The sequence below is a fragment of the Zosterops lateralis genome, assembly GCF_965231275.1.
Source record: "Zosterops lateralis genome assembly, chromosome: 1".
In the NCBI taxonomy this organism is placed as follows: Eukaryota; Metazoa; Chordata; class Aves; order Passeriformes; family Zosteropidae; genus Zosterops; species Zosterops lateralis.
In genome coordinates, this window is record NC_139762.1 from 62,246,076 (window position 1) to 62,822,791 (window position 576,716).

Below are 576,716 nucleotides of genomic sequence, written 5' to 3' on the forward strand. Positions count from 1 at the left end.
AAATATATTAATAGCAAAATGAAGGGTAAGACCAACCTTTGCTCTCTACTGGATGTGGGAGGTAACTTAGTAACTGCAGATGAGAAGAGGGAAGTGCTTAACACCTTCTTTGCCTCAGTCTTTAGCAGGAAGACAGCTTGTCCCCAGGACAACTGTCCTCCTGGGTTGGTAGATCATGTCAGGGAGCAGAATGGTCCCTCTGTTATCCAGGAAGAGTCAGTCAGAGAACTGTTGAGCTGCTTGGATGTTCATAAATCAATGGGACTACATGGGATCCATCCCAGAGTGAGGAGGGAGCTGGCAGTTGAGCTTGCAAACCCACTCTCCACCATCTACCAACAGTCCTGGCTCACTGGTGAGGTTCCAGATGACTGGAATCTGTGATGCCCATCCACAAAAAAGGTGGGAAGGAGGATCCTGGTAATTCTAGGCCAGTTAGCTTGACCTCAGTACCTGGTAAGGTAATGGAACAATTTATACTGGGTGTCATCACACAGCACCTACAGGATGGCCAGGGTCTCAGGCCCAGCCAGCATGGCTTTAGGAGGGGTAGGTCATGTTTGACCAACCTGGTCTCCTTTAATGACCAGCTGACCCACCTGGTGGATGCAGGAAAGGCTGTAGATGATGTCTATTTGGACTTCAGCAAGGCCTTTTACACTGTCTCCCACAGCACACTCCTGGAAAAGCTGGAAGCCTGAGGCTTGGACAGGAGCAATCTTTGCTGGGTTAGGAACTGGCTGGATGGCTGGGTCCAGAGGGTGGTGGTGAATGGTGCTGTATCCAACTGGCGGCCAGTCACCAGTGGTGTCCCTCAGGGGTCTGCACTGGGACCAGCTCTGCTCAATATTTTTACCGATGACATGGATGAGGGTATTGAGTCTTTCATTAGTAAATTTGCAGATGACACAAAGCTGGGAGCGTGTGTTGATCTGTTGGAAGGTAGGAGGGCTTTGCAGAGAGACCTGCAATGGTTGGATGGATGGGTGGAGTCCAATAGGATGAAGTTTAATAAGTCCAAGTGCTGAGTCCTACATTTTGGCCACAAAAACTCTCTGCAGTGTTATAGGCTGGGGATGGTGTGGCTGGACAGTGCCCAGGAGGAAAGGGATCTGGGGGGACTGGTGACAGCAGCTGAACATGAGCCAGTTGTGCCCTGGTGGCCAAGAGGGCCAATGGCATCCTGGCCTGTATCAGGAATGCTGTGGCCAGCAGGAGCAGGGAGGTCATTCTTCCCCTGTACTGGGCACTGGTCAGGTCACACCTTGAGTGCTGTGCCCAGCTCTGGCCCCTCAGTTTAGGACAGATGTTAAGATGCTTGAGCACGTTCGGTGAAGGCAACAAGACTGGTGAGGGGCTTGGAACACAAGCCCTGGGAGGAATGACTGAGGGAGCTGAGGTTGTTTAGCCTGGAGAAAAGGAGGATCAAGGGTGACCTTATCACCCTCTACACCTTCCTGAAAGGTGGTTGTAGCCAGTTCAGGGTTGGTCTCTTTCACCAGGCAGCAACTGACAGAACAAGAGGATACAGTCTCAAGCTCCACCAAGGAACCATAGGTTAGATATTAGGGAAAAGTTTTTTATGGAAAGAGTGATAAAGTACTGGAATGGTCTGCCTGGGGAGGTGGTGGAGTCAACACCCCTGGATGTGTTTAAAAAAAGATTGGATGTGGCACTTGGTGCCATGGTTTAATTGAGGTGTTAGGGCATGGGTTGGACTCAATGATCTTGAATGTCTCTTCCAAACTAGGCATTCAGGCAGCCCTTTGGATTTTAGCCCATTTCACTTTCTCCCCCATCCACCTTGTTCCATCCCCTTCCACTGAAACCCTATGAAGTGACTCACCTACCACAAAGGCACCTTCTCTGTGATATTGTCCCAGGTCACCAATGTTACATGGATACCTCCAACACAGTAGGGTAGCCAAAAAGGGTACAACCTTTACATGCCTATTGGTTAGTCCTATGACTAGCCCACTGCTGCCTACAGACATGAATGATGTCCATTAGCTTAATTTTCTGATAGTTATCTCAAAAGGATAATAAAATATCCATATGACACATTCCTTCTCCTCTCCCACCTTCCTCCCCACTCAGCCCTAAGTAATCAATGGGTAAAAAAAATCACAATGCCACATAACAGGAACTCTCTGTTTATTTGGGTGTATTAATAGCTCAACTCATTTTCTGATGTAATTGCTTTAATTTTTCCTGTCCCAACTGGTTTTCCAGGAGAAAAAGGAAGGTTCATTTAAATATTAAACACAGAAAATGTTGGGGTTTTTGTTGCGGCTTTGCACGCAGATGTGAAGCAGAGTGCTAAATATCAGCACTCTGCCTAGTTGAAGACTGTTGTGTTAGCAGGAATCCTCACCTATTCGTACAAACTAGCGTGTACCAGATGGCTCCATGGGAGTCAGGAGGCTTGAAATGGAGCAATCATTCAGTCTGCAGATGGAATATACAGTACGTTCCCAGTTAAGTAAGGGGCTCATTTATTCAGATAGATTCTGCATATATGGAGCGTGTCTCAGAGGATAAGCCAGTTTCTATCTCCAGATTTGTAGCAAATTTCTAAGCTAGGTCCATCTTCCATACACTTCTGCTACTAGAGTCCAAAAAAACCAAAGCCCCCTTACTTAAAACACGAAATTTTGCTCAAGCTGTGCTGAAGTATAACACTGAACACAAAATCTACAATTTTTTAAAAATCTTCTCAATCTGGAAAATAAAAGGTGTTCCAATTTTTTTTTTTCAGCACTCATTATAAGAACATTTTGACAGAACCTCTGAATTCAGTGTAAAACTACATATTTATACACTAGTTATGATTATTTATCACCAAAAATAAACCAATGACTTAATGCCAATTAAGACCTGCAGCAGTAACACCCACTGTTCTCATGCAGAGTCCCGGCAGACAGTCAGCCACGCCTGCCTTTGACTTTTGCAGAAGCACAGAGGCAATATATCTACCTAAGGGAAAGGGGCAAGAAGGATTCTGCCTCATGAACAGACACCCTTAGAAGTCCAAGCTAGAAGTTTCTGACATGAGCTTGTTGTTATTTGTATAATAATATAAAACAGAAGATTTCCTGAACGGGATTAGGGTGGGACTCGAGCTATTCAATATTGCAAAGACATTGCGAAGCAACCTTGGTCTCAAAGACAAAGACGAAACAAGAATCCCACCCTCAGACTTTCAGTGGTCTACTGAAACTTTCCTAGGCAAATAAATGAAGAAAATCAGGAAAAAGCTTTTTCACTTGTTAGGATGAAAAATATTCTTTGTTTCATAGTGAAAGGCTTTGTAGAACCTATACCACAGGGAAAGGAGTATGAAAAGATATCTATCTGGGTTTTGGTTTGTCTTAGCCAAAACCCATGAAAACACAAGTGCTTATGTTCCACACAGAAGGGAAACACCCCCTCTCATGTTTTGGCATCATAAGCCAAGTGATTAAAAACATGCAAAGCCTTTCTCTCAATGCAAAGTCTAAAAGTAGATCCTGAGAGCCTGGTCAAGCTGTGACCTAAATCCACACCCAGACCTTGTTGCTTTCCACAGCGGTCCTTCTGGGACACTGAGTTGTTTCAACAACACAGCTGTGATGATTTAACACCACCAGGAAATTAAACTCCAAATAAGTCACTCCCCTTCCCTCTACCTCTTCTGGTAAAGGAGGGAAAAAAGCAGAGTCTATGGGTTGAGATAAAATTTACTGAAACAAAAGACAATGGAACAAGACCTGCCTGATAACAACAACAATATTAACACCAAAAATACACAAAGGGAGAAGGTGTTTTACCCACAAAAAGGTATTCACTATGGGGAACAAAAACACATGGGTGCTGGCCCAAACACCTGCCCCGTGGAGGGGAAGGCACACGTGGCACACCTCCAATGGGATGCCCAGCTTTTCCTCTCAAAACCATGGTTCCTAGTGACGGTGTGGATAGTGTAGAACAACTTTGCCACACCCACACCCTAGTTCTGCCCCCTCTCTGCAACCAGGACAACCATCCCCTTTTCTCCCTCCTGGAAGCACCATCACCTCCTTGCATGAGTGTTTCCAACAATTTTTGGCAGCCTTCACAGAGGCAAATGGATGTCTTCTGGGCTTTCCTGGTTCTGCCCTCTCCATACACCATGCTGCTGCTGCCTACAGGGAGATCTCACTGGATCCTTTATTTGGCTCCTGGTACCTGACACAGCCAATGTAGCATGTCGTAATGGTATAGTTTACAAATGTGAACATCACAGAGTAAGTATTGATTTATAATGACAAGCTGGAGGAGCAGGCAGAGGGAATTGTTAAGGGACTGTCTCCTATCACTTTCCAAGGATGGGAGGAACATAATTACACCCAGCAGCCTCACCTAACGTAATTGTATTCACTGGCTGTTTGCCTTTGAAGTGCCTCTCCTGCAGTATGTCTTGGCAGTGTATTCTGCCACATCAAAAAGGAAAAAGTTTTACTACCTGTGCTTTTGGAGGGCTCATTAAAAACGCACCAAGTAGAGAGATGGAGCAGAAAATTGTTATCAAATCCTCCAGGGTTTTTTGTTTTGTGTTGTTTTTCTTCTCAGATCATACAGAAACCCATGCACTTTGTGGACTCTGTTACAGAAACGTTGATCGCACGGAATGTTGTTAATTCATCACAGCTTTGCTAGGCTACTTGTCTTCATTTGCCATGAACACAAACAAATTCTACAGACACACCATATCAAATCTGTTCTCCTGAAAAGGCACATTCACTGGTGAAACAAAGAGAAATGTAATGGCAATTAATAAACTAACATTTACTGCACTAATTAGCATCTCCTAGAGGGCTTGATTATGTGTTTACACCAGTTAGATACAGCTCAGTATGAGAAAATATCCACATTTCATACATCAAAAGACATTTCTTTCAAATTTCCTCTTCCATTCTTATAGTAGTGAAGTGTGAAGACAAGAGCATGAAGGAAGGTAGAATAATTCATTACCTTGTCTGTTACTGATTTGTACATTCAACATTTTTTGGAATAAACACAAAGTCATAAATTAGCTTGTAGCAAAACAGAATTAATTGAATGTCTTAGTAGGATCATCAAACCAAGGTTTAAAGTCAATTTATCTGCCTGGGATATTGCTAATGTAGCTTCAGCTCATTAGGGTGAGAGCTGATGCTGTGGATGGGACGCACAGGCTCATGAAAACACACACCAACCCATGTTTTCCCTATGTAGGGACAAAAATAGCTCATATATGTCATGCACAAACACATGCATAAGCAAGTACAAGCATTTATTTTTTTTTCCAGAGAAAAAAATGTGATCCATAAAATATGTACTCTCAAGAAAGGGATTTTTCATCAAGGATTTCAAATGGCTCCTGAAGACATCTAGTCTAGGTTGTCCCAGCTTCCACCAGATCCTTGTAGCACCCTGTTATTTCCTTATCTCATGAGCAACATAGATGCCACAATGGTTACCAAGAGACAGTGTGGTTACATCAGCCCCTCCACCTAAGGGGTAATATTCCAAGGCTGGAAACAGATGCAGGGCAATTAGGACATAGAAGCCAGTACTGTGGGTTTGGGAGACATTTTGGGAACAAATACCATAATATTCTCTGTGGATACTTCACTACAGCCAGAATGTTTCCTGTCAGGAGGGCTTTGGACAATAAATGCTCCAGCTAAGCCAGGCAGATGGAGCGCTGCAGGAGCGGCTTGACATGGAGTGTGCTATCAGCTCCATCAGGCCGCTCCTATAGGCAGCAAGCTGGAAGGGTTTCCTGAGCTGGTGTCATAGAGAAGCAGGATTTAACAAGCACCTCACATGCAGATCAGAGCTTGAAGCTTATCCTAATACTCTGTGTTCCCAGATGTGTTCTCCAGCAAGAGCAAACGATTTTCATGGGACTGGTGAAAACAAACCCCAAACAATCAGGGCTCAAAACAGCTCCCAGTTGTACCAGGCTAAAGGAAAACCCCAAGGTGACAAAAGTACAACCGTGGTGTGTCATTAAGTGGAAGGATCACACATATTGCAATTCAAACAAATTCTGGAGAAGGGAAAGGCAGCACAGCACTTCAGCACAGTTTCAGATGAAGTTCATGATGGTTGCACAGGCTGATGCCAAAGGCCAAACACAACACCTGGCACATGAACAAAGTCAGTGCACTGAGACAAGCAGTCAGGATATAAATGGCATTTCAAATCTACAAACCAGTGACACACAACTTGCCAGCTGTGAGCATCTCACTTCTGTCACTACATACCCACCTCATGCTCTTATTTCTCTTTACTGTTTGCATCTTGGGAGGACTTAGAGTCTCAGCCAGCTGTGCTGAGAGCCACAGAAGTGTGTGATGGCAGAGTCTGTACCTCACAATCTAGTAATAGGAGGAAAGTAGCTGCAGCAATGATAAGAAATTAAATGATGAGACCTCTCATAAAGGGTTTTAAGTTTTAGGCTGCTCAAGTCACATCTTTAGCACTCTCTTAAGCACAGCAACACATTACTGTTTACATACCTAAAGCAGAATGATACAGGCAGCAATCTCCAAAAGCACACATGTTCAGATCCTCATGAACTGGGCACTCAGAAGTTTTTGATAATGCCAGTAGGTGCCTATGAATGGTTTGCTGAGCAAACTTACTTTAAGAACTTCAGGGTGTGGGAGACACTTCAATCAAACCTTTAGTCCTTTGGTTTAAGCAGACCCTTAATGGAAGTTTTAGTCGCAGTCTGTAGGTAGAACACTTCTTCATTTATCAGCAGCCCCTCAGAGGTTTTAGCAGTAGCTTTACCTTTCTTCAGGGGCAATGCAATCACCCTAGAAATCTTCCATCTTGCCACCACTTTTGTTCAACAAACTGGCCCTGACACAGCCTGTAAGTCTGGTGAGCTTGCCACATCACAGATATAGGGGAAACCACCTGACCTGCACACCCAAGCCATGGGATCAAATTCTGTGTGTGGGCATGAGCAAGCTGTCCTAGGCCCAGTCTCCATTAAGCAAAAGTAATGCCTGTAGGTGGTTTAAAACATGTAACAAAGGCTGCTGGTGCTCAGGTGACTCCAAAGGACATTCAGGCCTGATTTTTTCCAGGCTGCCAGTTTTCAACAAAACTGGATCAGTTGCTGCTTTTAGATTCCAGGGACAGTCATGGTAGAAATATCCTTTTTGCGTCTCAGGCTGTCCAGAAACTGTGATGTCTGCTGCTGGAGATTTTTGCCACTTTGAAATCATTGAAACTTCTGTCCTAAGTTTCAAACATTTCCAAGTACAGCAAGCTAGCTCTCTGAGCATATGGATGCATAAAATGGATGCAAAACCATTTTTGCTCTTTCTTCTTTTTGACCACCCCTCTATTATCCTTCTGTCCTTCCTTCCACATTTACTGATCTGTTTGCTAGAGGCAACACAGAAGCATCTTAAATGGGATATATCCTGCTGGGACGGGGAATATAGCTGGCAGCACCACTGCCTTCTTCTAATGGCCCCAGCTTTCAGTTGTCTTCTCCCTCGCCAGACGTCTGTCCTTCTGTGAGCACGGCTGGCTGCAGTCCATCTGATATGAAGACGATGTCTGGCAGCTCATGCTCAAAATAGACTCTTTGATGTAGCCCCTCATCCTTGCCAAACACCCCAGCATTAGGCGAAGGAAAAGGCAGAGCTAAATTGTGTATATAACTGTATAATACAGGACTAATACAAGTATTTGTCCAAATATTCAACCAGCATCAAACCCAGCACCACTAGCTCTAATGGACCAATGCCATTTCACATCAGTCCTCCTAAACTGGAGCAAGCTGTTCACAGCACGTTTAGCTGTAGATACAACAGAACTTCTAAAAAATTCTTTATCAAAGACCTATTTTCCTGGTATCTTTATCGTCCCTCTTTCAGACAAAATTCCACTTTTATTTTATGGAGTGATTTAGGACTAAGAAAACTTAGAAACAGTCGGCAATAAAGTAGAATCAGGGCTGCTCTGAAATCCAGCTCATAAATGGTATTGTTCAGACTCCAAACTCTCCCATATTATATAGATTTCTGACATACATCTGTGTATCTTTAGAACAGTATTTGCATTTGTAGTTTCCCATTCTGTGCACACAAGTTACTGAGAGCAGGGAGAAGAAGACAGTAACTGCTATGTCCTCCTCCTCTGCACAGGAGAATGTCCTTCTGGCCCGTGGGATGTGGCAGTGCATAGGTTCTGCACACTTCTTCAGCAGCTGATTTTTCAGCTGCTTGGAAAAGCAAGAAGAATTTCAAAAAAAGCCTGCTTGAAGAAAAGCAACTTGATTGTTTTCTTGCATTAGAAATGGCCCTGCTTTAGTTAATAAAAAGATTGTTTATTTTTGGTGAATTTACATTTGTTGGCAGCTTGAATGTCACTCCAGCTCCACTGCTTCCCTGTCCCTCCCTTTCATGCGATCTGAAAGCAACTTTGGTTTGTTTCTCACTCACAGCAAAGCAGAGCTGCAATAACAGCAAATGGTCCTTGGAAATCACAGTCACATTAGGCTTCTGTTCAAATAGCTTTTAGGGCTGCGATAATAGGAGGCATTCCTAATAACTGGTGACTCAGTGAGACCCTGCACAGAAGGCCTCCAAATGACAGTACACAATTTAGAATTTAATCTAGAAACAGTGGCGGTGATGAGATTCCAGCTGGGGACCTTCTGGTCTGGAGGCCAGCACTGTACCAAACAGTCTACAGCAACTACTTTATCCGACCAGAAAGGGGATGAGTCTCTTCCCTTCTCCTGAACTTCACTATGACTTTCAGGGTGGTGTTTGACCCATGAAGCAGAGAAGGCCTTCACTGCTGCCTTGCCTCTAGAGACTCACAACCCTGAACCATGGCACGTTAAACTGCTAATATGTGGACATATCCACATCCAGTCATGCAGCATTAATACTAAAGTTAGTTCCTGAACACTGGATTTCAGCACACTTCGGTTCACAGGCCACCTGTATTATGCTTTTGGGCTGCCATTGGCCTGCTATAAATCTAGACTGATGCTCACCCAGAGAGAGCAAAGACACATTTTTCCCCATGCTCTCATTTCTACCCAGCACGCTACTTATGTCAAAATCACACAGTGTTGGCATGACCTGCTTAGCAACCCAGTAAACGTAAAGAAAAGGCTTCTTTTTTCGAGAGAGAGGAGAAAGCCATGACCCCTGAGGCAGAAGAATTATATTTTGTTTCTTAAAATAGAGCCTTTGAACACTTAGTCTTTGCCTTTGTGATGTGCAGAGAGGGGAATGTGGCATAGATTTGTCTCTCCAAGAAGAACCTTGAGTGGGCACTGGAAAGCAGATAAACACAGCGCTTGGGAAGAGAGAGAATGGATGAGGGCCTTTTGGGTACACTCATACGCCTCCTGCCCTCCTACTTAAAGTTCCTCTGATGTGCCCTGGTAGCATCCAGTAAGAACAATGGAAATCTCTCACACACAACAGAGGAAGGAAAACTCCCCTTCAGGAAAGCAGGTTGAGAGGAGAAATAATTACACTCAGAGAGCTGGGTCCTGCTTAGTGAAAGAAACCACTGTGGACAATAAACTTCAAATAGGCAGGACAGAATTTACTGACTAGTGGGCAGACAAAACAAATACCAGTACTTTTGAATTTATTTATTCTTTTACTATCAGGGGTCATCCAATAGGGTGCAATATTTGCTAACATAGAGTAATATGAGCTATTCACAGATAGTTCAAAAATACAAAGAGTTCATTGCCCAGATATCTCTATTTATAATAGCTTTGCTTTTGTTCATCAGTATAAGGCACATGGCTGAGAAATGGCAAGGTGCCAAAATGAAACTGCTCCTAATTTTCAGAGGAGGCCACCGGCTAATTACACAGACTGCAGGTGTGAAGAGAGAAGCTCAAAGTAATCAATAGTAGTAATTAATCTGCTAGACTGGAGCTAAAGAGCTAACAGCTGGACATCAGAAATGGACACATGCAACAAGATCAGCAATAATTACCTCTTTAAATATTGAATTTCCATAGCAACAATTAAGCATATAAATAAAGGCTTGAAATCAAGGCTCCGAGGCACGATGCTGAATTGCAAACACAACATTCTTCAAATCAACCCTTTTAATAAAACAGTAACAATATGCTTGGGCTGGGTCGACTGGTCTCTGGTGCTAGCAGAAACTCAGCTTCTGCTGCCTCCAGACTTTTTGGCTCTTCCTCCTTGGTTGCTTCCAAACCCTCGGGTTCTGCTGTAACTTCTCTTCATCCAACTATCATCTAAAGAGACCTAGTGCAACACATGCCTGCTACTCACCCTCTCTCTTCTAAGGCTGTCCACATAACAGCTTTGTTTTTTCCACTCTGGAATTCTTCAGAATTCTCTGCTGAGGCACCATTTCCATCAGGCTGGCAGTGCCATCTTGCCTGGGCAGCATCAAAGCACTAGCTGGTAGGTGACCTTACTGCAGCTTTTGCTGGGCTGTCACAGATGGATCAAAGGCCAGAGGAACAGCTCTGCTGTTCATTGCATTCTCAGCTGTCCGAGAATGGATCCTGTTCTCTGCAGACTGCACCTAACCTGACAGCAACCACAGACCATGTCACTTCAGCTCAGATGAATTTTAGCATTTAAAGCAGAGGAGGCCAATCTGCCTCCAGCTCCATCCTGCTCATGGCTTTACTGCAGGGATGAGTTGCCTTCTCCTTCACAAGAGTTAAATAGTCAAATTTTCCACATATTTGACAGGCCACATAATAATTCACACCACAGTAATAAGAAAGAAAAAACATTCAGATCCACTTGGCAACTACGAACAGAGGCTATATTGAAACACTGTCAGGGGCATTATCCTCCCTACAACTGGTTTAGCACAAGAAAAACTAAATCACACCTATAGAAATCCAATAGAAAAAAAAATCCTAAATTATATACTTCAGTTTGATCCCTACATTCCCAGAATCAAACTTGGAGCTACATGAAAATTTGAGGATCTGTTTTTTACAATTTTTAATTTTTCTGCATTTTAAATATTCCTTTCTCCTATAATTTATCACTACATTAATCCTGCTTTCCAGGATATTTTTTTATTATTATTTTCCTTAAAAGAGCTAGAAGAAAGGGGCACATTTCTATAGGCTAATACTGCCTCCAGTTAGATAACTCAGCTGAGGAACAGAAATGCCTTGAACTTTATATTGCCTTCAGCAAAACATTATAAAGGTCCACAATAATACTCTTAGGGTAGGATAGGGACCTATATTTTTTGCCTCAGAAGGCAGTGGCATTTCATAATTACCCTCATGTATTGATTCCCCCAACCATGTCAGCAATATTTCTTAATCTCCATGGTCTGTAAATATTTCTACACACTGTATTTCAAACTCTTCTGTAGTATAGATTTGTGATGTCCCTGTCATGCTATGATGTTTTACCAGTGCAGTGCTTTTGCAGCTTTGGTACCAACTGTGTTTTCTGCCTTTCTAACAAGTGTGCAGCAGCTCAGTTCTCTGTGAACAACCATTCAGGTTGCCAGGAGTTACCAACATATCTGAGTTTGCTTTAAAAATTATGCGCTTGGCTGGGTGACACATTTCAACTTTGTATCAGGTGTATGCAAACTATTAGCTCAACCCAGCCACCAGCCCCAAACCAGCTTGATGAGAGGACCACCTGCTTCTCTCCCAGGTTTTCATCCATGGAAGAAGCAGCTCAGTTGTCCATAGGTGACACATCTCTGCTGTTGAGAAGTGTTTGGGAGTGATAGAAACATGAAGAAAGCTTCTTCCCAAGCTCCACTCTGAGCAGCAATCTCATCTGCTCTGGTATCTCAGTGGCTGGTGGCCAAAGATCAACATCCAAGAACCACAGAGGTGCCTGGCCCTGATGAAATGCCAGGAGAGGCCAGAGGAGACAGGCAGCAAACTCAGCTCCCCAACAAAAAACAGCTAGAAAAAAAACAGAGCAGATCCAGCCCTCCAGTGCCTCATATCTTCCATCCTATAAAAAATGATGCATTCAAATGGCATGAAATGCTGCCATTCTGGTTTGGGGATTGAAAACAGCTCACAGGAAGGTCAGCTCCATGGAGCTGAAGATCAGGGTTTGTTCTTAACTCCATTACAGCTCTCCCGTGACACTTCAGCTAAATTGCTCATGCTTACCTTGTTGTACCCATTCATAAATATGTTGGACAGACACATAAAGAAATGTAATTTTCTTTCCTGAATTACCTATTTGGTCTTGACAACCAAAGATCTCTTTCTTTGGAGAATTTGTCTAGATTAAGCAGAGAATTCAAAATTAGCCTACACCTTCCCCTAAAATGGGCAGACTACACAGTGGAGGCCAAGGTCTGCATTAAGGTCCTTCCTTATCACTGTACAACATCAGAGGTCACTAAATCAGGCACTCATGTTTCCCAGCTGTTAGAGGATTCCGAAAACAGTACTTGACCCCAGTCCATTCCCAGAGTCTTTTTCTCAGTGACTGTTCTTGTACCACATCAGTAGCCCCTTCACATACGAAAACAATATTAGAAAAAGCTTGTGAAACACTTTTTCTCCCTCCGTCATTTGAGATATATCAGAAACCCCTGTCTGTGACCTGAGGAAACAGGGAAGCAGAGAAAGAGGGATCCTGTCATCTCAAGACACAAATGTAATAACCAGCATCTATTCACTCTGCCCAACTCTAGGCAGTAAATTTAAGTGCCAGCACTGAAGAAGATAAGTCATCCTAAGCTGCCCACATATTGAGAGAGGAAGTTACCCCTCTGAATTTGTGCTCAGAGGAGGATATTAAGTTCTTGTTTACCCTCTTCTACCTGGTGCTCTAAGCCTCCTAAAATGCATGTTACACATGATTCAAAGGTTGATATATTCTAAATCAATGTTGGCATATGCTTAAAGGTGGTGTTCAGCTGTGTTTTGATAGAGCAGCAATTATTAAAATACAGTGTAGAAAAGTGATAGTTTTTAATAGAAGTACAGCTGGAAAACAAACTAGGGATGAGAAAGGGATTCTTCAGTTTCTTTTCCATATAACTGTCTTTGGGGTAAGAAACCACAATAAGCTGTCAGGTCAGTGTCAGTTCATCAGAAAAAATGCCAAGGCTGCCTTCCCAGGATATTTTGAGAGCATTCGCACTGGAAATACACTGGAATAAGAAGTCTCATGACATTTCTGCCAATTCATGTCTGGATTGCATTATCATTTGAGAAGAGACCGAGTCCCTCCCAGAACAGGGAGTCATTTCCATGAAGAGCTGTGAAATGGAGCCAAGGCTTAGAGCATATCAAGGGGGAAGTGAGTGCAGCCTCAGGCCCCCAGATTGCCCTGCAGCAAGTGGGGCAGCCCCTCCAGGTCCTGCTGCTGGCAGCTGGGGGCTAAGCCAGGAGCCCTCCTTTCTAACTAAGAGCCACAGGTCTGTTTTCAGCACTGAGGTAGGAGCTTAACTCTAAAGACACTTCTCTCAAAACCAGAAAAAATTGGCATCTCCTAGTTCATCACATCTCCCTGTGATGGGCATTTATTCAGTCTTACCAAAAAGACCATCTCTGTCAAGAGAAAAGCTCTCCCACATGGAAATTACCAGAAGAAAAAATTCTGTCTTTGCTGCTTTAGCATGTAGGAGGAGTTTCTGCCTTCCCCTTGACCAGAGCAGGAACCTGGAGACATTAACCTTGCTGGGCAAATGATAACCTCTGCAAATACCTCTTCAGCACTATGAAAGAGTTTACAAATTTCCCATCCAGAACAAGCTTGCTCACTACTTTGCAAAATCAAATTGACTTGAGTCAGGTATGTAAAGATCATGTGCAGGTGTAAATAGATGTGTGTGTGTGTGTGTGTACGCACATGGGTGCATATACACAGTCATGTGTACAATAAACAACTTCATAGTTATTGTTTCAGTATACAATAGACTTTCAGAGAAGCATGTCATTGTTACAGGTTAAGCATAAATAGCCCTGCTCTCTGTTTCCTCTTGGTCAGATTAGGGTTTCCTACTGCATAGCTGGCTCATTAATTCATCCTGTGCTTTCTATATACCTCTCAGCTTTTTCCTCCCACAGCACACAAGGCACTCACAAAGAAGTGAGCTCTGTGTGTACAGTTGATTGTTGGGTCTGGTGGATCCTGACAAGTTCATCCTCTAGCAGTGCCCATGTGTTCCCCAGGCTGGCAGCCAGCCAGAAAATTCCGGCTTGACCACCTGCATGTAGCGTTCTGGGACATGAGGGAGATGAGGAAGCACAGCATTTTGTGCCAACAAGTAAAGACCGTGCTTGATGGCAGGAGAGATAGAAGTTAGCTGCATAAAAAGCTCACAACTCTTTGCCTAGAAAATGCACCCAATACAGAAGAGCATCGACCAGACAAAGGTTTACCAGGTGCTTTTGGAGTCATCTCTAACCCAAAGAAGCCACCAAAATGTCCCTACAAATTGCTAAGCATTCTTTAGACCTATTTCATTGACAATATCATCAGTCATCTCCAGAAGAAATGTCTGCAACAGGACAGGGTTGAAATAAGCACTGAAGTTCCTATTTCTGCATGCTATCATAAGCCACTCGCTTAATGACTTTGTGTGAGGATATCCATTTTATCAGACCAGCTAGGCAAAGAGACGTAACATTACACAGGCATCCATCTCCTTGGATATCTATGAATTAGAAAAAACACTGTCACAGCAGGGAGCTGCTGTTGAGTGAGTGTTAAGGTAGAAATGTGTATCAGTGTGACACATCACAGCCTGTAGATACTGAAGGAGACATTTCACTAAGGTCACATGCCTAGTGCCAGCAGAGAGGCAGCTCCTTGCAACCCTGGGAAATGACCCAGAGCTTAATACAGACAGCCATTTCAGGGAGACTGACACGATATGATTATTCTCTGTATTGCAGCACTGCTCCACGGCTAAACCCACTACTCAGCTCACAAGGACTGAGAATTGAACTAAGTTCTGTTTCCACATTTCCTCAGCTGAAGTCATTGTATGGGAGGCAGAAGGGGGAGGTTGTCACAGAAAAAAAAAAACAGGTAGCCAAGTTTTTCCAGACTTGGTAACTTGTAAAACACTTAGACTACCATACTTGGAGATTAAAAACACACACAAAGAGGGTAGGAGCATCTGCTGTGACTTTGCAAATATCTGGCCTATATAAACTCAAGCCCTCATCACTGGTTTTGTTGTCTTCCTTCCAAGTATTATTACATCTTTGCAGAACTTGAACTGTAAAATACTTTGAGAGTGGAACATTTCCTACTTTGGTCTTACATAGAATCTAGTGAAATGAGGCTCAAGCTGCCATGCTACCAAAACACAACATTTTGAACACTGCTGTTGGGTACATGATTTATTGCTGCTGTTCTCATACATGCTGGCGCAGAGGACACCCAGTTTAAAACAAGATGATAGCTCTAAAGACCTCAGGGTCTTGATTCTCCACATCTGTATGTTGACCACTCCTGCCCCACACATCCCCACACCAACTTAGTGGGATGCAGAGTAGGGTTGAACCTCTGCATCCCACCAGATGCCGCTGAAGTATCTGGTTGTGGACACTTTCTCTTCTCACAGTTTAACATCTTCAGTGTTTAGTAAAAATACATGTGCACAATGCTTGCCATGCTGTTCACACAGGAAATCAAAACTGTTTATTTTTGCAACAGGCAAATTGTGGGCTAATTTATACAGATGTATTTATTCAGTGACTCATTAACAGTAAGTATCACGAACCTAATTTACTGCAACATCAGCCCACAGATTGTGGCAAATTATGTTACAGAGAGAAACAGGACCCAGGTCTGTCAGAACTGACTTTTAGAATAGAGGTTTATTTTTAGCATCCATTTCACAGCCAGCTTTACATCAGCAGGATGGATTTTGTCAGTACTCTCTGCCTATGCTTACTCACCTGTCTTCAAGTCTTTTTCATTAATTTCTGTTCTAGTGACTTTTTTTTTTTTTTTTTGGATGGCAAGGCATAAGTGTTCCTGAGGATTAAATACAAAAGCAGAGTAGGGTTTGAGTGCTTTAAAAAGCACTTCAGTAAAATGACATCAGTAATGTTATTTTACCTTGTACCTTTATCAAACCAAAGAGATACCTCTGGGGCAGTATAAGGAAGGGAAATATTTAACTGTTCTAGATCAGCTTTTAAAATTAAGATTTATTTTGCCCAGAAAACAAGTGCAAGCCAAACCTTTTCTTCAGATCCAGTTTGAAGAAAGTTTGTATTGAAGGCACTTGCAGTGAAAGATCAGAAGTAAGGATGAACACACACATGTGCTGCAAAAGGAGACCAGACTCTTTCCTGCAATTGTCTAGTGGTCAGAGTATTCACCCTAGAGGCTAAAAAGTGTTTTTCTTCCCTCCACCTGTTTCAAAGAAATTAAGCCATGCTCTGTAACCATCAGGAGAAAGTTATAACCATCAGGTAGGCTGCAGGGTATTCAGTTTTTTCCTTGATTCTCTCCTATTGGAGCTGTTCTGCTTCTCAATGAATATGCATGAATTCATTAAGAGAGAGAGAGAGAGACTAATTAGTACACTTAGCTGGGAAGGCTGGTTACCCTGTCCCAATCCCTGCTCTAGTGAATATCTCATTAACCATACAAAGAGGAACCAGGGGCAAAAAACAAGTTATAAACATTCCCCTTTCCAAGCCAGAGCATCCTATAGCTTAGCAGGCAGAGGTCACACGTGCCCATGACTGAGTGCCCTGAGAAGCAGACTTGACACTAAAAGATGATCCATAGTGACCATCTAACCTCAAAAACCCTCCCCCTCCCCATCTCCAAGCATTTAGGAGGCAGAAAAGAAGGGGAAAGACAAATGTCCCATTCTGATTTCCAGACACACATCCAGAAATTAAAGTCCCAAGAACCATCAGTTCTAGAACCCAAAAGCCTCAGAGCACAAGTCCTCTTTCTTACTTCCCCAAATCAACACCTGTTCAGCTTGGTTAGATGCTCCCAGAGTTTTTTAAAATATAAACAGTGCATGTGTTTTGGCTGTTGGGTTTTTCTCTCACCTTGCTTTCCCCAGATTAACACACGCAAGCTTTAATATAACCATTCATTTATTGCTTGCATTTAAATTTATACCCAGCCCATAAAAGATTAATACATATCCATGAAGAAGACTTTTATATCAGTCAGATCAAAATTAATGAAACCAGTCCAGTTAGTAGGTGGTTGGTTTACATGTTTTTATTCTAACATTATCCTATCACGTTATACTACCCTGAAAGTGGTTTAATGTATTTTGTACGTGTTGTGAAATGCTTTTGTGGTCTCTTGCCACTGCACCCTGGTGAAAAACGCCCCCTGGTTAGAAGTGTTTGAATAAATTACTAAATCAAGCACAAAGGAAGAAAGCCAGTACAGAAATTGGGGAGGAGGATAAATCAGTGTGAGGAGAGAATATATTCTTAGACACAAAATCCCTTGCATAATACTTTGCTCAATAGATCATATTTTTCTTTAGTACTGAGGGAAGAGGCTTTTTGCAGATTAGAACATTTTGAGCATTTGACTGAAGACAGAGAAAGTTTTATTTATAAACAGAACTGCAAAGAAACAATAGGCACTAACATCTGTAGTCATTTGTGAGTTATGTTTCTGAGTGTCAGCCTGAGAATATGAATTATTTCTTTGCAGACTATCCATTTCATCACCCAGTCCAGGTCAATGAAAATAAGAACCCCTACACTACCTTTATTTGTCTTCAAGACTAAATATGTACAAGACGAGGACCTCTTTTTTTTTTTTTTTTTTTTTTGAGAACAGACATATTTTATTACTGAAGTGCTTTTAAATCATGGGGGAAGAAATCATTTCCTCTAACCCTTCATTTTCTCTCTGTTGAAGGTATAAAAACTGTACTCCACCTGTTAACACTCACAGACCAATAACTTAAATTTTGGCACTTATTTATAGACTCAATTGATCCATCCACACCTGCTTTTCCCTTAATTAGTTGACTATCCAAAGGCTGCAGACTGGCTGCTGCCAGCTTCCTGTGCTAATAGGAAGATCATTTAGGGCTGATGTAAAAGCACAAAATAAATGAATAAATAGATCTCATGCAGAAACACTAACAAGGGAAACATTAACACAAGAGAGAAAAAAATAACAAGAAAGTGAAAGGGATGTGTATTGCTGGGGAGAGTTGGTTGCTTGGCTTTGCTGGATTTTTTATAGCCAAATCTGAGAAACATTTAAACCTCTAAAACATCTTTAGGGTGATACATAAGCAGTGCAGGGCCCGAGTTCAGTACTCTTGCACTACTTCCAAGAAGTTTGGGGTCACCAGAGAGGAGATGAAATCTTTAACCTCCTCCCTCTACACATTTTATAGAGAGAGCTATTGTGGTGGTAGGAGTCAAACTATTATTAGATTAGCTATTACTCAGAGGGAGAAAAATGCTTGAGAGAGATTTACTTTTCACTGTGCTATCAGCTGAGATGTTAGAGTAGTAGGCGTTTGAAGACTAAAATGACAGGAACATTGTAAGCACCTAAGCGGGCAGGGGTTTTGGGGGTTTTTTTAAGAAAACACTTGAGTCCTATTTTTCCAGGCCTATTAACACAGAGGCATCATTTACTACATTTAGCCAGTGAACATCCTAGTAAAGAAGTTAGTCTCTCATCCCCAGATAGGGACACTCTTGAGGCAACATCCTGTTTGAACTTGCACCTAACCCATTTCAAAGGATGGAATTAACTCCAAACAAGGGCTGCAAGTTGCAGAGAATATATAGTTTTCTTGAGAGCTCTACTGCTTTTAAGTTCTTGCCTTAACACAAAAGGTACAGCACCCAGCACTAGGATACCCTCATCTGCCTTATACCCTCCAGACAGAGCCGTAATTACAAAATCTGCTCCCACCACTGCTCAGATTGTTCAAAGTTTTATTTTTAAGAGAGCAGCTCCAATAAAGCGCTCAAGTCATACTGTTTCCAAGACTCAAAGAAAAAAAAAATTGCCTGATGGTGCATGTTAGGACAGGAGAAAAGGAAAACTGTGTAATTAAATACCTAAGGATGAAATAGAACAAGTAGGATAGTAAGAAATAATTACTCATCTGAAGATTTGCTTTGACCCGCTATTCTGCAGTCACACCTATTTTACTATCATGCTACAATAACCCATTTTGTTCTGCTTCCAGGCTCAGACCTATGATATTACATTAGATGAATTTCCCATGTTGTCCTTTTCTGTTTGGGAAGTCGTATAATTATAGCGACTGATTTGGGAGAGCAACAGTTTGAAAATGTTGCCTGAGACATACTGAAGTCCCATGACTTGTTAATAAATCCCTTCTCTCCCAGGGGCTTTTTTTAGCTCCTTCTTGAAATAATGTGATCATTTCGTTGCAATGTTTTTCTCGTATTGCGGGGTTTGCCAGAAACCAGGGAAAAGAGAAGAGGTTCAGGTGCATCTCACATATCAGAAGGCCAGTGTGGCTCACATGCAGGCCAGGAAATCTTTCCTGTTAAAAGGTTGAGTCTTCAAAGAGGTCTGAAATCTCGGCCAACTCAGACTACACCTTGCCTGAGATGCAGGAAGGCAGGATGGAGATGTATCAGCCTGCTTCTGCAGCCCCCACAGGAGAAAATACTGAGGACTTGGAGAGACAGACCACAATTTTGAATTCCTTTCCTCTGCTAGCCTACAGACTTTTCAAAAGTCTGTATGATTTCCATTATACAGTAAAAAAAATTGATTTTGTTATATAAAAAGGAATGCACCCACTTGATCATAAGACACCTTATTTCCTTTTTAGTGATACATATATCAAGCAAAAACCTACGTGTTGACTTCAACTGCTCAAGTCACCACTATTTTCAACAGAAAAAAAAAAAATAAAAAAACTCCATTCCTATTACTATTGAATAAACCTAGGAAATTCATTGAAAAATATCTTTGCTATCAGAAAGCCTGGGCTGCCCAGTAATATGTATCAGTCTGGGTAAGCAATCCTTTGAAAATAAGAAAATTCAGCTGCACAACTGTTTCCTGACCTCGGTTCCCCAACAACACACTTTGTAGATGCAAGGAAAGGAGGACAACTACCAATGACCACAGCAATACAGCATCCAACCCCTTCCTTGTGCCAGTGCTACCTGCACTGCAGGTGTGCTGTGCCAGAGGGAAGCTACACACATCTAACCCACACACACAGCCTACAGCAGCACCTCACGCCAGCACTAACCCTGCAAGTCAGTGTTATCTTATGCTTTTCTACCAAAAAAACCTCAATTTCAGGTATGTTTCCTTACTGCATCTCGGTGCTGAAGTGAAATTCTGAAGTTCCCCCACACACATACACACAGGTATGTGCATTCAGCTTCTCTTTTCACCCACCCTGAATTTTTTCTTTTTATCCTCCAAGCTCTGCCAAACTCCAGCTAATCCTCCCACCGTTCAATACAGCTCCAGCTAATGCAGTAACTGCAGCTGGAGTGGTTGCAGATAATTCCCAGTGAGCAGCACCAGCTCCAGGGGGCCAGAGTTAATGTTTTATTGGCCTGTACATATTCTGTACTTCCTGGATTTGAATTTTCATTTGGAAAGGTCTCTGCTACAACTGGGTCATCTTAACTCTACATTAATAGGGATTTGTTTGGGTTTTTCCTTACAACCCTCAGAGCTTCTTTGTGGTAAGGTAACAGTAATTATCTTCAAAGACTTTCTTTCAGAGTTTTTAGCGTCTCACATGGCATATCACCTCCAGAATCAAACTGAGATTTGTAAAGCAAATTACATCCAAAATACTGAATGCAGAAAGCTGTAAATGTAATTTGACCAATGAAGACATCTACTTACAAAAAGAGCACATCTCTGCAGCATTACAGAGTGAGAAATCCCAATGCTAGGTGTGGGGGGAGAGGCTCTGCATGTGTTGGGACACCAGGATGGAGCCAGAGGCTCACTGTAGCTTTCAGGCAAACATTCAATTCCTAGGAAGCATACTCCAGTCACTTAAAGCAAGGTTGATGACTTGAGCAGGTTGGAAAGCTGTGGTGGACTTTCAACCATCACCATGCCTAGGGATGTGGGACAAGTACCACTGTCTTTTTCTGTCTTCGTGCACAACCCCACTGACACAGCCCAGTGGGAGGAATTGGTGATTTCCCCACCCCACCACCATCTCCTAAGCAGCTCCTTTCCCTAGACCCTGTGGACAAGGAAGGTATCCCCAAAGTCATGCTCCTCCCTGGATCCTAACAACGGCCAGCCAGCAGGAGCTGCCACAAAGGAAGCCAAATGAGCTCACCAGGAGCAGCTTAGCACTGTACAAGCCCTACCAGGACAGCAGTGCTGATATTCCACCATCTCAATCTAGGGACAAGCCAGGCATGTCACCATCTGGAATAAACATCTACAAGGCCTAGTTGACCTCCCACTTCAATCCTACTTCCACACAGTGTGCCCTGGGGGAGTCTTCTTCATCATTATGCCAAGCTGTAGCATTATGACTTTATTCAGGTGGTTTGGCACAGTTTCAAGATTCTCCAAGTCTTGTATGAATGTAAACTTCCTGCTGAGACTGAGAATACGGTGAACAAGGTTCTACAGCTTCTCCTTTTCATCACTGCTCAGCTATAAACCATTGTAGAGCAGACAAAGAAGAGAGCACACAACCCCATGGTGGCCACAGAGGTGAGTGGGTAATGCCATCTGACCCTGTATGAGGTATCTGCTCTCATAAAGGGAGGTCCCAGGCTTGCAGCATGCCATCAGCATCACTGTGTGCCAGCAGGGCAGAAGATGGCAACTTCCACAAAGCAAAGGTTTCCTCCCACATACCAGTGAGTGTGTTCTCCCACCCAATGCCTAGAAAAAACTCAGCAGCTTGACCCAGCCCAGAGCATTTCATCTCAACACGTGACAGTGTCACCATTGCTGCTACACATGAGGCACACCTGCCCACACATGAACAGTCACTTACAGGTGGTGTCTCTGGGATGGCTTAAAAGCAATCCTAGGTTCAAGCCAGCTATATTATGCATTAAAGCCTGGAGTTGGAGTTTTCCTTAATCATCACTAAAGATCATGACAGCCTTCACTAGACCAGCCTAAATGGTGTCGACAGGGTAGTTTATACTGACCCTGATCAGAGGTTGCTCCTTCAGCAACGCAGAAGATGCTAAAATTTGGCCGAGCAGACATTTCTCCAGAATGATGCAGTTCTTTCAGCATTGACAACCATGGGGTAATATGCTGCTTTTTCCTCTTCTCCCTGCCTCCCTGCCTGCAATGTCACTGGAAAAAAAGTTCCCTTATCTAGTAAATAAAACAACCTTTAGTTTTGACTCACTTATGAATAAACAGGATTGAGCGAAGCTTATTTCTTGAGAAAATTCTTCCACGTCCTCTATGCCCTACCCTATCCTCCTGCAGCACAACTTGGATTTTAATTCCTCAACTAAAGTGTTTGGCTTCTGAATTCCATGCAGAAGTTTTTAAGTAGAGACCACTTTTTATCTATTCCTACAGCTGCTTTCTTACAATTACATTAGCTATCTATTTATTTTCCTGCTCGGAAAAGAAAAAAAAATTGTCAAACCAAACAACTCACCATTACGTCTCTTAAAGTATATATGGACTTTTCTATAAAGCTCTGGAAATTCTACAGCACTTCATGCCCTTCTCCTCCTAATAAGGCTCATTTCAAAGGGCACCAATATTCCCACAGAAATGGTGCAGCCTTCTCTTACTGCACCAGAAAACACATTTCAAACATAAACAAGCTAGCAGCAACCATATCTTTGTTTGGCAAACGGAGTAGTCTCATCACTTAGTCCTGTTCATAGCAACACACAAAGGAGTACTCTGTAGCCAGGGGTAATAGCTGATCCCATAATCTGGCAGTAACACTTAGAAAGATTAATTACCCTATTAAGATCTTAGACACTACTAAGAAAATCTTTGTATAAACCTTTTAACTCACAACAAATGCAGCATATTTGGTGCCATCAGTTTGTTGCACAATAAAGGTTCTCACCCTCCCACACTTGCTCAGTTTAGTCTCTGTCTCCCATACTATATAAACACACACACGTGCTCACACACACAGCACTTCTTTTTTTTTTTTTTTTTTTTTTGGCTTCTTTTTTTTTTCCTGTTTTCCCAATACAAAGGAATAAAGTACAAGTGTGTTTGGAGCAGATAAAGTAAAGACTCCTTCTGTCCCCAAATTGGCTGCCTCAGAGATTAAGCAGCAAGAGCAGACGCTCGCTGATTCAAAGGCTGCTGCTGTGTCAGAAACCAGAGGCACCTAAGCAGATTCAGGTTGTAAACCCTACACAAATTATACATCCAAAAATATAAAGAAGGTTAAATTATAAAAGCACGTTATCAAAAGACACCTTCTAAAGTACACGGTTTCTGATTAGCACCATCAGATGCCAACGCAAGCTCGTCACCTTGGCACGGCCTCCCACTTCCACACTATCTCACTCTCTCACTCTGTCCTTCTCCGCCACATCGTCACCAGCAAGAAAAGCTGCAACAGTGTGAACAGACTTAGATAAAGCGAACGTGAGGCATCCAGCAATGTTTAAGATCACCATTACTGCCCCGGCTATCCATAAGGCGATTGCATGTGATTAAAGTCTGGCGCAAGGGAAAAATGTGTGCTTCGGGCACAGCCTGGGGGGAAGCAGGCGGGGGCTCTCCTCTGCTGGGAAGCGAGTGGGAGGATGCAGGGAATAACACTTTACCTGCACCCCACTTGCCTTATTTCCATCTAGGGACTAAGCACCAGATTTTCCACTCAGGGAACGCTTGGCCTGAAAGTCAAAGATGAGGTTTAACATTTCACAGTCCTTTTCTGAGGGAGCACTTCCAAAAAGAGCATTGTAAAATCTTTGATGCTTCTGTCTTGTAAATGAAGTGGTGGGAGCGACTCCTACCCTAGATTCTAAATGCAACAGGCACGAGCAGTAACTTCCAATTGCCAGCACACTGCCCATACTACAAAAATCACATCTGCTTTAATGCATTCCCCCTGAATGCTTGTTGTCTGAGCTTACTGTTTTGATTTCAAAATATATCTGAAGAAGCTGACCTTGGAAACATACCAGGAAACAAAAAATAATAACATTCATATCCTAAAGCATAGTTTTCTTATTGCTCATCACTGCTTTTCTTGATAATTGCCAGGCCCAGGTTTTGTCAAGGATGATTTCATTTGTCAGTGGATGGTGTGGGTGGGTGAGGGCCAGCATTCCTGGTACACAGGGAACATCCGACACGGCTACAGTCTTTCACCAGGAGTTGTCTGAGCATCTTTATTTATTCCCATCCAACAACAGCCACACAAGTAGCTGCTGCTTTGCAAATCAGACCCAAGTGCCCAAGCAGACTCGTTGTATTTCCACAGCTTTCCCCACAAATACTCTCAGTTAGGCATAACCCACTGTGCAATCACATTGTTCCCATATAAGCAGTCAATGACATTATCTGCAAAAGCCTACGCTGAGGATGACCCATTTCTTCCTCCCTGACATCTGGTAGGTTTTGTGCAACTCAATGACCAGGACAGAGCGCAGTGGCTCTAATAATCTTCCTCTGCCACATCCAGGTCCCTTTCAGTGCCTTATGGCCCGCGCTGCTCCTGCCGCAGCGATTATGGAGACAGCAGTTGTGCTGTAATTAGGATCCTCCTGGGCAAGCCAATCTGAGTTAGCAGCAGAGGCCAGCTGCTCCACTGCCAGCCACATCTTTTTGGCACACCCTCCTCTTGGGCACTCATCCCCTCCTGGAACCCGTCCTCTCTTCCCGAGCACCAGCAATGCTCGGACGGGCTTTGGATGAAGAAATTTGCCTCTTTTCCACCACTGCCAGCCCCATCCAACACTGAAGCCAGATGGGACTTTCCCCAAGGAAGGCTGAGCCCGGAGCACAGCCGAATACCTCCCTGTCCTGTCCCACAGGGACCTGCTGCTGTTTCAGCCCTTTTGTGCTGTTTTCACTGCCAGGAGCCACATTTTGCACAACGTGGATGCACACATATTTTTTTGCATCAAAAGATAAAGGCGAGAGGAAGGAGTGGGTGCATGTTCAGTATACTTCTGCCCTGTTCTTTTCTCCTCCTGATAATGACCCAGACAGTTACAAGTGTGGCCACCTCTGAGTCACACATTAAGAATCTCATTATGGTTCCATCTTTTAATTTTCTCCAGAGTTAGAGTCCTGCACCATTTCTGCTTCCTTTCATTATAAAAGAAAAAAAGTGCTGACTTTATTGTTTGATTTCTACTGCTACTAAAAACATATAATAGCTTGTACTTAAATGTATAAATAAATTTAGAAAGAAAAAAGAACAAAAATTCATACATGTGGCTTTTCTCTTGACTTGTTAGTGTCTGTTTTTTACCTGTTCTTGATCAACAGACAGACTATGGTCACATTCATTCTTGGTCAGTTTTGCTTCCTATTTTTATTATTATTTTTATTACTATTTTTATTACTATTACTTCCATGTTGCAATTTACTGCCTTACCTTTTTTCCTTCATTTTAAATATTATTTTAAAAAGTCTACTGTCATCCCTCAAGAGTAGCCCCTCAAAAGCATATCTTCCAAGAGATGGCAACACCTTTCCCTGCAGCACTTTACAGCATGGTGCTGTGGCCATGGCTGTCATAAAAAAGTCTAGGGCAGAGATGCACGTTAGCTTTCTTCTTACAGAGATAGTAGATTGTTCTGACATCTCCAATCGAACCAAACCACATCTTGTAGGGAAAATAGGTGGTCCCCCTTAATCACAGATGAAGGTAAAAACAACGTAGCTACTCAGTGCCATACTGGTGACAAAGCTGACCTTGGGTAATTTTCATAATCACAAGTCTAGGGCAGATTGGTAAAGAGCTACCAGGTTTCATGAAATAGGTTCTGAAAGCAAAGGGAAGTTGTTCTCCAGTACTTCCCATGAGATCAGATTGTGTTTACAACCATGTTCCCATTCCTAGGTTGAAACTGTCATCATCTTTCTCTTAAACTAATTTTAATTAGCTATGTTTTCAATTTTAAAAAAATACGTGTCTGTGGCGCACTGCTTCAAGAATACAAAAAAAATTTCTACCGCTTTTGTTAAAGGTTTGGTCTCATTTTTTCCATTAAATTCTGTCGAAGTAAAACAGCCCACCTACTACAATTCTAAGTGTTGCTCACCTATTAGGTGCTGAGAGCATCTGCCCGCCTGCCTGGAGTGGATGGACGGAGCAGAGACCGGAGAGGGAGGTAATTCCGTGTAGTTTTCCTCCCTCTAGCGATGGAAACCGAGATTGCGGGTCACCCCTGCTTCGAAAGAGGACAAGAAGCTGTAAGGAAAACCCCGGCAAAAGTTAAGCACCTCGCAGTGCACAAGAGGAGCCCGGTGACCTTCAGACCATCTCCCAGACCCAGCACACGAGTTCTGTGCCAGGAGACCACCATGTGCCAGCCCAGGGGCTCAGGAGCCCTGCTGCCCATTCTCCACTTGCTAATAAACCCTCTCTGCCAAGAATTAGTGACAGACTTTTCAGCCTTGACCCAAGAGGCACCCAAGTAAGTGCATTTCCTTCCACAGACAAGAACAAAATGGGATGGTAAGTGTGAACTGTTCTGGCTCTTCCATTGCATTTTGCCCGGGTTTAATGATTGCGGGGCTCATAAAAGAGCATGTGTCTTCACAGGGCTTCTCAAATATTTACAGAATGTATTTGGTAGCCCCTGCTAATAATAGCCCAATAGGTCTCCAGATAGAGTGCGAGAGACTGAGGCACTCTTGTTCTGGTTGCTATTTCGCAGCCTTGCTTCACAATGAGGAGCTGAAAGGCTCCTCAGTTCTTGTAAAAGAGTAAGAGACAGGGAAACAGATTGCAGAGGTTCCCGAAGCTGTTATTTTAGGAAACACTGCTTCATCGGTGGAATTGCATGCTTTCTCCAACCAGAGTTGTGTGAGGTCCACAGTTACTTTTCTTCAACTTACTTGTTGAAATAATGTATAAAATCCCACAGAAGTGGACACGTTTGCTAGACAGATTTCTTGGGCTCTACTCCACTGAAGAGAAAATTACTTGTTTTGACAACAATACAAGTATTTCTGATACCAGATGCCAAAACCAGAAAACACCATTTCAAAGCTCCCTGTCCTTGGCAATGAGCCACCCCAACTAAAGCCCATCTATGCCATGGGCAAAGCCAGAGTCTCACCCTTTGTCCATAGGGTCAATCCTAAACTAGGAGCTACTCAGATTGGAGGAAAGCAGTTTCTCTCTCATGGTCTGGGATGATAAGAGCCGAACAGGCCTTGTGGGAGTGCTTCCTAGGCAGGGACATACAGGAGAAACCATATTTCCCACACCCTTCCTTTGATCTCTGACACACATACACACACACAGTCCCCAGGGGCCTGAAATTCCCTCAGCAGTAGGAAAAGGAAGTCAAAAGCATCGACCCTCTATGAAACCTCTGTGAGAACAAGGACAAGGAAAAGGGGTTCTTTTGTATTGCCCATTCCTGAAGCAACCCAAACACAGTTCCTGTGCAGGGCTCCCATCCCATTCTACTCCCCCTCCCTCAAAAGCCACAGCTCTGGTCTCTCTCTGGAGATCCTGCAATATCATATCTATGGGTCCAGAGAGGGCACTTCAGCTCAGATGGGGTCCAGAGATAGACCTGTGCAGCTGGATGGAGGTAATCACTCCTGCCTGCACATCACTGATGCCCTCAGGGTGCAGGATCAACAAAATCCAAACTCCTGCCCTAACAGGGGTAGTCGGTGCCTGTAGTCATCTGCTAACATTAGAGAGGGACCAGGCCTGCCTCAGCTGCAGGTTTTGCTTGGTGCAACAGGGCAGTTGCAGCCTGCAAATGAGATCCAGGTCTCAACTTTATTTATTCTCTCTTTTAAAGCTTCACTCAAGTCCCACTCAATCTCAGTTTGACTCCAATGTGCAATTAAATTCTGTCCCAAGTGAGAACACTCTTGTCAACCAGGCTCAGAAACACAGTTTGCCCAAAGTGTGTTTTAGGAGCAGCAAACTGAAGAGAATGGCTGTTGTCAGGCAAAGTGCCAAAGGCATCACCATCAAAAACAGTCCCCCAGGCAGCAGGGTGGGAAACAGGTAGATCCCAAATGGAGCTGGAAATTTTTCTCTTTCCACACATGTAATTTCGGGTTTTACCTTTTTTTTTTTTTTTTTTTTTTTTTTTTTTTTTTTTAACCTTCCCCCCGTTCCTTCCCCCTTCACAATCAAGGGGGAAGGAAGAAGCAGAATACACCAGCTGTATTTTGGTGCCAGAAGCATTAACAGCACTGCTCAGTGGTGGCAAGGGTGCTCTGTGGGGCACATCTGGGGCTCCAGGAAATCTGGAGCAGGGCCAGCCCTAAAGGAGGCACATCTCTCTCCTGTTTTCAAGAGCACAAAGGCAGGCACACCAAGGACAGAACCATATTTTGTATGAAAGTCTTGCATAGGATGGTAAGGCAGCCCAAGGAGATTTGATGCATAAGAACACACATAAATGCCCTTCTCTACTGGCTTTATTCACAGTCTTCCTACAAGGCTGTAAACAAGTACTCTAAAGCCAAAATGATGCTTCATTACTTAGAGTGTCCCATACAGCACAGGCACTGCACAGAAACCATTTGCAATCCATTTGTTGTTCTTTGCACCATGGTGCTGCTCTGGGCTGAGCCCAGGTTCTTACTAGGACAGAAACGTGTTGACTCAAAAGCCTACAAATCAAAATACTCAACAACCATGGGCCTGCACTCTTCCCCAGAGCACAACAAGTGGCACACAGGGAAAAGGGAGGAGATTCTTCTAAACAAGTCTAAAAACTACCCTTAACAGCCAAAAGACGTGTTAACATTGGCACCAAAAAGAAGCAAGGACGAGTCCGCCAGTTGAGGGAAAAAAAGACATGTAACTGCAGTGGAATTTCTAGGAATAGCTTCATTTCTCGTCTCCCTCAAGAATTCATGTGAAGACTGGAAATACAGAGGATGAAGCTAGGCACGCACAGATGTCCCAAGGATGTACTGAGGGACGTGCCAGGGCAGTTTCTCCAGGCACAGTTCCCTGCAGATGGTTGTTGAGTACATCCATATTAGTCCAAGGGTGTCTCTGCACACCATCTGAAATCAAGGAGATGGAGCAGGGTTGCATAAGAAGAGGCTGTACAGAGAGCCCCCAAGGCTTCCCCCTTCCCAGTCACACCCCTTCTTCCCACCTCAACCAGCACTAGCAGTACCACACACAGCACATAGGGACAAACTCTGACCATCAGCACTACAGAATTTGCATTGACTGGGCTTTGCTGCATTTGATTCACAAGAAATTGTCTGCCTTAAGCACTCTTCCACCACATGCTACAGTGAGAACTACTCACTTTAGGGTGCTGCTGCCTCATCCCTTTGCCTAACAGTTTTCACCCTGTTGGTCACCATTAGCTTCCTCCTAATTCCCAAAAGCTCCTACCAGTCTCCACCATCTGGGAGCACTCATCTACTGGCATCCCACAGCACATCCTAAGACCTACAATATTGGGAAGAACAGATCCAAAAATGTGCGCAAAAGGCGCACATCTGAATCCAAACTGCACCTGCTTCCAAACTAGCCAAGCTGAGTGTCCAAGGACATCACCACAAAGCAGCCTGTGTCATCACAGACTGGAAGAGTTCCAGACTGTGACTGTTTAGTTACTGGGCCCACTATGCTTTGGTGCCTCCCATCCAAGCCAGTACAGTCTGTAGCAGCTTGTGGACACATGGTTTTTAGGTGACTCAACTTTCTCCATTCCCAAATCTATAAGGAAACCTTGGAACAGCCCAATGCTCCATTTCAGCTCAGTTCTTCTGGAGCCAACAAACATATGCATGAGTGTGAAAGTGAACACATGAGGAAGATGGGAGTTGCAGAACATACATGAATACACTTGTGGTTTCTGTGCATTTGATTCACGATGGTTAAAGCATCGCCAAACACATCCCAGCAGCATTTAACAAACCAAGAGCCACTCCTGATTACTAGATACAGTAATTTTCTGCACAGATACTGTGATTTGTCCTTCAGAAAACTTCACAGCCTTGTCATGAATCTCTATGATTTACAGTACCTGCTGCTAGCCGGAGCTCACAGATGGAGCGCCAGTACTCCAGACTGACAATACGCAGCCAGTAACGCTGAGCAGGGATGTGTCACCTCTATAAAGGTTGAAAATAGGACAAAAATATCAGAGAACAGAATAAACTTCCGATAGAGGCTATTTTAGTCCTCTAATCTGAATATTCAGGCTTAATTTGGTATTTTACATAGGGCCAATTAGACAGCCACAAAATGACACAAGACCGGTTTGCCACTGATGAGTGTTCTTGGTTTGTATTTCTTCTGTCAGCACACTTAGTCACTTGTTATTTCATGGTAAGCTTAGGGGTATCTTTCCAGGGAGGTAGCAAGGAAGGGAACATATTATCTTAAAAAGATATTAATTTAAATTCCATTAAGAGGTTGTTCTTTCCCACTTATATATGCAAGTTTGCTTAGCTAGGTTGCCTGCCATTTTCAAAATCCAGAATTTCCATTTATCTAGCAAATTAAACAGTTACCTTTGTATCCCAGGGGAAAGCTGCATGGAGAGAGGAAAAGGGGGAAAACACGTATACATGGGCAGAGATGCACATTTTCCTGGCTTTTAGAAATAAGGAATAACTTTTTTTGTTATAGCAGCATCAGACCATCTAGAAGAAAAAAATTAATAACCTAATAACCTAACCAGTTAGCTGTAGCTGTTCCAGCAAGGGTGTAGAGTGCTCAGAAGGGAATATGCAACTGGCTATCAGTGGAAGTCTCTGCCACATCAGTACTGTGAGCCAGAGCTTCTCCATTTGTGGCACAGCCTGAAAGGGACTGCATGCCTGTCTGTCATGAGCAGATCACTTAAGAAGTGATGAGAAACATTTCTAAAGGAATGATGAGAAGTGTCAAAACATTTTAAGTGTTAAAAGCAATAAAAGATTTGATTCAGAATTTTTTTTCTCTATCCAGCCAGAACTATTGTCATCAAGGATGTCTGAATCTTCTCAAAAATTTTTTGTCTTTTTTTCTTCTTTCTCCCTCTACTAAATTTAAAAAATATTCCTACAATTTCCAAACCAATGACAGGAAATGAGGATCAAGGAATCAAGGAAACTGAACCCTCCTAGCAGTCAGTGCAAATTTTAGCAGACTTGCTGACACACATTAGAAGACAAAGAAACTACTGACATTAAAAAGTGATAGAAAGTTCTCAACAGCTTCTCACAGGTGCCATAGAGTCAAGGAAAAGAGCACAGAAGATGATCCATGCATGTCATGCACGTGCTCATTTTACACATTGAAAAATCACAGAAGAGGCCAGAACAGCTTCCAGTCCCACCTCATCAGCATGACCCCAGCAACAGCTCAGTTTTAGCATTGATAACCAGAACCCTGCAGGGTGGCATCCTCACCTGAGGAGATTTAGGCCATGCAGGGGACACCACATCTGTTGAGCACAACTCTGTGCCTGAAAGATCATGATCTGTGCAGGGGGAACTGCAGGGCTTGGTCTCCCACATTGCATCAACGTGAGAGTGCAGGGGCACAGCCATGGCAACCACTCAGCAATTTCAGGTCAAGAGGGAGAATTGAAGACATAGAAAATGGCCAGGACAAACAGACCTCTTTTTTTATCTTTATCAGAACATATCTAATAAACAAAACTACAATGACTACACCAATACGAGCCTTCACAGCAGCTGGCCTCCAGCTTTCTTTCAAATGCTGCCTTCACAAAAGTCAGAGCTTTTTCTACCTGAGAAAGTAAACAAGCCAAGTTTGCCCTATGACAAACCTGGTGCTGAGTTGGGAACATATTGCTAAGCTCTTACTGAAGGAGAAAGTAGTGCTTGTGCACTAGATTTGGCTCCTGGGGCACTCTGGTCCCACAGGAGTTTGGAGAGGCAGCAAACATCAGTCACAATCTTATGGGTTGAGGATAAGCTTCAGGTCATGAAAGAGGTCTCAGCTAGAGACAGGTCTTTGAAGAGCTCTGCATCCTCCAAAAAACTTAAAAGTACCGTTTTTTCCTAGGAAGAAGGCAGATTTTTAGTGACCTATTTCCAAAAAAATAAGAACCAAAAGAAAGCTGTATTACAATTTTCTGTTCTCTTTACAACTTTTACTTCTCATTTCCTCTCACACACTGGGAACTCCCTTCTCATTAACTTTAAAAAAAGAAAAAAATCCAGCAAAAAAAACACCACATACAGAAATAAAGAAAAGGGCAGCCTTGGAGCTGGTATCACATGCTTCCAGGACAGGCAGAAGCTTTTTTCAGGAGACTAACAGATCAGTCAAACACGGGACTACTCATTTTTATGACTCTCATCAGGAGCCTTCTTGCCCTGACAAGCCTTCATTGTGCTCTCTGCGGGCAGCAGCCAGTGCAGACCTCTAGCATCTGATGAACCCAAAAGGATCAGTGGCTGGAGGGGAAAGGGGACAAGAAGGGTGACCCTCCTAAATAACTTTTGCAAAGTGACTCATCCTTTCACTGACAGCATTAACATCTCTGCTCCTGCCAGCTGGGCAGCTGCTCCAGCCCTCAGAACAGTGAGGGAATGTTTTGTTCCAGAGATGGGAAAAGGGGGGCGCAGGGGGAACAACCCTTCTGTGTGCATGTGAGCGTGCATGTGTAATTGCCGTATGATTTCAGCTATTTTGACCTAATAAGAGTTATTGCATTACTCACCAGCCCTGGTACAAACAGATGGGTTTGCAAGAATTTAAAACAGAAGGGGAAGGGAAAAAAAGCTATGAGAGATGCTACAGTCTCCAGGGCAAAAAGGGCATCCTGGCCATGGGAGCTGGGGAGGTTCCACACAGTACAGCCCCACTGAGAGCAGCTGGCCCACAGCACCTGGTGGCTTCCCACCTCTCTGCTATAAACTGCCAGGAGATCCCATCCTTCATCCAAACAACTGGACTCAACACTGCACTTGTGCTGAAAAAGTTTCTCATGAAAAAGAAAAAGCACAGCTGACGTTAGACAATGGTTTCTTTAAAAACCTCCACATTTTTGTCACATCGTAGGATCAGCTTTCAGGTCTTCATCATAAAATTGCAGTACAAGTCAGTAAGGCTTGCTTGAGACACAGATTGCCTGGTTTTGCTCAGGGAGCATACTTGGTGCCTGGCTAAAGAAAAAGGCATGGCAAGGCAAAAATCAGCCTTCCTACACTCTGAAGCATATAGATTAACCAAACATAAGCCTCAGGTCTGCAGGGTTGAGCCCACCAACATTAGGAAAGCAGAATCAGTGCATCTGGAGCACTGTTCCCACAGCCAATATTTACTTTTCCAAACTAGACCAGGAAGGCTTCGCCATCATTCATGGAAACATGGGCAGTTCTCGACTAAAAATACTTTCTAGCCTTCCCCCTTTCCTCCTCCCTACAGCATTTCCTATTTTCTTTCCAAAAGCTTTGCATAGGCCTCTGCAGACTCTACTGCCAAAAGAGACTGGACACACACACACATCTTTCCTGCCTGGCTCCAGCAACATTCCCACCATCCATGCAAAAATTCTTCTTCAGAGCACCCAAGAGCTCTGTCTAAGTCCACAGCAAACTCCCATTGGTTTCTACCTTGGAATATCAATTCTAAAAACTCTCCTCTGAAGCCTCTAACTTTCCCACCCTATCCCTCAATATTTGTTTTTTACCTCAGGACCTTTCATTAAACCAGTGCAATCAGTGCAACGTTCCAGGTACCTGCATCAGAGCATTCACCAAAACACAGGTACAGCCATTCCTGCTCAGGGTTGAAGGTGGAACGTGACAACAGAGAAGGGGGTTCAGTTCTAAGCACAAGAAGCCCATGGACCAGAACATCTACTTTTTGTGGGGCACCTCTTCCCAAAAAGATGGGAGCTGGGAGCACTGGCACCAGGCCTAAATGCCAAACCTATTCCCCAGTGTGCAGGGAAAGGGAGGGGGAAGCTTCTTGTACTAAACTACAGGTCTGAATGTCAGTAACAGTAACCCCTGTTGATGAAAACTTGTAAGAACCTGCCCAAGCACACACATTTTCATTTTGAAATAAAGAGAACAAATTTGGGAGCATAAAGGTTTTTAATTGTTGATTGGAAGATTTGCATGTAGACAGAGTATTGTTTTCTTCTCCTGGCTCACTGGGTAGCAAAACAGAAAAATTATGTGTAATTAAATGGAAACAGTATCAATTAGCTGTGATTCTCCAAGCTGTGGAATGAGTAAACCAATGAGGAAAGACTGTTCTTGTCCTCTGGCAGCCTCTTCATGTCAAGATTATTCTGAAGATATCTTAAATCCACTTAAGCATGAACTATGCAAACAAATTTCAAAAGAAATCAGTGCAGGTGGAGGGTTATTTACTAGCCAGCGTAATACTCAATCAAACATATCCTTAGGAATTAACTTGATTGCTAGTACTTGAGCTCATTTCATTAACATCACATCTTTGTCCTCTTTGAGTTATGCCCCTGAAGTTTAAAGACTAATCTAGATAGGGACAGGCTTATCTTTTACCACTACAGAAAGTGGCCTTTGCGTCAACACTTTTAGATACTCCTAGAGAAAGGACACACACAAGGACAGCAAAAGTCAACAAGTTACTGTATCCAGTACACACAAAATCCTGAGCTTTAAAACAGACAGGCAGACTCTACAAAGATGTTGCCTGTAATTCCCATTTCACAATACCAAATTCTGAATGAAGTAGTGTTTTATTACAGACTTATTTTCCCCTCTGAGATATTGTTAAGTCAGAAATTGCATCACTTAAATCTATTAAGTAACTATAAGAACAGCTTGCTTCTCATAATTTAAAAGTAGTATGCTGAGTGCACAGATCAGCAACAATTAATATTCCTGGTTTATATTGGTTTTTCACACAAGAAGAGAGTTGGACCTGAATTTGATGTCGACAGATTCTTCCAATCATTCTCATTCATGAGAATAATTGCTGACACGTGAAGGAGATAATTTAACATTTTTTGGTGCAAATCCAACACCTCAACTCAGACTTCTACAAGACACAGATCCACTAAAACACCATCAGCACATTTTTCTTCCATCTTTTTTCATGCGTATTTTTAGGCTCACCACCAAAGGGGCAGAAGTACATAGAGAACATATCTACCAAAAAAAAAAAAAAAAAAGGTAAAAAGAAGTCACAACTTGACTGAGTCACCATTTGAAACTATCTCATAGTACTATGACCTCTCTGAAATAACACCAACTTCTTCCTGTCCCAGGGATGATCTGTTTTAGTTTGATGGTCTTGAGAGCTTTATATTAACACACCCCAACTAAAGCTTTTTCTTCTGAGCAGACAAATTGCATTCTCTAAAACCTCAGGACTAGTCTGCTGCTGACTGCCTGAGGATTTTTGGGGGTATCAGGAGTGGACCTTGGAGCTGAAAGGAACAGAAACTGCCTGTGGCCAAGAGGAACCTGTTCCACACACCAAGGTTAGCCCAATACCACGTGTCCTGCCCATTCTCCACTACGGTGTGACCCTGCTGGCCTTCCTCCAGGCAGGGACGGGCCATGCCACCTCCACAGCACATGCCACCACCCTTTCAAACTATTTGTCAAATAGTTATTTGTGAATAGTTCTTTTAGTGCTGATGCATTTTATAAGTTGGCCAAAGATAATTAACAAATAGGGAAAAAAAAATACAATTGTGTAGTAGAATAATTTATTGCTAATTATTCTCTCAGGTCTAAGAGAGCTGCTGACCTTCTCGATACATTTCTTTTAGTTAAACGAGTACAAACAGATGCTGACCTTCATCAAAACAGCACTGATAGATTTCCTGAGGAAACACAAATGAGAGTGTAAAGACATGACCAAACATATCCCAGCCAGTCGCACATTAGTCATGAAGAGCATTTTCCAAAGTGCTTACTTGGTTCTAATGCTTTGTGTTTTGGAGGGGAGTAAAGGGCATGTCACACCTTTGACAACTCAAGTACAATGGTCTTGGAGCTGAGAAATTGAAAACCCAAGGACATAAAAGAAGTGGATATTTCAGATCATTTTATACACAGTTCTGCACTTTTTTTTTTGTCAAGACAGCTTCTGGACCATTGTTGCTCATCATTTGCATCAAGTTTTAAGCTAGGGACGGCAAGAATTGCAAGTTTGAAATGTGACACCACACATCACAATTTAATGAGGCCTCTAGGGCTACGTGCAACACAGCCTCATTCCCCCTGCACATACAAACACGCTCAGATGGTGAATCAGAACCAAGAGCATCTTGCAAAGCACCCCAGGGCTTCATTTAAAGGAAAAAACCCTGCGATTTGTCAAAGACACTACAGCTCCCTGGAAAGAATGAGATAGTCTTTCTGAGTATTTGTGCTAGTGGAGAATTAGAGATCCTTGTCAGGAGTGGAAAATAGAATCATTCTGGTTTTCAATCCTGAGCAGCAAGTCATTTTAACAGCAAGGTTTCTACAAAATCATTTTTCTTGACCTGAAAGGGTACACACATACAGCCTCCAACAGATGTGGAAAGCAGTTAAGTCAGTATAGATGCTCCATTCAAGGCCCTCCTGAACAGAGATGCCAGGGCTACATAAAGACAGGTATTCATAGCATCCTCTTAGAGCAATTCCAGCCATCCAGCTTGGACATTATTCACAGCAGCCAAACTCAGAAACACAAGTTTCCTCTGCAGTCCCTGGAGCGAGAAGATTGACCAAGCACAGCTGTGACTACCCACACTAGACTAGAGTGGGATGGGCTGAGTGAGGACCACTACTGTCAAGAACTTTTTGAGATAAAGGTCAGTGACCTGTATGCAACAGACCTCACACAAGAAAACCAGTTGAAACCAGCTAACAGGCTATAATCAGGCACTTTAGCCAGCTTTGAAATAAAATAACCAAAACATCACATGTCCTTTTCTCTAGCTGCTGGGGTGAAGAAAGAATCAGAATTGCAATAAATGTTTGCTTTTAGTCTTTAAGGATGAACTGACAAAAAACGCTCAGTACAAATCCAGATTCGTTTCCTTCTAAAGCTCCCCAAATACGTATTTCACCTACTTGCTTGTGCACACTCAAAAAGCTGAAAACACTAACTTCGATCTAGCTAGAAGTCATTAATTACAGAAGGGAGACTAAGACATCTTTCAATTTTCACAACCCTATCTCTCTGTAGGCTCTGCATCTATGATACATGCACAGCCCACAGGAGATCTGTTTTTCCAAGTACAAGCAAACTGCCAGCAGTACTTTCTGCCCCTCATTATGAAAGTTAGTACCAAACTCTGTTACTTACACACGGACTCAGAGAACTTTAAGGGTTGGAAGGGGACCCTAAGGATCATCTAGTCCCAACTTTTCTGCCATGAACAGGGATACTTCCCACTAGGCCAGGTGGTGCTAGGCCTTATCCAACCTTGCATTGGATATTGCCAGGGATGGGGCATTCATAACCTTCCTGGGCAACCTGTTCCAGTAACTAGCCACCCTCACAGTAAAGAATTTCTTCCTAATATCTAGCCTTAATTTCCCTTCTTTGTGTTTATGAATAATCTGACACTTGGAAATTCAGACTTTTAACATAGGATTCGTATTTCCCACATGACACTGTTTTAAGTGGTCTGATAGACAACTTTTTCTCACCTATGCCAGGGTGTTGCATACGGTCCACAAAGCCCAGGTTTTAAGCTTTTGAAAGGTTTATTCAAGAGCCTACACCACTGCCTGTGTATCAAAAAGAGTTGGAAGGGCTGGTGATGGTATTAGGCCCCACAGCTCTGTGATGGCTGAAAATTCAGTTGTTGAGACATCTGGAAAAGGAAATTTGTGTCCTATATTGCAAAGGAAAGCAAACAAAGCCTTAAGGTCTTCATCATTTGACCCCACACATCATTCTGACTTTGGACATCATGTAACCAGCCCCATCCATGGGGGTTTAGATCCCCTATCCAGAGCTCTGCTGACCATGATATTTCAGAGGAAAAATAAGAGCCAAAAAAGCAGGAGAACAAATTCCCCAAGCTCAGAAAACCCCTTACTGGCAAGCAAGAACAAAGTTTGACAACCATTCTGCAGAAATCACAGCACTCTGCCCCATGGAAAGAAACCCTTCCTTCCTGAATATCCTCAAAACAGGGATGAATTAAGGGATCCTTGTACCAAAAAGTAGTTGCTGAGTTCACACGGTCTTATTACTAAAAAAATACACCAAACAAATAAAAATTCTAATCTTTCTTTCTTTTAAAGCTGCAAGCAAAGCTCTCCTCTGCTGAACTGCTCCTCTATTTGCACTGCTGAAATACCTGCAACATCATCTCTCTTACCAAGATTAAACTCCGGGAACTGGCAGAGACTAGGCAGCAGCTCTTTCACAGAAAAATAGTTCTGGAAAAGGTGTCTACGTCTTCCAAATATAGGTACTTATATGGAATGATCAAGTTATCCCTCTTGTCTGTTTCTGATGCACTGAAATGCACAAATCTCTTTAGATTCACTTCACAAACAGATTTTCTAACACCGTTACCATTTTGCTGACCTTCCCTCAGATTTTCTTTGCACCTCAGCACTGATTCTACTAAGAGTTCAGAGATGGACTGTGGTCCTTTCAACATGAACTTGACAGTTATAGGCAGGGGAAAAAAAAGAAAAGAAAAAAAGGAATATCAAGAAGATAGGAAGTTAATTTCTCTGAAGGCATAATATTTATATGACTATTTCCCAGCTTTGACAACAAAGTCCCTTTCACAGTGTAGGTACAAATTATTATTCATCGTTCTCAGAACATTAGCAAGCAAATGTCTGGATTAGCACATCTAGCTGGAACAGAAGGAACTGCAGAATGAATTTCAAAGTTAAAGAAGAGCCCAGAACACCTGAACATCACAAGTTAGCACAGCACACTGTACTTTGAACACCAGCCAGTGAGGCTACATTGAGCTAAAGCACAGAAGGAACTACAGTCTTACTTGAAAGTACCAAAACAAAATCCAGCGTGGCCTGTAACTCAGCAAGTAAAACACTAACTAAGTTGAAGATAGGACAGAAAAACATGCAAAAAACAGAGTCTCTTACTAAGAAAAATAAATGGTTCTTCAGAAATGTAAAAAAATAGTTCTTCAGAAATGTGCCTCTTCCTTTACTCATCATTTTAGCAAAAGTACAAAGGAGGAAAGCACTCTTTCAACATTTCACAAACTTAAGAGAAAATCAGTAAAGCCTTTAAAAACAAACACTTACCTAGGACTTTTCTCAAAGCTGTTCTACTTCCCTCAGCACCACACAGAAAGCCACCCCACCTTCTGCAGCTAGTAGCAATGAATCTCCTTTACAATTACCTGTCTTGCTCTCTGTAGACTTTTGTGATCCTAAAATAGTTTTCAAATGGAAACAGCTGCAGGACTGAGGGAGTGTTGGGACTAACATACCTTCACTCTCATTTCTCCTTGGCTTCACCTTTGCACTAGAAGATGCAAACATTTGCAATGCTTTGTCTTCTAAGATTATTCACTTTTCTTTTACTCTAAAATTATACTTCCCCTTGTTACCTTTAATGTTCTGTTTGCATATTCCTTGCTGTTTGCAGAGCCATCTTATGAGGCCTTGGAAAACAAGGCTAAATCCCATTTTTGCCTCCACATGAATGATGTTATCCAGGGGGAAACCAAATTCAGCTTTTCCAGTAACAGCAGAGAGAACAAATGAGGAAGGGATTTGGAGAAAGCTGGGTCTTACCAAACCTTGGTAATTAGTGAGGCTTGGGGCTGAAGATAAGAAATAAGGTTTGTGATGGGAGATGCAGGTGGGAAGCTGAAAGGAACTAAAGGTTTGGGGGCTGGAAAGAAACCCAGGGGCTACAAGGGTCAGGTTGATCATGGCCTTTCCAGAAAGGTCTTTTTTCTGTCCTCCCCAGCTTTCTATTTCTCTGTCTCTGCGACTACTTTCCTTGCTTTCCACTTCTTTTCCTCCTCTTCCCCTCCTTGAGAAAAAGCAGAAGCTCAAGGGGTATTTTGAAGTACTGGATACCAGCATTTGTACATCTTGCTGTCAAATCCACATGCTTCCACCTCCTCATGGCAATGGTCAGGTGTAAAGCAGGGATGGGGTCCCCATCTGGCAGGGGCAAGGCAAGCAGGCCCTTCTTCTGGACCACATAGCCCACATACACAGCTTGGGCACTGCACCTGTGATGGTGAAACCATGCTGAGCCAGAGAGAAAGGAGGGCAGATACAGCCAAATATGTCAGGGCTGCTGGGGAATCAGCCACGCCTCAGTGATGCTGGATTCTGCTCTCTATTAATAGGGCACCAGCTTCCTGCTCCTCCAAGAGTCAGAGACGCTTTGAAGTAAAATCAGCTTTTCCGGGGACTGATCAAAATAGAAACCCAAGCTGCCTAAATCTGCAATGGAAATTTCAATCAACATTAAGTTTTTAAATAAAATTTGGACTCTATTCTGGTTCAAAATGAATTGAATAAAGAAATCAGATACACAAATAAGGCTTTTGGTCAGCTTTTGCTTTACATTCGCTCTGATAAATCTTCCTGTAAAATGGGCATTAACTCTAGGAGATCCCAAGTCCTCACTTGCGTTGAGACACTTCCAAAGATGCCAGCAGCCAGCCCAAAGAAAATAAAGAATAACTAGAAATTTTGTACAGGTGGAGACCCCGTCCTCCAGTTCTGACAACTCCCAGTCAGCGAGAGTCAGCCTCCCAAAGAGTTAATGTTCAATGGGCCAATAAAGTGTGATTGATTCATCGATAACACACTGCTGTCTTGTGGAGAGGGAAGAAGCCATCTCCAGAGACAAGCGAGGCAATTGTTTGCTGTCCCTGGTGCCCGCAGAGTGCCCCGCGGTAACCCCTGTGCTCTGGAATACTCACGTTGGTTATTTCGAAGCGGGGTGCAGAGCTGTGCTTTCCCATGGCTGCCACTAATGACTTGCAGCTGTTGCTAATCCGTGCCTCTGATTTCCTTTGATTGCTGTGTGTATGGATGCCTGTGGTAAACAGGCATCTGCCAGGTGCCAGCACAATCAGGGGGGAAAATATAAAAAGTTCCCTGTTTCAAATTCAATGTGACATTGTGCTTGTCGAGAGGCAGTCGTTTAACTATTTAAGGGGAATAGTTTCCTGGGCTCTTCACTGGCCTCCTGGCTATGTAGGAGATTCTCATGCATTGTGGTGACAGCAATCTCCCAGCCCCAGCTGTAGGAAATAGCCATGGGGAGAAGCTGGTGTCTACAGGAACTGTCCCAGCCATATAACACACCCCATGACATGTGTTTGGCTCTGCTATCCCAGAAAGCAGGGATTCTCTGGCTCCACTCATTCCTCCCTCCTCAGGCACAGTGTCTCAGAGCTTTAGAAGGACATTTGTTCCCATGTGAACACTCAGGCTGACCTCAGCCTGCTGCCCCTTTCTCCTCGACATTCTCTGCTTCATATTACATGGAAAGGCAGTGAAACACCTCAGCTCACAGTTCCAGGCTAAAAAGAGTGGAGTGGAGGGGAGGCTTCCCACAGCCCATTAGGGAAATAGATGTCTCAATGGAAACCAAGGCTAATATTAAATTTTCCAGAAAGAAGCACAAGGGTCTCACAGTAAGAAATGTCCCTGGAAGTGTTTCCCTAGCAGGGTGCCATAGCCTGTTACTAGCACTGATGTTTTACCTCAGCCCCACAGCCCCTCCAAGCAATTTCTCTGGGCATTTCTGATTCCCCTCCTGTCACAGCAGCCAGCTGAAGATGCCACACAGCTGCTCCTCGCCTACATCCATCATCCTTCCTCCTGGTAGCAGGTAATTATTCCCAGCTGTTCATTACCCAAGACCATCACACCTGACCCGTATTGTTTGCCTTTCATTTGCACCTCAGGTACAGAAAAGAAATACATAAAGGAAAGCCTCAGAGTGGAACTGATTATATGCCAGTGCTAGAGAACGGGGTATCCTGCTCTCTCCAAAGCTGCTTTTGTGGTTCATTTCCTTGGGTTGCTGCTCACTTGTGCACCAGGTCACATTTAAGGGGCAACAACGAGTTGAAGGCACAAGTCTCCTGGAGCATTCATAGGTATCCTCAGCACTGGCTCATTCTGGTTTTCCTGCCTGCTCATCCTGCTTCCCTGCATGCTGTGAGCAGTCCTCAGGCTCAGGAGAGTGGGAAGCTCTGTGGAGAAGAGCAAAGGATGCAATCCCCATCCTCACAACAGTGCTAGAGAAAAGTCATAGATAATGAAATTTACTGCAGTTTCTTTAAGTCTTGTTCTACTTCCTGTTAGAAAGAGGGGGGAGCTCAGCTTAGGAGAGGGCAGTGATATTGCACCTGAAAAGCCAGAGGGTAACACAACTGCAAGAGTTACGTTCTCTGAAAGTCATAGCTGTGTGCTGGCATTTCAGACTTCCTTCCCACTAGAAAAAAAAAATAAGACTGAAAATGAACCATGTATCAAAATGTGCACACACAATATCTACAGCCAGAGTTGTTCACCTTGGCTACCAACTAACAACTAGGATAACAACTAAGAGTTATTTGACTCATATCTCTATCAAAGCTGATACTATCCTTTCAGTTTTGTGCAAAGTGGTAATTCTAGCTCCCCACTGATAGGTGACTGACATGGAAAGCTGAGCATCCCACTCTCCTGAAACAAGCCAAATAAGGTGCCTTAGAAATCAAAAGTCTCTCAGTTAAAAATGGTAGGGCTGAGCTTGGTTCCAGGATGAGAGAGGGAGTTGGAGAGAAGTGATCCAGGGAGAGAAGAAGAAAGGCCCTTCATCGGTGTGCCACAGTGCACAGCCCGTAGGAGAGGTGGAGAATGGAGTTTTTGAGTTAGGGGGCAAGTGATAGGAAATGGGGGTTTTGAATAAAGAGGCAGCCTTCTAGTGTTTGACTGCTAATGAGTTCAGGGTAACACAACCTTGTACATGGGAGGTGCCAACTGACTTCAGAGACAACTGTGTTCTCTAACAGCCTTTTTTCCTCGATGGAATAACTTTAACTTTTAGCTTTGGTTGTTATGTCATATTTAGCTGATGTAGAAAAAGCACACGAATTTTGATCACTGAAGATAAAGATAAAGCAAAAATCTCTCTAGCAAACAAAATGCACATCCAGAAAGTTTTCTTTAGCTTAAAGACTGAGTGATTTGGGGCTTGGAGCTACAGCGGCCCTCAAAACTTCTGCCAAGGAAGACTGCTCTGCCCCTTGTAATCAGCACTGACACTCCAAACTTCCTCTGGGCTGTAAAGCAAGGCTCTCCACACTCCCAGCTTGGGGCAGGGTAAAGATGGACATTGGCAAAGAGCAGCAGGGTGAAGGTCACAGCACCTCCCAATTAGCCTGTCAGCTCCCTTCAGAAAGTCACATATCCTTGTTCAGATGTGGCTGGGGACCCAAGGGGACAGGAAGGTTTTGCATTTCACCACCAAGACTCCCAGAGGTTTTGCCAAGTACTTACCAAGTTATTTAGAAGGAAAACAAGAACTCGCCTGGGCTTCTCCTTTGTTTCAGTCCTGCTCTGGATTAAGGCACCTGAGCTGGCAGCTGCATCTCTTTCTAATGACACAAGAGAGAAGGGGACATTCATGCTGTCATCCCTGCTGGCATATCCTGTTTCTGTAAGTTCACATCTTGTAACTAGCCTAAACTAGTCAGCACTGTATTTTTCAAGGAAAAGAAAAACATCTGAACTTTGGCATCAAACCCCTCTGGAAACTGGCCATCGCCTAGGACGTAACCAAGCCCTTCAGCTCGGCTTTCATTATAGCAAGATTTCCCAGGAGAAAATGCTCAGAGGTCTAACAGTAAGGAGTTTTCTTATGATTTACAGTATCACAGACATGGTTTCTGCAGCAGTAAAACACACAGACATACCACTAATCCCACTCACAAGCCATTCACAGACCCACACGACCTCTGCTGGGAGCACATATCTGTTATCAGCCTCCCCCCAGGCAAGGTAGGAGGGTGCCTGAGGACAGGCTGGATGCCAGTGGCAGTGAGCAGGCTCTCCCAGCTATCCCTTTCATTGTGGCAGCAGGCAGCACAAAGAACAAAGGGGCCCCAGGGTCCTGGCACAAGCATGGTGCCAGTGATGCCAAAGAGAGATACCATGTCCCAAGGAAGATCTGTGGGGTCACTCCCCACGAGGGAAAACTGAGGATCAGACCAGATACAGAATCTAGCCCTGCTTCCTTGCACAGATTTGCCAGGTGACACCCTCTGTCCCCTGAGCATTGTCTAATCTCCAAGGTACACTGGCCAGCACCAGGTCCCAATGGTGGCAACAGCCCTGTTTAGAGCTTCAGCCTCCACAAAATAAGAGTGGGGCAAGCGCCTCACAGTGGACAGATGCACTGCTCAGCTTGCCATTCTAATCTCTTCCCACCATACCTAGGAATGGTATGAAGATAAAAGAGAGGCTGGAAACTGTTATTGTATCAAAGCAGATCTGTGGTATCCAGATTTTGTGTAGTTCTATAGTATTCTCCTCTGCTGGCTTTCTATTTTTAAAATCTGAGCTACAAAAAATAAATTACTCTCGACCTGAGTGTGAAAAAGAATTTTCTTTTATACTGGAATCTTAACTTTATCTGATAATGAGACCCAAGTAATTTCCTTGAGTTTCAGCTGCAGCAAGTAATGAAACAGTGAAATCTTTCTTCGCTGATTAACAGTATTAGGCTTCCAGGGAACTGAAGCAATTCTCCAGTCACAGGGAACATGAGAAATTTGCAGGTAATCCTAACCTCATCCGTGTCCCCTCTGACTCCCCAGCTTCTGTCTCACTCAATATGTTAGATTGGCAGCAATGCAGCAGAACATAACTTCCCAAATCAGTAAACTGACTTAAACCTCCTGGGGAGAAAAAGTTTATGGGATTTGTGTTGTTTTTTTTCCAGGGTTTCAAATCCTTAAGGGACACATTTCAAGCTAGTTTCTTAACTAGGAAAGGAGGTCTGCTTGTTCTCCCTTGGTACTTCTAGCTGTGTCATCTCAGCTAAAGTACATGGAAACTCAAGGAGAGACTTTCTATTACCTTCCCTGGGCCTTCAAGGAGTGGGCTTATGTCAAACACCAAACATTGTTTTAATCCAGAAAGAAGCATATCTCTCTATAAACCTGTGTCTGCATCCAGGGTGTGCTATGAATCTACATCTTAAACATGTAAATTACAATTTGATTATTACATAATTATACACTTTCCACATTTTAATTATATAAATTCCACGTCTTCTCTTACAGGTTTTTTGATACATCAGCACATACACCAAGCCTCAGCACTTGTACTTCACAGTGATCATCGGCCAATGTCCAGTTTTCTTTTTGCAATCAGGAAACCATAGGCAGTCACAGGCAAAAGCAGTCACAATCTGAGAAGAAGTAAAAGTGCTGTAACAGAGACCATTTATGACAATAACCCATAGCTGTGTTACAGAAAGAATAATCTAGAGTCTTTTTAGAGAAGCTTTTTGGAAAATAGCTAGCCATTTTGGTGCCAAATGGGATATAAGCATCCAGTTTCCAAAGGACACTGAATATTCACTGGCAATAAGACACCTCTACAAGTTTCACAGGCTGGCCATTAAAAAAAAAAAAAAAACAACCAAAAACCAAAAGGACACCCCAAAATTTATCAACCACTAGGCTGCAACTAGTTCTTTTTCAGAGCTGAGAGAATGATGTGAGATGATGAAGCTGCAGATAAAACTTACAACATGTGGAAATAAAGAAAATCCTTCTGGATCCTCTGTACTGATGCTTGCAGACCTGCTGCTCCTGGTGCCTGCACAGTGCATGGTAACTGAGCGTGACATTAATGTTCAACTCTGTGGCAACCACATGCCTGCCTGCAACTGAAGTCAGTGGCACACACTCATGTATAAGCCTACTATTTGGGTATTAATTGGATAAGCTTTCAGAAATAGTTTAAGCAAATTAGTTCCTGACACATTGCACATCTTGAGCTTTCCATTTGTGGCCTTTCATTCATAAGCGATCATCCACAGAGTGAAAAGAAGCACACTTCACTCTAATTAGGGAGGAGCTAATTATCCTCCATCAATTAGATCCTACAACACTTCTCTGTAAACAGTTGCTGGAAAGGTACATAACAGATTAGTGACTGAAGACCTAATTAATAAGGAATAATGAGCTCCTTCCTGCAGGAGATAGAGGAAATGTGCTCTCACTCCTTGAAAATGCCTAGTGATAAGAGCCATAAAACAGACCATAAACGTGGCAGGAGTCATTTTGTACATAAGAGTTTTCTCATTTTTATATCCAATGTGCAGCCAGTGCTCTCCTGGCCTCGCTGTGCAGCCATGCCACACCACTCCGCCTGCCACCAACAGGGCTGTGCAGATAAAGTGAAGGAAATGCTAGATTTCCCAGCTCTGATGCCTCATCTGTTATTTGTACTTCTTTTCATTAAATTAAATACGTGTATTTTCCTCTGCCTATTTATAGAAAGGCAGCAGTTTAATTTTTTTTTCCTAATTGGCTTCACATGTGATTTTTTCTGCTTACACCCCCAGCAGTTCTATGCTGCTCTGTTGTAGTCACTGTCAGTTATGAGTCCCCATTTCTACCCATCACATAAGTCCCTTTGATTTCCAAGTCTTGGCTCCTGATGCAGTTGGATGCTGCTCTCCTACTCGGTTTCCTCTTTCTTTCACATCAGGATAGCTTACCATTCTGCTTTTGTTAACAGCAGTTTCAGTAGCTGACAGTTCATTTATCTTTGAGATTATCTTTCCAGAAGACACACCTTTACCTGTTTCCCAGGCTTGTTGATGTCTGCTTTTTGAAGTTCATTACTCTTTTTCTGCTCCTTTCACTCCTTTCTTTCCCCAGAACAGTGATTCTGTTGTTTCATGGTTGCTTTCACTCAAATTTCTTTCTAACTCTGGTTTATCTCCATCCATTCATGCCTTGCAGAGTAAAATTTTAAAATAGACACTGCTCTGATATTTTCAATATTAGAAAGTCTAAGCTTGGATCAACAGAGAAGTTGAAAGTGATGCTCTGATTTTTACGCACCAAGGTATATCTCCGAGATGATTCTCTTACACTCCATCCAGTGGAAGAAACTCATCGGGCTATTGTAAAACCAAATAAACTTGGATTCCTTTAAAAGTTCTTAATTCTACCAGTATTCAGTTTAAAAAATATCAGGAAATATATATTTTGCAGATAAATAAGTTATATCAGTCAATGAAAAATTCTATGAGTGTCCTACAAAAATTGTTCTAACCGACATCAAACCAAAGTCTAACTTTGAAGCCTTTGAAAAGGCAGGGAAATAAATTATTCCTGAAGAAACACTGACAGAGGTTACATAGAAATAAAATGAAGGGGGGGGGGGGGGGGGGGGGAATTAAAAAAAAAAACAACCACACTCAAAAGACCTCAAAAAACCCAGAAAATGCCCTCTCAGTAGCTGCCCTCTCCTGTTAAAGAATCTCCACTAGTGATTATAACAGTGCAGATGGACAAATATTTCTAAGATGGACCTGGTCCCAGGCTGCTCCGCACTTTAGACCAAGAAGATTTTGTAAGGGATGAGGTGAGAGAAAGCCCAGGTATGACCTGGCTGGGAGGGAAGCAGCAGCTACTTCAGCCTGTTCCTCCAGCATATACAGGCTTTACACACTTCAGCATTTTCCCAGAGTGTGTGTTAGCCTGCACACCCAGAAACAGGCAGAACAGAGGCATGGACAGTGATTTAATGCACACAAAATCCAGGTATACTGAAGCTTCAGAGTTTTGAGGAATGAACACATGACAGAACACTGATAGTTTTCTGGAAAAAAGAAACTGATCTGAAAAGACCAATATTAGAAAGCTGCAGAGGAAATGGGAAGAAAATTTGTTGGTCCTGTACGTAGCAATTTGTTTCTTCTGCTCAGGATGATGAGTAAGGCCTCAGCTGGAATACGCTCTCCAGTTCTGAGCATCAAACTGTGAGGATGATAAGGACTCATAGTAAAATATTTAGAGAGCCACAGAAACAATCAGGTCTCAAAGGGATTACATTATGAGAAAAATTCGTTTGAACAATGCCAATTTATTCAGAGGAGAGAGACCTGAGATAAGTGGGATGGGTTTAAGAATTAAGTGTTTTATCCAAGGAAATCTGTTTCACATGCTGAAGACAAGAAACAGATGTCCTGCAGTACCACATTTTGGAGGGGAAAAATCAGGTAAAACAACAGGAATGGGATTAGTCTGACTAAACACAGGTGTCTCTGCTGTAGTCATCATGAATTGATGAAATCAACATCAGTAAAGGCGGTGGTGAGACTCTGTTCTCAATAGATGACTACAGTCAAATTCAATGCTGAACAAGGAGACTAAATGCCCATTGAGCATCACGACAGGCAAGAGTGCTGGGTCAGAATACAGAGAACAAGGGAAGTCTGGTTCCATGGAGAAGGTTTCATTCCAGCCAGAGATCAAATCTGTGACATCGTCCACTGCAACAGATAAACAGCAGCTGGAACTTCTTGGGATTCTCATTCAACTGAGCATCAGTTAAAAGTAAAACTTATATTCAAAATACTTTAACCAAAAATGTGCCCATGCATGCCAAGATGTACTTGAAGGCAGCATTTATTAAGCATCTTACTAATAAATTAATATAACTAAACTTAATTCACTGTGAATATTTATATATTTAATAATAATACACACAATGCTTAGCTATAATATGAAAAAGTGAAATAAGATTTCAATGGGCATATATTTGAAAGGGCTGTTACTAACTCAGCAAAACAGAGAGTCTTGGAATACAGACATTTTATCAACCAACTGCCCAGTTGGGTAGAACCTGCAGATATCAAATCAAACTCGAAGAAAGCCGTTCTGAGTAGGGCACAGATAAACTTAAATAAACTAATAGAGCAAGCCTCTGTGAATTTGGGCCAAATCCCTGTAGCAGATCAAATCCACAACACTCAGGGTTACCTCTGTATTTTCCATGTCCCATAAGGCACAGCTGAATGGCACCAAGGCTGAAAGAAGAATTTTTGCTCTGGACACAGACCTGGCATTTCCACTCACCCAGCTGTTGTACCAAGCCACCACCACAGCTGCTGAAGAGCCAGCACCATGGTGATCGGCACTCTGGGCACTTACAGCAGTGTCCCAGCTGCTTCTGCAAGCACACAGAGCTTGATGGAGGTTCAAGAAACGAGTGATCTCTGACTCTATGGATTACCGAAACAAAAACTAAGTTCTGAAACATTTTTAATCCTTTCAAGGTTAAGATCTTGGCTTGTCAAAAAGTCTCCCTGTGCAAGGCCAGCTCCCTTTTGAATTACCCAGCTCAGACACTGTCTGACAGAGCCTAGAAGTGCAGCTCCCTTAGGACAGACCTGAAATAACGCTGATGAGATGAGTAGGACTGATTAGGATTAACATGTCAGGAATTTGTCACTTGTTACTTACCACAAGAACTACTGGACAAACCTGATGGCAAACCACCATTACTTCTGACCTCAAAGGTACTGCAAATAAAGGCCAAAATCATTGTCACTTGTGTGAAAGCAAACATGCCTTCAGATGCATAAAACCTCAGTGAAGAGGTTTTCATTAGACAGTATTGTCCAGATAGAAGCACTAATTGTTTAAAACATCTGCAAGGCATCATGACCCAGTGAAGAAATGAAAGACAGTCTCTTGCCACCAAATCAAACAGAAAAGGGGACTCTGTGTGGATGCAATGATACTCTAGCTGCTCTTCTTACCCCAGGAATGCTCCAGCTGGGAATGAATAGGTTGCAATGTTAAAAACCAAGGTGATCACATCTGTTTTATTTCTGTATGTAACACCACTAAAGCCCCTTGCATATCTCCTCCTCTGGGGAAGGCTGCCCTCAGTTAAACCCCTGTGGCTGAGCACAACAAAAAATTACATACTTTTAAATCAAACTCTCTGCTTGAGGAGTTCCAGCCCAAATGACTGATAAGAGATGATGGCTGAAACTCTAAGCCTGTGATTTTTCCTGCCTTAGCATCCAACACTCAGCCTGGGGGCTTTCTTTAGGTTTGATACATAAACTTCAGCAATCTCGCTTGGGTTTCTTGTTCAACTTATATCTTCTGGCATCCTTTCAAGACAAAGCCAGGCCAATTTTTTTAATCCATCTATTTAATTCAAACAATATCAGAGGATTACAGTTTACCCGTGTGCTTACACGTGTTTATCCAAACTCCAAAAGACACGCACAGTTTTCTGCCTGCCATGCAAGTAAAGCAAAGCACTTTCTCAGATGTTTTTCATTAGTTTTACAAGGACTTTTGAGGTCCCAGTTTTGGTCCTCTGATGCAGCTGGCTGTGAAGTTGATCTGCATGTTTGCCATGTACATGGTTCCTAGCATGAGGAAAGGCTGTGAATGGGACTTTGTATATAATATAATAATTCTCTTTTTCCTCTGCCTCAAACGTTACTTCACTGGAGTCAGCTTCTGATCTGGTTCATTGAAGCCAGCTGGACATTTCTACATCCTCAGATATATTGGGAGAAAGAGAGGATAGAGGCCAAGAACTTGAGTGTGACCTCTGCCAGATTCTGTTCCTCTATCCTTATACTAGCAAAAGGTAAACGTAACATAGAACAGCTCTGGAAATGTAAGCAAGATATTACAAACATTAAGATTCGACATCAGCAACATAAGAGTCTTATGAAGCATCATCTAATAAGTTTGGGGTATATACTGCTGCTCTTGACATGCCCTTAGCCCAATTACTCATGGCTTTGTTACACCATGACTTTGGGAAAGACATTGCAACTCAATTTGGCAACTTTAAATGGTGGAGATTTCACTATACAACCCAGGAAAACTGTTCCAAGAGTAACACTCCTAGTTACAAATTTGGTCTGGTTTCCAGTCTGGACACGCACCATGTGTGGTGGATAATGCTCCATGAGAGTCTTTTCCACTCATAGCTTGCCATTATTAAACCTGTTGGGTACTACATGCTCAGAGTTTGGTATTTGTGCGCTAAATTCCTCCAGATGGTCTCAGTGGGACAAAAAAATTGCCAAATCCTTCCTGAGCAGTGACTCTTGGTCATCAAGTGTGACCAATGGCATCTCCACTGCTACAGAGGACACATCTATCCTGTAGCACCCAAAGCTCTACCCTGCTCCAGAATTAAAGCCCAGATGTGGTGTGGCCAGATGTTTCACCAAGCTGGCATCCTGATGGGAGCAGCAAAGGAGGGATGCAGTGGCCACTAGGAGCTGGCTGTGCCCAGCAGCAACACTGCTGCCCCCCTGCTGCAGCCTCCTCAGCCACAAGCCCAAATCTTACAGGTACATCTCTCCTGCTGCTTACTGGAGACAAACTGGGGCAAAACAGGGGCTCATCTAAGCCCCAGATGAACCTCAGTAGTTGTGCAGTGCCATGGTACATGCCCAGGAAAGGAAAGTTTGGCCCGTCTGCATGTGGCAGGTGTGGAAATAGCATGTGTCTCACCTTGTGAAAGTCACTGTTCTGATTTTTTTGTGTACCTTTCACCACCTTAGTATCATCTGTACTCCTGCAGGAGTTATTTGACTTTACCTCTGTCCAATTTTGTACCTCCCCAGTGATTAAAAAGCATAGCAAACCTATCATGGCAAAGAAAGATTCACCTTCAGAGCAGGGAAGTACTTCACCACCATCCCCTCATGAGGCTGTCTGACCCACCAGCAGCCCCAATTCACCTCTCACATTCCCACCTGAGTGCTCTGTCAGCTCCTCTGGGGTCACACACACATCACCTTCCTGTGTCCAAACAAACCTCCTGGCTCCAGTGAAGGGGACTGTCATCTCTAATTCCCTTGTAACAGTCTTTAAAACATAGATGAATAAACAGTCACCACATTTTTAAGGCCATTACACATTTGTTCCCTTTTTAACAAGAGATCATTAACCTTGTTTTAAAAATACACTGGTTGGAGAGCAGTAGCTCGAGTGTTATATTCCTGTTTGGCTACATGCACTGCCCTTGGTGCCAGCAGTTTGCATCTTATCAAGGATTTAAGCTCTTCTGGGATGATGGCAAGGTTTTTTCTGATGGTTGAAAGCAAGGGTCACTCCAAGTAATTACTACGGCTGCCCCCAAAGACACCAGCAGCAGCAATGATTTATCGCTGTTGGCACCACGACTCCCTGAGATGCCAGGGAACAAAAAGGACTGAAAGAATGGTAATGAGACACCTGCAGTATTTCTAGGCATCCTGCTTTCAGCAGCTGAAGACCTCTTAGTGTGTCTCCCTGCAAAGCTTCAGGCTGGGAGGAAGGCACAGAAAAAGAGGACATAAGGAAAAGCCATTGTGTAATATGCTGTTTCCATCACAGATCTTTCAAGATGCTGTTTAGAGGTGGAAAGAAGAAGCCTGCTAGGTGATAACAGCATGCAAAGGTGATTCTTGTCAAGGGTATTTAGAGACACAGGAGAAAGCTTTGAGTACCCATAACCTATTATATTGGGATGAACGGGCCACAGCAGCAGCACACACAAAAAAGCTCCAGGAAGATTTCTAAAAATGTTTCTAAGGTAAAAATATTATCTTCTTCCCAACAATAATGTTTTTATTTTGAAGCAGTAAAAGAACTCAGGTTTTATATTGAAATTTTGGCCTAATCAGAATTTATAGATGCTTCTTTAATTTCTGTAGAAAATGCACAGATTTTTCACCTGCAAACTCGAGAAAGTCCAGTTATAAATTAAGATTAACTGCAATCCTATTAATTTTACAGAGTTGGGAGGGTCAAGATTTATGTGATCCAAATAAACAATTTAAACAAACCATTAGTGCCCTATTTGTCTGCTTTTCTAGGTCTGCCTTACACTTCTTCATGAGAAAAAAAATCACAGGTCATGTTCCATCATTATTAGGGGAGCCTAAAGCACTTGAAAATAAAAAAAAATAAATAAACTTTCTCCCTTTTTATTGAGATCACTCCAGATTCATCAGCAAAGTTTACCTCGGGAGCTCCTTGCCCTCTCAGGGGCATTTCCAGTGCACTGTTACAAGGAAGGAGCAAAGCCAACCTGCTCCAATGGGGAGCCACAATGCTATGGAGGAAAAAATCCCAGCTTTAATTTTGTGTCAAATCTGGGAAAAAACCTTATTCAATAGCAAATGTGTTTCATGACTAATAACCCACCAAAACCTGTCTTGGCATGCCAGAGTTTCCCACAGTTGTTTTGTAGGAGATACAGAATCCGAACACCACGGTGGTTCAGGATTGTTTCCTTGGCGTTTGTCTTTGCCAGTTCAGATACTCCGCTCGCAGCGAGGCACTGGAACCAAGGATTTTTTTGACATTTTTAGGTACCCGTGAACGTCACTAGATGGCAGCAAGAAACTGCACTTGGCAACGCGATGGGCATCTGCCGCCCTGAGTGCCCCCGGGCAGGGGCAGGGGCAGCTTCTGAGGACTGGGAACTCCCTTTGCCCGGGAGTATTAATCCCTTTTACCCGGGACACCAATCCCTCGGGATACAGCTTGCTGCCCATCACAGTTCAGCAGCTTTACAAACGCAACAGCCTTCTTAACACACAATGAGATCACAGATGGAGCCCAAAACCTCACAAGTTTCACAATGCAGGTGAGTGTTAACTTTTCAAGAAGCTGGAGGGACGTTCCCATTTCCAAATTCTCTTTATGCCCTTTTTATCACACCTACCTCATATCACTTCTTTCTTTCTCAACAGTGAATATTGTACATCCAGGTGGCAGAGAGGGATCTACTGGAAAAGCCCTCAGCCAGCTGCGTCTCCAGTCCATCCCACATCAGGACTTCCAGCAGGAAATGCCTCCTCAAGAGCATCTTTCCTTCCCTGGCCCCTGGTTTCTTTAGTAGACAAGCCGTGCTTACAACAGCAGGGGTCACACACATTTGGTGTCAGCAGAGTGGTCTGCACTGTGCTTTCTGAAAACCTTCCACATTTACCATATATATGTCCTTGGCCTTCCATAGCTGCCCACTGTCTCTCCTTTCCTCTATGATGGAGTTGTTTTCTCTCAATGATAATTTGGAGCCACTTTTCAGGGTGTTCCCACACACACTTCTCCTTCAGCTCTTAGGCCTCTGTTTCTTTCAGCAACTTCTCTTTGGCTTTATTTTCTATTAGAGCCAACTTTTTTGTATAACTGTACTGATCTGCATGACAGAATTGTCTCTGGCTGCCCCAGCTCATCCCTCTGTCCTGATGTACCTACAGAGATGCCCTCCTCACCTGCCTGATGGGGTGGAAGGCCAGAGAAGAGAAAATAACTGGAATAACCCATTGGATTTGCTTCATTCTCTTTTCAATATTCACTTAGAGGCCATGGACAATTTGGTCACCCACCTGACCATGCATTGTGCATTTCCCCACACCACATCCCATGACAGCTCCTCTCAGGGGCAGAAGGGTCACTCATATATCCTGCCTTTGTCAACACATTGGTGCCTCCTATCCAGGGGTAGCAAGAGCAACATAGAATTGTATGTTTGAAATCTATGACTACAAACTCGTCTGTGGCACAAGAACTAAGAGCAAGGAAGGTGCTCACAGCTTTGCTTTCCCCAGCTTTATGTCCCACACAGAGGCACCCAGCTGTGCAGCCTCTCAGACTGTGCACCCCTCATAAGCCTCTGAAAGCAATGACAACCAGTGGCCACCTTGAGAGATTATTTTAAGGGCCTTCCAGTGCTGCCCAAGGGAAGCTGAGGAGGTTGTACTGGGGTACCTCATCTGTCACACTCCATTTTTTTAAGCTCATTCCTCAGCTGAAGATGACAGGACAGGATTGAGGTGACTCCTTTGTCTACAGCAGCACAGTGCTTATGTTCATGCCACACAATACAGAACACATATCCTCTGTATTTATTTCTGCAAGCTGCCAGCACCAGCCTTGAACTCCTCAATAAGCCACAGAAGGTAAAGAGAAACAAATTCCCCAGTCTCATATCCATAATTGCCAACTTTCAACCCCTTACTGCAGAAGGGGAGACCATGAGCACCTCTTACCAGAGGAAGGATGAGATCTGATACATCCAAAGCTCCAGTTACAATTCCCCTTTGACATCAGATGCGTTTAGCATCATATACACATTATCCCCCTGTTCTGTCCCCTCCTCTCCCCAACACCAACCCCTAACACTCTACTGCAGAGCAGCCCACAACTCAAGGAACCCCATATCTCATCTCTCCTCTCCACAGGTGCCTGGAGGAGGAGCCAGGACCTGCCCTAGGAAGATTCTGCAGCCAGGACATGCCTGGGCACGGCTGGGGTGTGAGGTGTGAGTTGGGAGGGGCAGCATCCCCCAGCTACAGTCCCAGTCCCCCCACAGGGGGCGAGTGTGTGAGAGCTGCCAGTCCTGACAGCAACCTGAAAGAGTCAGAGGTCATTTTGGCAGACCTGTGCTTTGTACCTTAAAGCTGCACAAACTTGGCTACCTAAACTGACTTCCTTCTCCCTTCTGTGCTAACACTGCCCAGGTTCCTTCCTTCACTGCATTGGGTTTCTACAGACCAGGAGGAAAAAAAATGTGAAGTGAAAATAGGGAGTTCTTTCATAGAGTCTATGTGTGTTTCTCCTTCCTTGTTAAGGCTGCTTTACTCCTCTCTGCTAAAGCTTGTCCTTCAAAACACACTCTCTGACCTCTGATGTCTCACCCAGACCAGTTAGTCTGCTGCTATACCCCTCATTCTGTCAGTGATTCTGTTCAGAGAGCCCCATTTCATTCAGAGGCTGCAATTTCACCCTCTCTCTCTTTTTCCCAGCATTTAATCCAACCTGCTGCAGCACTACCCTACTGATATTTGCTAGCAGCAGCCAGCCTTCAGCCTTGCTAGCTTTCTATCCAACCCAACAGCAGTCCCAGGGAAACTTCAGAGGCAGCAGAAGGGAATCCTTGGCATTTCCAGAGCCTTCAGAACCCTGAAGAAAGAAGAAAATAAGGACTTTAGCAGGAAAGTCTAACGCTGTTTTCTGGTGCCCACTCAGAGATAAAAGATATTAATTTTCTAAAAGGCAATGTACTGGCTGTCATCATCAGCTGTATTTACCACCTGCTGGGAAGGTCACTCCCTGCCCCTTGCCACAGTGGCTGCGTCTGCAGTTCCAGAGCACTCATGCAGCTTTGTCTCCAAAACACTACTCAGCTGAAACCTCTGAATTAGTCCTCTGCTTTGTCCTGTGGGGAGAGCTGCTGCCTGGCAGAGGGGCAAGAACATCAGTGATTTCCCTTAACCCTACCCCTTGTCATTGCCTCGGGTCACACCTGCAGAAAGGGGAAGAGCAGCAAAGAAAAGTCCCTAGAAAGCCCTTCAGTACACAGAAGAAAGCCAGGTTGTTTCCAAACTTGTAAAGGCTCTGTTCCTGCAAGTAATAGTGAAATTTTCCGTACAGAGAAGTGTCTGAAGCATTTCAGACACATCCTTTTACTTCCATGAAAAGCAACTCTGTTTTGCTCCCACAGAGCCTCACACATCACAGCTGAAGTGCACAGCAATCCATGGTAAAACCCTTATCCCAGTTAATGGGAAGTTGCATCACCCCAGCAACACAACCGTGTTTGGATGTGTCAGATGTTATGGCATTTGGAGAACATAACCTACTTCCTCTGGCTGGATTTTCTCTTATTTCCTGAGAATCAACCACTGCAGCACAGCCAGGCAGGGGAGCAGAGCTCACACTCAGCTGTGCTGCAAATCAGTGTTTAACCCTCCTGCTGCTGCAAAGGAGAAACTGCTGTGCATGGATCCATGTAGGGCCAAACCTCACTAGTTTGTTCCATTTCTATTCCTACCCTTGCTAGAGATCAGAGAAGAGAGATGGACACCATATGGCAGCTTGCATGGTCCCATCTCCTCCTGCCCCTCTCTTCCCAGATTTGGGGAGTTGTCACTTGCTCAATCAGAAGCCATAAGGTGTCCCATCATCAAGTCAGCAAACCCACACACAGGCATGATTCAATTTCCTCTGCAACCCCTCCAAGACCTTTGTTCTCACTGTTGAGAGCCCCCAGACTTGGCCCAGCTGTGCCAGAGTGCATGACCATGGTGGATCCACACTTCTGAGAAAAAGGTATTCTACTTTCTGGAGCAGGAATGTGGCTCTACCCGGTGTCTCAACCTCACCCATCCTTGAGGCCACACAAGGAAGATCTTTGGGGGAAGTGGGGGAGGAGAACAGGGAGGGACAAAGACATAAACACAGCCTCCCATTATTGCTCAAGGATGTTCAAGTCAGGTGCCTACAAGAGCTGTGCAGCAGACCCCCATCTGCAGAATCAAGTCAAGGAAGATATGCTCACCTGAATCCCCAATACAGGCTTGAAAAATTGCCCCAAAGATATTGGAGAAGAAGATTAGGCACTGGTGTCTAAGATGTCAGCTCAGGGCTCTGTCCCACCCCAGTCCTAGATCCACTGGGCAGAAGGCACGACCTTATATGACATCCCATGATAGCAGGGCAGGAGGGTCCCCACACACCACTCCCCCCCACCCCCTGTGGGTAGCTGTACCTCTCTTGTGCCCTGTGAAGCCAACACCAACACAGCAATACATGCAGGTCTCCATGGAGTAATTCATGCAGTGGTGTCCATCCATGTGCCAGTCCCTAAGCTACCACTTAGAGAAACCCAACTTCCAGACCTTCAATACCCACCTCCAACATCCAGAATCACTTCTGATTCCTCCAGGAACATAAAGTCTGAAAGTGTGCCCACATCAACTATTTCCCAGCAGAGACTGGGCAACATTAAAAGAAAAACAGCTAAATCACTTCATGAGATCAGCTGGCAAGAATCCTACATTGTTTTTTTGCCTTTGAGTCAGACAATTATTGTAACCTGCTTTTTGTTTCCTGGCCCATTTTGCCTGTTTGCCCATGCAATCCCTCACTCACAAGTTGTTTCCATGCCATGACACAGGCAGGACATTCAGAGCAAGGAGCACAGCCAGCAACTGATGCTTCTCCACAGCTTTTCTGGCAGCCCCATTACTTCCTAGGAACAGAGACGATGCAGCACAACCTGCAGTAACATTCCAATGGTGGCTATGATGGACAAGGAAAACTTTAAAAGTGCAAGAGAAATCTCTCTGACACTCATCACTGTTTCCCTCTTGCTCTCCTCCTTTCCCACACTCACTTTCTCCTCTGCACAAAGTCACCAGTGAGCAGTCGCTGTTCCTGCACTGCTGCTGCTCCTCTCGCACACATCACCTGCCCTGTGCTCCTCAGAGATGCAAGGAGGGTGGTGAGCTGTGTTTTATTCTCAAGTAGTTAAGCATTTGACTCTCAGATATTACCATCTTAACCCATAGATGCACTGAATGGAGCCTATGGATTTACTGCAGGTACCAGAACAGTAAATGGCAGAACCCAACATCCAAGGCCATATTTGGGTTTTCTTTTTCCTCTCTCTTTCCTACCTTGGACTTGCACATCTTTCCCCCACTGCTCTCCCAAAGATGTAAATGAAACACAAATGATACAGCATGAAACAGTGCAAATGGTTTCTAGTTAAATCCTATTTAAAAATAAATGGCATCTTTGCTTTTAGTACATTAGCATCCATTTTTTAAAACAAATCTTGGGGAGGAAGCTATTATACTTTGCTTGACGCAGTCCACAGAGTATAAAGCAGTCTCTTCTCCTCTGTCCTGCCAAGCCACGGGAATGCTGCAGCCCAGCAGCAATCCCGGCAGGCCCACATCAGTGCCAGCTTTACAGGAAGCTTTGGATGTGCAAAGTCCCGTAACAAGAGGCAGAGGGCACATCTTCAGCCCAAATCAATCATTTCAAAGAATGAGCCAGGGCTAGGGGGGACAAGGATGATGGTGACACATTATTTGTAAAGAGCAAAATAAGTCCATCTTCCCCCAGAACATGACTCCATCCTCCCTCCCCCAGCAAAACAATGTCCTACACAGCTCAAGTGCCTTATCACCCCTGGACTTCTCCAGGCCTCAGACAGCCAGGTGTTTTAGTCTCACTTGCACTGGAGCATAACCCCATTTGGGAAGTAACTGGTCACTTCAGGTGTTCCAAGATCACCATGTGCATATAAATATATAGTTAGATAATGGTAATTATATAAAATTACATGATAGTATAATGATAACTTGTGAGTAATGGGGCTTATTATAACACCTCCGCTGCTGAGGTCATAAGCAATCCTGGCTGTCACTGATGCTTACCCTTCCAGTGTGACCTCAACTTAATGCCAGTTGCAGACATGGACTGACACCAAACCCTGGGTCCAAGAGGGACTCGCTTTCCCAGAGGAGTGGCAGCAGGATTACTGAATACTTTGTTGCTTCTACACAGATCAGCCTGGGGGAGAAGGGGTGAACTGCAGACATACCTCCCTGCCAGGGTATGTGTGGGGCACACACTTCCCTCTAGACCACCATCACAGCCTGTGCCAGAGAAGCCCGTGTAGATATTTCCAGCTGTAACATCCCCCAGCCCAGCCTGCACAGGCTCCAGGGTCTGCTGGAGTCACTCAGGACTGAAGGTGTTCACTGTTCACTTAGAAAAGCTACCAGTCTAGTTAAAATCAAGTCTCTCCTTGATTTTAACTAGAAGGCTGAGTCTCGCCATGCCTCAGTAACATCCAAAACACATGGATACAGGATCAGGAGACACGAGGTACTTAGGAAAGGAAGGGGGCAGCACCCTCCATTCCCTTGGGTGGTGTCAGCAACAGATGATGCTACTGGAGGGAGGAAAGAATGCAATCCCACCAGTCTCCCTGCCCACTGCCATTCAGGGCTCATCTCCTGCAGAGCTGTCATCCCACAGAAGTTTATACACAGGCACAAACTTGGCACAGACCATACTGGCAGCAGTGGGACACACATGCACACAACACTAAGCACAACCACAAGCCCAGGCCTGGCACCATCAAAACCCAAGCCACAGCTGAGAAGAATGACCAAAATCCTTAGAGGGATTATGAACCACCAGAAGCTTAGAATTAGGGGCTTGCTTTTAATTAAGAAAGAAGTACAGACTTGATTTTTGCTGAGTTACCCCCTGTTGCTAACATATATACTTTTTTCTTTGAATTCTTATAATTGGTCCCATACGCCTCAACTCTGGCAGCTGAACCAAGTCATCTTACAAAAAATAACAAAAATAATGTAATCTCACACATTACTCCCATTATATGTTCTCCCTCACAGGCATTTGCCTTTCCCTACTTTGAAAGTGTTTTTCTCTCTCTGTAGAGAGGTTTCTTTTCTCTCTGCAATATTCATTTCCAGAGGGATTTGGAGGAGCTCAGAGGAAGGGTCTTGCCACACCAGCAGCTTCCAGGAAGCAAATGTGAGCAGAGCCCTGGAAGGCAGGAGAGACACTGGGGCAGCAGCAGTCAGGTTTTTCCCCAGGGTCCCCAAACCTGCCTCCTCTTTGAAGCAATTTTCATATGCCCTGTTCAGGTACCAAGCTGGGATTCAGGACACTGGAGAAAAAGCTCTTACAACCATGACCATTCCCCTTCTGTTTCCTCCATAAACTGGTCTCACCTTAAGGACACAGATAGTTTTACTAGCTCATCTAAGATGGGATTAGGGCATAGTTGAAAGAAGTTGACTATTATGTGAAGAAGAGAGGTAAAAGGACCAAATTCATGACAAAACTCTCCCTTCATCTTGCCACAGTCGGGCCCTGTCCAAGCCCCCTACAAGTGATGAACAGGTCCAAGCCAAGCTCTGTGCAGCAGCACAGCCCTGCAAAGGAGACACATTTACCGTTTCTCACAGCACTCGGGCAGAGAGAGCCTCTGGAGTGGCTGTACTGGATGCCAGTTCAAATAATCACATAACAACATGAACAGCTGTGCCACTTGTCTGGAGGGAACAGACAGAAAGAAAACCCACAAGCATCACAGTCTGTATGAGGGATGGGAAATCACTCATCTTCATAAATAGAATTAGTAAGAGGGTCATATTTACCAGGACACCTTTGGCTAACTACATAAATGTCTTTTCTTCCAAAAGCTACCTGCAGTACAGGCTGAAACCTTTGATTAAACACACCTATCACATACCAAATGTTATACATTCAGTAGAAGAGAGAAGAGGAAAGGTTTCTTACAGCCACCTCAAGCCTCCACTCTGTCTACCAGAGTTCTCCTGTGGCCAAGAGCTCTAGACCACACATTGAGATGATGTGAAGACAACATAGCTCAGAGGTGGTAGAAATGAGTACAAAACCTAGCCAACCCACTACCACCACAAGCATTCTTCTGGTTTCTGAGCCACCACAGATACATCAGGCCCTGCTGCACTTCCTTGCCCAGCCAAGAGGGACTCAGGTCTGGCTGCAGCCCAGAACATCCCTGTTACCACTTTGAAACCACTGCCCCTGAGGAGCCACAAACTGCTCCTGCTGAGCCTTGTGATGACATAGGCTGGAGGCCCCAGGGCATGTCACATTTTAGTTTTTTGTAGTCATAGCCTGAGCAAAGCTGGAAGTTTCCTTTCTATTCTGATTATGTTTTTAAGATGACACAACCTCATTTGGTGCCACTGGCACTATGACCCCGCTCATGTCAGCCAACTCTGTAACAGACATGCCACAAGGCTCCTCTAGCTAAGAGATCATCAGGAACACTGACCCCTTCCAGGCAACAGCTAAACAGGCAAAGGATAGGTCACCAAAACTGAATATAGCCTAGAAGAAAACAGATTAATTCCCCTCTCTTGGCAGAACAGGGCTTAATCAAGCTTCAGTATCCCAGGAAATCAGATACAGTCCCTTGATCTTTCCCACTGCAGATTTCACAGTCCACTATGACTGGGAATCCCATGCTCCAAATGGGAGCAGGTACAAGTAAAAAAAAAAAAAAAAAAAAAAAAAAAAACAAAAAAAAAAAAACACCACACCTCAAAGCTTTCTCAAGAGTCATTTGGCTGAGCAAGGCTCAAGGTCCTGAACTACCTCCTCTAATATCCTGAGCACTGCTACTAGGCACTTTCACAGGGCACTCCCTGGAATCCTCTTCCTGGGGCCTGACCCACAGACCTCCATCCCTCAAAATGGTTAGGGTAGTAAGGGTTCTTAAGGTCATATAGTTGCAACCCCTTGCCACAGGCAGTGACAACTTCCAGTTGACCAGGTTACTCAAAGTCTTACCCAGCCCTGTCTGGAACACTTCCAGGGATAGAGCACCCACAACTTCTCTGGGCAACCCAACCAAGCAATAGGAAGTTCAGACACACTCACATGGGTCAATCCAACAGCTCCCAGAGCAGCTTCCCAACCAGCTGTGGTGCCTAGGATGAGCATGAGCTGCTGGAAGCAGCAGCAGTCTCTTACTTCTCATAACTGGGAACCACACACACTACCACAGGAACCTGTGCCCACCTGGGCTTAAATGCAAATTTTCTAGCCAAGACCCAGGAAAAAACAATTAGCTACTAATTGGCCAGTCCTCCAGGTTTCTCAAAGTCTGACCTTTTGACAGTAGCACAGATCTCAGGGTGGGACTGTGAAATTACCGACTGTGCTTGATAATGGATTATGCTAAGGAAGGGTCAGCATCAGGAAGGATTTTTCATTTCTTTGCTACATGACACTACAAAGAAAAAAGACATGGGGTGCTCTTGCTCAGAGGCTTCACCCTTCAGAAGCAGACACTTTTTATAACCCCATTTTGAGAAATCAGAAATCCTGCTGTTTTCTCCTTTTGGATAAAACACAAGCATGTCTCCAGGGAGGTGTGGACACAAGGCTTGCTTGAAAATTCTGACACGGTTATTCCAGCATCCCTGCTGAAATCTAACCTGCACCTATTGCTAAGTGCGCTGCTTGCTAGCACAGCTAGAGCTCATATTAGGGGAAGGCATGACAAGAAAGGATTTAGGGTTTTTACATTGAGTATCACAGTACAGATTTGAAGCCTTGAGTTTTCCTGTTGGATACCAGTGAGACTCAGCATGGCAGTGGCTGCAGACATGGCTCACTACAGAGGTGTTAACAAGGTGTTCTCTGGGCTGAGAAGCTCAGCATGAGACATCCCATGCAAGAACTCATGGGACCAAGTGGAAACCATTTCCTCTGAGCAGTATGATTTTGTGAGTGGTATGGGACGTTGGTTTGGTTTTATTTTTATTTATTTCCATTGTGGATTGCTTTGGAGTTTTGGATTTTTTTGTGGTTTTTAATTATGCAATATCCACAGAAAGCTCTGTAGAAACACGAGCTTTTTTGTTCTAATTTTCCATTATTTCTGGTTTCCAAAGACTAAGAAGTTTTTAGACTGGAAAAGTTGTAGAACTTGAAAGAGAAAGGAGCTGCCAAGCAGGCACCAGGATCAAAGGATATTAGGAAAGGTTTTTGTAAGGGCAATCCTTCTGAGAGGCAGGCCATCACTGCTTACAGAGCAGCAAGAATTCCCAGGAGTTGTCACAGGCCCCACAGGGAAATGTGACAGAATGATGATGGGGTGGGCAGCCACAGGATCACCCCAGAGCAAAAATGGGAGACCAGGAAAGGTGTTTTAAGAGTGTGATGTGGGTTGTATTTGTCAAACTGGAAGGATGGATCAGACTGTGGGTAGTGTAGAAGTGGATGTGGGTGAGTGACTGGATGTGCACACACAGAGGTTCAGAAGGTAAATGACATCTTATGTAATCTCAAAAAGCATGGAGATTTTGAAACTGAGGGATTTGGTTACAAATAACTCTGAAATAAAAGGCTTTTGAAGGAAACTAGTCTTGATGACAAGTGCAGGAGCTGGGAGGGGAAATTGCACCTTGAAGCTGGGATCAAATCAAATTTGAATCCATTAACTTTTTTAATCTAAAACTGGCCAGGAGATGTTTGGGTTGCTTAGACTAGTCTGATTTGGAATTTTAAATATTGGAAGTTCAGAAATATGTATCTTTTTCTTGGAAAAGATTTGTTGGTATTTTTCTTCAAAGTTGCCAGGTGAGGAGCTGGCAGTTCACTCATCTACCAGGTGGGAAGCTGGGCAGTTTGCCCACCACTGGCAGCTGGTAGGCTGGCAGGGTACCAGGCACACTGTTTGCCAGCAGCTGGTGTCCATCACAAGTCTGACAGAACAGACACATTCCCATCAGAAAGACAATTCCTCAGTAATCAGCAAGATCTTCTGAAGGAAAAGCGCTGTGCTGGAAACCTTCAGTCTGCTGCAGGTCATCACCTTTGTTAATGTGTGGACTGGTAAGTTACTCCTGCTTTGTTGCCACAAGACCAGAGCCTTGAACACACACACGTGTATTAAAAAAAAAAAAAAAAATTACTGTGTTTAAGTGGAATAATATCAGTGCTGAATTTACTCTAAGCAAACTAGTGGGGGAAAAAATTACATTCATGACCATAATTTGAGCTGTAAGTGATAACGGTAGTATTCTTCTCTGTAGTGGTGTGGTTTTGGTTTTATCAGTTTTATGTATGTATTTGTTCCTTGTATTAAGTTCATTTTTATAAGTTATAATGGTTTGCCCCATGTCACCCATGGTCCACCCTTTTTGGTTTCACCCCAACCCCAGTTTTCTGTCAGTCATAAGTTATCCAGCCCCTGGGCCTTGTCTGTCACTTTGGGGTCTCTCCCAAAAGTCTGGAAAGTTCCAGTAAGGACCCCAAGTGATTGGACAAGACTTCAGCTGTCTCCCCACCCGAGTTATTGATTTGTTACAATGTATGTCATTTATTTGGAGAGCCATGCCCTCTTGGCCCCTGATTTGTCCCCAGTTAGACCCATCCCTGAGTTCCTTCCCCCAATAAAAGGTGTTGCCTTCGGGGGTTTCCCGCTTTTTTTCCCTCACTTTTCCTCCCGCTGCTTCTGCTGAGTGATGTCTGCTGGGGCAGACACCTTGATGAATAAATCCAGCAGTTAACCCAGAACAGCCTCCTCTTTTTTCCTGCTGTCGTTGCTTCACTCCTTCAAGCAAGAAAGAACTCACAGCGGTCGGTGAGGTTCATCCTGCTACTGAGCCATGCCCTTCACTGTCGAGGTGTCAGGGCTGGCCGAGGCAGAGACAAGACACCTCTACACTCCTCAACCTTCATCCTGAAAACATGTTCTCAGAGGCAAAACGCATCAAGACCTTTCAGATAATGTACTGAGGTGAACAGCCCCACAGATGTCATGCAAGGTTTTCAGGAATGTGTCACCCAGTTGGAAAATCCTACCTTCAGATGCTGAGTAATTGTAGCTAAGCTAGAAATATTTAACAGTAAACAATCGCCTTCATGTGTGAAGCTCAAAACCACAGCTGTGATTGTCTCCTGTAAGCACTGCAGGATGTGGGGGTGTGAGGAAACTAAGGAGCATGGATGTCTGAAATTGCACAGCAAGATGCAGCATTCCATCAGGTCCTTCAGAAACTTGGAGCAGGAGGCCCCGTTCTGCTGCAGGGACAGGCAGGGCTGAGGGAGCAAGGGAAGGGAAAGAGGGCTCTGAAGGAGCAGATTTTGCTTTGTGCAGCCTGCCACACATCCCACATCCACTGCCTGGGGTAGCTCCAGCTCCTCCAGGTGGTCCTGGTAGCTCCCAAGCCACAGTCTCCACCAGACTTCTCTGCAGAGCAGATCTTTAACAATCCCGCATCCCACCTACAGAGAGCACACCACTGCTGTCTGCACACCACTGCAGCAGCTCCCAGGGCTAATCCAGAGCCTGCCCCACACTCTTTAAAAGGATTTTAATGTCAATTATTCTTGAGAAAGTAAGTAAGAGTTAAGACTCTAGATCGCAGCTCTTTTGCCTTCTTTTATCCTCAACATTTCCATTAAGCACATCTGATTGTATTCAAATTCTTTCCATAAATTTTCTATGTTATCTTTTTAAAGGCAGGTGAAGATTACAACAAAATGAGACAATGTCTTTACACTAATTTTTAATGTTGCACATATTGTATTTTATAACATCAGAAGAAAAAAAAAAAACCCAAAGTAAACCTTAAAGAGAGAAAATAAATATAATTTTTATGAATATATGCAGAGAGAGTGCAAAAAACTGCATCTGTAAAACATTTAAATGCTGAATCATACCACACACACAAAAATTTACAAAAGCAGTTATTTCTTTATACATGTCAGCTTTCTTCTTATAAACACAAAAATATTTTAACAAATCTTACAAAGATCAAACCCTTTTACCCTTCACCAGAAGAAAAGTGGTGAAGAAAGTGTATTACCTGGAGGAGAAGAAAAACACAAAAAAATAGATAAATAATGTAAAATCTGTGAGGGGCAGGACAGGCTTAACAGAATGTAAAATCTGTGAGGGGCAGGACAGGGGTCCATGGCCATTGCTGGTTCAGACCACACGCACAAACACACCCAGTGTCAGACTTGGACACTTCCATCTACACACATTTAAAACACAGGCTTTTTTCAGAAATCAGCAATGCTGGAGCAGTTAAAAGAGCTCTCACATGGCGACCCTTGGTGTCTATGATGCCAATACCAGTGTACAGAACAGTTCTGCTTCTCTTCATTCCCAAGCCTTGCTCATTAGGGAAAAGTAAATGATGAGCTCAAACAGGTCATGTGAACTGAAGCTTCTGTGAAACTGAACCAGGCCAGCAGCAAGAGACTTGGAAAATGAACAGATTTGTTCTGAGTTCTGGGGCATTTTGGAAGTGGGTGGGTAGCTATGGAAAGGGCAAGCTTGAGATAGGGTCCCTGATGAACATCCAGGATATGCTCAAACGTGGTGAGAGGGCCCAGCACAACACATGCCATAGAGCTGGTGGCACTTGAAGCCTCATGTGGACAAGTCCCTTGTGCACCACATCCAGTGCATGGGCCTCAGGAAGCCATAAAGGTCAGGCACCTTCTTGAAATTTAAGCAACTCATTGCACATGTGCTGCAGCATCACATATTCAACCTGTCTGAGATCTCCCAGCACACAGCCACCAGAAGCTGCAGCTTGTCTGGACATCCAGAAGGCACAAGCAAATTACTGACATCCTTAATTTTCATCCAAGAAAAGAGAAAGTTTCTTGGGAAGAAGGGAGAAGAATGAGGTCGTGCCCTCTAAAGAGCTGGTGGTCCTTGTCAACCAGTATAGCTCAGATTGCGATGGTCAATAAAGCTCATTGTTAGGAAATTATCTTTCCTAACAATAGAGATTTGCTCAATTCAAAGAACTAACTTGAGGGATCATAAAAAAACCTTTGATATATCTACAAAATAGTAGGAAACATTTACAGTGGAGTGCACCAAATCACAGAAATTTACTTTGCCATGTGCACCATGACCTTCTCTATGGGAAGCAGAAGAGAAAAGCCTTCCAGTATGAATCCAATTTAAATAAATCTATCATATGATAAAGGCAATAATACTTCATTCTTAGTATTTTATAATTATTAATTATAAATTATATTTGCTTGCATAAATTATAATAATAAATTATAAAACCACATTGGTTTTGAGAAACTTGAGGGTTGTGACACAAGACAGACCTTTGGGCTTCCTGTTCAGCAACACCATTCAGCTCTCACTTCATTACTTTACTAACTAGAAGACAAATGAAAATGAGACTGAACTTCTCCAGAGTCTTAGCAATAAGTTAACCTTCCAGAAGACTGTGGAAGAACCAACTCTTGCTGTTCCAGGAAAGGTAAATTTTCACATCTTTATTTCCAGCCATGTAAATTACCATCTCATCCTACACACTCATGGGTGAGAGATGTCTGACAACTGTTTTATAACTAGCACACTCTGTTCAACTGCCTCAGCATATTTATAAGATTATCTTCCTGGGTAAGTACACCCTAGAAAGCCTCCAGAGAGTTTGAATCTCTAAATTATGGATCTATACAAGGGAAGTATTTTTGATTTATATAATAAAAATATGTATACAGGATGTAGATATTTATTTTTTCCCCCCAGCACATTTCCAAAGAAGTCTGCTTAACAATAGAAGCATCTCTTCACAGAAGTTCAAAAGCTTTAGGGCTCCCTTATCTATGAGCTCTAACAAAGCAGCCTTTATTTAGGTCTTACAAGAGAACTTCTTGTAAGTCTCAGTAAGTTTTTCTAAACAAGCCAAGTCTGGAATTTCTATCTTTGGTCAGGTAACTAAGCATCAAACTTCTTTTTAAAACCTGGGAGAAAATGGCTGGAAGATTTTTATCCTCATACAAAGAAATCTACTAGCTTTGCTCTAAGAATCTTTGGCCTAAAAAACAGGATGAAAAATAAGATCATAAAAGGAATTAGTTTGAGAAACAATGACTGGGAGAAGGAGATTACAGTGCAAAACAGATTTCAAATTTTTAAAGCAGCAGGCACTACAGCACAACCATCCCTTGTGGTACCGAAAAATGGAGCAGCGAAAAGTGGATTTTTATTGTCCCATTGTGGAAATGCAGTTGTATCTGTCCACTTGCATTTATTTCTTCATGCAACTATGGAGGCAATATCGAGTTTCTCTTCGTTCATTCAAGTAAAATTTGTGTACATTTTAAACATATCTTTGGACCTCATGCTGTTACTGGACAGACAACAAGACTTAGCATTTAGCATCATTAAAGCACTGAGAAACATTCATTATTTTTACCCCTCGTGCCCTTCTTTGGGGTAAGCAACCCCATGCACCAAAAATAAACCATCACTCACTGAAGGGCAGCACTGAACACCCACTATAGCTCTGGAATAAATACTGCAGAGATGCACTTATGCTATAGCATGACAAATATTTTCTTTTTATTAAGAGATGGATTTGGGAGCAAGTATCGTCATCCTCATATTAACACAAGGACATGGAATGCTGAATGGGATCTTCAGCTGTATTTGACACAGACTCAGTGACTAATGGGAAATGATGTGATATGTGGCCATGGAGGTTTGTGGCCAGATGCAGTACAAATCCAGATTTCTAGCATTGGTCTTTTAAGTTTAAGAGCTGACCTTTAAACACCTAGAGCCCAATTTTCATAAGGCCTCAATGCTCCTGGCTCAGAAGGAATGGAGTACTTTCCACTTCTGTTCTCCAAGAGAGACATCTGTGACTGCTCTCAATGTAACATTAAAGGCCTAAAACCCCCAAGGTGTCTCACAGTGGTTCAAAGTTCAAGAAAAAACTGGTGATGAGTCCAGAGTGACCAGTGTGCTCCTGTGTGGTACCTGCACTGCCACAGCCCTGAGCTCTCCCCTGGCTGCTGCCCCCACACCAGCTGCCTGCCACAGGGGCAAATAAGAGACGGGAAGAGCAGTGAAGCCTGGCAGTAATGTGCACCAACCACATCACATAGATGGAGCTCAGGAGAGTGGATTTACACATACCTTGATTAAGATGAGTCAGATGTAGTCAGAATCTTGAGGTTTTTTTCATTCTCCCTAATTATTACTAGTATAATTTGTCATGCTTTCAATAACTCTTTTATAGAGTGACTAAAATGTTTCTTATAAAGTGGAAAAAAACAAAACAAAACAAAACAAAACAACAACAAAGCAATATAAAAACAAAAGACAACACTATAAAAAAGATTCCCGCTAATATGTTTCTCTGGAAACTCTGTGAGCATAGCCAGTTGGTGCAAAATAGCTGCCTTCTGGAAAACAAAGTAACAGGGCTTTCCTGCTCCAGCGCTTCAGCACAGGTACTGCTCCACTTGGCCAGGCCAGGGTCTACTTAATGCACATGCTCAAGTATTCCCAAAAGCCAGGATACCTGGGGCACTGGACATGGCCTTTTGAAGAAAATAATTGTTGCAAAGCTTTAATTTTAAGCTCTGAAGATGTCTAGAGCTTCTTTCTTGGTCCATTAGTTGCACCTACACAGCCAAAGGAAGGGGTCCCTATGACTCATTCTCTCCTTATCCAGTTTTTGTATAAAGACCTCCAGCAAAAGCCTGGGCTACCAATCCACATCTAGATTTCTTAGATGCCTGGGCTGGCACTGAGGCTGCCAGGCTGTGTTAATTCCTGTACAACTAATTTATACCAGTTTTGGTACGCCCACCAGGCACCTAAACTGCTGCAAGAGAGCTGTCTTCCACTGCATTTCTTTAACAGAGGGAAGAACCTGACCATTTCATTAACACAACAATATTAATGAAAAAAAAGATCCGACACCTTCATTTCCATAGGCATTTTAGCAAAAACACGCCAACAGAAAGAGGGAGAGGACAAGGAAAGAAACCAGACTAGCAAAGGATGCACCAGCCATGGGTAAGATCATAAAACATGAAAAACTCTCAAATTTCAACATGCAAAAGATATTGGTACCAGCAATGCTGGTTATGCTTAGAGAGACTGTACAGCTCCTACATCTTTGTCCTTGAGGCTTTGTTAAAGTAAGACTTGCAACTTCAAGTTCATAAATAAAATGGAAATGACAGTAATGCCATAAAAACGTAGGTAGAAAAATAGTGCAAAGCCAAGGGCTGGACACTTTAATCTGTCACAAGTACCCCAAAGCACTACCATTAGTGCTCTTCAAGAAAACACATACAGAAAACATTCTTTATTTATTATAAATGGCAGTTGCCTGCATTGCACTCTGTATTTAGAAAGTACTGTCTACCGTTCTGCTTCCCTTCAAAGCTGAGGATAAAGAATAAATACAGCCTTTCACACCGGCGAGCACTGCCTGCCCTCCAGCCACGACTGGTAGCAAAGTCAGACAGTATTTATAAAAGAAATCAACTAAAAAGCAAAACAGACAGTATCATTAAAGGCCTCTGTCCTCACTAGTCTGCTCAACAGACTACACATTCTCAAAAGAAGAACACCTGCCACTTTTGTTACAGTAACCAGAGAGCAAAGTTAAACAGAAAAAAGGTCACATTTACAGCTGCCAAGAAGGCCAAGTTCCTGAGGCTCGGCCAAACACCACACGCAGTCACCTCGCAGCACCCTCCGGGTGACCCGCACTGTGTGCTCGGAGAGGGGCAGCCAGGCGGAGCGCAAGCCCAACACCATGCTCGGGCTGACCATCTCCTTCAAACCTCGCAGCCCTTATGGAAAGGGGTTTGGAATTACAACCAATTATACAGTGCGAACTTGTATCTGTTCCCACAGATATAGAATGCACAGACGGGAGTCCAGAACAAAAGCGCCACTGGCCCCGGTTGTGAGGAGCACCATCCATTAAGGAAATAAACTCCAGGGAGTAGAGTCTGATCTCAGCTACTCCTGACTGAGCCTGGAGTAATTCCAGCTCTTCAGTGAGCTTTCAGTGAACTTATACAGGTGTAACCGATACCAGGGTCTGAACTGGTTTGGTGGTGAGGCACCAAACTAAAATGAAGCACTTATTAAATGACAGCCTTCCAGATCCAGAGTAACTAAAAAATATCAGTAACAAAGTTTGTTAACCTTGAGCAGGATGAAAGAAATACCCACCAAAGGATGGAACTCACATTTACACAGCATTTCTCAAGTATTTACTTCAGCAGGTCCATAAGGTTTTGAAGGAGGGCTTGGCTTAGCCTGGTTTCAATAACTTTTTAACAGGGTTCTTGCTGCCAACCCATGTAAACTGTTGAAAAAAATCTACTGACTGCCCATATGTACTTGGTATATCTGTGCCCATGCCATCACTCCGTGCACACGCAACCAGGATTCCAACTCTGTACAAAATGGGAACTGTATCACAGTCTTTCTTACAATATTACATTCACTGTGAGTTTGCTACACCCATGGTACTGACAAAAGGCATGCCCAATGCTAGGGAAATATGCATACTCCTATTATTTCATGGTAGATATGTCATGTTTGATGTGAAAAAAACAGCAGCTTTCTCAAGGTAGTCCAGTCTCTCAAAAGTGAGTGCTATCTTAGGAACGGTTTTGCCGATTTCTACTTCTGTATTTGAGATGGTAAAATCAATGGTAAAATGGTAAAAATCAAATGGATTTCAATGCTGAAAGAAATGCCATGGCAGCCAATTGACAGGAAACTACCAAACGTATTTTCTTAATGGTTTGTTACATTTAACTGGACACAAGCTAGCAGGCAGAAGAACCTAATCAGGTTTTTCCTTCTTTTACAAAAGACCCAAAACTTTCTGAGAAATCTGAGTGTCACCAAGAACCAACAGCAAGCATGACAGTAATGACTGGATCTGCAAAGACAGGGTAATGTGGCAGGATCAAGTCATGTGCAACTGATGGAAAATGGGAATGTTCTATCAGTCTTGAATGGCAGATCATATTTATGGTATAAAGTACTGAATGGTGTCCTGATTTTCTCTTCAGGAAGCAAAGACCTACACTATATCTACTGCACAATAATCTAGACTTTTCCCCCACTAGGACTTGTTAGTGATAGAGTAACCTGTCAAGAATAGGCACTTATCCCAAGAACTGGCAAAAAAAAAAAAAAAAAAAAAAAAAGAAAGCATTATTTGGTAGGTATGGCACCAAAACGCAACCATTGTGCTTTCTCATATACATATGCTGTACAGATGGAGATTCAGAAAGACACAGTTTTAGGTTGTCGGCAGGCTGTGTTTTTTCTTTTTGTTCCGGCAAGATTTGCAAATGCAACAGATGATGCATGGAGATGCCACAAGCAGCAAGGGGGAGGTCACCAACGCTATGATACCTAGTCCGACGAGGATCCCCACAACCTGAAAGACAGGGTGGTGAAAAATGCATATTTAGATAGCATGGAAATAAAATATGCACGTGCATGCAAAAACATAGCATAGGTCACAAAAAAAAAAAAAAAGGATGAAAATATGAAAATAATCATCTTGGTTCTTCTCTGAAGGGTAAAATCTCTTTGCTTCATGCATGCATAAAAGCTCTGCCCAGCTGGCTAGGAACACACCTGTGTTCTGTTCCACATCACTGAAGCCCGTGAGTGGCCCAGCTTGTTTCTGCAAGGGCCTCTGTCGTAATGTCGTAAGAAAATATCATTCTGAAAAAGAAAAGGAGAAGCTGTAAGAGCAGGTTACAGAACTGCAGGGAGAAGTTCAATACCAGAGTAGAAACACAACTTTCCTGGCACTGTTTCGAAATTGCCAGCAGCCAGCAGACAAGTTCACCTGTCTTCTAAATAATTATCTAGAGTAACTTCTCGCAGTTTCAGAAATTGGCGTATGTTTGACACCCGAGCTCTCATACAGCATCTTTCTTCTGCCACTTTTAAAAAGTGTAAGCATGTGAGTTGCAGCTATTGCACAAGTACCTGGTCAATAATTTGATGATGATAAAGGGGACTGAAAACAACAGGTGTTTCTGAAAACTAGCAATGTGAGGGATCATCTTCCTGAAATATTTCACCTTCTGTTCTCCTGATGTACCTACTTCACAGTAATTTTCTTCTTAGACTTAACAGGAAAACATAAAAAGTACAAAAATCCTTTCTCTTTTACCATTAATACTTATTAAACTACCGATTCTTTTCTTCAGAAGGTGACTCATTCCCTGCATTACCATCCCTAAACCACTGTGCTGTAACCTGATGCTGTTTCCCCTTTCATTTTTCAGCTCTGCTCTCTGGCTTTGCAGGTATTACCTTCATCTATGCCCGCAGCTCCTGTAACCCCCACACATTTAGAAAAAATACATTTGAATCACGCAACTACAGTTTCTTTCTCTCTTTCTCCCTTTGAACTGACAAAAACTCGATAAGGGCATGTCTGCAGAATCTGCAAGAATGTGACACTCTTCTGGTTCAGCACAGTGTTAAGCAATCACCGTGTACTGCATGTACTCTGAGGCAAGCCCTAAGACTCATGTTGAAAAAGCACATTCACCCACACAGAAAGGGAACATAACACTAAGGGAAACCTGTTTAGCGTGCTGAGTAAAGGATGAAGACTGAGGAAGTCTCACTGTTTGCTGGCTGTGGAGTACAAGAAAGAAGACAAGAAAATCCACGCAGCACATAACATTTTATTTCAAGTGCTGGTAAAGTCCTTTTCACACTCCCACAGTTGTTACTGACAACTGTGCCAAAAGGGCAAGCTGCCATATACAAGAGCATTACTTCCAGGACTCTTCATGCTGCTAGGATACTTGAAGTCCACATATGAGTTGAGACTGGCTTGCAACTTTTGAGAAATCATTAGCAACATGCACTTCACAATCCATGTTCATGATCCAACATTTTTATCCTCAAGCCTAATAACCAATCATTCTCTTCAGCCATTCAACCATCACTAGAGATGGACTAGGAAAGGAGACCTACTCCTCCCTAGCAGGGAGCCCTCAAGCCACCATATCATAGATCAACTCCCTTTGTCCAGTACCATACCATTTTTTAGACAGGCCATGCCCTTTACTGTTGAAACAGGTGGAAGGCATTTATTTCCCTCACTCTCAACCAAACTGCTTTTAGCTACTGGAAGAGGGAATCTGAGCAAGGTTCTGCTGGAACAAACCTCCAGAAAGAAATGTGTTAGTCCCATTTCCCTCAAAGAACTAACATGGGACCCATAGACAAGGCTACAACCCTTTATGGAAGAAACAAAAACTATACTGATATAAATAAAAGCACTGGGCGAAAGAAGAGAAAGAAACTGAGTCAGAAGCTGAATTGAGCCAAGAAATTCACTAGAACAGAACTAACAAAGAGCTTGTGCAGGGCCTCAGAGTAACCCTAATCCCATTATTCTTTATCTTGGAGTTTTTTCTGCAGTACTTACATCCAAGTTCTGTAAACAATACCAGCAAAATGTGTGCTTGCAGTTCTTGCACATCATCTGAGCACAGCCCTCGTTTCGCTCAATATAAATTCGACAAACTGGGCACTGCTTAATTGGTGACTCTGTCTCTGCTCCAATAAGGAATCTAGAAAAGTAAGGAAACATTAAATTGAGATGTGAACATAATTGTTGTTATTCAGATCCACTCTCTGACATGTATTGTGCTTATTTTTCAGAGCATCTAATGTTGTCCTAATGCATTCAGTATGTGAAGCTTCTTATATTCAGTACAATACAATTCAGTACAATTGAAGCATACTCACTACTAGGTGTAGAACTATTAATATCACATAAAAGTGAAAATCCCTTGTCTTGTTCCTTCATGCTATATAAAAACAACACTCACTACAGCCACAATTAATCACCTAGAGCATTAAAACTTAGGACTTTGTTACAGAGGCCTTGCACAATTCATTTAACAGGACTTGATTATGCAACTCAGAGCACTGTCCTTGTCTGAACAAAATAGGCTTAAACTCCACTACAGCCAGAGATCACACCCAGACAAGAAAAATCACAGCAAGAGCTTTTTGACAACTCCTATTGATGTGAGTCTCTAGCAAGCAGAATGCTCTAGGTTTTATGTCTTTCATTTCTTGAAAAAATGTGATAGAAAACTTTGAACATGACTCAACATAACCTGATTCTGAAAACAAAGATGGATAACCAAAGACATGACATAATTTAAACACAAAAGTGTCTCTTCTGTAGATTAATGACTTTTACAACCTGATCTGTAGGTTGTTTACACTTAAGGAAAATGAGCATACATCAGGCTTCTCACACCAAGTGAAGTACTCTGTAGGAGTTAAGGTTTTTCTATGCAGAGATTCTATAAATATTAAGCAGGGGTGATTTCTTAATCACAGCATAGGAAAAATATAGATCCTGCAATATTGGTATATTGGATTTTTTGTATAGACACAGGTCATAATTCTAGAATTTTTCAAGCCTTTAGGAAGATTTAAAGTCCTGAATGCCTTCACCATTCAGAAGCGTCAGTTGCAACCCAAGTTTGACAAGTACACAAATAATATTAAGTGTTAAAAAATAAAATCTATCATTTAAAGTAATATTTAGACTGGAATTGTATTTAGGAAACACCAGGAGAGATGGACAGTCTCTGAGCTGAAGCTGTGGACCTAGAAGGAAGTTGCTCTGTGAACTGACGTGAGCTCCCTGTAACGAAAAGAACCAAAGGACTGCACGGCCATCATGGATTCCCATCTTACCCCTGCTCGGCTGGTACCAGAGTAGTTTGGTTTTCCTGGCACAAGTGCTGCCCATGCCATGGCTCCTTGCAAGAGGAGCAGAAGGTCAGGTGGCAGGCAGGGCACTCCACTGGCACCGGTGCTCCCGACTCGCTCGGTGCGATGTGGCACACTGTTTGGCAGTCGGCTGTGGGGCACCATGTTCTCTGGGGGTCCAAGTGGACTTCTGAAATGCGACAGAGAGAGAAATGAAACTCTTTATACAGTCCCCTTCTCTCTCCAGTGACATGTGTCTAAGTATACAACACCCAAGTCTGCACAAGGGTGTGGGAGCCAAAGCGCTCCGCACCCATGCCCATGGGCATTTGGGCCCTCTCTTCTTTAGTCAGGTCTGCATTTGTGCTCTGCTAAGCAGTTGCACTGAAAGCATTGCAACAATAGAGATACACTACACAGAATGTGTTTCTTGCCTTTTCATAGGGAGGTTCAAAATATGAACCTAATTGCTGCTTGCAGAGAAGTATGTGTCTTTTGTAACACTAGGCCACTCCATGTCTTTCACATGTGCAAGCCAAGCAGTAACTTCCATATAAACAGCAGAAGGACTGTAATTAAGTTAATGTCAAGTCACTTTCCATGCCTTATTTACTCTCCTCTATCAATAAACTGCAGTTAATATCCACTGTATCACATCACTACTATTTGTCTGCTATCAGATCATTACAGGAGGTAAGATTCAGGGTGTAGACACTGAGTTACAGTCATTACCACATGGCAGAGAATGTTAAATGTTGATCCTCTCTCTCACTTCCCAATCTTTATTGAAGGAATTTGCAACAAAAACCCAGCTGGAGCACAGTCACTGTTGCTCGTTTGCTACTCAATTCCATGAGACGAAGCTGAACACTCACACCCTGCAGAGCCTCCCCAAAAAAAAAGGTCTGTCATGCCTGCAGGAGCTACCTTGTGCCTCTTCCTTCCCTGGGAGCTCTCTGGTACCACCACTGGAAATAAATTGATGGAGAGGATGTCTCCTAAGTCAGTGGAAATCCTGACAAAAGCCATTACAAGGTACCTCCAGCAGATAAAACTATTTGTCCCATCTGAAACAATAAGCTGCTCAAAGACCTCATATATACATTCTTTTGGCAATTTTGTGGAAAGAACATATGGATGTTCACATTATCTGGCTGCAGGACACATAGGTACATAGTGCTCTGACTTCAGGTAATTTCTGAATCTGTGTCAGAGTGCTCCAACAGATGTAGAGAATTTCTATATCCATGCAAAGGTTGTCACCTATAATTTAGGCAGTGACAGCAGAACATCTGTACCATCTACCTTCAGCCATTTAATGGATCTATACTTGTATTCTTCTCTCTTACTGTCTTGCACACACTTTCCCTGCCTCCCAAAACAAACAAACATTTTGCTTTCTACTGAATGAAAGCAAAAACAAATTAGTTCTCAGCTTCATTTGTCAGGACAAGAGAGCCATGGCCAAACAAGTAACTTTTCATATATACCTATTTTTAAAAGGTAATGTCCTGACTGAGAAATCTTTATTTCTCTAGGTTCCTTTGGTGTCCCTTTAAAAAAACCCTGAACTGGGTAAGACTATGGCCAAGTACTTGCTACTGCATTTAATCCTTCACACGACAGGTTCTGCATGTTTTCTGCTGAAAATTCAGCTTTCAAAACCTAAATTCTCCTATCCTATTTTTGGGCGAAAGACAATGTCTGGTTTTGTTTTGACATCACTGGGAGGAGGGGAGTTGGGTTGTAAACCTGTTTTTTACAAATTTGTTGCAGCAAGACGTAATGCATGAGATGAAACTCCCTCCTCTCCCACTTCCTCCATTGTACAAAGAACCTACAGATGGTGTTTTGCAATCCATGCTGTCTCATACTGTTTGGTTTACCATGGAGTACAAGCGAAACCAGAAAAAAACTAAAAAGGTGCAGCCAAAAAAAAGAGAAAGAAGCTATCATCCTGCTCTGGCAAGTTGCTCCATCTCTTCGTTAGGGCCATTTCTCTCCCCAGCCTTCCCCTGCAGCCAGTTCAGCCACAACTCCCTCCACTCTCAGGAGGAAAGCCTTCTCAAACAGTGCCAGTTTCAGGCAGGAATCTGGCTAGTTTTTATAAAACATGCTAGCAAGCAGGTGAGATGTGGGTGGCAGACAGGGGGAACACAGCACCTCGAAGAAAATAATTTCTGGCTCAGAAGAGGTACTCACTGAAAGGATAAGACTATGACTGTATTTCACAGAAATCTCCATTTGAAATGGACTACTTTTGAGTCAGGCATAAAATGGAGATTCTCTTCATCTACCACTCGGCCTACTGAGTAACTGTCAGAGAAACCGACACAATGCATGTGCCCTAACCACTTACCATTCCTCTATTTCTTTACTTCCTTTGACTACATCAACCCCATCTTAAATAGACATAGAGCAATTCCTATTTCTTCTAATAACTATGCTTCACAGAAGCTCTGTGCTTGGCCCTGACTGGATGCAGAGAAGTTACAGATATGCAAAAAAATCTTGTTTTTAAAAACACCTCTGCAATTTAAGAACACAAAACCCACATGAGAATAGCATATTGTCAGTGCATCTATTATTTAATTTATGAATTGTCTATAGATACACCATTCTATACCAATTACTTCTCACTATGTTTTCACACAATATTATTGGCCCATCAAAAAAAGAAAGCAATGAAATTGAGAAGAAATACATATATTCTATTAACATAGCTAGCACAGATGGGGGATGGGGGAAATAGCTGTTGGATGTGTAAGTCCTTCTTGAGGTATTCCAAATTTTCCTCAAAATTCATCTCACAATGGAAAATGTCTGGAAGGGTATACCAACCACTTAAAGATCAGGAAGGAGTCTCTGGGTAGATTCTGGGTCAGAATTCATCCCATGCAGATGCCATCAGTGATGTTTATTGCTAGTTTCAGAAAAAAGAGTGTTGGACCAGGGCAGACAGGCCTTGCCAGGTAAGGCTCAGGTCTGAGAATGGAGCTCCAGGCCAGCAGAAGCTAATAAGCCAAGTCCCACTGACAAGTGCAGAAAGGTCAGCCTTGGGGACAGCACTAAATCCAGGATAGGGAAAAGGTCTTGGCTAGGGCTGGGATTAGTGCTGGGTGTCCAGGTCAGAGCTTTAGCCAGCAGGAATCGTTGTTCCCAGACATCAGTAAGCTGGATTTATTGCTGGGGCCAAAAGGCAAGGCAAAAGGGCTATGTCTAAGTCTGCTGCTTGGACACCAGTTTTATCATAAAGGAGCAAGGACAGATCTTAGAATCATAATGAAGAGAGATAGCAGAGGGGGAAGAGGATGTGTCAGACTTAGGCAAGAAAGAAAAGGAAAGGAGGATTTTAAAAACAGACAAGTTTCAGGCTTCTCTGTGTGGGAGGCAGTATAAAAAGAAAGAAAAAAAAAAGATGTAACAGTGAGTTGGACAAAAGATCATGAGTTCAGCTTTGGCTAGTTATAGAGGAGAAGATAGAAGGAAACCAATAGTTTCAGAGTTTTACATAAAACAGATTAATGTATTGTAAGAATGTCTCTTTTTCTTAACCCTTTAATATGGTGATTTAACAAGCTCTGATTTCCATTGTCTGGGACTGTATACAAGCCACTGATGAGCTTATGAACTGGAGAAACTTTGTAAGGAATTAAGAATAAAGAAGAAGGTGGTAAAACAGGAGAAAGAAAAAAAAAAATGAAAGCAAGGTTTAGGATTTTTTTTCCTTTTTGATTGACCTGAGTGCCTGAAAATCATAGCTACAATCTGCACTTACCCATAAACTCTAGGGCATATTTGAGTATTTTGCAGTTTTTGTACTTTGTGGTCATTCACAAGGACTCATGTCAGATGAGATTCTGTAAAAACTTATATATTCTTCTATCCGACTGACTTTTCAAGTGCATTTCTTCGCTTGATTTTTATAGACCTCTGCATTATCTTATACAATCCACTGCATCTAAGTAGGCATGCAGAGCAAGAATATAAATACAGTCTTTCAAGGAAAGTTTGAGAACAGGCAGAGTGGGGCAGTGCCTCAGACACACCACTCTGCACACTACCACACACTGCATTCTTTGGAAAACACTGCACCTTCCAGCTGAAACTTTCAAGCTGGTGACAGTCTTTAAAACAAAGAATGGGATCTCATCTTTCTGACTAGCAAGTTTCTTCTTCAGCCTTGGCAAGGAACCATCTCTTGATGCAGAAGGGTGACCTCTGGGCATAGGAAAGCTTGGCATCAGTGGGACTTTCAGTTTTAAACTTCTTTACAAAGTAAGCCTTCCTCAGGAAGGAGGGAACCTATTATTCCTTGGGAAGAAAAATTCTACTAGATGAACACACATGAGGCTTCTATGTAAGCAAAGCTATTTTGCAGAATGCTTGCAAAAATTCACATCGCATTTCAGAACATGTGTCCCCCAGAAACTCTGAAGATCCCTATGGATGTGTTGAAGTACTGTGTGCCCTGGCCTGCACCAGCCTCTAGCACCTGGACAAGTTCTACCAGTACAACCACCTCAAGGACCCAAGATGAACGTGCCATCAGAAGGACAATGAAGCCCCAGGCACACAATCTGAGTGTGTTGCTCACAAGCTTGAATAAAAGTCTGATAGTTCAGTAAGATGCTGCTTTTTTGATTCTGCAAAACAGAGAATTTCAAATTTGTCTGTGGAGCACAGTCAGACCTAGTGAATGCTCTTAAACTATTTCAAAGCAAAGATATCTTCTTGGTCTCTTCCTTAACTCACTCAAGAGTGAGGCTCTGTCTCGCTGTATATAGCACTGGTGCCTGCACTGACAAAAGAGACAGTAATAGAAAGAAAAAGGTTCACACCTCGTTCAAACTTCAGCCTCTTGTATAACTCAAACTGGTCAACAGGAACCAAACAGGCAATCTGAAATGAGAAATACATAAAATAAGCATTAGAAATACAGACTTTGAAGAGTTAATAAGCACTATGTTCTACACGCTTGCTTTCCTGAGCTGGCTCTCAAATTCACCTTTTTGTTCCTGCTTTCTATATGTTCCTCCATACCCTGACTTCTTCTCCAAAACTTAAAAAAAGTAGTTCTTAACCTCCCCTATTTCAGACACACAACCCAGAAGTTCAGGCCATGTCTTTCTTACCATGCACATGAAAACCTTCTCTGTGGATTCCGTATTTACTTCAGGCTTCCCAGTTTTATTTCATGTTAGTTTAGTGTAACAAAGGGTGACGTGATGCCAGCCCTGGAGACTGCAGCACACTGTTCATGCACAAGAATACAGCTCAAATGAATGGTTCTTCATGTATGTCTGACAGTGTTAACGGCAGGGGTCACTTAGCTCTTGGGAACTGAAAGCCAGCCTGGTTTACATTTTTTATTCATTTCGTGGGGTTTGGGCCAAGCCAGCTAATGCCACTGCTGTTGGAATTTGCCTTCGACACGGAGCAGCCTAATGGGAACCCAACTGAAGTTAACAAATTCAGTTGGCACAGACAAACAGGCTTTGCTGATACATTTTACACATTACCATAATTAAACTACCAGCCTAAAAGGCTAAATGCTCTAATCTCCAATTAACAGTCTACGTAAGACCAAGTGCCCTATTTAAAACCAATAACCAAACCTGCATACAGCTATGGATGTATTTAAAAGAAACTTCACAGGCACTTCAGGAGTCACATGTTTGTCAGATTCAGAGTGTGGGATCTTTCTCTTTATCCGATCTGTTTGTAATATTCCACCAGCACTGGAAATATTTTTCTCTTTTACTGTAAATAAACCTAGACTAATATAAGACCTGGGACCTGATCATTTGCAGCACTGTGAGACAGTGTAGAACTGACAGGTTCAAAGTGACAGGCTTTCAAATCTCACATCCAGCATCCAACCACAGTCCTTCAGATTATGTAAAGAGCAAAATTTGCCCTTAGTGAAGTGGACACTGGTCCTTGCTGTCCTTTTCAGTTGTGGGGTATAGCACTCATGAGAAGAAATATAATGATAAAAATCAAATCTATATTCAATATCATGATGTGAATACATTTTCTTTCACAGATGGAAAAAAGAAAATAAATTGTATTATAAAATATGAAATTGCTTTATTAATATCTCAAATCAATTGGACTTGATTGCATACAACTGTATTTTGTAGCAGATGCTTGGATCATTTAACCTAAGCCAGAGTAATACAAAAATGAATCCAAAAATGAATACAAAAATTATGTCAAGATTTCATAATTTAAAGATTCATATGACTGTAATTAATTAATATTTATGATTAATATGACTGTAAGGAGCAGAGATTTTTTCTGGGAAACTCTTCCCCTGTTCATCAGAAGTCAGCTGAAACACTCTTGGAAAACATAAAAAAACTAAATCAAATAGTAAAAAGAGTGAAGTTTAGCAATTTCAGCAATGACACATCATTTCAGTTTTGCCCACTCCTCCCCAGGGGAGCTTCGCATATAAATAGTTTGCAAAATGAAAAGAGTCATCTGCATTTTCTAGCTGGGTAAGCATTGGCAACTACTTTAAATTTTCCTTCATTACAACTAAATTAAAACAGTGAGTTTCAATGCTGTAAGAGCCACTTGAGTGAATTGTTTAGTTGGCCAGGGTCCTTCTGTTCTTGCTTTCACATTTAACAAACAGTTTTTTCAAGAGCAGTTCTATTGAGCCCGGAATTTCCCATGTATTAAAAATCATCCTTTTTGATTACAGTGGGAGCGGAGTTATGCATATTAACACAGATTTCAACAGGAAGCAGAGGCAGTGCTGAAAGCTTCCCATTCTCCTGGGGAAAACTTGAGCTTACCATGCCAGCTTTCCCCACTGGCTTCACTCAGCTCCACTCTTGTTCCTGCATATCCTCTTCACAACTTAGCTTCCCCTTCCCTGTGTGCAGCTCTGGGCATTAAACTCACATAGCCTATCACCTGTGCCACTGACTCCCACAGGCTTGGAAAAACCAGGTCCTGATGGCACCCACACACAGGTCAGCCTGAGAGGTGCTGAGCCAAAGCCTCTCACAGATTTGATATCTTTAGGCACCAGGGAAACAATGCATAAATTCCTGGTGCCTGAATTCAGTGCCATGTGAAAGCTGTAAGTGTAAACTTAACTGAAAAAAAAAAACCAAACCCAAACATGAATATCAGGTCCCCATAAAAAAAACCCCAGCAAATCCTTTCCTCAGTGAACTTTTAATCTCATTTACACCTAACCAAGAAGGATAGTCATAAGTACAATAAAGGGATTAGGTGTTTATCTCCTCCTACTTGGCATCAGTCTAAATGTTCATTTCCAGACAGTTTCTCAAGCCCCACCTGGGTGTCTGTCCATCCCAAATACCTCCTCTCCTGAACAACCACTCATGTCTCTGGGTTGGTCAGGGCATGGAAATCTGGGGAGGCAGCAAAGCAGCAACCCAGCAGATGACAAAGAGCCAAAAGAGAAAGACAATGAGCATATCAAAAACCAGACTTTTCTCATTCCAGGCTACGAAATTATTCAATGTAGGAAAAAAATGCTAGAGGACAGGTTTGGGGTACTTTTTTTATTTAATACTGGGTGCTTTAATTAAAAAAAAAAAAAATACAGGCAAGAACTCTCCTCACCTAAAAATATCTCGATTTGAGACTTATCAAGCTGTTAGGAATTAAAGTAAGTTTTCTGATTTTCCATACCCTGTAAGCAATATCTGCAGTTAAAGTACTTTTGCTATACAGCGCAAGAACACACAAGAGCTATTGCTAAGAACAGCAGCATTCACCTGAAATAAAAATATCTATGGACAAAAGCAAAATTTTGAAGGCCTATTACCACAAAGGGCTCCAGCTGGACCCCTGCCCAGGATCCAAAAAGATTGTGTCATCAAATGTATCACAATAACCAGGGTCCCTGCTACTACATGAGACAAAAGAGCAAAGAAAGGGAATTGAAAGGGTTCAAAATAATTTGGTCCAGTTTACACCGGGGCAATTTTTTCCAGGCAGTGCAGTAACCACGACCCAAGGAAAAACACTCTGCTGTTTTTAAACACTGGCTACCATAGTGGAAAGGAAAAATCACTACTCCACCTATTCTCAGGCTTTCAAGGGAGATGCAAGGAGGCAATCAAGCAAACTGAATAGATCTTACTTCCTTTCACACCCATATGAATCAAACCTTGATAATGCCAAGGGAGGGAAGTTCAGCAGGGCAAAAGCTTCTCCCTTCTCACTTTAGCAGACAGGCAGCAAGAGCAGATCCTGCACTGGCAGCAGAAGTTTGCAAAGGGTGGCATTGCCCACCTTTGCCAAAGCCCCACCCACAGAGGTTCTGTCCTGTTTGAGTGTAAAATGGCTTCAACAGGGGCTCTGGTTTGCTTTTGAAAGGGGTATAAGAGCTCAATCTCTTTATTGCTAGAAATTACACCCATAATTTTCTTCGTCAAGCTACCATGCTCACTAGAGTCATAAGGAAATACTAAATTATTCATGTTCTTCATTAAAGAGCTCTTTTCTTATTTAGCAACAAATAAAAACAAAATTAAGGCTCTCACTCTCTCCCCTAGGTTTTATTTTAAAACAAGTAAATAAGAAGAACAAAAATTTTTATTTTGACCCTGAAAAAGATAGGTCAGCCTGCAACATTTTCTCATGTTCCTTCTCATTTTACCATTTCAATCTCTTCTGCCGCAAAACATAAAGCAATTTTGAAATTAAAAATAAAACTGATATTTTAAACAGAGTCCCAGTGGGATCTCGTGTTTGGCTATGTATGGAATATAACACAATTAAGAATTCTAAGATCTAGGTTACTGTCCTATTTCAGCATCACTTTACAAAGTGCTGACAACCCTCTGGCAGGTTAGCACTGGTGTGGGATCACATTTGCACAGAGGGCCAACAAGCAGAAGCTGCATGCAAAGAGGTAACTCTTCACAAACTTGAGAGCCCAAATCAGTAACTCCTTTACTAACTGCTGCACAGTTTTAATCCAAATCAGATTATGTATACATGGATCACTGCATCAATGCTCTAAACCTTAGAACAATACAGGAATCAGAAACAGCAAAGCACAATGCCCTAGATATTATCCAAGTGAGTACTGCAGTAGAAAACCCTGTGTGCAGCAGAGACTTCCCTTGATTCATAGCTTACACTTACACTTGGTGACTGGATTCACACCAAGCAAAACCATTTCAAACCAGGATAAATTACCCCTTATTTAGATTAGAGATATTAACTGGTCCAATTAAATCAATGGAGCAAGTTCCCAAGAGAGACAGGAATATTCTAGACAGAAGAAGTCTGCATGTTAAAAGAGAACTGCATTAACATAAGATGTTCCTTCTACCTTCTGCTTCCAGGAAGAAATCCAAATAATCTTTGTTTATTGTACCATTAGAGCTTGAAAGGGCAAACATTTTGTTTAACAAGACTGCTTTTAAACTTCCCTTATTTTATGTAACCAGCTATTTGAAAGAAAGTCTGTAGCCAAAACCATTGCCTTACCACCACCACTCCTCACTTATTTCTGCTAAAAGACAGCTATACTACAAGCAGCTATCTAGATGTAACAGGTCAAGATACGACCTAGGATTGCACTTGATTTCAAGCACTTCAGTGGAACAGTTCCTTCTGTTTGAATGCACTATTTGTCAAAACAAAAACACTGCTGGGGAATACACCAGTTTCAACTAGATTTTGTTGAAGGAAAAAGAAACCTAAGCCAGAGGGTTTCAGAAAATGTCTTTTCAACATATTGAAAAGTACAATGTTCTAGTTCAAATGACTTTTCACTTTACGCATTTTAAGAACAAAAAACCTGGAACTTTTTTTCTGAGGTCCAGAGGGACCTCAGAAAGTAAAGCCTTTATTGCCAACATCTCCTATAGTCTATGAATAAGCAGTTTACTCCCCAAGCACCCATGAAATATTCAACTGTTTTAGAGAAACACATTCCAACTATTCACACTTGCTCATTTCTTCATGAGACATACAAGAAGAAATTCTATTCTGTGTCTAGATTGTTAACCAGAGTTTTTTCCTCCAACCATCCCCAAAAAGCAATAGAAGAAGAATATGAATCAGAGGCAAGGCATGAGCTTTGAAAAGGCTCTAGTAATTTAGGACCAAACTAGATGAACTCTTCAGAATTTTACTGAGAAAATAAACAGGACTTAAGTGTTCATAGCTATACTGTGTTATGAATGCTTATATAAGCTTTGTCATTAATTGTTCAGTTTCCTTATTGAAGAAAGCTCAATCCAAAATGCACTGCAGCCAATGAAGAGGTTTTCCTTCACTTTAAATTATGCCTGAATTCACCTATATCTCCCTTGTGCAGCCTACGGCAAAAGGCATTTAAAAAAGCAATCAAAACAACTGTTTTAGCTAACATAATGAGCTGCTTTTAGCCCGAAGTATAGGAACTTATTTAGTACCGTGTCCATGACAAGGACAGTTTGAACTGCTATTTTTTCTCCAAATTGCAACAGCACCTGATGAACAGCAGCCACAACATAGTCTGAAATGAACATGACATGAAAAATACACCTTTTCAAAACACTGATGCTATCTTAGAGGAGAAAAAAAAAAACCTTTTATTTCTGTTTTTCCTCACAATACAGGCAATATGTCATTCCTCATACCAGGGTCCTGGTGAGGACCCTTGTCCTGCCAGAAGCCAGAGAAAATATCCAGATCCCCCAGAGGTGAACAGCCTCATACTTTTACACCAGAAGTTTGAGAGTGTGTAAGGAATAAACTGTAACTCTAAATAGCATTTCCATGCCAAACAGTAGCCCTAGTTAAGCACATTCTGTATCATCTGATAAGGTTCTGCTTTTTAAGAAATAGCTTTAAAAAGCCACATTTTCACAAAGAATAGCCTTTATTTATAGAGGGAAAAAAAAGGAATAGAGAGTGTTCATATATAAATCTGTAGTTTACATACTGTTGTTTTAGATTGTGAATGGAGTCAATCTATTCTGTCATTACGGGGTTTTTTCTGTTTTGTTTGGTTTGGTTGGGGTTTTTTTGTTGTTGTTTTGTATTTTTGTATTTTTGTTTTTTTTTTTTTTTTTAAAGAAGTAGGTATTTGGTAAAATACATAAGCAGTAATTTTAACCAGGTTGGGGATTTGTTTGCTATTCAAGAAGAAGGCTTGTGTTTCAAGCACATCGCCAAAAGGGAGTGTCAGAACATTCAGTCATCCACAGGACACTAATGCACATTTGGGCTGTTTAGTCATTCTGCTGTAAGCCCAAAAAACACCCACGGATTAGGCCAGTGGTCCATTAATACATGTCCCTGGAGTGTCCTTTACTAAGGCAAAATATATCTTTCTTAATTCCTACAGCATTATTACCCTGGTTGAACAGAGCAGAATTCTTCCTGTCATTTGGTAATTTTTCTTTAAAAATATATTTTCAATAAAGGCTAGATACTGCCAATCTGGTGCAATGGGTTGAAGGACATTGGTACACCCTCTCTGTATCTTTGCAGAAAGAGAAGGAAGGAAAACAGCTGGCTACTTTTCACAATAGCTGGATTCAGCCAAAAAAAAGGCTCCATCATATGCCTGCATGCTATAACAAACATAGCTGAAAGTCCCATGTCCTGATTCAACTAAGCACAACATCTCAAATGTATGCTGGAAAGCAGTGCCAGATTTTTTTTTTCTGGAGAAAAAGTCAATTTTGGTATCAGGAATCACACTGTCATTGATGGTATTTGAATAGGATTATATACTTCTGACACAGGTATGGCATCTGTGTGCACAGGGCTCAAGAGAATCCAGAAGACAAACTTCTCTTCTTTAGTTCAGGGATGGAGATCTAATTCTCCTTGATTTTATTCCCACAAATAAATGCTGAGAAAATGCACAAAACCAATCACAATCCCTTAGCCATCTTATTATTCCTGGTTGGTTTTTTGGTTTTATTTGTTTGTTTGTTTGTTGTTTTGTGGGGTTTTTTGTCCTACTTGTATTCTCAGGCCCAGCAGGGACATTCCTGCCTCACAAAGCAGGCAAGCAAGCATCCCTTGGGTGCATCCCAAGAGACACCTTCCATATCTCTTAAGACCTACTTCTACCTGGTGTTGTGCAGGTACCTCTTTTTCCATATAATTATACAGCCCTGCATGATTATATTGGACTACAAATTGGTTGCTGCAGCCCAAGATCAACATACACAAGGAAATTCTAGCCTTGCATACCATCAATCTGAGCTCTTGCTCTTAAGAAAGATGCAAGAATTTCAGTGCTTGCAGTTGAATTAAATCTGACTGAACTGACAGTCTAATAGAGGCTCAGCGATTCTGGGATACGGGGTATTCTGGTTAAATCACCTGCACAGGTAATTCAGAGGCTGTTCAGATGCCAAGGGAACTTCCCCCCCAAGGCACAGGAGGAGGGAAAAAGGAGCAAAATCCTTGAAAAACATCTGTTTGTTTCTATTGCCTCCTGTCAGTCAGACCTCTTGCCAAAAGCTCATTAAAGGTAAACACAGGGAGGAAAAAAATGTATGATTATGTTTATTATTATGCAAATAAAGAAATTCAGGGGATATATGTTAAAAAGAGAGAGAGAGAGAAAGAAAAAAGTATGAGAAGTATAGATACCTCTGCTTCTTGTAGAGTTCCATGGTTCAAGCATACCATGTCTGGACATGTGATAGGGGAACCACAACCTTCTTGAATTGCCAACTCCATGTACTGTTTTAGACACTAGGAACAAGTAAAGAAAAGGGAAAAAAAGTTATAGCCCACATGTTGTTAACAACCAGATGTCAGAGATGCTGTGCAGTTCCCACCTTCACTGCCTTAATTGGCTGTCTTGAAGCTCTAGCACATAGCAAACATCAATTATTATAAGCATGAATGCTACAAGTCATTACATTGGAAAGAATGCAACAAAGAACAATTAATTATGCATGACTTCATCTGCCGAGCACCGCATTTACCTAAGTCAGCAAGTCAGGCCTTTCAGCCCTAAGAACTCCTATGCGCAGCTAAACTGGGATTGGAGGATTTGGCAGGGGTGAGTATCTTTTATTCTAATTAAACAGACTTTGTGCCTTTGTTTTTTCCTCCTGTGCTCTTAACTGAGACTCCCAGCCAGCAGTCTCCATTGTAGGAGAATTAATTTACAAGAAAGACACTATTGTTCTCAGTTGCACAAAAGGGGAAAGGGGTTTAGCACCATGTTGGGAGGTTATAATCTGCCCTAGAAGATGTGCAGCTACCAGTTCTTCCTCCTCCTCAACACGCCCCCCCCCCCCCCCCTCCAATAGATCAAATAATTTCCATAATTTATCACAATTCGTCATCAGCCTCTACTCTATCCAAAGTCTATTTTCAGCATGGAGGCCACTTTATGAATGTTTCCAAATTGTTCCATTACTAAAACAGCAGGCTTTCCCTCCAAGCTCAAAAAGCCCTCTATTTCTCTCCACACTTTATCTGGCATGCCAGTTTAAAATATATTCAACTTTTCTTCATAACACATATTATAGAGTCTTCAGTAAAATCATGGCACAAAACTCATGCAATGGACCAAAGAACAGTGCTTGAATTGTTCCTCCAAATAGCACAGGTAAGTAAGTAAGTAAGGTCACTTTTAAATAAAACCAAACAGCAAAGTTTCCTCAAAATAATGGCAAAGCGTACAATAAATTGCAAGTCACCATCAACAGAACAACAAAGCATGGATTTCTGACAGATTTTGGTATCAGCTTGCATAGTTTACTGTAAATGAAAATAAACATATGTTATGAAAAGTAAGACTGATGTAGTTTTTTCCCTACAGTTTTATATTTCATGCCCACATTACAAACCTCCTCCCCGGTACTGCTGACTTCTTCCCTTAATGCCCCACCAATTTTCAAGAAATATGTCAAAGTGAAACAGGGTTTTGAGACCTCTGCCTCTCTGCCAACTTTTCTAAGAGGCACTGAGTTCAAAAGCTAATAGGTGAGTGATGGGGAAATCACAGCGCTTCTGAGTATGGCAGCCTTAAACTCCTCAAAAAAACATTGTTCTATTATTTATAGGCATGTAATATTCAAGTCTGTGTTAGTCTGGACCATTCTGAGAAAACCTTGCATATTGTGCTCTGATTAAAGAATTTTCCTCATTTGTATTTTTTATTGGAAAACTGATTCCCTCTTAACCGTCAGGATAATTAGGACCTTTACAAATGGAAATGAGATTTCCTTATTATTCTGTCTCTCTACTGAAATGTCCATATCCACATTTTGCTTAATCCTGATGAGCTATACAGAGATACTAGCTCAAGGAAGTAGAATCATCTTAACTTAGTGGCATTTTAAATTAACTTACTTTTGATTTGTAAATATTTGAAGTGTATTCTCTTAGAAGAAAGTTAGGATATAGCCTAACTTTAAATATGTATCTCATTAAGCACTGATGTATTTAGATCCAGCAGGCCCCCTTATAAGAAAGCAGCAGAGCAGGCTGAAAGGAATTGATGGTGCAAGTAGTACGTGGGAGGCGAGGGAGATACTCATAGGTGAAATGCAAAAAAGAAATTGTGTCAGTCTCTGAAGGCAGTATTAGCTCCCTAGGGATTATCAGCCCAGATTTAACCAGGAGTTATTCTTTTATCATTCCAACAGCAGTCTCAGTGCCCTGTCCCATCTTCTCGCCCACTTATCCCGAAGGCACCCAGGCACAGTGCTTTTACAAAGTCAGTTTATCCACCAGATCAAATCACCCCCCAGCACAGCAGCTCCCTCACCGAGCAGTGAGCAGCAAATAGAAGCAGATATGGAACCACAGTGGTGCCTGGGAGTGGACACCTGGTGACACTGGAGCTGCCAGGGCCCTGCCCACAATTGCCACCATGGTCTGGGCAGTGGCAGCAGGTGACATAGGGAAAGCCCAAATAAAGCATGCCCAGAGCCCATGGTGGCTTCCAGTGCCATTACTGATGCAGATGGAGGCTGTGGGTGACCTTGTCCTGCAGCTCCATATTGAGCATTGCACACATGCTTCAGCACATATCACAGGAGAAACAGGGCAGCAAGTACTCACTCCTACACAGATTTTCTCCCTGGTTTGTACCTGTACACAGACTCCTCCACAAATAATGTAAACAGAAAATTCTGCCCTCAGAGTCCCTTCCCCAAGGCCTGCACATGCTGCAGTGTGCTGAGTGCACTTCTTAGATATGTGGGCAGAACCTCCTTACATCTCAGTCCCTCTCCTCATGGGACACCTGATTGCTTTCTGGATCAAGTCTCAGGGCAGCATTTGGTGAAGGGCAAATGTTTCCCTCTCACCAATGCATTCAGGTTGCCTTAATTTCTCGGCAAGCATGAGAGAGCAACCTTTTGCTTTTGCTAAGATCCTGGGTTCTGTCTCCTCTGTGGTGCCACCTGATATTTAGTAATTTGTTTTGACAGCATGGTACAGTGGGTTTGTATTCTGGGGCCAGCTCAGGTCAGGTAGTTACAGAGGGAGGACAAAGCCTGAGAAGTTACTGCAGGCCCAGCAGCAGCCCAGAGGCTTGTTCTTAATTTAGACTCTCAGGACAAGAGCTCGGAGCACTGACAATTACACTTCTGTACAAGGATGGGCATGAAGCTCTTAAAGAGCTTCGATCCACAGTATAGATTTTGCAATCAGCTTCCATATGCAGTATCTAAGTCATTAGGGGTACCGAGGCAGGAGAACAGAGGTTTCTGAGGATTGCTAATGGATCTGGACTCCTCTTCTAACCCACTGCATGGTTATAGGTGAGCACAGGTGGGCAACCAAGCCTTCTGTGGTCCTTTTAGAGGTTGCTGTGTTTTCAACTTGGAGAGATTTTGCAATTGGGCTGTGCAGTGCCATAGATATTCAAGTACATGCCAGAAAATCTCCCTGTTAAATCATTTTTATAGATATGAAATCTTCTTCTGCCTTGACTTTCTGTGCTTGGAGAAGGGGTTTTGGGTGTAATACAAGAAGGGCTTAAAGTTGCTGGGAAACTTGAAGGAAGCATTTAATATTTATTGCTGAAGGATTAAGCTTTTTACCAAAGTATGTACATGACCAAAGATGTGAATTTCTTGTTCCCTTTTAGCACCAAAGAAGAAACATTGGAAAAAATCACTAAAATTTTAAAATATGCCCTAACTTTGCAGTGAAACTGTTTTCAGAGGGGTTTTACCATTATTTACAGCTCAGCTACTAATTTAGCTGCTTACTTGAGAAGTGGCAACTAAGAGTATCTGAAAAGATGCAAGCCAAAAACGTGATGAAAAGATGTTTCCATGTCTTTATAATGAATCACGACTGACCTTCTCAACAGTGTGTCCTCCCACACTTTAGAGAATACATTATTACAGACATAAAATGGCAAGATTTTTTTGTGCATTTTGTCTACAAAAATCAGCAGTATCTCAGGAAAACTGCATACACTACATATGCTACTTAATTGCTCTTCAAAGTGAAGGAAAAATCAAGATGCTCTGCCTTCTGTGATACAAAGCGTTGCCTGAAAGGGTCTTAATCTTGACATCCAAGAAATCATGAAATCTCAACACCCTGGGCCACAGTCTCCCACTAATTTCCTGCAGTGTGGTGAGTTTTGAGCACAGAGAGCAGTCAGTGGCTGGAGTAGCCTCAACACATGATCTGTGGCTTACAGTGACATTAATGCCATCCTCTTACTTTCCATGGCCAGAGCCAGCACGTTTCCATTAATGTGTCACGTAGCCAAGGCAGAATGGTTGAAACAAGAAACTAAAAATCTACCAAGGTCTTGCTGAACAGTTTAGAATCCTTCTGACTACAGATAACCCTGGAGGTTTGATTCCATTATGTTCAACCCTCAAATAAAAAGCAGACACCAACCCAAGTAGTTTTAATTCCCATACCTGCAAGTGTGCTCTAATCAGTGACATTCAGTTTACACAGATTTTCCTCACTGAGCAACTATGTCATGTAAATATCTGCGTTCTGGGAAACATAATAAAATCCTGAGGCATTCAAGCAAGAGAGATCAATTCAAATATGATAATGTAATTCCACTAGTAAAACTCAGTACACCTAACATAGTGTTTTGTTGCTATTCTAGCTTTGCAAAGCATGTTTTGCTCCTGCTGAATTACTGACAATTTCAGTCAAAAGAAGACCACTTTTTTTTTTTCTCTGCCTGAGATTCATAATGCATAATGACTTTTTTTTTTCCCAGTAATTTGCTGTCCAAGTGTTTTGGGGCAAGATTTTTTCCTCTTATACTGGTTTTGTCTTTCAGGCCATCACGTTCCTCTATTTAATAAAATAAGATCAATATCCAGTTACCTATTTCACAAAATGCTGCTCATGAGTATCTAGTAAGTTAAGGCCTATAAAGTACCTGGATCAAATTATCATGCAACATATATATGCTTCTTGTTGTTGTTTTTTGTATCTTGCAAGACTTGTAGAAAAGATTATGATTTAGACAAATTCTTACAAATGCTCCAATATTCCTCTCCTGGAGCTAAAGGTTTGTTGAAAGAGTACATTGAAACGTGACAGAAACATCTTTAAAAATACATTGAAAAGCCTAATCAAGGAATGCACAAACTAGTAATATAAAAGATTCCTTCTTCAGTAATAAACAGAAGTGCTTTCTGTGGTCAGCTCTGAGCCTGAGAAAGAAAATTCTGTTCAGGCTATTCATGGCTTTTTCATTTCAACACTTCTGCATGCTGCCCTAACTTCAACCTTTTATTTCCCTGAAGTATATTGTACAGAGGGTATTTTTATGTATTGACCAAGAAAAAAGATGCCTGTTTGGTTATTTATTTACTCTGCAAAGGGATCATAACAGTTCTTCATTTTAACATAAAAATGAGTTCAAAGTGTAACTTCAGTGTTACGTTGCTAAGTAATGATGTGACAAAGGCACTATATCCCTTTTACTGTGAAATCTGAAGTTTCTATTCAAATCCACTTCTAGATAATTTATGTATCAAAGACAAAAGATAGATCTCAATCATTCCTACATACTCCTTTTTCAAGTACCTGGACATGTTCCATTACTTTGCTCCTCTCCAACCTGCTTGCAAATCTTCTTCAGCTTCCCCATTACTTTGGATACAAAAACATAAAAGAAACCCCATACGTGACATGACAAAACTGAACAGGTACCTTTATTAAGAAACATAGAGGGAGGTCTAGGAAGAAAGAAGAAACTGAAAACACTGGCTTTTTTTCCTGTCAAATGCCACCTACGCTGCTGCCAGCCACTGTGTAGCAGCTGGTAGAGGATAAGTAAGATTATTTCTCTTGAATTGAATTACGGAAAGGTAAAGAACAGATCTGCAGTATTTCCCAGATAGTACTAGGCCATGATCTACATTAAATGTGAAAATGCACAAAATGACGGAAGACATCTTGCCAATACAAGAAGGTCTTTCCTCCTAACATGTAACTTGAAGACAATTTCCATTAAAAAAAAAAAAAAAAAGATCTCCCTCTTAAAGTCCACAGGAATTATTTACAATGTCAAATCTCTCTTCTATATTTGTCCTTGAAACTATGTTTGTTTGGGGTTTGGGTTTTGTTTAGCCTAGGCTTTTTTACAAACTCCAGGTTTGGGGGCAGGGCGCAGAAATACCGTATATGGAGAGAATACTTAACTTTTCAGTTGACATTCCAGAGTGTCGCATGATTCAGAACAGATGAACAAATAGGCATTCAGTTTTATTTTGGTTCTGGGCCATGGTTATGTACTTTTTATTCAGTAATGTATAACGTTCATTTTATTCTTACACTTTAGAAATGTTACCTGTTCTCAGTGCATACACAGTCAGTATTACTAATTTTGGTGAGACAGTTCACGTCAAAACTCTAAATTTAACCACCTAATCCGCCCAGTATCTAATCAAATGTGTATTAGGATAAATATATCCCCCTAGACAGTACTCAGAGTGTTTATGGCAGATCTATATAATGTTTAATAATATGTTCATCACTACCATGACATCTGCACTTCCGCATGTTCAATCACCCAAATGGATCAGTAATTTTCAATGTGTGGTACTCAAACTCCTCAAGTATCTCTCACAAGGTCTTAAAACTAGATGAAACAAGTGTATTGGCAATTAGCTTGGAGGCATTTGCACTTCACTTGGAAAAAAAAAAAAGTGAGGCTTTTCCAACTAAAGTTTTTAGAAACTACATGACAAAAATAGTAATTTCTTAATTTGCTACAGATAAACTTATGATAGGCACAGTTTAAAGTGAGAAACAAAATTCCAATGAAATATGCATATTGCCCAATCTCTATTTTAACTACTAGGGACCAGATACAGTGATAAATGAATGGATAGAAGATCAAATGGATGGAAGATCAGGCCACATAAGAGCCTTATCAAGAAAGAAGCTTGAAAGAAAGTGAAAAAATGCCCCTGTAGCTTCAAAGAACATACAGTCAGTTCAGGCTCAGTATGAGGAAAGGAATAACATTGGTAAAAAAAATTTAGTTTTGTCACAACCAAGTGAAAACACCAAGCAGACATGACAATGGACCAGAACATAACTGCCTCCTCTTGGTCCACAAGTCTGTTTTCTATGGTATCCTTCAAATACACCTGAGAAATATACTGTCATCAGCTTTGTCTCAAAATATCTACCACTGATGCTAAATTCTGCCCAGAAACAGTCTGAAACAAATTTACTCATGGCCCAACACAACCTGGCAGCCTTTCATAAAAAGCAGGAATAGTTCCTGGTAATTGTTGCCATGAAGTGGTACCACCATACAGAAAAGGACCAGAGAACAAGACCAAAGAAATTCACCCTTCACAAAATGGAACCAGCTGCAAACATAATTTCTCTTGTAGAAATCCATGTCAAGCCAAACCTGGCCTTGCCAACAGCCAAAACAGACATGAGCATGAGGCTTATGTCACAGTCTGGCTCGGTTACTGTGGCACTTTGAGGCACTGACAACTTACTTCACATTGATTTTTTTCATTGGTTAAATGGAGGTAACACCAACTGCATCGATGCAATGCTGTCATTAGTTCCCTCTTCCCTCTGTCTTCCCTTGGCCATGATCCAGAGGCTGCCACCTCTACTGACTTCAGAAACATGCAGTCCCTCTTCCTGAATAGTAGTATCCATCAAAAGTCAATGGGCACATCTGAACTCTTTTGGTACCCCAAATCTGCCTTTGGTGTTACTCTGCACAGAAATCCAAGAAATTCTTAAACCATCAAAATTACTATAGAAGTGCTCTGTGTTCAGTGCCAATATAGGAATTCTCTTTTTTAAAACTTGAAGAAAATTATTCTGAAACATTTCAAATGTCGAGCTGGGAAAAAAAGAATCCCAAATGTCAACACTTCCAAATGGAAAACAACCTGAGGTGAGCTTTATATAACGTATGTGGGGCATTGCAGCACAAGGTATATGTAGGAGGAAGAGAATATAGTGAGCGTTCTGGTGCAGTTGTGAGAAGGTGTCTCATAGGATAAGGAGAAAAAGAGGAGAACAAATCCCTTCTTGAAAATAAGCACAAAGAAACAGAAGTGATACTAAAACCCAGTGTTGGCTAGATGATGGCAAATCCAAATATTCTTTTACTCATAAGTTTTACTAAGTATTATTTTAGTGGATTATTCATATACAGTTGTTTCACTTAGTAGGTATCCCCTTCTTTTTGCCATCTGCCTCCTCCTTGTCCTTGATCTACTCAGTCTCCTTTGCTCTCACACTTTTCTGCTCATGTTCTGTGCAAACACCCCTCACACTAGTTTTGCCAGTTTTCCAGTGCTCCCCTCCACAAACAGTCTGAAACTTCACAATGCTAAGGGTGAAATGCCACTATTCAGCCACCCAAAGCAGGCAGGACAACGCATAGTCGTTCTTGGAAAGATTAAGGAAAATAGAGGAGCCTTAGAGTGTTCTGTTGATTAAGTACCAACAGAGAAACTTCTATTTCTGTAAGAGTTTCTTCTTCTTCTCTATTAAAAGTAGTTGGCAGCAGCCTCTTTCTGAGGCTGAAGCTCCCAAGGCCCAGGCAGGCAGCTGCCCATGGCATCATGCTGTCCACACCAGCAAAGGAGCCTTTGGAGCCCATGGAGCCCTTGGAGCCCATGGAGCCCTTGCCTTATTGTCACACAAAGCTACAGTAGAAAACCTTGTTCTCCAATTGCCTTTGGAACACCTCCTACTTGTAGAAGCACAAGACGGCACAGAAGCTACCTGGGCTCGCATGCTGACTTCTCCTTTTAAGGCTGCATGAAGTTTAATCTCATTTGGACTGCACTGTGTGCACCAAAATAACAAACAGGTAGATCATCATGGTATTTGTTTTGCACTTTTGTAACCCAGTTGCCTCACACATTTCTCAGACATACAAGACTCAACAAAGAATTTGCTTGGGAAAAAAAAACAAACCAGTGAATCATGCTAGCTCTGCATAAACTTGTGCCAACAACACAGAACAACATACTTGAAAGCATCTTTTCAGTTTGTTACATGTTGTCTTCAACATCTCGAACTCCATGCCAGTAAATGACACACGAGAGAGATGTACATGAGCTTGACATAAATAGCAGCAATCCCATTTATTGCTCACCTGGTTCTCACTGGGGTCCTGAAATGTTTAAGAGGAGGGGAAGAAAAGAGGAAGGACAAAACCAGAAAGAACTGGCGTGCAAGGAGAAGCCAACACTGTGGTTTTTACTGACTCCTAAGACCACATTTCTGCAACAGCACTGCACTGACTCCCTCCTGTCACCACTGCCACCAGGGCAATCATATGCTATCTGCTAAAACCTCCCTCCACAACTGCTTACAGGCTACAGACTCACACTGAGTCTTTCATAGGGCCCTTGGTATTTCCAGGGTTACTGCTGGTCCTGCACTTCTCTCTTCCAAAGGGTAGAGTACACTGTGCCAGACACCAGGGCAATTCCAGCCAAGGGGATGTGAGATGCACATGATCCCACCACTCACTGTCTCTCCCTGCTGGTTTCTCAGTTTCAGCCTTATTTTGATAAGGCAGGAGTCTCCTATATGCTCACTTTCCAGACAGTCTAATGAGAACCAAAGCCTGGGCACCACCCAGTGTGCTGTGCAAAGGCAAAGCAGGGAGGGTGGCCTGTCCATTCCTGACACTGCCCCACCAGAGCATCTCTAAGTCTTACCTGAGTGAGGCACTGCAAGAGCTCTCTGGGCCAGAAAGGAAGGAAAAGAGCAAACATTTATGAAATTTTATTAGAAATAAGTATAATATTCAAAGTACTATTCTGTAAGTGGATCAGTCAAGAAGTAATTAGTATTAGTATGCTTTGGACCCAGATGCTCTAAAGTGCACTAAAATACTATATTTTTAAACATTATAATGGTGTGGACAGACACCATGTATAATTATTTCACATACATATGTGAGCACCATGACCACCAATGGGGACAAAAACCTAAGTAGCTGCACATACAACGAAGAAAAAATTGCAACAAAAGGTAAACCCAAGGGACTGCTGATAAGAAGGACATCCCCTCCCAAATATACAAGGAGGAGTGGGAAGACAAGGAACAAGATGAGCAGTATCAGGAACAGATAAGACCCCCTCCCCTTTTGGGAAAGGGACAAGTTAAAGTGACAAAGGGAGCATAAAATCATGCAGTCTAAGCAGTACATATATTGCTGAATATCCACATGTGAAAGTGTGCACCACAGCATGGCACTCAGCAAAGGTTTTACAGATACAGGAAATGAACTGAATAATGGAAAGTTCAGTCCTCTAAAACTTTCACAGATAAAATATCTCACATCCCTTCCTAACTCCCTTCAGAGATCAGTCTTTCATTCAAAACTAATAGAAATCCAATTAAACCAATGAAATCAAGTCATTAGTTACACTGCAGCCATTTCCGAATTCTTGGGATGTGTAAATGTGTGCTTTATCTTGCACTGCAGTGGAACCTTATGCCAAGTGCAACACATGTTGAAAAATACAAGGCTGATGCCTCTTCAGACTTGACTGAGCTACCAAGTAAGATGGCAAGTATGTTCTGCAAGCCATCTGCTTTTTCTGCTGGGAACAGAGAGAGTAAAAATGTTTACAGTTATTTGAAAAACTCCTGCCCTACTAGCAACATTCTACCAAAATGCAAATATATACATTCTAAAGCACAGTTTACTTACTTTGGCTAGAACACAGCTTTTATGGAGTATTTTGTTTATTGCAAGAATTTCTAAGCTGAAAAAAATAGTTGTACACAATTCTAAGTTGTTTGAATGCCTTGGTTTTACAGGCTACAAATGGAAAGGAAATATAACCTCACCCCCCAGATATCTAAACAGCAACAATTTCCAATTATTTCCACAGCCACAAATGCTGTGAAAAACAATCATCATTGTAGCATCACAATTACAGTTAGGAAGAAAAAAATTAAAAATACTTCACATGTAACAGAACAAAAAATTAGAAAAGCAATGGTTTCAGCTAATTGGAGCAGAACCTATTACGTCCATGTCAAGTCCTTTTCTATTTCAAGTTTAATACTACTCCTGGTTCTACAAAATTACCCTTAGTGACAGAACAAGCTATACAAGCTGAGAGCAATGCCAGCTGAAAAACTGCAAAACTGATTGCTGCTCAGCCCCATAGCTCATAGTGGATATTCTTACCCCAAAATCTTTCTTAAGTGTAGTGTGAAGGTATCTATGTGTCCTGGCACGGGTGAGAGGAAATTTAGGGCATGGCACACCAGTAGAGCTGCAGCAGGCTGTGCCTTGAGCAATCCCCCATGCAAGTCCCAGCAGTCCCAATACTGCTTTTTAGAGGCTGCCCAAAAGTGCAACTCATATGGCCTCCCAGAAACTGCTCTGGCTTCAAGACAGAAAGCTATGTAGCCAGGTTAAAAGTTTCCAGAGCCCTCTTTGTTATAGGATGCAAGATCTACATGTCTGGGCATGCATGTCTGGGAGGACGCTGGGACACAGACAACAGTCAGACAAAGGCTGAACTTGGAGCATAAACACAATTGAGACATATTATGCCCACTGAAATAAATAGAGCATGTCTAAAGGCTTCTCCCAGCTGGACTTGGGCTCACTCATGGCTAGCTCTTGGTTCAAAGTCAGTGAAGTTTGCACAGATGCCAAATAACTGTGACCGCACCCTCCATGTCGCTGGAACAGCACTGGAGCACCAAGTTCACAGCGAACGCTTTTCCTGGCGCTGGCCAGAGAAGGAGTTTATGGATGTGATGGCAGCTGTGACACCAACGTGGGACATGTGGGCACAGCAACATCCCCAGCCATCCCTGACCTCTCCCTTTGGCCAGTGTCCAGCCCTGCCTGGCACAGTCCGTGGCAGCCCACCCCTCCCTAAGGGTTACTCTACCCAGCTAACACTGAGGTTAATGTACCACTAATGATACTAAATCAGAGACATTGAGTTCTCTGGAATGGGACCACTGTAAAAGTATCAACTTCTCCAAATTTCCTTTTTTTAATTTAAAGCAGTATCTTCACACCTACTTTTTAGGTATGTTTTCTTGAAACTTTTGTTACAAACTAAAATACAGAAATGTTTTGTGCAAGACAGTATGGAAAACAAACTTCATGAAGTTCAAGTTGAAATGCATATTAATCTTATCCTAGTTTCTTGAAACACACAGCTAGATTCTCATCCTGTTGAAGCTACCCTGAATTCAGCATAAGTGAAGATATTCTCACACTAGCTGGCTTCACAAATATCAAATTTCTTCATGAATTCAAAAAATCAAGGGTAAAACTTAAACATACTTGCTTGATGCTTATCCATAATTTGTTTTTTAAAAATCAAACCAAGTACATTTATTCTAGAGTAAAAACCCAGAACCCACTCCCCCGCCCCCCCAAAAAAAAGAAAAAAAAAAAAAAAAAAAAAAAAAGAGAAAAAAAAAAGAAAAGACCAACAACAAAACAAGCAAGCAAACAAAAAACCCCACACCAACATCCTCCAGTGACTTCCGACCTGTTTTCAGGTCAGGTACATTAGTTATCATTAGTGAGGTACATCAAAGTCACTATCACCAGAGAAACTAGCTGCATTTTTCCCATGCTGACAAAGAGACCAGAAGAGCACTACTATCTGTAGGGCTTTTATCAGCTCATTCAACCTCTCCCTCTATCATTTCCACCAGCTTTATTTGATCTGAATTCGCAGGCCAGAAAGTCCTTACTGACTACTATAGGCAATGCATGACCTGGACAACATCTCTGCAGCAAAGGTTCAACAGGCCATTTTTGTTTAGGTTTTCTGATTGCCCTTAAAAGTTACATAGAAGACTTTAAAGGTCTCTGAGAACTCAAAAAAAGGGAAACAAAAGCTCATAGCTATCCTATGATTTTTCAGGGTTTTGCTTCAGAAAAAGGTAAATACTGAGATTGTATGCAGATTGTGTATGTTCTCCAACACTCTTAAACTGTATCTTTTTCCCATTTATTACTGGGTTTTACTAGTAATTGCTATGGGAACATATGCTAGTTACAAATTATCAAACGCAAAATAACAAGAGAAATCTTTTAAATAAGGCAAGACAGGCTAACACCAAATGCTCTTTAGAAAAGCATCCTATGTCAGCATGGGTAACACAGACTTCTTGAACAAGACAAGCAATCCCATCTCACAGTTCTGTCCATCTCCCATTACCCTGCTTCTGTAATGTAAAGGCATTGACAGATCTTACCGCTGTACAAAAGATGCAGCTGCATTCCTGAAGAGTGGTCATCTTATCCAGGGAATATTCACAGAGACAGAGCTTGCAAGTGAGGAGAGGCTCCAGAGCTAACTCTCCAGCTTCTGACTTATCAGCTGTCATGGTGTGAGGACAAGCCTTCCCAGCAGAGTCCATTCAACCATTAATGGTGCACTTAGCCTGAAAAGAGAAATCAACAGCTGAAACATCGCACAAGCCATGCAGTCACTTCCATTGCTCTGAGAATTTCCATCTAGATCCATAAAAGTACCTGCACACCCAAAATGTACTACTCAACATCTTGGGGCCAGTCTCAACTTCAGGCCATTCGAAATTTACAAACAGAGTACACCTCCTCAAAAGATCTGAACTGGCTGGGTTCTCTGAGAGCATTTACCTTGCTGGCACAAAGCACCTCAGTCAGGCTGTTTAACATCAAAATAAAGAAAAAACCAAACAAACACAAACCAAAACTCACAAAGATGGGCCATTATACATACATACATATATATATACAAATAACTCTGCCTTTTCAAATGAGTTTCAGATTCATACTCCTCCCACTCAAATGGGATCCTTCAGTCTTCACTGCACCCACGCAGTTCCAGTGAATGTCTCTACTCCCACTTTCTATTCCAGTTGGTGGCTTGGAAACTCCCCTAGGCAGTGCAAGAAACGAACAGATTCCCACCTTCTAGGCAAGCACTTTAAACATTTACTCTGTAATGCAGGTGGTGGGCACCATGAACTCCACCTTCTCCATGAGTTGTCACTGAGATAGAGCTGGCAGTCTATTGCAAGAGGGATGGTGAAGGCATCTAAACCCAGGAAAGCGCTTCAGCTTGCCTGTGCTACTTCACACAGGGCTGGAGCTTAAAACCAAATGAGTAAGAGCATTTAATGTGCAGTCCTCTTTTTTGCATTGCCTTAATGATGCCAAAAAGTAGCTCTTATGCATCCCACTTCCTGGCATACAGCTCTTCTATTTATTTCATAGGCCTCTGAAGTATTTAACTGATGTTTGTGAACCAAGTGCACTAGCACTTTGACAGAGAGCTGCTCACCAGAGCCATGTTTTCACAACACGTCACAGCAGTGCTTGGGGATGAAATTTCTCTTCCTTGATGAGTAGCAAATGGAAATGTCATGCCTGCATGTAATGCTTTCTGGCCTAAGCATATGAAAACACTGCACCATAATCATAAAAAATCCCAAGACCTTCATTCTTACACAGTAACCCTGGAAAAGGAATTAAAGAGAATATCCTTGTGCTTCAGCTGAAACAATGCAAAGCCTATTTGCAGATTTTACTCACCTCAGCACAGTGGGGTTTGCCACAGTATTTAAGGCACAGAAAAATCTATCCCCACCTCTAAGAAACTTGGCCCAACTTCCACAGATCTCCTTCTGAATACACTTTGCTGACGGCAAGACAACCTTTACACATATTTTACAAGCAGAGACCTGATGGCCAGCTGTGCACAGCTGCTTGCAGCAGCACCAGGAGTGCAGCTCTACTAAATCTGAAGAGCTGCATGAAGGCTGCATGAACACAAAACTAATCAAGACCTATCAATGTGCCTGTCAGATCTGACATCTCATGAGACAAACCAGAGACTTGAGCCCCTTGGTCCTCCTCTGCTGGCCTCCCTTGCAGTTCTGAGCACCCTCTGGGCAGGGCTGTCAGGTCACATTTGGCAGCACGTCCCTGCTGCCATTCTGTGACTATGGTGGTGGCCAACGCAGCTGCAGACTGTCAATGCAAACGTGACATACTGACTTGCAGTGCCTGCTGAATTCCTCCCTAGGGGGAGAATGATGGGGCTCATGGAGTTTGCAGAACCTTTCCCTGTGGCTTCCACCTTCCAGCTGAGCCCATCCCCAGGCTTGTCCCCAAAGTCTCATGCCCTGTGCTCCCACAGTCTGCAGGAAGACACTTTCTCCTCAAAAGCCACAAAACCACAACAAATCTGGGTCAGAGAACACTTACCACTTTTTAATTTTTACACTTGGCAGTTTCCTAGCTTAGCCTGCCAGAGAAGCCATCAGATTTGTACTTTGGAATGCCTTTCTTGTAAGCACATAGAGATATGAGCATCATGGCAAAGATTCTGGCAACCAAATCCCTTACCACAAATCCAAAGCAAACTCTCTTTTTATGACTTGCTATCACTAGTTCACAACATAGACTATTCCCACATTATTCTTGTTGCAGTCCTGGGGCCTGCTACCATGACTCCCCTCATAATTTGCTCCATACAGCTACAGAGCTGGAGTTCCAGCATGGCCAGAAGCCTTAGAAGGAAGCTTCCCTCTGAGTCAAGAACTGCAACAATCTTCTGTAATTACTGCAGCGGGGTGGAGGGGAACACTGAGTCACTGGAAATGCTAAGGCAGATCAAGAACTACCTGTTATTTAAGCCTACATACTAGACGTTATCTCAGTATTTAGGAGAACTGTAACACATTTATTCAGGCTGCTTTTCAATGCAGCTGCATCTGTACAGGTGAGCTATTCACCCTCACTCTGCACTGATCTGAAATTTCTTCATTTAAACAGTAAAAGGCAGCAATGCTAAAAGGACAGATGCACAAAAGAACAGGTAGGAATATTTCAGGATGTGAGAATGGATGTAAAATGGATACAGCTGTTTCAAAAGTCAGTGTTCTTCTCATAACTAAAAGGGTTATGACCCTGCATGCAAGCAGCTGTAGGAAGATTCAGGTGTATGATTGAGGTTTAGGGCTAGAGTCTAATTTTAGATGGCCTAAATCCAGCACTCAGTGTGACAGTGAAGAGCAGGCTCCTGATACACCACTCCGCACTAGCAGCAACCTAATGCCACACTGCAATGGCTGTAGAGACTCAATATGATATCCCATTGTCATTGATGATAACCCTTGTCCTTGAAGACTGTAGGTTCAATTCAGTTTTGCTCTCTGTCCGTCTACACATTTGCCCTTCCCTCATACCAGGATGCCAGAGCACAGCTCAGGTTCTCCCTAAAATAGGCAGAGCACTGTGTGGAAATCCCCAGCAGATAATATCAAGCAAGCCTGGCACGTCAGAGGATCTACCCCCAGACAGCCTAGGTGGGCTCACCTCACTGCAGTCTCATTAACTCCATTGGAGTTCATGAAACAAAGGGAACGGGATCAGAGAACATGGAGACAGCCTCAATGTCCTGCCTGCTCAGCCCTTGAAGGAAATACTGTGGTTACCAGGAAGAGCACTCCTTCCACGGTCCCTGAGAGGCCACCTTGTCCACAAGCAGCTCTCCAGATCAGGCTGGCACAGGCAAAGCCATCCTGTTAGTGCTGAACTCCTGCCCATCAAAGGCAGAGCAGACACATGGGCTGCTTAGCCTGCTCCTTTTCCCAGAGCAACCCAGCCCATTGGTCCTTGCATCTGCCCATTAGAATTGGGACTTCTCCTCTTGCCCCCAAGGGACACATGTTAGGGGAAGAGCTCAGGGTTAGGGATAACGGTAGCCCCATTCGACAGCAGCTGGGCTCTGGAATCAGGTCTGCAGGAGAGGTTCATTCTTATCATCATCGGGTCATGTGGTGCTAACAGCAGGAAAAGACAGACACATCTTCCTCCAGTTCCCAGCCTCTACTCCTGTTCTTCACCAACACTTCAAAATGCATTGTCCTCACTCAAGCTCTCCAACTATCCCCTCAACTTTATCAGCCTGGCAGAACTGACTTTTCCAGGTGCTGCAGGGAAGCCGTGAAGTTCTGCCTCAGTTGCTCTGAATTTTTATGGCTTTCACTTTGCTATAATTATCCCACAGACTGTCATTACTTGATTAAACATCCATCAGTCCTCTTTACAGAGGATTAAAATTCCTATTGTAATTACAAGTGAGTTGCCAATAGGTTAGATTGAAAATGAAGCGTCCTGGGTGTATGTGTTGGGCAGGGGGAGAGGGAGCGACTGAAGAATGAGTTAGGAACGAAAAGTAAAAGACCATTCCATATTTGGTTATATGAACAAAAATGATCGGAAGTTAAAGTAAATGGAAAATTTCTGAAAAACAATGGACACTCATTGTTAAGCATTAAAACCCTCCCTTTCATGCTTACAAACACAAATGATGTGTTTAGGAAAGCATCCCAAACAAAGCAAGAAATGTGCCACTGAAACTGTAGTGCAGGACCTCAACTCTGCAAAAAAAATCTTCACTGAAGATTCCACTGTGAGATGTGGAATACGAATAAACACTTCTTCGAGGCCATTCTAATCCAGAGAAATATACTTATCTGAATCCTGCACCAGCATGAATCATGGCAAGGAAAGGTCAAACTGGCCCCAGCATGCATAAACACTCAGGAACTCTGAGGATCCACTTTTTTTGTCTACTTCTATCAGCCTCGTACACTCACACGCACACAGATCACACTCCTTTTGCACTGCACAGGATTTCCAGGAAATTGGACATCTTTCCTCAAATTGTATGCTGCTCACCTCATAAGAAGACTCATACTTCCCTGGCTGTGACCCTTGATGGTGCTGATGCCACAGGATAAGGCAGGACTAGAAAGTCTCAATGAACATGAGTGAGTTACATAGGGTCAGTCCTGTGGGGTGTAAACTGCAGTCACCAGGACCACAGCTTACCAAGCACTCAGACCTGTCAACGCTTTCCATTCCACTCATCTGCCCCAGGACATTTTTGCCTTGTCTCTGGGAGGTGACAAAGCTTTGTGCTTTTTTGCAGCACTGAAACATCTCAACACTGTCCATAAGTAAGAAAACATTAGAGTGTGCTCAAAGCAGAAAGGGCTGAGAAGGGTAAGTACAAGCAAAAACACTAACACGAAAGCATGGAGATTTTGAGTGAAATACAAAAAAATGAAAAAAAAGCACCAGAGGAAGGAATGTAGAACTTGTCTGCCTTCAGGGCCTCCTGACACCAGAGTGTTTGATATCTAACCTTGAAAATGACTTTCTAACAGCAACTATATGCAATGCCTGCTTCTAGACAGGTACCCATTGTAAATCCTGGCATTCATGTCCTGAACTGGAAACTACCAGCTCCCTGTGATGGGAGGGAGAGAGCAGCTGGGTGGGTGTCTGGGAGACAGCCAAGGTCAAGAGGTCAACTAACCCCAGCTCCATAGAGGTATCAAAAATCAATACAACCTACTGCTGAAACTTTCCCTGTAAGCAGGAATTTTAAGGTAGCATCCTTGTTACAAGCCACACAAAGGCTCACTTGAGTCTGCCCAGCTGCCTCAAACCATGTCTACTACCAAAGAACAGAAGTTACTCTGTATATGCGATAGAGAAAACAAGCCAGTCAGTCTGCTGAGACACAACATCAGGACATTGTCAGTGTGCCTGCAACCAACCCACTTTATTTAGCTTTAAAAATGTGTCTGAATGTGACTTTCACCACTTAGAAACACCACATAGAATCACTAGAGCCTCCTGCACTGAAGCTGGAGGAGAATGAATGGAGTATGTTCAGCACCACAAGTTAAGCTTTCATTTTTCACATGCTGCATCCAGTTGCAAAAAGAGAGCTCTTGGAGAAGCTACTTCAAGTCTTGTGTTTACAAACAATTCTGCTGAAGTTAGTCAAGCTGTAGGCTTTTACCTGCAATTAAAATTTAAAGGAAGCCAAGAAATGCACAAGTATGAGACACACTGCTCCAGGAAACATTTATGGAAAGAAAAAGGTCCTTAATGTGTGTTCCCCTGTGGGCTGACATGTCCATCCTGTGGGCAGGGTGAGACCTGAGAGGCCCTTCTGCCCCAGTACACCCGTAAACCAGCACCCAGGCATTTGAACTGGCATAAGCATGGTAAAAAAAAAAAAAAAAAAAAAAAAAAAAAAAAAGAAAAAACACACTCATATCATGCGTGCTATATTCCTATTTAGTGTACCAGGTACTTACAAAACTCTCTTGGAGAAACATTTGCAAGCACTGCAAGTAATCCTTTCTCATGCCCTAGAGATTTTTCAAGTACTCCACCCATCATGAAATTACTTCAGTGCCATACAAAAACCTGGTTTGACATTGTTCACTCAGGATTCTGTTGTTTCCCGTAACTAAGGTTCCCTCCTTAGAAAATAAAATAGAAAAAGAAAACTACCTGAAAAGCATAAGTGTTCAAAACCAATGCCAAAAATTAGGCCCTTGGGGAAAAAGAGCAATTACAGAAAGATTTAAAAAATGTAACAGAGTGGTATTAAGATAATGGGGTCAAATTACAAGATATAAACTGAGCTATGAAATTAGGACTTGTGAAGACAGCTGTCAGAAACCCACATTTCTATCAAATTCATTGAAATGCCATCATTACCAGTTTTGCTTACAAGTCCTTAGCTGTCCCAACACTCTCAAGATAATGTCATTCAAAATTCACTACTAAGACAGCTTTTTTTTTAAACTCAGCATCTCTGCTCAGAGAATTAGTCTGAGTCAAGTGCACTAGAGCTTTTGTGGTCTTACAGGCAGACCACTAACCCTCAGTGCATTAATTTCTCCTTATGATGTGCACATATGCACTGCCTACACAGAGCTACCTATCCAGTCCATACAGCATTACTTATCAGGCAGAGATCCAGTTAGGCAGTAAAGCATATGATTAAAGCCACAATTTAAAAAAGCCTTCATCTTCAAGAACGACATTTAATCATATGTTTAAGTGCTCCTGTGTATCAAAGCCTGAATGTTCTGCTTTATTGCAATAAGGTTATTAAGCAGTTAAACAAGTACTTAGATTTTTCTGAAATCATGGTCTCAAAAAAAGCAACCAGATCCACAAATAGAAGGTCTCATTTTAAATACATTTTTAATATATTCAGAACTACTGTATTACATCTGAGCCTTAAAACAGCAAGCACTAGATTATATGCATGTATGAGGAGAACCCATTTCTGGATTACTATAATATGCTACCAAGCTGAAGCATTAGAGTGAATAAAAGCATTTCAATATCTGTTCTCTTTGAGCAAGGCTTAAAAAAAGTCAGATGTATAATATTTCATGACAGCTTTCTACACTGTAAAATTTTTATTGTCAGAAAACTTGTTTAAAGGACAAGCAGCCTAAGTAAATATGCTGGTACATGAGAACACACCAAAGGCAATTTCTCTCACTTGTTTTTATTGGAATGCCTGGAAAAAAAAATACCAAAACCTTAAACCTTGAGCTGCTGTTCAAGAAGCTGTAGCTATATGGAGTATTTTCATATCATGCTAGCAACCAAAAAGTAAATATATCAAATCTTTTAAAGGAATGCAGTGAGTGGAAAAAGCATAAAAAAAAAAAAAAAAAAAAAAAGGGACTGACTATAGTAATTCAGAATATGATCCAGATTTTTGCCAGGAATTTTTCTACCAGCACTTCAGGATATTTATAATACACATTGAATAGCATCCCAAATATCACATGCCCCTAATCATTCCAAAACATTCTAATAAACCAAAACAGCAGTAGGACACGCATAGATCAATCTCCACAAGGCTTTGACAGTACACTTGTTGGATAACTTCTCTACAGTACTCCAATACTGTGAGGTATGAATAACTCTGAAAATTTAAAACACCAGTTCTTCACAGCAACTTCTTGTGACCCTATGTCAGTATGTCCTCAGGGAGGTGGGGTCTTTTGCAAGAAGACCATGAATATTAACTGAATATAGCAGAATATATTTTGTTTTTCTGAAACAGATGTGACTGTAATTGTGGGAATCCTTTATAGATTTCTTTGCAATAGTGCTTGAGAACAGGCAAGAGGGGGGAAAAAGTGGGGTTTTCCCCCTCCCACTCTTAAAAAGCAGGAGAGTCTAAGAATGAGCTAATGGTGAAATAAATCTACAACCTAATGGTGAAATAAATGGTGCTACTCACAGCTGAAGGGAGCTAGGAAAAGCACTTTTGGATCATCTAAAGATAAAAAAATTGTCAGCTAAAAGAGAAATAACTCAGCCTGTTACTAAACTGAAATGCATAATCAAAACATGGTATTCAACTCTTTCCAATACTAACAGAAGCCACACAATGGCAATACTAATTGAATCCATGAGGATGGGAGCAATCCATTCTGCATGGGATGAGGTCAGACCCTATTGCAGAAGCCTCCACTTTCACTCAGTTCTGTGCTTGAAACTAGGCCATATCAAAGTTCAGGACACAGCTCTACCAACACTGACAGGCTGGAAAGCCACAGCTTCCTGCACCAGATCTACTGGACATGAGTCCTGGGCAGGCCTCTGGGTTTCAAACTCAGGGTGACCCAGATGTATCAGGCTTACTGTGCCTGAGCAGTGGGATGGTGCTGGCCCCAGGCACAGGCTTATGGTGACACATTTGGTCCTGCACAAGGTCAACAGCAGGATTCTCCTAAGGTTTTATGTTCATCCTGGTCACAGTGCTCAGCAAAGCTGAGCAGCACAAAATGCAGTGAAACAAAGCGCAGCCAGACAAGAGAACTAGAGTGTTTTGGCATCAAACATTTCCAAATATTTCCAAAACATATTCAAACAACAAAATTACACCAACTGGAATTCCAAGTACTGGTTACCAGGTCTGAGATTAAAATCTAAAGCTTTTCTAAATAACATCCTCTGTTTTTAATGACTATGCAGCATATGTTAATGCTGAGCTACAAGGAATTTCCTCCCAAACTAGTTTGGTGCACTTTACCTTTAACATCCTGTTGACAAGAGGTAATATACCACTATTAAATAAAAACAAATTCTTCAAAATTACAAATTATAGATCTTTCTTTCAGACCACATGAAAGTTTTTGGTAACTGTGGCATTTACTAAGTAAAAGGAATTGAGCTTTTGGGAGGTCAAATGAGTTGATAACTTGGCTAGCTGACTGCTGAAACTGGAATGGGAAATCAGATGTAACAATTTGCCTTTGACACAGAAAAAAAAGAAATGTTTATTTTTGTTAATCAGATAACAAAACCTTGGGATATTCTAAATCCCTGAGCTAGAATGTTTACAGTTTAGATAGGGTGTGTTCAAAAGACATTTGCAACATTGGCCTGTTCTAACATCAAGGATTTTTAGGAGATATTTGTAAACACACATTGTTAAAGTGAAAGCAGTGGAAAACAATGGAAAAGCACTGGAAAACAGAAGGACCAGCTTCATGTGACTGCAGTTTGCACTCTTCTTCTAACATGAAACTAATTAGACTCTTGGGGTCCCCTGGCTGGAGACTGCCAAAGCTGTGTCTGGAGCAAGCAGTGTCCTGACTGCAAGGCAAACAGGTCAAGGCAAATAGAGATGTGGCACAAAGCTGGAACTCCAAAGGGCCAGCAAGAAAATTCTTGGCGTCAAGAAAAGCATGCAGAGTTTGCCAGAAGCCAAGGAACAACTCAACTGACAGGAACAATGAAACTGATCCTCCACTGAATTCTGCAAAACGTACTGAAAGCCACCTATTGAAAAAAAAAGAAAAATTAACGCGTGTTTATTCTCAGAAGGGGTGATCTGAGCATTTTTCTTTCAATGCTTGCAATAAGAAGATACCTTTAACATCTCTGCCATTCTGTTTTGTCAAGACACAGAAAGTGCAAACTTGCAAGAATATGGTCATACAGACTTTTTTCACTACAAGCATTGAAAAGCACTTTTAATCAATTTAGATTTACATCAATGGAAACAATAGAATAAGTTGATTTTCTTTCTATAAAAAATTTTGTGTGACTGCTCAGTGAACAAAACTAATACATGTAATATTTTAACCTGCCCCTATCTAATCTTACAGTCAAATACACCATTCATTATTATACAGTAAATATGTTATTTGAGGTAACGAAAACAAAACAATTAAACATTGAAAACTGCCCTTGATCCAAATGTACCTCAATGATTTAGAAAGCTTACCCAGTGGTAACTTCCAAGTCTGAGCTACAAGGACAGTCAGTGAATCAAAGACTGGGAATCAAATCTGAGGATTAGACCTTGGGGAAGTCCCTATCTCTAACATAAGTCATTGCCATCAAAAAAACAACATGAACAGCTACTGACTATGCTGAAATTTGGCAAGAAACAATAGTAGAGGTTTGGACCCAGACATGAGGCTGTTTTGAAACGAAACACATTTACTGAAGTAACTATTACTACTGCTTTTCATTTTTTTCATTTTTTCAATTTAACTAGTCAGAATGTATCCTTAAACCACTCCTCTGCCAGCTCCTCAATGAGTCTTTCCAAAGGCAACTGGAGATGAAGAAAGGACAAGTTCCAGTTCTGGCCAGATCTGCAGAGCCAAAAAGGAGAAGTAAATGCCAGTAACAACCCCCTGACTGAGCATCTCTCTGCTTGTACTCTCAGTATTCACATTTCATCCCCTTCTTTCTCAGCCAATGCATGGGAAAAGATAAGAGCCCAGCATGCCAGGAGAGAGATCCTGGAAGGAATTCTGCTGCAGGCAATTCCTTCCATATTGCCTACTGCTCCGGTGTGGAGGAGCCCCATGTGCCCAGGCTTTGAATCTGGGGCACCTCTAATCTCTGATAAGCCTTGCGTACAGGCTTGCAACAGAAGCTGCAAACTATGCTGGAATAGCAAAATACCTTCAACTTCTATTAGTCTTACACTCTTGACTAACTTTAACAGCCCTATATTTTTAAAACAACCGTATATTCCCATTTTTATAAATAAATCTTTTTGAAACACATTATTTATTTTGCTCTGCGTTTCATTAACAGTGTAAGACAAATACAACATTTTCTTAAACTTGAGTAAAAATGCTGTTTGACTGATAACACTGTCTTTCACACAACACAAGGTTGTCTCATTGCTGCCCTGCCCTCTCCCACCCTATTTTCCACATCCTCCTTCTGTCTCTGTGCTTCAGGCTCCAAGCATTCACAAGATTTTTGCCTGTACTGTGCCAAGCACCACAGTTAATTTCTCAGGGGCTTGAAGCAACTACTTAGAAATCCAGATGTTAGTATAAGATATGTAATAAACCAGAAGTGTCCATCAAATGCAGTTAGAGGTTTGCATTCATCACTCCCTCACTTCAATTCCAAAGTTCAACATTCATTACAGAAATAATTACAAGGGAGAATAGCACCTGTAAACATATGAGATTTCAGCCTCAAGTGCCTCAGCATCTGGTAACAACTAGTTAGTCTCTACATGATCTTAGCCATGCAGTCAAAGTCCTGCCAATGGGAGCGTTTCCAAAGGAGTGTTTTTCAATGGACCTGTGCATTATGTGTGCAGAGATAACCAACTGGGAGCTTATCTTTGAAACAAGCCGCCCCCACCTGCCAAACTCTCAGAAAAATGAGTAAGTAGAACTGAAAACTCATAGACTTGTTATATTATAGGATGACAAAAACCTTTCTGCTAGCTGGTCTTTTAATTATGACAGTGGCAACTAATGCCCATAGGCAAAATAGGCTTTTTTCCTCATTGTTGCAGAATTTGGAGAAAAGTCAAGAATTCTTGACTTTTTCTCTACTCTTCACAAGTGTATGTTTCCTTAAATTTTTTGGTCCATCGTCCCAAAACGTGATAAGCAATGTTAACAAGGGGGTTGAAATTGCTCAAGCCATGCACACTGCTTGGGTATTTGCAACAAAAACATTGACCAATCCAAAAAATACATGTCCTCATAGTAGCATTGTCTAAGTTACGTACATGTATGTGGCTTCTACTTCACTCCTGGCAAAGGGCACGATTGCCTTTCCCACAGATTTTCTGTGATGAAGAATCCCCACCACTGAAACCATCACTGCAAGCGTGGAAAGGTCAAGATGGTGCAAGATTGCATCTCCTCCATTGTGCAAAATTTCAGCAAGCAAGTTATTGCTGGCCCATGGATGTTATCTTAGCCCTAAAACGGGCAAATCCCATGGGGAAGAGTTCCAGTATCAGTGGTTGGCAGAGCGCCCGCTGCTGTGAAAAATGTTCCAGTGAGTGCAATGGTAAACAGCCCACAGGATCAGCTCCATTTCCCCAATGACTACAGCTTTTTAACCTTCTTTTTTTTCTTTTTTTTTTTTCCTTTTTTTTTTTTAAGGTAGGAAAGACTGACTTGTTTTCACCATCTCCCCACATCCACCAGAATGCTTCAAAAATTAATCACAGGCAGAGCACATTAACTCTCCCATCTACTGCACAGACATAACCAGTGCCAGCTTGCGTGGCACTGCTTCTACTTAATTCTGGAATTTTCTTTGCATGCAAAGGATTAGCCTGGATGCTAGTTGTCATGAAATGTGTTTTTCCTTCTATGTATACAGGGATTTAGAGCATGTAATTTTGAATTATTTGCAGTTATATATACACATGTGCAAAGAAATCTCCCCCATGCCACAGCAACATAGAGTACATAAGAGCGTGAGCAGAAGTAGCCTCAAAGGAATCATTCCAGTCCCTGAAAACAGATACAGCTCTTCTGTTCCAATGATTTTTCCTTTTTGCAAATATATAGAACACATAAATGTCTTCAGATACACATAAATGTCTTCAGATCTGTAAGTTTCATTCCTGTCTATCTGAAAATTCAACAGTTGGTACAACCAAACATGAATATCATCAAAGCCTCTGTCAGATACCCAGACAACGTCCACTCCTTGAGTAATGACTCATGTCTTATACTTTCCATCCTCTCCTCATTTTTACAACAAAGCAAAAGGCAGAAAAGCTTGCAACAGACAAATACTGACAGTTTCAATTAAAGGGCAGAAGCACAAGCATGACAGTAAAATGGTAAATTTTCCTTCTAATAAAAAGTGATTCTGTATTCTGTCTCCTAACCAGCATCTGGACAAACTAGAGAAGTGGGTGCATAAGAACTAAATGGTTCAACAAGTCCAAGTGCAAAGTGCTGCAGCTGGGTCAGGGCAATCCCAGACACAGGTACAGAATGTGAGAAGAACTCATTGAGAGCTGCTCTGCCAAAAAGGACTTGGGGGCTCTTGTGGATGAAAACCTGGACATAAGTCAACAGCATCAGTGCTTGCAGTCCAAAATGCCAACTACACCCTGGGCTGCATAAAAAGCAAAGTGGGCAGGAGGTCAAGGGAGGGGATCCTGCCCCTCTACTCTGCTGAGACCCTATCTGGAATTCTGAATCCAGCCCTGGGGTCCTCAGCACAGGAAGCACACGGCCCTGTTAGAGCACATCTAGAAAAGCGCCACAAAGGTGTTCAGAGGGCTGGAGCAACTCTCCTCCAAAGACCAGCTGAGAGAGCTGGGACTGTTCCAGCTGGAGAGGGGATGGCTCCAGGAACACATCAGTGTGGCATTCCAGTACCTAAAGTTGGTCTATAAAAAAGGGAAAAGTAATTTTTACACAGGCAGATAGTGACAGAACAAGTGGAATGGTTTTAAACTAGAAGAGAGGAGATGTACATTAGGTGTTAGGAATAAATTATTTCCTCAGAGAGGTAGTGAGACACTAGAACAGACTGCCTAGAGAAGCCGTGATGTTCTTCCTTAGAAGGCCAGGTTGGATAGGACTATGAACAACCTGGTCCAGTGGAAGGTGTCCCTGCCCATGGCAGGTAGGTTGGAACTAGATAGTCTTGAAGGTCCCTTCCAACCCAAGCCATTCCATGATTCAGTGCTCTCTTGTCTCTCCTTCCAACAAAAAGCATGTAAAACAAGTACCCATGATGGCTATGTCTATGACAAGGTCAGGAAATACACAGGAATAAATTCCATTTAGAAGAGACACAGAACGATTACTGAACACTATTTTCCTACTGATCAGCACAAAGTTATTTGGCACAAGCATCTCTGTAAATGTTTGTCCAAGACTAGGCAAATTTGCAGTGTACGATGGCCCTCAGACCTGTGCTTCTGTCAAGTGAGAGGGCTCATAGCCTAGCACTGGAGCTCAGATATGCTGCAACAGAAATACAGAATGCTAGAAGCTGAGCTCAATATCATTGCTGTCTTTCCCTTTGGATCTGTTCTTTCTTGTTTTGTTCAGTGTTTCCCTTTGCAAACCAAAAGAAGATTAGTTTTCAAATGGAATGAATGTAAGGGCAAAGAAGACAATTTGTGAAGGGCACTATATTGGGCTCCACTTTAGCATGGAGAAGCAGTGGAAGAGGAGGGAATTGTACCCAGCTCTGGGCAAGTACCAGAGGAAAAGCATAGCTCCAGAACCACTTTCAGCCTCACAAAGCTGAAGGCAATGTCTGCTTTAGGATATGCAAGGAGGTCTGATGGACTCAGTTCACAGCAACACTGGCAGCCCGCCACAGTATTTTGTTCACGTGTGCCCAGAGCTGTAATTATGGTCTCACATATCACAGTACTAGTAGCCTAGGAGATATTTTTAGATCTGATATGTACAGCCTATGGGCACTGTGAAGTTTCAGGCACATTCAAGAAAACTCCCCACTCCAGTAGAGGAACAGCAAGTCTCTAGCAGTTCTTTCGAGCTACATCAAAGCAACACACTCCACTGGGTCTCACCAATGAAAGTCACTGAAAAGTCTGAACAGGGTGAACGGCAGGCACAGGGCTCAGGCTCACACCACAGATATTATCAGAGGCATACTAATGAACTGTGAACCAGGTTAAGCATTAGCACTGCCTGTTTCCCTATGGAGTGGCTTGCTGCTTCTCACAGTTGCATTTTTAACTCACAATAGTAATATGGACAAGTATATACTTTCCTCCACCAAAACGGAGAGGCCAGACAACCACTTCCACACTATTTCTACAAAGTTTATGAAGCATTTAGAGAATAAAGTGCAATCTGAGAACCTAGCTAGAGAGAAAAAACTCCATATTGTTTGCTATTCATATTGCTAGCTTTTGCCCTAAAGCCTACTATCACACAAACAGAATCACCAAAATGTCACATCTGTGGGAAAGCCCACAAGCGAGGTGCGTGCAGAATATACTTCAGCATGGGGAACAGAAAGTACTTCAGGTTGCCAAATGCTAGTTCCACATGAAGCCTAGGGAGGTTTCTGTGTCCTTGTATGAGCAGACAGGACTTTGTGTGAAATACCCCATCAGACAGTGGAGAAAAGTGCATGGGACAAAAGGAGTCTGATTCTCATCATACTGGCTTGGCTCTGGAGTAGCTCTGGTTTATTTTGAAAGAGTATCTCCACTACAGCTTTAGACATTCTGCAAACACACACTTGTCAATCCATAATCTAAAGCATTACTTTTAGCGGCATAACTGCAGCCATGCCCTTATCAATGTGCAGTACTTTCTCCAAAACAGCTTATGTTCATTGATGGGAGGGTTTCAGCCACTTTCATGTTAAAGCAACAACCTAGACACCCAGTCACATTCAAGCATAGACAAGTCCTATACAGGACAAGAATCAGGACAATATATTTGTTTTCAAAAATATTTAAGGACAAGATTTTGAAACTTCTGTTCCTGTTGATATTGGAATCCCAAACCCAGTGCCTGCCCTTAACCGAGACCACTTGCCCTTCAGGCTGAGGGCAGCCAAACATATCAGATTGCTCTGCTTGCTCACAGGCAGTTGGAAAGCTGCATGGGGGGATTTCAGTCACAGCCTGTATCTCTGCTAACATTTACTTCTTTGAAGCATTTGGTGTCTATTGACCAAGAGAATTCTAAGTCACCCTGCAATGCTTTCTTTACTATAGTAATTCTAAATATTTTACAACTTACAGTGCTCTCAGAAGGAAGATATTGCTTCAGAGATATTCTCTGAAGGAAGATATTTGATATTGCTGTATGCAGGTTAGGGAGCAGAGTGCTTTTGTACAACAGAAAATAAAGAGCTTTAAAACAAACTAGACTGAAACATCTTTGTTACTAAAGCTGCTTTGAACTGAGAAAGCCTTATGATGAGAAAGCAGTGCAAACATTCCAGTAAATGCAGTTGTTTATTCTTAGTGTCAAAAAAAATTCAATGCAAACGAGAAAGCAAAAGTATGGTATATTTTGTATCTGCTTACATAAATCATGTAACCCTAAACCCTGAGCAGATTAGAAGTGTACATTAACACGGATTAGAAGTTAACACTTACAATACAGATTTTTTTCCTTCCTGATAGCAGCTGCATGAGACTGTGGCAAAAGAAATGCCTTTAAACCAGGAGGAAGTATCAGCATTTTAAAGTCAGGCTTCCTCCAGCTTAATCCAGTATTTTTTCAGTATGAAAGAAGTTCTTCTATTTAAACTAAAACATACTGACCGTATGCCATCTTAGCAATTGCATTCCACATATATATATCCTAATACTGCAGCATTTTTAAACACTTCACACAGATATTTCTCCAAAAGTTACACTGACAAAAGTCATTTCACCCTTTTGGGGAGCACTTGATGTCTATTTATTTTCAGCCTTTAAGAGTCAGGACAGCAAGGTTTCCTTCTGCTTCAGCTCTAAGCACCACATAGTTTTATTTTATCCAAACCACAAGTTACATTTATTTTAGCTATTTAACCATTCTAGTCCTTACCTAAATATATATATGTATTTAAAGAAAAAAAAAGCCTTTTCCACTTTCTTCAGTTAGAAGCAAATGCTGTCTTTCTGTTCTTTTAGGGTATCCTTGTCTCTTAAGGAAAAACCAGAGAGAAAGCTGTATTCCAACATACCTTGAAAGGAGAGTAGCGCTCACTGCCAGCTGTGTGACTTTTCAGCGGCTGCACTCAGACTCCGGCATTCCCAAGAACCACGATGTCACAGAGCCCCGGAGCAGACTGCTCTTACACGCCCTTCCTCTTCTCTGGGTATCTGACAGCTGCACACTTTAAAGGACTGCAGCAGGACTCGTCTCCCAGCCCCTCTGCCGCTCCGAGAAATCATCCCCTCCCTGCTATTAAGTGCGCGCTGCCATTATACCTTAAACGCACGTCGCAGCTTGTATGCAGTAGCTGTGGGAAAGCTGCATTTATTTATACAGGAAGCTTGAGTACAGCACTTCCTACTTCCCATCCGAGGCTCAATTCAGCTGCAGGTGATTACTTAAACCCTGTCAGCTCCCAGCCAATGCACACCCTTACGTTCTGACTTGGGTCTCTGTGCAGCTTTTAACCACAACTCCCATCCGAGCCCTGACAACGTAAAGCTGAGAGCAGCAAGGCATTAGATGTGACGCTCATCGAAGCCCTCCCAAATTAACCTGTTTGGGGAGAGCAATTTGCATAGCAGCTGATATTTGAAACCTTGTGTGCTTCTGCTTGTAAAAAAAAAAAAAAAATAAGTGCTTTCTTCACGTTGGAGGGACAGGGGGCAAAAAATCTAAAGTAAAGTACCCGTGTAATTTCAGATCTGAGTGTTTAATGATGGTGCTCATCTCATTCTGTCAATACTAAAATTTAACTCTTTAAGCTGTCCCTGTGTGCAAGAGGGGCTGGGAATCCTGCAGTTCCGTATTCCAGACCTAAGGGTGTGATTCACAGCAGCCAAGTAGCAGGAGAATATCTAATTGTGCTACATGACACCAAACCCTCAAGAACTTCTCCTGCTGTAGGAAATGCACCACACCCACAGATAAGAAATATAGATATATCAGAGTGCAGAGGGTGCAGAAAAACAGAAGGAGGTATAAATGTTAATCTGCAATTTTCTTATGATGAAATAAACTTACTTTGTACTTCATGGAGTCATTGCTGGCGTTTTGCCTTCAGTACTTTCCTGTGAAAAATTATATATAGGCATTTCTTCCAGGGTGTATAAAAGCTCAAAGCAGAGCTTTTAGTTATTTTCAGACAATTATACTGCATCAGATTAACTTAAGGGAAGAAAAAAAGCTTGTGCAACTTTAATTCAGCCTCCTTTTCAGCTGAATTATTCCTTTTTATTACAGCTTTACTTCAATTACCATCATGTACACTTTTCCTTTCAGAGTAAGTACAAGCTTAGAATTTATCTATCTAACACTAGGTGTTATATATAATTTTAGATAGTTATATAATATATATGTAATTTATGTAATTGTATGTCTACAATTTAAATATATTTATATATTATTTATCTATATTTAGGGAGGGAGGGAATGATAATCAGAAAAAATATAGTTGTTCCAACATGTGGAATCTTGTTGATCCCTATGCTGTTCATCAACAGGGTTACAACAGGATTAAGCAAACTAGAACCCTGTCACATATACTGGCACTTGAGCTAGCAGAGCATTTCCCAGCAGAAGCAGACATATATATTCTCAGTAGTGGCCAATCCTAGACAAGACTCAAGAAACACTGAGGGCTCCAAGCTATTTTTTTAGGCTCTATAGCAGTACTGAAAATTCTTTGGAAATTCTTTGGAAAACGTTACGAGTAGAAAACTATTCTTCTTCTGTGGTTAGATCCATGTTCTGTTCTAGTATGAAACAGCTTGAGCCTCTATCACTATTCTCTTCACTATCTTCCCTTTGCTTCCAGCTCCTGTATTTTCCTCCTGCAGCTGCCCTCTTTGCTACTCTGCCTCCATCACACAAGTATTTGATAGGCCACAGATGAAGCTCAGCAAGAAAACTCTTCCTGTTCTCAGCCTCTGTGCTCAGCACCACAGCACTTGAACAGCAAAAGGCAATTATCTCAAGGAGGAGAGTGGTGAGAGAGGGAGGATGAAGGAAATCAAGTCATTCATGCAAATGTAGGGAAAATGGCAGGGCAGTAAATTCAGAAGCAGAGTAGGGCAGCTGCCAGTAACACAGTAGCAAAAGTAGCATCTTCTTTGGTACTTACAAAATAAAAACAAACTTTACTGAAGTAGCCTCCACCAGTGGAGAGACAGAACTACAACAAAGATTAGTCATCTTCCCTTCAGATAAATGATGAGGCCAGCTTGTATCTGGGGGGGTGGGTGTTCTTTTAAACTATGAAAACTAGATTTAGTACATTAAAATGCACAAAAATTCTGAAAACTTCAGCTACAACATCCCATCACATTTTTATCCCATTTCCTACTGCCCTAATGCAAGTTATAATCTGATTGCATAAATGTGCAACACTGCTTACAACAAAATTATTTTCCCTTAGACACCACAAAATCGGTGAGAAAAAATATGAATGCTTCTCAAGACTTTTAATTACCTGGAAATGTTAAGATATGCTTGTTCCAAGCACTCCACTTCTTGGGTATCAAATCCTAAACAGTGGGACCTGGATTTACAGACTGGACAATCACTTACTGATGCTCTGTGGACAGCTGGCTATGCCCCTGCTTCCATGGTCTCTTCAGTATTTGCCCCTGCTTTGGTGCTTATCCAGGATCTCCACAGCAAAGAGGAGCTGAAGGCACTGTGCAGGAGCTCAGGCTATAAGGACTTGAGATGATCAATACTGATGATTCTTTCAACTGACATCACCAAAAGACGTGAGCTGGACTTTTATGAGCTCTTCTGTCAAAATGATTTTTCTTTCAGCTGTACCTCAAGCCCAGGTACTTCACAGTTTCACAGAAGCACATCTTCTTGGCAAGCTAATTTTGTGAAGTGTTATGAGTCATGCTAAAATTGCTACCCAGCTCAAATCCCTGAATCTCTTAACCCAGATTGATTGGTTTCCTTTCTGAGCCAACAAATAAAACAGAAGTTCACATTGTCACACAATTCCAGACAAAGCGCAAGCTAAGTACTCCTCATTTGCTTTCTTCTTGTATAGCAGTGATGTAAAGCACAAAACTGAGAGGGTCCAATTAATTTTTCGGACACTCTTAACTGATGCTTTTATATCTCCAGACTGGGGAATAGCTGAGCCTTTGAGATGTCAAAATGCAATATCACTGGAAACTTTTAGTTGAGTTACTAGCCAGAATAAGAATAAAGGCTGGCATAGTTAATTACTAACATGGCTGTGTCATCCTTGCAGTGACTTGAAATATTTCAGAAATGACTAAGCCACTCTGCATTAACTGAAATTACTAATTAATTTTTGACATAGATGGGTAAAAAAGTAATAGCATGACCAGTAAAAAGATTGCTCACATCCCACAAACAAAATACCATTAAATGAAAACACTGAGTTAGTGTATAACTAGCAGTTTCACTGTCATTCTACATAAGGAAATAGGACTAACTTACAAAGGGAAAAATAAAATTTCAGTACTGTTCACAGTTTTCAACTAACAAAAAACAAATAACCTGAAAAGCAATTGCTATCCATAGGTGTAATATAAAAACAGGTTTTTTAGCAAGCTTTTTAAAAACAGAGCCTAACTAAAGAGTCCTTATCCATTTCACTTAGTGTACATGCAAATAATCCATTTCCCTATAGAAAAAGAAAGTATTTGTAGATGTAAGAGAGACAGTTTCACAGCAAAAAATAGATACTAATGAGTAACATAACCAATGCTGAAAACAAAACAGGAAGGGGTTTTGCACAGGGAGTATACATATATTATCTGAAGTTGTAAGTGTGACGTCCCTGATGCCACGGACTATTAATAGTTGTCTTCAATGGGAACTATTTTAAAGAGGGATTACACCATCAAAAATCATTTGCGGCACCTTCTTAAACCAAATGTTTTAAAAAGGAATCTCTATTCATATATGTATTTATACAATCACACAATGCTAGAAATCAGATGTCAGTGCAGAAAAATACAGAGCTATGTAATATTTTGCATGCAGAGAAGCTTTAATCAGAATAGTTACAAGAAAACCAGGACCTCCTCTTTTCCTGTTTAAATAACCCTATTGTTCTACAATTCTGACTTGGTATGCAAGACACTCACTGACAAACCAGGCTTGAAATCTTCATTAATCCCTTTAGTTAAAACATAAAACTTTATTATAAGGAGTTTTCTATTGGAGTGAAATAAATCAAGTTCAATTATTTTGAAAGAATAGTAGGTGCGATGTAAAGAGCTTTTTATTTTATGCTAAAAAAAGAGAGTGGGATGGCACACTGTCTACTGAACATTTATGATTATGATCTCAAAATATGTGGATTTGTCTCTGACACAAAGAACAGTGGTAGGTGACTTACACACATCCTGCTCCTACAAACAAAGTAAATTGCAATATTCATTAAAATTGTTGGCACAGTGGACCATCTCCAAACAAAATCATATGGCTTCCCTAAGTTCCGTATTTCTTGTCCATCCATATTTTTTCCTGTGTTTATACTTCAAACAATCTTTTGGTATTTGATCCATACAGAACCATGCTAGAGGAAAAAATAAAATAAAGCCCCAGCTGAAAACCATGAGAAGTCAGCACCTGCTACCCCAGTGGGTATATTTCAGGTACTTAAAAATCTCAGCTTAAAAATCCAGGAAAATGGCTTTGACAGTGTATTACTGGAATTCCAATGCAACTTGTCTTCTTGGGACCTGGAAGCACAGAGACAAAGTGTACCTGTCCCATAGCAAAACCTGCTGGTGGCAGAGCTCTACTGGCAATACCACCAGGAGTGGACATTTTTCCCCTGGCAACCAAACAGCTCTGTAAAAGCTCTATAGAAATTTTTGCTCAGGCTAACTCCTTTCTGCTCACTAAGTGCATGAAGAACCAGCCTGCAAGAAGAAAACAAGCTAAGTTGCTATGAGCCTGCCATAAATAAGACATGGATGAGCTGCCACTGAACAGCAGATGTCCAGCCCAGGAGCAGCCAGAGCAGCACCCTCCGCCCATGGCACATCCTCAGCCACCTCCTTGCAGTCGAGACACAGGGAAGAGGGTGGCTACTCTCCCTTGACCTTCTCCTGTGACATAAGGCATTGTCTCACAAGGCAGTTGTGTCCCTCCTCAGCCACACAGTGGTCATCAGTGAGGTGACAGCACTGCTTCTGGACACACTGCAGCCAGGGACACCTCTTGGGCTCAGAGGCCACCCTGTGCCAGCAGATCCAGTTCCCCAGCTGGACAGCACATGCAGCTCCCCCCAAACCAGCACCACCTCGTGAACTGATGATGAAAAATAAAATTAAACCAAACAGCTTGCTTTGCTCTCATATTCATGTGTTACACATACAGAAGTGGAGTGTCTCAGTTCTTATGGGCATCAGGCAACAGGTGAGACTCTCCAGCTGTGAAAAGAGTAATTTATAAAGCAGCATTGAAGGAACCATACTAAATACATATGGACAACACTGAAGTTGTCCTCCTGCCTTCTCTTAAAGTTAGCACACATTTTTAACAAGAGTATATAAAGACTGCATGGGGATAACTTCAGACTTACATAAATTATTTTCTATTAACTGGGCTTATAGCTAACTTCAGAGCATGGCACAGACTTTCAATCATGCACAGATATTTTTCTTCCTTTTGACTGTGTGCCCAAAATGACACATTCTGTTGACTTTTAACCAAGTGTTTTGGTGATGTACCTGGAATTGCACTGATTTCAGACATCAGAATTACCATCACTTTAAAGATTGAGAGGGGAAAAGCATTCTGGCAGCCAACACAGGAAGTTTCCTCTGTAACAGAGGCGGTCATCAACCTGTCTCTGTCATGAGATAAAAATGTGCACTGTTTTCATGTCTCTGATTCTACTGTGTTTTCTGTCCTGCCTCAAGCTCTTAACTGCTTTTTTTGGAAATATTAAGAGACAGCTTTATTCCTTCCAACCCAAGCCTGTCTCCTAGGTGATGGCTTTGCTTTAGCCTGATGAGACTATCTACAAGTTTAAAAGACAGGTAGAATTTGGAGGAGGGGATGGCAGGGGGCACCTAATAATACATTTCAGCCCAGACCTTATTGTTTTAACTAACTTTTGAAGTCAAGAATGGACAGATCAGAGATGAGACAGAGTTGAGGCACTTAATTTTATGGCTATAAAAGCCAACAATAGGACTTTCACAGACATCTGGGATAAAGGACCAAGGTGTGGAGCTAATATATACCTTTGATTCATAAGTTTTCTTTAGTATTTAAGTATGACACACTTAGCCTTTGGTTAATTTAGAGTGAGAAATAGTTTCCAAGAGGGGTTGGAGACTGGTTTCTCCAATGGACTGACTATGTAGGGAAATAATGGAGCTGAAACATACTCATAGGGGAAAACCAAGAACTTGTCCCTCTCTCCCAGCATCCTTCTCCTTACTCAACTTCCAGGAAGGGTCTCCATGTGATTCCCCTCCCCTTTCACAGTCTCCTTTCCCTACCAGAATTTACATCTCACCCATTTATGATGAGACCAGATAGGAAAAGGTTTGTCCAGATCCACTTTTCTCTCTATTTAATCATGTGGTCAGGTAACACAAGTAATAGTTTCTAAGGATTTCAGCCTCTCAGTGCACCACAGCAGGGCCGTTTGAGTGAGCCCTGCTGCTTTAGGCTGGCCACCTTTGTAATGGCAGCATCCAACAAGGACACAATACCACTTCCCAGATGAGAAGCAGCAACGTGTTAAAACATGTGCAACTGTGGCATTCTTATCATATCACAGCTGTAGTAACGAAACCCAAGATTGCTTCACATCCCAGTCTCTTGTTAGGATAGTGATAAAACTTTTTTCCCTCCTCTGCTCAGAGCAGAGCAGACAGCAATTACAACAATCTCCATGAAAGGACACCTTTAACATGCACCACCTAGCAAGCAGTTGTTAAATTCAACAATCCCAAAATTAGGATAGTGGGAACTCAAAGCCAAGCACATTGCTTGCTTGCTGCAAGTGACATAAGAATTTGTTCAGTTGCATTGAAATAATTTGGGAGGGGTTTACTTAATGTTTTTTATTTTTGTATCTGTTACAATCAACTGCCAGGTAACTTCATTAAAAATAGGTGCTTTTAACCTAGTCATTTGTTTAAGACTCTTATAAAATTAGGGATACCCATTAGAGCAGAGAGAATCTCTAGGAAAAGAAACCTGAGTTTTACAAGACTGATCAGGGACAGAAGGGCAAGAGGCATACTAAAACCTTTGCTTTTCCAAACACTGCTAAAATCCAAGCAAATAGTGTTTTCTGCTTCAGTACTATCTGCGGTCATTGAAGAAATGACAAGTGAACTCATCGTTTTGTTAAGTTTGACTTCATCTTTGAAAAGCCCCTGGCTCCACTTAACTGCCCTATACTCATCAGGAAGAAATTTAAACAGATCAAGTATTTCCTCCAAATTTTGATTTTATACATGTACACATATTTCCTGGGATATAACAAAACACAGTCGGAGCAAAATGCATCAATAAATCTGATCTCACAGAGAATTACTTTGCATTATACAATAAAAACAAAGCTTTGAAATGTGAACTCTGAATTTTTAGTTTCCAGGAGTTCTATCTTACAAGGTGAAGAAATCTGTCCAGTGACCTCTGACTGTGAGTAAATTTTTCTAAGCTAAATATTTTCTTACATTATCCTTAGGATAACTCCCTACATGCTTGCAATTTACATATCTTGGGAAAAACAATATCCTAAATCACAGGGAATGGAAACACTGCATTGTGGAAGAAGAGACTTTAGACAAAAGGAGAAACACCTGGCCTACTTGCAAAGAAGAAGTCCTGACACCTCTCCCACTTACCAAATGAGCAAAGCTGGGTCAGATCCCACCTACAGAAGGCAGATGGGAAAAGACTCCCAGGATCTTGAAATCTGCCAAAGAGGTATGAGAGAACATGAAGTTTAAGGAGGAACTTAACACAAAGTTCAAGGAAGGTTTGATAGATGAAAGGCTGGACATGACCCAGCTATATACACTTGCAGCCCAGAAAGCCAATTGTACACAGGGCTGCACAACAGGAACCACAGCCAGCAGTGTGAGGGAGGGGATTCTCCCCCTCTCTGCTCTCATGAGACCCCAAGTGGAGTGATGCTTGCCTCTCGCGGGTCCCACACACAGGAAGGCCATGGACCTGCTGCAGTGAGTTCAGAGGAGGAGTACAAAGATGATCAGAGGGCTGAAGCACACCTCCTATGAAGACAGGCTGAGAGAATTGGGATTGTTCAGCTTGGAGGAGAGAAAGGTCCAGGGAGACCTTACAGCACTTTCCAGGGACCTACATGAAAGCTAGGGAGAAACTTTTTATAAAGGCAAGTAGCGACAGGAATGGAGGAATGGAGTCAGTTTAAATTAGATATTAGGAACTGAGGGTAGTAAAACCCTGGAACACATTGCCTAGCAAAGTGGTGGGTGCTCCATTCTTGTAAATGTTCTAGGTCAGGTTGGATGTGGCTCTGAGAGAGCTTATCCAGTTGAAGATGTCTCTACTTATTGCAGAGGAGTTGTACTAGATGGGTCCCTTCAACCAAAAATGTTCCATGATTCTAACAGAGGCCAAAGGCAGAGAAATCATTTGACTCTCCTGAATATGGAATTACCAGCATGAAGAGACTGAGCATAACACTGTCCAGTCTTTCTGGTTTTGGTTCATGAATAGAGTACATTTGCTATACTGAAAAAAAAAAAGGAAGTGAAAGAGAAGAAGAATCATACACACTTACAGAATATTTCTAACATTGCATGAAAAAACACTAAGACCTTTTAACTTGCTCTGTCTTCGTGGCTTTTTGAACAACATAAACAAAAAGATGACAAACAGCACTTCCCAATAATCTTGCAGAGAACAAACTCAGTGTCAGAATCCAGACATCCCCAGCACCCCTGTTGCTGATCACAAACATCTCACCAGTCTCTGGGTGTCCCAGGGAGCAAGCTGCCACAGGCTTCAGCTGGGAAGCAGCACAAAGCACCTCTCTGGGCTGACAAAACTGGAACAAATAGGCTGCTTCCTACTGAGCAAACCTCAGAGTAAATTATACAGCACAACTTAGTAAGAACCAAGAAACTCCACCTGAGATCCTCTTGAAATATGGTGATCATCACACTATGCCACAGAAACAGGGTTTACAATAATGGCTTCTGGCCTTTGGGTTAAAAATATTATCAGATCATGATGTGAGATGTAGCACTCAAACTTGTATGTGGAAACTGAATTTGGAAGCAGGAGAATGTAGCTTATTTCAACTATGTATTCATTCCTGATAATACTGGTTTAAAGATTAGAAGAATTTCTGGCAGTTCTGTTAAATTGTTTTTTTAAGGACAAGTATTTCTTTTTCCCCAAGCAAAATGACAGGAAACATGAATCAAGACTGTTCAAAAAATAAAATAACAACTTCCTTTGTCCTTACTGATAGCATTTTTGGTTTTGTGACCTGAGTGGGTATTTGTGGATGTGCTTACTGTGTGAAATCTTTTTCCAATTAATCATTATTTTGATGCAATATTTTACATAAAGCCAACAGTTGATCTTTTGTCTAGTTTCTTTTGTTGTCAATAGGATTAGGAAGGAGAGGGGAGAACTGAAAAACATGTAGGAAGAATAAATAAAATTAATGTTTTACAGGAAGTCAGATGTTCTGCTGCAGTTAATTTCCACTAAACACAGCAGAATATGACGGGAATGGAGACAGTGATAGTGAAAGAAAAATTCCAATAATGTGCTTTCATTCCTTGATTGCCTTTCCAGGAAACAGAGAAGTTGCTTCAGCCTCCTTCAAATGGGAACAAGTGAACAATAAATTTTTTATCTCTTAGTGATAACCCAAATGTGCAACACTCCACATACCAAGATGTTTCGAGTTTCAAAATTATTATGAGCCACAAGGCCCATCCATCACTCTGTCTACACCACACAAAGTCTGTTATTGGCACTGTATGAAGGTCTCTCATATTAAAGCATCCCTACACTGATGATCAAGATCTCTGCTCTCTATACCATCCATTGCCAAACAACTTCATTTTTTCTCTTGTAAAATGATTCCAAAAAGCTTATGAATTTAAAATAATGAACACTTGTACAAGAGTTTCCAGTATGTTGCTGAAAAATGGTCAGTAAATAAATTATTTTCCTCATTCAGAAGGCATTGTAAACCATGCTTTTCCTCAAGAATTGAGGTTTATTAATTTGGCAGATTTTATGCTCCAAACTTGTATGTGAAGAAATGGTTGAGCAATAAAACTGATGAAGCCTGGTTTCTAAGGATTCATGTGCCTTAACTCTACTAAAACAATAACCCTAGTTCCCTGGTATTGCTTCCAAAGTGCCCCTGGAGCACTGGAGCAGTCATAAACTGCACTGCCCCACATGCACACTGATTAGTGAGCCTTATATGTGATGCTGATTTTTTGACTGGATGTACCAGAAAACGTACAACAGGGGAGTCCTGCCTGCCTTTTTACATCAATGGCTCAGGAATTTGTCAAGTGTATCAGCAGACAAATAGTGTAATCCACATAAGCTCTATTTCCCTAAGAAATTCAGTCAAGCAGGAGACTTAAATCAGTTCAAACCTTTAAGGATTAGACTGATCATTTAACAAAATCATAGCAAAAGTCAGGGCACTTTACTGGGTACTCTTCAAATGTGTGACTATGTACAGCCTTTCAGTTTCATTATACACAACAGGAAGAGGAAATGCATTTATTTGAAATTCGAGTTTTGACCATTGGGAAGTCAGCCTCAGAAGTTTTGTAATAGGCTTTCCAGGTCTTTAACAAAAAGCACCTGCAGCACAGATAAAAGGTTTAGGGGGTTTTGTGGGTTTTTTTCTAAGCTTTGCCACAAACACCCTCTGACCTTGAAAAAACACAGTAATTTTATCATCTCTAACACCACAAAAACACTCCACAACCTTACTTATTTGTATACAAAGTATAAAACACATGCCTCAGCTGTCCTGTACAGTCTGTAACAGTCTTTGTTACAGACTGTAAAGTGTCTTGCATTCAAGGGCAGAGCAGTGAAACACAAAATTTCAAAGAGAAATCTGGAGTAAATGAAAAGATTAAAAGTTAGTCCCTATAAAAAGAAGTTTTCTAATGAACATCACTGATATGATGAAGTATATTTGTTTGGAAGATAATACAAATGATCATTCAAACAGCATGTGTTTCTATCAATCCTACCTTAATTAAGGTAGAAGAGAGAAATGCTATATACATTCTACCTGCCTGAATACTAGATGCTAATACAAAAGAAATACAAAATGCCTGCAGAGGAGCCAAGGGGCCACTGATACCTCTCATTTCTGAATGTCTTCCTGTGTTCTTCCTCCCACCTTCCCACCATCTTCTCTTTGACTCACACCCTTTCTATCTTGTTATCGCAGCCATACAAAATGTTTGGCAGACGGTGCCTAAAACTTCCTGTGCTACCTGTCTGAATCTACTCTAAAAGTCTAAAATCTTTTCACCTTTTCTTCAGAATAGTTACTTCCATCAGTAAGCAAAATTCCAAATATCCCACTGTGAATATGGCACTAGCTCATGATTTTTTGTATCTGTAGAAATATATAACATGCTCCAGTGTGTTTGACCTTGTTTTTGCCGTAAAGGCCTTCTTGCGAAATGTGTTGAACAAACAATTTTTTCTTCCAGTATTTACATCTGGGTTCCTGTGTTACTGCAAATGTAATGTGCATGACCATGACATATTAATGTTTGTCATTAATGTGTGCATAGGATTATCAGAAGGCAACTCCTTCAGGTAACACCTATTTGACAATTCCTAACTGCTAACATTTCTACTTTTAAAAGTAATGATAAGAGGCTGTACTTTATAAGACTATGAAGAGCCTGGTATCAATACCTTTTATGTTACAGATTTTCTGTACCCTACTTCAGACTGTGGTCCCCCTGCAAGGCATCACCCAAACACACTGTAAGAAAGAGCTCACAGCCTGAGTTGCAGTCAGAGGGAACCAGAGGAAGAGCTGTGAAATAGCATGAAAAGCAAGGCAGGAAGGATGTGACAGGAAAAAGATACAAGATACCTTTGTACACAGTGAAATCAGTCAGAACATTTGACATTTCTTCTTCAGCCTCCTTTCCTCCTCATTAAGAAAATAAAGCTGCAATTCTTGACCAGCATTAACCAGTCATCACTGTTGGCTAGCCACTAGTAAAAGTCATAGAGGAAGGGATGTTTCCCTTATGAATAATAAGTCAAGGTGCTTTTTTTTAATAGATGGGCTCACATAAAAATTCACAACACAAGCAAGGATGACATCTATGGCAGAAGACAAGGGAGTAGCAGTGAGTTGTGGAGGTAGAGAGGAGAAGCAGCAATCCTCCCTGCTGAAAGGTTGTGGGAGAGAGGGTTCTCAGCACGAGCTACAGGCCAGTGTAGGGACTGAACAAACAGCTGAACAGCCACAGCCAGCACCACAGGATGTTTGATGGTAGCACCTAATGCCTGAAAAACACTCACAACAAAACCACACATTTCCTTTCACTGTTTCCAAAACCAGTCATTTTGTCACTTAAAAAAACAACAAAATCCCCAAAACAACAACAAAGTTTTTCAAGAGGTTTTTATCTGTTGGTCAGAACACTTTTCCAGACTCAAGAGCCCCATGAAGCACCCCTGCATTAGTTGATCTCAAACATATTATCACAAAGCTGACAGTCCCTGCATGGCATTAAGTGAATAATTCCTGGGAGATTTCTCCCCTTTTCAGCTTTTCCTCATTCATCCACCAACCCACTTGCCCTCTCCCCCTCAAAAATCCTCACTGTTTCAGACAGGTCTGTGAAGAACCTGTTTTAGTAATCAGTCGAGTGCTCCAATTACTTCATCATGACACAAATATTGCCAACACCTCAAATGCGGAGGTGTTTCTGGCAGAGTTTGTGTTTTGCCATGTAGCCTTCCTCCACAATGGGAGTCACCTTAATAAAAGAAGACGTTTTGCTGACACGCACAACTGAGAGGAACTTTCCCTGGCATATGTAATTGGAGCCTCAGTAACTGATTGTCCGGAAAAATGATACAAGGAAACTATTCTAGGAGGGATTAGCTCTTAGTTAGGAGATAGAAACAAAGAGTGTTTAAAGGCCATGAAGTCAAGGAGCACTCCACAGGCCACTCTGGAAGAACAGTTCTGTGTGAATCAGAAAAACAGACGTAGAAGAATGCAGAGACTGGGCTCTAGAAATCTTCTGTTTGTGTGTCTGTCTGTCACTGGGGTTGACTGTAGCCAGGCAGACAGATTAGTGATCCCCTGACTCAGCCCCCTTGCAGTGTCACACAAAGCTTTGCCTTGTCTCAGATACAAAGTCCCAAGCAAGGGATCAACTATCCCAGTCCTTAGCTAGGCACGTTTCTCTTTTCAAAGTCTGTTTGAGCTATTTAATTATCATGAATCCTGTCTTTATCAAACTTGCCTCCAGTCAAGTGGCAGATTCAATACTACTCAATACTGTCTAGCAGAGTAATTGAAACCCAGTGTGTGCAGAACAGTACTCTGCTCCCCTGGAGCTCAGATAACTCTTGAGCATTGCCTTGCCATGATTTTAAGACACTGGGAAAGATTTTTGCCTTTGAGAAACATCATGGGCTCCAGAGATCCTCCTCTGTTTCCACCTCCACTTCCAACTGAGAAAAATTAATCTTTTCTGCCAGCCAGACCCAACTGAACAAGTTCTTCTCTTTTTTACATACATATATTTTTCAGTCCCTTCCCCCCATATTGACACCCACTACAAGAAAACAGTATTGGGCCATTTGTGCTCCCTGCAGCTATTGAGCCTCATCTGGGCTGTGCTACATTTGTAGACTTCCTCTCGGAACAACTGCTCCATGTTGGGTAAAACTACAGTAAAACAAGAAACAGCTGACAGAGGGGTCTGGCCTGAAAGTCAAAAGGTTCACACACAGCATGTTACCAACATCTGGAGTGTTGGACAACGTTTAGTCAAGTATTTTGATCATACAGTTGCTTTATTTATCTTAATATCACGCGCAAAACAAACCTCATGGCATCTAATGAGCTTTTCAACTTCTGCAAAAGGCAAAATCACTAATGCATACTAGCACTGTGCATGAATTTCCAATAAGGTTTCCAAGACGGGGTGGGGGGGGGGGGGGTGTAGGTGATAAAAGCCCTCTGCTGCTGTACCCCTTCTCCTTCAAAGAGCTGCTGAGCAAAGTGCTAAACCAACCTGCTACGGCATCACCTGAAAACCAGCTCTGACCAGTTATTCAGTGGTTCTTCAAGAACAAAATAAATACTGAATACTTCAAAACGCAGGTCATAGTTATTATTATTTACCCTAGCTTATAAGGGGAATAGTCAATAAAATAAAGACTACTTAGTCAAAGCTACTGTAGTAAAAAAAAACCACAGAAAAGGTTAAAGAGAGAATGCAAATTAGGAGGCGTGATAATTGGACAATGTCTGGCATTAGTAAACCGAGGAAAAACACACTACTGTGTAAAAGGTGAATAATGTCTGAAAAGAAGTGCAATTAGGACCAGCTGTCACAGGGTTTAACACATTATCTCTTCAGACTACACCAAACAGGTTCATGAGGATCTTTGTTAACTGAAATCAGATAGATGCTGTTAGAGGAGGAAGTTACTGGTGTTCCCAGTGGCTCACTTGCATGATAAATGCCTTTGAGATCCAGAGCACCAAACAGTGCACCAAACTAAACTTTACCTTTTTTGTTTGTTTTGCCACACTGACCGTAGCTTGCTCACTAAGCTTTATTCACTCCTCTTTCTGCCTTCCTTTTATTTTGCTCTGCATTACAATATAAGGGATAATGTTGTTAAACAATCCCATTTGTGAATGCTAGAAAAAAATATCCTTTTGAAATAATTCAGTGGCAATCAGCAGAGGAGTTGCATACAAGGACCAAACATGATTCCATCCCCTCCAAAACTGTGGCTCATCAGAAGTGCTTGAATTTCCCTTTTGATGCAACTACGTGCCAGTCCTGATTTTAAAGATCCATTTCAGTAGAACTACTGCCTCTGCATTCATTTAAACTATTGTAAAGAAATATGAACACAAAAAGATCTATTTTTATATCAATATTGTAAAGGCACATAAAAGGGAATCTAGCTTTGTCCTCATGATTTATACTGTCAATAGAAAGCTTTAACTAAGTTACAGTAATATTACTCCGTTGGATTTGGTTTTTTGTATAGCAAACATATGTGAGCTATAAATCTCAAGAAACAAAAAAACCTATTTAGCTGTAGGCACTTTCAAATCACCAGTCTTAGGTATGCTTTCAACGTTTTGTCTGTTCAATGCTAATGGCAATGGATTAGGCAGATTAGATATGCCTACCAGTGCAGCTCCCCGATAAATTACAGGCTTTCTATCCACAGCAGGCCCTCAATAATTCCATTTTCTGTAGAAATGAAAATGTGTCTTTGAAACAAAAGAAAGCACTCCATCTTCCAGCCGTTCACAGAAAGTTTTTCTGGTATACTGCCATATGTCAAAGCATGCCTACTGCTCTGTAAGTCACCCTGGGAACAGCAGGACTAATGAAGCCTATTTTCTTACAGAATCATGTCCTACATTTGGCACCCACAGTGTAATGTAGTGCCTGAGTCCTCCAGCGCAACACAGCTGTATTCCCTATGCTCCCTCAGAACAATCTTGCACAATGCTGAACTGCTCCATCACACAAGCTCTGCCCAAGTGTCCTCCCACAGCATTTCTCCACTGCCTCCTCTCCATGCCCTTCCCCTTCCTAGAGTCACCACCTCCTCCTTCCTCCTTCCCAGCTCCTGCCAGCCTAGTGTTACATCTGCACTGATGGATGACCAGCAGCAGCTGAACACAATGAACTAGACCTGAACTCTGTCTCCTCCAAACCTGGCAGGAACCACTACAAATTGGGCACTGAGTCCAACACCATTAGAGGGAAGATGGACAGACAAAGGGATACAGATAGGGTGGTTGCACACACTGTGTTTTCTTTGAAAGCTTAGTCTCTTGAAAAGGCTGCTGAGATGCTTCTTGGTGCTCCTTTTCAGGAAGCACATCAGCATGACAGACTTACCAGAAAATTCAGCCTTCAAAAATGTCCTGAGATAATTATTTTCATTGCATAACTTCTGCTTCTGGGAGTTTATTCGCACAGCTAACTCAAAAAAGAGAAAATAGCCAGTAAGTGTCTTATTAAGTTTTATGCATTTTATTGAAGCTGGTAAGAAGCTATCTAAAAAGACCAGTACTGCTGCCTCAGACTGAGGTTCTCAGCCCTATCTTCCGCCTACAGAAAGGCCTAGGCATGACAGGAGAGGGTGCACTACGCAATTCCTCAAAAAGGATGGACTTGTGGCAAGCTTTTCAGTTTCCTCTAGCTGTGAGATATCAGAGCTGTATCAGCAAGAGATTTAACAAGGTTTTGGCTGCTGTATTATAAGAGAGATCTCAATAGCAGTCAGACAGTTTTTGTGTTTGTATTTTTAAACTGTGTCATGAAGCCTAAAGCAAAATTTGCTCTGTGGAGGAAATATGCAATCGGAAAAGGTATGAAGTCTTGGCAAAACAAACATGGATAGCTGGGGCAAGCCCACAGGATCCAGCCTGTCTTTGTGAATCTCTGGACAGGCTGTCCCATAAAAACTAAATAAAAAGCAAGAGTGGAAAGATAGGGACACAGTCATGGGTACACTGAGTGCGTCTGTATGCTTTGCATTGGAATAAGGGTTATTTTTTACCACCACCCACATAAAATTTCCCACTTCCAGCTGAACTTCTCAGCTGAAAACTGGGAGACATCAATTTTAGATAATGGGTAGAGAAAAATATATCTGCATACCTATCACAGAAAAGTATTTAGCTGTGATTATAGTTGCCAACACCCACCTTCTGAGATTATGAATAAGCTGCATTTATATGAAAAGCTATTAACATTAATTATATTGCTTACATGGCTTCCTAAATATCTGTGGGTTTTATAAACTTCATCAAAACCACAGACCTCTTCAGCATTCCTACCCCTACTGGTATAAAAAGTAATGGGAATTGGTTTGGCCCCATTACCACCATTTTCTATCAGCAGAAGTCAGGACCTAACATTAACATTTCACTTTCTTCCCTTCCTTTTCTTTCACTCCCTCTCTGCAATCCAGGAAGACATTACCTTTCCCTCTAGAAAGAGCCATGCCTTTGAAGAATGACATTAATATAACTTGTTATAAACTAAAAGAGGCATTAAAGCAAATAATAGTATATATGAAAGAGGATTCTCCACATTTGTTAAAATTCCCAACAGAATTTCTTTCATCAGAAAGACAGAGTTCTAAAAGTGCTTTTAATTATTGATTTTTTTGTTGATTATTAGGCTTGGCATAATTACTTATTTAGAAAATGTCAAAATTATACATTTCATTATTTTTTCAAAATGTTTTTACCAGCAATATAGTCGAATGTTGTCTACAGCAAGTTTTTGCTTCAGAATTTATGTAATACAGAAGAAAATTATTCTCCTTCAAAGAGTCCTGTCCTCAGACAAGTTAGCATTTTAGAATTACTTGGTTCTTTTAAACATAAGCCTTTATCTTCTAATAATGTGAAATACATTAATCTTTCCTGACTCTATTTGTTACAATTTAGTTTCCTCCTGATATGCTGCAATTCTTGGCAATTATTTGAATCTTACCCTAAAACCTAGAATTGAAAAAGCTAAAAATGTTACAATACATTATTTCAAATAGGAATAACATATATGTATACATTAAGTCACATTAGCAAACACTTAGTAGAGCGAGGAAATGAGCTCGGGCTTCCAAGAATCACAGTATTTTGCATTCTATTTTTTATTCAAACAAAGCCTATTTAAATAGAGCTAACCATGACACAGAAGACTGAAATAATTTTTAAATGCATTATGTTCTTCTCACTGAGCATTCAGTCTTTTCAGCTTAGTGCCAACACAGGCTCTCCTTAAATCCTAGACTGCACTCATGGGATAAACTGCTGATTGTATCAAAGGAGCCTTCTCGTTGCCAAAGTACTTGATACCTGGCTGGCATTTTCCCTAGGCAAGGGTTTTGCAAGCTCTATGGACTCTGTTGTAGTTTATGCTATTTTGGTTCCTATGATAGTTAGAAGCAGCAGCTGAAAGAGATCCAAACCTGTCATCTTCTAATCTAAGTAACCACAGACATCATGCTTCATCAGTGATGAAAAATAGAAATATAGCAGGCGGACATGTCTTTGGCCATAGAGTGTCCAGAAAACATTTTAATGAAGTCTGATGTCCACTGCTCAAATTCACTTTGTGTTCAGCAAACTGAACTACACAGAGAGTGCATTCGTCCTCAAAGGAAACAGAAATTACTTTGATTCTTGTAATTGTAAAGTCTAATATTAGCAGTGTTTAGGCAAAGAGAGCTATGCTATCCTCTATGGAATCACTTCAAGGCACCTCAGCAAGATGGACAAAATTAAATGCTACTGCCCTGAGGATGAGAAGAAACTAAGTACTTCTGTCCTCATTCCTGTGCCAGCAGGATTTGGAAACAGCAGCAGAGCAGGGATACAGGTAGGGCAGAGTTGATAGGAGTGGGGTTATAGTAGGTGAGGAAGTTGTTGGATTGCAGTGGAGAAAGGGTGAGGATCTGAAAGAGGTCTGGAGGGGTTCCCAAATGTCCCTAGGGAGTGGGTACCAGCAAGGAGTTATAGGGTTCTGAGAGGGGTAGGTGGTTTAGGAGCAGTCAGGGACAATTTGTGCCTGTAGCAGGTTTTCTTTGCCTCCTTTCCCCCTAACCTTCCCCACTCCTCCTCACAGTCTGACCTCAGTACAGCGGATCCCTCAGCCTATTGCTTTTCAACACTGTATCTTCTTTCACTATCTTTTTCTCTAGCAGGCAAAGCACCCCAATTCCACCGCCATCAGTCTTAGATACCATTCCCCAAATACTCTCTTTCTCCCACTTCCCCCGAGAGCTTCTAGCATATACAAACAATAAAGTGAGCTTGATGGGACTTGGAGGAGAGGAGATTATAAAATGGACCAATGTCCTTTCTTTGCTCTCTTTGCAAGCTGTTCTGGCCAGTTAACACTTCACTCAACATCAGTAAGAATCTTTCCTGACAAGGAAAGATTCCTTCTTGTAAATTCATAGCCCCCTTTTGAACAATGGACATTTTGAGTAACCAGGTCTCAGGAACCTGAAAGAAAAGCCAGATGGGAATAGATCACTGATCTCAAAACAGTTCAAATAGATCTCCTGCTCTTGGGCCCACTACATCATTACATTTCTTTATTTCCAAAAATTCCACTCGGAGGCAGAATGTTTTGTACAGAACACCATCACCAAGGGCTAAAAATAAGTTGCATATACCTGTGACTGGAAACAGTACATCACGGCCAGAAAATACATGAAAATGGGCAATGTTTGACAGACAAAGAAAGTGTCTCAAGTAAAATTACCCTTCTCCTGCCAACATTATTTAAGACTGAAAAATCTCCACTGGTTTCTAGGACATTGGTCCCACAAATAAACTATCTCTCGGCTTTTATTTAAAGTCTCATTTGTTGCTTTGATGATTGACTTGCTATTCGGAAAAAAAATGCCCTTCATTTTTCTAAATAAGCAGCCTACTATTGTTCTCTACAAAGTCTTATTGAAACAACTGTACATTTGTGTCTATGTAAAAGCTTTACATTTGAAAGCACAGTTGTATTAATTTTGGTTCATAATTTCAGGCTTCCCTCTGACAATAAAAAATTATGCTACCTAGAGTGATGTAAATTGGGTACCATAATAACTAATTCAATTTTTAATGTCTCTCCCTTTCTCTAATATCAATTACCTTCTGCAACACCACAGTGTCCTTGAAAAACACTTGAACAAATTATGCACAAGAACCACTATGCAAGGAAAAATCAAGAGGATGTATTAAAAAAATGTATCTGACTACAAAGATTGTGTAAACCAAGACAAAATCACTGTTCTCTTACACCTTATAGAGTGGTTCTCTTTTATGGGTTTTTTTTTTTCCCATCAGCATAGAGTAGGCTATACAGTTCCTCCTCTCCCCCCAAATGGCATCAATTAACACTGGAATAAACACACTCAGTCCACCTATCAGCCAGTGTAATATGGCAAAGCCTTTTCAGGCTGTGCTAGAAATTCAGACCAGCTAAGAAACATTTTTGACATTCATGAAACATATTGTGTTTTGAAAGTTCAAAGTGATTGAAAAACACTTCCAAAGAAGCATAGCTACATTTTGCATTCACCTCTGCACACAGCAATCATGTTTATTAGATTGCAAGGCAGACCTTAACTTCATAATACAGGGGCTATTATAAACTAACCACCACATAAGGAAAGACATTTAAAGGTAGACAGAAAAGCATGAACATAAGATACCATAAAAGATAGGATACCATATAAGATAAACCATGCACATAAGATATCTTAAAATGAACCACTTGGAAAGGAAACATGAAAAAATCTTGACTGCTAATCAAAAAAACGTATAAAAATTTAAACCAGTAGGATGCCTACATATAAAGGCCACACTTCTCAAAAATTCAAACACTTTCTACATAACAACAGGCTGTATTCCTCTCCTTTCAAAGACATTGATTTATTTTTTTCTTGAAAAGGGAAGCCTTACACTATTCTAATGAAAACAGGGGGTTTTATTATTTAATTCAAGATACCAAAATGCCTCAAACCTATCCTTGATGATAAACATGACATTGTATTCTTTTGCTTTAGTCTAAAGAGCCCTCTAGTGCTCACTAACAGCAGCCACAATATATTATTTCAAATACGTAAAGAACTTCTTTGCAAATGTCTGCCTATTAGATCTACCAAACACCTCTGGCTAAAGGAAAGAAAATGAATTTGAGGAACTGGGCGATACATCTGCATGAAGAAAGTAAATTTAAATTCCATAATTAAGACTGTTATTTTGGAACATATGTTTATGTTGTTTTCTGTCTAATTTTAAAGGATTCATGTATTTAAACAACATTTCAGTCATCTATTAATAATATTAGTTGATACAAGTTTATTTATATACAGAAAAAGAGCCTTCTGTTTTCAAAATTATTCAGCTCTCTCAGTCACCACTGATAAAAGTCAGTGACTAATGGGACATGTTGCAATTATCTCCAGCGAGGTACTTTTTTCCATGGAAGTTCTATTCAGGTAAGTTCATGAAGGACCACCCCATTCCACTTTAAACCATTAATTGACTTTAAACAAAAACCTTCAGATCATGTTGTGGAGAAAAGGTGCTATTAGCTTAAGATTTCTTATTTATTCACATGCCCCACTCCCTCATCTGGGTCAACACAACTGCCTGTGGAGATAACCTGTGAACCACACCACGACATTCCTCAGTGCTACCACAGGCTGTAGAGAAAACATACAGAGAATAAGCCTTCAAGTTCCCTACCTAGCATCTGAGAAAGGATTTTTAACCCATTCCTTCACTGCAATGAGCTGCAAGACAGAGATGTGGCAATCTGTAAAATTGCATAAAATTTTCTTACGTTTTGTCTGGAGGGAGTCTACTGATGTCATGTCCAATATCCTGAGTTCCTGTTCCTAAAAAAGTTTAGTTTAGCAGCACAGGACTTGCTATTGAATCTTCCAACTCCCACCAGTAACAATCCCAAATGGATTTACCAGTGAAGGGTGGTTGCCAGCTATCCCAGAATGAATACCATTCCCATTTTTAAGGGCAAACTGATTCTTATCCAAGCAGCTGTAGTATTAGAATGAAGGTAGTACAAAATTGTAACCAATTTCCTTTTCTTATCCTAATATCAGCAAGTTACTGTCACTTACACCTTAGAAACACTATTTTGTCAACTGCAGTCACAATCCAGATGCGAAAGAAAAATGCATTCTGTGCACTTCAAATTTAAGAAACTACTTGTATACTTATAAACACATGCCAGAGAGTTATTCTTTCACTGTGCAACCAGTATCACACAAAATTCCATACCCAGACTCTGCAGGAAGCTTTCAAAAAAAAACAAAACAAAACAAAACAAAACAAAACAAAACAAAACAAAACCCTGCTAAGCCCCCAAAGCACCAAACCTCTCCTGTAGTTTAGCTGAAGGGCATGGTTTCTATCTTGTATTTACAGAGACACAAACAGAGCCTTTGGTCTTAGCAACAGCAAAGGATTGGATGCAACATTGCCACCGTTAGAGACGTGAAACTTGCATGGGAGATTATGAGGTTACTTCAGTTCTCACAATTCTCCTAGACCCCAGTATGCACTCAAAATTGTCCAGGACAAGGTACCTCTACTACCTATGCCAGGAATAGGGAATATATGTGTCTAGAGGATAATGAGATGGCAAAGATAAACTACTGTGTTCTTTAAGCTATAAGAGTGTAACTTGTACGGACTGAGTGGTTACACAGGTACTTCTACAGCACATTAACTAGCCTGGATACAGCTCTTGAAAGTGAATTTTAAAAAGTTTCTCAACCTGAAAGATCCTTGTTGTCAGCAAGAGAGGCAATTCTTCATCTGCACCAAAGCGTTTTCTTTAGGGAGACAATGCAATAGGTGTCAAAGTACAAAGACACTTTATTTCTGCTTCTTTCATGATTTGTAGTAGTTTTTATATCCACAGCACGACTTGCAACTGAGAAAGGGCTAGAAATGTAATGCTGCAGTGAGATAAAAGCTAATATATTAAATACTCTTACAAAAAAAGATAGATTTCTATAATTTCTTCATTTTTCAAAAAAAATGTGCAAAAGTTTTGAGAATAAAGTATGATAGCGAAGACATGCCCTCTGGCAAAACTGATATTCATCCTCGAGACATCATTTCAAAGTCCACGTTTAGATTTCCTTTAGTATAATGGTATATCATGCGTAATCAAAATCACTGCTAAATTAACAGGATTAGGAAATGTAACACCAGCCTTTGTCTGAGCTCTGTTAGGAAAGCTGGACATAGGAAAAGCCATATAGGGACTTCTTGTTCACTCTTTCATTAGGAAGAATATAGAATATTTAACACAGTCTTAACTCCCATATGTTTACTTACAGGATTCTTTTTTCAGCGACTTGAAAGGATACTTCTGTGTTGCAGTCACTGTAAGAACAAAAAGTGTAAACTATTTTAAATATGGAATGAAAATGTCAATTCACTTACCTCAGTTACCTAACATTTGTGCAAAAGCTTTAGAAATGTTCATAACATCCTAGAATTAGCACTGGTTATCTAAAAGTAAATGAAATTTATGTTTCCTATGAAATCAGTAAAATTATCTAGGGTATATAAGAAAAAGGAAAATACATTCAATCCTGTAGTGAATTTAAGGCTGTGGAATTATTCTATTGAGGTCATTAACGACAAGGTCAAAGCACATACAACTTCACCAAGAACAACATTACCAAAGAAAACCTTGTTTTCCCAAAGGAAATTTACTGCTACTTTACTATTATTATATTTTCCCATGTAAATTAGAGTTCAATTCTCAGTGTCCTGTTATGATTTCCCTCTTCCTGTAACCTCCATTAGAAAATGAAATGCAGCATGAGAGAAAGCAGACTGACACTAGAACAAATTAATTATGATGCTCTGGCATGGGGGATTGGATTGTTTTATTATATTAACAATAATACAGATTAGTTTTGAAGAACCCTACTGGTCCTAGTGCACAGAAACTAGATGTCACAAGATTGTTTTGTTAAAACAAGCAATAATTTCCAAGGTCAAGACAGTATTTTATATGCCATTATTTGACAGGAACATTTTCAAATACTTCCATGGCTCAAAAACATGTTTGACAGCTGCTCTCAGGTCAACTGTCACAAACACAAGGTTTCATTTTCACCCTGACATAGCCAAAACTATCAACTAATCTATCCCCTGAGAGAGACACAATATACCAAATTCATTCAACATTTTTTCTTCTCTTCCTTGAAAAAAGGTCAGGGTAAGGAAAAAACCATGCCCTACAGATCCCTATTGAGAGATGACTCTGCAAAGGTTAACTCAAGTAAGCAAGCATATTTTCTTCATCTGAAAACTGAAAATCATAGCATGAATATGCATCTTTTGCAAATGCTTTAAGGAGAACTGTAATTCTGTAGTTACAAAGGTTACAAGTGCTTCTGTCTTCATCTTTGAAAAGTACATTGAACAAAAATAATTTGCAAGCTGTAACTTCACACTTTCTGTTCCACATTTGATTAATGACCTATTTTTCTTTTCCACTTCTCAGAGAGTTTTCAGAAATGAACGTATTTTCCTTCTGCAATCAAAAAGGTTTATGGATCTCATAAGACTTTACACTGATCTCTTCAAATGCCTGTTAACATTACATGTGAAAGATGAGGAGATTTATATATTTGCCCGAGATGCTTTCAACCCATTTCAAGTGAAATAAAAGTCAGACACTTGAAATTTTACATCTGTTTCATGTAAAGTCAAGTATGAACTGAGCTCCAAGTTGAAACTGAAGCTACTTCAAATTCTGTGGAACCCAGAACAAAGCAGGGAGCTGCTGCACAATGGTAGTATATAAGATAGCCACCATCCTATCCGTAAAAATCAGCCTGTAACCCTATACTCAATGTTCACTTCTAGCTATGAAAGCTTTAGAGCAACCACCAGTCCTTCACAGGCCTCACATCGGAAACTGGTTGAATGATACAGAATTAAGAATGGTGTGACATTAAAATTCAGCACTTCAGAGCAGATCATAATAGTAAACAACCAGAAAAGCAGCCAAACTCTTGGACCTTCCAGAGGCATCTGGAGTGCTCACCTCTCAGCAGTGGCTGCTCTCCTGGTCCAGCAGTGCTGTTCCAAGCACATGTCCAGGGGCTGCCTGCAGCTGTTCACAGACTTTAGACAAGTGCAGTTTTTGATTCCCTGCATTTACTGCATTGTTCCTCATATAACATACCACATGATAAATAATATTTGCCACATAAATCTCCAATATTTAAATAATGTTATGAAACCTGATTTAAATCACTTATCAATCAATTATTCTGTCTGTAATTGCCCTTCTTATAAAAATACACTCAAACCTTTATGGTCATGACTTCAAAGCTCAAATTTAACAACACTGACACAATAAAAAAGAAAAAAATGTATTAGAACTCAGCCCCATACATTAGACCCAGCAAGTTTTCTCTTCTAAAATAAACATAATTGGGAAGGCAACAGGATTTGGGAATAAAAGTGTTCTTTGTAAAAGTCTTTATAGACATTTAACTATTTGTTTAAAGTTTAATGAAGAAGTAGGGGGGGAAACCAGCTCCCCTGGAAAGTTGTCCAGCTCCACAATGCTTCACTGTGTACTTTAATATCTGTGGCTCACATGGCATAGCTGAGCCCTCTCTAGGTACTGGGAGACTGCTCTAAGGTCTACCCAGAGCCTTTTTCAGGCTGAACTACCCCAGCTCTCTGAGCCTGGCCTCATATGGAAGGTGCTCCAGGCCTCAGATAGTTTTCGTGGCCTTCCACTGGAGTTGCTTCAACAGATCCACATCTTTCTTATGCTGGGAGCCCCAAAGCTGGACACAGCACTCCTGGTGAGGTCTCATCAGAGTGGAGCAGAGGGGCAGAATCCCCTGCCTCAACAAGCATCACACGTCTTTTGATACAGCCCAGAATGCAATAGGCTTTCATATTCAGTTTTTCACCCACCAATTCCCCCTAGACCTTCTTCACAGGGCTGTTGTCAATCCACTCATTGCCCAGCCTGTATCCATGTTTGGGGTTGTCCCAACCCAGGTGCAGGACCTTGCACTTGGCCTTGTTGAACTTCATGAGGTTTGCACAGTCCCACCTCTCAGGCCTGTCCGGGTTCCTCTGGATGGCATCCCTTCCCTCCAGCCTGTCGACCTCACCATACAGCTTGGTGTCATTAACAAACGTGCTGAGTTGGTGTTGCTTGTTCTACTCAGGTACAAGCAATAGTCCTAAACCTAAAATAGTATTAGTGAAGAAACAACTCGCTGTTTTCTCAGAACACATCCCCCTTTCCCTTGTTGTTAATGTCATCAGGTTGTCTGAGTTGAGCTTGAATTAACAGCTTTATATCGCAGACTCTTCTGTCAGAGGGCCAAGGGAAGAGAATAGATAATGAATAGGCAAATGACGAATGAGTGCTTAGTGGCACTCATCCAGAAGATGGATGTAGAGAGGCAGGAGCTCAGTAAATCCACACACATCACTATTGTGTATGAGGGTGGTCTTCAGGGGCTGTAAATGCCCTCCTGCCACTCCAAGGGTATCACCATATGCATGCTCTTGATCCCTCTACACATTGTGCCAGTCCAGCTTCTGGCTGTGCTTTAATTCATTCCTGCACCCTTTCATTCACTAGTGGGATCTCTTCAGTGATGGACAACAGGACTATCACAGCTCCCTTAATTCCCAGGCAGCAGCTCAGGACAAAGTAGCACATGCATGTGTCTTCTGAGAATAAAGAATCAGGATACAAACCACACAAAGGGAGTCAGAGGTAATGAGCATGTAATCAGTGCTGAAGGGCACACTGCACACTCTATGATTTTTTTAATGCCTGCCTTTTACAGCTTTTGTAAATTAACACACTTAGCAGGCTGGTGGGAATCTGAGTCACCTGTAACAAAAATCAATGTTAAAAGAAAAGCAAGTATAAATGTTACGTTTTAGGCGATATTGGAATTGTAATTTATTTTGTTTTGCTAATAAAAATATGTCCATGTATACTATGTAAAAAATTCTAATGTTTTATTCAATTAAAAAAAATTCAACAAACTATTATTCATATTACTTTACATTTGGTTTTAAGACCAAAGTCATCTAATCTCTGTGGATACAGCCTGATGATTAAGGTTGACTTTATTAACACACACAGAAAAGAGAAACATTTCATAAGAGCCAAAAAACCCCAGAAGCATTCAAAATAATTAAAACAGTGGTTTGTTTTGTTAATGACAAAGTAGTTCTAATTCTTATTAAATTTTCCCTTAAAGATAAAGGACCAACTTTTTTGCTTCAAAAGCAAGTCATTAGAACTGTGAGGACAGAAAGAAATGTACCTTCAACTGAAATTTTACTTGAATTTGTACTTTATTATTTTAAATATTTAGGTGCAATATATCTCCAACACCTTTCAATCTGGTGCAACTGTGGGCTTCCCCTGAAAGAAGAGCTCCTACTTGCTTCCTTCCCCTTCACTTCTCTCTTCCTTAGCTTCCTCTCCACCAGACCTGGTAACTGTGCAACCACAGACAGTCCTGCTGACTGATCTGACAGACGATTTAGTCAGTCTTCTGCCAACCTCCAAAAAAGAAAAACCATTTTCATCAACGCAGTTTACTGGACTTGCCCCAGGAACAGAGAAGTCACGGAAATGTAATAGAAATCCCTTTCTTTCTATGGGAATGGCAGTTGTACTGGACAGCATCATATCCAGACACATGCTCAGGGCACAGCTTTAAGCTAAAACTGATCTTTCATCTTACACCCCAAAAAAGAAAGAGGCTCCTGTCTTCTATTTGTGCCAGAATAGCACTGGTGTAGGCATGTGATCTGCACGATCTGGGCACTGAGCAGAGTCTTAAATGACAAAAAAACCTGACTCCTTTCCAACTGGTCCATGTCTATTATCCAGTTAATCATGTGGATAATAAATGCTAGAAGTAGCTTAAAGGAGAGCAGCAACATTTGGTGAGTGGCCAGGAGGAGGATAGATACAGAAGCACAGACTGAAAGTATTTCTATGCAAAGTCGCCTTGACAAGGGCAATTCCTCCAAGGGCCCAGAGCAAGATAAGGAAGGAGAGGAGCTCCACCTCGTGAGGCCAACAGGCATCAACCAGCACATCCGTTCTCTGTAATCCTTGCACACTCCCTTGCAATGGATGAATGGTCAGGCATGTGAAAAACTGTGTTTGACTGAGTTCTACAGTTTTCACATCCTTCCACTCCCCAGTATTGATCATTTTCTTCTGACAGTTTAATGAATGACAAAGTGATCCCACTAAAGCAGCACCACTTTTGCAATAAATAAATAGGAGCTCTCTTCCTAGTCCACTATTTTAATAAGTAGATAAACAATTCATTTCTTCACTTACCTACAGATTTGCTTTTAAAATATCCTGAAACACTTGAGTTCTATTGTACTTTTTCAAATGTATCTGAAAATGTCAACTTGCACAAACAAATATAGACAAATTTCCGTATTATATTTGCCACAATAAAATGCAACACAGAAAGCAAAATGGGCCAGTACTCAGCTCTGCAATGATGACAGAATGCAAGAAAGCAAAAAAACTGCATTCCAAAGAACAGGTTTTTAAAGTCCCATAATGCTGTAAGGAGGTAACATTTAATATGCATGAGCAAAATACAGAATAGAAATAGTTGCAAGTCTATGAAGACAACTTATACCATCCTTTACAGAAGAACCCCAAGCACAAAACCAGGTATCCTGAGAAGAACGCAGAAACCAACACCTAGTAGTAATTCCAAAGAAGCTGCTTCCAACTGCTCTGAACTGTTTCAATTAATTTTCATGACTGTTTCTCTGAGGTCAGGAGCAGAGCCTCATGCCAAAGAACATGATTTGTTCCACTAGTCAAAAGGGAGTATTTGGTTTGGGAAGCATCAGGAATGTTTAAGGGGGCTTATTTTGGAGCTTTTTGCAGGTTACTACCAGGAAAATTCCAGATTATTTGGTCTAGATTACAGGAGAAGAAAATCATGTGTAACTACTTATAGCTTATAAAGAAGTTCAATATGCATTATTGCACACTAAGTTTGAAAAGCAGTCAGTGTTCCCAGCCAGAACCACATAAACGAGAAAGATTCCACATGTTCATCCAAATCAATCTGTACTGAATATAATCACAATTCCAGAGAAGGAAGCTTTCCTCATCCCACCACTAACTGCATTCAAAATTTCCTCTTGCACAGTTTCTCCAGGATGGCCTCACTGTGTGAGGATCTTTGGAATCAGGAATGTCCACATGAGAAGCAGACTTTCATACTGCTTGAAAAGTGTGAAAAGATATTCAAGAATACATTCAAGAATTGCATGAATGAAGAAAAGGACTCTTACAGCTTATCTACACAAAGAAATTACTCTGTATTAATTGAGGGTAAGAATATATAGTACAAATTCAAACACTCAATGACTACTGCCACATGCATTGAGCTGCATGCTCCAGTATAATGAGCATTAGAATTCAGTATAATTTACATTGAACGAGAATATTCAGTAACACCCAAAATTGGATTCAGTGTGGAGCAATGCGTGTTTTGTACATTCTGCCTTTTTCCCCAGCAAATTCCCTTGGAAGAAGCATTTTCAGTATCAATAAAATACAAACTTAAACAAAACAAAAACAAAAACAACAAACAAACAGACAAAAATAAAGACACACCACCAAAACCTCCTCACTATACAGTTTAACTTAACACAGATTTCTGGGTGAGAGCACATTCCTACTTCACTGTTTGTAGACAGATCATGTACAGAGATGTTCTTGCTCCTGACGCAAGTCCTGCTAAAACCTGCAACTAAAGATGTCAAGGAACACCGAAGATGTTCCACCTTTTTGCTGCCTGCCCCACTTTCTGCAAAAGATGCCCCTTTCTGCAGCACGATAAGCAATTTGTCCATGCCTCGTGCCTCCAGAGTTCACAGTTCCCTGTATTTGCTTTCTCTGAACCTAAGTTTGTGCTATGTACCATCTGTGAACCACCCTGGCTGCCCAACAAGTATCCACCTTGTTCTGCTTGCAGCTCTTTGTCCAGCAGACTGAGGAGAAGAGCAGAACAGAAAACCAGACACAGCAACCTCTGCAATCACCCTACCACAATTTAGAAGGGTTTATTAGCCAGAATTTTAGGGAAGATTAATTTGAAAAAGCTTTTAAAATGTATTAGTTAAACCATAGCTAAAGTTTAAAAGTGACTGTAAAATGCTCTTGTTTAATTTACTTAAGAAGTAAACTTAATTTACTTTAGAATTCACAAACAAAAGTCACTTCCAAATAAAAAAAATCCATTACAGATTTGAATGTGATTTAATTGATAAACTTTTGAAGTTAGCTCAAATTCATAATACAGAATGTCCATGTAGTAATTTAGAATATTTTTCCCGAATGTTCCTATGTATACAAGCTTAGAGGCTGCTATTCACTTTTTCTGAGACACAAAATGCAGTGAAGACAGAGGGCTGTGTTTAGAACTGGGCAGGAAGGTAGCTATGAAGAAGTGTGAAGTGAAAGCATTTCAAGTAAGTATTTTTGTAAGGCACTTGCAAAAATGACAAAAATGGCTCTGTTGCCTAGCTCATTTTTCAACTGAATTACTTAACCAGATGGAAAGCCAAAATATGTGACCTTCTGTGCCAAGTAAGGTCACATATCTGGAGTTTGGGGTTTTTTTTCAATAAAGTTTAAAAGTAAAAACTACTCTGAAAAGCAAAACTTTTTTTGAAAACTAAAGGTGAATGCATTTTCTAAAGGGTAATTACTTAGTCAATGAAACACACACAAAAAAAGATGCAATCTAGCAACATTCAGACTTCTAAGAAAACACATGTATGATACCATCCCTGTATTATTGACCATTCTGATGCACACTGCAAGCCAATTCTACCTCGGCAAGTCACCTCTTAAAAAAATCAGAAACCGCCCTCCCCGCCCCCGCCAAAAAAAAAAATTATAGATAAATGCACATTTTAAATAAGAAATAGCCACAACATAACTAAAATCTTACTCTGATGAGACCCATGGCATTCGTTTTTAATAAGCCTCAAGTTCTGTAGTTAATGCTAGATCCTGCTTCACTTTTCAACATATGCACTCTCTCACAGCAAAGCCTGCTGCAGATTAGATGGAGGCTTAAACTTACAAATTGAACTGACATTTGTAAGTCAGAAGTGACACACAGAAACTCTGCAATTGCATCACTCAGTCTGAGTACACTCCCAGCTGGCTTCAGTAACAGGATACATCAGATTGCAATTTACCATGGACAAAAAGACATTTCTTACAGTTGCTACATCCAGGATTTCGTTGAAATATTGGAAAGATTTTACAAGGCTTAGGACCAGACAAATCTTACAGCAAATTTTAAGGAAAATTAAGCAAATTGTTAGTGTCTTCAACATGTTTGCTTTTAAAACCCAAAATAGGAAGTATGATAGAACAACCACACCTAATAATATTAGGTAGTATAATCTTACAAAAAGCTTTAAAATCTGTTACAGAGATGTCAGCTATATTACATTATTAAGATCTACAATCCTGCACACAACTGTAGAACCTTGAGTATGTGAATAATTCATCTTTATTTAGTGAGCAAATCAGGAAAATGCTCTTATAGGTACTAACAGCACTGAGGTTTCAGGACCTATTTCTAAGAGGCAGACTTCTACCAACACATCAAAGTGTTCAAGTTACAAAGCTCACGTATCTTGTACAAAGATCACGGATCTTGTAATCAATGCTGCAATCCACCACCAAAAATTCTAATTCTCATGAGTAATAAGAGCTGCTTTACATAGCAGGGATTAAGTATTTCCCTTAAGGCCTAACTAAGCATCCAAGGAAGCCTCATCCCCCCAAAGGCAGCAGCAAGAGTAGTAGGTATTTATTAACTTGTACTAATTTACAGCAGTTTAAGAGCACAGTGGTACAAGTCTCACCAAATGGTAGCAACAAGGGTGCAAGTCCTTCAAAACAGCATAAAGCAACTACGAGTAAACTAGAATCAGACACCAGAATTTTAAAATACTTTTTCAATCTTTTCAATTTCCAAAGTAATTAAACCCTCAATGAGAAATGGCCAGGCTAAAACTGTTGAAATATACAGTCGTGTTTCTATAACACCAGTCTCTTTCTCCAGCTACATTTCAAATGGGAAAAGCACACAATTTTTTTTTTTTTAAATTAAAGCCAGCCAAAGTATTTTCCCATAAGCTTTCCAGGAAAGTCGACCTCTGGACTGAAACCAAACATAAAACTTTCATCGGGAAAGGAGACTATTTCATTAAGTTGTGAATATGCAAAGACAACATTCAGACATAAAATGATGGAGAAAATTCTTACCTAACTTTCCACTTAGCAGCTACTACAGACTACCACCTAGTATAACAAGAACGTAACATAATAATTTATTTCAAAAAAACTCAACTGAATTCAAGGCACAGGCATTATACTGTGTGCTCTCTGCTTCTGTCTGATTTTTATACACTAATCTTCAGCATTAGGAATGAATTATCAAAAAGCATGAGAATACGTTCTACTCCACAAAGCTATTTTTCTCCACATAACCATGCATGTTTTGTTCCAAAAAGCAGTAGATAATTTCATAAAATCACAGAATTTTGACAAGTTTGATGGTTTTCATTTTTCCAGTATAGAAGACTTTTGCCTTATTTATAAAATAATTACTTGGAGAAGCTGGGACATTTATTTTAAAATATGTATCACCTTCCTCTAAACTGAAGAAATAGTAAAAATACCTGCAACAACAAAGGTTTTGTAAGAAGAAGTCTGAAGTGTCTTGTAAAATTATTTATATAAAAACTATAGAGAGTTTGAAACACTTCAGAAACTTTTGCAGAAAATGAATAAACCCAAGGTCTATTTTACCAAATCTTAAATCTTTTAAAATTATTGTAATGTGGATATTGGATCATTAATAAGATTTAAGTGTAACAGTTGTTCTACATAATGTTCTAAATAATGCACCATCTTAACCAACACATCAAAAAAATACCAGTTTTGAAGTTAATCTTGCATTTCAAGATCTACCTTAAAACATGCTCACAATGTACATGAAAATGTGGGAGTGAGAACACAGGAGGCATCAGATCTGTGCATACTTTACTCTCACTAACACCTCTTGGCCCTAAAATAGGGCACCTACAGTAACAGATGTTTGGTTGCTTTGTGCTGGAATCTTGAAAAGCATCAACAGCTGAGGTTCTGAAGTCACTCCCAAAAACTGAAGAAAATAACTGTGCTACAGTTTTCATGCCAGCAAAACATGCATCATAAAACACATACACATTCACAAGCACAGAAAAGAATATTTGGAAGTGAAATCAGCCTCTATCAGCCCAGACCATCAGCCTATATCCAGTATGTGTTCAGGTTTCTGTCCCGAATCCCAGCTGCCTTCCACGGATCACAACCCAGCATTTCATCCTAAAACGCTGAGCTGTAGAACACAGTGAGGCTGCTGCTTCATAGGCAGCAAAACCACCAAAGGAGAGAGAATGGGCCTTAGAACCATTTCCAGATAAACTGTTCCTGTTAGCAATTAAAGGTCATCTGGGACTGTACAGTTTGATCAGTTTGCTCTACCCTTTTCTACTGACTTTTAGGAAAGATGTTGTAAATTTCCACTTTCTTTTTTCCACTGCCCACACAGTATGCATGGAAATCAGCAGACTTGCAGTTTATTTCCAGTTCTGTTATTAAATAATATTCATACTATGTTAATCCTCAATTTACTAAGACATAAAATGGGAGAAAGAAAAACAACAACAACAACAAAAAGGAAAAAAACACTGACTTTATCTCAGCAGCTAGTCTAAATTTGGTGTTTTGGAGATAGTTTCACATAGAGACACTAACTGGTAAATTCTAACCAGTTTAAGAATTTTATCTAGCTAGTCTGTGAATCTTCTGGAAAAGCTTAACCAACTACCCACAGATGCATGTGGGTAGCGATCTGATGTTATTCCTGGAAAGTCTATTTGTAATGTCCACATTTCACATGTGGCATAACTCATCTTCAGGAAATTCAGTACTCAAATTCTTCCTTCTGTGACATCCTTGCAATAATTTTGACTTGTACAGGGATTGCTGTAACCAAAGTATTTTGCAGAACAATCTAATTTTTAGAATTACATGAAATAAAACAGTGTATTGATATCATCTGCAAAATAAATAGGATACTAAAGTACTGATTTCCATCTAAGTGGATACTCTTGTGTTTGGGTATATTGACCAGAAATGCTTACCCCAGCTTTATAGGCATGACTTAAAATGCAATATACAATTCCATGAAGCATTTTGAGAACTTACATAGCTTCCATTCACTGGGCATAACACAATGCTTCATTTTTTGAGCAAGGTTCAGAATATCCCTGTTAGAGCATGGTGCTAAGAGCACCAAGGTGGTGGGCTCAGTCCCCATATGGGCCATTCACTCAACAGCCGGACTTGATGATCCTTGGGGGTCCCTTTTACCTCAGTATATTCTGTGAATATCCAATTTTTTTCTTTGTATTTTACCTACAAAGCCCAGACACAGAAACTTTCACTAATTTGTCTTTGATGACACAGGAGGTGACTTTCAGATTCATACACATAGGAGTTGCAACTTGACTTCTGATTCCATACTGGAAAAACCTTTCCACATTTTCAAAAGTGAAGATTTAAGCAATATTTGGTAAAACATATTTAAATCTTGAGAAATGCTTTCTAAAATCCATCAACACGTGTAAATACACTATTTTATACTAGAAAGACTTCAGAATGTATCTGTTACCATCACGTGAAAAGGAAAGAAATACAAAAAAGTCTGTTTAAAGGAAAAATAAAATTTACGACTACATGGTTCTCTTCTGTACAGAAAGAAAAAGCTGAGCAGCCACTCAAGATCAGTGAATTTAAGTCAGTGTCTATCTCCACAAAGAATAGCTGAAGTCCTAGGGTAAAATTTGGGAGAAGTCAAATTCTGCAGAACTGGCTCTCGCTTTTGCACAGTAGCATCTCTAATCAGTCCTCCTCCAGCATCTTCATTCCTTTATACCATACCAAAGTAATGAGTGTCCTTGAATTTCACTCACTCCTGCTTGTTCCAAGCAAAATTATCCACCTGAGGTTTTAACACGGGGAGTTTTCTCTTACCTATTGTAATTCCTGCAAGCCAGATTGCTTTATCTGGTAATTACCAAGGTGCAGTCTTTATTTTAAGCTCTGGTAAGAAAGAAATTTTTATCACTGTGTCCACAGCTGTTAGTCAGGAATTATTAGTTTCACAGCTTTCAGACCTTGCCACATCACTTGAATGCACTATACAATGGCACATTTCAGAATGATGAGCTTCTTCAGCCAGGAGCTCCACTGGAAAGAATGGTGAGTGATTCAGTCGTCTCAGCCTAAATGCATTCTCCCTTTTTATGGTTTTTCACCATTACTGCATATTCATACCTCTTGGAATTATGTAATGGATGCATGTCAGTGTGAATCTATCATGCTCCAAACTCTAAATAAAACACATCAATTAAATTTTACTTGGAAAAATGATAAATGAAAAGGCAAAAAGGTGGAGAAATATAGTGACAGAGACTTCTAAAAGAAACTTCTAACCTTTCTATAATGTTTAAATTAGGCTGCAGCTCAGCAAAAACTTCAGAATATTTCTTTTAATTTTCTCCTTCCTGTAACAAGCAGCTGAGTCTCACATACAAAATTAGATATTAAACCATGTTTTCACCAAAATAAGGGTACTGCTGTCAAAAGTGATACTTCGGGTAAGTGCTACAAAATTTGTTTCCACTTAAAAGTATTGTGACAACATTTGAAACATTGACAATTCGTTTCCATTCATTCATGCTTGAATATCGAATTTCTTTATAATAAATAAGGTGTTTTCCCTTTACATACTTCAATAATTTAAAATATGTCTTTCTAGGTTCTTATACTGAAAACAAACTTCACCTAAATTCCCCCTTAAACACACATCAACAAAGAACAAACCAAGACCTGACTTACAAAACAGTAAATCTTCTGTCCTGTGCAAAACCTCTGCAGCTCTCTACAGGCTTCTTGCAACTTTCCTTGGTGTCCTAGGCCATGGTGGAGCCCACCTCACACTAAGAGGAAGCCAGATGCAGAAACCAGTGAAGCCTCTGAAGTCCAGCCACCAGAAAGGAAAATATGACCTTCCTATATTTAAACTGTCTCTCTTTCAGAATGTCATTGCTGGAATTCTAACACTTTAAAAGCCTCTCTCATCTCAACTTTATAAGTTTATTATGTGCATACACATAAAATAGTTTCCCTAAAGCATTTAGTTCTGTCATATCAGAAAGTCACCAGGACTGAAAGCTTATAGCTTTTAGCCACACAAAACAGCACTGTGGTTTCTTGTCTCTACTAAAAGTATATTTCCAATTCTGCAAGTCCTAGCAAAGAGGGGAATCAATTAAACTGCGTTATCCAATTTACATACAAATTCTGTATTAAAAACTTTGACTTAACATGGCAAAGTAAAAAAAAAAAAAAAAAAAAAAAAAAAAAAAAAAATCACAGAAGCTATTGAACAAATTCAGGCTCCAGTTAGACTCAGGTGAATCTGCGGTGACAACTTTGAAACAAACAAAGTTACCATGGTGTAAAGTCTGAAGTAGCTGGGAACAGAACTTGGTCACCTGGCATTTACTTACTTCACTAAACCTAAAGCCCTGCAAGGGTCAAACAATGAATAACTACATAATTTGTGAGGAGAAACCCAGGATACAGAGGTGAGATGAGGATAAATGCTTTGCTTCCATACTGAACTTCATGGCTTTTGTTAGTCTAAGCCAGGCCATGGATATTGCTTTAATATGCTATGAATGTTTTCTGTGTAAAGTTACATTAGTTTAAAAATAAGGCATGTTTCATACAGAATTCACATGGAATTTTAAAGTAGATTGAATATTACAGCCAGATGTATAAACCTTTAAACAACTGCAGTTGGGATTTCTATTTCCATATAATAAATGCAATTGTTTCAACTATGGACAGGGAACACTTGAATAATATTTGTTTCTGGATCTAGTTTACATATTTCATAGTAAACACTAAGGGCCTGAACCTGAGAAGTGTGAAGATTAATCACAGCAGTAATCTCTTCAAGGCTAAGAAGCTTTTGTAAGTTGCACTTGCAATACACCTACACGTAGCAAAGCACACCTAGAGAAAAGGTATGTGAAAAATAGCTTATAACAACTGTCAGAATTACAGAGAGTACAGGCTAAATGAATGTTATTTAAAATAAAAATCAAACCTCAATTGGGCTTCAGAACATTACTTGTAAGGATGCAAAATGAAATCCCCACTAAATGCCATTATCCCATTATGTTAGCCCCGGAGCATATTTGCATTCCGAAGCTTCCAGCCGAGAGGAACCCCACGCAAATCCCAAAGCAAACTTCAGTTAAACTTTAAAAGTTCACCTCCTTTGCAGAAGGTAACGCAATTAACACACATGCCTCAAGCCAGCAATCACCTCCTCTTCACCTGAAAGGCGGGGGTGGAGAAGCTTGGGGAGAAGGAGGGGAGGGCTCAGCTCCCTGCCCCGCGCTTGCAGGTGCCGGTCGGTTCCTCCCCGGGGCAGAGCGCGGCGCGGGGAGCGCAGCGCCTCCCGCAGCCGGGGCAGTGCGGGCCGGCCGAGTCCCGGCGCCGCTGCCGCTCCCTACCTTTGCCTGGCCGCGAGTTTCTCCTGGCACTCCGGGGCCGGTATCCCGCGGGAAGGCGTCCGGGGAGCTGCCGTGAGCCCCCGGTCCGCGCTCGGGTCCTGCCGCCCTCGCAGCTCCCGTGTGGCGCATCTGCCTCCCGGCCCGGGGGTGCTGCGGACACCGGGGGGGCTCCGGCCGCCGAGGCCGCTGCCGGTGGCGGTCCTGGCCGTGCAGCTGCAGGAGGCGCTGCCGCCGCCGCCTCCCACAAAGGACAAATTCATTTTCCACGTCCTGAGCGCGGCGGCGGAAAGGCTCGGTGTCGGGGGGGTCCCACCGCCACCGGGCGGCTGTAGGGGGGGAAGACCCCGCTCGGGAAAGAAAAGCCTCTTGTCTTCTGGACAGCGTCGAATTATGTCAGGAAGACAAGTTATTACCAAGATCACCTTAAATTATTATTAGAAAGCCACAGTGTTTTGCTTCTTTTCATCTTTGGTTCTTTGGTGTTTTGTTGCTTTTTTTTTTAATAGAGGTTGCCACTGCCTACTCACGATGTGTGTGGAAAACCACCACTTTCACTTTGTAGCACAACTTGATGGGCTACGTGTAAACTCCTCCTAGTGCAAAGCAGTAATAGCCCCAGCAGTGTTTTCCATTTACAGTAAGTTCAAAAATGTGTAATTGTAAATGAACTGTACCAGTACCTATAGATTTGTCAAGTAGAAATTTATAGACTCAAACCTTTAAGGTGTAAATGAATGGACAGTGTTTCTTTTTTCAAAGTGTGAGTTACATAACATTTGCATAGCTCGCTGGCACATCCACGCACTATTCATTGCAATGCTGTCCCAAGGTAGGAGGCAGTAACTGAGTGGGCATTCACTGCGGGTCAGATTCTGTCTTTACCATGCTTTGCTCTGGAAACCGTGCTGTGAACACAGCCCGACAGTGGGACACTAAGGTAAGGACCCTTTTACACCCTCTCCTTGGTGTCAACAGCAGAGTTCTAAAGGGCTGTCGCCTGCAGGAGCTACAGGTCATCTGCACACAGGTCCCAGGCTCTTCCTTCTAAATACCGGATCTAGCGGAAGATCTGAGTATTTTGTAGAACACATATAAAAGCCATGCGTGCTTTGACTGAACACAGAGTTGTAGGTGTTCCCAAATGCACACAAAGTGGTAATTTTCAAACCCTGCAAAGTAAGATTTGACTTCCTGGTAAAGTGGAAGGTAAACAGGAATCTCCACACAGAGCTCAGTCTGACAACACAACAATGTTGTCATTCAGACACAGAGGAAAAATGTGCCTTTATATTCTACTTTGATTCACTGGCTCTCTCTGATGTTTCTTTGCACTTTACAATTTTGTTGGATCTTGCACGTACCCTGAATCATGGCACAAAAAGGGATTTCTAAAGTATAGTGAAACTGTTTACATTGATTTCATATTGATTACAAATTTCAGGTTTGTATTCGTATTTACAAAGATAAGTCTTTAAACTTCTTAAGGGTCAGGCATGACAAGCCTGAAGATGGATGCAACAGCTTACTAATCCTGAAACACTTACATGGGGTATAAAAAAAGAAATGAGTGGAGGATGCAGGACCCCTTAGGAAACTCTGCAAACTGAGTGTTCTTATCAGTCAACAAATGTAAAATATCTTGCACAAATGTGCAGTGAACACCTGAAGATTCTCAGCTTAGGTTATTGATCACATCACAACTGCATACTACTCAAAAAGTTTTCAAGTTCTTGTCTTTTAAATTGTAATAATTAGCACAATTATTGTTCATATTTAGATTCCTGCTTTCAGCAGTGATTAAATAACCCTTAGATTCAAAAGCTATACCCTGCTCCTAATGTTAATAAAGACGCACTTGAAATTTGCACAGAACTTTCTCAGAATTTCACAGGACAATTTGACATTTCTAGGAAACCTTGTCACATGACAAAAAAAACCGCTGAAGTGTGGAGACACACACACAGGTATATATTTAAATAACTTGTACAAGAACAAAAAGCAACAGTATCTACATTACTAAAAAAGTAGCATCCATTATTTTTTTGCTGTGGTATTTTACTCTATGAATAAAATTCAAAATGAGAGGTATTTATTGTCTACTTTCATGCAGAGCATTTTCTCTGCAATCCACAGATGACCTTTACTGTAGTTTTGCCCACAGCAGACTTGCCAGTTTCTGTGCTGATGGCAGGACACTGCAGTAACAGGTTACTTTGGAAAGAAAATAAAGGCAACCCTGGGGGACTTTGTAAAGGGAAGCCTACATTTCTGCTCCCAAAATCTTCTCGTACATTGTTTTATGCTCTATACCAAGAGCCAATAAGTATTGCTTGCTAAGACAAACATGCTCTGAACTAACTGAAAAGAGCTGTTTATATTAATTAACAGCAGCAGGTGACAATGTTTAAAACTGCACTGCCTGGTGCACTGCCAGTGCAAAATACAGACTTGTAATGTATGCTGAAACATGGGGCTGCCCCTTTTTACAGCCCCCTCAAACCAGTTTTCACCATTTAATACTACTGAGCTACGAGGTCTAAGAAACTTACCCTTTGATATCTAAAAGTGAGCCTCAGGTACCTCCAGGAGAATTATGTTTCATACAACTAGCATCTACAGATGGAGCTAGAGGTCAAAACTCTGTGTGTCCTTAACACCGGGACTCTGACAGTAGAGGAGCACCCTCTCTCTGATGGAATAAGGAGAGCAGGCTATAAGGGAGCAGCTCTTAAGAACCGCTTAAAATTACTTATCCCTTTCCAATTTGTCCTTCTTCCAGGACCAAGGTTTTAGGTTGCATTTAGAACCTTTTATTACACTGTCTAAACAGTCTAATGCTAGTATTTTATACCAATATCATTATCTCATCCAGGTCCTTCAAATCTCAGCTGAAATAATACAATTAAGTGAACTTCATCAGACTGGGAGAAGACAATCTGATGACACTTCTACGGAAGTGTTGATACAACAAATTATCCCAAAGCAGTATATTAAGAATCTGAACTCTTACTCGTAGTCAAAATGAGAAGATAAACCAGTTTTGAACTATTTTCTTGAATTTAGAAATTTCCCTTCAAAACATATCTGATTTTTTTTTCAAATTGGTCCCCTCCTTCTCCCATATTATAGCTTTGCAGATTTTTTCTGAAGTCTTCTAAACCCATATTGTCTCAGTCTTATCTGGGAGATGCAATACCCAATTATTAAACTGTTGACAGCATACTGAAACTATTCCATAAAGCTATAAATCAAAAAGCTACTATGAAGGGCAGAGAAGGTTTCAAAAAACACAATCAAGAGAAGTTATCATAGCCATTGAAGTTCTGCCAGAGGAACCTGTGACAAAATGAAATTCACCTGCACCGAGTATATCAATTCCTAAAGTACTGGATTTGGCTTATGTTTAAGGGTCTGTCAGCTACTAAAGTGGCAAGACTTCACTAAAAGGATCAATGAAACCATTATCTTCTATTTCTCCTCAAGATGAAGATGCATCTAATGTGGTATGTGTAGAATATCAACATACCTAATTCAGTTAGGCAAATCATCTCCACAGGGTAAATACATCCCCCTTTACAAAATGACAACCTAATTTATCATCACAACCTGAAGCACAGCCTTTGGATGTCCTCTGTCACAATTCTGAATTAATCCAAATCTATTCATCTTACAGGAAGTAGTTAGTTGTCTGCAAACATCTGCTTCATGCCATTTGTGTAGCCCATGGCTCAATGATATTTTTGTCTACTTATTGTGTGTTAGACACACAATAAGCTTGTCTAATTACTTATTGTTGGTAAATAATTTACATTTTCCCTTTTAAAATGACCGCCATCTGTGATTGCACCAGCTTTAAAAAAAGTGTTAAAATACGGAATGTGCATCTCTCTTGCTTAATTGGGTGGTGATTAATACACACTCCCCAGACTTCCCTTTTGTACACAGTATATAAATTGCAGTATTTCCTAATGCGTTTATCCTACAGGTTGCCCAGAGAAGCTGTGGATGCCTCAACGCTGGAAGTGTTCCAGGCCAGGCTGGACGGGGCTCTGAGCAACCTAGTCTAATGGAAGGTGTCTCTGCCCATAGCAGGGGCATTGGCACTTGATGACTTTTAAGGTCCCTTCCTACCCAAACCGTTCCTTGATTCTAAATATTTTGTAGAATTTGTGATTCCTGGGATTACTGTCAATTCTACGGGACTCTGTTTTACATACATCCAAGATGAACGATTTACAGAAGTGTGACACTCTTCTCTTTTTCCTCTCTTGTACTGTCCCTTTACCTGGTCCCTCCTCACACTAGCCTAGAAACTGCCTTTGGGATAAGGCGGCTTCCAGACGAGTCACCTGCACTAGTTCGCGCTGCTTTCCTCCAACACACCGTCTACGTACTCCCGACTCCTGTTGAAGGCAACGTGGAGACCAGCCCGGCCTCCTCTCATATTCCAAGATTAACTCCTAAACTAAAGATTGGCCCTCGGCTCTTTCAGGGGCCGCCCGCGGCGCTACATTTTGCAGGAGCGAGGAGGCGGCCCCACTCCTCAGCCGTCCCGCCCTGGCCCGAGGGAGGCGCGGCCGTTGCAGCCGCCCCCGCGGGCCCGCCCAGCGCCGGGATCCATCCCCCGCAGGGAATCGCGCCCCGGGATCCCCCCAGGGAATGGTGGCGAGGATCGGGCGCTCCGCACCAGCCCCCGGGGGGAGGAGCCGCGCTGGGGTAATACAGGGGAAGTGGGAAGAACGCCACTCTCCTGGGAATTGTTCGTCGTAGGCGCGCGTGAAGCACAGTCACGTAGAACTGGTAGTAAAAGTAGGGTGTATGTGTAACACAGATACTACTAAATACTTAGAAACGTAGAACGGTTTGAGTTGGAAGGGACCTGGGAAATGATCTAGTCCCAGCCTACCTGATGCGGGCAGAGACGGCTCCACTAGCCCAGGCTGCTCAGAGCCCCGTCCAGCCTGGCCTTGGACACTGCAGGGATGGGGCATCCACAGCTTCTCTGGGCAGCCTGTGCCAGAGGGGCTGGGAAACGCTACAATTCGCATACTGTATACAAAAGGAAAGTCTGGACAGCATATATTAATCACCGCACAATTTAGGCAGGATAAGAGGCTCCTTATTTCAAAGCTTTTTATTATTAAAGCGCTGCAATCGCAGAGGGTACCAGCTTTAAAAGAGAAGACGCAACGTCGCGGGGCGCTCATCCCCCGCCCCCCTCCCCTCAGCGGGAGCGCGCGCCCGCCGCCGCCGCGCGCGGCCTGACGTCACCGCGGGCGGGCGCGCGTGACGCGCACCCTCCCCTGCCCTCCCCGCGCCGGCCGGGCCGCGGGCGCTGATTGGCCGCCGCCTTCCCGCTTCCTCCTCGCCGCCCGAGAACCCGCCATTTTGAAAACCTTGTTGATTCCGGGAGGGAGGGAAGAGGGAGAAGGAGAGGGAAAGAGTGGCCGGTGGCTGTAGGGCTGCGCCGCGGCGGGGCGCGTGTGTGTCGCTGCGCCCGGACCCGCCTCGTCCAGCAGTGAGTGCCGCCTTCAGCTGCTGCTGCCGCCGCGCCTGAGGACGAGCCGGGGCTCGAGCCGAGGTGGGTCCCGCCGCCATGGCCGTAACGGCGCCCGAGAGCGGTCCCGCCTCGCCGCGCCCGGGCCGGACGGGGACGGGCTGTGACGGGGAGAAACGCGGCGCGGTGTCTGCTCCCCGCTCCCGTCCCGCCCCGGGGACGTGCTGTGTGCGGGCGCTTGTCACCGGGGCTGCTTCCCTCCCGCCCCTGCCCCAGGTGTTCCCTGGGGGCTGCCGTGTCCTGCGGCGGGAGCGGGGAGGCGATGGCGCCTCGGCCCCCGGCTCTGCCCGCCGTCTGGCTGACAAATCGGGAACGGGGGACAGGTGGAGAGGCACCGTCTGAAAAGCCCGAAGCGAAGGCGGGAAACCCTCTCCCACTATAGGTGGATCCCAGAACGCTTTTTCCATAAGCAAAACGTCGTCCCGAACTCAGGTGGTGGAAAGCTAAGAAGTCGCTAACTTTCCCCCGTCTGTTCCCGTTGAAAGGGGAAGGAAAGACAGGTTGTAGTGTTTCTCTTGCTTTTATTCATGCTTTCAAGTAAAAGTGAGCAATTGCCCTGAAAACGCCAGATTACTTACTACGAATGAAATACTGGCAGTAATACCCTGAAAGATACATTTTTCCCTGGTGATCCAGCCAGGAAGCTGTACTTTCCCCCCGTACTATTGATAATAAACACTGACTCATGTGTTCTGTCATTTGGAACACCGCTGATCTCTTACACCTGCTAGTGCTGCGTATGAGCAGGAAATTTAAATGTTACTTATTGCACCTGATCTCTTGCAAAAAAAAAAAGATAATACTGTCTTTAATATTGCAAAAAAGAAAATGGTTAATTGTGTGAAATTCTGTTCCAGATCTAAACGGTGAAAATTTTTGAAAGCTAGAATTTTAAAAAGTGAAACATATGGTTATCTTGCTCTGTAAGATAGACGTCTTCTGTTAGTAGGGAAATGGTGCATGCATAACTAAGATATTTTCGTTTAAAGTTTACATATCAGCCACTTCAGATGCTAAGAAAAGACTCTCAAATATGTTAAGCATGAAGCACTTATTCTTTTTTGTTGTAGATTTACAAATTAAAACCAGGAAGTATTTTCATGCCCAAAGATGCACCAGCTGTCTGGGTTATGAAAGCAGTGTTAATTCTTTCCTGAATTGCTTGTAACTTTTTTTTTTTGTAATGTTTCTGTTCCCATTTCCCACCTTCTTTAAGTTCCTAGGAAACTTGCATGCATAGTTAACCATGATCAAAAATAAGTACTAAGTTTATAGCAGAGTGCAGTAAAATTGTGGCATCTTAAAACACTGCCGTTTTTAATAGATAACAGTGTCAGCTGCTTTGAGTGGGTGTTTCCCAATGTTTCACAAAAGCAGCTTGAAGACTTGTGTGTGAATGGAATTTATAACCTTTTAGAGTGTTCTTAACCAGACTAGCTGCAGAATGGAGTTGCAGAGTGGCAGTTTCTTCTCAAAAGCTGTGTGTATTGTGTGTATGCTGAACACCTTAGTGGTTGGAAAATGTGAACAATCACAGTCGCAGCACACTGCTTCTGGTGCACAAGATCATTTTTGAAAGCAGGATTCCTGTGTTTTTCATGGATGTTGTTCTGCTGCTGATGGTTTCCCCTGACTCTTCCTACAGAAGCATACACCATGTCTTCTGTTGATTCATCAAAAGAAGACACAATGTCATCAGAAAAAACAGATGAGAAACCTGAAACTGAAAACAAAGCTGAGGAAAGTGATGAAGATGAAGAAGAAGAGGAGGAGGAGGAAGAAGAAGAAAAGGGTACTTGTTTTTCCATTGAATAAGTTTTTCTTTAATGAATGCCAAGCTATTGAATGCATTCTCCTGTGATTTTGGCTAATTGTACAATTATTGAGGAGATTCCATGGTACGTGTGTCTCGTGGGTCATAATAGCTTCCCAGTAGACTATAACAGGCAATGCTAAAAACAGCAGTGCTGATTTATCTCAGGGAAGATTGAAGGAATTGCCTGGACTTCTGTACTAGGGATTTTTTTGTTGATTAATTTTTTCAATGATTACAGGAGGTAGTGTCCCTTACCAAATTATTTTTTGCCAGTAACACTCTGAAGTGATCTGTGTTTGCAAAAGAGAAACTTTAAAGTGTGCAGTAGTATTGGAAACAATACGGATTGTCTTTGATTAACTGCAGTGAATTAATTTTCTGGGTATCCAAATGTAATTATATTGGGTCAGCAGAAATTCCTTTGGACTAATTTTGGTAATAAAAAATTGTGGCAGTATGATAGGATGAGCAAGCAAGGCAAGTTTTTTGTTGTAGCATGTAATTGAAGGTAGTCGAGGAGAACAAAACAAGATGAAGGAACTACTGTGCAAAAATGTTAATTTCTATTGTGAAGTCTCCAGGTGTCTGCTTTCAAAAGGAAAGCATTCATGGCAATAGGGCTGTAATGTGGCACAGTGAAAACCAAATCACTGATGCTCCTGGATCCTTAAAAAAGATGAAGTTTGTCTTTAGGAAAGGTGATAGAAAGAAGACAGATTTTGCTACTTGGAAAACAGCCGAGTAATTAGCATTGGATTTTGAGAAAAAAATCCTTTTTGCCCTTGTTTTGATTATATTCATACAGGTTTTGAAGCTGCTTTCAGATGTTGAAGTCCGGACAGCCCATCTGTTTAGCTCTAAGGATAGTATTACTTGACGTCAAGTATTTTAGTATGAAATGTTTAGGTGAAGCTTTAGCTTTTTCTTTGGAGTGGCATCATTAAATTAGTGATGTGCAGAGTATGTGTAAAGCAATCTAAATGTATTCATTAGTAAGCAGTACCAGAATTACTGGGAATAATATTCTTGTAGTATTAGTGACACTCATATTGTGCCCTGCAGAGTGTGTCTCTGTGTACCCTGGGATGTGTAATACAGTCCCACTGCACTTGTGCTTCTGCCTCTCCTGCTGAAATGGGTGGTTTCTCCAGTACAGGAGTGGGAATTGAATCTGTGTGCAGGCATCCTGCACCCTGCTTTTGCTCATCTAGTGGTAGTAGTCTTCTTCAGAGTGCTGTGCCTGTGTGCATATGGATGGAGCGTCCAAGGAAAATGTGCAAACAGGGTCAGTTTCGTGTCTGCAAAAGGCAGTGAAAGGAGAGGAGGATGGGTTTCTGAAAACTCACAGTCCTGCTGTCTCCATCATGGTGACGTTACCTTTAGGAAATGCCCAGTTTTATCTTCAAGGTTACCTTGGATACAGGATTGTGGTGAAGAACTAGAGAGACGTGTAGTTATGTACATGCATCTTTATAAAATCACATTGGCTAGTACCTGGTTATATCATCATCTGGTTTTGATTTGCTGCTTCCAAGAGTCAGTGTTGTGTTGCCTGTCACTTCAGTCAGATCTGCAATGAAGAATATTGTGTTTAAGGAATTTGTCTTTTGCAGAAAAGAGTCTCATTGTTGAAGGAAAAAGGGAGAAGAAGAAGGTTGACCGACTGACCATGCAAGTGTCCTCACTGCAGAGGGAACCTTTTACAATTACACCAGGTAAGCTTGACTTCTCACATACGGATTGTGAGTGTTAGGAGTGATAATGAAAACTCTAAAAAAGATGAAATTACTAGTTTGTTGTAGGTGAGAGCTAATTTTTGAGTCATGATCCTTTTTAAAATAATAAGGCTATTATATGAAAACCCTCTTTTATTCTATAGCATCAGTTTAAGCCATAAAAGTTACATGATGTTTAAACTTACTTGAAATAGGATCTTCAGTGCCTCACCACTACTAACAAAGGCAGGAGCAGCCAGAATAGAGAGAAATGCCTTGTACCCTGATCTAAGTATTATCAAGTAAGGCAGGTAAAGAGCCTGTCAGGATGCCTAACTGATAGGAAAAAGCCTGCCTAATGTTTGACCTATTATGAAGTCTAATGCTATTTTTAAGGAACTTCTTTGCTTTTATAAAAAAAATGGTAGAAACTTTAAGTTGTAAATATGAATGTGATGAATAGCATAAATGATTTTAATTGTTTCAGGAAAAGGACAAAAACTTTGTGAAATTGAGAGGATACAGTTCTTTCTCAGTAAAAAGAAGACAGACGAACTTAGGAACCTGCACAAACTCCTCTACAACCGGCCAGGCACTGTAAGAATTTCAGCCTTGTGTATCCATTAGTTCTTATGTATTACAAATACATACAGATGTTTGTACTGCAGTTTTTTTACATTTGCACATATGGATCTATTTCTTAAGTGCTATTTATTACAAGCTACTTAGAAAATGGGTATTTACAGGACCAGTTAGGTAAGCCTTCTGTTTTTAATTCCTGTAAACTCTCTTTCTATAAAAATCCTGTGGCAGGATGTACTAAATAAAAAGTTTCTTGAATGTAGATTTTTTTTTTAATGGGGGAGTGGTGGATTACCTTACAGGGATGAGTTGGAAATAATTTATGGTTCACATGCTTAAAGCTGCTTACATGCAGATTGCACTCAAAATACTCCATGTATTAACATATTGCTGCTTATCTACTATTTTTCTCTTTGTTTGCAGTAAGCAGTAGGAAGATAAAAGTGATAGAAATCACTCTTAAGATTTTATATATAACAGTTTTCCTAAGATAATTAAAATATTATATTGTCCATTTTGTATTTTGGGATGACACTTAAAATATAATGGCAAATCTTTCTTGGAGTGATTGATGTATCACTGATTGTGCCTTAAAATTCAGAGTAAATATGACCCATTTTCCTTGCTAATGGAGGCAAAATGTGAAATTGAGGCAGATTAAATTGTACTATTTCTATACATTTGCTATAATTATTGGAACTTTTAAATATATCTTTGTGTATTTTGGAGACTTGAACAGCTAGCACAGAAACCAGAAACTGAATAGTACTAGTACAGATGGATGCTAGCTGTAGTTTCTCGGATCACTGCTTCCAACACAATGTTTGTTTAAATGGCAAAGAAGGATCCGTTGCCACAAACATTCAAGAAAAGAATATATCAGTATGGTTTCAGTCAAAACAATACTTAATCAGAGTTTTTGGGAATTCAGAATGCTGTTTAATATAGTGAAGGTCAGGTCTTCTCTTGTATGCACGTATTTGTATGTGCTTTTAATTGTAATTAACATTTTTAATAAAACATACCAGTACAACCTGCAAATTTTCTTTGGGTGCTCTTTGGAAAAGGAGCTCAGCTTTGGTAAAATCATAAACTAGTGGAGAAACAGCAGAAACAAAATTTGTAGGAGTATTGAAAGCTAGTTCAAATTATTCTTGATAGTGTTTTAAAGATCTCAGAAGAAAAAGATCTGGGGTTACTTTTTAACAACTTTTTTTGGTAAAAGGAGATGAAGTGAAAACAACTTAAATGCATTAGTGATCTTGACAGGAGCAATTTTCCCATTGTAAGGGCTGTTGCAATGGAAGCTCAACCCAAATTGGACATCAGGTGTTATGGTAGAAGTTGTAAATTGGATGGTATGTAAATGCAAAAATTTGTTCTATTAAATAAGAGGTTCAAAAATATAGTCATGGTCCTATGCAAGGCTTCAGAACATCTAGTAAAGCAAATCTACTTTAGCAGATTATAGAATAAAAACCAAAATTCCCTATCTTGTAACAAATTGCATGACACAAAGCATGCAGCAGGCTTCATAATTCTTGTAGTTTTGTAAATCTGTAAATCATCATGCAGTTAATTCTAAATGAGCTTGAAATGGCAAATGACTTTGTGTAGTAAGTTATTAAAAGTACCACAGTCATAGGAAGTTGAATTTAATTGTTGTTTGCCTGTCATAAGTAAAAGCATAATCCATGTAGATTGTAACTTAAAAGGTGTAGCTTTGTCAACAGAAAGCTAAATGCTAGAACAGATTTTTCTTGTGTATAAGGTTAACAATCGTAGTCGGATGAAGTCTTTTAAACTGTTTGCAGTGAAAAGTAATCTGTGTGCTCTGTTCTAGGTTGCATCCCTAAAGAAGAATGTGGGTCAGTTCAGTGGGTTTCCATTTGAAAAAGGAAGTGACCAGTATAAAAAGAAGGAAGAAATGTTAAAAAAGTAATGATCTCTTCATACTTAAAAAAGCTTGATTCATGCACTTTATTTTTTCTTTTTTTTCTTCCAAAATTTTACTTGAGATTAAATTTGAACTGTAAGCCAGGTGGCTGTTTACTAGAGCTCTTTGATTTTTTTCTGAGTTCATTTTAATCACACAAACTCTTAAGACAGCTTGAAATGTATTAAGAGTTAAATTGTGAACATTTTGTTCACAATTCCTACATTCCTGGCTTTAACTATTGCATGCTAACAGGCAGAGTCTTCTACCAAGTGAGAGGAAAGCATTATTTCCCCGGGGCAAGCATTGTGAACATGTTGTGCTTTATCTGTGGTGCAAATCTGCATCCTTCTGTGCCTCAAAACCTTCCTCCTTCAGAATCAAACCCATTTCTGCTTGTTATATATTAAACATACTAGAATTGCTGTAGCAATTTGTCTCACAGGCTTTTTTTTTCTTTTTTTTTCTTTTTTTTTTTTTTTTTCTTTTCTTTTCTTTTCTACTGTCTTCATTCATAAGCTGCTTTTCCATCAACAGGAGAAGCTGCTGCAACTTAGTTTTGGCTGGACTGAAAGAGTTTAAAATGCCCTTGCATAATAACAGTTACTCAATATATTCTAAACCTGAAGGGGTTTTTTTGTGCCTGTTTGTTGATGGTGGAAAGGCTTCTAGAACTTGGAATTTCCAAATTTTTCTTCTTCAGATAAGCAGTTTTCCAGGAGTACAGTTTGTCAAATACATGGAAATCCAGAAGAAAAACACTCTCCTGATAGGAGTTTTGGCCATTTCCCATGGGTTTAATTGGATAATTTCCCATACCAAAAAAAGGTTGCAAAGTGAAGTAATTTTGGACTTTTTTTCATGTTTTCTGTATGAAACAACTGCTAATTTTTCTTCAGCAAATATTCTGAAACCTGGTTGCCTTGCGTTGCATATGAAGGTGCAGAGCCCTGTGTGCTTGTGTTACTGTGGTGCTTCTGCTCTGTTTGTAGCTGTGTGTGGAACACAAACTGTTGATTACTTTGTTAATTTGTTCTGCCTCTATCGTTGATTTCTGCCTGGACTTTACACTTGCATGTCATATTTTAACAGCACTGAACAAGATGAACAAAGGCCAACATGTGTTTTGCAGAACCTCACCATGCAGGCTATAGATCATAAAGAATGTAATACTTTTTTAATTATGATTCCTTAACTGTTTTTAAATATTCTATTATATGGACATAAAGATTTAGGAATTGTTTTATTTTGCTTCATGTAATATGGTGGTGATTCTTTGCTTAACTATAGATAAGACTGAAAGTGTACTTGACTGTGTGTATGTATTGTCAGGTGGCAGACACAAATCAGACAGCAGCTTTTAGCAGTCATATGTTGACTGTTCAGGGTGTGCTACTGAATCTCTTCTTTTTTTTCCCCTACAGATTTAGAAATGCAATGTTGAAAAGTATCTGTGAAGTTCTTGACTTGGAAAGATCAGGAGTTAATAGTGAGCTTGTAACCAGAATATTAAACTTCCTAATGCATCCAAAATCTTCAGGCAAGGTGAGATGCAGGTTGTTATGCTTGCTTTTATAGCTCTGTTCTGATGGAAAATGCATCTGTTCTCTATTGGTCATTGTTTGCTTGTTTCTAGTGGTAATACAATTACGGTTGTAACTTACTGAAGTAGGAATGACTTCTTGAAATAGAGTAGTTCTACTACTGCAGGCATCCATAATGGGGTGAGGGCTTAAATAGAAATTCTGTTTATATGTGGGTGTAGCTGTTACATACTGTTAGTGCACAGAAGTCTAAGTTCAACACCTGGAGCTAATTAGGATATCTATTCCCAAACACCAGTTAGCCTCTGCTTTGTGGGTGGCCGAGAATAGATACACAAAAGGACGGGAAAATCAAGTGTCAGATGTTACCTGTGTTTGCTCTATTTGGCAAATGGAAGTTATCACATTTGGACATCACCAAATTGAATTTGTTGCAGGGTACAAAAACTTGGATTTAGCCAGTGCACTAGATTCAGAGTGCCAAGACTGCTAAACTCTGTTGTTAATCTTCTTGGACTTCCAGTTTTTAATCTAAAAGTAATACTAAAATAGTTGCACTGTTGCTCAGGAAATTAAATCCATTTCCAGCAAACACTGGGAAGTGATGTGAATTAGGGGTTGGCCTGCTGCTTTAGGGACACAGGTACTGAGTTACAGGAAAATGCAGGTTTGTATAAGACGTGACAAAATTCTTTAAGTCTTCTGAGTTGTCAGCTGACTTGTTACCAAAAGAAAAGGCTTGTTTTATGGATTGGTAGGTAAAAGAACAGTCTAGAAGTAACTTTTCTTGCTTCCCTTCTCTAACACACAGTCTTTGAAGGTTTATTTGCTTAGGGAAGGCGTGCTTAAAACTGAAATTTCATTTTGCTCATCTCTGTCTCAAATAATATTTTGCAGTAAGCAAATATTCACTATTAAGTGTACATAAAATAGTCCTGGGTTGTGTTCAGGCACCTCTATATTTTTTAATATTCTTTCATGTGATTTGAAAAAAATTATCTTTTTATGCTTTTGTATTCCTACTTGGATTACACACATCTCTTATCTTTCAGCCATTGCCAAAGTCCAAAAAACCACAAAGCAAAGGTGGTAAAAAAGAGCGCAGTAGCTCTGGAACAACAAGAAAGGCAAAACGCACCAAGTGCCCAGAGATCTTGTCAGATGAATCCAGTAGTGAAGAAGATGAAAAAAAGGAAAAGGATGAGTCTTCAGAAGAAAAAGAAAGTGAAGATGAGGTAATGAGTTGTTTTGTTTGTTTTTCAACATTATATCATTGCTATCAATTGGTAACTCTTGGAACACAGAGTTGGGGAGTAAGTGATGTTTAAATAAAAGAAACGGGGACACATCTGCAATTTATAAGACGTTTTCTTAAATCCTTAATGTGTTGATTTTAATCATTTAGCTAAAAGGCAAAAGTTCTGGTTCTTGGGTGTGTGTATGCACCTTATAAAACCACTTGCTGCGTTGTGCTGTTGTGTCATTTTGGGGCAGCCAGAATTGCTACTGTAATTGGTTGTATTTCTTATATCATCTTGTGATGACTTTATTGTAATTTCATAATGCAGTGTTTGATTTGATAACTAGGACTTAACTTTGAATTCAGTAGGAATCACTGACCTACCTGACTGCATTGGTTTGGGATTTTGTCTCCATAATCCTCCTGGATTTTATATCTTAATCTCTCTCTTCAGCTTTTGTGTCTTAAAGTAAGCAACATAATAAGCAGCATCAGAAAGATTCCTGCAACCTCTGAAGTGTCTTAATCTCACTGTGTTTTGTGTTTTCTTTAAAATTTTTTGTATACTAGGCAGGAAGCATCAAATCATGGAATAATTTGGTTTGGAAGGAACCTTTTAAAGGTCATCTGGTCTAATCCTCCTGCAGTGAGCAGGGACATCTTCAACTGGGTCAGGTTGCTTCATTCAGCCTGGCCTGGAATATTTTCAGGGGTGGGCATTCACCACCTCTCTGGGCAACCTGTTTCAGTGTTTCACCACCCTCGTTGTAAAAGAAATTCTTCCTTATTTCTCCTCTAAATTGACCCTCCTTGGGTTTAAAACCATTACTCCTCATCAGACCCCTGCAACAACAAAGTGCAATTAGTCAAACTGCTGGTGTCCAGGAAAGTTCTTTGTGGAAACTGTGGAACCCTAGGCTGTAATATAAGGCCACTCTTTACTTGGGTTACATTCTGTCTGTTGAAATAGAAGTGTGACAGGCTGCTAGGTTAATAGCCTGAGCTATAGGAAATGGTAGCGATCTTTTGTTGGAAGGCTATTAATGTAACTTAGCAGTTTGTTTTGTGGGGTCATTTTGATAGGTGTTGGGTTTAATGTAAAATATGGTTCTAGGAAATTCCTATGTCTCCATGAGACAAGCTTAATTCCTACTATGCCATTTTCTTTCCTTATAAATGGCAAATTGAAAGAGGGATGAAATACTGAAAGTTGACATATGTGTTAATTTCTTCAGGAAAACAAGGTTTCTACTGTGTGGAGAGGCATATCTGTTTCAGAGGCAGGAGTTGTCTTTTTTTCCAAGAACTCAGTTATTTAAAAAAATTCTAAAACTCTCCAAACAAAAAAAAAAAATTCTTAACAAACAAAAAGGCAGCAAACTCAATTGATCTAAGTGGGTCATCTTTTCCCTTCTTTCAGAAAGTAGGAGTTAGGTACGTCTGCAGTGGCTGAGTGGACTGAAGTCTTCAGAAACTGAAGTTTAGGTGCATGGAATAAAAGCTTAATTATTGCAAAAGCACTAGTTTGTCAAATTAATTTGAAAATAGGACCTGGTGAAATGGAAGACACCTGTTTGTACAGCTTTAAGATTGTGGCATTTTTGAAAGAGTTAGGTTTATGACAGCTTTTGATATAATCCAAGTAGAAGGATGTAGGCAGTGTATCTGTTTTGCTACCCCAGCTCTGTTGGAAACTTAGAGATGGAGTGGCTGGAGTAAATTGTCCTCAGAGTGGAAAATTTTCCTTTATGGAAAAGAGGTATGGATTGTTCAAGTAATAACCATTACTTCAATTTTCTGTTTTTTCTTTTTGTAGCCCCCTAGAAAAGCATCTAAAAGAGAAAAATCTAAAAAGATGACTTCTAAAACAAAGAAAGCTGTGAAGAGTGCAAATGTCAAGAAGGCAGATAGCAGCACTACGAAGAAAAACCAGAACAGTTCTAGAAAAGGTAAATGTTTAAAATCTTTCATCATGTATTGCCTTCTAGCTTAACTGGCATGGTTATTAGAAAGCAAGCTTTTGCACCTTATTGTGAAAGAAAATGGAATTTGGTAAATTGTTGGTTTACTACTTGATGTTTCTTTCCTTGAAACAGTAATAAAAAACCCTGTTGATTGGGGTGTATTTCATGCATTTCCTGCTGTGTGGACATGGTTAGTTTTTATTTGAATATAAACTGTATCAGCCAAGCTCTCCATTTTGCTGGAAGAACATTGATAAAGTTCTGTCTGGGCCTCTATAGTGGCTTTATGCAAATCTTGTAATTGATCCAGTGGTGTGTATCACATGTGTGTGTGTCTTTGGTTCAGCAGCTTGATATGTTTTTTTTGTTAGCAGAGATGTGGTTTCTCCATGCATCCTTTTGCAGTTGTCCAATCTCATGATGTGCATGAAGGCTAAACAGACACTGAGTTTCTTAATAGTTCTGTAAAGATGACAGTAGTGAGGGTGGGGATGGTGGTGTCTGGCCAAGCACCTTTGCCAACAAGGGCCTGGGCAGGGCCAGATGGTTCCTGCAGAGGCTCATTGAGGCCCTTCAGCAATGGGCCCCCCTGATAAAGGACATGGAGAGCACTCGGGCTCTGGCAGGAAGTGTGGGGCCAGCAGCTCAGCAAAGTGACTGGCACACTGGTGAGCTCCTGTGAGCTGGCCTCGGCAGCAGTGTCCAGCTCCCTGGGGCAAGGCAAGCATGGACATCATGGAGTGGGTGCAGGGGAGGGGCACCAAGCTGGTGAGGGGGAGGGAAGGCAGGGAGAGCTGGGCCTGTTGAGCCTGCAGAAGAGACAGATGAAGGGATCATCCTGCAGTCTGCAACTCCCAAATTTTGAGAGTTTGGGGAAGGCAGGGCCAGGTTCTGCTTGGAGGTACACAGCACAAGTTGCCACCAGGGGTATTGCAGTTATTTGTTAGGGGGAGAAACTTCACCATATGGGTGGTTGCAGAAAGGGGGCCTGGAGGAGCAGTGTAATCCCCATTGGTGGAGATGTTTGGACATCAGCCTGGCAGGGGCCCAAGCAACCAGCTCCATGTTGGCCTTGTTCCAAGTAGCAGCTTTGGTACCAGATCATCTCCAGAAGTTTTTTTCCCACCTTAAATTCTCTCACTCTCTGTGATAGTAGCCAATTCTGTCACAGTTGTAGTCTGAGTTATTAATGCAGTTTATATCCATACTACAGAAGTACTTTCTTTAATGCTGACACTAGCATATGCATGCTACAGCGCAAGCATCAGGTCAGATTAGTTACTCTTCTTGTCAGTTCTTTGCAAAGAGGTACAGGTAGATTATGCTAAATTTCTTTCATGGCCTTATTTCTCAGCAGAGTAACTGGCCTGTGCAGAACTCAGTGTATTTTCAGTTTGACTTCTGAATGTTGCTGAGTTTTGTGTACACCTAATTATGTCATCAATGCATATCTATTTTTTTTATTTATATATATATATATATATATATAAAAGTGTTATATATGTGTTTTTCCTGTAAATTACATAATATATTCATAATTTCTTATTTACTCCTCGTACATTTCTGTATCCAGTTTGTTTGCAGTACAACAATCAAAATGTTATTAGGTCATTCTGTAAGGTCATTATTCTGTGTGTTTGGTATCTGCTCTGAATTTTATTTTGTTGGCAGTAGAGGAACTGAGCAGATGTTGGAGTCATTCAGTCATCTGCCAGAAAAGATTGTAGGAGTCTCCTGTGCTCCTTTACTTAACTTCATTTACAAAGTTCTCAGTATTTGTTCTCATGGTGTTTCTGATAGTAAGTTTGCAAAATTACAATATGCAGTGTACGGCACTGCTAGGGGAAAAAAGAAATACAAACTCCTTTCTAAAGGAAACAATTAGTTTTTTATTTTCTTAGGGCAGTAATACCTGAATTAAAGTTGTTGTAGTCTTTTTCATTAGTTTGATAGATTGAATTGTCCTGTACTTTTTAGAGTTCTTGTTGATTTGTAAACTGATGATTCATCAATAATTACACAAATTCTTAAATAAATGTAGTACTGATAGCATTAGCTTTGTTTTTAAATGGATGGTCTAGCAAGGTGCCTGTTTTAAAGGAAAACATCTGGATTGGTTGTTTGTGGAAAGTTCTGATGGCTTTTATTTTTAAGGAAGAAAACAATCTGAAAGCTTATTACAATCCAAATTGTTCTTCCTATTTAGAAAGCGAGTCTGAGGATAGTTCAGATGATGAACCTTTGATAAAAAAACTGAAGAAACCACCCACTGATGAAGAACTGAAGGAAACTGTCAAGAATTTGTTGGCCAATGCAAACTTGGAGGAGGTTACAATGAAACAAATCTGCAAGGAGGTAAGTAAAGACAATTTTGCGGTCTCTATAGCTGGTGGATTGTTTGTGGACTGACTTTTATCACAATTTCAATGGAGGCTTGTACTCTGCCCCGTTGTTCAGATGCTCAGTAGTTTTGCACTGGTTTATTTACTTGTTAATAGGGTGACTGTGATGCTTGTGTCCCCAGTGGTCTGTTCTGTGTGTCTGTGTGTTGAGTTCTGTGCCTTTAACACCAGTTCTGAGGGGGGAGCAGGGAAAGGAGATTCGCACGGTTTGAGACAACAGCATTCACCCCTCTGCATTTTTTTTCTTTCTTCTCGGGATAGTCTTCTTCGTCAGATGCACAGACAGCAGCCAGACAAAAGTTGGGTTTTTTTGCTTTTAGTTAGTTTAGCTAGCTGAGGCAAAAAAGTTTTCTAGACTGTTTCTTGGTTTGTTTTTTTTCTTGGAACTGTCTAAACCTGCTCTGGACTGAAAAAACCCAGAGGAGCACCGAGAGGCTCGCACCTGTGGCCCACCGGGACCTGGACCTCCAAAAAAATTGATAAGGAACTGACCAAGCCAAGCTACACCCACAGCAGAGACTTTCTCAGTTTGCCATCTCACTCCAAAACAAGAAGTTTTATTATTTCATATTATTCATTCTTTGTGCTTATGGACATTTTGTTTGTTAAATAAATAAGTTTTTTCCACTTTTCTCTGAAGAAGTTCTTTTCCCAGACCAGCTGGAGAGAAAGGCTGCTTAGGTTTGCTCTCCCCATTCAGAAGTTTCCTCTCAAATTTAACTTGAACCAAGATATAGCTGTAACAATGAGAGCTTTAATCTTTAGATACGCAACACTGACATCAGCATTAAAAGGGAAATACTAAAATTAGCTGCCTGGGAAGTAGCAGTATTACCTCTAGACCAAGTGCCGTGTGTGACAGTGAAAATATCTGATGTGTTTAGACAATGCAGCAGCTTTGCTGCTGTCCATAGGGTAGGGCTGTGTCCTGGGCACTGTACATTTCTGGTGCTCACCTTGCATACTCACTCTTCATATGTTCTCTTCATAAATCCATTCAGCTGCTGCCTATCAGCATCTATCAGAATAGTTCTCAGCTGAGTTAGTGAGTTGAATCAATTCAGCAAGGAATCCATTAATTGTCAGAACAGGTGTGCGAACCATCTAGCCAGAAAAGGGAAAGGTGGGGAAAAGTGACCAAAACACAAACAATACAGTTGCCTTGATATTTTCTGGTTCACTCACATGTTTGGTTTTCCTGGTAATTTCAAGAAATCGTCTTGAGAAAACAAAACCACAAGTTATGAGAAAACTGTATGTAACTTCTTTTCATATTTAACATCATTCTAAAAGTCTGAAATTTGGTATGCTGAGATAAAATAGTCTGAATTGGTTGTCAGTGTTGGCATCTATTTTTCATTTGTTCGATCTTCTCCCACCCTGTTAACCAAAGAGTAGTTGTACAATAGCAGTCAAATATGTTGACTCTTCTGTTAGTCTCTTGAAAGGATCACAGTTTTACTTTTTATCAAATACCAAGGCTTATTTATTTTACATTAATTGTTTAGCTTTCTACACTAATGCAGGGCTAGCTCACTACTTAAGAGAGCATTTAAAACAAAAGTTGGAGAATTCTTACTTATGTGACATGGCAAGCTAGGCATTTCAGTTTGTTGATGTGAAAAATTATAGTACCAGTTTAGTCAGCAACCAAACATAAAGGAGCACATGCATTTAAATATTTATGTGGCCTAAATAAGGACAGAAAAATATGCTTGTGTCTTTCCCTAATTAACAGAGGACATTTTGGCAATTGTAGTACTAGAAGTACCAACATCAGTTTTTGCCCTAATTTTATTTAAGCTTCTTCAATTCATACAATCCATTGATTGAAAATAATTTGAAGTTTGTTTTTGTTTTGTTTTTATTTTTTTTTTAGGTGTATGAAAAATATCCTAGTTATGATTTATCTGACAGAAAAGACTTCATTAAAAAAACAGTCAAAGAGGTAAAGACTTTATCATTTAGAAAATATTCTGGGTTGGGGAGGGTTCTTTTTTTTTCACCCTGGCATGGCATCCTCTTACAATATTTTTAATAGCTTCTTGTGTAATATTGAAAGTTTTAGTGCTCACCTAAACCTAAACCTTTGATGTTTAGTTAATGGGTTTTTTTTCCCTTGTGTTTCCCTCTTTTAAAAAAAATTGCTTCAGATTGTTTCCTTAGCGTGCCACTACTACTCTTATGTCTTTTTTTGGTAAGCATAACTAGAATTAGAATAAGAATTAGAATTATCATAGTTTTTAATGACTTGTACTCTGAAAGCTATGTATTTGCTTTCAATCACAACCTTGGCTGCAAGATGCACTCCAGTTCAGGCACTGGTCACATACGTTCATAGATAACAATGTATGAGGCTGCACAAGCTCTGCAGACGTGTCAGCTTAGGCAAAAGGGAATAAAGACAGATGCTTTTCTCTATGTGCTCCTGGTCATACAGTCATGATGATCTTGCGTTTGAGTTTGCTGTGCTGAAGATCAGGCCTTACCTACTGTACTTCGGACAGAGGGTTTATTGTCCAATCTGAGGTTTGTAGTTGGTAAAAAAAAAAAAAATCAGGTTTCATTACTTTTGCTTGCATTGAAACTAAAAATGAACTGTAGAAGTGAGGTTCATTTAGTGGAGTTAAAGTAACTTCATTTTCTTTTGGCTTCACTCAAAGATGTGAATACAAGGCAATTTAGAATTGCTCTGTCAATGTCTTGTGCATACCTGTGTCACTATCAGCAAAGGCATGATAAAGCAATTTGTCTGTTCTAGGGATATTTTTGGGGTTTTCGTGATAGCAAAAAGAGTGTATTTTCATGATAATGTGATTGGATTGAGAAAAAGGAGAAAACTAATGCACTTCTCTTTTCAGTTGATTTCATGATCTGATTTGACTGTGGGAAATGAAGATTCCTGGGTTTATGTTTCCATGGCTTTGAAGATCTGATAGGCACCAGCAAAAGGAATGTCTTACCTTGTGGTATTTAGTCAGAGCTAATTCTGCTGATCTAATGTTAAGAGTGTTAATGTAAATTGCTTTGTGTGTTTGTTTTGTTTTGTTTTTAAACAGAACTGCATTTGATGCAATTTTTAGTTGAACATACTTAAGTTTCATGCATGGCAATAAATGTTCCCTTTTTTATAGTTTTGTACATTTTGAATTGCGTTGTGTAACTAGATTCGTTAGAGCCATTGTAGCTTTATAGCGTGGATTACCAGCATACAGGAGATTTTAAAATTGACTAAGATGAAGTCTGCTTATCTACATGTATACATGCAGAGACTGGAATATTGCAGTATTGGTTACAAAGATATTTTGAATACATATTAATTCTGATGAGGAGAAGAGTTAGTCACATATTAATCTCTTTTATATTCTGATACATTCTACAGAAACAGAATTATTCTGAATCTAGATTACAGTCTTGCATGTGTAGGCACTGAAAGAACTATCACAGCATGGTTACTAATCGGCATATAGATGTTATTTTTGTACTTTTAAAAGGCTTTTTGTTGTGTATATAAAGTTATTTCAAATTTCTTTTGTGCAAGTCAGTTTTTTAATCTTGGTATCTTTGAGTTTATGACATGAAATGTCAGTGTTCAGCAGTGAGGCAGTGATAATAACAATGGTGTGCAGAAGTTTCATGAAAATGAGCTGAAGTTTCATCATTTGTCTCATCTTACCTTGTACAGAAACTAAACTGTAGGTTTATACCTGTAGTTTATACAAAGAATGCAGACATTGTTTCAATATGTAGTAAATATAATCCCTCCAAAGGCAATAGGAAAATTTCTAAAGTTCACTTTGCAAAGTATCTTCTATCTTGGTGTCTTGACCTGATGGTCCAGCATACCAGAAGTGGGTATCCAAGATGTACAGCTGGAGGTATGATAGCTTTGGGAATCCACAGTAGGGCTTCCAAATCAGGCAGCACTGATGTGAACATGTGTTTAACCTCTCTTCAGTGTGGGGAGGCTTTTCTGAACCTGAGCTTCATTGCCTCAGCATGGACAATGGTACTTGTAAGCCTGCAGTCTTGAACTTTGGCTGGCAGCTTTTAGGATCAAAACAAACTCTTTGCATAAATTTTTGTTTAGGTTTTCTCCATACTCTTTGTTTCTAATATGGGAAGTCCTACACTTAAAATCATGAAGCTAAGGGCTGCCCAAGTGTGGGCTGCCATTCACACCATGAGCACAGAATCCCTCTGACTAGCATTGCTGGAAAGACAAAGCTTATTTTTTTGAATTTTATTATTGTACAGTTGAGAAATAAGGGTTCATAAATTATCTAAATTCCAAAAATGTTCAGCCAGTTAGACTGTTGATCTTACACACACCTATGAATTTTTTTGCGTGTAATCGTTTATAATAAGGCTGAATGTAATGGGGATTTTTTGTATTCAATAAATGTCTTTCACAAAAATGTAAATCAGTTTTAATCTAACATTGCTTACATGTATAGTAAAAAACGTACAGAGGAACAAGGTTGTTTGTCTTTATCTCATTTGCTAGAAAATACTGGGTTCTCTACTTTAGAAGACACTGTTGCTGAAATGTATGTCCTTGCACTAGGATTTTATATCTTCTGTGAGGTTGATTTGTGTTTTATTTTGGTTTTTGGGGGAGTTTTGTCTCTGAACAGTCTTAGCAGAAAGAACACTTTTTAATTTGCAATTAAAAACATCAAAAATTTCCAAGTCAGTCATAAGTTCAGAAAGTTACTTGTATTAAGTTTTGATGTTTTACAAATACTTGAACTGCCTTTTGATTTTTATGTAAATGTACTAGCTGGTTTTAATTATATGGGTCAGGAAATGTTTTTAAGATTCACAATTCCAAAGTACAAACATTTTTTAATAGTTGAAATTCTAATGAAAACTTAGAACGGGGTAGCATACTTCTATTTACTGTATATATGCATTAGTTGCCACTTTGGAATGGATATGAACTTGACATCCTTCAAATGCTTTGTTTAAATCTCTTAACAACTCAGTGTTAGTTCTCAACGGAGAAGAACTGCCTGTTTCCTTGCTAATTCACACCAGTCTGGCTGCAGCTGATACAGGATTCCAGTTCTTTCTGCAACTGGGAGAAAGGCTGCAAGACAGTACTAAAAGGTAAATAAAATGTCCTGCTTATCCTGATGCTGTTGGATTAGAAGCACACCTGATCAAGGATCTAAATCCTGTTCACAGAGTCTCAAAAAATGGAAATGGCTTAACTGGATAAAAGATAGCTTTATAAATTGTTCAGGAATGTACCTTCCAGATGCTTAAGGATCTGACTGTTGCATTCCGGAGAAAAATAGTTGTAACATCTTGATTTGATTGCTTCCAGTGTAATTCCTACAATCCAGTGTATTGGTTCCTCTTCAGTTAAGTTTTTGGTATTCAGTATTTTGGTAGGTGACTTGCAAAAGCACAAGTTAATCTGAATGACTTGCAGGTACAAACAGCTGTTCTTACCAGCACTTGTGGCAACAGCATATGGGGCCTGTAGGAGAAGGAAGATAGAGAGGGCTAGGTGGGAAGGAAATCAGCAATTTGGAGTGAAAAGAGGTTACATGCATTTAGAGTTATGTGGTAGCCCATAGTACAGTGGTCAGCAGAGCATGTCTAACCAAGATGAAATTACAAAGACACAGCTGTAAATTCCATCCCACTTTTTTCCAGAAGCTCTAGACTAACAGCCTTCTTTGGACCTGAGCAGGCTGTTTATGCAGTCTGTGGTCTTTCTCTGTTATCCTGTTAGAAGGCACATGACAAAGCAAGATCTAAAAACTGTCTGAGTTTATATTAGCCGCTGCTAAGCTTGAAAATAACCCTTTTGGAGGCCAGTACTTAATCTGGTCAAATAAAGTGCCTGGCTGTCAGCATAGTGATTCTAGTAAAGATTTTTATTAGCTCTTCTGATTCAGAGAGAGGGTGCTTCATGACCAGTTGGGCTGATCTAAACTTCCTTGTTTCAAATCAGAAAGTGGACTATAATACAGTAGCTTCAACTGGACTAGATGAAAACATTCCTGAAATTACTTCTGGTGGTTGTTATTTAGGGAGAAGAGTGGAAAAATCTGTAAGATACCAGAATACTGTCTGCAAACTTGCAGTAAGAAATTTAGTAAAATCAGTATTCCAGTTGCTGAGAAAAGAAACATCTTGAATGCTGACAAGTGTGTTGTTTTCCTTTGCAAAGAAATGTTGATCCCGCCTTTGAATTCAGAAGTATTTATTAAAGCAAGATGCTGAAAATTACAGATCTAGAGGTTTATTCTTGCAGAAGAAATGGGCTGACAGGAATCTCATACAAGAAGCAGCATCCTGTTTTGGGACAGAGTATCTCCACTGAACAGTGAGGGTGGGGACAGTGGTGTCTGGCCAAGCACCTTTGCCAACAAGGGCCTGGGCAGGGCCAGATGGTTCCTGCAGACGCTCATTGAGGCCCTTCAGCAATGGGCCCCCCCGATAAAGAACATGGACAGCCCTCGGGCTCTGGCAGCAAGTGTGGGGCCAGCAGTCAGCAAAGTGACTGGCCCCTGGTGAGCTCCTGTGAGCTGGCCTTGGCAGCAGTGTCCAGCTCCCTGGGGCAGGGCAAGCATGGACATCATGGAGTGAGTGCAGGGGAGGGGCACCAAGATGGTGAGGGGGAGGGAAGGCAGGGAGAGCTGGGCCCTTTGAGCCTGCAGAAGAGATGGATGAAGGGATCATCCTGCAGTCTGCAACTCTCAAATTTTGAGAGAGTTTGGGGAAGGCAGGGCCAGGCTCTGCTTGGAGGTGCACAGCACAAGTTGCCACCAGGGGTATTGCAGTTATTTGTTAGGGGGAGAAACTTCCCATGTGGGTGGTTCCAGAATGGGGGCCTGGAGGAGCAGTGTAATCCCCATTGGTGGAGATGTTTGGACATCACCTGGCAGGGGCCCAAGCAACCAGCTCCATGTTGGCCTTGTTCCAAGTAGCAGCTTTGGTACCAGATCATCTCCAGAGGTTCTGGCTGTAAGAGGATGGTAGTATGATGTAACTTGCCCTGCCTTTTCACCTGACCTCATTCACTGTACTATTTCACTTAGTTCTGATCTAAGGGTTACACAACTCGGCCAAAAGGAAAAAAGTACCCTCTGGGTTTTTTTAAGGATTGTGAGTTTTATGGGGAGTATGATGAAATTTGCTGATTTGTACACTATGTTAAAAAGCAGTATTTAATTTCTATTTTAAAGTATTTTATCAGTATTTCATTTCTATTTTAAAGCTTGTTTTTCTTAAAATAAAGCTATCATTTTTCAAAAGCAGTATCAGGTGTAATGAGTTGGCATTTGGAGAACAAAACACAGCTTCAGGATACAAAATTAGGACAGGGTTAGGGGAAAGCAGTGAATCTTGTGCCTAGTAATGCTTTCACTGGTTCATGCTATATGTGGGTGAAATAACTTTCAAAGCAGTAGGAGTATTTTTCTCTGAAGGCAGCTGCTGTCAGACTTAGACTAAATGAACACCTAACCTGCCTTTCAGAAGAACAATGTAGATAAGTGCGACTAGAATTTGTCACTGTATTTTTGAATATTTTGAGTAGTCAGGCTTGCACATGCTTAGAGTGCTCTGTACTAGTAGGAACCTTTCAGGACCATGATCCTACAAAGTGTTTGCACTACAATTGTTCTATGAAAAGCATTAAATGGTTACTTGGTGACATTTTAAAATTATGGACTGTGCTTCTAAACAATTATAACTAGCTTAAATTTCCTCTGGCCTAAGGAAAATAAATTTATGAGTTCCTTTGTAAAACTTTGAGGCAAAAGACAGAGACTAGAGTATTGTCCAAAGAACAGCACAGTTAGAACTTAGACCTCAGCTAAGGCTATAAAGCAGCACTTCTGAGGAATTATCTAGCTGTAAGAATATACTAAAATGAAATCTTAATATAAAATGTAATAAAAAAGTAGCTTAGCCACTAGTTAATTTTAAAGAAAAAAAACAACCACAACAGGGGCATCCCGTGGATAATTTCCAGTTTTATTCTGCTGCCATAACATAATCACACAGAAGAACTGAAGTGTAACAGATCATGCTCTGCATTCAAATCTTCTTAATAACATTTAAACAAACCTACTCAAAGAAAACATTCCCCAGTTCTTTATTTGAGGGAATAAATTAAACACAAAAGAAAAAATACATACATGCTTGAAATAAATTTTAACATAGGTATTAAAAAAATTTTGGGTAACATTAAAGAATGAAGTCTCAGAACCAGCCTGATGTTCTAACATATTTCAAATGAATGTAAATTAAAATGGAACATACTTATTCATCTATTCCTCAAATTTCAGTGCAGCACAACACAGTTTAAGTGCCCTGGCACCAGAACAATGTACAAATAATTAGTAGACTAGGCCATTGATAAGTTTATAATTTGTTACCAGTTTTTCTAATGCTGTAAGTGTGCATGATCTAAAGCCAAATGTGATAGTATTTCTTCATGTCCATCTCTAGTCTCTAGCATACAGCGTTTATCTAGCTGCAAAGTTGTAGGTAAATTTAAAACCTCGTGAACAAATTAACAGAACAAATCAAGCATGTTCATACAAACTTTGGACTGGAGAAATGGATGCTGAGCTAAACTTTCCAGACCATTCCTACCTGAAATGTGACATGTTTGTAGCTGTTACTAAGCCAACTGAAGTTTTTAAGCAAGGTTAGCTGAAGCAGCCATTGAATATACAATTTTGGGCTTGTAATAAGCTTTTTTTCCCACCACCAGAAGCTCCTCTTCTAGTAATTTGTCATACGTGATAAAGTGGGAAAGAAATTTGTAACTCAAACATACATAGCTCTTAATCTTTGCTAGTTATGCCATAAGATGGCCTGTAATATATGAAATTGACAAAGTGCAAATGACTGCCAAAAGCAAAATTTGATGTCCTGATTTTTTTTTATTATCAGAAGGCTTTATCTTGCTTCTTGCAGCCTTCAAATTGCAATTTAAAAATTGGAAACACTTTAAAACTGTACATACCAGTATTTATGTAAAAGAAAATCATGAACAGTTACACTCTTCCTATTAGTCCATATAACTCAGCTTTAAGAAGCAGAACAGAATATATATCTGAAAAACATCTAGTTATATAAACATCTTCACCTTGTAAATTAGAGATTAAATAAAGGGTTTTTAAGAATATCATACCTACACTAAAAACAAAATATTACATATTTGAAAAGAAGAGTTGCATTTATTTAAGTAGGACCCTGGTGGTGTTCAAAGCCAGGTTGGATAAGGCCTTGAGCAGCCTGGTCTAGTGTGCACGGGGCATTGGAATAAGATGATTGTTAAGGTCTATTCCAACCCCTTATCAATCTATGTTTTTTCTTAAGGTTGTCTATTGTTTATTTCCAAGGATGCAGCTTCAAGGAAATAAGCATTGTAAGTCAAAAATGTTTGCTGTGTCATTCTTAAATGAAGGGATTAATGAAAGAGAAAAGCTGATGCATGAGAATGGGGCCGGACAGACCAAGTGCTTATGTTCATTTCAAAAATCATGACATCTATGCAGCCAAGTTACACAGAAGGTGTGGGGGAAGAGATCTAAAAGTGGATTTTAATTTTTTTTTTCATTAATACCAATATAGTGGAACAGTATTACAATAGGTATCCCAGTTACATCTATCTTATTTCTGTTGAAAAATATTTTCCTCCCTGTCCCATGAAAAAGCTACTAGATAGATGTCTAGCCCTTGCTGAATTACTCTCTCAAGTTGTTTTAATAATACTTTCATAATAAAAGAAAAAAAAAAAAACTTCAAGTCAAAGTGCAAGGCCCCTTATTTCAGCCCTTCATGAGAGTGCTAATATTTTTCCTTATTCATCTTCAGTTATTTTTAATATAAAAGTTGAATAAGCTATTAGGAACTTATAGTCCTGCACCCCCCACTGTACAGTCATATCAGCAGATACTTCTCTTCAGCCCAAATGAATCTGGAAGTTTGTTTTTCAAAATAATCATAGCAATATGGTATTTTTAAGCTGCCCTGTTTCTATAGAAGCAATGAGCAAATCTAAACTCTTAGCCTATTTTTGTAACAAGAATTTCTCTGAATAAGTAGCAAAGATATTTCAAAGTTTTTTTTAAGTAATGTAGAAGTTAATTTTTCAAGTTTTAATTAGCTACAATAACCTTTCTATGATTGCACTGTAAACTGTTCCAGCTCTTATTTAAAGGAACAAACTTCATATCCCAAAGCCCACTTAGTGGATGCTAAGAATATGAAAAAATATTATAGAATAGGTTATTGATTGCAAGTGGGAAAAGTGATAGTTGAGCTCCTTCCTACATTAATCCTAGAATTTTTCTAGGCTATTCAGGCTCTTGGAAGCCAGTTTGAACTCCTATGAGCATAATCAACCTGAGAAGCACAGTTAGTGGAAAATTCCCATATCATTACTAACTGCCAGCATTTTTAATGCTGTTTGTTAACTTAGTCTTGTTTTAATCTGACCTTCTGAAATGAAGGTTCACAATAGCATGACTTGAGCCATACAGAAGAGGACTCTTGACACAAGTTCTCTCAGTTAAGCTGTGGCCAGTGATTCCAATGTCACTCCTGCTAGTAATACCTTAGCTGGAAAAAAGCCCCAAACAACATGTATCATCAGGGCTTAAAAATGGGGTGGGATAGAAAGAGGAAAAGGAAGATGAAGATTTTATCTTCAGGTACCACATACTATTCAAGTACCACGTAGGAAAAAGGCAGCAATAGGAAACTTGAAGATACTTTTTACCCACAGAAATCAATTAAAAATATATCTATAAACACAAAATTTCAGTACTTAAAATGCTGCTATTTTGCTGGCTTCTCGAACCCCACTCAAGTAAGCTCCTGTAACGGTCTGAGGAAAGTGCCTGTTTGTGGCCTGTATAAAGAAAAAGACGAGAAAAAAGTCAATTGTTTCTAAAACTAATACTACAGAATTTCAGTTTATAACATCAGTTTTGTTTTCCTTAAGCATATACCTACATTTTAACAGCCATGGAAAACTCTTTAGAAAAACCTTTAAAGGAAACACTTAAGATTTTTAGCAAACTTCAAAATTTGCAAGCAAGTCAACTACACAAGCAGCAGTCTGTTTTGCTATCTGCACTTTAGTGGGGCAGGTTAAGTTTTGCCCCAGAATGCACCTACACCATCATTGTGCATTTGTTATATTACCCACAAGTGGAGTAACAGAAAGACAATTTGACTAAAAATGCATTTTACTTCTGACCTGAAATATATGGCAGACTGCCCATGCCTAATAATAATATGAATAGAGAGGGTTCTGTGTCAAGAATCATTAGCATATTTATATAATAGAATATTTATATACTTGAGTAGCAGGAGATGATCTTCCATAAGATCATCTGCTACTGTTCCCAGTAGCCTTAATTAAAGGTAACAAAAATACTTACTTCACCAGCAAAAAAAACTTTTCCTTGTATGTCTTCAGCTATCATGTCGTAAGCTTCACCACTGCCCCCTGTTTTCACAAAACTGTATGCCATCTGCAGCCAAGGGTCATTGCTCCATCGAGTAACAAAGAACTTCACTGGGTCAGGAACCTCCTGCATAACCAAAATAAGTTAAACATTGCAAAGAAAAGTTCAGAGCTTTCTTGCACAGCTTTTTCTCAGTTTCTAGTAATCTTTAGAGTATTTAATATTAATAACATACAGATTAGATTACATTCCAGAATTTAATTCCTATTTTTTTTTATTATACTATTAACCATAAAGATAGTTTTGTTTGCTAGACTTGCCTGATGCCTGAAACATCACAGTTGCACTATTCTGAATGCAACAGATCTGCATACTGTAATACACTTAGAAGTACACAAGAAAAAAAGGTCCCCTCAAAATGCATACACAAATGCTCTTGTAATCCAATATAATACTGATATTGTTCAACATGTTTGTATGTATAATGTTAGCAATTTTTGTCTTGGTTGGGCGTAATGCTTGTTACATCTAGCTTGTTAAATCTCAAAATTTAATTTTCATTTTAGAGATAATTTTATTCCAATGGATAAATAAGATTACTTATCTAAGATCAGAAAATGTGCTGTCTTGAAAACTAGGTTCAGGGAGAAAACAAAAACCAGGATGTCAGGATCTGGCTGAGCCACAAGTAATATGTGTATTCTTTGTCACATTGCAGCATACAAATTCCACAGACTTCTACCAAAAAAGAGCCTGAATAACACTTGTATGAAGGCTTAGTCAACTACAGCTGTGTCTTGCTCTGGAGGAGCTCATGACAAGTAAACAGAAGCAGCTCTGGTTGCCTCTTGCACAACGTCTGGTATCAACAAATAAATTCCATTCAGGCAGCACATGAGAAACTCAAGCTCGAGTGATCAAGACAAGGACCAGCCAAATATGGCAAGCTGTATGGATGTCCCAGAAGTAGCTCTGGTACACCCCTGAAGCTATTCTTGTCTTTGAAAATCCCACTGCATCGTCCTCAGGTGACTGAAATTCACAACTGCTGTAAACCATGGAGACAGCTGTGAAGATCACTCCTCTGGACCAGAGTGGCACTGAAACCAAAGATCCATTTGCTGCATTTTCATGCAATCAAGATACAGGTATGTGAACTTCCACTGCATGTGCTTCTAGTAATAAAAAAGCCATTACCAAACATATGTTACTAGGAATTTTAGAGTTTCCAGATACTGAAATTCTTCCAAGATCTTTAATCCTAACATTTGAACCATCAGTAAAACTTGAGAGATCAACCCTGAACATAATCATTCCTGAGGATCTAACTGCTCTAAGTAAATTAATCGAGGCATTATTGTCTCTAGAGTGGAATGCAAATAACATTGCTAAGTGATAGTGTTTTGCTTGCCCCAGATTTCCCTGATTTTCTGATTAGTTTTTATCCTAATGATGATCTGGGGGAAGGAAAAAAGCAATTTTTATCTAGTGGGTTTTTTTGCATTCAGGATGTAGGGCCCTTGCTAGATCATTTTGCCCTTACCTCCACCCCAATACAGCTGAGAAAGGGTTGTTTGTTAGTAGAAGAGAAATGGATTGGATTGGTTGGGGGTGTTGTAATTTCAGTTGCCTTGGCATGGGGGAAGGCAGAAACCAATCCATCTAGCTTGAAGATCTTATCACATATTAGAAGTGGTGATGACCAGAAGAAAAGTGACAACTAAGTAAGAAGTATGTTTTGTGTTACTTGCCTATAGTACTGCTTTTAATTTTGCTTTTTAAAAGCATTTTAAAGGACAATAGTTAATTTTTATTTTTCAGTTATATATTACTATCCTTCAGAGAGATATAAGATATTTCAATATTCATTTTTCACACAAGAGACCAAAAATCACGATTTTTAGTATGTCTCAAAGAAAACCTATTCCCTGAAACCGACAAGAAAAGAAAAATAGTTTTAAATGTCAAAGGTCTACCTATACATCACGAAGTACTACACTTGAAAGCTTTATTCTGGTGACAAGTTAATTCATCTCTTAACAAAAGAGGCTTCTCTTACCTGCTCCTTAAACAGCTCTCGGAGTACAGTCATACACTGTTGGAGTACTTGTTGATCATCTAAACTCTTAATGGTTGTCACAGCATCTCCAGTGACCACTGACATTAAAATGCTTTCTTTGCCCTAAAAAGAAGACCTTATTAAGTCTTTAATAGACAGTCTCTTTTAATTGCTATTGCAAAGATATTTTCAGCTGCAAAGCAACTGTTGTTCTAGAGAAAAGTGGGTTTGATTCCTTGGAACAAAGGGTGCATATTCTACAGTATTTATGCTCAAATAAGACATCTTGTGATGTCTTGTTCACAGATGTGTTACAGTCACCCCCTTTTACAACTTGCTGAATTCATTGAAAACATCCTATCTACCTACTTAAAGGCTGTACCCCCAAAAAATTACATTGATAGTGTTATTCTTTGTGCACCCTCTTAAGTTTCAGTTTTGTGTCAAACTTTCACCTCTGCTGTACTCCATTTTCAAAATGTGGTGACAGAGAGAGTCTATTTAAATTCTAGTTAAATATGTCTTTGATTAGACCAATACTAGGTTTTTACCAGCAGATTTTGGACCAAGTAATGGAAAGTCACATCTACTGGTATTTCCTTCCACTTCATGACATCTGCTACCATGCAGAAGTTTTAGAGGTAAAGTGGTGAGTAGGGAAGAGCACACAGGTTCTCAGTGCCTTTAAAGAATTCTGCCTCTCTTGTTCATGTAAGGCAATAATTCTTCTGTTACTAACTCTGATAACTAGTTGAGAATAGCTATTAAGCAAAATAAGCATTTTATTTAGGGTCTCTGGACAGCACCAGCACACTGAACCCCTTGTAGCATGAGCTTAAGAGTACTGGAGAGAACTCATTTAAGCAAAGTGTTTACAAGCACAAATCAGGCAGTAAGAGCACAAATGTCACAGGAAAGTTTCCTTTTGGAGTAAGACATCAGGTTACAAAATGGCTTTTTAATAGCTGCCAAGTAGTAAGCAGCAGGTGTTGTAAAAGTATGAAGAGATATAATATAAATGTGTAATGTGTCTGCTTGGAACTGACAGGGAAGAGAAATGTGATGTCAATCCACTGGTTTGAACTTGCTTTGAAATTCATGGGTATGAGACTGACCCTACACATCTCAGTTTCATACAGAACTTGGTGTTTGTCTTTTCTTCTGCTATTCCAAGTGGTCACTCAGACTACTGCAAGCCAGTAAGCATTAGTAAATCAACATGATATTTTTAACTGCATTTTTAGCTGATTTAATAAGGGAGCAGAGATCTTAAACTGGAAGTGACTAGTAGCCTTTTTCCCACATTAGTAGGTTTATAGTAAGGTATTGCAGCCTTGTCTTCAGTAGAAACTGAGAACATACTTGCCTGTATATTAGTCTGTATCCAAACAATGGAAGACATTTCCATTTATTACAACAAAATATTGATGAACTTTATCTTGATAAATTACACTGTTTCCGCTGCTTTTAACATTTGCAGATGGGGGGATGAAGAAAAATTTTGTTGTTCAGTAATTATTGGACTTAGATTTCAAACTGAATTTATGAAGGGCCAAGAGAAAATACAGTTGGCATGTACCATACCTCTGGATCCATGTCATAGAAGACACTAAAGAGCCCACGTTGGCTGGAATTGGGTGGAACATGACCAAAAAAATCAGCTCCTTGAATTTTACTATCCCAAAATCTATATGGAAACTGCAAGGCAATCTAGAAAGATACAGAAAAATGAAATTTAAGCATTTTATACCACAAAATTCATAACAGGATATGGTATATGTTCTTCTAATCCATTTTCCTATTTCCACTCATTTAGACACAGCTCTTCCTATGAGTGGGTCTCAACAGAGAATATATGAACCTGTCTTCCAAGGGGGACAGGCAAAGCAAAAAAAATGCTCATCTCATAAATTGCAAATGCACAGAATATCAAATCCACAATGGAAGTAATTGTGTAAAATGCTCAGCAAATTTTTTTTTAAACCTAATGTATAACTTAAATGAGCAGCATCCTGTATTTGGAGTTTCTTAATCTTGTCTTTAAATGTCAGCATTCTTATAATCCTGTTTCTGGCATTACTTTGTTACTGTTTTATTCTAAGCACATGTCTTACTGGGGAGCTTTTCAGGAGAGGCTGTGTTTTTGTATTGGGAAAGGGTTGGAGATTTTACATGGGTCAAACACACAATTTTCAGTATTTTTCACAAATACTTCGTGAATTTACTAGGTTAAAATGGCCTGAAATAAAGCCATTATTGGAATTCTGGAAGATCCAAGACCATCATGAATCAAAGTCAGGCACAAAATGTTTAAGCCATGAAATTCTTATGTGAACAATTTCTTTTCAAACATCATTAAGTTGTGAAAGCTAAGAAACAGAAATACATGTGATTCCCGGTAACATTTTGCTCTCCTGGGCTACTGTATACAAGCAAAACATAAATGTATGCTTATGCATCATAAAGCCTGATAACACTGATAAATATTCTGCAAAAGCAACAGGGACAAAACAGCCAATGTTTCTATGAAAAGAAAATTAAAGATAATACAATATTACTTACTTTCTCAATTACTCCTGCTCCCAAACTATTAATGGCTTTAATTTTTTTTTCTGACAGTGGAGGATTAAACTGAATGGCATTTTTCTGAAGAAGGGCCAGTGGTACAGTCACTAATACCTGAAAGAAATAGCTACAATCATAACAATACCAAAACCTGAATACAGCACTTAAGCCTTACAGCATCCTCCTATCTTGGATTATGCTAGTAGGATGCAGCATAAAAACACACCAGACATTTCTAGATGAGTGTCTGGTTTTAGCTCCCATTAATGGGAAACACATGCCTTACATTCAGTTGAGAACAGATCCCACAGTTTACTGATTTTAAGTCATAGTCTGTTGAACTGCTTGTATCACAGTGGCTAACCATGCTACCAGTACTTCAGTAAATGATATAGTCAATAACTCACAGATTAACAAAACTGTCTGTTTGAAATGAGAGATAGTCAGTGGTTTGGTTTTCTTTGAATTCCTTCAGAGATTCCATCTTTTAAAATACACTCAATAACACTGTTGATGTCAATCCAGTCTTTATCAAGTTTATGTACCATTTTAAAAATTACTGAAAGCTAAATTACTCAGCATGAAGAAGATGGGGATACAGAGAAAATGAGAAACTGAGAAATAGGGGTTTTCAAATCCTGGAAATTTTAACAGGATACACATGCTAAATGGGGTAAAGCTAGAACTAGATAACATAAATGTCACTTGAAAGACCAGATAAAAACCTGTTTGCTTCACATTTTTAGTACTACCCTTTATAGTCCTTATTTTTTCTTATCAACTCATACTCAAATCTCAAGCATGCTTGCCAAAAATTGGGCTCTAAGATACCCAAATAAAGGCCACTAAAATGCATGAGTATTCATCTTTGAATGGGGAGAAAATGGACTAAATAGTCTTCCAAGTGAAAGAAAAGAAATAAAGGACATGTGCTGTGTGTTCTCTAAAATTCTTAGTCTTGAAGCATACTTGGTACCTTTTGTGTTGTCCACACTGTTCCATCTGCAGTAGTGACCTGCACTTCTTCACCAGAATAGTCAATACTCTGAACCTATTGAAAGATACATTGAGAGACTCTATTAAAAAATGTACATATGCAGTGCAAATTCCAGCAAGAATAGCTAAAATAGCACTGCTCAGCAATCTAGAAAGTGAATAACACAAATTTCCAGAGAAATCCTGAAAGACAAAAAATAGCATCCATGAAGCTGAAAAAGAAAAATCATCACGATTCTAACATGTCAGATTGTCGTATCATAATATTTAAGTGCTGATAATCCTCGGGGAGAATTTCAGAATGTGGAAATTGTCCTCCTGGTTTTTTTTTTAAAGACCAATTGAAACAGTCACAGCACAGATTCACCTGGTCCCAAAGAATACAAATATATAACTGGGTGTTTCAAAGCAATCCAAGACAGGCACTGCATCAATGTTTTCCAGACTCACTGGGAAATTCAGCCGGATGTCCAGCCCTTCTGCCAACTTATCAATCACAGTTGAATATCCCACAGTTAGAAGAGTATGATCTCCAGCAAACTGGGCAAAAAATTCATTGTGGTCCCATGAGCGTGCAGATACCTGTGGACAGAACATAACTGGCTGTTTCTGTTGGTGAGGGGACATGGGTACTCTGAAAAGTTCCACGGTTTAGAAGAAGCCACCCTAGCCCCTTTGCAACTGGAAAAACAAAGTGTATCACCAGAATTTATAGCAATACTGACAAAATCGAAATGCTTGTTTACCTAATGCTAATACATAACATATGAATTGCTGGATTGAGGAAAGTCATAACATGGGTTGGTCACTAGCAGGGAATTTATAGTTCTGCTTAGCAGAGAAAACAAGGAAAATAGTACAAAAATCAAGGTGAATTGCAGTGTATTTATATCAGTTGTCTGTATCTAGCAAAGTAATCAGATTTTACAGCCTTAGGACTTCATATAAAAATGGAAATACCTTATTTTCCAACATGAAGGGGAAAATAGGACACAAAAAAACCCCAACTCAATGGAATTTTTCTGCCACTTTGGAGGTTGTTCCATGATAGCTTTCACTGACCTTGTTCCCCAATCCCTGCAACCTTATAGTTAATAAAACAGTAGTATTTGCACTAAGCAACTGCCACTTAGCAGTAAAAAATCTGAAACAATTCTCAAACTACTATTCAAATGCCAATTCCTATCATTGCAGATCAATAAAATCAATTATATTTTGATTTTAAAATTGAAGGTAAAGTAGATTTTTGCATCTTTCCTAATTCCCCCAGGCACTCATGAAATATAAAAAGTTGACCTATCAAAATATTTTCTAGTGACTGTTATGGTATATAGCATTGTCTTGCAGATTTTCGTTATGTTCTTGTGCACTCCTCAGTTCAGATCTGTGCATCTGCACATACCAGTCCCACTGCTGTAGTACAATTGACACTAAATGTCTTTAAATGTAGCAACGGGACTGAGTAAGCAGTGCACTGCCAACAGTATGATACTTTTGTATTTCCTGAAGTTCCTTAGTTAAAACTGAAGTCAGGAGGGCAGCCAAGTATCATGTAGCCAAGAGAGCACCTAGGACTGGTTAACTGGGGCTCACCACCAGGGGGCTGGAACACATCAGGGGTCAAATGTTTTTATTCTCAAGATACGTAGCGGGGTAGAGAAATACCTCAGTTTCCAAACAGAACTGAGAAGCAGAAGTCACACCCAACATCTGAGGAGGAGTAACTCTCCTGTGAATATCACCCAGCATCTCAGCAAAATGCCCAGCTCCCTTCTAAACATCTACTCTCAACTTCTACTTAAAGAGCATCTTACTAAAAGCACATCAGGAACTCTGATCAGATTAAATACGACAGCGTTGGAATCAGTGTCTCAGTGCTTTCAAACAACAGGTGGTGGGTGTAGGAATAGTCAGGATAGCTGATTCTTCCTCTAGGGCCATAGAATGGATCAGGTGATTTGTCAGTGTTACTTCCAACCCTGTCTTCTGTGAAGCTCAGTCACTTCAGAACACAGCTGTCAAAACTCACCTGAGAGAGATTGCTGCCACAGGCATATTCCAAATTACTGAGATGGAACTGTAGTACTTTTTCTTCCAGCTCACTGAACTGGATACCAGACTCCTGAATAAAGGCTTCATAGATCTCTTGTATTTTTTCTGTGAAAGAACACATTTAAAGTAAGAATATATGACAATTTGTCAGAAATGCTACTGCATTTCAATATGCTGTTTTCTGGATCACAAGATTTTCACGCTTATTGCTAATTTGTACTAAGATGTTTTTCTTCTCATAGAAAAAGAAAACAAACCACAAAACCACAAGATCTTTCCAGTGATGGAGTACAACTTTGTTGTTTACTCATACATTTCTGAGTGAGACAGAAGAGAAATTAATTGTTTAGCTGTCATCATCATACAGTTGAAGATTTCTAAAAGGTAAAATACACATTAAGATAATGGAGGATTCTTGCGAATAAATCCTAATTAATTTTTACAAAATCAAAGAACTGGGAAATTTGATCTAGGGTTCACTGAAGAACATAGGGATTATTAATTCTGTTTTACAGAATCCATGCTGAAGAGATTTGGGAGGCACAGATTTCTGAGCAAGTTTATTTTTTGCTGTTGAATTTACAAGCTGTAAATGTGGTGGGAGGCGTTACCAATGGAGATGGGACTGTTCTTGCCAGCAGAAGGCTTTGATCAGGCTCTCTTTTAGGCAGATTAGTCAAAAAATATAAGAGCTAAGTCTAGCTATGACCTGCTTCAGCCAGAAGCAAGTCTTTTGAACTGCTAGTGATGCTAGTTATACTGAAAAAGCTGCCTCATGAAAACAAGATACAGTATCAGAAATATCTATTGGATTTAAGTTCAGATGGACAGCCATACACTTCTAGTAACGTCTGATGTAAGAGCCAATTTAATATAGAACTTTATGAACAGAGCCAACATCTTCACTTTGCAATACATGTCTCACTTACCACCAAGAGGAACATCTTGATGTTGGGTTTTATCTTTTCTCCACTCAGAGACGACATCTAGGATGGCATTGAAATGAAAGTCCATACGTTTATCAATAGTAGGATCTGTTATCCTTCCACCTTCCTGGATCAAGTCACATTTCTCCCCTAGTTTGTGCATTTTAATGCCAAGCTTAAGAAAAAGACATTTTATTGCTTTTTTAAGTATGGAAAAACTACAGCACCCAGCCTGCTCAAAGTTATTTAACCTAAGGTGAATGACTCACGTTTAAGTGATACCATTTAAAAAACATCAACAACTTTAGTCAGAGTAACTCTTGCTCTCTTCAGACTGGAATACCAACAATCCTATCAGTTAATTGTCCACAAGTTGGTTTTTTCCCCACTTTGCATCCTTTCCTTTATTGGGGGTTCACAGAAATTTAGAGTCTGGTAATGAAACAGGATGAACCAGTATCCTTTATTTCTACCTCATTTATTTTTTAAGTCACAATTAAAATTAGTTACTTTCTACAACTTTCTGGTGTCTGAGGCCCAAACAGTTCACTGAATTCAAGAATTGACAGGATATTGCTTGCCAGTTACCACCAATCTTATTAATAACCAAGCAAAGAAAGAAATCATTTGGAATTAAACCTTGCTTTGCTTGTCCAACCTGCATCGAAAACACAACAGAGCTAAATTCAAATAAAGATGATTTTGAATTCTACAGAGTCAATCCAGAAAAAAATAGCACAAATATGGTGCTAATTTCTTCCTAGGGCCTTGTTACTCAGGGCATGCTCCAGTGTTTTTCACATATCATCACATCTCTCTAGGCTGTTAGTCACCACTGCAGATCTTAAGATACAGCTGTACTTTCAATGAAAAATTACATTAAATGATCACAAAGGGATGAGTATCTGAAGTGTATCCAGAAGTCATTGTTCCCCATTTCATAAATAAAACATGATTTTTTAAAAAAACTAGAATTTCTCCATGGCACTATAGGGCCCTAAAGAATTTAAATGGCATGGGCTGGATTTGCACATGTCTGAGCAAAACCCATACTCAGATTCCACATGGAAAAATTCAGATTCCTGCCTCCAAAAAACCTAAACCAAACTAGCAAGTAATAAGAATTTTTAAAGAAATTGAACTACAGCAATAGTAGCAATTTAGTTGTTGGGCATGTTAATCTTAATTTGTGCAGAATTTAACAAGAAATATTGAGAGGCAGCAAAGGCAAATCCATCACAGAAGCAGTAGCCTCCCACAGTAAAGCCCTTCTCAGCCCTAAGCTGAGACCTTTTATGTTACTATCTCTTGAAAAGAGGAAAAAAGTGGTTTCTTCTCATTCTGGAGCTGAAGACACCATGTTTTTCTTTACATAATATGCCTGAAACCATTCTACAGCCCTTCTCTATTCCCAGCTGTTATCAAAAATATATTAGCAACGTGGAGTTTACTTACAATGCAGAACAGGATTTTAATCATGTCAAAAGAAAAGGACTCCCACCCTTACCCAGCCATCTGAGCCTGGCTTTAACAAGTTTTTCACTAGTGATAATCATGACCACTGCAGGAACCCACTTGCTCACACATTAGTGCCATTGGATTGTTGACACATCCATTGACGATTTGGGCACCTCTTCCAACAGTGACTCCCGTGAATGTCTTATCGTCCCACACTCGGCCACCAATTCTGTCTTTAGCTTCTAAGACAATGACCTGTGGCAAAATGCAGCTTAGTAAACCGGAAGATTTAATTCTATTAAACATATCTGTTCAATTCAGAGCAAAAGAGAAAACAAAACACAAACCACCCCCGTAAGCAATCCAGCAATGTTAACAATCTTAACACTTTTTTTCATTTCATTATTTGTAGTTAATTTATGCATTCAAATCATCTTAAAAAGTTATACTTTGGGATATACATGTACAAATATAACTGTTACTTTAGAAACAACCCTAACAAAAATAAGCCTTCTTTTTTAAAAAAAGCTGAAGATTTATTCAGGAAATCTCAAAATTGGAGTTTAAGGCATGCTACAGGCTACTAAACACAATGATCTGGCTGCAGCATCTATACAAAATATAGATGCTGCATGATATTTAATTTTAGATACAAATAAATGCTGGTTTTAAACCTCAGGTTTACTCAGTAAAACCCCAGATTTCACAAATTAATTAGGATGCCCTATACATACATGTTTGAAACAAGAATGTAAGCTTTTTTTTTTTATGATGAACAACACTTTTCAAAGCAGAGGAAGTCTGGTTTTTTTTAAGTAATGTACTCTAAAGCTTCTTACCTTAATTCCAAAGTTGTGCAGTTGTCGGGCTGCTGCTAATCCTGCTGCACCAGCCCCAACAATAATGACAGATTTCTAAAAAATATTAAAGTATTTAAATAAAAATAGTTAGAAATATAATAGAAATTGTAATTTCATTTGCTAAAGGTAAAAATGTTTGTAGGTTTCAGAAGTCTAATCTCTCTTATCTAAAGTAATCTGTGATAACTTTTAAAGATGGCAGTGAATTTAATATAGAAAAAAGATCAGTAGTAGCTTTAAAAATAGTTAAAGTTTTTAAGGCCTTCAAAGAAGATGCCTCAGTTTCTTTTAACAGAAAGAGCTGAAGTTATCAGTAACAAAAGTAGGAACCTAATTGAATTGATCCAACAAGAAACTTACATACCTTGTAAAGATTTCAAACATTGATTGGGTTGCCCAGTAAAAACTATTTTATAAATTAAAAACATCTACAAATACACTTTCTAAACATGACTTACAATTTCTAGGAGATATTCTGTTACAGAATACATTAATAAGTTTTGGGTGATATATCTAACAACTTGCTAGTTATAAACATGTTCCCTTATAATCACAGTTCTTGCAAACTAACATGGAATAACAGTTTCCTCACCTATGGAAAAAAGGGTGTATTATAAGAGCCACAGAACCTGTATATTTTTCATACAGTTCCTATCCATTTGAACAGCACATGGGAAGAACAAATCCATGGGAATGAACTCCATAGATTTTAGTGGGGAAAAAAATCTTTTTTGGAAGGATTCTAATTTATGTTTCTATACCCATTGAAGGCATAAGAAAACAATGTTAAAAACTTTTCACATATTAGGTTTTAGATGTAATTTTGTAAATTTATGTGAATGAGCCAAAAATCCATAACCAAAAAAATTATTGCATGTACTAATGTAGTTTTGTAACACTAATAATGTGGTATTATTACAGCAACTTACATTGTGGTATTCCTTAGGAAGAAGGTACTGGTCAGGACTGACTGACAAAATCCCTGTATTAATTAGCCCTTTCCTTGTCATAAAATACAGGATCCTCTCCATTTCCTGTACACAGCGGATCCGCACAAGCCCCCGAACAATTATATGATGGATACATTTTTGAGGGGTGAGAGCCTCCTGAAAAAAAGAACGGAAAAATAGAAACTGTTCATTTTCTAATATTCCATTTATTCATATGCTTACATCATATTTAAACTGTAAACAAAATGGTAAAAAATCATGACTCAGGCTTCTGAGAGCATTTTAAAAGAATTTTTGTGGAAATTTCTTGTGAGCAAGCTTTACACAGTAAGGTAACAATTTATCAAGTAAGATTAGCATGGAATAAAACCAAATGAGTCTACAAGAGACTTTTGATATCTCCATAGTGTGTTCTATTAGTACAGGAATGGTACTGAAATGGTTTCCTGTTTACAAAATGAATCTACATGGTGGCAATGTTCACAAAGGCATTCCACTAAAATCCATTCCACTAAAATGGCATTCCAAAATGGCATTCTGAGGGAAAAGGAGATTACTATCCAAAACCTTTCATATAAATGCAAACATCCATATCAGAAAGCTTTGGTATGTAAAACTTTAGCCGATCTATTGAAGGCAGTCCCATAGGCTTAGTCTAAATAAAAAGATAATCACTTCCCTGTCCAACAATCAGGTTAAAAAAAAAATCATAAAGCACCATGAACCACTGTTTAGCCATGTTCAAGCATCCTTTTAAAAAGTTAACAGCTGGGCAGGCACTGTAGAGTTTTAATAATTTAAAAACTCTTGATTTTTACTGCAGAAGAAGCTCCTATGCATTACATTAAACAAACAAACAAAAAAAATCAAAACAAACAAAAAACTCTCATCCCAACCAAGCCCCCAAAATCCAGCCAAATCTTAGAACAGATTTTCCAAAACATGAGAGCAATTTTTCTGGTGCACAAGGAGACATCCAAGAAGTGAGTCACCATCCCAGAAAATCTATTATTTTTAAACAAACAAATTTACTATCAGCATCTCTTACCTTGCAGTTTGAGTACCACAAAGCCAAAATCAAGTTTCTCAATGCCAGGTACATGGTAGGGTCTCGTGAATATTCTGGGAACTCATAGAGCTCATCCAGTTCCATGACATCTGGCCTCACACAAAGTGCTTTTCCACATTCATTGGGCTGGTAAAAAGGCTGGAAATACTTGTTCATGCCTGCAACTGAATAAAGACACACCAGGCATTCGTCACACCCCATCCTATCTTTATCACGTCCTTCTCCCTCTAAAACAATCTATTGACCTCACACAGATAACTAGTAAGGAAGCTTTCCAGCCTCCAAGCACCTCCAGAATGACTCCATTTACATGGCTCTCCTCTCTCCTGCCCTCTAGGCTGTGCATTAATTATTGTCCTGCTGCCTCATGGATATACCTTGGACCTATCAGAGCTGGAGTTTTGTCAAAGAAACAGTAATGTTTCATGGCGCTCCAATGCCATGAGGAGTAAGATCTGAATTCAAGTCTGAGGACTAGCATCACTATACAGACTCAGGCAGTACTCTAAACTCCTTTCTTCTTCAACTCCCAATACTGCCCAGAGAGGGTAATAATTAATCATCTCCCACATTCAGTATTGGTAGTTCTATGTAATGAAGTTTTCTGTTAAGCAGATGTAACATCTGTTGAACACATGAACAGATTTCTTTTCACCACCTAAGGAGAACAAAGCCTGCTAAGACAACAGAGAAGCTGAAATTTTCTCAAAGCACTCTCTCTGAGATGAGTATGACAATCCTGAATTACCTTTCTCTATACCTGACCTATTCTGCCAATCTGCACTCCCAGGCTGTCACAAAAAAAAAAAAAAAAAAAAAAAATAAACTACACAGAATCTGAGTGCCTTAAGAAATCAAATTCTTTTCTTCAAAGCCCCCAAGATCCACAATATTAAAACTAGCAGAATCCTGGGAGTGGGGGTGATTTGATAAATCTTTATTTCCTTAAGAACGTAAACAGTCTTTAAGTACTCTCATGGTAATTTCCTGTTTCTATACACACGACAATAGCACACAGAAAGCCTCTGCAGTCTGTGCTTACTCTCATAAGAAATGTATTACCTTTGTCTTGCAAACAATAAATGGCATCAAACGACAGAGGCAGTCACACAGAGATGGTGTGTTACTGCTGAGAATAGAACCAGTGTTCTGAATCAGGGGAATTAATGTGCCTTATAATCTCAATATAAGACAAAATTTATCACACCTATTTAAGCAAGAGAGCCCTGCAGATGGTCCTTACCAGTCACATTAGCCACGCTCTTTAAGTGCTCTAACTTCACAAGGTTGGATTCACCAGGTAACCGATTAGTGCTGGTACAGGATGGACTCATGCCCACGCAGTCTGGATAATATGCAGCTAGAAAGGGAGCTGCCACACTGTCTTTCAGCAAAGGAGGGAGTATGAGCATGGAATACCACCAATGGTCTGAAACTTCAGCCACTCTCTGGCCAAGCGGAGAAGTGAAGGAAAGAGGGGAAAAGAGAACACATCAGTACTTTAAAAACATTGAAAAATGAAACAATTTATCCCCTCCCTCCAAAACTGAGACCAAAAAACACTGGAAGGACCAATCTCAGAATTGCAAGTCATAAAGACATTTTCTCTCCCTCTTTCCCCTTCTTCAGCCTGACACAGAAAACCTGTAGTATTGATCTCTTCTCAGACATGGAGCTGAAATTCCACAAACTCCACACTACATGGAAAGCAAAGAAAAATGACATGCCATAACAACATGTCTATGCCTTAATAGGCCCTTTATAAAATATTTACAGTCACTTATGCATCCAGAAATCTGCACTTAGAACTACATCCACACTAACTGATCAATTTAATTTAGATTCTGCTATCCCCATCAAAAACCTTCTAGAACCCTAACCAGCGCTAATAATTCACCCTTAATTTACAAGTGAGATGTGCATTAGAGAAGCAAAGCCACAAAGCTTCTACAAGAGTAAACAATAAGCTTGAGCATGTTCTCTGTGGTAAGAGTACCTCAGGTAAACTTGTGAACGTGGCTTATTGAACATAAGTTAATATGAAATCAGAAATGCAGGGTGACGTGATCACAAACCCCTTGAAACACCAACATACATCTTGTATGCACATTTTGTATTATGAGGGAGAGAGAAGAGAGGAAACATGCTTAGGTGCTCTCTCGCAGTCTTCAAAAAAGTGAGACTAGCTTGACTAAAGATAGAAACCACCCAAAAGACAAGGCAATTTTAGGATGGGGAATTTTACTTGAAAGTTGGCAACTGAATACTATTTTGCCTGATCAAAAATAAGAATTAGGAGTAAACTTTGAATCACAGGCCCTAACTGAAGGACACTACAAACCACTTGAAAGCTACTTAGTATGGTAAGAGAAAAGATGAAAAAGATGAGAAAATAAAAGGTCCAAGGCTCTGTTGCAAATAGTGTCTGACAGTTTCCTGAGCAAAATGCATAAATACTGACATAATTGGCCAAATAACTAAAATAAAAATGAAATAAATATGCCATGGTTTAAGATTGCTTTCATATTCTAGGACAAATGAGGAGGAACAGCCACTACTCACCAAGTCCTCAGGCATGGAACACTGGTCTGGGCCTTCCGTCTAAAAGAGAAGTGAATGGTATGAGAGCTATTTTTAAGCTGTACAGAAAAAAATTAAGTATAAAACAATGGCATAATTCTCTAAAAAATTTTTTTTAAAAAAGTAAAAAAGTGCTTAGTGTTAACCTTCTGTGGTAGACATAATTGTTAAAAAAAAAAGTAGAGAAGTGTGTAGGCTAAAAATGCAACACACCATAAAGTAAAAGCACTCTAAAAAATGTTTCTCATTTGTTGAGTTAGTTTCTACTGATCAACATTAAAATATACATTCTGTTCCATAAAATGGGGTGGAACACTGAAACAAACAAATTCAGGAAAAAAAATACAGAATTTTAAAGAAAAATTCTGGAAATATCTCCCTTTTTTCCAGAGCAACTCTTCTAGTCTAGACTATAAAGGAGAGTTTCTTATTTATTTTAAGAGTATCTTTATCACAGAGTTTCAAAATTAAATGCTGACCCTTCAGGTTTTTATATGGTCACTATTTTCATGTTATGTTTTTTCATGTCATAAGTGCCATACAGATTCTATTACATTTTAAGGACTCTTTCAAATTTCAGGAGTTATCTTCATGCTAAAGCTGAAACTTTGCATGTAAAGCTCCATGACAAACTTGACAGCAATTGGGAAAAGCTCACTGAGCTTTTCAAATGCTTTCCTCAATAATGAAGAAAGGCCAAACAAAACTGAACTAAGCATTTTGGTGTATGTCTATTTTGTACATGCTGATACTAATCCCCCAGCTGAAGAATTTTACAACTGACTGTGCAAAGGTATTTCAGATACTTCTTTCTTGACACTTCCTGTCAGAAAACACAGAGTCCAAACAGCATGTAGACCTGTCACAGTGCAGCTCTCCAGGCCATCAGATTATCATTTGACATTAGAGACACTGAGCAGCAAGCAAGAAGAAATTAATTTCTGCAAACAAGAAACACCAGCTTGTTGAGTTTCAATATGAGCAAAACTGTTGTGTGGTACCTTGGTGGAATTGTTCAGTTTCATACCACATCTGTAGGTTTTTGCTATTTGTGGTGTTAGCTGGATTTCCTTTGTCAGCTGACGCCATTTACCACATTCTGGCTTTGTGCACTGCACCTATGAGTCAAAAAACAAACATGTTTTTACTTGTTGCTTGTGATTACAGATAAGATTAGTGCAACTTAAATAACCAGTTAGAAAGAAGCCAGACGTGAGAAAGTTGTAATAATTGTTAGATAAGTTCTTGTGTAATCATCAGGTCATAAGTAGTGTTTGATCTACAGAAATCTTGCACTCATCTCATGCAAAACTGAATTTCTGCACAGAACCTAAGGCCAAAATTAATTCAATTCCCCATTACTATGGTCTTCAGTGGACTTTGCAAGTATTACTTCAAAAATATATTCTTCATCACTTAAAGAAAAAACAAAAAAAAACCTCTAACAAAACAGAAGTACTACCAAACTTCCTTCCATTCCCATGTTTCTTCTGCTCTCTTTACCAGGGAAATACAAAATCTGATTTCAAAGATTTTCACACTCATAGTTTCCCTGCCAAACCTTATTCTACCTGAAAATCACAGCTGCTGCTTCACTGAAAAGTAACATAAGATTGGTCTTTTTGGGGTGTGGACAAAGTCTCCAACAGTGGAGGAGCTGTTTAGAATTTTTATCTTGCACTTTTCCACAATCCTCTAATACGGGAAAAAAAAAAAAACTACAAAAACTCAGCTGATCTGCTGCTTGAACAGTAGAATATCAGAAACACATCAGAACATCACATTCCTACTGAATAAATCACCTTTCACCTTACCCAGTAAGGAAGCTGTTGATCAGCCATAAAGGCTTTTGGACTGGGTTCACTTTTACCATTGCTTGTCCAAATCCTCTTCCAGGCAGTATATTTCTCATAACCATCTTTATGGCTAAGAAGAAAGAAAACAGCAAGCAGTCAGAAAATTTAATATCTAGTTTGCTTCAAGCAATAACAGTTACTCTAAAATTAAACATTTATATAAGGACAGAGAAATAAGTCTGTAGAGAGCACTGTATTTCTGCTGTTAAAAGGAGAGAATCATGATTCTTATGACAGCAGTAAATTGCATCCTGCCCATTATGTCCAGTTGCTTATGAGCACAATTCCTGGTATCTACGGCCTGGACTGAGTGATGGGTACTGCTGACCACATAAGCACACAAAAGTCTTGATAGAGCTGGATGTAACTCCCACTCAAAGGAGCTTGGAGCTGAAAGCACTCTGTCAGCCTGACGAGTCTCCATGGTCACTGAATTGCAAGAGTTAAACTGATTTCTAACTGCTTCTTATTGTACTGCTTTAGAGAGGCAAGGTCTCCCAAATGCACAATGTAAAGTGAACTTATAAAGGACAACACATTTACTCATAATTGTTCTCATAATTTAAAATTCTCTGACATTGTTTTTCAAAAAGACAAAAGCTTCAGAAAAATTGCCCACACAAACCAGCCTGCCTTAACTAACTAGTTTTGTTCACACTACCCTGTTTAAGTTGATTAGTCCATACAACACCTGCAGTTTTATCATCAATGTCTAAGCCTCACTCTGACCAAAGCAAGCACAGAGGAATAATCTTTGTATTATGTTTATGCACATGATGTTTCAACAGCTGTAAGAGCTGCCAAATTTTAACAAGCTCTGAAAGGACACAACCTTCATTGGTAAATCTACCTTCGGTAATAGTGGTCAAAACATTCATTGCAGAAGTGTTCCCCACAGGACAGATGATACCATCTAGACGTATACCCATTTTTTGCACATCTGTAATGCAAAAGACATAGAAATAGTTTTATAGTACATTTAGGGGGAAAAAAAAATCTTTCCATTGACAGTAGCACATTCTAGAATGTGAACAAAATATTCAGAACAAGCCAGGGCTTTATGTTACATTCATGAAGGCTGACTTACACAGGGTACTACAGCCATACAAATAACAATAAGGTCATTTCAATTGTCTCAAACATTTCCAGTTTCCAAACTAAGCAACACCAGATGCAAGGGAGGCAAAGTGTACACAATGTGCAGTTTTATAGTTGGTCTGGCTTCCAGCAGCCTCCCTCTAACAATGGTCAACTGAGCCTGTCTTTAGTACCCTTTAAGCAGGCATTTCCTGAACATGAAACAGTGAATATGTGCTGTGACACACAAAGCATTTTGGAGTGTGTAAGAGGACAAAGCTCCTCTCCACAAGAATTTAAGAGTTCCTTTACTTTGTTGCATTTTGTTCCAATATTAGTGCAGAGTTGGGAGGTATCATTTAAATTAGCATTTTTCTTGTACATGTGATCAGTTGATTCATAAGTCATTACAATGTTCTGTCCTCAGAACAACTGACAAAACTATAAAGGCAAATCTGAACACAAAACAGATGTTGCCTATTTTTTTCTTATGAACAACTTGTGATTTTAACCCAGTGAGACAAAACCCTAAGGAAGCAGTTATGCATTCTGGGCATTTGTTCTTTACTACTCTCAAAAAAAAAAAAATTCCATTACAAAGATTACATTCATCAGACAAAGCAATTGTTCTTCACTTAGAATACTCTCATTGAACTCAATGAAGTTATTCAAAATAAATGTGCAAGGTAAAAAGCAGTGACCTAAGCTACTAACTCAGCTAGCCATGAAATGAGCTCATCTCAAATAGATACAGTTGAAAGCATGTACTTGGGGGGTAGGAAAGGTGAAAATCAAAAAATTAAAATAATAATTCAAGAAGATGAGTAAGCAGTATGCATTGTTTCCTAAATAGAAACTGTAATATCATCAGTGCTGATCTCACAGGTGCTCACTTCCCAGACAAGTCTCGGGCAACTGCCAAAACAGTTGGCTTCCCTATGACAACATCCAGAATACACTGACTTCCTGCCACCAAGAACAATCCATGGATATAACTAAACGAAGCACGTAATTAGTTTTATTTATTTTTCCATGCTATAAAGAAGGAAAGTTTGTCTCAATTATGAGGGAGGGAGGAGTGCTACATAACTGCAGTGTGCCTGTTTCATAGTGAGATCTAACGTGTTGCCTATTATAGGTGTACCTTTGCCAGTATCATGCATTCGAAACCACCAGGATCAGAACACAAAGCACTTGTGAAAGTGCAGAGAAAGTGTACAAGAGCAAAGAGTTCAGGTAAGTATGACTGTCTCTTCTAAGACCTAAAATTTCAGGGCTAGAATCTATCTCACCTCAGACTGCAAAGCATTCCAGTGAAAGAGTGATAAAGACTTTCTACAGTAAATGACAGTTTCATTTTCCATCTTGAAAGCAAGTTTCTCAGATTACAATAATATGCTCTCACTTTCACAGAAGCAAGGCATGTGGACACCACTAATAACATAAATAAGCATATCCCAAAGGTATTCTGGATCTGAATTAGCAACTTGCACAGGAGAAAGTTATCCACAACAGGAATAACTTGTGACATTTTCCTGGCATCTTAAGACTCCTATTAGCAGTATCTTGCAGTTCTCCCTCTACATTTAGATATGAAGGACTTTTTGAGAATATAGTTAGAATCCTAAACCTCAGCTGCAGATTTAGAAAGTCCATGAATAATGCAAATAAAAAGTAACAAACCTTTCTGCTGCACTGGCAAAGCAAACGGGACATGTTGCAGTGCATCCAGCTTTTTCACACTTTCTATATTTCTTCTCTGACGCTTCATCATCATCATCTGCTGCTTCAGCCGCTTTCTTCTTCACCTAATAAAGAATAGATGGAATCTGACCATAAATGACAAAATGCATCTTCTACAAAGCAGTATTCAGACAGTTTTGCAGCTTGTTAGTGGCATCCTGTAGTTAAATGATCCTAATGAAAATCTTTGTAGCCATTGTGAGATAGCTGCAGCATGAAACAGCTGTCAAATTGGGTCAGGTTTTCTACTAAAAAAGAACAAACAAAAACCCACCAAAAGAACCCCCAAACCCACAGTAAGACTGGAAATATCATTTATATCTAAAAATGTCTTGTCTTGGTCTAATTGATGGCACTGAAGAAATCAGAAGCAAAGCTTACAGTTTAAATAGTATTTTAAGCTCCATCATGTGTTAATGAGTCAAGCCTCAGGCATTCATTTGATTTCTCCTTCGGAAAATCTCCTCTTTTATAATATTCATTGATATTAATTACAAGTGGCAATCCTATCTATGCCTCAAAAAAAAAAAGGTAGCCTTAGGGCATTTTTTTTTCCATACAAAACTGTATACCAAATGTCTCTTCTGGGCCTCAAAGGTACTGTGTATTATGTTGTTTCAGGCCTCTGTCTGGATGGGCAGACAGCTTTGTCTGTACAGAAATCTGTGATTGTATTTTTAACACATTAAGTACTTACAGGTTATATAGTGTATTTATCTTTTCTGAATATTGTTTGCAAAATGAGACACTTAGCCTGCTTATTTACAGAATTAACTCATTCTCCTTCCCTGTGGATAAGTACTCTAAGACTTAACTCACCCACAAGGAAGCCCACTTGCTTTACAAATGCCAACAGAAAATAAAAAACAGCAAAGTACAAACCCATGTGTTTTTAAATTATTATAAATACCTGTCTTCCAGAGCTCCTCACAGGAAGGTTGTCTGGAGACTGATCTGCAGAACATGCCTTTTTCTTCGTTCGTAGCCTTCCCGTTGACATTGTATTGTTAGATCTGAAAAAAGGTAGGCAATAGTTAATTAATTTAAATTGCTTGATTTTGCAGAGCTAATCACAGCCACTCACAATACTACTTTTCAGAGTTACCTAGGTAAGAATCTGTTCAGCTTGACTGTTAATTCGAGAGGAAAATGGGAATGAGGCCTTACGGGAAAGGAACAATAGTACTATTTTAAACTAAATTCGTAGTTAAGATTAGGTCCCTGAGTACATCTTGACAGGCTGTTCCAGATCAGCATATCCTGGATTTCAATAATCTGATTTGCATTATGTGAAGACCTGGACTGGAATTTGGGTTGGCAAAGTGAACAGACATCAGCTCAATGCTGATGCAAGCATTCAAATACCACTCATCCTGCTAACTACTGATTTATTGGCAGCAAGAGATTTGCACTGTAAAGCACTTTTCCAAGCAGTGGAAACTGAAGAAACGTTTAATACCAGATGAACAACCAGTTCCAAGACTTGCACAGCCACCTATGAAAAGTCATCAGAATTTGAAGTCTAGACTGCCATTATATTGCAGCTGTAAGTGATTGGGATATTACAAAGTTTGTTGTTAAGTGTTCTATAGGACAAAATAAGATGTATGGCATGAGAGCACTCTATAGCTGTCTTTGACTGCATTAGTAGGAGCACAGAAGGGACCACAGTTAACCATGTAAACCTGAAACCATAGAGTCTGAGAAAGTATGACGCAGAAATATGAAAGCATATTTAAAATGGTATTATCAAAGGCATTCTTTCCACAGGGAGTAAAGCACAAAGACAGCCTAGAGCAAGAAGTAAATCTAAAGAGTGCTCTACAACATACAGAAAAGAAGTGGAAATAAACCCCTTATACTACAGCACAGCAAGATGAATGTTACCTTGTCGTAATAGGAATCAGGGATCAGTTTGTAATAAAGTTTTGGGGAGGGTTTTTTTAATATATATACATATACAGACTTCTCAATTCTCCCTGTTTCAGGATGCAATCTCCTTATTCAAGCTGTCAGTGATGGACAAGGCAGCAGTATCTTCCTTCAGAAATTCCCTTGAAAGTCAAGGTAACAGGAGGAGAGTGGGTATTTTTACAAAATTTTATATTAAGCTGATTCAAGTCAAGTAAACTGGTGCTTCATTCTCCTCTCAAGATAGAAGAAATTATTTGTGAGAGGAAATCACATGAGGATATCCACATAAGTGAAAAATTAGTTCAAACAATCCAACACAAAATTAAACTTTGTTTTTTGCATGTACCCCCTCCAATTACAACTAACTAGAGGTAGGAAAAAATTATTAAGTCAATCTCTATTACCTAAAAAAAAACATTTCACTGTAACTTACCACTGAATAGGTGTGGATGAGGTTGGAGATTAGAGAAAAGAAAATCAACCAGTTTCATTTACATGAGATTTCCCTAAACTGCTGTAAACGCCCCAGAAAATAGTGGGGTTTTTCCCCCTAGAGCTTTCTTTATGTATCAGTGGCACAACAGTATCTCTCCGTGTCACCTAAGCTTCTGATGGTAAATAATCGTTCTGACATGCCATGGTCCTTAGAGTCAGAGCCTTCCAACTGAGCAAGGAGTGCCGAGCAAGGCCCAGGTGATTCAGTTTGGTGACCATCAGGTGATCACAGTCTGCTGCTGCTGTGGGGCCCTTTTATCCAAGGAGGTAAAAGAACATGCAGTTTTTGCATTGTGTATGTCGGGAGTAGAAAAAGCGTCAGTTACCAATCACCAGGAAGTTTGGTAAAACTATTTCAGATTCAGAGAGGTGGCCCATTTTGAAAGGCAGAGGTCAGCTGTACAGAATCGCAATCATGTTTTTGCTCTTACGCCTTCAAGTGGGGTAAGGGGGAGGTGGAGAGAAAGGGAGAAAAAGATCAGGTGTGTGATACTTTGTCCCCACTTCCCCTTACAAACCAAAAAACACCCTCCCAAAAACCCACAAAATCGTATAGAACAAACAAACATGGCTTACTCCACTCAGCTTTACATGACTTTGCATCCTATCCTATAGACATCTTACTGGCTGAGAAAATAAGCCCTTTAAAAGGAGAGAGATGCATAATGCGCTGTCACATTCGATAACGTTTCATCCGTCTGTAATGCGTGGCCTATATTGGAAATCTTTGTGGGGTTTACCTGCACAGTTGGCAGCAAGTTTGTCTTTAGGGAAAAAACAAAAAAAAATTAAGAAAAGAAACCACACACACTGTCCGAGACGGAGAGGAAGCGAGAGCAGGCTAATTAACACGGGGAGTGCGCACACCTCTAAAACTCAGCCCGAGTACAGCGGCGGTGCCGGGCGCGGCTGTGACAGCTGGCGGCGGGCGGGGGTCCCCAGGGGCAGCGGGGCAGGGCAGCCCGGGGCAGGGTCCCGCCGGTGCCGGGCACTCACCTCGGGGCCGGGTCACTCGGGGGCCGGAGACCACATCCACGCGTGTCCGCGCCGCCTCCTGCTAGAGCTGCAGCGGGGAAAAGAGGGTGGAGAAGAGGGAAGGAAGGGAGGGAGTGAGAAAGAGAAGGGGGAAGGAAGAGTGAAGCGGGGAGGTGAGGACGGGGGCAGCACTGGCACCTGCCCCGCAACCCCGGGGAGGAACAAGCGGCCCCGCACCGGGCGCTGCAGCTGAGAGAGGGAGTCACTCACCGCCGCCGCCATCCCCACAGCCATCCTCCTCTCCTCCTCCTCTTCCCCGGTGCCGTGCACCCTCAGCCCGCCTCCTCCTGCCGCCGCTTCCGCTCTCCGCGGCGCGTAGCGAGGGGGAGGGCGGGGAGGCGCCGCCCCGGCCCCGCCGCCCTCCCGGGACCCGCGGGCGCGCAGGTACCGCGGTGCCGCTGCCCGGCCGGGGGGCTCCCAGGGGCGGCGAGGGGGGCGGTGTGAGCGGCCACGGGGCCCCCCGCGGGTCCCCCGGCCTCCTGCCCGCGGGTTTCACGGGAGACAAATGTCGACGTCTCTCTCCCTCGTTACCGGGGTGGGGGGGCTTCCCGATGGGTGTGAGATGGGAAGCCACCGGCGGTCCCACAGTGCTGAAACGGGGTCTGGCCGAAGCCATCGGTGGCAAAAGTGCGCCGGTTGCTCTGCCGCTTTCGGTACAGCCACATTGCGACTGTCACCGAATTGTGATCTCTTGAGATCTACTAAATTTTTGTCCGGTTCGAGGCAGTAAGAGCCAGTTCCAAACTATGAATTGGGTGGGGGTAATTCTTGTCTCTTTTTTCACAGCTACGAGCACTCCCTGGAGACATGGACCACTCGGCGGATGCATCCGGGCTCCTGGAAGGCTCTGATATTGGGTCTCAGAGAGAGAGAGTGGTGACAGAGGAGGAATGGATACAAAAATGGGAAATGGGTAACATCGGGTTTCACAAGGAGCAAAGGCATCCGTACGTGACTTCACTCTTCTGCCTAAGCTGTTTTAAGTAATGCCATTAGATGAGTGGCTTGGCTCATTCGAGAAACTTTTAATTGAAAACGCAACATTTGCAAAAAGCAAATAATCTTACATGGGCACAGCTTGAAACAAAAATATATATCGATATTTTTGTGACCTACATTTCTCAAAGGACAGAGAAAAGAAAGGATTGGAATTAATTTAGAGCTCTTACTCTTGAATCGGGCTTTAAACCTTGGAACTTGGATAGTTTGACTAGAAAATCTTAAATTTTCTGATGGAGAAGCTTTGCACTATTGTTCATGTTGTGGAACTGGGCTTGAAACCATGTGCAGAGGGCATCAGAGCACTACCATGCAGTAAAAGGACCTAAGAGAGCAAACCTGATTATATAGTCTTTCAAGACCTCTAGAAGTGATTTGCTTGATGCAAAAGTTTCATAATAATTCTGTTTAAAATCTCTATTATGACCCTCTTAGAAGTGGGTTGGTTAGATTGTTTGCTTGCAAAGACAAACAGAAAATAGAACAAACAGAAATGTGTTATTTCTGAATGACATTAAATTGACTTTTTTGCTATGTAATTGGAAAGTGAATGCTTTTATTTTATGTTTTTACTTCTAATGGCATGAAGCAGATTAAGCTAATAATGTATGTGCCATCATGAGGTTTTTGTGCTACCTGGCATAGTGTATGGCACTTGGCTTTTCATGTGCCAGCACAAATACTTGCAGAGTTAAGTAAAACATGTCTATTCTTTTGCAGGCTCCTCCAAAAGTATCTGGATGTTCTTTTAAATGGCAGGACTGGACTAAGGATATTTTTCCCACTTTGTGGTAAAGCAGTAGAGATGAAATGGTAATACACAAATAATAAGAGAAAAAACCTTACTTAATGGAGGGAGGGAGAGAGAGGGGGAATTCCCAACCTTATATTGGCTGGTGGAAGTGTGCCACATTTCCACTGCTTGGAAAGCAGTGTCCTAGAAACTCAAGGGAGGAGGAAGCTGGTGTGTGATATAGTAGCATGAATTGAATGGATCAAGTCTGACCTGAAAGTCCTCCTGATTGTCCCAAGTTCAACTTGGGGAATGCTGAATTTAGATGGACAGAGTGACTGAAGCTATGCCCTTACCACTGCTTCTTTTCATAGCAATGCTAGTTTAAATTGCCCACAATGAGGTCAGTTATGTTAGACAACATTTTCAAGAGACTATGTGGCATGCCACTCTGGAAATTTAAGTGATTTGGGCTAAATGTAACTTCCTCTTTTATATACTTCTTATTTTCTTTTTTTTTTTTTTTTTTTTTTTTTTCTCCCCTCAGGGGGAGGGTATAGTTAGGGAGTGTTGTATTTAAAATTAGGGTCTCTATAAGTCAGTGTTTTTTCTTAGAGGAAGGGAGCACAAACAAAAACCTGCATCTCCAAGTAATCCAGCTCTCAGGTTTTATCACAGTAACTGCTTCCTAGGCTGACTGTGGGCTCCGACACATGTTGGTGTTTTGCTGAGCTGCAGCAGCACAGAGGTTACCATACCTCCTTTGCTGCCTGCTCCTGCCAACCCACAGAGGCAGCTGGGTGGACAGTATCCCTCAGTCACCTCATTTCAGAGCACAGCACCTTTCTGAAATGGACAGTTTCTCAGTGTGATCACCTCTGCTTTCATCGAGTTAGTAGGAATAAATGAATAATTCATTAAATCTAAAAGGAACATGTAAGTGTTCCTCCACTGTATGCTGAGTGGTGCTAATTTAAGCTCAGATCATGGAAAGGAGGTGTTCAATATAATGTGAATGCTTCAGAAAGTCAGGATTAGACATATCAGAGCATCCTAAAACTAAGCTTTCTCTAATGCATAAATGATCCATGAGAGGTACACATATTGCCCAGGCTGTGGGCCTCATGTTAACCTGGGCCCCCTCTCTCTTATGTGCAGGCTGGCAGACATGGGACACAGCGTTGTTGGTGTGGAAGTCAGCGAGCAAGCAGTGAAGGATTTTTTTTCAGAACACAGTCTGCCTTATTGTGAGGAGCCAGTCTCTGAGATTTCAGGAGCAAAAGTGTTCCAGGTACGTCTCCTGTGTTGTCAAATGATCTGGTGTGGTTAATCATGCAATGCTGGCATAACTGAGAAAACAAGTCCTTCTGTTTTTAAGCATCTGTTTTACTGGTAATCATTCACCTCTCCTGAAGAGGTCTAAAAGGAAGCTCTGAATTGTATTTTTGGACTGAGAAGTTGTTATTCTTCTAAACTTACTACTTTGGCCTTCTTATGACAGTAAAGCACCTGAATGTAGAAGGAATGTATTTTAAAACTGGACAGTTGCACGGCTTGATAGATTAGAACCTGTCTAGAGGGGATCAGAAGAGTTACCTCAGTAATCTAAAATTATTTCTCAGTTTTTCCCCATTACACATAAATGTACTTTTTACATTTCATTTTTATTAGTGTATATTAATATAATATAATTTAATTAATTACATTTAATTTAATTAATTTCATTTAAATTTCATTTTAATAGTGTATGGGTATATTTTAAGATGTGAAATATAAATATATACTTAAGTGAAATATAAATATATACTTAAGAGTGTGTATTTAAAGACAGTTGGCTGATAAGAATTGTTTCTTATGCTTTTATTATAGAGTACCTCTGGCAACATATCCCTCTACTGCTGCAGTATTTATGATTTGTCCAGGTAGGAATACTCATGTGTTTTACAATTCTCCATAATCAAATATGGATTAATACTGTCCAATACTATTGTTTTATTTAAATCGGGCAAAGATTTGTCAGGTCCTCTCAAGCAAACTTGTATTAATTTGCATGAGAAATTTGAATGGCCAATCTCCAACAAAAGTCTAATTCCATTGCTAGTCGTTAAGGATGACAACTAATCATCTTTAAATGTGCTTCTTCTTCCAAGCCATTCTGTGAAAGTTATCAAAAAACATTTTTGCTTTTACAGTAAACCCAAATGATCTTTAACATTACTGATGAATTCTATGAAGAACTTTAGCACAATCCCTTACTCAGAGTAACTTAGTAAAGGTAAAGAGAATATATCCAGAGGTGTCTTAGCACAATAGTTCCCTCCTCTTACAGTTCTTACTCAGATGTGATTTTCCCCTAGATTATAAGGTTTTGGTGAAGTTTTTTGTGTTTGCTTGCTCTTCTTACAAACAACTGTCATGCACAAGAATTTGTTCCATGGCTCTTCAGTAAAAAGGAGGTAAAGTCTTAACATTTACTTCAATGGGCTTTCCAGAACCAGTACATGCAGGCACAATAGGTAGTTCAGGACACCAGAACACAGTGTTTACTATTGATCTTTTTTTTTTTTTTTTTTTTTTTTTTCAATCAATCAAAACACTGGAAAAAAGACTATTTATTATTAGAATCCAGAGCCTTTCAGACAGTAGACCATGACTGAGACTTCTGCTACTGCAGCTGACTCCAGTTGGTTTGAATAGTATATATATGTAACAGAGTGACTGAAGCTCTGCCCTTACCACTAAGGGCATATGTAACTAGTCTGGCAACATGTGGAAAAAATGGGGTGTATATGAATGTGACTCTGTAGATACTGCCTAGTTTCTTACCTGCCTTGTCCCTCCAGTGTAGCTACCTGCTACATTGTAGATCCATTTAAATCTTTCTTGCTGTGAGTTGACAAGTTGCCCAAGAATGGCTTATGTTTCTCAGAAATTTTTGAAAAATTCAGTCATAAGTTTGTAGCGAGTAGTGTGGTGAAACCTGTAATTTCTATTACAACATGGTGGAATAATACTTTGAAATAAACAAAATTAGGTAATTAGTGACAATTTCAGTGCATATCACTGGATCCAGTACATAGATTTTGTCGCAAATTAAGTTGCAGACATTCTGGATGCAGAACGAACTGTATTCCCAACATCAGTCAGCAAATACCCGTGACTAGAAAAATGCACACATGCTTCTAGTTTCTGTGTACAGACAATTTGATTAATTACTCAGTAATTATGGAAATTAAACTTAGCTCTCTCTTGCTGAGGCTGGCCTACTAACAGCCCCTTTCATCTCCATTAGCCTAGCATTCATTAGAAGAAAACTCAGATGTGCTCCTGACCTCTGTCAGAATGGGATATTTCAAAGACTCTTGCTAGTTAAAGAGTAACAGGAATTACTACTTTTTCTGGGAATTCTGGGACATATGTAAAACAGTTATATTACACAATCTCCTAGTACAATTATGGCTGCAAGACTTCAAAAGAAAATCAGAAATTGCATTTACTGAAACTACTAAACATATGCAGAGATAGAAATTCACAAGTTTACTCTTAAATCCAATGGGACTTCTGCACATATGTGAATTTCTGATTTACATGTTAAATTTTGTTAGATATAACAGTACCTAAACCATGCTGAATGCCATATAAACACATAGCAGTGTGATACAGTGAAAGGTACAGCCGAGGGAAGTGCTTCCTCATACCTTAGCTTCATCCTCACTCTACATCAGGATGAAAGACAGCTGTGTGCATTTTTTGACCTTTTCTTCACGGGTTCATTGTGTTGTGAAGGAAATTGGATGTGCAGAGCTCAAGAAGCACCCAAGACACTGGGCAGGTCCTGAGATCTGGGCAGCCAGAAGAGCAGGACTGGGTCAAGGCCACAGCATGAGCCTGCCTGCAGCCTGGGATGTCTGTGGGTCTTGATGAAATCACTGGGGAGTAAAGTACATGAAATGCACATTTAGAGCCACTGCTGCCATTCCAGTTAGACCAGATTAGAGTTGGAAAGAAAAACCAAGCGCAGAAAACCTCAGTGGCTTGCCTGAGGTCACCCAGCAGACTCAGCTACACAGAGAGGAGAACGGCCTCCAAGCCTCAGAAGATCAAGTTTGTCCCCTGCCCCACTAAATGTTCCTTTGTGCCCTGCATGTCCATTGCTTGTTTAACTGTCTCTTTAAAAATCTCCTTTCAGTAATGAGGCTGGTTATTTAAATTAGATGCTTAGACTTGGCAAAATTTAAAAGAAGTCAGCACTTGAAAGTCTTATCATGTCTCATCACAGTAGAGTGGGAAATACAAGATCAGCTTGTAGGTTAGATGCCAGAGACTTAAGCAATGCCATTCCAGTGAAAGTAACAGTGAGCAGAGAGAAGTTCACATGGTTTAACTCTGGCTAAGGTAGCAGTACTAAGCACCACACAGCTGCTTGCCCACTCCTCCATTACAAGATGATGAGGGACAGTCAAAAGGGTAAAAATCAGAAAGAAACGTGTGTGGAGATGAAATCAGTTTAATAATTTAAAAGAAAATTTTAAAAGTTGTAAGGGAAAAAAAGAAAAAACCACAAAAAAGAACAACCAAAGAGAGAGGAAAATAAAACCCAAGAACAAGTGGTGCAACCACCAACCAAGAAACTGATGCCTAGCCAGCTGCCAAGCAGTGCCCCCATCTACCAACCTCCAACCCAGTTTTATTGTTGAGAATGGAGCCAGATGGTCTGGAATATCCCTTTGCTTAGCTGGGGTCAGCTGTGCCTGCTGTGTCCCCACCCAGTGTCTTGTTCTTTCTTGTGCTCTCCAGCCTACTCATGGTGTCAGGGTGTGAGGAGCAGAAAAGGTGTTGGTGCTGTGTAAGTGCTGCTCTGCAGTAACTAAATTGTCGGTGTGTTACATGATCACAAGCATGCAAATGCAAATCCAACACAGCCTCATGCAAGCTACTATGAAAAAAGGTAACTCTACCCTAGCCAAAACCTGTACAGAAATGAAGACAGAGGTGATGCAATTGGACTCTGACTCCTGCCCAGTAGGCAGAAGGGTATTGCACAATTCCATGCCACATTTTTCTAAGTAAACTTATTCAAACTTTCTTTAAAATGATGCAATTTACTTTATTACTACCTTACTGTCTAATCTCCTATTTTAATAATTACCAAAACCAAGTCTGTTTCTTATCCCCAGATATTCTTGTCTTTTGTGTCACTCTGGCTGCTCTTACCACTCATTAATGAAGGCATTTCTTGATAGTCTTGCTCACTTGCGGGCTTTGGCTGGCCACCGAACCCATCTGCCAGCATGTCCAGGAGCAAAACTAGTGTCTGCAGCAGAGTTGCACTGAGGCAAGCAGCAGTGTAACTTAGCTTTTCTAGCATTAACAAATTGCAAGCTGAAGCCAGCTGTCCTGGGCATGTAGCTGGGAATTCAGGTGTCTAAAGTTACTGAATGTGCTGAGTCAATGATAGTAAAGCAACAAGGCACCTTCCTTAGCCTGCGTGTGAAATCATGCATGGGTTTTAGAATGTGGTCAAGACCTGTTGATGTTCTGAGTGCATATTAGACAGCAGGATGTGGTTACTGAGCAGACTTGTACCTCAAATGTGTTAAAACTACATTCCTTCCTCCTTGCCATGTCTCATCAGCCCCTAATGATGGGGAAGCATTGACCAATTCCCACACCCGTTTGCTGTTGCAGCAGGACAAAGAGCCAGGAGGATTTCTTGAGTTCTAGATCCTGTTGGTTTGGATTATGAAAATGCTGAAAAAGGTGGTGGGAATCTGCATCACTACCTGCAGAATCCTTATGACCTCACAAAAGTATCTGAAAGAAGATGAAGGTCCCTTTTTACTATTTTTAAGTCTTTTCCTTATCTCCTTATAGCTTGATAGTTGGCAAGTTTGATGGAGTTTGGGACAGAGGAGCTCTTGTAGCCGTGAATCCATGTGACAGACAACGGTTAGTAAATTGCATTGTTACTGTCTTTTCTCTGATATATCAGTGACAAGTTTTTGATCCTGTGACTTGTTAATGACTCCCTTTTCATTTAAAGGACCAACCTACACAAGTTCTTCTCTAACACAAGCATCTGCTACAATCGCAGAGTGCTGTACTCTTCCTTCAGGAAGCCACCCTGCCTTTTGGTGGGAAAATATGTGGTTTGCTCCAACCCAACAGAAGCAGAGCTGCAAGTCTCATCTCAATTCTATTATTTCCTTTTCACCATGTATATTTCTTCTGTCTTTGTTCTTTTTTCCCTCACATTCCTTGTTTACAAATTTTTGTTCTTGCCTATAGCCAGCCCAAATTTAGTTTGAATCTGCTCCTGGGATTTTTTAATTAGATATTTGCAATAATTTTAGAAGATCAGTACTGTACTATGTACTGTATTCCAAACTATGGCAGATGAATACTTCGTCTGTTAATCTTGACTTGAATGTGCAAAAAATATAAAAGCTTGTTTATGAGGAATAAAGATAACTTTTATGTTTTTCATGTGTAGCATGAATTTTGTTTCTGAAATTTGAGCAAAGTTTTGCTTAGTCTCTCTGCAGTTCAGTTCAAATTCTGTCTGCATAGAAATGCATTTTGAATGCTATGCTTGAATGCCTTACAAAAATAATAAGGTATACTTTTTTTCCTTTTAGCTATGCTAGTTTGATGATCAACCTAGTGGAAAAAAATTCTTCTTATCTCCTTGTTACTGTTTCTTATGATCCAAACAAACACAAAGGTGAGAACTTTGTACTGTTCATATTGTGGTTTTGCTCTAATACAAATTGTATAAAGATACAGTAGATGTATTAGTATCTTCCTCAATATTTTTATCTGCATAGCTTTGTTAGCTGGTGACACCAGTATAACCATGTGTTGAAAAGTTTAGATATTGACCAAGCTTGGGACTAAATTTGTGCTTTCTATAGCATTCAGACATGCTGAGGGTAAGTTGAGGACAGTCATGGTATATTAACAATGAAATGAAACTGTAAGTGTGGCTGCTACAATGAAGCTGGAAGTCAGAGCACTTAGTAACATCCTGTCTGGCCTCGGGAGCTTGAAACACTCCCAAGAACATCCATTTCATGCTGTTTATCCAGTACTTGCCACCCAATGTGTTTCCCATCTTGTGCCTCTCTCTCAGTCAGTACCACACTCTGAATGTACTTGGAGAGGTGAAATTCTGTAAAATCATAAAGCATTTTTGCTTTTATAGTTTTTATATTATGTACTGAAGTGTGAGATTTTTTTAGTTAATATTAACTCATAAAAGAAAGAGATCTTTTTCTGCTGCTAGGCCCTTCAGCATAATTACCTCCTCCAAAAAATAGGTCTTGCTATCACAAGCAACAATAGTTTAATACATTGCTTTTCGTCTGACACTGTGCAGCTCTTAGCTTTAATCATGCCACTGTAGTATAAAGAGATTGTAGACTGGATTGACACAGCACACTGAGAGTGGTCATATCCACATCACATTCATGATTCCCTGCTGCAACTGGAGATGAAGCGGCAGCAACACCTGAAGCTGTCTGGCCCTCCAAGGTGCCACGAGTTCCTGGACATGTTTTTTAGTTCCTGCTGATGGTGCTTCATCCTGGGGCCCAATTGCAGGCCAGGTCCTGTGAGTCAAGGGATTGGCTCTCCTACCGAGGTGTAAATTTTGTCTTCTTCCCATGTCTCTTCTCTGATTAGCTTCACCCCTTTTCTTTCAGGCCCACCATTTTATGTTCCTGAATCTGAAGTTAAAAGTTTGTTTGGTGAGTGAAATTTCACCTAAGCCTTAATTTTTTTCCAAAATACACAAAGATGTTTATATGCCTCTACCTTGCCCTGTGACGAGTGATACAGTAATTTGCTTCTTATCTAAAGGCTGTAGTCATGGGAAAATACCAGGGAAAATAAATATCATTTAGCCACAGGGATTTTGCTGTCATGGAAAATCCTCAGTTCTTCAAAAGATATGAAGAAAAACCCAAGAGACAGTTTCTTGTCTCCCTTTGATACCTTTTTATTCTCCCAGGATTCATACTGCACTCAGTAATCCTGTAGCTGCAGTCTTAGAGTCCTGTTTGACTATTTTGTCTTTGCCTGCACTTCATCAACCAGTTGCCCTGGTTTTAATACAAGTCCTACCAGTGCTACAGTTTCTACTGTACTTTTGTGACAAAGAAGAAAAGTAACATGGCACTCAAAGAAAATGCTAAAAGTGTACAACTCAAATCCATGAAAAGAATAAAATTTGGAGCTATGTCAGGAGTTTAATTTTAGGAGTTCCTCCTGCTGTGCTGTAATATCTCACTTTTAAATTTACAACTGTCTGAGACTGGCAGTGTTTGTGTGCAGTGAGTCATTGGCATAGACAGTTGCATCTCAGTGTAAAAGAGAGCAATTAAGTTTCCCCTAGTGCATTTATGTCATTGTGTTAGGCACTGTGGGGAAATCTGTGGATTAATTTTTTTTTTTTTATTCCTGGACAGTTTGTATTTTTCATTGACTAATCATTCACTAATTTGTTATTCTTACCTCCTTTTCAGGCAACTGCTGTGACATTAGGTGTCTTGAAAAAGTTGATGATTTCTCGGAGAGGCACAGACAATGGGGACTAGATTATTTTCTGGAGGTGCTATATCTACTAAAGTTTGTAGCTTGATTAAAATTTATTAAAATAGCTTGGCCTCCCACCTTGCTTTTACTTACATCTCACATTTTAAAATGAGGCATTCTTAAAGCAGAGGTTTTGTCCATTTTGCTTACCAAGTCAGCTTTCCTCCACAGCTGCCTTACTGCCTTGAGATATGAACAGCTTTTCTTAAACTCCATGCACAAGCAACCATTACCAAAGTTTTTCTTCTGTATCAATTCAAATCATGAGAACTGTGAGAAAGAAATGTTCTTGTTCCTTTTCAGCCATTGCTGGTCAACACTGTCTGCCTGGCACTCTGCAACTCGGCCTTTTCAGCCGGCAGCCCTGGGAGTGTGGCAGCTGCAGTTCAAACACTGTTTTCTGGGGCACTGGCACCAGGCTGGGCAGAGAGGTGGGAAGTTGCTGCAAGTTGTTTCTCTCCATCCCTGTGAATATATGTCAAGTGAAGAGCTGGCAGTGAGTGGGCAAGGCAAGGCAGCAGCTGCCATGAGGAAATTACCATCCAGCATGAAAGGCTGGAGGGAAGTAGACTGCATGACAGTAAAGGGGAGAGTGTGGGCGGAAAAGTGTGCTTACAAGTGTGCTGCTCCTTCATTTGAGAGCACAGCTATGGGTAAGCAAACCAACAGGACTTGGGTAAGAGGGTTCAAAGAGTGCTGAGGGAGCTGCAGGGGTTATTGCTAAACCATTCTCCATCATCTCTGAAAAGTCACAGAGTATGGGAGGGGTGCCTGAGGACTGGAGGAAAAACCGATGTCACTCCAGTCTTGAAAAAATGCAAGACCTAGGAAACTATAGGCCAGTCAAGCTCACCTTCATCCCTGGAACAACCCATCCTGAATGTTATCTCTAATCAAGTGGAGGAAAAGAAGGTTATCAGGAGTAGTCAACATGGATTCACCAAGGAAAATGGGCTGGGTTAGTGGACAGTGAGGTAGGTTGAGAACTGGGTGGGTGGTGGAGCTCAGTGTTGTGATCAGGCTAGTTGGAGGGCTTTAGTGAGCAGTGTTTCCAGGGGTCAGTACTGGCTCCAGTCTTGTTCACCCTATTAATCAATGACCTGAATGAAGGGAGAGAGTGTACCTGCAGTAAGTTTGATGATGATACAAAACTAGGGAGAGTGGCTGACACACCAAAGTGCTGTGCTGCCGTGCTGCAAGACCTGGACAGGCACAGGATCCAGGCAGAGAGGAATCAAATAAAGTCCAAAGAAACAAGTGCAGGGTCCTGCACCTGAGGAATTAAAACCCAGGACACCAGCACAGGCTGGAGGCTGTCATGCTGGAAAGCAGCTCTGCAGAGAAAGACCTGGAAGTGCTGGTGGTCAACAAGTTAGCCAGCAGTGTGCCCTTCTGGCCAAAAAGACCAGTGGCATCCTAGGGTGCATTAGGAAGATTGTGATCAGCAGGTCAAGGGAGGTGATCCTGCCCTTCTACTCAGCCCTGGTGAGGCCACATCTGGAGTGCTGTGTCCAGTTCTGAGCTCCTCAGTACAAGAGAGGCCTCAACATGGAGTAGGCCCAGCAGAGGACTACAAAGATGGCTGGGGGGCTGGAGCATCTTGCTTATGAGGAAAGGCTGAGAGAGCTAGGATTGTTATTCTGGAGAGGAGGCAACTGAGAAGGGACCATCAATGCTTACAACTATCTTTAAGGGCAGTTGACAAGAGGATGGGAGTAGACTTTCCAGTGGTGCTCAGGGACAGGAAAAGGTGTAAAAGACACAAACTGAAACACAGGAAGTTCTGTCTTCTGAATATGAGGAAAATCTTCTCTACTTTGAGGGCGGCAGAGCACAGCAATTTCTCCTTGCAGCTTATTTTGAAAGGAAAGGTTTGATTGCAATTCATCAAGAATAGAAGTCGAGTAAAAGCCATGGGGCTTTTTAAAGTGCCATAGTCCTAGAGCTGTAAATGGGTCTGTCTGCTGGTTTTAGCACAGCAGTCCCCACGCCCACAGCTCATTGGAACACTCAGTATTGCTTGTAGATACTCATGTTTCAAGGTTGGGTTGACAGAGAGAAGAAGGGACGAAGCCAATGGGCCAATGCAAGCTGGGAGCTGCTGGGTTTGTTTTCACTGCTGGCCAGTACTGCAGCTACCAGGTTAAAGCATCTTCTTCCTTTCAAGTTTTTTCCGGATGCAACATGAGAGCTCCCAAAGTTTATCTCAGACTTCCAGATATGTGATAGCCACAAAAGGCCAGACACTTGGCACGAGGCTGCCACATGCTCTGTGGTATCCTGCACAGGACTCCCAGGCATGCAACAGCCTGGCAAGAGCAATGCCACGTGCCAAAACAGCCATTTTAGGATGTGTAAGATCTGTGTGTGCCCTGCAATTACTCTGAGAATACCCTGTAAATACACCTAGCAGAAGAAGCACATGCTGTCCATGTACCTTACAAAAAATGTGTGTATGTGCCTGTCTGAGAAATGTGTCTACTAGTGATGAGTGTAAATATTTTCTAAATTTTGCCATAACAGCAGAAAAAATCCAGTTAAATCAAGGTTTTCAGAGGGATGGAGTGCATTTGCTATGAAGATAGGCTGAGAGAGTTGGAATTGTTCAGCCTGGAGAAGGCTCTGGGGAGACCTTAGGTCAGCCTTCCAGTACCTGAAGGGCCTGCAGGAGAATTGAATAGAGACTTTTTACATGGACATATAGTGACAGGGCAAGGGGAAATCTGACAGAGGGTAATTTTAGATGATATATTAAGAAGAAATTCCTTAGTGCAAAGGTGATGAGACTGGAAGGCTGATGAGGTGATGAGGTTGGCCAGAGAAGCTGTGGATGCCCCATCCCTGGAAGTGTTCAAGACCAGGTTGGATGATGCTTTGAGCAACCCGGTCATCCCTGCCTATAGGAGGGGGATTGGAACTAGATAATCTTCAAGATCCCTTCCAATCAAAACCATTCAGTGATTCCACGATTCTGTGGAACTGTGGCTTAATTGCTTACTCTGGTAGGCGCATAAGGAGAGCTACTAGTGGTATGGTAACTTGGTAACTGGATGTCTGTAGGAGTGCGGTGAATAATTGAACATTCTGGCGGGTAGTTGAACACTCTGGTGGATACTGGACTGTTGTGGATATGATGTACGAGCAGGGCTGTTCTGGGTACGGGACACTCCGGGGTGCCGGCGGGAAGGGGCCCGGGCCCTGCTCCTCCCCCTCTGTCCCGCAGGGGGCGCTCGGCGCCTCAGCCGCCTCAGCCGCCTCAGCGCCCGCCCCGCTGGGCCCGGGGGCTCGGATCGCTCTCCTCGGGCGGGGATGGCGGCGGAGGACGAGGCGGAGCTGAGCCTGCTGGAGTGCCGGGTGTGCTTCGAGCCGTACGGCCCCGACGGGGAGCGGCGGCCGCTCAACCTGCCCTGCGGGCACGTCCTCTGCCGGGGCTGCGTGGGGGCCCTGGCCGGCGCCGAGCGGCAGAGGCTGGAGTGTCCCTTCTGCCGGCGGCCCTGCGGCCCCGCCGAGACCAGCGACTGCCGCCCGCTGCTGCAGCTGCTGGAGCTCCTGCGCCCCGCCGGCGGCGGCCCGGCCTCGGCCCTGGGCGGGAGCGGCGGAGGGGCGGCGGCGGCCCCTGCAAAGCTCGGGCTGCGGCTGTGCCTGTGCCTGGGGGGCTGGGGGTTCCTGGTGAACCCCACCGGCCTGGCCGCCTGCCCCGAGTCCGGCCGCCTGGCCGTGGCACACGACGGCAAGAAGAGGATCCACGTCTTCGGGCCGAGCGGGGTCTGCCTGCGGCGGTTCGGGGAGCGCGGGGACGGGGGCAACGACATCAAGTATCCGCTGGATGTGACCGTCACGTCGGATGGGCACGTGGTGGTCACCGACGGCGGGGACCGCTCCGTGAAGGCCTTCGATTGTGAGGGAAGGGGCGTCCTGGCCGTCCGGGAAGGCTTCTCTCTGCCCTGGGGCCTGGATGCCGCCTCCGAGAGCGAAGTAATCCTGACCGACGCGGAGGCGGGTGCGCTGTACCGCTTGTCCGCCGACTTCCGACGGGGGGAGTTGAAGAAGTGTCAGATGGTCCGGTCCCGGCTGGTCAGCCCCAGGGCTGTTGCCGTCTGCCCCACCTCGGGCGCTGTCGCGGTGACAGAGCACCTGAGAGCCCGAGGGCCGAGCAAGGGCAGCACCCGCGTCACTGTGTTCAGTGCGGAGATGGATCTCCTCGGGCAGGTGGACACCTTCGGCCTGAACCTCCTTTTCCCCTCCAGAATACACGCTACCGCTGTGGCCTTTGACGGAGAAGGTCGTGTCATAGTAACGGATGTTTGTAGCCAGGCTGTCATATGCCTAGGGAAACCTGAGGAATTTCCAATCTTTAATCCTCTAATTAGCCACGGGCTATTTTATCCTGTCGGATTGACTTACACGGCAAACAATTCCCTGGTGGTTTTAGACAGCGGTGATCATTCAATAAAAGTGTATAGCTCTACCTGAGGGGGCTTAGACGCTTCTTGCTGCAGGCTCAAGCCGCTTCTGGCCATAAAGCACGCGGAGTTCTGGAGTTTGTAGGAGTGGAGGGTGGAGGCGGTTTTGGGGCTCTGAGTGAAATCACCCTCTGACCAGCATGCCGTGTTTTCTGCAAAACTTGTATCACGTCTCTTGCCTACCTGTGGGAGAGAACCTGGCTGTTGCTGCCTGTAGCCAACAACAAATCAACCAAACAAATCATTTGACATTTTAAAACTATTCCATGCCTTGACAACCAAGTGGTTTTGGGGGTTTTTTGACAAGTAATCAAAGACCAGCACCTGTGAAAGTAATGCGTCATTTATTTACATTTCCCAGCACATAGTTTTCACTGTTCTTAATTAAGTATAGATACACTCCTGACAAAACTGTTTCCAGGAATTGTGCACAAGGAAGGAGATTGCCTTGACAGAATGATAAGAGAATTGGAAGCATCCATTCAAGGTAGCATAAATCCAGTTAAAATCATTGTGATGGAGGAGCTAACACTGATGAGTGAGTTATGAGAAGTGAAATCATGTTCAAAGATTTTTTTTTTTCCGTACCAGGAAAATGCAGGAAAATGCATTTCTGGGGGCACTCTTCTCTCTGCTAGCTTATTCTCACCTTTATTAAGGTTGTACTGGAGCACTTTGTCTTCCTCTGAAATGCCCAAGTCTCTGTCTTTACCTAGAGATAATCTGGTGTGTGGTTACACAGCGTGGGCTGCTTTGCCTAAAAGCCTCTTGAAGTATTCACGTTTAGACCACAAATGCTCCTGCATATGTAAGTTTCAATTGGCTGTGCTGCTAACACAGCTACACGTAGGAGGTTTTCAGCACTGCGTGGCCCTGTTGTGTCATTAATATGGTGCTTTTCGCACTCCAAACTCCAGGATTCAACTGCAAATTGAAATGTTAGTGAGAAGTAAGCTTCATTTTTTCCCTTAACTTCCAAATGAGGTTTTGTTGATTGTGAACACATAGGAGATTTAGATCAGTTTATAATCACTTGTTTTACTCACAATATTGTTATATTCTCAGAGTTTACTGTGGACAAAGTCCTTTTGCCTTATTGCATAGTGGAAATTATGGTATATATGGCTTATTTTGAGAAGGATTAAAAACCCCCACTAGAAGTCACTCCTGCATTTTTCAGCATTTATCTGCTGCTAAAATGATTACTTAGATGGTTCAGTATTAAAATGAAGTTAGATATAAATGTAAATGCTATCTGAGGTAGAGATGAGTAGGTTAAAATGGAATAAAATTTTTGAGGTAATGTCTTTTTTTTTAGTAATTGAAATCATTAATATTAACTTATGTAATTTGAAGTTCACAGGCAATCTATCAGTAAATTTTTATCTGGCGTTTGGTCTGACTTCAGGGCATTTAATAACTGCATGTGTTACAGCACGAGTGATTTACCAAATAGTTGCATTAAATTGGAGCAGTTTAGCCCTCTAATTCAGCCGTGTGTTAATCTGTCTCATGTCAACATTTATATAAACAAGTCTATTAATTGCAGCTATTTGTAAAGGTTAATTGAACAGCAGCCTGCCAATAAAGTGTGATTTGCTTACTCCTATATTTTAGTAATTTAGTGATAATTCCTCATAACTTTTCCTCATGTGTTTCCTTGTTACAACACCATTTCTGTATTGCAGTTGTCCTGTAGATGGTTTCTTCTTCTATTTGGGGATATCCTGCAGAAGTTGTTGTAGGGCCATTTTTTGCTATTGAAAATCACATAGGTGTGCACAGTTGGTATTTTTCAGCCTTCTCTACTGTCTGGCCAGACAGCAAGTGCCTTTGGGAGAGCCAGAAATCCTCCTTGGCCATTCTGCAGTACAAGCTGGATGGCCCTGAGCAGGAGCCCAGTTGGGAGGTCAGGAAGGAAATTTACTGGGAGAAGCAGACCCCTGGATTATATATTCCTTTCTAGATGCCAAGGAGATGCCTGCCTTTGATAGAACCAATTAGATAACACTTCCTTTGGGGGACTGCTTTGTGTCAAAATGCATGCAATGCCATCAATGCTGTATTCATACATAATTAATACTTTGTCACAGTAACACTTCCTCTGAACCATGGGCTGTGAGCTTTCATCTTCTCAAACCTTTGTGTGCACCAGGAGCTTGTTTCTACTACTAAATTCGTGGATGGGCAAATTTCCTAGGACCTACTGCCATGTAGGCAACTTTCCAGCAGTTGAAATGCTGATTTTTAAACATTTGACTCATACTGTTTTAAAATCTACAAACACTCCCATTGTTGCCCACTCTATTCCTGTCTCCTTTGGTAACTAGAAATCCCTTGATTTTGGGGTTTATAAGCAAAATAAACTTTGGGACTTATTCTACGTAATAGATTTTTTTTTCTGTGTGCCATTTCCTGCATTCTCTGCTTTACCTACCTATTGAAAGCAAATCTAGACTTCTTCTGTGAACAGTTTTCCCTTTTACTCTACAGCTTGGTGCTTTGTGTTGTACAACGTTGCAGCAAAGGAACCTTTACATTCTGCCTTAATTAATTAATTTGATGCAGGTGCCTTAATTGCCATAACGAACTGTATAAAACCAAATATTAAAAATGTTGAGTTCTTTGGTGTGTAAGGGAAAATGCAGCAGTAAAGCTGAAATCTTCCTTTTGACACAAAATCTTGTGTTATGAGAGAGAGATGGCAAATATTGAAGGGCCCATGCTTGAACTGATTTCCTTAGGTTTGGGGTCTGACTGGTTGTGCTTGGAATGGGGATAAATAGATGTGTGCTTACCTCTGGAAAAGAGTGGTGGCCATTCCATTTAGAAGGGAACATAGGACTCTGTCTAGTTACTTCAGTGACCTTACTGTTGTTGTTTTGTTTTTGTTTTTTTTAATCCACCACCTTTGCATAACTCTCTGCACCTCATGCTTTAGCCACTGAATTAAAACCAAATAAATATAATGGACAGTATTCCTTTAATATCATGTCTTCAGCCCCTAGTGGAGATTGCTATGTCTGATGTGCACACACACACACTGCAATTCCTATTTGGTTTATTTTTAAGCACTGATCTCAGGCTGCATATAAATACATCAGGGTATGTTTACAGTGTTAAGGAATTAAAGGAGTCAGAGGAGTTTCAGAAATACATATTGAGATGATGTTCTGTAACATATGTATTTTTTGTTTTGCTTGTGAAGAAAATAATTTTAGATAAAGAATATTTTTTTCAGATTGATGAATATGTGAGAAAGGGTGAAAAAAAAGTAAAATTTATTTAATTTTGGCCATTGTCCATTTGAGCACATGTCCATTTCCTCCAGTCACATTGCTGTGCACATCAACTTGATCTTTATATTTTCCCAAAGCATGGATGCAACATCACTGCAGCATTTTTTAACATGGACTGATTTCAGAGGAAAAGGGTATCTCCTATAATGTCCAGTCCCCAAACCACTAAGAATTTTATACAGGTCCATCAGGAAGATAGCCATGAATATAGGAGACCTTTCAATTCTGGAAGGGTTGATGGAGGTCAAAAAGCAGCTTTTTTCCCTGGGACCATGGGTCACAATGCTGTTGCACCCTCTTCTCAAAGGCTCATCTTACAGTTTACATGTCACCTGTGAGTCACAGCTTTCCTGCACAGGAGCAAAGCAAAAATACACATATTTTTCAAGTGAGTTCTAAACCTTGCTCTTCATTCAGGCATCTCAGGAGAACTGACAGATCGTCCGGAGACCAGCAAGCGCTTCTTTGATACTGTTACATAAACATCCAGGCTTTCTCTAAAGTGCCTCCTTTGTGGAACACGTCTGACTCCTGGGCAGCTTCAAAGCTCTCTAATACTGGAGAGGTTCTCAGGGAGCAGACTATGCATTGCACTTACACCTTTTTCTCACTACTGCTTTCCAAGAGATTTACTGATATTCCTGAACTTGGCGCTACAACCTTTCTGTGAGGCAAACACAGTACAAATGTCTTGGCCCTGCAGCTGCTGACGAGAAAGCTGAAAATCAAGGGAAGCCTTTGGCAGACTTCAGGCTAGATCTCAGAATTCCCATTACAAGGTTACCTTAATAAAGCAGGGAGAGTCTGTGTTTAATTACCCTTTTGTCTGGGACATGCCTTTCTGATTTTGGAAGAAGTTTTGACATTATACTGACGATCTTTTTGTTACCAATTCCTTTGGTGTTTCCTACAAATCATGGAGATTAATACTTTTCCAAACCACAGTGTATTCCTAGATAATTGCTTCCAGTGTGCTCCACAACGGTGTGTGGTTTCAGTTTTGAAATGCTCAAATTTCACATTGATAGAAAGGAGGAGAGGAGATGAACTCTGAAAAGGAGAAAAAAAAATTTAAAAATGAAAGGTGTCTGTGGCTTAAGCAGAGGGTGAACTCCACCAAGTCAGAGCACAGAGCACACCCATCATTCCAGTAAAGGGAATGCATTCTTAAGAGGTGAAGCATTTCAGCCTGGAAAATTGACAAGATAATAAAGGCTATTGCCTTTTGATTAGTGTTTACCTCTGGCAGAGGAATAACCTGCATTTGAACAGATTTTCCAGCTACAATTAGACACTTTTCAGATGGCAATCATTAAAACTATTATGAGAGTTACCTGTAGCTTTTATTATCTGTTAGTTTGTAGCAAAAATCTGGATTGGTGGGGAAGGAATGAAGATTTGGAGCAAACTAGCAGTTTTAGGGAAGTATGCTCCCTATAATTGAATTAATACGTATGTTGCATTTTTCTAAAGATCCCTCTTAATGTAGGCAATTTTTATTCTTTGTTCACAGGTGAGCACTATATGGGCAGAGAGTTGAGGTGAGACAACAAATCCTGCTTTCGTGGAATATGTTTTTTTTTTTTTTAAATTGGGAAACAATTGCTTGCCACAAGATTCTGTAAAACATTTTAAATACTTTAAATATCATTATATGCCTTGTAATGAATAAGTGGTAGGCAATTTAAAGCAAGACATAAGATTAGAGATCAAAAATTATAGCTCAGAAAAAGAAATAATTTACTTTGAGAAAACTCTGAAGATACTAAGAAAACCATCCAACCAACCAAAAAAAAAAAAAGAAAAAAAGAAAAAAATAAAATTTTTTTTTCAAAGGTTGCTTTTAAAACTTCTAGTACAAAAAAATTATCTTGAAAGAATAATACACCTACATAATCACAGGAGGTAACTCTTACTGGGATTTTTTCCATATATAAATAGATTAAAGGTAAAACCTGTTTGATGCTCACCTAGCATGATTTCATCAATAATATGGACTATGGAGTTTAACCAGTATTTAGTAACTACTGATCTGTACTAAAAGTAAGAAGCAAAGAACAATTGTGGTTTTTACTATCTCAGACTAAGGTACTATCATGAGAAGAAATATAATGTCATTAAAATGTGCTTTATAAGGAATCTAGCAAAAAGAGTCAGACAGATTAAGTATTAAAATTATATAATCACTTTAATATGAGAAGGATGTGCCTGGCTCCCTTATCTGTCATTGTCCTTAATTAGGTAGGAAATAGGGCTCTTCAGTGAATTCTCTGCCAACTTCCCCCCAACTTACAGCATGATATTATGGAGCCAGAAGTATTTAAAGTATATTAGTGTATTAGTCTTTTTCTATTCCTAATATTACTTGAACTGACTTGTTTGAGCTGAGGCTTGCTCTGTCATGAGTAGTTTATCTGTGCAGTTATGAGTAGTGCAAATGGAATTGTCCACATAAATAAATGCTGCAGGACTGGGCTTGAAGTCAGGGAGATTCAGGCTAGTGCAGAGGTTTATCCTGGAGAAGTGTTTGCAGCAGACTTTACGATGACAATTTCTGGGAATGCTGATTTGGGGTTTTATGTGCTGAAAATCCTGTGCATGTTTAAAATGTATTATAAGCAATTATGACTTTCAGCATCAGAAATCCTTTGTGAAAGAAATTTTTTGTAATGGTTTAGCTTTTCTTATTTCTTCTTTCATAATATACTGAACCCTTGCTTGGTTTCTAACAGTCCTTTAGACCAAGTGGATCAGTACTACACTTCCCTTTTGGCATTTGCAGTTGCTCAGTAACCAGTGAGATGACACAAGACCCACTCTGGACCAGCTTCAGTGGAGACCATATACCTGAATATGTCTTGCAGATCCTACAGAGGAGGTTTTTAGCCTTAGCCAACAGGTTAGAAAAGTTATGGTGTTTATACTATAGTGGAGATGACACTGTAGGTTCTAGTCCAAGAAGACTGTGTGAAAAGATTTCTAAGGCTGCAGGGTAGTTAGACACTTCTAGTTTTACTTTGCAAGAAGAATTTGCAACAAGAATTGTTGCCTTTTAAAGATGAAGGTAAAGTGCACCATTTCTTCCCTAGTATGCCAAAGTGAAATTGAAGTTACCCCCGGCCCAGCATTAGAGCATTTTGTAATTTATTTTGTAATGTTCATAAAGCTGTTCAGTTCTTAGATGGTGTTATCATTAAAATGCAGCTGATACTATATTTCACATATTTCCACTGTGTCAGTGTTACTGAGATTAAAAAAACCAAACAATTAAACCCAAACCACTTAGAAAAGTGTACAGGCAGAAGATAGAAGTAAATCTTGTCTTTCTTCTTCTCTCTCACTGGAGAAATAAAAGCCATGCAACTGAATTATTATCAGACATCTATATAAAGCGATGGACTTTCACCCCTTTGTTTGGCTTGACTTAAACCTTGAGTCAGTGTTCTTGATGATAAGGCTAAAGTTTTGATTTCTGAATTTCAGTCACATTGCTCCTATTTGTGACTTCTGTGGAACCCTTACCCATTCTTCCCAGCTGGTTTAGTCCATTCCAGAACTGTGTTTCTGATTAGTTGTTGTTTAGTCAAACTGTGGTGTACATGTGTGTCCTCACCATTTTGCTTTCAGAAGAAAGGTTAATTCCCCCAGAGGTTCTGTCCGTGTTTTGGTTTTGCTGTGTTTCTTTTCTAAAACAGTCTTTCATCTTTGCTGTCAGATTAAAGGGAGGAAACCTCAGATCACAATATGAATGGTGGGAAAGGACCTAAGTCATTCAGGGAATGCCTTTGGGAGACAGGCAATGCAAGCTTTATTACAGGAGAAGAGAGGGTGAAGGACTATACAATTCAAACTTTGTGTGGACTAACAGTTTTAGCAATCCTTCTACTCCAGCTGCTCCTGCGCTGCTCCATTTGTAATAGTGACTGTGGGAAAAATTAAATCAGAAGTCACTAACTTGCAAGTCACTGGTTTGTTGGGTTTTTTTAGTCCTTGCAATAGCAACAGGCTGATCCCAGTGACCATGACTCTGTATTGGATTTTGTGGGTGACTGCTATAACTGGTCTGAGTTTTCATATCAAATGCTGGTGTAGACAACCTACAAGAAGCTTGGAAGCTTCCATAGGCCATCTGTTCCTCAATTTATATTTTTACCTGCAAAGAGCAAGCCTTTCATCATGTGTTAAAGATGATGAAACTTGAAGCAACATGACAACAAAGGATACCCTGTGGTTGCACTCTTTGACAGAGTGCAAAATCTTTCTGTTTTTCAATAGAAAAATGAGAGTATGATCTGTTGCTGATAATTTTGGTGGTGGTGGTAGTTATAAGATTATTATTTTTGAAATGTTTTCTTCAGACTGGAGAGAACTGGGAGGAGAAGTGATGAGGTGTTTTGTTTTCTAAATGAAAGATCATGAGTCTTATTATGCACCTTAATAAGCACCTTCAGCACTTGTTTCTACCTTCTCCAGGAACTGATGAAACCTACTCAACTTAATGTGAGTCTTCATGATGACTTCAATAGACAGCAGACAGATCCAAGATCTGTGCTGAGCTGACTTACATATGTTTTAACAAACACAATTCCTCCTCCTCTCTCAAGGCTTTGCTTCACTCAGCTTCCTTACTTTGCTGACATGCCAGAGTGTACTGTTGTCCTTTCTAATCTCTTTCAAGCTTCTTTCCTTCTCCATACTTTATAAAGATAACACATTTGGCTAGAGTGCTTATTTGCAGGCATCGCTAAGAAATAATTGCGTAAGGAGAAATTTTGGCTTGGACAGCATGGTTAACAGCTCATCTTACTTACTAAGCAAGCTTGGTGGATGTACTCCTCCCTCCCCACCCTCCTCTTCTTCCCAGGGGCAGGGCCCCAGTTCCAAATCTCTCCCATGGTAGCCAGCAAAGTTCAGCTTCTCTCTCAAAGCAGAAAGTAAGCCAGTAAGGGGACTGTGACTAAGTGCAGAAGGGTTAACAGGAAAGCTGCTCTTTTGTTCCAAGGGACTGCTGCCACTAGTCAGGCTGTTTATATTCACAGCTTTCCCACTCATCCCTACTGAGTATAAGGCTCACCTCTGAAGACAGAGTCTGAGTGCTGCTGTGTATTTGACAGACTGCATGTAGTATCTGTTTGCTCATTGAAGACACTTGAAGGCTGCAGACTCACTTTTCTTACCTGTGGAAAGGCACACACCTGCACTTAGCAAATGCATAATTAGTGATGCTCTGGACAATGTTTGTGACTCAACTCCTTGCACTTGGCACAAGTGCCTTAATCTCAGTTTGGGACTTGCAGTCACAAGAGAACTGCATGGATATGCTGGAGTGATGCTTGCATTCCAGACATTCCTAATCATAAAGATGAAGAGGGGCGAGAGTTTTTTGGGCAGAGGGAATAATGGCAGGGTTGTCCTTTCCTTCAGTTCACTGGGGCCTGCCTGATTTAAATTGTAAATAACTTTACCAACTGTGGCACTTTTTGCTCTTAGGCAAAGCATCTGATTTCTACTAATACATAGCAGAAAGTTGAAAGATAAAAAAGGGGTAGTCTCTATTAACTTAATATCAATCCCTTTTCATTACTTAATAGTTCTATTAACCACAGATAGGTGATGTCAGTTCCTTTGGGACCTTGTGATCTTACTTTTTAAGAGTACAAAACTGTTTCCTTTCCCTTCCCTTTCCACTACCATAAAATATTATCATCACCATGGTGTTTAAAAGACTGCATAGTGGCACATGTCTGGGAGGGTCAGCAGTAAAGGTTCCCTGCCATCACATCACCTAACCGAATCAAGTTCATCCTTAAAATTAGCTTAATTGGTCTTCTGTGTAAGAAGCCATTCATTTCTCTGGGAGTAGAAGTCAATTCATTTCCAGCCTGAGACAAAAACAGAGAAGGATTAAGGTTGGCAGGGACCTTTGGAGCCCATCTGGTCCAACTCCCCTTCCCAAGCAGGGCCACCTGGTTGCACAGGACCACGTCCAGATGGCTTTTGAGTATCTCTAAGGATGAAGCTTCTATAACCTCTGTGGACAAGCCATGCCAGTAGTCAGTCACCTTCACAGTGAAGAAGTGTTTCCCAATGTTCAGAGGGAACCTCCCATGTTTCAGTGCATGCCCACTACCCCTGGCCTGTCACTGGGCACCACTGAAGACAGCCTGGCTCCCTCTTCTTTGCATTGCCCCTTCAGATGTATCTATACATTGATAAGATTCCTCCCTTTGAGTCTTCTCCATACTAAATAGCCCCAGTTGTCTCAGCCCTTCTTCTTCGGAGATGCTCCAGACCTTTAATCATCTTTGTGCCCCTTCACTGGACTGTCTCCATTGTGTCCATATCCCTCTTGTACTGGGGAGCCCTGAACTGGACACAGCATTCCAGGTGTGGCCTCACCAGTGCTGGGTTAGGATCACCTCCCTTGACCTGCTGGCAGTGCTTCTCCTAATGCAACCCAAAATAAAAGGTCTGTACAAATGAGAGTTTACATCCATTTGTTCTTGTCCTAGTGTTTTTCCTGGAACTTCAGTAACACCATGCTTTTGACTGGCCTGAAAGAAAGCATAAACAGCCATATCCCTTCTCGGTCTTTATTTTGCTAGACTAAACAAACTGAACTTTTTTAGTCTGCCCTTCTTTGATAATGTTCACCATGCCACAGTTCTCCCAGTAACCCTTTAATGAGTTAGTTCTCTTTTGAACTCCTCTTCCTAAATGCTGTACTGAGTTTTCCAGGTGGAATCTCAGCCATGCTTTTTACCATGTCACCCATACCTCTTCTTTCACTGTAGGAAATAACTGAAGTGATAACTGAACTACATAGGTTTTCATTCAGGTATTACTGGGTTGAGTCCAGGATGAAGACCCATGGCCCTGCTCTCTCTGGTATAAGCAAATTTAGGAAGATTTTTGAGTTGGGGTGGAGTGTTTCCTGAAGAGAAAAAGGGATGCCATACAGGTAATTTACATCAATAGCAACAAAAATGTAAATAAAGCCACCATTTCTTTCCTAGACAACTAAGGAATGTGAGCTACGTAGAACACATCTAGATGTCAGAGGAAAACACAACTGTTGCTCATATCTGAGGTTACAATTGCAGGGATGTTAAATTCTCTGCCATAAGCAAATCCCTCCCAAGACAGTAAGGTTCCATTTGGATTCAGTAAAAGCTTTAGTCACACTTTTGGAGTGTAGGGAAATGTATCTGAGCAATATATAAAGAAATTTTCTTTACTTCCCATCAATTTCTTTTCTACCTTTCCCCCTTTTTTACTTCCCATCAGTTTCTTTGCTATAGCTGCATTACTCTGCTTCTAATGTCATTTATTTCTATTAATAGGACTTCTCATCTGTAGGTAGTAATGACCATTAAAGTTCCCACAGTAATTTGAAACTATTTCTGTGTTCTAAGTCGTAAGAGATGGGGAACAGAGCTCCCTGACCCCTCTTCTTCAGTGACTGCAGCAAAGAGATTGTCCTCTGCAGAATGGTCATGGAGTTAAATGTAGCTAAAACTGAGCAGCTCCTCTTACAGGCGGGTTAGTTTCATTTACTATGCTGATCTTGGGATGAAGTTTTCAAAAGCCTATTGCAATGTTGTATCACAGACAGGGAGAAAACATCAGATCTCATCAGTGAAATTGCATGCCATATTTTTTCCCCCCACAGCAAGGAATGTTTCAGCTTGATGGAGATGTGACTGCACCTGTCTTGGGGACATTCATCTGTTGTAATTGTTCATTCTCTGATCCCACTGTGAGATCTACTGTGCAGCAGCCAGGGTGAGCATGGAGGCAAAGCTAGGGTCTAGCAGAGGTCATCACCCCAGTGAGGTAAAACCAATCAGGTAATTCAAAACATTTGTAAATTAGGCTGTAAGAACAGATTTAGTCTGCTCATCACAGAAAGCCAACTCTGTTCAGAGCTGAGGTAGGTTTAAACTGCAGTGCCTGTTCAAAGCTCTATATCTTGTGCAGTTTTGAGCAGCACCTGTTAGCAGGGTAATGTTTAGGTGCATATATTCTGCATTTGTTCTTAATGCTGGCAGTTCAAACTGCTTCATTTTTTTCTGAGTGTCAGAAGAGCATTTGTCACTGCAGCCCCTTTCTGGGCCCAGAGTGTTGCCATAAATATAGAGGACAATTTTCATGCCTCATGCACAGCTTTAGAGACAGTCAAAACAGATCTTTGATAAGACAGAGGTGGCAACCATCCAGCCTGACTAATGTCCAGATTGAATTTGGAGCAAGAAGGAAGAGGAAAAGCAGCCTGAAAAGTGCCCTCAGACAGGTCACTGGCTAAATTCCTGCCTTCACACTCCTTTGTAAATTCACTGCATCTGTCCAGCAGGGTTACTTGCAAAGCCTAGTGATGTGTGACAGAAATTTGGTTCCTGGTGTGCAGTTATGGGCAGACATTTGCTTCCCTAGGTGCTCTCTAAATGCACCTTAATTAATGAAAAATTCAAGTTTGTCTGCATAACAGGACACTCATTTGTGTCTTGTCACAAATATAGTCATATTTTATCCCACCCCTCCAATATGAAATACTTCTCCCTTCCATAATGACCATGTGCTAAATGTTCCTTCCTATATACTAAATGCTATTTTTGAAAAATGCACGAATTATTAGCCATTCTTCTTTTTCAACAACATAAAAAGTGAACGATTTATCAGTTATTTTGTTAGAGTTATGGTTTCTTCCTGTCTTTTCCCTAACTTAAGTGTAATGTATTAGATTACTAACCTTAAAAATATCTGTTGGTTTTATAATACAGCGTTCGTTCATTTTACCTCTTTCTGACTGGATGATGCTATAATATGTTTGGGTTCAAAATAGAGGGTTTTTTCTCTGTTAATTCAAATTTAAAAATATTTAGTAAAATTTTGGAAACACAAAGCTCTTATTTGGGCCAGTCTTATAAAATACACTCCTTGGGTTAAAATAAGTAGTAAAAATCTTCATTGTAGGCATCACTTGGATTTCAGGTGCTATAGAATCAAACACTTTGTCTTTCTTTTATCACTTTCAACACTAAAAGAATAGCACTGCTTTCCCATGCTCTCACTGCTGCCAGCTTCTCCTCCCCTCTGGCTCCTGTGACACAAGATGAAGTTAGATGTGTCACTGACAGTATGCATCAGTCAGGCACAGTAAGGTATGTGCTGGGGATGCTGCTGACAAGATGGATATTCTTGGCAGGCTCTGTGACATTTCTCCTTGCCCTTTGCTGAAGAAAGGAGGTCACTGGAACACCATGAGGGCTCCAGGCATCAACCTGGATGCACAGCATCATTCCCCCATTTCCATGTCATGAAGCAGAGCGATTGATCCTCCTACTCAGGATGTATGGGAAGACATGGGCAAATCCCATCAAATCCCATTACCTGTGTTATGCCTTGGGAAAATGAGGAGCATTTGGAGCTTCCCACCAAACCAAAGGAAGGAGCAATGTTTTTTTAATGCTCTTTGCTAAACTGTGAATCAATGGGCAAATGTACAGAAACGCTCTAAGGCAAGGAAGAAGAATGAAACTGATGGAAAACAAGAAACAGACAAAGATTAAATCCTGGCCCTATTAAACCTCCAAAATTCCTGTTGACTGCAGTAGTATAGAGTCAGAATAAAATAGAGGGTGGAGGAAAACAGAGAGAGGAAAGGGAAATCAGGGAAGGACGGCTCCAGATTATTTTATCCCCATGTTTCCATCTGAGTTCCCCTCACCCACCATCAGTCTTCACTTTCTCTAGCTTCTCATCTTTTCTCATTGCTGAAGCAATAAGCTGTTATTTCTCATCCGGTATCTCCCATCCATCCATCAGCATGTCTGGGATAGCTGGCAGCTAATTCCAATGGGTTAGTGACCCATCAGTATCCCTTGCCAGTTCCCACGAGGCATGTAAACTGATCAAGCTAACAAATTCTGACAGGTGAGAGACATTCATCCTCAGTTGCTACCAGTAGCAAAGACAGAGATGTAAAGGGTTCCATATGGTGTTCAATGGGGAGATACAATGCCAGAAGAGAAATGTCTCATCAGCCTGAATTCACAAATTGTTCTTTGATCTACCTAATGATCTCATGGGCCTCTAAAATATGACCCTCTTCCTATTCTGCCCTAATGGCAAAAGTTTAGGAGAGACCAGAAATACATTCTACTATAAGCATGCTGCCCAATAGGTGTGGTCAGGTCATGGTAGAGAAGTTGCCAAAAGCCCTTTCTCGAGCTGGCAGAAAAACCTGGGGAAACCAAGATAACATTTTTGGCAGCCATTTCTCAGGGCACATCAATGTGAAGGAAAGAGTAAAAATCCCTTTCTCAACTACCTAACACTAGAATAAACCAGAATTTTACATTTCATTTAAGAAATGAACAGTTAGAGTCTGTATTAGAACAAACTAGGTTGCATCTGCCTTTTCAAAGTTTTGCATGGCTGGCTTTCTGTATCTGCAAATGGCAAAATATAATTCACAAGCCTATACCAGATATTCGTAAAAATTTCTTCCCAAGGCTCTTCCCATAGCCAAAATCATAGTCAATCTCATAAAGACTCCCTTTAATTTCTCTTCAGCTAATGTAATTGTTTTTATGTAATCTTGCAATGATGTCATTTTTCCACTAAGAGGTGGAAAACTGAGACGGAAGGGAGTATTTTCCCTTCCATCTGTTGGCTGTCTTCTCTTTCCCAGCAGTGTCCAAATTTCACAGAACAACTCCCTTTTTGCACAGCCATTTCAGACCTCATGCCTTGTCTTGAGCCAGCACTTACTTTGATCTGGGTTCTTACAGTCTACAGCAGTAAATAGGATGTCTCATGTCAACATCACTCCTTTTCTTTACTCGTTGGGCCACATGCTTATGATGCATTTCATAATGAACTTCATTCCTTATGCCTGCTTCTACAGGCAAGAAGTCCACGTGCACCAGCTACTTCTGCTGACACTCTCCAGACGCCTGGCTCTATTTGGTAACCTTTCTCTTTTGCTGTGCTGAGCGCGCGTCTCGTTTCCTTCCAGCATTCCTGCGAGTTGTGACCATCCGGGACAGCCCGGCCTCCTCCAGAAACATTCCTCTCCATCGCTTTGCAGGGCCTTTCTGGTTGGTGTGCTGGCAGCCGGGAAGGGATTGATCTTCTAAGCCTCCCTCCACTGTTTCCACCTTTGTTTGAGAGGTCTGCTCTTTCTCAGTGCAGCTATATATTCCTCACCAGTTGTTTAGCCCATTCTCCCTACAGTGGTTTAGCCCCAGAGTAGACAGAATAGTCCCATTTAGACATTGCTATTTTGCACTGCAATTCCTGCATTGATAATAAAGATTGATTCTTTGGGAGATATTTTACTGAAGCTAAGGAAACACTTCTAGGGAGAAAAGGTTTTAACAAGACACGTTGAAAAGAGGCCTATTGCATTTTTAACTAAAAATCTTTCTTGGCTTTCCCTCTGGAAGCTCAGCTATCCTCGGAGCTCTCGGTTGCTGGATAAAACACCACTGTTTGTAATGCTTTCCTCCAATACTGAATTGGCCACTGGCTTGTCCTGCAGCGTTTGGGCTAGCTCCCATCAGTGGTGGCCCATCGCTGCCTGGAACACCAGGACAGCGTGAGTGGCCCCGGCACTGGGCAGGCAGCCCTTCACAGCCAAGGAGGGGATGTGCACTCTGGAGCCCGGGCAGGGCTTCTCGCTCCATCACCTCGAGATGCTGCACCGCATCCAGGCCCCCACGCACGCTGCACCCAGGTCATCCTGGGTTGTGCCTATTTTGTCAAAAAAACATCCCCTGACACCATAACACGTTTTCCGAGGCAGATCATGGCTTTTCCTTTTCTTGCCCCAAGGAAATTTGATATACAGCCGGGCAAGCCGGTGGCGGCGTTCACCCGCACAAGGCAGGACGGGGGGCCGGGCAGGGCCGGCGGGTGCATCATCCCGCAGCATCCATCCCCGCTCCCGCAGCATCCACCCCCGCTCCCGCAGCATCCACCCCCGCTCCCGCAGCATCCACCCCCGCTCCCGCAGCATCCATCCCCGCTCCCGCAGCATCCACCCCCGCTCCTGCAGCATCCATCCCCGCTCCCGCCTTCCCGCCAGCGCGCACCCCTCGGCGCGTGCTCCCTGGGAAGGGCGGCGGGCCGAGGATGGGGCGGGGGGAAAGAGGGATCTCCCCACGCCCCCGTGCCGAAGGCACTCGGCTCTTTCCGTCGCTCTCCGGCGCCGCCGCCGCCTTTCCCCGCCCTCTCGCCGCCTGCCCGGGCGGCCGCTCTCCCGGCGGGACGAGGGGAGGCGGAATATGGCGGTGGGGATTGGGAAGGAGGAGGCGGCAGCAGCGGTTCTGCGGGCGAGCCCGTCGGCGGCCAGCTGAGCAGGGAGCGGCTGGGGCCGTGCCACCACCGCCCTCCCCGGCGCCGGACCCTCCTCCTCCTCTCCTTCCATCCCTCCCTCCCTCCCTGTGTCGCCTTCCCCGCCCGCCCGGCCCTCGGCTCGCTCCCGGCCCGGCATGGAGGCTGCCGCTCCGCCGTGTCGCTGCCGCCGCCGGCGCTGAGCGGGGCCGCCCGCCCGGCGCTCCCGGGAGCGGGGAAGATGTCGGACACCAAGGTGAAAGTTGCCGTCAGGGTCCGGCCCATGAACAGGAGAGGTAACCGGGCTCTGGGGGCACCTCGGGGCGGGGGCGCGGCGTCCCCCGCGTTCTGGCCGGGCTGGCGGGAGGACGAGCCGCCCCATTCCCTCGTTCCCGGGAGAGCCGGCGGGAACGAGCTCCAGGGTGCCGGGAGGAGGGGGCTGTGTTCCCTCGCCCCGGCTACAGCCCCCGCCGTGTCGCCTTGCAGAGCTGGACCTGAATACCAAGTGCATCGTGGAGATGGAGGGGAACCAGACTGTGCTTCACCCGCCGCCTTCCAACGCCAAGCAGGGAGAAAGGTAAAGCCCCGAGTGAAAGGCCAGCCCCGGCTCCTCCGCCTGGCCCCGGCAGACGCCTGCCTTGGCTTTGTCAGGGCAGCAGCGGGTCCCCAGGGTGTCGCTCGGTGCTTTTCGGGGCCGCGGCGGGAGGGAGGGGGATGGCGAGAGGCGAGCGCTGCCCGGGGCCGCTGCCTTGGGCTCGCATCCATGGGGAGGTACGGGCGGGTTCTGTACCTGCCTTCCTGGGGGAGCCCGAGTGTGGAGACAGAGGATCCCTGTTAGTCTCCCTGGTTTAGAACTTGATTCTTGATTGATTGCTCAAAAAATAAACTGTTGAGTAGGTAAGGACTTAGGCTGTGTGTGCTGTTTTCAGAATTTTCCCCTGAGTGTAGGCTGTTAACAGCTTGGTGTAACCTGTGGGGGAGCAAGAAGCAGAATCTGATTTTTATGCTACTGATGGATTTTTTTTATATAACTTTGTTTACTAGGTTTTAACCTATTTGCATTTGAAAAGGCTGTAATTGCAAGTTCCTTTATTAATTCAGCGTTGTTCTGTGAAGTAGCCTATGAGAATATGCTAAAATAATTTTGAAATCTGGCATTTAGTTGTGATGCCCCAGTAAAGAATACCCTTGGAAAAAATCCAAAATACCAATGCACTAGACTGTAAAAATAGATCAGAACAGGAAAAGATTTCTTTCCTTTGAGGGAGTGTGGGGAAAGGCAGGGAGGTGCAGGGGGAATAGTTACGTTGTATGCTCGTGTGTTCAGTTACCTTGTATTCTTATCTGCTCGGTTACCTGTTGACTGCTGGAGTTCAATGGATATGTTAACTGCATTTAATGTCAAGGAATGTGAAACCACTTGAATGGATATGGAGATTTTCAACCTGGCACCTTCCTACTACTTCAGCCTTTTTAAAAAATATTTTTGATTCAGTTCTTAAGAGTTATGCAGAAACTGTAGTGTGAGAATATTCTTTTTTTTGCAAAGGTAGAGTGTCATGCTTTTATAGCTTTCCAGCAGAAAAAGTTGAGACCTTTTCTATTCTTACATGTCCAAGGTGTGAAGGTGCTTCTCACATAACCCACATATTAGAATATAGCTGTAATCACACCAGTTTATTTTACATCCTACTTGCATTGTCTTCAGAACCATTGTTGTGGCTGAAGTGCTGGCCTGCATCTTGAAAGATCTGTGCTTGTTTCCTGCTTCTTTCAAAGATCTTTGTGTGATCTTTTATAAGTTGTGCTGCCTCTCTGGGTCTTAGCAGCTCATCTGTGAAATGGAAATCTTGAGAGTTTTTAAAAACTATTTTGTTTTAGAATGTATGGGGTTTTTTTCAATAAACAGGAGTTTATTGAAGTGTATATCTATCTTCCATCACAACACTGCTGTAATAAGAATAAGAAACTCCTCAAAGTGAGTGGAATTGACAGGTATGAAACATAAAATATACATAGAGTTTATAAAGCAAAAGCAGATTTAAGATTTAAAAACCATTATTTCAATAGACTTGAGAGACTAAGGGCCCAGTAGTTTAACAGAGTCGGTAACGTGGGAATTTTGTGTGTTGTGCACATTGGCCTGCAGATACTCAGTGAGACTGTGCAGTGACTGTCTTTTGAGAGCTCGTGTGTCTTGTGTTTATCAGGCTTTAATATCTATAAAACATATAAATTCTCTTGGTGGGATCTGGCTTCTGTTTCTACGTCAAGAGCAGTGACGCTTGTGTGCGACCTCACCGTCAGCAGCTGTGCTGGCAGGGGATAGCTGTCCTGCTTGCAGCACAGTGTGAGCCTGGAATTTGGCTGGCTGCTAACTCGTGTGTTTGAAACAGCTGCCAGATGTGTTATTGGAAAGAGCAGTCAGAAATACTGATCAGAAGTAACTCTCATTAGTGCAAACAGATAGTTTGGGTGCCTGCTTAATGGCAGACATTGCGTGTAATATGTCAAAATGCCTAATGGGCTTTCTAGCGCCTCATGAACATCCTTAATTTTCCTTCAGTGCTAAACTTCTGGTTTGTATTTTTTACTCAATATAAATAGTTTAATTTCTCATGATGAGAAATGGATTGAGAATGTTCTCCTGTGTGTACCCACCATAATATGTCTGTATAAACTGGCTCCGAATTGCTGAGTAGTTGCTGCTTGTACTTGGATTGATGCCTTGGCAGGGTTAGAGATGTCAAACGGATTTTTGGTTTTCTTTGTGTAGCTTGTTTTCATATAGCTTAACTGGATTTTTCTTTCAGAGCAACCACATTATTGCAAAAATGATTTAATTTGTTAGGGTGATTAATTGGTCTTTCTCTATTCTATGCATTATTTTAATATTCTGTTTAGTCTTACCTTTCCCTTTTTCCATTTTATCTTTTTATATGGAAATTTCCCTTTTCTAGCTGAATGGAAGTACTAGTTTGTACTGCATTTTGGAATAAGAATAAGTAGCCTTCTAAAGCAAATTTGGTTTCCAGGGCTGCTTTTTTTAATTCAGCTGAAGCCAAGAGACTATAGGGTGTACTGAGTAGAATTCAGGACCATGCCCTTTATTTGCTTTGTTCTCTCAGTTATAATTTAAAAGGTACTGACAGAATTTTCTAAAGTAAGATTAGGTAACTCTTTAATAACTATGAAATTATAAAATTTGCTCTTGGAAGAACATTCAAGGTTAGGAAAATCAGATTCCACTAGCTTTGCCTATGCTGTACAGAGTTTTGAATTAAATCTAAATTCAATTGCATTATTTTAATTAGTCTCTAGGCATTATTAAGGATAGTTCTGAACGATTTTAGATGGGCAAGTAATGCTAGTTTTGCAGGTGATGTAAAAGGCCTAAAATCTCAGACAGTGCTGTCATTTGTCCAACTTTCATTATTGTATTAGAGGTAAAGTTATAACCATAAATTAGATCAGGATTCTGACTGCACCTTCTAACTGCTAGACCACACAGCACTCACACCATAACAACACAGCTACAAAATAGTAATTGTTATTAAATGCAAGTGTTCTGTCCTTTTATAAGCTGCAGGCCTGCTGTTGCCCACAGGCACATGACTTCTAGTGTTCTAAACTAATGAAGGAGGAAAACCAGAACGCAGTAAAACTGAACAGTCCAAGTCTGAAAGGCACAGAAAAATCTTTAATCAACTGAAATAATAGGAGACAGAGTTCAAAAAGGAATGGTTTTCATTAGCTGCTATCAGGTATAATCTCTGGTGCTGGCAAAGTTTTTAGAAGTTCATTGTTGGACTTCATACCTTTAACCCATGTTTGGCTTTTACTGGTAACAGTGAAATGTGCTGCAGTATGCTTGTGTGTTCTTTTAGTTACCTCTCGTGTTTCTCAGCCATTTCCTTCCCAAACCAATATAAATTTCCATTTTTTCTTGAGACGAAAGTTTCTGGGAACTCTGATTTTTTTTCCTGTCTTTACCTGGGAACCTGAATTTCCTTTCTCAAAGTACTGTCTTCACAGAAAAAAACCCAACTTATTCTAACTTACAGTTTTTTAGAAATGTGTGTTATGTTTTAAAGCCAATTGAATACATCCTGCTGTCCTGCTGTAAATGTTTGTATTTGGTTGTTGGCAACAAGGTGCAGTATTAAAATGTAACTATGAGATAATTAGAGTATGGAGTCACAGACAATCCTGCAAAATGATTGAGTAATTTTTTACAGTGGAAGTTTCACATCTCTATGTCTGCTAAAGATCTGACTTTACATTACGGATGTTATTTTTCAGTAGGACAAATGAGGTCTTGCTGGGTTAGTTCCTCCTCTATTTCTGATTGTTAAAATATGCTTTCCTTCCTTTCCTTTCAGATACACTTTTTAACACATAGGATCTGAAATGTTTTATTTTAGCTCCCTGATAGCAGTTCTTCATGACATGATTTTTCCTTTAGTAAGCAAAATATTTGTCTTGACAGAAATAAACAAGAACCATGGAGACAGTAGAACTGAAATGCAATTTCATCTGTAGTTTCAGCTGAAATGCAAATTCATTTATTGGGCAATTCATTCCATTAGAGCACAGTAGCCTGTTGCAAACTTTGCCTTAATAAAAATCTCAGAGCAGAAGATAAGAAAGAGGTCCTCAGATTGTAGGACTGAACTCAAAATCACACTTTTTTTTTCTAAAAGTATCTTTCTTGCCTGTCTTAACTCTTTAAAAAAACCCAGCATGTTATGACTTGTTTCTTCTGTCCTCTTTCATCCTCATTTTGATAAGACAAGTAGCACCAAAGCCCAATGCTAACTATAAAATCCCTTTTCTTATAGTATTAAATGACTAAAGATTCCAGAATATATGGGGGCTTTCTCTTTTTTTTTTTTTTTTTTCATAGGTTTAAGCTCTTTAATAAAATAAATAGCTGGGAACAGATGTGTGTGCATCTATCTAGTTTTTGTAGGTCATAATACTTTCAAAGATTAATATCTGAAGCACAGATTTCATCCTTAGACAGCTTGTCCTAAAACTCTTGTTTCCAGTAAACAGCTGTTGCTCCTTCTGCTTTGGAGAAAGCATGGCTTTGGATGGTCTTTAGTACATGATCCTTCCCATGGTGGTTGCAGTGCTTCACAGTTTTTGATACTTTGGTTTGAGTAGCATCAGAGATGAGAGAAGAGCGCTGTTGGAGGCCTTCATGATCATGGTAACTTTTTCAAACTGAAACTTCTGGAAGCTGAAATAGGACAGCGGCTAATTAGTTCCGTATCGGAAGGAATGACCAACCAGATCATGTCTTTGATGTGTGAACTTCAAATCATTACCTGTTGGAGGTGGATCATAAAACAGTAGAAGGCAGAACTTTTATCTTTGCAGGAAGTTGTAAAAGTAATCTGACTTTGACCTGTCTAACTCTCCTGTTAGACATCAGTGCTCAGAATGTGAGCTGTTAGCTTTGGACCTTGGCAGAGGAGATGGATGTGAATTAGGCAATGTGAGGTTGAAAAATGTCATTTGGGGAGGTACTTTTGCATTGCTTTAATCCATTCATGCCTCAGATGCAACATTAGATGCAGTTTTTTAAAATTGCTATTCTAAAATTCCATGTAATTTGGAACACAATGAGGCACAAACCTGTAGTCCAAAATACTGTGTGATATGGCTCTTGGCTCTTAATGAGGTGACCTGAACTGTAAATGCAACATCTATTATTTTACCATGTTTATAAAATCCAGACTGCTGATAGGACCTTGTGATTTGCTCTTTAAATGTGATTGCTAGAAGAAACTACTGTTGGAAGCTGTTGGGATTGTGGGTAAGCAGCCTGTAGTACTTAGCTGGCAAAATTACAGAATAAAAATAGATAAAGTGTTTGAGGAGAAGGAAAACTGTTCTTAGAATGACCATGTTTAGGCAATTGTTGCTTTGTAGCCATTCTGTGCTTTTGGACTACTCAATGCTATGTTCAAATATTTCTGAGTACAGCACAGTTGAATGAGGTGCAGCTTCAAACCTGTCCGATTTTTCTCTTTTGCTATGTTGAAAGTAACTAAGTTGTGGGACATGAAAATATGTGTAAAAAGATCAAATGCTTAGCTTTTGTATTTAAAAGGTACAAGCTATACATATGTTTGCAGCAGCCAGGGGCTGGATTTGAGCTCTGGATTACTAGTCAATACACCTTCAATATGTTGTCTATTGACAAATTCATTGAAATGAATTATGAATTTTAAAAAATTGCAGCTCTCTTAAAACAGAGGGGTGGTTTTTTTGTCCTTTCTTGGGAGATGTCAGAACTAAAGGAAAAGTTTTATTTTCATCTCCTTACCCCCTTAGTGTAAATAGAGACAGTTGTTTTGAAAACAAGATTCTCTGCTCTGTTGTGTGTGTCTAGTAGATTTATTAAATGTGCACGTGGTAAGACGCCAGACTTCTAATTCACTGTACTTTAATAGCTAAAAAACTTAGAGTTAAATGATGCTTGTAAACATGTTGCGACCCAGGTGTGGGTTAGATTCAAGATATTTCAGGAAGTGCCTTAAGAAGTGCTGGTGCTGCAGAACCGGAGCTCAGGGAGCAGCAGTGCACAGCAGCTGCCCTTGCGTGCAGGTCTGTGTGCTGTAGCCGAGCTGGGGTGTGAATCTTGGCACTAAGTTTCAGGGACAAAGTGAATGCCTTCTCGGTCTGATCAGGCCTGCAGGGCAGCATGTGCAGGCAGGCAGCTGCTCTTCAGGCATTCAACATGGTGGTACTTCTAGTAATAAGATTAGAGCTAAATCTTTAAATCGACAAATGCACTTGTTGCTATTGTGTTTGAGACTTTATCAGATTTGAGCTCCTGCGTTCCTCTGGTGCAGACTGAGTAGTGGTGGCTGCCTCTGGCTGCGGTGCCAGTGTCTCCTGCGCGGACAGACTGTCCTTAATGATGAGAAAGTAGTGCAGTGCCTTTGCTTATTTGGCCCGCCCTGGGCATGGTTTGAATCTATTAATGGAAACAGTTACTGCCTGCTCTAGCGAGATGCCAACTGCTGCAGCAGTGCTGTGCAGATGCTCTTGCTTAACTGAGTGATTTCTCTGGTTGTTTGATATTTTGGGAGAATTTCTGTTATTGATTGGAGAAGGCTTTTTAAGGAAGTGTGAAAGTGTTGGCTGGAGACAGTAAGTGCAGCCCTCAACAGAAAGGCCCCTGCTGTGCAATGATGTGCACCACAGGACTCAACTCTTGAGTTAACTTGTGACCCAAAGCACCAGGTTAGCTAAAACAGTTGTGTCTTTGCCTGAAAGTAATATTGCTGTGTGTGTTACAAGAGGCAGTATGAGGTCCATAAGTTTGCTTAGCCAGTATCTGACTTTGTATGTTGATATGAAATTCGTCATTAGAGTTTGAGGTTTGATGGAGCTTGGGGTGATCGTGTGTGCCTTTGTGATTCTTCTGTGTGAAGCTTGAGATGGGTGTTTGCTGGGGGGTGATAGAGGAGCTCAGTAAGTTATCTTAGAATATGAAGGTCAACCAGAAAAATACATTGCTGACAGGAGTTGAAAATCAATGACTTGAGCTCAAGATATCCGTGTTGAAGAGCAGGAGTTACACAGGCAGTTTTCAATGCCAGAGGAGAGTGTCCCTTCATGTAATTTCTCATTTTGGGTGAAAAGTAAGTGGCTTTCTGACAATATTGTGTTTGGCTAGTGTTATCATTTGTAATTCTGGCCTTTATTTTTGATTATTGCCTTCTAATATATAAATAATAGTTTAAAAACCCAACCCTCAGCCATCAAAACATCTATAAATTCACAACCATACCCTGAACCAGTATATTCTGTAGTCTTCAGCCACACCCTAAATTTGCCATTTTGTTACATCCTGAATAGACATGTCCTCACATACATACTTACCAAATACTCCTACATAATCTTTGGATAGTGTGAAGTTAGTGGCTTGTAAGGTGGAACTTTTTCAGTAGGAGGTAATTTGAATGTTCTGTCTCATTTCACTTGGATCACTATAGGGAAATCTGTAGTCACAGCCCCTCATTAAGTCCTTAAAAGCTTATCATCCTATAGTGACTTATTTGTTACTTATCTGTTGTAACTCAGGACAGAAATTTATACCACAGGTACTGTTTAGACAAATCAAGCCATATATATTTTGGTGCTTATTAATGGTACAGGGCTCATTTTGAAGGGCATCAGTCAGCACAGCAGCAGAAAGGTGTGCCTGAAAGATTTCTGTGTGCTTGTGTTAGTGTGTGGTAACTAGCATGGTTAACGGTGATGCTGCTGTAGATGGGTGCAGAAGGGCTCACTGTGCACTAGCAACAGGTTCTGTACTCAGCTGTTTCTTAAAAACTAGTCTCCACCAAGCCTGTGCTGCTGCCTCTTCATGTTCAGTAACAGCATAGACAGCAGGCTAGTAGTGACTGGAGATTCATGGTGTCACTGCATCTTCTTTTTGCAGTGTGTATGTATATTCCAAGAATTTTAAGCATTTCATAAACATGAATCAAAGCAGCTGCTGTGGCTGGAATGGCATGCTTATCTCTGCATGTACTTAGAAGATACTGCTCCATGTGTTTAAGAAGTGCCAGGGTGCATTGTGAACTGTAAACTTTCTATAAAGTAACTTGATGCCTTGTTTTAAAAACACATTGCTATAAATGTCAACACTTGAATATTTTTTTCTGATTTTTTTTTGTATTAGAGATATTTTAAGCTTACAAATACAATGAAAAAAATACACATCATGTTTCATTTGTTGAGCTTGCATTTTCTTAGTTTATTCCACAGTCTCTTTTTAAACACAAACGTAAATCCCGATTAAATGGTGTACAAAAGCCTCTAGACAAGATTAGATTTTCTTCTCGTGTAAGGCTTCAAAATTCTGAATCTTTCTCTTGAGCTACTGAAATAATTTTTCTAGTGTTAAATACTAGTATGTGGAGCAGTCTGTTTTGCTTAGTAATTCTTACATGATGACAAGGAACAGCAGATCTTAGATAAGAAACTGGAGGATTTGATACTTCTTCTCATGTGGTTTCCACTTTCTGTCTGACTTCATTATTAAATTCATGTCCAATGTAGCTGAGGCGGCTGCTCATAAACTTGCTTCTTTCAGAGTTGAAGCAAAAAGGATCATGCGAGGTGGAAGGGGTAATTTATCTGCTAAACAAATTGACTTCCATGGTTACTGGCACTGGCTGCAATGTAATTTTTAAAACTTCAGAGTTCTTATTCTTGTTACTTTAAATTCAGTTTTACTTTGTGATTCAAAAGCCCAGGCTTGTTTTACAGTTGACAAGCTTTTCCAAAAGATAAATCAACAGAGCATTCCAGTGGAGGCACAGAGCTGGTGGAAGTTCTACTGGCAAAGCTGCTTTATGGCCCTGAATGTGCAGCGTCCTGTTCTGCTTCTTTGTCAGCATCTATCAATGTGAGTTTTTTAGATATGCAGTGTGATGCGAGTCTGCAGTGCTCCAGACTTGTTTTGGCTCAGTAGTGCCACCTCCCTGAATGATGCAAGTCCTAAACATTTTGATGGGTTTTGGTATTTTTTCCTTCCTGTCATACTGTGTTGTCATTCTTTATTTTGAGATACTTCTCGATTTCTTTTAGACTTCAAATACATTTTCAGAGAATTTTATCTAACAAAATCAGACTGAAATAGAAATTGGCCCGTTGGTAAAAAAGAGAAATGTTCATTTATTCACTGTATGTAGCTGAAGACATTAATACATTACTTATGTATCTTCTAAATGCTCAGCTGAGTTTGAATATGTTTTCTTTGAAGAGACCTGTGCAGTTATGTAAAGGGAGTAAGAGCAGAATATTTGCAGACTTCCTGCACTTTGCTGTTTTATTACATTGAGATAAAAATATGGTTCTGAAAGTTTTGTTTTAAGTGTGTAATGGACTATCATACCAGCACTCATGTATTGCTGTTCCAGAGCTTCTTTCTGGGTCTACAGCAGATATGCTATTCTGAAACAAACTCTCTGGAGGCAAGCTAGTATTTTCCTTAGTGCCTGTTACATTTAAAAAGAAGGAACTTCTGAATAGTTCTAATTCTTCTGGTGTAAATCTAATCCTTGTACCTGCAATTTTGGTAGGAGTGCCCTTGAGAAATGCTGCTTCAGTGTCTGCAGAGAAACTGACACATAAGGTAACCCAAGAGATAGCTTCTTAATGGATTTGCTGCTGATGTGGTAGAACATATAGGGAAAGGATACTTGGGAGCCAGGACAATGAAAGGCAAAAGAGAGCTGCAGAAATGTTTGCCCAACAACATGATGAAACTCTTTAAAATACATGTTGGAGAAAATCAAACCAACCAACAACCTCTCCCTGCCCCCTCGCAAAGGAAAAAAAAAAGCTTCTTTTCATCTCCCTGAAAACCTGGCATTCTCTGGGGTGGTACTAGTCTTCATGGGTGTTCTGGTTGAGATCCAAGCTGAAAACAAAAAGGAAAATCAGTTATTGTAAACAGACCATTGAACACTGGGCAGCTTGCTATGCAGCTTCCTTGTCAAGAGCTTCCAAGTCCTTTGAATGTTTATTGTTTGAGGTGTTTATAACATTGTAGCTAAGTCCATGGCATGTTTTAGTGCATGGCTGTAATCCATACTTTAACACTGAATTTTTACTGTTTATTACATTAGATGTCATGAATGAGAACCTTGGTAAATTGACTGTGAAATAATGTAATGAGAGAGAACTTGTGTGTCCATCAAAAGGACGACGAAGTGTGTTTGAAGATGGAGCTTTTAAGTGTTCTTCTCAAGTCCTTTTCAATGGAACAGTAACTTGAATATTTTAATAAATTTAGTAGATGTTCTGTCTCTCTTAGCACTGCAGTTCCGTGACTGGATTCCTCTTTACTGTCAGAATTGCTGGGTACTGAAGGAGCGAGATGTCTGACTTCTGCATGGTGAAAGCTAGAAGTTAGTTCTTGACAGTTCTATTTTCAAGTTCCCAGCAGGGTGTGGTGGATGAAATACTGAACCTGGATAGACATCAGTCTAATCTCTCCTTCCTTGTTTACTCCTTGGGGCAGGCTGCATCCTCTCAAGTAGTTTTTGAAGTTTCAGTTTCAGCAGATGTGAATGTGACAGTGGCACTCTTTCTGTCAGAAATGCTAATGCTGTCCTTGCTGTCATCTACACTCACAGAAGTTTTGTGTGTGCTCTGAGGAATGTGGTGTATCTCTGTTTGGAATTTCAGGATGTCCTCTTGCAACTTTGGGCTAGTTTAAACCCAGAAATGCAGACTGGTAGTGTTGAGCAGGCTGAATGCCCTTAATGTTTTGCAAAACACGTGCGTTTTCTGAATTATGGTTCTGGTGTGTGGTCTGACCTATACTATTGGTTGCTATTTCAGAATTTCTTACCTGAATGAGGAAGAAATCCATGGCTTATGTGCAAGATAGATTAAATAGAGTTTGAGAACACTCTTGTACTCACATGACCAAGGTGTGAAACTAGTTTCATTAAAATCTCTCTAAGCCAAATTGATCTTAATCTGTCATCCTTTGTCTAGGAGGTTGTTGTAGGATGACTTCTGAAGGATCTCATGGTTCAAGTGTTTTTCTCAAGGTATTGGCATCTTCATCATGGTTCAAAAAAGAGAGGCAAGTGAGCTTGTCTTTCCTCAGATGGAAGAGGGAAAGTAAATGCTGGGTCTTTGTGGATTTTGAAAGGGGATATTATAAAACGGAATTGCAGAACTGAATTTTGAGTGAGGAATTTTTCATTAGCAGTGTGTACCAAGGAAAGAAAACGAAATACTGACAATAAGCAGTCGTTGTGTAGGAAAAAAACCCCTAAAACTAGCTAATTTCATTCATTTCAAGAAACATTCGGAAGTGATAGGAATCTGACAACCTGTTGACTAGTAGCTGTAACGAGCAATGTCAGAGTTCAGTGAGCTCAAAATGTTTGATTTGACTAGGAAACTTGCCCATCTTTTTCCAAATAATGGTGGAAATACTTTGTATTTCAAATACTTTTGTAATTATTATTCTACTTTGCTTCCAAAATAGAAGAAAAGTTACAAATTCTCTGCAGAACTTTTCCCCTTAACAGAAGGAGCAAATGCTACTTTGTGTTGGTCTCAGTGGCATTTTTGGTTGGTTGGGATTATTTTTGTAGTTTTTTTCTCTTAAAGTATCTTTAATCGAAAAGTATTTGAAATGGGATACCTGCCTTAGCTGCTGCTTCTCTTGTAGCATGCTCTTTCAATTTCATGTCTCAGTTTGCAGGTGTAGTAGATGAAAATAAATTAAGCTGGTGTAGAATTACTGATCAAACAACACATCTTAGCCATTTTTTTGAGTAGAATGGTTATTTAGGTAAGAAAGGAAATAGCTGACTCCTTATTACATTGAAAATTGAGAACTGAGGATTACTCTGACTTAAAATACTAGTGATGATGGTCAAAGTGGGAAAGCTACACTGAGGAATCAGTGTGATAAACTTTTAAAATAATTTTGAACCTAATGCTGTATTTGTCAAACCTGAGTTTTGGTTGCAGTATTGCTCCTCACCTACTTTGTTCCTTCACATTCTTATCCCAGTGTTACTAGCCCAGAACTGTTGACCTCATTAATGCTGCTCCCTAATTAATGTAATGCTTATCAGAGTTCAGAACCTGTGTGCCCTTTCATATGACTTTTCAGGGTGTTTCAGACCAATCAGCTTGCTCAGAGTCTTTCTTGTTCCATAATATATGGCTTCTCATTCTCTTCTAAGGATTTTTGTCAACTATTTGAGAGACCACGTGTAATTCTGCTTTATTTCTTCTTGCTTGTTTCGTGTAACTCTCTTCACTATGCAGGCAGATCCCTGGGTGGATCATGTAGGCCCTGGGTTATTTATGGCAGAGATAATTAGCTGAGTTGCAGCTCCTGAAACAGAAGAATTGCGGCTCAGTGTCGTGGAAGTTTAGCTGATAAGCTTTGTGGGGCCTCAGCTCCTCCCGTGCAGAGTCAGATCAGGAGACTCAATGCTGGACTCTCACAGTCTGGGTGTCTAGCAAAGCTTCTTTAGCCTGTGCTGCCCATGCTTTGCCTGGTGTTTGTGGTGGTGCTGGAGTCAAGAGCAATGCCAGGGACAGGGAAGGGCAAAAGGTAGGTGGGTGTGGGCCTCCACTACTGCTCTCCTAGTTCAGTTGCAGTGCAAGATGAGCATATGTCCAGGTAACAAGGCAAAGCTGATGGGGAGTCTCCTAAAACATCTCTGTGAGGACTGGCTATATAGAGACATCTAATGGACACCATGGTGTTGATTTGGTGTTTAGGAATACCTGCAGGATGCTTCTGAGTGTACACTCTGTGATCTGGGATTTTCTGTTTCCAGAGTGGTTCAGCCTACTCCCATCATAAGTGGTAGGGCTGACTGCAATTGCAACACAGATGGTACTAATTGGAACTATAAAGCTGTGTCTAAAGTAATATTTAACGTATTTTGTTGAGTACTAGAAACTATGTAGTTGAAATACTTTGCCAAAAAGTGGGGTAACACTCACAGATTGATTTAAACACACCTGTTAACCTTACTAATTGAGCTGAATACTAATTGAGCTGAATGTTAAGGTTAAAGCACAGTTATTTGCAGTACCAGGAGAAAAGCAGTCATCAGGAAGGAATACATTTCTCACAGTTCTCTCTTTCTATGAAGGAGACTTTCCGTTGTGTAACTGCAGTACAGCATCACTGGCAAACACTTCATATCCCAGTGCAGAATCCCAAAACTCCCTTTTTAACTGCCTCTGAGTGGGTGCCAGCACAGGCCGCAGACTCTCCTGCAGTCTCTGGGTCAGCATGCAGGGGGCTGGGCCCAGTAGCCAGGCCTGATTTATCACCCTGCAGGCTCTTTAAACATACAGAACTAATCTGAGTACTAAAACTCGTAATTTCTGTGCAAGCAGATACATAGATAAAGTTTATGCCTTTTTCTGTTCTCCTCAAGATTAACTTCTTTGTTTTCTACCCTTCATTCTCCTGACCTTCTACCTGCATTTTCCCATGTTCTTTAAAGATAACATGTAAAGTGTTATCTCCAGAAATGATGGTGCTGTAGAATAAAGCTTGAAATGCTGTTAGCAACTCTGCTGCTTACTCTAAATTGGAAACTTTGATTATATTTAACCATCTGTAGTTATTATGGTAGTGTGTGTGTGTCACTCGTGTCTCAGCTCTTTTGTCTTTCTGTGGCTCACTCCTCTGAGTAATTTCCCTTATAGTAAGTACTCATTGACAGGGCTTGGTTTTTTCTAAATCCTATTACTAATTGCTTTGTGTTTATATTTTTGTATGGTAATTGATAAATATCTTTCTCCTGCTCTGAAACATGTCAGGGCTGACAGCTTAATTTGATTTTAAGACATCTAATTCAGAGTTTGGTTGTTTTTTGGGTTTTGGTGGTTTTTTTCTGCTGCAATAAGACAAATCTTGTAACAGAATAATTTCTTTCATAATGCAGCTGTGCTTAGTATACTACTGCTGAATGAAAAGGCCTCTGCATTGCTGCAAGGTGGTATAGACTCTCCTGTTCTCAAATTCTCCTTTTCTTAAACTGGAATGCTTCTTTGCTCACAGTATCCATGCTGAAGCTGTTCCCTTTTTAGTACCTAATCAGATGTTTTCCACTGCATAAAAGGGCCCATGTACCTTCTCTATCTTTAGGCTTTGATTTGTCTCTTTGCCCTTTTTTTGCTTTGTTTTATGCCCTGAGTTAAAAAAAAAAAACCCCAAACCTGGCTGGACTCAATGTCTGTGTTTTTTTTTTCTGCACAGTAAATCTGCAACATGGCTAAAATTCTCACAGGTAATGGCAGTGGGAAGGTATTTCAAAAAGCTTCTACCTTTCAGTGTAACAATACAGTAGTGTTCCACTCTTCGTAAACAAATATTTATAAAAGGTAAACCTGTCTCTGCAGACTGAGATCACTGCTCAAAGAAGATTTTAATGGGGCATTGTTAGCTGCAAGCCAATGAGGGGAAAAAGATTCCAGTAGGAGTTAAAGAAGAATGAACAAGCTTTTAAGAAAAAAGGATTATCATATCTCTAAAATATTTGAGCTTTGGGTAAAAAAGGGTAAAATATAGGCTTTGGGTAAAATTCCATTGGGAATACTGCATGTTGTTTGAACATATGCTTTTAAATGTCAAAGTGTGTATAGAGAGAAACAAATTGTTTAAGTAAAAAAGTATTTTCTGACAGCAGCATGCTGTGCAGGCTGCCAGTCAGAGTTCCTGTGATGGTGTCTGCTGTCAACAAATGTGAAAGTTGCACAGTGTGGGAATCAGTTGGGGAAGGTGATTATGATGACTGACAATCTTTGAGTGAAGCATGTCAGGAACTAGGTAGCCAAGTTGTTGATTTTGTCACTGTGGCCTTTAAACTATGATAGGACCTGAAAAGATGCAAAATCAATTTTTTGTTAATTATTAGAGCCCTGTGAAATTTTAGAGGCTAGATTCTTTAGCACCCTATTTCCTGTTGTCAGTTCATTGTGTCTGTACTGTCTGTCACTGTATCTCTGGGAGCCTGACACCAGTTGCTGTGGTAGAAAAGAGTAGATGTATTTGTCTTTCTTGTAGGAACTTTGACTATGAGAATAATAGTTTTGCCACCAAAGCCAGCACACCACTGCAAATTCACTGGGCAGGTTCTGTGGAGAGAGAAGCTGTTGATCCCAGCTGGATGTTTTTCAGAGCAAAACCCGCTAGGACTTGTTTGAAGCGTGCTGCAGTGTTTATGTGCAGAGCAATGCCTGGAATAAAGTGGTGATCAGAGGTTTGGTGAAGCATGTGACAGGAGTTACAGGAGTAGTTGGGCTGGGCATGCTTTTGTGAAATGTTGGGATTTTGGGGAATGGGACAGGCTTGAATTCAAAATTGAAACAGATTTTTTAATGTTTCTCTTAAATTTACATTTGAACTGGGTTTTGTTTTGTTTGGGGTTTTTTGTAACAAAAGCTGCAAAAGCTTAAATACTTCTTTTCTGGGTTGTAAGTTTACAAGTCAAAAACCAAAAGAAGAATCCAGATATTTTAGTGAGTAAATGTAGTAGTAAGTTGTAGATCTCTGTAGGTTGTATACCAGTTGTGGTTTTAAAATATTGTAAAAACTGGTTTTACTTTGAGCTTGATTTTTTCTTTTTATATGATATTTGATATAATGTTTTTAAAGTAGGCATTATATAGCTCCTATTTTCCATCTATTTGCCAGAAGTGCCTTTTCTGAGCACTTAATTCTCTGGGGCCTCAAAAACAGGTGAAGATTAATCAGTTCTGAGCATGTTCCTGCTGTCAGAAGGATATTTTTCATCATGTTCCCAATTTTCTTGAACAAAGTGTTCCAGCTGTCTTCATTCAGTAAAGATACCATCAATTACAAGTAATTAAGAGGTCAAATCAGATTATGATCTGTGGGTTTTCTTTTTGAGAGGTAAGATGATTAAAATGTCTGTTGTAATCTAATAATTCTGCATATGGCAGATCCAACCTGAGGTAGTTTCCGAAGAAAAAAAATGTATTGTGGATGTTTTTTCATATTGAACATTAAGAGTTTAAAAGGTCAAAATATGAATGGGTGCTGAAATTCAACAAATTGATGAGAGGCCAGATTACTTTGGCTTAGTAGTTAAATCTCTCCCATGCACCTTCTTACTTCTGCCTTTTTGAAATGAAGTGCTGAGTAACTTAGTGCTGATAGTTCCAGGGCTTTTCCACAGAAGAGTGAGTGAAACTGTAGACCATTAACTTGGGATGGGATGAACAACTGACCTTGAACTCAAGAATGTGATCAAGTGGTGCCTTGCCCATCAGGTGAGGTAACATCAGAAGTTACTACCCTTCAACTGTTTTAATACTGTGCCCTGAGAGGTAATGTCAGTGTCAGTGAGGTTCTTTGTGTTTCAGTTAATTTTTTTTCTGCTGTAATACTTAGGTTTTAAATAAGAATATTAAAAAATAGGTATTTTACTGTTGCTAATGGTAGATGGATAATTTCATACAAGGGACAGAAATCTTCATAATGTACTAAAGACTAATAGCTGAAAGTTCAAGTCCAGTGAAGGGTTTGGGGTTGGGAAGGGGAGGCCAGAAGTGCATTTACTTAGTTATTGGAAGAAACTGCTAAGGGAAAGAAGGAATGTATCTGCTAACTTAAGGAAACAAGATAGGTCTTTCCTTTTGCCTTTGATCACCTTGTGCTTCTCCTGTTTCTGGATTGTATGAGATTGGGTGAGACAAGTCGGTTGCCTTTCTGAAGTGTGGAATACTTTGACCTCCTGCTGCTTGGACAAAGCTGGGGTGGTGGTTACCATCTTCTGAGTTTCTGGTATCACAGAAAAAAAATCTTCCTTCTTCAAGGCCTGCACTAAGAACTACACCTGCAAAATTTTCTTTTTTTAATACTATGCCTCAGGTTGCTGGTGGTGTGGAATATTGGTCAATCATGACAACTATAGTAAGAAAAAATTTAAAATGTGAACAGTTTCTTCTGAGTCACAGTATGGGATTTCTCAGGTTTGAGAGAAAGTATGTGATAACACATTTTGCTAATCATCAAATATAAGGTGGTAATTACCTTCTTTTCATTGCCCATCTCTATCAGCTAGGTCCACCTTCTTTTAAAAATAGCTTTTCCTTTGGTATTTGTCTGCCCTGTGTATTTGGGCTCAGCAGTTTAATGAAAGATAAGAATCAGAGATGACTTCTAAATGCGACAAATTGGAATCACTTGCAGGCCGAAGGTTGACCACTGAGACAACCACAACTTTGGACAGAAGTAGTAGGAGGACAAAAAAGCATTGTGTATTATGAGCTGTGTCAAAGGGGTTTCTTACAAAATGTGTAGATGTGAAAGAAAGGTTTTGGGGGAGCATGATAGAATCAAAAGCTGGTAACAGTTCACAAGAGAATTTCTACTGCATTTGTACATTTAATAAGATAAATTAAACTGTTCAAGTTGTGTTTTCTTGGTGTTGATGCTTTTTGATGCCTGCAGTAACATTGCTGTGACTTCAGAGGGAAGGGAGAATGGAAAGCCCACTACAATTGTTGTTAAATTTCATCCTTACTGTCTCCCAGATTGTAGTCCCAAAATTCTGCAATTTGCAAGCAGAGGAGCATAAAATTCTCCAATGTGTATTTAAGATGACAGATTGCTTGAGCAATCCCAGTAGTTTGTCTCGTCTGTTTAAATTATAAAATGACATGTAAAGTCTGAATCATTGTGCAATTAAGTGATGGTTGAGTGATAAAAAAACCTGTTTCCTGAACACTTGCTTCAGAGATGCTCATTCTTCAGCTGCCTCTAATAGCATTAGAGAGGTCCCTGATTTTAGAAATTTATTTTGGTTTCTATACAGGAAGCAGCATATTGCCTTGATGGAGCAGCTTTTCTTTTTTTTTTTTAAAGTGATTTTGGCTCAGTTGATAGACATATCTGAAAAAACTCCACCATATAATTGTGAGGCTTTTTGTGATTGTTATTAAAAACAGGTGCCAAGTAAATAGTCTTTTTTTTTTTTAATGGTGAAAAGGTTCATGGAGATGCTTAGTTGTCTCTCTGAGGTAAGCAGAAACTTTGCTATGCAAGATTGCTGTTAACAAGCTTGACTTTTATTATTGCCAGCTGAACAAGCAGCTCAAAGCAGCTAACAGAATTTTATATTAGTCCTATACCAGCTGGAGTCAGCACAGATGGCAGTAATAGTTTCCATCACAGTGCAAAGATAAATGGCTGCTCTGTTGTGCCGTGGAGGAGTGTTAAATAGACATCCCAAGTAATGCATTTACTAGTACTTATTAAGACATTTTGAGTATCTGTAAGACCAAGTCCTGAATGTTAAATTTCTCTGAACATTATTATGAACTGCCATGATGGGAAGGAAAGCATCTTTTTAATAAATAATAAAACTTACTTCAAGAAGGAAGTGATGTATTTGTAGAGACAAGGTTTATGGATCAGATAGTGAATATGTGCAGTTACAGTAAATTAGAATCATCAGTGTCTTGGATTTGGAGGACAGAATTGCTGTGAAATATTTTCTTTTTCCTCAGCTTGTGGCAGAGGTGCAGAACAGAGGCAAGGTTTTGCACAGGGGCTGCAGGAGGTTGTAAATAGAATGGTCAGTGTTTAGCGTTGGAAGAAAAATCCTGTGATACGAATTGAAGCTTAGATGAGGTGATTTAGTTGGAATTGGGTCAGAAGGCACTGGTTGCCATTGGAAAGGGAAAATTGCTGTAAATCCCTTATCACAATTTTCTGAGATTATGGAAGTAATTTACAGTAATGAAGAATGGATGACTTTTAAAAGCTCTTCAGGAATTAGTTTGAAAAAAAATAGTTCACAAAAGTAACTTGTCTGTTTTGACTTTTTGTGAATGCAAAAACATTTTAAACTTGTGCTCTGAAGAAATACATCTGCTTATGTGTTGTTTGGGGTTTTTTTGAAGTTTTTTTCCAGACTTAAGTGTTCTCTAGGCTATGGCATGGAGGAGAACAAACCATTAAATAATTGCTTTGACTGTGGAGCTCTTTGCAGGATGTGGGTAAAGCAAACAACTGAGCAAACCTGGAGGGCAGAGTACTTTTTCATTGTTCCCAGCCAGGGTCACCAAGCCTCCCCTTACTGTAGGCAGCAGGCAGAATCTCTGGCATCTCACACAATCCTACAAGCAAAACGAAGTGAGCACGTCTTTGGAATAGCTTTGGGTTACAGTTGTTCACCTAAGTTGGTTAATGGGGTGATATACTGGAAGAATATTTCTAAGGTTGAAGTATTTAAGAATTCTTAGCACTTCTTCCACTGTTAATCTAGTGTTGCTGTTGGCAATGAAAAAAGAGTGAAGCCAGGCTGGGTGTAGGTTTGTCTGCTGCTGCTGGGCACCGGAGACAATCAAATGCTGCCATGCTGTGCCTCCCTTCTGGAGAAGAGTTACTGTCAAGGAATAAAATTTTAACTTTGGTTTTATGTTTGTGTGCCAGACTGCCAGGTTTTGATACCAAATTAAGGTGTGTAAGAACAATAATCTTTCCTTTCGGAAAATCTGAGAAATATTTTACTGTGGTGGATAACTCAGGTCTGACTATGAAAGTATGATCAGCATTCATGGATTCCTGAAGGATAGTCGGTGTATAGACTATACTTTTTAATTTTTTTTAATCCCTTCATGTGTGAGGTGTCTTTGGAAGAAAGTTGCTATAAGTGACATGTTTTTCTTAAGAAAAACTTTTTTGAGATAATTTTTAAAATGGGCCAAGACAAGCCTAGTGAGATTTTAGGTTTGCAAAATGTGCTTTCAAGCTTCTGAGTTTGTTGGAAACAACCACATCACCCAGATTTCCCTGTATTATTTTCCCTGCTATTGCGTCCCCCAATTAAAACACACGTTTCCAAAATCTCTCTTGGAGCTGTTGGCTTATGTGTCCCTCTGAAAGCTTAACTAGGAGATAGCTACTCATACTGCAGTAGCAATAGGTTTACTTTGGATGTACTAAACAGCTTTCTGGGACTAGCATTGGATGGATTTTATTCCTTTGGAAAATTAGTAGCCAAGTTACCAAGTTTACCAGGGGTGCTGTCGTTTGTCCATTGTTATTGTTTGTCCCAAACTGTGAAATAGAGAAAATGTAACTTTAAATTAAAGTTCTTGCTGGTTTTGGGGTCTGATGCAGACACACCTGTGGTCCTGTGGTTTTATAGATAGGTGTCTCCCTATGGTGGAAGTACCCTCAGAAGAAGAAATGCGGTGTGCCAGTACTCACTGTACTATTCAGAATTTAGACCTTTTTCCTGAAGTTCTCTGTTGTTTGTTTCTCTACCTTTTAAACAGAGAAATTAACAATCTCTGAAGCTGCTTTTTTTCCCTAGGTCTCTGATTAGCATAGTAAATATTCTTGAGTTGCATCACTTGTTTATACAGGGTTTTTTTATAGGTTTGTTGCATTTCTACAGAGCTTCCCTTTTACTGCAATTTAGTCTTATGTTTGACCTGAAGTATGAAATGTCTGGAAGGGTAGTTCAAGGACTGGGTTGCTATTGAGGCAAGACTCCTGGTTAATTTTCATGCTAATAGTTAGAAAATACCAATAAGGAAACAATTGCTTTTGCTGTTAATTGTTCCTTTAAATGTTCCTTTGGGGCTGTTCCTTCAGGAGGAAGGCACGTGCTTCGATGGAGAATATTACAACATATTTCTACCACTTTTTCTGAGGAGAATCTTTAGGAAAATTATTAATTATCTGTGAAGTATTAATGTAGTGTGAGAAAGAAGAGCTCATCTCCAGTGGCTCACATGTTCAAATGATGCTGAGTGTGCAGTTTTGGTGTTGTTTGTGTTGTGGGTTGAGCATTAATATGCAGTATATACACGTAACATGCCCCAGGACACAGACACATGAGTCGGTTAATCCATGGCATTTCAAGCACTCTGTTTTGAAAGATTGCAGACACCTCGTGAAACCCCTAAAGGTGATTTGTCTATAGAAATAAGACTACGTGTATCTCTGGATGAATTCAGGCTGCATTTCTCATGCTGAAGTTCCTGCTTTTCAAGGCACAATCCTCTGTTTCTCATATTTCTGACAGTGTGTGGTTGGCATATACGCCTGACTTGATCTAAGGTGTATAAGGCTTACACCTTACCCTTTCTGCTCTGGATTCATAAAGCACTATTTCTTTAAGTTCTTGGGAAATCTTGTAGGCAAATACAGAAGGATGATGAGCCTAGCCAACCACTGGATTATCACTGGCACTATTGCAACTATAAATGCTGTGTTACAGTAACTTCTTTCTGCTTGGTTTTGTATTTTCCCTGTGGAACAGACCAGCTGATTTACACATTCTTCAGAGGTATTTTGGAAAAACACCCATTCTCTCACCTTGTATTTCTTTAATGTTGATCCTGTTATATGAAGATATTCTTGCAGAATATGAATTTTAGAATGAATTTTGCAGAATGCTGGGTTTCCCACCAAGATGACCAGTGGGTTACAGCTCTCCCCACACACCCTTATCTTCTGTTCATCACATCTGACTGGACTGTTGCTTTGGAAACCGTCATAATGTCGCAAGTGACTTCATTATGATTAAATGAGGGGAAAAAAAATAGAACAAAAGAGCACATTCCTGCTTCAACGTGCAACTTGGAAACTGAAACTGTCTCACATACATTCTCTGTATTTCAGAGCACTTTTTGGTAACGGCACAGATCTGTCCTGCTAGTCAGTAATAAAGTCTATACTTTGAAATTGCTGATATTTATTTTCTTTAAATAGAATCAGTAATCCACTGATGTAGTTCCAAGGAATAACTGGTTTATACTCTGAAGCTGTGCGTGGTTCTGTCAAAAAAAGAATCATTTAGTGTTTACACTTCATTGTCCATCACAGAGACTTAATTAGTTGTCTTTAACACTGAGAATGTTGCAGTTCCCTGTTCTGTCTGGGAGTATTTTCTATTCATTTCTAGTATCTGTATAAATATTTGGGTTTCTGAAGCAAGTCTGTAACTGCAGCTGAACAGAAGATTATAAAAATGTGCCAGGATGCTGCAAAATTTTTGGCACTGTCTCAGCATTGTTACTGATCTAAAGAGATTTCCATGTATTTTGGGGTTATGTTGGAGGTTTTTTCCTCAGTTTACACTTAATTACTTATCTAGTAAATTTAAGTTTTCAATGCTATATGGTAAATAAATGAAACTAATGACTGAAGAAGAGAAAATCAGCGTTATGGTTTCCTAGACCTGCCCCCGTCTTTTTTCCTCTTAATGCTCTAGAAGCTGTTTCCTGAAGGTTGTGTCTAGTTTTCTAAACAGTAAACTCTTCTGTCTGTGCAGCTTGCATAGAATGGTCAGGAGCCAGATCAGTGATTGTTGCTCAGAGGTGAGAGGGATGGGAACAGGAGGGGACTCTGCAGGGGTTCCCACACTGCTTGGCACTATGGTGTGTGTGCAGTGCTGGTTGGATGTCCTGCTGGTTGACTCTGCTCCTCAGCTCTGGGTCTGGGTCACTCCCTGGAGTCTGTAGTAGCTCACTGTGCTGCTGCTCAGGTGCCAGTGCTTTGCTGGGAATCTCTCTGGGACTGCCTTGCTCTGGGCCTTACAGGGAAGGGGGCTGGCAGTCAGAGCAATCCTGCTCCTGTGCCAAGCTGAAATCACTGACAGGTCTGCGGAAGTTTCAAGTGCTTGGCATGGACAGCTTGATTAATGCTACAACAAGTGAAGATAGTTTGGGATGTGTTTAAATCCAATTTTTTGTTTTCGTTCTTCATTCAACTCTAGTGTCACTGGTTTGTTACAGTGAATGAAGTGGTTGGTGTATGAGATAGTGTTACAGAAACTGGTGAAATATAGAAAATAAGTCAGGTATGAGACACGCTGCAGAGACACCAGACTAGTATTTTTTCTTTGGCTATATCCATATGAACAGCTAGAATTGACATTTACACCCATTGATAAACTTTTAAGTCATTAATACTTTCAAGTAAATTGTCATTTTCTTCCCTAAGTGTCCAACACCTTCTTTTTTTGGCAAAGTGAAATGAGTAAGCCTCTCCTGAGTAATACATGAATTATCTTTTCCATTATCTCTCAGGAAGTTCTGATTGTTTCTGTAACGCTGCGTACTACTGATCTGCTACCTGAGGAATGTGTCCACTCCCTGTTTTGTATAAGTACGTGGCGTAACCATTAATATGAGTCTGTTGTTCTCTTGTTCGTTCTGGAAAAATAATTAACGGCATTGAAACAGAATAGTTTTTGTACCAAAAATTATCATTTTTTCTGAATGTTTATTTTTATCATCTGTCTAGCTAGCTGCAGATAAGCATCTTATCCCTAAGAATCTCTGCAATCCTGTCTTTTTGCTTTTGTGGCTGGAATCCTAGATTAATTACTGAGTCATGGATTTTAATCTTGATGTTGATCAAGACACCCTCTTAGTCATGGTATTCCTGTACTATCAAGGAAAGTATTGATTTATCCAGAAATATGTGCATATATTCCTGAAAAAATCAAATACTGATAGCACTCAGACACAAAGTATGCACTTGTTCAGTTAGAAGTCCATCAGAGTTGTCCACCATGAATTATCATCAGCTAAATAAAAGAGATAGGATGTGTAGATAGGTATTTAATTCACAAAATTCAGATGGGCTTACATTACTGAACATATTTGGTATTTTAAGCAGATACACATTGAACTGAGGCACCGTATTTGTAAGAGGCCAGTTCTTTCTGAATTCTATTTATAGGCTGGCCTGGAATGCTCACATGATGATATTGTTTGTAATCTTGGGTGTTTTTCTTGCCAGTGATGCTATGGCAAAGAGCTTCTCAGTATTTCCATTATACAGTTCTATTTCTAAGCTGTATACCTAGTGAGAAACACAAAGCTTGGTTTGGAGGTTGAGGATGTGACTCCTCTGCAACTGGAATAAATCCTGTCTTTGTATTTTTGGAAGAGTTATGTGATTGCAGTGACTTGTATACATTTCGTTATCATGTTGCTACAACAAATATTAAAACACATGGCAGTTAAAACAAGATCTGAAAAGTATCCATGGAAAAATGGTCAAAGAATAGACAGAAAACTGAAACTGCAATGTTGCAGTTTGTGAGTTCGCTCTGGTACAGTGGAGTTTAATCCAAAATGTTCAAGCCATAAATGATTTTGAGCTCAGTTAGTGAGACTCTATTAAGAATACAGGCCAAAATTAATGTTGGCAATATTTCAGATTTTTTGTTTCGGTGTTGTTCGGTTTTATTAGGTTCACTCTAGTTCATTAGCACAGTGTTTTAAAAAGAAAAACAAAAAAACCCAAACAATAACAACAAAAAAAAAACCCACAAAAACCCACAAAAAACCTACGCAAACAATTTAATTTGAGGAGAGTAGAAAAGGAGGAGCATAAAATAATCAAACTAGCAGGAAAAGAATACCACTTACGTGTAGTTATAATAAAATATGTCAAGGCAAAAAGGAAAAGTGCAGAAACCAAGTTTTTGTGTTTAAATTTTGTTTTGGTCAGCTGCCTAAAGAAATATTTCTGTCTTTTATCTGATGGCCACTGATGGTCATTTTCTTCTGGAAGGAAAAAAGAATCTTCCTCTTCACTCCCTCTTTTGTTTACTCCTGGATAGAATGTGCTACTGTTGCCTTTTCTTGATAGGCTGGGGTTACATTTGATTCAGAATATACAATGTTATTTTCCTGAGTGTTTTTTTTTTGTTTTTTTTTTTTTTTTTTGTTTTTTTTTTTTTGTTTTTTTTTTTTTTTTGAGTAAGACAGGATTTAGAAAACGCTTCATACTTCTTACAGAACTGTAGAGAAATTGTATCTATTTGTAACTGCACGAGAGTCAAGAGTTAGAGTTCTCAGAGTAACTAAAGGAATTACCCAAAGTGCTTTATGTGGATTAGTCTAAAAAGGTGCCATTTGGAAAAGCTAGGTTTCTGTTGAAAGGTTACCAGTTTTATAAATCATTATGTTGTGCAGTTAACTTACTCTTGTCTGTTATTGACAATATTTTTTATGCAACAGATGCAGAACTAAAGGAAATGTTGTATTGAACCTTTGAGGTTTGGTTCTATTTGTTAGGTATAGGTTCCATTGCCTACAAAGAGGTTGTTAACATTAGGAAAGACACATTAAATATGAAATTGCATTTCTGCTTTTTTGTTGCCTAGTCACCTACAGAAGAGGAAAATGTGTGTTTAGTAGGGCAAGCAAATTTTTGTCAGAGGTAGCACAGTGTACATTAAATAAAAACAAAATTGCAATCCCAAAATGTAGCCACTCAGTTTGTGTAATAATAATAATAAATATGGAAAGCTGTATTTGAAGGAAACTTTTGTGTGTTTCACTTATCTTGATCCTCACTATTTGGAAAGTGAGGGGTAGAAAAGCTAAGATGTTTGTATAATTTTCCATTGCAACCTGTTGAGAAGAAAATTGCAAATAAAGCAAGTCAATTTTGTCCCTTAAATATGCTGTCTCTAGCCTTGCTCCTTTTTTTTTTTTTTTTTTTCCTCTGGAGTACAATTTCTTGGATGCAGCTTTTGAATTGGATGATGCCACATAATTTGTCTGCAATATATATATTAAAAAAAAAAAAAAAAAAAAAAAAAAAAAAAAAAAAAAAGTACTGAGTATTGCTTCATGTCCCAGGCTTTAGATTTGATTGTGCATCTAGGTCCAAAGGTAGAAGGATATTTTGCTCTTGAAGGATATGGCAAAACTGGATATGGCAGTACTGTCATTTTGATTTTGGACTTTTGTATCACTTTCTTTTATAATTGCTGCATTCTTTTAATCTGCATCCTTTTCTTCTGAAACAACAGTAAATGGTGTTCCAGTAATGGCATCATCTTTTCAGATAATTGGGAGAAGCTGACCAAGAGGTTCTATAGCTAATTTATCAACACTTAACTTAGTTTAAAAACCTAGTGTCTAGCAAAAATATTGATAGCCTTTTTAAGACTCAGACTTATTTTCTACATTTCTCTTTAGCAATTCCTATATGAATGGTCTTGGGTGTATAGTTTAGGCAAGGTTTTGCAGGCAATTTTGTTCCATATGGAAGGGATGTGCTCTTTCTGCAAGTTTCCTTACCCTGTTTTTATAAAGACTTCTGGAAGATTCAATACTCAAAATAATTTTACAGTTCCAGTGAGTTATTTTAAGCTAACAAGGCACTGATATTCATGCTTTGAGTGTTTTGGAGGAAAAGAAGCCAGCCACAACCCACAGGCTTCTGACTTTTAGCTTCTCCCACTTAATAAAAATAATAGACTCAGTAGCCGTGTGTCCAGCCAAAATCCTTTCTTTCTCCCCTGAACATCTTGTGTGGAGTCCTGAAGAGGTCTCTGCTTGATCTGGTATTTCTTCTTTTATACATGAACAGCAGAAGGGGTGAATATGGGTATGATGGAATATACTGACAAGATGGTGTTGCTGTGGCTGCTGTTGGAACGTGGCAGCCACAGAAAGCTGTGGGAGGACCTTCAGGTGGGTTGTGGCTTGATAATGATAAAAGGAATTGTGAAACTCACAAAGCTCTTCTGACCTTGTGTACCCAGCCATGGTTTCTGGGCTCCCTGTTCCCAGGCCAATCATTTTGGAGTTGTGCTCTTTCAAGGGAAACCTCAGCTTAGTGCTCAGCAAGTGGGTGAAAAATGGCAAGAGATTGTCATGACCTACTGGGAAAGCATGTCAGGAAGGGATGGAGTTTCATGTCTCTGTACAGCTGCAAAGTGCTCTTGATTGTTTTATTGTCTCAAAAAGGTCTGCTGGAACTGGGAAGAGAGAGAGAATGGCAGTGAGGGTGGTGAGCTTACAGGGCAGCTCTACATGAAGAACCAACAATAAAGCAAGAAGTCTTTAGTCTAGAAGACAGCTAGGGAGGGAAAAGGGATATGGTTAGAAATCTGTACATCCATGAGCAACAGCAGGAAGGATTTACTGCCCTTTGCCTTACAAGAACTGTGGGACTTTAACTTAAATTATCAGAAGGTGAATTCAGGGCAAGTACAAAGATATGTCTGTAATTAAACTGTGGACTTTGCCACAGGACATCAACTTTTAGAAGTCTGATTTAAAAAATGGTTAGGTAAATTAGTATATAAAAACTGAGTCATTGAAGGCCATTAAACATACCAGTCAATTTCATCTGTAGTTTCTCACTGTCATGGCTGGTGAGAACACCTGTGTTTTGCAGCTGCACTAGGCTGCTGCTGGGTTTTCTGCTGTGTTCATCAAGTGGCTTGATTAAAAGACCTGATGGCTGTTAAAAGCAGGATCTGCCCCTTCTGTGATATAGCAGTGGTCAAGCAATCAGTACAGCTTCACCCCCTCTCTGAGTTCATTGCACATTGATGCTTGCTGGGTACAGCTGGTTTCTGGTTCTGTAAAACTAAGATAATTTTCCAAATAAAGAATGTCAAAGCAAATTAATGTTCCCCCCAACCCTCCCACTTGCTTGCATTTTTCTGGCAGAAGCATAGCTGAATGTGAGGCTGTGGCATGAAGCTACTAGGAACAAGAAGTTGGAGAAGAGCAGAAACTCCTTAAACTGGCTTTGCCTCTTGGGCAATTACAGTGAGGTATTCTTAGTGCAACTGTTGCCAAAGTCTTAGTCTGAAGCTTACTCATTCTGCCTCAGACCTGAAACAGCATACACACTTGAAACCTTACCTGTTTTTCCTCTTCCCCATCTCCTGCAGAGATAAAACTATTTCACCTGCAGCCTAATTAAAGATACAATCTCTGCTTTCAAAGTTTTCCTTTCTCTGATATATTCTCAGAAAGAATTTGCTAGCTAAAGTAGTTCTTCAGGTTTCAAAAATAAAGACATTTCTATGGTTCTCACCTCCTTCTGGTCTTTAATGCAAACCGAAATGTGTCACGACTCTTCCCTTTACAATTCACACAAGAGTTAGGCAACAGTTCTTCAAGAGTACTGAAGAAATATAGCAAAGTCTGGAAAGAATTATGCTTTCTCTGTAGGAAGATTTTTTTATTTCCATATTTTCCAATTTTTTTTTAATGCAAATATTCCTTCATAAGCAGCTCAGTATGAATGCAACATAGGAACAATGCCACTCTAAGACACTCTTGGTAGGATTCGACTTGGTAATACCTTGAACTTTGGTTGTATTCTCTGCATTTCAGGTTCACTGTGCTTAAGGAGTATAAATTCAAAGTGATTTGAAGAGGAGGAGAACTACAAAACCTCCTTATGTAGAAGTGTGTTAAGAGTTGCAAGGGAAGGGCAACATAGGAGAGCACATGTAGAAAGATAAGTTTGATTGAAAAGTTAAATTACAGGACAGTGTTGGTACAAGGACAAAATAAATGAGATTCAGTTTCTTCACTATCAAAATTTGGGAAAGCTTTCTGAACAGCAGGAGAATGAGTCAAAATAATTCAAAGTCAATGCTGTTCTGCCTCATGGCAAGCTACCCAATCTCAAAAGACTTTATGGCATTGGTGCCTGTGACAGTTATAGACTATATGAATGGAGATTCTTGCTCTCTGTTTTATTGCTTTATTCAGCCAGAAAATGTGTATTGTCAGATGTAAACTCACTCTTTAGCTGTAAGAATAGACACAAATAATTTTTGTTTCCATCTTTTCAGGAAATACTGGAAATCCATTTTGGTTCTAAATTGTCTGATCACATTAATGGCTTGTGTACATTATATTGTGACCTCTTTCTAGACTTTCTGAAAGCCATCAATGTCTATGAGGTCTGAGATGATTTCTGTTTCTCTTCTGCTGTCTTGTAAACTACATTCTTGCTGTGCTTGTGATCATGTGAGTTCACATTTACTCTTTGAAATCGCCATTTCTTATACTGAAAACTGCTTGTAATACTTAATCAGGAATTTTATTCTTGACCTACACTGTAGTGTTGCTGTTGGTTTTTAAATTAATTGAAATTTTTATGGGACAGAGGCCAACTCTTTTGGGCATTGTAAAAATGAAGTCTATTGTAACAAAACAAATAAATTATTCTGCTCTGCTGTTTTTGAGGTAAGCACCACAAATGCGGGCAGTTAGCTGTGGACTCATTCTCCACTGAGGCACTTCAAAGCTGTAACTGTCTTCCCTCTGTAGCAGAGTCTCTATGTAAAGTCAGCGGTAAATCAGCTTTGTCTCTTTTACCCATTTACATTGCTGACTTGCACATGCAAATCTTTTAAGATTTATTCTAATTTGTACCTTATCCCTTCTCAGTCTTACTGAGTATTTTTTCAGAGTTTGCCTTTAGGCATTTCATTTCCACTGCATCTGTACCATCACTTTTTTAGTAATGACTGTGACCATCTGCTTAGAACTAGAGAATTTGCTACTGTGATGTTAAAAGTAATGCTGTCCCAGCTTGGTCACTGAAAATCAAGAGGTGAAACCTGGATGCCCAGCCTTGCCTGGTAGCTTCACTTGATGAGCACAGTGAATAATGTTCTTCACAGAAGACTGCCTGGTTTTTGTTGGGTTTTTTTGAGCTGTGGAAAAGATTAGGTCATAAAAACCAGGTATGAAACCTCACTGAAAGTTGCTGAGCTGCCACAAATTTTATATTATATTGATTTTTTTTTTCTGTGAAACTGCTGCATATGGGTTGGTGTGGGAACATATGATCTAAGGATTTTTAGAGGTGGTTCTTTATTGATTTCTTGAAAATTGACACAAGTCTGGGATTAGTAATGGTTAGAAGTTCCTGAGTCTGAAGCCTTGCAGGTTGTATTTCATACATTTATATATTCATGTCTTATATATTTTTATATGTAATGTCTTTGCTGCTGCTGTGTGCCATATCTTTAGAAAGTGGTTTTGGCTTTTTTCATGAGAGCGTTGGGTTTGGAGACCATCTGGTTCAATCCCCCTTCTCAAGCAGGGTCACCTTGGGCAAGCTGAGCAGAACTATGCCTAGACAGCTTTTGAGTATTTCTGAGGAGGGGAGTCTTCAACCTCTGTGGGCAGCCTGTGCCTGTACTTGGTCACACTCACAGCAAAAAAATGGAACCTCTTTGGTTTCATTGTGTGCCCATTGCTTCTGGTCCTGTCACTGGGCACCACTGAAAAGAACCTGGCTCCCTCCTCTTTGCACTCTCCCTCAGGTATTTATATACCTTGATGAGATTCCCCTTGAGCCTTCTCTTCTCCAGGCTGAACAGTGCCAGCTTCCTCCACCTCTCCTCACAGGAAAAATACTCCAGTTCCTAATACTTAAACTTTTTCTTGTGATTTTATCATTATCCATTGTATCAAGCCAGGCTTCTTTAAGAGCGTGAATTCAACCATTTAGAATTCAACTAGATCTAGCAAAAGAATTTGTGTATTACTGGTTCAAAATATCATTTAGGTCTTTTCATTTGTTATCTGTTAAGTTAATATATTTCAGTCATAAGATGATCCTTGTTTTTTTAGCCCTGCAAAGATGTTAGCCTTGCTGCTACAAGTCTAAATATTTCCTATTTCTGTTGCACAAAAACAGTGTATAGTTAATTTTTCAGTCCAGGAAGACTTAGGAATCTTGGCTTTTTTTTTCCCACAGTGCTTGTTGTAGTGGTTGGTTAGAAGTGTGGTGTGTTTGTCACTCCTGTAATTTATGATTTATGCTAAGGCGTCTGGCAAGGAGGTGGTTGTCATTTCCACCGAGTACAGGTTACATACATCCCATAATGCCTGCTAGAGGGACCTAGCCTGCCAGCTTTGCTGCAAAAAAAAGAAATGTGGCTCAAAGTTACGTAATATTTATACAATTTGTAACAAATTCACAGCTCACTGGAGAGGGGAAGCCTGTTAAATACTTTTTTTCTCATATCCCTTGTCATGTAGGATGTTATGTTTTACCTTTCTGGTGTCTACTAGAAAGGCATCTAACCTCTGTCAGATGAAAAATGGAGTTGCCATAGCAGTTGCCACCCATCTCTGCTGGAAATGATCTATTCTCAGATTGTAGAAACGTGTTCAGGTTGTACCTTTTCATGATAGATTCAGTAACTTAGTGCTTGATGTCATCTCTGTAAAGGTGGTTACCTGCCTGATTTGTTAACAGATAAACTTGAAGCACACACCGTGAAGAATTTTTCTAGCCTTTGTATTAATTTTGTAGTTCATTTCATGGCACACATTGGGTTGCTTCTTAAGCTTTGCAGAGCTCTGTGGAAAGATTTCTAGAAGTGTCACTTTCATGAGTACTAGATAAAAAGAAAGTCTCCTCAGTACTTTCAGGTGTTGGTCCTGCAATAGCTCAGGAGATTCTTATTCACTCTTTATGTAGAGTTGATTTGAGTTTACATTCTCAGTATGTTGTTCCACACAATAAACTTTATCCCATGAATCACCATCATCTTTCTCTGCATTATGTCCACTTTCTGGTAAATGGTAGCAGTTTTTAATGCTATCTGTTAAAGAAAATAATGTAATCTCAAAGTTACCAAAATAGCTGGTGTTGCAGCCAGCTGATAGACCTTTTTTTGCAAAATGATTTTGGTGAATTTGCTATGCTAAAGTGTATTGTCATCAAACTTAAGTTTTAATTTTAATTTCAAATTAATGAATGGTATTTTCCTTCTGGTAAGTTCATTTAATATTCATGTCAATAAAAACACATGTGAGGATGAAACAAAAGCAGTAATTTGTGAGTTTTGCTGAATCTCAGATAACTTTTTCATACTGCAGTTGTTTGAAGAATGCTAACATAGGTTTGCAAAGCTGTGTGAAAGGATGGAGTGTCAAGCCCAATTAGCATCTCTCTTGAAAACTCATTAGTAAAATAAAGTAGATGACAATTGAATGATAGTTTTCCCTGTTATGATAAAGGAATGTGACAGTGAAACCTAGGGGTTCTTGTCTGTTGTTCAGTCAGAATATATGGTCAGGACTGGCACACATGTAGTAACTTCTCAACAATGTTCTTGTCCTGATGGAGTATGAAAAATATGCTTATTTTGCAGCAGAAAGAGTGGGTTGGTTGTTTGTTTGGTTTTTTTTTTTTTTTTTTTTTTTTTTTTTTTTTTTTTTTTTTTCCATTTGTTGAGGAAGGTAAGGTGCTACAACCAAAGTTCAGATCCAGTTACTTGATTTACACCTATGCTTTAGTTCTTTCTGGTACACAGTCTTTCCACTGACAAGAGATCTTCTGTCTTCCGCCTTGTCAGTGAAGCTGTTAATTGCTCTGTTTGTCCTTTCAGCAAATTGTAGTGCCCAAGTTTTGAACCAGTAAACTAACAAAATTAAATTCAGTTTATGAAATGCTGTGTTGCTTACCAAAATTCTTTCACATACCCTTGGAAGTCATCTGTCTTGGATTAAGTACTGGATATAGTGATAAAATAGCAGTATATTTTTCAAAAGCTTTGAGCACTACTTCCTCAAGGGGTGTCTTGTCTTCACTGGTGTTTTGATGGTTCTTACAAGTAGCATTTCTGATGGAATGCTAAAGGAGCAGTAGTGTTGAAAGGGAACATTTTCCATTGACATGGGAAACTTAGGATGTAGTTAACAGCTGTCAGTAGCCAACTTCAGTGATAGATTGGGTGTGAGAGTCTCCATGGAGTTTGTGCACAGAGTTGAAATGATAGTTAATGTTTGGATGTTTTCTCCTCAAGAGCACTGGTGATAAATGCAACAGGATAAGAATAATAGGTGCCTAATAAATGCCACTGCTATTTTATTAACACTCCTAGATTGTGTTTCCACATACTTTCCAGAACTGTAGCATGTTTGCTCTGACAGCAGTTTCATTGCATTCAGGCCAAGAATCATTTATTGGAGACTTAAGGGCTAATAGATCGTGGGTTCTGAGATCAGATTCTTTTTCACCTCCCTCATTTCCTTGTCTTGATTAGTTACACCTGATTAGGTGGTAAAAATGTACTCCTTTAGATTCTTGCACATACAGTTTTACTGAAAACGAGGAGAAAAGAATTGATATTGAAAGGACTACTAGAAGGACAGGACTACTTGGTAATGTACCTGAGAACATTTGGTAGACTTTCATTACTTTGCCTCTGAGATGAGGCTATAGCTGGATGTTAGTAAGAACAAGCTAGTTATCCTTTGGGTTATACTATAATTGTAGTTGGTGTAGCAAGTTTTCATTACAATAATTAGAGTCTTGGATAAGTTTTGAATTAGTATGATTGAAGTCTTCGTGAATATAGATTGTTTAACTTGTTGGGTTCTAGATGGGGTCTCAGCAGGATTGCATTAAAGCTCCTGAATCTCCAAGCAGAGTGACAATTTTAGTTCATTTTTCCCTTTTCAGTGGAACTAAACAAATTAACTGAAATGGGTTTTTAAAACCCCAACTTACTTTATGCGGGAGATGATTCAGATTTTAGGGGTTTTCCAAGTTTTCTAGCAGAGTAATAAATTAATCTTTCTGCTAATGGGTAGTGATTGCTCTCTTAAGGCAGTTGCTGTTTCTGAAGTGATGTGCAGTTGATACCTGCATGTAGGGCAGGTGTCAGTCCTTTTTTGGGCTGTCAATAGAACTTGTATTTACATGACATGAAGGTTTCTGTGTAAAGGTTAGAAACACTTGAACTTCACATCAACAGGTTGGCATTGCAATAATAATGCCTTGGGCAGTAAAAATACCTAGAATTTGGGAGTGAAGGTAAGTTAGCAACTAGTGATGTTCCTGGACGGCTGTCACTTTGTCTTCCATCTTGTAAATGTCAGAATATAACATCTTTCACTTACTTTAATGAGCTGGGGTTGGTTTCATAACCTGGTTAGTTTCCTTGCTGTAGTGAGTGACTGAACCTCACTGGAACCCTGTTATTGTGAAATATCCAGGCATCTTTGTTTCTTTTGTCATGAAAGTCACTCTGCTACTGTAATGTCTATTTTGTTTAACTTGCACTGCAGTATTTGTTGTTCTGATTTCAGTGTCTGACTTTTCTCTCTTTGCATGTGGTAGGTTTCCGTAAAGCCTGTGAAAACAACTTGTTATTAGAGTATGCGTCTGTTTCTCATGGTGTTTCTGATTATGATCAGCTACCACCTTATTATGCAGCCACTTGCTCAAATTGCTTTACTTGTTAAAATGTTTGGGGTTTCTGTGCTGTTCTTCAAAGGATTATTTTGTCTATAGAACAGGCTTTTTCTGGGTAGGAGGATTAAACAGGGCATGTGCTGCTCACCTTATGCAAGCATATAAAAGAACTAATTATTTATATTTGTATATGTATGTGTGCTCATACATATGAGCATGTAAAGTAACTCTTCCAAGAATCCCACTAAGGAATTGTGATTCCAGCTTCATGAGTCAGCTGTGCAGGAGGTACCCCCAGACAAGCACAAAGGTGGGTTACTGTTCCCTTTAAGGGCATTGGCCCTGCCATTTACTTTACTCTGTATTTAGAAAAATCATGAGAAATGGTCAAATAACTGTCCTTTTTCTGTGTTCTTTGTAGAGAAAATGGTGTACTACCAGTAGTTTGCAGTGTGTAATCACCTGAAACTGCTCCTGTGGCAGACTATAATCTTTATCTAGGTAGTTTAGTACAGTGTTCATCAATAATATAAAGCTATGCTTTTTAAGGTGCTTGGTATCAAGCCTGCAGGTAACAGCCTGCAGTGATAAACCAGGAGACAAGGAAGGGTCCTAGAGCTGCATGACCTTACTGTGAAAGATAGCAGAAACATGATCTCTCTGCTTCTACATAATTTACACTGTTTGCAGTTAGGAGGGCTGAGTGCTTGCTGTCTCTGCTGCTGCCACTCTGGAAGCTGCACACACAGGGATAAACAAACAGTGCAGTTACTTCTGTCCTGGATAAGCCAGGCACACTCCTTGCGACCATCCTTCCAAGGTTTGCTCCCTTGCACTCTGCTATTGAGTGAGGCAAGCACACACTGCTGGTGACGGGCTGAGCTGTCAGGCAGCCTGATTTTAAAAAACTAAACCAAATTTAAAACCACTCAAAAATACTCTGGTACTTGTTTTGAACAGCTGGTCTTTAGACTCCAGTGATGTTGGAGCAATGAAGTGTAAGTAATGTTATTTTTATCAGGATGATCTTTACAATTTGATCATCTTTATACTTCCAGAGGAAAAACTGTTTTATATGACAAGTTGAAAAGAGGCCTGAAGACTTTTCTCCTTTTTCTTATATATTGATAATTGCTTGTAATAATTCTTTTGACGAATATCCCTGAAGAGTATGTCAATGACTATGTAACCACTAAATGTAGGGAATTATATATTTGGGAAATCAGTCAGTACAGTGAATTTGGTGTGGTTGCACATATGATGAGAGCAAAAAGTTTTTTTCAAACTCAGTGTCTTAGATGTTGACTTTCAGCGTAATCAGCTTACAAGAGCTGCAAACTCATCTGGTTCATTCGTTCATAGATACTATGTGTGGTTCTTTAAAATAGCTGGTTATGGTCGCTTCCTCTTGATTAACTAATGTGAGAAAGTATAGGAAAAAAAATAACCCAAATACTTTCCAAAATGTGAAATAATTATAGTACAATTGTGACCTACTTGGCTGCTTAGAGCAGTTGAATTGGAGATGAATTGGGCTGTGTGCATGTTTCAAAGAATATAAGACCTGTTTTTCAGAGATACCTTGTTCCAGTCTCCTTTAATGTGGAGTTCCTGGTTTTATGCCTACCTTGGCATTTTATAATGTACCTTGTCCCTATTGAAAGTGACTTTCTTTGCTGAGGGTTGGGGGTGGGTGGGATGATGAAGCTTCATTACGTGAAATGTAAAGAAAAAATAGTTCTTTCAAGTTTTTTTGATGTATAAAATAGCTTTACTTCTGGTGGGAGCAACATTTGGTTGGGGAATGCTGACTGCAATCACTAAGGGACAGAAAAAGGTCTTGCTTTGAAAGTTGCTAAGTCTTCAAGATGACAGTATGGCATACTTCTGGATGCTCACAGTGCAAGAGTGTCTTATGTTGCTTCCTATTGCATGGAACTAGTTTTCTAGTCAGAATATACAATGTCATCTTGTATCAACTTTTTGTATGATAGAAGGAGACCCCTATGAGAGAACATAGCTAAAAAAATGAAGAAAGAACCTTTGCTACTGTTAAACTACTGGCAAAACACACTCCTCTCATGGTGTGCTGTCCCAGGCAATGGACAGAGATGCTAGAGAGAAAATGTGAGTGCAGTCAGGAAGACTTCTCATTCATGTGCTGACATAGAGCATGAGAACTGACATTTTGTGAGTCACTTCTTTTGGCAAATGTGGGAAGTATTGAGTTTAGTTTCAGCAAGAGATAACAGAAAAAAAAAGTTGACATTAGCACAAACCTTTCTGTAACCTATCTTTCTTTATCTAGCTTAAAGTTTGAGGTAGGTAAGCATTCTGAGATCTTGATATGTGTTAACCAAACAGGGCAGGATAGGCTTAGTACTGTTGGGAAACAAAAAAGCCTGAGTAGATACCCACAGAAGACACACTGCTCAGTAAAGTTAGAAAACCCTTCTAGAGATATTTACTGAAGTCATGATGGCTTAAGGACAAAGGCAGGAGGAAATCTAGAAGTTCAGTGAGCTTTGTGGTCATGAAATTCATACTTTTCCTTTGACCTGTGAGAATATTTTTCAGACTCTTGGTTGTATTTGCTTGGGTTTTGAATTCCAGGCATATGAAAAAAGTCAGTCTTCTGTCTGAGCATACAGATTGAAGATGCTGATCTGGTTAAATCAAAATCTGCTGTTGTGCAGATGCATTACAAGGTTAGGTAACTTTGATAATTTCCTGAAATATATACTAGCTGTGTGCTTTAGAGGAGATTTTGTTGTCACTCAAAAGTGATACCTGTATCTTGTCATTGACACCATGGATGACTAGACATGGAATTAAAAATTCCTGGAAATAAACATTTTAGTTTTTGTATCTCTGATCTGATGTCCATATGTGTGTTGCGTGTGTTTCTGCTTCTCCAGCCCCAGCTGAGACACTAAATGACAGCATTTGTATGGTCACTGTCTGGTAAAAATTGAGGCAGCATCAATTATCTATGAAACTGAAAAATGCTGGTTTCTGGAAATGGAAAGAAGTCAGGAAGCACATATTTTTAAAAGACAGCAAAGAAAAAAAGAAATGTATGTCAAAAATTGGTTAAGCTAATGCAGAATTTTATAGGACATCTTTAAGCTGCCACAGATGTGATTCCTGGTAAACTGTAAACAGTTCTTTAGTTATTGAGTCCTTTGATTGAAATATTTTGGAGTGTTTCCATCTGAATCACTTCCAGACCGATGGTTACACTGAGTTGATTAGCTGAAATATCCAAATAGCTTAAAAATCTATCCTGAGAGTTAGTGTAGCTGACTTATTCCAGAGGCCTTTGATCATATTGCTGTTGGTGATGTGGAGAGTTGCTGAAGTTGGTATTAAGAGTTTGGAGCATTTGACATATGGTAGGAAGCTGCAGCTCCTTGTGCTTTGAAATCCCAGAGATCAATGATGCTACTGGGAAGCTCTGCCATCCATCAAGGGTTTAAAAAGTGACTATTATGCTTCTCTTGAAATAGACATCAAAGTAAAGTTAGAGGAGACTTCCAAACAGGTAGTGACTTACACTGCTTAAGAAGTATCTTAAGAATTATGTGTCAAACCATTTGTTTACTTCAGTGATGTTCTGTACCCTTTACAATTAGGGCTTATAAGAATGATCTCAGGAAGAAAAAGCAGTTGATAAACTTTGTTAGATTTTACTTCCAAATAAACTGTTTAGGACTTCTGCTGAATCTGTACAGCAGTCTATCAGGACTTCTCTAGAAAAGCTGATATAATCCTGAATTGTTTTTCAAGGTATGAGTGTATTTAAAAGCTTTCCAAAAAACTTTGGATGACTTCTTTCAATAGGAAATTCTCTTGGAAATTTAGAGGTGGTGCTGGGACTCTGTCTAGACAAGCTGATAACATTGTAATTGCATCACATCTGAAAATGGATTAAAATGATAATACTCAGGGTAGAGCTAAATGTATTTTTGAAATAGATGAGTGCATTCTGTGCAAGTTCTTAGCCACCTGTACATGAGCTATCCATGGACTGAGCTGTGTACCCACCACTAATGAAAGGTTAAAGCTGCAGTGAGTGGTTTGGCTGGAGGCAGACAATGTTTGCATTGCACCAGTCCCGTGTCCCAGCTCTGTAACTTCTGTTTCAGGCAGACGTGTCATCTGAGGTACGAGCTGAGAGTAGACAGAAAAGATTGCATAAGGTGTGTTTGTGGATTTGCGTCCCTTCAGAGTTTTTTGCTGAGCCTTCATATTGTGGGTTGCTAAGAAAACTGCTCAGAGTGTTTTATGTCTGCCCTGCACTCCTCCCAACCTGGTGGGGTTGGTATGTACAGGCTGGTGGATGAAAGCATGGCTTGGTCCCCAGTGTTTCTTCACTGAGAGTGTACCCTCTTGATACCTATGAATTTTGTGTAGTGTGCCTATTGCTATACCTTTCATCTTTGTCCTTATCTTATAAACCTTACTGCATTCTCTGCTTATGTTGTTTGCCTACAGACCTTTCTCACTGTGTTTTTCCTTCTTCATCCACATTTTCTTTCTTTCCTTCATCCATGTTTTTTTTTTTCTCTTGATGTGAAAAGCGAGTGGAAATTTCTTATTTCCATATATAATTTAAACATATGCCTAAGGTTGTGGTTTTGATGGATGGCCTAAATCAGTCTAGTTCTGCACTGTATGTTCACCTCCTCTCTTGCATGGGCATCAGTGAGCACAGGGCTGCACAGTGAGACAGGGCAGCAATCTCACTTGAAACCAATTCCACCAGAAAAACCCAAGCTGATTTAATTTATAATGTGGCCATATGCCTCCCAGCAAAGGCATAAAAGCATTTAAGGACAATTTGATGAGCTGGTGTCTCTAGACTGGGGGTTTGTCATCCCTGTGTTATTTCTGATAGCATTTGTTGGAGTTGGGTGTGAAGGGTGACAGTGTTTTTATGTTTTGGTTTCTTATGTGTTGTGTGGGCTTTCTGTGGCTGGGGAGAACACAGCCTACACAGGTTTCTTTCTCTTCACTTCTGTAATCTCTGCAAGAAACATTTGCTTGACTCCTACCTTGGACATGCTTGTGCAGCACTGCTGAGCTCAGTGGGGCTTCACCCTGGCACCTTGGTCTGCCAGTTTGCAGGCTTGGTTTATTTGCCACCAGAGATGGGCTGTGTTTCATCTTTTAAGACAAAACAGATACTTCCTTTCTTTTGGAACATAGCTCTGTTAGACTTTTGTGTCCATAAGGAATCTGAGAGTTTCTTTTTAGTGTGGGATGGTATTAGTAATTAAGTAATTATTCGTTAAAATATATGTGCTGTATCATTTAAATATCTTCTGATCTGATTGCTCTTAAATACATTGTGGATTTTAAAAAAAGTTCAAATTATAGTAATGGCATACACTGACTTTTTTTCTTTTTTTTTTTATTCTCTCCCTTCTCTTTATGTGAATGGTGTATTCATGCTTCTCATCACTGTTACTGGGTTTATTGCCAATCACCTAGAAAACCACCAAAGGTAAGTATTTTGTCTCTTTTTACGTTTCTATTTGCTTCAAAATATTGAGCAGTGAAGAAGTATCAGACACAATGCTGTAGTATGTGAACAACACAGCTTCAAAAAAAGAAAACATATTAAAAAAAATCTGTTCTTTAGACTTCCAAGTTAAAAACGTCATAATTTCAGAAGAATATATTTTTTTTAATCCAAGTGACATGCAGGCAAGGCACATGGCTTGTTAAAGCTGTGATCAGGACAAACCAAAATTTTAATGCAGTCTTAAAAACATTTGAAAGATTGAATAAGCAGTGTGTATGAAACATTTCCTTACACACAGTTCTGTTTAAAAGTTCAATTACTATTTTTAAAAGGTAACAATAAAATCTCATAATAAATAAGCCCTTTATTTTTGCAATTGACGATAGTCAGGAATTAGTAATTAGTGTAAAAGTTGCCAAAATACACCAGAAATCATGTGGAAAAGATTGTCTGTATTGTTTGTAGTGCAGGGGAAGGGCAAGAGAATTCTTTTATCAGTTAATATGATTAATAAAAGAGAGTTTGATAATTGTTAAACATTTTTTTTAAAGGAAGGAAACTCTCCTTTCTGTTGTTGTAATTCCAGCAAAACCACTGTTTTTATGAGAGCCTTAATTTTCTGTAGTGCATCATTCGTGTTCCATTACAGGCAGATAAAGTTATTCTGGTCATTATGTAAAAGCTTATGTATGGCCTTGTGTTTCCTTGGCAAAACCAGAACAGCTGCATGCTAGTGCGTAAATGTCACATTATTGTTAGGTATAGTTGGATGGTCATTAATATCCTTAAGCTATAGTGCTGAAATTTATGATGTTATGTGAAATATTTATCAGATTGAGACAGAAGAAGGTTAGTACCATCTATGGAAAAAAGGCATTGCTGAGCTTGTAAAGATGTGGTATGAGGCTTCTTCATTGATACAGTTTTTAGGGTACTGCACGTAGTTGATTTTAAATTTTTAAAAAAAGATTAAAATAAAATTTTGTAAATATTGCAAGTCTCTTTATCTTTAATGTGCTACTTTATCATCAGCCATGGATAAATTGTTTTCCTACTTCAACTTGGTAGCTCAGAAGCTGTGATAGAAAAAAATCTGTGTAAGGATATCTGGGTGCTATTTTGCTTTATATTTTGCTATTTCTGCAAACATTGGATTTAAGTGTAATTTTGTGACAAAGGTAAAACAGTTGTTCTGAGCTGAAATCTGAGAGCTATGTCCTAGGTTCCCTTCAGATTTTCTCTCAACGCTTCTTCAGCCCTGTCATGCACACAGCCCATAGGTCTTGTGTTTGTCATAGTGACCAACTTTTTCTTTCAGTTCTTAATTGCTTCCACTGACATTAAGCTGACTGGTGTAGACACAGTCTGCCATTTCCTCGTGTATCTCCTGCATTTCTTATCTCCGTCAGCAGTTGCAGGAGGGATGTATGAGCAGCTGCCCAGTGAATGAAAACTTCCCTTCCTCAGTTCTCCCTTCCTTTCCCCATAAGTCACCCAACCTGTCAGACTGACTGCTTCTCAGTGAAAGCCAAATGTAATTAATTTGCCATCTCTTTGTCAGATAGAAATGGCTGTTAAACACTGGCTGTACATTTGGAACATTTTATAGCTGCATAGACAATGTGTTCGGAATTATGTTCAATCTGGGTAATGCATTGCTGAATGCTGGAAGCCCCAGACTCTGCCTGGCTTATTCTGAGGATTAGACTTCAGAAGAATAATGAATGTGAAATTAAACTCCTTTTGAAACTAATTATGTAATTTGGCTTAAACTGGCAGGCAGTTAATATTGGGTATGGTGCTCATTACCTGTAAATAGTTTCCATAAGTATACCTACATGCATTAACCCTTAAAATTATTATTTCTGCAAGCCATTGATTAGGAACCTTAATGACAACAAGTTGTGCAGAATGTTGTTTTGGCTTTTAAAATGTGAACACCCATTTGGCTGTATTTTCAGGTTCTGTGATACATTATGGCAGCAGCAGGCACAATGGCTCCTCTAGTTTAAAATCCAATTAAAATCTGCAATTTCATTTTAAAGCCACAGGTCCAGATGAATTTGAGATAAAATTCCAGACTTTTCACTGACACTTATGATGGATGCATCAGTTTGCCTTGTAGAAGGAGCCCTAACTTCTAGTTGTTTCCTTAGCAAAATAACCATCAGCTCTCTTAAACTGCTGCAGGTGTTTGCTCAGGCAGTCAAAGCCCCATATCTTTTATTTTTCTTAAATGTTGTGGTTACCAGAACAAATATTTTGTACAATTTTTAACAGTTGCTAGCACTCCAAGTAGAGTTCTCTATAACCTCTAAATGGCCTACATAACTTACTTTATTTAGACTAATGTACACACATTAAAATTACTCTGGATACAGTAGTACTAGGTTCTAGTTCTTCCTCATAAATTTCCATTTTTGTATGATTGATTGTCCTGAACACATCCAGTTCATCCCTTCATTCAAAATCTTTGGTTTGTAACCTACTACCCTAGTGTGGCAGGTTTCTGGCAGCTTCCTTTTATCTTGATTTCTCTTTTAGATGCTAAGATGAAGTATGAGATACAGAATCTTGCAGGAAATAAGAAAATTTCAAGGCTTGTCTGTTAATTCCCTCTGTTGTTTAAAAGCCCAGAACACAATGAGAAAAAAGATGACTATTTAACATCTTTCAAAATGTAGTTAAAAATTAATTCATATAGGGTGCTTGAAGTATGAAAAGTTCTGTTTGTGTCACAGATATCTCTGTTCAAATACATTTCAATAGTTTTATATAGTTGGTAGATACACTTTTGGTACAAGCTGATAAAGATTTTTGCTAAAAAAGCATTTTCAGTGCCTGATAATGCCCAGTTTGAATATTGGCTATTGAGTCTGAGACTTGAACATCAACAGAACTTCTCATGGCTTTGACAGTCATATTTACAGGCAGATTAATACCCTTTTCAGGAAAATAGATTCTGGGAAGAAAAAATTAATAAGAAAAATTATTATTCTGCACACTTCTATCAGAAAAAGAGAGTAATATCTACCACTTCCATTTTAAGGAAGAATAATCAGTGAAGAGAGGAAAAAGAAGGGAGTACCTTAGGTAATATTTAGAATACTTAGTTGTTTCTTCATGGCATATGTTCTGTGTCTTTACTCCAAGTATGCTTCCATGCTCAACTTGGGATTGCTTGTCCTGCTGTTCTGCACTTGGCATCAGAAAAATATGAAATAGTTATCTTTATCATCCTTTCTGTACAAGGGTTACTCTTTTGGTAGGATGCTATCCTACAGATACTTCCCTTAAAATGCCTTCCTGATGCGCATGTTGAAGAGCCTTGCTGATTGGGACCATGTGTCTTGCTCCCGTGTGCCTTATTTTTACTCTGTTAATTCCTGTGTTTGCAATCTGTTTTCCCAAAGGTCTCAGTTGTCCATAAAATTGTTTTGGTTGGGTGAATCCTTAAAGTATGGTTGCTGGGAATGCTCAAGGTTGCTGTTTTGTCATCACTAATCAAAGTAACATTTAAGTGTTTGCCTGTTTTAATGAGGAGGGGAGTTGTGCTGCAGCTGCTCTGCATGTTTTGCAGATAGTGTATGCCCCAGCAGTTTCTGTCTTTTTGCCTGACACTTTTCTTTTTTTTAAAGTAATCTTGTTACTTCTGTTAGAAGGATTTGGCAATCTTCCAGAACAGAATTTATAAATAGACCAAATCCATGCCCTGGCTTTTTTATGTTTATTATGGAAACAAGCTAAAATGCTATATTTAAATTTGTTTTATCTTAAAACAGAATTTTTCTCTTCCTATTGCATAATCATTTTTGACCTTTTGAAAACCAGTCTGACCAATTTTTACCATTTAAAAAACATCCCAATAAAATCTGCTTTTCTAGGAGAAACACTTGGCTGCAAGCCCATATTTTAGTTTTAAGAGTCTCTTTGCAAGATCAGTGTTTAAATTAGAAGTCATTGAATGATCCTGTCATCATTTTCCGTGTTAACCAAGGGGAAAATGTGTAGGACAATAGATTAAATTGGCCTATAGTAGTGCTATATTGACATTTAAGTCATTACACATGAGCACCTATAGCCCGGTAACCTTTTAAACTGGTCTGTGTGATCCACTGCAGATAACATTTAAAGGGGGGGAAGAATGGTCAGTTTTGGATCATTACAGTAGAGTGGTTTTGTTTTTTGGGGTTTTTTTTGTTTGTTTGTTTGTTTTTGTTTTTGTTTTTTGTAATTTAATTGCTTGCCAATTAATCATCAGAGAGACTAGGTATTGGTAGCAAATCCTATGAGGAAAATTTCCATAGAATTGGAATATGAGGAGAGAAACAATAGTTCTTGGACTACAGAAGTTAGGAAAAGGGTTAGTGTTCTTATTGGTGACATGGTTTTATGCCTAGATTTGGTGATCAAATGCACAAAAGGTAATTTAAAATTCCCCCTACTTATATGCAGGTCTGAAGACAAGGTGGAGTAACTGCTGCATTTTACTTGCAGTTCAGTGGCCAAACGACATCTTTGACTCAGTCACATCAGGGAAGATCCTGATTCATGATGATGTCAGATTCTATTTTGCTGCAGTGACTCAGGCCTGCTGTTAGATTATTATTGTTATTAGGGATTTGTTTGTTTTTCTTCAGGAGGGTATTCCAGAACTCTTCACTCTTACAGATAAAGTGTTGTCTCAGTATTAAGTCTTCTCTCAGACCATTTGATATGTTTTGCATTAACGTGGAAGAAAGGGACGGAGATGAGGTTACTATGCTAACCTTACCTTACCTGTGTTACCTTCTGTAGTGTTTGCTGCAATAGATGTTTTGGGAAGGGTTAGATAGCAACATATCTGTCGATTATGTTGTGTAGTAACTCTGAACAGCTGGGACTTCAAGATGTTCTTTATCCCCAAAAGCCAAATGAATATGATCCATCTTCTTCCTCACCTCAGGATTTGTCTCTAGGGAATTTGCATGTTTTGGCTAACAGAACCTGTGGGTCTTGCTCCACACTGACATGCATGGTTTGTTTCACAAAGGAGATCACATGTGATGACCAGGCAAAGAAAATCTTGACCCAGGCAAAGTTTTATTAAAAAGGTGGTTTGAGATTTTCCCCGCCTCTTGTGCTCCCCTACAAAAAAACCCAAACCGAATAACAAAACCAGAATCTATATTGTTAACTCATCCACAGTCAGTTTATCATGGCATAATATGGAAAATACACTGCAGCTTAAGGTGTGTTTGTAGCAATCTAAATTTGTAAAAAAAAGTTAGATGTCTGTCATGATGTTCTGGAATGTGCAGGAAAAGAAACTTGGATCAAATCCCAATGTGTTAAGTGGTTTTACAGGACACTGTTCAAGGTTTGCAAGCCCTCTGAGCACAATATTGAATCTCATTCAATTTGTACCTCACTGGATCTGTTGACTGAAGTGATATTAAGTCTTTTCATTAGAGCAGGCTCTGATAGTTTGTTTCTCTAATACAGCTACATCTTCTGTTTGTAATTTCTGAGCTTCCTCTACTGAGATGCAGTACTGTACTCTTGGTTTAGGTGAATAATCTAATACTATTTATTTGCACCTTGTAAGTAGTAATGCTCTTCATTGAGTGTTGGAAGTCCATCTCATGGTAAAACTTTTGTGTATATTGTGCTGATGTCTGCTAATTAGTCATCTCACCAAATTCTGTATATTGGGTCCTTGTGCTGCTGTTCTGTAGCTGTTAACAGAAACATTTGTCACTGTTGGTGCCTGGAGAAGAGTGGAGTTAATTATTAGGTTTTGTCTGTGTTTTGAAATCTGTATTAGGGGATAGAGTAAGGAGTAATCTGTATAATGTATTACATAGATAGAAAAGAAGTAGTGAGCTTTGTAACTCTCATGATTACACAAAAGTATTCCTGCCAATTGTGCCTTTTTACAGTTCTGGTTTAGGATCTGCAGAAGTATTAGAGCCCAACTACAATTGCACTGTCATGGATGTGTACTGCTTTAAAACAAAAATCTTGTAGCCAGGGTTCCTAATTTGTCTTTTTGTGTGCCTCTACAGGTGTTTGCCTTCGATCACTGCTTCTGGTCCATGGATGAATCAAACACCACAAAATATGCAGGTAAACTCTTTTCTATACTTTGGGCAGTGTAAATAATTTGAGAACATATGGGAGTTTGGGCCTTTGTTTTGTGAAGTTGGTGTTTTTTACCTTTGGCACTGTGATGCTCAAGTGACTTCTTCACAGAGGCAGATTTATCATTTTTACAGAGATTGAGTCACCTGGGTGGTAGTCCCTCAGCTGAGAATGAATGCAAGTTTTAAGGTGCCTGAGACACTGTTCAAGAGGGATGCTTTTACATCTAAGCTATAACATTGGGGGTTTTATCACCTGGAAGTGTCTTTTGTCATTTCTGTCACTTACAATTTCATTTCTGCATCAGCAGTTGCTTCTGACTGATGCTAGTGATCAATGTGTGTGTTTTCAGTGTTCTGCATTTCTGTGCATGGGAGAGGAATAAAACATGTTCTCCTCAGGCAGAGTGGTTATCTCAGGTCTTTTTAGTGATTCATAGTCTGTCTGTTCAGATCCCTAATGTGCTTTGAGTGATCAGCTTTGTGACTCCTTCCTCCCAAAAGCTGGATAATCCACGCAAGATTGTAATCCTAGCAGTTTTCTCATAACTGGATTTGTCTATTAGTATATTCATATTTTATATGAAGACTTGTTTTGGTAGAGAGAGGTCTGAACACTGGGATTTCAAGGCTGTGGTCCATGGAAAGGAAAAAGCCCCAAGCATTCAGTTTAGATATTCATATTATGAAATTTTGTGGCCCATAAGAAATCTTGAAAGATGATAGGGTTCGCTACCTCAAAGTTTAAGATCACTGATCTCATAAATGAGCTGCCATATACATGTGTTAAAAATATATCTCTGACTATTGTAAGCTCTGGTATGAAATCCTAAATCTTAAGGACTGCACTTGGCAATAGATTCTGCTATATTTCTGTATATTTTGCTCTCTGAGCAAAGAGAGGCTTCTTCAGGAAAAAAGTTTTTTACTGGTTCAGCTTTCAAGAGCGGTGTTTGCACTGAACAGATACACTGCACAGTATTTGTAGCTGTGAGCCATTGGAGCCCACAGCACCTTCTTATGTGCCTGCACAGCCCTGTTTCCTTTAAAAGGAAGGAGGTGATGGTGTGCACCCTTATCTTGGCTTATGGGAGCTACACCTCTTGGGTACATTGTGGCACTAACCCACAACAGAGATGGGACAGACCCAAGAAACACTTCTAACCAGTTAAACTTGTTTCTGTCTCGGTTTAACCCATCTCCAGGTGAATTCAGTGGGGTTATAGATCTATTTATTTTGCATTTGAGTCAAACCTAGATCTCTCTAGCATGTTGCAGAAGATGTAAGTGGATTTATCTTATCTAAGAAATGAAGTGATATTTTCTGTATGCAGATTAACCTCTTGGTGGACTGGGTTCTAGAAAGCAGTGCTTTGCATCTCTTCCATTTTCTTACTGGCTAGAAAGTTATGAGGTGATTTTTTTGTCTATCCCAGTTAATATTCCTCCCTGGGAAAAAAACAAAACCAAAACCGTTTTTTGGCTTTCTCTTTTTTTCTTTTTTATTTGGGGGGTAGAGGGTGGGGATTGTGCTGTTGGAGTTTTTTTCTTGGTGGAAGGCTGTGTGGGAGGCTTTGGTAGTGTTTTTTTTTTTTTCTTTTCAGAAATATGCTAAGAATGTGAGCTTAAAGCCTTGCATACAAAAAACAATGGTTTCACTGATTTTGTTGTTGTTGTGTTTGTTGTATGGTCTTGAAGGTCTCTTGTGACTGCCAGCCCTTATGTTCTAGAACTTAATGAATTTGATACAATATCAAAATAAAAGTAATTAAAAGCCAAACACAAAGTGCTTCAGGCCTGAGTTACTGGGTTGTTGGCTTGTTCACCTGCTTGGGCATGAGCTGATGCTATCCTATACAGCATAGCATTTCTTGGTTTAGGTTCAACAAACCAAATGCTGATACAGCAATATTTCAGTTTTATATATTGTTAATATTAAGTCTCCTTAAGTCCATTTTCATAGCTTGGCCTCAATGTGCATACTTGTTAACAAAACAAAACAAAAAAAGATGACAACTGGATTTGGTTGGGATTTCTGCTAATTTCTTTGCTTCATGGAACAAACCTCCGTTATCCTAGACACCTTGCAAATAACCATCTTGTCTCACTTCCAGAGACTGTTAATGCTTTAACAGTCTTTGGTACAATCTTAGAGTCCAAACAAGCCATCTGACCACCTGACTTTTGGAGCTAAACTGGTAACTCTTGGATGCTGGGCTACAGCAGGAATGCTGATCTGGAAGCTAGGTGCATTAAACACTCCATGCCCAAAGTAGCTCCCTGGGGATGTTTAAGTTTAATGTCATTGCCAACAGCAGGGATGAGTTGCACAATTAAAAGGTAACGTGTAAAGCTTGAAATCTTAGTCCGGACTGCTTGAAAATGTAAGTTGTGTATGAGCTTTAAGCTACAGTAAAATTCTTAGAAAAGGTATGTGTGACAAATTTAGTTCCTTGAAAAACCCTTTTAACCTGTATCACAGTAATACAGTGGAAGATGATACAGTGTAAAGTTTAACAAGTACTAGGCTACCCTATCAGTCATTGCTCTCTATGCAAAGCTAAATGTGCTCATCTTGCATTATATTGAATGGATATATAGTTGTATTAAAGATTTAGCTGATTGACAGGTGGGTCACGAGAACACTCAGAGTGTTTTGCCCCACAGAAAATATATGTGGATAACTCTTCTTGCTGTTATTTTTTTCAATGCCCACAAATGCAAAGTTTGTCCACTCCTGGAAATGCAAATTTCTTACAGGATCTTTAAACTATCACACATGATCAGACTGCCTTTATTTTTCACTTTATTAATTGATCTATGCTACTACCAGCACTTACTAATATTGTTTGCTCAAGAATGAGATTCCTGTCTGATAAAATTAATTGCATGGGTAGTTGAAAACAATTCTCAGGCTCTGGGGGTGTAGGGCTGACCCTGAAATGGTATTAGCCATCTTTCTTTTATGAGAGATCTTCAATTTATTTGGCTGAACATAAGGCTTATTTTCTTTGTACTAATTTTCTTTCTGTGCTCATGTTCGGGAAGTACCTACCTTATCTTTCCAGCACTTGAAAATATGGGTATTGTTGCCGTTGGCAGCAGAATTGCTTTTTTAGCATTTTTTTTCCTGTTGAAATGGAAACTGCATTCTTAAATTCTAAATGATCCAGTGATATCACCAACAGAAATAGTGAAGGTTACCTTCATGTGACAAAAAACTCGGAGAGGGCATCTTTGCAGCTGTCCTTGCAGGACTGTCTCTCATAAAGACAGCAGGGAGTCTGGAGTACAGAAGAAAATTAAACTCTTTACAAGCCTTTGTGGAACTGGTGCTCTGATCTCTGTCCCCCAAGATAAGGGGGTTCTTTAACAACTTGACATCTTGTGTTAGAGAGAGCCCCATCCAACCTGTCCCAGAACACTTCCAGGGATGGGGCCTCCACAGCTTCTTTGGGCCACCTGTGCCAGTGCCTCGTCACCCTCACAGTAAAGAGTTTTTTCCATATATCCCATCTAAGCCTATACTCTTTCAGTGAGGGGGCTTTTTTGTTGTTTTTTTTTTTTGGTTGGTTGGTTGGTTGGTTGGTTGGTTTTTACACTGAATATTGATGCTGTGCATTTCTGAACAGTTTTTGTCTGTGTCATTCCTAGTAAGGGATGGTTTGTGCTGATCATCACATGCTACCTCCTGCACCTTTTTTTCTGGTGATTCTTTTTCTGAAAGACATAGTTAAGTGTTTGGTGAAAATGCGGATCTCTCATTGGAAAGGGGTGAAAAAGAAGTCAATGAAGTAGTTTTTGAGGAGAGGAGGGGAATTTACTTGTAGGACAGAATGAGTTTGCCTTGATCTGGAAGAGGGATGAGCCTTGTCTACAGGCTGCAGTAGAGGTGCTTTGAGGGTAAGCAAAATAGCTTATTGCCATTTGTTCTTGACTTGAATGGGTCAAGAGTCAGTTCATGAATAAAGGACACACCTGCTTGCCTTGAAAAGCTCACAGAGACAAATAACTGCTCGGCATTTTGGTGAAGAGGAGGATATTGAGAAATTCTCAGAGATGAGAACAAAGGATTCTTTTTACAAGCCTGGACAACAGTAAGAGCCTATTGAAATCTGCAATGAAGTGGATTTTTAAAAGGAAGAAAATAAACCCTTTAATTTGGGAAAGATTCAAGAGATGGCATAAATAACTACTGCAGCACTTAGGCAGTAGTAGTTAGGACTCCACACTGTATTAACTTGCCCATGGATTTTTAATGAACTCCCTAACCTGCATCATGTTTGGCCTGAAATCTCAGCTCTGTGTTTCTACAGGCTCCTGAAGGGTCAGACACCTGACTTTGAGCTAAACTGTAATTTTATAGGAAATATGTGTGCTGACTGCAGCACTTTCCTTTTTAAAAGGAAGCAAACCAGGCAATTGGCTTGAAGAACTCTACCCTTCTACCCTCATGAGAGAGAGTGAGTTGTGGATTTTTGAGCAGACACAAGTGTCTTGCCTGTTTGTAGTTTTGACTTAACATTGAAGCTGTTCCTGGTCTAGCAGGAAAAATTCACTACACTTTGCTTCCCTTTCCTCAAAAGAATTGGCAGAGGGGAGCTCCTGGCCTGTGAGAACTGGCAGCCCATTTGCTTACCCTGGGCTCCCTGGCAGCCTTGGGCATGCTGTCCTGAGCTTGCCCTTGTTCTGAGCAGAGAGTGAGAGAGGGGGTGGATGTCTCTGGCCTTTAGTTGCTTCTGTAAGATGCTAAATTGCCTTAACCAGCTGGAAGATTGGGAATTCCCATCTTAAAGATAGTAGTGGAAATCCTTCTGTTAGGAATTTTTTTTAAAAAAATTTCTCCCATTTGCTGAAAATTAAGTCTTAAGTTAAAATCCCTGCTTACCTCTTTAAATGCTAAGACATCTGTGGAAATAAAGTCCTGTAAATAAGAAAAAGTATGAATTGCAGGCAATATAGATTTATTTAGCAAAAAAGAAATGCAGCAGTTTGACATTGGATCTGTATTATTTCTTTTGACTGTAAATGCATGTGGACATAATTCTGTATGATACAGAGTTTGTAATCAGTTTGCAGACCCACTAATAAAATTCATGGGGTAAACAGTGAGGTTTCTTAATGAAAAATAGCAAAGTATCATGGATGACAGACTGGTACTCTCAGTGCCCTGCATTTGCAAGTTAATAAAATATCCATAATTGTAGTTCAGCATTTTGTATTCTTTTCTGTGAGTGCACTTAAAACCAAATCTTATTTTATCCCATGATTATTTGACTGGTTGCTATAAACAACACTCTTTAATGACCCATTTGGTTGGTATTGCTGAGCTCTTCAAATATCTAATAAAAATATCATTTTAGAATTATATATCAGTGTCTCATTGATTTTATGTTTGTGATGACATTTTGGAAATTGAGTATCTCCTAAAAAATAAATCCAAGTTTACTGATGGGATTTAAAGTGGATTCCTTCCCTGATATTTAGCAGTACAGGAATCTGTAGATCGTCCTATAGTCATTATGACCATGCACAGTTTTAAAACACTTCGGTATTTTCTTGTTTTTACCTTAGGAAACATGGAGAATGTTACTGGTTTATTGCTTGTCAGAAGTGGGTGATAAAAGTTTTTTCCTCTTCTGACAAATGGTTTTATCTTCCACTCACAATCACTATGTAATGCATATATACTTTATTTTTCTTTTAATATTTATAGTCAGCTTCAGTCTTTGTGTGATTTTGTGTTCTTGCTCAGCAAGATAATAAGTGACTCCCTCAGGAGCTGGTTAGAAAGCAAACTTTTATTTATTCTACATTATTTTTCTGCTGCTGTATTTCATTCATCAGTACTTAAACATTCTCTATTTCCTGATTGTTGAATAGTGCTCTCTCAGCATAGAAATTGTAAAATGACCCCAGTTGAAGAAGAGACTGAATGCTCATGGTTAAGGAAATGGAGTTACTCCAGAATACAGTGGATTTTCCTTTGATTTTAGTTCCTATATTCAGCATTTCTGAACTATGTTAATCCACATCCAGTGACGCTTTAGAATTTTAGAAATTCAGCTAGAAAGATACACAAAGACCACTTCATAGTGCATCACTGCACTAGTTTTTCTTTATAGAAGAATTTAGGTTATAATTAAAGGAAAAAGTCATTTCGGAGGTGGTTCTTCAGGAATTCTCTGGGCTACTGAATGTAGATGTTCTCATAAATAATTGTGTAGTGAGATTTATGATAGTATATGCCATTTTGAGGGTACAGAAGTTACCACTGCATCCACTGTAAGAAATAATTTCTCCTTGCTGGCAATTGCTGAAACTCCCACACCAAGATGAGGGAGGCAGCTGATCACAGGTGTTCAGAAAGTCACCAGGCAGTGAATCTAAGTTTAAAACCATACACCTGAAGGTGAATAAGTGCTGTCCTTAGCTCAGCTCTCCTTGTTTTGGGTGTACACACAGGTGGTGTAATTGTCTGGTCAGAACTCAAAGCAGACAACACATTAACCCTCTTTGTGGTGTACAAATTCTGGGCTTTCCTATTAAAAACAAACAAACAGAATCAAACACTATGACTATTTTCATCTTCTATATCTAAAAGATTGAAGTGCATCTAAAATCTGCCTGGCTCAGGGAGACAATTTTCAGACTGTCAGGTTCTGCAGCTGATGTTTCAAATTATGGGTTTGGCAGAATATGTCCTCAAACCACTCTGTTGAAGTCTCACAGCCTCCTAATACACATTTTCTTCCTGAAAGTCATTGGAATGCTTTTATCTTGGTTCCAACATCACCTTGCCACAGGGTTAATCATAATGGCTTATGGTGAAACTTGATGCCAGTTCCCAAGAGAACAGCTTCTTGTATTCCTGTGTGTCCATAATGTCCTAGTTCACCAATGGGTTTCATTGAAATTTTTTACAGAACTGTTTTGGGTGTAGTCTGTGATTAAATAATGCATATTAATTAAAGAAACTACACTGAAATAATAAAAAATTTAGACATCTGAGTTATTTTCTCAGCATTCAACTTCATTCACTGACACCTTTTGAAGAACTGCTCCCTTCACAAGATAATCAGCAATATATTTAAACACGGGTAGCAGTAGTTTAAATCTTATCACTCAGTTGTACATGAGTAATATGTTTCCATCAATAGTCTTAAAAAAATAATGTTTTTTATTCTTGTTTTTGGTCAATTTTAATATGTTATACAATTTAAAATAAACAAACCCAAATATTTTCTAGGTCAAGAAGTGGTGTTCAAGTGCCTTGGAGAAGGAATTCTGGAAAAGGCCTTTCAGGGATATAATGCTTGTATTTTTGCCTATGGACAGACAGGTGAGTGCCCTAAAGGGGGAGAACACTTTGTGCACATGGAAAGTGAGAAAACAAAACATAAATATTAGGATAAATAACATTTCAAAAATGTATTTTGAAATATCATGATATTTTATATACAGCTAGTACAAGCAGTGACAAGTGAATTCTTAAAAGCAGCTCTGTCAGTATAATCCTGGTTGCTACCTGTTGGGGCCTCTTTCAAAGCCTAAAAAGAGCAGTTCCTGCTGGAGACTCATTCAGTTTCTAGTGTTTAAGTGTGTTCAAGAGCTCCCAAGTAATGTCCCTACTGAAAGAAACCCTCAGGATAATTTCTCTTTTTGTTTACCTCCACCTTATCCAAAGAATCAGCTATCTGTCTGGAATAGCACGTCATGGTGTTCTGATACATGCTCCTGGAGCAATAAGAAGAGAATTAAAATGTGGTTCTTGAATGAATGAGGAATTAAGAAATTATATTCTAAAGCATTTTCTTCTCCTTTTTTTCTTTTAGGTTCAGGAAAATCCTTTTCCATGATGGGCAATGCAGAGCAGCTGGGTCTGATCCCACGGCTCTGTTGTGCTTTATTTCAGAGAATCTCTGTAGAAGAAAATGAATCTCATACTTTTAAAGTTGAAGTGTCCTATATGGAAATCTACAATGAAAAAGTCAGAGATCTGCTTGACCCAAAAGGGTGAGTAGCTTCACTTTCCCCCACAGTCTTCTGTATTCTTGTCTAAAAGTCTAAAAATAGGAATTTGGAAGTCCTGGAGGTTTTTTCAGGATGTATGTTTATATGACTTCTTTAGAGAGGATTAGATATCAAACACCAGAAAGAAGAGAATATTTATATGAAGCTTCTATATGAAATAGTAACTGGTGTGATTTAAATTAAACATTAAGATACCATCCTACTGATGCAAACAAATACTGTATGAAGTACTTTACCACCAGAAAGCAAGACCACATGCAAGTAAATTCTGGGGTATTTTTGCCAGATGTCCAGAAAGTATTTGTGTAGGGATTTTCATCAGCTAGAAAAAAATTTGAAACTTATTTACAGCTTGGTCCTTATGGCTTAGATGTTGAACTTTTTTGAACGTGGAAAGGTGACACCTTAGAATATACTTAGGAATTCTTTATTCTGTTTTGTCTACACAGAAATAGTGGTTAGGCACTCCAGCTTGGAGATGTGTATACAGGAAGTCGTTTGACAGGACCTTTTCAACTGAGCATTGATATATGTGGCTTATATTTCAGTTCTTGAACATAGTTGCTGAAGGTGTTGTATGCAAGTTAGTTAACAAGATAGATTTCAGACTTACTCGTTATGTGTCAATAAAGTGCAGAAAATGTGAGAAGAATGGAAGCTTTAGCAAATTGCTGAGGGGAGGATTTTTTGTTTCCCTTTTTTTTTTTTTTTAATTCCTTTTTTTTTTCTTTCTCTCAGCTTTCTTTCTCCCAATTAAGGCATTTCAGATTTTGTTCCAGCCACAAATACTGGGGTGGGAGGATGCATTAAAAATACTTTGTGTATGTAGATCAAAACTGGTTAGATTGGTTTGAGTCTTTATTGAGTTACAAATTCTGGAATACTTTCTTCTTCCTGTTGCAATTAAAAAGCACATAAATTGACTTCTGCTGTATAAAAGGTGCTTATTTCGTATTAGGGTAATTTTTTTTTGATATCTGTGCTAATTAGTAGATTGTGCATGAGGTGTACTTTGTTCCATAGGAGTCGGCAGTCCCTCAAGGTTCGAGAGCACAAGGTGTTGGGTCCATATGTTGATGGCCTGTCTCAGCTGGCTGTTACAAACTTTGAGGTAAATCTTTATAAATAACACAAGCAATAGGAGTCTCAGAAGAGGTAAACTAATTACCTACCCAGATATTCTAGTTCTTGAGTGATCATGGTCTCTGGCAATTGCAAAGATCTTCTCTAATTCTTCAGGACTATTTTTTTCATGTGGGAGCACTGGGTTTGCCCTTATGTTAGTTACAAATATAGTAGTGGAATCTCATTAATTTGCAGTTTCACTGCATATAATATATGCCATGAGCACAGGAAATAGGAGGATTCTAAAACAGGAATATTAGTCTTCCAGCATGAATTTGACTTTGTTGTTGAATACCACATTCTGTTTTATATAGATGTGTATATAGGCCATTCATAACTTAAATCACAACACCATCTAAGCCCATTTGATTTACCAGAACACATTCAAATAAATGAGTATTATGGAAGCCAATGAATCACTATAGGCACAATGGAAATAATTAAAGCAGTGCAGTTTTATGAATTGCGTAGGACTTTCTTTTTATGAGGAAACTGATTTGGAAATCTGATTTGGAAATGATTTTTTAAAAATGTTAATTCTTTGCGTAGTGTTATGTTTTGCTTTTTGTGTTTGGGGTTTTTTAATGGTTTTTTTTCAGCATCTGTGCATATTATACAGTTGCAAAAACTGCTTTTAAAGCTTTTATGGTGAATTACTTACTTTGAAAGCACACCTCCTTTGTGCAAATTCTAGTACATGTTGTTCGTGCTTAGGTTTTGGCTGATGAATTCTGAAACAGTTTTGGAAGACTCAGCAAACACATATGTCAGGCTCTGCATAGTCATCTTTGTCTTGCACATGTGGGAAGGTACAGGTTGAAGCAAGGTAACATTTTGAGCCAATTAAGTGAAGATAGCATTACTGCAGGTCAGTGAAGAGCTATCCTGTGTTCACTTGTGTAAGTGAATTTGTGCTGGCCCGATTCCTGGCATTAAACAGTACGATTTGTAATGTGGATGTCGCCAACATATTTCAGCAGCAGATAAGGAAAGGTTCATTGTCTGTAGTTGCTGGGCTTATAAGTGCAGTGCTTAAAACAGAGATATGATTTAACGTTGCTTTGTGGACTTACATGCCTCTGTAGCAATACATCTCAAAATGTGCAAAGAATTTTCTCATTACTTCTACCTTCCCTTCTTCCTCTCCCACACACTCTTCCATCTAGATGAGGATTTTGTTCAGCAAACACAATACTTTGCTTTTATTCTAGCATCCCTTTTTACTCTTTTTGCTCTAGGATATTGAGTCACTGATGTCAGAGGGAAACAAATCACGAACAGTTGCTGCAACCAACATGAATGAAGAAAGCAGCCGCTCTCATGCTGTGTTCAATATTATAGTGACTCAGACACTCTACGACCTGCATTCTGGTGTATGTATTTCTGTTGATTAATTTATGAAGTTGGGGTGGATTCTTCTTCTTCATTTCTCTTCCACATACATCATCTGTTTAGGTGTGCTTTGACTTTTGATGCCATGGAGTCCAGTAATCAAGACTGAGAGAACCCTGGAAGGGTGAGGAAGCACACCAGATAAAACAAACAGTTGGATCACTTTTTAAGATTATGTCGATGCCATGAAACCTTCTTAGGTCTTAACTGTTGCTGGAGTTAATGTGTTTTAATGGCCTACTCTGCCATAAGAGTATTGATGTTACCACATGGCTGATTCTGGTTCCTTGGTGCTTCAGGCCTTTACTAGAAAATACATGGGTGACTTCTAAAGATCAGTAAGAGTAAGACCTCTGACAATTCCTTCTTCTCTCATGTCTCGAATGTGATACTTTAACTCACATTATTATGAAGAACAGTGTTTCATGGTGCCAGTGTCAGGCATATTGGTGCTTCATGCCAGTGTTTCTTAGCTGTTGTTCTCCATGTCCCTTCTGTGCAGAATTCTGGAGAGAAGGTCAGCAAGGTCAGCCTGGTGGATTTGGCTGGGAGCGAGAGAGTGTCCAAAACGGGAGCTGCAGGAGAACGCCTGAAGGAAGGCAGCAACATAAACAAGTAAGACATCAGCATACACAGGCTGTAAACCCTAATCTTGAAGGAATCTCTGTTGGTTCCCTGGCCTCCTCTTGGTGTGCTTGTCACAAGTCAGCTCAAATGAGCTTCATCAGAAGCAGTTCAATATGGCTCTTTCAGCTGCTCTGTGCTGAGCAGCATGTGTTTCCTGACATTGGCATAGAGATCCTGATTCATACTTGACTCAAATGAGAGCTATATGAATTTTATCTGGAAAAAGTGACAGCAGTACTCTTTAATTAAGCATATACCTTTTGTGATTCATTTATACACCCTATCCCCAGGCTCATGTGTTTGTCTCATCATCTGCTCAAGGAAGAATGCAAAGTTGCAGAGTTGAATGGCTTTGCTCCAACACGAATTAAAATATGTAAGGGTATAATGCACAGTTTGAGAAAATCGGATCAGAACGAAGCTGTGTTGGTTTAGTATTGCCTTGGGCATTTGTGCTCAAGTGATGACAAGTTTCAAAGCGCATTTTTAGCCGTAATTACTGTGTTATTGTCCAAAACCAAGTGTGTAGCACACTATTACTGCTCTCCTAAATATACTAATTTTCTGGGAAAGAAGAAGTGTAACTGTAACATTATAAGCTACTGCTTTTTCAATTTATTTCAAAATGTTATGAAATGTTTTGGTATTTTATGTTAACAATGACAGCACAGTGTATGTATGAACAGCACACATATTTAAAATTATTCAAATTTACCTCTTGTTAATTTGAACATAGTTGCTCTTTTCAGCGTAGTTTTTAATCTACTTTGTGTTTAATGCATCGTATTGGTAGCCACATTGGCATAGTTCTTATGAAACAAAATAATGTAGCTGTCTTGCCTAATGGCAGATACTGTAGATACTTTGTACTAATGGCAGAACCTTACCCCACAGGTTCCTAGTTAAATTCAGATTGGTTTTACTAGAAACTGTATTTGTATTTTGCATAAGCAAAGATGGAATTAAATTTTTCTTTCTAAATTTTGGGAAAGAATTCAAATGCCACCTCTCTCAACAGTTATTTAAAAAATTGCAAATATAACTATAGATACAGAAAGACTTCAATTTTTTTTTCCTTTTGGGATATTTATTCAGTGTTAAACTTGTATGGTATCAATGCAGTAGGAGGGGGTTGTTTTGCCTGTACTGAACCTCTTTGACAATACAGAACTTCAGATAAAAGCACCAAGCATTTCTGTGAAAGGTATTTTAAGAAGAAAACTGGACAGCTCTACATTTTTCATTCAATTAAATTCATACATGCTACAAATCTGTAATCCTCAGTCCTTTTATTTAACTTTCTCTGTTTTATATCTCTTTTGGAACTGATAGGGAAAAGAGAATTCTTAGTTCTGTGCTTGGTGTCTTCTCTTAGAGTTTTGCTGTTGGAGCTTTAACGAAGTCTGATTTTTTTAAGCCTCAAAATAGATGTATGTGTTTAGTCAGACTAGCTCTTCCAAGAACATTGTGTGCAATCTTCTTTAGGGTGCCATGCAACTTACTCATTAGGGAAAGTTAATAATTTTTTCTGGACTGATAGAGTATATTTAAACCATATACCTTACTATGTCAGCTCCTTTTCTTATGATATTTCTTCTATTAAAAACCTCAGTAACACATATAGGTGGCATGTGTTGTGTTTAATGAAATAAAAAAAGGAGATGCTGGCAAGTAAACTTGCTGCTTGTTTTATGTTTTATTGCCTTGAAGAAGAATGTGGAAATGTGCCTGTTTATTTAATGTCTGCACAGTTTATTTCTGACGAAAACTGGCTAGGGCTGTGGCTCAATGCCACCTTGGTCCCACAACTTTTCCTGTTGAAAACATTCTTTCCTGTCTTGGGGACAGCATGTTGCAGAGGGGGGCTACTCTGCCACTTACTGAAGCAACTGAGAGTTGTGTCACTTTGTGTCTTCCTCAAGTTGTAGTAGAGATGACTTCTGGGTTTTTTTCAGAGCTGATGCAGATTTGCCTTGGGAAAAGAGGTTTTTGGGACATTTGCCATACCTCATAGAAAAGCTGGGTGTGCTTGTTCCTCCCCAGGATGTGCCAGTTCCCATACCCAATGTAGCAAAAGAGCTGCTTAACAACTCTTTGTGGTGTAGTCAAAGAACTTCTAGAGCACAGTAGTAGGAGGAAGCAGAATAAACAATCTGTCAATTAGTGGCTACAAAAAAAAAAACCTTTCTGTGAGCAGTCTGCAATTTTACCTCTGATTAGTAGAATCATAGCTATTGTCATTTTAACTTTAGAATACAAAAAGAATATGTAGGCAGAGGCAAGGAACGGGTTGGGACAGGTCTGGTTTCAGGCTGATTTGAGGGAGGGTTTTAACTAATAGAAAAGTGGGTTCTGCTCATTGAAGAACTTGGTTCTAAATCGTACAGAAATAGCTTGAATGGGTGTCACTTAGGGACAGAGTTGTGTCCCTGTGATGGGGAAGTGCCACTTCCTTTGAATGCTGCTGGCCCAGGCCCATGGTGGGAGTGTGCCCACTAGTAAGGACAGCCTGGTCATGCCTGAGGAACAGGGGCTAGGAGAACAGACGGTGTACATAAATGGCACTTTCCTGTAATCTTGTAGCAAGTCTACTCTGCTTCTTCTGGACTGACTCAGTCTGCTGTGTGCAGTGGGCTTGGGCCATCTGGTTGATTCATTACATAAGTACCGTGAGATAGGATCAGGGTAATGACAGATCTCTGATGCATCATTCAGCACAAAGCAAAGCAGCTGATGACTCCTGTAGTCATTTTGTTGGGCAGCCATTCCTTTTGCTGCTTCCCTTAAAGTCTTTAAACAGCTTTGTGTTATGAAATCTCAAGCAAACTACATAGATTATTCCAATTTGGCTTTTATTGCAGATGTTAACAGTTACTCTTAAAATAAGATCAGTATTTATAAGGAGCCGTACTATTATCACATTTTTTAATCCCATGTTAATAAACTGTGTACCTTATAATTTCCTGTTCATTAAAATGCAGTATCCATAACTCAAATTGGTGTTGCAGCCCAGTTGGGAAATAGTTTTCAATCACAGGTCTTTTTGAATCCCTGTTCTTCCTGCTTCCCTTCTGACTGTCCATTTCTTCCCCCTCCCTCAGGGTTTGGCTTTGGTTTGTACATTTCTCCTCATTTAAAGTGAGAAAGAGAAATCAGAGGAAAGTAGTCTAAGGGTAGCTTTTTAGCTTTATGTTCCTTGGACTTCATTGGGAGTGTGCTGGTGGTGCTTTTCACTTGTGCTGGAGGAGGTTGCTATAGAGCAGCATGGAGCATCCTACTGTTTGCTCTTCATGTTTATCATGCTGTCATCCCTCTCTGTGGAGATCAGAGGCTGGAGGCAAGAACTAGTTCTCTTTCTGTCCTCCTCTCACAAACATTCAGAGGTTATTAAGCTTTTCTTTAGGCCACAAAACTAAACTTAACTTTCTATTTTTGCTATGAATTTTTCAGAGGTGAATCAGAAAGTTATCCTACAGGCAAATTTACAAAATAAAGTGCTCTCTTGGGAGTTCAGATTACCTAGCCTTTCCTTAAATTTCTTTTAATTTTGCTCCCAGGTCTATGCTATCTTTATATGCAATATGGGATACCTTTTGTGGCACATGTAATGGTTCTTGTTAAATTACCCTTGAAATACTCTTCTGCAACATTTTTGTCATTTTCTTAAGTGCTATTTCTGAACCAGAGGCAGTTTCAAGCAGCACTGAGGTTCTGTTATAAATACTGTGCAAATGCTGTCTATAAACCAAAATAGTACTACTTCTTTGAAAAGAAAACACAAGAAGGTGGAGTGGAACAGTACAATTAAATATTTGTTTGACTATCTAATTGCAATGCTGCTGAAGCTTTTTCCTTGGTACTTACAAAGAGTAGCTGGATATTTGAGCAGGAGTGTGACAGACCCAGAATTCTCTTGGGCTTCAGCCCTTTAGGCATCTGTTTAATGTTCTCAGGCTCCTCAACAAGCTCATTATCTTAAACCTACTCACCCCAAGAGCCCTGATGTCACTTAAAATTTACACAGGGTTGTATACGAATTGCATAATATAGCGCACATATGCTTTGTGTGGATTGCTGACACAGTTACCCCTGTTGGTGGAAGTTGTACGTGCACCAAAATGCATGAGTTGGCTATTTTCTTCACGACTCTAGAGTGTTGTTTGGGATTCAGCTGCTGCTAAGCAATTTGGAGGCTTTTCTCTTTCACACTTGTGCAGCGCCTTTGTAACTGGGTGATCATTTGGTCTGTGCCCCCCAGAAGAAGCTGCTGAGGCTCTACTTTAATTATAACCAAACCCATTTGTCAAGGGACCTCCTAATCTGCCTCTTCTGATCAGCAGCCTTCCATGGCTTTGTGATGGCTGGCTGGTCACTGGCTCACCAGGGAGATGAGTATTCCTGGGCCATAGCTGGATTTGTTCTGAGGATGCCTCCTTATGGCTGGAGAATTGTTCAGTTTCAGTTGGCGTTTGAGTAAGTGTTCTTAAACATTGTTCCCAGAGACAGGAGTTTTTGCTGTGCTGCCAACTCTGACTTTATTTCAACAGTCTCAGCCTTTCTGAAATATAATCTCAGTACCACCTATGATGAAGCACTATTGTTAACAGGTTTTTTTCCTCCAAATATATAATTTTAAAGCAATACACTGCAATGGGCTAGCTGATCTCTGATGGTAATTTCCAACTTAAATTATTCTATGATATTTTAAAAATGGGGTGTGAAGTTCTGCAGAGCAATCTCTTCTTTTCTGTGTTTTAAATATGCATTTGGAATAAGTGCTAAAGCTGTTCTGCTGTTTTTCATTTATAGATCACTTTCAACACTGGGCTTGGTTATATCATCACTTGCTGACCAAGCAGCAGGGAAGGGGAAAAACAAGTTTGTGCCTTACAGAGACTCTGTACTCACTTGGCTTCTCAAGGTAATTTATATTTTCTGTTCACCATGTTCACAAGATGTCAGCTTTTACTCATTTGTAGGATCATTGGATCACTGTAGTATGCCTCTGTGTACGTGGGTTTATCATCTTTTTTTAAAGAAATGAGTGAAGGAACTCTCCTAGCTATGTTATTCCAAGTAATATGGATACCCAAGTGTATCTTGTGTTAATTCAATGTAAAATTCTATGTAACTATTTCAGTTGTAATGGAATCAAAGGTGGTAGAGGTGGCTAGAAATGTTTATGGAACACATAGATTAGTTTATATCCAGAGTACATTGGAGTGCCTAAATACTGCTTTCGGTGCCTTTATTAAGTATTGTAAGTCTCTTTGTGAAGACACTGTATAGTCTCAGAACAGTTTTTAACTCTTGAACTTTCTGTGGCTGCACTACAGGACAACTTGGGAGGAAACAGCCAAACTGCCATGATAGCCACAATTAGTCCAGCAGCAGACAACTATGAAGAAACACTCTCAACTCTGAGATATGCAGACAGAGCCAAAAGAATAGTTAATCATGCTGTGGTGAATGAAGATCCAAATGCTAGGGTCATCAGAGAATTACGTGAAGAAGTTGAAAAACTGAAAGAGCAGCTCTCACAAGCTGAGGTAACCTTATACACAGTACAATGTAAAATGAGTTTCTCAAGGAAGTATCACGTTCTGTGTGGAAGACTAGCTTTCTTACCAAATGTGGAAAGGAAGAGTCTTGCACCCATTCTTTTTTCTTTCCTTTTTAAAGAAATAATTAACCTTTTTTCCTGAATCCAATATATTGTGTGCTTATCTTTAATAACTTTTAAATGCGGACAACATTGTCCTGATGACCCTTTTCAGTTCTTGAGGAATTTAAGGCCAAGCAGTAATTGATGCAGCACAGATAAGAACTAGATTACATCTTCATTGTGTAAACTCACTTATTAGCAGAATTTATTTTTTTTTGTATTGGTGTACTGTATGTAATGTCAGATGGAAAAGTGTGAAAAGTCATAAATCTGTTATTGGAAAGCAAAATTTAGGGGACAGGACATGTCTCTCTGACATTTGTGAAAATCTATTAAAAAATGTCAAAAATGCAACACTGAAAACCATCAACAATTCGCTTCATTGCCTTAATAGTTGACACTGTGTGATTGATGCTTATCTTAGATTTATACTTCTACTTGAAGAATAAAGTATCCAGGTAGGATAGATCATTTGGTATTCAGGATATCTGGACAAATTAGGTACTTAACAGATGGGAAAATATTTTTGATCTTTTCAGGGAAGACACAAAATACTGATGGAAAAGGAACAGAACTGTGTTTGAGGATAAATTCATGTGGTGTTTAAATTTCATTGTCATTTAAGGAATAGTGTTTTTCATGTGAACACTTCCTTATAGTCTGAAATGGGAAAATCTTCTCTAAGGAAAAGGAGCCATTCACTTTTTTTTGTAAATAAAAACCTGTTCTAAGCCCTTATTTTAATTCGGAAAATATTGTAGCATGCTGTTAATTATGTTGGCAGGCTGCAGCTGAACACAATCAGTAGGAAGGTGTCCAAAGTCTTACTAATTATTTTGTTAAGTGTTTTCTCTTCTACCTTTTGTTAAAAACAGTTTTATAGGGCTATAGGCCAGCCCGTTCAATTGTTACTTGGCATTGGATATACTCAAGCCCTTTCCTTTTGTTTCCTGTTGTGAAATGAGAAGCCTGTGTTAGCTCCAGAACATGCCTTCCTTGGAAGGTAATCAACAGGGTCAGTCTGAAAGCTTAATTGCAACTCTAAGAACACTTACAAAACCAAGATAGAAGGGAAGGCTAAATGTCTAGAGGAATTTGTGTTTGAAACTACTCTTGGACAAAAGACGTGGCACTTGAACTTCAGGTGGCTAGGAATTAAAGTTTTTAAACACTCATATATTTTTATACAGACAGTGAAGTTTGAGTGGCCAGGCCCAGAGATTGTTTGTTCTTTCCATTAGCTCTGGAGCTAATTTGATATTATGTTGCTGTGTTCAGTTTCCTTGTGCAAGCAGATGGTAAGAGCATCTGAGGGTTTTTGCTGATTTCTACCTTTTAGGCCATGAAGGCACCAGAACTGAAGGAAAAATTGGAAGAATCGGAAAAACTAATAAAAGAGCTGACAGTCACCTGGGAAGAAAAGCTAAGGAAAACAGAAGAAATTGCACAGGTACTTTAGAAATTTATGAGGAAAGCCAGATACTTGTAGAGCTAGTCAGCTGAACTTCATGAACTTTAGTTGACTATGCTATTTTCCCACCACCTGTTTGAAATGTCTCTAAATTTTTGTCTTTTCCCCTTGTTTCTGTTTTTGGGGTGGCTTTGTTTTTTTCTTGGTGGGTTTTTTAAAGTCTAGATTTTATTAGCATAAATCCAGCAATGTCATGATAGCCTTGATAAAAGCCAGTATTTGATTTTAAAATGAAACATCAAAATATGTTTAGACAGCTCATTTATTTATAAGACTGAAGTGGGACTGGGGACATGTATTTCTCTTGAAGCAACTAAGAAAGTGAAGAATTACAAAAGGGTCAGAATTGTGGCTGGTACTTGTTGCTTTTGCTTTTCGTGATCTCTGACCAGAAAAGGAAAATGTGTATATATAGTCACTAATGTTTATTTATTATTATTTTTGTACATTAAAAAAACCCACTTCTAGATTCTAGTGTACTTTTCCATCATTTCCTCCATCCATAACTTGAAGAATAAGTGATGTTGGTTTCCCTTTCTAGTCCTAATGTTCCAGAAGCATGTTTTGGTGCAACCACTGTTTAAATAAATTAACACCGAAAAAAAAAAAAAAAAAAAAAAAAAAAAAAAAAAAAAAAAAAAAAAAAAGAAAGAGGGCAAGGGGAAACCTAGCTGGCAAAACAAAAATCTCCAACACCTAAACTGTAGGGAAAAAAAAAAAAGACTCAAGTGATCAAGTAAGTGCTTTACCTGAGTTAGTAATAAAACTGCAAAAGAATAAGCCTAAAATATGGCATGCTATTTTCTAAATCTTCTATGACTATGATTTGACTATGATCATCTTTGAAGTAATTGGAACTGAATTTCATTTTTTACTAACATAAAGACTCAAAGCCACATTGTGTTACTGACAGGTAGGTTTAATAAACTTCAGAGAGCTGTGTAGGTAAGTCTAATAAATTTAATAGGACTGCTTAAGCAAGCTTCACTTTGGGGAGGAAGATGTTTGAGGATTACATCTAACTTTTTATGGTTGGTGTGTAAAAATAAATTTTACTGACCTTATGGTACCTGACCAGTGTGATATACAGAATGCATACTCAGCATTTGCAGCTTCAGCTTTAGTTGCTCTGTGCTTGTCCCTACATATTGCAGCAGGCAAGATTATCCTATTTGTGTGCTTGCAGGAGAGGCAGAGACAACTGGAGAGCATGGGAATCTCCCTCGAGTCTTCAGGTATCAAGGTTGGGGATGACAAGTGTTATCTGGTGAACCTGAATGCAGACCCTGCACTCAACGAGCTCTTGGTTTACTATTTAAAGGTAAGGATGTGAACAGGGTATTCACACAGAATGGAGGGACACTTGCTTTGGATTTCTAGCTCTAATTTACTCAGAGGGGATGTAGATTTTTTTGCTGAATAGGATGGGCCTCCTCCTACTCTTTAGGCTTTTGTTCTCCCTTTGCAGTTCAGCTTCACTGTTTTCCTAATTGATCTCCTGATTGCCAACAGTGGCAAGAATGCTCAGTGTGGGCCAGTGTTGAGATCAATTCTAGCTTTTCCAGGCAGGATGTGCCTGGCCAGTTGTCTTCTGGCCTGAACTTCAAGCAGGAGCTTCATGTTAGATGCTTCTTTTTGTTATGGAGCTGGGAATAGCTTTAAAGATGTGAAGAATTAATCATAAAGAGTTAATGTTCTGTAGTAATCTGTAAGAATAACACAATGTTCAATGACAGGGAGGCTTATGAGAGAGGGGATTAAGAAAAGCACTGTTAAAAATTTACAGAAATGTATTTTCCCACTGTTGTTAGCTTTCATACCATTCTGTTTGGCATTTCCCATGCCACAGTGAAGAAGTGTCAGATACAAATCTAGTAGGTTTGTAGGGAAATGTGAGCTGCTTTTCAGTAATATATGAAAGACTATTTTGTCTATTTTTATAGCTGCTCTTCTTCTTTGGTAGTTGAAGGAGGGTTTCTGTATTTGAACAGTAGCAAATAAAACACAGCATTTCAAACACTAACAAAACAAAGCATTTCAGCAGAACTTAAAATATGTCTTGGTATTGTGTAGAGAATAATATGTTTAGCTGAGTTGCTCTGTAGCTGTTTTCTGAAAAGCATAGAACTCTGCACCTTGTTTTTACTATCCATGCTGTTCTCTTAATTATGCTTATATGACATGGCTGGTTTTCTTCTGGTTTTTGTGTTTAATGTATAAATGCAGGCATAGTATGAGAATACTTTTAAATCAGATTTTGTGTGTCAACTGCTTTATTTTGCTTTAGCTAAAACTGTGTGAAGATGAAGTTCAGGACAGAACAACAGTTTGTGTTTGACTGTTGCAGTCTTTAGATCTGCTGTGGCACCATTTCTGCTTGACAGACACACAAACTGTGCAGTCTCAGCACTTCAGCTAATATTTTCTTAGTTATGTCAACAGTGCTAGTTTGCTTGTCTCTTAGTAACAGCTTATTTTCTAGGATCACACAAGAGTTGGTGCAGATACCTCTCAGGATATACAGCTCTTTGGTATAGGAATCCAACCAGAACACTGTGAGATTGATATTGCTTTAGATGGAGAAGTTACACTCACACCAAAAGAAAATGCAAGGTAAGGAAGATCAGCAGCACTTTCCACTGAAATGGAAATTTGCTTTTCTTTGACAGAACATGACTTTCATGCATTTTTATTTTACACAGACAGAAGTATCTTATGTTCTGATCAGTGAGCATTTTCAATACAGTTGACTTAAACAGATGCTTAGAGGGAAATTCAGTGATTAAAACTAAGATTTGCCTGCACATATGAACACCCACCCACCCACTCTGCAGGGCAACAGGCTATCAGTGGCTTGGAATAAGCCACTTAAATAAGGTATTTGGTAGGAGTGATGGGCCATTGCCTGTCTCTAGCTTGGGTAGTAACAAGATCCCTGAGATGCTGCTGGCTGTCCTGGCCTGTGTGATGGGACAGTAGCCTGTGTCTTGGTGGCAGAGAATAAATGGTGCCTCTTGAGTAATTCTTCTGTTGTAAAGCTCAATATTTTGTGAGGAAGAGGTGCTTTAAAGATCTGAATTCTTTTCTAAATCTTTAATTACTGTTGTGTCTAGTTAATATGCAGTGTAAAGCCACGTTTCACTTTTTGTTTCTACTTCTGTATTTGAACTGTTTTTCATTCCAGGGGCACTGAGGCTCCTTGGGTGGAATTGTAAATGTTTTTGTCACTTGTTCTCCAATAGCATGTGATAAAGCAGTACCTTTGTCCTAGTTAGTAGTCATGCTGCTTGTCTGAAATTTGAGTATCTAAATAATTATAGATTAGAATCGCAATGAGAAACTGAAGTTTGAGAGATACATAAAAAATCTGATTTCTTTCATTCTTCCTTTAGTAAAATGCATTTGTATTTTTCTTCTGCAGCCTACAGTACAAATTTCAAACAGATGGGATTAAGGCTTGTGGTGATAGAGTTACTATACTGGAAATCAGTCATTTTGACTGGCAGGAGCAAGGGCACATGTCAATGGAAAGAAACATATTTTGTTTTACTCATGGCTGATCTGCAATGCTCAAGTAACTGTTCTTCAGATACTAGTATCAACAGAAATTTAGCTACCAGAATTTCGTTGAAAAAAGTAAAATAAAGATCCAATTTAAAATGAAATGTTTACATGTTTGTGTTGACTTACATGAGAGAGAGAGCTGAAATGAGAATACTGCATCTGAAAAGGCCTTTTTCAGTTTACTGAAGTTTTTCCCCCTTTCAGATAAAATGCTCTGCTTTGTGACTCACACATGCAAAAGTTCAACAGCTCAATTTTTCCCATTTTGTGATTGAAACTTAAATACAAAGAAACCTGCAAAGAAATACAGCAGTATACCAGATGTTCACAAAAATAGACCCTTGTTCCCTTGTTAATAATAGAGACTCCATTTGTTGAAAGAAGAAAACTTGGATCTAAGAATCTTTTCTTATGCTTGAATGCCGAATATGTTAACAGCATGTTTTACAACTCAGTGTTGACTAAGTTGTATCTTGGAGAGCTCTATCAGTAGGATTTGCATACATTTAAGTTTGAATTTTATAAATTTATAAGAAACAGACAGTGACCCAGTTTGAGAAACAGACATTTAAAGAAAACTTTGCAGCCAAAATCAACCCTGTCTGTATGTTTACTGAAGGCAGAGGAGAAATATGCCAATTCTGACAACAGAAATCAGACCAGTAACTTTCCCACTGATCCTTTCATGACAACCTAGCTGGTTTGTTACCATATGATACAGATATCTGTCAGTAGATGGGAGTAACAGCAGCTCTCAATATTTTATTTTCAGGATTTCACTGGAGTTGTATTTTTTTCTTTCAGATCCTGTGTAAATGGTGCACTGGTATGTTCTGCCACTCAATTATGGCATGGAGATAGAATATTATGGGGAAATAACCACTTTTTTAGGTAATAGTTCATGTTTATATTCCACCTACTTTACATTCAGCCTATTTATTTTTCTTTCATTGTTGCAGATATTTTTTTTTTATAAACTGAATTTCCATTTTTACTCAGAATCAATTTACCAAAGAGGAAACGTCGAGATTGGCTGAAAGACCTTGAGAAAGAAACTTCCTTAGGAGAGCATGATCTGGATGCAGCTAGTGAAGCTTCTTCAGAACCAGACTACAACTACGAGTTTGCACAAATGGAAGTTATTATGAAGACCCTGAATAGTAATGGTAAGGCAACTGCCAATCTTCTGGATTGTGTAACAAATTCAGCCTGGAACTCAATTTCTGGGTAAAACAAGTAATACACTTATGCCAGGGGCCTTTGGAAGATTTTCAGGATAAGATACTTTACAGAAACAATGTTAACTGTGTGGAAAAAAAAATACATATGTATACATGAAACCTATATAACTGTATATGTATATAAAAAAAATATGTGCATGTACATATAAATACACACAAGATTAGTAGTTGATTTGTGCCCTAACATAATTTTATCTGTACCTCTGCTCTCTTTTATAGAGCAGCTGAGTTGTAACCATATGCCTGTCAAATTATTATCCATACTAAGTTCTTGTTTTTGTGAGTTACTATAGAAAAAAGGGGTGCACCATATATGGCTCAGTTAGTTTCATCCTGCTTTTTTGTATCAAATGTTACTGACACCATTTTAACCTTATTGAAAAAACACTGAAATCATAACAAACCAATAGGCACAGGCCAGCTTGTTTTTCAACACTTGATCACTCTCAATATTTTATTTTCATCTTTATTAAAACAAATTATGATGCTTTTTTGGAACAACACAATAAGATATAATATAGACAAAACAATGGTATGGTGTATATAAAACAATACGGCTTTTTCATGATTTCCAGAAGGCAGGTCATAGTTCATGTGATACAATAAAGTATAAAGAAATGCTGAAAAACTTTGTAAACTGAATGTTTTGTACAGGTGTTTTAATACACAAAATCAGAGAGGGAGATACCTTGGGGTTTGGTCCCTTACCGAGAAGACACAGTAGATGGTTTCATTGCTTTCTGTTCTCCTTTCTTCATATCTTCACAGTATTTCCATTGTTTGCTGTGGTTTTCATGCCGAAATGCAGCATTTACTTTTTATTTCACCTCCTCTTTTACTTTGTTTTGCCATTGAGTACAGCATGACAGTTTCATGTGTTCAACACAGCAAGACTTTGCAGGATTTTTACAGTTTAATTTTTAATGAGATTGCTTGTGTGAGTTACAGGTCACTTAAATTGATATGAAATTGCTGTTTGATAACAGAAGTATTCTCATTATGGTTCACTCATACCAGGAGATGAATTTCAGATGAATCTGCCATCCTGGTGGTCTTCAGTGTTGTCATCCCTTGTGAAGATTCTGTTGCCTGTGTTAAGGCCTCAAACCATCCCATATCTCTGTCAAAACTGGGACAAAGGTTTTGAACTCAATTGGCTTGTGCATGAGGCTGCTGGAAAAGTCTGAAAGCATTAATTGATGCTTGATCTGCTTGTTACTAACTGGAGATTTTACTGAAGTGGATGAGTCTATAATGAGTCAGTGTTCTTTGAACAGAGGGTCACATTTTTTGGTTTTCATGTGCTGTTATCCAGCTGATTGAAATGATTCTTCACAACATTCCAAGTGTCTTTACATTTTAGTTCAGTAAGCTTTTCTGATCGTGGCCCAGGCCAGTGTTTGTTTTGGTCAGCTGCTTTCTGCGTCTCGGTGAAGAGCAGTTCAGACCTTACTGTTCCTTAAAGCTTTTTCTTCCCTACTGCAGAGCAAGTGTTTGCAGTCACATGTGTCACACTATTCCAGAACGGTCATATCCCAGTTGCTGCTGCTTCTGCTCACTCCCACATAGGTGTTTCTTAACTAAATTGGAGTGGTTAGTGATAATAAAATGCTGACAAAACAAGTGACTGTGAGGATCACAGCCTGGTCTTTTGATTTGAAGTTAGATAAACAGATCCTAGCAGCACTTTCTCAATGGTATAGCAAAAGTACCTTTTTTTCTGACAGGCTTCCAGTTTGTTGTGTAAGAAGTAATGCAGCTTTGTTACAGTACCATTTATTTATTCTTCCTTAAAATGAAAAATAAATATGAGTAAAGAAGAAGAAATAATTAAATAACTGAAGACTGTTAATTCTGTTATACATATTCTCTGGAGAAGTCCTAAGAGGGGAATAAAGAGGTATTTTAAAAATTTGATTAGATAATTATTTTATGATCATGTATAGATACAGCCCAAACCAAGAGTGTTTAGTTTTCCTTTGTTTTGGTTTTTGAGTTACCCTTCCCCATGGATTTGTTTGAGAATTATAATCCTCTTTAAATAAATATCCTGGCATCTCCAGGGTGCAAAAACATTTAAAACATTTGTTTTTATGGCATGTAACCAGTACAACAGTGTCACAGACTCCATCCGGCTCCAAAGAACCTCTGAGGAAAATGTGTAACTTTGAAAACTGCTGTAAAGAAAACATCCAGATCCTTTCCTTCCTTCAGCATGTTAACTTTCTTTGTGGGATTCTGTCAGATCAGCTTTGTACTGCTAATTTGTGATGCTGGTCAAACACAGAATGCATGAAACAAGTTTACTTTATTCTTGTATACTGTGCAGTGGTTAAGTAAACAATGTGATTAGGTTAGGCAGCTTCTTATTTTAGCAAACAAAACTGTTACAGCTCAGGGAGAGGGTTTTCATAAAACTTAGCAAAGCAGCCTGTGTCATAACCCTCTTCTAGCTTGCTTAGACTAATATACTTGCAAGAAATTTTAAAGAATTTATTCAGCATCAGTGTGACTGGATTAACAGATTGCAGATGCAAATTAAGTGACATTGTAGCAAGGTACTAAATGCTGCTCATCCTATGAGGAAAATACATCTTTATGTTCTGTGTTAGTAATCTATGATTTTGCAGGGGATTAACTGCTTATGAATTTTTTTTCAGGGTCATTGAACTCTCATCACATAAATATGTAAAGGATTGGGACTGGGAACTTTTAATGCTGTGTGGAATTTGCTGTGTTTTGGGCAGACACTGGGTAGAATCTTCCTTAATTTATTTGATTTTGCATGAGGAATCCAAAATTGTAGAACATGGTGTTTTAATTTAGTTTAAACTCTGTTGTAGTTATTTTGAATTGTAAAAAACCTTGACTATTTCTTCAAATTCTACCTAGACAGTTTTTAGCTCACACAATATTTTACTTTTTTTCCTGTGACAGACTTAGGCTTTTCTTAGTAAGCTCTTTCAAAAGCTAAATTAAAAAGTTTTCTAAAACTGTTAATTCACCTTTTGGATTACAAGACAAGCATAGCCCACCATTTTTTCTTTTCTTTTCCAAGCAGTACAAGATTATGTTAAAATTGGAAAGTTTTATACTAGGTTCTTGCATCTTGTTCCAAACATTTATCATGGTGTAATTTGATTCTATGGTTGTTGTGATCCTGTAAATCTAGGTGGCTGAAAAGATCACTTTTATTAAAGAAATCTGCTTCTTGAACTCATAGCTATTCTTAGAGCAGTTTAGGAAAGTCTCATCTTAATGAGTCAGCCTTAGATTAATTTCCTGTGTTTGCAAACACAATGAAGGGATTTTAATTTCTTCCATGTCTCTTTTCTATCATCTGCGTAATACCTGATTTTCTCAAACATTCTTTTATGTAACTAAAATTGGTTTGGGGAATTATGCAGCAAAGCCCACGTATTTTAAGGTAGTTCTGGTATTATCTGGAGGAGTTAGGAGGATATGATGGTGCAGATGAACATTAATAACTTGGTTTGTAGTCCAGAATTTTAGAACTTGGTTCAGTCAGGGTTTTTTGCTGCACCGTCTGTTTGAAAGCTAATAATAGCTAACTTCTTTCTGAGAATGTCACGTACTAAAAAGTAATATTTCTAGTTATTTTAAGGCACTTCCATGCATCATGGATTTGCTATTTGGTTGCTATTTACAGTGACTGTTTTTTATCTTTGTGCTTTATAATTACCATTGTGGTGGTATTTATTATGCCTTTGTGTGAAACCAGTGATTTCTTCCATTAATAAGGCCAGGACCACAGAAGCAACTTGCAGAAGTGTTTGCAAAAAGCAAAGGGGAAGATGGTTTATAACTAAATCACACAGATGAGGTTTTTTTTAGTTTTGTGGGGGTTTTTTGAGTGGCACACCTCTAGTTCCAAAATGAAACAATGTAATTAAATCTGGGTTTATTTTTTTCCCTCCTTTGCAATAGATCGACATCCTTAAAAGTTGCAGCAACTCTTTTTACTTTTGGTTGGTTGGTTGTTTTTTATTTGTTTTGTTTTTTGTGTTTTGTTTAATAATGAAATGGAAACAGTTATTGTAAAGCTGAAGTTTTTTGCATTTGAAAATCCTGGCATGTCCTAGCGCTGCAGTATTGCTTCCCCTAACAGTCCACCACTCCAGCTTTGGAACTCCTCTCCCTTCTTCTTGTGGTGTACATAAGCAGCAATCTGTTGGGTGGTGTCTAGATAGGTCCTCTTGCAAACTACCTTTTTTGCTGTATTTGAGCTTTCAGAGGTGTGTGCATGAACCAGGTATATACACTGGTAGTACACAGAGCTTACTCTATTAAGTAGCTCTTTCAGAGGCACAGACTGGTACTGGACCTAACCCCAGGAACAGACAGTAATATTTCATTAATTTGAATGCACTTCAGATGTATCCCTAGCTAATTGACCCAAGCAGGTTTTTCAGGATAGAATATCCAAAGGGATATTTGTTCTGTGTTGATACTGAGATGAAACATGGTTTGTAAAGCTAAATGCAGAAGGCCCCCACACCAGAGGACATATTTTGTCAACCTCATTGCTGTGCAGCACATTAGTGCAATGTGATCTGTGACCATTTGTTTGTCTGGGTTTTCCTCTGCAGCTCTCCAACATGTTTCATTCTCTGCCAAAATAGAGAAAGTACATTGCTTTTTACTTCCTTAAGTTGTTTCCTCCTCTGGTTAACATCATCTTCCCTCATGTTTTGCTTTGTTTTCTTATTAATTTGTTTCTTTTTCCATCTATTTTTTTTCCTACTGGGATTCTGGAATATATTATAACTACACAGTACATACATGTGCAATAGACTAAGGTCTTAACCATTATTCTAGCCTTTTGCATGCCATTTGATTTTTAAATTTTAGTTTGGATTTATCTATTTAATGCAATATTTAGTAACTTGGCTTTTGTTTTGGGGCACAATTTGTGTTTGCAGATTCTGGAGTATGTTGTTTGCTGTTACCAACTAAATAATGGGTGTCTTGTAGTGCTGAAATGACATTTTCTCATGTTTTATGGGGTTTTTTTTCTCTTTTTTTTCCTCCCCTTCTTTTCAGACCCAGTACAAAATGTGGTCCAGATCTTGGAGAAGCAGTACCTGGAGGAGAAGCGGAGCGCTCTGGAGGAGCAGCGGGTGATGTATGAGCGCGAGCTGGAGCTGCTGCGGCAGCAGCTCTCCCCGGAGAGGCAGCACCAGCACGGCAGCGACAGGCTGTCCTACACTGCTCAGGCTGCACAGCAGAAAGTCAATCTCTGGACAGAGGAGAGGTGAGAATACTGGAGTTAAAACAGGCAAATCTGTAAGAACTGCAAAGGGTGAAAGATGGGGCTCGAACCTTGCATACAAAATCAGTAACGTTTTTTGTGGAGCTGATGTGCAGAAGATGATCTGCGCTTCCACCAAAGCATTAGCATTTTGTTTAGGGCTGAGTTCTGATGTTTAATGTGTGCAAGATTTAACTCACAAATGACATAAAAATTTAGCTTATTTCGAGCAGTACTATAGGTTGGCTTTCTGTGGGGTTTTTAGGGCTTTTCTTGGTTGAAAATTGCTTATGAAATGTTTGGTTTACAATTATTGTTTTAGTTCATGAAAGAAAAGAAAGAATAGTGCAGAATGGTAAATTTGTCAGCTAATACTAAGGAGTCCAGGAAAGTGTATTGTGTTTTGTGAGTATACAATGAGAGCAGTAATATTTTGCAATCAAAAAAACCATAAAAAATACAGAGACTGGGGATCTGTCTGTGTTGTATGTATGTGTTTCTAAACGTAAGCCCAGCGTTAGAAGAGAATTGCTCTGGTTGAGCTGCTTAGGAAGTTAAAGGCTTGCTGTGAGGTGGATCAGCCTCTTTGCAGAGGAATAGCAGGCAGCTGAATACAGCTTGGTGAAAGACCAACATGAGGTTTGTGGGGACAGTTAAAATGTTGTCTAGGAAGATGTGAGCAGAGTGTTTGCATTTTGACAATGGAAGAAGCTTGCTCTTGGTATCATTGAGGAGAGAAGGATGCCAGCTCCACAGAGAGAAGTTCAAGGGGCAGCAACTGAGATGATTTAAGTTTTCTGAATACCAATGAGTATTCTGTCATGGGGCTAATTCAGCAGGAAGAATGCCTAGATGTTCTAACAGGTTTCTTGTAAATTTATTTCATCTGTTCCTTTTAAAACAGGAGCTTCCTTATTCACTCAGTGTTTTTCTTTTTTCTATATGTAGTGAGTTTGAGTGCTCTTTTTTATGTGATTATTTTTGCTTTATTCTTCACCATTAAAAAACCAACTCCATCTACAAGAGAGGTCTGAACCAAGATAGTCAAGATTGTTTTGCAGCTTTCAAATGAGAGTGTTAGAAATAGAACAGAGCAGATCTTGGTTTAGTTTTTGTGCAAGATTTTTGCTTTGTAATTTCTGCCCAGTTTAGCCTGGGAAAAAAAATCCCTAGACAAATAGCTAACTGTTGACCAGTGATGACTAGAATGTTTTTCATGGCAAGTGTAGGGAGAAGTAGTTCTATGATTCAACATTAATTAAAATAATTGTTTACCCCTGTAAAGCTAAAAACAGAATCATTGGGAACTGAATGTAAAATATCACAGGGTCATAGTTGGGATCTGCAGACTCTTGTAGAGCTGCACAAGAAGTGTAGAGTGAGAAATGTGTTAGCTGGAGGCCTTTCTATTCAGAACTGTTTTGAGCACAGCAAGGCCATCAAGAAATCATTGATAACCCACTGCAGTAGCAGAGAAGAGAACTGGGCTTACTGGCAGGGGAGGCAGTACTCTAAAAAGATGCAGCAGAAGGGAAAAGGAAGTACCAAAAAACTTGCCTGTCCTTGAGAGTTGAGAAGAGAAAATAGTAATTGATTTTCTTAAAATTAATCACCATAACCATGTAATCACAAAAAGGAGAATCTGGAGTGATATCAAGGCTAAGTGTTCTGTCAGCTTTCACTTCTCAGTAGTTGTTAGGCATTTCTGAGGATGAGCTGTGCTTTGAACAAGAAGTTTTGCCTCTGAATTTCATGGGTGAATGCTTTACTCTGTATAACTGTTGAACCGCTTGAAGCCTGTACTTTGCTGTGTTGTAAAAAAGAGGAGAATGGATTCCCTTTGGAGTGATCCATGAGGAATCTGATAATGTTCTGATGGCACTGCCATTGAATAAGCAGTTTTCTGGAAGAACTTACCAATTTCCTGTCCTCCGGAAGATCCTCTTAGGTATACTTTTTATTTACTTGTAGTTCTAGAAGAGGTTTCAGCTGCTGAAAAAGGAGAAAAAAAATTAATAATCTTAAATAAGAAACAAGGAAAAAAAACCCTTTTAATGGTTTCCGCTGTAAAAGCATGGCAGCATGTTGCTGAGAGGGTGTTTACCAGCCAAATGGCCAGAGGGCAAGAAATCCTGGGAAGAATGGGAAGACTGGATGTAAAAAATGTGCAGAAGTTCCAGGAGTTTGGATTGCAGGGGATTTGACTGGTGCAGTTTTAGCTGTCTCTGTTGCAAATGAAGCTGAGCTCTACTGGATGGGCCAGCAAAATTATTTTGATAGGGATCAGATGTGGGCATGTGGCTGTATCTGTCAGATCAGCTGGAACACATTGCACTAAGGTTATTCCTGCTTTGTGCTGACTTTGGAAGGACAGATGATACCTGGCCTGGTGTTAAAATCTGTTGGCATAACGTTAACCCATTGTAACTCTGAACAAATGTTATTTGTTGGGGTGGTGGTGTACTGGGCCAGGGATTTAGTCCAGCATTTTCTGTATCTGGCATTGGGAATCCCAGAGACTTGCAATGGTACCTCATGAGTGTCAGTCGTTTCTCCTTGTCTGGCTTAAATGATTGTTTCAGGATTTCATGTTCAATGAGTATTTGATCCACTTAATACCCTAGTGGAGCTTGTCATATGTTTAATGTAGTAAGAATTAAGAAGTCCCTCTGAAGCTTTTTTTTTCCCTCTTTCTTTTTTTCTTCTTAACTTTCTGGAAGGGTTCTGTCACAGCTGTGTCCAGAAAAACACAACTTATAAGAGCTGCCCATAATAATTGGTTGAGTTACTTGTAAGTTTGCCTTACAGTCTTAAACCCTTCCGCTCTCAAGAATCTAGCTAAGATTGATGTGGGAGCCTCTCAGAAAGCTTTCCAGATGCTGGTGTCCCAGTCCTGGATCCAGTGGCTCTTACAGCACTTACAGGCATGCAAAAGCTGCCTTCTGTTTCCCAAGTTAGGCAGTTGTTTTACAGTGGCTGTAGGTGTAGTGCACTCTCACTATCAAATATTCTTTTGTGATTAATTTTTGACTACCTTAGTTTGCCATGTGAGTCCAGAATTTTAGCTGTCTATGGAATGTGTTACTTGCATGGGCGGGAATTGCTTATTTAATTTTGATAGCTTGAATAACAGAAGCAAGAGGCAGAGGGAAAGGAATTATCCATCTAATGTTGGGAGGAGATGTGGAATTACTAAAAGTCCACTGACAGTAGCAGCTATTTAAGACCCAATAAAACGCACTACTGTTGCAAACCTAGGCTGGGTAGGGGAGAGAGACAAAGCTGCATATTTTAGCATGTTGAAAGCACTAAAATTCAGGGCTGCTTGCTAACACTGCTGGCTTGTTTACCACTTGGGTTGCGGTATCAGGACTGTCAGAGTGCAGTTTGAATTAGTCATTCCTTGGGATTTTTTGGAAAAAAATAATCACTCAAGTAGAATTCTGTTGGTGACTGAGAGGCATTTTAGCAGCAGACAAACTTCAGAGGAAGGTCCTTGTTCCTCCTACAGTTGTGTATAATTTAAGGCGTTTTGTAGAAATGAGAAGTGCATGTGCTCAACATGTATCACATTTCAGTAGGACTTTGCATACAAAGGCTAAAAAATTCATACAGGGGAGAGCTGGTGACTGAAATATCCAAAGTTTGATCTTGAATTTTATAAAGGTGATGAGACATAGTAAGTGCTGTTGAGATTACAAAGAAAGGCAGAATGAACTTTGCTCAGGGGATAATCATGATCATTTTAAAAGGTAATTCAAAGATGAGAATCCCAGCTGAGGGCATATCTTAGTACACAGGTGTATTATAGTATGTGTCATAGCAGGTTTGCCAGGTGTTGCGTTAGAGTAGATTTGCTCAGACAGGCCTGAAAAACCTCTTTGGAATTTGTCCAGAAACTGAGTGCACAGGCTTTAACCTGTGCTCATTAATCTGTTACTTAAAAGATACCTTGGGTAAATAGGATTTAAGATTTTTTTTTAATTTATATTTTTTTAATGTCTATGCTTGAGTAAGTGGAGTAATGTCTATGCTTGAGTAAGTGTGGTCACTGCAAAGCCCTTGGAGTGATACAAAGCTGTGGCCTGCAGTGAATGCAGGCTCTAACATTATGGTCTGAGGAAGAGCTGGTTTTATCAAGATGAAGTCTCACATGTTGGGACTGGTAGATTCTGTGAAACAGGGCTCCAGATTAAAGACAAAGACAACTGCAATTATTTCATTTCTTGAAAATTCGAAATGTCCTCAGGGCTTTTAACAAATCATCACTGTACCAGCTCCCGTATTACTGTGACCTTTTATTTGGGCATCACCGTGCTAGACGTGCCTCAACAGTAATTTGTTTGTTTAATGTGATCACTGCTTTCCCTCAATAAAATTGTGAGTATTTTGTGTTCAGTGACACAGTGCTACTCAGCATTTCCTCTTAAACTGTTTCAGAAAAGTCTTTGTTAGCACCTCTATTTGCAGCTTTCCAATAATAGAAATAGATTTCTGTGTATTTTTCATGTTACCTACTGCACCACAGGGATGAATTGTTTCGACAGAGCCTGGCTAAACTTCGAGAGCAAATAGTAAAGGCAAATACTCTGGTGAGAGAAGCAAACTTCTTAGCAGAAGAAATGAGTAAGCTAACAGATTATCAAGTAACACTTCAGATCCCTGCTGAAAACCTCAGTGCCAACAAAAAGGTAATGATAACAAAGAATGCTGCAAAATGTAGTTTTGGGGCTAAACTTTGTTGACATATGTAACACTCATCCAGCTTGAGCCAATAAAATGTTACTTTTGTTAGATAATGCATTGGCAAAATAGAAGTACTACCTGATTAATATACTGAAAGTGAGTAATTAGGTAAAAATGGCAAAAGAACATTGAGTATGGCTCCTGCTGTTTTCAAGTGTGTGGTCACCATATGTGCATGCAGATTATGAACAGACATTTGTGTTCTGTTGCTGCAGAACCTGCATTTTAGTTATGTCTGCAGAAATTAATGGGTTTTGTTACAGTTTCCTAAAATTTTGCGTCTTAAAGGTTTTTACAATGCTGCTGTAAATATGATAGCAGTTAGGATAATATGCGTGTACTATGGGCTTTGATTGAGTGTGTTAATGTTCCTGTGGGAATGGTCATTGTTTGGGAAGGATAAAGAGATCTGGATCCTCAGAGATGTGCATAGGCCATGCTGTGTCTGAGGACAGAGGTAGCATGATTTGCATGCAGAGGGAAACTGCATGTTCTGTATTTTATTCCTTTCTAGGAATGCAATTTGACTGCATGCACTCAATTACATGCACCTTTCCTGCACTGATTGTTTTTTTTTTTTTTTCTGATTTAGAGGGGGGCAATAGTAAGCGAGCCTGCAATTCAAGTGAGAAGAAAAGGAAAAGGTACTCAAGTGTGGACTATTGAGAAACTAGAGAACAGATTGATTGACATGAGAGACCTCTATCAAGAATGGAAGGAGAAAATTCCTGAGGTAATTTATATATTTTTAAAATGGATCAAAGATTGAGTTTGTTTTCTTTAAACTCCTTTTAATGTGTTACAGAGACCAAGTGCAATGACTTTGTATATGAAAGGTTAGGGTACTATGTTTTATTTTTAAAAACCAAAACAAACAAACAAAAACCCACAACAAAACCAGTATGACTATTGGTGAATATTCAAAATACCCCTGCATAATAAAACACAGGTATGTCCTTTCTTACTTGTGTTCTCAGATGTTAAGTGTGCTGAGATCAGATATAATTGTGCTGAGGTAGTGACTCACAATGCCACTAAGAGCATGTGTTTACCTGGCATGCAGATGACCACCAGCTCTGATTGGATGCAGCAAGCTGTATTAGAAATAAAATTATTAAATTGCAGTCAGTGTCAAAGCTAACAAGGATGCTGCTTAGATACACTCAAGGTGCAGAGCATACTAGTAGGATAGAACTTGATTTTGAACTAGGAAGTGTTTTTTAATTTCATTTGTATATTCCCCAGCCTTAAAGCAGTGAAGAAATCAATTGAAGATACTTAGTCTACATCAGTATTCCCATCAAAGCCAAGGGGTGTTTTGTGAGAATTTCAGTAGCACATTAGCCTTGGCAGATGAGCATGAGATTTGGCAAAAACTTGCTTTTTATGGGAAAGAGATGTAATATTTGGTATTCCAGAAGACATCATCTAAGTATCCAGATAGATGTGCATAGGAAATATATCTTACTGTCTTGTGGCTGTTAGGAAGCACCTAAATTACTTGTATCAAGAATAATTCTTAAATATGTTTGAACAACTCTTGTGCCTTTGTTACATGCTTTGGACGGGACAATGGGAATCTCTAAAATCATAACACAGGGGAGGTCAAGCACTTCATCTGTGCCCATTGAAGACAACGATGATTTTGCTGCTGACTTTAGTAAGAACTGATAGCACATATTTGAATACATTATGTCTGCCTGAGCCAGGATCATTCTTTCCATGACCTATATCGTCCATAATGCATGTGTTCTATGTGCTACATAGAAACACGTAGGTCAAATGCATGTGTTGAAGACAAAAGAGGAAAAGTAGGGAAGGAACTAACAAAGTCACTGAGGAGTGCATATCGTGCTAGGAATCTGCATGAATTCTTTGTGGCTGTATGGGGAATGCTGCAGGTGTGATCTCAGCTCTAGGGGAGTCATAAGAACACTTGTTGGCTTAAGTAGGAGTCGTCCTTGTACGTTCCTTTTGCCCTTGTAGTGGTAGCCAGCAGCTAGACCAGCAGAACTGAGGATGGTTTGACCTCTCATTTAAGAAGTATAAACAGACCTGGAAAGGTGAAACATCTTGAAATCAATGGCTACTGTGATTGATCATGGTGAAGTCTGCTTTGCCTTGACATTGGTGAAATATGCAGGTCACATATTATTATATCCCTTTGTAAAGAAAGGGTTGTAAAATGTCTCATCGCAGAGATTTCATTTCAAGTCTGTAATATGATTCTAGTCTCTTTCTGCCTGTGTAACAGGAAGATGGCTAGTGAAGTAATTTTCATGCCATGATCTTTTAATACTGTGAGGTTATTCGATCTCCTGTTCCCACGCTGGTGGTTTTGTGACATCTCTTTCATTATCTCTAAAACAGATAAGGAAGCTGATTGGCAAGAGAGGTGATCCTTTCTACGAAGCGCAGGAGAACCACAACCTGATTGGCGTGGCCAACGTGTTTCTGGAGTGCCTTTTCTACGATGTGAAGCTGCAGTACGCCGTGCCCATCATCAGCCAGCAGGGAGAGGTAGGGCCAGGCTGGGACTCCTTGTGCTCCTCGTGTGCACCAGGGGTTTAGCAAGTGAATGGTGCCTGCTGCTGCCTTGTTCCCCAGTGAATAAGTATTTTTCAAGTGGCCTGGTATGTTCTCTGTGTAATTGCCTTCAGGTGGCAGGGCGGCTGCACGTTGAAGTAATGCGTGTCACTGGGTCTGTCCCAGAACGGGTGGTAGAAGGAGATGACTCGTCTGAGAACTCCAGTGAGAGCGGGAGCCTGGAAGTCATGGATAACAACGGAGAAGTTATTCACAGAGCGAAAAAGCTCTCCTGCAGGGTGAGTGAGAATGCCTAATAAAGTTTACAGTTTCAGGCCGCTGTAACAAAGTAGTCACTCTGACCTAAAGTACTAAGCTACGTAGACTATTGTTTACTGAAAAGTCTCTGAAAGGACTTCTCTTGTTCCAGCTCAGGATAGGCCACTCAGTGGTTACCAGTGGCTGATTTAATTTGTGTTAGTTTCTAGTAGATGTACATCTGCACCATAAATATTGGTGTTATAAGGACAACTCTTTACAGACACAGAAGGGGAAACAGCTTTTCCCTCTATCTTCTGTAGTTTGATCTTCTGATGTAGTATCTATGGGTGGTTAAATCTATGGATTTAATTTCTTCTGTGATAAAGTATTTCATTCTCCATTCAAGCTGAGCAGCTTCCTCAGACAAAGCATGTACATGGGTGAGGTCCTTACATATGTGTATGCAAAATCAGATTTCTTAAATGGGAACATACTAACTGTCCGTTAAAACTTCTTGGCTGTTGGTCTTCAATTTGCAGTTGAAGAAGAAACAGTCATATTTGTGACAACAACTGTTTTGTCTCCTCAGGTAAAAATAAAAGAAGCAACTGGATTGCCACCTAATCTCTCCAACTTTGTCTTTTGTCAATACACATTTTGGGATCAATGTGAGTCAACAGTAGCAGCACCAGTGGTAGATCCAGATGTGCCTTCACCTCAGAGCAAAGATGCTCATTTTACAGTGACCTTCTCTCACTGTAAGGTAAATATTTTTATTACTAAATAGTGTTACCAGGAGGATCATACATTTGAGGGAAACTGTTTATAGAGTATGAACCTTTTTTGCTGGGGGAAGAAGAAGGAGGGAGTCAAGTCATGTAACTCATGACTTTTTACTATACTTAGGAATGCCATAATATTTCACTTCATCACTTTTTCAAAATGTAGCAAAAGAGAGGGATCTTTTGATTAGTGATCTTTTAAATTCAGATATTATCTTTAATGTGTTGAGAAAGCTATCATTTATATAATGATACCTGATTATATACTTGTTTGAGCTTAAAAGAGATCACTGGAGCTGAAACATCACCCTTATGGAAATTTTCAAAGTACAAAATGTGGTGTGCAAGAGCATGAATTGCTGAGATGATGAGGTTTTACAGCTTTCATGCTCAAAGTCGAGCTTTGTGATACAAACTGTATGGTTTTATCAGACAGGAAGTTAGTTGTTTGGTGTGTCTTTACAAGCAAGTTGAGGAGATACAATTATTTAATATGGTTAAATGTGATTTGTTTTTCTCATTGCCAGGACTATGTGGTGAATGTCACAGAGGAGTTTTTGGAGTTCATTTCAGAAGGAGCTCTTGCTATTGAGGTGTGGGGTCACAGATGTACTGGCAATGGCAGCTCTGTTTGGGAAGTTGATTCTCTTCATGCCAAAACTAGGACACTGAGAGACAGGTACAAATAAATTACAAATGAATGCTTCCATCAACTTTCTAAAAGTATGTTAATACCTGTGATGTGCAAAATACTTTGAGGCAACCATGAGTTTTTATGGCGGATGTCTTTTTAGATGGAATGAAGTAACTCGAAGAATAGAAATGTGGATTTCCATACAAGAATTGAATGAGATGGGTGAATACACTGCAGTTGAACTCCATCAGGCAAAAGATGTAAACACAGGGGGAATTTTCCAGCTTAGGCAGGTATGTATCTTTCTCTTGCCATCTTATTCGTGCTTAAATTGATTTTTTAAATTTTATTCTTAGTTTCTCCCTCTTAATTTCCTGCTTAGGGTCATTCTCGCAGAGTTCAGGTGACAGTGAAGCCCGTGCAGCATTCAGGAACGTTGCCTCTCATGGTAGAAGCAATTCTTTCAGTCTCTGTAGGTGGGGTGACTGCCAGATCAACCAAACTGCAAAGGGGCTTGGACAGCTACCAGGTAAGGCAGTTAATTTCTCAGTTTGGTGTGATTCTGCTGTTCTAGACCCAGCCCAACATAATTCCAAAAGGGACCTTAGCAGTTTTACACGTGTTTGAGGTCATCACATGTAATGTGAGCCTGTGGTGCTAAACCTGCTTTTTTTTTTGCTTATAACTAAATGTATGACTGATTAACTACCAAGTGTGGTAGAACAGAAGGAATATGGAAATTGTTCCTACCTTTATGTGTAGAGGTAATTAATATAGTTTCCTAGTGCTATTAGTTTCCCTCCCTTCCAGGGATGGTGAAAGTTGAGGAGGGGAAAAGCAAAAAAAGAAAAGAGATTTAGCAAAGAAAATGTAGTGAGATACTATTTAGCTTTTCAAAAAGCACCAAGTTGTTATTTGATAAGAATCAAAAACAGTTACCACTGAATTGTGAGAGGGCTATTCCACATAGTCAAGGAAGTCCTTAAGAAGCATAAATTATTTCAGCTGATACTGGACAAATTCATATTGGAAATAACACATGATTTTAACAGTGATGGCAAAGAACAAGTGGAATGGGTCCCCCAGGGAAGCAAGGTGCCTCTTGTCAGAAGGTTTGCATTCCACATGTAATTCTAACCTTGGGTACAGATGAAACTGTAAAATTTGAGATTAATGATCTGCTTGCTCAGTCATTTTTCTGGCACTGGATTCTGTGGGGTTTTTAATTTATTTTTTTTTAATAAACATTCACTAATACTCAAATCATGGCTGAACTGCTACAGTCTAATCAAAAAAAAAGTCTTTCTACCTATTGGTAAGACTAGTAATTTGAGTGTTGTGGTTTTAACATTTTACAAGTTGGTGGCAGAAATGTTGGTATTCATGTTTTGGGTTATTTCTGTGAATTTCTGTTAAGTGAAATGCGTGGGTTTTTGTGTTTTACAAAATGTATTTTCTCCTACCAGAAGGAGGAGGATGATGGTGGTGATATGGATAGTTACCAGGTATTGCTGCTGTTGCTGTCAATCCTGTGGCATGGGGCACAGCTAATGCTAATGGCCAGCAACTCTCAAATGAACAAGCAAAAGCGGCTTTGAAATACACATGCTGTGCATTTTAGAGGCTACCTGGGCTATAAAACACTGCTATTTCAGATTACCTTGTGACTTTATACTCTTACAGTGTCCTCTCTTCTCTAGTACTCTGCAGTCAACTCTCCTAACTGGCTACATGAATTGCTATGGGAATAAAACCTTTGAAACTTTATTTTAGAATGAAAGCAGTTTCTGATGAATATCACAGGGAAAAGAACCAGCAGCTGCAGGCATCTTTTCCAGGCAAATTATGCAGCATAGAATATTTTGTTTATTTTCTAAAGAAAACACCATAACCTTTTATGTTGTGCAGTTTTCTGGAATGCTTGAGTGAGAGAGAGTGGAAGATGTGAATGGGGGGTAGATACAGAAGCTTCAGTGAAGCAATTTTCTTTTATCTGCACAAATCCAACCTTAACCCTGTTTTTCTGTGTGATAAGTCACAATTTAAACAACGTAACAGAAGACTCTTTTTAAAAGGTGACAAAGAGCAGAAGAGGAAATTCCCCCCAAAGTAAAATAAATTTCAAATTTCTACATCAAAGGCCTTTTTTTCTAATAGGCAGTCCCACAGAAATAAAACCAGTTAGGTGACAATGCTGACATCCCTTAAAATGATGTGCTAAATTTCCTAGCAATCTCAAAAATATAATTTAAGGTACTAACTTCTTGCGGGCTGTTCATGCGCTTCCTGACATATCACAGAGAAGAACCAACCAGATTTTCTGTGATACCACAAAGCATGATTGCATGATGGGTTTTGTTTGCATGAGAAATCTTTTAATTGCACTGATAGCAGCTGCTAGCAATGGGATTTTGTGCAGGTTTGAGGGCGTACTGACCTGTCTAATCTTCAGGAGAACTTATGATCAACTGATGATACTAGATTTTCCTCTTCCATATGCTATTCAAAAGTTTGATTGCCACTTCTGTGAGTAATTAGCCAATGGTGTCTAATCTGTTCAGCAGCAGAGGCAGTCACATTTTCTTTTCTCCTATTGAAATCTGAGACTTGAAAGCAAATAAACTTCCCTTCATGGGTGATGAGGTGCTTAATTCATGTGCATGTCATTCAGGGGAAAAAGATTTTTTGCATCTTGCAAGCCATTTTATATAAATTCTGATTAAATTATCACAAAATTCATTGCCCTTTATTCTTACCCTCATAGTTTAGTGACTTTCTTCTCTATTTCCATGTTAGGAAGAAGATTTGAACTGTGTACGAGAAAGGTGGTCTGATGCATTAATAAAACGCAGAGAATACTTAGATGAGCAGATCCAAAAGATCAGCAACAAACAAGGTTTGTTGCAGCTTAAAGTCTCTATCATAAGTACTTAATGTCCTATACCACAAAAAGTGTGTCTCATCTATAATCCTAATCTCTTCCACTGTAGAAAAATCTGAGGATGATATAGAACGAGAAGCCCGGCTGGTGGAACAGTGGGTAGGGCTGACGGAAGAGAGGAATGCAGTGTTTGTTCCAGCACCAGGCAGTGGAATTCCCGGTGCCCCTGCAAATTGGTATGTTCAGAAAAGCCACTGGAGTTGTCAGCTTTTTGTATATAAACTGTGCATGCTGCAAGGTACAAATCTAAGGATGTTTTGGAGCTTCCTGTGTTATCCTGTGATGCTACAAACTGCATTCAGCTGACAGAAAGTTTTAGAAGGTCATGGGCTGTTCTGAATGTAAGAAAGATTTGCTCAGCTAAGATATTACATAAAGTAGCTTTGAAATAGCTTTCAAAGTTTGAAAATCACTTTTGAATATAATGTAGTATTTTGAAATTTTATACAATTGAAAAAATTATCCAGTAGTTTGATTCCTTTCAGAAAAAGAATGATTGAAAGGTGAATGGTAGAACACATGATAATGTCATTGATAAAGGGTGGAGAGGGAAGAAGCTCTGATTTCAAAGGATATGTTCTTTGTTTCATCTGAATTTGTAATATATTTCTCTTTAGTTTCATTTAAATTTGTGTTTTAACTAAGATCTTTGGAGCTGACATGCAAAAATGCTGAGGAATGCAAAGTGTTAGGTTTGGGAAAGTCCAGACGAGAAATACTCCTCTAATCAAGTGTACACTAGTGTCTCCAGTAGTATTTGGGGAATAATGTAGCAATACTCTTTTCTTGCCATTTTCCCCCTTATCCACCTGAAGTGTGCTGTGGACACATAGCTAGAAGTGTTTTTATGGATATAAAGACTGCCAGTAGTTACATATCCAGTTGTTGAGAGGGTTGCTGACCTTCATATATGAGATGACTGTAAGCAGTTAACCTCATAAGGAACAGAATAGGATGTTTAAAACTGGTCCTCAAAGCAACTGCCACATGCTGTGTGGTGTGAATTGAGTTTTGGCAAAGCTCTAGATTTAGCTCTGTGTGTAGATAAACAAAATGCTGCTTGTGCCACACAGGCATTCAGAGTAGCCATCAAAACGTTGACAGCTTCAGCCATTGGTTAGAGTTAATGAATATTGCATGGAGTTCTGTTTGCCCAAATTAGCTTAGGTGCAAATTTGCCTTCTTTGTTGCCAGCAGTTTGTTTTGTTTCAGGATTCCACCTGCAGGAATGGAAACACATATACCTGTCCTCTTCCTTGATCTGAATGGTATGTTGTAAAAGCAGATTAAGAAACTCGTGGAGGGGGAAATGGGGGATTAATTTGGGTCAATAAATTGTTAAATGGAAGAATGAACCTGAAAGGTGTAAGAAATCAAACAAGTCCTGGCAATGACACTGTCTGATATGGCTTGTAAAGTGCTTTTTTTTCTGGTTGTGTACGTTGACATAATTAAGAATATTTATTTTAGCATAAAGATAAAAGTCAGGAAAGACAGGAATACAGTGATAGGCTGTACAACAGAAAATAGTGTAAGAAAGCAAGCTTAATTTGAATCAAACAGCAGGTGAGGAAATCCTGTAAGCGTTTTGATGTACAAATACACATGTTATTAAAGCACTGATGGAGAATCTCCCAGTGCTTTCAGAGTTCCTTCCACTGACGTATCTGTAGAGTCCTAAACAGCTCATTTAACAAAGACTGTTAAGGCTATAATGAGCTTTTTTTAGAGAATCTAAGTGTTCTCCCTTTGAAGGTTTTTAGTTCTAAATGTGAGAAGAATATTGATGTATATTCTTGACACAAATACACAGTGTAAGTAACAAGAGACTAGAGGTAGCTCCACATTTAAGGACTGTTTAGGAAGTAAGTTGAACTACAAACCTGAACATAAAGCAGAGGAGGATCCACAGGCCATATCACATCCAGCACTGAAGAGGGCTGCTACACATATTTGTATGGGCAATGCATCAATACCCACTTTAGCAGATGCTTTTGGAAAGTGAAATACCCTCTTCCTTCATCTGTGCTCACAAGGAATGTTTTTATTTGGTTGGTTTTTACTACCAGTAGAGATTAGCAGACAAAAGATCAAATAGGATATTTTAAAAGGTTAATTGTGTCATTACACACCTTTTATTTGTTCATTTAGCTAAACGCCTAATGTAGCCAGAACTGCTATTTTCAGGGTTTTTTTTGGTATTCTGAAATCATCTTCAAAATGCTGCATAGTAATAAAATTAAGTAGGATTAAATATATTATGAAATATGGGTAGGCCTTTTATTACAGCTTTATGTTATAACTTTGCCTCTATATATTCATATCCTTTGGTATAAAACTATTTCATTCTTTGCACATTTGTTTCATTAGCTGATGACCTCAGTGCCAATGAACAACTTATAGGTCCCCATGCATCAGGAGTTAACTCAATACTACCAAAGGAGCATGGGAGCCCATTCTTTTATCTGCCGATCATAAAACACAGTGATGATGAGGTAAATTGTTAGCAAGCCTCCTTCTTGACAACTGCAGCTTGTGTTAATGCTTTCTTCTTATGTTTTATTTCCTACTTCTATGTATTTAATCTTTATGGTTATTACCTTTTTGTCTTAGAAGTACCATCTGTATCTAGTGCTGCCTTTATTTTCTGACCTATTTATTTAGAATTTAAGAGGCTATGACTTGTTAGCTCTTTTGTCTTAATTCAGAGATGACAAGTCTTAGCTCTTGGGAAAGAATAATTCAGCTGCCTGACTTTTTCTGCTTTCCTCACCCCTTCATCATTCCTCTTGCAGGCTCTTAACTCTTAAGAGAAAATGAGTTGTTTTACCGTGTGTACTAGACAAAGCTTAATACTTAAATAAAAAAATCTTTCATTTGTAGTATATAGAGTTACTGGTTTTTAAATGTATGGTTTGAGAATTGCTGGAAATTAATGGCTCTGAATCCATTTTGGTATTTCTTAATTGATTCTTTATATATTCTTCACCTATTAGGCCACTGTTAGAGATCATTTCCAGAAAAATGAGACAGCAAAGTTGGGGAGAAGGCAGAGGAAAGGAAAAAAAACCCATTCTGCAGAATGGATGCAGGGTTTTTCTGTGGGGGCTGTTATAACTAATCCAATATAGATAAAATATTTTACATTGAAATTAATAGACTTTTAATAAAGTAACAGTAGGATTTGCATCCAGTCTTGCTTCTGCTTTCCTTTCTGTCTCCAGCCACGTGAAGACTTCCTTTTGAGGCAGGGTTTGAACAGTGCAGGCATTGTGGAGATGATTATTTTCTCCAGTATCTTAACACCTCTTTTTTGCTTCTTCGGATAAATTCCTTACTATGAAAAGGAGGTTTAACTCGACTTTGTTCAGTGATGCTGATTTTTCTCTAATTAAGGAATTGTTTTACTTCATGTTAAATCTTTGCATATGGTACCTGTTGTTAGAGTAATAGAATCTTTGATTTCCCTTTCCTTCCTCCACTTATTTTGCCTACATAGGTTTCAGCCACTGCTGCCTGGGACTCTTCTGTCCATGATTCAGTGCACCTGAATAGGGTAACTCCTCAAAATGAGAGAATTTACTTAATAGTGAAGACTACTGTGCAGCTCAGTCACCCTGCTGCAATGGAACTGGTATTACGCAAAAGGATTGCAGCCAACATTTATAACAAGCAGGTAATAAGTTTATATATTCTTTTATTCCTTGTTTTGTTTCATATTCTTAATTTAAGGAACGTGTTTCCTTATCTACTTGCTTAATTTTTTTTAATCTTACAAGAAAGAAATGAAAACTAGGTTTTTATAAATTGCAGTAAAGCTGTGTACTGGTAGATTTCTTTGAACTGTCCATTTTTCAACTGATTAAACTCAGTTGTATACTGGGCACAGTGCTGTCAAGAGGACTTAAACTATCATAAATGCTAAAAACGTAATATAATAAATTATGGTTCTGATTGCCTTTGTAATCAGATTTGGCATTGCACCTTTTTATTTCTTGGGATGTCATAAATAATGATTATCAAAACAGTAACTGAAAATTTCTTTCTAGAGTTTTACCCAGAGCCTGAAAAGGAGAATATCCTTGAAAAATATATATTATGCCTGTGGAGTGACTTATGAAATAGTGTCCAATATACCAAAGGTAAATTATGCCATTTCTCTGACAAATTCACAGACAACAACAGAATTGACTTACTGCAGTGGGTGATACTGATTAGAAAGTAAATGTCCTTCTTTGCTGATATGAGGCAGCTTTGAAAGCGGATATACTGAAGCTCTATGTAAAATTGTGTTTATCTTTAAACAGTTGAAAACTGTGGGGATTTTATTTTCTCTTCTACTGTGTTTAACTGAGTTTTTGTAGTAGAGTTATGTTTGAAAGCCAGTTAGTGTCTACAGGGAAAATACAGAGGGTACTCAGAGGAATGTTCAGGTCTGTGAAAACAATAGCTGGGAAACTGAGTTCACAGGAATATAAATTACTTTTTATAGAAAAGGCTCATACAAGTTGTAAATGTACTATAAGATTTATTTTAAAGGTAAACAAACTGGACAAATGAAAGCATAAATAGTCTTGTTACCATGTAATTGTCACTTTGCTGCAATACCATTTAAATTTTAACCTCTAGGGAAATCACAGCATATATTAAGATTTGGGAAGGAAATTACATTTCCTTGCCTAGGAAGTTGTCATTAGTTGAGCCTTAACATACACAATATCAGGTTATATTTGCATTATTTCTGGAAGTGCTTTTACTATAGCAACTGCTCAAAACTTCTCCTAAGCTTGATCTCTTCAGCATCATTTGCATCTCTATGGAACAGCCCTGGATCATTGACTGTAATTAGGTTTGCTGATTAAGATGCCCAATTCACGTTGATTTCTGTATTGAATTGGTCTAAAAAACGGAACTAAAACAGTTGGCTTTCCTTTTTGAAACCTTGAATGGTGTAACTTCTACTTTAGGCTACAGAAGAAATTGAGGATCGTGAGACCTTAGCGCTGATGGCTGCAAGGAGTGAGAACGAGGGCACATCCGACGGCGAAACCTACATTGAGAAATACACACGAGGTGTGCTGCAAGTGGAGAACATTCTGAGCCTTGAACGACTAAGACAGGCAAGGAAAAGGCATTTCTTGCACCCTTTGTGCTGGATTATGAGAATTCAAGAAGAGATGATTGATCTTTTAAAAATACTATCTGGCTCTTTTTGTTTCCGTTGGGGTTTTTTTAAGGATCATTGGGCAGATAAATGTAAAACTAAGTTACTTCTGTGAAATACAGATTTCCAGAGGTGGTAGACGTAGTAACTAAAGCTGGCAATGATGTAGTACTCAGAACCTGAACAAGCAAAGGCCAAAGCATGAATTTCAGACAGAAGCTTTGGTGATTATGTGTGCAAATTAAGATTTGTGAATGCAAGCCCTAATTGCTGCTGTTAGCTACACTGAAAAAAAGTCCCAATCCTGCTTGCTCAGTTCTCCTGAGGAGACCATGGCATTGCTGTTAGTATTTTGTTCTCTTTACACAGGCAGTCACTGTCAAGGAGGCTCTCTCCACCAAAGCCAGGAACATCCGCAGGAGTATCAGCACTCCGAACGTGCACAATGTAAGGACCCTTCATCCTTAGCAGGGATGGGGCAGGGGCTGCTGTCTGTGTGCTGATTTAATGCTTGCACTGTGAGATACGGGAATGGTTACTCTGTGCTGACACTAACCAGCCTGTGGGGAAAGTGGTCATGAAGTGAAATCGCTCCCCAAAATTGTCTGTCCTAGGAGGTAACAAAGTGTTTCCACAAGGTATTATATCTCACAGATAAAAGGTAGGCATTTTGTCATTCTGTCTGTTGGTGTTCCATAGGTGTCCTGTAGTCGACTGGATCTTTCTGCCTGCGATGAAGATGACAAGGTATGGAAATACAGCAACAAACAGCTCACATTCCCAGATTTCCCACCCCCACTAGAAGCAAGATGTGTTTGAGAATTGGGGGAAAAAAAAGGAAAATAGAAATAGTATTTTCCTTTTAAAGTATTTAAAGCAGTTGATTTACATAACATGTCTTCAACGTTGTGCACTCATTACATATAATTTTGCATTAAACCTTATCACCCTTCTCTGCTTTTCATATTAAAATTATATAAACTGATATTTAAGAAACAGAAAGAGCAAAACCTTAAATACTTCATTGACCAGCTAATTAGCTTTTAAACAATCCATTTCTGTGTGACAGGAAAATTATCTGAAGTCAGTAATCGACATACCTTTGGTTTATGGGGTTTGATTGACTTTAAAAAGAAAGAACACCTGAGTTTACCTGTTCTTTTTCCACATATGCCTGTATCATCATGCAGATTTATGTATTTTTCTTTTTTTAGGGTTGGTCTGAAAGTCACCTAGACATATCTGACTGTTGTTCCAGTTATCAAGACGTATCATGTTACGGTACTTTACCCAGGGAGTCACCTCGCAAGAGCAAAGATGGCAGTGGTGAGATTTCATATATGTAATGACAGTGCTGGTGGATTCTTATTTACTGCATTAAACTGAAAATTAAATTCCCAGTGCTCTTTTCCTAATAAATGTGTTATCCAACTTCTACTTAAGGAGCTAAACATAATCTGGAAATAGAGGAGAAAGGAAGAAATGCATCCAGGAAAGGGTGTAAAGTTGAGGGTATCCAAAAAACCAAGAGAGCAGAACGTGCTAAATATAAATCAAAACCATAGAAGGGAAAAAAAAAGGAAAAAAACCCTACCCAAAACAAAACAAAAACACACACACAAAAAAAACCCCAAAAAACCCCAAAAAACCCCAAAAAGCAGCTGCTGTTATTTCATGAATTTGAAGATGAAGATGCTTTTCTTCAAGTGGGAATTGTCCTTAGACATGTTCTTTACATGATATGTGGATATTGGCTGTGCCTCCCCATCAGTATGTCACAGGTGCCTTGTTTCCTTCAGGTCACATTGACTAGGCAGTGCAGGTAGAAATACTGCTGCAATAAAGTGGGACTGGGGATTTATTCATTACTTCTTTGCTTTTTATAATTTCCTTTTTGATCATCCTGCACAGCCAGGATGGCTGGCTTGGTTACAGGGCAGCTTTGCAGTGTTGTGGGAAGAGGTCAGGTGAGATACAGGAAGCAAAGAGCTTTCTCAATTTTAGTTTCAAGGACACTTCCCACTGTTTTTATGACCAAGATGAAAAGGAGAAATGTTGGAGCCTCAGAATGGAGGGGGCTGATACTACTTACTGTTCTCTGCTTTCCTTCTTTTTCCAGACTTCTTTGAAGATCTCACTGGTCTCTGCATTGTTTCCTGCCTAGGCCAGTGGTTAAATACTAAAATATTGGCATTTTTCTGTAGCCACCAACTTGTCAAATGCATGGCTTAACCTTCAGTGGTTTGAAATATGCTCTTGCAGTCAGGATATGAGGAACTGAAATACGCTATTTTTGCTTTTTTACCTAGGTGTTGTAGCTGAGAATTCCCATGCTTTAATGGCCAGCCCTTTTAAAGCATTTTCTCCCCAGCCACCAAAGTTTTTCAAGCCCTTAATGCCAGTGAAAGAGGAACATAAAAGGAAGACCCCACTTGAAAGCCGACCTCTACTTAGTCAAGAGGTAATCTTTGAAAACCACCTGCTTTTTTAAAGGAGATGGAGTGATTTTGTGTACTTGGCAAATTATTTGCATCTGTTGCAACAGAATTTTGTAATTCTCTGGTAAAATTATTCAGGCTACTCTTTATATGTGGTGGAGTTTTGCTGTTTGTTTTTTGCCTGAATACAGGGTTTGTGGGCTTTGGGGTTTTTTTACTTCTTGGTATGTATTCTCTTTTACAGGATACTTTAAAGTATTTTAAAGTAGCAGTAACCTACCTTTTTATTATTACTATTATTCAGTAAGACGTTGGTGTGGTTTTTTTTCATAGATCAAACATAATTCTGTGAAACTGTTCTGGGGTGGTTATAATTCTGGCCTTTATTCCTCACCCTCAGACTCTGGGAAGAGTGCATGAGTTCCCCTACCCATTAACCATATACCATGTCTGTATGGCCAGCATGGGTGTTTCACCTTCATCACGTCTACACACCTTTCTAACTTGGCACCCACTTAGCGCTGTGGTTTGTGTGATGTGTTGTTGTGTGTCTCTCAACCTTTGCAGAGCATGCCTCCATCTCAGGTGCACTGTGCTGGCTGTGCTGTGCCTGCAGGAAGCAGTGCCAGCAGCATGCCTGAGGAGAAGATTGTAAGTTTTGTACCAGTTTCTGTCTCCAGGCCTGGTGGTGGGCTTGAGGCACTCATGCTACTGCAGCAGGAAAAAGAAGTTGTGAGGTGGAAATAACCACTTGTGACTGATTGTAGTTTATGGTTGTAACAGTTGCTTGCCTGGCTTGCAAATGAATTTTGTTATTGGAACTAACTCCACTGGGGTTTGGTGTTTTGTTTTTGTTTTGTTTTGGGTTTTAATGTTTATATGTCATTTGTCTTGTGGGATGAGGGAGAGGGGAGGCTGTAGTGTCAGGGCACAAGTGATCAAGTAAAGGATGGGTTAGTGAGCCATGCTGTTGTCACTCTAATATACCTTGTATGTTACCTAGATTTTGTGACTATACCCCAGAGTAAATGGAATGATCCCATTTGGTGTAAGTAACCATGCATTTAGGTGTGGGTACACTATAAAAAGCTTATAATTGCCTGAAATGGAAGTAATATGACTAAAATAAGATTGCCGCTCTTAATTAACCTGCAACCTGTCCTCATCATAATTCAGGTGGAAATTGAGGTGGAGGGCTTTTGTTTTAATCTTCACCTGCTAAATCCTTTTCTCACTGCTGCTTCAACAAAAGGTGTATCATCATTTCTGCTGTATGATGGCTTTGGTTTTGGGGCTGTGGAACATGGCTGCAAATACTTGCTTTAATCAGAACTTTAGATTTAAAATTCAGAACCTTCAAATTATTTCCTGTAAGTCCTATGGGACACTCTCCCACAAAACGTGACAGCTTCTTCCTATTCCACAGTTATTTTCATTCCTACCATATAGCCAGGCCATTAAGAAACCTGTTGTGGATGTCTAATGCTGTTTTGTAGATTGTTAGACCAAAGTATGCTGAGTATCCTGAGTGTTCTGGTGTATATATGTGAAGCTTGGCTGCTGGGTTTGGGTTGCAGCTGTTTTATTCTTGATCATGTTAATTTTCCATAAGGTAGCTGACGTGCTGACTTGCACTGAGTCACTGATAGAAATAGCATTAAGGTATTTGGAAGAAAAAATGTTCTAGTGGGTTGAAAAAACATCCTTTGGAAAATAAATTGTTACAAAACTTTCCATAGCAACTTGAGGGCAGCTTTGATCCCTTGAGTGAAAACAAAGTCCCACCCCATGCATGCCCTGAATTAACCCAGGCACTTGCCTGTGCTGCTTTTCACAGATATGCAGAAGCTTTCAGAGCTAGAAAATGGCAACATCCTGCCACCAGGCTTTGCCAGCTAGAAGGGAACTAGTTCACTGAACACTATAAACCTGCTGTAGCCAACAGGACCGTGGAAGGAGCTGTTCTTTCAGTTCTGAGCTGCTTGACTCGTACTGACTCCTCCCTTGTGTCAATGCAGCTTTTTGTTTGGTTGCATAAGAAGTCAGATCAAGGGAACTGATCCACCCACTTGATGGCTTGACTACCATGGAGTTTTTCGTTTGGATCTAGTCCTCTGTCTGGTGACTTTTTAGACCCTTGAGGGTTAGTGCCAGTAACTAACATGTTTAAGGAGCATTTGCTAAGAGGAAACCCTTCTAGCAGGCAATAAAAATTGAGGCACCAGTGGTTCAACCACTATATAAGTATTACTGATTTTTAAATTAGTAGAATGGAAACTTGTTCAGGTTACTTGAGAGGTGTAATTTAGGGATTTGAAAATTCAGATGCTTTAACTTTTAATGACACAATATCTTTGTTACAAAGCAGATGTGGGGAAGCTGCTCTGTGCTTATTTTGCTTCTCTACTGCTAGAACTTGATGTATAGTCTTGTGTCATTAGTTCTTGCTGTCATGGTCTTTCTGTTACCAGTTCTTAAATCTGCTTTTCATTATAGTCATTCTGTTATATCCCAGGAAGGTTGCTGAAGTTTCTTGACCAAGTTTTCAAAGATTTTATCTTTATTTATACCAACAGCCTGAGCTGTATGAGGCACCTTGTTTCTTTTTTTCCCCATCTCACATCCCCAGAAATTTGAAGAACTCTGAAATTGCTTTGTTTCTGGAATTTCCCAATCAGGAAACTTAAGAGGAGCTCTGAAAGGAAGTATGTATTTTTCCCACCAGGGGCATCTTTTGTTTGTCACAAGGTGGTGTCTCCTCACCTGTTTGCAGCATTCTTCATAGCCCATGTTCTTGTAAGAAGACTGATTCTCTGTACTTACCTTTTGCCCTTGCAATGACGGATAATCCTGAAATGGCACATGACTGACACTGTGGTTACTTGTTTGGCCTTTCCTAATCAAGTCACCAATGTCTGTTTGTCTGTAGAGCCATTTCTCAGTTACAGCCTCTTATCCAGTCTGATTCTGAACAGGGACACCACCAAGGTGGGGTTTTTTCAGTCAAATGAAGAATCCTGCAAGTTTCAAAAGAGACACAAAGAACTCTGTTATAAAAATACCTTTTGGTCTCTAGGGGACATTTAGCTAGTGTTGACTACAAATACCTCCTTCATTAAATGTTTCTTAGTTTGGAGTTCATATATAATCTTCAACTTAAAAAAGTATATTTAACAAACTCTTAGTTTTTAATGTTTTAAAAAAAAAACCAAACTATTAAGTTCTGCATGGAACAAAACTTAGTTTTGTACAAGTAAAATTGGCAAAAGGGAAGAAGTAAGCAGAATGATAGAGAAAACATCCCTCAAGATGAGCATCTGGTATCCTGCAATATGCAAAAAAGTTGCTTTGCATAAGGCTTTAGTGCTTGGAAAGGTATTCGTAGTCTGAATAAAGCAGGTATTGTTTTTTTCCTTTACTTCTAAAGGAACTGTGGATTTCAGATGTAAGTAGCAAGATTTTCAGCATTATAAATGATACTCAGTAGTACATGACATTTCATAACACTATTGCTCCTCTTCAGAGAAATAAATAATTGCAAATTAAAACCTTCATCCAAATTTGGTATTAGAAATAACTCTGAAAGTGTGCTGTGAAAATTAGAAAGCAAAGGATAAGAAGCCTTAACTTGAGCAAATATTAATAATCTGAAATGTGATTGGATTTGTCAGATATACTTAGACAAGTAGAGACATCCTGTTCAGACACTGATAGCTGTGCCAACAAAAAAATAATATTATTGAAAATGTTGAGTCATCTTAAGAGGCCATTCTGTGTGGGTAATACTGAATTGTATTTGCTATGAGTTTGAATGTGGTAGGAATGGACATGAGACCTTGTTATAGGTAAGGGCTGTCTGACATATGGGGACAGGCTGGAATATCTGGAGCCTTAGGGAGACCAGTCACGGGGACATCTTATCAATGTATAAAAAAACCCTGACGGACCAAGGCAGACTCTTCTCAGCAGTCTCCAGTGACAGGACATGAGGTAAATCAAAACCTGACATAAGATTCCATCAGATCACAAGATGGAACAAGAAAATAATTCATCTACTGTGAGGGCATCAAACACTGGAATGAGTTGTGCAGGAAGGTTGTAGAGATCTCAAAACCCACCCAATTGGACACTGTCTTGCAGCCTGCTCTGGCTAACCCAGCTTCAGCAGAGGGAGATTGGGCTAATTGACCTCAAGAGGTGCCTTCCAATCCAAACAATTTTGAGATTACTCTGACATGGGCAACTTGAGCAAATCTGTTTCCTGGGCATTTGAAGTTTTGTTACACAAAGTTATTTGAACAGTCTTGGCTATTTTGAAGTGAGGAAACATTTTCAAGAGGATGTTTATCCTGATGTTTTGGTACTCTGTGGTCATCTGGTTAACTGTTCTGCTTTTCCCTTTACACTGGTGAATCACAGCAGGTGTCTGAAAGCATCCAGGTACTTCAGATATCACACAGGAGCTGCCTTGATAGGAACTTGAAATCTGTGATGCAGATGAAGTAACTGAGAAATAATGAGTGCTTGAGTTTCTCTAAAGGACTTCAGCAGATTTCATTTTTCCTAAAATCCGATTATTTCTAGTACAAATTTCCTGTAAACTAACCATTTTCAATATATGTGTGTGCGTATACATACTCCTATGTTTATATGTAGGCATATATGCGTGCAAATGCATATATATGTGTAAATGAAGACATATATGTACATAAAAAAGGAAGTACTTAAAAAAGCATCCATGTGGAGTCCTGCCTGCAGTATTTTATCTTGGAGGTACAGTCCTACCATGTTGCTGGAGTCTTTCTCAGATTCATCTTTTATAGCCTCAAGTCCTCAGCTTCAGATGATCTCTGTGAAAGCCACATCTGTGGTCTAGTTATGGTGCATCCCCACATATCACCAAGGGGAAATTCAGAGAGGCACCTCCGAAATCTGCCAGGGTGATTAGTGTCACTTATTTCCCTCCAAACATGTACAAGTATGCATACAAATGCTTCCTTGAAGATTTGCTGTAATATTTTAACTTTTTGCTTGTGTATTCAAATATCCTGAGCATGTTCAGCTGTGATAGCCAGGGGTAAGCAAAATTATTTAGCCTCACTGATATCAGGTTAATAGAAAATCCCACTATACAAAGTTTTTAATAATCCCAAAGTTTTTAATAACCTGTATTGCAGCAGGGCCTTTACCATTAATATTTATGTTTATCTTGTTAGGTAGTGAATTAACTCTATAAAATACCTTCAGTAGGTTTAATTAGTCTAAATCATGGGAAAAAAGTTTGTGGATGAAAATATGTAACTTTTATTGCTTTATATTTTCTGAACTATTTAGAATTTATTTTCTAAAAATTGAATAGCTCAATGTAGATAGGATACGTTCCCAGCAGCTCTTTTCAATGGTGTCTTCCATTCTTCAGTTAAAGAATATTAAAGGTACATATTTCTCCATGCTCAGAAAGGAAAAAATCAAGGATGGTTAGTTTATTTTGGAAACCTCACTGTCACAGGTTCCTGATCCTAATTCTTCTTTTTATTTGCAGGACTCTGAGGAGGAAGACAGTGAATTGGAGGCCATTAATAAGAAACTGATAAGTCCACAAAATTTTCAGAATTTCCGGCCTTATGTACCAGAGGAGTTTGCTGACTTCAGTGTTTACAATGCTAGCCTGGAGAACAGGGAGTGGTTTTCCTCTAAATCAGACTTCATGAGCTCACGTGTTCTGGAGAAAGAGGTGTCCCGCAGCCCCACCACTAGCAGCATCACTAGTGGCTACTTTTCCCACAGTGCCTCTAACGCCACCCTGTCTGACATGCTTGTCCCCTGTAGTGATAGCACAGACCAGCTAGCCTGTCACACCAAGGAGCTGGACTCTAGTGATCCCTCGGGATCATCCCTTGCACATGACTTAAGATCTTCTTTGAACAAGGAATGTCGAGAGTCAGAAAAGGAGTTAGCAAGAGAGAAGTTACCTGTGGTACCACTGAAAGAAAACAGTGCCTTAACAGAGCAAGTACCACTGTCATTCAGTGCCACTGACAGAGACTCTCAGCAGTTACCCAGAGCTGGATCCCTCTCAACTCTAAGTTCCTTGGATGGCAAAAACACCATTGAATTTTCACCACGTGAGGTGACAGTTGAGCACACGACAGACGTTCTGGAAGATCACTCCTTTACTGAGTTCATGGGTGTTGAAGATGGGAAGGACTTTGATCATTCAACAGCTCCACAGTCGTGTTCCCTTGTGTCCTCTAATGGAGCAGGCACCCCGGAGTCACCCCGAGGCTTGGGCAAGGGGCAGAGCCTGTGCATGGACCAGCAGAGCTCTGCAGCAGCAGCAGGTGACAGCTGGCTTGTGGGTGCTGTGGAAAGCCCTTTCTGTTCTGGACTGGTGAAAGACACTTCAGACCCTGAGACTTATCCCGATGCTTCCATGGACGATTTTATAACGAAGGACCACTTGGATGGTTCTGATTGTGAAGAAGGTGCTTCTGCAGATCAAGCCCACGTCTTGCCAAGCTGGGTGGCTGTGGGTGAACAAGTCTGTGTTGGAAGTAATAAGATGGGCACAGTGAGATATGTTGGAACGGTGGATTTTTCAGCTGGAATCTGGGTTGGAGTTGAACTCAATGTTCAGCTGGGTAAGACTAAATATGTTCTAAGTTATCTATGCAGCTGATGTGACCAATTTTTAAAGTCACAGTACAATCATTTCTTCCAGTTCAGTCCTGGGAAGTGCCTCTAGTTTCATGAAGCTTGGTATCTGATACACTCATTTCTCAGCTTCCTGGTTATAGGGATGCTCTGATCCATTTTTAACTCTCTGAAAGCCCTGCTTTTGCATGTTGTGGTAGTTCCCCATTGGTACCCATCTGTTTTTACAGATCAGAGAAACAAACAAAGCCTAAAATTGGCAGATTTTTTTTAAATCAATGTGCACACATTCATGAACAGTACTAACAGTGTACATCACTTGTCAGATAGGTTTGCTGTCAGTGGCTTTTAGAGATTTGTTGTTTTCCACTGAGGAAAGATGAATTCCAAGCACAGGCTTTCTGTAACTTGACTTCAGAGGGGTCAGAAAAAGTCAGTGCACTACAAGTGTTAACAAACTTCTATAGAAATGCTTCATTTAAAAAGATGTTTTTAGTGGTTATGCCAGAAGTTTGTCTCCAGCTAAATTTTAAGCTTTGCAAGCAATCCATTTTGAGGACAGTTTATTTTGCAAAATGAACACATGCTTGGCTTTTTAAACTGTTAGTTAACAAAGCAATATTTTAGAAAATCATCTTTTTGGTCACACTTCAAGTCCTCCTTTCCAAGTTTTGTTCTCCCCAGTGTATGGTGAGCATCTGGCTCTGTCACTCAGCAGGACCAGTCTTGACTATTTGACAGATAACCAAAGCTATTCACTCTTCAGCCCCTCAATTCTATGTGCTAATGGCAGCACCAGCATTTAATCCTGTGTATTTCTTTCCTTTGAAGGGAAGCACGATGGAATAGTGAAAGGCAGAGAGTACTTCCACTGCAAACCTCGACACGGTGTTTTCGTTCGTCCTGGGCGCCTCAGCAAAGCACCAGCTCCCGCGAGGAAATGGAGTAGCACTTCCCGGTCTCAGGCATCTTCCACTTCAGAGAAAAGGAAGAGTTCTGTGCTTCAAGGCTCATCAGCCACTCCCAAGACAGGAGGAGACGTCCTCTGCCATTCAGGAGATGCAGCGGCTTCTGCTTTTTCTAGGAAACAAGAAAACAGGAAATCTTGGATTAACTAAACCGCAGTATTTTTGCACTTACTACACGCATCACTGTGTAGAAAACTCTATGGATTTTTGAAGCTATTGTACATTTTAACCTGTCCATACGGAATGTGTATTCTCTAGAGTCCTTGACTTAATTCTCTAATTTTTTATAAATAATATATATATTATATATATATGAATGTGTATCTATAGTTTGTCTGCCAGTGGGCAGATATGGCTGCACACTAAACACAGTTAAAGCTGATTGTAGATAACTGAGGTACTGGACTATTTGTTACGCAACAACTTGGGAGATATATTTTAAACAACAAAAGATATTTTATTGAGGAAAAAAACAGGATGTAAATCCATATTTGGAAAAAAAACCCCAACCGCTACGGTTTGCTGTTCTTAATTACCAAAGAACTTGTTTTAGACTGACATATTTGCTGTTTATATCTTTCTATTGTAAATGTTTTAACTGGTAACTTGGTGCCATGTTTCTTCCAGTCACTGGGCACCGTGCAGCCTTCCGTGTTTAAGCACACTGAAATATCCAACTGCTTCATATGTTTTGTCTTCCTAGAGGCCTGCCACTGTGCTGACTTGGCATTGGAATGACTGATGATGCCTGAAGCTATGAGTCTGGCATTTCACATGTTAGCAAAAGCCAGCCAGGCAGTTTGACTGCAGAAACAGTATTACTGCAAGGGTGTGAGAGGACAACATTCGGGGTTTTTTTAGGGAGTTTTGGGGTTTTTGGGTGCAGGATGGGGAGAAATGGGAAATAAAGAAGCAGTAAATGGATCATGACTGCAAACTTTGCACTTGTTACTTGCTGGTTTATTATCAAGATGAAATAGAACCTGCTAAAGTAATTTTAATCTGTAAAGTTTATTTTAATAATGGGAATGATGGAGGGATTTATGTCTGGTGCTCATGAATTCCTAAGAAGGTTGTTCCACATGTAGATACTGTAGATGCCTGTACAAGCGTTCTGGATATTTGTAAAGCAACATGGTAAAAAATGAGTGAAGTGAATGGCCTGCTGTATCTTTTCTTTGTTCCTTAGCAAGTGAATGATTGAGATACCTGGGACCTTACTGAAAAGCTGCTGTTCTTTGATTTTTGTGTACAGTAAGCGGACTCTCGTATTTTACTATTTACTGTAAAGAACTGTAATTTATATACTGCCATACTGTATTTAATTGGTGCAGACCTATTGTGTGTTAGAATACAGACTGTTTACTTGGGATTTAAAAAAACATGTTTTGCTTGTGTTTGGTACAATTAGGCTTCATGCTCAAAGAGGGAGCTGTTTCTAGCTGGTCCTGCTCAGATTCAAAGGACTTGGTAAAAATGCTGAAGGATAATGTGGTTGGAATGGAAGACTGGATGGTATGAACCCATCTTACCACTGAACCTCAGAGAAGAATAGCAGGCCGTGTAGATACACATTCCTCATCTGCTTTCTCTATCCCTCCCAGGAGAGAGAGCAGAGCTGGGGAACTCCTGCCGGAGAACAGAATCATGTGGGTCAAGGGGAGATGGGACAAGTTCCTGGAAGACAGACAAGAGAGAGGATCATTGCTAAATATACTATATAAAGGCCTCAGCTGCCTGCAGCATGGTTAGCAGCTGGGAGGGCAATGTGCTGGAGGAGGCAGTGAAAGGAGGGGCTGTCAAGTGCAGTGCACTTGTCCTTGCCGTGCCTTTTGTCCCTTCTAAGATGGGATTCTTATGTGTTAATTGATTTTGGTGAAACGTGTATGTTTGCAGAACAGTTCATGCTTCTGGTGTCCACCTAGAGTTGCTCTTACTGCATTAATGAAACTGCTGCTGGAGGAAACTACAATAATAGAAAAATATTTTATGCAGAATTATTTTATCAGGCACAGATGATTGTGGAACACTGCCAGGTATCAACACAAAACACTCCAGTGTCTTGAAGTTAAGTTTAGATATCACTTTAATATTTTTATAAACCTTTTAGGAAATCTGTTTACACATTGGCATTAACATATTTGTCCAGGACCACCACAAACACTTTTGAAAATCAATGTGGCCATTTTCTTATGGCACACATTCAGTAGTTACACCAGCTTAGCATCAGCCAGCATCAGCTGGGCTCTTCATTGTTTCAGACCGCTGAGAATACAGAATGCATGATTGATTGCTTCAGAAACACTGGGATGATTGTGCTCTTGGAGTAGGCAATCTGTGTATGCCACAGAGACCAAAGGAAGCCAACCTTGTGTCCTTCTGTACCCATTTCACATAAGCTTTGCCACTGTGAGCTCTGTTGTTATTAAAAGACCTGTAAAAGAATTTTGCAAACCTTGCATGGTAACATGCCCTGCCCTGGGTTGATGCAAAGTTAGGAGCACAGCTAACAAGTGCAATGATGTGATAGCAAAATGAAAGCTCTGGTTATGTGCTCCTCAAAACTCTAACGTAAACAGAACCATTTTTTCCTGTTAGCAATGTTAGACTAGGATTTTGCTGTCTTGAACTTTGGACTCAAAGTGGAAGAAAATCGTGGTGATAATGCAACTGCGAATTTTTTTTTCCTTTTTAATACTAACTAGCAGCTAAAATACACTGCTGAATAAGCACAGTGTGCAGCCCGTAGTAAGATCTCAATTAAAAAACCAAAGACCAGTCAGGATACTGAATATGTAAAACCAGTCCTTCATTCAACAAACCTATCGTCCTGTTTTGTTTCCCTAGTCTGCACAGAATTAATGGATTTTTACCACCATGGTCGTTAGAATGCTAAGTAAGATCGTGCTGGCCTTCACCTTGTTTTCTGAATTTATGATGCGCTGTTTTCCCGAGCATGCCTGGCTTTATGGAGACACGGAGTGCCCGGGGAGCAGCTGTCACAGCCCAGCCAGCACCAGCACAACAGTCAGCGCCACTCGCTGGGACAACATTCCGCCACCAAAGGAGCTTTCGGCTGGAGGCAGAGCACGGAGTGCTGGCACTCGGTAAACAATAACAATGCCATGGAGCGGTGTAATGAGGGAAAGGCCGGCTGGCAGCCCTGGGAGCAGCCCCTGGGTGCTCAGCCCTGCCCTCAGGTGAACTGGCTCGGTCACTGGCCTGTGCCGAGGGTAGGGGGGCCGGGGCTGCCCCGGGCGGGACAGGCCGCGGGGGACTCGCCTGTCAGCCTTTCCCCTCCTCGGGTACGTGTTTTGGGGAGCTCTTCATCTGCTTGGCTGGTAATTTACAGAATCCAAGGGGCGGGGAGGAAAATGTGTCAAAATCTCTGAGACATGAAAAGGACCCTAATTATTTAAGGTTGTTGGAGAGGGGTGGAGAGGAGACGGCTGGAGGAGGGCAGGCGCTGCCCTTTTTATGCAGTGAAACACGCTAAAACCAGCTTTTTTCATTTTAAAAAAAAAAAAAAAAAAAAAAAAAGGAAATAAATTGTGTGCTGTCCAAGCGCAGCGGAGTTTTCATCCGTGCCCTGCGAAGGCCCGAGGGCGGGCCGCAGAGCGGGCTGAGGCTGGAAGGCCATCCAGCTTTCCTGACCTATTTTGCGTCTCATTCGGCACGGCGCGACCCGCGGGAGCCTCCGGTGCACCCATCCTTCCATCCGTGCCGCCTTAACCCGCGGCCCAACCCCGCGGACAGGAGGGCGGGGCGGCGCCAGGCCCGGCCCTGCGGGCGGCGCGGGGCGGGACGTGCGGGCCCGCACGGTTCGGGTTCGGCCTCGGCCGCCGCCGGGCGCGGGGAGTCGCCGCGGGCGGGACGCGAACTCACGGCCCCGGGGTTTGCGTGAGGGCCGGGCCGCCTCCTCCACCGCCGCCTCCCCCTGGCCCAGGCTCCGCCCGCCCGGCCGCGCTGTCCCTTCGCCCTTCCCCGGGCCGGCAGAGGCACGTAGGCTCGCAGCCCGTCGCTGTTCTGTCCCTTGTTTTCTCCCCGTCTTCTTAAAATGCCGGCGGGCTGTCGGGTGCTGGGAGCTGGCTCGGGGTAGCAGCGCAGTTCGGAACGTCGCGTAAGTGGAGTGTCGGCCCAGAGCGCTGCCCTGGAGCCGGGCCCATCTCCCCCGTTCCCAACAAAAGCGGCGGTCCCGGGCCGAGGGGCTGGGGATGGGGATGATTCCGTGTTTTACAGGTGCAGGAGGAACCCACTCGCACCTGGTTCTTTAAGGAGAAAACCTCTCGCAGGGAACTGGCAGAAATACGCACCCCTGGCCGGGCCGCTCATGGTTGATTTGTTTCTCCCCAGGTGAAACACTCCCAAAGGATCCTGATGTGTCTCTTTCAATTCACCGCTCGAAGGTTGGTTTCCCAAGCGCATTGTGGACTTAAGGCCTCGTCTTCAAAGAAACAGAAGTTTTGCTTGGAAATGGCCCGTCCTAGTTCAAGTAAGACGTGTATTTGTTTGCTTTAGCACCCCGGACAGGTTTTTAAGGTGGATTTGAAGTGCTAGAAGATTTTACGTGCTAGATGAAATCCATGGCTTAATTCAGAATGTTTCAAACAGTGTGAAATTGCTTTTTTTGTCCTCCAGCTAGTAAAATTGCCTTTCTGTGTCTGTGTTCTGTATAGTTCAGAAAACCCTTGCAAGTCAGCACGGTTACCACATAAACACATAATAATAATAATATATAATTTATGCACATAAGTATGCAGTGGTCAATTGCACTTCCCTTTCATAATCCTAATGAGTAATAAAACTATATTATAAATTATAATCTATATTATAAAAATAATTCCTCATTTATTTGTACAAGAATGGTCCTCGAGCATTTGTAACAGCTCAGGAGCTGGGTCACCCTAGGAGCCCTGTTCAGGCTAGCAGTTGTAGCTGTCCTCTTTTCACTTGGTTGGGGGTATTTTGGTTTTGTTTTTCAATTTGAGAATGTGCCTTAAATTGAAAACTGCACACGGGTACAGTAGCAATCCCCATGTGGGGTGGCCGAGGCGAATTTGCTTTTTCTGCTGCCTTGAGCATCAGCATTTGGCTGCTGTCAGAACCCTGGCTGGGAGGGCTTTTGGCCTGACCTTTACATATTCGGGGTTTGCGAGGTTTGGTTTGCAATAACAGGTGGGGCATCAGAATAGCAGCATTCTCTGCCCAGTCCCGTGGCTCTGTGCTGTGAGTTTTGGGACCTCTCCAGTGGCTCTTTCTCCCTACAGGGACTTACCTGCCTTTGGGTGGGCTCTTCTCTGTGTGGAGGGAGGTAGTTTTGGTTTTTATTTGAAAGACCACCCCGTAAATTGTGAGGATTAGGGTTGTGGTGAGCAGCTCAAAGTTCAGCTGGATGCTGCTCACTAGTGGGATACTGTAGGAGTCTGTACTGAGGCCAGAGTTGTTTAACACCTTCATTAATGAGCTGGACCATGGACCAGAGTGTATCCTTGGCAAGTTTCCATATAATGTGAAGCTGGGAGGTTGATACTCCAGAGGGTCCTGCCCCTGGGGAGAAATAGCCCCAGGCACTAGGACAGACTGGGACTGGGCAGGAATGTCCTTGGGGATCCAGTGGGCACCACATTGGCCTTAAGCCACTGATGACCCCTTGTGGCAGTGAAGGCTCCAGAGCATCTTCTCAATGCACAAAAACACCCCATGGTGTTTGTCTGCTGTGAGGGTGGTCAAACAGTGGATTGAATTGTGCAGGAAGGTTGTGGAGTCTCTGTCCATGGAGATATCCAAAGCCACTCCACAGGACACTGCCCAGGGCACTCTGCTCTGGCTGACCCTGCTTAAGCAGAGGGGGTTGAACAAGACAATTCCAGGGTCCCTTCTCACCTCAGCCATTTTGTGATTCTAACCTGTGTTGCTTTAAAGTTCATATCTGAATTAAACTGCAAGAGATGTTTCTTGTCTGTAACTAACCTGTTCCTTTTTAATCTTGTCTTGATTCACATAAAAAGGCAAAGGAAATTTTCTGTCTCTCTCCCAAACTAATTTACCATGCAGGGAGAAATGGTGGGAATAACACATTAAAAATATAAAATACAGTTGCAAACCTAGAAAACAGAAAAAAAATGCCTCAAAAGAAAATGCATTTTCCTAAATTACCTTAATTTTGAAGGTGATACTTTGTGAAAAAAAAAAAAAAAACCAAGCATAAACAAAACCAACAACAAGACAAATGTAATTTTTTTTGTCTCAGGATCTCACTTAACAATTAGGAAGCAAAGTGTTCCTGGGTGGTGGTGCCAACAGTTGTTATTGGGGTAGCACCTAGTATGGGGTTTTAGTTAAAGGCTCTGCTTTTCCAATATTGACTATAATCATGTTTAGCACATGTTGCCCTACTGAGCTTGCTCAGACACATATTTTGAGGATGTCCAGGAATTGCTCTTTAAATTCCAACGTACAGAAGCTCAGGAACCAGTTGGTATTCCAAAATTAAACTCATGGGAGGTGTGTATGGGAGCCATGGATGCATAAGTGCGGCCTGAGGTTGGAGTGTGAGTGGCTGAACAGCTCCTTGTTTTCCCTGCCCCGGCACAGACATGGCTGATTTCCGAGAGGTGTTTGCCAAAGCCAAGCACATCGCCATCATCACCGGCGCCGGGGTCAGTGCCGAGAGCGGCGTCCCCACCTTCAGGGGGGCTGGAGGCTTCTGGAGGAAGTGGCAAGCCCAGGTAGGTGCTGGTGCCTGTGCCTGCACAGCCCTGCCTCTCTGTCTGTCAGGCAGGTGAGTGTGGAGGGTCAGGAATAGCTGGGGGAAGAGGGGGGAAATCCTCCCATGGCAGTGCAGCAGGGACAGAGCTCTCCCTACAGCTGCTTCTGCAGTTCTGCCCTGTGCCCTTGGGGATCTGCTTCTGTCCTTCAGTTTATCGGTTGCTTGGGTAAAACAATGTTGTTGTAGGCACCTCTGGGTCTTTCTCCCATCCTTGTTTTCCTGCAGTTCAGCTATTTGCTCATCTTTTGACACCCTCACTGTTTTCCTACCATGTGGGGCATTTCCTGTTTTAAACTCTCTTAAGAGTTCAAAAACAAACCAAAATATCAAAGGAAGAACTGACAATAGACACTGATTATTTTCTTTTAATCTTGGTGTCTCATAACAGTCTTTAAAAATGCTTTAGGACTTGTTTCATTTTGGGGCAGGTTCTTTAACTCTCCCACAGGCTCTGTCTATCTTGCTGGAATGACCTTGCCAGTGCTGGGAGCCACAGGGGTGAGGTGGGAGCAGACACTGAGAGTACAGCTGAAAGCACCAACAATGTGAGCTCTACAGGGGCCTCGTGAGTCTCATCCTGCAGGTGTTGCAAGCAGCTGTTTTGCTGTCAGAACCTGCTACCCCAAATGCTGCAATCACACCTCCTTTCTTTGTGGTTTTTAATTACAGCATTCCTGGAAGATCTGATGAAGTTAAAAAAGCATCAGAGAAATGAGTTTTTTAAACTGGTTTGAATCTATAGATGAGCTTTTTGCTTTCAGTGACCACCAATTCAAATAAAGCATGTGTGTGTATAAATGCCTGGTCCTGCTGCATCAGAAACTTGGATTCAGTGTTTCTATCAGCAGAATTGTTCACTGAGGGGCTGGACTGAGCTGCACCTCGTTTTTGAGAAAGATGAGGCAAAATTAAAGTTACTGTGAAAAGCAGCTTCAATTTTACCTGCACACAAAAGACATTAGGCTTTGGTTTTGACAATGGGTGTAATTTGGCTTGTGTTACAAATTAAATTAAAGCAGAAAAGAAGTTCCTGGCAAAGGAAATATTCACATGCTGCTGAGTTTTATGGCTGGTGTGGAAAAGAGAGTTGTGAGTGCCAAAAAAAGGATGTGCATTGGAATATCTCATCCTGCTTTGTGCTAAGCTCCTAATAGTTTGGTAGGGCAGCACAGAGTCCAGTTGGAGTGAGTGTAAACCCATGTACCACACTTGCTGTAAGTTATTTCCTCTTTTGATCTGACACTTTGACTTGTCACCCTTGTAAGGGCTGTGGAACAATATTCTTATCAACTGCATTTGGTTATAAATAATCTGCTTTTGATGACCTCGTGATGCAGGCAGCAGTATAAATGGCAGAGATCCAGCAGGCTTCATCTGGGGAAGGGATTCTTCTTTTGTTGTAGGATGACCTGTTATGTCTTTTGCAGGATCTGGCTACTCCAGGGGCTTTTGCACGAAACCCTTCCCGTGTGTGGGAATTCTACCACTACCGGCGGGAGGTGATGCTGAGCAAACATCCCAACCCAGCCCACATCGCCATCGCCGAGTGCGAGAAGCGTCTGAGCAAGCAGGGAAGGAGCGTTGTGGTCATCACTCAGAACATTGATGAGCTGCACAGGAAGGCAGGCACCAGGCACCTCTTAGAAATTCACGGTAAGAGTTGGCTCACAGGTCTGCCCCAGGCCAGGAAACCCGGGGTGGGGAGTGGGAGGAAGGGAAAGTGGGATAAGTACAGAGAGAAAAGAATTTCATCTTTATAATTATAATAACCTGAATAAAATTATTTACAATAACACCCTGTTTTCTTTTGAAAGTTGTTTCAGGTACTTCATAGCCTCTATTCCTCACCTTTAGAATCACACAATCTTCTCATCTTTCTGTTCTTAATTGATTCTGACAGTACACAGGAACTGGTTCTCCCTTCTCGCTTGCACAGTTTTCCGCAGATCCGCTTGAATTCATGTGGCTGTGACACCTGGCTGATTTCGCTTAGAAAAGGGGAAAAGAATCCCCAAGGATTCCACTGTGTGGTAGGGATGGTGTCAGACTGCCACCAATAAAGCGTGTATTGGCAAGCCTTGCCTCACCAGCGCTGGTGCTTTCCCTCTGTCCTGTTCTGTCTTGTCCTCACTTGTGTAGTCCTTGGCTACAGGAGGACAAAGGGAATGGAAATAGTTGAGGTTCCCTTACCTTTCTTTCCTGCAGCCAGTGGCCCTCCCCCTCTCTTTCCTGTAGCCAGTGGCATTCCTTACTCCCAGAGCAGCACAAGGCAGCACCTGGGGGTCAGCAGGGCTTTGGGATCTGAGGAAATGTACAGATGTGGAGAGAAGGAGGGTGTGGAAGCCCTTCTCCATCCTTGGAGGTGACCCCACTCATTTCTCCACTCCTCAGGCCCTGCCACAGGGTGGAAGTCTCCCAGGACAACAACCCGTCCTGGTCCTCCAGCACTGTGATGCTTTTTAAGTATCACTAAAGGTGTAAATGGGATTTCCTACCACCACTTCTGTGCTTTGGACACAGGAAACCTGCACAAGCTGTTTTGCAGTTGTGGACCCAATGATGAAGCCTTGGCAACTGTTTAATTTTGGTTATTTGTATTCCTTACAAAATGGACACAATTTTTAGCTCTTGGCTAAATTGCACATCTTGACAGCATGTTAGTAATGCTACAGAAGTTTTGGGAGTGGAGTTTTACATGAAACAAAATGGTGTTAACAGCATATTTTTTTTTTTAAGAAAATGTTTCTGATGTAAGAGGAAAAGCAATAAACAGAAATCATCTCCCTCAGTGATATTTTAAATTATGATTTCCCTGCAAAATATGTTTTGGGACTGTGTATTACTCATGTCCTGAGACAGAACGAGGTGATATAGTGGGACTGTCTTTGCTGTTGCGTTCCTGTAGGAAGTGACCCACAAGGTGCAGCCTTCAAGGTCTGTAAATAAAGGCTGCCCAGGATAAACACAGGCACTTGCCTGCCCAGCCACACCTCAGAGCCATTGCTTCATCCTTGATGTTTCCTCTTTATGTGTTCCAGGTAGTTTATTTAAAACTCGGTGCACCAGCTGTGGAAACGTAGCTGAGAATTACAAGAGCCCGATCTGCCCCGCGTTGGCTGGGAAGGGGTAATCCATTCTTTCTTTCACCATTAAAAATAAGTGAGCAGGAGGACGGGTATTTACTGCATATACTCAAAGACTTTTTAGGGTTATTTTTTCCCTTTACATTTTGGCAGGCCTTTAGATAGTTACATAAATAATTGTTGTGCCTTTGACAGTCTTGGCCAGCTTATTACAGTTGCTCAGCTCCAGGATAATTCTGGACAAATTCCTGCCAGCCTTGTGTGTGGTATTTTAGGATTGTAGTAGGTGTTTGAAGTTGGCTGAAGTTGAAAAGATTCCTTGATTGGAAGCTGTGCTTTAGAGAATATGAAGGCTTTTAGAGAATGTTAAGTTTTCATTAATATATAAAGTACATTTTGTACAGCTGGACATGTATTTCCATTTTGTAACTACAGGGCTCCAGATCCTGACACAGAAGATGCTGCAATTCCAGTTGAAGACCTTCCTCAGTACGTATGGACCACTTTGTTTGGGCTGTTACCTCTTCATGCTTTGTGCATCTCAAAGCTTCATGTTACTGTTCATGTTGTTTTGGAAGGACATTCCACAGGAGACAAAGAACTCTGGAACTCTGCCCCAGGAAACTGAGTCTAAAGTTACAGGGGGATCAGACATGGAGTGTGTAGAAGTTACCTTGGTGCTAAAGGCATTGCATGTTTGTGTACTTGAGCAGTAAATCTTTTGTTACTCCTGTTGCTTTGAAGGTTCCACCCACTGTTAGTCTGGGATACTGTGCTGGGGTCCCTTGCAGGCACAGAATGTGCCATGATGCTTTTTTACACTGCCTGAAGCTTTGCCTTAGATAGTTGGAGGTGGAAAAAGCCCACCACATTTTTCATTTGATTCCTAAGGAAAAAGAGGCAAACACCATGCTTCTGCCTTTTGGTTCATTTTCTCCTTAAAGCCCTGTTACCTAGTTTGTTAAAGCTGATGGAGGCTGAGTTTTAACTTTAATGAATCTCAGGAGCTGAGTAAGGGGAAGACACAATTAAGTATCTGCGCTGAACAACTGTTCAGCAACCCCTTCTGTGGGATCATGTGTGCACTTCCAGCACATGTGTAGCATGGAATGAGCTGCCTCCTGGCCAGCACGTGGTAGAGGAGGGTGTGAGGCGGGGGAGGGCTGTGAAGGAGGAGAGAGTATGATGGCAGGTAAGACCTGCCCAAGCAAGGAGGAGAACTGCTTTGCCGTTGTGCGGCCTAAAGCGCCCCCATCAGCAGCGTGGCCGCGGCGCTGACCGTGTGTGTGTCTGAACAGGTGTGAGGAGGACGGCTGCAACGGGCTCCTGCGGCCACACGTCGTGTGGTTTGGAGAAGCCCTGGATCCCGGCGTGCTCACGGCGGTGGAGAAGGAGCTGGATATTTGTGACCTCTGCTTGGTCGTGAGTGACACTATCCTTACCTGTCCCTCCTCCGGCAGGGAGGCCAGGACGTGGCTCCCCCTGGGCAAAGCAGATGTATCTGTGCTTCCCCGAGGGAACTAAAAGCCCCAGAGGGATTCTCTGGTGCCCTGTGCAGAGCAGTTAAAGACCTTGCAGTTTCAAAATGTACACAGACTACTTAGAAGTCAACAGGTACACAGGGGTTAGAGATTAGACAGTGTTGTTTGGCTGTTGAATTTCACTCCCCCTGTACTCTGCTCTGGTGAGACCCAGCCTGGAATACTGTGTACATTTCTGGTGCCCCCAGCATATCATGGAACTGTTGGAGTAAGTCCAGAGGAGAGCCACAAAGTTGATAAGGGTGTTGGAGCACCTTCCCTATGAAGAGAGGCTGAGAGTGGGGCTGTTCAGACTGGAGAAGGGAAGGCTCTTGGAGACCTTAGAGCAACCTTCCAATACTTAACAAGGCCTGCAAAGAAGCCAGATGGGGACTCTTCATCAGGAACAAGGGGTGATGGCTTTTAACTGAGAGTGGGTTTAGATTACATATAGGAAGAAATTCTTTACTGTGAGGGTGGTGAGGCACTGGAACAGGTTGCCCAGAGAAGCTGTGGCTGCTCCATCCCTGGAAGTGTTCAAAGCCAGGTTGGATGGGGCTCTGAGCAACCTGGTCTAGGGGAAAGTGTCTCTGCCCATGGCAGAGGGGTTGGAATGAGATGATCTTTAAGGTCTCTTCCAGTCCAAACCATTCTATGGTTCCAATTTCTCAGTGGAAAATACAATTATTTTGATGCTCAGTTTAAAAAGAAAGTTGTAATATGCTGCTTTTTTGCAAGGTGGTTTACATGCCATGTAGGTTCCAGATCCCAAACAAAAACACTTGCTTACATTGTTGTTTTCCATTTACAGAATGATCTCAAATAACAGAAGGAACATTTTGTTGGGTTTTTATTTTTCCTGAAGACAAAGTGTGACATTCTGGTTTTGGGATTTTTTTTTTCCATCTACAGTTACAAATGGGTTTCTTTGGGCTGCATCAGAGAAACAATTCCTGATTTGTTAAGTTAAATAGCTACATCTGCAGTGACACTAATTAGAGATTCTGATTCAATCCCGTCTCTGTAGGGATCTCCCAGGCTTCAGTGCACAGGCAGTGTTGTGAGCAGGGCCCTCACCTCGGGGCTGGGATGGTTTGGTCTGTTTGAGCCGGTCCTGCTACACTTGTGAGTTGTGTCCCTCTGCCCGCAGGTGGGGACCTCGTCCGTGGTGTATCCCGCGGCAATGTTCGCCCCGCAGGTCTCGGCCAGAGGGGTCCCAGTCGCCGAGTTCAACATGGAACAGACTCCTGCCACCAACAGGTTCAGGTAACGCTGCCTTCAGTCCCTCCGTCCTGCCCTTCGCGTCCGGCTGCGGAAACGCTGCCTTCAGACAAACACCGTCTAGTTTCCCCTCAGCGCTTACGAAACACTAAGTTTCTATTAATAATTAAGAAAAGAGGATTCTTATTCCATGGTGGAAGTTTCATTGAAGACACAAACCGTATTGTTTAAGGGGTGACGTCTGTCCCTACGCCCCACAGGGCCTAAACCCCTCTTTCCTCCTCATTCCTCCCTCCTTCCCTCCCGTCCCCCTGGCAGACCCGCCAGGTGAAGCAGAGGGATGCGCCCTAAACCTGCCGCTTCCTTCCAGGTTCCACTTCCCGGGCCCCTGCGGGACCACGCTGCCGCTGGCGCTGGCGCGACACGAGACCGAGATCATCTCCTGAGCCCCGGGATCGCCTCCGGAACGCCGGGAGTGCCCCGGCCCGGGGGGCCCAGCGCGGGGCGGGCGGGCCGGAGGCGGCGGCGGCGGCAGGACTGGTCCGCACGGCAATAAAGGGGCGGCGGGGGCACCTCCGATGTCCTCTGTGTGTGTGTGTGCATCCCGGGGGCGGGCCGGGCCGGGGCGGGGCGGGGCGTGTTCCGGCGTTCCCGGCGGAAGGCGGGAGCGGTTCCGGGGCGGGCGGCGCGGGGGTGGCGGCCATGACGCGCCGGCAGAAGGCGAAGGCGGCGGCCGCGGGCAGGCACAAGGCTCCCGCCGCGCTCCCCAGCCCGGCCTCCTCCTCGGAGGACGAGGCGGACGAGGCCCCGGAGGAGGTGTCCTTCGGCGCGGCGAGGGAGGCGGCCGAGGCCGAGCGGAAGCTGCTGGGGGAGGCGGCGCGGAGGTGCGGACACGCCGGGACCTCCTGCTCCCCATCGGCGGCTCACACCGGCGCTTCCTCCTCTTACGTCCTTCGCTTACCCCACTCTTTACCCTTTCACCCCTCTGACCTCCCCCTTATCCCGTCGCTTACCTCTCTGAACCCCCCTCCACCCTTTTTGCCCTCTTAGCCCCCTTTTTACCCCCGCTCATGCCTCTTGCCCCCTTATCCTCCCCTTATTTCTTCCTTTATCCCTGCTTATTTCCCCTTTTTGCTTCCTTTTCCCCCCTTATCTCCCTTGCTGCCCCACCACCCTTCTTATGCCTCCCCTGCCCCTTCTCCCTCTTTATCCCGCCCTTAACCACCCTTCACCCCTCTAAACCCCTTTCACTTTTCCTGTCCCCTCTCCCTTATCCCCTCACTTGCCCCTCCTCACCACCTCCTTTGCCCCCGCCCCATATCTGACTGTGGCTCCCGCCTCCCCGCAGGCACCGGGAGCTGCTGAAGGAGAAGCGGCGGCGGCACCAGGAGCTGTTCGCGGAGCAGAAGGTACCGCGCTGCCCCCGCCGGGCTCCGGGCCGGGCCCGGGTGTGTGTGTGTGTGTGCCGGCGGGGTCCGTGCCCGCCTGACTCCCCTCTCCCCCACAGAAGCGCAGGCTGCTGCCCGAGGCTGTGCTGCAGGAGCTGCAGGATGTGTCCGCACGGTGAGGGGGCCAGGGGAGGCGGCGGTGGGTGTTGGCATCCCTGGGCAGCCCCTTCTGGTCCTGCTTGGGAGGCCGGACTGGAAATGGGGGTTTCGTGGCTTTGGGTAAATAAAGGGAGTGTGAATTGAAGGTAACGTGTTGCCTTCCCTCTGATCTCCAGGCCCGTTGAGGAGGCTGTGGCAGATGACCCAGGTATGCTACAGCTTGCTCTGCTAACCGTGCACATCTGGTACTTCAGGAGTTCCTGTGCCACAGCTCCAGTGAGGAGCTCCGGTGAAGGGACCCTATCCAAGTCTTAAACATGACCACACTGGACAGACTGTCTTTACCCCAGGAAAAGAAGTATCTGAGGAAAAATCTAAAGTCAGATTCAGTCTAATTCTTACACCTTTTACAGAAGTCACTTGCTGTGCATTGATTTCAGTTAAACAGCCTGAAGTGTTTAAGGAAGTCATGGGCAGGTGTTATAGCAGAAATAACAAGGATTGCCAAAGGTGGATTGATAATTAATTTAGCCCTTGTTTAACTTATAAAGGCTATTTCTGGATAAGTTGTTAAATCACCTCAATACTTTACATATCAATCTACAGTTTAATAGCATCTGAATACAATAGAATATTAAGTAACTCTTTTCAAACTCAGAATTACAAAATCAGGAGTCTAGAGGGTGTATGACTGCTGTTTTTGCTTCATCTGTACTTTGAAGTACTTCACAAAAAATCTTTTATTTAAACAGTTCTCTCATCCAAACCTCATATACTGCTGTATGGTGTAACTGCTGCTTTTTCTTGCTTTTATTTTAAAAAGTTCTGTTGCATTGACATAAAGAGATGAGCTGAAAATGAAGCAAGACTATAGCCAGAGTTGGATTTCCCTTTATGTGTTTAGCTGTTGTGTTGCACTGAATTTTTGTCCCATGATGAATCCCACTTTGTTGATGCTGAGAAAGAGGAAAGCTGGCTAGCAGTACTTTGGGTTGCTCCCATGAGCATATTTCTTCCCCTCCCTCTTAGAGCTGTTCTTCCTAGTCACTGCTCCTGAAAAATGCTGCTTGTTTTAAGTCCTTTTCCTGTTTCACTGACCGGTTGATTTGTAACATTCGGGAAATTTCATTTGCCAGTTAATCTCGATGAAGAAGCTGAAGCTGGGTCTGAACAAGACCAGGCCGAAGAGGAAGGCCAAGACGAAGAAGTGCAGGAGAAGAAAGGCAAGAGGAACAAGGGTCCCAGGTAGGAGGAGGAGATGATTTTGCCTGGTGTGGGAAAGGGCATCACAGCAGATCTTCTGTTACTGCATGTCTGTACCCTCTTCTGCACTTTCTCTTCCCCTGTCTATTGTCTGATTGAAAGCATTATTTATGTGCTAAAAGCACCTTTAATATTTTATGGCTTAGAATACTTGTGTATGTGTGCATATATATATATGTGATATAAATAATTTTTATATATTATATATATGTAACTGCTATGAAATACTGGGCAGTTGTAACCACAGCAGTATACACTGTGTTGTGTGCTGCTACAGGTGGGGTGGTTGAGCACTGAATTCTTGCCTTTCAATCTACTTTTCTCTCTCCTATTTATTTCTTTGTCACTGATGGCCCTAGTGAGTAATTGCCCTAGCTCCTGGTAGGATGAGTTCAGGACACCCAAGAAAACTACTCAGGGCACACAAAGGCTTGTGACAACAGCTTAAGAGTATTGCTCCATCTTTTCTTTTTTTTTTTTATACTGCCACAAAGCCCATGTGATTATCAGCAACCATCACTGGTTGCTGCAGTGCCCAAGTAGCAAAACTTGACAGCAGTGTCTGTTGTTCTGGATCCTGTAACCACACTACAGGGATTTACATCTCTCTTTGACTAGGACAAAAGGGAACTACATGGCTGTGTGCTTGAAAGACCACAGTGTAACAGGCCTCCACCAACAGCTGGCCAAAGACTTCCTGAATGCTCAGCTCTATGGGCCACACACCAACCGGGTACAGGGTAAGCCCCGCTGCTTGGGTGGGTCTGGATAGAGCTTCTCTGGCTTCAGCTTGGTTATTAATACTTGTCTCCATTTCAGCAAATGAATTTTTTTCCCTTGCAAACAAGAAAGACCCAGTCAAAAAAGCTGCAGTTCAGTTTGTGGACAAGTCTTGGGGTGAGTATAAAAGATATTATGCATATATGGCTAAAAGTACACTTGAATAAAATCAGGGTTTTCCATGCTGGAGCATCCTGGCTTGTGATCCTCTAACTCCAAGCACATGGAGAGTAAGTGAAGGGCAGCAGGGCATTGCAGTCTCTGTGGGTATCATGAGCACAGCCCTGGGGATGGTGGATGAGACACAAATTGAAAAAAATTACCTCATTTTTGTTAATATGTTTTTTTAATATGTTAAGAGACAGTGCTCATCCTAGAGCCAGGGCTGCTCAGTGAAATAAAATAAATACTTCAGTCTTTCAGCTGCATCTCAGACTTGAAAGCAGGGATACCAAGATCCCAGAACATCTGTGTGAGCACAGGGAACCAGCACCCATTTCTCCTCATTTCCATAATGGATGGGGACAGTCTCACACCCACACAGTACGTGAGACTCACAAATGCCAGAGGGAAAAGTTACTGATCCTTAGCAAGCAGGGCCTGCTTTCCATCTGTGCTCCATCACTGAAAGCACCACTGTACCCCCTCACCCTGCTGAAGGAGCCTGGTGCAAACTGGTATTCCAGGCCAGTGGAATGCAGCTGGGGCATATAAAGTACCTGAGGAAGTTCATCAGTGTTTGAGGGGGTTGTTCTGTTCTGAAGTGCTGCAGCAGCCACACGAGTGCTGCTTCTCCAGCACATGGGCTAAGAAAAATGGTAACTAACAGCTTTTTTTTTTTTTTTTTTTTTTTTTTTTTTTTTTTTTTTTTTAAGGACAAGATAAAAAGGAAAAAGCAGCAAGGTTTAAGAAACGTTGGGTGGCAAGTCAGATTAAAGATGGAGTCTGAAGACAGCTTTTTCAGAAGATTCTGCTAAGGACTTTTAGTGACAGTTAATCTCAATACAACACAGGTGTTTTTTCCCCCTTCATCAGCATCACTTTGCTTTCAGCTCCAGCCAGAAGGCACCAAAGCTGTGCCTGATTGGACTTCCTTGTTCTCCTGCCCCTTTCAGAAGTTTTTGGAGAAGCTAAAGAGCAGCCAGGCCAGTGCGAGGACCAGGCTTGCTGAGCTGCCTCCATGAGGCAATGCCTTTGCAGAGAATAAAGATGGGCAATGTTGTACCTACTGTTGTGGATGCTGCATTTCTTACAGCAGGCAGTTACTCCTGCTGCTTCAGTGACTTGTGTCTCTAAGGAAAGGCTGTACCCTAACAGCAGAACCATTAAATCATCTCCTGCAGCAGAACACTTCTCTCCAGCCTGATGATTATTTTCCAGCAGTAAGGGGATTTTCCTGATCTGCAGGGAGTCCTGGGTAAGCTTCCTGCACTGTTAGCTACACTCACTGTGTGGCAGGAACACAGCAAAGCCTTTCACTTGCACCAGCCCTGGCTCCAGGGATGAGCCACTTCCCTCACGGGTCTCCACAAGCACCACTGCTCTAGGATGGAGCTCTAGAACCAGACAATGCAGCATACACATCCCTGCTACCGTGGATGGAGACGTAAGTTTTTAATGGCTGGTTATTATGATATCACTACATTTTATTGCAATATAGTACTATTTAAGCACTTTTAAAAATGCAAGGTGTACAAAGATTAAATTAAGACTGTAAATTGACTAAATATTTGGTTTTTATATAAATAGGTCATAACCACACTGTGTTGACATGTAATACTGTTATAATACAACAGTTAAACTGGTGAGCCTACACAACAGAAGCTGTCTGTAGTTAAACAAGGAAACAAAGTTGAAAAGACCATGTTAAAACAAAAAACTACTAAGATCAACAGGTTGGGATTGTAAGTAGCAACAAACATATTCACTCAGCTCCTGAGTAATTCAAGTTTTACAGTACACATTAAAAAATATCATTTCTTCCCATCAACACTATATATCCAAACCATTTGCATTTTGCAAATTACACTGATTGAACTATGTAACAATGGGGGTGGAGGTTGGCAAGTCATCCTGCTTGACGTGTACATCACCCACATGCTAATACATCCATGTTTTCTATTCTTCCGTCCCACCACAAGGTAGCAGGATTTTTGGTTTGTTTTGGACAATCGTTCAAAGGATTGGTACTTGTCAATTTGGATGTCTGACGTTACCAGTGATATTTTCAACTCTTAGTTGTCTAAGAGGTTTAAAGATGGAAATCTTCTCCTAACACTAAGTTAGAAATCATTTGCATCATGCTGTAAACTAGGAAGCAACATAAAGCGACAGACTTGTCCTTAGTACATAATTAAAATTCCAAATTCCAGTCAGCAGAGCTGGTCTACTTTCCATGTTGAATATGCTGCAACACCTTTCAGACCTTCAAAATGCATAGCTAGTGTAGGTAGTCTTCCACTGTGGCAAACGCACAGGATCCAATTCCTGACCGGGCCATCAATCCTAGACACTGTGACGCCTGTCCCATGGCGAGGGCAAGCGGGGGTTGCTTTGGCAGATTGTGAGTCTCTGAAAAAGAATCACAGTGGCAGTTAAAATACAAGAATAATTTCATAATAATGCACTGAAAACCTGACATTTAAACTGCTTAAATCTTTCCCTTCCGAAGTTTGCTCTTAGAGCAAGACACAAAGCAGGAGCAACAACATGAGTGTGCACAGCATCATTATTGAACAGGCCCATTTTGCTCTGAGCTACAACAGCAGATGAGTACCTGTTACTCTATATACCCTCCAAAACTATCTCTCTCTTGCCAGGAGAGTGTCCTACACCGCTCTCCTTACAGTGGAGCAGCAGGGGCACCCGTGTGGGACAAGGGGAGGCACCCCGAGCACACACTTACCTAGTATTGCACTATTCAGCACAGAGCACACTGGTTCTCTCTGTATAGGGTCAAGCTGATTTCCAACAGGGCTGCTCCAGGGATCGGAATATGCAAGTAAACTGAATGCATCCTGTGGGAAGATGGCTTTTATTACATCTACAGCTACAAGCTGCTAGTGAAAAGAAGAGCTATTTTGTTCAACTATTTTGATTCAGAATCACAAATTTGACTGTCAGTGTCCATCAATACAAAAAGATAAAAAGAAATTGTGACAGGACTTGTTCCATTTAGTGTTTTTTCTCAGGAGCAAGGCAAAAGGTAGCATTATTTTACTAAGTGATGGAGTAAGAGAAAACAGACTGAAAACTGCATGCAGTCTTTGGCAGGAGAATTCTTTTCCCAGAGCAGTCTCAAATCAAGGCATACTAATTAACATGCAGAGTACTAATGACAGCACATTTTGGGCATCTCTACCAATCCCCTTGCGGTTCATTTATCATTAGAGACAAAAACAGAACTTCAATTCAAGAGCCCAAGGTACGTGGTAACAAATGAGAGAAAGGAAAGTGCTAAATTAATTTCTGTGTTTAACTGTGTAACAGCACAAAATTATCTTCCCTGTGCATGTGCTACACAGACAAAAAAAGAAGACAGTGCTACACCACAGCTGACCAGAACATCCCCTAAGAGACAGATGAAAAATGGCAGAAGTTAAAGCAGAACAGTATTCCACCACAACATGCTGTAGGAAGTTCTGCTGGGCAGCACACTTATTCACATTTACAAGATTAAACATACCTTGAGCATTTTCTTATTCACTGTGTTTTTGCCACATTCTCTTCTTAGCTGCTCGCTCATTGCTTGCAATTCTCTTCCAAAATGGATCATCCTTTCAATGGCTGCTTGGCTGCCACCACATAGCTGGCGTCTTAACTGACTTGAATCTACTTCTAAAGAAACGACATTGTCATCATCACCACTGACAGAGCTGAGGGGAACAGCCTATGGATCTACAGACTCTGCACTGATTTCACTCAAGCACAGCTGCCTGCCCAGAGAGAGGGCAGGTCAGCCAGAGATCCTGGCCCCACGTGCTCCTGTCCCACACACTGTGGAACTGCTCCTTATAAACATTTAAGAGACCTGGTTAACTAACGGCAAAGGCTGTCACAGCATGGGCTGTTTATTTGCAAGGGGTAATTTTAAACTAACTAGAAGATAAACCAGATTTTTACCCCAAAATTTTAAGTGGCTTTAAAAAAATAACAATGGAAGTTCACATAGTTCTAACTTTCTTACTTCTTCAGCACTGCATTTCTAAAGATGCACCAAATTGGGAGCTAACAGAGGGTAAAAAAATGCCAAACTTCCTCAACAGCCGTGATGGATTCTGCTACAAGATAATTCATATTGTTCATACTCCTTGCAGAATTATCTTAACATTATCTTAATCATTTGGGTATTTCAGGCTTCTTTTGTAATCAAGCAGGATACTACAACTGATTTCTTAACTGTTTCTGACAATATTCCCTGCTACTAGTGATTTTAAAAGATATTGATGCAGCTTATGAATAGTAAACCAACACTTGGCTTCTTTGAAAAATCTGCTGTTTTAAAATTTATACCTAAAGCACCACATTAAAAAAAGGGCATATATCCACATTCCTTGTATTTTTTCATCAATGGAATCAAGTTTTAAAATGAGCATTCTGATAGACTCGTCAATTACAAATCCACTCTTCTTTCTGACTTTAACACTGCTATTTAGTGATGCATTTTGACTACTATTTCAAAAAAGGAATTTTAACTGGCCATTTCTTTTTTCCTTAGATGTAAGTGGAACATACCTCTGGAAAATATCTGCCTACTTAACCTTACATACACAGCACTAAGGAGAATATATAAATATTTCAAAAAGTGAAAAACCATCAGACTCAAACTGGGGGAGGGGAGAGGGGGCAACAGTGTAGGTGAAGCACCCACAGTCTTCAAGTCTAAAGTGTTTATCCCTAGCTCAGCCTAATCTAAGACATGACTTTCCAAAGACAGGAAACAACTACATTACAAAAACCACAACTCTGTGCCCTGTGCAGCTGCTGCATGTCTGTCACAGCAAGATTCTGTGGAAGAGGCTGCAAGAGAGCGAGGACTGTTTGGGGTTTTCTGTCACAGAAAGAAGGTCTTGTTATTATCCAGTTTCAGAGCACAATGCAGGGAAAATGGTCTGGCAACTTGCATTCCTCCTTGCAGAGCTGTAACAGGATGACATTTGCCGTTCCACAGTTACCTGCATTTCCCAGCAAAGCTGCAGGAGCAGCAGCAGTGCATGTCCCAGAACTGGGAAGTGCTTACAGACCTCTGCACGTGCTGCTGCATTCTGAAGGTCTCCAGTTTCACATTTCATTTAAACTACACATTAACTGACATCTGCTTAAATCAATTGTTTGAGTACCAATTCTGCAGCTGCACAAAGGGCAAGCAGAGGGGATTTAAATACTCATTTGTCACTGACATCAACAGGCATGACAGAGTATTAAGCAAATTAAGTAAAACAAAGTTAATTTTTAGCTCGTAACTATTTATAACTATACATAATTATATAAATAGGGTTTTTTTGGTGGAAAACATGGGGAAAAAGTGAATTTTTCATTTTTTACATTTCCCAAATAAAGCTCTTGAGCATTAAATATTAGCACTTTGCATTTCAATATAAAAGGTTTAGAATTTCTATGCTTACTGTGGAGCACAAAGATGCCATGAGAACCATGAATGGGAAGAGGGAGAAGCAATTTACCAACTCAAACACAGGTTGCTACACAACCGGGTGTTTCTTCTCAAAGATACTTCCTTAGAAATTATTGCTATTTCAGTAGCCATGAGTCACCCATTTCCCCTGCTCTCACACAGATATTGGACCACCTAAATCAGTGGGTTTACATCTAGTAATAGCAAAACAAACAGAAAATTAAGATTTGAGCTAGTAACCCTAATTTTCAAGTTGGGAAGCATTGCAAGTAAAAACATAACCTTGTTGCCATCACTTAATAAAAATGTAAGAAATATCACTGCAGACCCATTTCTGTGTCACATTCTTCCATTTCGTGATCATGTTTAGAACTACCATTTAGGAAGCCATTGGATGAAGTCTCAGCAACCCCATTGGAGTAGTGATCTGTTTCCATGTCTACATCATTGCTGAAAAGAGAGTAACAGATACAAATTTAACTCATATTTAAGTACTTAGGTTATCTTTACAACTTTATCACAGTACATCTTCATCTTAGCTACTGAAAAGCCTCTGTTAAATATTACCAAGCTAGACCACAGTTTCTTTGATAGCAACTGATGATACCAGAGCACCATGGAAAGTTTTAAGGCTGCCTCAACATTAGTTTTCAGTAAAATATTATTTTCAGATGCTGAAAAATTACACGTCCCTCATTATTCAGGAGTAAGGCATACAACACTTTCTAAATACACACCAAAATGTTCTTACCTTATTTGTGTAACTGTATGTACACAGAGCTGAAGAAAATGCATTGAGGTAATACACTACTCACACTTTTTAATATAGTTAATACTTAACATAAAAAAATATAGTTAAGTCAGTATACATTCCATTCTGACAATACCATATTTAGGTTACTAATTATTTTGAAAGAATGCCGTCTCCTCTTATTTACTCTGTGGAACGACAGAGGAAAAACAAAAAAAGAAAACCCCAAAGCAAATGCTGAGTAAAGCAGAACACTGAAGAGACACTCAGTGACAAATGCAGAGCATTCAACTCCTCACCAGCCTTTGCTCACAGCAGCTCACAGAAGTGCTTTTAGAAAATGCCAGCGTGGCTTTGCGGACTGAGCTTTGCTGACAGTTGCATCCTGGCCTGTTCTGTTCCATCATAGAGAACAGCAACCTAAAACCTCTGTCAAGACCAAACAGATTCAGTTTGGAAGTTTAGTATCTTGCTTCTAAGCAACCAAAAATACTCAGCTTCCTTTGAGGAAGGAAACCAAAAGGCCTCTCTGACTGGGCAAGAACACAGCCAAGGAACTGTCTTCCTCTGTGAAAAATCTCCAAGTTGCCTGGACACTGCCAGGCCTTTTGGCAGACACAACTGCTGATGCAAACAGAAATTGTGGAAAGTCAAAAAGAAAATGTATTACTCTTACCTTTTAATCCCAATTATCACTATTCAACTAAAATACTTTTGGTCATCACCACCACATCATCGCATCCTATGTGGTAGTTTTGGGAATCCATTTTGGACAATGCAGCTGAGTGCTGTTGCAATTCACATCAAATTAGGTTCTGCTGCATCCATGCAACCAAGAGCTTAATACGGGCTGGTTACGAATAACCATATTAACCTTGGTTAACGGATTTATTTTCATTCTCTGAACTGAATGTGTTTGCACTCGTGACAGTGACTGGAGTAGGCAAACAATTCTGGTGTATACAGTGAGAGGGAATCCACACTTCATATGCATCTCAATTGTGTTTACTTTGCAGATACTGCCACAAATGGAGCGTATCTGGAAAACTTCGTTACCTGTGTGCATCACACTTAAATCACTGTCAGTGGCTTCAGTTAAAATCCCAAGGGTCAAAGAGCTAATTAACCTTCACTATGCAACTTCAAAATTGACCAGAGCTATAAGCTAATACGGTAAATTATTTTTGTCCATTGCATTTTTTAACCCAACAAGAAAAAAAGGTCTATTGAGCTTGAACTGTCAAAACAACCAGAGTTATCACAAGCTGTTGGCTCCTTACACTATGTTTCAACTGTCCTTGGGAGGGGGGAAAAAAAAAATCACATCAAATCCCATTGAAAACTCTTCCCTGCCATGCAAACACACGGAGAACACAACCATTAATGTGATTTAGAAGCATCTGAAGTTATTTACCTGGAATAGCTGTTAACCTGCTGTGATCTGGACACATTTATGTTGTTGAGCTCTGGTACATTCAAGCTGGTGCTCGTGTGTTTACTGTGACAGTAAGACTGATGCGCTTTATTTGATATTACTCCATTACTGCAACTACTTTCAAACCCTGCAAGAAAGTTTTAACAGCTGTAGTCATAAAGTAGTACTTACAGATAAGTTTGTAGAAAAAAAAAATGAAATAAGTGTAGCATTTACTGGCCAGGAACAAATATGCTAAATTTGTCACACAAACTCAAGTGCCTCACCTTCACGTTTCAGGTATTTGAACCTTTAAGGCTTGTAGAGTGCAGAAGTTAAGCATTACTTAACAAGTATGAACACAGACAAAAGATGAGTTTTCCTCTATACTGGTAAAACAGAAAAGTGCACTAATGTAGAAGAATTTTTTAGAAAATCTTTTCCAGGCCACTGTAATCATTATAAATGGAAGCAAACATTATTAATTCCTGATCACATAATTCTTTTGATAAATGTGCAGTAGAATTCAATGCTGAATACTTTGCATGTTGCTATACTTATATAAAACCTCCATCCTTCAGCATGTAATTATTTTAATTGTTAATATTGTGCTGTGCTAAATAAAATTACACCATGCTGTGAAATTATGATGCCTACCTAAAATCCCTTCTGACCCTTCTAAAATATAAGGGGAAAACTACCATTTGAAACTAACATGTAATTGCCAGTTCCATCAAACCAAAAGCTCCCTAGTATGTTCTAAAATAGAAACAGGTCACAGAAAGGGCTTATTATAAAGAAAACAGCTGCTGCCATTTATACAATCCCAAATACATTCATCAACCTGCCTCTATTTTCAAAATTACAAAATTTACAGGTCCTTTCTACAATACATCCCAATAACCACCTGAAGAATGACCAGAAAATCTGAGTGCCTCTCCACTGACACACGTGATGGCACTCTCTTGACACAGAGGAAAGAAAAGCAAAGCTGCTGTCCCTTCCAAGGACAGCACTTACTCTGATGGCCAGGCTACACTGGCTTTCCACCCCACCCCAGAGAGAAAAAAAAAAATAAAGTGCCACCAGTCAGCTCCTGTTTGGATTTGGAAATGAAACAGAAGTGAAAGCTGATCATTTCTGCTACCTTAAGAGGCTTAGTCTTCAAGGATGCCATGCTCAGGTACCATTTTAACATGCTCAGCTTCCTCTCAGCAGGGGTGCTTTGGAAGGCAGGAGGATCTCCCCATAAGCTTGGGGCAGTTCTGAACATTCGTGGCCTCCCACTGAAGATTTCCCATTACTTAAATGCTCTAAGGAATGTTTCAGCTGTGCAGACTGAAATGTGGCTGCCAGCAGCACGTCTTTTACTTAACCATACCACCCAGCCTCTGGTGCTTCATCCTCAACCACAGCTATTCTGACTTCTCCATCAACACCACAGGAAATGGATCATATACACCACTTACTGGATTTAAACCACCTTGCCCAAGCCATAAATTATCATCAAAAGGACAACAGAAATTTATGTCAGAACTCTCCACCTCCCAGCACTTTTTAGAAATTGCTGAACCTACTTTGCAAGAAGTAAAGCCAAGAGCACATGCAAAAATTATGCGATGAAATTTCTGGTTTTCGCAGTGACTGGGAATCACGTATTTTAATCATTAAAATTTTACTCTTACACACAGCATTCAGCATAAAATCTTAAGTTTAAAAAATAAAAAATAAAAAATCCATGTGGTGTGGTAAGCTCACATGTGTGTGGTCCATCCTCCACATGAACTTACCAGTGAAGTGTGTGCTGCTCCCTTTGCCTGTTGCCAAATTGTGAATATTCATTCCATGGCTGGGACTCATGCTAGGACTACTGAATGACCGTGGGCTAACAGGGTAACTGTCTTGAGATTTTGGACTGTGGCCTCCCAAACACCGCACTTCACTGTCTGTACCATTCACCATCTCTATGAACTGGCGCACCCTAAACAAAAGGCAAAAAGTTAAGCTAATAAAACCATCTACACATTTCAAATTACCAATGATAGCAATGATTTCATTTTAGTGTTAAATATAGAACAAGTCTGACTCAACAAAATGCTGGATGTCAGTAGCCCAATCATCAATAAGCTCTGGAGCATTCCACCAAAAATACACAATTACAAATTTATGAGGGAGCAGAACAGGAATATTATCCTTGGAGGACAGCCTCTGTCACTAAGTCCTCAAAGCTTAGAGATTTAAACTATATTTTCTTGTTCTGTTTTCTTTTATTGGCAGGGGCAAGGCTATTTCTTGAGAAAGATATGTCATTATGTTGTCATGTCTGTCATTTTTCTCAAAGTAAATGAGAACAGAGTTTGACTGACTCTGAACATTAAGCAGTGAAGGGTAACTCTTAACATTAAACATCTGCACTAGAAAACAGTTTGAAAAGCAAACTCCCATACAAACCTTCCTTTTAGAGGCTGTTGCTCTTTGTCAATTTCATTTTAGATAAGGAGGTTTTACTATGGACTTTAAGGAAGCTCAGAACTCCTGCTTTATGCTTTAGGCTTCAGAAGCCTCAATAGAACAGGCAAAATTTAGAAAGGCAGATTGAGAAAAAGATAACATACAATTGATGCTATTGAGTGAAGTCTTTCATCAAAATGTTCGTATTTTGCGAATTCTGTGATGTCTGAAGTACTATCACGTGAATTCTGTTCAGCACTTGAGCATGACAGACTTCAAACACATTCCCAGTTACTTAACTGAACATAAAATTAAAGTGCTTTGTTCTTAGAGGAGATAACACATTTTTTCCACATTCAAACAGTGCAATGTGATACAAAATTCTGGAGAACAGCGCAGCTGGCAAGTAAAAATGCCAGAATGAAGGTGACTACTGTGTGCCTGGGAAGCCAAGAGAACTCTTTGGGATTACGGAATTTCCTCAGTTTTAGCCAGAGGTTTCTAGTAAATTGGCATGGAATGAAACAGCTCATTTAAATTGGTCTTTAAAGTCAGTCACCCCTTTGGAGGAGCAGACTAACTTATGCCATCAGGATTCTTAACCTTCTTGAACGTGCTACTATATCAGTTTCCATTTTAAGTTTTACTTGACACCCAAATGGACTAAAAAATTCATTTAAAAAAACTACAGAACTTAGTTCTAGAGAACAAGTCTATAGGGAGATGTGAATTATGCTGCAAACCAGGACCTCGATGACAAAACCTAGTTAAACATGTAGCAAATAAGAAGAGCATAAAAAAGTGAAATATACACATTTTCTAAAAAGCGCTGCTTAACTTTGTATAAATTTCTGTGAAAGCTTTAAATGAGTAACTGTCTTGTCTCAGAAGGTACTGTGCCATCTATAAACACACATCTGTATAATTTGAAGACTCACTTTAATGCAAATAAGAGATTAGGATTTCTTTCTAGTAAACTTGGATACAACTGTTGTGTTGTTTCAATGGCTTCTCCCATTCTTCCTGCTAAAACCAATTTCTGAATTCCTGTTCACCAAAAAACAAATAAGAGATTAGGATTTTTTTCTAGTAAACTTGGATACAGCTGTTATGTTGTTTCAATGGGTTCTCCATTCATCCTGCCAAAACCAATTTCTGAATTTCTGTTTAGCAAAACCAACATCAGTTAAATGGACAGCTTATGGATTAATACACGTACATTAATGATTAAAACACACTGCAATCATCAATCAACAAGATTTCTTTCCTTTTAGAAAAAAAATAGTGTAAAGAGAGATCATGCTTCCTTAAAATGTTCAACAGGAAAATTTAAGAACTGCACTCCACCTACATGTATCTAAATGAGAACTCAGTATTTTTATTTATTGCCAGCATCCAACTGCTTTGTAGTCGGATTGTACATTTAGAGCTGGAATAAGACTGCAGCCACTCTTCTGTGATTTATTTATCATTTTCACAACTTTAAAAATAAACACATACCAAACTACTGTCACTCAAGAACATCCAAACTGCATCCCACTCCTACAGGTTTAATTTTGACTAAGAAAAACAAAAATTTAGTCTCTTTCACCTACAACACATACTTCCAATCAAATTACAGTTGAATAAAATCTTTCACAACAGTCCCTGTATTAGTTGATGCTTCTGTGGCTGTAACTTGGCTCAAATGGCAAACAGCCTCCCAGCTCTCTCCACCAACAGAGAAACTGATCCAAATGAAAAATAGCCCAATAATTGTTCTGTTTAACAACCAGAGCAGTTTCCCCATGTGGTATGTCATACAGTAACCCAAATGCTGATGGTTGTAGAGCAGGGCTTAAAATGGAAGGGGAAGGCACTGTTCCATCAGGCTGCCAACAGCACTGGCATGGCAAGTAAGAACTGAACTGCTGCTAGTTGTCCTTGTCCTCTTCCCCCTCACATCTGTAGGCAGGAAAACTCAAGTTTCATTTAACTTATAAAACATTCTCTAAACTCAATCCCTTTTCACAGTTCAGATAAAAATAGAAATGTTTGTCAAGACTAAGTTTTATATTCCTGTTTGTGACTAACCACTAGCTCTCACAAACACCCAAGAGACATTACACACACTTGTTTCAGACGTATTGCAACTTTCCATTCAAGAGAAAAGACAAGAGGTAATTTACCACATTCTGCTACATCAAACAAGTTACAGAGTATTACTGAGCAGAGCTTTCATATCCAGCTGCTCATACATTTGTAACATTAGGTGACAGCAAAGAACTGTGCTATTGGAGTAGTGCTGCAAGCAAATTCTACAAAGCTGCTTAAGAGAAAGCTTTATGTAATAGCTGTTTAAGGGAGGAAAAAAGGGATGCAACGTGCTTTCCAGCCTTACTTTGTCTGTTCTTAATGGAAGCTAATTCTTCTAGCACAGTCTGGTCTGTGGATCTGGCGAATGCCTCTGCTGTTGCACAGTATCCATGGTGAACTAAGTAAGATGATACCATTCTAAAAATAAACAAAAACAAAACTCAGAAATACTCATTAAATACAGGTAAGAAACCAAGAACTCCTGAATGTAAAAACTCTTTGCTAAAATAAGCTGACTGAATTGAAAAATTCTATTGAAAAACTGAAATGCAGAGATTTCTGTACAAGTCAGACAAGACTAATGCAGTTAAGAGTCAGTATATTCTTCAAAACACAGTACAGAAAAATAATTTTTTTAAATAATAATTGCATAACTTTATTATGATGAATTTTAGTAACAATTATTCATCACCCAAAGGCAGGGTCAGTTCAAATACTAGCTGCTAATTAAATTTGGGCTCTTTTCCTCATTACACACACTGAAGTGAAATTGCTGTACACTAAGTTTTTGTTTTCACTGAAAAAATAAAAAATCCAAAGTCACAACCACCATTTTTCCAAGAAACACTAATGGGAGACAACTTAAGCTGGCATGCTGAAGTCTAAGAATGCAAAGGGAAATTTCCAGAGCCCAGAGTATTAAAACTGGCCCATTACAACCACACCACCTTTCCTAAAAACTCCCCAATTCATATTAAATCAGAACAGAAGTCTTAAACTCATCATTATAAAGTCCAAATCATTAATGATACAGACAACTCCGCCACAAAATCTGTTCATGCTCCCTTTTACACTGTTACCAAAACTGGTAACAAAATTACTTGTACTATTTTTTAATAGTATCTATCACTTTTTGCGCAAGACAATAGATAGAATGTTTTAAAGATCTCTGAAATTCTGCAACTAACAACTTAAAAAAAATTATTAATATTACAAGTCTTACTTCTGAATCATTGTTTGCCACTCTCCTTCCCGATCTCCTATTGGAAATCTGTCAATCTGTGCTTGAATTTTGGTTCTCCACTCTCGCATATAGTCTTCAATATCAAATACAAATGGGTGTTGTCCAAAATTAGCATCCACAACCTCTCCTGGTGTTTGAAGCCCTACTGTAGGGTACAAGTTTGGCTGCAAGAAATATTTTAGTTAGTTTTTGACACTTGTTCTAAAATCCCCACTGTTGTGAGTTTGGGGGTTTTCTTTTCATGTCTAATAATAACCTCACTGCTTCTAGTAGTGTGCGCCAGCAGTAAAAGCAGCTTCTGCCAATACAGCAGTACAATCACTAATTTTATTCCCAGTGATCATATTTTTTTTTTCATTTGGAAAAAGAAAAACTTACTAATATTGGAGTCAGAAAATACACTTTTTAAACTGTGCTAAATTTTGAGCTGAATTCCACAAAATATTACGTAACAATTTTTTATGATTTTTAAAGACCTGTTTTTTTCTTTTAAAAAGAGAACAGACATTAAACTTACAAAATGGGTCATTTTCCTTTTAGGGTGAAATACTTTAAACATGGCTGAATTTTAATGGTAAGAACTGACAGGATAGAAAACTCAATAGCTTCAAAATCTGACTGTAGTGCCTAACAAGAACTGTAATAGTGCACTGTTGTTTTTGTGAATTCCTGGACTTGTATCTAGGAAAATACTTTACAGCATTTATTGTTGTCTCAATTTTATTTTCTGCATAGAGATTAGGTCTCCATGCAAATTTAAAATATGCCAAATATGAGAAAGGTAAAATCTGCCTGTTGGAATAAAGGCAATTTTCTTAAATGCAACGAGTGTCTCAGCAATGGCAAGGCAATCAGTTGTGTGAATGGGGTTTTGTTGCTGGGGTCTCTCATGTGTGTAGGAGGTAGTTTAAATTTTTTTTTAAAGTTTATTCAATAAATAGACCTACATCAAAATTACACTGCAGACAATGGTGGTATGGTATAATGGGATGTTGATCTATTATTATGCTTAATAAATTAAGGCTATCAGTAAGAAGTTACCAACACTCATGTCAGTAGGAACTCTGGAGCCCAGAAAACCCAGTGAAATGAAAAATACTCTGGTTGCTCAAACCACGCCCAAGCCAGTCTTGCCTCTGTCTCCACAAATACAACATTTGCTTTTTTAAAGAAACATGCTCATACTGTTACCTAGTCTAAAATAATCAACAAACCACAAGTCTCAAATCTTTTAACGAGATGGAAACCATTGATTCTAACAAGGGGTTCAGCTTCATACTTCAGATTACAGTGTCAGTTTTCCTGAGCTGGCACCATGGGCTAGCAAGGAGTCCTGCTAGCATCCTGAAGATCCAGAACAGTGGCAGTGGTTTCCTACACAAAACACTCAACCCTGTGGTGGGACTAAGAGGCTCCTTGGGTTACTGACTTCATTTTTCCTTAACATCTGTCCTTGCCTCTTAAGGCCACACAAAGGGAGTGGCTGGCCAGATGGACGTGCATCACACACTGCACCTTAAACAGATTAAATCAGAAATGAAGTGCATGAGAAGAAAACCAAAGTAAGTGCAGTATCATGCCTGTATCAGTAGTATTGGAAACAGATGCCAGTTTTAAGGAAAGCACAATTTAATTGACTCAAAAGCTACAAGACTTCAGATACGTGCAGCTTAAAAAAAAAAAATTGATACATTTGATTCTATGAAGCAAAGACTGTGAAAATCAGGCATCAAGAATGAGTTACAGTGACAATATCTCAAGCAGCCATTCTCCATGTTGGTGTTTAATACAGCTCTGACTTTGTACATAGGGCTCAAATGTGCCAAAGTATGTAACAACCACTTGCATGTATTATTTTCTGCTAAAAAAAAACTGAAAAGGAAAACCTCTTGTAAGGATCAGTGTAAAACAAAAACACTTTCCCCTTCAATTAAAAAATGACCACTGAAATCATGATGAGAATTATCCAATATTAAATTGGCTAAAAAGATTATCATTGTAATTCAAACAAGCGTAAGGTAAATGCTAGTCTGATCTGAAACATCTGTTTATGACATAATGGAAAACTATTTGAAAATGCATTTATCTTACCGGTAAATCTGTGAAAGCGATGCCTGTAATAAAGAGAAAATTAAGATTAATTTCCATGTGTCTGGATTCTAGCCTCATTTTCTTAAATGTGTCATTATCTATTCAGAAATCTCATCCAAACCATGTCAGAAATAAGTTAAGTATAGCAAAATCCACGATGCTTAGACACAATTCATGGTTTTAAATAATAAATGGCGGCATTTGGCAAAATGTAATCATCATTCAAAAACACTTAAATTGCTCTTAATTTTTTCAAAATAGGTCATAAGATTTAGCAGATCATACAGATATGCAGATTATAAAGTCTGAAAGTTCTGGCTACATACTAACTTTAGAGAAGAAAGTTAAGGATACCTGAAAATACTTTTTCACTTGCATGTCACTATGATGCAACATCAATATTTAATGGTGTCTTTTCTTGTTTGATGTTACTTTTCTTCGTAAATACTCACAATCTTTACACAAGCAGCATATGTCTATAATACTTCAAACCAGCCTGCAAATGTTTCACTCTAATCCACACTGGCATGCTTTGGTTTTCAAACAGAACAGCTTAATATCTTGTTACATAATTACAAGCATCCATCTACCCGTAAAACCTAGGGAGTGATTTTGCTGTCTCAGGATTAGAGAAAAATATGACCTCTATACACTTCAGGCAATTTCAAGGGGTGGGAAGCTTTCAGTTAAAAAAACCCCATCAGTTATCTCCTTCTGACAGCCAAATAATAACAGTATCTCAGAATTTCCTTTATTGTTGCAAGCATTTTTTTTTTAATAAGGAATTATTCAAATCCACTTATCCCTTCAAACTTCAATTTATTTTGTACCACCATCTTTCCAAATTTAAGACGAAAATAAAGCTTTTAACCTTTTGTCCTAAATTCCATCCCTATTTTCAATCTCTCTTCTTCAACAGGATTTCAAATCTCAAGAGCATCTGGATTCCTTACCGACATCTTTTGAGACAGAACGATGACATAGTGAGTGAATCTGTTTCCTTTGTTTCCTCCCATTGCATCTCAAAGCTATAATTTTATTTATTCCTTGCTCTTACCCTAACTTTTTCTAAGCTATACCATCTTTTCTATTTGGCAATCCAGCTTGCTCTTTTCCAAAATGGAGGCTGTAGGCATGACAAATAAATGATGACTAAGTGATATGTAGGTGCTGGCGCCTTTGAGGGGGTGTTTGGTTTGGGCTTTTTTTCAACCCAGGATTTCACACTTGCATGAGAATTGCTTAGCCCTTTCTGCAGCATCAAATCCCAGGCTGAGCAAGGACTTCTATATTCTAGACCATATATGTGGGCCCAGAGAAGAAACATTAATGTCCTCCAAGTCACGAACGTCCAGGAATTCTGGACATCCAGTAGCTGCAAAAACTCAGTGAGACAGACAAAATTTCTGATTTCTTTTTCCACTCAACACAGAATCAATTTTCTTCTGTCAGAAGCTAAAGCTAGCAAAGCTCATGACAGCAGAACAGCTGTCAGGTTTCCTTCTGAAATCCATAAAGTGTTTGTCAGACTCAGTCTATGACAGATGACATTTTATTAGCCTCCCCTCACCTATGCCATTCTGGTCTCCTCTAAAAATAGATTTTAATCTTTTGCACTGTTGTTTCAGTTGGCCTAATCCAGCCTACTTTAAGTTTTCCACTGAAAAGGAGGTTTCTGCTCTTCCTAGCTCGCTCATCCTTTCACATGACCATAAGGGTAGTGACAACACTCCTGTCTTTACTTGATCAAATGATCCAACTTCCCCGCAGGTACATTGTGAATATTTCAAAAAGGGACTAAGGCAAGATTGCTTTCCTCAGCTTTAACCCAGTTATGGATTAGGGCAAAGACAAGCCCATTATCTTCCATTTGGACCTACCATGGAACAGGATGCCAAAAGAAACAGCTACAAAGGGCATTGTTCAAGTGCCCCGCTGCCCTAGGTCTCAAGGTATACAGACTCATTCAATTTAAAAGGAACATTAAATTATGACAGAAAATCACAGAAGTGATTACATGGAATTGACCTCAGGAGACTCCTAAGCCCTGCTGTGAGTAGAGGCAGGAAAACTCCTGAGTCAGATGTGTTTGCCCAAGGCCCAAGCAAACAAACTGTCAGGCTCATTCAGGGAGGCAAGGGAAAGAATTTAAACCACATCCTTCCCCCTTTTTCCAAACCCACTTTGTGCTTGCCAGTGTAAGAAAATACACCAGCAACTTCAAGAACACTGATCTCAATAATCTTCCTTCATTTCATGCTACCCTCTCCTTTCAGTATCACATTTCTACCCATCACAGAGACCTTATTCTTCTTTGAGCTTTATCCCTTCAAAGTTCCCGCTTCCCTCAGCACAATTTCAAGATCTCTTCCCAAGCCCCCACTCCTTCCTTAATGCAGGAAGTTTTTTTTTTTCTTCTTTCTTTACACTCTGTATCTTTGCTCATTAAATTACATTAAGTAACTGAAACAGATATTCCATCAAAATTTTTAACTCCACTCACTCCTGACATCTTCAAATTCAAAAATTGTCTTGTAGTGTTGCCTAATACTACAATTTACTGTATGAGTTTAATGGACTTAATTTTAGCTCAACTTCTATAATTTATGGCTTTAGCTCAAGTATGAATGACTCCAGACTGGGAATCCAAAAGACACTGTTCTCCAACATATGTTCAAAGTAACATGCATCCAATATAAGGTTTTAGTGAAGACTGGGTGTTCCCCCTACAGCAGCAAGGAATTTCAGCTATATCCATTCTCCTTATCTTCAGTTCTCTTATCATCTATTACTTTATGACCATCAAGCGCAATTTGTGGGTTTAGTAATGGAGTTCATTAATGCAGATCCTGTGGAATGAGATGCTAGAAGATGAATCCTCCCAAATTCACAAGGAATGTCAGTGCAAATGGCACAGACTATCAAACCATCAAAAGAACTATTCAAACCCGTTGCTCCTGATGTCAAGAGGGCTTTGAATTCACAACAGACTTAAAGACATGAGGCTGTCATGAAAGGCAGCACTGCTCCATACCCAGGCTGTGTCCATTCTTGGTGTAGAAGCAGGTGTTATTGATGAGGTTGACACAACAACCTATGACATCGCCCGTAGTAAACGTTGGGCCGTAAGGTTGTCCCGTTCCAGAGGAACAGAATGAATGTCCATCGTCTCCGTGGTAACCATATGAATGTTTATCCCAACCTACAGAACAAAAGCATTTGCAATTTATTCATTTTCATTATTATTAAATAAATTAAAGACTGTGCTAAGTTGGTATGTATCTATATAAGCCAGGTTAATACAGTTAATTACTATGCTCAGCTTTCTGCTTTCTAATATTTCTTATCTAGGAAAGCTGTGTAATCTTTAAAATGACAACTTCTTTTACCAAAACAGCAGAATAAGTAATTGCATTTGTAGTATATAACAGGTAATGCAAATTCAGATAACACATTTTTCTCTTTACGCAAACAGACAATATTACCAACACCAAAAATACAATCAGCTACAATGCTGAAATTCATAAAGCTATATACAGATCTGCCATGTCCCAGTAAAGCAGTGAAGATTCTCCTGTTCTCCCTTTCATTTTGCAGAACTACCATATGTCATAATCAGATTCTTCCTGGATAAAAACCAAACAGGCATCTCTGGGGAAATATATTTCTAGTCTTGATTATTCTCAATGACTATTCAGCAGCAAGCAGCCTCTGCATAATAACAGAATTTCCAGAATTAAGTGTAACTAGCTATGCTGCCCCTGAAAATAAAAATAAATACTAAAGAAAAGGAAAAAAATTAGTAATACAGGTGAAAATCACAGCCAAGAGCAAATCATTATGTATGCAAATATGGTGCTGATTTTGCAGGTGAAGAAGCTGTAGAATCTTTAAGAAGCTTCATACTGTTACACTACTCAATGAAATTCACAGCAAGCAATTTTGGTCTGTGCTCTTTTATAAATACCTATCTACACTCCCTGCAATTCAATACCAAACCTCTTCTGTCAAGCTGCTGCCTAGCAGGTTAATTTGGAAGTATTTTCCACACTTAGACCTTTAATCTTTATCATCAGTAGCTTCAGCTAGGTACCATATTAAGCATCTCTCAGTAAATTAAAGACAACCCCAAATTATTGCAGTTACATTGATTAGTCGTATCTTTGATAATTATAGCATCCTAAATCATACTCAAACTTAATGCCACCCACTAATAATTCATCAGCCTTAGACAGGCTCATAGTGTAACAGGGACTTGCAGTCATCATATGAATCTCTACCAGAGCATTCGGGTAAGAAAGTTAAAACTCAGAAATAAGAAAATGCAGATAGTCAAAGGTCAAATCAACATGGGTTTAGATTTTGATAGTTTCAAGGAAGTCAGTTGATTTTGGGTGGATATTTTTTACACATTTAAAGATCTGTTAAAAAACCAGTATTTTATGTATGCACACACAAAACTTTCTTAAGTATTACTCAGAGATACTACAGACAATTGCTAACTAGGCTACACACTCTTACTATGAAGGCTGGAAGGGTAAAGCTACAGAAAGTGATAGGAGAGCTCCCTCCATATTTGACAGAAAGTTTTTATCACAGTAGTTCATCTTTATTGCTAGAAACCCAGCATACAGAGCATGGAAATCTATAGCTTCATTTTTATCAGGACATATGATGATAATATTAAAATTTATTTGTTTGCTAAAACGCATCTGCATAATGTAATAACTAACAGTAAGAGCTGACAAAAGTAGCACAGGACCAAATGTACAGTAAAAGTTAAAGTTTTCAGCTGCAAATGTTACATAACTCCAGTAACAGATACAACACAGAGGTGTCATGCTATTCTCTATTGCTTACCAAAGGTAATATTTTAAAAAACAATGTAAGTAACTGAAACATACCTGGTAGTCTGTTCATGTTCACACCCTGTGCCGAAAGCCCAATTCCCATGTAACTAAAAATGAAAGAACAAAAGAAATGTCAAGAAAAAAAAAAATTCTGTCTCTTACAAAAATAAATATGTATGTGGAACATTGCCAAGAAACACTACGCTGACTAATCATCTACCAATTAAGCTACTGAGAGGTCATTTAAAAACAGCATAAGAACAAGGGATTCCCAGCATATCTGGTTGAATATGGACAGATCCTGTCTGCACAGGAGGGAAGGACAACTTTATTTTCTTTTTGGCATCCTGGGTTGTTGATGGAGAATAATCGTATTAGCTAAAATGTTTAAAGCACGAACAAAGAAAGCCAAAAGTCACAGCTTATTTTGAAAGTAGCCAATTTCATCATCTTCAACATACCTAATGATGTTTTGCAGACAAATTTTATAAAATACATGCAACACTGGATTACTTTCGCAGCAAAAGGAATCCTTGCATGGCACTTATGAAAAACTCACACTGAAACATTAAAGGCCTAGATTGTAGAGCAGAGTATTAGCTTGAAAAATTTACCTGCAGTGGCACTTAGCTGTTTGCAATCTAATGGCAAACTGAAGAGGGGAAAATATTTGTACTATACTAACCAGTAATCTGAAATAAAGTCCAAAAGCCAGCTTTACAAGAAGGTGGTTTTAATGAAGTCAGTGTTCAGAACAATATCAACAACTTAACAGCAAATACTAGAAAGCTGAAATGAAGAATTTTCTCACCTCTAAGTAACACCATTAGAGGTCAGCAAAATCAATTTTGCTTGTTTCTTAAGCAAAACTAATGCCATTACCAAGACAACAGGAATACAAAAAGCTAGGCTTCCACCATTGTCCCTTGCCCAAAATAAAGCAACCCCACTCCAACAACGAAAGCAAGCATCCAAAAATCATCTAAATCTACATTTCCTAGTTATCAAATCGTTCAAAGTATTTTGACACTAGTTCACATCAGTTAACAAGAATTTGCTATGAAATAATAAACTGTATGAAAACAAAATACTGATCTGCAGCAATCTGGAAACAGTTTCAGTCAACAAACATGACCTTTGTATTCCCATCTCAAAAAACAAATTTTTTAAGCAACTATTCCACTTGGAAGTGCAGGTTAATCTGCTATTTTAAATGCTTTTGACACAGAATGAAACTGAGCAGGATATGTCTGAAGTGATATGCTTAATTGTGTACAGAAGTTTCTGCTTTTTCTACGGTTCACTTCCAACTGTTATCTTACCTACGTCTATGTTCGATACTTACAAAGTCTTCCTCTGATAATTTCTATTGTATAATAATACCATCTTCCTCTCCCTCAAACATGCCAGCATGAAATGGAGCCTCAGAACCACATATAGCAGATATTGCATTTAAAAATACTGAGAAGCTGAAGCAAAGGGCAACAAACAAAAGGATTAGTCTTTGCTGCATTGCTGAATGCATTACTGAGGCACCACTGCAGCAGCAGATCCAACAAACTGATTATAAATAGAAGCAACAAATGGAAACCCCTTGACTTTGTCTTAAATAATAAAGGCAGAGCTGTTATTAGCTTAGTTTGGGATCTGACACATGAAGGATACTCATGTAAAGACTGAAAATCTCTTGTTCATTAAAGAAAGGATGTTTACTTTTAAAAACAATTTTAGATAACTTGAACTCCACTGACTGCAAAAAGCCTTTGAATACAAGTAATATTAAAAACGCAATCAAGGTTTCATTTAGGTATTTTTACAATAACAAGACTAAGGTTACACAAAAACGTAAAATATTAGAAGATCGCTGTGTAGGCAACCTTTTGATATCACCACTGTTTTCTTCTTCACATATCCTAATTTCCAAGCCTCCTCAGTAACAGCTGTAAACACAGACAAACTGTATTTAATACAGCTGGGAACAAGAAATCTTTACCCACTGGTAGTGATTGGAAAGCACTAGGCACTAACACCATCTCAGGAAGAAGACAAATATTCAGCAATATGTATCCTTCCCTGGGATTCACTTACAACTACTTGAAACATCTTTTTGTGAAGGAGACTTGCTACTAACAGAAACTGAAGTTAGATTAAAAATTTCCAAATAACTAATAAATTTACTGTAGACATCTTTCACCAGGCAAAATGAATGTCTAGAACTTATGGCTTGAAGTAAGCAAAATTAAAGGCTCATCAATTAAGCTTATTTATTTTTTATAGTTGAGAGATAGGTAATCTCATGTTCAACTAGATTAGTACATTATAAATTGAAGGGGAAAACAGTACCATGACAGACAGGCTTTAAATGCTCTAAAATTTATTAACAGGATTTGTATTTATGACAAACGACTACATGTAACTTCCTTACCTTTTCCTCACACCTGTAACCTTCACAGACTCAAACTGACTTTTTTGTTTGTTTTTTAAAGACACTTAACCCTTGTTTACGTCAAGAGTCAAGGTCTGCAAAACTACTTGCTCCAGTGGGAGGAAGTACATAAATCGTCCTCCTGTTTGCTGCTTGAAGTTCACATTTCATGTGTGTCAGGATCAGGAGAAGAAGAGTGGCAGACCTATGTATTCTAGTTTTCCTCCTGTAGTCTAACAATAAAAACGATGGGCAGCACAACAAACAGCCCAGGTGCAATGCAGGCCCAGAATGTTCTAAGTCAGTTCATGACACACTTCTTGCCGTCCTGTCACATTAATAGGTTTGGTCTGGGAGACCAAAGTGGACCTTTTCCTCCTGCCTGTAGCTATGTCAGGCCATAAGAGCTGTCCTTGGGAAGCGGAGGTGTCAGCATCACAAAGCAGCACCCTCAGTCCATCCCGTAGCACCTTGCAAAAATGGATCTGACACAGCATGGCTTGAGAGACCAGAGGGTGAACAAATGGTGTGGTCCTGATGCTGCCTCCCTCCGTACCTGAATCAGTACCTGAGGACTGTCCCTTCACCTCAGCTCCCTACCCAGACACGTCCCTGGGAGGATCATTTATCCAGGCAAATGGCACAAAGTGTCCTGGTGCCTGTTTGACTGAGCAGCCCCTCTTTCTGAGCAATCTCAGTCCCACTGGCTGCTACTCATCACCTCATTAACAGGCTCAACTCTTACAGGAGCTCATAGAATAACGAACAACCACTCATGGAAGACATGAAATCAACCCATGAGAGACTGAAATAAGAGACTACAGCTGGAAAACAATTTAAAGTGCCGCCAATTTGATTTCAAGGACCAAGAAAGCAAGTGTATTTTACAAAGTCTTGTTTTCTCACTTAAAAATGTATTTATTCTTGCTCCAGTCCACTTCAATTGAGATAAGGGTTACCATTTTAATGTCTCAGCACATTTTCTAGTTTACATTTCACAAGTCATATAGAAACTTTAGGAACACCACAAAACTACAGAATTTGAAATTTGCTGAAGATTCAATTTTTTTTTATCATTAAGCAAAAGAGAAAATGTCAAAAAAAGGCACTATGATACCCACCTTTTTCCTGTAACACATACTGAAAAGCCTAGGTTTCTCTGCAGAGAAATGTTTAAGAAGCAGAAAGCTCACAATAACTATTTTCTCTTCAAGTATCTTCCTAGTCAAAGAGCTAAATTTACATTTTTGCTGGAGCCTAAAGTTTCTACTTGGATGCCTAAATAGACTAATTGTGAGAAATAAAAACAGCCAGAGCCAAATAGAAGGAAAAAACAACAGTAAGAGATGGTACAAAACTGGAGATGCTAAAAGATTGAGAAATTTTAAAAACGCAGAAAGAGACACAACTCCGATTCTTATTTATAACTGTTCAATTTGATTTTGTAGCCACTATATTGAAGGCGTATGGAAGATCTTTCAATATGAAAGTTGATAAAAATCAGAACTCAGATTAATTATATCCTATCTTGGTCACTCCATCTCAAATTTATACCCAACCACAGATACCTCAGAAAAGCTGAAGATAAATTCAAATACTAAATAATCACTTCTCTAGTAAAAAAAACCAACAACCAAACAACGAAAATTCCATACAACTGTATTTGTAAAGACAACTAAAATAATTTAGCAGATATTTACATAATAGTATGTAATAGCCTCCCTAATACAGAAATTTCACCTGCTATCTGCAAAGAACCAAATTCCTTCTGACTTCCATTGTGCCTACATACGCTACTGAAGATATTATAACCTGGGGAACTGCCACATGATGCTTCAAAAAACAGCTCTTTGGGTGTTGCAGAAAGTAAGTAATCAATGTAGTACCTTATTCCCTACCTGCCATACATTTAAAGGAGGCAACTTCAACCATACAGTGTTAAAACCTAAGTTACCATAATATCTGTAGGGAACCTAAGATATTTAAACAAAGCACTAACAGATGTTTACAGCCATAAATAAGGCAACTGAGAACAACTTCATGTTTTGAATGCATTGAGTATTAAGAAAAGTAGAAGTAACACTGAAAAAAAAATTAAGCTATATAACAGGTATGGTTTGTTTTATCACTATGTTTGTATCTTGGAAAGAGGACAGAGAAAAAAACTACATCATCTGTAGGAATTTAGAAACCAAATGAATTTCTGTAGGGCCCTCACAACTCACTTGCAGTGACATAAAAGTTTGAATAATGTTCTCCTATAGTTTTCAACACTGCCTTCAATGACATTATGAGGCCAGAAATAAGACACATTAAAAAGGTACCTACGTTTTTCTTTAATATAGTTACTCTGCATTAAAATTTTGGAGAAATATGCCAATTCAAGATTCTTATTGTCTGCACAGTCACAATAAGAAATGAGATGTTAATCTATTTAAATGTTTCAAAATATGCCATAGACTGTTTGAGTCTTTCATTTTGAACTGAAAACAAGTTTTATGGAGAATTTCCAAGGAAACAGTATTTTGAACATGATAAACCCAGGTTTCAGATTAATGCAGTTCTGCATAGAGAGGAAAAACCAAAAATAAACCAGGCAGTCATTCTGCATAGTGCTTGAAACTGTTACTCCTGTAACATTTTGCTTATGATTGCTCTGATGTTCCTAGAAGGATTCTCATTTACTGACATCCCTCCCACTTTGAGGTTTCACCATTTCATCTGGTGACACTTGCCTCCAAGCACTAGAGCCTTTTTCGGGGCCATACTGCCAGAAAACAATAGTTGCAAAGAAAATAATATAATGTAAACGTGTTTGCCATAGTAAAGGTATCATCTATGCACTATATTTATGTGAATGGACTTCAGAAGAAAGAAGTAAAAAGGTTTTTCAAGAAGCTAAGTCCAAGAAATTAAATATATTCTCTTGACTCTCTTTTTAAATTACAATTTTTAACTTCTAGCATACACCAACAAAGAAAGAAAACTTTTGTCACAGTTCCAATATTTCTGACCAGTTAAACACAAACCTCAAACAATCTTATTACACATTTAGGTAATGTTCATTTCTGTCAATGTCTGGTCTCATACACTCAGGTAAAAAATGAATTACTACTACAGTTTAAGAAAAGATACACTTGATGATTCCTGACCTGATCTCTTCTTGCAGCTGCTACAATTCAAATGAAGACACTAATGAAAGACGGATACTTCAAACCTTATCAGATTCTACTCTGTACACAAGAACTCTGCTAATAACGATGCAAGGCCTACTTATATGTAAATGGAGACTGAGTGAAGTTTTGCATGTTGTTTTAACAAATGCCTGTTCTTGTAACAAATAGCTGCTGAAGACATATTAAAACTATAAAAATAGGTCTCAGGACTGCATAAAGTTTTTAGAGTACATCAGTAATGTACAAAACAAATACAAATCAACCAGCAACAGACAATGTTATACATTTTGTTTATTGGTTTATGCTTCTGTTAAACAAGAAAAGGGATATACTGGATGCTAAAGGAAAAGCCAACTTACTGCATCACAAACAACTTGTAATAAAAAAGCATAGTTTGTGTTTGAAGAGCTAAACATACATCCTCTAGAAGACAACAAAGCATTTGTACTTCACAAATGTGACTCAAACACTCTGAAACAGTTCAGGCTCCACCACAGGCATAGGTGTCATGAAAACTCAAACTTAATTCCCATGGTATTTTTGTTTTGGATAGTTTTTCCTTTTTTACTTCACCACCTACTTCATCACATACACAACACATACTACACAAGACACTGCCAAAACAACAGATGACTGATTGCATACGCAGTGTTAAAAACCAGTCATAGTGTAACAAGTGTCTAAAGCCTTATTAACACAGCTTTACCAAACATATACTGATTATTGCATGGATTGCTGTACTAACATTTTATTTTAGTGCACAACTTACACATGTGCTATAAAGCCTGGCTCAGAAGATCTGCATCAGCACCACCACGCCACAGACTAAACAACCCTGCTCACAGAAGTGTGCTATCAGCTCAGTGCTATCTGCTACAAGAATACAGTCTTTCTAAACTTAGCTTTCATTGATTCTTCTGGATGGCTTATCACTCCCAATCCTTGTTGTCATTCTTCTTAAAAAAAAAATAAATTAGAAGTGTTCCAGGCCAAGTTGGATGGAGTGCTGAGTGTTGGATTGAGTGTTCTGGTCTAGTGGAAGGTGTCTCTGCCCTTGGTGGTGGGGCTGGAACCGGATGATCTTTGAGGTCCCTTCCAACCCAAACCATTCTGAGATTCTATGATTTTGCATTTCAAGCACGCATCTTCTTCACCTGTTCTAAAAGCACTGAAGACTGTCTAGAAGTACATGGCATTACTATAATTTGCCCATTCTTATTGTATTTACAAATCAATGAATAAGACAGAAATTCAAGACACTGAGGATAAAAGTATTCTTCCCAGAAGTGCATTTTCCCTAGGAAAGAAACAGGTCTCTCCTGGTGAAAGATTTAAAAAGCCAAAAGGCTGTATTTAAACTAAAATTAATGGGTATAAGCTAGGACAGTGACCAAAAGTATCATTCCCAGTCTCCTTGTTCTAGATTCTGCTTTCTGCTCCTAGTTTCACCCTCTTGTACTGTCACAGCTACTCATGAAATGACACAAACAGCCATGCTGGGGAACAAAGCTGAATGAAAACTAACTCGCTCTGGAGGTCAGCTTTTGGAAAATGAGTTATCCAGTCAGGTTTACCATGAAGCTGACACAAACAGTCACAAACTGGGAAAAGGGACATGAACTCAGTGAGTGTTCAGAGACTGCTTCTTCTCACGGCCAAATTTTTTATTTATTTTTAAGTTAGCTGGACATTTCAACAGAGATGCAGACATAACTTACTGTTAGTTAATAGTCCCTGTCCTACCATGCTTTCTAATCATCACCTTGGTACTGCTCCCCATACACCCATTACCCTTCTACTGTTACTGTCTCCAATCGCTCAAATAACCATCGACAATGTCCCACGTGAGCCAAACAAAGCAAAGCAAAAGACAGTATAAAAGGAGAATATATATAAATAGAGGCCCTTAGGCTACAAAAGACAACATGAAACTAAGAAAGAAAACTGAAGAAATAAAAAAGAACAGGAAATACTTACAAAGCAATATGACAGTTGGTTAGAACTTCCAGCAAGAATTCAAAAATATTTAGGATATTATTTCACATATCTGTATTGTAGCAGCACATTGGGACTCCTTTGTCAAACCCTCTACAAACAGCACAACAGATTTTGTTTGAATGATATTTCAACCTTACTACTTTTACTGAACTTAATTCTCACCTCCCTTTTTCTCATCCAGTACCATCAGTTACTGACCCTATCACACCACACAGAGGTATCAAAAAGCAACTTCACTTTTCATCTGCTCTGCAACAGTAATTTCCATATCTTCTCCTTCCTAGTAAACCTGTTTGTTTCACACTTTCTTCAGTGTGTTCATAATGCTCTCAAAGCCAGTCACGAACTTCTGCAAAATTAACATATTACACACCTTCAAATTTCTACTCAAGCCAGTTACCAACTTAGATATGTTAAAGAATTTAGTGACCTAGGTCATTAGAGTGATAAAACCAATGCTGTGCGCAAACACAGACAGCTACAGAAGCCATGCTATATCCATACCCTAAACAAAAAAGAGCTGTGCTTCTTCAGACAATAATTTTCGCCCTGCTACTTTCAGATATGTAAGACCAAATTCCAGAAGCAGCACCTTCAAGTGCTACAGTAGCATGAAAAATTGATCTCCTACAGCAGGTTTTTAGCAAAAGTTTTTTGATTATTTCAGGCAAGTCACGCTAAGAGAGCACACAAGCAAGAATGCTGTTAGACATACTCCTATAATACAGTACATGGACTAAATAGTTTAAGCTGAGTTTATTAAAAAAAAAAAAATAGAAGTAATAAAGGCTACTACCGAAGGGAGCTCCAAACAAACATCACTAAATTATCTACTGACATTTATGAAAGTTGGAAGCTGTACTTCAGCTTACAGATAGATATCTCAGTTGCCTTGTGTAGTCTAGGATTTACTTTAAACAGTACTATAAAATATAGCTCTACTGCTTCCACAGCTAGGCTTAGACCTTGAGAACACATGATTTTGCAAGTAAGGCATTTTAGCTAATTGACCCTATTAGTTACATGCTGGTCTTCTACGGACATGGTCCTCCTGAACTCTGTTCCATTACCAGATGACAAAATAAAAAAAAAAAAAAAAAAAAGGATAAAAATGTACCTGGAGCAAGCAGGGTGAAACACAACAGGCAGTGAAAAAGAACTAATATATCCAAACAGACACAAACTGGTTCCTATAGTCCTATTTCTCTGCATTAAAATCTCCAGTTTACTTATTATGGAAAAAATTATTAGTTTCAATGCAAGGTAACACTGAACAGTAAGAGAATCATCCTCCATCCCATCAAAGACCACCTGGACCTGAGAAGAGGGTCTAGAGATACATATTTAACATCCAGTGAGGTGCTACATGGTCACTCTTGGTCTTTATCAGCCAAGCCACATTTGGCTTTAGCTGTGTGCACACTATTTCCCAGCTACCATACTACCTTATATAATGAAAAAATTAACATCTCACCTCATTACAGAGTTAATGTTTCATAAAGTGTCACTAAATGAAGGTCAAAAGGCTGAAGCAAGGATGAGGCAGTATTAACTGAAAAAAGTACTCTTCCATTTTTTATTAGTAATCTCAGCAGGCACCTTTGCAAGTCACAGCTATGTACATCTCACAAGTAACCATTTAAACACAAAACCTTGAAAAACTTCACTCAGTGCTGCTTTCCGACTTTTGCAGGATAGCCTTAAGTGGTCTACTGAATTTGAAATTACTACAATTCAACACAAAGTATCTAAGGTGAAGTCTTAGAGGAGCTATGACACACCCACATATGTGGACACTTTTTGAAATCCATCACTTCAAAGAAGCTACTTTCCAAACTAGGTAGGCAGAAACCTATTTCAAGAAGAGATACACCACCAGCAAGTCACTATAAAAACCCCTCATAAATCCACAGGAGGAGGACAATTTAATTAAAACAAAACAAACAAAAAAACCCCAAACCAACCAACCAACAACAAAGAAACCCACCCCCTGAGAAAAAAAAAAAAAAAAAAAAGAAAAAAAAAGTTGTTTCTAAAATCAGTAGCAGAACGTTACTTGAAAAAACTAATTTCTATCACCTCAATTTAAAAGTTACTAGGTCTTCACAGTGTTACAAAAGTAGCCATGGATGTAAGAGCAAAGAACTCTCCAAGGGATAACTTTCGAGAACAGAAATAACAACAAACCCATAAATGCCCCTACAAAGCTGCAGCCCTACTGAGGCTATTCTTTCAAAATATCACTGTGCAATACTACAAGGAAAACAAAGAAGTTCGAATACTCTTTCTGACTCAGAGAAAGCTTACAGGACTCTGGGAAAATGAAAGAAACAGACTGCAGCAAGACAAAGAGAAGACAAAGGTACTGAATTTCATCCATAGCTCTTTTCTCTCAAGATTTATGTTCACAACAGAGCGTAAACACCTGTGACATGCTCGTACAGTACCTAGAACAGGGACAGCCAGTCCTGACTAGAACCCTGAAGCAGAACCAGAGAATGTACTACAGTACATTAGAAAGCAGCCCTACAGTGTATCAGAATTAACACACATCCTCTACCAAAAGCAGCGAAAGATGAAAAGTAATTAAAGTGCTCTAGCAAAGATTTCATTTGCACTTCAAGACTTTCCCAAGTGAGATTCTATCTGCCTCAGCAGACTTAAAAGCATGTATCACCTGTGCTTCAACAGATTCATAATTCAGATGGATTATGGGAAGCAGCAGCTTCTTACTCATCAATTCTTGTTCTTTCCATAAGGTGACAGATTCCCAGACACTTTTTCAGAATATTCCCCTTTATTCTTATTACTGTTCATCAACAAGTAACCTTAAGAATAACTTCCTGTTTCAAATTTGGTATTGCCTCCATGAAAAGACCACACTGAGGAAATAAGTTGGTTGCTACACATCCTAAAAATTACACGAATGTCTGTAAATCCATACAGCCAAAACCCAACACCTTTAAAGGTAACAGCAGAGTCAAATCAGTCATTCAAACCCTAACTTTTTTGTCAAGAAAAAATGAGATGACGTTTTGGTATTTATTGTGTGCACTGACTTGTGGACAATAAATACCACAATCAACTCTCTTAAAAGAATCAAATGTAAGAGCACAACTTCTCAAGAATAAGGAATCAAGCTATATAAAGTGGTAAAATATGAGAATAAGTTTTGATACCAAAGACATCTGCTGACTGAAAGATGATGTGAGGCAGTATTTCAAGAAATAAGTAATCAATAATGCACTCTGCTTACCCATCTCTTCCCTTACTGACAATTTTAACTTCGAAGTAGTATATGCCACAGGCTGCAGGTATAGGATGTGTAGCTCGAACAGAAGCAGCATCTTTTGGAGTTTTTCCATGACCTGAAAAACAAGAGCATTCAAAACACACAAAAAATGTATTTTAGTTAACTGCAGAAGGTGACTCAAAGGTATGCATGCCAACTATTCAAAATAAAAGACTTAAGTAATGAGCAAACAACACAAAATATTCTAATCAATCTGATTTTTATGCTGGAGTATTTTGTTTCAACATTACATTTGCACTGTAAGCACCTGGATTGCAACTAAGGATGCTAAAAGAAGTCCTCGGTATAGTAATCCAAAAAGATCCTACAATTATTTGAAGAGAAACCAGGAGAAAGGTTCACCATTCTAAGCAACATGATTAACAAAAGGCCACTTGTGTTTGAAAGAATTGAATGATTTCTCAAATGCACAGGACTTACTCATTTTTATAGACTGAAACATGACATAAGAGAGTTTCATCTAATGCTTAGTACTTCTGACTCTACAAGTTACTGAAGACATTATCTTCTATTCTATTGTCCTGCAGAATAAACATCAGTCATTATACAGAACGTACTACTCATAATTCATTTCCATGTCCCAAAGGTTGTTTCAGGACAGCATTAAGCCTTACAGCCTGCAACTGAGTTCATGCAGCTCCTACTCCTTCTTCTTATTAGGCTCACTATACATTAACTCTGCCACAATAATGCCCAACTTCAGCTCTTGCCAACTCTCAAGATTTTCAAACTAAAGCAAAGAGCCACTTGCACTCTACTAAAACTAACCTTCTGAATGTGCCATCCTCTTCACAGCCCTTTCCAAAGGCAACCTGGAAGCAGGCTTTTGACCTGATGACTTGCTGTAGCAACAACCAGCTGAAGCAATAACGGTGTCTCCCAGGTACATCCAAATTCCTCAGCTTTTGTGTGACACTCATGCATGGGGCCCCCAGACATAGTTTAAAAAAATTTAACAACCAAGGTGGAAAGTATATTGGATCATGGCAAGAAGTAAGGTAATTCAATTAAGATGGAAACCAGGAACAGACTGTCACTGCCATAAGAGTAATTCACACAGATTCCATGCCTACTCTTCATGTGGGTCTGCAGCATGATGAAAGGAGCTGCCTGTTTTGAGTGTGCTGTACAAATCACTTGTGCTGCAGCACTCCAGCTGTCATTTCCAGTCCAGACAGGGAGGCCTACTGCACCTGCATAGCAACTGATCTGCATATGCAAAAATTCCACAACTAAACACACCACTTCTTCCAGGGGCATTAACACTGGCATCACTGCTCAGGCTCAGATTAATGTCTCAGGTGCAGCAACACAGGTCACAGCAAAGAAGCAACTGCAGTAGAATGACAGCATAGACAGGCAGAGTGATTAGGCCCAGCTGGCCCACAGTACAAAACCTCTAAGGACAGAGGGTCAGGGACTGACCTGTACAGAACCTCTGAGCACAGTGCTCCCTTGTACAAATGTTCATAGAACTGTCAGTGCTTATCAGCCTGTACAGCCAGCACCCACCAGCTCCTGACCAATGGCACGTGCTCAGCCAGGGAGAACTCTCACCATGGCTGCACCAGCAATCAAAACTTCACGAGCACACCAGACATTCTTAACCCACTGACATTAGGTTTACTCTACCAAGTTTTCTCTGATGTTAATGGCTCGCCACAGTGTGCTACTACCTAAAGAAAAGTTGCCTACCACCTGAGTATAACTCTACTGCTTGCTTCAGTGTCTTGCTAGTACTACTAAACCTTTTGTGTAGAGATCCTTCGATCACCTCACAGGTTTGACAATGTTAAGTTTGCTGCCTAATTTCTGTGTGTTGTTTTCTGATGTATCACATGAGGAAAAACTAGTAATTTACTCCTCCATACACAATATGTTTTATTGTTCACTACTTCTAAGTTATTTCCTCAGGCTGTGACAATCAGTGTAACAACCAAGTACATAATCTTAGTCAGAGCTTCCATGGGTTTTCTTGGTTTTCAAATCTGGTAGATCACTATTTAGCTATTACAGATTATTATGCCTAAGTATGTAGAAATCTTTCAGCTAAAAGGGCAAAACATTGAACTCTTAAGACATCTCTTAAGTTCAGAGAAGTCTGATTAAACAATGCACTGGAGGAAGGAAAAATACTTTCTTTTTCAATGTCTTTAGGTTTTTACTCTAAAATAGACTGCAAAGAAGTTCCCTTGGTTACTCTATGCACTTGACAATCTGTGTAGTTTCAATCTGAATCATTCTCCTTATTTGGGAAAGTCTTCCACATAGAAAAGACTAAAGCAGTAAGAACCAGCCAAATATTATTGAAAATGTAAATCTATTACCCAGCAGACTTAGCTTTGTGAAATCACAATCTAAATGTTTGGAAACAATACCTATTTAAGGTATTCTTAGCACCTGTCCCTGAAACACCCCTTCTCCCACCTCCCCCCATTCCAGGCGTTTATTTGCAAGGATATACCAGGAAACAGATTGATTAGCTGATCGGGGTTTAAGAAACCTACCAGATTTTTTTAAGCAGCAGATCAGTTCCCTGATCCAGTTCACAACACAGCCAAATACAGCTGTCACACTGCAAATAAGAGGTCAACACAGGGGCAGAAGTAACAGGACACCTCACCAGTATTGCCAAACACTTCATGTGGTGAAGCAACATGCTTGGGGAAGTCAGTGCCCAAAACTACTTTCATCCCATTAAAACAGGCAACACCCTAAATTTAGAACTGCTGTCCTTTTAACATAATCTCCTATGAATCCTGTTTTACTGCTTGAGCATACTGCTTTTATTTCTACTTACATACAATTAATATGTCTACGAGAAGGCTAAACATAATCCAGTTAACTACTTTCCAATATTCCAAGTATCTCTACACTATCCAAACGTGGTAGTCGAGTCTTTGGGAACCACCAAGCTACACTGAATTACATGTGGTCATGAGATCCTAGTTTATCAACCTGCTTTAAAACACAAAGGAGGCTCTTAACTGAACAGTTAGCTGAACTGCAAAATTTCTTACCAAAGGATACTACAGATGTTAGTGTTTAAGAGGACACTGGGCAAGCTTCTAGAACAGCAGTTAACTGAAACACTGCCTTGAGTTCAGAATGTCCTTCAGCTTAAAATGGCTGGAAGCCAAGAGGGGGAAAACACACACTCCGTTTATGTCAAACATGTTTTTGGTTTTTTCTCAGGCACTTGTGATCACTGTCACCAGTGGGACTCCTGAGCTGAGTGACCCATTAGCTTGGTGTCTTATACTGCTGCCACATTCTTTGGTAACCTGAATCCTCACTTCCTTGCTTGTGAATAAAAAAACTTTGACACCCAGCTCTGAACTTCAGAATCAGAGGTTCCAAACACCTGAAGCAGATCACACAAGTGCTGCCCAATGATTCCTCAAAACAGACTCCTTTCACAGTCACAAGCTATAGGCTGAGTATTTAAAAGAACACTTTTGAAGTGTGTCATATTTAACACTAAAGATTTTCAGCATTTAAAAGAGAACTCTGAAAACAGATGCACTGGAGGCAGAGAAGGGAAAACAGGTCTACGAATCTTGAACCTTACCCTGCAAAACAGATCACAGGTAAGTTCAATTACTAGAACTGTTTTCACTTGGGCTTTCATGAGAAGTGTTTGACAACCATGAGCTGACCATGCTTTATTTAATTTATTAAGCATTCACACTAATGATTTTTAGTCACTCCTTAAGCAAAATTAGTAAAATTATTCTAAATTTAAATTCTATCAACTTGAAAAAAAGCTAATTCAGACAAAAATATGTTCAGAGAAGCCACCTCTGCTTTCCAAAAAGGTAACCTTTGAACCTAAATCTAAGTGTATAATGCATACACACCAAACAGTCCTAAAGAAGTCTATGGGTGCCCCTACCTAGACAAAAGTAAGCGTGGTTATCCAGTTTAAATCCTTAAATGAAGTTTACATAAGCTGAACTGCAGTTATTTCCAACAGGTGGTTCAATGACTTGCTCACACTGCCAAAAATAAAATAATCAAAGCCTAATCTTCTGTTGAATTCATTAGGAAAGTTTCATTGAGACAAGAATGGAACAGGCTGCCCAGGGAAGTGGTTGAGTCACCACCCCTGGAGGTATTTACAAAACCTGTAGATGTGGCACTTGGGGACACAGTTTAGTCGAGGACTCAGCAGTACTGAGTTTGTGGTTGGACTCTGTGTTCCTAGAGCTCTTTTGCAAACTAAATCATTCCATAATTCTAAGAAAAAAACCAAATCAGAAGACAAAATACTAATTTTACTTTAACTTCTTCCCCAGTTTTTAAAAAAACAAGACATCTCAGGGCTACAAGGCTGTCCAAAACAGGCAAACTGTACTGAATGTACCCTGAGTGTTTTCAGCCAGAAAAATTGACACCATCCTTGTAACAATGAGCAAAAACACAGAACGATTAGTATAGAATCCTCTTCATTTCCCAGCAGAAAATGGAATGCACAGTTTGCACTGAAAAATAGGGGGTTTTTATTTTTTTGTTTTGCACTACAGACAGTTCAAAGGCAACTGCACTGTAAATAAATGTCTGGCTAAGATTCCCTGGCCTGTGATACATTAGGAAAAGTTCATGCAATGGCAGATTACTCAAAATTGCATAACTTTCTTCAGCTTTTTTGGACGACTGTCGCAAGACTAATTTAAGTGAAGTTTCTATAGGAGTCTCCATGATTTCAGCACAAATTATTTTGTCTGTTTACTTAATTCTGTATATGGTTTCTTCCATGGTTACAAATCTGCACTGAGCCTGTTTTTATCTCCTTACACTACATAGTATAGATCACTATCTGCTGAAAACCTAAACTTCTCTGTCTAGTGGACCTTTCATATCACACACAGCATTCATGAATTCCCTGTTTTTCAACAAGACCCGTGTGTAAATTCTGAATATTTTAGAAATATGTAGAAATATTTTTAAAGATGTCTTGCCTTACTAGCCATGTAATTTTGTGCAGTAACTGCTTTATATGCAGCATACACTTATGCTTTTTTACCACTTACCTACAGCTCAGAGCTGTAAAAATTATAATTAAGTTAAATGACACCAATTTTTTTCCTTATACAGTTTTTCATTGTCTCCCTTACAAAGGTACACTGCAAATAACAGGTAATAAAGAGAGTCAGCTTTCTATCAGCTTGCACAGCTAACTGGCAGCAACACAAAAATGTATATCCGTCCATATGAAAAACAAAAATACTCTAGGTATAGTCTTTAGTATATTTACAGTATCTCTGATGCCATTGTCTACATATTTTGTACCAAGATTTTGACAAAGCTACCTAATCTGCTAAACAAAAGCACCTCCCCATGCAAATTTTCCTTTCCATCTAACACTATGATTCTGAGAGATAGCACAAAAAAGCGCTGGGTGTTTTTGACCTTAACAAAATTTAAAGAGCTTTTATCCTTTTTTTTTTAAGCCTCCACCACTAGATCAATGCCTGGTTTTGTGGCAGTTTTCATTTTTAAGCACTCTGTAGGATGCTTGCAAAAATCTGCAGATGCAGAAATGCAGTATACAAAACATCCCAGCTGCAATGGGTGGAAAGAGACATCTACTCACTTCATATTTCCATACAACTTGTCCACTGGTAAGCAAGAAAATTAAAAGAATCTTCAGAAATTACACTGAGAGGACCATTGTTCCTCTCACAAACCAATGAAACAAAAATATCACTGCTTGCAATACATCAGCACATTAAAATTATGAAGCTAACTATATGAAAAATAGCTTTGAAAGCTTTTGGGCTGATTGTTCCTCTCCACCCATTTTTTCAGTAGCCCAAACACATCCAAGGTGAAGGCAAAGCACTGCTGTTAAAACTTTCTGCCTCCTATCAGTTACAGAAGAGAAGGAAATTACTCCAGAAAAACAGTTCTATAGCCAGAAATCTACAGAGGCTGAATAGAAAATTTTAGTGAAGAGGGCACGCATACTACAGTAATAGAAAATAGTAAGAACTGCTTTAGGTAACTGGCTTCTTTGGACACATCTATCTTTTTCCTTAATATTCTGGTCAAGACTATAACAGTTCTTTATCCCTGCTCAATACATAATTCATATTTCCTTTCAACAAAAACATCCAGCATTCTTCCACTATTAGTTAGGTAATTTCAGAAGCAGTGAAAAGACCATAATTACAAAAGAAGACACTGTGAGTGCTTTCTTCTGAGAACTGATTTGTAGAAATACTATTTCACAGCGCTAAGCACATTCTTACTTGCCATCTTCCCTTACTCCCCTCATTTTCTTCCCTTGTACTGTGTTCTTAGGGCTGAAGGATCCAGGAGGGAGAAAAGGCCAGAGATGTTTAGCATGCTTGCCCCCTGTTCTCAGGTAGAAATGCTCTGATACCATCCACTGCTTAGCCCAGTGAGCAACTCCAGGTGCCAGGCTGGTAACATAAACACGGAGCTGCCCCAACAGACACCTTCATTAAATTACCCAGAAGAAAAGATGGGCCACTTAAGGAGCCATTTACTCCCATCTGCACTTAGGAAAAAGAAAAGCACAGACATGTTATATTGGCACCTCTTCTTTTCAGAGTCCTCTGGGCTAACCTAGAACTCTTCAACCTTGAGCACTTACCATTACTTAAGAGCTAGAGTAAAGGCATTTCATTGCTATAACCTACTAACTGTGCTTTATGACTTCTGTAATTTCTTTGAGGTAATGATTTTCCTTAACATCCTGGCAAAGGAGAAAAGTGAGGAAAAACAGGCATAGCACATGGAAAGCTTGAAAATATACTTATGCAAAAACACTGAGAGATCAGAGAGGTTCGACCTCTGAATTCAGCTCATGAGAAAAAGAAGTTGGCCACAGCAAAACAAACCAGCAGAAGGAGCTGATAGCCACTAAGCTATGATCATCTTCGAAGGAAAAAAAAAAACAAACCAAAACCAAACAACCCACCTCCACTAAGAACCAGAAAACACAAAATGTTTCTAAAAATACAAGGTCATAAAACACTGAACAAAAGCCAGGAAACTCAGAGTTGAGTGTTAAATTACACATCCTTAAATCACTCGGTGCCTCCCAGAAACCTGCTCTATAGTCATCAAACTCCGTTATTATCTTTGTATGGTGCATTAAACTTAGCATTTTTAACAGAGTATTTTGTGTGTAATAATAAAATCTCTCTATTAAAAAAAAAAAGTCTCCCAGAGTACATTTAATCCTTTCATGGCAGCCAAATCCTGCCCCATGTGTTTGTGTTGCCGTTTTCCTCCTCCGATTAAACAGTAACATGTTTATCGAGATTTCCCTTGAATTTCTCCACTGCAAACTCTGAGAAAGGGTAATTGCACGGTTGTTTTTTCTTCCCCTCCCACTACGTTCATCTGACTACAGACCGACAAAAGATCCAGTTCTTCAAAGCCAACTCAGAAGTGGCTTTGAATCCACAACACTTCTACTTTAGGACTTCGGGCCTAGAACACCAGATGTGTCTGTGTTTTTTCAGGTCAGAGTGTAGGCTTATGTTTCCTGGTTTTATGACATTTCATAACAATCAACACAAGTTTTTCTTCTAATGCCTCTCGCTGTTATTTTTTTAATACAAACACATACTGGTTTTTACCTTTTATTTGAAAATCTGTAACTTTAACTGTGAAAGGTCTAGGAAGAAAGTTTTAGTCACCTTTGTTAATCTAAGTGCTATTGTCGTTCCTTCCCTCAAACCACTCTGTGCAATAGTTAGGCAAGACTATTACCAGTGACTTTAAAAGTCATTTCTTTCACAGTTTAAAAATAAACCGTGTTTTTCTCAGCGCCTTCCCCTCCCGTCATTTCCGTGTTCAATAGCTTAACGCTTGCTGCTCTTAACTCCATTTAACCCTTGCTCTTCTCGAGAGGGGAGGGAAAAAAAAAAAAAAAACAAAAAAACCAGCCACTTCTTTTTCTCGCTCATTACCATAAACAGGACACGTCATGCCGAGCGTCCTTTATTCTCCTGCCTCCGGAGGACCCAAACGTTGTGGCGATACCTGAATCCACGGAGGAAGTCCCGGAGTTTACATAATGCCCCCTCCAGAAGCACAAGGAGGCGGGGGCGGCCCCTCGTGTCCCCCCCCTTTCCCCGCACGGCGACAGAAATGAGAGGTGGGGGGGAGGGGAAAGGAGAGAAAAATAAACCTGAAATAAAGGAAAACAAGCCCCTTATCTCCAGGCTGCGGGGGTGGGCGGAATTTAGGGGATGGGAAAACAGGGAAGAAGGAGGGAGAGGAGCGTGTGTTATTTCCTGTTATTGTTACTGCTGTGCCCCCGGCCCGGGGGGACAGGGGGTGTCGCGGGCCGCCCCTCTCACCTTTGTAGTGCACCCGCAGGTTGTTCTGCGAGAGGCCGATATAACTGAATTTGTCCTTCGGGCTCCAGGAGCGGGGCAGCGGCGTCTCCTGCTCGTCCACGGCCGGGTAGAGCCTCTTCAGCCGCCGCTTCAGCTCCTTCTCCTGCTCGTTGAGGGCCGGGTCTCCGTGCGGGAAGGGCGCCGGGGCGCTGGAGCCGCTCCCCGCGGGCAGGCCCAGCGCGGCCCCGCCGCCCCCCGCGGGCCCGCTGCTGCCGGCCGTGCCGCCGGGGGGGGGTGGCGGCGGGGCCGCGGTGGCCGGAGGCGGCGGCGGCGGGTGGAGCAGGAGCGCGGCGGCCGGAGCGGGGCCGGGGCTGGCGGCGGCCGAGGGGGGGATCCCCGGCGCCGGCGGGGGAACGGCGGCCGCCAAGGGGAGCTGCGGCGACGGCGGCTGTTGTTGCTGCTGCTGCTGCTGTTGCCCGGACATCCCGGCTCCGGCCTCCTCCCGCTCCTCCGCCGCCACCTCCCGCGGCGGTCGCGACTGTCACCGGACGGGCCCGGGGGCGGAGCGACGGGCAGGCCCGGGGCCGTGCGGAGCGCGGGTCACCCCCACGACCGGAGCGGCTCGGCAGAAGGCGGGGGGCGGGGTGGGGGAGGGCTGGCGGTGACGGCGGCCGGTGGAGGCGCCCGATGGGAGCGAGGGGCGTCGCGGGGCGCGGCGGGGCCGGGGGCGAGGCGGGCGGAGCGGCGGCGGCGCCGGGCGGAAGCGGGAGGCGGGCGGGGAGCGGGCGCCGCGGCGGCGGCGGGGCTGGCTCGGCCCTCGGCCCCTCCTCCGCTCGGGGGCGCGCCCGGCGCGCACACGCTCCGTCCGGCCGGCCCCCGGCGCGCCCCCGCCGCCGCGCGCCCCCGCGTCAGTGCCCGGCCCCGCCCCCTCCCGCGCTCACGGCGGGGCGGGGCCTCCGCCCATCGGCGGGCGCGAGGCGCGGAGGGAGGGAGGGGCCCGGCAGGAGGGTCAAACCCCCCACAAGGGCCCTTGGATCTGGTGCTGGAGTGATCCCTGCGCTCCAGAGCTGTTGTGGGGCTCTCTGGCCTGACCCGGACCTGTCGCGAGCTTTTCTCCAGCAGAAAGCCTGAGCGAGCCCCTGAGGGTGGGGAGCGGGGCCCTGACCCTCAGCGGGTCACTGAAGGGTGTTGCCGCCCAGGGCCAGACAAATGGTGACTGCCCCCTCGTCATGAAATTATTATGGAATCAGTATATGCCCCTAGAGAACTTTGTCCAAATGTGTCTCCAAACTCTGCCAGGCTTGGAGCTGTGAGCACTTCCATGAGGAGCCTGTTCCAGTGCCCAACCACCCTCTGGGAGAAGAAAGCTTTCCTGATCTCTGCCCTAAAACTCCCCTAACACAGCTTCGTGCTGTTCCCTTGAGTTCTGTCACTGACATTACAATCATGAGACTGATGATAATTCTCCTCTTGGTGATGACCTGGGCACATCAGACCTGTTGAAAAGTTTTCTGGTGTAACCCGGATTTGTTGAAAGGTTTTCTCCGGGACAAAGTCAAGCTGACTCTCAGAGGGGTAATGGGGAGAAAGACATCAGCCCTCAGGGCGTTAATGACTGATTCAAAAGGATCACCTGTCTGGAGTGAGTCCAACCGATTGTCCCCTCCTGGTGAAATTAAATAGTCCTAATGCCGACCCTTTTCCTCCCTGAATGACCTGGACTCATAATAGTGGACATGACCCACAAGCAGTGCAGGATCAAATTACAACTCTTGTAAAAGAACGTAAACTGCACATACACACACACACACACAGAGACGTATATATCTGTACACACATGCACACACACACACACACATATCTAAATGTACATACATACATATATATGTAAACACCAGTCACCGTCATTTCACCCTGGTTCACTCCAAGTGATCTGTTAACAAGAACCTCAGTTATCTTGCCTTCAGGTGTGGGTCATGACATTGAGTTGGAGAAGAAGGAGAAGGCAGCATCCCAGTGGGCTCTGCCACCACTGGAGATGGCGGGTGGGGAAAATAGATGGAGATGGGCTGGTCTGTGGTGCTGTGGAGGCTGTGCCTCCTGACAGGAACAACGAGGGTCTGCTGCCTACACCTTGTGACCAACACTACAGCTGGTAAGGGGAAAAGCCAGTAAGAGCATTTTCCAGAGGTAGGAAAGCTTGGGAATGCCTCAGCTCAGGACAGGAGGAGCAGCACAGTGTTTCTATGGGGGTTTTGTTCAGGGCCTGTTCTCCTTCTTTGGTTTGTGTGTTGTGGGTTAGTTTTGTTCGTGCTTAATGTTGTTGGTTATTCAGTGGTTGCCTGCGCTAATATATTCACATGGCAGCAGTGAAAGAGAAATGGTTTACAGATTGGCAAGCTTGCCTTGGAAAACATTAGAAAATGAAGGGAATGTCACTGGCAAGTCTAGAACCTCTGTCCAGTTCTGGACTGCTCAGAACAAAAAAACAAGTGGCTTTGGGAGAGGGTTCAGCAGAGGCCACAAAGATGATGAGGGGTCTGGAGCATCTCTCTTATGAGGAGAAGCTGAGGGCCTGTTTACTCTGGAGAATAGAAGACTGAGAGGACATATCATTAATGCATACAAATGTCTCAAAGGTGGGTGTCAAGAGCATGGTGCCAAACTCTTCTGAGTGGTGCCCAGCAACAGGACGAGGAGCAATGGCTATAAATTAAGAAAGAAGTTTCACCTGAACATGAGGAAGAAGTTTACATTGAGGGTGGTAGAGCTCTGAACAGGCTGCCTGGGGAAGTTGTGGAGTCTCCCTCTCTGGAGACATTCCAAATACACCTGGATGTGTTCCTGTGTCACCTGCTCTATGTGATTCTGCCTTGGCAACAAAGCTGGACTGGATGATCTCTTCCAACTCTAACAATTCTCTGATTCTGTGATTCTGTGAACCTGAAATGTTGATCACTTCACAAACCCTTTTCCAGCTGCCAGCGTATTGGAGTGTAGGCACAGAAGCAGGAAACAGAGGAGGTTAATTATGCTTCATCTGTGTGAAATGGCGTGTGAGGTAATGCAGGTGTGACACTTACAAAGGCTTGTATGAAGCTAAACATTTCTCACCTATAGTTACCAAAATATCCTGTCACATGCAACTGCTTCATGATGTCTAATAGCGTTTATGGCTGGACAAAATGCAGTTATCTAAAAATACCCTATCAGGAGGAGCTGCAAACTGTACAAGAGTAGAAGTGCTGAGGATGTATGTTGAAACCATGAACCATGCCTGAGGGTCAATTACCCTGGCACTGTAGGCTATCTCCCACTGTATATAAATTTGCTTTCTAATACCTAGATGTTGTTGTAAACTGTGAAGCTTGGTTGTTCACATTTTTATTAAAAATACAGTATTTGGCTAACTATAGACATTGGGAGATACATTTGTTATGTTCATACGTGTAGATGTTTCATAACTCTTTTGTGATTGTCAATAATTTTTCTGCCCTATCTGCTTCCTCAGTTGTGTCTCACTTTAGCATTTGTGCCAAAATTCTTCATGTCACCCATTTGAGATTGTCACCATCAGGTTCCTGTTTCTTGAACAGTAAGAGAGGAGAGCAGGTGTTTCTGCACTTCCGTCTTGACATTATTCTCTACTTTGCTGCTCTGGTTGCTTTTATCACATCTTTTGCCATCTTCCAAGGATAAATAATCCAAGTGTAGCAAAGCATTGCTTTTTATGAAAATCTTTTCTCCAAATTATGCCCCTAGACAAACTCATTCACATCACTTTTTCTGAGTGAGATTAGACTGCACATGATGCCAGAGGTTTGGTAGAGGTATTCTAATACTTGCTGTTAACCAGTATGTTACTTATTCCTCCTGTGTTCTGCTAACTTGTTTTCTAACTACAGCTTTGTGAGGATTAGAGAAAACACATAGATATTTATATAAATGCCCAGTTTCTACTTTCCGGTTTAGTATAAATGAATGGGGGCTTGTCAGATTTAGAAGCAGTACTCATGTCCCTCCGTAATGTGCCTTGTTTTGCATTTTCAGTATTGAATTTAATTCACCATTACATGGTGCATTCTGTTTCGTTAGCACTTCCTCATCATCACAGTCCCCTCTTGTCTTGCTTAGCTGAAATAATTATGACAGCTGCAAATGTTGCCATCTCACAATACAGCCCTCTTTCTAGATCAGTGGTAAATACAACAGCAATATGAGCCTTGCTGCAGAGCCCCGACGCTGGCTGGCGTTAACCTTCCGCCATCGCAGAAACTCGCAGTTCAATTCTGTTCTTTGTTTTCCATCTCCAGTTTTTGAACCATGATTGTACTTTTCTTTTTGCCCAGTGATTATTTAGCGGCTTGAGTCCTCTCTGGCTTAGAGATTTAATCAAAGGCCTTTTGAAGCACTGTAAAGCATTGACTAGTCCATCAAAATGTCTTTGGTTTTTTGGGGTGGGTTTTTGTTGGAGGTTTGTTTCTTTTTCTTATTTTTTATGCTTTTAAAGTATTTCAGTAGATGGATCAGCTAGAGATTATTTAGCTTTGCAGAAAGCAATGCCCCCCTTTTGTTAGGCCTAATTTCGACATTCAAATGCAAACATTCTCTTCTGTATGCTTGGTTTTCACTCATGTTTACTTTAAGGGACCATTTCAACCGAAGAAAATGTAATCAAAGCATTCCAGGCACTGAGGGTATTTGTTCGACCTCTTGTTGAGCCTATCAACAGGGGATCAATGTGGGGAACATGTGTTTTAAAGTGAATGCAGGTGATCACTCCCTCAGTCCAGGAGCCATATCCTCCAGGCAGGTGTGCTTTGTGGGCATCACTGAGCTCACTGTCAGTACACCCATCGCTCTCCTTGGGGAATCCAGAGCCAGAAGAGAGGAGCGCTCAACCCCGACTGACACCCTTCAGGCAGCTCCAGCAAGAATTAAGCTGTCCTGATGGCACAAATGCATCTTCTTCTCACAACAGAGCTCTGTGCACGGCCTCGATGTTGCAGAGGTTAATTTTGCTCCTGGATCCTGTGTTGGCTGCTCTCTGTGTTTTCATTAAGAGTGAGTAAGTGGGCTATGGCCATCTGTGCCAGTGATGCTGATAGCATTCTGGCTGTCATCAAGAAACAGAGGCAGGATTCTCCTTGGGAGTCTATTTCTGTATGTGTCCTTTGTCCCTGCTGTAGGACCAAGCCTCCTAGTTGCACATGAATTTAGTGCTTGTGCTGTGGCTGCCAGCCTGACACATTTCCAGCCACTTCTCTGAAATTTAATATCTCCCGTTTGTAGTGATGGTAACTGTTTGCTGTTCTTTGTTTAGTATTCCTCCCAGTTAAGCTTTTCCAGTGTGTAGTTTCTTTGTAACTGTTTTGGAATTAATTTTCCTGCTTCTAGAAGCGGCTTGGAAATCAGCAGTGTGTTATTTATTATTGTGCCTACTGAGCTGATTTACTGGCCCTAACAGGAAAAGAAAACCACTGAGAAGTAGGCAATGGTATTTCAACAGTATGAGGGATAGATGTCTTTAAACTACCTGAGCCCTTTTCTCTTTGGACCTTTTTTTAGCCCTGCTTATTTAATTGCTTATGTATAGGTTGATAGGATTGATGAACTGACAAATGGAAGACTTGCCAAAATGAATCACATATGAATTATAGGCCATCATCACCCTTTAACTTTGTTGAATCAAATGGTAATCCATATGCAATTTACAGTATTACTATATTGCTGCTCACGGTGCTTCTGCTGTGCTAAAGCTGAGCAATCCACTAATAGAAATAATTTTGTTGTATGACTCAACTATGCCTGTGTTATCTTAGAGCAAAAGTGGTTAGAAATCTCATTTGTTTGCCAATGCTTCAGTTGTGGTATTTATATATCTACACAATATGTAGGGAGATATATAGATAATTATCTATATTTATTCAGTTTTGGTACTTGAACATCAGCGTGTATACACAATGGGATCAGATTTGTTCTCTTTATTCTGTTCTTACCTTTCTGGTCTGTACATGAGCACTGTGATCTACAGGCACACCAAGTTTTATAGAAGTGTGATTCACTCTTTATACAAAATCTCACCAAATTTAATCTCTGCAGTTCAATTTTTCTTTTATTATTTCTTTGCATTTTGTTAATGAGTTTAGAGTATTCATAGCTAACTTCATGCTTTTCTTCCAAAGTAACTATTCACATGTCTTTGCCATATCCTCTTTCCATGCTGAAGAACAATTATTTTGGATAATTTTCTGGTGCATAGAATTGTGGGGTTTTTACTTAATATTAAAATTCAGTTTAAGGAGAACTGAAAATATGTTCACTGGAATAGATCATAAATAGAAGATTTTATAGTCTCCTCTCCCTGGGTTACTGTACAAGCATCATATTCTAACTAAAATGTCAAAATATGCACAAAAATAAAATGCCCTGCAAGCTGAATAGAATGTTTTTTATTCATAATATAAATTAATGTGGGGGCAGGATAGAAAATATGAGACACATTGACTTATTCCCTTTGTGAAAACATATATCAAACCATAGCACTATTAGAGAAGTGATTCTCAGCTAGCAGGACAAGATCCATTTCTGAGTCATCATGAATTTCTGCCGAGGGTGGAAGCAAGTTGGCATGATTTAAATGTTGAAATATAAGAAAAACTATTGAAGGGTGACTAAAAATACCCCATAGTGGCCAGAATCTCTATGGGAAAAGGGTTTGTTTGGCCAGATCAGCCAGGTCTAAAAAATCCTGTTGTGATATGTAACCAAGGGAAGTGAGGCTGAAGGACAGGAGGAGATGAAATGAAAGAAGAGAAGAGTTCACCACACAGCTTTCTTGGACTAATGGATGGAAACACTCTGCGCTCACTTTTGTCTTGCCCTGGCTGGGCACATCAGCAGCCTGACTCCTGCATACAGCTGGAGGAATTCCAGCACCCTTTTAGCTAAGGGGGGCAGGTGGGTCACAAAACTGCCGAGTTTGGAAACTGCTGTGTGACCAGGCACCATAAGACATCATCTCTATGATGTTTAGGATGGAAATTTAGGAGTTACATGCTTTCAGTAAACAATTTAAGGTTCCCCTGGCAAACCAGGCAGTGTTTTGTTTCCAGCCCGTGCATTGGTAGGGTGCCCATTACCATAGATGAGCAAGCTCAAAGACTGCAGGCTTTCAGAAACACATGGGATGTGTCAAGCTGACCCACTTCTTGAAAGCCAGGCTAGGCCTTTGTGAAATGTCCTGTACTTGTTAGATGTTAGGATGTCAAGAATGTTTAAGTCTCCACTGACGTGATAATTATTGTTATGGTGTTTAGAGAGGTGGGAGGGCCCTAAGGGAAAGGAGGCCAAAAAGAAGAGTCAGGAAGTGAGATGAGTAAGGTTCCAGGAATTGCACACAGATAGAGTTTTCTCTTGCTTTTCTCTTTAGCTGACTTGGCTCTTCAGTAAAAGAGATGCTTACATATGAGAAACTATTTTTTTCCTCTCTGCATCTGTCACACATACAAATTTAAATGTTCCACATGTTAATTTAGTGGCAAAACTAGATTTTAAATGGACTTTAGTGATCTGAAATTGTCAGGTGAAAACACAGTGTTCTAATAATCTTCAGCTATTGTAGCTGCTCCCACTCTTAACAATCTGTAGTTTGTCTCTTTCACATCTGTTCTGGGGAAACAAGTTAGCGTTGAATCCTGAATATCTGCTGAAATCTGAAATCCTGAATATCTGCTGCCCTTCTTAGATTGTAGCATTTCGTTGTATATGACCAATAACTGTGTTATGATTTGTGGAATATGTTAAATAAGTCTGTAGGATGTACAGACAGTTGCCTCCTTTTATTTCAGAAGTATAAAACCCTGTGTCTACAAAGCACATTATCTGACAAAATGCAAAGTATTTTTTCTGACTTTGTTCAGTCAGAATAACCTTGGAGAATACTTGCATGACAGAACAATTAAAATATTTCAAACAAGGTCATGATTTTGCAGGTGATTGTTTTTAAGATTAACTTGCCATTATGTATGCTGTCATGATTGCAGTGTATATGCTCACAAGCTTGGAGGAAGAGTAGCTTCCTGTTCTAGTACATATTATTATTATTATGATCAGCAATTATTGTTGTTTGCCAAGCCAGGCCTATGCTAACCTCTGTCATCAACAATATTGTTTAATCAGCATGAAAATGACTAAATCTCATCTACTTGACAGCTTATTTTATCTTACCCAGTGAACTTATCTTTGTGAGGATATTATAGAATATGATATAAAAATTTCCAGTATATAAAAATGGCAGTATCATCGCTGATTTGTCAAAGCTACATGACACTGCCTCCCTTTGAAGTGTCGCAATAATAATTCCTTTCTAGGAATAAAAAGGTAAGAAAATCTGAGGGATGATCTGACCTCCTCTCACCTCCATGGCTGGACCTGCTATGCCATGAGCATTCCTGACAGGCACTTGCTTAAACTCTTTATTAAACCTCCTGTGACTACGACACTAACAGGTTTCTCTTGTGTTTTAACTATGCTAGGGAATGCTTGGGTGGTTTGAAAATACGTATTTAATTTGGATAGTCTGAAAATTAAACAGAATACAAGCACTTCTGTGGCTTTAAAATTATTTTAAACTGGGTTTTTTTTGAAAAGGATTTTAAGTTTTGATCTCGATTTACATTGCCACAGTGAGTGTTCAAAACTCATGAGTCAATACCCACCCACAAATGAAGTTGTCTTAAAAGCCCATTTTCTTAAAAATAAGACATTTAGAGAAGATAGGTAGGTGGTTGGTTATTTGCCATCTGTTTTATGAGTTTTTAGGAGACTTTCTTTTCATATGTACAAGCTTTGTGGTACAGAAAAATTAAAAATTTGCTTTAAAAGTATAAAAGGTGGGATTACTACTACAGTGTCTTGACTTTGACCCCAGAACAAAAAAGTGTTGAAGGATTTGCAATGAAATAGTAAAAATCAGCAATTTGACCTGACAGCATTCTTCTCAGTATTACAGCTTTGTAGAGAAACAAACAGTGATCTGTATTTATAGATCCCTTCACATTTAATATATTCGGTGTGTTTTGAGAAAGGCTGAGGAAAAGCGTGGAATGTGAATCCTTTTCATCTCAAGAAGCTCTCCATTGTATATTGCTAACTGCAGTTTCACTTTTCTTTTTCTTAAGGTAATTAATGCATAATAATGCTTGCTATTAGGCAAATACTGTCTGTACACCCTTGTGGTCGAGAAGAATTTATTTTAACATAAAGTTTTCAGTAAAATAACAATTCGGTGTTGTCATGGATTTGTCACATTTGGCTTCTTCTTGGTAATTAAAGGAACTTTTTGTTAAACAAGTGGTTTACTTAATTTTAATGGTCTGTTCTGGGATAAACTTGCTTGTTAGAGAGTCCTTATTTCTCCTAGTGAATATATTGTGCCCTTGTGTTAGAGAGTCTTTATTTCTTCTGGTGAATATGTTACCTTGTTGACGTGCCAAGCAACTTGGAGTAAACTCTGTGAGTGCGAAGACCTCCTTTTGTGCAGTACCTTGCACTCAGCAGCCGGGCTTGGTGAGAACACAGTTGTAGCAACTCGCAGGTTTCCTGGAGTGCCGTATTAATTTCACATGACCCATAGTGTTCATCCCTTGCTCTAAACTCACGCTTCCAAAGGTGCAATCTGTAGGAGGCCCAGTGCTGTAGAGGAGGTCCGCCCTTCCAACACTAACCGATAGCAGGAAGTTGTATTGGAGGACCAGCTCATTAGTGGTAGTGAGGCAAATCCCATCTTAAAATCATATCCTTGGGTTAATTAAGTTAGATTTTTCTTGTTTGCAACGATGTTAAGATCCATGTTAAAATGAAAAACCTGAGAATACATTTTCAAAAGTTGTTGCCATACTGCAGAAAGTTACAAACTGGTGCCTAAAGAGACGTGTTTCAGGTTTTGATTTCCATAAGGTTTCTGGGCCACCCAGGCCTCTTAGCCAGTGATACACTTCAGGAGTGCACCGGGAACCATCAAGCACTACAGTTTCTCTCTGTGCAAGGCTTGCACTGGTCATGGATCAGATGGTGGTGAAATTTACTGGGAACAAATGTAGTACTCCCAGTAAGAGTGCTCTGTGTCAGTACCAGAAGCATGAATCACTTCACTGACCAAGTACATTGAGCTTCTCACCTAACTTCTCACCTCAGCTGTGTCAGCATTTAATGGAGAAAGAAAGGTGCCTGGAGACATCTCTCCCATTCCAGCACATTTGACAAAAACATATGAACCATTTCCAGCTTAATCAAGCATTCAGTGTTCTTAGAAATGTTGTATATGATCATACAAATTAAGACTACCAGGATGCAAGTGCACTCAGAAAGAATTAAAGCTGAAAAGCTCCATCCAAATTATCATGTTTCTAATTATTATGGGTGCTTGACTTTGAAACCTTTATAATGTCTTACAATATTTTTACAGGCATGAGATATTTACATTAAACTCACTACAAGATAAATTTTAATCTATACCCTTTAAAATAATTTGGGGGGAGAGGGAGAGGTGTTTGCTCTTAGCAATTTCTTGTAGTACATACTTGGCTTCTAGAGACGTTGTATTATTTAAAACACGCTTTTACTGTCCAAATCCTCTGCCTGCAGCATGAAACCCTTTATTTGATGCAATTCAGCACAAGGGTCTTTACTTGGCCACAGGAGCTGTTTGGTGCCACCCAGCACCCTGATCACCACAAAGCCAAGCTGTGCCGTAGCCCAGCCCAGCACACAGGTGGCCCAGCACAAAGAGTGGCAGTGGGTATGGGCAAGCTCACTGTCTCTCCATGCCGCCCGAGATTTGTGTCTGAGCAGGGAGAACAGGAGGTAGCACTGGCAAAAATGCTGAAGAGGTGGGGACAAAAGCTGCTGAAGATGCAATGCAGCTGAAGTGAGATGTGACTCAATGGCATGTCATCCTTGGCTCATAGGAAGAGGTGAGACAAAGGCCAAGAGGAAATATACTTGGAAAATTAAACACTTTGTAAGAAAAATAGCCTCTTCTTCTCTCTTCATCATGTCTCAATTTTCACAGCTCATCCAGGAATTCCTGTACATATTGAGACATTAATGCTGGCCCTAATTCTGGTGATTGTCCCTTTTCAACAGAGTAAGATTTGACCTTTTGCAGACTTGCTACTTCTTTGCAACATTTTCTCTCTGCCCTCCAAACCTCAGTCTGTTTTCTGCATTGAATTTCCTGCTGTGTATCTTTTATGCTCTTTTTATGCAGAAGTAAAAGTTCCTCGTGGGCAGAGATGCTTATTTGTCTGTTATAATTTATCCACTGTATGGGAATCATGAAGTTATATAAAGCAGCAATACTATTAATAGCAGAGAAGGCAGCAACTTCTCTTTCAAACTTTTAATACAAGTTCTCTGCCAACTTAAATGGATACACAATCTATAATGTGGCACAGTCTTGTTTACAGGAATGTTGAACCACAGTGAAAAATGCAGGGAAAGGAAGTATTATAACCATGTCTACTCAGAGAGAAAATAAATGCAGCCACACAAATCTTTTAAATGTTCCTTGGTCAGGTATGTGCTTACAGCTCAGTATTGGCTCAGGTGGAATTAATGTGAACTGGAAAACAAACCCAGCAAACACTGTTGGAGCAACAGGGCAGGAAAAGTTAAGGGCATCCCCCTGCTGTAATAACAAGAAATTGGCCACTCCTCGTTAGTGAACCGCCAGTGACAAATGCATGTGAACGCAGCAGTGAAAAATTGGCCAGGGAGAAGTGCCAAGTGATGGTTATCTGAGCTTGTGCTTTCTGGCTCTGGAAACTGAGGGTTCTCTGAATTTCTGAAGAAATGAATGCTAATGGTTACATATCCAGCAACATCTTTTAAAGGGTGTCATGAAGATGGGCATCAACACTACTTGAAAGATAACTTTGCTTATTTTTAACATGGATCCTAAGGTCAGGGAGAGATGGGAAGAAGAGTAAGGGCTTTGCACCACTAGAATTAGCCATGTATTTTATCAAAATCTTTTATAATTTTTGACCCTGTATAAGAATGAACTTTAATTTTTAACTGAGAAGAAATGACTGTACAGGTCCAGTTCTTAGCATGGAACTTCAAAAGACAGGTAAGAAAGAACCAGGTGTCTACTACTGTATTGAAGTTAACGACATTGTCTAATTAACAAGGCCAAAATTGCTATTCTATTTATTTACTTATCATTAAGTGATAGAACATTCTCTTCCACATCCTGAAGGTCATTACCACAGTATATTTATTTTGGCTCCTTAGTGATGTCGAACATCCAGTACTGTGCCTTTTACAAACACATACATGAAAGAAATTCACTAACTCATTCTCCTTCAGTGCTGCCAAGAACACAACAGAGTGTAACCAGGCTGCATACGGTTTGGCTGTGGTGAAATGTCTGCACCCTGCATACACTGCAGGTGTAGCGCTATTGGAAGAAATATCCCAAGTAGGTTTCAAGGGTTGGATAACATCCTTCTAGAGGAATTTGAGTACCCGGTAGAAGAGATGTCCTCAGCTGACTCCAGTTTGATTCCTTTATCTCATATCCTCTGTTTTAGGTGAGAGTTACATTCACTGTTGTGGTACACTACTCTGATCCACTAACATGTTTTCCTCCCACAATTATGAAGTAGTAATGAGGACAATTTAACCAACAGTACTTTAGTTACAAAATCAACAGATGCATGACTTGACTTTGGCACTGCAAGATGATACACTTGAAATAAACATTAAAATAATAATACTGCAGTTTTGCCTTTGTTTACTAGGGCCCAGATGATGGACAAATCCTCGACTCTAATACTGCAAAAATCCCTGACCAGCAGCTCCAAAACAACAGTCCGAGGCCCTGATCATCCAGTCTCACTTGTATTAGTAGGATTTTGAACTCCCTTGGATTCTTATTGGTAAATCAAGCTTCACAATGGTGTGTAGCATATCAGGTATCAAAGCCTTGTCTAGCAAAGCCTGTCTCCGAGCAGGAATGGAGGGTTTTGCTATGAAGGGGCACTCAGTGTTTGAACTATGCCATGTGTAAATGAGGAAATAAAGATGAGGTTACAAAGAAAAGGCAAGCCAGGGGTAATCTGACTAATATTCCCCTTTGGGGGAATTTTTTTTGATACATAGTTGAACTCCAAAAGTGAACTTAAGAGATAAGATACGCTGATTACTGTACAAGACAATTACAGGATCATGACTGTATGTGTTATAAAGAACCCTTCCAGGAGCTGATGTCTGTAAGAAAATATATTTAGTACTAATTTACTTTTTTTAAAGAGAAGATTATGCAAAAGAGTGAAAGAGGAAATATTATTTTTAATTAACTGATGCATCTCTAGCCAAATTACTTGGCTGTTGCTCTTGCATCTCTTTAAGACTCCTCAATCTGAGGACCTGAAAGTTACTGGAAGACAAATTTAATCTGGCTGTTGGGCACTTTTTTTGAAGAGGCAGAGACACTACAGGAAGCTTTCCTTTGACAGACCTTCTGTGTGGAGTTAAGTGGACTCTCAGGCTGGACTGGAAAGTAAGTGTCACAATGAGGCTTTTAAATTTAGGCAACTCTTTCCTGCCATGTCCTGGGGCTGCTGTAATTCAAGCAGCATCCCTGCCTGGCTAGGCCCAGGGTGTGCATAGTTACAGGTATAATAAATGTTGTATTTGTTCCTGCAGAGGCCACCTTAAGGAAAAAATTCAAAACAATGAGCAAAGTCTGCATTGATTGTACATGTTCCAAATAGGTCACAAACATCTAATTTAAAAGCTTGTCTCTATTACTGTCATGCCTTTTTTAAAACAGGCTGAGGAACAGAAACATTCAGTGATCGTCTGTTTCTGCCAGTTCTGTCGTAGGTTTATAAGCACTTTGACAAGTGCTCTTCGAGTTTTTATCTGCTGAAAACAAAAGAAAACAAAGGAAAATTCTGTACATAAGTCTGCTACATCAGTGAAATCATTGCTGTAAACAGGGACTGTAAACTATACAGTACTTCATTAGAACTCCATGTGATTTCAGAAAGGGTTATTACCCTACACTTCCTGCTGGGAAACAGTGGTGAAGAGGTGCAGTGACTTGGCCAGAAGTCACCCAGCTGGTCAATGTCAAAACTGTGAATAAGTCCCAGGACTAATTCTTTATCCTGGAAGCTGCCTGAAAATAAATATTACAGAGAATTGTGCAATGAAGAGTGCTCTCGGGAACAGTGGCTGAACACAAGACGAAAATATATATAACTAACTGGAATACTGTGAAGTAACTGGATTCAAGACAAGAAAATAACTACAGAAGCATGTGTGAGATCAAGCATCATGGAGTACAGGAACATTGCTTTGGCCAGGCAAAGTTGTTACTATTAGAACATGTCACATTTTCTAGATTATGTCTCTATTTATGTGGTGTGTTGGTTTGTTTTTTGTTTTTTTTTTTTTTTTTTTTTTTTTTTTTTTTTTTTTTTTTTTTTTTTCTGAGATGATTGAGGGTAGCAAAGATGGCTACAGCCCTGGAAAGGTATTTGCCTGAAATTATTCACAATTTCTGGAAGTAAAATAGACATACATTTGCAGACTCTGTATGTAACTGATGCATTTGACTGGTGTATACTATCTAGTGAGTTCTCAATCCCATTTCATGAAGTTTTTCCATGCTCTCACCGATAGAGCATTCAGATGGAAGTTATCCACCATGGCAAGAATTATGGCATAGAACCCTCTTGATCTGTGGGCCCCCTGGGGGGCAACCCATCTGACATCCCGAGGCCCTTGTACTGGGAATTACTGTGTACACACTTCAGCTCTTTGCTCTGCCCAGGCTCTGTGGATGACCACACAGTCCCAGGACTAATGTTTGAAAGGTTTCCCACCAACTTATTTTGTAGCTCGGGTATTTTGAGAACTCTCAACTCCATTCATCCCTTCAGAAAATTAGTGGAAGCAGTCAGTCCTGGAGGAGTTACCTTCTTCAGCCCTTGGCAGTAGAAGGAATGCATGGATGGAGCTAAAGTAATTAACATCTACTTTCATTTGTCTCTCGTGTCTTTCATTTTTTCCTTGTATTTATTATCATTCTTTTCCATAAGATTATCTTGAAATTCCTCTGAGTTTAGGCTACTGCACAGAACTACAAAACACAGTCTCTGATATTCATCCTGTTTCTTCTGTTTGTCTTTCAAGCAGCCCTCAAGACTTTCTACTTGTCTCTTTCAGGCCAGTCATACTTTCAAAATAACTTCACTGTGTGACTGAAATCCCTCAATATGGAATATGTTGCTTAGCTACCGCCAAGCTGAAGGTCAGGTTTAAAAACTACTTTGCCCTGGGTTGCAGCTGCTTACCTTTTGGGTTCTGTGTGAACAGATCATTAGGTTTAATAACACCTGGCCAGCCCATTGCCAGAAGCACTTGGAAAACCAACCCAGCAGGAGGTTGTACGCCAAGAGCTTAGTCTCTCAAAGCAGAGTTTACATCACACACAAACACACACACACACAGAGCCATGAAGGTCTGAAGCATGAACTGGCTGGGATGGATTCCTCAAATCATTGCATGTGTTATCCCAGGGTGCGGGGCCAGCTCCCTCACTGACTCTTCCCCACAGCAGCATCCTCATGAAGCATCCCAGGGCTGCATTCCAGCCCTGTGCTGCAGGAGGGAGACCAGCCCCTCTCATGGAGACTGAGGGGTTACCTGGGTAAGAGAAGCTCGGTTGCTGCCCACGTTGTGTAGAGGAAGCAGACTCTCCCTTGCAGGAGTGCCAGGGATCCCACCCCAGCCACATGTTCCTTGGAACACCAGGTGAATTATGGATGAGTCAGCCAAAATTTTTCCACAGGTTTCTGCTGCTGCTGCACAGCACTGCTCACCAGTTGAACTGTTGTTTTCAACTGCTGTCTGGTCCTCATAATTCTAACACTAACAAAAAATGAGATCTCTGCTTCCTGACAGAGTGTTCCATGGCAGGACACTGGGAATCCCAATGCTTGTCCAGTGCCAGGCCCCTCCATCCATAAGATTTTTCTGAATAGCCTAGCATGTGCTGGAAAACATTTGGTCCTTTCTGCGTGCTTTGCTCCTCTGTCCCTCTTACCAGCTAAGTGTATGGACAGAGCCAATTAGAAGAGACAGCAACAATGCTGAAACTGATTTGAATTTCAACCAGGACCTGATAGCAACTAGAGCCATGTTCTGTGAGCTGAGGGCAGGCACCCAAGGACCTGCTGAGTGCCCACATAAGCTAAAAGTTGTTTTTATTTTAAATTTTAATTTCAGTCCTGTAGATTCGGATTAGTTGTTGATTAGCAAATGCTGATTTCTTCCTCTCTTCTTTGAGCAGATGATCATGTAAAAGAAACAGTGCACTTCTGGAAGTATTTTCTATGAGACAAAGCACAAAATCCTTCTACTACAGCATTTGCTGAGTCCTCTTGGAAAGACTGTACCTTCTGTAAATGCTCACAGTAAAAAAGCAGCACTGATGTCAAAGTATACAGCATGGAAGACTAAGCATTAATTGAGGTCTTATTATAAATTTCTATTATCTGCATTCAGGTTGAATCTAGAACTCCCAGTCAGGACAGGCTTCAGACTGTGCTAAACACTATGTCCATAGAAATGACAATTTGCACTTTTAAGCACTAAGCATCTAAATATACAACATGAAATAAACTGCTGTGAAGTCAAAGAAATGAAAGATCTCCACTGGCTCTTCACCTAGACACATTCAGTAGGCTACTTGCTGCATTCAAAAAGCCTGAACTCTTTGTGTATTTTTTGACAGCCTGAAAACTCATTGATTTTAATGGGAGAGAAGCACAGGAGCATTTCTGCCCAAATACAGGAATGACCAGAACTGAGGAGGAATTTGAGGATGAATGACTTATTGCTTTACAGGCTAACACGGCAAAGATGGCAAAGGAAGGGGTAGAAGAAAATCATGCTTTTGGGAGGGCCATAAACATGTCTCCTGGAACTGCCCATATCAGCAAATTTGCACAATTCACCCTTAAAAGCTATTCAAGTGCAGATGTCCCAGTGAGCACTTTCAAGTTCTGTGGAGGGAAGTTGCATTTGGCCCTATTTACACAACATATAATCTCAATTCATGCACACATTTCCTGACACCTTTGCCATCATAATTAAAAGGGCTTCTAGGGCTGTTAAGCCAGATCATGATCCAAGCACAATACTGTGATTAAGACAATTGATCTTTACCCTGAACTACTCTACCTACTTTATTACCAGCTTTCACCTGCCATGGGATGTGACTGTTTTTTGTCTGTAGACAATGACAAAGCCCCTTGCAGTTGAGAACCTGCACAACCTGCTGTTCATCACCAGGTTTCTTCTTAGTCTCCTTTTCAATAAAATAAAAAGACTGATTGTAAGTCTTTTGCCATAAATCAGCTTTGTTTAGCTATCATGTAACTCTTATTACTCCTTTGTGAAGCCTAAATTGTCAACATAATTTTTCTCAAGTGTGGGCACCAGAACAAGACACACTTACTGTTACTGTAATATCACTTCTCTACTCCTACAGAAGGTATTCCAGGGATCGCATCAGCTTCCTTAGCCACTGCATTGTTCTGACAGTTCCTGTGCTGCAGGTTGCCCATGTGATGAGGTTTGTTGCTAATTCTTGGAATCCTGTGATTCATTCAAAGCTGTCTGAGCTACCAAAAGCGACAGAGCAGAAGTCACTCCAAGTCACCTAGCACCTGGTGAGGTGGCCACAGGCAATGAGGTGTGCAGCAGTGCCTCTACAGACCACTTTTTAAACACTCCTGTCATCTGGGGAAAAAAACCCCACACATTTGGTCACGTAAAATTATTCACTGAACAAATTTCTGTGTTGGTCTGGAATACATCCACTTTTCCATGCTGCCAAGGCCCCATTGCCCAAGGTTTCCTGTGGGACAGAGTGATGGCATAACTTTCTTGGAGAGAAGGAGGCTCTTTTCTGTAGACATATGAGTATCTCTCCAGGTAGATAAACAGAGTTAAAAGATGTGATTAGAGAATAGTTGTCTATTTTTCTTTCCAAATGAACATACAATGCTACGTCTAGAAGCCTATGTAACAATGTAAGGTTCCTGTATGCACATTTATTTACCCAGAAGATTTTGTTGTACTATTTGAAGTGTAGACAAAAACAAATCAAAGGATTACAAAAGTAGTGTATTGTATTGTACAGGTATTAGAGCATTATTGTATAAGCCAACACAACAGAACATTCTTTAGTTTCACAAATGTGCTTTTAATTACCACAACTGAAGACAGAATTCTCATTTCACAAATATTCTTTCAAGTTTTCTATCCTAGATCTATGTTGCATCCAAGTAAAAGAATTATATTCATGGATGAGACATTGCAAAAGACTAGAGTGTGCAATACTTTTAACTTTTCTTGTCCGAGATTACAGAGCCAAAACTCACAAAATTAAAAATTAACTTAGAGACAGTAAGTTGGCTGTTTAGCCCTGGATAAACAATGCTGAAATTTGGGGTTAGCTCTGTGCCAACAGATAAAGCATGAAGGAAAAGAAAAAAGGAAGACACCTAGAAAAAAATAAATCAATGTAGAGTCTTTGCAAGCCAGAGTAGAGAGTGACAAAAATTGTCTAAGGGAAATTTGTTCAAAGGGTTAAAACGCCTGATTTTTTTTTTTCACCAGTTAATCAGAATATAACACATGGCACATTTTACATATTTAAATTTTTATAATAGTGCTGGAAACTGAAATATATGTCAGTTCAATATAAAATTGACATAAATTTATTTCAATTCAGTACCTGTTTATCCCTGTTCTGATACTAGAGACAACAAATTAACACATCCTCTGGGTCAACATGTAGATTCTTCATCATGTCTGTCTGTGACAATCTGGACACTGTGCCTGTGTGTAAATTTTTGTATTCTGATTTAAGGTAAGAAATTGATGAGTTACTGACTGTACTGGTGGATGTGGAGCTCAACTGTCAGATCCATGTCACACACCTTCCAGAGACAAGAAGGCAGAGATTTAGTGAAAGTCAGTTGCTCCCATTCAAAATAGGACCATCTCTGGAAAGTCAGATGTCTGGAGGATGAATCAGTTTTGCCTACTTTACTTGATGTCCAGGAGAGAGAAATGGAAGAATTTTCTTGGATGAAGAGAATGAAACAGCATTAAGCATGGTTTCTTCAGTGCTGTGGGGCATGGTGTGATGATACAGCCAAGCCTCTCAGACAGGTCTCTGACACCACATGGGGCAGTCCTGCCTCCCGCAGGTTGTGCTAATATGATCCTCTGGTGAGATGGTTCCTCTAGCCAATCCAGCAAAAACACTGCTCACCCTCTGTGTCACGGTTAGTTTTCTACTGGATTAGGTCCCTTGAAATCCTTGCTGTAAGACTAGATGAGCTCCAGTGCCACAGGAAGGGAAGCTGCTGGGGTACAGGCTGGGGAGGAGGTGGAGTGGGATCACCCCTTTTGGCAGCAAGTAATTATTGGATCAGGTGAGACGAGCTGTCTAATCCCACTGTGGGCCTGACAGGCTGGGGGTGCTCTCGCAGGCACAGAAAACTTGAGCAGAACAGAGCAGAGAAACCTCCTTTCACAGCATGTTGGTTTAGCTGTGAGAACCAACTCAAACTAAAGAGTAAGTTTCCTGTGATTTGGAGGAGAGCAGAAGGCCTCCAAGTCTCTGATCGCAGCCCTAAGAAAGCTCAGAAGCCTCAGGCAAGGAAAACCACATAGTTACTGATAATTTTGCACGTATCTGTGCAAACCACATAGGTGCTAGCACCCCTCAAACACATGTGCCCAGTGGTTTCCACAACCATAGGGCCATGAAGAGATGCTCTGTACTCAGAAACTCCATGCTACTTTATAGGAAGGGAGGGACAAAAACCTGTGTTTGAGCTAATGGGAAGTGTAGTGTAAAGGGAAGAGCAGTTATGTTTTGGGAGATTATAAGATCCAAGCTGTAAAAGGTTTCACTTTCTACAGAGGACTAACAGAGGGTTTCTGTGCCAGAAACCAAGGATAAAGCCAGGTCTGTGAGCTGATCAGATTAAAAATAGAGGGAGAACATGTAAGCCCAATACAGCAGGCACCCCAAGGATCAGGACAGTGTGACAACCATGGGGCCCAGCTGAACCTCTTTTTCACAAAATGTTTCTTTGGTGGAATATCAGGAGCCTTTTTTGTTCAACCTACATCAGTATTTCCTGAGTGAAATTAAACATGACACACCCCCAATGTCCCCCTGCCAACAATGCCTCATTTACATTAGGGGGAAAAATTACTTGCAGTCACTACTTTTTTTGCAACATAATTTTTTGGTTACAGAATCTTTTATCAGTATTCTAAACTTTGCCTGCTCAGGTAGCTCACATTAATAAAGTAAAATGCAAATGGTGTGCTGATCTCTGCTGACCCTGACTTCGAAAACTGGTTTTCTTTTCCTGCCTCTCACCTTTAACAAAAGAGAGACAAACATAACCTTAGGAATCAGCAGGTACAGCTGCTGGTCTTCCAAGTGACCTGAATCCCATTTGTCATTACACAGACTTTCAGTACAGTGTTGTCCTGGGTTGTAGTGTAGGATGTACACAAAGTATTTATTCTATCACCATCTTCATGAACTGTTGAAACCAAGTGGGGCAGTGCTCTAGTGTAGGGCTGTCTTCTGCTAATGGCCCATCAACGCCTTGCCCATGAGTCACAGGTAACTCCCTCCAGGAGTTATCTCTGTTTAATGGGCCATCAAGGACCCACTTCACAACTCATCATCCCATTGTGAGATGCTCCACCCAGGGGGAGGAGCCAAGCAGTCTCACCTGGATATAATCAGGGATTTGGGACAGTACAAGCAGCCCTTACCTACTGGATTCCCAGAGGACCAGAGCTCCTAGACCTTTCTACAGGATCACTGCTTCAGGAAGAGGACCTCATCTGGACTGCTTCCACCATCCTGCTCAGGTTGTATTCTGATTCCGTCAGTGGTCCTTTGTGTTATTACATTTATTTTATTTTTACCTTTTTACCTTTCTTCTTATTAAATTGTATCTCTGACTTGGAGCCTCTCACTTGTTTTGCTTTCAAACCACAAGTGTATATTGGGAAATGGTGATGCTGTAGATGGTAGATGGTGGATGCCAGTTAGGCTAATTAGATAGTTCCATGTTTCTCAACCAACTTATTTCCCTCCATTCCATTAACTAGCTCTCCTTATGGTTAGTTATTCCTTTCCATCTTGCTGGTTTGTCTGAAAACCAGTCTTGATGCTAAACGATCCGTGTACGTCCATCAAGTTTCAGACAGAGGAAGGAAAACTTCTCTCAAAACATCTTCCCTACCTGTGCTAGCAAGCTTTCTCCTATGAGTTCTCTTCACAGTGCAAGACTGCATAAACCAATTCCTGAAGGACTAATACTAACACCAGCTCTCTTTCACAGGCTTGTATTACTTCTGTCTTGTTCTCTCTGTCCTTCAGGGCCTTCACTAACTTTCCTGTAGTGTGCACACTTATTCTCAATAATCACAACATCCCCTCATTTCCTTGGCTCGAATTGCACCAAGACTAAAACCACAAGTCACACACAGAGTACTTCCAGGCTTCTCTTCTACTCTGTCTTGCATTCTGACATTCTGCTATCTTCTCTCATTACACTAGTGAAATCACTCTCATGACTTCTGCCTCAAGTGATGTTGGCTTTTCTATATCTTCACTGATCCCTGTCCCTAACTTCCATCACCTCTCTGCCAACTTTCTTTTTCCACTGAACACTTGCTCTCCTTGGCTTTCAAAACTCCATCTTTGCTTCTCCCTTTTGACAGCTGAGACTTCCTTTTCCATTCCCATTCACCATGGAAATCTCAGCAGGCTTTTACTCTTCTGCCTTTCCTGGTGTATCAGTACCCAGTCACGTTGCCACCAGTGACATGTGCATTAATCTCAGTCTCTCCATCATCCAGTCCTACATTTTAGCCATTATGTCTTCTTGGGGAAGCGTTTTTGCCAATTCAACTTTCATATGGCTGCTGCTGAACTTCCAAGGAGCCCCCTGAAGTGCTAATCAGATTCCTCCAGTCTCTTCATAAGGATTGTTCTTCCTTTTGTCCTACCCTGTTGCTTGAACTAATCAAAGCCAGTCCTACCTCAAGGCAGATGGTCCATGCCCAGGCTTTGCAACCTTTTTTCTCAATGTCACAGCATTCTTGTGTGTTCCCTGCCTTTTCTTCCCCACTCTCTCCTTATGGGAGACGTCCTTAATAGCCCCTTCATCCCTATTACAAACAAAAGTTGGTGGACTTTTTCTTGCCCCTTTTCTCATTGGTTTAAGTTTCTTCTTTTACTCTCTCTTTTACCATCATTCAACTCCTAATTTCCTTCTTCCTTTACAGTCACACCCACTTCTGACCACTTTTGCTTCTTATCATGCCATGTGTGTCTTTTCCTGCTTTATCTGTGATATAAACACTAGTCTATGAAAAATTTGTTGCCACCCTGTTTTAAATACTTACTTTCATTCCACCTGAATAGCTATAATACAAATACAAAACTTGGGCAATCTTTCTTCCCTTTCCACCCTGTCTCTTTCAGGTAAATTTGAAGAAACTAGCTAGGAAACTCGATTTTTTTAAGCATCTAAAAGAAAAAAAAAAAAAAAAAAAGCCCAATATTGATTAAAGAACAATTTGATAAAATGCATATAAATGGTTTTAGTGATTGTTTATTCTTTACTTCCCCCACTGAGGGATTAAAATGTACCATGAACAAAAAATTGATGAAAGTCAAGCAATTGCAAATATATAAAAGAATCTATTAACTGCCTGGAGTGCACCGACATAAACATTAAAATATTTAAAAGGATGATATGAGGGATAGAAATTGTGGGTTTACTGCACTGAGAAAGGAAGAAAATGAATGAGATGAACTTACAAGGCTAACAGCTTTTCTGCCCAGTCCAGCAATTCCACAGTCTGTTCAAATTTTTGCCTAAGTGTTTTCTAGTTTAGGGCTTCATCCTCTGCACAGTGCTTAATTCTGTTAATGTCCACAGACTCATAGAATAGTTTGAGTTAGAAGGGAACCAAACAAAGTAATTTTGCAGTTTGGGAGCCCCAGATCCTGATACTCTGTAGATGCAGCTCAGTATAAGCCATAAGCAAGCTTATATTTTGGGGGTATAACCAGTCTCATAGAAACTCTACTGACAGTTCTGCCTAATACTAAAAGCAATGAGTTTGGATACACTTGAAGCTCAGTTCTCTCTCCTTCAAATTTTGAAATCAGTATCACACCTGAATTCTGACAGAACAAGAAGCTGGCCAATGTATCCACACAGAACACATCTGTGAATAAACATCACCTCGAGCACTGCACTTTGTGCTGGGGGAGCACAAAGTCTGAGTGATGGCAGGCTGGAGATAACCAAGGAAAGTGGAGCAGTGGAGAAGGCTGCAGTTACAGAAATATAATCATGCAGTTACTTTAGTCATGCATGGAGCTAGGTCATGGAATGGTTTAGGTTGGAAGAAACCTTGAATATTGAGTTCCAACTGCGCGCCATGAGTAGGAACACCTTCTACTAGACCAAGTTTTTCATTGGTTCAGGCTTCCTGGCATTTTTTCCTGACTTCCTCTTTCTTGGACTTCCTCTTTTTTGAGATGGATCACTCCTGAGGCTGGAGGAGGTGATCCTTGAATATTAACCAGCTTTCTTGGGCCCATCTTCCCTCCAGAGATTTATCCCATGATACTTTATCAAGCAGATCCCTGAAAGGGCTCAAGTCTGCTCTCCTGAATTCCAGGGCAGTGAGCTTGCTGTGCTCCCTGCTTGCTGCCCCAGGGGTCTTGAATGTCACCATTCAGTGGCCACTGCAGCCCTGGCTGCCCTTGAGCTTCACATTCCACACCAGACCATCCTTGTTGGTGAGAACAAGGTTCAGAACAGCACCTCTCCTTGGTGGCTCCTCTATCACTTGGAGAAGGAAGTTATCATCAACACATGCAGAAAATCACAGGATTCCTGAAACAGAAGTTAGGCGTGTGAAGGTTTTTCTAAAACTGATCAGCAAAATTTTCCTTACCTAGGGATTTTTCTCATCCTATTTTTACAGGGAGAACTATGTACTGCTGCAACTACATAAATATAATTAAAACACAATAAATTAATTCTCTGTGAGGGAGTCTGATAAGCTGTATAAAAGGGACTTACAACAGTCTATGTTATATCACTCTAACAGGATATATAATATACACATTTTTGTAGATATGAAATGCTCTGTTTGGTGCTTGGAGATAAAACGGGGAAATCAAACACCAGCTCAGCAGGGGCCAATAACATTGCAATGCCTGCAGGGAGAGGAAAGCTGTGATCCCCGGAGAGGGGGGCTCCCAGCAGTGCAGAGAGGCTCCCCTGTACCAGGGGGCCTGGGGAGGCCCCAGCTGTGGGAAGTCCCAACCCAGAAAAAGTGAGGTGGGAGGCAGAGGTGTCCCTGCTGTCAGACACTTCCCAGATTGAGTTCTGGGAAAAAACAATCTCACCAAGCATCAGTGGAGACACCAAAAGGCCTGGAGGGTGTGCCTGAAGGTAAGGGAGGTCTTGGAGAGGCTTGGTGAGAGAACAGTGGCTGGTGGCATAGAGAAGACTAAAAGGAAAAAGTTCCCTGTAACTCTCCTGGACAGCTGTGAGGGGGTGCCCAGGGAACCAAGATACAGCCTGGCAGCAGTACAGCTATTTTGGTCATTAAATCTTAGCCACCCTCTCCTCATGACATAGGCCAAGACAAAATGACTCAAGCTCTCTCTACAGTAGATCTCAAAGCAAAACATAATCTCATTAGTACAATAACCTAGGTTACTCATCCACACTTTCTGCAGCCTCCTTCCAGACCTCCTACTCTCCCTGGTGTGCCATTTATTTGGTCCAAAAATGCTTTACTCTAAATCAGCCCTGCTGTCACAGCTTTTCAAGAGAGTTCATCTCCACAGAGTTTGTATTCCCAGATTAAAAATTGCCGCAAGTCAGCCTTTCTCCCCTTGTGAGCAAGGGGAAAGTTTTCAGCTCATGCCATGGAAAAACCCCTTTCTGATTTCTCACTAGGCATGTGCCATGATAGAAAAATGTAGTTACTTGAACCGCACAGGGGAGGGCTGGGAAGACTCTAAAGCTCTGCTCTGCACTCAGTCATATGTATTAATTACTTAAATGAACATTTATCATAAGCAAGTGATCTCAGGCAGTTAAGTCTGCACTCAGGACAGGCCTCTGAAGCCCACTCTATTTTTATCATGTTGATACTTTCTGGTAACGATTCTAGGACAATTGTTAAAAAAAGTTTTTAAAAAAGCCCAAACCAAACCGCAGGAAAAAAATTAAGAAAGAAAGAAAGAAAGAAAGAAAGAAAGAAAGAAAGAAAGAAAGAAAGAAAGAAAGAAAGAAAGAAAGAAAAGAAAGGAAACAGATGATGAGGCAGGAGACAATGTAAACCTGTTTGACCAGGTGTGACTGAGCAAACATCAGCAGACTATAGCAAGTTACTGCAAAAATTGTATGAGACAAACCCCATCCCCTTCAGTACTGCTCTGAGCGAAGTGTTGCTTTTCACAGGATCCCCTTGACTCAGCCTAAGACTCATGCAGCCACATTATTGGGATGGAGGCCTTGCCCAGTGGGTGTATTTTGGCCTTTTAATGACACATATGAGGTGTTTGTTTTGAAAGCAGATCTGAGCTGCTAGATTGTGACGTGCCAATTCATTAGGTTTGGCCCAATGTAAAAGTCCTTGACACTTCAACTGATGAGGGGAGCTGATTCTTTAGCCACACCACATGTGCAACATGAGCTTTATTTTAGCCTCAGAACACATAAAGGCAAGCTGGGAGCAAAATCAGCAAGCCTTAAATGTGACTCCTCTGTTCCTCCACGAGACACACCTGACTAAATTAAACCAACAATGTACTGGGAACAAAAGACTATTTTTCATCCTCTTTTTTTGGCCAGGATACCTTCAAATACTAATCCGTATCATGTACAAAGAGCCTGTAAAAACTTCCTTCTAAAATTATAACAACAGAAGAAATTAGGTCAGCTACTAAAGAGTAGGTTTGGTATAATGAAGCTGCAGCACCCCTGGGACAAAAAAGGTAGTGATTTTTGAATTTGCATTTTGTCAACTTACACAGCTTATTGCGGTGGAAGGAATTCAAGGCAAATAACACTAAGACAGGATTTTCCAAAACGCTGGAAAACTGTTTGATCATTAATCGCATTTGCTAAGACTGTGATTAGGGTAATTGCTCTGTATTTCTTTTCACAAACCCGTTGTCCATGGGGGGATCAGGAAGGACTATACCTTACCCCATGTAGTGCAGCATAGCTCAGTTGCCTCTTCGTGCCTTTTTTCCCTACCCCTGAAGTGCTAAATACTTGCCCCTGAAAAGGCACAATACTGATGGCTGCATAGGGAGTAGCCTAGTGGTAGGATCCTACTAAAGTAGTGTCTGTTTCATGGTAACTGTATCTCATTTGCTTTCTAGGCACTAGTTATTCTTTGGAGTGAATTTTCTAAGTGGAGACTTAGCAGTGGGAACATAAAGCTGGAGTTTGAAAGTACTTCCATAACATCTTTCTGAAATGCTACCTAGTATTTGAAAACACTTCTTTTGTTCAGTGTGGCTGGTGGCAGCAATAGTGCACAATGTCTCACGTCATGTCAGTGGCTGTGCAGAGTATTAATGCTGCCCTCAGTTTGGCTCTAGCTTACATTTTTTTTTTTAAATTACACAACTGCATAAAAAGGTTCTTGTCTGAATATGAAGCAATATTTGAACACTCTGTTTTAATTACTAGCACATGCATTTCTGTGATACACATCCCTGTGGAATCTAGGCATTGCCACTTTAATTTAGAAACACTGATATCATTATAATGAGCATAATGCAGACCTTAGACTACATAAGACAGAAAGAAGAGCACAGATCCTGTTCTCTCTCCCTGCAGATTTAAAACTCCCTTGGATACTACAGTATTCTTTTGTACCGTGGCTGTTAAAAGTTTTCTTGTGGGTTGTTTTTTTCCACGCTTATTATTTCAACAAGTAAGTATCAAATGTGTTTGGTTCTAAAGAAAACAAAATAATCCTGTTCTTCCTGTCAGTACTACAAGCTCATCCCTATGCTTCAGAAATCCATTGGATTCTTTCCCTCTCAGATCACTAGTTACTGAGGTTCAGCAGGATAAGTTTGTGTGTTGTTTACATTGCACAACAATGCTGTCTTCAGGTTCTGCTCTCAGTGTGTGTGCACAAAATATAATTGCACCCAGCTCATTTGTGTTCTCTCTCTCTGTTACATTATTTCTGAAGAGCCAAGAGGATTAAAAAACAAGCAGCAAACATTTGATGTGGTTATTAAACCCAGTTCATCTGACTTTAAGTAAACAAAATAATAAATCTGTTAAGAAATAAGGTGCAACTTGTACAGTTACTTTCCAGGAGACCCATGCCTTAAGGAAGAAAGAGAAATTGAGGAGTTTTATGCCAGAGGCATTCCTGAGAAAGGTAAAGAGGTATGCAAATAGAAATCTAATCTGGCTCTGACGTGTGTGCTTGGGCAGAAAGCTATTGTTAGACAAACATGTTGTTCCTGAGCAGCACAACTAACAAAGCCTGATTTCCTATGGATTTGAGTCCTTTGTCCCACATCTCTCTCTCTTCCCCACAATAATCCCAGTTCTCCTTATTCCTCCAATCACCCTGCCACCACCAAGAAACAACAAACCGGGGCTGTTTCAAAGCTACAAATACACTCACTTTTGACATGTGTGTGCTGCCTGGCCAGCTGGCTGGGACCAACACAGAATGGCTGAAAGCCTTTTCTTCAGTCAGGGCAGTAACTTGACTCCATCCCTTATCCTGCTGCCAGACTTCACGAAATGTTTGAGAAAATATAATCATGTCCAACACTACCACTCTTTCAACTTTATCAAAACCTGATTTGCCACAGGGTTACAAAAATTACTAGGTACAGGACAAACACTGATTGTGTAAGCTTTGTTTCCACAGGAAACTAGATTCAGAAGTTCTGCTACATTTCTCTTAAAAAACAAAAAACCCCAACAGGGCTAATTAGGAAGTTTTCCCACAGTAATTTTCCGCTGCAATGGTTTGCATAAGAAATGGTGACTGACCTGCTGTCTCACAATAATGCTTAATGTCTGATTTTTATTTTTTTTTAATAAAGAAATGTGTGAAAGTTTCTATTCTGCTGCTAGCGCTGACACCTTTTATATGACTATGTATTTCCAGCCTACTGCACAATCATTATTGACCCTTTTCAAAGAAAAACATGCTGCCTCCTCTGTGTACCTCTCCACTCCAAGCTTCAGGAGAGCTTGACTGGACTCCATTCTCACAGGAATGGCTAGAGTTTAGACTACATTGAGCAACAAATATCATCGCTCCTAGTGTTCCCTCTGGCATATTTGCTTGAATTGTGACCTTATGTTTTGGTTTTGTTGTTTATTCCAGCTTCTTTAATACACACTCCCACTGCTCCCTCACCAAGCTGCCAACTAAGAACCTGCTTTAAAGGCCCTTATCTATTTCTCCTGAGAAAAAGTAAAAAAAAAAGAAGTAAATAACAGAGGACGGTTAAGGTGGAAGCTTGCACTTCCCAATTCACTTAATGTCCTCTTCCATCACACCTGAAAATCTTGATTATGGCAATTCTTATATTGGTGGAGGAGGGCAGGATGACAGACAGCCCTTGAGGAGCAGCAGATGTGTGTCATTTTGCCAGAGGCAAAACACGGTGTTGTCAGCAGGAGCAGGGCTTCGGAACAAAGGATGAAAACACAGAGGCTTGCAATGCAGTGTTGCAACATCCCAGAGCTGGATGGTGACCAGCAGTTGGAGTTGGTGAACAGAAAAGGAGCAGAGGTTACTTGTGTCATCGATACACAAGAAAAGGCTTCCATTTCATGTGTTCTCCTCAAAATGCCTGCAGCTTCCCATCAGCCTTAGTCGGGCTGAGACCAGCTACTGGAATTGCACCCCAGATCTCCAGCAAGAGGCTGTGCAGGACCAGGACAGCGGGGAGCAGCAGAGGTACCCCTGGGAGGTGCCCAGACTGAAGTGGGGCAAGGCACTAAGGCTGTGGTGAAATGAGGTGTCTGCAGTTTTGGGTTGAATAAGGAAGAGAATGTGCAAATCATAAAGGGAGATCAAGAAAACTGTAAAACAACCAAATTGCTTGTGAGCCTTGGATTCTGACACTCCAAGAAACAACTTTTCACAGCAGTGTGGGAAACTCTTCTTTTCAAAACAGGGCTGTGTGTTCAGAAGTAACTCTGTTTAAATACTAAGGCTGGATACAGTAAACATAAAACAGGGCAGATGTGTGCTTCCCTGCCCTTCCTGCATGTGTGTGTATTTCACACATTTCATACACATTTACCCTTTTTCATCTTTGGACTTCTGGGAGCTGGAGAGAAGATCCATCAAGGTGTGGTGAGTCAGAGAGCATCCAGGCTAAAGACTCTCTCTGGACTTGTTCATCTGCTGAGGACCTAGCAGGAAGGCAGGATGATTGAAGAACAAATTGCCTTTAGCTGTAATTAGATGTGCATATATATTAAAAATATCTCTAAAGAAATTTAAAATATCATTTCGAGATCAAAATAAGGCAGAGCACACTTCAGAATCTAGATGTTTCCTCTTTTATATCATGTTATAATGAGGGGAATAGCCCATGTCTTGAGTTTTACAGTAAATCATTTCATATGCATTGGCAGAAGATTAGAATAATAAAAAAAACTCCAAGCCTTTAAAAATCACATTTTTCATACTCATTGAACGCTAGGGCATGACATGTTTTTTGATCCACTGAAATTACTGTAAAAAAATGCTGACATAGTCCTGACATTTGAACCAGGGGATATAATGTTGTATTACAGCTCTGGTAAAAGTTTCCAGATAGCCAAAAAATAAAAAGCATTTCCCTCCAGTGTTTATGTAAACCTACAACAGAGGTAAGTTCCCTATGGAATCCTATCTTTGCTAAGATAAGCACAACACAATATAATGTGACTCTGCCAGTTCATGCAAGTTTTCCAACCATATCTCTTCTTGCTGTTTCTACTGGACTCCTATTCCAAATCCTAAATTCTCTGATGGTCAGGAATATCTTTTTAATTTCCACCTTAAGTGTACTTGTGGCAAGTCCGTGCCCATCACCTTAAATAACTCTTTCCTTTTTCTTGTGTTTGCTACTTACATAGTGGAGAGAGCATTCCCAGAGTTCGCTTGATTTCAGTTTTCATTTGTTAGAGTAAGTGAATCATATTTCTGAACAGCCTGGTAGCCCTTCTTCAGAACACTTAGAGTTTGAATTGGTCTTTCTTGAACAGGAGTGAACAGAACTCTTTTTGTCTTGCCATCATGAGCTAACTTCTTAACAGCATTATCTTCGTGTCTCCTTCAACTTAGATTATGTGAAACCTGTAGTCAAGATCTATTTGATCCATAGTGTTTCTTTTGCCTAGAAAGTCTGTTATACAGTTATTACCAAAGAAAGCTGCCACATTAGTCTGGCACAATCTACTCTTGATAAAGCTATACTTTTTGTGCAAGTTTCCTTTTACATTTCCAAGTATTCTTTCCTTTGTATTATTTGAACAGCTCCCTGAATGAGTGGAGGTAGCAATCCATAGTAAATTAAATTGGATGTATTAGGGAAAGAGCTCAAAGAATCGTAATTGTCATACAGATCAAATGTGGCTTCATAAGTCTGTCTAGCTGACTAACATTTATCACATACCAAAAAGAATGAAATAAAGGTTCTGGCAAGAGCCTGTATCAGTCCACAGCATCAGTGCAAGGGCCTAAATCTCTGTAACACACAGCTGTACATAACCATATGTATCAATCTCCATCACAAGTGCCAGTTGCATATTTGATGAGCACTTCCATCGATCTGAGCTCTGTGGTAGCAGAGACCACAAATAAAAAAAAATCCAACCCACGTACAGGTCTCTTGGGACAAGGTTTAAATAGAGTGAATCTATTATGCTGGCTAGCTAGGGACTCATTACTGAATTCGCCATCCTTTGTCCTTGGAAATGCTAGAATCCATTCTGTGACAAAAGCCCTTCGGCCCTTGGGATCCAGCAAAAGAGCAGAGTCTCTTTTTATCATTCAGTGGCCCTATTTCATCCTCACTGCAGAAAAGATTATGCCAAGGGTCATTGTTTCTCATCCTCAGGCAGGCTGGGATCTCTTCTGAGAGGGCAGAAGTTTGAAGTGCTTGCAGACCTGGTAGGAAATGCTATGAAAAGCAGTGAGGAATTACCTTCCTGCTCCCAAAAGCTGGATTTTCCTGTATAATTATCCCAGTACGAGCTGGGATTTGAGGGACTCATTTGAGTGTGGGACTGAACAAGGCACTGGCCAGCTCTCCCAGCCCTATGGGGAGTGGAAAGCAAGGCAGTGTTTTCCCTGGCAGTGCAGATATATTTTCAAGCAACAGAATTGGTGCACTGTGTGTGTGATGATTTGATGCTTCCATATAACCTCTGAACAAGGGAACTTCGGTACAGACCTGCTAAACCATCCTTACGTACATAGCTGCTGTCCGAAATTGCCTCGTAACTTAGCAACTAACTTGCTCCTGCTATTGGTCCTAGGCCTTCTTTAATGTTAATATTTCTTGGGCTTTTCCCTTTCGTTATCTGTATATATTTCAAGTATTCCTCCCCCTGAGGCAGTGCTTCAAGAAGCAACTCACTTTTCTTGGTTTTGGCCTTTTATAGGCTATCTCTGTAATCTCTCTACAGAAATCTCACCAGCATGGTTACAGCTCATTCTGACTTACATCTATCACCACATCACTTAGCTCAGCTATTACTTCAGTAAGGGTAATTAGCAAGGAACAATCATCCTTTGGTCATTAGCAATCAGGACCCAAACACAGTATGCTAGAGCGACATAGGTAAATGATCTAAAACCAGCCAACCCCTATCACATGTTTAAGCTATGATTTTTACTCCAAGTCTAATGCAGTTTATATAAACCTTCACTTATTTGTAATCTGCTTCCTCCCAGGACAGCAGAAAAGTACATAAAATAATGCTCCATTTTAATAGAATCAGAGAATGGTTGGATTGGAGGGGATCTTGTGGTGGTGGGTTTATGATTATTTGTTGCCAACATCCCTGCCATGGACAGGGACACCTTTCACTAGACTAGGTTGCTCAGAGCCCCATCCAACACTGAGCACTTCCAGGGATGGAGGCATTCACAACTTCTCTGGGCCACCTATTCCAGTGCCTCACCACCTTCACAGTGAAGAATTTTCTGGGTTAACACACTGCTACCAGCAGTTACAGGAACAGGCAGCTACACTTGCTGCAAAAGCAGTTGTTGAACAGCTGCCTGTCTCCATTGCTGGGTTTTGTCCAAGAGCAAAGAGGAGCCACATGCCTTAACTGTCATTTATGGACCAAAGAGACTGGCTTTGCTTATGTTTTCTTTCACTGTTGCTACTGTCTTATCTATTTGGTATCTTAGATATTTATACAGTACACAGACTTCTAGCACCTTGCAATTTTCCCCCTCTATATTTGTATCTGTTTATACGTGATCCAGTGGCTTGTTTTATTCAGAGATATTTGAGTACCTCAGGGTCTTGTGGTTTTGCTGCATGTGGTGATGTACTAACAGGGTACAAAAATATTTAAATTGCTACTTGAAATACAATTTGTACAAAAACTTAAACAAGCATCAATCAGAAGACTGATATGAAACCTCCATATAAATAAGCCTTTAACTTCAATCAACAAGTAAAGGCTTGCAAGGGAGCCTTTGGTCATATTTTAATGCATTGAACACTGTTTTATTTAGAAAGGCATTAAATCCTTCATTAAGAGCACACTGAAAAACAACCCCTGCCTCCTCCAAATCTCTCTACAAACAACCTGGCAGGGTCAAGAAAGCTTGAAAACAATATTGAAGCTACAAATAGCATATAAAAAAAATCCAAAAGAATTTATTAAATGACATATGGAAAATTCAAAGATAAGAACTGCAAAGCAAATTGAGCCAAGAAAGTCCAAGTACAGAGCTATGGTTTTTTTTGAGTTTTTTTCCTGCTAGGTAACTGTGGAAAAATAAAATACCATTAAAAAACCTAGCTTTTAAGTAAATGGAGATGAGGTTTCTATTGAACACTTAACTTTCACAGTGAGCATATTTTTGCTTTGTTAGCTGATGACTACCACTGTTTATCAAACAGGATTAGATTCCTTAGACATTCCCAACCCTCCAGTTAGCTGCACCTTATGAATCACCAAATTTATAACTTGTCAGGTGTGGTCTGATACCTCAGGGCAAACTGGGACCCTGTTGCAAACAAGACATGCTAACCGCTAAAGCAGCTCAGCAGACAATAAGTTGTTAAATGTGCTGAAGTCTTGAACACATTCTTACTGCAGTAAAAAGAGAGAGTAATCTTAGCTTAGCTTTTTTCAAGAGCTGTAGTTTGGGCATGCCCAAACTGGATTATTAAAAATGAAACAATTCACATACAGGAGCGTGCTGCAATGCAGAGACTGGAAGGTGGTTAGAAGGATTAAAGAAATAAATCAATTCAGTTTAGCGTTTAAACATGGTTCCTTTTTAGAGGGAATGAAAATACTAACATCTCTATGATAATTTTCCTATGGACTTTTGGAAGTGTGAGCTGAATTTTGCACTTCCCCCCCGCCCCCTCCCCAATTTCCATACAATTTGAGCTCCTTCTTAAAAAACTTCTCAGAGTGCAGTCCTTCTGAGTGGTGCTGCAATGTAACACTTGAGACAAGGTAACTAACTACATCGAAAAAGTCACTGAACAAAGATGCAAAATCCACGTGCAAGATCCACACTAGGCATGCTCAGTCTCTTCTGAGCACCAGCAGAGGTGTTTTTTTTTAATAGGCCTGTCACTTTATTTGGTCTCAAATGCTCCATGAAGAGCTTGGTCAGGTCCTTGGCTTAGCTGGAGTCAAGGAACGCAAGGGAACTCTGTACGTAAACCATGAGGCAAAGGAATTGGCTTCTTTTAAAGCAGCAATGTAGAAGGTTTTTTAAATCTGCCGCTATCTGGATCTGGTTGTGGTAAGTAGCCTTTAAAGGAGCTTCTGAAGTGGCCTTTGTATTTATTAATATATTAATTTCTTGCATCACTGTGAGAACTTTTTAAGTGTATAAAGCATAGTATACCTTTGCCACAAGAAAACAGATCCTGGGTAAAGAGAGGAGAATGACTTGGAGTGACCCATTATTCTGGACAAAATCACAATTAAAAGTGACACATTTAATAGCTGTCTATTAATGAAGTAACATGCATTCCCAACAGTCCTGCACAAGAGGACTACAGGGCTTCTAAAAAGGAGAAAGACCAAAGCATGCTGGAGATTAAAGTGCAAGCAGTATGAATGCCGAGTTTTCCCTTCATGCTGAGAAACCTGCTCTGCTTCCCTTCCCCACCCCCGCCAAGACAACTATTACTGTCTCTGTCGGTTCTGATGCAAACCCTGGAGCCCTGTATACAAGCTGAATTTGACCAAATTCAGTTGCTTGCTATAAATATGCCACTGTTATATTCATGTACCACACAGCTCTGTTTAAAGTTCTTACAGAACATGTGCCACTTCCCTGCAGGGAAAGAAAACAAACCACAATCAAAACAACACACCACCCTTCTTTTTCCCCCCTCACTACATTTTTACTCATGCAACAACAAGAGACTGCTCACGGGTAGTATTACTCACGACTCGAATCAAGCTGATATAACTTCAGAATACAACAGGGAACATAATGAACTTCAAGGAGTTTGGCAGGGTGCGTTTCAGATGTGGGGTATCTGAAATATTACACCACACTGACATGCCTCACTACGGGGATAAACATTGGCCCAAGGTTGATATTTGCTGCAATATTTTGTTACTCATTTCCAATATTTTGTTTTCGATACCAGCTAGGCACACTCCCAAGAAAACCAAAATCTTCTTCCTTGGATTTCAAAGGAGCACTATGCAAACACTGGTTATCATCCTCTATGATCTCCATGTAGTTACAACACTGCATATTGACAATCGACGGTGACTGCTCTGACATAGAACTTAAGTGGAAAATAAAGAATCAACACTACTGTTTTAAAATGTTTAGCAATAGGGTAAAAAATATGTTTTAAGCCAAACCAAGCTTTCCTAACAAAGACACAGCAGGCCATCTTTCTCCAAGGGAGAATGCATTTATTTCTGCTTTAAAGCGACCCCCAAAACTCCAGGCACATATTTGACTGTGAATAAACTTTTAATTTAGAGACTAAAGGAAATGTATTGCTTATACAGAAATCTATTCTAAAATTAAAAAAAAACCCCAAAATCCAACAAAATCCAACAAAAACCCCAAAATCCTCAACAATGAACATCCCTTTAAATTCAAGATCTATGTAAATAAAGGAAAAAACAATTAAAAAGTAAACATTACTATTTGAAACTAATAAATAATTTTCAAATATATTAAAACATTAAGAATTAATTTTACTGTGTAAAACTATTCCTTGAAAAGAGACTTTAAATAGAAGTTTTGTTAAATAGTAAATTGTCTTGCAGAGTTTTGATAATTTTTAGAAATCATAATAAAGGTAGTTTACCTGATGTTTGCAAACTCAATGTGGAGATGCAAAACCAAGCCTTGCTCACATCTTGCAGTAATTGAAGAGAACTAGTTACAGGAATTTACCTAATTTTGCTGATTTAAAATCCCCAAAACCCCAAACCACATGAAAAACTTCACCAGTTTTCCTGTGCAAGCTCTGCAGATGGTACCAAAAGTAAGAAAAGTCCACTAAAGCAGTATGACTCAAAACATCTTGAAGGTGCTGTTAATAGCTGCTTGGAGCTAGGATTTCACCATTTTTGGAAAGGTCATTTAAGTGAACATTCACAACTAGGAGAACTGTTATTCTAGCAAACCAAAACATTTGTGGTTAATAAAATTGAAGCAGATTTCGTATCTACATTAAAAATATGTTTCTATTTGTCAGCTTGTGGTTGCAAGTACAACTCTACAACATTCTGGGAAATGAATGATGCAAGCAACACTTCCAATAGAGAAGGGACTGCATGGGATTTAACAGTAATAAAACACTTAAAGCAAACAATTTATCTAATACATAGCAGTGAAAGGGAGACTGCTCCATTGCGAAATTTTACTGAAAACAAGAAGGAAAGCAAAATAGGCAGACTCAGAATATCCCCAGTAACATATCACAAGTAACTACAGTTTTTTAAGAACTCTGGATCTCAATGTGTTCAATTTGTTCTGCAAAACACAAAGAAGTTTAGGTGCAACTTAGGCTTTCCAACAAATGGAATGATTCTCAATTTCCTTCTCTGGAAAAAAAATCTTAAAGAACGTTGTCTTTTGCTATGTAAATAGAGAAATTCAAGGAAAAACTCACAAACTAGTGTTTGTATAGACAGACCCTTATTCTTACATACTCACCATAGAAATGGGCTTTCTTGAAAGCAAATTAGGGCTGGAGCTCAGCTTCAGCTTGCAAATTCACTTAAAGAGAGAGTGTGAGAGATCTAACATTTCTGGATTTTTTTAAAATTCTTTTTTATTTCTTTTTATGCCAGACAGAAAGTGAACAGATACATGAGATTAGGTCAGTTGGTCAGAGCGTGGTGCTAACAATGCCAAGGTTGTGGATTTAATCCCCATCCAGGCCATTCACCTAAGAGTTGGACTTGATGATCCTTGTGGGTCCCTTCCAACTTGCAAATATTCTGTGATTTCTGAATCATTAGGGAGCTACTGCAGCTTTTCACAGCTGAAGTGGTTCTATGGTAAAACAATTTGTTTATTTTTCACTTGCATCGTTTGACAGAGCTCTGTGAATTAAAAATCAAAGCAGAAAAGTATCTCTGTACATTTAGAATTGCTCCTGATTCCAATTAGAGACAAAATACAGCATTTGGAGAATTGACAACTAAGAGCTCTTCTTCATGCCTTTAGTGATCATTTGACTCTCAACCATCAAGAGATGTGCATTTGCAGCCCAGAAAGCCAACTGTATCCTGGCTGTAGCAAAACCAGCAGGGCAAGGGAGGCAATTCTGCTGCTCTGCTCTGGTGAGACCAAACCTGGAGTGCTGCATCCACCTTGGGTCCCAAGATAAGATGGAGATAGGCCTGCTCAAGAAAGTCCAGAGGGCAGGAAGATGCTCAACAGGGCTGGAGCATCTCTCCTATGAAGACAGGCTGAGAGATGGGGCTGTTCAACCTGGAGAAGGCTCTGGAGAGGCCTCGGAGCACCTTCCAGTACCTGAAGAGGGGCTACATGAAAGCTGGAGAGGGATTTTGTACAAAGGCATGTAGTGACAGGACAAGGGGTGAAGGCTTTAAACTCAAAGAGCATCAGTTTAGATTAAGTATTATAAAATGTTCTTTACTGTGAGGGTGCTGGTGCACTGGGACAGGCTGCCCAGAGAAGCTGCGGATACCCCAGTCCTGGCAGTGCTCAATGCCAGCTTGGATGGGGCCCTGAGCAACCCGGACTATGAAAGGTGTCCCTGCCCATAGCAGCGGGGCTGGAACAAGATGATCTTTAAGGTCTCTTCCAACCCAAACCTTTCTGTGATTCTGTAACAGATTCTTGCCTGTACCAAAATGCTCATCCTTGAGTTTTAATCTCTTTGTCAGATTTGTGTTTGGAAATACATGGAGGGATTTTTGGAAAGTCAATAAATACATGTGGTATATATGATGAGACAGTGTTAAAAAGACAGAGTAAATGAGAGAAGATTTTATGTCTATGCACACAGACTGGGTGTAACAAGCTTTTACACAACACTTGAAGACTTTATGGATTGGGAGATAATAATTATGTTCTATTTATATTATATTTTTCCTGAATGACACACTGACTTTATTCCTTGCTTGAACACTCACCAAGAAGTGCTGGTTTGCTGACACTTTGGTAATTCCAAGATGCTGGTACTCCATAATCCTTCACTTCCTCCTTCCACTTGCCCTAAATAGAAATTTATTTGCACAGTATCTGTTTTTAGCAGGATAGACCTTGTGTTTAAAATTAGTCTTAAATACTTATTTTAGAAACTAGATGCACAAGCCTGCAGGCCAACATGTACTGATTCCATGGACATATATAGAACCATCTGCCTTGGGAAGATAAGACCAACAGCAAAGTCATTCTAAAAGCTCAATTATTGCTTGTCTAATTTGAGAAGGTGTCAAATCATGTAACTTAATATAAAAAATATTTTTTAAACAAAAAAAGTGAAGGTCTTCAGTATAAATTCATTAATTTCGAGGGCCTGTTAAGTTAGTCTACAATAATAATTTTCCTTATGTTATTCCTCTTCAGTGTCTTGGAGGGGCTGTTGACTTTGCAAATTCTTAGCTTAAAAGACTTGCTATGAGCAGTGACTTATCTTCAACCAAAGAGACCATTTTCAAATCAAAAAGTTGCTTTTATAATGAAAACACATCATATTGTATGAAATATTCAAAATTCTTTATTTCAGGTCAGTATAGTATTGTTACAGGCATCCATCTCTTCCTTTGAACTTGCACATGATCAAAGTTGGCACTTCCAACCACAAAATGTTAAATGGTTATTACAGTACAGGCACAGAGTAGCCAAAAAGCTTTACTTTCACTAAGCAAAGCCATTATTGTGCTCTAACAGCATTTATCACCAGTGCATAAACTGTGCTTCCCTCCTAAGAGCAAGCAGGAAAGGGAAATTTCCCTTAAGTGAAGAAACACAAATGGCAGCTCTGCTACTAAAACAGTAATTTCATTAGTGGAAGAATGACAGATACCTGGATACACTGGACATCTTTCTTCACTCCTTTCAGTGGCACTTCCTGATTCACATGGGGGGTGAACATGGGTTCATGTGAATGTGGGGGGGTGAATGTGGGTTTAACATCTTTACAGGTGTCCACTGCTGCTTCAATTATTATAATCACTATCAGAGTTCCACATTTGAAGAATCAACATGATTTTTTAAGAAATGAAAGAATAAAACCCCCAGAAGACTGTTGGTACTGCAGTTCTCTTGCCTAAGAGCCTGCTTCATAACCAACATTTAAAATCTCTTTCCTTTCTAGAAGTATCAATTCCCTTTCCACAAGAAAGCAGCACCTGAGACACCTTGTACCACCTAACTACAAATTAACACAACCAGTGTATGTTACTGCATTTCCAACTTCCAGTTACAGTGGTAAGGTAAGCAACTAACATATGGAATGAGTATCAGATACTTACATGTACCAAAGGCAAGTTAGTCACAAAAATCTCTACAAATACCTTACAAACAAAACTAGCAGCAAACACTGCTATCTTTACACAGGACTTGTTCATGAACACAACTGATTGGGCAACCATCTGGAAAACAAGCTGATAGCTATGTTACAAAAATAGCCAAACAAATATTTGATCATAGTAACTGTACGAACAAGTGTTAGAGGGAGGGAAGTAAGCATGATTCTGTTAGCATAAACTCCACTTATACAAGAGTGCCTCCAAGCCACAGAACACGTAGCTTCAGTTTTACACTAATAATAAATACTTCAGTCCAATACATGCAACTGAGTCTGGACAGAATTCCATTGGTTTTCTCTACAGCATGCAGGCCCACTCCACTGGCAGGAATGCCAGTCTTTGCCTATACAAGATGCTTGGCAGCAGCAGGTGCCCTGCAGCCCAGAACACAGGGGAACGGCAGAAGTGTGTCCGTCAGAGGTAAGGTTCAACGTATGCAAGGTATGTGCATACCATAAAAACAGTTTGTTTTTAGGCACGTCTTTGGTTACATTCTCAACACAGTCTGCTTTATAAAATAATAAATAAAACAGTCAAGATTGGTTAAAACCCAAGTAAAGATTAAAAACTTCTTTTTTTCAGAAACTCAGGCAAAGAAGTCCCTTTAAATTCATGTTTTGTTATATCCATAAACGATAAAATCCCAGTGCTACAGTAAGGCACGTAAATACTGAACCTGAAAGAAAATAAAGATGGGGAGGAAAATGGCATTAATATTGACATTAAATAACTTGAAATCAATAGCTCTCAAAACATCTCTTCAGAAAGCCACACACACATCTTACTACAATACTAAAAGTTCAATGACTTCTCCACTCCCATGTGAGAGATTAAGTTTTTCACTTAAAACAAACCACATCAAGGTAGAAAGAGTATAAAAATGACAAATAAGGAGAGGGAAAAAAAAAATAAAAGGAATGCTGGAAAACTATCAAAAGGCTGAAAGAAACCCTTACTTGCTTACCATTCCAAAAAGATCAATATAGCAAGTTACAGATATAAAACAAGGAAATAAACAACGGGACTAATAAAACACAGTCAAATATGTAGCAAACAAATGAAAGCCATTTTTAACAAGGCTTATCAGTTTTACATTTTTAAAATTTCTATTTAAATGAAATCAAATTTTTATTTCAAGACATACAAAAAATATTTTTGCCTTTGCAATAGGTGCACTTCAAACACAACACAAATTATTTTAAATTATTTGTTTTTCCATAGAGTTCAACTTGTTTTTGAGTAGGAATGGTAGGGAACCAAATTTCTTCTCATTTTAATAGAGCACCTTTTATTTTCCCTTTTATTGGTCCTCTCTAAATGATATGTCTGAAATACAGAACTATTAGGCTTGTGTGATTGTACTTTTGACAAAACCCACTGTGAAAAAATAATCAGAAAATCTAAATCAGAATAATTTTCTACTGCAAACCTCATTTAAGAGTACTGCACATTCAGTAGTAAAATGTCAAAATATTAAAGTTACCTAGGGCAATAATGTAGGCACACATATATAGTATTTTCTCCAAGCATTTGTGTAAATATGGAAGTTTATAGAGTATGTGGCCTTGAACAGTCAGAAAACTTTTCATCCAGAAAAACTGAAATGTTCCTTTTTGCATATAGATCTCCATCAGATGGATGAAGAAATCCTAGTAATGCATGCAGCAGGCTGCTTACATAAATTAAGTCAGGCACAGAACTTTTTGGTCCTTGTTAACAGGCAGTCTTTAACAGGCACACATATTGTTATTAACAGAAAGGACAAAAACCTGAAAAAAGGCCATGCAAAATAAAGTTGTGAATCACAGGAAACTTCTTCTGGATTAAGTACAGAAATAAGGCTGCTAATCTTGCCTAAGACTATTTCAAGTTGGTTTTTTAGTGATATTTTTATTTTAATCAGGGCCTTTATAAATACAGCAAATTGAGAGTTTGCCAAACATTTAACAATGTTTGGCAGTTTCACCATCAGGGATAACCACCAGATTCCTTACCTGCTAAGTATTTAATATTATCAAGTTTGTGCGATTCGAGCATTGTTTTCAGATCCGCAACTTCTGTGTCTATTTTTCTGTCTGTTTGGGTCAGAGCTCGGTCTTGTTGTGCATGCTGAAAAGCAAAGCAACAAAATGATGCAATTTGAACACCTCCTAGTTTATTTAGAAATTTAACCCATCCCTTCAAGTTGTATTTTGGCTTCCTCCTTCAATGAATGTTAATTTGCATTCTTACAGAAGTTACAGGATATTCTGAGTTGGAAGGGATCCACAAGGATCATAAGTCCAACTCTGCAGTGAATGACCTGTACAGGGGTGGAGTTATTAGCATCATGCTATGACCAGCTGAGCTAATACAGACCTTATGCAAAGAGAACAAGTTCCTTCTTAGCTGATTATATCCAAGGAATTGAATAATTTGGTGAACTCAGCACATTTATGTGATTACATGTTCCTTAACAAGTAATTTAGAAACTGGCAGGACTGGATGCCTGCTTATCTCAATCTAACAGCATAAACATTAACTTCAATCTGTCATTCAGCCCGCTGACTGAAGTCACTGCTCAATTGTAAGAGCTATTGAGAAGCCTAAGAGCCTCTCGTGACAAAGTCATACTGGAGCAGAGAGATGGATGGATCATTAGAAAAACTGAGAATTGGTCTTCTGTTGAAGAAAAGCATGTCTTTGTCTTGCAATTAGTTTTACCACAAAATCAACTACAAATTCAGAATTTGATTATGACAGAAGACAGGACTTCTGCTAAAAAAATATGACATAGAATTATTATTCAGAAGAGAGTGAAAAATCCAACTTGTAAACTAAGAACAACAGCTGCTGAGTTGCTGATAGTTTCAAATCAGCACTACTGAAACATTGTGAGTCAGTTAATGATTTACTGCTAGATGACTTCCTAGGGATAATTCCCTAAACTACAGAAAGGAAACAAAGAGAAGTAGTAGTACTTGGTAAAAATCTCCTCTAGAACATGAGAACAAAACAGTCTAGCAATGAGTTTCTCTCTAAACATGGGGGAAAGAATTAATTTCACACTGTGAGTGGAATTTCATCTACAGAAGTACTACATGCATGAGGGTTTCAAAACAAAGTGACTACTGAACAGCTCATATATACATGCAGAGGGTCTAATAATATATATGAAAGCCTTTCTATTCTGTAGACATTTAAGTTCAAGTGCATAAGGACATCACCAAGTCCAAAAAGGATACAAAGTTTATAACACAAGTACAAAAAGATTTGCTGTGTAATAAACAGTAAGCTAGTAAATTCTTACCAATTCCACTATTTCTGTCCTCATTTCAAGTAGTTTTCTTTCATTTTGGGAATACTAGAAGGGGGAAAAAAAAGTTAAACATGATACTGTCCTTAAACTTCTTTTTCCACTTAAAAGCATGTTTCTTTGTTTCCAAATGTAGAACACATAATCTGGACAAGATGATTGTCTGACAGCACTTGGAAGACAGCATTGTAGGGTACCTGCTGTCCTTTTGAAAAGCACACTTCAGAAATGTGACATGCAACAAGTTCTTCAGACACTCATCTTCCACACAAACTGTACATATTAGTAAGCAGCTGGAAGAGAGGCTGGCAGATTTGCATTTCTGAAAAGCAAGGACCTATGACTCTAAACACTAACTCTGGAGCAGCTGACTAATCCATTGAGCATACAAGCACAACCAAGACTGAACCACCTGCTGCCTTCAGGAAGGGGAGAACACTTTTTAAAATCACATCAAACTCAGCTATCAACAAAATGTTTAGCCAGCACTGTATGCACCCACAATTTGAACTGTTCTGACTTCTGTCATTTTATGGTATACTTGTTGAAAACAGAACATTTGTATTGCACATGAAGCCTTTTGTCTGTGGATCATCAGAAGTTGTGGCTTGTTTTTAAGTTATGGCTACTCAGGTTCAAGGAAAAGTTAAATCCAAAATAAGGAAGCACATCTTTAAAGCATGTTACCTTTCTGACTCATCAACAGGCTTGATTCACCTTGACACCTATAATGGCTCCTGCCCCACTACTGGAGCAATTATTCATGGGCAACTGATAAAGCACCAGTCTCCAGTGAAGAGTACTAAGGTCATCAGGCACCCATCTCAGAATCCCGAGTTAAACAGCAATAGCCTTATCTACTGATACTCCCACGTGGAAAGTCACCTTATTTTCCTTCACTCTGAAAGCTTATTTAATTTTAACATCAAAATCAGGTTAATCTACATAAATGCCTCAGCGCTGAAAAACATTCCTTAAAGATCTAGAGCTCTGTTTAGACTTTAGATGGATCTCAAATTGAAGTTAAAAGACAGCAGGCTGCTACAAATGTAGAAAATTACATAAAGACAAATAACAGCATGCCTACAATTAATGGAGTCATTAAATTCTGCAAAATGAAGACAGGGATAAAAAAAGAAATTCAGACATTTTATATAAATCTCCATTTTTGAAAGTGTCAAAATGACAGAATATTTATAAAATAATCTAATCAAAATTATGTTTTGGTAGAAATGCAAGAATTGGATCTCACATTGAGGAATTGATTGCTATCAAAAGAACCATGAGAATTAAAATAATTTTATGGACTGAAATAATGCATCTGTTTTACTTCAAATAGATGTGGCTAGCCAAAGACACATCTTCTGAATGATTTATATTCTACAAGCTTCTTTCTGAATGTTTCTTAAAGTTTTGTTTTGTGTTTAGAACTCTCTAGGTCAGACTCAAGGATTTTACTCTTAGGTTTAAGACAGTGATATTGGTCTTTTACTACAAGCCATCATCACGTCTGTAACAACATAAACATAGTGCATAAAAAAAAAGAAGGACAAGGCCAAACCTCCCAGTCTGAAATTCAACAGGGAGATTTCCCCTTAAGTCCATGTTTTTCACAGTGTAGGAAAAATTCAATTTTGTCAGATACATCTTGAGGTTTTTAATAGCCAGCTTAGAGGCATTGTGATGCACGAACACATGAATACATACAAGTGTTGGTACAGTACTTCAAGTTTTTAAATCACATCTGTACACTGAAGACATAAATCACAGCATAAAGAGATGTGCACTAAGCAAGGTAGGATTCTCTGAGAAATAAAGGGAAAGAGACTATAAAATTATAAACTATAAAAAATACAAGATAAAGCATTTAGAATTTGAAACATTAAAGACTGTCAACATCAGTGTAGGCAAATTAAGGAATTCTCTTTCAGCACTTATTCCATGTAAAACTGAAGGACAAGAACATTTTACCTATTGCATCAAGTTAAAACAATTAAAACTCGGGACATTTCTCTTCTGAAAAGTAACTTAGTAAGAACGCACAGTAACCTTCAATTATCTGTAGGGTTTTTTTTCCTCAGAAAGCTGGATATCCAGTCCTTAGTCACATTACAATTGAAGTAAATATAACAATGATGCTGTGCCTCTATAGAAAATACTGGATTACATCTTTCCCCCAACTCAGCATATGTGCTACAACCTGCTCCCCATTCAGCTGCCTTTTTCCTCTTCTGTTCAGCATTGCAGAGCTGGCAATTAAATGGTGGGGTGGGGGGAGGAAAAAAAAGAGCAGTTTCCATAGAAACAATAAAATTATAGTTACACAATAGACTAAAGTTGGTCAACTTTTTTAAGAGAAAGTTGACACGCACAGTTTGCGTTTTCTGGGAGGCAAAATAAAGTTGTGTTCTACACAAAAGACCAAAGTCCACATTCCACGATTCCACATTAACATACAAGAAAACATTGCTGCCTCATTTATCACTGCTGCAGTGGCTTCATATAAGTTTTGTAAGCCCAAATTATTGCAAAGCTTATCATATACATAATGCCTACAGTTCATATGATTTTTAAAAAAAAAATTAGTATTACATATTAACCTTGAAACAAGAAGTCTAGTTGCTCAAATTGTACTTTATTCAAGCATCTACCACGGGCATTATACTGAGTCACCAACACAGTTGTTACCTAAACCAATTACTGTAAAAAACTTCTAGGGGCACACACAGAAGATAAATGGTATCTACTTGAACAGTTCTTCTTGCCTGGATTGAAGATAAGTATTATGTCTTTATGACACACTTAGAAAAAAGGACTGAGAAATAAATAATAATAATTTAGAAAAAGTCGTTAAAAGATCCTTCCATGCAGAAGATGCCATTTCATCGAGATCCTAAAAGCTACTGAAAAAAACAAAGAGAACAGAACTCTAGTCCTATGCATAATGCAAAGACTCGTTAATCTTCTAATTTTACATGTACATTACCTTAATTTAAGATTACATCAATTCAGATCTATCAGGTATTTCAAAGCTCAAAAATTATATAAACCAGGATAACTTACACTAAAAAAAACCCACAAAAAACCCAAACACCAAAAAACCAACAAAAAACCACAATAAACAAAACAAACCCACCAAAAAACCCCAAAACAAAACAAAAAAACCCCCACCAACAAACAAAAAACCCACCAGCTAGTAGTTCCAGAGTAGGTATTTTCTGACAAACTAGATACAGGGAAATGAAACATCTTCAATGGTGATTCAACAAAATGTGTAAACAATATTAAGCGTGCAAACAGAAAGAGATATAAAATAGAAAACCCTCTAGGCAGCTAGTCAGCCCATTAGATTGAATATCTAAAGTATTCAAGTGTAATGTGTTAACCCTGATATTATAACAAGATCAGAACAGGTAAGACATACAGACCCAAACATGGCACCTTGCACATACCAGCGTAAGGATGAGTAACTTGGATTAACACCATCTTGAAGCTGAGTGATACTACAGATTAGTACAAAAATGCTCTTTGGGTAAGATGCTCTTACCCAAATTTGGAGATTACTGAGTGTTGAGATGTTTCTAGAAGTAACCAAAACTTACCAGTTCTTTTACTCTGCTTTTCTCCAGGTTTAGGTTTAACTTGTTATCTGCACGAACTTTGGTAATTTCATCCTAATAGGAAAAATTATAAAGCAACAAGGAAAATCTTAAATTTATCATAAGCAGAAAGAATTAGACAAATATATTGTATCTTTATTTATATATCTCATGAATATGAGCTTCTCTACAATTAATGTATATAATTTTCAGAAGTATTAAGTATTTAAATTCTTCGCCTGGGAAGCATGATGTTCTATAGTATGAATTGGATCTCAAAACTATAAACTAAAAATTACTTTTAACCCTGAGAACAGCACTTAACTCAGAGCACATCCTTCTATAAATGCAGAGAATGTTTTACATATCCTGCAACTCTCTCTGATATCTAGAAACCCATGTCTGGCTACACCTGTAAGTTGTATTTCTTCCATGAAGCAATTTTGATGCTCAAAATAACGCAAAGCACTTTCCCACCTTCCAGTGTAAAAGAAAATGTTTCTAAAGACTACATCTACGGTATTCAGAAAAAGCTACAGACATTTTATAAGTCAGGAAATATTCAATGCCTTTTTAAACATCTAACTTTTTAAAACTACCTTAAAGTTGTACACTTGCATTTGACTTTATCAATAGCTGTGAGTCCTGCTTTTCTTGGTGACAGCTGCCATTTTAATGCAACCTCCCGGCAGGAATTCCAGCCAGCTGACAGTTTGTCATGTGGCAAACTGCTGATCAGATGAATATGTGGGAGAAGCAAAAGATTGCTGATGTTCTGGGAGATTCTACTGCTACAACCAAGTAAGCATTTCTCAAGTAGGCCAGTGCCAACTCATTAGATTAGCATTAACAATAATTAGGCTCAATTTTTGTGTTTGAATTTTGAACTTTAATTAATTTTTCATTAGTTGTCATTTCAACGGAATACATTACAGTTCAATAAATCAAAAACCAGAAATTTTCCTTGAAGTTTTACGTTGTGTCTTTTTGGATGAGCAAGAATATAACAACATGCCCTTGTGAGAATTGAATTTACAGTTGAAAGTAAAATATAAAGACATCTAGCTTTTAAGAAAAGATGACTTGGATCCTTGATGCTCTACCAGTGGATTACACTAACTCATTTACATGCAACTAAAACCATAAATAAGTTACAGTTCAAAAATTAGATGGCAAATGTATTTTAAAACAGAGTAAGCTTTCTATACAGAGCCTGTTTTCTTGCAATGGTCATTTGCTCCCAAACAAATGGGACCAAACATAATGGTCCCAAACTTGGTGGCCTTAAAAAGACATTTAAAGACTCTTAAATTCTGTACAGGCAACAGGTAAGTCTTCAGAGAAAAAAGAAAAAAACCCCACCAAATCAATCAAATGCCCACAATTAGTAAGTACTGTGATTTTAAGTGCATGCTGCATCTTTAACGTACAGGCAGCCCTAAATGCAGAATTTCACTCAGCCCTGTGACATGGCAGCTACTTTCTCAATCTGAATCAAGGACATAAAAATAACTTTAGTTATATTTTGGTTCATCTCTTGTACTAGTCACAGTTTCCTGAGCCCATAAATGAGGTATGCATGAAAGTGCCATTGCTGCAGCCCACAGTGTACTGTCAATAGCAATTTCAGTATCCCATGTATCATGACAATTAAACACAGCTTAGAAAATAAAATTCTGAAAGTAACACTTCTTATTTTTTCCAGCTAATTAGACAGGTGTTAATTTTTAATTATATTAGTACAGTATCTTACCGTGACTTGCTTCTTTATCTGTTGGAGCTCAAGTTTTATTTTCTGTGAGAGTATGAAAAAAATTTTAGACTTTATTACTGTATATAAAACCACACAATCTAGAAATCTACCGAATTTTCATGATCAGTAACAGTGACTATAATTCATAACATGAACAGGCAGGCAAACCAAGCACTATTCTATGTCCCCAGTCCATGTATAGATGAATTACACATGCATGTTTACTCAGTATTGTGCCCTTCCAAACAACAGCACAAGGCAGAAATCAGCAGTGTCCCATCCTCACACAGCCCAGGAGACCTCTGGCTGCTTTTGCCCCAAGGGCTCATCACTGCCTCATGGTCCCACCTGGAGCCCACCAGGTCCTCCTGGCCAAGCTGCTTTCCATTTGGTCACCCTCAGCCTGTCCTGCTGCCTGAAGGGGCACGACTGGGCATTTCCATTTGTTAAACTTAATGTGATTCCTGTCATCCCATTTTCCCAGCTTGCTGATGTCCCCATGAATGGCAGCACAACTGCCATGGTGTATCAGCTGCTGCTCCCAGCTTTGGATCACCTGCGGACTTGCCGAAGGTGGCCTCTGCTCTGCTCCATCAACAAGGTCATTAATGAAGGTTCCAAACCATCCCAGCCCCAGTCATCTCCTTGGGTACAAGATGCTTTTCTACATCATTATTTAAAAAAAACAATAAAAAAAGATAAAAGCAGGTTCTAGAGTAGCACTTTCCAAGACAGTAATTTTTACCTCGTTTTCTGAACGAAGTGCTGAAAATTCACTTTTTTCCAAAATAATCATGTCCTTTTTCACAGCACCAATATGGGACATTACTTGCTGAAGTGCAATTTCCTTTAAAAGAAGGAAGAAGAACCTCAGAACACATCACAACTATAATGCTTTTCCTTATCTGTGCCTACAAATACGAAAGACTATTTTGGTACCCTGCAATTTTTAATTCAGCAATTTCAGGTTGATTATCCAAGTTTCAGGAAGCAGGATAGAGTGACAGCGACAAAAGAAGCAAGTTAGGCTCAAACGTTGGTAATGCCTGACAAAATTGGCAGAGCTAACACAGATCAGAATAATTCAATTATTAGCCTAGGAAACATTTGCTTCCAAGTCCTCAAATTCTTAAGCTAGCAAAGGCATTAGGAAGAGCTGTGTCTGAGCCAAATGAGGAAAGCTGGCTTTCAGACCAAAATGCCTTAGTGCAACCTTACTCTTCTGTAATTACCTCTTTTGCCCTTCCCTGCTCAGAATCGTGCACTGATGCTTTGAATTGCTCTTCTCAGTCCATTACACTGAACTGACAGAAGACAAACAAGAATTCCCTACAACTTTCAAGGAGGGAGAAGTCTGTAGACATTGTTCTAGATCCTACACTACCCACACATGCAAATAGGAACTGCCTTCTTTACTAAAGATCTTCCTCTAATAAGTACTCTAATAAGCTGCTTTTGGTTCTGGACTAAGACCCCTACAAATCTGACACAGCACTCTAACTTCAGTTTTGCCACAAGATGCAATTCTATCTCACAGTATTTTATTTCTAAGTAGCATCTAAAGATGCCTCTCCAGGCTACCTGACCACAAGACTGAAAAAAAATGTGTTTTGGACATATTACAAAAAGTCTACAGAAAGAGTATTGCATGGACACCTCTTTTCTTACTCCTCAGTGTCTCCAGATTGTTCTTGTTCTCTCTTCTCCTCAGTGGACTCAGCAAACAGAGACCAGAATCTTCCACATTCTTTCTCTTCCTCATGCATATACATACACACACATGTAAATCCGTTTTCCCCTAAGGTTTTATCTAACCAAGGTAATACTTTGATAATAGCTCATCCACAACATTCTAAACCTTTCTTCCAATTTTTTGTTCTCTTTTTGCAGAAGCCCTTGTGCAACCTAAGACCATGAAGAAATACGAATTTATCATGTGCCAGTGTTGACGGCACACACATTTCCTGAGCTGCCATACAAAGATACACATTGCATCTTAATGACAGAAAGCCACTTGAGGGTCAAATCTAAGAGTTTCAGAAAACATCTACCACCAGTAGCAACATTAAATTCAACACAAAACAACTTTCATTCAAAAAAAGCTAGGCAGAGAAGGCAGCTGAGACTGCTTGTTATAAAATACAACTAGCCAGGGAGAAAAGGACCCTTTAACGTGGCATTCCCTGAGTGACTGTGGAACAAATTCAACACAAGAGGAGCATTGTAGGTTTGCCTACAACCTAAAACTAAGAAAGATTGGCTTGAAACCTCCCTAGATGGAAAGTGCCACAAAATCCACTTTTGCAATATCCCACTCTTTACTGGACTCCCTTCTGCCAAGACTGTTACACTACAGAGACAGCAGCTCCTGTTGTCTCATGTCCCAAGGCAGCAGCCTGGTTACTATGAAACAAGTCACAGCTCCTGCTGGGAAGGCAAACCGGGGCTGTGACCCCCCAGGCTCACTGAGCAGCCACAGGCTGTACTTCAGCTTGATTCTAACACAAATGCCACTGGGAGACATAGAGATAAATAAAAAAGTACCACGTAACAGGGTGGGAAATAACTCAGGGAATCTGTACTTGTTACAAGTCTACAAAAGAATACACGTAGAAATTCAAATCCATCCATTGACTACCACTTATGCTGGTCTAAGCCCTCTCAGTAACTCTGTGTCATGTTACTGTAAGGTTGAAAGTAAAAAACTACTTGTGATCTGCAAACAAAGCCACAAAACTAAAATCTCAAGTTTTTGATGTCACTTTGGTAACTATCTGATAAACTCAAGACAAAATGAACCAGTCAATAGGTATAGAGGAATGTTTGATCTTCACCTTCAAACTTTTAAAATGCAGTTTCTAACAGCAATAAACAGCAACACATATTTCATTAGCAGGCATACAAGGCTTTAATTTACTTTAACCTCACCATTGCCTCTGATCTAACCTGCTGCACTTTGGTGACCATGTCCTTGTAAATCATATCCAGGTTGGTGTTCATGATTTTCACTAATGCAGACACAATGACCTCAGACTGCTGAGTAGTGAATCCTAAGTGAAACAAAAAGCAACATTCAGAGAGAGATCCAAATCTGGACAGTTTACAGAAATGCCACTTGCTGATACTCAGCACCAGCAAATTTCAACAAATGTCAGTTATGAAAGATGATAAAACATAGATCTTGATCCAGCACTAACAAAGGAACACAGTCAGCACCTGCAAGTTTCCCCACCCCAAAACTATGTCTGTGACATAGCATGACTGCTTCCATAATACAGCACTATTATACTACCAGCAGGATAAACAGGGAGTTTTCTACAGTTATTGTGGAATGTCACCTCTCACATGGGGTTCCGTCCATGAGCAAGCAAGAATTCTGACTTTGAAAAGCAGATACTTCATTATACTATAAATTATAAATTATTATACTTCAGTGCCACTGAAGATGTACAAAACTCAACAACTGAAAACAAAGCCAACTGTCCCAATTCTAGTCCATCAGCTTCTGAGCACTTATTAGAAACTTTTTGAACAGAATATATTGGAAACTATAGTAAAACATTGTCCCTAAAAATACCTTCATCTTTTCCACCCTCAAAATGTAGGAGTAAAAATGTCACGAACAAGAGTTAATCATTATAAAAAGAAACACTTGCACAAACGTGATTATTTCAAACCAACCAGCAGTTCAGCATAGTTAAGCAGAGCTGAGGGCAAGTCACTTTCAGCAGCTGAGCTGATACAAAAATTTACAAGCACTAAAAGGCTCTCTCTCCCCTTATCCCTCCTCCTGACACTCTGACCTGTGCTTGGTCAACTGATCCAGCAGCTCATTAAACTGGTGTCTCTGAATACCAAATAAGAAAAGGAGCTGGAGAGTTTCCTGAGAAGTTCCTGGTACAGGAAAAAAGAAGAAACCACCTGGCAGGGGAAGGGGACTTGGACCTCTCCATTTTAGGAATGGACAGCTCTTCCAAGTCACTTCAGCTGTACTGAGCTTCACCTTAGGGTACCTCTCCCACCTCAGCACTGGATCCAAAACAGTCTATTCCCTTATCAATATTTTAGCATAACACTATTTTATAGAGTATTCTACGCTCTGCCCTAAAAGCAGCACTGTACAAAGTAGCCCATATACCATCCAACTCTAACACACTGGTGCATATTCAAGGTGTAATACACTAAATATGAAGGAATCCAGTTAATACATTTTAAACCACTGCCTTGAAAACTCTGAGGTCTTTTGCTCTCAGTTCTTAAAATTTTATTTTTTCTTAGCTTTTTAAACTACCAATAGGGTAAAAATTATTCCAAACAAAGTTTTATAAGCTTACTGTTTCCTTTTTGAACCCGAAGAAAACCTTCTATCTCCCTACCTAGTATATAGATAGGCCGCCCAAAAATCCATAAAAGCCAAGGTGTAACAGTGCATGTCAAGGAAAAATAACAAATTTTGTAAACTCATAAAAGCCATTAAAATATCTATTTGTTTCAAGCAAATTACCATTTTCTTCCAAGAGGCATACCAGCGCATGAGTGTCAAAATAAAGCCTCCTGTTTCCCGGTAAGGAAATATTCTCTTTGCTTTGTAAAGATGACACAGAGATGCTTACATCTGGGGAAAAAAAAATAAAAATGCAAGCAAAGTTATTTCTTAAGAAAGAATATTTCATCAACATGTTTGCTTATCAGGAGTATCCTTACTACCCAGAATGTTTTTCACTTATGACAAAATAGTTTGTGTTGAGATTACCACAGTGAAAAGACATCTGATCAATAAATTCTGTGTGCAAGAGCAGGAAAACAGGACACTATGCTACTGCTGCCTTTATCCTCTTCAGGAATACAATGTTCTGGGAAAAATCCCTCCAATTGACTGGGTCCTGCATCTGTTCCTTTACCGGAATCACCTCAGCAGGTGGGACCTGTGAGCACTTCAAAGCTGGAGGGCTAAATCCACACACTCTTTCTAAAGAAGTGAATTTTCATCACTTCCCATTTAGAAAAAAGTAATCACTCACAATTTGCCGTTTACTGATTTTGTAGAAATCACTTTCAACACTGAAAGCCAACCTAAGACAGTGCACTGTTTCCACTGGGACGTGTAGTACATAAACCATCCTGACAAAACGAACGCGAGGTGGGGCACGAGGTGAGCCGCCAAGAGGCAGAATCCGCGAATCAATTAGGTTGGAAGAGACCTTTGCGATCATCGAGTCCAACCTTTGACCGCGCCGTGGACCAGACCATGGCACCGAGCGCCACGTCCTTACACAGCCCCGGGGACGGCGACTGCACCAGCGCCCTGGGCGGCCCGGCCCACAGTACAGTCATTTCTTCCTAATGTCCAACCTGAACCTCTCCTGGCACAGCCTGAGGCCACGTCCTCTTGTGCTATCGCTGGTTTTCTCGGCGAACAGGCCGACCCGCACTTTGCTACGCGATCGTTTCGAGCAGTTCTAGAGAGCGATAAGGCCCCCCCCGCCCGAGCCTCCTTTTCTCCAGGCTGAACAGCCCCAGCTCCCTCAGCTGCCCTGCAGACCCTTCCCCGTGCGCGGGGCCCGAACCCTCTGTGCTCCCAGGACAAGCCACCCATCCCCACGCCCGAACTCTCTGTGCTCTCAGGACACGGCACCCGTCCCCCCGGGCTCACCCCGCTCCCCGCTGTGCCGCCGGCTCCCCGCGCCGCTCCCCGCGCCGCTCCCGCCGCCCCTTCCCCACAGTGCGCGGCCGCGGGGCCGGGGCTGCGCTGCGGGCGGGCACCGCCAGTCGCCGAGGCAGCGGCGCGCGGGGGGCGCGGGCGCGCGGCCGTCACGTGAGGCGCCGTCCGGGGCGCGCGGCCGCGGCCGCAGCAGCAGCAGCAGCAGCGCGCGCCCCCCGCCGCCGGCGGCCGCCTGGGCCCCGGCCATGGCCGCGCCGCCCGGTCCCGACGGCGGAATAGGGGAGGGGAAGGAGGGAAACCGCCGCTGCCGCTGCTGCTGTCTCCACTAGCGCGCTGCCATCGCCGAGCGCACGCCGCCCCGGCAGCTCACTTCCGCCACCGGCGCCGTCCCGCTTCCGCCTCCGGGACGCGGCCAAAGACGGCAGGTGACGCCGCCGGCCACGGCGATTGATTCTACGGCTTACGGAGCGGCTGCGGCGAGAAGAGCGGCGCGGGCGGGCCGGGTGTCGGCGGGGCGGCGCCTGTGAGGGCGGTGCGGGCTCCGTGAGGTGGAGATGGACATTCCCCCGGTCATAGAACCGCAACATCGTGGAATCGTCAAGGTTGGAGGAGACCTTTGGGATCATCTGATCCTACCGTCAGTGCAGCACTGCCGCTGTAACCCTTAAAACCCTTAAACCCTTAAAACACCAAACCAGACAAACAATTTCAGACAGGAATTGTCGCTCTGCAATGGGACTGAGATTTCGGGGCTTGAAGTTGTTAACCAAGTAATGCCCGGGATTGGGCAGCTTGGTGGGCCTGGAGCCTTAACCATTGCACTCGAGTGGGTCAGGTGTGCTGCTTATTTGGTACTGCCAAAAATACGGGTTTCTGGGGAATAGAGGAAGGCGTGGGTTTTTTTTTTTTTTTTTTTTTTTTTTTTTTTTTTTTTTTTTTTTTCCTTATGTGCTCTTGTTAAGACACATTACCTAATATTTGTAGGAAATTAATAGGAGAAGTTGGTTCATCCCACTGCCATTTTCTCCAGGCAGCACTTCAGAGCAAGTTGATTTTTTTTTTTCCTGTTAGATACAAATTCACAGAAAAAAAAACACACAGCACTTTCTCTTCTTCCTACTAGAATCAATAATTACAGCAAACCAGCATGAGGATGGCATCATTCAGGTGTACCTATATCAGGGCAAAGGTAGGTGACCCAGCGTGGCACGTGTCGGTGTCACTGCAGCTGAGACTGCACCTACACAAGGCCAGCAGGACTTTGGCAGCACCTCCCTCCAGCTACCGTGGTGATAAAGAGAACAGTAGAAGCCCTTGGTGTTTTTACAAAATAAATTATAAATATTACTTCTGTGTATCAGAGAGATATCATTATACTTACAGACTGCACGAGCAGCCGTTTCATAAACCACCTTGCACTGTTGCTGGTCAGGGACATCAGCGGGCTGACTCACACAGCCGTGTTTGTTTTCATTGTAAGTAAAAGCTGAAATATGCCTAATAAGTTCACTGCATCTGCTTGACTGCTCCATGCACACTGCCTGGCAGTAGCACAGCACTAATTGCTGACATTTGTGAGTCTGCAGGCAGTTGTCTTTTCATTCTATGGATGATTCAGAAACTGGTACAGTGTATTTTCCTTGATACTTTCTTCAATGATCCCTTTCAAAGCCCTGCACTTGTTATGGCAATTGAAAGGCAAAACTATGGCTACTGAAGCATCTTCTTTTATATCATCTGCCAGTTTGCATTTTGCAGTTGTTCTTTGTGCCTGGACATGATGGCAGATAATGGTGTAAGAAGTGCTGTACAGACGGAGGCCCTGACTGTGACTGGAGCCAGCCCATTCAGGGTCAGATGCACCCACACATGCTGGGCTATCACACAGTGCCCCTTTTCATCTTCTCTGATGAAAGCAAAGCCACTACCACAAGCTGCAGAAATCTCCTGGGGCAGATGACTTTCTTTGTGTCAGAGAGTAACATTTTCTTTTTTTCTTTTTTTTTTTTTTTTTCCCCCATTTTCCAGTGTCATGTCACCAGGTTGAGGGAGGTGATTCTCTCCCTCTACTCGGCTCTTGTGGAAACCCACCTGCAGTAGTACATCCAGCTCAGGGGTCCCCAATGGATGAAGGACATGGATGTGCTGGAGTGAGTTCAGAGTAAGGTCATTAACATGATCAGGGAGTTGGAGAACCTCTTCTACAGGAGAACAGGCTGAAAGAATTGGGATTGTTCACCCTGAAAAAGAGAGGGTCCAGGGACAGCTTGTAGCACCTTCCAGTCCCTACGGGGGGACCACAAGAAAGATGGGGAGATTCTAATTATAATGGCATGTAGTGGCAGGACAGAGGGGAATGACTTTAAGCTTGAGAGTTGGTTTATACTAGATATTAGTAAAAAATTCCTCACTGGGAGGGTGGTGAAGCACTGGGATAGGTTGCCCAGAGAGGCCATGAATGCCCCATCTCTGGCAGTGCTCAAGGCCAGGTTGGATGGAGCTTTGAGCAACCTGGTCTAATGGAAGATGTTCAGGCCTATGGCAGGGGGGCTGGTACCAGATGCTCTTTAAGGTGCCTTCCAACCCATGATTCCGTGATCTTCCACATCCTATGTGGAAGCTTCAGAGTTATCAGTTTTACTAACTGAGCACTGGGGACTAATTTCTGCATGAAAAGGCAGAAATGGGGCAGTTGCAAGCCAGGAGAGTCAACAGGACAAAAAACTTTCTGCTATTTCATGATTCTAAGTTGCTTAATGCTCGACTTTTATCTATCCATTACTCCTTGAAAGCTGATAGACTCTGCTTAAAGACTACAAATGAAGCAAATGCTTAGTGTCCTGAAAACTTCATCCCTGCAGGCACACAGCATTCACTGATCTATGGAGTTACAACCCCCTTGGTTGTAAAAGTGAGATCTGCAGAGAGAACCAGTGATGAATGACCTTAGAAATTAGGGTAACAGAAATGGCAAAGTAATGCAAAGTGCAAAATAAGGACTAATTACAACATCTTCTGTACTTCTAGGTGAAAACTGAAGGAGGGTAAAGGGAGCTCTGGGACATATTAGTTGACCCACCAACGTGTGATGGCTGCAAAGAAAGCAAATGTAACCCCGAGGTGTATCAAGTAGGATATTTTCAGTGGTTCACATGCAAAGTTTCATTGACCCTTGAGTATAATGTAATTTCAAGTATGAAATACATTTCTGGTCACTTCAGTACAGTAAAGATTAATCCAATTGAAACCAGGACCCTTGTGTAAACAGAATAATTAAGGGAGTGAAGCATCCTTTCAATTGCAGGTGATTAAAAAGAAACTGGCTTGTTTAACTAAGAAAAACAAAGCTTGAGAGGGGTTCTTGTTCTCATCTGTAAGCAAAATGGAAGAGTAAAAACAGAAGGAAAAAAAGAACTACTGTTTATGTGAAAAAACATTACTAGTAAAAGAACATTTGGTATAAAGGTGCTATAAATAAATGTAGATTGGAAATTAAAAGGTTTTTGCTCAGCAGTGCAGCTTGTGAGAATCTTTTCCACAGGAAGCAGGAGGGATCAAAACCTGAAATCAGTTTTTAGATGAGTGTAGTTTGCTTGTGAAAGGGATTTTACAATACAGTTCCCTATAATAGCAACGAATTGGTTCCTGTGCCTTTGCATTAATTCTCTGCTATTGAGGTTCTTCACTTTGCACCTCAAGCATCTGGGACTAGCCACTGTCAGAGACAGACTAATGAGCTAAAAGTACCACAAGTGCAATCCAAAATAGCATTAACTAGTACTGTTACTTACTTAAAATATTTTACCACAGTAATTGTATAGAGTTCAGGGGGATTAACAGCTGTCAGGGGTGATGAATGCCCCAAACTGTTCTTAATTCTAAATGAAGAAAGCTAAAAGCCTCACAGTATGTAAAAGAATGAGAGTCACCAGTGCATGGATGCATTCCCACGTTGAATGGAAGAAAAGGGCTGTAACAGCTTTTGCATGAATATAAAAAGGTAAGGTGCATTTCAAGTAATTTCAGTGCTGTTATGTCAGAGATGAGCGTGCTCCAGTGATTTTTAAGTGAAGGTAGCACCCAAAACACCGAAGGCAGAAAATAAAAAGATACCATTGTTTTCCTTATCTACAGCAGATAATATTTTTACTCAAAATCTCCGATTCTTTTCAGGAGGTGCATAGGTGAAGTCTTTCCTCTCTTATTTTGTTTTCTTTTTAGGGGACTAATCAGTGATGAGTATGAGATTTCTTCTGTTATACTTGTTTACACACACCAACAGGTATAGATTGCATGACCGGAAGAAACGATCGCTGAGGAATGAAGCCAAAATGATGGTACCCATAGGTGGCAGCAGTAACTGCTGCTGGTGCTGCCTGTCAGTGCCGCTCCAATTCAGCCTTGGGACCCAGACGAGGTTTAAACCAATTGACCTGATCCTCTGAGTCGCTAAACAGCTATTCCAGAGATCTTAAAATGGGGTCATGCACCGAACTCCTTGCAGAAACCACCAGCAGAGTGCATCTCCCTGGAAGCTGGTTCAATTACCAGAAATAACCCTGCTGTGATTTCTTGAAGGAAGGAGGTATAATATTTATTCAAGTGCTATGGTTGACAGCAGTAAGAAAAGGCATTTATATTAGAATATTAAGTCCTGCTATGTTCTCATTGGATGTGTTTTTCCTATAGAATGAACAGATAAATAACATCTGTGTTTAAAGCTATCAAAACCGAGTGCCATTACAATGGAGGACTATTTGGACCAATATCGCTTCCTGCTAACCTAAGAATTACCTTGTATACAAAATATTTATGTATTCACCACCTTTGACCGAATAAAGGCAGGAGGGATTGTTGTCATGATATAGAGGGGCAGCAGCAGCAGCTGCTTCTGACTGCTGTATGCAGGAAGACAGAAGACAGGGAGGAAATTATCTATAAGAGTTTCTTATTTTTTATCTTTACATGCTGGGAATCGTGTAGTTGCAAATAAGAATTTCATGTCCCCACAACCCTGGTCTTACTTCTTTCATAAAGGAATCCTGCAGAGGGATTGCCAGGCAGGACTTTCTGTGCTGCATTTTAATTGCTCCTCAGAGATCTGGTTCATACTGGCAGAAGATTTGGAAAAAAATATACTTTCCAGGCAAGTGAAAAGGGAAGGAGTAGATTGGAATTTGGGGCTCATCTCTACTGGTGGTAACCTTTCCTCCTTAGCGATTATTGTGTGTTGGCTTTTTAACTTTCTGGAAATGCATCTATTATTTACAGTTTTTCCCAGTTATCTCAGGCAGGGCAGTGCAAATATACAAGACAAAGTCAGCAGCCTGTGTGTGCTTTTTAAGAAGGACATGATATGCTGTGAAGAGAATTAGGATCAGGAGCTGTGTGATGGTGTGTGCAAGGATGCATGAGCAATCTGAGTGTGCTGCCAGCAGTTTTAAACTTTTACCATTGTCATATGAGGACAGTAACTCTGTAGTGGCCTCTGGTGTAGCAGGCATTGTGTGCAGTGCAGAAAATGTGGGTTTGAGGGAAGATTTTAAGGAGGAGGCAGAGAAGAGGCTTTGTGGAGTAGTCTAGAGGTGTCTTCCAGGTGTAAATGTGCAAAGGAAAGATTACTAGAGTTTGTAGTAGGTAAAAAATGTCCATAGAGGGGACAGACGTGAACTTAAAGTGGTGAAAGGAGGACAGAAGAGATGAGCATAAAGGTTTGAAAAGCAGGCTGGGAATGTGTCGAGAATATGCAACAGACCCAGAAGCTGTTATGACTCTGTGTGATGCAGCTGGGAGAGCAATGGGGAAGGACACTAAAGGGGCCTGGAGAAATCTGAATATAGGCCAGGGGACTGATGGTAGCAGTGACACTTTGTATTCTGCTGAGGGGCTGAAATGGATGTCAGGCAAGATTTGGGTTGTCATGTAGAGAAAGAAAGAGGCAGATGTAGGGAAGGGAAATGGAGGTGAAAAGTGGAAGGCCGTAACTTGCTGTTCATTATCCTGTGAGACAGTTAAGCAGTGAATCAATTATGATACCAAGCAATTGTGTAGATAATGAGTTAAGCAATGAGGCAGTTATAAAGCAGATAATTTCTGATATTAAATAAAAATGGGGAGAATCAACAGCAATATGAATCAATTATGCAGAGAACTATTACCGAAGTCAGTCGGTTAAGTAGAGAAACAGTTATACAGCAAGAGGATTAATAAATTAATTATAAAGTGGGACCATACTGCCAAGAATTAATTATGCAGAGTCTTCCTTTGTGATGAGGCATGTCTGAAACAGCTTTATGCACAGAAAAATAATGCAAAACAAAACCATAAAAACAAGTGCAAAACTAATGAATACACAAGTCCTGCACCATTTGTCAGACCCTTTGTGACATCCTCTCATCCATCTGTTTGGGCTAGACTAACCTGTGTTGCAGTAGGTGCTGAAGCCATTGAAGAAGCAGAGCAGAGGAAGCCTGTGTCTCCACCAAGCCTTCCTTCACTGGGAACATGGACATGAGATAAAGGAAGTTCAGAGATGACTCTGTGGGTCTGACAGGTGGGATGTAGAAGGAGCTCACGGTCTCTGGAGTTGTCTAAGCAGCACAGAGAGTCTCAGGGTTCTTCATGGCCCCTGGATTACTCAGGGTCAAACTGTGTACTTTCTACCAAAGAGACTGAAAGCTGGATTCTCCTCTGCCTTGCATTACTTTCTACCTCTAAAAAGTAGCTGTCAACCATCAGCAGAGAAATGTTTCCATTTTGTCAGTTGTGTCTACGGTTACAGCTGGATGAAAAACAACTGGCCTTTTGGATACTACACTCCCTGATAGTGTCAAGTGTAAGGATTCTGCTTCAAGAGACATCTGTCTTACTTTAAACAGATGAAAGTGCAAGGCTGACCCCAAGGTGGTGAAACAAATTTCCAAGTCTTCATTCCTGTGGTATCAATGAAATATAGTGACTTATACAGGGGACAAAATATGCTGTAATATTTTTTCATAAAAAAAAAAGAAGCGCAAGTTAAACCCCAAAAACCCTGCAAGAGAGAAAGGAATCTGTAACATCTTTGAGAGAACAACATGTTTTACCAGTTAAATACTCAGTCCTAGGCAACACTTCCCTCTAATCCTGTGATAGATTGGCTTGACTTCTGAATCCTGCTGAGAAGAAATGCAGAACTAGGTTCTTTCAACTATTATCTTTTCCAAGTCTAGTTGGATTCTTAAGAAGATGGCTGGCAAAAAGCCACTCTTGCTGCTCCTGTTCCCTTGCCCCACCAAGGTTAAGTTTGCTATATTTCTCACTACAGCTCAGAAGAGCAGTAGTGAAGAGGTCAGTCTGTCTATAGGTAACCAAACCTATAGCCTCCCTTTTGGTCAATGCTGCAATGCAAACACAAAATATTCATGTCTAAAACATGTTTTTCACACAAATAAGTCAAGATTTAGGTTCAGTTGAAGCAATTATTGTTTTTTCCAACAAGGTTAGTGTCATATTTGTTGGTTAGAGAGATAAAATTATACGGAATGTTCTGATGATAATAATATAAACGTAGTAATAGTTATTCATATGTTTTTAGCAAAGATATTGTGAAACTAGTAACAGAAGCTTCTTAATGCGTTAGCCAATACTGTTAAAAAGCATAATAAAGAAATACGTGAAATAGAAAAATATGACATGAGAATAAGTTTAAAGGAAAATGGGATCTGCTGGAGGTGAAGCAGACTGATGTGGTTGGATACAATGCCACCATATTTCTGTTCAGCTGTGTTAACAATACTATAAACTCCTATTCTATCTGAAATAGAGAATGTTAGCTTCAACTCTTGGTAGTTGCTTTCTGTCACAATTTTGGTGCAGCACATCAGAATCAAATCTGGCACATGCAATTGGTGTTAATTACACAGGATTGTCTCTAAGGTGATGTGACAAGACCTTTATGCTGAGGGTCAGGGCTGCTGAAGTTAGCACTGCTTTTATAAGCACCCAGTCATGCAACTGGGCATTATGTAGGTACAGTGTACACATGAATAGAAAATATTTTCTGTGTGGAAAATATGCAGAAATTATTAAGGCAAGAGATGCAATTTCAGCTGCATTAGTCTACTGTTTGCACAGTTTCTTTATTTTGGAGGATCATGCTGGGGCAAACTGCCAGTTAAAACGAAACATTTCCTCTTTTTTTTCCCTTTAAGGTATGAGAACTGGAATCAGTATTAATCAGTTATTCTCACAGATGCTTTTTGTTGGTCTTTGCATCTACATATATAATTTTCATTGGGCCTCTAGGGTTTTTTTCAGGTTCCTGCAGACTTCTCCACGTTTTCATTTCAGCTAGAAACTCAGTTTTAGGGAGCAGGGCATACCTGTGGCATGCTCTGTTCAAAATGGCTCAGACTGGGGTTTTGTTTTCCAAATGGGCTTTCAACGCTGTTAGCTTGTTTCTTTCACTGCTGCTTTCTTTCCAGACATCTTCATCCTAGAATTATCTTCTATTAGAACTATGGAGTTTGTTTGGCTGAATTTAATACCATGTAGTTGGTTTAATGCTATGTTAGTGTTAAACCTTCTTTGTTTCTTATCCCTAATGATGTTTTAAGGTGCTTAAAACAAAAAATTATATATACACCTCAAGACAAAGATGCAGAAGTCCTAAATGTCTGCCATCACAGCAATGACTGACATTGTAGGTAACACTGTTGTTCTTTGGCAACACTGATCAGTGTTCAAAGAGGGAGGAAATTTTGCTGACATGAGTCAAAAGAAAACCTCATAATCTTGTGTACAAAAACACAGAAAAAGGGGAATAAACAACCTTATTTCCTTTCATGTAACTCCTGAGTGGGTTTTTTTACCCCTTGGCAACAAGCAATACCTTTGTCTCTTGTTGCAGTTTAGGAAATTGCTTCCCTTAACTTTGACCTGCCTCTTAGCATCGTCCAGTGTTTGCAGATGTCTTTAGTACATCTAGACTGGCTCTGGAACCAAGGCTCTGTGGTTGATAATTATTAATATATTGCAAGATACTGTCAAATGTACTCTCTTGTTAGATAGAAATAATTCTTTTTGCCTCCATGGAAAAATGGAAACACTGTAGCCTAGAGATGAAGAGTTCCTCTTTTGTATCATCTTCCATAGGAACTGTAGATTGAATTGCTTGTGGAAGCATTTTCTGGACAACTGCAATGTTTCAATTCAGAAAACTTTAGCTTCTAGGTGGGTACCTGTTAACTGACGCTGAAGACCCATAAAGACATGGTCAGCCCAATGTCCTTAAGGACATGAAATCAAACTCCTTCTGAGCCTGGAAGCATTATTTGTTTAGGAATGACCAATGACTCTACAAACTTTGAGAAACGCCAATGAGGTCCATGGTGTACTTTCTGAAATGTCAGTTGCCTTTGTAGGACTGTCTCCTCTGAGCCCTCACTAAATCTGTGTGAGGACCAAGGAATTGGAAAATTCCACCCACCCTTGGGGAGTTCCACCCAAGGAATGGTGTGTAGGAAAGACAGATGCAAGCATAAGTTTCTTAAAATACCCTACATGTTATCTAATGCTTTGTTTCTTCTAATCATGACTTAAATATGAGACCTGGTCATAGACTCCCTGGGGAGGTGACATAAATGCCAGAAACTGACAGTATGTCTGGGACTGTTGCTCTACAGAGCACTGTAGACTCATCTAAAAATAGGGAATGTTCCCCTCTACAGCTGACATCAAGAGTGATCTCTGTTGGGGTGCACTTGGAGTGACTCACAGGAGATCTGAGATACAATTAACTTTATAACCCTAAAAATTGCATAAAATAAATGCCTGTATTTGGAAAAAAACATTAAAGTGTCAACATCACCTAGAGCTTTCAAAAAATAAATATTGTGAGGCCAAAAGACTTGAAAGAAGACATCTTTAACTTGTGATAGATAACTGCTTAACTATCCAGAAAGAGAAAGAAGAGTTCTCTTAACTCTAAGAGTTAAGCCCCATTTCTTTAGGATTCTGCTAGACAACAATTCCTTTTTAAATAAAATGCAGATCAGTCAGAAAGTAAAACTTCCCCCCCTAACTGCAAGGTATTATGAATTGTTACTGTGGCTGGAAGAAGTAACATGTATCCTTTTGTTACCGACCAGCAGTCTGGGTTATAACATTTTGTAGCATTTCCAGATGAAAGAAAGCAGTCCAATAAAAGATTTTGCATCAGTAAGGTCATTTGGGGACATAACTGTGCGTGAAACATGTTGCATTTTCGGCAATATGTGAAAAGAGATTACAGTTCTGGGTGCTCAGTTTTTTTGAGATAGGTCCTGCTTATGTAGAAATCTTTCTCCCCTGCACTTAAGTGTCAAATTTCATTGCATAAAAAAGAGTATACACCATAGCAGATGGCAAAAATGCCATTGAATATTTTTTAATAATAGCAGAAAGCTAATTGCTTGTCAGCAGAAAATACCTTTTCCAGAATTGGCAGAAACCCTACAGAATATCTGTGTTGTTGCTGTAAGGTTCAAGCTGGTTGATTTTGTAAAAATCTGACAAAAGTAGTCTTTGCATTCATCTAAATACATTTGGGTAAGGTACAGCTGCTGAAATGAATACCTAATTGATGTGAAATGCTGCTGGAGTGCCAAAATGAAAAAACAGATTTTAAGAAGATGAAATTACTTCAATTATGACTTGGTCATCTGATGAAGCAAGGTACTCTGGCTTTTGGAAGAGCTGTGTATGAGTTTATGCACACTGAAGACTTTAATTTTACATCTTTTCATTGAGAGTATTATGTAGATATGTAGTCTGCCTGCTAAACACTGATGAATATCCTTTTTGGAACTGCTGTGAGAAATGGCAATATTATTATAATTCCCATATTGTAGATGTAAAGCCCCTAAATAATAGTTTCTGACTTTTTTTTTCATATATTTTCATCAACAAGGAAAAGCCCCTACAATTCAGTAGGACAAGTAGAAACTCATTATACTTTTAAGTTATCTCACTATTGTTAAGATTACTGTGAGTATCTGAAGAAGTTTGACTTTTTTTCTTTATATGCTTTTCTCTGAAGGAATGGCAAGTGATGTATGAGCATTTTTTAACAAGGTAAAAAGTTACTTTATGTTTAAAACAAAAGAATTTATGTTTAAAACAAAGAAACCCTAAATAATGCTCTTAATCACTCAATTGGCAGTGCCTGACAAAACTAGTCAGCCCAAATGACTAAATCATTACATCTTTCCAGATTACAATGCTGTGTTCACAAAGAATATCACCCAGAAGGTGATTTAAATCTTTCAGCAGAACTATTTCTGAAGTATTTAGATTTTTTTTTTTTTTGTATAACTCTAATCCAAATAAACGCTTTGAAATGCAACAGAAGCTGATAGCCATAATTTTTGTCTTAGGAGAGACCCTAACCCAGTGAGGACCCAGCATTTTTTGGAATATCTTTACTTTCCTACAGCCATTGATGGGAAAATTATCTCAATATTTTCCATCCACTGTGAGTCTTGTTCTTCTTATTTTGATATAATATTGAAGACATGAATAGCTGGAAGAATAGATGTAATTTCTTCATTGTAAAAACACAGAAAATCAGGGGAATCTCACACACAGTGATACAACGCATCTTTGCTGTGTCAAGAAAATCACTTGAAATCTGAAGTCATTCCATGGAGTTTACATCTGGCTTTTAGGCTCTGGAACTCATCGAGTTCTCAAACTCTGAAAGACATCCTATCTGTTGACTCAGTGGGTTCAGTATAAAGACCCTCATTTTTCCCTGAACACGACTATACTTGGAAGAATCTCTCTGATATAGAAATGTGATTCCAGCTTTTCATTTGCCAAGTGTATTTTTAACTATTTATTTTTGAGTGGCTGCTCTGCACTTTGCTTTAGTGTTATTTTTATAAAGATAATTTGTAGCTGTGTAAAAGGTGCTGAGGATGCACTTCCAGAACCCTTTTGTACATATGCAAAAATAATGAATAAATAAATAAATGCTCCTTTCACATGACCTCATCGAGAGCAAAGCCAAATTCTAGCAAGAGAAAGCCAGCTGAGCAGAATTTTCCAAGTGCCTGTATGACAACATTATTTCTATTCCCATTGCATCTCAGGGCCCTAGTCACAGACTGGGACATTACGATGCTAAGTGACACACAAAAATAAAAAGGATGTCTTTGTTCCAAGGGGCTTTTATAACAGCAGTGGTTGAAACAGGGCAGTGTCTCTCAGTAAGACCAGGAGCATTTTTCTGAGTGTTGAAGAGTGTATCAGCAGTTTCTTTTCACGTTGGCTTGAGGACAGATGGGGTAGGTGTGATGACATCTGAAGTTCCATTTCAGATGCCTTGTAAAAACTCATAAATGCTTCAGAAGAACCAAGCTGTACTTTGAAGAGGTAAGTTAAAAACCAAATGCTAATCAGCCAGCTATGCAGAGATGAAGTGGGGACAGTCAGCTCAGGTTTTCAAGTCAGCATTGCTGAGGCATTTTGCTTATGTACACACTTGTGATCTTGTTTTCTATGTCTACAACCATCTGAAATTTTGCATAGCTGCAGACTGAACATCTGCATAAATCTGAATGAAAGATTTAAAAAACAAATGAGAAGATTATGTAGCAAAACCACATCTTTGTTGCAGCATTTTGGAGCTCAGACACAAAAAATCAGACACATTATATGAAACTAACAATGTAAAATTGTGTTTTCCATACATATAATCCACCTGGACATTAACTTTTATCACCTGTATCTTCAGGATTGAACTGAAGGTGCAAACTACTAGAGGCAAGGAAATCATTATGAATTGTTAGGCTAGCACTGAAGACACTGCATTGTTCCAGTAAATGGACAGTGAGAACAGATATTTGTGGAGGTAAAGGCAAATGGACCCGTCTCTCAAATCTCATAGTTGTGGTGATACATTGCTGGAGCCGCAAGATTTCACTAGCCTTAAAGTGATAGCTGTGCCTTCATTGACAGAAGAGGTTTTAGCTCTTGCATCCCTGTGGTAACAGACAGTCCCCATATTTGCAGGAGTGTAGGAGACTTCAGGGTGCTATACACTGAACTTTTCTTTGTGCAGTCATACCCTGGCCATTTCTGCATCTCGAGTCCTCTGTGATACCCTTCCAGGCTGTGACTGTGCCCTGCTGTGTGCCCTTCCTTGTGTACACATATGAAGTTAGAGAAATGCACACAACCTGAGGCTGCATGGGAGGAAAGTAAGCACATCTCTTCTTTATCAAATGGAAACATAATCTCTTATAGGGTGATTTTACATACTGATTTTCCCTTGGCAAGAAGCCCATGGTTGTTGAAATTACACACACACATGTCCTGCTTTCTTCATCTCCTATGACTTTGGGGGAATAACATTAAGAGAGAGGCAGAGAAATGAATCTGGGATCTGGGAAACTTGTGAGTAGGGAAGAACTAGAAAGGGAACTGCAGCTTTAAATGGCTGTGTCTTCTCTTTTCAGTACTAGCACCTAGAGTCCTAAGTGGCATTGGACCCCATTTCCATAAAGTACAACTAATGTGAAGCAGTTTACACAAAATCTCAATTTTTACCTGATTGGGTAGAATGGAAATATTTTTGGATTAATCAGAATGAGAATGTTTTTTGTTCAGCTGAACCAAAGTATTTCATGCTAGATCAGAGGAGAATGTATCTGGGCTGCCAGTACTGTGTTCTGCATCAGCTAGTTTATGTCTAGATCAGGATCTTTGCCTGGATTAAATCCTGGTACTATACCATAATGTGCCTGTAGACTGCACCAGCCCTGACAAGTTTGTTAGCCAGAGTGTGTTCAGAGGGAAGGGGATGAGGGGAAGAGGACCCTTGGGCAGTTCAGCTGGGCACTCTTCTCTTTGGGGAGTGTGGAAACTTTTCAGTGAAATTAAAATGCAGCTGGAATTGGCTTTTTGAATGCTAGAAGTGCAGCTGGGAAGTAACTGGTGGGTTAAAACTGCAGATGAAAAACTGTGGGCACTTGCAGCAATTAAGCAGTCTGGAATCTTTCAGGGAATGAGCAAAAACCCACACATTTTAAATACAGTGAAAATATCAGGCAAATATATCTCTGCAGCTTTTTCCTGGCACTTTATTTCATCAACCAGCTAATAATACTAGTGTTCATATTCTATATATAAATTTTTCCCAATGATTTTTCTTTAAAAGGATGTAATTTTTAAAAATTATGATTGAAATTAATAACTCACAAGCCAACATCAGCAGGCCCTGATTTCAGGGTGTCAATTAGATAGTTACTTTTGCACTCCTGGGTGGCTGACAATATGCAGTTAAATTATAACAATATGCATTAAAATCACGACTGGCCTCCTTTGCTTCCTCTTCTATTAGCTTCTATTAACATAAGCCCTGGTAATTCTTGCACTGATTTGAATAAATAATAATTACAGTTCAGTAATCCTTGTTATAGCATTGCCTAATTAGTCTCTGTAGCTGACTTAAGGTTTAAATCATGTAGATAGGAATGAATTAAATATAGGATAAACAAAACCCTCACACGAAACAGCTTTCTCTCCAACATCATAGAAATGTTTCTCAAGGAACTATGGGAAAAAAAAAATTAAAAACATTTTAACTTATTTTCCTAGACAACTGCCAACTCTTAATTTGTTGACATTTTTATTTTCCTCTCTTGGGTCTCAAGTGGAAGATAGACCATGGCTTGAAATGTAGCTAACATTTTTATCTTTTAAGTAATCTCCTAGGAATGATGCTGCATGCATAAAACATCCAACATCCAACAGACCAAACTAAACTCTTCTATGAGTGTATTAAAGTCAGTGAAGTTACACACAAATGAATTTGGCCCGGTGAAGTATTCTGGAGAATAGAGCAAAGCCTATCAGACTATATACAAGAAAATAGAATACCAGAGCTGCACAGTTGGACAATTTAATTCTATTTTCGTTTTGGCTCAAAAGCTTGCTAGTGTCTATATTGCATAGCTTTTTATACGACAGCCATCACCACAAGATCTGTGTACCTTCCAATAATGCATTAAATAGTGTGACTAACATCTGGTCCAAGTTTGTTTTCTCATCTTCTCTAATGCTCTGGGAAGTTCTGTTTATAATAAATAATTATCGTGAGGAAAGGCATTTGTCCCTTAAGACACTAAAGAAGAGAAGCAGCATTTTTTACACAGATAATCAAATATTTAGGAGAAAACACACTTCTTTTCTACAATTCAGAAATACAGCCTTATACATTTAAAAAGTGCTTTCCACAGATGTCTCAAGGAGAACACTTTGCAACACTAATGCATTCCTAATGCCCTCTGTACGCAGAATTATGTCAGACCAAAATCTTGGGAGAAGAAGCTGTATTGTCAAATTGGTAGGAATCAAAGTGGCTCACACCCTTGTGGAAGATGCTTGGCCATTTCTGAGAGTGGCAAGTTGAGAGCAGAGCAGTTGGGGAGAGTTTAAGGCTTGGATCATGGCTGATCCAGGGCCAGCTGGAGCTGACAGCAGTAATCTCCACATGGCACCTCTTCCTCCAGAATGGGAAGGAGTTGAGTAAAACATTCACACAGATGAAATCAGAAATAAAGAAGAACTTGGGATTTGAGCAATCCCCTTATGAATGAGCAGTGTACTTTGCTCATGACATAAAAAGAAATCTTTTAAAAAATGAAAAAGAAGAAGAAATGATCAGAGAGAGCAGAAATTCTATATTGCACAATGTGGCTTAAAGCCATGCATGCATTCAAACCCCAGGCTCAGTTCTTTTGATACATCTAACAGATAAATCACGCTGTTGTTTGATCATCTACATTTGAATCTTATACTTCAAATTCAGATGAATCTTAGCAAGCTTAGGAGTTGGTACTCCCTAATTTGAATTCAATTGAGTAACATCTGTGCTGAGAAGCTAATTGCACAGATTTTTCAGTGGTCTTTATATGCAGTATTTCCTCTTTTCCATTTAAGAAATGGCTTTTGTTAGCTCTGCAGATAACCATGGTTCAAATTCATAAGCATCTTCTTTCTGTTTCTTTTTGTTTTTCCATCAGGTGTTTGTGTGAATTTGATTCTGTTTTCTTGCACAGTAATGCAAGATAACCCCAGTTTCTGTTCCAGATCTTCCATCATATACTGCCTCTCCTTGCAGTGTAGGTGCTCCTACAAGTCCCATCTCTGTTTCTGCAGATGCTTCTGTTGACTTTTAATTCTCTGTGATAAATTTTTTTCAGTAAGATTTTTTAAAAAACAGTAATTTAAACAAAAAAAATAAAAGTAGAGCTGGCTATCTGAAATACAGGATGAAGTTGTCTCCAAATTAATCTATATTGGTAGGGTGTCTGGGTATAGTTCAAAGCAGTTCAATGAACTGACTTCTTAGGGGTGAACTGATACAAGTTTTTTCATCAGGCACTGAATGATTGACAGCTCTGAAGGCCTATGTGTGTGTTCTGCTGGCAGGCAGGATTGGTCCAGCTTCTGAGAAGGTGGTCAGGGGGTCAGGAATATTGGTGACACAAAGAAATGGGAGCTGATGGAATAACATGAAGGTAGTGACAGCAATGGCTTTCTGCTTAGTGTTGAAAAGAAACTGTAAGCTCACCTCTGTTACACTACTGGAACTCTAAAGATGCCACAAAGCACGGAAACTTGCCAGTGACTGGAATCTTGCCATCAGTAATTTCAAATGATATGTGAAATGTAGTTCAGAGAAGCTGTGATTTATTTCAGTAGATCCCATACCTTTGAATCCTGTATTTTATCACCAAATCCATACACAAGACCAGTCTTTGTAGACATCTGTGATAACTGCTATAAATGCTGCGTTTAAATGAGACCAGACTCTGCTGTTTGGTAACATGAATCTCCTCTTCTTCACTCCTGAGGGAGCTGCAAACACGGAATAACACTCAGCTCAAAGTTACTCACTTTTTGCTTGGTGTGGTTTTCCTGTTTATAATTCTCTCATTTTTGTTAGAAAATTAAATTTTTCTCCTTTCTTTAAGAATTGTATTGATTATGTGTTCTAGAAATAAAGAGCTACTGTTGCATCCTGTATTGTTTTTATCTGGGAGTTTGCTGGTAAATGAACCAGACCAAATTCTTAAAATAAACTGAATTCAGAAGTATAGAGCTAAGGGCAGGAACATTTCAAGAAACAATTAGAACCCATTTTGAAAATGCAAAGACACAAAAATAAACAAGGCAGCCAGCCTAAACTGGCTTTGATCCCCTATGCTTCAGTATTTCTTTTTGATCTGTGGCTTTTCAGTGAGGTAGAAGAAAGTTTTTATCAAAAACATTCCTATCATTTAGGCACTGTAATAACCTGCAATTTCCAGGCTTTCAGGACTCAGAGAGGTTAGGTAACCACCTTTTGTTCAGCTCCTCATTCTCTATCATTTTCATTCTAAGTGCCTAAGACAGAATGTCACAGAAATCTATGGGTTGATTTCTATTTGAGCTGATTTAAACAATGCTAAGTGCTGCAAATGTGTCTGTTACTATCTCACACCTCTTCTGTTACTGTCATCCACACTAATAAAGAACTCCAAAATCATCTCCATCTCTTGTCAAAAGCATTTGGTTTTCACATGTTCCACATAAAATTTGTTGATTATTTGTAAAATGCAAATGAACTGTGGCCAGGTAGATAGATTTATCTTACCATAATATTATGACAGTTTAGTTAATAATTTTATTGTGTGAACTGTGAAGATTGCTGCTGCTCTGGAAACACAGCAGAAGGCTTCAAGAGTGCATGAAGGCAGTCAGCACCTGTGGAAGGTAAAAATGAGATGCTTTGTAGTGCTGCTGTAGTCTTAAGGGGAAAAAAAGGAATGATCTAAAAAATCCCCCAAAGACTCCTTAAGAAGGATTCTATTTGCACATTAGTGTATTGTGCTAAATTTACTTACTAATTTTGATGTCAACAGCAACCAGTACTAATTAAAAGCTTATACAACACCAGCGAATTTAGTAAAATAAAAATACAAATAAAAAATAATTTAAAGAGTTAGATTACACCAAACTGTAATTACTAATTCAAGATTACACAAGACTGTAATTAACAGTTCAGTGTTACAAACACTATCAAAAGGCAACTGATGACACATTTGCAGTATACACAAACATCATTGCTAGCAAAGTTTTAATACCTTTTTTTTTTTTTTTTCCTTTTTGCTAGTCGTTCAAATGGCTTAGGTAAACTGAATGCCAGTAGGGAAATCTAGCCAGGTTAATGCTATCTACTGTATCCCAGTTCAAGACAGGTTTTAACATGCTGTTTAAATTCACCTCAGTCTAAAAAGAAATTTCTTAAACACATGCTTGACAGTAGCGTGTGCTAAGACCCCATTTCTTACAGCAGCACACACATAAATATTTTCCTGACTTAAAGCCACAAGGATACAATCTTCATTTTAAATCCCTTCTGAGCAAGGCAAATGAGAATTCAGTCACCTCACTAACAGGAATCTTATAATGTAAGCCACACTTCTCTCCAAAACAAATACAATAAAAGGAGGCCAGTTTTATTCACATGTAGTCAGGCCCTATGGAGAGACTACTGTGAAGACTCAGGGCTGATCTGGTTCTACAAAATTGTAAATTCCCTGCCTTTTATGGACCTTTTAATTGTATTTTAGAAAGATGGCAAAGGATACCAGTCTTAACAGGAATTATTGATTTTGTAAGCTGAACAACAAATTAGAAGCAGAAGAGGAGCTCATCAAAGTAAAGACAATTGGAGGCCAATGGCAGGATTACCTAATGGGCAAACCCCAAATATAGATAAACACTCCACAAGGAAATGCTAACTCTGACACCTTTCTAGATTCTGCTGTGGGCCTTCAATACTGCTGACCAATGCATGGCACTATTTGCCCGGGAGAAGTGGCAGGGCATGTGGACCTATTTAGCAAAGTAACTTAGAAAGATAAAAAAGCTCAGTGCTTAACAGGGCCCATCCTTGCTGCAGGACGACTCACCCATGAAGACTCCCAGGACTCAAATCTGTCTCCGTGAAGACCCAAATCTGTCTCCACTTCCTTTCCATCTCTCTTTGCAGTGTCAGTGTGAGCTGGTTGGACAGCATAGGCTCAAAGATCACCATTAAGGCCCAGGACTTATCTGTGGGACTGGATCAGGAAAGAGGATTACCTGTGTCAGATGGATCCCATGACACGGCAGTGGGAAACTTTCAGAGGGGATGGATCATGCTGTTACCGTGCTGCCCTTACTGATTTACTGGCTCTGCTTGTACAGTACAAGTCTCTGATCCTAAATTGCATCACTTTGCAATGCAGCATTTGTCCGTGTGTGTTGCTGCATCATGCTGCAGCTCTTGTGCTTCCTGTTTTCCACCACTTCTGGCCCAGAGATGGCCCCATTCTGGTGAGCAATGACGTAGCTTCAGCCAATCATCCCTGTGTCCATTGAGTTGTAGCTGCCTGATACAGGTGGGGAGGCAGACATCAGGGATTTCCAGATTGGGAAACCTCCTCAGGTCATCATGCTAGAACAGCAGGTCCTCTCAGCAAATCTAAATTACCTCTCTGCTGCCTTCTCTAAGGTACTTTCCTGAGTGTTGAATTTCTAGGTTTACCATTCATATATCCCATGATTTATGGTAACTGGAAGTTTACCCAAGACCAGTTTGTTGAGGTTCCTTTTCCCGCACCATGGAAGCTTCAGGTAGGAGCAGGACTCACCTGTGTGGCAGGCAGAGCTTCCCTTGAACCTCCTTCTGGGATCTAACAAGCTGCTCTGGGAACACACTTTGCCATCTTCATTCTTCACCCCTTGCTGCTGCAGCTGCAAGGTGCATTTCTTCAACTGTGTCAAAATGTAACATGATGACAATCTTATATGTTTATGTTTTTAAGGCATGCTGGTGGGTTTTCATTGTCATCCACTAGAGGTAGGAGGCATCCTATACACTCATTCTCCCACCCACAGAAAAGAAAGAAGAAAACTCCATCAGTGACTTCAGTAACATCAGGCACTTCATATACAGGCACATCTTGGTGAGGTGCTGCGCCTAAGGATAGATGGAGTGTACAGGTTTTCACACCTGAGGAAGCTGTATGCCCCTCCCTTGGTTTGGGGAGCACTCTTGATACACCATTTTTAATTTTTGTTCTCTCTCTGTTAGCCTGCAACATTCCCAGAAAGACTTCACACTGTAACAGAGCTCAGATGGATCACTGGTCCTACCTCTGTCTGTGCTCTTTGAACATGAGCTATCATCTCTGGTTTGCACTTAAGATGCTGTAGTGGGACTAACAGCAAGAGCTTCTGGCACACTGACCTACCAAAGCTTTTGTCTGCTTGAAGAATTCAAAGGTGAAGTTGTACAGCAAAGCAAGTGGAAAAAAAAAACCACTCATGAAAATCTCTTTTAACAGTCATGTGTTAAGAAAATTATGTAAAGCTGAAAGAAGAAATTACATACCTGAAGGATTTTTAAGTTGCTGTTTGCTATGTGCAGTAGATAAATTGTTAAATGGAAAGGATTTAAAATGTATTTATGACACTGCTTTGATCTGCTGTTTTCCCTTTTCTCTCACCCTTCTGGTATTTGATGGTGGAAATACAGGAGTTATTTGTGACTTGCCTGCAGCTAAATTACCTATCAAAATTTTTTGCACAAACACACTGTTTGTGTTTTGGGACATCCAGGTGAAGGGAGAAACACTCATTTCCATTGTAAAGTCTGAGCACTACTCTGTGCTAAAAGAATAGATCCACGGATCAAGAAGAGTTTCACTCACATCAGGAATTTAAAAGAGGCAAATATATTGACATTCTCTGAATATACCAACACACCTACCCTCACTGTGTCCTTTAATGTTTGAGACTCTGCATGGTGGCTTTAGATTACTTTTGAAATGCAATTTTCACATTCTTGTTTGTTTTGACTGATATCTTAATACAATATAAAGTGCTTACCAGAAACAATCCTCCTCTGTCAGACAAAAGCACCTAAGTAAACATTCCTTGATTTGTGCTTGGCAGCTGTTGAAATAAACCCATGTCAATAGGAAATTTCTTTTACTACAGTTTTGCTGAAGCAATTGGTTATTAAATGAATCCTAGGTGATTCAGAGGCATGCAACTCCCACAGTGTATTTTTTTATAGTAGATTTTTCCCTTTATACTTTTACCTTCACCTTGGATTTTTCAATTACCATAACAAATATGGAATTTTTCAATCATTCAGGGATACAGTCATGACAGGAGCAACAGGTAGTCCTGCATCTACCTTCAAGTAGAAGACTGGCTTGATCAGGGGAAACACAGAGAGCTGCAGAGAGCTGACCAGCCACTAATTCCCTGCTCCTACCCACTCCTCTTTGAAAAATATAAACATGTCTTTTCTCTTCTTCCTGATATTTCTTCTATTCTTCCTGAATTTTTAAAGAGGGCCACTGATAGGTCTGAGACAGCTTTAGCAGGATTTGTGGCCTAGGAAAAACTCATCTGACATGCCTGACTGGAAAGCCTCCAAGATAACCAGTGGTGGTTTACTTTTTCTTGCCCAATTTTACCTGTCACTGGTATTAATTTCACGAGCCATTTGCTCACAAATTTTCCTTAAGGAAGACTGATGCATAAAGAGTCTTTACAGAAGGTTTTTCAGTTCAGGATGGGGCTTGAGTTTTCATTAGCCTCCACCTCCTAGTTTCACCTCCACACCACACAGCCTTTCCTACTCATGACACATCACTGTCCCCTTTGGGGGCCCCCAATCCTGTTCCCCCACTTCTCTTTGCTTCCTCGTGGATGCTGCCCTACATTTTCCAAGTAGCAAAGTGGAGTAGCAGCATCCATGTTACCCTGTTTATTCTGTGTGGGTTTGGAAGCCACCACTGAGCAACATGCAAGGAGGTCTGAGGGAGTTTTTCTTGTAGTCTGATGGTGCACTCAAAAGGAAGAGCAGCATGTGTGGCACAGGCTGCTGGGACAGCCACCTGCAGAGATGACATGGGACATATACCTTACTCTTCTTACATTATGATGTCCAGAAACCCGAAGCCTCCATATATATTAAAATTGCAAAGACGTTTTTCTCTCTAAGAATAATCATTTTCATTTCAGGTAAATTTGCTCAAATCCTATACGACCTTGAAGACATCCAGCAGTGAGGCAGGTAGGAGCAGCAGAGAGCTGGGAGAGGGACAGGCAAGGAGAGTCATGGTGCTGGCCTCTGGAGAAGGAGGGGCTGTGTGTGCTCGGTCCCAGGTGTGTGCAGGCCGTGGGGGCAGGATGGGAGGAGGTGCTGACTGTGCCCAGGTGCCCTACAGCTTTAATGGCTGTGCAGTGTGGAAGAGGATAAAGCTGTGCAGGCAACATGAGTCCGTGCTGCACCACCAGTGCAGGGCACTGCAGAGAGGCAGAATGCTCCATGCAACACAAGCCACGAGTACCAGACAATCACAGGCAGTGCTGGGAATGAAAGGCACCATCTCTCTTCTTGTTAATGGGAACACAAGGCTGCTTCACTTGCTGCTGTGCAAAGACTCACACAAGACTCTTCCTTCCAATCCTCCTTTGGAAGTCCACTCAATTTGCTCTGTAGGATTTCCCAGAGGTGTCTGGAACCACACGGTTCAGCTGTATCTCCTTGGTCAAGGAGACAACCATGATTTATGTTTCAGACAAGCAGGCACAGCTGGCAGGTAACATCCTTCAAGAAGCATCTCTAAATGCTTCCTTCTGAAGTCTCTAAAGTCATTGTTCAGGGTCTGGGAGTCACAGTGTTCCCAGCCCTCCCCACCCCTTGTTGCCATAGGGATGGACAACCAGGGGATGTTGAGGTGCACTCCTCTGCTCCTTCCAGAGGCTTAGTCCCAGGTCAAAACACCAATGCCTCCAGCAAAACTAACCATCAGACAACTCACCTTTCAAACAATGTGTTGGTAGCAAGAAGAGCAGGTTTTCATCCCTTTGCGATGAATAAGCAGTTGCTGCTATTTTCTGTGTTTGAGGAGAGAGAAAGCTGACTTTTAGCCTTAACAGATCAAGAATATTGATCTAAACTTCATTTATTTTCCTCTTTGGAACTTCCAGCAATGCTGGCTAAGTAATAAAAGTTCAGTCTGGATATCTAACAATGCTGCCTATTTTCTCAATTTACTTTTTATGCTGCTTTTATGAGTACTGTTCAATAAAGAAACACAGAATTTGCAAGTGAAGATCACATTCTCTCTAATTTGTTTATTTACTCCACTTGATTTTCTAAACCTAAGCATAAAATTTTTTCAGGAAAAACCAGAAGAAATATATGAAATTCTGAGGTGGTAAAAATGAAGTTGAAACGAAACTTCACGTTTGAATTTACCATGGAACAAAAAAAAAAAAAAAGCCTACATTTTAATCTGAGCTTTTTTTTCTACGCTAGAAAGAGGGATAGAGAGTACACCTCCACCTTTTTCCAAGGATAGGTTACTTTCAGCTCAGAGTGGGTTTGGCCTATAATCCAGGGTTCAAATATCTGCAAGCTTAGAGGCTTATGGCATCTGAATATCAGAAAGCTGATCAGTTCTGGGCCATCCCCCAGCTTAACAGAGGAAAAGGAAGAAAAGCATGGCAGGGAAGGTTTTGCAATTTAAAAAAAAAAAAAGAAGCACTACATGAGTTTTATATCTAGCCATCACTACACCAAAGTCTCATCCATTCAAAATGCAAATTACACCAGTAGCCATATACTGGCTAATGTGAATAAGTCTTCCTATTCTACCCACTTCTACAAGATCACACACGTCACCCCTGAGAGTTGCACTCCGTTATGGTCTAGCTGCACCTGAAGCCAGCAGAGTTACACAACACACTTACTCCTTGCAGTCCTGCTAAAACAAGGAATAATTCATGCCAGGGGAGTGCGTCTTCACTGAGCAGCTCCATTTTCCTGTGCATGTGTGTGCAAATCACACCATGTCCCCTGTGTCCAGGCTCCACTGACCCTTCTCTGACAATGAGAGGAAGGGACAACCTGCAGCCTCCTAAAGCAGCAAACACTGGTGCTTTAGAGATGCCTGGAATAAAGGTTTCCAGGCAAGGACATCCATCTCTAAACCAGGAATCAGCCCTCTGTTTAAAATAACAGTCAGTTGGCAAGGCCAGAAAATGCAAGACTCCAATGCAAAGTACATGCTGCAAATTACTTTCTGGCTGCTATCTGGAATGCTCCCTTGTACATACTGTCATTTTATTTTAAAAATACATGGTTGAGTGACCATCTAGAAATTTATCTAGCTTTCATTTAGTTTTTTTGCAGTCGTCCTTTGCACAAAACACTTCACATACTTGTGCAGTAAACAAAAATATTTTGTCTACTTGGTTAAAACACTGTGAAATACTATCACATACTCACTTTCAGCCTATTTTTTAAACTGTTCCAATGAATAACAGGAATAAAATCTGAAAGACCTTCAAACCCAGACATTAAGAAATATGCTTATCATGACAAATCTTTACTGAAAAATTAAAGTTTTATTGAGTGAAACAATTGCTTTTACATTAGTACTTTATTATTTCACATAGGAATGGTTATATTTTTGCCATTTGCTACCATGTCACCCAGCCCAGTTTCCTTGTCTGCAAGATTATGGTTAATTTCATTGTTTTACTCATGAAATAAATACAAACAAAAAGGAGTTCCCACACTATGACTTTTCCTCATAAGTCTAAAAAAGACAGTTATAGAAGGCAAAGTTACAGCAGCCAAATGCCTCTCATAAAACTCATGTTACAATTGGTAAGCCTCAAATTGATCTGGAATTTAAAAGCTATGGATTTTTGGTGACAAAGTAAAAAGTAAAGCAATATATGATTAAGACTTCCTTTTTTCAAGTTTGTTGGATTGAGAATTTCACTCTACAATATGTCCATAATTCACTGAAGCACACACACACATCCTTCACATTCTCCCTGCCTTTGTGCATTATTTCTGCAATCTCTTGTAGAAGATCTACAGCTGTTTGCCCTCTCCACCTAAGCCCTATTGGGTGATCAAGCCTTTTTCTCCATTTTCTTATTTTTTTTTAAAACCCTTTCCGCTCACCCCAACATTTTCAGCACCTGCTTGTGAAATTTCATCAACTACCTGCATGATTCATGCAGCCTCACTGACTGGGTTTTATTATAGTGTTTAATTACTAAAACAAACAAAAAAAGTCATTAGAGATTTGCAGCTGACCCTGGAAGTGCCCCAAAAGTTTCAGCCTCAGAATTTTATTCTTTGATCAAAGAAAATTACCTCTATCTAGTTTTAATGCAATAATAATGTTTCCTTAGAGTCACTGAGCTTTTCTAACTAAAAGATGGGCACTGATGTAAAGAGCATCAGCATGAAGACCTCCAGGGGCTGCAAGAAGCCTTCTGTGAGGCCCAGGACAGCAAGATGCTGAGGTCCCTGCTTGTATCTGGAAGGACATCTGAAAGAAGAAACCCCAAACTTTTGCCCCATTTGACAATGTGAAAAACTCAGTGTAATGGGCTTACTGTCTAAACAGCATCATTATAATAAATTTATCTGAGACCACCTCCTCTTCCTGGAATGAAGAAAGAAGGAGATGAAGAAGGCCACAGGTCTTAAGTGAAAAAAAAAAAGATTCAGTAAAAATGTTTAAAAGAAAAATATGTTCTTGCAATAAAAAAAGCTCTAGGCTGTAGATTGGGATGGCTGCAGCAAGTGGGTGAGGTAGGTGCCACCACTATGGCAGAGAGAGATGATGAGTGGCTACTCCGTCCAGGCCATGTGCATAATAGAGCTAAAATCTATACAGTCTCTGCCAAGATTAAATTAAACCTTCTCTGGAATCTACTGTCTCCTGCACCCACGTGAACCAGACAATTCAAACAGGGATGTTAGAATGTACAGGATAAGTACATGTTAGTGGGCTTATCAGTGCACAATCATCTAGCATATAAACCAATAGCAATCAAATGTAACACCTCAGATGTGCTGTCAGGACCAATAAAAATGACAAAGTGATTTCCATGGCTGCAGGAGTACAGGTGTCTTATGTGGTCATATGGCTTATTAACAAATGGCACTAATTAGGACCTATTTCTAAATGCTTCATCCTACCTCAAAGTGAAAAAGAAGAAACTGTAGAAAAGGTTCAGGCAAGTGCAGTGGCTGGTGGTGAGCATGGAAAGCCTGCTGCCTGAGCAGAGATCAAATAGACTAGGATATTCAGCTTGGACAAAAGGTAGCCAAAGAGAAGTATGAGGGATAAAACCATGACATTAACATCTCCAAGGACAGATGAAGTTCTGAGGAGTGTAGAGCAAACAATGTGCCATCAGACCTCAGAACTGCTTTCCTTATTGGAATAAGTAGGGCAGATGTAACAAGCATCTCAGGAGGTTTTAAGACAAGCAGACCTTTTCCACCAAGTATAGAATTAAATTGTGGGACTCTGTGCTGTGGGAATTTATAGGTTCCAAGACTGAAAGTGGGTTAAACGCAACTTTTCATTTCAAGGAATCCAAAGAAGTCCATAGGCAAGGATCAAACCCACAGACACAACCTCCATCTCAAGAGATCTCCAAACTGTGGATTGCCATATATTAGGAGGTATATGAGGAGCTCTATATCCATGTGGGCTGTTCATAGACCTTTTATATGTGCATCCACTACAGCTCTGAGGTTAGAGAGACCCAGCTGACCTCCCACCTGGCCCAGGGTCAGCATAAAGCACAGCACCGCTTTTTAAAAGTAGCTTTTGAATGCAAAACCACAGAAAATCTAGCTGTCCACCTAGGATTTCCTTAGTCACACTGCTCCTTCTTGTCCTTTGAGTGAGGCAGAGGATTATCTAATATGTTGTAATTAAATCAGAAATGCAGTTACTGTTGTCAAGACATGAGTCATTTTTTCATGCACAGATCTGATTCCAGTGACACTGTTGCAAAGGCATCTTTTCAAACTCTATAACGCTGGATTAATTTTTTCTTCTGAGCAAAGCTGTCAGCAAAAACTGCTTAGCAGTGAGTGGCAATCAATCCAGCCTTGTCTCTCAACAAGTTAAAGAGTTTTGACATAGTGTGGTTCTCATCTAGAGGTTTGCTTATGAAAAGAAAATTAAAATACTTTTTGAAAGCGTACTTCTAATAAAATCATCCACTTTTAGAAAGAAAATCTCTATCCAAAGAAGTAGGCTGTTTGCCTCAGCGCCTCTTGAAATTTCAGTAATATTGCCATGCATGCACTTGGGAAGATGCGTTTGTTCAGTTTCACTTGACATTCTTGACATTTTTCACTCCCTAAAGCAGAAACAGTGTCAGCCAGGTCTTGCCAGGAAATATACCCTCTGGTATATGTACACCATCTCAGAGAAGTATTAGCTGTTCAGCTGCTGGTTGCTTATCTCTTCTGTTACTTGAACAACAAGGATTATGAATTATTCAGTTACAGTATGAAATGGATAACTATGATACATTTCCCGGATTTCATAAAAGTTAAAATAGTGGGCACAGAAGAAAGGGACTGCATTATGCAGAAGAAAAAAATGGGATCAGTATGAGGCAAGTATTTCCTAACAAAGAAGCCTATTAAATGGCTGAAAAATCCCCTGTGGGAAGAGGTGGAGGCCTCATCACTTTAGATATTTAAAACCAGATGAGACAAAGCATTCATCTCTACAGCGGCAAAGGAAATGGATACAATTACTTATTAGGCTTCTTCCTATCCATCTCTGATTTCTACAATTTAATACATTTTTTAAAAAATGCAAACCACATTTGTATAGTAAAAGGCAGAAAACCAAAACCCCCCATTTTCTAGTTGTAGTGTTGCCCAGCACAATGAAACTTGATTTAAAATTAAATTTATGCTAGCAATTCAGACTGCAAGATGACTTCTCTTTGTTTAAGGTCTAACACTGAAATCTTTGCTGCTGTCACACGTGTCTCTAAAAAGATGATTTACTGTCCCCAGACTGGGGATTTATCCTTTGTGCCAGAAGCCTTTGTGAACTATGATGGTTCAGCTATGACAGAGGTGGCTGATGCAAAAGGAAGAATGGTGCTTTACAGAAAATAGTGGAGCACAGGGTCTGTGTGTGCCTAAGGTCTGGCAGACTTATCAACTCCCTCAGGAATCTCCAGCACTAAATACTTACTGATGTCACTCAAAAGATAACATCTAGTCTGTTAGTATGAAAATAAAAAGACTCTCAGTCTCTTTCTATTACTTTGAATATCTTAAAATTATTTCAAAAGTCTCAGTTCTTCTTATCCACATTTTTTTCTTTTTCTCTCTCTCTCTCTTTTTTTTTTTTTTTTTTTTTTTTAATCCTTGAAGGCACTGCTCTATTTAAAATGCACTGTCTTTGTAGAAATAAATATGAAGAAATGGAAAAACCTCAGCCCTGAGAAACCTCAGGATAGTCAAAACATTTAAGCGTGTAACACTGTGGATCTTTCACTCCAGCCATTATCCATCCATGCAGGAAGATGAAATAATGGTGTAGAACTCCTGCACAAGAAATCAAGATGCACTGAAGAAATCAAGATGCACAGCTGAAGTGAACTGTCCCAGAAGTGATGCAGGGATGGGTGTTGAGCCATGGTGGCCCTCAGGCTTGGGACAGCCTCTCAGTAATTTTGAACCAGCCAAGACAAGGCAGGATATAGCCACAAGTTTCCCTTGCTTTGACATCTAAACTGTTCTAGCAACATGCTGCTTGCCATTTACCCACTGGACTCTGTTCACTCCCACATCCTGGCTGCAATTTTCCATATTTTCAGTATTAGCCTTGCTGTGATGGACTGGGATGCAAACTCAGTGTAGTAGAAAAGATTGCCTCATTTCAAAATATTGTTTATCCACAGTTTCATGTAGACTTGTTTCATGAGAGGGGGAAGAAAAGTAAGAGGAATAGTGAGTTGAATCTACCATCAGGACTGGCTAAAATTAAAAAAAACAATGGCCCTGTACCCAATATCAAGGAACTCCCTCAAAAACATCATCCACCTTCCTGTGAGCCTCCTCAGTTCCTTTTCCTCAGGTTGAAGTACAGCCACTTAGGTGGAAAGCTGTGTTTTCCTGTTCTGTGCTTGTCTCTGGCTGTGTGCTGCTGGACTCCACAGAACCAGAGAATTCTCTGAGTTGGAAGGCACACACAAGGATCATGGATTCCAACTTTTAAGTGAATGGTCCTTACAGGAGTCAAAGCCACGACCTTGGTGTAATCAGCATCATGCGCTGACCAACTTATCTGTATCTTCAGGTGATCAGGTCTGTTTGGAAGAGTCTATTTTTGGGTACATTGTAAAACACTGGCAACCCTGAAGTTTGCCAATGATGTTATCAGGACAAGGGTTCACCTATTTTAAGTGTTTTATATTAGCAGATACAGTTTTGTGGGTCTATAATCAATATAGCAGGACCTACCAAAGCTCACGATGCAGCTAGATCAAAGACATCAAAGCCCTTACTTTGGCCAGTCCTGTAGCTTTAAATAGTTGACATAACAGTGGGAGTATGCCCAAATCTAAGGATTGGTTTAAATTAGAATGAAGTTCAATATTTTGCCATTTGGAAAGTAATTGTACTCAACTGTAATAACAGTAGTGAATTAATTTAATTACCAAATGAATCTTAATCCCCAGAAGGGTTAGTATGAAAAACATTAAACTGTTTGCAGCAGTTCTACCTCAAAATATTTATTCAAAACACAGCCCCTTTGTCCCAGGCACAGACAAAACCCCCTCTCTGCTTTGTTCAGCTTCTCAGTCAGCCCAACCCCAGCCCCACATCCTATGTAAGAGCCCATGGACTCTGTTAACCACACTCTGTTAATTGCCCTTTGGGCTCTGGGCTCAAGTCACACTTGCAGAGCTTGATTCCTCACCAAGTCCTGTTCACAGGACGGTCCAGCTCAGCTCATCCTTCCTAAGCTGTGCCCAGCAGCTGCTCCTCCCTCATCCTGCCCCAGCCCTCAGGGGATACCACGATATCATACAGTAAATGAGCAGCTGGTGAGGATACAGTCTGCATCCATAGGATAAGCAGGAATTAAAAACAAAACAAAAAAATCTCATTTGGACTAAATTAATCCTGTAGCAATGAATTTCTTGCACTTTGTACTTGGTTGAGTCATGTCTGGGAATAGCAGGAATAAATCCCACTGAAAGGGAATTGCCTTGGTGTGCAGGCAGTATTTTACAATTCCAGGAGCCATTACTTTCCAAGGAGAAAAAAACAGTCAGAGAAAAGGAAGGAAAAACAGGCAGAGAAGTATGCAAGTCTTGATTTTAGCCCCATTTACATCAATTTCAGCACAGTTATTCCACTGCAGAGGACACAAGAGTTTTCAGTTCAAAGTATAAAGGATGGTAGAGAATAAAAATAAGGAACGATTAATATCTGAAGTTCTTCTAGTCTCAGTCACACAGCAAAAATTCTTCCCCACAAATAATTGAGATTTATCTCCCAGAAATTCTCAATGGCCATATTGTAAGTCATATAGGTATTTTATGACCCCAAAGCTGCAATAGCATGCTCTGGCTGAGTGGCAGCATAGCTGTACAATCAATATGCTTTTGCAGGCTTGCATCTTTGAGGGGGTTTGTATTGCAGCACAGCCTGAAATAACAGCATAAATTTAATGGACTGGCAGTCTGAAACAACAGGTGTAATAATTTGTGCTGTGATGTGTAACTGATACCACTGTAATTTTGCTACAATTAGGCTCTGTTTTAAAACAGAGCACAAAATACCCGGTGCTGGAGCTAAGATAATCAGCTGAAAATCAAAAGGAAAAACAACAGGTAGCACTGTAGAGCATGTTGTGCAGAGGTAATTCATATATATCACACATTCGCAATACCTATATCCTCTGTTAGCCCTTTATTAGAGACACTATATTCAGACAAATTGAACAAATCCTAAAACATATAAACCCCTAACACTACAAATACATCTTTCCAAAAGTTATGAAGTTCTATAAAACCACATAGGCTTCTGTTTTTCTTTCTTTTTGACATGATTGTTGTTGGATACTTAAAATTTATGAGTTCATAGATGAGTCAAACCTTTACTGGAGATGATTCCTCTTCTAACTACATGTGCTTTATCACAAACATTAAAAACAGTTACTTAAGAATAGTATTTTCTAGGAATTCTGAAAATATTTTAGGTATAATTATTGTCATTACAGAAAAGTCTGAAACATTTCCTTTAATCATTCGATACATAGCTCCATACACTTGAAAACTATAATTTCACTGTAAGTTTTCTTCTTACATATGTGTCTATATGTACATACACACACATATATATGCACTATTATGAGTGTCAAGAAAAGCAGGACCTTTACATTTCCACATTTTCTCTCTTTGCAATAGGAATACAACTGAAGATACCACCTGTGACATCCACAAAAATTGAACCAGCTTAACTTCAAACCTTCTTGACAGGCTCTGCTTTTCCCACTGGCATTTTTTTCATTCTTACCAAAGTCTGTTTGCTTTAAGAGTATATTGTTAGGCCACACATTCAATTTTCATGCAACAAACCCCTCTCCCTTTTACACTGCCCTGAAATGACTAAATCTTGTGCCAGACCCAAAACCCAGGCTTGCACTGCTCAACTCTACCCTGATGTGCACAAGAAAACCAGTTTGCAGCTGCGGTGTTTCTAGACCTAATTATACACATAAACATTAAATATTACTTATTTTTGTGTTCTTCCAGGAGTTCAAAAAGTAGCCTAATCCATGCAACATACAAGCAAGCCTTACAGGGCCTGGTTCTATTTGTGGAATGGTAAAGTATCAGTAATTCCTCTGAGCTCCACTAATGGAGACATGCTAATTGCCACATCTAGATTGCCATCAACTCAAAGTGGTGACAGGGGGAGTTCAGAGTATTAAACATTTTGAAAGACTATGCCTTAAACAGAAACCTTCCCAAAGTCACAGTATTTCTTTACAGTGCTCATTCTCAGAACGCAGAAAAAACAAACAAACAAACAAACAAAACCCCAACCCCCAAAAAACCAACCAAACAAAACCCTAGTTAACCATTTCAGATTTTTTTTCTTGAATTTGTATTAGTGATTGAAGATCTGTGTCCTAATGGTTGGGGAAAAAAAAGTCTATCTTGACAGCTAAAGTCACATAAGCCAAATTCTCCAGCACAGCTACCACAGAGTACACATGCATGAGATTGGTCATCCATTAGGAAGGATTGGTGGCTTGGAAATGTCACTAGTGGTGGTGGAAATGCTGGGTGGGAGGATAAACATAACAGAACATAGGCAGAGAAATCTGCAGAGCTCTGAACCCTCAGAGGGAAGCTTAAGGTGTGTACACTGAAATAAGTGCACCTGGAGAACAGCAAACACATTGCTGGGTCCCCAGAAGTACTCATTAGCAGGAATATTTCACAGTGAGCTGCAACTGTGTGACAAGAAAAAATGGGCTTCTCTTTGGGGAAAGTGTTCTGGAGACAAGTTTTTAACATTCAAAAAACAAAAAATTGGCCTCCCAAGTATTTTTGCTATAATAAGAACTTAAAAAAATGGTAGTTTGTTTTATTCTTCTTATAATATTAACTAATAGAGTGAGTTAATATGCTATAAATGATGATGGATTATAAATAACAGGTATTTCAGAGCATGAGATGCTTTGGGTGAAGAGATGCAGTACTTGCATCTGGAAGATGTCTGCTACAGTAATTTCTTCTTGGGTGAATCCTACAGTCTGAACTGACTTGATCAAGTCAATAGAAAGCAAAGTCGTACTCATCTGAACAGTGGCAGCAGCAGCAGGCACCAAGTTTGGCAATTTTGCTTTATCTCTTTCTAAAATTCAGCCCTTCAAAATCAACATGTAGTTTTTATTTTCAATTATTAGCTCAAAAAAAGCTCGGGTGAGGCGGGTCAAATTCAGTTGGAAAAAAAAGGGACCACATAACTAGGGCCACTGCTTCCATTTAGTGGAATGGACAATAAGAATAAATAAGAATACAAAGAATACAAAACCAGGATAAACCAATTATGCTACACATCTGGTAATACACCTTATTTTACTGCATTTGTTATCAAGATGACATGCAGTCTAGAACTTCATGGCAAACACACTGGCAAAAGCCATAAATCATGAGAATAACAAGGCTCGAAGGAACAAGGCTTACAAAGACAACCCCAAGGGTGACTTTCTTGGATACCAGTAAATAAATCCCTAAAGGCAAGGAGCTGAAGTAGAGCAACCCTAGCAACCACACTAGCACCCGAATCGAGGTCTGGAAGAGCAAAGATGTGCAGTTCCACACTGTCCAGTTGTGGGACACAGTTGCAACAGAGTCAAAACTTGTAGGCCTGTAAAATTCCACCACAGGGGTTGAGTTCAGAGTCTGGGGACTTTCTCTTTGTACTTCCATGATTGTTATAACCAGGCAATTAGAAGAGGTGTGGGAAGGGCTAACCAGAGATGCCAGCCTTTTGGGAGTCAGCAACAGTTCTGTTGGGTTGTCTGGTAGGCACTTCTTTCCCTTTCCCCCACGAGCTAAATTCAGGAGGATGTTGTTATCATCAGGAAGACTACTAACCTCATCGTCTGGCAGGCACGTCTCAAACCTGCAGAATGGGCACACTATGACTCCTTGAGGGGAATCACCAAAGTCTATGATCTTGCAAAGGCATTTGGCACACACTCTGTGACAACACTCCAGCACTTTGGGTTTTCTCTGCCGAAGGTTATAGCGGTTGTAACAGATCTTGCACTCGAGCTCATCTGAGCTCTGGGTCTCCACGGACTCCTCTGGTAGTTGGGTGGTCATTTCTTCAGATGGTTTTTAGCCTTGTGGAAAGAGAAGTCAAGGGATGAAGAGGTCGCTCACTCTTATTTTAGAACATTTTCCTATCACCCATCTCAAACAGAAAAAGAGGAGATGACATCATTGAATAGCTTCAGTAGACATCATCCATTTTCAGCTTCTGCAAGAGATTGTGCACTGCATGTCCTTTACTCCAAGCCAGGCATCCATCTGAAAAAGCCAAAGTGGAATTTTTGTTGAAAGCAAAGGCAAAACAGGAAAGGAAAGGGGAAGCGGAAAAGAAAAGGGGAAGAGAGAGAGGAAAACGGAGAAATATGCAAGTTCTACTTTTTATAAGCTCAGCTTCCTTTGCTAAAACTACCTCTAAGGTAGCTTTTTTTCTGTGGCATATGAGGCCTATATAACAGTAATGCTGATGAAACTCAGCATCATGTTGCATGGACTTACTTTAGAGTTGAAGCTCTGAGCAGCTCAGCCCACAAAGTTTTCAGCGGAAGCTACAATCTGATCACTGATCTGTGACCATTTATTTAAACTCTGTTTTTCCAAGGAAATGAGACTTGACACCTGAAGCTCTTGGTCTTTCCTGGTAAGTAGTGAACCTGCTGTCCAATTTCAAACAAATCAGCAGAGGGGCCACAGTACTGGAGATAATTAAGTTGCTAAAAAGAAATGAACAGTGGCAATTGGGTAGTGATATTTATAATAAGTACCAGTTATCCTGGAGGGCAATGGGTGGTCAGCACACACCAATCTCTGCTGTGAATGCTCAGCATGCTGCCTCCATAGCTCAGCCAGAGAGGAGGGCAACCCAGGGGGAAGCTGGTGAAACTCTGAGGAAATAATAAGTTTGGGAGAGTGGAATGAATATGGAAGAGGTCCAGAGTTATTGCAAGGAGTTATGTGAGGAACCTAGGTCAAATCTGGATTAGGCTTTGATAATTTTTCTGTTTGTGGAGCAGCCCATTTATTTTTCTCCACCCAGCTGCTGGACATATGATAACAAAAGCAAGAGTTCTTTAACTTGCAACAAATGTCTCCTTCAATATGTGGCTGCTGTGGTGAAGGCTAATGTGTCTTCCAAGGGCATTCAGCAGATGCTCTGTTTTTTCAAGGGTGTCACAGCTGTGACAGCTGTTTCACACCTCAGCTAAGGAGAGGTCCATGGCATGCTTGCCCTGCTGCACTGCCACTCTGCGCAGCGGTTTTGCCACCAGACGCATCTGCCTCACTAAAACAAATGTCTTGTCATATTTTGTAACATGACTTCAGGAAACAGTGCATGCATTATAAACAAAGCATTAACCACGAGTATGTGCTCTGGGGATCAATAATCACCAGCATTTACAAAACCAGCTCTTATCTGCTAGAAGATAAAAACTTCTTCCAGATTCAGGCATATGCTTGCTCACAGAAATGAGGGCAGAACTGCATTCAAAGTCATCCCTTCATTGCTAGAGTAGCAAGGAATTTGCCACAGTCAAATGATGGGCAAAGTCAGCACTTGTGTCCAGCTGCCTCTTGCATTATCAATAAGTATCAGGCACAGTGAATATGAAAGAGTGGTCTATTTCAAGAAACTTATTTCTTGACTACTTGTTTTAGTAAATGTGTGATTTCTTTCCATTGGGAAGTTTTTACTCACTCCCAGCATTCAGATTCTTGTTCTTTTTTTTTTTTTTTGAGGACAAGGCAGGAAGCAACTCATTTAAGCAACGTGCTCCTTCTGTCAATACATTTTACCTGCCAACCATCAGTGAAGTCTCTTTCATGGGCCTCTTGTTCTTACTGTGCTTTAAATATTTTCCATTTCTGCGTATCCATGAGAAGATGGAGAGATATGAGAGAGGTGGATATATAACTCCTATAACCAACATCATTTACAAAACTTACCTCCAGGATTTTAAAACAAAGATGTAAACATCAGACAATGCAGTAATGAAAAAACCATGACAACACAGTGAAAAAAAGGACATATTTCTTAAAGAATTGTTACAGACATGGCCTTCTTCCCATTCAATTGCTTCAATAACTCCTTTCCTGCCTCTTCCAATTTATGTCTTTAGTGCTCTAAAGGTTTTCATCTCTGCCTTACTGTTGTTTTTTATTATTTCTACTGTGGATATATTTGTGGCAAGTTGCACCAGGCAAAGCAAACATAAGACCATCCACAATTTTCAAAGTGTACAAGCAAGACATCTAAGACAAAAGGGACATCTTTTACAGAACATACAATTTATCTTTCATCCTTCGTTACACTGTGTGCTTCCTTATTAAATTCTACAACTCTTTTTATTTCATTCCAAATATCATCCTCTAGATGACTTTTAGGTAGATATAAATGTCATGAGATGCTAACTTTCCAAAGGATGAACAAACCACAAAATGGACCAAAAAAAGTGAAATGCCAGCCTACAGGAAGGCAAAGAACTGCTGTAATATTAAGAAGCCAAACAAAAAAGCAATGGTTTTGAACTTCTACATCTTGGATATCATTTACCTTCTGTACCTGAGGTGAATTAGAATTACTAACAAGGTACTGTTAGTAATCTGCTGGCAAACATCCTACAACATAAAACTAGATTCCTGACTAACCAAAAATCTTCTAAAGTATGTGTCTACTTCTCATGGAAAATTATGATCTTTCTTCGAAATCTTCCAACTCAAAAAACCTTGATATTTTAGTGTTTATCTTTCTAATTAATATTTCTGGGCTTTTTACAAAACGCAGCCCACTTTCCAACCAATTCTATTCAGACATGGATCACCTACCCCTGAAGCAGTTTTCAAACTGAATGTGTTTTCGACTTCCTTTAAATGCCAAAATTTGACATTAATACAAGGAATAACAAGTCTCTGGGACTAGCAATGTCCCAGTTGCTAAAGTGGGATCATTAGCTCAATTTCCAGAGCACAGTGATCCTCCTATCATAGTTTGTGTCATGAGCTAATTTACAATTTTTTTCAAACTCCTTTTTTTATATAATCTATTGTACAAGAAAGAGCGACTTTCACCATCTTTCTCACTCCACAGAACCTCTGAAAAAAAAGTCTGTCTATAATAAAACATTATTGATTGCATTTTCTTCAGCTAACTTTTGATGTTGGATCTCTCCTTACATATTTTAGTGTGAATACTGCTTATTACTCTTTGTTATTTATACATCCTTTCCTTTGAAAATTAAAATTTAATCACTAGTTCCTATTAATGCTTTTCATGCATTTTTTACCCTCTCAGCTCTGTGGTGGTTTTAAATACTTCCCCTCTCTTTTTTGCTTTCCTTATTTCTTATGGAAATTTTTCCCTCTCAGTATCCACTTTCCTGCTCTTTTTTTTATCTCCTGGGAACTGCTACCTTTTTGGGTTTAATTAATGATGCTCTTCTATTATATATATCACATACACTAAAACATTCTCTGATTAGAGACTTATTAAAAATATATGGAAACTGAGGCTTTTAAAGAAAGTTGGCTTCAAATTATTCCTATTTCTTTAGAAAATGAAGCATTTGTTGAGAAATATGGCCAGCTACTCCTTCAAGGAAATTCTGCTCTATATCAATGATTTTTTGGCTGGTCTTTTGCATGCTTCCCAGATGAGTATTTACTGGAAGCAGGCATGATAAGGAATTAAAGAAAGGAAGTGGTTAACTACTGCCCTTCTGAATCCTGCTCCCTCACCAAAAATATTACAATTCATATACTTCTACTTGTTGAGTGTTAAAAGCAATATTATGCAGAAAAAAAGTAAAAAGAGATTGTGTCTGTATGTTCCATGTTTTATCCTCCTCTTCGAGACACATTTTTTTATGATGCACAAGAAGGTATGTCCCTATTATGTGCTCCATTAATATTTGGGCTATTTTAAATATTGAGCTGCAACCTGCATGTTCTTTCTGATCTTAAAATCCAGGGGCAGTCATGAGGAATCGAACCTCTTTCACTTCAAGTACAAAATTTTTAGTGACTGGAGATCAAAGTGAAGCCCCATGTCTATATTCCTAAAGCACTGTGTGTATTTTTATTAATTCTGGTATTTGTCATGAGTTTAAACTGCTTCTTATGCCCAGTTTCTCACCTGAACTTAGACTTGTCTCACCTGCTTGTTTGATATCATGAGACACAAGTTGTAACCAGGGAAATTCCAATTATAGATTTGAAAAAACACAAATAGTACACAAGGTACTCAAACACTAAACATGTTTCAAGACAGATGTAAATGAAACATGCACCCTTGCAGATATCCTTGACTGGATACAACCCCAGTCAGGCCATTCTATTGAGCCCTGCTTTGAGCAAAAGGAACTGGATTTTCCTGGACATTCTTTCTAAAACAAATTGCTCTATGATTCAATGTTTTGCTATCCTGAACTCACTCTATGTGATCTGTTTGAAAAGCTTTATCTCTTACTGAATAAAGAATCAGGCTGACAATTGTTTTCATAGATAAACAGCTCTCCTAGATAATAATTCTTTCATTTAACATATGAATTAATTTTTACAAAACCTAGAGTCCTGCTATCCTGCCTTCCACAGAATCCATCTGATGGGATCAACACAATGCAATTGCAGAACATTTCATTCCCGTGAGTATTATGTAGCACATAGCAGCTTTCTCAACAAAATATAAACTACTTGACTACTAATACTAATATAAACTACTTGTCCAATGATGACAGTATCCACTGCAGTTTATTCAAGAACAAGCACATCTGTTATCCTATGACAAGCACTTGCCTTTTGTAACAGTCCTGACTAAGCACCACAGGAGTGAATCCATCATTCCTGCTCCTGCTTGAACTCTGGCTCCCTCTCTTTCTGACCCACTGCTACCTGTCCTGTACCTCATGTACTTCTCTACTTGAAACTTTTACTAAAAAGGGAGAGAAGCTGAAGACAGAGAAGCATCTTCTGGATGGCAGAAGACACAAACAGTTCCTACAGTTCCTACATGTGACTGTTGGAGGGCAGACCCAGAATGAGGGGGAATAACCTCCCTTGAGGGCGAGAGGAGGTGACCCACAGGACCACACTGAATCAATAATACCAAGCTCTAATCTATGACCCCACACATGGCCAGACAGAGTGCAGTGGATCATGAGCCCAAACAGGCCACTTGGCCATTGATTGGTTTTGTACTGATCACTGCTCTGGAGCTGCAGACTTTCTTCCCAGGCGTCAAAAGAAAGGTGAATGGGGGCTGTGCAACATCTTATGGCCCTTCTTTGCACTCATCTATCAAACACTGTGTAGACAAAGTGTTCTTATGAGAGGCCAGAAGCAATTACTTGTAGATGAAACTCTCAGTATTGGAGCTCAGTCATGCTGACAGGGCAAAGTAGATGGGAAACTTGTGCCTTTCTTCCCTAATGGAAGATCATCTTTCCCCAGTTCATCAAACCAACCTTTCATCATTCATCTCTCACTTTTTTCTTTCTTTTTTTTTTTTTTTTTTCTGTGAGGGGAATTTGCCAATATTTCACATATATTCCCATTAATTTCACGTTAATATATGAACTCGGCAATTTCCATAAGATATCATCCATGGACCTACTCAATGTGATATTTTCAAAGGTTTTATAAGTTTCCTTTAAATACAAGCTAAGCATATTTAGGAAAGAAGAGAAAGAGAAAATATAGATAGATAAATAAATATAGAGAAACTTACTTTCCAGGAAAAAGAACTTCTTGCAAAGGTTCACTTGCAGGGAACACAAGAAATGCCTTTTCTTCTCCACATGGGCAAAAACTGGTAGAAAGGAGGGAAACAAAATTAGTAGAGCAGGAATACAGCTGGGAGACTTTTCAGTCTATTTTCTCTGAAAGAGAGGAAGGAGTCCAACTTCTCTAGTTTGGATAGAAATAGCCATATGTTGAGATTTCTGTTTGGAGAAATATATTGGGTAAATCTCATTTACTAAAATTATTTCTGTAACATAATCCAGTTATCTTTACAGATCTGTTGTTGATTTTAAGCCTCTTTCAATATTATGTGCTAAACACTCTGAAGTGCTATCTCTTCTAGCAACCACATAGTCACAAATGTTAGCAATTCACTAAAAAAACCCAACCTAAAGGCAGAGCATCCGAAGAGATAAACTGTGCTCTAAAAGAAGAGTTGTAAAAACATATTGAAATACTTTCCTTCACAAATGTCACAGAAGCTCTTTGATCATTTCTACATTTCCAAACACAGTGCAGTCTCTCCCGCAGCACAGACCAGAAAACAACCATCTCCTGTGGGCCACTGCATTCCTGTTGGAGGAGCTTTGCTGCATTCTGACTCAGCAGGAAATGACCATCCCGCTAGATTTTTCCAGCTTGTGCTAAGCACAGTGCAAAAAAACCCCACCCCAATGTGCTTTACTAATCTGGCATTTGAATAGACAACATTCAAAGTGCCAGCAGCTATCACATGTTCAACCTGTTTCATGCCACATTTCTGCTACCAGTGGATGGGTTTTAACAATGGGCATTTCCCTGTCAACTCCCATCAATGTGAGACTTTGCACAGGAGTTACAGAGTGCGATGTACTGATCCATGCTTGGCTTATGGTCAGCTGTGTAAACTGCTACGAAAAAATGCCTCCATTCTTTTCACAAAAGCTTAGTTTTCAACAGCATAGGTAATGAGGTTATTCCTCCAATAACTGTTATTAACCCCATAACATACACAGCAAAAGGTTGTGTATTATTGACTGCTGAGACTAATATAAAAGAGAAGCATTCTTATCAGAAGTTATTGTTACAATATTTAGGTCTTTGCTTGATCTCTCTCAATCTTCTAATCCTGCGGAAAAATGGAAGACACAGAAAATTATAGTTTTTCATATTTGAAATGGAATTCATGGTCTCTAATTATTTAGTCTGAGAAGTCATGTAATATTAATGTGTCATCTCGTACTAAAAAAAAAGAAAATAAACAGTCTTTGTTATTATTATTATTCCTCCTCCCCATCCTGTTAAGTTAGCAGAGAGATTTTAATGTAACAGGGTTCACTTAATTCAGTGTTCGACACAGGCTCCTTTACATCCTTTGCCTGTAATCATCAGACTCTCTTTTCCTATTAACAACATAATTTGGAATACTTTCTTGTTATTCCAGTAACTCACATTATGTGTCAGGTAGTAGTGGAAAATGGTATGAATCACAGTAAGTCCCTTATTGAAACCCTACTATTCTCAATTACTGACTTTCTGGCTACAGGCTACTACAGTATTGATATGAATCCTGCAACTGTGGTGTAGGAAAACATGTTTTATTATTTAGGCTTGTAGGCAAAAACAAAACCTCTTCCAATATTTCTTAAGACGAAACTTTCCCTCATATAGAATTCATGAGCTATTTATATAGTAATATGCCAAGTGACTACTCAATGTGACATACGGTTGTGGGTTGCTTTGTAGCTGTTTAAGAATAAAACTAATAAAGGACAAAGGATCTGAGCTTTTATTAGCTGTCTTGATTTAAACTGGTTTAATTAGATTAAATCGATAAGTAAAAAGAGATTGCTTGAAATTTGCATCTAAAATGGTAACATTTAATTTAGGAAATATGCTAGTTAAACAGAATTAATTCTTTTTAAATTATTTTTAATTCTTTCACAACCTGCTTACTTGGGCTGTTAGGCATTTTCTCTTGCGCAGTTTTCTCACTGCCAATGGCTTTTCCTTTATGACTCTGAAACCAGAAAGCAATCTACTCAGTTAAAATATATATGTCACAACAGAACTCATGACCTTACTACTATTACAGGGAAAGGTTAGACATTATCCTCTTTGGTAGTAGGGGTGGATTTTGGTAGCTTTATCAAATAAGAAAGAGTTCTGCTTCTCTGCTTTAGTGCTTGTGCCCTTTAGGAGCTCTTCTGAGAGTTGAACAGTCTGTAGGACATAGGTTCTAGAATATGACTTGAAAAGATACAAAATTATAAATAAATAAAAAGCTTCCCAGTATTTCTTAATATAGGCATAAATATTTAATCATATGGCCTACAGATATGTCTAGCATTTATCTTTATATTAGACACTATTAAAAGCCAATACGATTTTGTATTAAGTTTCAGAACACATGATGAGAGCACCATGAAATTTTACATCCTTGCTCTGCTTGCTACTCTGTGCTTAAATGTAAGTAATTAAAATAAGTCCAGAAATACAAGAAAATAACTTCTGCTTTTGAAATAAAAATTGCTTCTAATAGAAGATATTAAGTGACATGCTCAAAACGTAACATCCTAAAAATATATCAGAGTTCTCCCTCTTCAGACATATTTTCTATGTTATATAATTTGAGAGAGACCAGGTGAGACAAAATGACAGAAAATTTATCTTGATTACATCATTCAGTGAAAAATTCCTCTCCACACAGGGGAATCATTTTAATGCATTATAATAAGTTCCAATTAACCTTCAAAATAAGATTTAATAGAAAGTAAGTGTGGCATTAACTTTGTCCTAATGGAGCTGAAAACAATCCCAGAATAGGCTAGAAAAAGAAGCTTTTTCTATTGTCATTAAGAAAAATCCACCTAATACAAGTACATTAAATTTAGTATATTCTGTTTCAGACATTTTTGAGGACATGACTACATACAAAGACTTGACCGTATTGCCTATTTTATATTGATAGTGTAAACAGGAAATAAAAAGGGTGGATATTGTACAGGGCAGTACTGATACTGGATTTTATGTATTCTTTACATAAATTTGGTAACAATGTTTTCTGCTTTAACTACTGCTCAGAATTTGCATCTTATCCTGTGCAGAAAGAAATGGTAAAAACAACTGCAGTTACTTCAGTAACAAGGATATTTGAAAACTCTACATCAAAATAATCCAAATCCAGTACAGATTTCCACTCACAAACAAAATTTTCAGACCTGGTCTTCTATCATCATGTCGTTTTTGAAACACTGGCAACTAAAGTCTGATCCAGGTGATGCTGCAAATAGTCCCAATACCTTGAAAAGTGAGGGGTCTGAGGAAACAACACTATAAACTAGATTCAGTAAAGTGTAATTTTAATATTTCATATATTTCCCCTAAAGCACACACCTAAAACCAGCTATTTCTGGAATAAAGATTATTCTTATTTTAGCAATACAGCAAAGTTGGAATATAACCCCTCCTCAACTGACATTATTATATCTATTTATATTACATCATTATCATCACTAGAGTTTCAATGTAACTAAGAAGTTTTTTTAAAGAAAAATCTTACTGATGTATTTAAAAAAGAGCAAACACAAAACCTCTCAGATGCTATTAAAAATACAGTATTTAGTAGATGTGGTTGACATGCAGTAAAGTTCTGTCTTCAACTGCATTCATGGGAAATGAACAATCCTAACAGACAAGTGTCAGTGAGGAGATGTTAACTTTGACAGCAATAGGTACTGCCCTCTTACAAAAGGTTGTAGAAAAATTCCATTTGGCTTGATTTATACACAACATGCAAAGAACAGTTACTGCATGCCCACCCACCATTCTACATGCAGGTATGTGAAATAAAATTGCAGGCATTGAAAAAGCAGGTGGAAGGAGTCAAATTAATTTGTGTCAAATGGCACACAGAGCTTTTATTCTATTCCTTTAAGGAGTACAGAAATCATGTGAAACAAGACCAGCTTTAACTATTAGTCTGGAAGTATCTTTGTAGCTACTGGGGATGATCTGGGACTGCCAGAGCTCCATAAGTTGCTACACTACCAATGTCAGAATCACTGGAGTGTTCTGCTGGTGAGACTTCACTCAGATTAATGCTCATAAAGCAATTAAACTTCAGGGGGACTTATATGAATTGCTCAGCTTTAACATGTTATTTAGCAGTGAAATGTGGTAATTTTTTTACCCATTCTCAACTGTCAGTGTAAGAGTTGAAGTGCTACTAGATGGAATATTTCAAGCAAAGGGCAGAATCCTTATGGGCTGAGACTCTATATACAGTGCCCTTTGGACTGGATAAGAGGAGCAGAAAGAAAATGCAATTTATTCATAGGCTGTATCAGAATCCAGTTAAGAGTGCAGTGTATCTCCCTTCCACGTGTTTCTGATAGAAATATACTGCCACAGCAGCAGATAATTCAATCAAGTCTAAATCAGATCAATATGAACCTGCAGAAAATCAGAAAATCTGCACTTAGGAAATGTGTTTCAGCAAGAGCTGCATAATTCTATTCTGGACAAGGGCAGCCTAGACTTGACAATTTTTCCATCATTCAAAAGAGTTACACTGGTTAAGTCTCACAAACTCAATGAAGGGTATGCAACTGCCTCTTCTTTGAGCAAAGCTACAGCATTTTGATGTCATTTGCAACTACAGTGGTTGAAAGGTTAAACAAAATGAACAAGTTTGAAGTCTGCCAGTAAAGCATATTCAAAATACAAGATGCATGAAAGGAAAGCATTGCTTCAGAAATTTTGGAAGTAATCAAGGCATATTCAGAAACACAGCTTGTATATTAAACTAATTTTTTAAAAAATCCCCAAAAACCAACGCACAAAACAGAGAGAAAGTACATAAAATGACTTATAAAGGTTTAAAAAGCAACACAGTCTATAGAGAGCCATTACACTTCCCTATTAACCTATAAATCTAGTTTAGTGTAATTAAGAACTGACACCAGGTATTGGTATTTTCTTAACTGGTAATAATCAATGGGGATTTTAGTTTTAAATGTTCTGCAACATGTACTACAAGACTAGAAAGAAGAACATTAACAAGTTATGAATGTACTCAGTGTAATAAAAACCCCAACATCAGCACAGCAGCTCTTCAGCAAGTATTCCCAAGGATATCAGGTTTTCTATATAATATCACAAATGAGCAGCTTGGCTAAACCTTATGGACTAACGTAGGAAATTAAAAACATTTCTTGCCTTCCACTAAGTAAGAAAAAAATTTTTTGATAGAACAGAAACATAACCAGAATCACTTTAAAATACCAGATGTTTTAAATGACAGCTTTCTTTAAACTATTTTAAATAACGAATCTCCTCTGCTCTGCTTTCACTTAAGCAAATGAATATAAGGCTCCTGAATGTTCCACTGTGTAAGTCTCTTTTCCAAAAAATGATACTGGAAAGACATGCTAGGAAGCGAACTAATTACCTAGACATTAGAGATAACACATATTTCACTGTTTTTCATTTCTGGAGTGCTGAATGCATATAATCAGCAAAGACTGAAGATCTAGGAAAAAGATCCTACATAGATGTATTCTCTATTCAAAAGCTAAGAAGCATTAGCCTTTATTTATGCTATTACTTTTTCATGGAAAGCTCCATGTTTGAAGAACCAGGATAGCACACTGCTGTTGGTTAGCCTACTAAATCAAAGTTTATGAAAGTTAACAACGGTTGCACTAATAATTAGTGCAAAATGCAGCATCCACTGTGAATCTGACTTTTTCCACGTCTCTGTGAACATCAAACACATAATTTGCAGCAAGTTAAAATATACCTTTTTCCTTGGGCTTGGTTTCTTGACAGAAAGAATGCTCCGTGAAATTGATTAAAATCCAATTCTGCTCCAGAGTCAAATGATTGCAATATTACTTGAGAGCTTCTGAGCTCATGTTTGTCCTTCTCTGCTTCTGGAGGACTCTTTCAGAAAGTGCACCCAAAGAAAGTGCACCCTGAGGGGCATTTTACAGTAATTGTGGTGGATATATTTTGCAACAGTGAGTACATCTACACTTTAAACTGCAGTGCACTGTTGATATAATTGAACTGGATTTGTACTGGAACCAACCTAGCTATAATAACATGTCCTGTTAGTCCTGGATGAGCTAAATCTGGATTGTAGGAGAATCAGCCAACCTTATGTACGATTTCCCACTCTATCATCCTGTGCTAATATGCTGAGCTTTGTCTACAACCTGTGCCAATATATCTTTGCCTATCTGTAAGCCATCACTGTAGAATGTTAAGCTACAGAAGACTGCACTTTGAAATATGATAGGAGATACCCTAAAAGACTGCAAAGGTTGTACCTTTCATTCTCAGTTATGTCTATTTGAACTGGATATCTGAGGATCAGTAACCATGGAAAATGGAGACTTTCATCTCCACTTACTAAAAAGTTTATGCAAATGTTGCTATTCACACAATGTCTGGCAGTGCTCCTCCATACAGATGCCTTCCAAAGTTTCTCCCTGCCCATAAACACCTTGTGTGTCTGAAGTGACAAGTCTTGCAGTAGAAGGCTTGAGAAACTTGAATTTTCATGATTTTTCTCCTGAGACAATCCTGTTTCTGATTGGGCTTCACAGAACACTGCTATATGGACAGATCGTAAGACTAGGGTGGATTGAGGGAGAAGCAGCTGCTTCAATAGTGAATTTTATGTTAAGTAGATTCACTAGACAGCCCTAGTGCCCATTTTGTCTTATTAATGAAGCATTCTTTGTCCAAAAGGAAACGTGGTAGTATACCATGCTGTCTATGCCCAAATTTCTGGCTTTCAGTGATCCCACTGAATTGCATAAAATCAAAAGCTCTGCACAGCATTTTCAGAGATGCCTTTATGGCATCCTACAGCAAGAAAAGCATTCTCTCCTTTTCGGTCAGAGTGGTCACAACTCTTTTGGTAAGCAAAATGGCAACACGGTATATGGATAATTCATTAGACAAAGATCCTCTTGTGTAAATCAAGAGTGATTCAACCAAAGAAGATGCAACGCTTACAAATATGTCAACAAATCACATTGGCTTGTCTTAAAAATCCCTTTGTTTGAGAGAGAAAAAAAATTGTTTTCCTCTTGCTTTCCTTATGGTAGCCTGTAGCTCTAAAGATGTGTTAAGAAAAACTTTACTTGAGGGATTTGTTTGTCAAAACTTGTCACTGAGTTTAGCTTGTAAAATGACAGCAGGAATTAAATCTTGAATGCAAACATTTTCTTAGGATGCACATGCAGGCCTTTCTCAGGCAAAATGCTTATTTATTTGGGTAACAGGGAGAAAGCCAAAATAATTAAACTACTACTGTATGCTTTTCTTGATTACTATTTCACAGGATACCTTTTTGACATTTCTAACATTTGTTACTGCCTCATTTATTCAGTTCCTAAATCTGTAATCCCTGCTAAGGCAAAAGTCATACTGAATTGACTAGAAAACTGACACAAACAACCATTAATTTCTCCTTGGCTCTGCTACAGAAAAAGAAAATAAATTAAATTGTCACATTATTGAATCTTGGAAACAACTGTGCTTCATAATATATAACTCCAACTAGGGAACATCATCAGTAAACAACTATGATGGCATCTAGTCATTCATAAAAACCACAGGATACTGTTCCCTTCCCCAAAAAGATAAAGTTCTTTTAATACACTGGGTTGTGCAGAAAGGAGCAGACAAGATCTCAAGGACACTGTTTATGAATACACGGATTGTGGCAGCCCCATTGGCAGGATATCAAGTCTGAAGGACTTTCTGATCGAACATTATGTGAATGAAGTATTTGATACACTCACACAGACTCAGTATCACGTCCAAATGAGACACTGCAGCCTCAGATGTGTCTCATATTCTGTGAAGATACCAGGTGGAACCACTGGCTTATTAAACCAGTGGTTATGAAAGAACTTGAGATCCCACTCACCATCCATAACAATCCTTAACCATTTCACATGGGAAGATTTTACCTCAGCTACTTAAGAGAAACAAACTAAAGCACTACACATTATAATTGTCTTTAAAGACTGTAAGGCATCTTACAGCAACACCTTAATAACCACATCATTAAGCACAAGATCTAAATGGAGCAAAAAAGGACCTTCAAAATAATTGCTCACTATCTTTTCTCTCTTGCTTATAGTTGCACAAAGCCACTGGGCTCAATTCCATTGTGTTACTGATGTTGCCTGAGTGCAACTGATCACAGAACACAATATATTGTGATTGTTACCTGAGAGTCTTGGGATCCTTACAGAGAAAAGAGAGCAGCAGCATGATGAATTGGAAAGACTTTGCTGTAGGGAGTGGACAGAGAGGGCTAGGTGCAAGTGAAGAAAATTTAGGAAAAAGCTTTCTAACTTAGCATGCTAAGGAAACACAGCAGGAAGCATGTACAGGGTGAGAAAGACTGAGTGGAATAAAATCAAGTTTGGTAGACAAAAGGTGAGTTTGTGGGGGATTTCAATGAAGCAGAATTATACACTTTAGGAAGATGGCCACAAAAAGGTGAAAAGGGGTTAGGTAAGAGGAAGGGAAGCAATGGAAATGTCAAATCAGCTAGGCAAGTGTAGGTTACAAAGTGTATGTTGCAAGTGACAGAAATCAAATTAAGAAAGTATTGAGGCACAGACAGAGGTGGGAGGTGAAGAAAATGTGTGTTTTACAAGAAGAGACGATACAAAAATTTGGTAGTAATCTGAATATGAAAATAAATGGAGTAATGAAATACAGCTTCTGTTACCACCACACTGATGAGAATGAATAGGATAAATAGTAATAGAATGATAGAACACAAAAGTATTTGGGATCAAAATGTAGCACTCATTTTGATACTGAAAATACCAGTAAAACAGCTACAGTAAAATAGCAAACTTCAGGAGAAAGATGTTTTATTTAGTTGTACATTTACTCCTTGAATGGCTTGGTTCATTTAACAGGGAATTCTACCAAGGGTAAAGGCTGGTGCGGTTCACAACAGATTCTTCAGGGTTTCAGAGAAACTGTATTTTGTCAGACAAGTAGCAAACCAAAAGCACAACTCCTGGCCTGCACTAGAGCTGACACATGTGCATGATTTTGAGTAACATGCCTTTATTCTGTATGTCCAGCAACATTGCAGCAGAGCTGAATGAGAGAGATTACTTATGGCTCCAGCCTCATACAATCAGCTTAGCACCATAAAGAATGTCACAAGATGAGGTCTGCAAATTGGACAGTTCAGTCTGGGCACTGTATTTTTTTTTTAAGTGGATACATAATCCTCATTGTTTGTGACTGATCCTGTCTTAGCCAACAACTGAATTGACATTTCAATCCCAGGTCCCTGAAGTTCAGAGGTTTACAGCCTTCTGATCAGAAAGATACTCTGAATGAAATTTTTTCAAGTGCAAGATTATTTTAAAACTAACTTTTATGCTCATAAATGCTTTTTTTTTTTTTTTTTTGTACCTAGGTGATTTAAAACCATTTTGAAAAAACCAAACCATGGGTAGTTCAAACAAACAAAGATAAAAGTGTAAGATTTAAGAAATTACCATAAACCTATACTATACTATACTATAATCTTATCACCTGTGCAGTGAAGTTCATGGAACATACTCCTCCTTTCAAGTGACAGAACTACAGAAGAATTTCCATTGGAAGGAACCTTTGGAAATCATCTGGATTAAACCTCACATCCTGAAAAGTCTTGAAATTGCAGCACTGTGTACCAAGAACTTAGAAGAGCTCAATGTGAGACCTTACAGAATGGGAGTGTGCTGATCACACTCCAATCCATGCACTCACAAGCACCCAGACATAGGTTACCAAAAGTCTGGTCAGCATTGATGATGGAGATACAATCCTTGCAATAACATGGTGAACAGGACATGCCTCATCCTCTTTTCTTTTTAGGCTGGCAAACACCTGCTGCTGCTGGATGTGTATTTCTGTTGTCTTCAGGCAACAGCAAACAATTTATTCTTCCCACCCACTTCTGTGAGTCAACAGGCTTTACTAACTGACCTGTCTCCCAAAGTGGGTGTCCTTGGAAGGCCACGTAGATGTGTAGATGTGCACTTTTATCTCAATGACCTCATCTCAGGGCCATTCTCGGTCCTTCTGGCTTCTACACCCATTCAATCCCATTCTCACCAAGGTGCCCACTACAATTCTCAACAAAAGTAGAGACAGGTCTGAAGGGCCTTGTCCATTTGAGCCCTATGAACCCTCCCGATGCTGGAGGGTTCACAAAGCCCTAGCGCAGTGACACACAGTGAGGAACGTACTTTTATTTCAACCACCCATGAAAACTGCACTATCAAATAAAGATAAAATTTATATGTATATATTTTAACAGGAACATTCATATTTTCAGGTATTTTTCTTTATAATATATTAAGTCTTTGATTATTCTGATTTTCAAAAACAGGTCTAACACACAGTGCATTCTCCAGCAAGTGTTACAAAGGAGGGGGAGTATTGTTTTACACACTATGCTTCCATACTTATAAATCCATTACGATATAGTCAGGAAAATGTATAGATAAAACCTGAAATTGCAATTTTCACATTGAAAATGAGCGCTAGTATATTTTTATTAAAGAAACCACATGAGACAGAATATTGTTGCTACTGACTGCTGTTCAACTGGAATAAAAAGGATTTCTGAAATTTTCTGCATTTCTGAAAATGCAGAAAAAAAGAAGTGGAAATTCAAGGCCAGGTTGGATGGGGCTTTAAACAACCTGGTCTAGTGGACCATGTCCCTGACCTTGGCAGGAGGATTGGAACTATATGATCTCTGAAGTCTCCTTCAATCAAAATCATTCTATGATTCCATGAAAAGTAGCTCGATATATTTCTTTAAACATTACATTAATAGATTAACGCTTTAATCTACAGATATACAAATATACAATACATTGTACATATGCAATATGTACATGTAAAATAATGTTTAGCTGGATAATTTTATCTGATATTTGAAGAAAATAATTCAATAATAGCTGTGCTCTACAAGGAGTACTTGAAAGGGAGTGACACACACATACAAACACAGACATTCCCCACCTTTAAGCTCACTTCACCAGAGGATACAAGATGTCTCTATTGAAAAGTTGATTCAAGACTGAAGAAAAGAAAGATTTAACAGAATTAATAGGGAGTTACTTAAATAAAAGAGAAGATTTGTTTAAACAATTTAAAGCTGGGACACAATGGCATTATCACAATGCTGAGTATTAATTATTATGTTTGCTCTTTCCGGCCTGTCACAATGATGAACAATAATGATTGCACAGTGTGAGATATTCACCATTTAGCTAATTCACTCAGTCTAGGCAGGGGATCAAAGATGTTTCTGTACTGTCTATTCCTTAACAATGGCCCTTTTTGGTTCCAGTGTAACTGAAAGAAACCCAAAAATTGGTGTGACCTGTGCATATCTTGCCTGTCATATCCCAGAACCTAAAAGCCAGCTGCAGAAACACAACTTAACTTCAGTCTTTTCAGGCAGCTGGCACTCTGGAGAGGCAGAGCAGAGACCTAGGACTTCAGTTCCTTTTCTCTCAGACTTGCTGCAGACAGAAAAATCAGAGACAAAACCCCCTCAAGTTTCATGGACATCTGGAGCTGTATGCAGGATGTGAGCTTTGTCAAGTGTCCTCCCTGGAAGCAGTGGGTTGAGCTGAACAGACCCCCAATATTTACCCATTTCCTATCAACACAATTCCCTGTGGTTTCCCCATTATCACTTTGCTCATCAGTGAACGTATGATGCCTGCTGTTTGCTGTCTAGCACACTGCATTTCTTTTTGCAGATGGGTGAATAACCATTCATATCTCTGACTAGAGTCTTTCTTTTGCTAGATATATGCAACTGGGTTTGTGTGAGGCAGCTGCTCAGTATTTGTGTGCCAGTCTGAGTGGCCCAGTATGTCATGGTGGACAGGTGACGTCAGTCCTAGAACTGGCAGCACAGGAACTGGACCACTGCTTAGTGCTATGAATGCTGAATGAAATTGCTTTCCCAAGATTTGTTTCTTCTCTCAGAATATGATATGCAATATGATCTTGCAATTTACGGGTTCAGTTTGATTTTTTTTTCTACAAGTCTTTCAGGCTTTGCCCATTGTCTGAGCGCTCTGCACTCCTTCAGTGTATTCTCTAGAAAATTTGATATAAGCATTGCACTGTGTCTGGTAGTGCAAAATTAAGTATTTTAACAGGCATACTGCCAGGGCAGAATTTTCTTCTCATCCACATGCCAGTGCAGAAATCCCACTTGTAATTAATATTTCTTCCTGAAAGACCTTTATCGTTCATCTTCCCCACCATAAAAAAGCACAAGCCAAAACAAACAAAAACCCCCGCAAAACACAGCAAACTACTCCAATTTACTGCGACTCAAAGCTGATGCCAAATACTATTATCTCCTCCTCTGGAATTTTCTGACATCCCCTACTTGTTGCACTTCCGTCTGTTTAGACACTGTATTTTGCCCTGTGTCTTGTCCATGAAAGTTACTGCTAATGTTTTAACAGCAAATAATGAATCTAATCCATCAGCTATGTGCATTACTATAACACACACATACACATTTGAATTTTAAATTTTATGAATATACAAACTTAAAAGCAAGTGTTGATTGAAGTCGACCCGTATCAACCCTCCAAACATTCCCAGACAAATTCAACCCTTCAAACATGATCAAAGGAGCTCTGGGGCAGGAGTAACGGAGTGATATGAGCCTTACTTTTCAATACAGACAACCATGTGCTGATCATTGTATATTTTTTATTTCCTAGTATATACTATTTCTCAGAGCATTATTTCATGCCTCTTTTTGCTCTTTATCTGTGCTTTGGTTAACATTGCTCATGTGTGAGCAGCAAAATAAAACATATAGAGTAATACTTTGAAATAACTTAAAAAACCCCAAAACTCTATTCCAATGAGGTTGGCTTTCTTGCATGCAGACAGACAAGACTGTAAGTTAAATAAAAGAGGGGAAAAGCTAAGTGTAAAGACATAACACTGCTAATGAAAGAAGTGCAGCATCATACAGTAGAAAGAAGGAGGTATCAAATATGCAGCAGGATTGTTTATTACAAGTTACTATTTTATAGTCTGTGGATAGATAATTTTGGTTTGGACACCCGCATAGAATTATGTCCACAGCTGCACTTTACTGATCATACTGTGTGAAATTATTTCTCTTCCTTGAGCAAAAGGAAAACAAAAGGTTACAGAGATGAATGTGTTTGTAAAGTAATCTGTATCACTGAATGCAGAGAACCTCCACACCTGTATCTATTATGTCAATCTATACCCTTGGTGTGTCTGGCAAATATAAATATAAGTATACATGTCCATATATATGCATAACTTAAAATAGTCTAGCTGTCTTGAGAAGGTACCATGTATAAATGTGTGTGCATGCACGTGTGTGTGTTCTGGAACTAAAGAAAAGCTGTTACCTTCTCAAGATACCTACCAAATTTCAAACACACACATGCACTACATATATGTCATTTATACTATCTGTATAAATGACAAGTAGTGAGTGAAGCATCCTGTTAATGTTATTAAAATTGAAAATTAATTATAAGACTGACACAACTGACATTTCTCTTCATGAATAATTTTACTTTACTGAAACAGAAAATAGGCAGGCCACTTAATTTTTAAAAGGGCATAAAGTTCAGAAGGCTGTTCAGTCTATTCATAGCCATATCTGAATGTCAAAACTGCACTTAAGAGAGCCACCCCAGAAAGTTTCTATGTGTTTTTTTGCCATTTCTCCCTCCTCTCAGTTGCAAAGTCAATGAGAATTCATATTTTAATAAATCTGTGTCAATATGCATTACTGAAGCCTTACATTTACACTGATGAACACACAGAGAACTATCCTTAGAGTCTGAAAACCACACTTGAGCATGAAGCAGATGTTTTGGCCATGTTACAATAAATTCATAAAAAGAATCTTCTTAATGCAAATGCTGCCATTAGCACAGCACACTACTTTGGAACAAGCTGTCTTGGGAAGTATACCAGGAGCAGGAAGGGAGATACCACTGCACTCAGTGATTCTCCATTCCAGGCTTATAAAATGTTTTAAACTTGCCTGTCAGGTGGAATAGTTGGGCAAAGCAGTCTCCATGTAAGAAAGTGTCATTAATCCTTAAGAAACAAATAAAACAAAATTTACTGGAAACTTACTTGACTTGGATTTTTGTAAGATCTATCAATATGCAATATTATTACTTCACCTTTACATCACCAGCATACCATTCGTTTTCAGTTCTGACTTGCTCTTTCCAAGCCTTGTAAGAGCTGCTTCTCTATCTCCCCATCCAAAAAAGCATCCTTCTTCAGATCCCTACCAGAGCACATGTACAACCTCTATATTCTTTCCACTGAAAGTAGATGTATGATTAAGTGTGATCTTACTGTCTTAAGAGGATACTTTATAGTCTAGATATGATTTGGCTAAATACCACAAGTAAAAGAGAAGTGTGGTGCTTGAGAAAGCATTTTGGTGAGCTTCCAGGGACTTACCTGCCAGCTGCCAAGCTGGCTTACAGCTTCTAGGCTCAGTCTATTCAGCCATCCATCACCAAAGGGTCTGAATGACTGATAACAAAAACAGATGATTCATCCTTGGTAGGCTTTCTGTTCTCTCTTTGTCCAATGGAAGACATGGCATTTTAAGATTAAGGTTGATGTTTCAGGCTAAGAAAACCTTAAAATATAAAGAGGGCAGTTTTTATATTACTGGATAGATACTTGTTCCTAATTTTTAGAAGACAGAGAGGGCCAAAAAAGAATTTTTTCATTGTTAGCTGATTTTAAATGAGCAGCTACCCATGCCTATCAGAGTGTAAATATTGTCAGAAGATGCTCTCCCTTTTTGGTCTTTTTAGATAGATCTGACGAGTAAGTTCATATTTCATTTCCATTTACTTAACAAGTGTTATTCTAGGTGTTGACCTGGAATTTAATAGCACAAACTTCGGGAACTTATCTCAGAGGCCTATTAGAAGGAAAAGACAACTTTAGGTCTGCCATGCTGATGGCAGAGAAGAAAGGAGAAATACATTAAAATCTTGAAAAGCACAGAGAGCACTTCCACCTAATAACTTCACTCAAGTGATACAAATAGAATGAGGAATTAACACAAAAAAAAAGCTCTTTAACATTTAAGTACTTGCTAGCTGCATTGTTAGTGTATCAGATTACTGTAGAAAAAGCTATGAGGACTCAGGTACACTGGATACTTAATTTGCACTGTGAATACAGAACCATAGATTGGAACAGTTCTGGTTGGAATGTACTTTTAAAGGTCGTCTAGTCCAACCCTCCTGTAATGAGCAGAGACATAGAGAAGTCACAGAGACAAATGATCTGAGTGTGAGATCTTTGCAACATGAATTTAGCAACAGGGGATAGGTGAGGAGGGAAACACAGCTGAGATACCATTACCTTTTGGGCTGTGGTGAGAGTCAAACCAAGGTATTTTACAAGTCACAATATTCACAATCTATATAGGATTTTGAACGGTTTCTCACAGGAGCAGTGAGATAGTCACAAAAAAATATTCAGGAGCTGAATAAATCTCCTTCAAAGGAAAACTTAAAAGAGCTCAATCTGTTTAGTTTGTCAGAGAATGAGAGGCAACTTGATTACAGGAATAAGCATCAGCTACAAAAGTGCTCTTTGATTCAGTGGACACAGTAAAACATCTGTAATATACTGAAGGCAAATCCAAGTACTAGAGCATGACAAAACATCAGCATTCCACTGAATATATATATATTACAATACAGTTTTAGTCATACAATAACTCATCATTTTCTTCCACAGGAAGCTTCACTGAGTTTGCAGTATAGTCAGAAGTTATTTAGTGAATTTTTTGGTTTATTCTCATTGTATAATTTGTGACCCTACAATTCACTCATTGTACCATTTGAACCTAGCACCAAACACAGCACTGTTTATTTTTTTGACTTTCATTTAGCTGTCACTTTAATAGCATAGAAGTGTAATTCAGTGAACTGAAAGATACAGGAAGATAAAAGCCCTCATTACATACACGTTATACAACACTCCACCTGGTGATTCAAACACTACTCAAAATTTCTGCTTAAGATGTTTATAAAATTCTACCTAAATAAAATAAATATTTTCAATATTGGTAGAAGCACTGGTAAGCCTTTTAAAGCTTTTTTTGAGAGTTACTTGTAGGAACTGTTTAAAGAGCGGAAAGCCAGTATCAGCTTGAGTTTTGAACATGTTGGTTTTTAACAGAGAATACTTCTGTGGAAATACTCCAGGTTCCCCATCATGGACTGGGAGGCAAATGGCATCTGCAGGTTCTTGGTAAACGCCTGCAGTGTTGCTCCTCAGCGGTCAAGCCATACTTTCACATGAAGCTTTTCCACAGCAGAAGCTTCAAGGTCAGATGCTTTTTCAAGCAGACTCTGATCAGCTTGTGAGTCACCAAGGGGGGAATATTTTCTTTCTGTTTACAGGAGAACATCTCCTGCCTGAGTACAGACTGGCTATCCATCTAAAATGGGAGTTTTCTTTCTTTTCCATGCACTGCCTGCCAAGATCAGTTCCCCTGCCTAGAACAACACCTGTCCTGAAGCTATTATGGAAAGGTTTGAGTTTCCTGAGCAACACCTGCTGTGGATATTGCCAATACAGCCTTGAAGGCTTACAAAAGGGGGTCTAAAAGAAGACTCCAGCCCTGAGCTGGGCCATCCACTGGGAGGAACTGATGCACACAGTCTAGTATTAGATTATCCTGGGTCTCCACCAGCCTGTCCCAGTCTGAGTCCTGTCTCAACCTGACCCCTCATACCAGTCCCAGGTATTCTCCCACCACATCTGTTAACTCCAGGGCTATGTCTGCATCATGGGCTGCACATCAGCCCCACCTTCTTCCTCACTACAGCCCCATACACCACCAGGTTTCCTTACAGTTATTCACAAAAACAGATTGTCACACCCCTTTCTGTCTATAAGGCTGCCTTTCTGCAGACAACTTGGACAATTCCCCAAGCTTGGGGAAAGCTGAGAGATAAGACAGTCTGTCCCTATTTCCTTCTCCAGTTTCACTGAACTACCACCAGTGGTGGTAATCTTTACAGATATTACTTTAAATGCAATATATATCTACAAAACACTTGTAAACCTGAGTCTATCAGAGAACTACAGCTTTGCAACACCTTGGCGTAATTTCTTGGAAATGGCAAGAGAGATCAGACAGAACCTAAACAGTTTTGAAGTCTCTGCTCAGTGCTTTAGAGAAGCTGGAATGTCTCAGGTTTTCATGCTATCTGGACTAAACTTAAAATGCTGCTGAATTATTTCAACTTTTATTGAATGTTTGGGTCCATTAATTGATGGTGGAAAAAATAAAATGGGAAAAGAAAAAGTATGTTGACTTATGGCATTTATTATGCCTAAAATGCTGTGCTGCATCACCTCTGCAGGAAAAAACAATCTAAATGAAACACACAGGATTTAGTTTTAAAACGTGTAGAGCTGCAGTTGGTTAAAAGCTGCACATCTTGTACTTCTTGATTTGTTTTTGCAAATGAATTTTAAACCTAAGGTACAGTTTGAAGCGGCCTGAGCTCTTTGCAGCTTATCACAGTGCTTTCAGACTTGCAGATGTTTTATTTTTACTAGAAAGTCACAATTATCTTATGTTACGGTGTGATACACAAGGTACACATCTGGCCATACTACATTACTGTCAGAACAGTAGTTTATGTTGGACAGGCAGTGCTTTAGCACACAATGTGTGCAAAGGCCACAGGAGAATTTCCTGAGCTTTGCTCTCCAAGGATCCCTAGTACTCCTTAGCAACCTTGCTGGGAGGGCTGAAATCACAGCCTCCAGGCAGCAGGTGATAAGTGTCCCTGTACACTTGAAAGAGTTGCTGGCTACAGCAAGCGCATGTACATCTCCAGAAAAAATATTTCATGGCAAGTCATCAAACCAGAATATAGATAAAAATGTTAAGACTGAGCACAGCAAAAGGAATAGTGTCAAGCAGATTCCTGCAGTGGCCTTTATATCAATGCACAGAATGCACAGCTTTAGATGATGTTTTCAAGAAGATTTGACAACAGGCTTCCTATAAACCTAGTCTGGACTGAGGAGCACCAGAAAGATGTGAAATGACAGTCTGAGAGACTGTGATCTAATTGCTAGAACTGTTGACCACTAGAAGCCCTTATGCATGTCAGGCTATATTATGGGGTGTATTATCTACACTGAACTACTGCATTCTTGCCTGGTACTGCCTCAACTACTACATTTTTTCTGCTGATAAACTTTGTCTAGTGGAGTTTGCAATTGTTCCACATGGAACTGAAATGTCACAAGGCAGCATAACCATAAATATTTTGCTTGTCCCTTTCATTTCTAAGGCAAGATACTGAGTTCTGATGCTGCTAATTCCCTGCCATGCAGCTAAGGGGGTAGAAGTGTCCAGGCCCTTAATACGCACAGCTGACCTTTTATTTCCTGCAAATTCATTCAATTTCAGATAGTCCACAGTGTGGTCTTGAAATGCTATTTTCCATCATGGTAAACTAACCTGAGGTCTACATTTTTACACATTTTATAAACTCAAGACTTTGCTTTCCAGTGTTGCATGAAAAACAGAAACAGAGGTCATCCAGAAGGTTATAACTCTTTCAACGTGACAACTGTTGTGACAGTTTTGAAAGAAGAGAAGGACAAGCACTTATAAACACCGGGCAAAACACTGCAATCAACATATCTAAGAAATTCCACTTTTTTTTTTTTTTTTTTTTTTTTTTTTTTTTTTTTTTGTGATGGCTCTTTTTAAAAAAACCCTAGAACTCCACTCCACATATTGATATGAAATTACTTATTTAAATGATATATTGAGGAAAGTTTAAACTTGATCAACACTAATTTAAAACTTCATTTTATTTATATATCTCTTGCAAGAGAAGCCTGTCTCCATATTGTTTTCTACTTGAATTCATGATTGCTGAAGAGCTGTATCTTCTCTTTCCACTGTTTCCACATAATTTGCTTAATGGTATCGGTAGCTCCACTTTTCACCCAGCATTTAATTTATATACTTCTCAAACTTCTCCCAGTCAATGCTTAGCCTTTGAGTTCTGATACCCTGGTATTACATTATGTATAGTGTTTTCAATATCAAATAATCTGATATTTAGATTACATATTACTTAAAATGTCAGGGTTTTTTCCACCTACTCAATAACTCTGTCCTCAGTCCTCAGTGTCCTCATCTCACGTACTATTTCCCTTTTTTCCCTTGTTCACAGCCAGGAAGATTCCCATCTTGAACGTGCTGCTGGATGCGTACATGTCACAGCACAGATTTGGTTTGGCCCAGGATGTCGTTTATTTCCTAAATCACTCAGCACTGAACCGCAATGAGTGCTCCCTGGGACCCCATCACGCGGGGTCAGCCTTCCCTTATCATCAGGAAGTCCCTTTGAATTTTGAACTTGTGCAGAGATCCGTGTCTCTTCACACAGACACCGTTCGGATGTTATTGATTATTATTGATTACAGCCACCACAAGCACTGCTCGGGCCAATGACCTGCCAATGACCTTCCCATCCACTCTGTGCCATGAGTATCCGGGGAGGTGAGGACGGCTGATTCTCGCCTAACCTTGGCTGCCCGAGACAAGCAATCCTTTATCGCCTCTCCCATCTCACCCTTCTGACTCGGAAAGCCACGGACTCATTTTACCTAAAACCTTTCGCTACACTTACTCCTAAAAACAAGCAGCAATTGTCTTGTTTACTCCACAACACCAATCCTTTAGATTTATTTTTTTTTTAACTAAGTATCGCATTTTAAGTCTATTACCCCTATCCATCATCACTTCATAAAGCTGAAGAAACCAAACTCTGTAACCCCAAAATTTCCGAGGGGTCATTTTTTAAAATAATAACAATAAAACCAGCGAAATTATCAGTATTACTAGGAAGGGACGAGGGAGTAGCCGTAGGGGACGGGGAGCAGCGCTGTCCCCGGCGAGGGGAGAGGGGCCAGCCCAGCACACCGGTTGCCACCCGGGGCGCGGAGCCCGGGCAGGGCAGTGCCGGGGGGTACCAAGGGGTACTGGGGGGACCGGGGGGACCGGAGGGTACCGGGGGATGCCGGGGGGACCGGAGGGTACCGGGGGATGCCGGGGGGACCGGAGGGTACTGGGGGCAGCCGCCCCGTCCCGGTGCCCGCGGCCGCGCCGGGGACAAGTCGGGAAAGGGCACCCGGGGCGCACCTCCCTCAGCCCTCCCCGCTGGCCATCGCCCGCCACAGGACGGACGGACGGACAGACGCCTCCCCATCTCCCCGGCGGACCCGCGGGGAGCCCCTGTCCCTGTCCCCGGTGCAGCCCCGGCCGGGGATGCCCTGGCGGCTCCGTACCTGTCGGGGTGTCCTCGGCAGCCGCAGGCGCGTCCCCCGCACCCCGGGCGGCAGAGCGGGCGGGAGGGAGGGCGGCTTTGTTACTACTCGGAAGAGCCGCGGCTCAGCGCCGTCGCTATAGAAACTGGCTGCGCCTCCAAGAGACACCGGCGAGTGGCGGGAGGGAGGCGGGAGCCGGGCGGAGGTGCGGGGTGAGGAGCGAGCCGTTCATTCAGGAATATCCCGGCCTTTTCCTCCTCCGCCTGCCGCCTGCTGCCAGCCCCCGGCACCGCCCAGCCCGGCCCCAGCTTGGGAGGGCGCCTCGCCGCCCTCACCTCGACTGCAGCTTGGGACGGGGATGCGATCTCTGGGCTCAGAGCATCCCCGTCCCAGCCCTGCCGCCCCCTCAAGGAGACTTGTCCCCAGAACACACACACAGGTACACTGACACTACGAGAAGGGATCCCAGGACATAACCATGAAATAACCATGGGAGCTGACCTGCCCTCCTGCCTTTGCAGATTGTTTGGTCCCAGAGCATCACCACGAAAACCCCCAGGAAGCTGGAACAAAAAATTTTAGCAACAGGTTTTTTCATTTTGTGAAAGTGGTTTAGCTCCACATCCTCAGGTGATGAAGTGCTTTTGTGAGGGAACTTGCTGCTGGGACCCCTCTGGACGGCCAGGGTGCCACAAGGTTTATCTGCAGAGCATTTAGTGAGATGCAGCAGACTAAGGGTCGAGGAACTGAAGGGCTCGTCCTGTGTGCTGTAAACAGGAAGGGAAGCGTTGGAAGAATTGGGTGATTGGAAGGAAGAGGAGGGAAAGGCTGAGAGTGGATTAGGGTAAAGCAGCCAGGTGTGTGGGAGATATCATTGTGCCCATCATGTTTCAGATTTAGGGTTATCTTGAGTCTGGAGAGTGGTATCTTTTCCTACAGCAACAGCCTAAGGTGTGTCAGGGATGCCCATCTTCATATCCTTCTCCCTGTTTGACATGACTGACAAAAGCTGGGGCAGTTCCTGTGTTTTTCTTCCTTTCCTCCTCCTGCACTGAAGGATCAGCAGTATCAGCTTGTTGGATCTATCCTTCTCTGAAAATTCCTCTGCCTGAAACATTCTTGTTCTCTCAACAGTAGTAAAGTTGATTAAACACGCTGTGAAGTGCAAGATGGATCTCCCCTTTTCTTTTTCCCTGGTTTATATTGATTGAATAGGACTTTCCAAGTTTACCACACAGAAGAAACCTAACATGCAAGGAGTAACTGGGAGGCTGCATTATCCATCTCAGCTACTGCCAAGCTACAGGGGATGACTATTAAGTATCTGCACTGCAAGTCACTGAGAGCTGATGAATCTGTGCCAAGAGCTGCTGGCACACTGCAGAAAATACTCTTTAGGAAGAGTTTGCCAAAGACAAGAAAGACCCCCACAGGAGCTCTTCACAAAGCAGCCCAGCTCACAGCAAAGCTGCTGGCAGCCCATCACACAGCCCACTGACAATGGTGGTGCAAATGAGGGAGAGGATAGGTTGGGTTTGAAAGACAGGGGCTCACCACTTATTTATCTACCTAATCTGCATGCTAAATACCAATTCAAGAGTTAAAAAAAAGAAGAAAAAATAATAATATAAATCTAGTCAGAGCATAGCAGAGCTTCTTTTTTTGTTTGTTTTACCTTATAGTGAATATGCTTGCTTTGAGAAGAAAAGAGTAACATAAGAGAAGTGAAAGATCTGCATCATTCTGGATCTTATAGCATAGAAGAAATTCTGCCTACTTTACCTGATATATAAGAAAGCTCATATCCTTTTAATAAAATGGAGTGTCAATATTCATAATAGATATAATTAAAAAAAACCCCTCAAAACCCAAAAACCCTCTAAAAGCTGAAAAGCATTTCATATTCTAAAATCCTTTGGAAGAGTAAGAATGCTTTTTCACTTAAGATGCCTTTAGAAAAGAAAGCTGAACAACAAAAAGATTGCTCAAAGAAATGGTCATTATTTTGACAGCAAGAAAGCAATGCTGTTGCTGTAAGGCCTATTCGTTTTTCTTACAAAATAAATTCATAACACTTTCTCCCAGGTGGAAACACAGGAAGGGACAAAAAAATGATAGGAAAAGCGTGCTTACTATCTGGTCTTCACTAACACAAAGCACTTGAGTACTGATATAATTTCATGTGTTCTTGGGATCTTTAATTTTCAATGCAGTTTTACACACAGGCTTCTAAACATTTCCCCCTCCAGCCTGAAGGTGAAGAACAGCATTTCCAGAAGGGGCAGTTGAGACAATTGTGTGATATTTCAAAGGACTAACAGGAAAACTCAATTGGACATGCCTTAGAATTGTGCAGTTATCCATGCCTTCTAGATTACTTTTCCTGTCAAGGTTGCAGTCATATTTTACTCACAAAGACTAGCCTGTATCACCTGTATGGATATCACCTGTATCTTTAGGACAGAACTTTAGCCAGTTCACTGTTCTAGTGCTTGTAAAGAGTTTATCTGTGTGTCTTTTTTTTTTTTTTTTTTTTTTTTTTAAACTCTGTTTGAAATTTTAACTGACTTAATGTTATTTGGAACCTAACTTTTGCAATAGCATTTATAGAGTAGGGCACTAGCTGCCACCATGCCAAGTTGGCAGTCACAGTAAGTCTATACTTACAGAGAGGGGAATGAAACATACAAATATTAAACCTTTGCATTGCAGTAATAAATCAGTACTAAATCAGCAATTGCAATTTGTAACATTTTAACACTAACCTATCCTGCCTTTGCATTTTAACATTTTGTCCCTATATCTTCCAGTTTGGCTTAAGGACAATATGTTTAAAATCTACGTCTGGAATGCCTTCTGGCAGCAATTTTTAATGAACATCTACTTCTTTGGGGTAGGGTGACAAACCTCCCAAAAACAAACACTGAAAAAAATGTGTGCTGATATGACCATGGCCATTTTCTGACTCAGCAGTGATGTGTGTGTCTTTTTCAGTGCAGAGGATTTTTTTCAGTAACTCGGTGTACTGAAGGAATTAATCGTGGGACATTGAACAAGTGTTAAAATTCATGTGGAGCAGAAAAGCTTTTGATGGTGTCTCCTCTCTTTCACCATTTGTCTGAACACCAAACACCATTCATCCCACCAAAGACTTATTCTATTGGCCTATTTGTTCCCTGGAAGCAAAGTATCCTTAACCAGCACCAAAACCTTGAATAAAGAATTCTTTAGCTGAAAAAATGAGACATTCTTATCACATCATATGAAAACAAAAGATAGGATAAGCTGTGGTAAAACTGAAGTAACAACATTTAATAGTTAATGTTAATAATCATTACTACTATCATTATTAGGATTGTGGTGCAGCCTCTAGGCTGTACCAACAACATTTTTGTTCTGTTTTCCCACAGAACAAAAATGTGGGTAATTTCTGCCCTGAGGAATTTACCTTAGAATTAAATGTTTTTCCTGAGGGCCTGAAATGCCATTAGTTACACATTTGGGTAGTGGTGAGTGCAGTGGGACCTAATTTAATTGTAGCCTTTTAGATATGTGTAATATAAATTTTAAATAATGCAATAATTGTAATAATAATTCTGACAGGAGACAGTGCAAAACCATTTTTCTGTGACTATAGGCTAGCAGTCCTTTTGGAAATTAGAGACTTTGGAACATGGAAAATGAGATGAAGTGATAATTGAAGGAAGCAATAGAACATGAATATGCTAAAATAGGGGATGAACTCGTAGGCTCTGTCTTTTGTAAAAGGAAAATATGCTTTCTCCAGAGCATTTTTTTTTCTTTACCTTGGGAAGGAATTAACATTTAAAACCGTTGCTTAAAATTCTTGGATGTCCTGAGGAGACAAGGCTACAGCAGTACCAAAGGATTGGAGTGCCAAAAGGACACAGGCCTTTCCCAGCTCTGCCAGCTGCTTCTCAGGGGCAGCTGTGGACAGGCAGAACCACTGCAGCAGCAGCTCAAAGCAGCTTTTAGGGATGAGGGACACAAAAAGTTTTTCAGGTTGAGGAGGGCTTGAGAGGGAGCACTGTAGTTACCAGGGCTGTGGTATCTGGGGCACTCTCAGATTCACAACCTTCCTATTTCTGTATCTACCTATTCTGTATATATAGAATATATATATATATATATATATATATAGTATAGTGTATATATATAGTGTGTATATATATATACACTATATATATATAGTGTGTATATATATACTTAGTATACTGTGTGTGTATATATAAATATATACTATATACTATATACAAGTATGTATATACATACACATACACATACACACATCCAGACCTGCAGCTGACCATTTAATAAAACTAAATGGTTATCAGAGGTTTATAAAGGCTTCTACCCAAATTTGTGGTGGGAGAGAAAGTGCTGTTGAGCATTCAAAACTGTCAGAAAGCAAATATGACTGTGGTTTGGCTGGCTTCCAACAGGGACAGGCTCATGCCCAGCCTTCACCGTGTACTGCTGTGCTGAGATACCAGAGCCACTGAAAACAAAGCAGTGAAGGAGCCTGCTGAGAGCCAGACAATACCTGGCTTGGGCCGCTACACACACGCCTGGCTGTGTTGGTATTCACTGTGTGGGGCAGTGTGGATGCATCCCAAATCTAAACTCCTGGTGGCCTCCTGTGACCACATGCCATCTAGAGGAAACACCTGAGTTAAAAGGGCTCGTTGAGAATATTATTGATCCAGAAAGGGGTAAAATGATGTGGCAACATACAGAATGCACACTGTTATTTAATTTTCCTTTCCATTGAAAAGCCTCAGAGAAAGTAAAGGGAAGCCTAACCTAAGGAGCTGAATAAACAACACAGCAGACAAAGGGATTAATGCTGGGTTAGCATAACACTGGATGGCATATTTTGGGTTACTCACACAACCTACACAGAAGTCAACTGGTACAACCTACTGGGGCCTTAATCGAGGAATTAAAAATCAGTCTGGAAATATCGTAATTCCCAAAGGTTGGTCATTTGATACAGCATGAGTTCTTTGTTCAGTTCTGGGAACCCAGCTGCAAAATAGATACAGAGGACACAGAGATCATCTGGAGACAGGCAATGCAAATGATTAGAGGCTGAGAGAGAAAATTTTGTATCTGGGTGGCATGAAGAAAGGACATGATAGAGCTTTATAGAAAATAATGAATGGCACAAAGAAGATAAATCCTGCATTTCTAGGCACCTTTTCTTCATAATTTAAGAACAAGAGTTTGTCCAGTGGAATTAAAAAGATATAAATTTGAAAGTGATGAAAGGAAATACTAGCTATTAAAGTGAAAGCATTCACTGTTACATGAGATTAAATTTGGAGAAAGGACTAGATTGTGTAAAACACGTAAAGGGATAAAAACGTTAATATTTAAATGCATAAGCCTGTCATAAAACCAGAGCGACAGGGAAAGAATCATTAATGGAAATTCATCTTCAGGCAAATTATTGAATTTCTTGAAGCTTCTTCTGAAGTATTTACTGCTGATGGTAAAAGGGAGAAGCTATGACAACAAATGATACTAGTTCTCATTTGAGATGCAGATTCATTCTTTTATCCAGGAAGGACTAATGTCCCACAGTCATGGTCACCCATTTGTGCCTTAGTGAACATCCTCTCCAACTGCACACTTGGATGTTTCTTTTTCCACAATTTGCCCAGGACAACATTGCCGGGAAACCACAGAACGTTCTTTTGAAACTCATTTGCATTAAACTCATTCCCTTCAGGGACTCAGATATCGAGAGACACATTGGTGTGACAAGTGTAGATCTGTACTTGTATGATCCATGATCTAAGTAATCCTGCAAAGCACCCTCTCATTCCAGTTTGAAAACCTCTTGATTATTGATGCAGGTAGATGGCTGTGTAGTTCATACTCAGCCCAACTCAGGGGTAGATTGAATGTGTGACCCATTAGTGTTTCTTCAAATAGATGCAAATTTACTAGGTGAAAACCAACAGAAGCCAGGTTCCTCAGAGGCAGAATGTTTCAATTTTAAAAAATATGTTACAATCCCCAGTCAACAAAATTTTCATTTCAAGCCTTGCAGTCATTAGTAATATGAAACTCCCAACTGGAGACGTTAAGAGAGTTTTTTTTTCCCCATAATAATATACATTCACTCATTTTAGATATATATTTTTCATATTCAGTACAACAACATGCTAAATGTGCCTGGCAAAAAAAGTAGGGACTTCATATATCTTGGGAAAGATGACAATGTGACAAGAACACTCATATCCCAAGATGTTCAGCCAACTGAAAACTACTTCTACCTCACAGAGATTTACTTATATATAAACCTGAATTATGCTTAAATTTGATAGTGAATTATGATGCAGGACAGAGTTCCACTACACCTGTGACATTCTGTCCTAGTTTCAGCCAGGACAGGGTTAATTCTTTTCAGTAGCCTGGAGGGGGGCATGGCCAGACCCTAATATTATTTGGTACCACCTCACATCATTGCCAGGGACTGGGCAAAGGCAATCTCTTTTGCTTCCAGGGAGAAGGGCATCCTTTTCCAGTTGGGTGAGAAACAGGATTGGGAAGAGCAGGTCAGTATTTATTGTGGCTTTCCACATAAATAGCTTCTATGTCTTATAACTTTAGTTATTAATATTGTTGCTGTTACTGTTTGTTTTATTATTTCATTGCTGTTTCCAGTAAATTGTTCTTACCTCAACCCATGATCTTTGCCTTCCGTGCTTTCATTTGGAGGTAGGGGAAGAGGGAGTGAGCAGCAGCGTGACTTTAGTGGGAATACTAAATTGGAGAATACATTCCTAAATCACGACACCTTCTCACTCTTTTATAAGCTACACCATCCAAACAAATCCTCAGGCTCTAGCTCTCTGTTTAGTATGTGGGAATCACAGTTTTTTCAATGCTTATTTGTGTGTTAGACCAGTCTGAATTGTTCAAGTCGATTCACCAAACTATACTACACTTCAGCAGATAAAAAATGTGCCCATCTTTTCTTGCCTTACATAAAAAAAACCAATTGCTGGTTCACAGATTGAGTCTGTACAGCAATTTGGTACCAGCAATGGCTGTTCCTCTTCACATTTCCCATCCATGTCACAAAACATGATGGCACAGCTAAAGCAACTGCAGAAAACTGTAACAATTGCATTTCAATAGTTTTATGCCATCAACACTATCTACACGATGTTTTGTTCTTTTTGTTGTTGCTTTTTAGAGTCAGGATGAATTTTCATTAAATGTTGATGAAACATTACATACCCCATCCCTGCCCCAAGCAGCAGTAAGGAAGAAAACAGCAATCCAGTAGTAGCCCAGCTTTCTCTGGGATGTGATTCTGTGTTTATCAGTGGCATGACAGTGATAGCATTCACATTATGTTAGGTCACAGGTTGGACTCAATGATCTCAAAGCTCTTTTCCAACCTTGTTTATTCTGTGATTCTGTGAAGTTTGAAAAATCAAACCAAGAAAACAAAACCAAGAAAACAAAACACTGCAGCTTCTAGGTTTAAAGCCCCCAAAAATGAGAAGCCAAGGGAGACAGTATAGCTTTTCCTTACATCTTTCTCTTTACTTTGAATATATTATTTTCCTGTTTGTTGGTTAACTGCACACAAAGGAATTAATGATGCATATAGTAAGAAGGCCACTGCAGGCAGAATAGGTTGAATTAATGTTCCTGCATCACTAAGATCTGTAAACCTCAATAGTAACTTCAATATCTGAGTCAATGATTTACCATTAATTAATGATTACTGTCCTAAAACCAACTTCGTGTATAATAAATATAAATCTTGCATGAAATGTTGCTTACCTTGTAGAAAAAACTCAAACCATGAACCTTAAATTATCTTATGGTAAAAGTCAATGGAGAGCCAAAGTGAAAAATGAAAAGAGAATAAATTTTTTTGAAGAGAAAGTAACTCCAGTATTTGAAGGGAACTTGAGCAAAAGGGAAGCAATTTCAGAAAGACAGGCTTTCATTGGGAAAAAAAAAAGTTTTCAAATAATATTTATCATTGAAAGAAGTCAACTGGCACAATCTACATTTAATTTGGAGTTTTGCCTCACTCTAATTTATCTGATAAGCACAAACCATAAAATCTGTTTTTATTTGTATAATCAATAAAAGCCTAAGACTGCTTTAGGTCTTCACTCTTCTACAGCTTGTGGTGAGAGTTTAGTATAGATCAGTCACAGAGAGGTTTTACTTTCCAACTCATCTTCAGTAACTGGGATTGTATTTAGGATTGTAAATCACAGTGGAGACTTGTAATGTGGAAGGAAGGAGAGTAGTTGTTTGAAATAGAACCACATGCAAACAGCCAAATATCTTCTAGAACTTGTACCATTGCCACCAACAGCTATTCTATTCCAAGCTGGTGGTGCTCTACCAAATAAAATTTGGGTAAACCTGGTGGAAGGCAAACTCCTGAAAAGGTGATAACTCTTTTGCCAAGCAAAACTTATTTTGAAATGGATACAGATGTTGAGAATAAATGGAATGGAGTGGCTTCTCTTAGGTGGGTCAAAAATTAGTAATCTACACTTATGAGACACATGGACATTTGGTTTTCTTTTGAATCTGGTATATTTTCCCCTGTGGATTCTCTGGAAGTGCTGATAAAGAATGACATTCTATATTGCACCCAAACTGTTGCATTGTAAATGTGAAACAGTTTCATTTAGAAAATGGAATGCTTTAATCTATACAAAGTAATGTCTGACCCTATTTGAGAAAAAAACCTAACAAACTACAGCAAGTTCTGAAACCTATTTATTATAGGATATCCCATCTTAAAATGTAATTTGGCATCTGACATGTCACTTATGAGTTTAATGTTTCACTGGGTGGTTGGAGAGGCAAAGCTATTTTTTACAACTTCATGCATGGCACTTTGAGCTTAGGTAGATGATAAGCTTTGATTACTGCATTGGTTTGCAGGTTTCAGGGAACATTTCAATCATCAATGGGAAAGTTTCACTGATGTGGATGACAACCAAGGTGGAGGGATGCTCACAGGGTAAAGGAATGGTGAAACAGACCCCTGCACAATTTTGTACTGAAGAGTTAGAGAACACATGATTTATTACCTATCAGTTCCTACACTTGAGTTCTCACTGCCTATAGTCACACTGATTTTGCCATATCAATACTGGGTTAAACTGTGGCATATGTCCTACCCAGCTCCAGCTGGAAACCCACTGGGCTCTCAGCAAGCAACATATTCCCCCATTTTTGCCGTAGGGATAGTTGGCACTGACAATGCACTTCCTAAGCTTCCAAAGAGCCTAAGTGGTGGCAGAAAAACGTGTTAGGCCCAATACACCACTCTTTTTATTTTAGCCTTATATGCCAGGTGTGTTCAAAATGCTGATGTCTTGAAAGAGAAAGAAGTAAGAAACTGGAGGAGGGACAATATGTCACAGATGTAACCAATTTTTATAATTGCATTTCCACCACTTTTGCCATCATGTCCCCACTTTTTGAAAAATGTATAATAAAATTAGTGCTTAATTGAAAGGAAAAAAAACCTAATAAAAACAGGCATTACGCAAAGTATCTTGACCTAAAGTACCTAAAAGGGTTAGTGAATTCTATTTTTCCTTTTTAGGGCACTCTTATCCTAGATAGGATAGGATAGGATAGGATAGGATAGGATATATATATATATTTATATATTCCTAGTAAGAGTAAAAAATGATTTATTTATAAATCTATATTTAAAAAATCAGCCTACAGGGTTATAGAATACTATAGAATATAGAATAAGATATTGATTTAGATATCAATCTGACATCTAAGATCTGTGAATCTGGAAATCGGGTTCAGCATAATTTAAAGGGAAATTCCACACTTTGGTAAGAAAGGAAGAAATTGCTTTCAGGAGGTGCATTTTTACATTTTAAAGGACAGTTCCTATCTTCGAAAGCAGCTTAGAGTATTGAAATACTGGAGGTAGCTCCAGAGGAGCTTAATTGACAACATGCAGGTGAATGGGTCAATTACACAAACAATCTGATTTAATCACAGGGGTTTACAGCTTTGTCACTTTGACAGAGTAATAAAGAAGTTTATCATATCCTGTACCTGCCATCAGACACTTTGGCCTGCTACAAGTGTGCCGTAATCACAATTGAAAGATTTTCTATGGGCATTATTATATATAGAGTGGTTACAATGACAGGTTTTTTCTGCAAGGGATAATCAAAGCTAATATCTTTTTCTCTGCTTTCTCCCTTTACCTGTGAACACATCAATAACAGATTTAAATATTTCAAGGTCAGTGGAGTTAAGCTGACTTTGGAGAAGAATGTAATAATACTACAGGCCATCACACTTGTAAGAATTTTTATATTGTTCAAGTGTTTGCTCAGCTACTCCTAAGCCCAGGAGGCTGGGTATGTAGTGAAGATGGAATGACATAGGGCATTACAAATCTCTTGGCAGATAATACAGTGTTTTACGCAGAATATGTGTCAAGCATTTCATAGGTATCTGTGTGGCTGTTTTCTTGACGAGGTGGTGAGGTGGCATTTCAGGAACATCCTTAGTGAATGCTACAGAACTGCAGTTGTACTTATCCATCTGTGCAGTTTTTACAGACATCATTACAAAGCAGGATGATACATATGCTTCCTGAGATTGCCCATCGAAGCAAGATAACCGATGGAGAATAATTTGCTAATTTGCCTCTGCACACCTGCAGTATTATGGCTACAAAATGAAACATGCAGCATCTTATAGAAAAGACGTGTTGAAAACCAAGTTCTTTATTACAATGAAAACTAGCAGAATCTGGAAATGTTTCTAGTAATGAGCAGCTGGTGTGATCAGCTGTAAAATTTTCTAGAAGCAGTACTGAAAATGCTATATTTTTTTTTCCTCTGTAAGCAGCATTAGTCTTTGCCTGACTGGCCTCTAGTAAGGCTACACAGGGTGTTGTTGCCACCTAGAGTCAGTTAATCAAAACAGAACTTCTGCATGTCTTTTTTTCCTCTGCTTAAAGCAGAAGGAATTCTCCAACACACCCAGATACCTCCTATCATCCTGTCACTTAGCCCTGTTTTTTTACCAGTACAAAAAAACCCTACTCGATAAAAACCCAAATTCAAAATCTAAAAACCACGGAGGTGCATTTCCAACAAGTTGCCTACCTCCATGTGGATTTGTGGAGAATGCAAGACAGCCTGTAGCCTTGCTTTCATCAGGGTCTGCAGGGAGACCACTTGCACCTGTCAGTGATCTTGACCTTTGAAGATGGAAGCACAGCTCTGGCCTCTTCAATGAACCAGGATTAAAACTAAACCAACTATCTCAGGAGTGACAAGTGCATGGGATGCTGTGCAAAGGCTAAATGTGGAGGTGCTGGGCTACTTTGCTGGTGGATATTCAGGAGCTAGGACTCCCATCCCATCCCATCCCATCCCATCCCATCCCATCCCATCCCATCCCATCCCATCCCATCCCATCCCATCCCATCCCATCCCATCCCATCCCTCCCCTCTCCCATTTTTTTTTTTCTTCAAACCAAACAGCTCACAAATCATTGCTTTTTGTCACACAGGGGTACACATGGTCAGGAAAGAAATTAAATTTGGAGGTGAAGACTGGTGGGAAATAAACTCCCAGTGAAGGTTCAACAACAAGTGCACATTGACAACTCTTCTTTTATGTACGTAGAGTATCCACTTCTACACTGGACAATAAAACTCTTACTTCTGAAACAAAATCAGTTTATTCTCTTCTTTATTTTATTCCATTTTATTCCCAGACTAATTGGAAAACAGAAACTGAAGAGAATTTTGATGAAGATCCTAGTATTATTCTCACTGCTCTCTCTAGTGTCCATTTTTAATAATCTTTACTAGAAAAAGAGCTCCAAACATGAGTTTTGTAATCTAAAAGTGCTTGACCAGACATTTCACGAAGATAACTCCTCTGATGACTCAAAACTTTAGAAAGGTAAAATATCAGGACAGATAAGTAATGAGGGTGAAGTGGTGGTGGGAAAAGTTAGGAAATCATCTCAGGAGAAATTCATATTTTCCAAATGTGTGGGAAAAATATTACAGATCTGTATTGAGAAACTGTAGATAAAAGTAGAAAATCAAGGGCTTATGAAAAATGTTAGTTCCATCAATTTCTTCAGGCTGAATATACTTTTCAGAGCAGATTTAGAATTCTGCCAGCTGGGATCACTTTTTATTGCCATTTATCACTCAGAACCATCAAGAAAAAATTATTATATAAATAGTCTGCTTCGATGACCAGGAAGAAATATCTCAGTCATGGCATATGTAGCTATGTACTGAAATCTTTGCAATATTTTAAAATTCATGTAATTCTGCTTTTTTGCTGAGGGAAGTTGACATTTTCACTAACCACTGTAGAAAAATGGTCTGTTCTCTCCTGGAAATAGGGCCAGGCTTCCTATGACTTGTAATTCCCCATGTTCATTTAAGAAAACCACTCACAGTGACTAGCTAACTGTTGCTCAATCTTTCCATGAATAGCAACAAAACTCTTCCTGAAAAAAAAAAAAAAGTATTTTGTTTGTATTTTGTTTTCTTTCTCCCCTCTTCCCCCCCCCCCCCCCCCCAAACTGTCCATTCCCTTTCTGAAAAGAAACAAACTAAAATTTTTAGTTTAGGATGCAGTTTATGGAATAATCTCTAAGGAGAGATCATCACAAACAAATCACACATCCACTCCTTGTTAGGGTGGCTTTGTAATTTTGAACGCTTGTGAGACATTGGTTTCTCTTCTGCTTTTGAAATACACAGAGTAAACTGTAACACCCAGACCAATCCAGAGGGTGAGGAGGGAGCACAAGGAGCTTTTCAGTAATTCCTCCTAGCAGATCACAGCTTTTATTTCACCCATCTGTTTTTACTACTCTGCTCAGGGCCAGCATGGAGCATTACGAAGTGAGGATTTTTAACTGATATAATTGGCACAACTCCCTGAGGTAACCAAGCTCCCCAAGGAAGAAAGAGAGTTCTTGTCCTTGTCATGAACACCATAATTTTAAAGCCAGTGGCAATGAGATTAGTTAAATGAGGTGTCTTACAATAAGAGTGCAGTGACCCACAGATACAAAAAAGCCATTTCAGACTTTAATTGGAAAGAATCTTAAGTCTTGTGAAAAATGTGCTTCTCAGAAAGGCAGAATTGTAGGCATGGTTGGTAGTGAAAACCACTCAACTTGTAATTCTGCATTGAAAGATGCCAGACCAATTTATTGGAAGACTTGGAATTTTCCAAATTACACAGTACTGTATGTAGAAAACCAGCCACTATACTCTGGAGGCCACCAAAGCAAAATTTTTCAAAACTTGTATTTCAGTAGTTTGTAAAATTTAAATTAAAATAAATATAATTACTTTACAGTGCATTTTATAAGCCTTCATTACCAAAATTGAGAATGCATGCAGAAGTTTATTTGGTTGGTTTGCAGAGGAAGATTGACCTTTGGCTCAGGTGTGCTCTCTAGAGTGTGTTTAATCTGCCTCATAGGAAACATTCAAGCAGCATCTGTTCTTTCTCAAAAATGCATGAACAAGTAAGCCAAAACTCAAATCAATATAAGATGCAGATCTCATTACATTTTAAATAGTTCTAAGGAGAAGTTACTCACAAATATTTATATCTAAATCTTGAACTTGCCTAAGAAACAAATACTTTCATCAAACAATAAGGCTTTTTTGCTATTGAGAAGCTCAACATGAATAAGAGTAGTGACCTCTGCACATTCAAGTCACAAAGTGAAGGAAGGGGAAAAGGGACAGAGTGAGAGGGGATTTAATTTATAAAATGTTGGGGAAGAGAAAGATGACAATTGCAGCTTTGAAAGATCTAGAATTGGAGGTGCAATGCAAAACTTGTAATCTCTAAAAAATATTTATGTAAGTCCTGCCAAATCATAACCTTTCCATCACTCCTTTCCAGACGAGCATCAAGACATGAAGTCTGAGTGATGGCCACTTCCTTCTGAGCTCCTTTACCTTCTCAGGTGTGGACTTGTGCAGAAATGAAACATAATCCTTATAATAATACCCATTTCCTTGATTTTAATGTGATTTTTAAAATCTGTGCTTTTATAAACTCAAGTGCTTTCTTAATAGGATAATGCTTTGTGTCTGTCTCTGTCAACATTCGTACAACCACCTAGCTATTCCTAATAACTTCTGAATCCATTGGGCAATTTCAGCTAAGATTAATAGAGGAAGAGTGGTTTTAAAAACATCGAGCTCCTACCAGTTTTGTGGAAATAAGTGGCTAAGGAAGGGAAAAGAATGCATTAATACTCCCCATGGAAGTGCAGAGGTAGAAGCTCACCCTTTATTAAATGGGTGATTATTTCACTGAGCAGCAGCCATTAGTTGTGATTCTCATGGGACTATTTGCCATTTATTAGCTACTCCTCCTAGCACATGCAGGGATTTCTGTAGTCAGAAGAAAAGCAAATTTCCAGAAGCAGTCCAAAGCTGGCACCAGGTATAAGGCTGGCATCTTTTTATGCTCTGCAGTGGTCATTTGCTCTGCGGATATTCAGAGAACATGACCATGGTAACAACGAGGAATTTGATTACAGGGAATTAAGCTTAGATTTGCAACTCATTTGCTGGAGTAGGTTTTTCTCCAGTTCCTAATATGAGCAGAGATGATCAAAAGCATCAGACTTGGCCAATGACATTGTCAGGGTCCCAAGGGCACCACCAGCCCTGCTTGTGCTCCAGCTGCCCTGAGGCTCCTCCAGCTCTGACCAGGGGCCAGGACTCCATTTCAACTCCTCCAGGGCTCTACCCTACCATGACCAGAGACCAGGACCCTGAACTGTGAATCTCTGCCCCAGAAATGTCACAGCAGGACCAGTCTCCAGCTCACCACAGCTCTGCCCTGCCTGGCCACAGGCCCATTTCCATCCCCATGGAGATGCTGGATGCCTGGGGCCAGGGCTGGGGCAGTCTGAGGCTGGGGCTGCCTTTCCTCATGCTACCCTGGCTGCTGCCACCCTGAGGTGTCTCCCCACCCACCCCTTGTTGCACCCTGACAGCCACTCTATAAAACTACCAGTGCTCTTCCCTGAACCATGTCACAGGATCACTTCCCACCTGTATCACTCAGTCTGACAGTCAGCTCTCTAGAGGAAAGGAGACACCAGAAGAACAAGCTTACAGGGCTTCTGAAAACCTTCTCCAATGCCTTCTGCAAGCTAGGGGGCAACAAAGGAGTTAGTGAAAAGCAGAGAGAAGGATGTCTAAAGACAAGAAAATTGGATTAATTGTTATCAAGGCTTTCCTGGTGTTTTCTTGGCCACTTTTGGTGCTTGTCTGGTTAGGCTGTGGTGTCTCAGGAGGTTTCTGACCTCAGCTGGTCACCTGTTTAACCAAACCCAATAGGGATTAAGAAGAACATGCCTTAGGCACCACAGTTCACCTCCTAGTAAACAGAATTAGCCACAGACATCTTTGTTATATCAATATATAGTCTGCACATCACTAATTCTGACAAGTCAGTGACAGGACAACAACCTGTGGTAATGGGTGAGCCACTTGGACCAGGAGCTTCTTAAATCACCTCAGAATGAACCCCCAGAGCCCGAGAGTCAGGGCTCCCAGGACACAGGCCACTTTAGTATCTTCACACATCTGTCACTCCTTCCTCTTCTAAAAGGCTGTCAAGTTGTCTCTGCCCACTCTGCTGTCTAGTTCTATTAGAGGAGTTGTATTTGTCATAGCTCTAGTGAAAACTTTCCATTTTTCATTTCTCCATTTCTCACTGCTCATCCTCCCACGACACGTCGTCACCTGTTTCCTCAGCCTCCCCCTCAAGAAACAGTGGTTCCCCTTTCCATCCCTGCACCAGCAGGGTTGCAGTAGTTTTGCTGATGACAGCTTGTGAGCAGAGCCTTAGGCTGAAGGAATGAAGGAGTCTGTAGGAGCTGAGTGTCTGGGAGAGTGTCCTACTGTTTTGAAGAAAGTGCTTCCCAGAGACTTTGTGCGAAGTCTCATGAGTGTGCTCCCTTGTCAAGATGTCCTTGTCCCTCACCTCCAGGCAAGCTAGGCTCCATTCTAGGCTACCTCCCACGAAGCTGCTGTTCCAGTGGCAACTACATACATGGTGCTTCACAGTCTTTGTTGGCTGTTGCTGCTCTCCATTTTGCTGGGTCTTGTTTTCTTCCATGAGTGTGGAGCTCTCAGGCAGTAGATCTTTTCTTTGAAAGCTAAAACAGAATGAAGGAGCAGCTGTCAGTATATAGAAGAAATGTAACCAAAAGGAATGAACATATTTCAACCCCAGCAGTGTTTATACTATAAGGTCCCTTGTTTCTAAGTCACCATATCTGACTCCTGTGGAATGCTTCTGCTCAGGGCAGTTGAATGAAAGTGTGTGTAAAAATGTCCCTCTAAACTAAAAAAATTAAGACCCCAAATGTGCCAGAGGGCAAAGCAATGTAGCAGTATATTCCAGCATCCCTTGCACTTTCCCCTTTCTGGATGTCAGTGACAAGGAATAAGAGAGAAATCAAAGACTTGCCATGAGATCACAGCAAGTCCTGACCAGTGGGTGACATAAAAGGAGATCTGCCAGAGGAGGAGTTTTGCCTGTCTCCTTTATTTAGGCATTTGAATGGCTCCTCCCTCAGATTGTCTGTGGTTGGAGCTGGATACGGAGCCCATTGGATCCATTCTAATGTAATCAGCAGTGGCTGTTTACAGAATGAGTGGGCAAGGAGTTCTCAGTTTGCTCCACTGGCTCCACTGTGAATCATTCCTGTGCATAGGTAATGGCAATGTGCACCCAGTGCAATCAGCCCAACATCCCGGTCCCTTAGGCCATGACACCAGGACTACAAGATTTCAGGCTAACACACAGACAATCTCTTTGAGATCATCACTCAACAGGCCTATCTCCAGGCTGATCCCAAGCTGCTGAGGTGGGGAAAGGCTCTATGAATAGCAGACTTACCTGGGGGAGGGACAGAAATGATCTTGAGGCCACATTCACTTTTGCAGGGAGTTTTCAGGAATATACAGTAATAGAGGACCCCTGATGATACATCCGTGTGATTTTGTGATACTAAAAAGAACTGCATGGTGATTAGACTGCTGGATGCAATACCTGCTTGCTGAATGATGTGGAAAATCTGGGCAGGCTTTTGGAGGAGGCTTAAGAGAGTCTCCAGACACAGTGTACAGAAGAAAGGCCTCGAGAAGGGAGGAGATGGTTTGGGGGGCAAAATGGGTGCAGGCAGATGGTAATTTGGAGACCAGAGTTCCATACTAGCTTCATCTGAAATGGCTCCAATACCATGAGCAGAGCTGAATTGGGAGAAGCTGTTGATGACTGGCTAGGAGTGAGGTGAAGACAAAGGATTTGAACTTGTTAAAAAAAGGGAAAACTTTCATTATGCATGAGTCAGATTCAGGTAAACTGAAATAAAACCAGTGCTGGCACCTAAAAAATATTTGGAGGTGTTTTTTTTTTTTTTTTTTTTTTTTTTAGATTGAAAGAAGGGAGAAGCTGACAAGTGCTAAAACATGATTCAGGATAGCACATAGTCAGAGTAGGAAAACTTTATCCTCCACTGAAGAACAATAATTTGGTGAAACTTTAAAAGGGAGAATGAAGAATAATCAAACAAGAAGAATCTCATAGTATAACAGGAGAAAAAACAAAGATGATTTTTTAATGAAAGATTGAGGTTTAACAAACAAAATGACTTTAAACAAAAACTTGATGGGAAGAATTGATCAGATGCTCTTAGAATTGGGGTACAAAGCATAAAAAGAGACAGAGGAGGCTGAAGTAGTAGAGAAGTAGAGAGTAGAGAAGTCGTAACATATATTAGAGAAACCTTTGTGCCAAATCAAAGTAACATGCTAATTTTGTTTACAAGCAGCTCAAAACCTATGTCCTAACATTCCTGGCCTACGTCAGAAATATGCCATATCATATCAGTATTAAATCAAATGTCTGTATCTATTACATGCTGAGGGAGATCAGAGTTGCTGACAGAGCAAGAAATGCAACAATAGCAGAGGGTATCAATTTCCTACTTGTATATTGGATACATGTCACCCAGGGGATTGATGCTGCATAAAATGAAAATATTGTTTCTGCATGAAAGAGCATACAAAAAGAAGGAACTTTTATATTAGCCCAGAGCAACATGCAGAACCAGGTTCAAAATGCCTCTGCTCAACATACATAGGGAACAAAATGAAAAATAATAAATAAATAAATAAATAAATAAATAAATAAATGGGGTGGGGGGAGTAAAATAAAAAGCAAAAAACCCCACCCCAAACTGCAATAGAATTATGTAAGAACAAGGAACTTTGTTAAAAATAAACTAAAATGGATGCCTGAGGGCTAAAAAATTTGCCTGATGGCTATTTAAGCATAGCATGTACGAGTACATTTTCTCTCTCCTCTGTGTATGGACAAAGACTTTGCAAAAGAAAAGCTGACACAGTTAACAGCAGGATAAAGAAATTTATTAGAAGCAGAAGACTTTCTTCACAAAATTGAAGTTGTGTCCAAGAATGGAAAATAGAAAGGATCATAAACTCTGGCAAGTTAAATGAAAACCACAACAAGGTCATCCATATAGAAACCCAGCAACAATTTCTGAAGATACAAAGGTCCATCAGTAAGGAGTCTGAAAGAAATTAAGGCACCATGGGACTACAGAAAAAGCCTTCATGGGAATAACCTATTAAAAAAGGAGGGTAAATGGCCATCGTCCACATTTGAAGGAGGTCTCTAGTGATGTTTGAGGGGGTTTTGTTCTTGGGCTCCTGCTGTTTAACCTATTTAAAAATGAACTGGAAAAAGGGCATATGGTGAGAAGACAATTTGGTGAAGGCACAAAGTTATTACACACAGTAGGGGTGAGTTGCCTTAACTCTTTTCAGGCTAGACTAGTATTCTGTTGAGGTGTCAGTGCATGCCTGCACTGATCTCATGCTCTTTGAAAGGCTTGGAGAAAGCCAAATGATCATGAGAGACAGCAAAGGAGAGAAGAAAGGTCAGGAATGTACAGATAGGGAACCTGAGGAGGATGCACCCCACCCCAAAGGCATCTGAGGTGCCAGCGGACAGTTGTCACTGGTGCTGTGCTGGGAGACTTCAGAGGAAAAGGGAATGGATATAGGCACTGTGGTCACCAGGACTCTTCACCAGGCTTCCTCTTTCTTCTGCTGGGGATGGTGGGGGAAGTTCATCAGGAAATCCCATGACTCAGTGGGACCACAGATGGGGAAGGTATTAAAAAAAGCCAAACAAACAAGAGGTCTGGAAGGCGGCAGGACAGGAGCCACAGCTTGGCTGTGTATACATGGCTGGGTCCCTGGATGGCAGGCAATGGTCAGGGCATCCTGTAAGGCTTGCTGTCAGCACAGCTGCTCCCAGGAGAAGCTCCTGACTTGCATTCCCTGTGGGCCATGGAATCAGCTATGAGTACAAGGTATCCTGCTGGGATCCCTAGCTTCTTCCAGTGTAAGAGGTCCCATAGAATGTGTTTAGGGAAGTTGTACAGGCAAGAGAAAAGAGAGAGGAGCACCAGGAGGAATAAACATTTCAACAGCATGATTTGGGGGCAGACGTGGTGAACTTTGGACCTCTAGTAAAACAATACCTGGCTGGGTATAGCAAGGAGATGCAAGATTCAAGAAGGACCTCTGCAATGCAGGGACTATATGGGGACTGCTGTTGCAGAACTGAGTAAAAATATCAGGAGCAATATTCTGCTCTTCACCTTCTGGAGAAAGCAGCATGGATGACCCCACATGTAGGGCAAGCAATGCAGAGTACACTGAAAACAGTAAAGATTTCTGTCCAAGATGTTCCCACGCCTGGAGAGACAAGCACCATCTACCAAACTGACGAAAAAAAAGGATCCAGGGTCCTGTTAAAAATGAGATTTCAATGTGTATCTCCAGTGGATGCTGCAGTTTGAATACAACACCTTGGGCTATATCTTGCCTGCTGCTGCAAGATGCTGGACTAGGTGCAGCTTCAGTACAGCTTTTTCCTAATTCTTACAGTCGTGTGTATAGACTTGAGATAATCTCTTTCTCCCTTCTTGCTTAAAGGCAATTCCTAAACTCCCAGGCCAACAGTATCTAAAGAGGTTTATGATTTTGGATGCCTCCATTTTGGATCTGTTCTTTGGTCACACTTATATTTGTACATGAACATGCTTAATTCCTACTTTGACAAACATGTCTGGCACACGTCAAACGGCTCACTCCAAAGTCCAGGCATTTCAGAGGACTGGCTGTTTGTGTATAATTAATTGGCTGTTATTTATTGAGCTGGCAGCAGCAGACAGTCTGTAGTACAAAGCTCTGTGCTCCCCACCAGGTCACAGTTCCAGTGTTTTGATTTATCTGTATTGCTGAATCCTCACTGTTTAAATAGCAAAGGCAGTCCCTGACCCAACCTCTGCCATAAAGGGGCAGAGAAGAGAACTTGTCCTTAAACTTTCCTCACTCCAGGTTGTGAGTAATCTATATACCTCTCATTAGCTGCAGCCTGGAATGTCTCAGCTGCTTTTACTTGCTGGTGTGGGCAGCATCAAGATCAAGGCATGACAGGAAAATGAATGGTGTGGCTGCAGCTCTGCTGGGCCCCTAAAAATACATGACTGCTCTGCTTCTGTGGCTGTGGATTCTTCTGTCACTGTTCCCTCAGCTGACATTGCAATGTTACACAAAGTATATTATTTAAAAAAACAGCTGTCTGCTAAAACACATAGCAAAAGGCTTCCAGTTTTGCTAGCTGAACTGAAGCAAACAATTTTTATTGCTGCACAAGAGATTAATAATAATAAATAAACAACCCCCTTCACCAGAGGTTTCACAACAGACATGAAGCATGTGGATGGGCCTTATTCACACCAGGAGCTTAAATGCAGGGGAACAAATTATATTGGATAATCTTATTCGAAATACAGAAAAATCTGCGCCTTGACAAAAATGCTAAATGCTGTTTTGACATCTTTGTCTTAACCTTTAAACCTTCATTGTGGAGAGCTCTGTATTCCTTGTAGAGACCTAAGGTTTTGTTTTTTCTTAAATGCTGTGCTTCCTGATGAAGCACACACCCAGGGGAAAGCACATGAAATAAGCATTCTTATGTATTTTGCAGCCACACACTGGAGTGAGAAATCAAGAAAACTCTGCTACACAAGTATCCAAGGGATGTAGTACCTACATGGTTCAAGGAAACAGGATACAATTCCATGAACAGCATTTTCAAGGCTCTATCAACAGTGAAAAAAAATACACAGTCTTGACTTTTTAACCTTATCCTATGAATCCATCCCACATCCTTGTGCTTCTAGCCTCATTTCCCACAGAGAATGAAATTTCTGTGATCATGCCATCTGGCTGTCTATCAGCCAGTATGTTCTGAACCTGCTTTCTATCAAACTGACAGAGGGATCGAGGCTCAAAGAGAATTAAGTGCCTATGAAATTCATGAAAATCAGCAGCTGGGTCAAAGATGAAGATCCAAATGAGTGCCCTTGCTAAGGGAAAGGTAGGCAGAACGCAGCAGTTTTACACACTCCTTGCTAATGTCAGTCATCACGTGTGCAGTTCTGGACTCAGCAGAGCAGATGCTGCTTCTCCCTCAGTGAGATCAAGGGCTCACAGTTGCTGCTGTGAGCAGTGCAGGCGAGGGAAGGAAAGCAAAAGGCAGTGGGACACACTGTACGAAAGCAGGTCTCATTAGGGCCACAGAACGACATATTTAGTCATAAACTTCCACTTATTCACGAAACTGTGGAGCTCCTGCAGTTGCTGAGAGCCCTCAAAGACGTGGATCTGTTTCTCATGGAGAAGGCTGACAGGCAATCACTGCCTCTTCACTCCCACACCCAGACCCGTGCTGCAGAGCTCCCATTGCTTCCACTCCACAGTGAAACTCAAAGCAGGTTCCAGGACTCTGGAGACAATAGACTTGATCTTTGAAACCATAGAGGAAGGATATTAAAAGTTAAGATGGAAAGTACAGCCCAGATCAAAGTTTCCCTAAAGAAAAAAAAATCCCTACTAGGGAAAATTTAGAAACCAAATTATTTCTCCTTCCCTAGCAAAGGGAGTTTCAGCTTTTGTTTTTTATATCTTGCTCTCCTGCTTCACGCAGTGTGATGTGGAACAGCAGCTGAGCTTGCAAATACTTCTGGAAGAAAAGGGCTGTTTCGCTTGAAGTCATGCCTGTCCTGGAGGGAAAACCTGTGTGTTTTTAAGAGTCCCGTATTTTAACTAACTGAGGAAGAATGTTGTTTAACATCATCCTGGCAAGTGTGTGTGGCATGTACATTTCCCAGTGCTGAATCCTGGCCCTTTACACTTACCTTCCATGCACTTCTGTGTGGGCAAACTTATGACCCCAGCCTCAGGGTAGCCACAGTCCCTCGGCTGCTGCTAGCCAGGCCACCAGGGGAAGGACAGCTGTGGGCTGACCCACAGCAGGGGCAGGAGCTTGCTGTGGTTTGCTTATGGGGGTTTCCTCATGATGAAAAGGGAGAAAGGGAAAGGTTGGGCCTCTTGGTGGGTTTATGAAGGGTAAACACGTATCTCTGCAGGACTCATAGAAAGAGGCCCTTGGGTGAAAGCTGAGTGCCCTTCTTGGAGATGGGCTTGATATGTGACTGACTCATGGGGGCAGAAAAGTCATCATTTTAGTGAAGAACAGATGTGAAATATATTAACTGGAGCCCTCTCCTCTCTAAGATTTCCTTCAGCAGCCCCTCCTCCCACTTCTATCTTCTCAAGGACTCTATTATTTCACATAGGAGAAAGAAGTGATTTTCTCTCACTCTCAAGAGATCCACTGGGTTTTATATTTCACTTGTACTTCCTAAGTAATAGATTGACATCCTGGTCCTTGAAACCAGAAAACATAAAGAGAAAAATAAAGCTTAGAGCCTGTTATACTTACCATTATGGTCAGTGAAGATAGAAGCAAAAAGCTTTAAAAATAAGTGGGCTATTTCAACAGTGAGGCCCCCAGTGAAATTGCTGTCTGACTTTCTTTACAGAACAGACTGGAGTTTCCAAAAGTGTTACCCACCTACAGCATTTACCCATCTGAATAGGACTTTTGCATGGTGAGGACTTGTCAAACTGACTTCTCACAAAGTTTTCTCGAGGTGATTTGGATTTAGGGTGCCCATACTGGAGTAGCTTCCAGAACCCTGGTTTTCAAAAGGGGCTGACCACACATTCTCCAACCATCAAATCTCAAATTCCCCTCTCCTGAATAGCTCTTTTCATCATGATCTCAGTAGCCTAAAGAGAGCAGCCACAAGTGTTTTCCAAAAATAACATCAGCAACTTTCAGTTTCAGGATTTGTAAATGCTTTTGCGATCGACCTTGGACTTCCTCAAAAATTCTCCAGGGGTAAACAGCTCTCACAGATCACAGGGAAAGGATTTTCCCTCCCCTCTCCAGATATCTAGAGGGGATATCCAAGTGATTCTTCTTCTGGGAGCTCCCTTAACCTTTTTCCATGATGAAATTTTCCAGCATATAATTTGTAAAGTTATATCACTCCATATGCTTTTGTTTGTCTTGAAAATGACAAAATATGCTATGAGAGCTGATGTTCTACATCATGTGTGCCTACCTGCAGAGATAAATGTGTAATTCTACTGAAATACAGGGTTTTTTGCTCAGCCATGCTGGTAATTCCTGTTTAGCCCTTAGCCCCAAGTAAAAGTGTTTCCGTGGTGCTGTGACCTGAGGTCTTAAATGTGGTTTCAGAAATGTCACATCATAAGGCCAATGTTTGCACAGGCACCGTGCTGTTAGAACTGCAGAGAGAAGGTTGAGAAGGGATTTTGAGCTGACAAGCCCTTTCCCCTGACATTTTGTCACTCAAGAGAGATTTGCTCAGTGCTGATTTTGATGGCCTTCACACCAATCCACAGTGCCCTCTGGTCAAACTTAACTCTGTTCAGATCAATACAGAGGGGGAGAAAAAGAGAAAAGGGAGACAAATTGCTTCCACTGCAAGTGCGCAGATATGGGAGTGACCTCATAGATTTAAGGGGAGGAGCCTTGGTTCATACGTGTAGGGATTTTCCCCATGACAAAACCTTCAAGATAAGTCTGGGGGATTCCCCAGTCTGCCTCAGAAATATCACTCTAGAAGCAGTCATAACTTCACTCTGCTCTCACAGTCCACCCTGCAGAGAGGGACACTGTTGCTGCTCTGTGATCTGAAGAAGAAAAAGCCATGTCTTTGGGAGACTGCGCTCTGCTCATCTTCCTGTGCAACGGTAAGGGGGCAGCCCTGCAGCTTTCCTTCTGGTCTTTCATGTTTGTTTTGTGGGGCTATGTTTTGGGAAGACAGGCAGGATTGTGTAAGCAATGTCTTTTAAAAAGGTGATGTTTACCTGTGCTTTGCAGTTTGGTGCTTGGTCCGTGGGACTTCTGTGATGATCCCAGATGTTGTTGTGAAGTGTGCTGAGGAAGTGGTGCTGCCCTGCAAAGCTCTTCAGGACCCCTCAATCTCCTACCAGACAGCGTCTTGGTATAAAGTAAGAAAAAATTCTAAGTTACTTGAGTGGTCTGCTTTGCTTTCCTCTCTGATGCTGGTTTGTCTTGTATGAAATGGGTTGTTTTCTGCAGAGGCATCCTCCCATCAGTGCAGCAGAGAGAAGGCAGCACGGCAAACCTTTGAGCTGACCATGGGGAGCAGGCCTTTTTCATGTCATTGGAGATAGGCTATTTGAGCATGATTCCCTGAATTGCTCTTGGTCTGCTTTTCCATCTAATTATTGCTGGCTTCTGTGGAACAAAATTCAGGTGATGTACAACCCCATGTACAACCTGCCCAAATACTACTCCAAACAAGAGTCGTCCAGGATTTTCTTCAGAGCAAAAAAATGGTATTTAAGCCTTGCAACACCAATGATGTTGCACTTGTTTAATCCTCTCCAAACAGGAGATGATATTTTCTTTGAAATAGAAGAACTAAAAAAGTACTTGCTATTGTTTAGGAAGATTTGACTAGTGGAGTGTGCACAATGGCAGAGTGTGAGCAGAAGGCAGATGGATAGCTAGGAATTCTGAGTTATTTTTCCAAACATGAAATAAAAATCACATCTTGTCTGCTCTGACTCAGTTTCTCTCTCCAGAGCAGGAGAGCCCTGCTGACCACCTGGGTACAGGACGGGTTACAGGAATCAGTCAGCTAATGAGCAGAAAAGTCCTGCTCAACATTCTCAAGATGAAATTTCTTAGAGAGGTAGAATTTCCCAGTGGCAAGAAGAGGTGGTTGTTGACAAGCTGTAGGGCACCGTGTATTTGTGTCTCAGCACAGAGCTTCAGCTTATGGTGTGAGCCAAACTAAATGGAAAACAATGAAGGGGTTTTTTTCCTCCATTCCCCACTCCCAGCCATACACTCTTGCTGCTTATCCTGGGCCAGTCCTGGTGGTCCTCTTGTTACCTGTTCAGTCAACTCTCTGTTGCTTGTAATAATAGTGGAAAATCAATCTGTGAAAAAAGATCTTGTGGGTTACAGAGTTTAATTACTTTCCCATGTGATGGTAGAGCAATGAAAGGGAAGAGTAAAAAATGTATTTATGGGTGTTAAAAATGGTTAATTTATCTCTGTCAGAACCCAAAGCCACAGCCTTGATTTCCTCAGCAGTTTGGTCAGATACAATGTTAAACTCATTTCCTACAGTAAACCAATAGTGTTTGTTACTAGATATGGCTTCTGAAGTTGAAACTTGCAATGTGTCTGTATTTCATTGCTGGTACAACAATGAGCATCTCCCTACAGACTAGATGGCAACTGCCCCTCCAAAGAGCTGTTTTGAACATCTGACTGCCAAGCCAGCAAGTGCAGCATCTTTTCCCAAATTGTTGAACTAAGCAAAGGTGCTAGACAGAGAGGAAAGAATAAGGCTTTTGGTTGAACTTTACTATGGAATATGGAATATGAGTTAACTTATTCCTTTTTGTTTTCTGCCTGAAAAGCTGGATAAGGATCTGTATTTTCCATCCAGATACATGCTAATTATTGAAGGCTTCCTTTCTCCCACAGTGTCCAGGAAGGTCAGGGAGCTCATGGAAGGCAAACCATGCTTGAGTGGTGGACCTAGAGGAGTTGAGCAGAAGTGGTAGGGGAGGGATAAACAGAGAGACTGACTGGATCCCAGAAAAGTCTTCCCCATAGCAGTGTTGGAAGTCAACATAAACAAAAATAGGCTGAAGTGTGGGGATCCTCCAGAAGCATATGCTTTCCTAAATTCAGTAGGAGCTGGGAAGGCCAAGCAGCAAACAGCTGCCAAAAGCCATTCCCTAGTGAAGAAGTACAAGGAAAGCCTATAAACCCAATTCTGTGTTGCCTCATAGCTCTTTGCTCTTCCACCTCGGCACAAAATGACTGCACATGCACAGGAGGGTGATATTTGATGATGCCTTTTGTGGGGGCCCTTTCTGGTGCTGCTTCCCCTTGCAGCACCCCTCTCCATGCTGACACAGTCTAGACTGTCGCTGCATGTACCCTGTCTGTCCCTACAACCCCCACTCCCTCCATGGTCTCCTTGCTCTTCCAGCTTCAACTGCTTTGCTCAGGAAAAGACTGGTTGTCCAGTGTGCAGCATGACAGAACCTCACATTTATTTTCTCTGCTGACACAAAAAGTAACAAAAGTCTGGCTATTGTCAGCTCTTGCCACAGTCCTCAGGGGCTGATAGCACCAGCCATGGTGCTGCAGCCTTCTGTTTGCTTGTCCCATGAGGGAGGTGGGAAGTGGGGATAAGCAGGCGGTGACGCCAGCCCAAGCCACAGTTGCAGCCATATTAGGAAAAGGAGAGCACCAAATCTAAGAAGCCTGACTCTCCATGGGGAAAAGCAATCTAGGCTCAGTGTTTTGTGCTGAGCAAGCAATACTTCTACTTGTGGGGCTAGCTATATAGGCAGCAACTTGAAAATCTTTCTCCTCCCCTCTCTACACTTTGGCTCTGTGCTGCTTGTCCCCATGCAACACTGCAAAGGAGGGTGAGGGAATGGGGGAGTGTGGCTGGGCTACCAACACAGGTAATTACTCTATTATTTAAAAACAACTACTGAAGGATTAATCAATAAACACCACATATAACCCCAAAGGACTAATTAAAAGTTAATTCCAACAAATTGTATAAAATTTCAGGCTGTAAAGTTCAAGCAGCTGTTAGGCAAAATCTTTTGTATGAGGGCACTTTGAACGATGAAGTAAATGCAAGCAATTAACCTTTGCTTCTGTTGCTTAAAAAAAATGATGGTGGCAATGTTTCAGTGCTGCTTGTGCAGCTGTTTGCACAGGGTAAATGTTCTGTGAGCAAACCCCTCCTTCCCACTGGCATCTCTGTGTGCTCAGACCAATTAAGGGCCAGTTTGTTACAAGCTGCTAAAAAAAAGGTTGTAATTTAAAACTATTTGTTGTATAGATAAGTAATTGTGTAATGCAGTTAATATTCTGGTGTCAAAATCCAACTGGGTGTAAAAAAGAAGGTTTGCATTCAATTCCTTTGCTTTTGCTAATGTCTTGTACTGCAAAAAAAAAAAAAAAAAAAAAAAAAAAAAAAAAAAAAAAAAAAAAAAAAGCATGGATGTGTTTGACCTGCTGTGCATCCAGGATCTTTGGAGCTAATTATTCTCGTGAAGGAAGTCACCTGTGTAAGTAGTTCTGTGCAGAATCCAGGACCACAGTCAGTCAGCTCAGACAAAATGATTTTTACTAAAAAATATATGAAATAGGCTGGGTGAACACAATGGGGAGAAGGTAGAACACCAAGTCCTCTTCCAGCCTGGTGCAGCTCTCATTCCATTCACTATGAGGCCATGGAAAAGAATTCATCATGATGATAGTCTTAAAGTGTGATACATTTTTAGGAGTGCTGGGCAGCCTGCATGCCATAAACTCATATATGAGCAGTGTGGAAGTTTGCCAGCTGAGAACTGAAAACTAGGTCTTTTTTGCCTAAGTACCCAGGCACTGGGAAGTGTCTATGGAAATGCTGGTTTGAATCTCTACAGCTCACCTACAAGACAACAATCTGGGTAATGAAACCTTACTTACCTTTCTGACTTGTAGGGTTATTGAAAACTTAACAGTTTCTCTTTGTGCAGTACATTAAAAATGAGAACCACTTCATAAACCCTCATAATTATCACTTTACATCCAGTTTGAAAATCAAGTTTAAACAAACACAAATGAAGTCCCAGCGGATATTACACTATTTTCTTCATGTGATAGCCAGAAGAGTCTTAATCTAAAACAAATCTTGAGGAAGATGAAAGAAGACCGTGCTTCAGCAGAGAGAAATCTGTTAACTTTATAGCACTTCCTCGAAAAATATAAAATTGTGGCAGAAAAAGAGGGAGACATCATATGACAAAATAAGAATAAACATTTTAGACATATAATACTGACTGCACCTTCCTTCAAAGGAAACTACTTTTGCTAAAAGTGCATAGCTGTGATATATTACCATAGGTAAATATTTGCTAAATTACTTCAGATGAATTTCTATTCTACGCAAAGAAATGCAGTCCAATGCTCCTCAGACATCTATTCATCCCCAAGTAGCTTCATCACATTGACAGGGAGGGAGCAGTGGAAATGATTTCATGACCAAAACAGCTCTTTTGTCTGACATGAGCTAAGGCTGGATGCCCTTAGCTAAAAAAAAAATCAAACTAAGCCAAACCAACTAAACAATGAAGAGTCTGTGTGAGTGAGTCAAAGGGCTTTTCCAGCTGGCTCATGTGTCACACATAGCTCCTTTGCTGTTGTTTTGGGGTTGGGTTTTGGATTTTCTTTCCTCATATCCCCTCTTCCCTCCCCTTTTTACAGGACACTCAGAGTTCACTCACATGTGCCCACAATTTATGTCTGTTATTTTCAAATTTAACTTTGATATCTCTACATGATACTGTATAGGAACCATATGGATGCACCTTCAGCACTAATTGAGCATGGAAGTGTTTTTGTGCTGAAAAATACACCTATTAAGCAGTTTCAGCTCAGTTGTGTTTCATTATATGTTGGCTATTGGGCATTGCCAGAATTCTATATATTTTGCTTCAGAGAATAAATTCCTTCTGGCTGTATGTAGATTTTTAGCTCTCCATAACAGTCAGAAATTTCAACTTGGCCATTATACCAGGTATAATTTTAAACAAAACCATTTTTACAATTATCTCCCCACCAATAGAAAATAACCTGATGTTAATATGTTCCACCTTTAAACTGACATCAGTTTTGGACCTCAACCATTTTTGCTGAAATAAAAATTTTCTTTTATGGGAAAAGTGGCTTATATTGGCACTTTGATTTACCTGGAAGACAGTGTACCACCATAGTGTGAGGAAAAGTTTGATGAGAAAAGGTATTCAATGAGAGCAGAGAACATGAGTTAATGTGAGAACTGCTCACTCTCACATGTTCATGGTAAAATTAAATATTAATTGATTAGTTGGGTGTAAGCACTACAGCATGGCTGAATTGACTTTTTTTAGGGTACTACTATGTAATGTTGTAGCAGTTTTCAAAAGAATAGCTAAAACCTAAACAATAGCCAGCTAGAACTGAGCAAAGTTTTCCTCCTCCTTCTTCCACCTTGTCTTTAGTTCTCTAAAAAAGAAATATTTGCTGAAGAGCACTTAAATTTTGGGGGTCTTCTTGTTCTACCTATGTGTCATAATTCATCCAGTCAGAAGACAGAAATGTATCAGCTCAGTGGTATTTTCAATCAAACACATCCCATTTTAACATCCACACTGTTCTTATCAAAAAGTTCCAAGCTAGGAGAAACTTAACAGGAATCAGTCAATTGACTAGAGAATATATGTGGGAAAATCACAGCCTCTTTAGACCATGTGTTTCCAAGATTTTGTGAACTAGCATAACTTTGAATTAAACTCACTGAAAACTGGCAACTAGAGTTGGCTCCTCAAGGCTGTGGCCAGTTTAGTCCTGAATATCTCAAAGCACGGAGATTCCACACCCTCTCTGGGCAGCCCATTCCAGTCTTCAATCACCCCTACAGTTAAAAGGGTTATTCTTTTGCCTAACTGGATTTTCCTGAATTTCAGTTTGTGCCCATTGCCCTTTTTCTCACCTCTGAAGGCCACTGAAAAGAGTCTGGCTTTCAGTTTCTCTATCCCCCTGTTAATCAGGTTGAATCAAAGCTGATAAGATGGTGCTGAGCCTGGTCTCCTCCAGGCTGAACTATCTCTTCCACCTTCTGCTCATGTCAGGTGCTCCAAGATATTATTCATCTTTGTGCCCCTTCACTGGACTCCCTCAGATATGATCATGTGTGTCTTGCCCTGGGAGCCCATCACTAAACCCAGCACTCCAGGGTGTGTCTCAGCAGAGACTGAAGAGGGGGGAAGGATCACCTCACTTCAGCATCTGCTGAAGATATTCTGCCAACTGATTTCTAAAAGTCTGCCACAGATGTTGCTGAAGGACACTGTATATGTGACATTAAATATAAACTCATATCTCTTCTGTTTTTTTTAATTTTCTTCATGGGGAGTTTTATGCAGATAGGCAGAATCATGTTGACAGCAAGTCCCTGTTCCCCAGCAAAATTCTGGGGGAATTAAACCCTGGCAGACTGCATGGTAAAAAGGCCCTTTTTATGAAAATAGATTTAGTAGAATTTTCTACCTGTCCCCACACAAGCTATTGTTTCCCTTTTAAATTTTGGTAAAGCCATTAGCAGCAAACATGGGAGCAGGAGCAGACCTCCTTCCTTTTCTTCTCCATTTGGAGGTGGGAAGCAGGGGAAGCTGGCATGCTGCAGTTTGCTCAGGAGTGAGGAGTAAGGGAAATGAAACACAAACAAAACATGTGAAGAAAAGATTTTTTAACTGACTAAAGGAGAGGATGGTCCCTACACAAGTGGATTGCTGTCTCTGGCAGTGCTTGCTTTGATCCCTCTAAGCTTGTGTGGAACTAATTAGGTAAAACCCCCAGCATTTACCTTGGGCTGTGGTATCACCTGGAGGACACTTGGCATGAATTAGCACTGGTTTGTCATAGAAGCTTGAGCTACAAAATTATCTGTCCAGTGAGAGAGTCTGCCAAGTAATTCACAGGAGGTGGCAAGCAAAGTGGCAATTTTGTAATTTTAATTAGGTTTGGGGTGGGAAAGAGGTTATCTTGAACAGAGCAAGAGGCAGAACAATGACCTTACCGAACATCTCATGGACTTCCTTTTATACAGCTGGGATATGACGATGCCCTCTGCAAATTTTCTCTGATGTTTTTTCACTACGTAGAGAATTTAAAAAGGGGTGGGAAGGTGGTTTTTTCTTTTCATTTTTAAAAAGATAACAAGAGATAAGACTGCTGTGGAAAAAGGCTTGGTTCGGGCATCAGAGAAAAGATTGCTGTGACCTCAGAGTAGGGGTGGATGCACTGCCTGCAGAGGCTGGAAAAATGCCACCAGATGTCTCTGCAGCCTAAAAAATGTTGAGATGCACACTGCAGCCCTGCAGACTGCCTTGCCTGCCCTTGTCCTTCAGTAAAGAGATTTAATGGAGAAAAAAGGTGTGCAAACCCCGAATTAAACCCACACATATGACACCTTCCTCCTCCTCCTCCTCCTCCCCATATGCAAGGGTCACAACCCCCATCCAGGTCACCAGTGGTTTCTCTGCAGGTGAGGGAGCCAGATTAGGCCACAAAGTAACTTTTTCTTCTTGTTTTGGGGAAAAGAATGTTGTTAGTGCAGTGTCATGACACTGCTTTGCGTTACACAGAGCATGTTTAAGGCAAAATTCTGACAGTCTTGTCGTCAGGGTCACCATCATTGTGCTTGCAACAGCAACCAAACACCTTAAAAAGCTTTGGAGGCAATAATCAATCCTACCCCTCACTGTTCCCATGAAATACGGAAGTTAAATCATTTACCCAAAATCTCACTTGGAATAAGTGCATGGCCAGGCATGGGATGCATGGACTTAATTGAGTTCTCCCTTATAGGAGCAGGGCTGATTGCAATTGCATACAGAAAGATCAAAGTGTTTTCTCATTCCCAGATCTCAGCCACAAGAATCACACCACCATTTACCACCCAAGACAGCAATTATTTATGCTGCCGGTAAATGAAAGGGAAAAAAACCCCAAAAAATCCCTAAACAAATCTATTTTTTTTTGTGTGTAGCTCAGACGTCCTATCTGCAATTTAGGGCAATGCAAAGGGCAGCCAGGCTGGTTCCTTTTGTTGCCCTGCGGGCAGTTTTAAATTTCACTGAGGAAGGGGGTGGTAAGGGAAGAGAGAGTGGCAAAAATTAGATCTGAGGGAGGTCAACTATATCCACTTAACTGCTATTGACCTAGTTGTAACCAGAGCCGAGCCCAGCCTGGGTATTGGAATTCCTCTAGCCACATCTCTGACAATGTGCAAGGCCTGAAAATACCTAAATCCCTGTAGCATAGTGAAGGCCCTACAGCCTGATAACCACCATACATACTGCTTGTCTTGTAGCTGCTTGGGGCTGAGTGTAATAAGAAAGAGAAGCTGGGGTAAATTTACTGGGGGATTAAGAGAAAGATTCTTCCCTCTTTCTGGGTAAAGTGTGGAAAGCCCCAGGAAATTACTGCTCTGTGTTTCAGTTGATGCGCTAAAAAACCCAAAACCTTTTTGAGAAAGAATCTTTACAATTGAGGAAATATTGTGCTTTAGTCTCATTCCTCAGTTCCTGAGAAGTTCCCCAAATTGCAGCGTGTTTTTATACCATTTTAGGTTGCAAAAATAGCAATGTATAAGAGGGCATCAGGCCCATATTTCTCTCCAGACTCTTGAGTGTTCTTTTCTCCTGCAAACACATGAAAGGGAAACCAGACACTCCTAGCCTCAGTATGAGAAAGTTGTGTTAATTTTAATAACTTACAGTGTAACTGTTATACACCGATGCAGTAGCTATGCTGATAGAAAGTAAGCACCAACATATGACCCAAAAATGTGTCTATTAAAATAAAATAAAAATAATAATAATAAAAAAGCCCTGGCTTACATTAGTCATACGCTTGGCTGAAATGCTGAGCCCTGGACTTACGAGCTGGCTCTGGCTCTGCTGGTCCACTGAAAGACTGAATTCATTACTTGGGAAACCTTTATGGAGGGCATGCTGCCTTGAATCCCAGGGAGCAACTTGGATGAATAAGAATGGACACAGACTAATTCAAACCCTTCTTCCATCTTTCAAATCAACTTAGTGATTTCTCTCTTCTTTGTGGTTCCCAGCCAATTGTCATTTTCAGTGCATCCTATCGCCCCGCAGTACGAACTGTTCTGGGAATACACTTCATTTCTCCAGCAGCCTCTCAGCAATGCCAAGGAATGTAGCTCTTCTGGTTACAATTAGGAAATTCAACACACAAATGCTCCCCAAGTGCACCAGAACCTGCTTGTGACCTTCACACAACTGAATCTGAAGGAGTCGGAGCAATTTTGTGTTCTTTGGTTCCAATCATGAGTGGAAGGGAGGGAAGTGGGGTGGGAGGAACCGCCATTCCTCCAGAGAGGCAGCATGGTTTCAGGGGTCAGCTACACAGAAACTGGCACAGGAAAGTGCAGTTTCCAGGGCTGCATTCTCATAGGGAACTCTGGGCTATGGAGCTGCTGGGACGATGCCAGCCTGTGCTTGGCAGAGCCCTCATGCAGCGGCACACTTGCTGGGTTAGCAGGTTTAATTGTCACCACTGCATGGCAGAAGGTGTGCTGACAGGCAAGCACAGGCAGCAATGGAGCCTCCTTGTCTGGTGCCATGCTCTCCTGGGCATCTCTGGTCCCCAGAGCCACTGCTAAGCACCTGGGTAAGGCTGCCTCTTGCCACCTCTGCTCCATCCCCACAGACTGTCTCTCTCAGTCTGAACTCTTCTGGGGCCTCTGCATAGGCCCACTGAGAGCAGACTCTACCCTTGCCTTCTGTCATGGTGCTGTCCAGATGAGACAGCTTAAGTAGCTATTACAGAATAGTTCTATAGTTCCTATTTATATATAGAGTCCATTTAAGCAAAACTCCTATACTTTTGGATTGCAAGCATGAATATATTAAATGGATTTGAGGTTGTGCTCCATCCTGCCTCTCTTCAGCCTCTGCATTTTCAGCCTTAAGCCAGCTTTAAAATTTTCTTTACCTTAAAAATGAGGATGACACTGTTGCCCAAGAAAAGAAACATATTTGTGTTTTCCAGATGGCTGAAGATGGCAAAGGAGTAGCATGGGAAGTCTTCGATGTGGAATTTCATTATCCACAAGAAGTTGAGGGGTCCTTGGAGCTCTCCAATGGCACCTCCTTTTCACTGAGGATCAAGAATGCGACCAGCCGAAACAGCGGGACGTACAAGTGCACTCTGAGGGGGCAGAATGGAGAACGCAATCTGAGCAGCACAGTCACGTTAAAAGTAACAGGTACAGTGGAGAGCCTTGACTGTGCCATGCTCTGTGTGGCATGTCAGGAGGGTAACGTTTTTTAAATATTTTACCAACACCAGAGCAATGTAACACCTTGCTTTACATTTCAGGTTGCCCTGGAATAGAAGAAGACAAACTAAAAAAATACAGAAGCGAGCTCTTGATGCTGACTTTCCTTGGGGTTTTTTACTTGCTGCTCATCTTCTTTACTTGTGTAAGTAATTCCCTTTCTCATAAACAAAGCAACAATACCCACCAAAATACCCCCACTCATTTTCTCTGCTAGCATCACTTTAACACAGCTGGTCTGAAGTTGGTGTCCATACTTAATTTATGATTAAACTCAGGTACATGAGGATGAAGTTCCAAAGAGAGATCTGATCTGATCTAACTGGTCTAACTGATCTAACTCTGATCTAACTCAAATTATCAGTTATTTTCCTGGACTGTCACTGCTCATTTCTGCTTCCAATTACTCTGTGTAAACTACTTATCAAATTAAGGGCACAGCAACATGTCTTTTGGTTTAGTACCTGGGAACAGCATTTGTCCAAGATGGAGGCACAGACCCCTGAGCCCTTCCCCACCTATGGAATTGCTTTGTGTGGTGGCATGATGGACATGTCCAAGTCCATCTCCTTTTTGCCTCAGTTTCCACACTGGTAAATTGGTGACAACCCATTTCAGATGAGCTTTTTTGTGAAGTCACATCTTACTTGTTAAACAGACATTTTAAAATGCATAGAGAAAAACCTCACTGGGGAGTTTATCCATACTGATGGCTGGTAGTTCTGGTAAAGGAAGGGAGAGGAGGTTCTTGGGAAGCTCACCCCTCAGAAAAAAACTATGCTTTGGGTGCAGCGGCGGTGAAGTCTCCCCTTCATGAAGAGGTCTGCAGCTCCTGGCTCAGAGGCAGCAGGAATTTTGGGTGCCAGCACAGTGCATCACTGGCAGCATTTCTAATAAAAGCCAAACCAAAACCAGCCCCAGAATTTTGGGAGGTCAGATTTAACCTTTGCTGCCTGTTTCATATTTGCCTTCTTGTTTTGCTCCTCAGCAGATGAATCATAACTGTTGATCAGAGTGTATCTAATTAGCTGCGCTAAATGTAGCTTTCCCTGTATCTTCAGGGAGCAATTAAATTTATGCCTGTCTCTTTTTTAGATTGACAATTCTGTCAGTAATTTGTGCCATTCAGACTAAAGTTTGACGAGATAAATCTTGTAGGAATTTGTTAGGATAGAAGTATGAAAGCAAGGATATCACTCAGAAGAGACAGATGCCTCATATTCTTCTCAGTGTCCTGAAAAAATTTCAGATCTCTACAAGAATCTCTCCTCCCCTTACATAAAAAAAAGTCCCAGTTTTAGCTGTGCCATTATAAAAAGCAGATTTGTGTAGTGAAGATAATCACTCTGGTGAAATTACGTGTATCTTACTTTTGGATGAGGCCCTGTCTCAGGTATCAACCTAGCTTTCATCAAAATTTAATATCGACCTGATTTCACAAGTGAGGTCGATAATTTAAAATGCCTGTTAAGTTCTTACAGGTTGCCTTGTCCTCTTCTTCAGTGAAGATTGTGCCTTATCTACCCTAAGCTCAACAGCGACATTCACTTTAGAACTGCTTGGCAGGACTGGGGCTTTACTTTGACAACTTGATGAAAATATTTTAGGCACTGGCTTGCTTCAAAGGCAGGTGGAAGCACACTTGTAATAGCTTGATGCAAGGCCTGTTGAGATGAAAATGTGAATCAAATATAAATTTCATTTTTTGACTGTGGCTTTTGTCCTATAAAGTTCATTGATTTAGGAGAAATAACAGCTTTTATTGGTACTGGGTGCTTCCAATGACAAACAAATGGGAAAGTGCAAAGACAAAAAGGAAAGTCTTCAAAAGTTTATTTTTTTAATTGCCTTTTATAGGAGTTCTGTTTTAAGCTTTCATTTGTGTTTTCTCTTTTAGACATGTCTAAGAAAAGAGAGTATGTCTCCCAGTGACCAAAAAACCAGACCAGGTATGAAGCACATGCTCACCCTCATCAACGTACATGAAATAACAACTTCCCAGCATTTAAACAACAACGGCACTTGCAAAAATGAGCTCACTTCAAGTTCTGCCTAAGCTGATGTTCATGGCACTATGGACTCAGCAGCAAACACAAGCTGGATGGCTGAGTGGTATGGAGAGGAAACAAATGATAATATATAGTCTCTTCAGAACAGCCTGAAAGTACAGGTACCTTGTGAGTGATCTGCTTGTGCTGGACAAGCCTTCGACAAGCACTATTACGCACTATGGTGACTTTTGAGAATTAGTAAGCTAAGAAATACCTTTACAGCTACACAACATGTTACAATGCTGTTATGAGGTTGGTATCAACTTTATTTCACTCTGCTGTGAAGCTCTCTTTTTCTGAGCAAGAATATGCTTCTAACATGAAGACTGAGTTATAGGGAGGCCACAGCTGTGCAAAGCCAGCAGATGAAGCTCTTTACTGGACTGATACCTCCCACCTTTCCAAAGGATACACTGCAGGTACTGTGATATGAAAAGATAAATGTGCAGGGCTGTGTCTGCTCTGAACTTGATACTGGATAGAATTCCTTTACTGCAAACAAGATGTAACTCATCATGTGATGTTCAAGTAGGCTGAAGAGGTAACTTCATGCTCTTGCACTGCATGGATCAAAGCAACATCCACTCTTAAATCTTAGAGTGACAGACTGGGAAGGAAGAAGATTTTTTCAAAATCTTTCTGGACTGAATGAACTTTTTATTTCAGCAGGAGAAATAGGGACAATATTTTCCAGATAATTCTGCAGGAAACTTTAATGAGACTGTTAAATAAGAATGAAGAGGACTGTGATATTAAGGACATGTAAAGATGACTTCTTGTGTGGTTTTACAAAACATGGAGCCAAATATATGCAACACTTATGTCAATCAAGTTACATGAGTGAGGACCAAAGCCATGGCTTAGAAGAAATCCACCAACCACGTCTTTGGGATATACTAAGTTAGCTATGAGGTACAGGAATGGAAGATGAGACATATGAGCTTTTGGTGTTGGCAGTGCATGTATGTGAAAAAAGGACATGAGAAAAGCTGAACTCAGGCCTACAATAAAGGAAGAGAAGATTTGTCCTTTTGGACCAAAGTTCAAATGATCCTAGGATCTGAATCCAAGGAACCTCCCTCTATTGCTAGTGCAGAAAATGAAGGGAGTCTAAAGTGACTGTGTTGCTTATGCCATAATGTCAGAATTTGAGCCCAAACATCAGAACTTGCATACCCTGCAGAACACAGTCTTAAAAAAATACTTCAAGAACTGACCGGCAACACTAGAATTTTTAATGCAGCTTGGAATTCCAGGCTGTTGACAAAAAGATCTTTCTGTAATCCTTTGACTAATTTTGAAGTGTTGATGGGAAGAAAGCTGTACATCACTCAGCACTGGCTCTGTGAGCAGGGTAGATGTCTGCATTGCTGGTGTCCAAGAGGCTCCTGACCAGAATGACTTCTAGTTACAAGGGATATATCTGCAAATTACTTTGAACACAGTAAAGTAATTCAACATTGCCTTTTTTCCCCCTGTAATTTTTACATTTAAATGTGTGTACGATACTTGAAATAAAAATTCAGTGATAACCTACCATTTGGTTTTGTGTGCCACATATGGCAAATAAACCCAGAAAAACTCTGTATCAATTGCATTTTATTTTACAACTAGCATAATTACATCAAATAAGGTAGAGATGTGATTCAGCCTCTTCTGTAGGAAAAAACATATATGTGTGTATAACTGATTAAGAAATGGATAATTTTATGCCCTTCTAAGGACCCAACACCATTTAAATTTTCATCAAAATCTCACTTTCTGTCTAAAGTGCATTATAAAACACCTGTTCCCTACCAAAAGGCAAATCATTAGGGAAAACACAAGGGGTTTGAGTTCCCAAACTCCTGCTACATCAGGTTGCCCAAGGCCTTATGCAGCCTAGCTTTGAACACTTCCAGGGATGGGTCATTCACAACATCCCTGGGAAACCTCTTCCAGGGTCTCACCACCCTCACAGTAAAATATTTCTTCCTAATCTCTAGCGTAATTTTCCCCTCTTTCAATTTGTATCCATTAGTCCTGTCCTATCATTACAGTTCATGACAAAGAGTCCCTCTTTGGTTTCCCTGAAAGCCCCCTTCAGGTACTGGAGGGTTGCTGTGAAGTGTCCACAAAGCCTTCTCTTCTCCAGGCTGAACATCCCTAATTTTCTTAGCCTGTCTTCATGAGGGGAGGAGCTCCAGCCCTCTTGTCAACTTTGTGGCCCTCCCCTGGACTTGCTCCAGCAGTTCCATGTCCTTCTTGGGATGCCATAGCTGGATGCAGCACTCCAGGTGGATTCAGATGGGGTTTCAGCAGAGCAGAGTAGAGGGGCAGAATCCCCTCCCTCACCCTGCTGGCTGCTCTCCTTTTCATGCAGCCCAGGATTCCATTGGGTTTGTGGGCTCTGAGCACACACTGCACTCATGTGAGCTTTTCCTTAAGTATCACCCCAAGTCTTTCTCTGCAGGCCTGCTTTCAATCACTTCTCTGCCCATCCTGTGGGTGTGTCTGAGAGTGCCATGATCCAGGTGCAGGGCCTTGCACTTTGCTTTGCTGAACTCCATGAGTTTGCTTGAGAGGGGCCACCTCTCCAGCATGTCCATGTCCCTCTGGATGGCATTCCTTCCCTCCAGCATGTCTAACACATCACACCACTTGGTGTTGTCAGCACACTTTCTGAGGGTTCATGCTCTATTCCACTGTCCATGTCACCAACAAAGATGTTGAACAGCACTGGCCCCAGTACTGACCCTGAGGGACACCACTCATCACTGGATGATAAACAGTTGACCACCACTCTTTGTGTGTGGCCATCCAGACAGCTTTTTATCCACTGAATAGTCCATCCATCAAATCCACATCTCTCCAATTTGGAGATGAGAAGGATGTTGTGTGGGACAGTGTCACATGCTTTGCATGAGTTCAGGGAGACAATGTCAGTTGCTCTGCCCCTGTCCACCACTGTAGATAACACTGTATCCCCATCGCAGAAGATCACCAAATTTGTCAGACACAATTTCCCCTTTGTAAAGCCGTGTTGGCTGTTATCAATCACCTCTTTGTTTTCCATATGCCTTAGCATATTTTCCAGGAGAATCTGCTCCATGATCTTGCCTGGCACAGAAGTAAGACTGACTAGTCTGTAGTTCTCTGGGTCTTCTGCTTTCCCTTTTGATTGGTTTTGCATGGCCTGGTTTTTGGTAGCAGGGGGGCCACCAAGATGGCTCCTGTGAGAAGCTGCTGGAAGCTTCCACTGTGTCCATCAGAACCAATCCTTGATGGCTCTGAAGACAGACATGCTGCTGGCCAAAAGTGAGCCAATGAGGGAGGTTGGTAATGCCTCTGTTATGACATATTTAAGAAGGAAATTAAAACAAAGTCATGGGTTTTGCTTCTAGTAAGAGGAGAGGAGGAGATGAAACTATGTGAAGAAAATAGCATGGCGACACCAAGATCAGCGGAGAAGGAACAAGAGGAGGTGCTCCAGGTGCTGGAGCTGAGATTTCTCTGCAGGACGTGGTGAGACCATGGTGAAGCAGCTGTGACCCTGCAGCTTTTAGGGAGTTATGGGCGATGCAGAGATCCATCTGCAGACTCTGGAGGAGGTACCCACACCAGAGTGGGTGGATGCCTGGGGGAGGCTGTGATCCAGTGGAAGACTCAGTGGAGAGAGGAGCCCTGCTGGAGCAGCCTGTCCTTGGAGGACTGCACCCTGTGGAAAGAGACATCCAAGTAGCAGCAATTTTGGAGGGACTGTCTGCCCATGGGAGGGACTCACATTTGCAGCAGGTGCAGTATGGCTGCTGCTCATGAGAGTGAACTCATGCTGGAGAAATTCATGGAGAACTGTCTCCTGTGAGAGGGACCCCACAGCCTCACATGGGAAGGACTCCTCTCCCTGAGCAGTGGAAGGAAATCTCAGTGATGATCTGACCAAAACCCCTCTGCCCTGTCTCCCTGCACTGCCGGTGGGAAGGAGGGATGGGCTGAGGGGGAAACAGTGGTTTAAGGGCTTATTTTACTTCTCATTATCCTCCTCTGATTCTCTTAGAAATAGATTTCACTTTGCAATTTAGGTTGAGTCTGTTTTTCCCTTGAGTGTTTCTCCTGGTCCTTATCTCACTCATGAAGTGTTAGTTAGGTTTTATTTCCCTCTCCGCTGCCTAGCTGTAGCAGGGGAGGGTGAGAGAGTGACTCTCCTGGTTGCCTGGTGTTGGGCCAGTGTCAAACTCTGACACCTTTTTTAAAAATGGGGGTTATATTTCTCTTTTTCCAGTCATTGAGGGCTTTACCTGAGTGCCACAGTTTCTCAAAAATGGTGGCTTAGAAACTTTGCCAGCTCCCTCAGGACCTGCAGATGATTCTTTTTGAGTCCCATGGTGTGCATATTCATGTTCCCTATGTGGCCTTGAACCTGAGAGGGCTCAGGGTCTTCATTTTTTCAGTCCCTCTCTTTCTTGACTTGGGTGGTATAGCTGGAACACTTGCTGTTGAAGAATGAGGCACAGAAGTGATTGAGAACCTCAGCTTTCTCTTTGTCCAGGGTAGCCAGGTCTCCTGTTTCCTTCTGGAGAGGGCTCGCCTTATCCCCAAGTTGCTTTTGCTTACAACATATCTATAGAAGCCTTTTCTACTGTCCTTGATATTCCTGGCCAAATTCAATTCTAACTGGGTCTTGGCTTCCTTAGCCTTGTCCCTGGCTTTCCATACAATTTCCCTGTATTCCTCACAGATTGCCCATTCTTGCTTCCCCTTCCCAAAACCTGTTTTTCTCTCTGAGCTTGCTCAGCAGCTCCTTATCCATCCATGAAGGCCTCTTGGCATTTTTTCCTGATTTCCTTCTTGCTGGAATCCATTGATCCTGAGCTTGGAGGAAGTGGTCCTTGAAATTCAGCCAGCATTCTTGGGCCCCTCTGCTTTCTAGAGCTCTATGGAGTAGGTCCCTGAAGAGACCAAAGGTCTGCTCTCCTCATGTCTGGGGCAGTGATTTTACTGTGTGCCCTTCTCACTGCCCTGAGGATCTTTATCTCCACCATTGTTGTCACTTACAGTGCCTTGGAGCACTGCATTTCCCACCATCTCCTCCTTGTTGGTGAGCTCAAGGTCCAGCGTGGCACCTATCCTTGTTGGCTCCTCTATCACTTGTGTAAGGAAACTGTCTTTGACACATTTGAGGAACCTCTGGGATTTCTTTTGCCCTGCCATGTTGTTCCTCTGACAGACATCAATGAAGTTGAAATCCCCCATAAGGACCAGAGATCAAGAGTGTGCAGGCACCCACCTGCCTACAGAGGGCTTCATCCACACTGTTCTCCTGATTGTGTGGCCTGTAGCAGACTCTCACTATAACCTCCCCTGATCCTGCCTTCCCCTTAATCTTCACACAGCAGCTTTCAGCAGGCTCCTCATCCTTTCCCAGGCATAGTTCCAGACTCTCCAGCTGGTCATTGACATAAGGGCTATGTTCCTTTCTCGTCTCCCTAGTCTGTCCTTCCTAAAATGCCTGAAACCTTCCATTCCAAAGCTCTAGTCACAGCAGCCACCCACCATATCTCCGTGATGCCAATGTTGTCATCCCCAAACAGGTGTGTGCACATCTCCAGCTCTTTGTGTTTGTTCCCCATACTCCATGTGTTTGTGTAGTAGCATTTGAGCTTGGCCCTGGATAAAGCCAACTTGCTGGCTTGAATATCTCAGATGCCTCTGCATTATCTTTTTATATTTTTAAAATATCTTTAAATATTTTTTTAGGAGCACAGAGAAGAGGAAGGATGGGAAAATTCACTTGAAAGAAGTTGATAATTAGTCAGCAGCAAAGGCCGAAACACTTTTAAAATTATTTCTTCAGAAGGATAAATAGGATCAGATCAGATAGAACAGAATGAAAAAAAATTGGGCTTTGTGCAAACAACTATGCCCATTATTTTTTTCCTGAGCCAAACTGTCTGCAATACAGAAGATTGGGCCTGAGGCATCAACACTGTGAGTCAAATTTCAGGCTTAGAAGTTTCAGGCTGGTTGATTCTGGGGATTTGCTGTAGGCCCAGCTGTGCAGTAGAAGTGATCATGTTCAAGGCCACTTAAATGTGTTAAATTGTTTAGAAGAAGTAAAGCAGAGAGAAAATCTTATGCCAAGATGCCTCACTGAATCACAAAACTGGAGAGAAACAAGCAATGAAGGTGCCTGCATATCTGGGGTGTAAAGGATACAAAGAAACCTTTGTGGCATTATAGGACAAAAACTAATGTTAACTGGAATTATTATGAATCAGCAAGAAGAATATAAGTTTATATACTACAATGACTCCAGCACTAACTGGAAGAAAATCTTTTAAAAATCATGTATTGCCTGACAATCTTGCAGAATGCGATACACATGTTTTTTAGCATAGTATCTCCAAAGAGAGTGCTTTCCTTGCAATATGGATCTGTGGATCTAAGTAACTTGATTTTAAAATACTGCCCCAGCTAGCTCAACATAGATGAGATGAGCACATGCAGACATTCTTGAGACTTTAACACTCCATTATTGAAGGGAACATGCTTCTGTATTGCACAATCTAAAGCCTGTTTTGATTACACAGGATAATTGCTCTGTTGGACAAAAAGATTTTTATTTTCTACCACTCTTATTATTGTTGTCCTCAGTTTTGTAAAATAATGTATTAGCATAAGTGTGTGCCTGAACTGCTCTTGATAGTACTTTCTTACAATGCTTTTTAGACTGAGCAATTCAGTTTGATAAATCCATGAAGTGGGAAAACCCATAATCTTTGTTTTATGAGTAACAGCTGGACATCAGGAAAACAGAAATCTCCTGCCCAAGTCTAGATCAGAATGAGGGAGATGAGTTTTCCTGACTCTCCTGTGGGTGCCTTAATTACAGGAACTTTCTTGTTATTATTTCTTGTGAGTTTTGTGCCTTTTCCATTGATTTTTTTTCCCCCTGTGGCCTGCATTTTTCTACTGTTTTATCCAACAGTGAACTATCTGTGTTCAAAGATAACAATAAGCATTGTATATAAAATTACTCAGAGTGAGTTTGTGCACTTGCGATTAAGAAATATACAGAGAAATACTGTGTCACATGGGGAAATTACCCCCAAGAGAAACTGCAGGAGTCACACACTGGAGCTAAATGAATATCCAAAATGGCAATGAGGGAAAGCTAAAGGACATAATCCACAAAATGCTGAGTGTATGAATTATAGCCCTTAGCTAAGCCTGATTTGTGAGGCTGGTACTTACACAGCAGATAACCCAGGCTGACAGTGACCTTGACAGCACTGCAACAGTAATATTTTCTGCAAAGGCTGGACAGCTTTCAGCCTGTTTCTCCTGAGTGGGAGCTACAAGCATGCTTGTATGCTGAAATGTGGACCGAAGTAATCCTCGGTGTGTGCCTGTCAATGATACAAACAGAATGTGGCTGTTTGGGCACGACAAATGCCTCCCTCCCTTCTTTCTTCTGCCCTTGGTAAGATCCGTTTGAGAAGCATAAAGAGCTTTTCCCTAGAGCATGAGTCCCCTTTCTTCCCTCTTTCAGTGTGGAGCTGAGCAGCGATGCAGTGCAGAGGGGATCTGGTTCCAAGTCTACAGAGCAACTGCAAGTATTTTGTGACCTTCTCAACCAATACATCTGCCTTCTGGGAACTGCAATTGATTTTTCTTCATTTCTCCATGTGAAGACAATGCTTCTACATTATGTTATAGCTACACAGATAGGTAAATTGTAAGTGCTTTCCCCACAGCTCTTCTTTAAGTAAATCTTAGTGAAACTGCTTCGTAGTCTTTTGCGGAATAAATTGCTGGGCGGATTAAAAAGTTACAAATGAAAGCAATATGAAAGTTTCTGGTTGATAGTCTGTTCTCTCTTCACTTTGCTGCCAAGACCTGTGTTTGCAGTACTCTGCTTTTCGCTGGCTACAGCTGATATTACTTCTGCATCAAGCTGTGAGGAGTGTTGTTAACTCTCTGGAGCAGTGACGTAAATGCTGAAAAATCCACCAAGGGAACGGGCGGTGGTAAGACCAACAGATTGCTGCAAGGAGTGGTGTGTCCTTTGAAGGCTTCATCTTATGTCCCACCCTTTGATGAGTCTTCAGACCCTTTGATGGAAAAGGATGCTATTGTCCTTGAAGCTGAGTTTCAAGTACATCTGTTACACTGCCAATGGACAGGCTGGGCTGACTCTTAAGTGTTACCTCTGTTACAAAACAAAAAAACCCTAGCCAAGTCACAAACTAACCCCATGGACAGATTGAAGGCAAGGGGCAGCAACTGAGAGAAGAGACATTCTAGGGGGGAAAGGAGCTTGCACAAGTCCAGCACAAATATGGGCTTTGCTCCCTGCAGAGTCTTTCAGTTGCTTCTGTGAAGGGAATAAGAGCAAACTTAGTGATTGGACTTTACTATGTGCTTGCTTTAAAAAATATTTGCACTGTGAGCCTTAGTTTCTGTACCTTTAAATGGGAGCAATTTGGTTTGAGTGTTGCCCTGTGTGAGGGGCAGGGAAATAGGCAATATTTGCAACTCTTCTGCTTGGAGCTGAAAGGAACTCTTCAACTCTTCACCCAAGTTGTCCTTCAGGGTAGAGGACAGCAGGCTTGAGCTGCTGGACATTACTATTAAGGGAAAAAGGGCCTGCTGACAAGAGAAACTGGATTAATAAGAATTGGTAAGAAGAAAAATTCAGGAGTCTCTGTAAATGTTGGGGTCTAGACCAAGCACCTGTAACACAAATGTGTGACTATTCCCACCCACTCCCTTTTGCTATTTTTGTCCCATCTGAATTCCAGCTCTGCCAATTCATTCTCACATCTGTTCTCAGACTTGGTATCAACACTGACTTAATCACATTCCTTCCATCTACTGAGCTGGAAGTGTAGTGCTATGTAGAAGCTAGGACAAATTAACCCCTTCCCTTCATTAGCACTAGCTAGCACACCTCTCTTGACATGTAGCTGCTGGTGTTTGGGTGGGCAGCAGGGTGGGTGGGACAGTCAGCTGCCCAAGTGGGGAATATGCTGAGCACGTTACTGCTGAAATAGCCTGGCTGGTACACACTGATTATGAGAGGTCTGGAGGGGCAGCAGCATCTGGGGCTCTGTGAACAGAAGCACAGCAGCAGATCAGGCAGGTCTACCTCCTCAGCTCAGCCTCTCAGACCACACCTAGCTCTGTCACCCAGTTCCAGACCCCCAAAACTGCCCCCAAGGCAGTCAGGGCTACAGTGCTAGTCCTGTGAGGAGAGGCTGAGCAGCTGGGTCTTGCTCAGCCTGGAGAAGAGATGGGTTTGGGGAGGCCTTAAAAGCAGTGCCCTAGTAAGTATGAAGCAGGTATCAAGAAGAAAGAGCCAGGCCTTTAACAGCGGTGTGTGGTGGGAAGATGAAAGGGAAGGAGCATAAATTGAACAAGTGTAGTTCAGAGAGGAATACTGTTTTCCCTTTGAGGACAGCCAAGCACTGAAACAGGTTTTCACAGAGGCTGTTGAGCCTGCATCCTTAAAGGTTTTCAAGACCTAACTGAACAAAGCAACTTGGTCTGATCCCAAAGATTACCTTGCTTCAAGCAGGAGGTTGGAGTAGACTTCCTGAGGTCCCTTCACACCTCAATTATCCTATAAATCTACACTTTTCATGTCCGAGAATATTCATTTACTACTACTCTTCAAGTTCACTGCACTATGGACCAAGACATCTGCTCTCTGCCAGTACTAACCAAAAGCATCTCAGACAAAATTTTCAGAACACAGTATGAAAAGTAGCTGTGGGATAAAAGAAAAAACAAACTATGGACAATTATTCCTCAAAAATTAGAATGCAAGTAAAATGGCAACAAACTTGATTATTTAAACTTTACTTTTTCACTCAAGGGCAAACACACAAAGATACATGGGATGCTATCAGAGATATTGCTCTGCGTTCTGGCTTTTCTCAATATGAAATAGATCTGATGGTGGCCCTTGCAGGAATTCACAGTCTCCAGTACATCTTGTATTTGAATTTTCAAAGTGTTCATAAAATGTGGCATTTAATAAAGACAGTTTTTATCTTCATCACATCCCTGAGTCTCAGAACTTTGTGACAGCACATGCACACACAGGGGCTCAAAGAACCAAGTATGTGGTCCCATCCTTTTTTGTTCTGTGCAGCACTTAACCACACTGGGTTTTACATGTAGATAAAAACAACAAAAATAAATTCCTAACCTGTGTCACACTGTAGAAAAAGACCCAGCCTCATGTTTACACAGCCTTTATCATCACAGACATAATGTCTTGGGAACTGCTGCCTTATGAAGCAGTTAAGCAGGAGGTTGACTGCTGAGGGAGCTATGAATCCACTTTCCTGGCTGGGGGAAGCAGCTTCCCCTTCTCCCTGCTATCTCACTCAGATCCCATCCTTGGGCTTGCAACTGTGCCCTTAATTTACCAAAGGCTGAGATCCCAGATCAGATGCTGGGACCTTTGTGCTAGGGTGAAAAATGCTGGTCTTGTGGCTACATCTTTTAGCTAAGCTGTTTTAAACATGCATTTCACAGTACCTAAGTTACCCAGAAACCCCTTATTGCTCTCTTTTTTCCTAGGGATAGTAGCAAGCCTACATTAAGGACTATGAAGTGAGTGCCCTTATGCTACAGTAATTGCCCAGGATAAACAGATTATCTGTGTGGGACTTTTGGGAGGACACCTGGTGCCATAGAAGAAAGGAGAGATTTGTATACAGTACGAGCTCTTTTGTTAAGTGCATAGTGCAGTATCTACAGCCAAATCAGGTTGCCAGGCCCTCTGTCCTACTTATTACACAAATACAGTCAAGTGGATTAAGATCCAGGCCATCATCACTGGTTCACTGCTTTCTACTTAAAAGGACTAGTTAAAGTGTTCCTTCCCTTGGGAAAGAGAAAGGAACTACTCTCCCATGCTACTCCCCTCAAAACGCACCCAACATCAGTAAAACAAGACAAGTGACACTCTTACAGCTCCTAAACAACCAAATTTGGCAAAGTTTGCAACGACCCTAGAATAAGAGATTCTCCCCTCACTTCATGCTTCTTGTCACCTAAGCAGGTGTGGGTCTTGTCACCTAAGCAGATCTCCTGGGTTTGCCTTCACACAGCTTCCCTCCATTTCACTCCATCTTAACAGCTGTAAATGTGTCTGATAAATTGTGCTAGTACATTTCTATTAACATTAGCAAAAGGGAAAAAAAGTCAGCTTGGCTGACAACAACTATCAGCGTATGAAGATTAATCTTTATATAGCATGCAGAACATGGATCTGTTCTACATCTTCCAGAACAGCCTGTACTTTGTTTCTACTCCTTCTCAACAACAGCCTTCATGCAAAAAAGAATTAAAATTAAAATCACTGTATTTTAGCATCACTATGTTCACGCTGCTATTCTCTCAAGCTTCACAATTTATGTTGTATTTGGCAAACTATTTCTCGTTCTGCTAGCAGCACAGGAGACAAGTGGAACTATTCACTACAAATTCCTAGGAAAGACAAAATACAGCTTTGTTCCCTTTGAAGAAATAGTCACAGGTTACCTTATTAACATCTTGTACTATAGAAAGAGTTAAAGCTTTTGCCACATTAAATAGCAACACATAAGCAAACACATGGGAGGCCTACCCTGACATAAACACAATGGCATGGCAAGCTTTAAAGCATTGTGTATGGTAAATTAGAGCTTTGAAAAACATCTCAGTTGGGAGCAATTTTGGAAATTTTTGAAACATGAATTACTGACTTTTTTTCTCCTCCCCCCTTTAAATGGTCTGTGAGGATTGGTCGCCTTGGAGAAAAAAAAAATAAAGTGTCGACACTTGACATATTCAATCCATCCATAAACGTAAACAAGCCTGAACTGCAGTTGCGTTTTTCTTTTACTAAAGAGCATGTGGAAGCAATTACCTGAATGTAGATGTGATAAAGAATGGATGAAATGCAAACCAAATGATGCCTTATTACTTAATATAAAGAGACTGTTCTGTGAGATCAAAGTTGTGGAGCACAAAATGTAATGGGCTTCACTGGAGAGATAGGCTTCAGAGATTTATTTAAAACATGGATGCATTTTGATGAAATGCTAAGTAGACAAAATTAGGGTAAGTTTAAAGAGTTTCCCAGTACCTGATCTATGATCTTCAATAACATCTTTACTCTCCTCCCACCTTTTTCCTCTCTATGTCATTCCCAGATGCTGTGAGGCTGGCAATGAGAAACTTCCCTGACTTCATCATGGCTGAGGATGAGAACTACTCTATTCCGAGATGCGGAAGAAAGGTCACCATCAGTACCCCCAGATATGGAAGAGACCTCTGTACATTTGCATCCACCCCTTGCACTGCAGCCTCCCCGTGCCTCAGCCATCACTCCATGCCTGGTTGCTACCTCAGCACATATTTCTCCTTTGAGTCAATATGATCAGGAAGGGCAACAAGACAACCTTTCCCAGAGACAAAAATACTGAAGCAGAACAGAAGTCTCAAGACTAATTTCCAAACATTTTCCTACTGCAAGCCATATAATAAAATACAATTCCCATCAAAATCCTGCTTTGTAGTTCACCACCTTCACTGGTGTTAGATTTACTTCTCTATTTCTTTTTAGTGATTTGCATTTTTAAGAAGCTGCATGCAACAAACAAGAAGAAGGCATGTTGGGAAAGTGGGGTAGCAGTTTCTGTATAATTCTACAATAACATCTGAACTTGTTCTCTTGCCTTGTCTTCCCTCCCACATGCCCCCACCATCCCCCTACACAGGAGCTGCTGCTTATTGCTTTTGCCCAAATGTTGTTTCTGATCATGTAGATTTGATCATCATCTTTGTCTGAAGTCTGTAGAGCAGCTCAATGATTGACAGTACTGGGTCCCCCATACCATAAATCAATGAGCAATAAAGTTAAGTATCCAAGTCAAGCGTAGTGAACTGACATTGAACTGTAAGCATTAATTAAATAGGAGGAAAAAAACCAAGAGTGAATTTAACTAGGAACGTTGGGTCTTGAGTTATTGAAAGGAATAAAAAAATAATGCAAGTATGAAAGAGCATGTACAGAATTAATGCTGCCTATCTCCCACAGCATTAGGTCTTTAAAAGACATCATATATGTTAAACTCCCAAAGAGATTATTTTCTTTTGTTTTGCAATTACACGTGGTAATGGGGAACATTTTGTGAATGACTCTGATGCTTATGCCTCCAATCAAACCCAGGATACTGTACCTCATTCAAGCTTATTTAACGATCTCGTAAAGAAAAAACCCAGCAGCACTGTAACAAAATTATGATTGAATCGGACATTTTCCCTTCTCACCAGCTGAAGAATTGTTAAGTATTGCTATTGAAAACTCATTGTTATGCACTATTTTTGCAGTGGCCACAGTGTTCAAAGCAGCTTAGGAAGCAAATATAAAACACACTTGCCACCACAGAGAACACAGAGTTTACAGTGGCTTTGATCATACAAGCACTAATCCTTTCATTTTAGAAGGGTTATTCACAGGCATAAATATTAAAATAATACCAAGTATTGGCACTGTCAGATCATAATTAGATGTGAACATGACACAATGCAAGACAAAAGAAAGGTGAAGAAATGTAATGATTGAGTACAGCTCACCTGGGTGCTTGTAGCAGCTTTTCTGGTTTCCCTTTTTTGTCCTTTTCAGCTTGGTTGGAGTCAGAAACCAGAGGCCCAGAGAGAGCCAGGAACAACGGGGTGGGGACTGGTATCAGTGTTAACTAGCAGCAGCATGAAGTAATGGCAGTGTGGCTAAAACAACTATTGGCTGGGAGACTCACTTTCTTACAGCAGAAATTCAGTTTGTAAAGACAACCTTAATCATCTTATTTAAGCTGTTTAATTATTCCTTTCCACCGCTATTTTTACCCCCCACAAAACTGAACTCCCCGCCAGACAAATGAAGGATTTGAAGCTGCTCTTTTTCTAACAGATCAGCAACTTGTCATTGCTGCAGTGGGAATGGGTTCAGGTCAACATCTCCCACTCAAGACCAAGGCTGGGCTGGCAGCACCTCGTTAGTTCATTAGTATCATTACCTGTAGCTAGTGGTCAAGTCAGAATAATTTGCTGTTATGTGGGTCGTATGTTTTGGAGCTTATTTTGTGTCCTGCAGAGCCAGTCTGTAATTTCATTCACTGCTCAGTTTTAAAAACAAAACCTGGTAGCGATGGGGAGGATGCACCACCACCTCTATTACTACTGGCACACAGGCTCATTCTGGGAGATCTGCCTTATTCAAAACACACTGCATAGTCTCATGATAGTGTGGCCTGGTCTCTCCTTGCTATAGGGCTGTATGAAAGTGAACCATTGTCCTTAAGGATTTTTTGTTGTTGTTGTTGTTTAGTTTAGTTTGACATTTTCTTTAAACTTTAGGGATTTTTCTGAGTTAATATTTGGGCTGTTAGTTTTTTGTTACTCTTCTGGAGTTGAGATGTCAGCGATCTTAGTGAAAGGGAAAGGTTTTAATTGTGGAGATGGACTTCCTTTTAGGATGCTGGTTACAAGCTTAGTGGGTTTGTAACAACAGGTACTGCAGGGCAGGACATCTCTGTCACTTAAAAAGCCCAAATACACAGAGTCAGTTTTGTTATGCCATTCCCCTTAAATTCCCAATGGAGTAAATGTGCCTTCCTGTGGGAATAATTCACAACTCCAAGCCCACAGAGCCTGCTCCGTCCGTGCAGCACCTGGTAACTGCCTTGATTTGACACAGATGTAACCAGGAGCAGAACCTGTCCTCAGCCTCTGAATTTCTTGTGAAAATAAGGGGTTTAATTACCTATATAAGAAACTGAAAGGCTTCTAATGACAGCAGCTGAAAGACCTTTCATTTGCAAAGTGTATCAGGTGACCCTGAGTATGTTCATTTTAGGTGGCTGAATTCATTGACCTAAGAGGGAGATTTCAGGTGTTTTCACCCAATAACACCTGGTGCTTCCTGGCATAGGAGACCTGTGTGGTCTGACAGACAATCTTCATGTTAGCAGGTAATGGTTGTGCTGAAAGATGAGCAGGCAAAAGGAGGTCTGTGTGTCCTGGAAAGAGCACTCTGGATGGTAGCAGACTCACTGCTCCAATCCATACTTTGCATTCATTAGAAATTAACAGTGTCCAGCTCTGGGGCCTCCAACATGAAAAGGATGTGGACTTGCAGGAGTGACTGCAGAGGAGGCCATGAAGATGATCAGGGACTGAAGCACCTCTCCTATGAAGACAGGCTAAGATAGTTGGGGTTGTTCACCCTGGAGAAAAGAAAGCTCTAGGGAAGCTTGGCTGCTTAGAGCAGCCTCACAGTGCCTAAAGGGGGGCTGCCAAAAGAGCTGGAGAAGGATTTTTATAAGGGCATGTAGGGATAGAACAAGAGGAATGCACTTTAAACAAGAGGAATGTGGCTGGGTGAGGGTGGTGAGGCAGTGGAATAGGTTGTCCAGAGAAGCTGTGGCTGTTCCATCCCTGGAAGTGTTCAAGGCCAGGCTATATGGGGCTCTGAGTAACCTGGTCTAGTGGAAAGTGTCCCTGCCTAAGGCGTGGAGCTGGGACAGATGATCTTTTAGGTCCCTTCCGACCCAAGCTGTTCTATGATTCTATGTTTCTATGAAATCTGTGTGCTTGCCATGTCCTCTGTGGGCTGATGATGCTTGAAGCACCCCAAGAGTGGTCCAGGTGGCTTTGCTGATAACTGTGCTTAATTACTGAGTCTGGATCTGAGGGAATGTGGAGAGGGAGACCAGGGCTGGGCATCATTCCGGAGACTGGATTTGGAGCTTCTGCTCCCAGCTAAATAAAAATCATCAGGTTGTGAAGGCAGCTGGAGAAAGTGCCCCATCACTTGCTGACATGGGGTGCTTTTTTTCCTGCTCTCAAGGCAACTTTGATGCCTGGCAACTGCAGTCAAGTTGAATATTAGACCCACTTCTGCAAGCAACTGCTTGTCAATCCCATGTAGCCCAAGAGGAGCTGTAGTATCTGTTCTCCACAGCTGTGGAAATGCAATCGTATTGTGGAGAGGCAATCTTTTGTCACTTGGAAATTCACCATTTCATTTCCTTTTTTTCAGGCATTTTCAGGGTGTTTTTTTTTTCCCCTGGGTATTGAGAGCTTTCTTTAAAGTAAAATCAAACAAAACAGGTTCATCTCCAAGGAAATGTGAGAAGCAGTTTTGGGGAAAACTAACTCTGAACAGAAGTCTCAGCTAAAAACACTAACATGAGACAGAAGGCTGCGATGGCACACGTGCCATCTCAACTGTGTGTGGGGTGCCCAGGGGGTGCCTAAGACTCCAGAACTACTCTGTGTATCCTTTCAGGCCACTTCATTGTTCTCATCTGCTTTTTATGGCCACATCACAGCTTCAGAGAGCAGAGCTCACCCTCTTTTAAACTTGACCTGTGCAGCCTAATTGTGTGAGGACACAGCCCAGTCTGCAACATCACAGCCACTTCCATGGTGAATTGGATTTGTCAGTCTCTGGGCTGTGGTCTTATAATGTGCTATATTATTAAGTTTCTTTGCCTTAAGTTGCCAGCTAATGGAATAACCTCTTTGTCTTTATTAGAAAAAGTCCACAGCTTTATTAAGTTACATAATTCACAACCAATAGTGTAATCAATAAAACATTAACAAACATGTAACCCTAGACAAACCTCACATATTGATTTCTTTAAACATTCTCACAAAGCCTGTCTTTGACTAAAAAAACCCATTCAGTCCCAGTGGCAAGCCCCAAAAACACTTAATGCATGAAGGTGTGGGCACTGGAGGACAAATTGAATTGCCTTCCTTGGAAATAAAGCTGGCTCTCCCCTGGTCTTTGTGCTTCCACCTCAGAATTGTTATTTTTTGCAATTTGGAAGAAAGCTCCAATTTTCTCTTTTATGTCTCATCTTTGCAAGGAAAATACTGAGTGTAATAAAATACAGTGTTTACTACATAGTTAAAAATGAACATAAATAATCTCTTATTGCATGGACAAAAATGGAGACTGCAAAACCTGTATTACCTGATGGTGATTAACCCTGGTGGACTGTAACTAGCTGTCGTAGTATCAAGCTTGATCTAGCCCTATGTCTGCATTAGGTAGACATTTTTCTTACACAAAAACTTCATGTAAATATATTTTCCAACTGTAAAAAAGGTATCTAATGCCTCTTGAGTGCAGTTTAGTGGATGATACTGATAACACCTGCAGTTATGTTTTTGATACAATCAGGAGAGCTAGTATTATTCCTACCTCTCTATTCTCAAGACTATGTGAAAAACCCAAATCATCAGACACTCTCTTGCAGGGAATCTATGTGCATTATTGCACAACAGAATTGCACCAATGATAATTTCACAGGTAATTTAGAACTAGGCTGGAGGAAGTAGCAGAAAAAGCATCTCAGGGATGCACCAGCAAGGAAATAGAACAGATGTGCATCTGCTCCATATTTAATTTCAGTGATTTGGTGGAGACATACATATAATTGCTGGAACAATTAAGTGCTCAAACTTTTTGTAACCTATATCCTTGGGGGGGGGGGGGGTACATTTATGTAAGGATTTTTTTAAACTTTGCTTTCCTTTAAAAACAGAATCATCTACTCATTTTGCAAGACTTTCAAAGGTTTTCTTGTCAAGAGGGATGTTGGTGAGATGGAGGAATAAAACTTCCCAGAAAATGTTGGGGACTAGTCTGCAGAGTTCCCACGTCCCCTTTGGAGACTTTATCATTTAACAGCCACAACTCTCCTTTATTAGATCACTATAAAACAAGTGCCTGGAGGGAGTCAGAAATGAATTGAATTTTGTAGATTTAAATGATTGTGTGGGACCTTTTTGGCTTAATATGTACCCTGGAGAGGTTTGCTACTAGAACTTGGGAACTTTATAATAAGAATAATTCCTTAGCTAGAGATCTTTATCTGGTTACATTAATGATTCACTGGGGGGTTATGCTGGAAAATGAAGGGAAATTTTTTAAAAGGCTATTACATCAAATGTTCTTATAGAGACATGCACAGAGATGGTCAACAAAGATTTATAGGCTGGTGAGATAAGGAATTTATTGCCTTTGTGTTGCATGCTCAGGGCAGCTGGCCGTTTCAGGAGGTCCCGCCTATGATGCTGCTCAGGATTGTCTTCAGCTCACAATCAGCACTCAACAAGGTGAGGTTTTGCAGGCCACATCCTGCTTGTGCACTGCAAAATACACATACAGCAAGAGAATTCATGTAAGTAGTGTATATAACTGCCTTAGCTTCAAAGATATGGGGAAGACTCTGCATCCAGACCTATTTTTTTACATCCCTGCCTTTATCCCAGAGGTTTCACAACACTGTTCCTCTGCCCCAGCTCTGCTAAGTAAGCCCCAGCATGGACTATTTATAGTGCCCATAGTTCCTGCTGGATTTAGTGGATGCTCAAGGTCTCTAAATAGCAACTGAGTGGTCTCCAAGGATGTGCCATTTGGAGAGTGCAGACTCTGCTTGTGCTTTGCCCATGCAAAACATTTACTGAGTTTCTGCCATTTATAGCTACCACTGTAATGGGCTTGGAAAGTTTGTTTCCTGTATCACATGGTTTTACCTGTGATGACAACTCACCAGTTTTAATGGTAAGATCAGGGAATTGAAGAAACAACTACAATCCCCATGGCAGAAGCTAAGCATCCAAAAATAACAAGCTATTAGGATCACGCAGAGTGGCATTTGAGGCCTGAGGAGGGTACTTTTTTCATTCAGCTAGGGTGAATTCCCATTCACAGTCAATAGAAAGGAAAATTAAACAACACTGTAGCCTTTGCAAATCCAGGCAAAAATAGAAAGAAATGCAGATCACAGGGACATGCACTTACATTCTGCTGTCAAGTCACCATTGTGATTTGAGAAGAAATTGCTGGTAATGTTGAAATATGTGATTATAGCCAGGGCCTGGAGCTTGAATGTGACAGTGGGGAAAGAGGAAGCTGGCTCTTGCTTGACAGGAGCTGCAGAGAGGGTTGTAGCTACCAGAGATGTCTGAGAAGCCCCAGTTTGGCCCATTCAGCATGTACCAACATCTGTTCCTACATCTGTAAAAGCATTGGAATTGTCCCAGATGCCATACACCAAGCACTCTTTGGTCCTCTCTTTGCTGTTATTACCCTCTCTCCATATCCATGATGGGTGAAAGGTAATTCCCTTGGCCACTTTCCCTCCCCTGGGCACAAATCTTCCAAGACAGCTGTAAAGTTGGATGTAAGAACCCCAGGGAGACCTGCAGAGGAGAAAAGCCCAAGGCTAAACTCCGCTGAAACAGATATGAGGAAATGAAAATCTGTACTTCTGCTCTGTAACTCACTAGGAGTTGAGGAAATCCCATACCTCTTGGGATCAAGTCTCTTGAGAGTTATTTTGGGATAATCCTGGACAAAGAGTCCTCCATGCTTAACATTTTTATGAAGGCAGAATAAGAGCATCGTGAAGAGCATAACATGCACTTAGTATAGATCTGAAAAAAAAATGTCAAAGGAAATTAATTTAAATTCCTCTAAATGCAATTAGAGGTGACAAGATTTCTCATGGTGAGAGACTGCGTTAAAGCAAAAGCTAAAAGTTCCCATCCAGTTCATAAAGCCTTAGGTAGCTATTGGTAATATGAATTAAATTAATCAAAATGGGTAAAAGCTAATGATCCTCTTGGGAACAAAATTAGCTCCTTAATGAAAGAAATAGAGTTCAGAAATTATAATAGAATATTAGCAGATGTGCCCTTTGGAAATTATAAATTTGCAAAATCCCCTCATGTAGATATTAGTTTGAGTCAAATTATCACTAAATCTGACCCTGGAGATGTGATGAGAATACACACACCAGGATCTGTTCAGAAGGGCCTAGAATCCTCTGTCAGCAGTTCTGCTGGGCTGGGTTGGGTGCCACAAAGCGCTTTCTCAAATCAGCAACAGGGGACAGTCAAACCCCCAAACTTCTACTTGTAATCTGCCAAGCTCTTGCTAAGGAGCCCTAATGCCTCTTGTGGTCTCTGGGCTGCTGAGAGTATCACAGAAACATAGAATGACTAGGTTGGGAGAGGCCTTCAAGACCATAGAGACCAACCCATGCCTTAACACCTCAACTAAACTATGGCACTGAGTGCCATCCAATCTTTTAAACACATCCAGGGATGGTGACTCCACCACCTCTCCAGGCAGACCATTCCAGTACTTTATCACTCTTTTCATAAAAAACTTTTTCCTAATATCCAGCCTATATTTCCTTGGCACAGCTTGAGACTGTGTCCTTTCATTCTGTCAGTTGCTGCCTGGAGAAAGAGACCAACCCCCACCTGGCTACAACCACCTTTCAGGAAGTTGTAGAGGGTGATAAGGTCACCCCTGATCCTCCTTTTCTCCAGGCTAAACAACCCCAGCTCTCTCAGTCGTTCCTCAAAGTGTTTGTGTTCCAAGCCCCTCATCAGCCTCATTGCCTCCTCTGGATGTGCTCAAGTGTCTCAAGGTCCTTCCTAAACTGAGGGGCCAGAACTGGACACAGCACTCAAGGTGTGACCTGACCAGTGCCGAATAGAGAGGAAGAATGACCTCCCTGCTCCTGCTGGCCACACTATTCCTGATCCAGGCTGGGATGCCTTTGGCCTTCTCGGCCACCAGGGCACACTGCTGGCTCATGTTCAGCTGCTGTCACCAGTCCCCCCAGGTCCAGCCACACTGTCCCCAGCCTGTAGCATTGCAAGGGGTTATTGTGGCCAAAATGCAGGACTCAACACTTGGACTTAATAAACATGGTTTATTAAGATGGACTCTGCCCATCCATCCAACCATTCCAGGTCTCTCTGCAGAGCCCTCCTACCTTCCAACAGATTGACACACACTCTAGGAACTTCCTAAACTGCCACTTTTTGGCTGTATTAAATTCCCAGCAGATGTCTGGTAGGTTAAAGTCACCTACAAGAACAAAGGCTCATGATCCTGAAACACTCTCTAGCTGCTTCTATAATAAATTCTCCACCTCTTCTTCCTGGTTGGGTGGATGATAACAGACTCCCAGTAAGAGATCAGCCTTGTTGCCCTTCTCCTTAATTCTTACCCATAGGCATTCCACTTCATTGTCATTAGTTTCAATGCCCATGGCATCAAAAGCCTCCCTAATAAAAAGGGCCACTCCTTCGCCTCTTCTCCCTTTCCTGTCTCTTCTGAAGAGCTTGTAGCCATCCAGTGCAGTGCTCCAGCCATCTGAGTCATCACACCATGTTTCCATGATGGCAACTACATCATAGCCTCCAGTTCTTCTTGTTTGTTACCCATGCTGCATGCATTAGTGTACACATACCTCAGCTGGGCTACTGAATTCACCCCTAATTCAGGCTTACCACCCTTGGGCCTGCTTCCAGAGAGCCCAGCTGCATCCTCTTCCCCCTTCAAACCTAGTTTAAAGCCCTCTCAATGAGTTCCACCAGTTCATGAGCTAAAATCCTTCTGCCCTTAACAAAGAGATAATTAGCCAACCAGAGAGATTTTTAGGAAGATTCACATTTCAGCAGGACAGAGGTGGTCCTTGTCCTTGTGCCCATTCCAGGCAGTGGATGTTCTGTTCTGGATGTAGGTCACCACCTTGTAACCAAAACACGAAAAGCAGTTTATCACTGTGGATTAGTATGTAGTGAAGAACAAGAGGCTCATCAGAGATCCAAGACATGTCAAAGTCACAGAAAGCAAACAAAATTTCAGAAAACAAACAAACAAAAATATGATGAATTGCTCATGCTGAGACTACAAAGAATTTATTACATGTTTTTATGATTCTTTCCAGCCAAGAACTTTTCTCATCCATTTATGGAAAACATAAAAGCCACTGGGAGTTAAATAGGATAAAAACTAGATTTAAATCATCCTTACACATGCTGCTCACATCAGCATACAGCTGTTTTTCAGCATTTGGAGTCCTTGAAACTTTCAAGACATTTAGAACAGCATGTGATTGGTATGAAAAATAGCACAGGCTTTCTTTTTATAAAAAGAAATCACGCTCCAGGGTGCTGGATGCAGGGACTCCAGAAGCCAAGAAAGATGTTTGAAGTGCTTATTGGCATTCCAGAATCCAGAAAACTCTTCCTGCCTCACGCTATCTTGTAGCAATCCTGATGCATCTGTCCTGGGAACAGAACAAGGAAGACATTCCCTCTGGTGCAGATGGCTAATGTACAGCACAAAGCATGCTTGAGTCCCCAGTCTGAGGATGTAATGTGCAGAGTTTAGAGGATGAGCTCTTCCATTTTTTTGTATTTATAGCACAAGTGGCGGCACTGTGAACTTCCTCATACTGTCCTGCCAAAGTTAATTCAGCTCTGCTCAGGCTGTCAGGAGTTTGCATGCTCCACTCAATAGCTACTAATCATGAAAAGATCTTGGACAAGGGTAAATGCAGCAGCCTTCTGGAAAGGAACTCCTCCCCTCATCCCAGAAGGGAACAGTTTCTCATTTGCACAAATAAAAAGACAAAAATGGATCTGCAACATTCTTACCACCTTTCAGATAAGCAAACTGAAAGAGAAAGAAAATAGAATTATTTTGGCTGAGTTTTAAGGAACTAGAGTTCTGATTTTCACAGATCTTTCAGGTTTCAAAAGTTGACTTTATTCTGAATTGCAATGAAACCCCCAGAGCCTGAAATTCTCTGCAAAGGGGAATTAAAATCCCCCAAAACTTCAATGTATTTCAAGTTGATTGACAGGTTTTGTTGTAATGGAAACCGAAACATTCTGTTTTGACTTTTTAAAATTAATATTATGTTATAGCAAAAAAGCTAATATAAAGTAATAAAAAGAAAAATGAAGGCAGAGAATAATTTCAAAGTAAAAAAAAGAGGTTGGGATGTTTCAACCTTACACTGTCAGCACTTTTTTCAGTGATTTTCTTCCAGGAACCTACTGAAAGCAATCCTCTTTTGCAAACTGTTTTGATTTCTGACACCAGTACAGACTTTCTGCAATTTTTCTGACCAACTGTGCCAAGAACCAAACAGTGACAGCTCACTTCACCATCTAAGGACACATTTTAAATGTAAGAATTCTTTAATGCAAGTACCATTTTGTACCATCAGCAACACAACCTTTTTTCCACAGGGTATTGAAACTGCCATACTGGGTCTGACCTGAAATGTATTTTCTAATAGTTCTGACTTACCTGATCTGGTTTTGAACCTGCTTCTAGTTAGCACCTGTAATGTTCAGTGATAATGGATACCACAGTGTAAGTGTTTATATATTGTGACAAAACCCATTTTTGTTTATTTCAGTCTTGCTACATCATAGTTTTCATTGGATACTTCATGGCTCTGGAACTGACCAAAAGAAGGAATCACCGTTTCCCATCTGCTTGCTACACATCACTCCCCAATCCATGGACTTCTTTGACAGTCTCCCCCCAAAATTGTCTCCTATTTTATTATTCTGAGTAATTTTACCTTTTCTGCAGAATTTGCCACTTCAAGATTCACCAGCTTTGCTGAAAAATCACACAAATACACAGAGCAAGAGCAAGAGTTTTGCTGCTGGATAACTCCCCTCCCTGCCACGTCCCTGGTCCTGTGGGCTCCATGAGAACCCCCTCTCCTTACAGTCTTGTGCTGAGAGATCTTTCAAAAGCATCGTCAAACCTAAGTTCAATACTTATCAGCACATTTTTTCAGGTAGTTGTGATGCTTTGAGAGGCTACCCAGAACAGAGGCTAGACAGTGTTAAAGGAATAAAGTAGGCATTTATTAAAAGGCCTTCCAAGGATACACCTTGGGCAGTACAAGAGCCTGGCTGTGGCTCTGCCCAAGATGAATGACAGGTCACACGTTTTCACACTTTTATAAGTTTTGGTCCATTTACATACTGGAGTTAATTGTCCAATTACAGCTTCAGGTTATGAAGTCCCATCCTCCCAGGTTGGTCTCCTCAATTCGCTGTTGTTTATACTTTTTGGGTCTCAACCTGCAATGGTGTCCTTGGTTCTCAGACTGGAAAAGGATTCTTTTGTCTAACTAAACTGTGAAGAGAACTTGCTAACACTTTATATGAAGTTCAGAGTTATATACTAATGCAGTGCAGAATCTGGAAAATATGAAAGCTAAAACTTAAGACATCAGTTGCCAGGTCCTCCAAGTAGGACTACCAAATCTGTACAGTTCTTGCTGAACAAGGTGTATGTATTTTTGTGTCTACGAATTCTGTTTATGATTGTTTCTACAAGATTGACTGTGGTTTTATTGATCTGTAGTTCCAAATGAAGCCTGCAGCCATTACTAAAGGCTGGTGACACATTTGCCACTGTACATTGTTCTGCAGAAAAAATGGTAGGTTACACATGACAATTAGTTGTTGAACAATTTCATATCTGACTTTCTTTATAACTCTTCAGTGACCTCTGCCTTGTTCTTGTGATTTGTCCAGCAATCTCTTCTACTGACACTCCTGTTCTAGATAGTTTTTTAGGCTACTCAAAACCAAATAGAGTTCTGGTGTGAGACCCTGTCTCACAGGTAGTGAGTAGTGAGACCAATAATTAATTTCTTCTTGTCATAATCTCTCTTAAATCCTTCCTCTGCTTCTTGTTAATCTGCTGGTTTCATTGACTCTTTTTCTATATCAAAGGTGGTTGCGTTTGTTTTTGCTGATTCGGCTGCCATTTTTATCACTGGTATCTTCTACATTTTTGCAAAAAAATCTCCTGAAAAATCTATTATTCCTGCTTAATTTAGTATTACATTTAGCATACAAAAATTTGTCTTTTTTAGTTTTCTCATTTTAATGATTTTTTGTCTCTAATAGTTCTCTTTTACTAGTAACCAGAGTGGCTTTCTCGTGGGTTGTTTTTGTATTTAGTATGGCATCTCTAGTTTTCTTGCTGTCTACAAGCATTACTTTCTCCTTTTACTTTACTATGCATCCGTAGCTTCAGTATTAAAGCCCATTTGATGACAAACACTGAAACTTATTTTTGATATTTAGCACAGACATTAATCAAGGGTTATTTTGTGACTTATGCCACCTGAGGAGTATAAAATGTTAACAGATACTGGATCAGTTTAATTTCTAAGTCAATTGTTGACATTTTTATTTCACCACTGTTAGCTGAAAAAGAATTCCAATAAATCCCAGATGAAACACATTCCACTCTTCTATTCAGGGGACTTATTCCCTAATCCATAGCACTTTTTAACCCCCTACCTTGCTTTTCTTAGTCCAGAACTTGTGAAATCTAGATTATTTTTTTCTAGCTTTCTTACAGATTTCTAGCTTTCTTACAGATTTCCCATCTGTCCATCATCAAACAAACCCATGTATTCAGTAACAATAACAGTGCTTTCTCACTTCAGAGACATAATTAGTGTGAGGAGATGTACAGTAAAGCAAGCTGTGGAGACACCAGCTCAGTGCATGCTGTATGTGAGAAAGTTTTTCATCACCCCATCATATGATTCTTTCTTTGGAGATTTCCAAACCTCAGTCCCTTTATCTACATATTCTGTGAAAATGGAGTCTACTTGCTGAGATGTAAGACCTGATACATGTGAAAATGGATTCATGTCTACTATTAAGGATTTCCTACAATTTGCTGTATTTGGGAAGAGACATAATCTTTGTTGAAATGAACAAACTTGCCCTGGAGCCCAGTGAAACACTGCAGACAAGTTCCTAAATAATAGGAGGGGTTGAGCCTCCCGAAGTTCAAAATTTGGAGCCCTTTGGGAGTTATCTAGCTCTGGCACAGGGCTAAAAGCAACAGCTAGAGAGTCATTTACATTGGGAAATTCTTGATGTCTATTCTTATTAGAAAGAACACTGTATTATTTTATTTATATATTTTTTAATATATATTAGCAAAAAGTGTTTTTAAAAGGGTCGGTAACTCACAGATACAAAGAGAATAATTTACTAAAATATGTGCTTTGTTCATCTTGAAACCCTCTAGAAATAAAAAAAAAATCAAGGATAACAAGCAGGCTAAATACTAATAGTCACGATCATAAAAAATTACATGCATAATTAAAATATCCATTTCAAGGCACTCTTACATTTGCTAATAAAAGTCTCCTTATGAATACCAAAATACAATTTTCTACATTAAAAGAACAAGTAAAAAAACAAATGACGGCTTTATTTTCAGTGACCTTGCAAGATTTTGAAATATTTGACCTCCCCATCCTTTAAATGAATGTACGTAAATGATTTAGATAAGGACATCAGATGTGAGATACCAGTCTGTTGTCAGTGACAGAACTGGAGAGAGAAAAGGCAAATAATGACCAATGTAACTGGATTCGGGATGAAGCAGATCTTTCAGGCAACTGTGCCAGTAAATAGAAAACAATTTAAATTAGAAAAATGTTACATAATAAATCTAGAGCCAGTGAGAGTACATTTTAAGCAGAGAAGTAATTCAGAGTGATCTGGCCAGGAAAGGAATTTTCTCCAGGGATTACTTTAGCAAAGCCCTCTGAGCCATCCATCTGGAGTTCAACTCCAGCACAATAGGAAAGGGAAAACTGGATGAATCAGAGAAGAGATTATAAATCAGGATAAAGGATAACATTTCTGCATGAGGTAGGGCACTTCTTCATTTGAAACACTGTGCTTGGTCACTTTTTTAACACAAAGAAGGGACATTACTGCCCTGGAACAGGTACAGCCTCAGCCAGCCAGACTGATGACAGATTTTTGGAAGATGACTTTTAAAGTGGGGGATCTGTTCAGGGAGAAGCAAACCCTTCCCAGCAACTAAATGAAATCACTCAAATGATCAAAGAGCAGAGCTGTCCTAGCTGTACAATGGCAAGCACAACCTGTGACCAGAGCTGAGGACCTTCTGCTCCAGGCACTGTGCATCGTGCTGCAAAGCAACTTTGGTGTCTCCCCAGGCCCTGGAAATCTGAGAGTGCAAATCCTCCAGAGAGGGGGTTTGTGCTCCTCTGAAATCCATGACAAACTATGCCCCTTGAGTACCTCAGCTTGGGGTTCACCAGGTGATCCCAGAAGCTGAGAAAAAGAGGAAACCAGATACCCAGACCATGCTCAGTCTTTGCTTTTCTCTCTCATGTTTGACACAACAGCCCCAGTTTGACAATCAGACACCACCACCCTCTTCCTCCAGGTGCAAGATCTGACATTTTGATGTGTGTGACTGTAGCACAGCCTGATGTTGGGATGTACAGGGGATACAAGCTCCAAGCTGCTACAAGCTAATTGCTCATCTCCTTTAGCTCAGGCAGCAGAGGCCTCCACCAGGCAGCCAGGGTGCAGCCGAGCGTTATACTTTCAGCATATGGACTATTTAAATTCCTAGCAAAAAGAGCAGTTTAAACCACTTGGTGCTTGGGTAGGATTTCTGCCATCTGGTACCCTGTATCTTCTGCTGGCAGAAGCTGAGGTTGGATGCAGCTCTAGGATAGCAATTTTAGTGTCATTTCCATACAAATGGCTTGTGACTGGTGAGTTCAGGGCCAGGCCCATCAGAAAGCATTTGCCTTGCAAACATTTCTCCTGCCTGTCACTGCATACTGACAATCCAAAGGAAATACGTGACCCTCTCAAGAACATTACTGGTGCATCCACTGTGTGGACCTGGAAGGAATGAGCCAAAGATCTTTATGATTATTTTGTTCATTCTTACTGAAGATTAAGCTAGGCATGACGAAAATACCCCTCCTCTCTCCTCACAACCAGTGAGAGCTGACAGGATGTTACTGATCTAGTCACTAGTGGTGTTCAGGGCTCAGAAGCATGCTCAGACTTCAGCTCATTTTGTAATGACTGCCAAGAAACAGGCCTTTAGTATGACCATGAAATCACACATGAAACATCATAGCTGACACTTCTCTAACAAGCAGTAGAAACCTCTATTTCATAATAGAAGCTCCTGCCTTCACTAAAGCCCCTGTACATGGTCCAAATCCAGCCTCAGACAGAGAGCTCTGCTTGACATGAACCTGAGCCCAGCATGTGCTCAGCAGACACACATTCATGCTTTCTGTGGTCCTTCTTGAGCAAAGCATTTTAATTCTTTAGGGCTACAGGGAAAAGATAACCCTGCCCTCCCAATGCCAGTGAGTCAACCTTGTAACCTGATGCTCAAAAAATTTGCACAGGTAAAACTGAACTTATAATTCTTCCTTTATTTAGGCTAAATGGTATATATACATCATTCCCTCTTCCCCAGTGCAGAAAGGATCTCTATATAAAACTGATATTACTTGCTGCATAAAAGCAGCATTTCCCAGGAATGATGTTGAGGATGCCAGGTGACCATGTGTTGTCTCACACAAAAGAGGGCAGTGTTATGCTCTGCTCTGCTTTTCAAGTACTGTGTATCCTCCTTCAGACACATCTAGTGTCTCAATGAAACACTGTCTCAGTGATGTTTGTCTAAAAGCTGCTCTGTGGCTACATATACTTCTGAGGCCAGTTCTGATTTTTATAACACTCACCAGCTGAATGAGGTGCGCCACCTCTTATGGGATATTCACACTTATTCCACACTTAAATTCATCCTGGTCAAATCACATATTGTTCCAATGTCTAACATTAACTCAGTAAGTGCTGAATCCAATTATCATCATTCAACCAAAGCTCATTTTGCATCAGTACCTTTTTCTGGATGTCCAATGTTATCCATTAAATGACGTGATAGACTCTCTTTTTCTGACAGAGAGGCGGAGAGGTGACAATAAACTAATTTCTGGAGCCTGTTTTGACCACAGGACTTGCTACAAGGCCAGTGTGACAAAGCATTCATTATTTAGCTAGCAACTGATTGTTGCTTTAGCTGTTCAGAAACCAGAGATGACATTTATCCTGCTGTCTAAAACTTTATTCACCCTAAAGTGAAATTTTAAGTCAGAGTCCACCAATTAGTCTGGCAAAA

At 40.4% G+C, this 576,716-nt stretch overlaps 12 protein-coding genes across 17 annotated transcripts; 7 read left to right on the top strand and 5 right to left on the bottom strand.

The window, feature by feature from the left end:
- Positions 1-65,730: 65,730 nt before the first annotated feature.
- On the bottom strand, positions 65,731-118,895 carry RNF144B (ring finger protein 144B). Its single transcript, XM_083867160.1, has 8 exons — positions 118,195-118,895; positions 101,634-101,822; positions 88,566-88,670; positions 80,801-80,861; positions 75,945-76,149; positions 74,653-74,797; positions 72,831-72,920; positions 65,731-72,627 (listed from the first exon to the last, which is right to left on the bottom strand). Exons 2-8 carry the CDS (start codon positions 101,796-101,798, stop codon positions 72,487-72,489), a joined length of 912 nt encoding a protein of 303 aa, XP_083723286.1. The 5' UTR covers positions 101,799-101,822; positions 118,195-118,895; the 3' UTR covers positions 65,731-72,486.
- Positions 118,896-161,069: 42,174 nt separating this feature from the next.
- DEK (DEK proto-oncogene) lies at positions 161,070-187,051 on the top strand. 2 transcript variants are annotated; one of them, XM_083860889.1, is made up of 13 exons: positions 161,070-161,275; positions 162,897-163,043; positions 164,681-164,782; positions 165,270-165,379; positions 167,208-167,302; positions 168,725-168,845; positions 169,897-170,079; positions 171,901-172,033; positions 174,255-174,403; positions 176,330-176,398; positions 177,312-179,562; positions 183,805-183,853; positions 186,622-187,051. In XM_083860889.1, the coding sequence occupies exons 2-11, from the start codon at positions 162,908-162,910 to the stop codon at positions 177,321-177,323; spliced, it is 1,110 nt and encodes a 369-aa protein (XP_083717015.1). In that variant the 5' UTR covers positions 161,070-161,275; positions 162,897-162,907; the 3' UTR covers positions 177,324-179,562; positions 183,805-183,853; positions 186,622-187,051. The 2 variants fall into 2 exon arrangements, with proteins under 2 accessions (XP_083717015.1, XP_083717016.1); XM_083860890.1 differs by lacking the exon at positions 183,805-183,853.
- On the bottom strand, positions 182,428-209,816 carry KDM1B (lysine demethylase 1B). Its single transcript, XM_083860880.1, has 22 exons — positions 209,749-209,816; positions 209,500-209,566; positions 207,005-207,107; positions 206,035-206,159; positions 204,125-204,214; positions 203,233-203,344; positions 202,420-202,536; positions 201,401-201,439; positions 200,082-200,286; positions 198,818-199,002; positions 197,749-197,925; positions 196,799-196,873; positions 196,077-196,214; positions 194,505-194,676; positions 193,553-193,680; positions 191,974-192,105; positions 191,504-191,578; positions 190,525-190,641; positions 189,547-189,672; positions 187,963-188,085; positions 185,877-186,029; positions 182,428-185,341 (listed from the first exon to the last, which is right to left on the bottom strand). Exons 3-22 carry the CDS (start codon positions 207,092-207,094, stop codon positions 185,258-185,260), a joined length of 2,463 nt encoding a protein of 820 aa, XP_083717006.1. The 5' UTR covers positions 207,095-207,107; positions 209,500-209,566; positions 209,749-209,816; the 3' UTR covers positions 182,428-185,257.
- Positions 209,817-209,862: 46 nt separating this feature from the next.
- TPMT (thiopurine S-methyltransferase) lies at positions 209,863-220,078 on the top strand. Of its 2 annotated transcripts, none has more exons than XM_083860911.1 (9): positions 209,863-209,922; positions 210,325-210,485; positions 211,258-211,350; positions 212,429-212,561; positions 213,140-213,192; positions 217,145-217,219; positions 217,909-217,994; positions 218,974-219,018; positions 219,796-220,054. In XM_083860911.1, the coding sequence occupies exons 2-9, from the start codon at positions 210,346-210,348 to the stop codon at positions 219,909-219,911; spliced, it is 741 nt and encodes a 246-aa protein (XP_083717037.1). In that variant the 5' UTR covers positions 209,863-209,922; positions 210,325-210,345; the 3' UTR covers positions 219,912-220,054. The 2 variants fall into 2 exon arrangements, with proteins under 2 accessions (XP_083717037.1, XP_083717036.1); XM_083860910.1 differs by lacking the exon at positions 209,863-209,922 and adding an exon at positions 209,979-210,191 and having other exon boundaries at positions 219,796-220,078.
- Positions 220,079-223,174: 3,096 nt separating this feature from the next.
- NHLRC1 (NHL repeat containing E3 ubiquitin protein ligase 1) lies at positions 223,175-226,695 on the top strand (the record flags this gene model as incomplete). The annotated part of the gene is made up of 1 exon (XM_083876215.1): positions 223,175-226,695. One exon carries the CDS (start codon positions 223,175-223,177, stop codon positions 224,336-224,338), a length of 1,164 nt encoding a protein of 387 aa, XP_083732341.1. The 3' UTR covers positions 224,339-226,695.
- Positions 226,696-240,172: 13,477 nt separating this feature from the next.
- On the top strand, positions 240,173-343,138 carry KIF13A (kinesin family member 13A). 3 transcript variants are annotated; one of them, XM_083856728.1, is made up of 40 exons: positions 240,173-240,262; positions 240,453-240,543; positions 279,991-280,003; positions 286,072-286,132; positions 293,396-293,488; positions 293,982-294,162; positions 295,204-295,291; positions 296,544-296,678; positions 297,200-297,312; positions 302,134-302,245; positions 302,661-302,873; positions 304,329-304,439; positions 305,647-305,781; positions 306,943-307,073; positions 308,829-308,915; positions 309,024-309,190; positions 314,330-314,540; positions 319,066-319,228; positions 319,876-320,016; positions 321,654-321,803; positions 321,944-322,108; positions 322,660-322,833; positions 323,380-323,531; positions 323,647-323,779; positions 323,869-324,015; positions 324,953-324,991; positions 326,283-326,382; positions 326,477-326,603; positions 327,640-327,695; positions 328,798-328,922; positions 329,927-330,103; positions 330,477-330,569; positions 331,395-331,547; positions 331,961-332,038; positions 332,291-332,338; positions 332,806-332,917; positions 333,901-334,052; positions 334,597-334,680; positions 339,572-340,670; positions 341,515-343,138. In XM_083856728.1, the coding sequence occupies exons 1-40, from the start codon at positions 240,208-240,210 to the stop codon at positions 341,799-341,801; spliced, it is 5,952 nt and encodes a 1,983-aa protein (XP_083712854.1). In that variant the 5' UTR covers positions 240,173-240,207; the 3' UTR covers positions 341,802-343,138. The 3 variants fall into 3 exon arrangements, with proteins under 3 accessions (XP_083712854.1, XP_083712852.1, XP_083712853.1); XM_083856726.1 differs by lacking the exon at positions 334,597-334,680; XM_083856727.1 differs by lacking the exon at positions 334,597-334,680 and having other exon boundaries at positions 324,956-324,991.
- A 2,450-nt stretch (positions 343,139-345,588) lies between these two features.
- On the top strand, positions 345,589-354,719 carry SIRT5 (sirtuin 5). Its single transcript, XM_083870750.1, has 9 exons — positions 345,589-345,771; positions 346,005-346,143; positions 348,246-348,379; positions 349,848-350,073; positions 351,459-351,546; positions 351,939-351,992; positions 352,802-352,925; positions 354,174-354,289; positions 354,615-354,719. The coding sequence occupies exons 2-9, from the start codon at positions 346,029-346,031 to the stop codon at positions 354,688-354,690; spliced, it is 933 nt and encodes a 310-aa protein (XP_083726876.1). The 5' UTR covers positions 345,589-345,771; positions 346,005-346,028; the 3' UTR covers positions 354,691-354,719.
- Positions 354,720-354,940: 221 nt separating this feature from the next.
- NOL7 (nucleolar protein 7) lies at positions 354,941-359,063 on the top strand. Its single transcript, XM_083858178.1, has 8 exons — positions 354,941-355,128; positions 355,593-355,653; positions 355,752-355,807; positions 355,968-355,999; positions 356,928-357,036; positions 357,673-357,794; positions 357,874-357,951; positions 358,710-359,063. The coding sequence occupies exons 1-8, from the start codon at positions 354,947-354,949 to the stop codon at positions 358,781-358,783; spliced, it is 714 nt and encodes a 237-aa protein (XP_083714304.1). The 5' UTR covers positions 354,941-354,946; the 3' UTR covers positions 358,784-359,063.
- Positions 359,064-359,188: 125 nt separating this feature from the next.
- RANBP9 (RAN binding protein 9) lies at positions 359,189-398,071 on the bottom strand. 2 transcript variants are annotated; one of them, XM_083858163.1, is made up of 14 exons: positions 397,597-398,071; positions 389,198-389,309; positions 378,397-378,449; positions 376,527-376,694; positions 373,493-373,515; positions 371,381-371,565; positions 370,463-370,575; positions 369,021-369,129; positions 367,422-367,612; positions 365,632-365,779; positions 363,795-363,916; positions 361,520-361,671; positions 360,740-360,851; positions 359,189-360,405 (listed from the first exon to the last, which is right to left on the bottom strand). In XM_083858163.1, exons 1-14 carry the CDS (start codon positions 398,057-398,059, stop codon positions 360,275-360,277), a joined length of 2,082 nt encoding a protein of 693 aa, XP_083714289.1. In that variant the 5' UTR covers positions 398,060-398,071; the 3' UTR covers positions 359,189-360,274. The 2 variants fall into 2 exon arrangements, with proteins under 2 accessions (XP_083714289.1, XP_083714290.1); XM_083858164.1 differs by lacking the exons at positions 359,189-360,405; positions 360,740-360,851 and having other exon boundaries at positions 361,487-361,671; positions 363,843-363,916.
- Positions 398,072-436,167: 38,096 nt separating this feature from the next.
- MCUR1 (mitochondrial calcium uniporter regulator 1) lies at positions 436,168-451,577 on the bottom strand. The gene is made up of 9 exons (XM_083860603.1): positions 451,307-451,577; positions 450,158-450,268; positions 448,600-448,703; positions 446,399-446,500; positions 445,654-445,695; positions 443,904-443,975; positions 440,296-440,349; positions 439,001-439,115; positions 436,168-437,682 (listed from the first exon to the last, which is right to left on the bottom strand). Exons 1-9 carry the CDS (start codon positions 451,560-451,562, stop codon positions 437,627-437,629), a joined length of 912 nt encoding a protein of 303 aa, XP_083716729.1. The 5' UTR covers positions 451,563-451,577; the 3' UTR covers positions 436,168-437,626.
- Positions 451,578-484,372: 32,795 nt separating this feature from the next.
- RNF182 (ring finger protein 182) lies at positions 484,373-485,110 on the bottom strand (the record flags this gene model as incomplete). Its single annotated transcript, XM_083879154.1, has 1 exon — positions 484,373-485,110. The coding sequence occupies one exon, from the start codon at positions 485,108-485,110 to the stop codon at positions 484,373-484,375; it is 738 nt and encodes a 245-aa protein (XP_083735280.1).
- A 50,210-nt stretch (positions 485,111-535,320) lies between these two features.
- CD83 (CD83 molecule) lies at positions 535,321-549,334 on the top strand. The gene is made up of 5 exons (XM_083868570.1): positions 535,321-535,536; positions 535,667-535,797; positions 545,471-545,687; positions 545,801-545,904; positions 547,657-549,334. Exons 1-5 carry the CDS (start codon positions 535,494-535,496, stop codon positions 547,813-547,815), a joined length of 654 nt encoding a protein of 217 aa, XP_083724696.1. The 5' UTR covers positions 535,321-535,493; the 3' UTR covers positions 547,816-549,334.
- Positions 549,335-576,716: the final 27,382 nt, after the last annotated feature.

Bases quoted from the DNA above. Each gene is read 5' to 3' on its own strand.
- RNF144B (XM_083867160.1), bottom strand. From the start codon at position 101,798: ATGGACTCTGCTGGGAAGGCTTGTCCTCACACCATGACAGCTGATAAG. The intron at 80,862-88,565 runs GTATCTATACTT...TTCTCATTTCAG, and splicing joins GAACTCTACAAGAAGCAGAG to ATTGCCTGTTTGGTTCCTGT. The intron at 74,798-75,944 runs GTAAGATGGGAA...TTACTTTTCTAG, and splicing joins CTGGTACCAGCCGAGCAGGG to ATTCCTTATTGGAGCAGAGA.
- DEK (XM_083860889.1), top strand. From the start codon at position 162,908: ATGTCTTCTGTTGATTCATCAAAAGAAGACACAATGTCATCAGAAAAA. The intron at 164,783-165,269 runs GTAAGCTTGACT...TAATTGTTTCAG, and splicing joins ACCTTTTACAATTACACCAG to GAAAAGGACAAAAACTTTGT. The intron at 174,404-176,329 runs GTAAGTAAAGAC...TTTTTTTTTTAG, and splicing joins TGAAACAAATCTGCAAGGAG to GTGTATGAAAAATATCCTAG.
- KDM1B (XM_083860880.1), bottom strand. From the start codon at position 207,094: ATGTCAACGGGAAGGCTACGAACGAAGAAAAAGGCATGTTCTGCAGAT. The intron at 206,160-207,004 runs GTATTTATAATA...ATTCTTTATTAG, and splicing joins TGAGGAGCTCTGGAAGACAG to GTGAAGAAGAAAGCGGCTGA. The intron at 185,342-185,876 runs GTAAGTATTTTT...TTCTTTATACAG, and splicing joins AAGTTTTTTTTGCTGGTGAA to GCCACAAACAGGCACTTTCC.
- TPMT (XM_083860910.1), top strand. From the start codon at position 210,090: ATGGGTGTGAGATGGGAAGCCACCGGCGGTCCCACAGTGCTGAAACGG. The intron at 211,351-212,428 runs GTAATACACAAA...TCTTATGTGCAG, and splicing joins AAAGCAGTAGAGATGAAATG to GCTGGCAGACATGGGACACA. The intron at 219,019-219,795 runs GTGAGTGAAATT...CCTCCTTTTCAG, and splicing joins TGAAGTTAAAAGTTTGTTTG to GCAACTGCTGTGACATTAGG.
- KIF13A (XM_083856728.1), top strand. From the start codon at position 240,208: ATGTCGGACACCAAGGTGAAAGTTGCCGTCAGGGTCCGGCCCATGAAC. The intron at 320,017-321,653 runs GTAATTTATATA...TCTCTAAAACAG, and splicing joins GGAAGGAGAAAATTCCTGAG to ATAAGGAAGCTGATTGGCAA. The intron at 321,804-321,943 runs GTAGGGCCAGGC...AATTGCCTTCAG, and splicing joins TCATCAGCCAGCAGGGAGAG to GTGGCAGGGCGGCTGCACGT.
- SIRT5 (XM_083870750.1), top strand. From the start codon at position 346,029: ATGTGTCTCTTTCAATTCACCGCTCGAAGGTTGGTTTCCCAAGCGCAT. The intron at 351,547-351,938 runs GTAATCCATTCT...TTGTAACTACAG, and splicing joins CCCGCGTTGGCTGGGAAGGG to GGCTCCAGATCCTGACACAG. The intron at 351,993-352,801 runs GTACGTATGGAC...GTGTCTGAACAG, and splicing joins CCAGTTGAAGACCTTCCTCA to GTGTGAGGAGGACGGCTGCA.
- NOL7 (XM_083858178.1), top strand. From the start codon at position 354,947: ATGACGCGCCGGCAGAAGGCGAAGGCGGCGGCCGCGGGCAGGCACAAG. The intron at 356,000-356,927 runs GTATGCTACAGC...TTCATTTGCCAG, and splicing joins GGCTGTGGCAGATGACCCAG to TTAATCTCGATGAAGAAGCT. The intron at 357,952-358,709 runs GTGAGTATAAAA...TTTTTTTTTAAG, and splicing joins GTTTGTGGACAAGTCTTGGG to GACAAGATAAAAAGGAAAAA.
- RANBP9 (XM_083858163.1), bottom strand. From the start codon at position 398,059: ATGTCCGGGCAACAGCAGCAGCAGCAGCAACAACAGCCGCCGTCGCCG. The intron at 376,695-378,396 runs GTATGTTTCAGT...TTTGTTCTGTAG, and splicing joins GAACATGAACAGACTACCAG to GTTGGGATAAACATTCATAT. The intron at 365,780-367,421 runs GTAAGTTCATGT...ACTTTCTTGCAG, and splicing joins GAGCAGCACACACTTCACTG to GGTTTGAAAGTAGTTGCAGT.
- MCUR1 (XM_083860603.1), bottom strand. From the start codon at position 451,562: ATGGCCGGGGCCCAGGCGGCCGCCGGCGGCGGGGGGCGCGCGCTGCTG. The intron at 448,704-450,157 runs GTAATTTGCTTG...TGTTTCACTTAG, and splicing joins ATGCCTCTTGGAAGAAAATG to GATTCACTACTCAGCAGTCT. The intron at 446,501-448,599 runs GTTAGATCAGAG...CTTCTTTTAAAG, and splicing joins TGGTCACCAAAGTGCAGCAG to GAAATTGCACTTCAGCAAGT.
- CD83 (XM_083868570.1), top strand. From the start codon at position 535,494: ATGTCTTTGGGAGACTGCGCTCTGCTCATCTTCCTGTGCAACG. The intron at 535,537-535,666 runs GTAAGGGGGCAG...TGTGCTTTGCAG, and splicing joins GCTCATCTTCCTGTGCAACG to TTTGGTGCTTGGTCCGTGGG. The intron at 535,798-545,470 runs GTAAGAAAAAAT...TGTGTTTTCCAG, and splicing joins AGACAGCGTCTTGGTATAAA to ATGGCTGAAGATGGCAAAGG.